At 42.9% G+C, this 532,312-nt stretch overlaps 8 protein-coding genes and 5 long non-coding RNA genes across 33 annotated transcripts; 9 read left to right on the forward strand and 4 right to left on the reverse strand.

Annotated features, from left to right (window-relative positions):
- Positions 1–12,369: 12,369 nt before the first annotated feature.
- PLCB4 (phospholipase C beta 4) lies at positions 12,370–197,894 on the forward strand. 13 transcript variants are annotated; one of them, XM_085053980.1, is made up of 41 exons: positions 12,370–12,492; positions 32,316–32,375; positions 36,350–36,440; positions 58,332–58,478; positions 114,478–114,578; positions 116,676–116,756; positions 117,061–117,120; positions 118,332–118,475; positions 127,501–127,580; positions 128,135–128,188; positions 132,769–132,850; positions 133,554–133,654; positions 134,289–134,346; positions 139,076–139,184; positions 142,121–142,331; positions 142,929–143,022; positions 143,473–143,552; positions 143,987–144,071; positions 146,703–146,793; positions 147,916–148,011; positions 149,098–149,198; positions 150,909–150,944; positions 153,500–153,641; positions 154,295–154,379; positions 154,606–154,730; positions 156,471–156,522; positions 158,801–158,903; positions 160,556–160,720; positions 163,438–163,642; positions 167,408–167,496; positions 167,900–168,050; positions 170,770–170,819; positions 170,941–171,006; positions 175,980–176,095; positions 179,795–179,870; positions 185,208–185,383; positions 189,309–189,410; positions 190,543–190,600; positions 191,039–191,125; positions 193,178–193,214; positions 195,950–197,894. In XM_085053980.1, exons 5-41 carry the CDS (start codon positions 114,495–114,497, stop codon positions 196,036–196,038), a joined length of 3,621 nt encoding a protein of 1,206 aa, XP_084910106.1. In that variant the 5' UTR covers positions 12,370–12,492; positions 32,316–32,375; positions 36,350–36,440; positions 58,332–58,478; positions 114,478–114,494; the 3' UTR covers positions 196,039–197,894. The 13 variants fall into 13 exon arrangements, with proteins under 13 accessions (XP_084910106.1, XP_084910110.1, XP_084910103.1 ...); XM_085053984.1 differs by lacking the exon at positions 58,332–58,478; XM_085053977.1 differs by lacking the exon at positions 36,350–36,440.
- A 3,185-nt stretch (positions 197,895–201,079) lies between these two features.
- Positions 201,080–210,849, forward strand: LAMP5 (lysosome associated membrane protein 5). 2 transcript variants are annotated; one of them, XM_085053992.1, is made up of 7 exons: positions 201,080–201,223; positions 201,568–201,666; positions 201,929–202,101; positions 202,305–202,436; positions 202,506–202,611; positions 203,997–204,185; positions 210,123–210,849. In XM_085053992.1, the coding sequence occupies exons 2-7, from the start codon at positions 201,627–201,629 to the stop codon at positions 210,299–210,301; spliced, it is 819 nt and encodes a 272-aa protein (XP_084910118.1). In that variant the 5' UTR covers positions 201,080–201,223; positions 201,568–201,626; the 3' UTR covers positions 210,302–210,849. The 2 variants fall into 2 exon arrangements, with proteins under 2 accessions (XP_084910118.1, XP_084910117.1); XM_085053991.1 differs by lacking the exon at positions 201,080–201,223 and having other exon boundaries at positions 201,344–201,666.
- A 4,919-nt stretch (positions 210,850–215,768) lies between these two features.
- On the reverse strand, positions 215,769–378,569 carry PAK5 (p21 (RAC1) activated kinase 5). 5 transcript variants are annotated; one of them, XM_085054000.1, is made up of 10 exons: positions 378,555–378,569; positions 377,022–377,096; positions 252,235–252,449; positions 231,858–232,655; positions 225,874–226,365; positions 223,659–223,792; positions 221,853–221,979; positions 219,165–219,290; positions 217,086–217,220; positions 215,769–216,514 (listed from the first exon to the last, which is right to left on the reverse strand). In XM_085054000.1, the coding sequence occupies exons 2-10, from the start codon at positions 377,068–377,070 to the stop codon at positions 216,359–216,361; spliced, it is 2,232 nt and encodes a 743-aa protein (XP_084910126.1). In that variant the 5' UTR covers positions 377,071–377,096; positions 378,555–378,569; the 3' UTR covers positions 215,769–216,358. The 5 variants fall into 5 exon arrangements, with proteins under 5 accessions (XP_084910126.1, XP_084910125.1, XP_084910124.1 ...); XM_085053999.1 differs by lacking the exon at positions 378,555–378,569 and adding an exon at positions 378,193–378,255; XM_085053998.1 differs by lacking the exon at positions 378,555–378,569 and adding an exon at positions 377,905–377,959.
- Positions 253,304–258,014, forward strand: LOC146438844 (uncharacterized). 2 transcript variants are annotated; one of them, XR_014850517.1, is made up of 3 exons: positions 253,304–253,481; positions 255,701–255,800; positions 257,518–258,014. It is a non-coding gene; the product is annotated as an uncharacterized LOC146438844 (long non-coding RNA). The 2 variants fall into 2 exon arrangements; XR_014850516.1 differs by lacking the exon at positions 257,518–258,014 and adding an exon at positions 256,367–256,429.
- LOC146438845 (uncharacterized) lies at positions 327,794–340,450 on the forward strand. The gene is made up of 4 exons (XM_085053994.1): positions 327,794–328,254; positions 337,640–337,783; positions 339,062–339,165; positions 340,104–340,450. Exons 1-3 carry the CDS (start codon positions 327,861–327,863, stop codon positions 339,160–339,162), a joined length of 639 nt encoding a protein of 212 aa, XP_084910120.1. The 5' UTR covers positions 327,794–327,860; the 3' UTR covers positions 339,163–339,165; positions 340,104–340,450.
- On the forward strand, positions 357,821–372,178 carry LOC146438846 (D-beta-hydroxybutyrate dehydrogenase, mitochondrial-like). 2 transcript variants are annotated; one of them, XM_085053995.1, is made up of 4 exons: positions 357,821–358,228; positions 365,406–365,558; positions 368,277–368,407; positions 371,017–372,178. In XM_085053995.1, exons 1-4 carry the CDS (start codon positions 357,892–357,894, stop codon positions 371,362–371,364), a joined length of 969 nt encoding a protein of 322 aa, XP_084910121.1. In that variant the 5' UTR covers positions 357,821–357,891; the 3' UTR covers positions 371,365–372,178. The 2 variants fall into 2 exon arrangements, with proteins under 2 accessions (XP_084910121.1, XP_084910122.1); XM_085053996.1 differs by lacking the exon at positions 365,406–365,558 and having other exon boundaries at positions 357,824–358,228.
- ANKEF1 (ankyrin repeat and EF-hand domain containing 1) lies at positions 378,137–394,620 on the forward strand. The gene is made up of 10 exons (XM_085053997.1): positions 378,137–378,348; positions 382,997–383,383; positions 383,829–384,028; positions 385,057–385,206; positions 385,683–385,806; positions 386,704–387,502; positions 390,012–390,238; positions 391,339–391,511; positions 392,697–392,834; positions 393,899–394,620. Exons 1-10 carry the CDS (start codon positions 378,279–378,281, stop codon positions 394,022–394,024), a joined length of 2,394 nt encoding a protein of 797 aa, XP_084910123.1. The 5' UTR covers positions 378,137–378,278; the 3' UTR covers positions 394,025–394,620.
- A 1,349-nt stretch (positions 394,621–395,969) lies between these two features.
- LOC146438848 (tubulin monoglycylase TTLL3-like) lies at positions 395,970–400,414 on the forward strand. The gene is made up of 11 exons (XM_085054003.1): positions 395,970–396,296; positions 396,379–396,482; positions 396,606–396,950; positions 397,095–397,223; positions 397,299–397,413; positions 397,510–397,617; positions 397,853–398,021; positions 398,098–398,246; positions 398,317–398,563; positions 398,644–399,076; positions 399,149–400,414. The coding sequence occupies exons 1-11, from the start codon at positions 396,257–396,259 to the stop codon at positions 400,190–400,192; spliced, it is 2,883 nt and encodes a 960-aa protein (XP_084910129.1). The 5' UTR covers positions 395,970–396,256; the 3' UTR covers positions 400,193–400,414.
- Positions 400,415–408,431: 8,017 nt separating this feature from the next.
- LOC146438849 (uncharacterized) lies at positions 408,432–427,714 on the reverse strand. The gene is made up of 3 exons (XR_014850518.1): positions 427,601–427,714; positions 411,145–411,239; positions 408,432–408,661 (listed from the first exon to the last, which is right to left on the reverse strand). It is a non-coding gene; the product is annotated as an uncharacterized LOC146438849 (long non-coding RNA).
- LOC146438850 (uncharacterized) lies at positions 427,713–429,042 on the forward strand. The gene is made up of 2 exons (XR_014850519.1): positions 427,713–427,845; positions 428,049–429,042. It is a non-coding gene; the product is annotated as an uncharacterized LOC146438850 (long non-coding RNA).
- Positions 429,017–431,939, reverse strand: LOC146438851 (uncharacterized). Its single transcript, XR_014850520.1, has 3 exons — positions 431,897–431,939; positions 431,218–431,267; positions 429,017–430,992 (listed from the first exon to the last, which is right to left on the reverse strand). It is a non-coding gene; the product is annotated as an uncharacterized LOC146438851 (long non-coding RNA).
- A 3,732-nt stretch (positions 431,940–435,671) lies between these two features.
- Positions 435,672–438,387, reverse strand: LOC146438852 (uncharacterized). Its single transcript, XR_014851205.1, has 3 exons — positions 438,296–438,387; positions 438,048–438,078; positions 435,672–435,902 (listed from the first exon to the last, which is right to left on the reverse strand). It is a non-coding gene; the product is annotated as an uncharacterized LOC146438852 (long non-coding RNA).
- A 4,869-nt stretch (positions 438,388–443,256) lies between these two features.
- Positions 443,257–504,866, forward strand: SNAP25 (synaptosome associated protein 25). 2 transcript variants are annotated; one of them, XM_085054006.1, is made up of 8 exons: positions 443,257–443,506; positions 475,665–475,800; positions 476,446–476,487; positions 484,852–484,900; positions 492,853–492,970; positions 496,990–497,115; positions 499,168–499,312; positions 503,544–504,866. In XM_085054006.1, exons 2-8 carry the CDS (start codon positions 475,729–475,731, stop codon positions 503,610–503,612), a joined length of 621 nt encoding a protein of 206 aa, XP_084910132.1. In that variant the 5' UTR covers positions 443,257–443,506; positions 475,665–475,728; the 3' UTR covers positions 503,613–504,866. The 2 variants fall into 2 exon arrangements, with proteins under 2 accessions (XP_084910132.1, XP_084910131.1); XM_085054005.1 differs by lacking the exon at positions 492,853–492,970 and adding an exon at positions 493,108–493,225 and having other exon boundaries at positions 443,312–443,506.
- The last annotated feature ends 27,446 nt before the right edge of the window (positions 504,867–532,312 follow it).

Below are 532,312 nucleotides of genomic sequence, written 5' to 3' on the forward strand. Positions count from 1 at the left end.
ACAGAGTTGGGCAATGATGGATTCTTCAGTTTATGGCTCCCCAATTATGATAAAAGGAGAGGGGAAGTCTCAGAAACAAGGAAAAATTTGGGGTTTTGGTTTTTTTTAAGCATGCAAATTCTGGAAAAAAGGATCTTTTAAGGCTTAAAATAGTCTGTGAAACACTGACTTGCATACTAACGTCTGCAGCAAATAGAGTTTTCAAAACTGGAAAAGTTCACATTGTTTACATATGAGTGTCTCCCTTCCTCTCTGCCTCGCCAATGTTTGCTAATCTATTACCCACCTTATAGAAAGCTTCCTGTTCCTTCTTGGAATCTAAGCAGAAAATCAATTAACTATAGTATTAATGAGGCTTGATTACAGATTTTCCCCTGCCTGTTGTAGTCTTCACCTCCCTTTTCTGCCATTATTTAACTAGGGATTCTGGACATACAAAAAATCTAATCAATTCCTTTCTTTCATCAAACATTGCTGATTGTACTTCCTGCTTTTATGACTTCTCTGATAAACATAATTTTCAATCCGAGTGTTTGGAACAGGCCAGCTTAACTAGGAATTGCTGGGACAGAATTTCATATCAGCATTGTCAATGCTCATTAATAGTGTTTATTCAGGATTACTTATGAGGGAGTTAAATTCGAGATTCAGGGGGTTCCTTCTTCCTTGCTGGCATACAAAACATCTTCTGGGATATTCCTTCGTGGGATATGCGAAGAAGGATGAGATTTCTTTCCTTAGTATCTTATGAATCCAGCACAACTCCAAGTCATGTTCTGGGGTCAGATATCAAAGTCATTCCTTTAATCCATAATGTGGTGGTACCACTCTACATTTCAATGCCAGCTGGGAGCCTCGTAGCACCTGCTTGGGAGGGAGATGTCCAAGGCGGCAGTGCCTGCTCGGGATAAGTGCCTGGTACCTTGATACAACCCTGCAGTTGCTCCATCTGCTTCAGGCTCATTGATCAGCTGCAGCTGAATTATGTTCCTGGCTCTGGAGGTGCAAATCTCACTGCTTGACCTCAGGCCTGGCATCTGGACAGGAAATTGTCTTCCATGTATAAGACAGTATTGGGATGACTTGGGCTATCTATCCTAATATACAGGTCCCAGCCTGACTAATATGAATTATCCACACTTTATGCCTCTGGCAGCGTTTCTTCTGCTGAAGGCACAAAACAGTGCCAGCAGATCTATACAGGTTGATCAATAAAGGCTTTTCGTACATGAGAAGGCTCTGGACAAAGAGAGTATTTCTGCTCTAGACAAAGCCATCCTCTTCCAAACATTGTGCATGAACCCAGGTCTTTGACTGGAGAATTGCTAAAGCCTGGACTAACAGGGGATGTTAACACAGATTTGGAAGAGCTGAATGAAGCATGAAGTGTCGCTGTTGAGCCGCTAGCAGAGTAAGAAGACCCAGGTTCAAAGTGACATCAAGAAGAAAGTTTTATTATTTAATTCCATCTTATAGAGACCTTTCAAAGGTCACCCAGATTGGTCAGTTTGAAGCCTCCCCCTAGGCCTGATTGGCCAGGCCTGAACTGTTCACATCCTGAGAAACTGTTTTTAATAACATCCAAACTTTATCTTTATTTATAAAACACAGGAAGAAGAGAGAGAATAATTCTCACGGGAAAGGTCTGTGCTAGCCACAATGAAGAGGAGCAGGAGAGGAGCAGGGATGGGGAAGAAAGGAGGCAGAGGAATATGTACCAGTACACAAGGATTTCAGGTTGGTTCTTTAGGGAGGCCAGCCAAAGGAGGGAAGCCAAGCCAGTCTGTTCCTGCTACTGCTCCTGAATTGTGAGCTGAAAATCCATGGGGAGGGCTCAATGCCAGAAAAGGGGGAAGGACTGAACAAAACCCCAGTGTGAGCACCATTGTTCTGGCTTTTTGGGACAGGGGAGTCTTTCAAGGCTGTAATTCTGTCAGTATTCAAGAACTGAAGCAGAGAGCAAGGAAACGGGGAAACAGGGGAACTACCTGAGACCAGGGATGCTGGAGGAGGAGGAGGAGGAGGAGGAGGAGGCTGAAGTGTGATGCAGCAAGACTGCAGAACAGGGAACTGAGCTAGGGAGCTAACCCAGGGCAGGAATTACAGGACATCCATGCATTTCCAGAGAGCAAACAAACACCATTGCCATCACCCATCAATACATGCACTTTTTTTCTTCCCCCATGGTATAAAGACCTTTTGTAACTCCTTAATTTAAACCAGTGAAATTGGAGCAACATAAAATTAATTTCTCTGGGTCCTGTTCTGTAAGCATCAATTATAATGTCTAATCTACATGAAGTGCTGCTAAGTTTAGTAACCAGCTCTTTATTATGCAGCACCCAAAAGCATTCAAATATATTCACATTAAGATGTAAGATCATACAAATGTTAATTGTAGAAACATCCAAATGTTAGCAGTTGTTTTTTTGCCTCCTAAGGCTATAAACAGCTATTTTGATTAGATTGACATGTTCCTCTAAAACACACACTTTCCAAGAGAAATTTCTCAACTGGAACTTTGCTTGACAGTGGGCACAAAGCAATGTACTGCCAGAAAGTAGAGAAAGCTTAGAGGACTAGCCTTTATTTATGACAATGACACTGGAAATCAAGATTTGATGCTTGCTGTGAAAGGATTTCACTCACTGGAAGAAGAAGGAGGGAGGCACTGCTGTGAACATGTAAATCATTTATGCTCTCAATTAAAAATTTACTCAACACCTCCAGTTTTTGCCTGAGATATGGCTGGGAAAAAGCCCCCTGAAAACTGCTGCCTCTATTCCAAGGTCATGTATCTTGTAATTTAAAGGAATATTCAGTTTTGCTCTATATTTGACACTTTATTAGCCTCTCAATTGGTTTTGGAATAAAATTTTCTTTTGACTTCCTTTTCATTTTTCTCTGCAATCTTTTCTTTCCCCTATAGCAGATTATTGTGTACCTCTCCCTCTGGCGTTACAATTTTTGCCAGCTCTTATCTTTTACCATGTCTTCTCTTTCTTTCTTGTCATTATTTCTTCTTCTGTGTCCATTCATTCCTCTGCTTGTGCTGATTTCTTTCCCACAAAAGTAATCTTTGCTGTCATAGCCCACTTGTTAGTCTCCTCCTTTCTTCACTTTAATTCATGTTCAATTCTCCTGACTCTTTTCTTGTTCAGGTGCTTCTAAAGAACCACTAAGACAAATCACAACAACAACAACAACAGAAAAATAAATCACTGTCCAGAAAATGAAAGGAATAATATGGTACATAAACACACGTCAGAAAGGATAAATAATTTTTTTAAAAAAGTGTGTACATGGAAGGAATAACTTAATCACTTACTTAAAGCAGTTTTGATTTTGTATTAAGGCAATGCTGGCAGATATTGTAATACAAAATGTCATAATGTACTGTTGCACCTGGGCCAGGTTCATGGCATTTTTCAAAGGATGTTTTTAGAAGGCACTTTGTAACACTTTCTCTTTTTCTTTAGATAATTTGACTTTCAACAGGTCACGGCTGGTGAAGCTGCTTCTGTCTCTTCTTTTGTACCCCAAGCTTATGACCCTACCCCTCTACTACAACTTGGAGGCAAGAAGAAAATTACATTACAAGAAACTATTGTGCAAAGAGCATTAGGAAGAAGTAACGGGTTGTAACAGTATGGGCCATACCTTGGCATAACCACAAACCTCATTCATCATTCAGGAATCATTTACTTTTCATAGTAGTGAATTGTCCCTACTTGCGTTGTGCCTTCATCTATTAGTTAAAACTCATGTTGTAACCTAAAAACTTTAAAATTAAATAAATAACTAAATTACCCTGACAGTACTGGAAGAGCTGAATTGCAAACAAACAAATGAGCAAATATGACTCCAAAGCTTTCCAGATGGCTGGTTCCCACTGATGTACATTTTTTCTCTGGAGGTTCAAAACATGTTTAAATTATGAAGTTTGGTGTGATTACAAGAACTTGGCAAGCACTCATTAAGGTTTTAGTCTGAGAAGTGATACTACAGAGCTGGAGAACAGAAGATGAGCAATTGTGGAGCTGCATGGCTGTTCTTGTGTGTGCACAGCCTTGTTAGTGTGGCTTGCAGGGCACAGCTCCCTGGTTCCCAAGGTTTGACTTTTTTATGTGCTGCCTTCCTGCTGTTTCCTTGGGCCAAATCCATCCTCAGCAGAGTTGGTGAAACTGTTGAAATTGCATCAATAATCTATTTGACTTCATTTGCTCAGAGCTGCTTGCTTGGCATCCCCTGTTCTCTGTCCCCAGCTTCTGCTGAGCCCAGGTGACTTGGTACCTGTCTCTGCTCCTCACAGCCTGCAAATCCTGCAAATCCCTTTGTGCTGCTGGGGCAGACCCACTGCTCCTCAGGGAGAGCTCCTGCCTTTTCTGGGAGAGCAGAACTTGGGGAAAGGCTTGTGGGAGGCAGCAGTAGCAACAGATGATGGGAATGAAAGTGAGGGGGAGTGGAGGATGACAGAAAAGGAAACACAGAAACAGTGTATTTACTATCTGTCTTGAATATGTTCTGAGGCTGGCAGTGATGAGTTTTAAGTTCAATGACTGTATCCCACCTTCCAGCTTTGCGTCAAGCTGACAGGCAGGATCAGGTCTTGTGCTCCAAGTGCAGGGGAAACACACCCTACTGGGGCAATGGTGGGGATGAAAATTGGTGAAGATTGTGCCTCTCTCAGCAATTTGTACTTGAGAGAAGTGGGAACCTCCCTTTGCATGTCAGATCCTCCTGGCTGCAATCACTAGAGCCCCCTTCCAGCTCCTTCAAGCCCATCCACTGTCAGCTCTATAGCGCCAGAGGATAAAACCCTGTCATACAGCCTGAGGAGAAATCCAACACCTCTATTCCATGTCTGATTGAGGCTCCTAGTAAGGATGCCACATTGATTTTCTGATGCAGCTTGCTGTCCAGGTGATGTCTGAACGAAATTCTTTACCAGTCTGATAACAGAGACTACTCCCCACTTTATGGCGAGGGCAGGTTGGTCACTGATACCTCAAGATCCAGGGTTAGGGGCAGTATTAGCATAGAGAAGGGAGGAAGCAAAAAAACTCCTAAAACAAACAAACACAGAAAACCCCAAAGGTGGCTTTGTAGAAAAAAGTTACCCTTGGAGTTAGCAAGAACATGACACCATTGTTGTGTATTGTGTGTTGCTGCGGACAGTCATCCCCTGCTCAGCACCAGACAATAGACAATCTGAATAGACTCTGAATAGACTCTAAATTATTCAGCTGTAGTTTAATTATTCACGAAGAGGATGTGGCAACGATTCATGTCAAAAGGAGGGAGGAGGAGGGTAACTGCAGTTCCCCTGTGCAAGCCCGGTGGACCTTGTGTGATCCTCACCTCACTGGTCTCTAGGGGCTGACACTGCCTTTGGCAGGGCACTGCTGTTGCATTCCTGCTGCCTGAGTAAGTCTGTGCCCTGCAGCAATCAGGTACATAAGCATTCCAGTGACCAACCTGCTCTGTACCTATCAAAGTGTGGTTTGCTGTCTGCTCCTTGGATTTATCGCCAAAAGACAGTTCCTTTGGGGCTCAACCAGCTGCTATCCCATGCATTTGTGGACTCCTGCCACGTGTCACTGTCAGGATATGAATTAAAAACAAATGCTGGAAGTACGGTGAAGAGATAAATAACAGCATAGCAGGAGGAGATGTGCTTAAGCCCATGCAGTGGACTTGGTGTGACTCTTTTCTAATAACTGACTGTCCGTCAAGTCGTGTAATAACCTGCAGATGGCTCAGCAGTGGGTGGCATTAATATCCTTGGGCCCCTCTGGCACACAGGTGCCCTGGCCTGTCCTTCCACCCTCTCCTTTCACCAGCAGACAGCCTTGCCCCTTGCTGCTGTCAGGTGAAGTGCGCAACAGGAACTCCGTGTCCCACAAACCACGGCTGGCTGGCTCCCAGGGGGACTGTCCCCCTCCCCTGGGTGGGGAGCAAACACAGGCAAGTCAACCTGACCTTTTGCAATGGTACCAGAGCAGAAACATGACAAGTAGCAGAACTGAAATATCAAGATTATTCAGATAGTATGCTGATGTGATTTTTTTCATTTATTCACGGTTCTATCCAGAATCACGGTCTGACTACACACACTGCCACTTTCAAGTGCCATCTCTTATGTAAAAGCAGTATGGAAAGCATCTGGGTACTCCACATGCATTTAAATTTGCATTGTACAAATACAGACATCTAAATGCTTTCTGCATCTTAGTAAGGTCAATGACATCAGCCAACACCTCAGAGAAGTTTTGACAAAGAGAAAAGAACCTGAGCCCTGGAAAAGGAAGAACAGGAACATGTCCATATGAGGAGTATACTGAGTAATGTTATTGGTTAAGTTACTTTTCCTAGATCTAAAGGAAAATGCAGAGAAGCAGATATAGAAAATGAGTACAGACATCTGGAAGGGACCTTCCACTATAAGCAGTGTGCCATACAATCCATGATAAAAACACAAACCCCACAAACTGAAGAGTCCCTAGATTCCACTACTTACATTGAAGGGATAATGCAAAAACTTGCTGCTGATGTTGGAGAGCAACTTTGGATTTCCCACTGAAATTCACTGATTGTGAATTTACCTCCATCACTATAAACAAATCACACCTGGTTAGACACTTGGAAAATGGGTGTTAAAAAGCATCTGATGGGACTGAAAACAAGGGACTGACAACTAGTGAACTAAAAGTCACACAGGAAGGTTCATGGGTTGGACTGCTTTTGTCTTCTGCGACTTCTTTAAAGTCTTTAGACAGAAAAAGCCTGAACTGAAAAATTCTTGCATTTTGCATTAATATTTAAAGCAGAGTACTTCTGAGTGAGCACAGATTTGTTACAGTTTATTAATAAGTTTTCCTTCATGATTTTCAAAGAGCATTTTGTACATAACCTGCACGTCTTTCTATACATCATTTACAACACCAAGTGCTGTTGTTTCAGCCTGATTGTCTTGATACTCTCACAATTTCCTTGCAGGCAATGCCAACCCCCTTCAGCTCTCCTGAACACTCAGACAGAAGTCACCCCTGCAGACACTCAGCTGAGGAGGGGGAGCAGAAGCAGGTTTGAGAGCTCAGCAGGCAGCCTGAGGCTCACTGGCCGTGTAAATACATGGAGGGTGAGAGTGGAGGTGAAATGCAATCTCTCATACACTGGGTCAGTGGGGCTTTGTTCTTCTAAGGACAGGAATGAGGAAAGAGCTCTCAAAAGTGAGAAAAGAACTCCAGGGTTACCTCCGTGGGTTGCTGACTCTAGCAAGTAGTAAAGTCTGACAGCAACAAATCTTGTTCAGGTCATGGTAGATGGGGACAGGGAATCTGATGAAGGACAGAACCCCTTGTCTTGCACACACAAACACTGACTGCCTCCTTGTCTGAAAGGCTGAAGAGTAGTGTGCTATTTTTGATACTGATGCCATTTCTTTGGAAGGTGGAGATACTGCTACCTTAAAAATACAAGTATTGTTCCATGCTAAATTTAATTTCTTGTCATTAAACCAGGCAAAGAAACTCAACCCTTTTTTTTTCTCTAACATCCAAATGGAAAAACACAATCTTATTAGCAGCATTACCCTGAAAGCTCTGTTTTCCTCCCTGCTTCATTATGCAGCTTCTGTAAGAACCCTTCTCAAGCCCTATGCTTCTGTAGTGCTGCTTTCAGAAGACCTGGAGCACAAGCCTGACGATAAATATATCCCAGCACAAAAAGAGACTAATTAGCATGCTGAATAGATCCACTATGGCACTCTTGATTAGTAATATTCACTCCTTTTAATAAGAAAGACCTCAAAAATAATAATTGCAATGTCTGTCATTAATATTATATTGTGGGCAGAGGAAAAACATTCCCTTTGTCCCCACTCATTCCTATTATATCAATCTTTGTATGTGTAGCTCACTGAAAGCCTAGGAGGAAGCTAAGAGTCTCTTTGAAAAATGATCACAGATAATTTTATTTCATAATGAATCAAAGATCTGATACAGGAGGAAATTTCGCTTCTTCAGACATCCAGTGTTCAGAAAGGCAACCTCAGCTTTTTTCAAACCAAAGCATTTGATGGGATATGGGTACACAAAACCAAGGGATCACAGCTCATACAAATGATTGGGACCATGAAGGTCTGGAACAGGATGGTATTTACAGGTGTGGAAAATTAACGATCTTTGGCAAAAAACCTGCAAAAAAGGACAGCTTCAAGAAGAAAATCTCTTTCACTTTGCTGTGCCCTACCTAACCAAAATATTTGTGTAGCTGAACATTTTGCAAGGGAGAGCTGGTAGAGACATCTACAGTAAAAACTGCCAAGACTTTCAGTATTTTGCCAAAATTTTAACTACCAGACTAAAATATTCCAAGCTTGCTGTCTGCCTCAAGCTGAAACAAAATGGCCCAGCAATGTTCACAAAAACAGTTGTGAAAAAAAATCAAATGCATTTTTAATCAAAGTTATCCACCCTCAGCTCTTTTTTTGGAAGTAGACCTGAAATTAAATTTCTGTCTATTTCAGTCTGCAATTTGCCCCTTGAGTCTTGAATCTGGCATTTGATTGCCTTTTTGCATTGCAGATGCTCAGACCTGGCTGCAATGTGAGACCTGGAAAATCACTGCTCTAAGTGGACGCTTTGCTATTGACTCTGCTGAGCCCAGTGTTTTATCCATCAATACCAACCACAGCACCATTAGTGGCAGATGATAACACATCCAGCAGAGCCTTTTGGCAGCAAGGGCAGCAGCCAAGCTCTCCCTGGGGAGAGTGTGGATGTAAATCCATGTAGCTACATGCACTGGAGCTGCTGTGGACAGCACTGAGCCCAGCTTAATAAGCCACACTTGTAATGGCAATTAATTATGCACATGAAACTCATCTTAGTGTTCAAAGTCAACATACTTAACTAGAACCATCCATGCTGAAAAATAAAAAAATCAATGGCCTGCCCAAGAGGTGGCATAAATCAGTGAGAAGCACACACAAGTTAGATCAACACAGGATCTGTCAGAGATTGTATGTGAACTAATGGCATAGACTCACAGCTTCAATAGTCTCACTGAATTTTGCATGGTCAAACTTCAAATGTCTACCATGTTTCTGTGCCTATTGCCTGCTTTCAATCACTGCACATGTTGATGTCCAAGGAAAATGTTGCCTTAAACAACCTGAAAATAAAACACTGAGAATAAACTCCTTTGGGTGGATATTCTAGGATATCCTAATGAGACTGTGATTACCCTTGTATCAGAGAAGAAATAACATTGGAAGCTCAAATTTCTTTACCAAAACTTCAATGTCTTTGGAAAAATATTTTTCAAGCTGAATATGCTGCAGCTTGAGTAGGTTCCTGTGAAGGCAGCTCTAGCATTTTGCTGACTACTGCTGACTACTACCAGGTGAGGTGTCACTCTACCTCTGTGAGAGGAAACTATTCTAAATGCACCAGGTTTCACCTTATCGCTGCAGAGGTTAGGATTCCTCTGATGTGTTTCCTGGGACATACTGCTTTCACCTGATATGAAATAGTGCCTGTTGGCAGTGTTTATCTTTTCCTAAATCGTTTTGCTAAGTCATGAGGGTGAAATCTTTAGCATTTGCATACATTTATATTTACTACTCCTAAAGCTCTAACTACCAAATGTTGTCCTGTCGCAAGAAAATGAAACAGGTCAGCTGTATGTTGCCCACAGCAAGGCAGCAAGTCAACCTAAAAACTAGCTGGAAAATCAGAGGTTCCTGGATTCACTCCTAATTTATCCCTAACAAGCCAAGTCACACTGGCTGCTGAAGTCAGGAGGGAATCAGTGGAGAAACAAAGATCAAAGTGTTGTCATCTGTTGTTGCTGTGTTTAGAAGTCCAAGTGTGTAAACAGAGTTGTACCACAATGAAATCCAGAAAGTGGGAATTAATCTTGATATGTGGGCCTGACTCAGACCTTTACAACCATGGGGAGAGTTTCAGACCCTCTGTATGGCCTTACTTTCTATGACTTTAAGCACCTTCCAGTGCAAAGTGCACTTGCTGTTAAAACTGACACTGTCAGTACCGCTGTTTCCTTGCAGCCCGAGGGTCTTGACACGGATTCCTTTGGTGATTGCCCTTCTTTCAGTGAACAAGCCAGGTCAGGAGTGACAGCGGAAGGGGAAGGACTGTTTGTAGAAGAACAAAGAGCAGCTTTTTCTAAAGAAACTATACTTCCACTGGTTCTGCAATGCCACTACTTGTCTGCATTTCATGCAGTTACCCAAACACTTCAAATCTATACATTTTGCTAAAACTGTTTTAAGAACAACAATAATGAAGATAATAGGCCTAATTTTGCCCTGGAATAAAATCTCCTTACACAGGCAGGCAGCCATGACCTGTAGTCATGTAGAAGCCATTTCTGGGGAAAAGGAGATAAGAAATCACGGGAGAAGCCAGATGGAGTTATGGACCAGAATAACAATGTCAGTGCTTAGAGACTCTGCAAGCTCTAGAGGTCTGAACAGAAACCACACAGGGATTCCTAAGGAGAATCCAATACTGTTTGCTAGCAAGTAACTGATTATGCCGTACTGGAACTAAAATACTTTTTTGTTACTACTTATATAATAACTTACTTAATTTACATACAGCCCAACGGCAAAAAGAAAAGCCAAATTAAAGGGAAAAAAGCAAGGAAAAGGACACGGAGCACTTCATTTGTGTGCCCATAAATGCATCCATTTCACATTCATTTAGAAACAAACACTCTGGAACCACAAACAAAAACCTCTTCACTAACCCCCATCCATCTGACATTCAAGCTGATACCCTCCATCTTTAATGGCTATAATTGCTGCTCCCATATCCTGTTAACTAGATCCCTTTAGCCCTGCCAGCAATACTGGCCTTCATCCAGCTCACGTGCTTCTCATGCAGGTTCCTTTGTTATTTCCTTCCTGCACCTCCTTTGGCGTGATACGCCCACCCCGAGCTTTCGCTGCAGCCTTGCTGCCCTTCATGGATTTCCAAAGCCCTGTCTCTGCCACCGTGCCCATGAGGAATTTCGAGCAGAGGAGACATAAGCAAACACAAATATCTGCTTAACACAGCACTTGCCTAGGCTACACAAACCCCTCAGAACGCAGCTCTGCTCTGCTACAGGCTGTCCCTGGAATCACGCGTCATCCTTGCTGCTGTTCTCAGTCCCTCCTTTGCTCACTTCTTTGATAGGAGCACGATAGCAGCTCTTGGAGGCAGAATGTTTTTAAAATCACATCCTAGGCAGTGGTGTCGGGATGGGGCCTCGCATTCCAAGCCTGGATTTGTGCAGTTTATAGTATAGGATAATATAGCCCAAGATCTTTGCCACTACATTACTAGTTCAACTACTCGACTAGCAAAACAGTTTTGTATTTTCTTCCACTGTTTCCTCAACTCACCCTGGATAACTTCGTATCCGTAGCTTGCTGCCTCTCCCAACACCAGCTCTCGGTGTCGGTGTCCCTTCGGAACAGTCCCAGGTGTCCAAACTCCACAGTTCACCTACAAAGTCCATGAGCGCAGGCTGCAGGTGAACAGGGATGGGGAACCTGCTTCGGCTGTAAAGCTCAGCACTTGGTTCGGTTTTGTGGGCGTTTCACGGCTTTTCTTGACGCGGGGAAAAACATTTCTCGTGAAATCATGAGGAGAGAGGGACAGCTGAGACCGGGCACGTGGAGACAGCAAACAGGAGAGCACAGGGAGCCTACAGGGTACTACAGGGGCAGTTCATGGCAGTAGTGTGTAGAATCATGAGCTGTGAAAGGGCTGGCCAGGGATCTCGGGAGAGGGAATCCCGCGCTCCAGACCGCCCATACTGCCTGTGCGCTGAGCTCCTCCACGGCTCACGCCAAAGAAACCTCAAGGAGCCCAACTGCAATTTTGAGACGAGAACTGTGAGACTTTGGGAAGCCTCCAGCGGCCTCCGCAACATCCCTTTCTCCCGTCGGCTGCGTGGCAAGCAGCAGGCCTGGCGGGAGCCGGGGAGCGCAAGGGGAAGGGGGATTTCCTCCTCGCCCTTTTCCAATACGTGTAGTAAACAGAGGCGCGCCGGCGCGGACATCCTCCGGGGGCACGTGTGCGGTACCTGCGGGTGCCGGGCAGCGCCGCGGTGCCTCCGCGCCCAGGGCCGTGCGGGCGGAGCTCCGCGCCCGCGGCCCCGCCGCCCACTTGCCATGCGCTGCCCGCAGCCCTGCGCGGCGGCGGGGGGAGCCGGCGGCGGCCCGGCCCGGCCCGGCCCGCCCAGCACAGGCGGCGGCCGCCGTGGGGTTTCCCCCGTCCCTGCCGCGTCTCTCGGCGCTGCGGGGGTTGAGGCGGGCGCGGCGGCGGGGGAGGAGGGAGGGGAAGGGAAGGGAGGGGGGAAGGAGGAGTCGCCGCGGCTGTGGGGCGGGCGGGTCGCGCACACACACAGGCACACACACAGACACTGGCACAGCGTGAGGAGGAGGAGGAGGAAGCAGCTTCGGCGCCTGAGGTAAGGGTGGCGGGAGCGGCCACCGCTGAGGCGGGGGGGGACGGGGGGCGGCCGCGGTTCTGTCCGTGGCTTCGCGCCCTTGGCGGGGAGCGGCGCTGCCCGGCCCCCCCCGCGCGGGCCGTAACCTTGGGCTCCCCCGGCCTCTGTGGGCGCGCGCGAGCATGAGGGGCTGTGGCACCGTGCGGGGCTGTGGCACCGTGCGGGGCTGTGGCACCCGTGAGGGGCTGTGGCACCGTGAGGGGCTGTGGCACCGTGAGGGGCTGTGGCACCGTGCGGGGCTGTGGCACCCGTGCGGGGCTGTGGCACCGTGCGGGGCTGTGGCACCGTGCGGGGCTGTGGCACCGTGAGGGGCTGTGGCACCCGTGCGGGGCTGTGGCACCGTGTGGGGTTGTCACGCCCGTGTGGAGCTGTCACAGATGCAGGTCTGTCACAAACGCGTGGGGCTGCCAGATGAAGGTCTGTCACCGTGTGGGCCACTCACATCCCTGTGGGTCTTGTCATACGTGTGCGTCTGTCTCATATGTGTCTGTCATACGTGTGGGTCTGTCACGCGTGGGTGTGTGTCGCCGTAGGTGTGTCTGTGTGTGACATACGTGCACGGCTGTGCACAGACATGCCTGCGTGCCGCATTCACGTCTGGCTGTGCACACACGCGTGTCCGTGTGCTGTGTGTGTGGATCCATGTGTGGATCCCAGTGTGTGCGCGCCTGGAGATTGGAGTCTTCCCCTCATCCTCGCTGCTGTAGTTTCTGAGTGCATCCGGATTTTGTCAGTGCTGGGCGGTGTGACAAATGTTTCTGTGTAGTTAAGTATAACTTTCTTGTGGTGTTTTTTTTTCTTCCTTTTTTTCTTTTTTTTTCCTTTTTTTTTCTTTTTTTTTCTTTTTTTTTTTTCCTGGGAGGAAGGCGGGCTCACCTTTCAAGATTGTTTGTTTTCTTTCATATATATCCAAAGGTCTCTGGGGATACAAGTGCTCCTGTTGCTTCTGTCTGAGTGGTTATAATTTACAAGATGTTTTTAAATCACTTAGTGGTCATTTTCAAAGCAAGGTGCAAAAGCAATGTTTCCATTTCCGTTCCATAGCCATTCCAAGGCTGTGTGCTGTATTCCATGCTCGACTTTGAATTATTTGCAGTCAGACACCTGTTACTTAATCCTGCTTATCCTTTCCAGTTGCAGTCATCCAGTCTTGTCTTCTTTTTTTTTAATATCTCAAAATAAATTACAAATACTCTTTTATGGTGGCATCTAGTAGAAACCTAGGGATCTAATGCGCTTGTGAGGTATTTAATGTGTGTTTGTTAGGTAATACCTGCTTAGGGAGATGATTTTGGAAAGTTACAGAATAATCTTTATCTCGGGGGAGTTTATATAATGTTAGTGTCTGTGGGGATGGATCTGTAGGAAAGGTGGGTGATAGGAGCTACACGAAGTCAAAGTTTTACACAGTATAAATCTTCAGGAAACCGTGCATCATCGTCTCTTAATACGTAAATAACGTTTGTGTTTTTCAAACTTCACTTGCTGTTGCACCATGGAATTTTCAGTTCAATAATTGGTGTTAACGAGGGTCCTTGGCAAAATGTCGCACTTCAGATCCTCCGAGAGGATGGAGCAGATTCTTTCGTAACACATTTGGGTTGAGGGTTGTATTCTGTAGTTTACTTGAGCAGTTTTAGCCAGCTGATACTACTCACTTCAGGTTAATTTCTTCAACTTCTGGAAGTGTATGTCCACAGTACTTGCAGGCTTTCACTGGATCAAGGGTACCAAATATTGCCATGTACCACAAAATAATTATTGTTATATAGAGCTGAGCAATTCTGTATTGTATAGAGACAGTTTCTAAATAAGAGTTGGGAACAGATTTATTCCTCTCTGCAACTGATAACTTCATGAAGTAATTAAAAATAAATTACAGAGCTCTAGGATGTGAATTCTCTTCCCCAACCATTAATACCAGTGTGCCTTCACATGTCAGTTTTGATTCATCTCTTGATGATATTGCTAAAAACCAGGTATTGATATGAAAGTCAAACCTCTAGTGAAAATATAACTGCGTGGCTGTCAGAATAAAATGTGAGGATCTGATCTGATTGCTGGCTGTGGATACACACTTGGTAGAGTAACAATGCCTTTTATTTTAAAGACATGCATCCACGCACAGGAGCTTTGTTCTAAAATAGTGTTTCTGTAATGAATTTATGCATAACCTACACTCTCTGCTTTTTCTTAAAATGCAGGGAAGACAAAACCTTGAAGGGGAAGAGAGAAAGACCAAGGGGCAGGAAAGAGAAGTCATTTGAATTTCCCTTACTTACAGAGGAAATATTTCTTTGTTATGTTTCACACAAAATATTGTGTTGTTTTCACCTTTTCAAAAACAGCGGCGAGTTGTTTGGGCTTGATATACACTGCTGACTTCTGTTGCAGAGTTTGGGCATTTGTTCCAGTAATATCTGGCTGTGATGATGAACTTGGGGCTATGCTGGAAGTCTGTCAAGTGTTTGTTACAGCTATGTAGGAACTGATGGCTTCATTTTCACCAGGTTTAGGTATACTGAGTTGAAAACTTGTAGTTTTGTGCTTACTGAAATGACTTGTTTTATATTTCTTTTTCATTTTTTATCTTGTAATTTTTTGTGGTCTTTTTGAATTGTTTAATAGTTTGCTTTCTGTGGTGGTTTTAACAGCTCAATTACTATTCCTTCCTGTTCATAATTTGCCAGAGACTGAAGTCTGAAACTGCTGTTTTAATATTTTCCTTAAAATTGAATTAATCCCTTTTGTAGGGGAGAGGGAAAAAGGGACAGAGAAGCACTTATGGGAATTTTAGAAATGAGAACCAAAACTTAATGCAGGCATCTTACCTAGGAGAGGCTACTTATGAAAATTGTACCTCATTGATTTCAGAGAAGGCTGGTTTCCTCTGTAGTTTCAATCATCTGTCCCATTAGATTTTGGGAAGTGTTGTAAATTGGTTTAGAAGTGAAATTTTCCAAGTCATAAAATCTCTGGTTGGTTGTTAATGGAAATCATTACAAAGGGTTGCATAAGCTTTATTTGTAGGATGGCTAATCAGTAGCCTGGGCTTAGTTCCGTTCTCTAATAAACAGATGCATTGTGCTACTTCAAAAATTGCAAAATTGATGACTTGGGTACATTTACTAATTTTGCAAGACATGTAATGCATCTGATTTGGGGAAGACTCTTTGATGTCTGCAGAACTTGCATACAGTGGAGGTGTTTATGACCCAGCCTCCAAACTCTTCAAAAGTTTTTTGACTATACTGTTTAGGACATCTTATTCTTATGAAAGATTCATGCGTAGCACCACATCAAAATTACCTACGAGCATGCATCAAAGGCCCAGATAAATTTTATTCAGCACGACTTTCTGGGAGCAGGTTTTGTGCTCTCTTGCTTATGCAGAAAAAGAATGTGATTTTTGGACTTTGTATTCCAAAGAGCTGACCTGTAGAGGTTAGAATATATGGTATATCAATAGTATAAATACCAAAAATAGTGTGCTTTGGCATTAACTAGCCTGCTCTGCTCATGTCCTGCCCTGTGATCACTAAATTATGAAAATCTGTCTTGTTGGTCCTCACCCATCTTATGGTAGTAGTGGTTTCTGGAAGTTTGGTAAATGTGGGTAAAGAAGCTTGTGAAACTGTGGATGAAGACAGGTTCCCAGCCATTCTGGAATTAATTAATTAGGCCTACTAGTAATTTTCTTGTTCCAGAAAGGCATACTAATGTATCGGAGTACCTGGACTACTCCGATACATTAGTATCGGAGGGGAACATGGGAAACAGCATCAGGACAACCCTTTCACTGCTGTCTTCAGAGCACTAATGTCAGGAATCTGCAATTTTCAGGGCAAAGATGCTCCTAAGCGGCTTATGTGAGTCACAGAAGTAGATGGTGCAGCACAACTGTGGCTTTAGAGATTCATCTCCAGCAGACTTCTGGGTGATGAGCTGCTGATATTTTCCTTGTGAGGGATCTTGGAGGAAAATCAGTATTTGCACCCCCTCCTTTTGAAGGCCAGCATCAACTTATACAAGGCAGTGAAGTGCTGTGGCTCCTTTATTCAGTTTGCCTTGCGAGTCGTTCTACATATCAGCCACTGAAAGAAGTACTTGTTAAAGTCATACCTGTGCAACAACAAAAGAATCTTGATTTTTGGAGAAGAGACAAAACCTTTTTCTTCCTCTCGTCTGAAGAGCCCCTTAGACTAGCCCTGAACTCATGCTGTCCCGTTTCCCTTGTTACTAGTCTTGGATAAATGGTATTTGTGAATAGTTATAATGTTTCATTTCACCTTTAACGTTCCAAGAAGCACCAGTCAGTCTTCCTTTGCGAGAAAGCCAGTTCCTCTGGAGCAGTGTGGCTATCGCTAAAAGCTTAGATTGCCCTACTGTAGTGTATCTGCTCATGAAGGGGAGAAATACAAGGTATCCAGCTTTTAAGACCACTTGCCTTTTGCACGGTTTAGGTTTCTGTGACAGATGAGGCTGTTACTTTGATCTCTTTGTGGTTTCCCGTTCTTGTCCATTGCCAGTCAGTGTTGTTAAGCTCAGTTGTGATCCTGTCCCACCCATGACTGATAGCTGGTCATGGGACAGATAGCACCAATCACAAAGACCATGGTTATGGCATGGGACATCCCTTGCCCTCCCCTGTTTCATGACCATCTCATAGATGAATCCATAATCTGATTCTATGCAATTGCTCCATGCTACCTGATAGAAAATATTTTAAGAAGCAATCTCTCTCTCACTTATAAGCCCTAAGTGCTTCTAATTCCTCACAGTGTGTCTCTCACCTTTCTTTTTGCAATAGCCAGGGATCAATATGGGAGTTAAGTAGGTGCTGGTCATACACCCAAAGTTAGGGCCTTGCTTTCCATATATATGGGAGGTATAATTGTACTACCATGAGACCTTATACTCTGAGAGCTAAGAGTCCCTTGTTTGATATTTCCCCAAAGTAAGAGCTTGTTCTTTCCCCAGTAACGATGACTGGCAGCTTTAGGCAAGTGAAGTGGGACAGCCTGTTTGGAATGTGCTCCATTGTAAGGTCGGTTTGCGGAGTGGTTGAAATTGGTGTTGCCGAAGTAACCATGTGCCTTTGCCCTCTTGATTTTGAAGAAACTGGTTCTGTTCAGTTGACTCTGGGGCTCTCAAATTGTAACTTCCTTTGTGAGCCAGCCCTGCAACCTAGAAGACCATGAGAAGATGTGTAACATTACAGATGCTGGATTTAAAAAGGAACTGTTCAAATTAGATACTTTACATTGTTCCTTCTCAGATGATGTACTGATAGACCATTTACTTGAAAAGTCTTAATCTAGGCTTGGTGTTCATATTCTGTTGTTTGTATTTGTAACACCATTTGAAATTCTGAAGATAAAAAAATTACAAGTGTCATCCACCTATCAAATAGTTACATTAAAGTAATTTATATCTTCAGTTGGTCTAGCAATATGCCTGCCAAGAGAGAATATATATTCAGCCTCAGAAATGTTTGGGTACACTTTAATAAGGAGGAAATGGGTATGAAAAAGGCATTAAAGAGCAGGCTCTTTATTCTTGACGTTACAGAAAAATTTCCTTTTCTAATGATTTCTACCTTCAACATGAGCACACACGCTCCTGCAGACTGGAAGCAATCAGCCAGAAGGTCAGTGACTAATAAAGGGGGCAAAAAAGAATAAGGACTTGAAAGGTTAATAAGGAGCATCTCTTGGATTCCAGTGATTTAGAGTTTCCATGATCCTGTGAACACTGATGATGTGGAAAATAACAAGTAATAAAGAAGTTCTCTGAGATGTAAGCTGTGGTCTAGAACAAGATAGGTCAGATGAAAGAACTTCTCATACCAAAGTGACATTTTTTCGTACTTGATCTTGCAGACCATTCCAAAACTCTATGGGTTTTTCTGTTCCCATTTTTCTTCTCCTTGAACATATTAATTTCCCATGCCTGAAATTGCCACGTCTTTTGCATTTGCCTTTTTATTTTCTTTCCCAAGCTTTTGGGGATGTCCATTATTGATGTTGCTGTATGTGCTGCACTTGCTGCATGTACAGATATTCTGTACTCTCCTCTCAGATGATGCTGTGTGCTGGATCCAGGGTGCTTGTCTCCATCTCTGACATTAGACTGCTGCCACTGCTAAAAGGAAACAGGGAAGAAGGGAATTGATAGCTGCAGTGAGAGCCTCTTTGTTTTGAAATACACAAATTAGGATAACTCATACAGAATTCTTCTTGCTGAAGTGTGACCTGAAATGGAATATGAATGCCTTATTGGGAAGTAGGAAATAGAGCCATGGAGTGGTTTCCTTGGCAAGGCTAATGTGATCTGTTGAACCCAACAGAACTGGTATACTTTTTTTCTATGAAGGACCATGATCATTGAAAGAAAAGCATTTTTGAACAAGGAGGGGAGAGAGGCCGCTGAATTCTCTGTAGGTTTGTTTGCTGGGATGAGAAGGAAGGACAGATTTGTTGAAGAGGTTGGATAGCACGGAGTGGTGACTGCAAGGCAGACGGAAGCTGTTGGATGATTTGATTTTACTATTTGTTTTTCAGCTATAGTTCTTGAGGATTAGTGCAGATTAATTGGGTGCTCTGGTGGATTTGGAGAGCTGTACTGCATGTCTGACATCAGCAAAGAATAGACTGAGTAATTATTGCTTTCTGGTCTTTCAGTGTGTGTTATTTGTGTACTGCTTCCCTAGCAAAATATGCTTAGGAATAATTGCCATACATTAAATGACAAGGAAAGATGGAAAGTGGTTGCAGGTATATCAGAGCAGATTGCAAATGAGGTGCTGCAGTCTGGCATGGGGGCTGTGAGTTGCAGGTAATGTGGATACTTTGGCACCCCTGCTTGGCTTGTCATTTTCACATTGGAAATCTCCTGTATCCGTGGATGCTGCAGGTGCGGTGAAGCTCCTGGAAATTCCCCTCAGCGTGTCTGCCATCCCTCACATGATGCGCTTATCTGCTTTGATTGGAGAATTCCCGTGCTGAAGCAGAAGGTGGGGGCCTCGGGGCGTGGGTAGTGCTGTGACCTGGGAGAATAACAGAGGGCTCAAATAGGGCAGCCCGGGCGGGAGTAGGCTCAGCTGTGGCTCGGTGTCCCGGGGGTGCTGCCGGTGCCATATTCCCGCAGGCACAGCAGCTGGGGCTCGGAGACCCTGGCAGCCTCCTCTGCTTGGTGTGGGGCTGGCAGGAGCAGCCCCCATTGTACATCTGCGTGTGCCGAGGGGAAGGTCCTGCAATCTCTCTGCTGCGACTGGACTGATAGAAAGATTCATTTCCTCTTTTCCCCAAGCCCTTCAAATCTGGCAGTGTGTAGCAGAGTCTGGCTGTTCTTTTTGCTGATGCTCTCGGTCTTGGCTATGAAATACAGAGTAGCTTTTTGATGACCTGTGACTGTAGCAGGTGGCTGGGAAGAGAAATAACTTCTGAGAAGTCCTTGGCCCAGGTGAGGACAAACAGGGCAAAAATATTTTTATTTGTACAGGTTGCTGCTTCCCTGCATTCAGGCATCACTGGTAAAATTTTGCTTTTCTCAAGCAGATTCTCATCTTCTTGGATGTGTCCTAAAGTATTACGTATGTTTGCCTCTGCATGCTTTTAATTTTGTTTGTCTGTTTGTTTTTCTTTACTAACTGAGAAAGTGCTGGAATTGGCATATTTGCCAAGCCTCGTAAACAGATGTTGATAAAATGGTCTTCTTTGAGATATCCTAATGAGAGCATGAGCTTAACTAGAAAAGCCATATAAAAATAGTTTTTAGCTGTGTGCCATTTCATCTGTATGTCTTTATTCAAGAAAATGTCTTAAATTAGTCTTTTCATCACGTAATGGAAGTATTTGCACTGCTTGTATGGGAGCAATACCATCTCTTCCCTGTGGAATTAATGAAGACTGACACCTTGGGAGAAGCACATGGTCCTTAACTGGCCTTGTTCCAGGGATAGTGAATAAATTGGTGTGGTGCTGGCAGGCTCAGGAACCTGTATGGGTGCTTTTGTGAATACATGTATGGACTGTGTGCTTGGGAGACAGTACCCCAGTGGCACTCCTGTGACCTCAGCTGCTAATGATAATCCCTCCGTTCTCTGCATCCAGCAGGTAGTGAAGATGTATGGAGACTCAGAGGGGTAGGAAAGGGTAACAGCAGCATCAATCCTCTGCATTTTGTTTTATATGTCTAGAGAGCTGGGTGATCATCAATGTGGAGAAATGTTGGGTGTTGTTCCTGTAGCATGTTTGTGTTTGTTGGGTATGGAAGGGATAAATCTTCAGCTCTGCTGTTCTGGTTGAGTTCATTTGGAAGAATTCTTACTAATGAAGTTGGTACTGCAGAGTTGTGGTTCCCATGTGGATAGAGGAATCACAGCTCACTTGGACCATTGTCTGGTAGTCCAAATCACGTAAAAAACACAAGAATTTCTCTGCTGCAGCTTCATTTTCAGAGTTGATTGTTTGAATTGCAGTCTCAGAAAAAAGATGATCTGTTGGGTTTTGGCTACAGTGACAGCCTACCAGTTGATTTATTCAGGAGTTTTGGGGACAATTTTTTGTGGACTTCTTTTACTTTTTTTTTTAAGACTTTTTGAAAATCTCATTTTTCGTATTTTTAAAGATTCTGTTTGCTTGTTTTGTGTGGATTCATATGTGTTAGTTTCTTACAGCTTTCCCATGATGAACTAAAAGCCTCCCATAACCTAATCACATTTCCAGATGTGGGGAAATCAAAAGTATATGCTTGCAGTAATTCTTTGCTATACAAACACATGTATTTATTTTGCAAATGATTATTTTATTTTAAAACACATGAGGTGAAAGCATTACTTTGTACGAGTAGCTGTGAGTTGGCATGAAATAGGTTACTTCTGAAAAAAAAAGTGAGCTTTATTGCTGGTTTTTTTTTTATTTTAATGAAGTCTGTGACACTTCAGTTTTCAAAACTGAATCAATCTGCCAAGAAAGACATGCTCTGATTTATATATATCTTTGATTTAGTTATGCTGAGTTTATAAACAGTGTGTGGTAATCTTCCCTGATCTCATCCTGCTTTAATTTCTAATTTACTCTTGAAAAGGCACTGCTCACTTTAATCTAGAATAACCACCTCCTCTCCCCACAGTAGAACAACTGAATAATAATATTGTGAAAACAAAGATCTAAGTGCAGCTCTCAGATATCTGACATGTTAAAAACATCTATTGAATTGATCTGAAATTATGTGGAAAAACATACAGGTAGTTTTTTCAGGTAATATTGAATCATCTAATGATTGATTCCGTGAGTGGTTTTCCATGATTCAGGTGCTGAGCAATGTGGCAATAGTTTGAGGCTTTTGAAAGCTGGAAAACAGTTTTTGATACTCACAGGTAGAAATGGAAGACGAAATTGCATTGCTGTGTTAACAGTTACATTATTTGGTATTAAGGAATTGGCTCCATCCCACTGTAGTTCAGTGTCAGAATGTTCGCTGTGTATTTTCATTCTCTTGTTTTTAAGTGGAATTGTTTTCACAGAAGACAATAATAGTACGAGATATGAGGAATTTTTTCCAGTAATGTAAAACTACATTAGCCTTTTTGGGGGTTTAGTTTTTGAATTATTTAATTTCCACAGAATCACTTAGGCTGGAAAAGACCTCTGAGACCATTGAATCCAACCTGCGATGCAACACCACCATGGCATGGAGTGCCACGTCCAGGCTTTCCTTAAACACCTCCAGGGCCGGTGACGGCATCACCTCCCTGGGCAGCCCACTCCAATGTCTAATCACCCTTTCTGTGCCTAACCCTCCCCTGGAGCAGCCTGAGACCACATCCTCCTGTGCTGCCACTGGCTGCCTGGGAGAAGAGGCCAAACCTCACCTGGCTACAACCTCCTTTCAGGTAGTTGTGTTCTCTCAGTAACAGGATACATCTAAAAGAATAGCCCTTACCTTTAGCAGCATTTAAATGCTCATGGAGCAATCGTTTTGTGACTAATTGGAAATTTTAACCAAAACTTGGATCTTGAAGGTGTTGCTTTGCCTGGCTCATTTGAAAGATCTGTGGAAGTATTTCTTCAAAGCATCAGTTGAAGTAATTATCAGAGTAAGGTGTCAGTTTTGTGTTTGTTTTTTGCTTTTTTTTTTTTTTTAAGAGCTATAAAACTATATACCTAAAAATTTTAAAATTGTGGACCCATGGTATTTTTTCAGGTGAGCTATAGCTCTTCCTTAAAAAGTGATTGCTAATTTAAATTATAACCACTTTTCTGGTAATATTGCTTGATTTCATAAACCATTATCTGGAATCTTTCAGTTACTGAGAAGCCAAGTTACAGTTTCATTTAAAACGTAAGTGCTTCTGTATATGTGAATAACACATTAATTACACAAATAAATTTTTGCCTGCCTTTCTTTTTGTAGAAGTTGATAAAAAGATAATGCTTCTCAGTTAATTTAAAATCATTTAAAGGAAGTCTTATTTAAACATGACTGAAAGTGGATTAATCCTTTTTTCCCTTCCATCTCTTCCTGCTATCATCACGTCTTGGGTTTTAGAAATTAAAGAATGTTGTGTAAAGGGCTTTGGCAGGGAATGTTTTGCTTATCTCAGTGGTCTTCAGTCCAGCTGGTAATTAGCACTTTTCTTAGTGACTGAAACGTAATTTTAACAAGAGTTGGCTCTTCCTGTTCAGCAGTGTCTATTGACAGAGCGTGGGTGGTGCAAGCAAGTAACCTGAGTCCATTTGAGCCTTGTATCTCAAAATTCAATTCAAAATCATCGTGCTTCATCTAAGGGGCCTTTTGGATGGTTGTTGAAATTTATCTGTTCCCTCTTACTGTAATACTCTTGTGACAGGGTTTGTACATCTGCAGTTTTATCAGGGATGATTCATAGGCCAAAATGGTGTTTGTCCACTTAATGGTTCATTCCTTTCCCCTTTCAAAGGGAAAACAATAGGAAAAAAGCTATTCTCTCTGACAGATAATAGCTTCCTTTTATTGTTTGGCAGTGTGGTTTGTTGTTTTTTTTTTTTTTTAACCTTGAAATTTGACCTGACAAAAGAAAGGTATCAAGAATTCAAATAGTGCCAGGACTTGACAGGGGAAATTTGCCATGTATGAGAAATAAAACTGACCTGAGTACAGCACACTGCAAGTGCACAAACCCAGCCCTTCAGAGCTGGAGACTGATTAAATCAGTCTGTAGTTTTTGCAGGTGAAATAGTTAATTTGGCTTCAGAACTTTACTTGCTCCCTGTGGGCTACGCAGCTAGTGGATAAAAATATCTGTTTGTTCCTTCAAAAGCAAAGTGTATATCCACCAAGTTGTCTCAAGCCTTCTCATTTGTAAGATCAGATGTCAAAAGACTTCACTTTTTCAGGATGGAGAGATATTGCTGGCTGGCCTTTTAGATGACCGTATTGAGACTGATATGATTTCAGAATTAATCTTTAACTCAATTTCAGCAGAGCAAGGAGTGGCTGTTAGGACACATCTGATCCTCAAGTAGGAATGGTAATATTCCTGGGTTATAACCTGTTACCCTTCGTGACACAGGAGGAGAGGTGCCCAGCCTGGAAGCTCTTTATTAGTTGCTCGGTATTGTTTTCATAATTCTGCCATCCACTCCCCTTCCCCTCTCCCCGTATCTTTAGGGAAGGGCCTAGCTGGCTGTACTGGACTTTTAAAATCAGATTTCTTTGTTCTAAACCAGGACTTGGTTTAAATACAGTAAGGTGCACACCCCCACCCACAGTGTTCTGATTAGCTATCTTTTCAATATCTACCTTAAATATCATGATAATGCCTGAAATGAAGGCTCATTGTCTTGTGAACCACGAGATGTAGAACATCAGAAGAAGTGCATACTTACAGCCTTGAAAGTATGAACTGAAGTACAGCACAATGTAAATGTCAATTCAGGAATGTTAGGTAGGTTTGGTATGATCCCTTAAGGATTCTTTGTTCATGGCCTAAATTGCAAGGTTTCTGGGGCAGGGACTATCTTTGCATTATTTATTTTATGGCATTTATTACAATGCAGTCTTTATTATTTTTTATTTAACCTGGTTGGTGTCCATTTGCTGGTACATCAGATGAGAGAATACACTGCAACAGAGCATTTTTATTTAGAATACATACATACACAAAACTAATTTATGCAGGTTAAAAAGAAATGGCATCCATGTTGTTCAGTTCAACATGCTGAAGTACCTAAAAAAAGGGTATGAAGCAGCTTTCAAGCAATTTCATCTCTTTATATTCCAATTGTTGAGACCCTTTTAGCATGGTGAGATGACTTCCCCAAAGCCTGTAGCTCATGTGTGTTACCAGCAGGGATCCTGGTAAATTACTTCCTGACCTTGCCTGGGAAATCAGAATGTAGCAAATCAGGGACATGGACATGCTCTACCAAGACAAACACACACGGGGTGCAGATTAATGTATGGAACAAGGCGTTGCTTACACTGCTCTCATTGACATGCCATGCAGTATTAGAGGCCATTATTTTTAATGCCTTTGTTATGCAACAGATCCAGTTTTGATTTGTAGCCCAGAAAGAGCAAAATTTCAGTGTTAGAAACATAGTCTGAAACAGGATATTTGCCAAGCAGTCTTTCTGCATTTAGACATTGACACCAGTCTTCCAGCAGAAATGAAAATGTGGTTCTTGGTGTTGTTTCGAGGTTTGAGGATTCCTTGTTTAAATCTTTTAAGGCAGAACATAACTCAGGAGCACCTTTTTATTTTTTTTTTCCCTTTGGCAATGGCATGGAGATTGTCTGAATCAGCAAAGCTGGCTTAAAGGGACACTCAAGTCAAGACCATCTGTATGTACAAAAAGGAATTTTCTTTTGCAAAGAATCAGTTTAGCTGCAGACATCAGGCCTACCACTGAACGTTTTAAAACCAGTTTATATGGGTTGTGTCATTTCTGTTTCCTCCCTCTTTCTTTGTGTTTTGTGAAAGTCACCAAACAGCAAACCCTGAACAAGCTCAACTGCACAGTTGGATGCGAAAAGAAATAGAAGAGGCTGGCCAGAAACTGCAATCTTACAAAGCACAGATCTAGAAAGCTGTTTCAGATATGCTAAAAATTATTTACACTTTGCAGTCTTGCAGCTCTCATTAATCTAATAGTGGTTCTGGAATCTCTTTTTTAGGCGTTGCACATATTTGTTAAAAATGCTCCTTCACCCAAAGAACTTATTGCACTGGAATAGGAGGAGCCTAGAGCTGAACACAGGTTTTGGTATAGAAGCAACAGAATAGAAGAGTGAAACTTTTCCAACTACATGTGGTTAAGATCAGCCTAAAAATTCAAGCTGCATGTTTTAATAATTTTTGATCAAGTGGGACTTCAAAGATTTTGACTTCCCTTTAAAGTGTAAATTTTGTGCATTGGACACTGAATGTAGCACAAAGTGCACAAACCAGCACTGGTTGCCATCAGATGAGATTTGCTTCAGTGCAGCCGGCAGCATCAGGCCCAGGATGTTTGCACAAGGAGGCTTTGTAAACCTCCACTGCAGAGCTGTAATGCTTTGATCTGTTTACTGGACAAATCAAAATTAAACTGATGTCTCCCAGGTTCTTTTTTTTCCTTGGGAGAAACTAGCACTCAGGAAATCTGGCTGGCCATATCAGATTTTGCCCCAAGAAATTGCATTAGTTTAAAAAAGAGGCATTGTACTCGCAGCTTAATGTTTAAACTCAATGTCAAAACGTTAGGGCAGAATAATGCACACCGATAGTGCAAATGATTTTCTTGGGTGGGTTTCAACTCCTGTGCGAGTATCTGGGAGAATATGTTTACTTTCTTGCCTTGAAATGCCATGCTGTTTCCATCACAATAATGCCACTCTCAGCTAGCTGGTTGCAGCCAGGTTCAGAGATAGAAATCAAAATTGTTTTGAAGTGTATCTGTTTATTACAGTGTAACTTTTCTTTTATACTTCATATTATCCAGTGACTAAACATATTTACTTTAAACGGCTATGTGTTCCAGGTGGGTAGAAGCAAAACAAAAGTGTGTTTGAGCCAGTTGTAATTAAATTTCAGCTCTGTACATTTTGCCAAGACAAGAGAAGCTGCTGGCATTTAAACCTTGCAATGCATTATGGAGTGACTACCAGTCAGATTCTCCTGTGGAATTAAAACAAATTGGAAAGCAGAGTGAGAAAGGGGAAGAGAGATTTGTGTGAATTAAATGACTACAGCCTGTGGTTTGCCAGCCTCTCTTGCTTTTGTTGATAATGTCAGGTTATGTAAACTTCTTCCCACCACTTTCTTCTTGAACTTGCAGCAAAGCAGTTTTGTGTGGTGTAACATCTGCTGGCATAGAAGTGATTGTAAATAAAAAAATCTTCACTGTGCAGCCCAGTAGGAAGGAAAGAGAGGATGGAAAGGAGCGTTCTCTAGAAACACAGATGGCTTTAGTCATTAATAACGTTTGACAAAATAATTTTAAAAATATGATTGCCAAAAAAACGGACTGTATGAAGAAGCTGAGTCCATCTATTTGGTACATATGGAAGAGTTTGCTATTAAACTTTCCTGAAGGAACATAAATAATAGGATCAGCCTTGTACTCTCCCAAGAGTGATTGGACCAAGCGGTTTGCCCAAAATGACAGGCCTGTTCTGTGTTATTTTGCACTGTGCAAAATAGTCTTGTATTATAGTATGGTATGTAATTATCTCAGTAAATATTCAGGGGGAAAAATAATGCTGCTTAATCCCTTTCTCTTGCTGTTGTGGAGGATTGGGATAATAAAAGCGTAGATCACAACATGCTATGTTAGAGCTGCTGGCCTACATTTCAGAGCGAGATTGGCAAGGAGCAGGCTCCCAGTTTCTGGAACACAGAGTACATCCCAGAAAGAATGATTAGGCTGCAGTAGGATTTATATGATGATGCTGAGCTTTCCCTGGAGATATCAGATTTTATCTTAATGACATGAAGTGCTGGCAGCTGCTGGCTTGCTGGCCTGAAAGGAGTATCCATCCTCTTCCCTTCTTTTCACCTGCAGCATGTTCCCCAGGGCCTGCATTAGCTGCCTGGTTTCCATGTTGGAGTCTAGGATTGCTCTTTCCTTTCTGTTTTCTTTGAATAATGGTGAGACGCCCTGAAACTTTAGTCTTGGTTGGAGTGCAGGTTTTTATGATAATTAATTTCATTGGTCAGAGCAGAGTAAAAGCATTTACCCATAATTGACCTGGATTCTTTGTAATGCTGTAAATGAAGTCTTGGATTATTAATGCTTTCATCAGCAGTGAGTAATTTCACAGATTGAAAACCTCTTAAACTGCAGCATGATGATTTTGGTTCCAGAGAATTACTATGGGTGACTAAAAATTGAGTACCTCTTTTTTCCCCCCCCCCTGAAAAAAAAATTAGAAAAAATTAATAACTTTCCTAAACCAATAGGTAAAATTCCCTGCTGGAGCTGTAGGATAGTATGTTCTTATTGCATCCAAGACACACTGAAATTCTCAGAGTCAAATTGCAGATTATGTTTCCTGGTGCTATTACATTTGCATACTGATTAGTATGTAGTAACTGTTCTATATTGCACAAATGCTGCTGTTGTTTAATACTTGGCTTAAATTATGTGGGGTTTAGAATATAAATATGACTCGTTCTTTGTAGAAAAAGGTCTAAAAGATTCTATTTTCTACAAATCCTTTTGGAGGGTGCACTTTATTAACAATTGATATGCTTTTCATAAAATAGAATCTCTGGGCTCCAAGTATGTGACATCTCTGTGAAAACAGTCTGCCTGTTTCAGGAGTACAGTGTCCTGAATCTTAATCAGCAAACACCAAGGAGTGTTTTTACCTTTCAGTTTAGTTATATATACCTTGATCCCAAGTCAAGAACTCTCTTGGCTCATGATTTCATGGCTGGAGGCAGATTAGGACTTAAGGGTGGGTTGTGTGTGGTATAGCAGGAGGCTGTATGCTCTTTTGTTAGTAAGTTCCTGACTTAATGAAGCTGAATGCAACAGTCCTTGATAGAATTCTGTGGTTTATTAAAGGGATTTCCGTCGTGGTATTCCTGTGACCATTAATTGTGTTTAACTGTGTGGTTACCTGCTTCTTTTGTCTGTTTTGGGAGTCGTATTGTCAAGTTTTCATTTACCTGGCATAAACAGCCATCTGTGCCTGTAGTCAGTGCCACCCAGATCAGAATCAGTGCAGAAAAGGTGCAGAGCTGTCTGGTAACTGGAGATGCTGCTGATCCTGCGGGTGAGTACATGAAATGTTCCAGAAAGAGATGCCAGAGGCTCAAATTATGTAATGCCTCGAGCAGGAAGCCACCGAATTATGTGTGGAGTGTGTCAGCAGCAACAGACTGATGTCCCTGGCAAGGCTCCACTCCAGGAAGGAGCTGGGCTTTCTCAGAAGCCTCACAGGAGAGGGAGAAATGTGGCAGCGTGGCCCTTGCTGGGACAGACTGGCCCATGGAGGCAGGGGCTGGTAGGAGGCAGGGTGCTGACACCACCTTGCTAAGTGTGGTTTCCTGCCCCCAAGTGTGAGAATGACAGGACATTTCTTCAGATTTTCTTTTTGTCTTTGTGTGTTTGTGGGTCTTTTGTTGTTTTGGTTTTTTCCTTTTTTTCCCCTACTCCTAGATCCTGAAAAAAAAAATGAAAAAGAAAGGACCTTTGTAGAAACTACACATCAGATTAGGATAGGCAATTCATGCCTGAAAAATGTTAACAATTGTGTGTCTATAATTAACTAATGAACTATGATTGAAGTTCCTTTTTGGCACAAAATGAGTGAAAGTTTGGTAGGTAATGATCATTGACAGACTAAAATTGTCATGTTTAAATTAGGATTCTAATGGTCTTTTCTAAATTGGGTGCTTGTACTTTGCTTTTAATTAGAATGAGGTAAAAGGTCCTTATTGGAATTCTAAAGTTATACTCTGGGTAACTGAAGGAGGTGGTTGTCTGTAACCAAGTGTCCATCAATGGGAAAGTCATAGACTTGTAGAAATGTGTTTCTGTCAGGTCATGCTCTTGGAGCATTTCAAAGTGACAGGTGGAAAAGAAACTTGAATGTTAGATCCCTGTGGATGAAAACTTGTTTTCTGCTTGAAAATAAAAAAGTCCATTGACAAGAGTCTTGATGAAGGTCATCCATCTTTTTGAAGGACTATCATGATTTAGCTGGGTCCTTTGCAAAGGTAGGTTATAAGGGGGCTAAGTCATGAAGAGAGAGGAAACCCATAGTGTATATTTAAGTTGACAGGAAAGGTCTGGTGACAAGAGAAGGAACATGTCATGCCTTACTGAATGGTAGTGAAGAAATGTGTGTTGTGGCCAGAATGAACATTGGGCACATCAGAATTTGATACCTCTACACCTACCTTGGTGTTCAGGTACAGGTGAAATCCTGTGATATCTGGCCAGGTGTCCAAGATGTGGGGAACATCAAATTAAAGATCCTCTGGGAAAAAAAAAAAAAAAAGTAGTGATCAAGGTAGTTAAGACCAGTTTGTTTACCTCTTTTTAATTTTCTTTTTCTTTGGGACATGAGAAAAATGAAAATTCTAGGGGTTTTGTATTTTAGCATTTACACCCAGCTCTGGAGTGAAGGACAAACCTGAGGTTGCAGCCACTGTCCATTCCTCCATCAGTTGTTCTGTTACTGTGAATTGCAAACTGCTCGGTGTTTCTGTAACTGAGACTTCACTCTGGCTCTAAGTGCTTCCATCAAAGAATTTACAGTCTCACTGAAAGGGCCACTGGAGGTTTTGGACACAAACAAGCTTCTGAAGAAATGCTTAACTGCTGAAAAGAGAGAGAGAGAGATTTGGTATTTGCATAACTAGAAAGAAACTAATTTTCTTCATTAAATTTATGAGATTGTACTCATGTGTTTACATGGAACATGAGAAATTTCAGGGCCCAGTGGCAATTTTGCCCAGAAAGCTGTAGATGATTAAAACCAGTTGGGAAGCAGATTCTGTTTCTGTTATGTGCATTAGGGATGGTGGGATGCTCCTGCTTCCAGCGGAGCTGGGCTGGATTCTGCGCTGATGTAACCGTGTGGAAATTTGACAACAATCTGCAACAGAACAACAATGTCTGAGGTGTATCTCTTATTGCAGACTAAAAGAGTAGCTTGTATGCTTGAAAATATTCTTGTCATGTCTTTGTTTTCCCACCACAGACATGTTTTGAGTTTATTTTAGCATGAAGTTGGCTGTAGTTGACCCAGCAGTGCAAGGATGCTTTTGTGTGAAGCTGTGAAGTTCTGGAGACCCAGTGATGTCTTGTCATGTAATTATGAGCTCCTGAGGTCAGTCTGAAAGTGCACCAGCAAAATGAGAGAGGCATTAAAGAAATAATTTTTAAAATAATTGAAATCAATGTGTAGTCTCTTACTAGAAGAGTGTGCTGTCAATATTTAATGAGAACAAAATATGTAGCCATTATCCTCTCAGTGTTGCTATTTATGATTTGGAACAACTTCTGTTTTAATAGACATTTTTGGCAACTTTGGGTGGATTCAACAGAAGAGGAAACTATTTTCTTTAACTGCCCTCACTGCTGTAATTGTGACTGCTGTGGTTCCCAGTCCCTCTGGTCTCATACTGGGGGTGCTTCATGTACCATGAGTTCTCAAAGCAAATGCTAGACCCACAACATGCTCTGGCTTCCCTTGGCTGAGACACTTGTTTTCTACAGTCTGTTTCTAATCTTGACTTTTTTTTTCTTTTTTTTTTCTTCTTCTCTTAAAACTTAAACCTCATAAAACTGAAAAGCATCAGGTCAAATTTAATTCTGTGTGTGCATATTGAGATGTTCTCAATTTTAGGCTTCAGCTTTTTTTCTATAAAGGAAGAAAGATGAAGCTTGGTGGAAGAGAGAAAAGTGCGGCTTCTGATCTAATGTGCAGAAGCTCTTGATAGAAATTCATTTGAAAAAGAAACAGTCTATTTAATATATTTTCAATAATGCTGAAGACACTTGTTATTTTTTTCTTACAAAACATGGATTTCTAATCTGAATTTGGGTTCAGCTTCACTTCTGAGCACTCTTTTGTCATGTTCATTCTGTTACTGTAAACCTGCTGCTTTGCTTGCTGAGGGGCTGTTGTGCTTATGTCCAATTTATGATCTCATACCAGCAGCTTAGAGCTGGAAATCAATTGGGTTTGTGCATTTTACAAAAGAGGGGGGAAAGTAGCAACCGCAAAGCAGCCCTGCCCACATGTGCTGCCCAGTAAGGTGAATGGGATGGATGCCCCAGTGCTGCCCCTTCCCCTCCAAAGAAAGGCAAAAGATAGAAGAAGTGTGTGCTTTTATCCTTCTAAAGCGTTGGCAAAATCAATGAGCAATTATGTTTTTGCACTAATAACAATGACATCATTTACTTTGCATCCAAAGCTGGGATGATAAAGAGACCCGATTATATATCCCAAAATAAAATTCTTCATTTTTCCTGCTCCTGACACACTGCTTGCTCCATCCTTGGTCTCCGTTGTGTTGCTTTCTAGTTTTAAATGCTTGGAAGAATGTATACCATGTGTTCATTTCACCTGCAGCTATGATGCTTTTGCTTAAATAACAGGAATTTCAAAATAAAATGAACTTCAAACAAAAATTCACTGAGTGCACAATATTAGTTTGCTATAGTGTAAATATTCTGATCCATAAGGAGAAATTATTTCTGGGGGGGAAAAAAGGTCTTGAAGTAGTTTACTGTGTTTTTATTAGGCAATTAAATATGAATATGCACAATTAAGGCTTTTATTTTTTTTTTTAGGGAAAGGAAGATATTCTCTACAATGTGAATTTCTATGGAGTAATTTCTGATATTCAAAAGGTATGCATTTCTCTGTTCTTTTAAGATTTTAATTCTGTTTTTTTCTACTAGGTTATTTACTTCAGGTTTAAAATATGGTTTGCTGTTGCAATGCTGCACCGTCCGTATTAGTAGAATGAAAAATGTGTTTTGAAAAAGCAGCAGTTGGGGTTCGTGAGAGCAGAGAAGTTATTAGGAATTTAGGTCATAATTGCAAATTCGGAGGATGCTGTACTCTCCTGAAACCAGATAGCCTAACATTAAGGAAGTGTGTTTGTGTGAGGTTGATCAGACACAGACACATGAGGATATTCAAAGTTCTCAGAGGCTTTATATTTTTGAAGTCTAACATTCCGGAAGTGTGGATGAGTAGGAATTGTTCTTTTCCACTCAGGCGAAATAAACTCCAGTGATAACCATTCCTAAAGCAGCTGCAAAGGCAATTCAAATGCTGGAGTCTCTGTGTGGTTCCAGCAGATTCTTCTCACCTCAAATTTGTGGAGAACAAGTTTTTATTTGATTTTAGTACTTGGGGATGGGTCACTTGCACGCTAGCTTACATTCTCTTCCTAGTCTGAGTGAAGTTTTCTCCATCCCATTGGCACAAAGCATTCTTATCATATTGGCTTCTGCTGGCTGAAAACTTTTTCCTCCAGAAGCACCAAGCTGGCACAAAATTCCAATTGCTTTAGCAATCCAGGCCTTGAGCAGGCTCAAAAGGTTGTGGCAAATCTTAGTTTCTGGTTTATCCTGACTGAGACCTCAGGCTTAATTTAGATGAGTTCTTTGATTCCTGTCCTGCTGCACAGGAGCAGAGCAGGGCACAGACTTCATGCACTAGTCTTTCTACTGAAATTCTTGGAAGTGATAATGATACGATGGTGTTCATCTAAAACTATACCTAAATTCATGTGAGAATTCTCCAATGCAATGAAATCATGTGAGAAACCTCAGATGAGAATTCCAATTGCTGATGGATCTGCTCCAAAGGGATCTTTTGCAGGAAAATTTCAGTGCAGAAAAAGTCATTGACACCAAAGGATCTGGTTGTGGTTTTAGTCTAGAGCTGTAGAATTTGAAGTAATGGTACAATGATTGTAGGCAGTGCTTTAGCTAACTATAACCTTAAAAGTCATTAAAACGCACTTGTTTTCCTTGTTTTTTCACTCCTGGATTGTTGGTTTATCCATATACTGTGTGCCACAAGTATTTGGGAATTTGTTGCACTGTGACCCTGTGTTCTGTCACAATTGGTTTGTTTATTTCTAACTGATAAAAATAATCCTTCTGTGGGCACCAGTACAGTTTGCTAAAATAATTAAAAAAGAAAAAAAAAAGAAGTCTACATTGGCCAGAAATAGCTTTTGTGGAAAGTAGAAACTTCTGTAAATATCTTCTTAGGGCGATGGTCTGAAAAGACAGGTACGATTAACTTTTTATCTCAGTGTAACAGAATGAATTCCTGTTAATGGCAGAACTGTTGGTTCATTTGTTAAAGCTGATAAAGAAGTAGGAAATGAATCAGTTTACTTTGAGTAGCTACTACATTTGATGCTTTCAAAATAAGAGTAAATAATAGAGGGAAAAGCCATACTGTCAAGTTAGTGAAGGAAGTTAGGGATGTTGCTTTTCATTTTCCACTGGAACCCATTTTTAACCATTTAAACATAGCATCCAGAATGATATGCTGTAGGCTTTGCACACCATCCTAAAAGCAAAAGACTTGAAAAACTTTGTGAACAAAGGAACAGCAAATTCCAGAGTTTCTGAATTTTTGCCTCAAGTGAAGAAGAGAAGTTGGCTCCATAACAAAACAAAAGTAGCCCCAGGCAGTCACAATTTGTACAGTCAGTTTTAGGGTCGGTGAACAGGATGCTGTAGTTAATAGTGGTTACACTGAGGATGCCTGGGAGAGGTTTTCTGGGTAGAAGCCTGTTAAAATATTGTATTGTCAAAGATTAAGTGGGACCATTCTGTGCTATTCTGTGTTTCATTACAGTGTCATTCCAGGCAGTATGTCTTCAGGAGATGAGGTCAGGCAGTGCGTCCTTAAAGGTTTATTCTGTTTACACAGTGATGGGTGGGAGGACAGGAGTGTGCAAGGAGGTGGTGCCTTATCATAACACATCATTTACCTGCAATCATGCTCCCCTTAGGAGAGCATTAGTCATGTTATTGAATAATCAGGAGCTGAAGGAACTTTGACCCCTCTTCTACTCTGAAAGAGATTGAGCTGAAGAGAAAACTAGCCAAAGAAAATCCTTTAAATAAACGATGGTTTCCAGCCCTGTTGAAAGGAAGGGTGGCTGAATCCCTGTTAAAGTTTGTAGTGTGAAGCTGGACATGATGTCACTGGGCATTCCTGATTGGAATAATAATTAAAACAATTAATTGAACAATTAATGAACAACAACTGTTCATCACAGTTAGGTAATTGATTTTATTCTTACACACTTTGTAGTTGGATCTTATTTCACCGCCATAAAAGTCCTGTGGTATATTTACAGAATTGCAGATTTTTTTTTTTTTGTAAAGAATGGCGTCTTAATAATTGACGTGTATTTTTGATTAAGAGAAAGAAAAGAAAGCAAAGTTGCCTTCTTGTTAGAGACCAGGGCCATTTGCTCAGATTGCTGTTGTCAAAATAAAGAGGTTTTCACACCTAGCTTTAGGCTGTGTCTCCACTGGATTTCTACCTGAAATTTCTACCAGGGCATTTTCTACCTGAGCTGGATTTTGTATCCATTTTGCCCAAGAATCCCACTACTGTTCTCTTAATCGGGTCCCTTGAATCTTAAAGCATATCTAGTTCTTTATCCATGTTATCTCTGTCTTCTGGAAATTGAGTTCTTTTAGGTCTGAAAATTTATCTGCTGTTCATAAGCAACATGCATAGCTTACTTAGGTGGGGTATACACTGAGTTTCCCTTCAGATGGCTAGTGTTTTCTTTACAATAAAGTTCTCTTATTCTTAGCACATTTCTAGGTCAGGAATGCTTAAAATATCCTTGGAGTCAACAGTATAAAAAAAAATTAGAGAGGCAAAAGAAAAAGAAATGAAGCTTACTGCATCCAGATGAAGTATTGTTTTCCAAATATTCCCTGCTGCTTGTGATCATGTTGTTGTCTTCATGCTTTCCTTTGGAAGACTCTTCTGTTTAATTACAGTAAAATCCAGCGTTGTGCAGACCTTCATGGTGAGAACAGTGAGCATGGAAGAGGCAGAAAATGCCTACAAGTGGCAAAGGTCTCAGACTGAGAAAGGTTGTTGGTTCAGAGAGGAGGCAGAGCTCTGGGAGCTAAGAAGTAACTGATAACAGAAGCATACTGATAATTTATGGCAGTTCTTACTGTGTCAGTTGTCAAGTTCTCTGTAGTTTCATGTACATTTGAACTGACATTTGTGATTAAGAAAATAGAGGCTGAGAGTGAGACTGGAGACTAATTTCTTGTCCCTGGGTGCTTGTTCACACCAAAAGCCTGTGTTGGGAGTGAATCAGGGACGGAGCTGGCTGAAAAGTAGACCAGAAAAATAACATTCTAAAAGGTCATTTCTGACCTGGAGGAGAGAAAGCTCCAGGGAGATCTTATTGCCACCTTTCAATATTTAACAGGGTCTTAAAAAGGAAGATGGGGATGAACTTTTTAGTCGGGTCTTTTGTGACAGGACAAGGGGTAATAACTGAATAAAACTGGGTATTTTTAGGCTAGATATAAGGAACAAATTTTGTACAATGAAGGTGGTGAAAAACTGGAACAGGTTTCCCAGACAGATTGCAGGTGCCCAATCCCTGGAAACATTCAAGATTAGGCTGGATTGGTCTTTGAGCAACCTGGCCTAGTTGAAAATGTCTCTGCTCGTTGCAGGAGATGTTGGACTAGATGACTTTTAAAGGCTCCTTCTGACCAAAAGTATTCTGTAGTTCTGTGGTCTTTTTTTTTTTATTTTTTTTTATTTTTTTAAAACCTGGGTCAGTTTTCATTTTTTCTGCCAGAGCAGACATTAATGGTGAAAGAATGAGTGAGTGGTGGCCTTCTGGAGAGGACTCCAAAGTTTACCAGACTGCTGCCTCAAATTGGTCTGTGGTAGGTCTGTCTCAAACCACACCCAAATTATCAAACATTCTAATGCAGAAAAAGGGAGGAAACAAATCTTGGCTTCTGTAAATTTTAGTTATTATAAGAGTTGTTTTAGGCTGAGAAAAGTTGTTTTCTTTTGTCTGTGTATTTCTTTATTTGACTGCCATGTAAAACTGTCCCCTGAAAGATTTATCTGCCACTCCCCAGGAAGGAAAGACTATTTGCTGTTTTTTTGAAAAGTTTATGTAAGGAACTAAGTGATGGTGTTGTTTTATTCAAAATTTCTATTTTATCAAAACCTGAAGTTAAACCTTCTTTTAAAATGTGTGAAGACCTGGTCTTGTATCCAAAAGTGCAGAGTATGAAAGAGCTGGTCAGAAAAGGAGAGACACAAAATGACACCTTGTACTGTTGGGCCTCAATAAAACCTGAAGTGAAGTTCTTGCAAACCATTTTGTTCTGTGCAGGTTCAGCTCACTAGGACATATTGAGGTTCTTTATGGCTTCCCCTCTCTTCCCTTCTTTTCTTCTTTCTGGTTGTTTTCTTAGTGGATTGAATTGGACCCAGGACCAAACCAGAGCACAAGAGTCTGCAGTAATTATCCGTCAGGGAGTGTGTGTCTGGAAGTGGAGAGAGTAGAGTAGAAAGGAGTGAAGAAAACTCTTCCCTTTCTCGTTTCTCAGCCTAAAAACGTTGGCATGACTCAGTGCCAAAACTGGAGGGCAGTGATGTCAGAGATGCTGAGTGACATTCCCATGTTCCCAAGGGATCCCCTTTTAGACAGGTCAGTGGGCTTTTTGCCACTGACCTCAACTGAGGCCAAGCATAGAAGAAAGAGAAACAGATAGTGAAAGAATAAGCAGAGATGATCTGAAAAGTATGGGGAGAGGTGCAAGATAAAGGAAGCAAGGTAGCAAAAATGGGAAATGTAATAGTAAAACTGTCAGATACGGGAAATACTTATGTGGGGAGGGGGGGAAGAAAGCAAGAGGTCGTGTGCACAGCTGAGTTTGGACAAAATGTTTTACTAATTTCTGATTCTCTTCTCCTGGTGAAACCATCTGCCAAGACCTGCTACTGATACAGCAAGATTACCGGCCTGTTAGATACTTTCTTTTAAACTCATGTGTGTTCTTATGTGACATGAATAGCGCATTCATCTTTAGCCCTTATTGTTTTCTGGCAAAACCAAAAGGGAAAATGACTAAATTATTGCCAAAAAATGCATTGTATTTAGAAATATTTTTTTTCTTCAAGTATCTTCAACTACTCTAAACCCTGAAATTGTAGAATATTTCAGAGAGATGTTTGCTCTAACTGCTTTTGTGATCTGATATGGAGGAGCAATTTTTGGTTGAGCGTAAAACAAAGAAATAAATCTGTAAATAGATCCTAATCAAAGGCAAAACTTTGAAGTATTTTATGGCTTTCCCTGAGCCTTCTTTTGTTCTACTGTTCATATCTTATCTGTTGTAATTTTACTGTTAAAATGAGTATTGCAGTAGGGAACAGGGAGTGTGTATGTGCGTGGAATGGCATCTGCCCTACTGCAGCTGTTTACCCAAACAAATCCCTTCTGATCACAGTAACTGTGAAAACTGGAATCTGAGAAGGTGAGATGTGCTGTTTCACATCAGAATGATTTCTTGGAGGCAATGGAAATACCTGTGGCAAATCAAATTAACATTCAAAACTTCATTTATAATTGTGGTTGTTATGATTTCCTCTTTCTCTGTGTACATACTTTGGATCTACAAAGTGTAAATTTTCCAAACTCGACAGGTTGCATAAGCCAGAGAAGTAGGAAATAACTCCCAAAAAAACTGCTGTCAGACCTCTGAAGAACGTATTGAGTTGTTTGATCTGAAACACAATGTGTAAGAGTTGCTTTGCCAAGTTTTGAAAGGTACAGTATGTGGAGTGATGAGACTGCTGTCTAGTTATTTTCTGTACCCAAATGAGAAAGACAGACAAATAGGGAGTGTTGTTTATTGCTTAACGACACACATACCACTTTTCACTTGTTCATATTTTAGCTGTTTGTTCTTGTTTCTTCTCTCAAAACTAATCAGACTTGTTAAACATTACAATGAAAAGTAGCAAGTAAATCTACTTAGATTTCATAACTGCACTTTTTGCTCTTTGATCTATACCAGACTCAAAATTTGGATTGTAAACAAGATCATGATGGGATCTTTTGCAGTCTGGGTTAGCAGTTGGGAGGACATCTCTGGAGCTACTGTAAATATTGCAAGTATTTCTTGTGTTGATGGATAAACTGCTTTTTCAAGATCTGCAGTAGCCTTTTCTTGGGCATTTGTACATTTGGAAGACTTTGACCATTTCTACTTGGTTTGCAGTGTGTGTTTTTATAAAGTCCCTCACAAAGGAAGCAGTGCTACGCTCACCTGTTAAATCAGATGGTCAGATGTGTGTATCCAGCTCCTGGTTGTGAGCATTTGGTCATACAAGCCCATCTTGTAGTCATCTGGGTCTGTCTGCCTGAAAACTAGTTGGCTTTCTTTTTTCAGTACAGGCCTGCTTTTGTGTCAAGGCGTCTTGTTTTTAAGGATGTAGTGAGCAACTAGCTAGATATTCTCAAAAATCTAAAAAATAAACTTCTGTGGTTTTAAATTATTTCTTTTGGCCTTTTTCTGCATGTCTTAATTGAACTATTTGGTCAAGTTGCCTGGACTCTATAAAACATTTTTTTTTTGTTTTTATGTTCTGTTTAAACACAGTTGGTGAACTGGGAAATTTAGCCTTTTAAAATGTTAAGCAGTTTGAGGCAGTTTCTAGGTGCATTATTTTGAAGGAAATCAAAGGCTTTCCTCTTCATCATTGCTGTATCAGCATGGAGGCTCTTCTTTTGTCATACCACTTGGAAACAGGTTTTTCATTATTAATAGTCCTCTTTTCTGCATTAATTTGCACTGAATTTGTTGTAAAAAGTGGGGATGTGTTGGTGGGAGGGCAGTTGTCTTGCCCTCTGTCCAGTCAGGGTGTTCAGCAGTTTTGGCTTGGCTGTACTTTCCCTGTCCCTTCTTTTCTTGGCAGTGCACCTGAGCTGGCAGCAGGTGACACAGGACAGCAGGTGACACGAGAGCAGGAAATGATGCCATTGAAGCACTACCTGTTGTACTTGTGGCCACAGCAGAAGGTGCTGGAGTCAATATCATAAAGCCCAGCCCCAAGCTGTTTTACAGTTTATTGCTTATCTTTGCTGTGCTGTTTTTTTGTTTTGTTTGTTTTTCCCTGTAAGAATTGTATCCAGAACACAAGGTTCTCTTGAATACATCTGGAGTATTTTTGCTGGCACTTGATGTGACTTGGTACAAACAACGTAAATTTGAGTCAAGTGGTTAAATGTTAAAATAGCTTCCCACATGTGTTGGTTTGCTGTCAGGGAAAGAAATACAGCAGAAATGCTGTATTTAACCAGTAATCAAACATTTATTGTTGAAAGAATGACCTGACAAGGATAAGAGCTAGCCTAAAATGTACAGGTTGTATTTCACGGAAGGGAAAAGCTTTATTAATATTTGAAGAATGGTTTTAATTAGTCTGACTGTTGGTAGGTGTGTTCATTTTCTCAATGTACATCTGATATAGCATTTTTCACCAACTTATAATTGGCAGTTTCCCATAGGAAATAATCATTATTGGTATTATAAAAGCACTTTGTATCTATCACATTTGGGAAATGAAAGTTTTGCAAAGGTCAGAATAAAGTGTGCCCCCAATTATGCTAATAACTCATACCACAAATGATCCACCAGAAGGTTTAATAGCTTGGTAGTCCTCTTTAGATTTTCTGAGAACAGGAAGAATTAATATTACATTTTGACTCTTCACAGAAAGGTGAAAAAAGTAATCTTCCTTCTCTCTACCTTTGGAAGTTTGTACCTGAACTCTTTCAGCTGCTGGAGGATCTTGAAATGTTGGGTGGGTTTCTACTGGGATTTTTTTTCGTTTTTATTAAGAATTCTTTTTAAAAGCATTTTGTTCCTCTTCAAACTAAAGTCAGTATCTTTTTTTTTTTAATGATCCCATGGTTGCAAAAGATAGCATGTTTTGACATCTGGAGTTGCCTGTAAGTTTTATTTGGAATTTGACAATATAGTCTAACAGACTGATTCTTTTGCTAGATTGGTGAAGTAATTTAAATTAGTAACTTGGTAGGAAATATTAAAAGTTATTAAAAAACCCTATCCAAAGTGAAAATTTTACTGCAAACAAAATTTTAATTTTGCTTTTCACCTGTCAAAAAAAAAAAAAGGAAGAAAATCTGTTGTTTCTGTTGAGAGGTCTTGCACGTCTGCACCGGAATCCAAAGATTGGAGTAAATAAACCATCCAGAAACTTTTCAAACATCACAGCAAATATTCAGGATATATTTATTTTGAAATTATTTGATACTGGGTTTTCTTACTTGTGTAACATGGCCACCAGACAGATTTCTTTAGAACCAGGAGCTCTGTGTTGCTTGAAATGGTTCTTTCTGTTTGTAATTTTGAGGTTAAAATGTTGCTGAAAGGCTAGATGGAATAATTCACTCCTGAGAGTGATTATCCTAATACATCTGCAGTTCCTGTGCATCTCCTGAGTTGTTAAAGAACCCATTAGAAGGGCAGTCTGAAAGCTAACATTTGCAAATATCTCCACATTGAATTATAAATATCTCTGGTGAACAAAATGTTTGCTGCACCATGTCAGCTCCACTTGGAGGTCTGGCTGTACCAGGTACATGCGTTTTTTAAGATACTTAAGGAAGATAGAAAAGGTGATTAAATAAACAGCTCAGATTCAGTAATCTCATGGGGTTTAAAAAGTGTAGCAACATTTTTCATTGCATTCTTTACTTTAAAGTATTGTCCCCTTTCCAGTGAAATGTTTTCTGTAAGCTTTACTTAAACAGATGCAGATGGTTTATTAGTGCTTTTAGAGGAGCAGTAAATGAGGAATATTGACAAGTCTTGCGTTGAAATAAGAGCCTGTTAGAAATTTGCCTACCCTGATTTTATGGGCTGCACTAGGAAAGCTGCTGCTTCTGCTTTACTGGAGGTGTTGTTTTGCTGCTTGCAGCCATTAGGGTTACAGCAAGACTGCCTTCATAAAATGTCTGCTACAGGAACATTCTTTTAGAGCAATTTTTCGAAAAGCAGTGCCAGCAAGGCCTTTCTTGCACAAACATTTCTGTATTAAGTGTGTTCTGGGGCAGCTGACCACACGTGTAAATAAAGAGAAGGATGGGAACAGGCTGTTGGTAGACTTTAAACTCCAGTCTTGATCTTGTCCTATTGGAAATAGTTTTCTGTTTTGGCTTGTCTTTATTCTTCCATTGTCTGTTGTGATAAATGCTTAATACTAAGGGCAAAAACGCTTTTTCTCTGCTGGTTTTTTATACTCAAGTTCTCTCCATTGCCAAATTACTCTTCTTCAGCTTTAACACCTTGGTTCAGTGAGAGATGTTAACTCCATTCAAAGGGATCCTGTTTTTACATAGAAGATTATTTTCATGCAAATGTTGTGGAGGAGATCTAAAAGCAAATTTGTCAAACTTAGCAGGTAGAACTCGTGCACATGTTATTCCATGAAGGATTCTGTTTTCCATAGCCTACCTATGGAGTGCATGGTAGAAGTTTTCCAAAGCAAATCCTGTTTTGAGTATGGGGCACACACCAGAAGGTAAAGTGAGGGTCCAAAAGTAGTTTTATTCAGCATACATAATGAAGTACATGGCAGTATTTACAACTGATTAGGTGTGCACTGCACTTCTTACTTGGGTATGGTTTCATTAAGCATTCAAAATTGTGTGGATTTTATTTCATAGCCGTGTGAGCAATTAAATCCTCTGAAATTTTTCTGACTGTCCTAATTACCTTTTTTTCCATCTGAAGCTTCGCTAATGCGGGTCTCATCACTGCTCACTCTGCCAGAGAGTCAGGTGTGTCCCCTGATGGTACTTGTGCTTTTAGACCAATGGGGACCAAGTGATCCAGTTTTTCCTTCCTTCCAGGTACAATTATGGGTCTCAATATAATAAAAATAAAATGATTGAATATCTACAGAGGTTCATATGGCATATTTTCCATTTATTTTAAGTTTGGAAGCTAAAATATCTTAATTGACAATCCCATAAGGTTTATTTTTTTATGAGCTCTCTTTTCTCTCTGTGGTTCTACATTTTCAGGGTATTGCTAATTCTGTAAATTTAGCTATCAGAGTGTTGTAATTTAAGGCCAAATCCTTCTCACAGTTGAAAGAAAAAATTGAATGATTTTATTGGAGTAGAATCAGATTTAAGGGGCAGAGCCTGAATAGTTTTTAATTATTCTAATCCCTGGACACCTTTTCAGCCAGGGCACTTCACAGGCACTAATAACATTTTATATCACTTGAGTCTCCCCGATGTAAAATATAAAGATCATGAGTTTGCTGTATAGCCTGCTAACATCAGTGGGACCATGTTTTCTAGATGCATTATCAGGCTCCAAGAAAGAAGCCATATAAATTTTTATTGTGGTGGCTTTGTGGAGCTGTGTTGGTTTTGGCTTTTTGTTTTGTTTTTTGGGGGTGTTTTGGTTTTTTTTTTTGGTGGGGGTTCTTTTGGTTGGTTGGGGTTTTTTTTTTTTGGTTGGTTGGTTTTTGTGGTTTTGGGTTGGGTTTGGGGTTTTTTTTTTTTTTTTGGACCTTTCTTTCCCATGTGTCACTTAAATTTATTAACTTAGTTGGCAACTGTTGATATGACTCAGGTCTTTTCAAGCCTTGCAGCTCCTGTGGCATGCTGTGTTTGATAACATTGGTGTTGTGGTTGAAATGCTTTATTTTGGTGCTTGAGTGTCTCATGTTCGTATCTGGTACTGTAGGAAAGCAGAGCATCAGAAGAGTGATGCTGGTCAATCACAGTGATGGTTTTCTTTTTAACAAGTAGTTAATTCTTTAACCAGGCCAGTGCTGCCATTCCCACTCCAGCTGTACTGAGCAATTCCAAAAAGTTGCGAAGTTTTATTTATCAATCAACAAACAAATATGAAAAGAAAAACTGTGGTAGAGCATGATCATGCGTTGAAGCATAATGTATCAAGGGTTGGTGTGACTCTAACATGCCAAATTAATATTTCCATTTCTTAAAAGATACGAAGAAATGTGTCTGAGAATCATATTTTGATTTTAGCACGGTTGCCACTAGTCTTGTTCTTTTCTCCATTTGGTTTGTATGAGAAGAAGTATTTATAGTCTGCTTTTGTTTAAGAGGACCCTGAATTTTCCCTGTAAGAGAAAACACCAATAATTGAGGAAGCTGTATTAGGTCCTCTTGTTAGGTGGCAAAGGAGATTTTGTTCCTTTCCATACATGTGCAGAAGGACAAAGAGAAGTTCCTTCCCAATGGCTTCTCTAATGAGTTCTAATACAAAGCTAAGCAATTTAGAAGTTTCCACACCCTGTTGAACCAAGGAAATCATGTGGTCACTTCTTTTTTACCCTGTTCTGCTGTTAGTGGGGTTGTATTTGGGGTACAAAAGTGAATAATTTGTTTATTTGCTACTGTGACAACAGATGAAATTCCTGGTGGTCTTTTAACATGAATGGGAGCATTGCTTTTCTAGTTTGGGATGCCAGGATTTCACCAGCTTTGCCTATTGGCTGCAGAAGTTAAAACTAATTAAAAACTAATTCTGGGTTACCATTGGGCTGGTGCGGCTGGGAGGAGTTCATGGATAATGTGCTTTCTATCACGAGTGGATTCTTTCTTGTTTTTACTGACCATGTGCAGTCCACTGCTGCTACATAATGGCTGTTCAGCCCTTTTGCAGTGAGGTGCTTTCCCACAGGGTATGAATTTACTTTTTGAATTGTGGGAGATGTTACAGGCCACTCCCAGGGGTCAGTGAATTAAAGTGTTCCTGTAGAATTGCTGAATAACAGGGTAGAGCAGTGTGTAGGTAAACATTTTTTGGAGTTGATGGGGTAGATGTGTTGGACCACAACAGTCAGTGCTCAAAGCTAAATTAAAGGGCAGCAAAACACAGAGTTCCTTCAAAAGTCCAAGGCACTGCCTGCATTTGAATCTGCTTTTATGTCTGAAGACAAAAAATGATGTTCCACACCCAGAAAAGTAGCAAAGAAACAGGATTTGCTATGGGGTGTAAAAGGGAAACCTGTGTATCTTATATCTCATGCCCTTTTATTTTGATTTTTGTGCTGCTATTAAACATACGAGTGGTTACCATGTACAGTGTAACCATGGCATGTACCACTTTGTACAGAGCAGGGAAACATCACTTTCAATTTTTTTAAAATGCTAATGATTAATGGTTCTTAAAAATAACTCAAACCAGAACACATCAAACCTAAAATGGAGAGCTTTGAATGTCTGAATGGGTTGTGTCAAGTACAGTTTCTGTCTTGCAGGTAGGTCCATATATATACCAGTATGACAGGTAAGGAAAGGCTGAAAATGAAACTCATGCAGCCTTACTGATGGAAGGAATAAATGCTGGTCTGCAAAGACACTGTTTATGAAGAAAGATGCTACATGATGTAAATACATATATATATATATATATAATGTATGTGTGTATACATATATACACATATGTGCTTGTTACCCATGATTTGTTTTTTCTTCAAGTCCACAGCATCTCAGATGTGCACCTGAGCCTTCGTGTGTGGATAAAGGCCCTGGTGGTTATTGTGATGCTCCTACCATTTCCTTTGCTCTTTCTCTCTCTTTGCTGACAGATGCAAACAGTGGTTAAAGTATGTCATCTCTTTCTTCTTTCCTCAGTTTCCCCTTACTTCTACAGCAGCATCGAAGAATAGGATGTGCTCTTTTCACAGAGGCTCCTTGGATAATGTGATGCTGAAGGATATTTAGTAATCAAAGAGGAAAAGCTGAAAAGTTTTAGTTGAAATAATCTTTGTCTAATATGGAAGAAAATGTGTAGTGCAGGCTTATTTAACAGAAGGAGGTGTAGTTGGTCAGTTGTTAGCATAAAGGGAGTGACTCAGTGACTGATGGTTTCCACAGTATTTCAGATGTTCCAAGGTGTGATTTCTCAGGAGTTTCATTTGGCAGCACTTGAAAGTTTCCCCATATAATGCAGGAGAAGACAAAAGCCTCTTGGAGGGTGGCCATGAGGCTTTTTGTACACATTTCATTTAGAAAGAAAAGTAAATTTGTCTGACACTATAAAAATCAACTTTGTGTCCAGTAAGATGTTCCCTATTTGGTGTATATGGAAAATTCTCAGTCAGTGGCAGGTAAGGTCAGCAGGAACACAGCTTGCTCCCTAAATAATTTATCCTTGATATGGTGTTTAGTTCTGTATGAAAAAATAAACAGGGACATTCCTTTTTTTGTTTACATGGAGATTTAGAAATAGTTATATTGCCCTTCATTCTTCTAGGTTTTATTAGAAAAGACATTGAAGACAAATAGAACAGTGACAAAGCTAATAATAGGTCTTTTATGGAATGTTACTTATTTTGCCAAACTAGAGCATTTTTACATCCTTGTGCTTTTAGGCTGACTCTTCTTAAAAGTGGAAAAAGGGCAATACAGAGATTTGAATAAGCTTTTATTTCAGCCGTGCTGAGTCACAGTTGTTTGTTGTTTTCTGTGAGCATCATATATAGTTTTTATTGTATTTTTATATTACTTTTTTTTTTTTAGTGTTGAGATAAACTGCTGCCTCTGCTTTTCTTCAGTCATGAAACGTCCCTAGAGATGTTCTGTCCAGCTTGCATATTTGCTTTCTCAGTGTTTGTGCTTGAATTTGTACGCTCACCTGCAGTTGCAGTTCTCATGTCAGATGTCAAAATGGATTTGGGTTTCCTGTAAATCAATAGGTACAATGCTGGAGCCTCAGGAGCTGGCAATGGGGCCCACTTGTGCATGTTACTTTACCCTACAGGATTTGGTATCTAGCCTCACTTGCATGATGCTCACATTGTGTGTATGACAGGTTTCACACGCAAGTATTTGCCTAAGTAAATTTTAATACAAAGTACTTCCAAGGGCAGGATGGCATCTCCTGTCTTTGGAGTCCCTCCAGTGCTCCTGGCACAACAGGAACATGGATCTGGGTATGAATAATTGAATGTCAGCTATTAGAACTGTTGTTAAAGTAGGAAGCCACTATGACTGTGTTTTCTGCTCATTGTCTCTGTTCTAGCTGTTCTTCCTAAAAGTAGTGCACGTGTCTGACAACTGAAAGCTAAATCTCTCTTGCTTCCCTTTGGTATTTTATTTCATCCCATGCAGAAGTGGCATCCCACAAATGATAATTGCCATAGATAGGAATAGTCTGCAGCAGTAAGCACCAACATACCCATCCCCAGCCTGTGCAGCTGTTTGGAAATCCTTGCAGTACGGTTCTGGATTGCCTTCCCCTCATCCCCTGATGAAGGAGGGATTCACCTTTTCAAATATAGAGCAGTAATCTTCTTCTCCCTCCTCCCACTTCTCTCAATTATCAGGTGTGCACTATATCTAATTTTAAATTAACTTGTCACCCTACATCCCATCTGTAGGGGTTTACAATTTTAAACCAATTGCCTTTGAGGTGACTTTATATACTGTTCCATTAACATATATGTATCAATTCTAGGGCACTTACAGACTACAGAGTAAAATCCCCTCTTGAGCAGCACATCTTCAGGGAAAAGAAGTAGCTTGCATTTGATTTGCTGCAGAATGAGAGCTGTGATATGTCAAAACCTAACATTGAGCAGAGCAGTTGAATGACTTGAATAATTGTTTTAATACAAGACACTTTAGGGGAGTAGTCTAGATACTAAGAAAAAGATAGATTTTTTTTTTTTTCCTTATCTTGGTAGTGTTCCATTATCCATGGATGTTTTAGTACAATGTAGGAGAGAGTGAAACTATACTTGCCTGAATTTGTGAATATTTGCATGACCACCCAAGGTATTGACTTCTCTGTGAAAGCATTTAAATGTTAATTTTATTAAAGAATTACAAAAATAAGGTAATGTGAGCTTAGATTGTATATGGGACAATCAAACCCCTCGATTTTGTCTTGTGTATCATGTTGTTACCAGTGGCGTGATTCAGTGTGACGCTGCTGGGCTCACAGTCTTCTCAGCTGCAGGAAGGGCAGTATTCCCACTTGGCTCATGGTCCAGAGACTGCAGTCACCTGGGGCAGTAAGGAGCTTTCTGTGGCTGGAAAGAGCACTATTGAGTTTTATAGCACAATCCATAGTCATTCTTTATCCTGAGGAAAACAGCGTTAGTAGTGTGACACAGAAAAGTCATATTCCTTTGGAAAAGACATTTTTCTTCCCTTTTCATGCTGCTACAGCTGTATTCCTGCCAGCAAAGATGAAGTGATTTCACTTTCCAGAGGTTGTGACATAACTGATAGTTTCTTTTATGGCAAAAGAGAGCCTCTCTTGCACTTCTGTGACAGAAGAACTAAGACATGAATAACTTGGATACCAGAAATCGGCAGGTCTCTAGCCCAGTCCCATTAGCCTGCAGGCATCTGCCCTCGGCAGGCTCTTTTAAAGGAAAGGCAGCTTGGTGCTCAGGGGTCACTTGGAAACGGCAGGCAGGAATCGGGAGCTGCAGCAAAGGCAGAGAGAAGGTGCTTGTGAGGGAAGGCAGGGAAGAGATGAAAGAGGATGGCAGAGTGAAGGCAAGGGACAATGGCAGCTGTGTCAGATACCTGTGTGTTTGGGTAGTTAGAAGACTGGGGATTATTCACCCCAAAAGAGCAACAAGGAGCTGTGGATTTAGGATTGCAGATAAACCGCAAATTGAAACATTACTTTCAGGAATTCGTTATGCAGGCCTTTTTTTCAAAGGCAAATGCAGTGTCTCGGGATCAAAGGGAGCAAAGTGCAGTGAAATGTCAGGTTATTGTCTCCAAAGAGACTGAAGTGTTCTGGGGAAGAAAGACTGAGCCTCCAAGGCAGGCAGACCATGCAATGTGCCAGAGGCAAACCTGCAGAGTGAACTCCAGGAGGCTCTTTAGCTCAGTGACAGTGGAATATTTTCCACGGTTGTGCAATAATACCTGCAGTCTGGATCTGGTTTTATTTTGTGAAGGGGTTAAAAACAACCAGGTGGTAACAAAAAGAAACATAATAGTGGTAGAGGAAATAGAACCTAACAATTTTCAAGCTCAGTCTTTTTTTCCTCTATTCTCCTATTTTATTTTTTTTTTAAATTTCAAGATATAAATCAAAATATTTTTTCAGTTAATTGCAGTGTGTGTCAGCCAGCTCTGCCTACGGAAGGGCAGAGAAGGGTGGAAGTCTGGCAAAGCTTTGGCTCATGGCTTAACTCTTCTTGCTGCTTCCTACTTGACTACTGTGTTGCAGTCACTAAGGCTTTGTCTAAAAAACCTTTCTCATGCTCTTTCTTTGCTTATGGCTTAAGGAAAGGAAAACCTCTAACCATACAAATGTGCTTCACGTTAATCCAGTGTGCACAGTTAAGGCAGTCAGTGAGAGAGGAGCCTTGCATTCTTGGTATTTACGTATTTTTAAGTCAATGCATCTACTGGACTGACATTCACCTTTGTGCTTGTGGATACAAGCAAAAATGCCAACTCTTCCATGACACAAGTGTTTGTAATACTTTAACTAATAAAAAGCCACCCAAACTGACAAAAGGTTCCAGAGCTGCTGCAATATTTTCTTTTAACCTTTATGTCACTCTATCTCAGGAAAACCTTAACAATGAAACACGTACTGTGCATTGAAAAAAAAAAAAAGGTTCTAAAAAGTAAATAAAACCCACCTTGGTTTGGTTTCCTACCCCACTGCCCTAAGTTGGATAAGTAGTATGTTGCCCTGATGGACTACAAATGCTTCATTCCAGGGGAAGAAAAAAAAAAAACCAAAATAGTTATATCTATATATCTATATATCTATATATCTATATATCTTCTCTGTGGATATCTTACCTGCAAATAGCACCCACCCATATGGATATATAGAATATATAATTGTAAATAACCCATTCAAAAATGCTTATTAAAAATGATTAAAATATATATAAAATAAAAATTACACATGGGCACTTGCATATAGTTATGTGCATGCTTGTAGAAGTATCCGTCTAGAATATAGCAAAAAACAATCTTTAGGCAGGAGGGAACAAAAAAGAAAAACTAACCAAAGTATCCAAATGTGGTGGTTTTGATTGGCCCAAAACATCAGTGAAGTGTTTTTAACATCTAGGAGAAATTTGGACCCCTCAGAAGCTGTTCTAGTAGGCCTAGGGAGGTGTCTGAGGGGTGGGGTGTGGCACAAAGATGGCTCCTGTGTGTCCTGAGTGAAAGTTCTGGAAGTTTTTACATCAAGTCCAGCAGAGCCAATCTCTGATGGCTCTGAAGGTGATGGACATACTGCCGGCCAAGTTTGGGCCAATTGGAGGTGCTAGTTACGCCTCTGTGAAAACATATTTAAGAAAAATTCAAAACAAAGCAGGCACGCACTTCTTTCACTTCTTTGTAGTTGGAGGAGGAGGAGGTGCAGGTGAAAATATGTGAGGGAGAACAGCATGGAGATTGTCAAGGTCAGTGAAGAAGGGGGGAGAAAGAGGTGCTCCAGTGCTTCCGGCACCAGAGCTGAAACTTTCTGCTAGCCATGGTGGAAGCTATGGGGGGAGCAAGAAGTTTCTCCTGCAGCCCACGGAGTCCATAAGGATGCAGAAATCCACCCACAGCTCACTCCAGAGGAGCAGGTGGATGCCTGGAAAAGACTGTGAACCAGTGGGAGTCTCATCTAAGAGTTAAAACTGCAAAAGGCCTTGCAAGGGAGAGAAAGACCTTGCTCCTGGCATGGAAGCAGCCTGGCCTCAGCTCGGGAGAGTCTGCACAGCACCTTATGGACAAAAGAACTCATGTTGCAGCAGATTTCGGGCGGGATGCTGCTCATGAGATTGGACCCACGCCAAAGAAGTTCCCAGAGGACTGTCTCTCTTGGGAAGGACCCCTGGCTAAGTAGAGAACCTCTTTTCCTGATTGGACTGACCAGAGGACCCCTCAACCTGCCCCTGTCTGTGTTGCTGGTTTGGAAAGAGGGAAGAGGGGGGTGAGTGCAGAGACTGCTTCTTAAGAGGGTGGGGGTGAGAGCAGAAAAAAACTGTCTGAAGAGAGAGAGAAACAAGTAGAGATAAAGAGTATTTGCAGTAGAAGAATTGTGGTGATGAATAAATTTGAGAATCTGCTCTGTGGACTGAAAAGAGACCCCACACCCTGCCCCCCCCACCTGGCTTGTTGACTGTAAACGAGGAAAGGGGGTGAATACTATAGGTTCTTAAGAGGGAGGGGGGAGTGAACAAAAACTGTATGAAAAGTTTATTTGTGCCTGCATTTATCCTCCAACTCTGTTAGGTAATTAAACACCTTTTGCAACTTTAAGCTTGAAGCCTGTTTGTCCTTTTTCGTGCGTCCTCCTGGCAGGGTCCTGTCTCAAACCCATGACACCAAACAGAAAATAAGTAGCTTTTCCATTTTAGAACAAAAGCAGTCTGAGGAGAATGTAGTGCAATAATCCAATGTTTATTTTTAGTAGTTTCAACACTGAGTTCTCCATGCTCAGGGACTGAGGTGAGCTCTCCCTTCTGGAGCTGCTGAATCCAGCCTGGGACCTGGAGGATGTGCCTGTCCTAGACTGAAAGCACTGGAAGCACTTTATGGGTGCTGGAGGACACTGGGCAGGTTTGCTTCCATGGAAAATTTGTTGTTAGGCACACGAAAACTGGGCTTGAGGGAAAACTTGCAGGCATTGACTTTTTTCTATAAAACACTGATTTTTCAGGAGTTGCCACGTGACATTGGAAAAAGGGCCTGGCCAGAACACTGTGCGGTTTCCATGTGCAGCCTGGCTGGCTGGATGGGCTGAGACACACATGGTCTAGTGATGGTTCTCCTCTGCTTCTGCAAAACCTAGAGAGCCAGTCATGTTTCAGACCAAACTGATGAAACCTTACATTTCTCCTTAGTAACATTTAACGTGTTGTAAGTCACCTTCCAACTGGTAGCTTTCAGCTTTGCCCTTTATATTTATCAGAAGGCGACCACAAAATAAACAGTGGTATTTTTTCTGTCTTTCCCCAGTTTACTTTGTGCATTAGACAGTGCTCTGTAAATTATAGCTCCACTTTTTCTCTTGAATAGTCAGTCAGGCGTGTTCCCATTTCACTTGTGCTGGAGATCTGTTTAAAGGTTGCTCAGTCCTAGGAGAGAGAAGTATGTTAAAAAAAAATAGAAAAATAATAAAATTAAATGAATTGCTGGGGGAGGGCTAGGGAGAGCACAGTGGAAAGAAGTCTCTTGGATTTGTTTTGTTACTTGCTTTCACATTGGTAATGTTCTTTTTTCTCGTGTTTTGTCCATGTCACAGCTTCACGGAAAGTAGTAATGATTTTATGTTGTGTCTAAATGTAGGAAAATTACTCCTTACTGGAATAGCGGTTTGGGTGGAAGTTGAAGATTCAGTTATTGGGGGGTGAAGTTAATTAAGTTGGCTCTTAAAAACACAATGTCCTGCTGTCTTAGTGTGGTGTGGGTTTTTGTGTCCTATTTCAAGAGCTTGCTGCTTTTATTTCTTCTTGTTTTCCCCCTTCCTGTCCTGGTGAAGTATGGAATTGGGAAAGCAATTGAACTGAATCAAGTTTGGGGATAACTTTTTGGTAGCAAATGGAAAACAAAAGGGTGGGATGGAGATGTGTTGCCTGAGGGGAAAAATGTGAAAAATTCAGTTTATAAAGGTGGGTTTCCCCAGGTGCCAGAATATGGTTTGGGAGGGGTGTGAAATACCCCAGTGCAAAGAGCTGGTAATTCTGTGTGTTCTACACATTCATTTGTAATGATTTGTGAGCAGTTTTTCTGTTTAATAAGCATAGTTGAAAGCTATAGAAAGAGGAGAAAACAGATATGGGGGTGATGAGCATACTCCAGCACAGGAAGATGTTTTGAGGTGTTAGCAGGTACTAAACTTCTTATTCCTGGTGCTACCACACAGCTCTATGTAAGGAAGAGTTTTGATTTTGAGTTTTTGAATTCTAGTGCAGGCTTTAAACGATAGTTTTCTGTTTTCTGTGACCTGTAACATTTTAAATATAAAATTGAAAACTGAATATAAACTATAAAACTGAAGATTAATCTTGTTTTATTAGGTTTTTTTTCTTTCTATATTAGTAGGTTAAATTTTGGGAAGTTGAGAGGGCATGGAAGTTTGCCAGTGTTAATGAGAGAGTTTTCTATTTTAGTTTGGGAACTCAGCAAAAGCAATTCATGGAAAAATTGTGTTTTATAAGTAGGAAGACTGACTGTTTTGCATTATTTAGATACTGTTTCATAGTGCCCAGCTCAAGTAAGGACTCAAATAGTAGGATTAGCAGTCGATTTATGGAGGAAAAATTGCTACTTTTAAATATATAAACATATAAACATATAAAACCAAAAATACATATCTCTGAGACATGCTTAATATTTATTGGACAACCACATAAGTTTAACACTATATTTATTTGTTTGCTTTAATGAGATTTGCTTCAGATTTCTTTGTTCTGAGATGTTTCTCTTGGATACATCAGCTCTTTTCATCCTTCCTGAGTGAAAAAAAAATTACCTTTCTGGTAGCATGCTAATAAGTGATTATCTTTTTGGTTTGTTAAATGTAGTAATGTACACTATAAACACCTCTACTATCAATTTAAGGTTTAAAAGAGAACAAATGTCAAGGTTTGTGACAGGTATATGCAGCTGTATAGTTTCACTTCTTGTAAATTCTGTGCTGCAGCACAAATGCTGTGTGAATATTTATTATGGCGTTGTTCAAACTTATCCTGTCATATTCCTACACTTTGTATATTTGTAGGCTGTAGGAAAAGAGGACAGGAAGATCTTTCTCAATACATTCCAGTATTTATGGAGTTGCTTCAACTCAAGTTGATGAATGTTTAGTTTTCAGCTCTTCAAGAGTTGTTTTCCCCAGATTAGTGTTCACAGTATTTTATTGGTTTTTATAATAAATAAATAATAATTAATCCTGCTAACATCAAGACCTAAAGTATTTCATTCCCCTGAGAGGTTTTAAAGTAGGCCTTTAAATGTATTTTGTTCAATGGATGATTTTACAGGGAGAGGATTTGATTTGTTAAATGTCATGCAGTGTTATTTGTGGCACTGTTTTTATTAATGGCACTGTGAATAACAGCTTTCCTGAATTTATTCCTGTGTTTGCTTTTGCTGAATCAGAATTTAATAAGCTCAGTGTGTGGAAAACTGTTGCCAGCCTCACTTTTGGGCTTTGTTAAGGAGCCTGTGCTTATGAAAATAGAGATAAACCTATAAGTCAATGAAGAACATTTGGGAAATGAAGAAATATGCAGCAATTTTCATTTGTTCTTTTAACTATGAGCTAAAACCAGTAGAACAGCTCTGATACAGCTTTTAGCTCATAACTTGTAAAAGGATGGGTGCAGACTCCATCTTCCCTGACCTTTACTCCACTGAGTAGGTATATTTTGCTTTTTAATGTAAAATGCAATATATGATGGATTATTTTTCTTTGCTCCTCCCTCTTCCGACAGTGAAGGGATAGTTTGGTTCTGGTTTGGTTTCATTTTTTAAACTTCAATTTTTAGAATTTAAATTCTTCCTTATATTTTAAAAACAATGCAATATGAAGATGGAGGTTCAGTGATAACCTGATAACATAGTTTATGTCATTAAGAAATATAAAAGAAAAGTTTATTTGTTGCTTACACCTAATTGCAGTCTTCAGTGGTCATTGCCATTGTAGAAGAAGAGCTGGCACAGTCTTTGCAGAGAAGCTCCCACAAGTGCCAACAAAAGGCTTTTCAAGAGGCAGGGAGTGTTAGTTCTGTGCTTCAAGTCGCTCAGCTGCTCCTTCTTAGTGATTAACTCAGCTCGGTCACTGCTGAGGAAGTTGATTGAGAACTGCAAAAGGTATCTTGTTTGATCTTTGTGTTCCTCTGTATGAAAGGGAGGCTTTAGGAGAGAGCAGCCAAAGTTTTGGAGAGCACAGTAAACAAAGCCATCTTGTTCTGTTCCTTCTCTTCAAATAGTACCTTTTCTTTAGTGAAGTCAGCCACATCCCAATATAGAATATCTATATAGAATATCTGCTGCGAATTTAGAAGATCTGCTATAATCAGTAGTTCCTGCTAACTCCCCCAAAATAGAGATGTAAAACCAGATACTCTATTTCTCATTCAGTTCTGAATTTATCATTTTTTTTTCTTTTTTTTTAAGCAAATGAGGCTCATTGTACATGATTACTAACACACCTATGAAGATCAGCCTTTCCCAGGCTCTCTTTATGCTCTTTGATATATGGGATGTATTTTTGTCTGCTCATGAGGAGGAAGCTCTGTGCATAGCCCAGGCAAATTTGCTTTTGGCTGCTCAAACTGCCCTTGGTGTCAGGACAGCAGCTGTGCAGCGGGATCAGCAGAAGGCATTTTTGAAATACTTTCCTCGAGAGTCTCAGCCCTGTGAAGAGGAAGGTTGCTTCAGCTGTTTTGTGCATGTTGAATGTCAGGAATACTTTTGGAAATGCTGTGTGACCAGGCAGGTAGTAGCATGAGAACACTTTACTGTTCTCCTATTTATTTTTAATGTTGTTGCTAGTCCATGAGTACTCACACTGGGCTGCTATCATACCCAAGTAGGCCACTTCTTATACCTAAACTCCTAAACAGCTCTTTTAGGGTCAAATCACTTTGCTTGATGTAATGCAAAATTACAACCTTCTTGGTTTAAAAAAGTATTAATATTATTGTTATAAGTATTTGCTTATTAAGGAATATATTCTCCAATATCTGTTTCTCCTTCCCCTTAAAACAAAAAAATATTTGCCCATATCTTCAGATGCCATAAACTTCAGTAAAATTTCTAGTTTTCACCAGCCATGCATTTCTTCCTTACCTTTTTCCTACTTATTGGGAAGAATATTTGGATAATAAATATTTATTCTAGCTGTGCTCTTGTATAATTACATTTTCCTGGTATTCACTGGGTGACAACAGCTGCCAATGTTCTGATCACTTACAGTCATAAAATGTTCTACATGAGTTAATTTCTGTAGTTAACTTACATGGTGATTTCAAAGTAATTCAAGACCTTATATTGTTTGCTGGTTTTATTTTCATTTGACTTTAGAAATCATCTTTTCATCTCTACTTCTGGCTGAACTGAAGAATAGCACATCAAGGGAACATAATCATAAGAGCTTAGAAAAAAGCCCTAATCCTCCACTCTTCTGAGTCTTCCATATTTCTCTCCCCACATTTCTTTGTACTATTCAGAAAAGAGCTGTGACTGATACTAAGCTTTTTGTGATTACTGACATTCTCAAGTAGTCATTGCTACACTGATTCTATTTTGTATTATATTTGCCTTCCAGTAAAATAAAGTATTTCCAATGATTTTATAATTTATTACATTGAGGAAATGAGGCGAAACTTTACTAGAACAAGTTAATTAACATGCACAAAGAAAATCTCATAACATTTCTTTCTTGAATACAGAGGTTTTTTTATTTTATAAAATAAACTTAGAATGCAGCGCATGTTCCCAGATGTTTTTAAGATTCCTTTCAGTTTAAAGAGTATATTCTAAACTAAGATTTCCACAATTTTAAACCCCAAAGGACCCCTAAAACACCAGGAGCTGTCAGAGTGAAATGGGAGAGAAAATATTTGCAGAACGTGACATAAAACCAGAAGTTGGTAGGTGGATGAATTAAGCAGAAATAAAATATTAAGTTGCCATCCAGAAGAAAGGGCACATAAATGGCAATGTTTACGTGCACAGAGAAGTGTAGATACAGTTTTAGGAGATAATGTCTAGCATTTTAGGCTTTGGCTGCCTAAAATGAGGCGTCTATTGAAGGTGTTGTTTTGGCTCGTGAAGTCACAGGAGAGAATAAGGCATCTTTGGGGGAATGATTCATCTGCCTTGTTTCAGACAAATACCCTAGGACGTTCTGCCTTGTGCTCTGGAGGTGTGACATTGTGCATTGATTAGAGAGCAAGACAGATAACTCAGCTTGGGCACGAAGCTGAGGGAGGCATTCTAGCAGTATTAAAGTCATGTCCCACTTCTCGTTTTCTCTGTGAAGCTAACTCCGCAGTTAAGGGGATTTGTAGTTCTTCATTTTTAAAGTTACCACAGGTGCTGTTGTCCATTGTTTACACAGAATCATTTTTCCCTTGTGTTGTTTTAGTTCAAGTAGTTGCTTTTACAACTGTCAAGTGCACAAAAAAAGTTACTTATATTGAGGTGATACAGTGTTTAATCTGTTACTGAATTTTGTTCAACATTATATAAATTAACACCTTGTGGTTTATATAATTAACAAACGGAAATAGTAAGTATTTATTTTAATTCTAGAATAGCTGGTAAATACTCTATTTGTTTGGGTTTTTTTTCCAGACAAGCAGATAAAACTTTTACTGAAAACCATACTAACGCAGCCTTGTTCCCCAAGGATAATGTCTGCAAAAATATCCATTTGGTCTTTATCCTCAAACATCAAAATATCATCTGAGACTATTCACTTGTCTATGGCCTACATAAATATTGTAACAATAAAGGGGAGAGAGGTCTCTGTCATGTTCCTAATGGATTAAGAATTTGATCTCAGTTTTTTGATTAGAAAGGTCGTGATTACTCAGATTGAACAGAAAGTCATTTTAAAGGTTACAGAACAAGAACCAGTCTCAGCAATGACACAATAGTCTCTTTGGCCTTTATATAGTTTGTAATTGTGCACTGTTTATTGACCTTTGCAGATTAAATTTTATTTTAAGTCTCAAAAATTAATACCTTCTATTTATTATATAAAACTGTCATAAATAGAAGACAGCACAAACGTTATCCCTCTCACACAGTTTGCTGATACTAAAGGAAGCTTTATTTTCCCTCCATCCTGCTGCTCTCCAGGCAGCTATTGTGGTGGGTCTGCTGAAGCCTTTGAGCCTCAGGGGGCTGGGAGGGAGGCTCAGTTCTGCTCCACTCTCTGAGTGCTGCTCTATGTTTGAGGAACCACAGCCCCTTCATCTCCATCCCATCTTCCTTGCCCTTCCTTGGCCTGCTCAGCCTCATCCCTTGTTTTTAAAGTGCCACATCAGAATGGGAACAGAAGAGGGAAGGCTAGCTGTTTTCACTCCTGCTCCCACCTTGCACCACTGTGAAGAGCCTGCTCCATCTCCTCTGCCACCACCACGGGCACTGGTGGAGCTGCTGTTGGGTGTCCCCTGACCCACCCTTTCTCCCAGGCCGACCAGCCCTGCTCCCACAGTCTCTGCCCACAGGGACAGCGCTGCAGTCCCTGGCAGTCTTGTGGCCTGTGCTGGGCTGGCAGCAGTTTGTCCAAGCCTTCCCTGAGTGCTCTTCCACATGTGGCCTAACAAGCCCTGAGCAGGAGGAGGTAACAATCCTGCCCTGCCCTTTAGCTGTGCCCAAGCTGCTGCTGCTGCTGCTGCTGCTCTCCCCTGCCAGAGCACACTGCTGGCTCGTGTTCTGCTCGCTGTTTGCTGCCAGGACCCTCAGGCTTTTCTGGGAACTGCTGAGCCCAACCACCTCGTTGTTTACCCATCTAATTGGCCGCTTCTCCAGGTGTAACATCCCAACTGGATAGAAAGAGTGGCCGACATGTTCATTAGATAATAAATTCTCATTTGTTTTCTCATACTAGCATTAAACTTGTGCAAGCCTTGTTTGACAGTGAAACCTCATTCTTGCTTATTCATCACTCCATTGTAAATTACTGGAGTAACTCCCAGTTACAGGTAATTTGCTGATATTTTCACAGCCTCCTGACTCCCATGAGAATATGGTACAGGTGTTTATGTTCTTTCCATGCCTATATCCACAGCCTGCTGGAGACACAGGATTTTCTCTCGCTCCTCTGAGAAGGATGAATCAAAACTTTGTGTCTCAGCAAGAACCTTTGTCTCAGTGTGTGTTGATCATCACGTTCCTGTGAGCAAAGTGAAATCAAAAAGAATCCTCATCAATTTTGGTAAATCTCACTGCAAAGATTTAGAAAATTTCTAAAAGATTTAGAAAATCTTTTTCTAAAAAGCAATTTAAAAACTAATTGATTTTTCAGTCTTTAGTATTCAAGATTTCAAGTGGAAAAGCAGTTATTTGCATATTGAGAGGGTGCAGCATTTAACTATAAATGGAAAGGAATTAATTGCTGATGATCACTGCTAGCATTTTTAGTTGTATTTTTGTATTGAAGGCAGGCTATGCTCATAACAAAAAAAGCTGAAGTCAAAGTACTTTACTTTCTCTTGTAATACAATGCTGAATAATAATACCAGCTTTTTTTTTTTTTTGTCTTTCTCATTTGGTTTTCTGAAACTTGAGAGACAATCAGAACTGGGAAAATTTATTAAATAGAGCATTCTGTACTGCGGTTTTTAGTGCAGTCCTGCATGTCCATAGTGGCATATTCTAGAATAGAATATCTAGATGAGATTGTAAAATGAAATAATTGCAGTAGCTCCGAATAAAGCCATTGTCTTGTGAAATCAGACTAAGTAAGATCTGTATGATTTTCATGTGAAAATCAAGTCCCAAAGGTTCATTAGAGGTACTGTGGGGGCCGCCCCACCTCCTTCCCATCTATCACCGGAAGACTTTTTTTGGAGGGGAAAGATGGCAATCCCAAAGGAGAAACACCTTTTTATACTACCACTTACTCCTTCTGCACATGACTTCTCTCTTATTTTATTGCTGTTAAACCCTTTCAGCTAGAGGCTAAAATATTTTGAGCCCTCTGCTTGTATCTACAGATATTTACCAACTCTATTTTTCAGGCAAGGGCTTTTTCAGAAGTATTGAAAAGGTCTTAAAATTTCGTCCAGTGCCTAATACAAGAGTATTCCTGTTAGATTTACTGGAGCATTTAGATACAGACACTTTACTTGTGTGGAAAAGTCAAATAGGTTCCTTTGTCACAGAAGCCGAGATAATTTGAATAATTTGAATAACCTTTTGTATGTTTTTGTGCCCCATGGGTTTTACATATGTGACATAGTCTGGCTGTATTAAATGGGATTGCCTGCTAAGGGCTGTAAGTTGCAAGAGCTGTGGATGATAGTTAAAATAGTGCCTTAGAGCTGAGGAAACTGAAGTCCTTTGTGAGCAGTAATTAATTAAACCTCAAACCAGTCCCAGGAGATGGCATTATCCCCTGTTTTACAGATGGTGGAACACAAAGGATAAGTGTATTGTTCAAGGGTGGGTAGCCAGGCATTGTCAGATCAGAGATTAAACCCCAGACCTCCTTTTTATAGGGCCATGTTCTAATCCACTTTGTGTTTCCAGTGCTTTGAAATTTGCTGATACTTATTCTGTAAGGCAACTTTTTCATCTCATTTGATCTTTGCTGTATGAGATGATCCTTGGGAAAAACAGGGCATTCCATCGATCTACTTTTGTTGTAAGTCTCCAAAAGGGATTAGGTTATAAATTCTGTCCCTTTAGTACTGTCCAGGATAACTCAAAATGTAAGCACATCCTTTTCTCTCAGATCACAGGATTTCATGCTGGTGCTTTGCCCATAAGAACTAGAACACAATTATAATGCCACCTTTTCTTCTTAGTGTAGTCATTAGGGATGGGGTGGGAGTGGGTGTTCTGGTGCTCATATAGAGACAGCATCAGTGGGGGAAGATGGAAGAGAAAGACATTTGGGCAGTTCAAGTGTCATTTTAAGAAATGCTGCTACTTAAAACTTCTGCTTGTGGTTGTATAAAGAGTTCCTCCTGTTGGAGGTTGAATGATGTCAAAGACTTTATCTCTGTTTTGGCATGTGGTATCACACAGCAGCTGAGGCTCTTTGGCTTGTGGGATTTTTCCAAGTGAAGAGGGAGCACATGTTCCAGAAGGAATTTCAACACTGGAGTGTGTTTCCTCTGGAGGTGATGAGGATGTCATGTTGCGTCCAGAAAGCAACCTGGAATGCTGCCCTCATTGAATTTCTTCACAAGTCTTGGTGAATGAAGTCATCTGCTTTCTGTCAAAGGATCTGACGGGAAGGAAGAAAGATTTTGAGTAACAAAGTACTATGTAGTAAACTCATTGACAAAATCCTTGTTTGGCTTTGCACTTGTTTTAAAAGCCTTCCTAAAAACCTTGTCTCTGAAGTAGTCTGCAATAGGTTAAAGTATATTAAAGTATACTTCCGGGTAAAACTCTTCTAACTTAACTGCGTTTGCTGACAGCGCTTAGGTTAGTGCATCTACAAAGCCAAAATAGCATCGCTCCTGAGAATTCCACTGAGTGAGATAAGCCAACAGGGTCATCTGTGTTTTGCTTCTATTTGGAAATAAAACATTTGACAAATTTTCTTAAGCGTTTGACTTTGGTTGCTAGGAAGTAAACTGGGAACTGGTAAAGCTGGTAATTGCTTACATTTTATGTTACTTCTGTGCACGTCAGTTTTTGTAGAGTGTCTCAGTAAGGTGGACTGGAAAGCAGCTGTGGTGATAGACTTGATAAAAGTTTTCTCATGGATGCATGCAGTGTTTGAGGTGCCAAGCAGACAAACACAGTACGCAGAGTCCTCACCCAGAAATGTGTGAAGCAACAGCTCATCACAACTTGTTTTCCCTCCAGAAGAAAAGATGGGGTGATAATATCAGTCTGATGATGACAACCCAAAAACTGATTCACTGAAGAGAATGGGGGCCAGGCGAGATTTAATGTAATCAAATGTTTTTTCCATAAAATCTCAGCTTTGAGTAGAATGCTTTAAACCAGCCTTATTAATAATGTGTGTCAAAGCAAGAAAAGATTGAGTGAGGAAGAAACTATGCAAAGAGAAAATGGGTTTAGTTGAGTTAGTGCTCTCTCCTGGGTTTCAGCCATTTATTAACATTTCAAGGCACTATGGTCAATATTGTTGTTTTGAGGAGTGAAGAGTGAAAAAGGTGAGTGGCAGAGAAAGAATGAAAGTGCATCAGAGAGTAAAAACAAAATTCTAATGGGATGACATGGACAGACAATGAGAGAAGAAGGACTTTCCAGAAAGGTGTGACAGCTTGCTGGTAGAACTGGAATGCTTCCCCTCCCATGCAAAACTAAGATGGGAAAGGTTTGGTAGGGCACTTCCCATGTGGTTGGAATTGTATAAGAAAGGCTCATACTGACCCTGCTTCGGTAGTGTTGGTCCCTGCCCCATCCTTTCTCCTTTTTGTGATACTTCTCCTATCAGGTAAGTCTTTCCCTATGCTGAGACAGGGTGTAAAGCAGTAGGTGGTTTTGTCTGGGCTCTGGTCTGGAATCACTCTGTTTGCTCAGCTGCACACTCCTGTGCTCCAGTGAATCATGTCCCTCTCTTTTGAGATGACAGCTTGCTTTACAGGGCAAGTTTCCTGTTACAGAGCAGAAATTAGTGGAGGTGAGGGAATGAAAACCTCTGCTGCTGGGATCCTAGTGGTCCTAACTGCCTGTTGCTTACCCTTGCTGATTTTGGAAACTGGATGTTCTACCCTTCCTGCTCTGCACGTACATCACCTGACTTCTGAAATAAATCACATCTCCCCTACTTTCTTCAACTTTCATTTTTGCACTGTGTTCCCATAACTACATGCTCTTTATCTTCCCCATCCTCCTGTGAGCTCCAGCCTGAGTTATACTCTTCTCTATATTCTCCTGCCTCCTTCACCTCCATACCCCACACCTTTCCCTGTGTAGCCTGGGAGCTTTTACCCTTTGCCTCAATTTTTCCTGCTCCACAGCCCTGAGCAGAGAGCCTGGTTCCTGCCTCTGGCTGGCACAGTGTCTGCAGCGGGGGGAAACCAACTGGCTTCACAAGGCTGCAGCTGCCAGCTTCCATTTCCAGGGGAGCTTGTAGCAACAGCAGCAGCTCTAGACCTTGGCTTATGTGCAGGATCTCACAGGGGGCAAGATGATCTCTGTGATTCCCTTTTACGTTTTGTGGATGGAAAAGTCAGGACCAGCTTTCACTGAAAATTATCAACATACCAGTCTAAGAAGGTTTACCTACCAGATTTTACCAAAGCTTAGTTTGATAATGATAACAATTAACCTTTTCTAAACCTGTCTTAAATGAGCACAGGAAGTATCAGATTGCAAACTGATTTAAATCCTTTTTCTTTATCTTTTTTTCTTTTATATTTCCTCTTGAGTGCATGGGTTTGCTTTCATGAAGGGGTTTAATTCTTGGAGTGTGTTTCAAGGGCTATCATATTGGCCAGACACAGGAGAGGCAGCAATTTGCTCTCCAAAACTGCTGCTGAATACTTTGAGACACACTAGAAGTCCTTGTGGTGTTACACACACAATTTGTACTCTGTTAAAGTTAACTACTTGCAGAAATTCCCCACACAAGATAACTTACCTATCTGAGAGTTGCTTTTGTTTGATTGCTTGTTAAATAAATTTGTTGCTTTAAAAAATAAATTCATACTACTTTTTTTTCCTGATACTATGCAATAATTAAACCCAAGCATTGTTCTTGTGTTCCTGCTAAAATGACTTGGCACCAGAATCATAATTCTTGTATGTCTTGGGCTCTATAAGTTGAAATGTGAGACTTGTCAAAAGCTCCTCATTCTTAATTCTTCACTTGTAAGTAATTGGTGAGATTTTGAGAAGCTTCCTGGTCCCTAGTTAAACAAGTCCCTTATTTTCAGGACCGTTCCATATTTAACAGTTTTCACTACAGACAATCAAATTATTGAATGGTGTTCCAATCATTTTAACAATTGAGTCACATAGCCGCTGGAATTTCACAATAGGTATTTAGTTCTCAAACCATTAAGAAGCAATGCCTGGAAATGAAACCAGGCTTCCCTTTTTTTGTTGTGGGGAGCACCTTCTGAGAACAGTATATGCAAAGCTTTCTGCTTTTTGGCTTAAATGTTAACTTGAATATATTTTGAAATGTGAATAGAATTCCCTCTTGCTATTTTACCTTCTAAGGCCAATGGCTTCTTTGTGCTTTTACACTTCATTGCTAAAAATTAATTTTATTAAACAAAATGAGTATGAGCAGTATATTAGGAATGGTGACAGAAGGAGGAACCTGAGCACAGGCAAGCCACTGGATTGTCGGCCTAACATGAGCCAGGGTAGGCATAACCCTTTGAGAAATACAAGTCCAATGAACAACTTGAATTGGATATGAAGGCCTGAGACAAAACCCTGTTATTGCAATGACTGAAGAGAAACCACAAAGCTTGAAATCCCCTGTGAAAACAACAACAAAACTCCCAAGCCCCCAAACTCTTCTCTTAGGTTCTGCTTTGCCAGTTCAGTTTTCCTTTGGTCTCTTCCATGGTTGTAGAGCAGGAGCAGAAGTTCTCAAGGTGTTGCTGTTCCAGCTGCTGCTGACACCCTGTTCTGCTAAAATGTGTGTGCCAAGTTTGTGAAAGATCAGATAAGTTGCTAGTTAACATGGGGCTTTCTGATTTTTCCCATTAATGAAGGGTAGTATATTTGGATCTCTTTATATGGAAATGTATCCATGTTCTATTTATAGCCATCTAGTAAAGACACATACTATGAAGAGAAAATTGGGTTCTGGGTAGCCAGAAAGATTAATTAAAAAACATGATGTAAAATTAATGCAGCCCATCTTCAGCTTCCTTGCAATCTGAATAGCTGTAAACAAGGGGCTCTGAGTGGCTGTGCCAGTGGATTCAGGGAATTAGTGTGTTCTGTACATTTTCCAAGTATTGACTGAGTTTTGAATGATGTGTCCGATACTCTCATGAGAGTTGCTCCCCAGCCTGCGTGCTAGAAGACAGGAATTCTTTTTTTCCCTCCAATTTGCAATGTCTTTTGGAGCCAACTCACACTCATATATTCTTAGTATTGTGATTTTTTTAGTTGTGCTTATCTCTAAACACAACAGTAAATTGAGACATCTCTAGCTGTTTTCAAGGGAAGTGTAATCTCCTGGAATGCAGCTCATTTTGAGGGGCTGGCAGTGGCCCTTTCTCCATAGTACCAGAGGGCTGGTAGTGTCACAGCTGCAGATTTCTTAGTCTTGGTAAGCAAAAGTACTGGGATGACATTGGTTTTATTTGGTTATTTTGGAATCAGGTCTTCGCTTTCTCAGGGTTTTCATCTCAATGGGACCTGTGTGAGAGACACTGTAACTAAGGTTTTATTATGTTCCAAAGGCACTTCAATCTTTTATGGGTAGAAGCACTGTCTATTAATCTTATTGAAGGCTTGTATTAAAAGGTTATTTTCATTCAAGGTTTGATTTTTCTTTCTCTTTTTCTGGTAGTGGTGATTATGCACACATTTACCACTTCCAAATACTATTTGCAAGGCTGCGGTGTCTTGTATCTTTTTAATCTTAAAGCTTTTACTGCTTTGTTAACTTTTTTAAACTACCTGTCATTCTGTTTGACAACTCTTTAGTCTCTACATGTCACCAAGTACTCTTTGAGTAGTAAATGATGGTTCCAAATGTAAGAGCTTCAAGTTAATGACTAGTGTGAAGCAGCAGAATGATATCTAAAATGAATGAAAATGTATCTTTTATTATCAGGGAGTGATTAAAGAAGTAGCTGAAATTACGACCGAATGTGAAAGGAAGTGGAATAATTTGTTACTGGTTGGTTCCCTGTTCAAAAATTTAACTTCTCTCAGCTTAATGAATGAGTGGTATCCTGGATCCTCTAGTTTCAGTGGCAGCACCTCACTGATAAGTGTGGGTTACTCACGATTTGTTTTGGTTTAGGTAAAGCTTAAAGCTGGTTGAGTACAAATTGACGGTGGGAAACTGGTTTTCACCCTCAGCCCCCAAGGAGAGCTGTCAGTCAGGATTCATGGTGAATGTCAGCATTTCAGGAGAGCTCCATCTCAGCTGTGCTGTCACCCACAACCTGCTCCTGGTGAGCAGAGGGTTTTGTGCTGTGTGTGCTCATCACCCCTGAAAAATGGGGCTTTTTGGCGTGTTGAAGTGGATCTGGTTCTGTTTATTGGCACACAGTCTATATTCATCAGCTATCCTGTCAGACACATTAATATGTATCTGTGTGGAAAACTGAATATATTTTAGCTGGCAATTAAAAGAATCAAGCATGTTTGGCCTTATTTCTCATGGCTTTTTATGTGATAGAGTTTTTCTTTTGCAACTTAGTCATCTTCTCACCTCACTTTTGTATTGCAGCTATCATGAATCCTTTCAAATTGAATTACTGTCTTCATTTTAAACAAATGGAAGCATATTTCAGTGTTTATGATTTGTTGAAGCAGACAATTGGCAAAAGGAAATGGAAGTTTTGAATGTAAGTTAGAGGAAGTTGGCAGGCAATATGCTCCAGTGCAGAATCTAAAGCTGCAGTAGAGTGAAATATCCATAGAAAAATGTAAATGGATTGTTTGTTACTCTTCCATTACATCAGTAAAGATTTATTCAGCTTCAGGTGAGATTTTATCCATTACAGTTTTATTGTAGTGGTTTAAGTAATCAGGCAGGGCTGAAAATGAGGTTTTAAACCTTTGATACTATAAGATATTTCAGCCTTCCAGGCACAACATTTAATTATACCAGGCAGAGTTTGCTTTGGCTTTAATGAACAGTTTTGTCTGTGTACACCAGTTCAGTTTAAAGGAGAGGAATTCACACAGCTGCCCCAAGCTGGAAGGGGAAACACCTCCTCAGCCTCTGTGGCCTGCAGCTCAATCTGTGACTGAAAATCCTTTATGTGAGGGACAGGAATAAGTGATGTGGTGGTTCTGAGATGTGACCTGGGGTGAGGGCGTGGGAGGGAACAGCTCTGCTCTTGTCTGCCGAGTGCCCTTTAGGACCAGAGCCCTTTGGTGACCTTTGGCAAATCACATAAGCTGTCTGCACCTTGTCTTCTGTGCAAAGAGAATTCGCAGCAGTGTTTTGAGACCTAATTAAGATTTTCCAAGTGCTTCCAGAACCTCAGATGAAAGGCATGCAGAGAAAGCATTATAATTAACAGGAGCTTATCAGCTGAGCTTTACAGAATTAATTCTTATAAATAGAAAACTAAATGCTTTGTAAGAAGCTTTTCTCTATGTTCCATACCTAAAAAGCATCATTTGTGGATATGAGATTTTAACATTAGTAAAAAGAAATGTCTATTTTCTTGTACTGGGATATTCTTCTGAGTGCTCTCATGCCTTATTGTGTTAGGGATCTTGAGATTTGGGACCATGTGCATTGCTCCAGGATATATCCACATAAGGAGAAAAATTGATTAGACTGTGTCTGCAGATACTTTCCCACTTCTGCTATAAACGTTGGATTGTTTTCAAAATATTTTTTATTTCTCAAAGACAAAACAAACCCCCAACTAGTTAAAAATTAATTGACTGTACTTCTGCTTCCTGTGGGTTTTCTTTTTCTGCATTTGGCATATTCAAGTACTGCTGCTGCCAGAGGGAGAGGTAGAGCTGCTGCTGACTTTTAAGGCCATTGCTTACTCAATCTCTTTGGTAAACCTGGGAGTGACTGGACCTAAATCAGAATCAGGATGGCTGCATGACTGGTATTGGAAGGAAGCTGTGGCTTGTGTTATCCCAAGCATCTGCTGCCACTACTGGGTAGTTACAGCAAAAAAACCCCAAGGAACAGGAGTGGTGGGTGCTCCATAGTGCACACTAATATCAGTGAGCTCATAGTGATACTTACCCTTACTTCAATATCAGCACAAGGCCCAGTTCCTGTTCTAGACAAACACAGAATTTTACAGACTGGGCCCAATATGTGACAACTGTGATTAGGATTATTTACTCTCTGGAATTTAAATGGTAAAAATTTTGTCTCCAGAATGGATCTGATCTGCAAGTGTTTTCAGGGAACATGCAACAGGATCATGTTTAATGATCTGGGTGGTCTGCTGGGCAGGGCTGTTTTGTGTTTGGCTGTAAAATCTGTTACCAGGCGTTCTTCCACAGTAGTCTGTTGTCTGCTAGGAAACGTATGTGAAGCAGAATCAATATTATTATTCCTTTTGGCTTGTCTCTGCTTTTAAGTATAACTGGAAAATAGTCTGTGTGATGGGGCACTGAGACCGTTTGTCACAATGCTTTTATTGTCCTGCTCAGCTGCAGTGTAACATTCGTTTAGTGCTCTCAGAGCGTGGCATTTCCGTTTGTGATGCAGCACAAGGGAATTCTGATTTCATTTCCTAGAAGATTTTGGCAAAATTAGGAGGCAAGTAACTTATCTTTGTCATATTTTGGCTGGATGTTTTCTGTTTCTTTTTCCTCTCCCTTGGATCAGCAAAATGGAAAACAACTGCAGAGACAGCACTGGATAATTTGGTTTCTAGGTTAGGTGATGGTCAGAAGCAACAGTGATGATGTAGTGTTTATGCTGATGTTGTGATGATGCAGACACAGCTATTTATTTACATTATGCTGTGATCTATCACAGTATTTATCACTTACTTATCTGTCTTCAATTTAGCATTTTGCTTGCAAATTTTAGGCACGGCGTAGCCTGTCTTAAATGTGGAGACTGTGCCTGGTTCCAGTACTACTGGCATGCTTAAAAACTGAGTCTAGAGATGCAGAAAGGGATAGGGTTAGAGCGGTAAAATGGCATGAGCTAACAGATCATTTCCCAGGTTTGCAGCCAGAGCTAGTTGTGTGCCAGGAGGGCACATATGATGGATAAGGAATGCCCTCTGTTTCCGAGGCTCAGCCTGACTGGCACTGGATCCACAGGCGGAGCTCCTTGGTATGACAGGACAAGGTGCTGCAGCCTGAGTGCTGGTTGAGTGCGTGGGTGGAAGTGCAAGACCTTGGCGAGGCAAAGAGCGATGAATTTCCCCTCATTGGCTTCTTTACTTTCCTCTCTGCTCAGGACAGGTCGTTCTGGCACAATGATTTTGTTGTGCCCAGCAGTCCGGGGGAGACAGTTGAGTCCTTAGGAGGAGGAATTGGTTTCCCCCAGGGAGAACAGCACCATCAGAGTTATGCCCTTGCTGTGGGTGTGTTGTGTCCAGCCTGTGGCATCAGGAGAGGTCTTTGAAGTGGATCAACAACTGGCCTAAACAAACAAGCAAACCTTTACTTATTTAAGAATAAATTAATGTAATTAATGGTTGCTTTGGGCAGCTCAGACTTGTTTGAATAAGAACTATCCTTTCAAATTTAGTTGCTGGTAGGTTATGACAGTTACAACTCAACTCTCACCTGAATTAAAATTGTATTGATTCTGATTTTGCCTGTTAATACTGTAACATGTTTATTTATTTTACTGGCTAATGCAATTGAACCAGTACAAGCCCAAGGGTGAAAGCAGCCATCGTAGTAAAAATTGATTTATCTACTCTACAACAGGATATGTACTTTGTATCTCAATGATGCAAAACTTATAGAACTAAGGTAAATCAGTCTTCCACTGCAGGTTAGGCCTCAGGTTGGAAAACTATACTTGCGACATAAAAGCAGCAAAGGAATATTTAACTTGTTTAAATAAATATTTTCACTTTTGTTACACTTTTATTGTTATCTGACTCTCAGACTCTCTTTGTATCCTTGAGAATATCTGAGGTATCTCAAAGGTTACAAGGCTGTTTCAAGTACTCCTGGACTAGCATTAATATGCTGAAATTGAAACACAGCAAGAAAACTCCCAGTGTAATGCAGATTTTTACCTTGACAGTGGTTAATGTTATTTTTAAGGTCTCCTTTATGCATTCAGTCACTTAGGACCTGTCAGCACATCCTTTATGAGTAGTTCCACTGTGTGATGTTGCACTCTTGGTCACTTTTATTTTTGTTATTAATTTGTCTGATTTATTTTTAACTGGAGAACATTTGTGGGAGTGACAGGCAGTGGAATTTTCTTTCACACAGTAGCATGTAAGAATGACATTAGACACTGGAAAATACTGCAATAAAATCACAAAAGTGAGCCAGCAGTGGGATAAATTGAAGCTGTAATGATGGGACTGTTACTGTTTTATTTGAAATGCATCAGATTTTAAGTCAACGATATCTTCCTGAATTAACAGGAAGATTAAGGGAGAAGGGAGAATCCCTTCCAATTAAGGGATTAAGAGAATCCCTTTCCAATTAAGGGAGAAGGGTTGAATTGTGATCTTGCAGTGACATAAAGTCAAAAAGCCTTGTGTGGATGGGTGGAGGGCTGCTGATTGCATGGAGAAATGGGTGATATGAATGGATGGCACAGAGCTGCTGGTGGGGATGGCAAGTTGATGAAAAGCAAAGTTTCATCGACTTTAGAGGCTGCCTGGATGATTTATGTTAAATTACGGTGAGTGCAGTTGGGGCACGTGTGAGACATTTTCCTTTCTAAACATAAATGAAATAAACCATGTACCAGTTGAGTTGCATTAATCAATTGTGAAGCATTTGTTTATTCAGTTCTGTTTTGTAGCACTGCAAATAAGATGGGTGCACATACACAAATAAAGGCAAAACTAACCTAATTCACAGTGATTCATATAAAGCAGCATTTTAATTTGAAAGTGCAGCTGGGGGATGTCTTACATGTTAGATAATAGCTTAAATTTTCTTTTTAATTGGTTATGCACCTAACAGATTCTGACTTTCTGGCAGAGGGATTGTTGGCTTTGTTTGCCAGAGTCTTATGTCACAGCCTATTACAGTGTAGAAAATTGGAATACTGAAGGATTTAAGAGGCTTTTTTCTGTAAATTCTTACTCTTCACTACTGAAGAAAAATTGCCGTAAAAGTGCACAGACTGTGAGAAATGCTGTCAAATGTAATGAAATATTTTTTCTTTTTTTAACTTAACCTATAGGGTTAAATGAATCATAGAGTGGCCTGGGTGGGAAGGGACCCCAAAGATCATCCAGTTCCAGCCCCCTGCCATGGGCAGGGATACCTTCCACTAGACCAGGTTGATCAGAGCTCAGTCCAACCTGGCCTTGGACACTTCCAGGGATAGGGTGTCCCCAGATACTTTGGACAACTTGTTCCAGTGACTCACAGTCCTCTTAAAATTAACAGAATGGTTTGACTACCTACAGAAAAGTTCTGAAGCATTGATGAACCTTTTAATAAATGTTAAGAAAAGAAACTTTATATTTAAAGCATATAACTGCAACAGAATCTGGTAAGGCATCCCCTCTTCAGAATTCCCTGTTCAAAATTTACTGGAAGCAAAACACAGAGATTTGTGTGATTGGGAAGTGATATCCCAAGAGTAGGGAGTTCCTCTGTGAAGAACTTCCACTGTAAAGGACCATTTGTGTCTATGGTGTAGTGAAGCCTATCCCATGGAGTCTGTAAATCCACATAGGCTCCACTGTCCAGCCAGGGATAGCTCTGGGATTAAATCTGCTGCTGAACCGAATCACATTGGCAATCTCAGCTGCCTGGGAGGTCTCGTGTTGACCAGGAAGCCCTGGATATGTGGTATGGAGTGCTCTAGTCTAGTTCTTTGGGTAATTCCCTTTTCTCCTCTTTTAAAGCCCCTTGAGAGCATCTTTCAGCTCTTATATTCATGATCAGGTGCTTTGAGCCAACAAGCACTATCTTTAAAGTGTCAAAAAATCCATTCTCTGTATAATTTCCTGTCACTCCCAATTTCCAGACTTCATCAAGTCAATGATTTTGACAACTTTACACCAGTCAGATACACTACTGGGGAAAATTTGTACATAGGAATGTTTCTGGTTTTGCATGGTGAAACAACTTACTAGACTTTCATGCCTTTTAATTTTATTATGTTTTTTTAAAAAAATGCTCTTTTGTAGAGAATTGAAAGAAAATTGAGCTTGGGTTTGTAGCAGACAAATTTTGGAAATATGGTGAACCAGGAAGCTGCTAGACAATTTTCTGGTTCTTTCAACAGTCAGACTGTATTTCACATCACAGTTTACATTACAGATAATGTTAAATAACATATGGTAACATTCTTTGGATTAAATCCTAGCTCTTCCTAGGTTAGTGACAGAAATCACATCGATTTGAAAATTGTACTCATTGCCTAATTCATGATGAAAATCCTTCCCAAAAATGGTATTCTTAGGAGAAATTTTAGCCTGCAAAAATCAGGCATGCAACTTGTCACTAGAATCTTGTGGAGTCCAGGGGAAAGCAGAGAGTGAACAAGTATTAATTATTTCCTGCTGGGCAGTTTAGCATGGCCAGTAAAAACTCAGAGCTCAGTTCTAAAAAGCTGGTTGTAATTCTGCAGCTCAGCTGTGCTTTTTAAGCTCTCATGATACATCTGTTGTAAACAGTGACAAATAGAAATCCATTGCTTTCCTTCTGTATTCCTAATTTCTGGCAAACATAAGAGATCAGAGAGAGATTTGGTTGGCTCTAAAAAAGCAAACTGATGCGACTGGGTTTGTGATGCTCTCAAACCACAGAATAACTGTACTGTAAATTATTTCATGTGTTTTCCCTGAGCTCATTCCATCCAGCTTTGTAATTAGGTCCGTGAGGGCCGAATGCAGGCCAGATGAAATCACTTGCATTCCACCTGCCTGCACTGGAGCAGACTTTGGACTATATATAATATGTGGGAGTAAGCGATAAGATCACCATGAATAGTCCCTCTGTTCAGTTATGATCATGGGGAATTCTAAGAATGTCTGAAGAGAAGCATCTTTCTTTTGGAAGGAATTTATTTGTTGCTTTAGGAGATTTAGGTTTCAAGGAGGTTATAAAGTGCCCATGCAGACTGTTGCTCTAATTTTTGTAAGTAAAATAAAACCCCAAATTGTTGCTGTTGAGCTATTTCAAGTGGAGAATTTCTTTCATCAGAGTGACTGCAAATTTACTTTGAAAAGTATAAAAGTATGCCTCACAATTTTTCCATGGCAAGCCTCACTGAAGTGAGTACAATCACAGGAGTAAATATGACCAAGATGTGCAAGATCAAGGCCTTTCTGTATTGGGGTGCAATGTCACACAACCTCCAAAGGGTTTTCCTAGCAGACCTAAGTGAAATTACTGTACAAGGCTTTGTTTTGAGAACACACTGAACTTTCAACATAATTTTAGTACAGGATGCTTTGGACTGATCCTTTTTTTTCCTTTTTCCAGTTTCAGTTAGAAAGAAGTACTTGACAATCTACCTTTTTTTTTTTTTAATCATGCTGGATATATATAAAACTTTGTAGAAAGTCATTGTATATAAGAATGATCCATGAAGTTTTATGTAGCATTTTATTGGAAACCATTACAAAATGAAACAGGTTTAGCATAAAGTTTGAGTAAGATTTAATTTATACACTGGAATTGATTTGAAGATTTAGGTGATTAATTAAAATCTTTGCCAAAACTGTCTTATTAAATGAAATGGAAATTTCAACTGTTCTATCATATAGTCCAACCACTGGGATAAGGTGTATCTTTGTCTTTCTGCAAGTTTGCATATTTCCTTTATAAATGATACTTCTTTGTTTATTTAGTATTATTATCTATTACATATCTAAATACATCAAACTGAAAATTTCATCATACTTTTTTATTGTTTATACTGGAAATGCTTAACTTAATACTTTTAAGATTGGAACTACTTTAGTCCTGTGCTAAATGTCTGTATATGTTTTCATATAGTTCTAACCACGATCATTTGATCATAGTGAGATCATGAATATTTGTGTGCGTTCATGAACTTTTCCTTGGATAAAGAGTTTGCAATGCTGAAACCATTACCATTCAAATGATGTGAAAATATTCAAAGCTCATTTATCATTTATAAGCTCCAACAGGAATGCTTTTTAAAATGGGAAGCAGCAGAAAATTGAGTGAGTTCCATGAGTCCTGTGTTGCTACAGATGTATCTTGTACCAGCAGAGTTAAAGTGAAAATAAAAATAGGACAGCATTACATGCCTGTACATGCACAAGTGTGGATTCTCCTGGCACTGATGACCCTTCAGCCATTGGGCCACTAATAAACTTCAAGTTGACATGAATAAATCACCGCCACAGTGGTTTTAAAGGACAAATACAGACACACACAACTTTCTAAAATCCTTTATTATGCTCCAAGTGGGTTGTAATGAGAGTCACTTTATTCTTTTTTTCATTTATATTGATGGTGGAAAAGGATATGGAAGAGAAAATCCATTTTGATCAGAGTTTTGTGAAGAAAAAGGAAGTAATGCAGAGATAGTTAATGTAAAATATGTCACTTATTTTATTGAGATATTATTTTGCCTTGACTTTATTATGTTGTCACAACCTTTTTATACTGCCAAACTGTCTCCATCTAAAAAAACTTCATCATTTATTCTGCAGCCATACTGGGGCCACCTTTTTCAGTTTTCATGTTTAATCCTTTAGAACACAAGGTGAAAGTTTTGGGAATCATCACTTGGTATTTTTGCTTAATGCTTTTCTCTTTGCAGTTCTTTGCAAAGAATTGTGCTACTCAGAGCACTCAGCCCTCACCAAGTATACATAAATTCCTATTTCTATTTCTGTTCAGTTTTCACTTGTTGCAGACTAGTTTAGCACTTAATTTCTGTTCCATGTATATTTTTTATCTTTTGAGTGCAAGAATTGGGTCCATTTGCAAGAAATCCCCACGTGTTTTGCTGCTTTACCACTTTCCTTTGTGTAGCACTCTGGGAAGGATCTCCCTTGAGCCCTGCTGTGCTTGGGAGGATGGAGAATGTCTGAGGCCCTCACTGGTGGCACCTTCTGAGTGTGGAGAAGGGAGTGCAAAGTTCAGTTTTAGCCCCTGGTTTTGGCTGATTGTTTTGGTGCAATGATTCAGGTGTTCCTGCTCTGCACTGGCAGGTTTTATCCCTCCTGAGTCACTGGGGAAGGAATCAGTGATGCCTCAGAAGGAAACAGTGGGTTCCATCAGGGTGAATGAGTTACTGCTGTGATCAAAGTATCTTCTTAGGTTTTTCTCTCTGTTCCTGCCACAGCCTGTTTTTACAGAAGGTTTCTGTTCATTTTCTGTGGTGACCACAGGCTTCTGTTAGAGGACTCTGCAAATCTTTGCAACTGGGGTATGGATATATGTTGATTTTTAATTTTTTTTTTAATGAAATGGCTTTGTGGTTTTGGAGATTTTCCTTTGATATTCTAACTTGAACAGAGGAATTAATATAAAAGATTGAGTTGCTGTGGGAAAGAGGAGTGATGTGTAGCTCTACCATTTCAACACACAGTCAAAATCTTATCAGATACAGAATCTCGAAATTTGGAATGCTCTCTTCCCCACATCAGTTTGGACATGGCTTTTACTGCTTCTCTTACAACCCTCTGTTGACAACAATATTCCTTGCAAAAGCAGCTTGAAATCACAGCCTTTACATCCCTTTAAAACATTAATCCCTAGTTCCAACATGTTGTAAAATGCTAACTGCTTGTTAGCATGATGCAAATAAAGCACACATAAGGCAGCACTGAAGAAAAAGAGGAATGTTCTGGTCTGCATGAAATAGAAATAGAGATGTGAGGATGCAGGTCCCTGTTGTATTGCCCTGGATATAAAGTTGTCTTAGCTTTCTTAGTTTGCTATTCCCTCAGCTGTGCTTGTGTTTCTGCTTGTCAATCCAAACCTTAACCCTCATCACTGAACTCATAAGAAAAAAGAAGGAAAGAGGTAGGGTTTGGTTGGGGTTTTTTCCTTGTAAAAATAATATAGAGACATTGTAAAATGTATTTGCCACTGGGGAATTGCAATGGTCAGCTTAAATTGTAGTCTTTGTGTAATTTCTGTGTTCCTTGTGTGATCCATGTGTATGGCTTGAAGGCCCTAATGCAGGTGTTTGCACTTGGATGGACAAACCTCCTCTTTCCCTACTTGCTTGCTGTGGGATTTTTAGGAATGTCTCTAAGAACATGTCTTCTTCCTGCTGCCAGAATTAGGAAGAAGTGATCCATGTGATTTGGTCAGAAGTGTTTCGTGGTCTAAAACCTGTCAAGATAACTCTCCAAGAGAAGAACAACAGTACTGCTCTTCCCTCTCCCTCTTTGCTGTATCCCCAGGTGAATGCTGGCCTTTTTATTTATCTTCCAAATGGTCCAGCAGCCCTTGTATTAAGGCAGAAATTACTGCTCTGCCTGGAATTCTACTGCAGTGCTTCCAGTCACAAGTTTTTTTGCTACAGCAAGAATAAAATATTTCAACTTTTAGCATACTGTACAGCTAACTACCCACACTGGGCACCAGAGAGATTCTATATTGTTCGCTTTGACAGTAGCTACATCTAAATCTTGCTCCTTTTTTTTTTTTTATTGTGTTCTCTTGTAGCAACTGAATGTTTGATCTTTTAGAAACAAACAGCAAATGTTTGCTATTCCCTCTCTTGGAGGTTCCCTTTGCTGGTGGTACTCTGGCAGTGCCATTCACGTGTCAGCTGTGTGTGGAGCCCCTTTGTTGCTGTGGCCTCTTTGCTGAGCAGGATCCAGGAGCAAGGTTCACTGAGAGCACAGGTGCAGAGGCTGTGGTGGGAGCAGGACATCACAGTGGCAGCTGTGCATTTGCTCATCGACGATTTTTTCCTTGGCTTCAGCTTTAGGGTAGAGGCAGACAAGTAGAATCAAAGCCAAGGTCTGTGTGTATCTTGTCCCTGCTACAGCAATGGCGAAAAGGGATTTATTTACTGCCTGTCAGGGGTGGGTAGCTGGGGAGGAATCCGTGCTCAGGTGCGAGTGGGGGTGGATCCTGTGCTGTCTCATCCGCTCTGTTGCTCAGCTGCTACACTGGAAGCAGTGTCTGGCAGTGGGAGTTTTCTTTCCTGTGGTCAGGAAGAGTGTTGGTGCCATTTGTGGCTTTGCTATGATGCTGATTTGAAAAAGGTAACATGTAAAAGTGTTTTAAGTAGCCAAGGGATTAACCAACTCTACCATGTTGTAATTTACATCCAACTGTACGTTACTATTAAGTGTCAAGTGATTAGGATATATCTTAATAGTCTGAGGAATCGTTCTGTGGTTTCCACTGTGACTGGAAATTAGCTGAGTCCTGGCATGCATGGTGCAATCAGCAGGTTTCAGTGATTTATAAATTACACAATGTGGCTTAAAGCTCCACTTCACAAAAATAAGAGAATGGGTTGCCTGATGTGCAGCAGGCCAGCTGTGTGATTGTACAGCCATTTCTGTGACTACAAACTGAAACTCACTCTGTACTTCAAGCCTGTTATTGTTGATAAAATTAATCATATACTTTGATGTATTATCCTGTAAGTATGCACAGAATTCCCATTTGACAATCCATTTGATAGCTTAAGGAGGCCCTGGACTCCAATTAGCACCATGTGATAGAGTTAGGCCTCAGTGCCACCTCTTGTGGGTTGTTAGTAAATGTTGGCAATCAGTTGCTTAAATATAAAACATTTCTTTTTTTTAAGTTAAGTTAAGAAGCAAGGCTGGTAAGAGCAGATGATATCTTTTATCAGGCTGACTGCTGAGACCAGCCATTAGGCTTTTGGACACAGGCTCTTTTCCAGGTCTCTGAAAAATAGCTCTGACAATGTTGCTTCATTATGCGTGTGGTCTTTCTCCCAAAAGATTTGTGTTGGAGGTTCCAGTTCTTTCCTTGTAAAAAGGTGAATGGAGATTACTTGCAAAGATGGAGGAGTGAAAATAGGAATTAAAGTTTATATAAAATGTCCCTTTGTTACTTGTTCACTGAAGAAAGAGCCTAGCAATGCCCCTGTGAGAACAAGGCCAGAAGTTGTTCCATTTTTATGCCTTAGTTTCATATAAGCATGGACTTGCTTCTTTCAGAGGATGATCACAGAAGAATGAGATATCAAAGTCTGTCCTAGAACAGCTCTTAAATCCCTCACAAATTAAGCTGTTCTTAGGCTTGACAGGCTCACTGCATGTTGCCTAATACAGGAATCCATTTTATGCGGGACCAGAGTTTGGTTTTTTTTTCCCTGTTTACAGAAAATTTTCAAGTAAAATTCATAGCTACTAGAGTTATTAGAGTTTTCCAGCTTCGTTTGGAGTCTGGATATGAGGTAGGGCTTGTGTTGGTGAAGTCCATTTAAAGATTGCATTGTGAAAATAGGAGTGATACCAGTTGTGTCTGCAGATCTTGTTATATATACATCACTAGTGTTCCTTGGCTCTTATCTCAAAGTATTGCTTGTTCTGATAACTAATTCCATTATTTTTAAGAGAACTCAGAAAATACTGTAAAATCTTTGTGTGTGCTTCTGTGAAAAAATTTCAGATGATGTTAGAATGTAATGCAGAATGCAAAGCATGGAGAGTGCGAGCACCAGCTGAATGAGATTGTTAAATCAGGCTGAGCTTGTGTTTTCCTAGTGCTTGGCTGATCTTGGCACTTGGCTGGCAGCAAGCTGGCAGGGATTTAACCTGTGCCAGCCATGGACAGTGTTGTCTTAGATAAGGGCAGGAAAAAGAGTGACAAGGTGTTGCAGCTCCTTCTGCTGGCATGCTATGGCTGTCATACTCCTACCAAACTCAACTCTGGTGAGTTGTCTATCATGACTTTACATGAAGAAAGGGTTTTATGCTTTCATTTTCATAATTGCTATTTTAATTAACCCTGTAAGGGTTATTTTTTTCCTCTTATCTCAGAGCTCCACCTGCTGTTGGTGCACTTGGTGATATTTAGTCTCCAGTTTCCTCTTAAACTCACACACACAGCAAAGAGCTGTTTTCCCCTTTTGCGCACTCTTGGAATTCAATACCTTCTTTGTCCTCCTTGGTCATCCCCAAATTTCTCTGCTACTTTTCTCTTGCCCCTGATTTACTTTAAGTGCTGTGAGCACCCCCAGGACACTTCTCTGAGTGATGATTTTATTAGTCACTCAGCTTTCTTTTGGTCACACACTGAAGACTGCTGCATGAGGGTATTGCATGGCACATGCTTAACATCTGCTGGAAAAGTCTTCATCTGTGCACACATCTAGTTGTTATGTTCCTGTTACTGCAGCAAACTTGCCTTGACAATTGCAGTCTTACTTCACCAAATTGAAACGGTTTCATGGTTTTTAGCCTCTCTCTCCTGGCTTCTTGTACATCAGCTCAACAGATCAAACATCAGCTCTCCTTTCTACCTCCAGGGCTCGTCACCATGATTCCTGTCACTCTTGCTCTGTTTCTTTTGGCAATAAGTAACATACTCTCACCCCTGATCAGTCCAAGACCAAACCCTTTGCTGTTCATTTTTCCCATTCTAAACTGAAAACCTTTATACCCTTTTTGTGGCCCTTTGCAGCAAAAGATGCCACCACATCTGACGAACTGCCTCATTATACTTTTTCAGTGCCTCATGTAAGATGTCTTTTCTGTAGGCAAGGCGCTGTTTTGAGGCTCTTGTGCAGGAAGTGTTTCCTTACTGCTTCCAGTTCTTCCAAGGAGCCCGCAGTTCAGCTGTGTGTATCTCTGGCAGCACTTCCCAGGAGCTCTTTGGGACACGGAATAACTTTGGCTCTGTTTTGGTGCAACACCAGACAGAATAGCGTGTGGCCTGACAGTGGTACTAACGTGCCCTTGCTAAACATTTCGGCTGCAGTAGGGTGATGCCTGGCCATGTGGCAGGCAGGATGTTTAGAAACCTTAAGAATGGATGTGCAGGAGGATCATTATCCTTATATTTTGTAGTTCTTATACTGTACTCCTGTGATAGCACTCCTGTGCTTCTGTTATTCATTCGGGAGTGAAATCTTACCAAGTTTATGTTGCTCATCTAAGGAAAACATGAAACACAATTAAAATCAGCTAGCATTTATTCTTGGAAGATATAAATATGGCAGCACTGTTCAGCTGCTCCTTTGTGATTATTATTAATCATTCAGGATGCTTTATGAATGTTAAAAGCTGTCCTGGCATGGTGCAGTGGGGAATGGGATGCTTCATCCAGAGCTTCTAACGCTCCCAGCCACAACTGATTCTTCTCTGTGCAGGGTTATGTAGCAAAACATTTCCCATGAAGGGTTTAGCAGTGGCGTAATCAAATCCTGTTCTGAGGTGTTTGTCTGGATACTGTACTTTTGTGGACTATAGGAGGGGTGTTTTTGCAATAGTGAGATCTAGCAGATAACACCAGGTCTCATACTGAACATCTTGTTTTATTGCTTCACAGAAGGAAGAGTTTTCCAGCACATCAGTCTAATTAGACTACTGTTTATCCACCCAGCCCAGAATTCCTTTGTAAGTTGCTCACTCATAAACTAGAGATCACAGTTGAGTTGCATTTACAAATGTGGTGCTAATGGAAACCTCTCCCTGTCTCAATGCATCAGTTAAAATTTTCAGTCCACTATTGTATGGCTCTCAAACAATGGTGTGTGTACACACACACACACACACATATATATATATATATATATATAAAATGTATCGCTTCATATATTCTCCTGTAATTAGTATGATGAAACTGATTAAGAGTATCAGAGAGCAAAGAGACTTACTTCGGCATGTAGTTTCCAGGTCTTGTGTGTTTCACAGCAGTATTGGCTTACCACGTTTTAAAATGTCAGCCTACCACCATTTTCACTGCCTTCAGTGGAAATGTCAGGCTGTGAATCTCCTCAGGAGCCAATTTTGTCCTTTAGGAACAAAGGGAAAGACACATTTTTTTGTAGGATGGTGTATTCACTGCTGGAGTATCCTGTCTATTGCAGAGACACTAACAACTTGGTGGCATTGGAAGGGAGGTCAGGGATCTGGGAGTGCCACTGCAGTCTTTGTTACCTGACCCAATAGCTTAAGATAGCCAAGACCCAAAAGAAACACCTTTATAACTGTGGAGAAAGCTTGGGGAGCAGTGGGGAGAAACTCTAGCATGTGGGGAATGGGTTGTTGCTGCTGGGAAACTGGTGTTTGATAAATTTGGGGATAGTGGCGTTATTTCCACAATTAGAGCCTGCTCAGTTTGTGAGGTAATAGTCAGGGGTTGTGATATATAAATGACCAGCTTGTGAAGAGGACCTTGGTGGAGTAGCAGTTAGAAACTGCTTCTGTACAGCATGGCTGCCTAGGCAGCTCAAGGATGTCACTCCCAAAGTGCAGCTTAACAAAGCCTTTTGGACTTGCCTAGCTCTGGTTTGGTCTGTACTAACCTCAGTAATTGTCATGACAAACCCAGGCCAGCAGAAAGATCAGCCAAGTGTTCCATCTAGTTCTTGTTCTCATTAAATGGGAGATTTCTTCATGATTGAATTTAGAACTCTGTTGCCATGGACGAGTGTCACCCAACACTGGCAACCATGAAACTGCTGCAAAGCATGCAGACTAATCACAAATATTGGAATCAGTGACCCACACTCAGAAGTACTTTTTTTCATCCAGAAAATCCAATTTTTCAAGCCCAATGGCAAGTAACTATTCCTATAGATAATTCCTTGTGGTACACCTCTGGATGTCTTGCTCCTTAATGCCTCTCTATGTATTGTATGGTCTCTAATGTGTTAAATTCCCCTGGAGAAATGAGGATGAGGTTCAGTGATAAACTGTGTGATAATCACTATGGAATGGCCACTCTGCCTAAATGTGTCACCTGCTGGACCAGTGTCACCAGGGGCTCTGGATTACCCAGGTGAATGTCATAGAGGGCAACTGAGTATGTTTCAATCTTTTTCTCTCCAATCTGTACTATGCAGAAAAGCCTGCGCATAGCCAGCAGTGAGGGAGAAGGGAGTACAATCTTGTACAGGGATTACCTGGAATTGCCTTTTTTACCCATAAAATGGGTTTAGCTCCAAGCTAAATAACTCACGTTCTCTGCTCCATATTCTCCATGGATATAGCAGAGCATTGGTGTATCTTAGCTTTCCCCTTTGCCACGGCTTGTCATTCAAGTGTCACTGGTTATCCCTAAATTGAATCTCTTTGTTACTAGTAAAAACCAGTGATTAGAATACTTGAAAAATGTTACCCTTTTCCTGAAAATAAAGCTAGTGCTTGGCAGAACTTGCTAATGCAAACTTGAGAAATTGTGGGTGGATTTTGTATTCCCAAAGGGTAAAATAGTTGACAATACCACAGCAGCTGACAAACACCAAGTCAAGTCGTTTTTGGCATTCTTATGGGGCCAAGGAGAATACATGCTGTTCAGAAACCATGAACATTGGCTATGTTGGCTATGGCAGAACAATAATATCCCAGCTGTCCTAGAGTTCAGAAAGCATTTGTAATGTTACAGAGCTGCAGTGGTGATTTAGTTCATATGGATTTGTGTGTGTATCCTAAAAGAAAATGAATCTTCAATTATTTAAGCTTCAAAATGCCAAAAATTATTAGGTTGAATTTGGACTTAGTTTTAAGGTTCTCTTTAAGAAGTATAAATAAGCATTGATTTTAAACCAAGCCAGACTTCAGCACTAGAGTTCACTGCTTGACCTATAACAAGATTCTGTGACCCATGAAGTCTCATCTTCATCAACTGCACTTGCTTTCTGTAAATAAACCTTATGATGACTTTGCTGGCTTTCAGTGTTTTATATGTAACTTGGGAGCTTGTTTGGTCCTCTCTTGGAGTCCAGTTTTTCTCAGAGCAATCCTGAAAGTAAAATCCTGCACTTGAGGTCCTTGAAATAACAGGTATTAGAGAACTTTCTCTTGTTTTAATTAAGTACATAAGACTGCACAGTAGATGAGATCTGTTTAGCAACTTGCTGGAAGTACTGGGAATGAGAGCTTAAATTCAATAAGCAATTTCTAAAAAATACGGAGTTTGTTTGAAACATTTCAGCTGTTGTTGTGAATGGTGCTTTCTGTATAACAAAATGACACAGTGACTTTACTGCAATTAATAAACTCCTTGTTTTGATACTTGCTAGTACTTCAGTGTGAGCTGCTTTGCAATGGCAAGCTGCTGGTACAGCCTGAGCTTTTGCCTCACAAGGATAATATGTCACCTTTGTCAGATGTTGCCTCTTTTGGTCCTCAATCTGTTTCATAAATGCTTGGAAGTTCAGTTGTCTTTTGTGGATTTGTTTCTTTCCTTTTTCTCCCTGCTGCTTCTGTTTGTTAGAGTTGACTGTTTTAAGACCAGAATGAGACACTTTATGGTGGAAAAGATAAATAACAGACAATAATGTTGTCTTTTACAAAAACTTGAGGACCCCCTTTGTGAAACTTAGCATCAGTTAAAAAAAAGAAATTACTTGCCTTTTCATTTTGTTCTTTAAGTATTTCATACCTTAATGTTCTCTGCTACAGACAGTGTTTGTATTCTGTTTGCTGAGCTGGTGAAGTCTGAATGTTTCATAAAAGCCTCTTTGGGAGAAAGAACCAAGCAATTTCCCCTTCATGCAAGCAGCAGGATTATTAAGGCTTCATAAGTTCTTACTCTCAGAGGCAGGAGCCAAAGAAAAGGAAGGTGGGTCAGAGTTTCAGCATTAAGGAAAAAAAAAAAACCAAACCACAAGCAGCAATGTATTGCTTTAGCTCCAATCTGATTTACTGAGTCATTCTTCTGGTTTAAGGGTTTTGTATTCTCATGTTGCACTGTGATTCCATAGTTCTGTGGCCTTCATACGAATGAAGTGAGACCTGGAAGAAAATACACAGAGGCAGGCATAGGCAGCAACCCCACTGCTGTCTCTCCCTGGACACCCATGCCTAGGTTCCTGGGGTGGAATTTTAGTCAGAGTTAGCAGATTAAATTATGTATCTGTCAGCTTGGTTTCCTGTTATTTAGAGCTTGTTCATATGAATTAAGTAAGTTTTATATTACTTCCATGACACAATGAAAACTCATCAAGAAAACCATTTAACAGCAAACTACTTACAGCTCAAAGCTTCTGAGAAGCAAACTGTGGAAGAATATTCTGAGAAAAGTGTAGTTACATGCTTGGTCTGATCAGGTGTGATCCCCTGGGTCTCACCTCACCATTGGCAGTACAGTCTTTGGCTGGGCTTTGTATGGTCACTGTGTTGTTGGATGGATACTTCCTCAAGAGTTAAAATCTATTAGAGCTAAAATACTTCCATTCTTTTTGAGGCAAAAATCCAAACAGGGCAGGTGCTATTACATTGCTAGCAAGGAAGTGTAGGGAACAGCACACACCAAACTACAAGGAAATCCCAGTGGGAGCAAAAGATGTGGCTGTGAGGTGTTTGCTTTCCTCTCCTGTTGTATTAGACAAGCTCTGGTTGTTGGCATCCTGTTGACTCTATCCCTGTAATAAATAGTGAGCACGAGGACAGGGGAGTGTATTTTATTCCTCCACGGTGAGAAAAAGGTGAGAGCCTGCTGTGCCACGTGCTTGTAAGGCTGGCATCATTCAGGTTTTACGTTTTGATGAATTTGCCTCTTTCCCTAGGACTTCAGTAACAAGGATGCCACCATGCAGCTGCCTTTTTATTTCTGCTTGTTATTTGGACAAAGGTGAAAATTGGTGTGTGTGGCTTTGAACACGTCACTTACTGCCAGAAGGTCCCAGTCCAGGGGTGTATTTGTATCCTCTTAGGAATTGATGTGGATGGACTTCTCTCCACAGGCACTGTGGGTCTCTGGAGTTTCGCTTAGCAGCTTCCTCATTAACAAAGGAACTCCTAAATTCAGTGTAGATGGTATCAATAAGTCCTCAGCCAAGTTCAGCCAGCTCTGCCTGGTACACGTCTAAATGCTGCTGAGATAAAACAAGCAATCAAGCAAAAAAACCCAGACTCAACAGTGTACCTGGGTGATATTTGCCATCAGCAGTGTTACTCAAGCTGGTGAGACTGTCAACAACCCCATGCTAAGAAATTTCTGTTCTACCATATGACAGCAGTAGCTAAAATAACCCAGCCATACAGAGAGCCCCAGGACTTTATCAGCTTTGAAAGTGGACAAATATGCAATAAAAGAAGGTTTCTGCCAGAACAGATATACACTGTGATCATGGAATTACTTGTAGGAGTTGGGAAGATCAGACCTGAGAAATTAAAGATTTCTTGTTTGTTTGGTTTGGGGGGGGTTTTTTTTTTTTCTGGAAATATCTTAAGTACTTGCAGCTGTAAGTGGAAGCAGCTCCTTTTAATATTGTTGAAAATTAATAAGTACAAATCTTCATACACTATTTTAATCCCCCCTTGCTTCCTTTTGCCTCTGCCTTTGTTTTATTTCTTGCATCTCAGAAAAATTTATGCAGCAATTTGTTAATTAGATCTGGAAATTTGTAGGAATGACTGAATTACTTTCAATAAAGCTAGTTTTAGTGCAGTGTAACACTCACAACTGTGCAAGTCTCAAATTCCCTTTTTCCAGATTATTTTCTTAGTTTTGGTCCAGGAGAAGCCGTATTACTTATATACCTGTATAACATATTATGCATTTGTAGACACCCAGGCAGCATGTTTGCCTTGTAGAAGCAATTTGTTTACAGGGCTTCTTGCCAAGAAAACAGCTTTCCTGACATATAGTGAATCTCTGAGTCAGTTTAACTCAGCACAACACTCACTTGCAGAGGATGTGTTTGCTGGAAAAACATCTCTAAGTAACTTTACTGACCCTAGGCTGGGGACAATAATCACAGAGAGTGGCTTCAGTGGTATGGAGAAGGAGAAAGAAAATCCCAATGTGACCCATCTGGTTGCACTCCACTTAAAATAGATATTTGAAATAGCAAATTTCTCCCAAAAGTAAATTTTAATAAATACCTGTTGAAAAATCTCTTTGCTTTGCCCTGCTCCCTTCTTGCTGTGTAGAGATATAGAGGATTTTTAGGAGTCTGGTCTCCTAGCTTTGATCATCTTGTAAAATTCCATACAGACACATCTTTTGGGATTTTTTTCAATTCTACATCTTACTCTAGAAGTAGGTAATTTTTGAATCTCTGTATCTCAGCCTCAGCTGGAAAAATAGTTCACTTTTTGTATGTTCTGATTGTTTGGAATGAAAGCTCTATTTCAGAGTGGCTGCAGGAATTATAACTCTTCAGCTGTGCTGTTCACTGGTAAAGATGTACAGCCAAAAAAATGAGATACAAGATCTTTTGCTGGACTACTTTTGAGTTGATCTGGGATGACAGAACCTATTTCAGGCCAACAGTTATTCTAAGGTTTCCATGGAGATTAATGATGTCAGAGGAGCAACATCTGAGTGCACTTTGCTAGAAAACAAGGCTATAATGTTGTAGCGGAGAAGTCAAGTCTGCATTTTTGTAAACTCAGTATAGTGAAGCACATTTTCTCAATGGATTGAAGTTTGCTTTTGGTTTGTGCTGAATGTGAGCTGAAGTCATGCTTTTGCAGCATGGTGTAAGTGATGATTTCAGTACTGCTCATAAACCATCTGAGCTCCTATTGCTGTTTTCCTCGCCTGCATTTTTTATGCATTCTCATATTACTTTATTAAACCCTGGCATTTTCTGTCTGCACTGAATTGATGCCCAGGTTTCCCTGCGAGTGTGTTTGCAATGGATGAGCATCAAAACTAGCATAAGTTACAGCTCTGCTGAGTTTCCTGAAATGTAGGAGGTGCTGCAAAGGACAGTAGGGGGAAGACACTGGAGAAGTGGTGAAGCAGGAAAATACAAAAGGTTACCAGAGGCATAATTTAAAGCTAAAATTTGACCCTCAGCAAGGTGAAAACTGTTACCACTACTTGCAGTTTTATAGAGATTAAAACACCACTCCACTGCAGAGAGATTGATGACCAAAGAACTGAATGTGTTAATAATGAGGGCACTGTATTTTTGCACAGGGCTTTTGCAGTGGGAGGGATGAGGGGACCTAAAGGTGCCTTGATACCACTGAAATTCTGTAGCTTTCCAGCAATTCCTGAATGGGAAGCAGGCTCTGCAAGCAGTGCTGGTTATTACCTAGGGTTTATTTCAGTTCCATAATTGTGGTTTTGCTATTCATTTTTTAAGGGATTCTTATAAAGGTGCTTGCCAAACTAGAAGTCAAAAAGCAGCACTTAAATTTGGCAGAATATAGGGCAATAAAGACTTTTTCAAAATAAGAAAAATAGAGGGAAAAAGTTTTAATATTTTTATATGTGAGCTGAATTCAGTGTTATTACTAAAGCACTTGTTGCCTTTATGGAAGCAACTGCATGAAGAAAGGTGCTCACACATACTTGCACCTCTATTGAAGAACAGTCAGAATAACAGTAATGATGGCAAACAATGTCCAGTCTCTGCTTTCCCTGTTTTTGTCAAGGGATTATTAAGAAGAAAACAGTCTTTTCTGGGGCATCTACTGTGCTTCACTCAGCAAACTTGGCTCTTGTTTCTTAGCTGTAATTGTAACAGAAACAACTTTTGTGTAGAGAGGAGTGCCAGACTATGGAAACTCACTTTTATGACTTGCACAAGTTATCAACATGTACCCACATTTTAGAGAACTTGTCTTTTTTTAGAAAGCAAAGCGGCAAAGCACCTCTGAGCTTGGATCCTTTCATATCTGAGTTCAGCAGAAAAGGACTTATTTTTTCCCTGAGGCGAGTTTCTGAATTCCTGAAATGCAAAGCTTCCACAGCGAGAGAATGGCCTACTCTTGTACAAACTTACTGACAGCTCCTCCTGAAAATCAGGACAAGTTAATACATTCCACGTGTTCCCTGCCCCAGTTTTGCAAATTGATTATTTTGAAAAGCTAAGTAAGCCTATCTTTATTTTGCAGGAAATGTTTGGTGCCATTAGGCTGCAACGCTGTTGAAAAGAACAAAGCTGGAACAGCTTTTGATAATGTCCTCAGAGAAATGGCCAATTGCTGTACAAGTGATACAAACAGGACTGTTTGTTCTCACTGGGTGCTGGGCAATTGAAAGTTCACACACTTCATCATGAGCCTGAAAAGGGGTGAAATTCTTTTGAAGCCTGCAATATTGGGCCGTTTTGAAAATCTGCCCCTGTGTGACTGTTCTACAGTAATGCAGTTCCAAGTGCTTGACTCTTACACGGAGAGTGCAGCTCTTGTGTATTACTTGAGTTCAAAAAAGGAGAATATTTGTTATGGGATTAGGTTCTCTGAAGCAATACAGTCTTTTTGCAGGTCTGGGCATAGCAGGTTAGCAAATTTCATACACAGATGACAGGAGTTATCTCAGTGTGGGAAGTGAAGCCTGGGTGTAACAACTGCAGGCTGTGATCTTGTTCTTGCTATTTCCTGTGAGAGATTAAGGTTTAATGAAATGTTTTGTAATCCAAAACAGCGTTGAAGCACCTTTGTGTTTGTTAAATGGACAGAGAAAATTCAGAGTAGAGGGAAGTTACTGAGAAATATTATTGTTCCATATGTTTTTAAGCACATTCCTTCAGGAGAATAATCTTTCACATCTACTGAGTCACACAGATGGTTGCATAATTGATTGATGTGTTATATGCACGTATCCTCTCATCCATCCAAATGTCTCCCTTCAAACAATGCCTTTTGACTCGGTTCTGTTACTGTCTAACCATGTTTGGCAATGTTTTGGCATGCTAAATTTACTTAACCAAATACAAACTTTACTTAACCAAATACAAAGTAATGGCCTGACAAACCCAGAGGTTAGAATCACTATGCTTGCAGCAGTGCATAACATCTTTTTCAGTATTGCTTGGGGGTTTTATACTTTGCTACAAAAAAGAACAGTCTGCTTCTACCACCTTATCTTCTAATGACCCGTCACCCCTTCCCTTTCCCATTGTGCCAGTGGTTTTGGCAGTGAAAGGGAGCCTTTTGTAGGTACAAGCCTCCACTGGTGTACTGGTCACTAGTGGGAGGCCCCACCCACTGTTGGGACCAGCTGATGTTGGACAGAAAAAGAAGAAAAGAGATGGAACCCTATGCCCAGATCATACTTAGCAAATCCTTCAGTGCTTCTTCTTGTTTTTAAACAACTGATTTCCCGTTCCCCCAAAACTGGCACTGGAATGGTAGATGCATAAAGTACAAAGTGAAAAGGAGCAATTGAGCACTTGCCATCAATCTGTAGCCGTGTCAGACCTTGGTTGGCAGGAGTAATTGGTGTAGGAGTGAAGGCTGGGACTTCTAGCCATGGATGTCTCACAGCATGAGGCTCCTCACTGCAGTTCTTCACTGCAGAGACATAAATGTTGTGCCCTTCAAGCCTAGCACTTGTGCATGGAAGGGGATGTTTGGAAGTGCACAGTCTGCAAATAGCTGCATGGCTGACTCGTTGTTCACCCTCAGCATGAATGTCTGCATGCAGAGTCCTGCAGGTGCAGCCAATGCACAAGCATGTTTCCCACGCTCTGCAGCCGTCCCATCATTTTAGAGCAGGGCCCTGTAAGTTCATATCTGATACTTTGAAGTTTTGGGGTTTTTTTAAATCAGCTCTGTTTGCCACCATAATACTGTTCATTTGCTGTGGGAGTTTTGGCTTTTAGGATGAAGTAAGTCACTTGGTCCAAGATTTTTATATTGCTTATGTCACAGAGAAAAGCAAAGACTAAAAGGTCTCCATTTCCTTACATACTCTTAAAAAAGGAATGTTTTTAATTAAGTGTTGTTTCATTTGCATTTTGATGGAGCAACATGAAACTTCCTGTGTGTTCTTCAGTTTATAAAAATGAGTGTTTTGCTTCTGCATGGGAAAAACCCTGGAAGTTAGTAGAAAAGTTACTGTTATATTTCCTTCCATATTAAGGGCCTTGAAGGTGTTCCATATGATGCAGACTGAAAGGTCTCCAACTCTTACACAAGAGGGATATGTTTGGGAGGTGGAAGGTGCACTGAGAGCACCAGGGGCTTATACACACAAAGCTTGGGAACAGGAGAGGAGAGCTGCCTTACGTAGTGATGCTTAATAATAATGATTGGAAATTAGTTTCTATCAAGTGAGACTTGTGGTTCATGACAGAAAAGTCCCAGAAGTTAAGCCAGAACATTCTTCTGTGCATCTGTTTTTGATGCTCTGGAGAATTGCTTCCTTCTTCCCTGGGACTGTGGGGGGTGGCTGCAAATGTTGTCAGAAAGATCAGAAGATTAAAGGGAAAAAACCTCTCTGGCTTCAACTTTGCTGTTTCTGTTTCTGTCCTAAAAATACTGCTCTGTGTCCAAAGCTCGTCTGTTTTCAGCTCTTTTCATTTAGTTACTGGGTAATTAATAGCTGTAAACTTGTCTCACCTGAAGTGCTGTAGTAGTTTTATCAGTGAGCCTCATGCATGAAATCTGGAACCTTAGAAACTGGTAGAAATATATAGCTTTTTTCCTTCTGCAGTTCATGTTTTTTTTATTTATTTACAACCCATGGGTAGGCTTCTTCTTTTTTAACTCTATGGGAAAACTGAAGAAAACAACAGGGCCACATGAGGGAATTCCATATTTGCTTTTGGCATTTAATTTCCATAAAGAAGAGGATCCTGTTGACGCATAACATTTCTTTCTATTTTTTTTTTTCCCAACTTGCAAATATTATGAAAGCATTAAAAGTTAGTTCCTTGTTGTCAAGGTTCCAAAATACATGTTTGCATAGTAGATTAGATGTAATATTTGTGGAGCTTTGGAGGCAGCTTTTGGGCTGGTGTTTCATTAGCAGGATATGAAGCTGTATCATCAGAAAGGGTATTAATTCTCAAGTGTATGTTTCATATACAAAATTGATGGGATTATAGACAGATAATGTACCACAGTGTTTGAGGAGCCATGAATAGATCATTAATAATATAAAAGCAGAGAAATGTGCACTTTTAACTTGTTCTCTGTGCTAAATATGGTTCATTGTACCTAAGATCTTACCATGTTTTTACCATTGCAAACCTTGGAATGAGAGTTTGGGAATGTAAAATATCATATACAGGAAAGGCAATTATATTTCAAAATAAAATGCTGACCTCCACTACCTGAAAATCTGTAGAGATAACATTTACCACTTGCAGGATCCACATCATGCTGCTCCATGGCACTTACAGCTTTGCCTACCCTGGTGCTTCTGGTCACAGTCCCAACGACAGTAGGATAAACCCAGGAATAATGTCTATTTTCCTACAGGGATATTGAAGTGAGGGCTGGATTCATTGCTTGTCTTGATCCAGCTTTTGCAGTCCACTTAAATGGGACAGTGATTAGACTCTTTGTGAGGAAATTACATATTTAACTGTCAAATTGCAGAGATGGAGCTATTTTCAGAGATCCAACTGCCCATCTTTGTGCAGCTAAAAGTGGCTTGTGTTGCCTCAGAGAGAGGGATGACAGGACGTGCTGGCCAAGGAGCCAGTCTGGCCAGGCGGTCTTGCCCCTTGAAACTGTACTGCTGGAATTCTTTTAAATACTCTTCAGCACAGAGTTCATGTAAATTAGCTAATTACCAGCCTCTGCTCAGGCTTCCATGAGTACTGAGTAGTGGAACAGAATGATTTAATTTCCCTAACATATTCTCTTGGCACTTCTGCATGCGGAATATGTTGCTCTAAAGCATCCCTTGATACCAGATCCTTGGCAGTGCTCCAGAAGGAGTTCAAGTTAAAAACCATTCAGCGTAATTCCAGGGTTGGCAAACCTAGATTTGTCACCTTCCCTGCTTCCTATAATTTTGCCGTCTGTAATGCGGGTTTTCCTCTTCTCTCGCAGAAGATGATCTTGCATAAGTGTTGAAACTGTGAATCAGGGATTACAGCTGGCACTGCTTATGCATATGGTATTCTCTTGGGAGAGTAATTAAGCTGAGGTGAAGTGATCACATGAATCTTAATATTTGCAAATTCATTACTCTTAAAAAAGGGCTGTAGAGTTCTCAGTTACATTGGCAAATGAATGTGATTACCTCCCACTGTAATTTTCAGCTTTGCCTTGTGCTTACTCTGAAATGTTTGCTGCTGTCAGAGGCAGGAGTAGTGTATTTTAATTTCCCATTGAAATTCTTGTGAAACAGTTTGTATGTAGGGTACAGGAACATTTTGACTGGCTGAGTGTAAATTATTTAAATCCCAAAAAGTTTTGGGATGTGGCCAGATTTAAGCTAACAGGAGGAAGCATTTGGTTGAGGTTCTGTTTCTCCTCAGTAGCTGGGTCCAAATCCTGGAAACACTCTCAGTATGAGTTCACTCATTAATTTTACTGCAACTATCAAATAAATCTAAATATAGACATAAGTACTGGCAAGTATTAGCCAGCTTGTTCTATTAATTGAAACATGCTGATGTCATTGAAGATTCCTTTAATGGTAGCTGCATTCTTTAGCTGTCTAGATACCATTAAAAAACAAAACATGTTTTAATCCTCAGACAGGAGGAGTAGCGTCTACATGTTATTTATATAAGCCTTGGCAATCAAGAGGAAGTTGTAGATCTACTAATTATGTGTTGTTGATTGCCTCTCTCTCATCTTACTACAGTGTCTCAATGGCCAGAGATATCACAATTTCAAACTGAGAAAACTGATTTCATTTTCATGATGCTTCATAGTTAGACAATAGTGTTTTCTCCCTATAAAATGGTAACCATGGAACAAAAGTGTGTATTGGAAGTGCTGAAGATCAGTGTGTTCTATGTGTTTCTTTGCTCAGTAGAGATTCCTTTTATTGTGTCTTTCCAAAGTCATGGATTAAGGCTCCATTTTGGTTTATTTCAACAGCAACAGTCTCATAAATACCAGAAGACACCTTCCGCCCGAGACACAGAGTGGGTGCTAAGTGAATCTAGCTGTAGTCAGGGTAGTTAACCCTTTGTAAGTGTTGGTAGAACACAGTATTGATGTTATGCTTGGACCTTGCTACTCCCATCTGTTTTTAGATGGGACAGCGTGGAAATCTGTCTCAGAAAGCTCATGTTGTTCTGATTCTTCCTTCAGTCCTAGCATCTTTTGAATCCAGGATTAAAAGAAGCTGGATTGAAAATTTGAGGTAGTAAATCTTATGCAAGTACTATAATTTGTTTCAGTGACCTAAACATGGTAATAAGGACTGTGTGGAAAAGTGCTTTGGTCCGTCATTTGTTTTCTATTTTGAGCAGCTAAAAGCGGCAGTCTGGCACTAAGATAAAATCCAGTTTATTTTGCAGCCCTTAAAGAGTCGTCTTTCTATTTACTGGGCATCCTTATTAGTGTAATAATTCATTTCAAATTAGACTAAATTTAAAGAGGAAAAGTGGTTCAGAATTGTGTACACTGGAAACTATGTAGCAAAAATATTTACCGCTTTTCTTTCAAAGTTACAATGGCTTGTTCTTTAAGCAAAATATTCCCAGCCAAGTTGAATAAGTTGGGGTGCTGGCCTTTCAGGATCACTTCTATCCACTGGACCAGCATGGGCTGATATTTTATGTCACATTATGCATGCTTTGTCATTTGTCAGAGTCTGCACATCTGAATTCCTGATTACAGGTCTTACTGGAAATCAGTAGTATTAATTACTGCTTGTATTTCAGGAAAAAAAAAATTAAACTATTGAATTTGCTAGAAATCTTAAATTAATGCCTACTGCTGAGTTTTCAAAGAGCCTAAAGGGAATGCAGCTTCTCTAGGTCTCTTCAAGAAACTCATACAGGGTGTAACAGAAGTCCAGCACTAAAGCTAAGTCATATCTGTTCTGTTTTTGCTTTGGATTGGGGTTTTTGTAGTAATCCTCTCCATGGCTTCTGAAGAATGGTCATTACTGGTGTTTGTGTGCTTCCTAATTGTTTACAGTGACAAAACGCTGTGAAGGATTTGATGGGCACAGAAACTCAGATGAACTTGAGAGGTTTCTGCAGAGAGAAGAGGAAAAATTCGTGTCCTGTGGTGTCTGGGGTAAGAAATACAGAAATCTTTGAAGTGAGGATTATTTAGAGTAGGAAAATCTTTTCCAGGGCAAAGGACAGTGATGGCCTTGAATAGGTTGGTTTGCAGAGCTGGTTGCCTTTGGAACAATAAAGGTGAAAATTCGTCACATCTATCAGAGTGGAATGGATTTGGCCCTTCCAGGGCCTGAATAATGGAGTAGATGACTTTTATGAGACTCCTCCAGTTCAAGGACTTAATGTTGGGTTTGGTGTTTCTGGTGGCTGTTTCATATTTGGAGGGGGGGTTTTGTGGATTTTTGGGTTTGGTTGGGGTTTTTATCTGTAAAGATGCACAGACCTTTTAAAAACATCTCTCATTAAGCTAATTGCAGGGATTCAGTTTAATAAAATGTTGGAGTTATTGTACATTAACATTCAAAACTGCCTGAAATCAGATATTTACTGACTTACTGTGATTTACTCTTTCTATATTAAGGCTATGTCTCTTTGCACAAGACTTGTAATCTTTGAATCCTTTAGAAATTAAATTTTCCACAAACATTTAAATGTGTTTAGCTAGAAGTGAAGTATCTCAAAATAGTCTCTGTGCATTGAAAAATCCATGTTTTTATATATATATATAAACTTTCTGTACATGTATGTATGTATGTACAACTATATATTTAAAATCTTAACGTGTGTCTTAACAACAGGTTTTATTTTCAGTGAGGTTGGCAGCACATCAGAAGTTTAAATCTTCCTGGTTACTTTGAATCTTTTTGCCACTAAATACTGAATTTAAAACAGCTTGCTGTTTTATTTTATAGAGAGAAATAATTTCAAGTAAAACTACCCAAAAGGCAAGATCTTATCTAGTAGCAAAAGCTGTGCTTGTTAATGTTTCCAAGCATGTAGAGCACATTTGAAAAAATCAGATTAAAATGAAGCCAGTATTTATTTTTAAGTGGAGTTCACCACTGGTCACATCTTTAGCAGCTGCCAGTCACTTTGATGTGCCACTAGATTTGATGACATCTTCATATTGATTTTAATCCATCCTTTTAAGTCTGCCCAATCTTTTTGTATTGTTTCCCTCTACGTTGAGGGATCACTGCAAATAGGAGTCTTGGTGTCTTTAATATGACTGAAGCCATATTTTCCAAGAAATTACTCAGAGTAAGAGTATCTAATAAAGGTGATTTAATAGAGGGAATTACAAAACTAAACAAAGTTTAAGTCTTATTATAAATTGCAGATTCCTCTGCAGCACTTAGTTTGTGAATATTTGGAATGTACCTCAGGAAAATGGCTTTGGATCCAAGCATATTCAAAGCATGGAAAAAGAACAAAAACCCTGCAAATTAACTGAAAATCCTACACATACTACATGATGAGGTGATGAATTTTACTTTGGCTTGATTATTAGTAATGACTATTAGAAATATTGCCAGCTAGAATTGAGGAGCACCAACATGTAATAGAAGCAGGGTGCTTATTTCATCATTAGCTTGTGTGGCAATGGAAATCTGTTAGAGACTTCTGTGGGTATAAATCTCAACAGAGATTGGGATAAATCCCGTGATGACAAGAAGCAATAATGTGTTGTGTTATACCTGGAATGAGCTTCCAGGCTGACCTGGAATAATTTGATAGCTACTGTGACAGTAGCTACATGTGACTCTGTGGCTATCAGAAAGGTGACCTTATAAACAAGTAAAAAATCACAGGAAAATTATGAGTGAACATTTGTGATGTTCAGAGGAGTGGACTGGGAGATGCAGTTAGAGTTTTGTCCCCAGGGAGAAAATGCCTTCAGCAGAATTAGACTTTGGGGGACTGAGCTGTGCTTTGACTTCACACATTACTCAGACCAGGTTTGCAAGTGTATTTAAACATTTAAACATTGAAATGATTCTCTGGAGTTCACAGAAAGGTGTGAGTTAGCTGAGTCTCACAGCTGTTTCTGGCCACTTCACTAAGTGTTTTATCATTATATGCCCCTGCTCCTGTGGAGTGTCCATGGCTTTCAAACCTGGGCTTGGAGCAGCTGTGTCCGTCCAACTGAGCAAACTTCTCCCATCCCACCCAGTTGGGATGTTAAAGCAGAAATGCAGTCATTGTGCAATGATGTCAGATTAGATGTTCTGGTGAAAATTGACCTTTTATATGTAAAATTAATACCGCTGCACATCTGGAGAGTAAGAAATGCAATTATTCTCTTAGGTCATCTCTGTTTTCTGTCATTCATAGCCTTTTCCTTGTCTGTTAGAGGGGTCTGTTTTTCTGGGGAGCTTTCCAACCATCTGATAAACAATGCTGTGTACAGCCAAGTGTATTACTGTACTAGAATTTGATTTGCTAATCCCAAAGAGATGTAAAGAGGAATTTTGCCCTTCTACCTCTTCCTAGTGATTTGGTTTTTTTAAAGGAAGGGTTGAATGTATGTTGAATATGGCAGAAATTAAGGTGAAAATATCAAACAGTGCTCTTTTAATTCAAGATTGTTGGTTCCTCCACATGTATATGTAAATTTTAACTTCACAACCCTGTTTAGCTGTATGTCAGCATATATTAAAGAAAAATAAGATTAGCAGTGTGTGAAGAAGGTAAAATGGTGCTATTTATTATAAGATTTCAGTGGAGAAAATGTTTTTGAAGTCCTTAATGCTGTCTAGTATTTTCTCTTCGATTTAGTTTTGGGATTTGATTTTTTTTTTTTTTTTGCTTTACCCCTTTCTGCCATTGTCTGCCCATCAGAAACCTATTCTGTGTTTTTTCAAGAAATAACACAATACTTAAGTGTAGATTTTGTCACTATGCATTGCTATGAAGCAGAAGAATGTTATGTTTCTTACACAGGAATGGGAAATGAAACAAGTTGGCTTTCATTTTCCTCCCTGCTTTCTGTTCTGATGTCCACAATGCACATAAACCTTTCTTAAGTACTCTCCATTTTGGTCAATTCCACCTGTGTTCCTCACTGCTCCTCTGTTTTTCTGCCTATTTAGGTGGTTAATATCAGCATTAGCAATATCTGTACCTGTTGCATCCTCTTGACTGTTAGTTATGCGCAAGAAAACAGCCCCCATGGCTGTAGTTAGCAGAAATTGAATCTCTAGGTTCTGTATGTTTTGCGATAGTGTTCTGTTGCATTCATCCTACACAAAACAGGCAATGCAATTTAGAAAGACTTGCTAGTAGAACATAAATTCCAATTCCTTAAGTAGGTGAGACTGCCCTGGAAGGAAAATCAAGTAAGACCAGATCAGCTGGTTCTCCATCGTGGTATATGTCCACTGCAAACTGAGTTTGCAGTTTCTGTGACCTTTTAAAACTATGTTTTTTAATCATACTTTTGTTCAGCATCAGAATGCTATTTTAAAAATATTTGTATTAAAGCAGTGCAAAGACCTCTAGAAATGGTGTATAATTAAGAGTCGAGCAAAATATTCAATGTCAAACAAATGGTATTGGCTAATGTTAACCTAAAGATTCCCCAGCTTAGTGGTTCTGGATACAGCATCTCTCTGTCCTTCTGAGTAGATCTCTATGTTTTAATATTTTTATTTTTTAACCTGTAAGCTGTCTTCTGTGAGATTCATTCTGCAGCCATCTCAAATGTTTGGCTAGCACCTCTTTTTCCATCCTTCTCCAGCAGAAGATGAATAAGAGACAATTCTGCTGGTGCTTCAGGTGGTTTGTATCACTTGAGACACATAAGGTGCCTCTGAGTACATTACACTGATGAGAACTGTCTGTTCCTGCCACAGCTTCAAACCCTTCCTGCAGCCAGGGCTCCCCAAAACTCTTCACACTGAATGCCCAAGGAGTATCCAAAAGGAGCAACTAAATACTGTATGTTTGCATTCATTTATTTGTCTCCAGTCCTAATGATGTTAGAGAGACAACTGAGTTACGTTTCTAAGTTTTATTTGTATGTCTCAAGCTGCACCAGGGGAGGTTCAGGTTGGACATGAGGAGAAATTTCTTCACAGAAAGAATGAGTAGACACTGGAATAGGCTGTCCAGGGAGGTGATGGAATCACTGTCCCTGGGGGTGTTTAATTAAAAACTTGATGTGGCACTCAGTGTCATGGTCTGGTTGACACTGTGGTGTCCAGTCAAAGGTTGGACTTGATAATCCCAGAGATGTTTTCCAAGAGAATGGATTCCGTGATTCTGTGTGGAAGATGGATGCAGAGATTCTTGTTTAATCATATTCTCTCAAGTGCTTTGAGAGAAATAAGAAATGTTGTGAAAATTGTGATGAACCTGTGCTTCTCACACAGCGTGGCACTGGTTGATCCTCTGCCCGCAGAATGCCTGGAACTTGCATCCTTTGCATCTTCCAGATGTCCCACCATCCCACTTCTCTTTCCCATTGTTTACAACAGACACACTGGGCTCTTCCCTGAAGGGGACAGAGCAGTTTTATGTCATCTCTGGATGTTGACTGTCACCATTTATTACGGTTTGTTTATGTCCTGTACAGAAAAAGAACAAAATAGCTTTGATGTGCAATTCAAGGTGCTCTTAAGATGGGTCACTTGACTCCAGCCAGTGTATTTATTACATTGAAGCATTGCTTGCAAATTCTTGTGGGGTTCTCTTGGGTCCTGGCTAAGCAGTGGTATGTAACCTGAGCGCATGTCAAAGTCAGTGGGGGAAAATGCCTATTTTCCCTGATTCAATTTGCTTCAGTTTCCTGAGTTTCAGCTTCAACTTAATCCTTAGACAATGGATTTATTGAAGAAAACTTTCAATTTGAAAGGCTGGAGTACAAGGCTGGGGTTTGGATTTCACCCATGCTTTGGCTGTAGTAATCTTACCTGGCAGTGCACCTGCCTGGAGATGCTGATAGTTGATAGAAAGAAATCTATCAGAGAGCTGTGTTTTCAGTGTCTTGCTATGTTATGCAGGAGCAGCTACTCATTTTCACAACACATAATCAGTATTACAGCAGCACTGCTCGTACAGAGTGATTTATGGAGGTTCCAGTATCTGCAGGCTGTTATTCTGAACAAATACAAATGTTATGGGAGAGCCTTGGAATATATTACTGCAGTCTAAAATCATCTCTGATTGCTTCAGAGACTTCTTTGTGATATTTTAAGGCTTTCAGCCAACCTGTTTTGGGTGAAGCACTGTGAAGCAGCATTCACACGAGTGTTGCAGCAGAAGGTATGGCTGCCCTACATACCATAATGGGTGGAAAGTCCCAGGATCCCTGGCAAGCACTGTAAATGAGCTGGAAGCAGCCTAGCTGTAGTAACAGGGGGCTGTGTGCGGATGAGGAGATGACTAAATCAGCTAGCACAGGAAGGTGGTTGTGACAGCCCAGAAAGCAGGTAAAACACAGCCAGTTCAGAGCTGACTTGCACATCTGCACAGCAGAAACGTGCCCACTGAGGGCTTGAACAAAACATTCCTGAGCTGCAGCCCATGGATCTCGTATGCCTGGTCTTTGACCAGTGTTGGCACTCGGGAACTGCCTCGTTCCAGTTGGAAACATCATTTAACTCATGCCAGAGTATTTTTGTGTGTGAACAGAATGGTGAATTGAGGCATCACATTCTCCAAGAATTCTCTATACACTTGATGCAGGAAAAAAGGGATGTCTGTTAATACCAGTGTATGAAAAACAAACCAAACAAACAATTTGTATGCATTTTTTTGTTTTCTTGTTTAAAACATTGACGGAAATTTTAAAGATGATTATTTTAAAGAATATTTTTGTAAACAATATTGAGTACACAGGTCTTAGAGCATGTCATCTTTAAAGCAGGTTGGCAAGGGCATGCCTTGATCCCAGCTGCAGATGTGATTGCAGTGTGGGTGGCTTTGCTCTGCAGTCTAGTATTGCTGACAGAATTACCTGATGGAACTCAAGTTCAGTTTGTGGCATATGCAGTCCGAGGGGTTCAGGGAGCATGGCTGGAGCTCTTATTTATAATTTTGCCTTTTTGTTAGCTTTGGATCTGGTAGTTTTTATCTCGGTGTATCAACCTGGTTTCTTTCCTGGTTTCATACTTCTGCTCCAAAACACAGCCACAACTGAGAAAGGCAGGTTTGGATAGAGATAATGTTATCTTGTGCCTGTCAGGCCCAGGTCTGAAAGCAAAAGGAAGTTTGATTTCTTTAATTGTAATGGAGTACCGCCTGTTACACCGCTTGAAAAGAGCAGCCTTTGTTTCCTAGATCTGATAGTTCTGCCACAGTGATAGGTTTGCCTGAGTAACTTATTCCTCCTTATCTTGTGTGGGAATTTGGATTTGCAATGAAAAGCATGGTTTCCCTGCTTATCACATACAGCACCTGCAGGATCTTGTATTCAACCTGATTTTCAAGTATTGCCATCCTGAACTTTACGATCAGGTTGTTCTTTAACCACAACTTCAAAAATGAAGAATAATTTTTTTCCATCTTTGTTCTGCTTAATAGTTCTATCCGTTTGTGTTCAATTTATTAATAAATCATGGGATTTATTAATAAAAAAATAAATACGCTCTTGAAAATGTTTCAATTTACCAGCTATGGTAGCTGTTGGCTGTGGGTTTGCTATTTAACATTGCATTGGGCAAGTTCCTGACTGGCTTTGTAACCAGGTCTTAAAGCCAAGTTTTCACTATGTTGTAAAATTTAAGAAGTGGCAAACTTGCTTTAGGATGGGGAGATTTACCAACAGTCCTGGCAGAATGGGCTGCATAGTATCAAAGCTGAGAGAAATTCTACTCAAAGTCAGACAGTTTTCAAAATCCAGTGGTCTTTCTCAGTAGTGTGTGTGAGATGCAGTTTGCTGCCACCAGATATTGGTGCTCTTGCTCCTCTCCGCCAGTGCTGCAGTGTGTCCTTTGTGCTGCTCACAATGTGACTCCTGTGTGACCTGGTCACTGCACAGAGCCAGCAGAAAATCACAAGAGCTTTCCACCAGCTGTGACCTGGTTGAGGTGGATCACTCAGGCTAGCAGGAAAGGCATCATCACAAAGGAGGCAGAAGCAAAGGGTTAGGACTGCTCTTTTCGGTGCAAGAGAGTTGGATTGGCTCCTTTTCTCTCCCTTTGCAGTGATGGCTGCAAAGGAGCTCAGTTCACTGGCTCTCTGAGCAAGCAGCTGGGTGCTGCACTTTCCCGCGGTGTCTGCAGTGAGGTGGCTCTGGTTACCCCTGAGAAGGGCTTGTCTCCTGCACACACCGCTAGCTCTTGGGGACACTGGTGCCCACTGCCCTGCCTGCTTTTTGCAAAGCTCATCTATGGCTTTAATGTGATTAATCAAGAACACTCAGGCGTGGGCGCAGTTAGTTCACCCTTTCTCACACACAAATCTTTACACGTGTAAGTTTGCAAATGGCAATGAGCAGTGCTGTTGATTAACCATTACCAAGCCTTTGCTGTTGAGATTTTGGAGAAAACTGTAGAAATACAATTTAGGAAGGGAAAGCTGTAACTATGAAATCTGTTCTGTTTTCATGCCAGCCATTTCTGTTTCAGGGGAAGCAGTAGCCTCTCCATTCCCTGTGCTGCTTTTAGCCCCCATCCAAAAAAGCCTTGCCAACAACCTGGTATCCCAGTAAGCACAGCCTGGTTGCCTGCCTTCAGGAGGCTGCTGCCAGCTGCTCAGCTTAAAAAACTTGCAGACCACTCTTGGTGTTCCTGGGCATGGCAAGGGGCTTTCCAGAGAAACACCAGCTGGGCCTAGTCCCTTTTCCCTCCATGTGCCATTTCACTCAGATGCCCAAAGAACACAAGCTTATGTGGAGCAAAGCAGGGCTTTAATTCAGCTGTGCCATGACTGCGCAAAACACCCTCTGACATGGATGAGGACTGTACACAAACCAAGATTGCAGGAGAGTGTGCTGACAAAAGGAAAGATTTCTTGGTCTAAACCCTATATTAATATTTAAGAAAGCGAGTAAACAACAAACCCACAGCGTGCAACCTCCCTGGTGCAAGCTTTCAACTTGTACACATAGTTATTTCACAGAAGATTAATTTTAGACATTGACATCTTGCTTGGTCTGCTCTCCATTGTACAGTGTAGCTGTATTGTATCCAAGTGCTCCAAAACCAATAAAATTACTTTCCCTGGTGATGCTGAAAAACCACATTCTTGCTTTTAACAGAGGGGAATATTCTGACTTGCTCAGGAAAAAGGGTATCTTAAGGAGAATGGAAACCAGAAATGCGCAGTGGTGGGTCCGTACCTGTATTGTACAAATCCTTTTGCCCACAGTTTTCTGATGCGGAAAAACTGCCATTTTCCTCCCTTGACACAACCTTCCCATAGATATTCCCGAGCCCTGAGTTATTTTCCCGAAGAGTGCACTCAGTTGTTTCTTTTTCCAACTCCTTTGATTGGCAGCGCACATTGTTGTCCAATCACAAAGAACAAGAGTTAATTAGAGTCTTCGAGGGGGATTAAGAGTATTTTAAACAAAAAATTATCCTCAGGATGTTAGCACTGGTCTGGGAACACATAGGGTACAAGAAGATGGGAAGTGTGACTTTGATACATGATTTGACAATCCAGTTGTGACCGGGCCAGAGTGATGTTCCTGTCACATCATGTTTTCCATTAATTCTTTTGGCAAGTTTTATTTCCTATGGGAGTCAGCCACAATGAGGGATGTGCAGGGATAGTGTTTCTTCTGAGGCTTTTTCCATGGTATGGAGCTGATTTTCTAGCATGCAAGTCATGCATGCTGATAAGAATCAGCTGCACCTGTTCCTTGACCACAGCCCCCTCCACAGATGCAGATTTACAGCCCCTAAAAAGAAAGGGCTGGAGGGTGTGGACGAGTTGAGCTGGGTAATTTCACTGCCAGAGGTATTTTTAGTATAAACTGTGTACTCGCATCTAAGTTTAGAGTGATTGTAATTATGTTCGAAATTTTGTTATACAAAAATAAACAGCTGCTGGAGACTGAGGGCAGCTCGGGACCACAAAGCATTGAGTATACTGATCCACACGTGGCACTGCTTTTTCTTATGGGCCCATTGGGGTTTCTTGCCTAAACCTCTACCTTTGCTGCCTGCTTTAGCAGAGTGTTTTGCTCTTCATCAATTTCAGCAGAACATTTTTGGGGTTTTTTTGGATTTTTTGTTAACTGGGCTGTGAGAAGTGCTCTGTCATCTTCTCCTCAGCAATGCCTGTACTTTGTTCAGAAACCCCAGATTTTTCCTTGCAAAGAAACACCATGTTTACATAAATACTATATTGTACCTATATGCTTCACATTTCCCTGGGCTGGTCTCTCAAATCTCTCAGATTTTTGAAGATGCCTGAAGTGGATTTATTGGTGGATGTATGCAGCAAGTGTGGGTTGCAGAAGGACAGCATTTACATCATTGAGCTTACAAGAGGTTTGCTAGCCAAGGGCAAAGAACACTCTTCCTTAAGCTTTCAGTCAAAAACCAGTCTAGACATTTTTATCACATTAAACAGTCTGAAGCATTTAATAGGTATGTGTCAGGAAAAAAAAAGCAGTCTGAACTAGCTGACCAGTTTTCTTATGGGAAAAGCCTGTTGGGCTCAAGTATTTATTCTTTGCAATGGTAATTATTATGTTGGAAATGCTTAGCAGTGATGAAGTCAAAGCTGGTTTTAGACATGCAAAAATGTTACCTTCACTTTCTACAGGGTCTGCTGTGCTTTGAGTGTGACACTGCTCTTTATTTTGATGGGCCCTGCCTTTCCTGAGTGTGTGTGCCACTTGTCACTGAGCTGTAGGAGGCCAGAGTGGATGGTGGCAGCTGTAGTTAAGGACCACTTGAGAACACTTCAGTTCATCCAGCCAGTGCAAATGGCAAAACATTTTCTTTCTGTCTATGTGAGGGTCCCTTTGTCAATTTTTATTATGTAACTGGTTGTATCTCTTGATTCCCACTGCATTTGATGTCTCCCAAACAGCCTGCTCTTTCTTTAACCTCCACCCTCTTGTCTAGAATCAATTCTTTCACCTTTCCAGGCTTTTTCTCCATCCATCCCTTGGTCTGTCTGCAGCACGGAGCAATACTGAACTCCTCACATCCAGGAGCCCTGCCATCCCTCCTCCAGAGCTGTCCCAATAAATGACCTCTCTCTGCTCTCTCCTGGAATGTTGGCAGTGTTCTTACCACTTCTCTCTTTTTCACCCCCACACAAAGACACCAGCGGTTTTTGTTTTGTTTTTTGTTTTGTTTTGTTTTGTTTTGTTTCGTTGGTCTTTCTTAGTGTATGTTCCATCCAGTTCCTTCCCTTCCAGCCATATTGCAGTAACCCAGCTTCATGCTTGGAATAATCTCTAAAAATAGCCTTGCCTGTGCTATCCCAAATAATTTCCATTTCAGCTTTCCTAAACTATCTGCTGTTCTTTTCTAGCATGGTGAAAATGTGGCCATCTTCCCTTTTCATTTTAGCTGTTGGCCTGCTCAGGCACTTTGTCATGCTGTCTCAGCCCACATCAGTGCCAGACACCCCATCCGTGCTTCCTGTGTTTTTTCCTGTTGTTAGTTCCTTCCTCCTCTTTTCAATTTGTGTGGTCTTCCCCACACATCCGTTTCACTTTTCTGCCCTGATGGTTGTCTGGAGTCATGAATGTCCTCCAACATGATATGCAGGCTGTCACTTTTCCAGGGAGAGAGGAGGAAATGCCGCTGGTCTCCCTGCCTTGTGTTCCACAAGTACCTGTGAGGGCAAAGGCATCCTCTGCTTGTGCTATGAGTTTCCCTTTCCTCCTCAGCAGAAGTGGGGGTCACAGCAGCAGGGGACAAGAAAGAACAGTGATGAGGGGGAGCTCAGAGAGGTATCAGCTCCTCCTCTCAATTCCTGGTGCTTGACACTGAAATGATATCTTAAAGTTAAAAATTCACAGAAGGTGAGTCCCCTGACTCTGGTGTCGCCAGTTGGTCCAGAAAAAATCTGAATAAATGGAAGTTCTCAGCATGCTGTAAATCCTGCTGTTTATTAGGAGCTGTCAGAGAAGTGTTCCAAATGGGCTGTGTAGGCCAGCAGGCCATACCAGCACTCCTGACTGGCAGACTGGCTCTCCTTTTCGTCTCCATACTGGACAAATAGGTTACATACCAACGCTTTTATTTTTATCCCTTCAGGAATACTGTGTCAAATCATCCACTTGGAGCAATCAAAAATTGAGATGCCTTTCCTTCAGAAATTTCATATATATATTATGAATAGTTGAACAAGCCAAAAAGCATCCAGTAGGAGGATTTGGAGAGCTTGCTGGCTTGGAACACTCTCCCACCCCTGTCTTTAATAGCTGACATGCCTGGTTTTACCCCATTTCTCAAACAAGCCGCGCATTAATATCCAGAGCGACATTTTAGGGGTGCTGTTCTCAAGTAATATAAACAGCTGAATGCCTCAATAATGACTATATTAGCACTCTGAACTGTTTTATCAGATAAACTTCTGGGTAGTGTCAGGCAGCCTCCCTTTACCCCAAAGAGACAATAGCTGCCAGTTGGATAGCGACTGCTGTGACAGGAAACAGAGCACAATGTCAAGAGAGCTGTTTTAATATTTGATTAGTAGAAATGAATATGCAGATTGCACGAGTTCTCTGAGGCAGGGATTAGTGAAAGAGACTGTGATGCCATGTTTTATGCATTCCCATCTTCTGCTTGTGGTTAACTGTGAACTTACCAGATAAAGGAGTTGGGATATTTTTTCTTCATGCTTGGTCCTGTTATCTGTACAATCTTTCTTATTGTTTTCACAGCTTCTGGGCAGTGGCACAACAACCCTTTAAAAAGAAATGTGGCTGAAACAAATTGACAAGAAATGTTTACTCTGCCACCTACCTTCCATAATGAAGGAATAATAACTAAAAGTTTAGAACCAGTTGCTTTTCCTCTTGCTTCTTTACGAAATTAAAGCTATAAATGAGTGACAACCTGGTGTATCTCCAACATGGCTGTCCGTATTTGTCCTGCTAGAAAGAGGGCTTGTGGGTTTCCAAATTACAGGCAGCAGTTTATTTTTAGCCTTGCCTAGTTGTGATACACTGTGTTTAGAACCCGGGCTATCTTATCATCAGCAAAATGTCCAGTTTGTTAATGAGTTAACATTGGATGTTATTGGTGATGAAAGGTGTACTTAGCATCACTAAGTGTGTAATTAAGACAAGTCTTGCTAACCTCATTCTTTAGATGGAGGAAGAGGGAAATAGGAAATAGCAAAATGTCCATCCAGGACTCCAGAGCTGTCTGTCACCACCAACTCTAACCTGGATCCCTTGATTCCTCCCTACCCCAACGGGGATGTGTTTTTCCTGAGCAATGGATGATGGCTGTTGGTTTTGCATATAACAGGCAGAGTGACTGGGGGTGAGAAAAATAGACAAGTTGAATCCCTACAATAGTGTTTAGGCCAGCCAGTTATTATTACTATATTCCCCCATCCATTAAATGTCATTCTAATTCACAGCTAGGCTTTTTGCACAGGAGTGTTGAAGTGCACTCTGTGAGTACCACGTAGGTTCTTTTCCTGATACTGACTGGGAGATTTTTTTTTTGCTGTGAACTTGAAAGCTAGGCAGAAAAATAAAATTAAACCAGCCAAGTAAAATCTCCATGGGGAGCTGCAGTCTGCTCCAGCCACACTTCAGCAAGGGCAGCTCACAGCTCTGCTGCTAAGCTTGAGCCTGGGTCTGTCACAGAACTGAGCAGGAAAAAAAGGCTGCACCTAGAAATATCTCCTACCCAGGGTTTGGATTTGCTGCTGGCCTGGGCAGAAGGGTGATGAATAATTTCCATTCCAAGCAGCTGAGAATGCTCAGCCTGCATTCCCCTACCTTTGAGACTTGATTCAGTGGTGATGATAAAGGGAGATGAAAACAAACAGGCTGTTGCGTTGAGGGAGGGAGGGAGGGAGGGATCAAGTGCAGATGCCAGGTCTATTTTTCTTGATTTTTATTCCATATTATCTTCTCCAGTTTAAAGAAGGGAATGCAAACCCCTCCATATCTAGTGTGGAATGGTGCTGCTGAGATGGAATCTGAGCAGCATTACATCTTCTGAGATAGATACCAAAATCTTCTTTCCAATGTCATGGGTTAAACTGCACAATGACAATTTTAAAAGTATAACCCCCCCCCCGTGCATTTCCATGGTGACTGTAGTTCATAGGCTTTGTCCAGGGTACCAAGAAAATTGTAATTAGTTTAAACTTTCAGCGAATACCTACTTCTAACACACTGCCAACTGTCAAATAATGAATGCAGCTTTTTGATATTAATGCATTTTAGATTGCTGGAACAATTGCCAAGGATCACCTTAGCTTTGTCTGAAAGTTTAGGCCAGCAATGTGGGTCACCCTCGTTTTCTCAGAAATCAGCTAGAAAATCAGCAAATTATAATGCCATTTTCCTAATTTTAGATTTTAAAGTAACATCTATGTTCCTCACAGCTTATTAGTTTTTAATATATCTGTATATTTTGAAAAAGATCCTATTAAATCATGTCCAACTTTAATAAAGTTTGGTTTTAACTAAAGTACCTGACCATAGGAGGGATTATTTCAAAAAGGCAGGGATTTAGAAGTTATTACAAAAATATGATCTTAAAATTTCATTGTGTTTTATTAATCCAAAGTCTGAGTCTGTGTCACTGTTTGGAAACAGACAACTGTGTCCTCAGGATGTGGCCACAGAACAGCTGATAGTTGTAATTTGTTTTATTTTTGTTTGAGGTGTTCTTTCCAAAACTTTTCCTTGCACTTAATAATGAAAGGCTGCTGATATTAATGTAGTTTGGAAGTTTGTTTTCATTATATTTGTAGTTAATAATTCAGTCTTAGAATCTTGCAGTTATTTTATGTCCTTGGATCCCCAAACTCTTGGATTTGTTACACAAGTGGTACTCACTTAAGGTTGTTGTTTATCTGTACTTCCACCTGAACTCTTCTTAGGATTTTAATTTCAAACATTTATTTATGTCTTCCTATCACATTAAAATACAGGAGCCACTTCTGCTAAGATCTTTTAGAGTACAAAGCTCCAGAAAGAAGCTAAAAAGAGGAAACTGGAGTTCTAAATGTCAAAACTGCCCATGATTTTAATTCAAATAATTGGCACAAATACTTTGTGCAGGTGTACTGCAAAGTGAGTAACACTACTCACTGACTTACCTGTCAGCAGCAGATAAAACAACAATAGAAATTAAGTCTGGTATTAATTCTCCAAAGACCATATTGAAAACTTGGTTTTTTAATAAATCTGCCAAATCCCATTCTTTCTGGGCTCAATGCTGTAATGATACAAGGTATCAGAGTGTACAGAACTCTAAAGAGAGAGTCTGGCCTTCAGTAAATCAGAAAATACTTGAGTTGTTTTACAAGTGCTATGTGGTTTTTTGTTTGTTTGTTTGTTTGTTTGTTTTTTGTTTGTTTTATTATTCCATAAGGGAGCCTTTGCTTTAACACTGCCTTCTATTGAAAGCCACAGAGAGCAGTAATTAAACTTAATAAAAGTCACTGCTGGTTAAATCAAGATCCATTGTATACATCTATCACATAGCAATTCAGAAAGGATCTTGGCAACTATTGCACAAACCATTGTTTTCATCAAAGTCCAATTTGTTCTCTACTCCTACCTGGGGACGAGATGGCTTCCAGGAAATGGGACACTTGGCATTATACTAAATAAATCTTGAACACCTCTAAGACTTCTGCTTGACTAAAGATAAAAATGTAGCATCTTTCATATTTTTAGGCAACTTAATGTTTTATATGGTTCATTTTTATTATTGAGACAAAATATTGATTATTGTTTATTATGAGACAAAACAGGGAAGGTTCTAGGGGAAAGTTCCTCATCACATCATCACATTATGTAATGAAGTTCCCTTGACAGATCAAAAGCAAAATATTACTGTTAGATGCATACTGAATAATATGTATAAGTGAAAATAAATTGTCATTTACTGTTTTTTAGTGAGTCAGGTTGCTTAATTCTCTGTACAATTCACAGAATTATGAGTACTTTCCTTCCTTAAATAATCCCTTGGGAAGATCTGTGCCTTTCAGCTTTGCTGTTACAAAATCAAGAATGTAAACACCAAATTTTCTGTCACCAGAAGGGAAGAAAAATGGTAAAAACAACTTTACTTTTTCAGTGAAGTTTGTAGTTTTGGATGTATGGTTTATTATTTTTTAACACTGAAGTTTTTTGTAGCTTCCAGTTATGACAGCTCTGCATTTTGGCTCACTCTTCAAGTCATACTTTTTTTCTAGGAATACGTACAGATTCTCTGATTGCTTTAGGAGTTTCTTTGAGATTGAGTACAATTTTACCGTCTTATTTTGAGCACTTTGGTGTTGAAATTGCCAAGTTACTTTTGTTTTTCCAGGCATTTTAAGTGGCACCTATCTCAAGGCTCATTTTGGTTGGCAAGTGATGCTAATAAAGTTGGTTTACAATGGTGGCACAGAAGGAGTGATCCCAGGCCTATCAAAATTGTGTGATGACTTTGATGATCAATTCAGATCCATTCAAAAGGGAAATTCTGCTCCAGTGGCTCTGTGTTGCTGCTGAGCATAGAAATAATTTGCCTTCTTTGGACTATAAATGTCTGTCATTTAGAAATTTGTGAGGAATTAGGCCTGAGTGAATAATCTGAGAAGCTTTCCATAATGGCTTGATTTAAAGATATTTCTAAACTACAGAACATAGTCTTGTTGCAAATATACCAGAGTAAGATTATTGAGAAAACCAGCACGTCTCTTTACACACCATTCACTCCTCATGCAGGCAAATGCTCTCCCCCTTAAAATGATGGGTGGGAAGCACTTATGTCAAAAAATGAGAGTTTTCAAATGAATGGGAAGACTGGGAAAAACTCTAGATATGAACTAACCAGGAAGCCCCTAGGACAAAAAGAAAAAAATTGTGAGGAAGCTGGGATGTGCTACTTGAATCCTGTGTTTTATCCTGGGAATTCTACTTGTTAGAAATAGTGGCTGTCATCAGAGGAGGTGACTGAGGCACAGCTGGGACCTGAGCAGGTACTCCTTTCTGAGCTCTGCTGTGGGCAGCCTCACCGAACTGGGGAAAAAGCTCTAGAGCTGGTTCAGAACAGGCCACTTCTTGTTTTGGTCAAACCCTTTAGCTGCCCCTGCATGCCAGTGCTTTCCAGCAATTAAAACGAAATGGCAAATGAGACAAAATGGAAATTGAGACCAGTGCTAGACGATACATGCTCAGGTGCCTGAGCTCTGTTGTACGTCTGTTGTTGTTCCTGGGCCTTGCTTCGGGGAGAATTGTTTTAAGTTGCTTGCATTAGCTGTGGGAATACTGCATTTAAAAATAGCCTGCTGAAAAATTACTCTTTTAGAAATGGAAAAAAACCAACAAACCAGCAAAATTTGACTATGGATGAGCCTGAAGAGCTGTGAAACCTTGGAAGTGTTTTATAGTATAGTGTGGATACCACAGAAATTCAGCAGTGTGGCTCTCCCTGATATTTTTCACGTGGGATTCACACTATAGTGGCTTTTATTTTCTTAAAATTTACTCTGAATTTTAAGTTCTACTGTTGAAACCAAGGTGTCATGTTTAAAAAACAGTCTCCACATTTTGCTTATGTTAATCTCAGTACCTTTTTGACCAAATGAATTTGACATTGAAGAATAAATACATGAAGATCTGACTTTTCTTGAGGTTTCTAGAAACAATTACAGTATATGTATATGAAAGTAATTCAAAGCCTTGCTAAAAAATGAAAGAGATATTTTTATAAGAATTTCAGTGCTGCACTGTCTGTTTAGCCTTGGGCAGCTGGATTCTCACTCTAGTCCACAGCTCTTGCTGGACTGGGATGGGCTCCATAAAGAAACCCCCAAAAGTTAGAGAAGTATGCTAATCTAGATCTGGTTGTCTTTGTTACAAATAATCTTGTTTACTAAAGAGGAGTGGTGGTGAAGGTTATATGTATTTCAGGGTGGGGGGAAAGAGTGGGAAATAGATTTGTTTTTTGGGATTTTTTATTTGCTTCCTTGTATCTGTAAAAAAAAGATGTATTCCTGAGCAAGATTACTAAACTCAGCATAGTGTTGAGTGGGTGCTGCACTTGAAACCCACACAGGCAGTAACTGGGGCAGGTTTAGGGGGTGTAATTCAGAGAGGTAGGTTTGAAGTAGCAAACACAGAGAGTGGAGCCTCCTCACCTCTCACTCAGCAAACAGGGATTCATCCCAGAGCCAAAAATAATGATTACTAAAAAAAAAAAATTTGCAAGTCCGGTCACGATATTCAGGGCTAAGCAAACTGCGGAAATGGTGAGTTTCTATGTTTGAAACTGGGGGGGGTCAGCTCTAAGGAACACTGCTGTCCTTTCCAGCAGCGTCTCAACATTGACAGGATGTTTATGAGATCCAAGGAGTATCCTATCCATCATGCTAGCCAGCCCTGGGGATTAGTTTAGAATATCACCTCTTTCCCCAAACATTTGTCTCCTTCATATTAACAGAATCCTTTCCTCCTCATGTTGAGCCACACCTTGTCCTTCTTTTGGTCAAAGAATTAAAAAAACAGGATTTGTAGTCCACACGCTCTAGATTTAGCTTAGTATGGCCAAGCGTACAAAAGAGGAAGACTTTTGTGTTAATTAATGCTATTCTGGACATGGTTAATTTTCTGTCCTCACTCTTTGGGTACTCCAGGTGAATTCCATGTGATCCAAACCATGCCTTCAAGACATAAATCAGTGTTGAAAGAAAGGGAGATACCTCAAAAGGCATTTAACTACTGCACTTCACCTGCCTCTCCCTTGTCATTAAGTCCTGAGATGTGTTTATATGAGTGTTCTTTCTCTTTTGTGAATGGTATGTATTCAGAGGAGTTGTTACACTTTTGGAACTCTTAAGTCAGTATGAAGATTAAATTTCAGTTTTTAAAGGCTGTATAAAAGTTTTGAAATTAAATGTTTGCTCTCTTTAAATTTAGTTCCTTAACCTTCTATCTCTCCCAGCTGAATCTTCACACATTTCATTGTTACTACATTTCTCTAAAGAGAGTAATTCTTGATTCTCATGATAGTGAGGATATATGCTTGCATATATTTGCTAGCATATGAATGCTAGAATGTCACGTTTGTTTGGGTTCACTAGCTGCGATAGGTTTTGGTTTTCACTGTCTTTGAACTGCTAAAAAATTGATGAACATTACCAGAGGTGCAAAGAGTGACAGGGGAATATTTTGCGGTTTGTTTCGGTGATCTTAAAAGCTAACAGGGTTAAGAAAAACTGGCTTTTTGAGAGGAGTGAAAGAAATGTGAGAGACTGAAAAGAGCTTTTCTAAAGGCAGAGAGAATTTTCTTCACCTTCTGCACAGCTGCCAAAGCACACGGCTTAAAAATGTTGTTTGTTACAATTTCTCTGACTCTTTGCTGCATGTACTCAAGCTGTCTTTCCCTCACACTTCATCTGTCTCAGTTCATCTGTAAACTGAAGTGACCTGCGAGGGCAGAGCTAGAGAAGAGACTGGGAAGGTGGTAAATAACAAGGAGCTCGAGTCCCCGAGACAGAAGTTGATTGCTTGATGAATTATGAGCAATCGGGGATGTTTTCTTGCCGCTAAATGCGAGGTTATGCAAATAAGATGAAAGGCTGTAATCCTGGTTCCTGTGACAGAGGGTGGTGCTGGGTTTCTGTGTCCTGCTCCAGACCCCTGACTTCAGAGAGGCAGCTGGAAAAGTGGAGAGGGCTCAGGCTGACTCCAAGGTTTGAAAAGTGCGCATTGCAGCCATAACTGAAGAGCTCCATCTATTTGATTTCTCAGCAATGAAGTAACAAGTTCATCAGACTGTGTGAGTAGCCAGATAAGGAGGAGACCCCTGTGAAGGAGGGATTTTACAGAGCTGCATGTCTGTGACTGAATGATGAGCTCAGCCAAGCTAACCAAGTGCATGTATGTAGTGTTAAGAATAATGAGTCTTTCTGGGAGTTGAATGTCTGCTCAAGCACTCTTTACATCCAAGTTTCAGAGTGCCACGTGCTGGAGGGAGCATTAGATGTGTCTTACACATCCTGGGATGTGTCTTACGGGAGTTTAGAGCAGTTGCAGAGCTTGAGGGTTTTTAAATCTGGGTTTGTGTGGGTTCAGTGCCAGTGTAAAAGGGTAAAAGCTATGTATATGGGCTTGGCACTGTGGAGGAGTATTCACAGTCTTATAAGTGCCACCACAGTTCTGATGTTTTAGCACAGAATGTGTCAGCTTTTCCCACAAGGAGGTGAGCATTTATTGCTGCATGAATTGCTTGCTGTTTATGAAGGAACTTTTCTTCTTGAGAACATTCTGATAATAAAAGACATTTAAATAGACAGGAGAACAACAATCATGCCATCAAAATAGAGAGGTTATCACTTCAGGTGTGCATGTTTTAAGTTTTCTTTGCTCCAAGAACAACCACCAGGTTTCCAATTTGTTGTGATTGTTCCGAGCTGCTGTGTGAAGCCCATGAGTTGTAAAGAACATGACCCCATCATGCTACTGCAGTAGGGTGGCTGTCCTGTCATCCAGCTTCCTTCATGAAGTGAGGGAAAAGCAGCTCTGTGCTGATCTCAACTGGAAGAGACATGAGAATTATAGGTGTATTTTCAAAAAAATAATAAAAGTCAAAATAATTGGCACAGTCTTTGAAAGGATCTCAAAACATCTTGGAATCCTCATGAATTAGGTATTATTCCTTGCTGACAGAGTGTCAAGGGCCAAATGCACAGGACTGGCAAAAAGAAAAGTGGGCTTTTGATAAGATATTGAATGTAGATGATTTATTTTATTTAAAGCATCGCTTCATTGGGAGAAAAAGGCTACAGATGAATAGTTTAAATATAATTTACCCTATTTTTAATTATAGAGTACAGATCTATTATTTTGAATTTTCCTCCTATTTTCAATGAAAGTGAACACTTAGTGGTGACATGTATATATAACTTTCAAAATGTATTTTTTGTTGTTATAGATAATGAATTCATTTGTCTAATTCCTAAGGCTTTGGAAATGTGATACATATTTTTGATACTTCTGTAAAAATTACCAAAAAAAGGCAGGAGATGGGTTAACACAAAAATGTACTTTGCATGTTTTAAGTAGTAGGGTTATTTTTTCAGTAGAAAATTATCAAAATAACTGTTCTTAAAGCCAGCATTGGACAGAGTCTTCTAACAGTTCTTCTGTTCTCATTCTTTTTCTTGTTAGAAGTTGTTCTATGTGATTGAAAACAAGACAGAGAAGGGGGATACAACAAAGTTCTTAAACTTTTTTAAGCACTTGCATTTACTCTGGGTTTAAAATTCAGTCAAAGAAGACATTTCTGTGTGCATGGATTGCACAGGCTATCACGCTCTCCCTGGAGTTTTATGAAGGCTCTTTATTCTCCCTTGGACAGGTTTCCCTGGGCCTTGTGCACACTGTGCTGCAGTGGAGCAGGAGCAGTGCTGGTCCCACTTAACCCCTGCAGTGCCCCTGGGGACAGCCGGGAGTGGCTGAACATCACCAGTGGGCAGGGAGTGCTGTGCCAAGAGAGCAGGCGGGGCAGCACGGCTGAGCTCAGGCTGTGACCCTGTCCTGCTGTCACCTCCATATCCCATCTCTCACAATCAATTCCTCACATCCGGCACTGGGCTTAGCTTGTCTTGCTGCTGCCAAGGGTATTCCCCTCCTTCTGCTCCAGCGTAGAGAGGGATAATCAGGATACTCTGTGTCCTAGACAGCATTAGGAGGCAGGAGCAATCACTGCAGATTAAATGAACTTCAGTGTTTCAGAGTATTAAGTTGCGGCTTTGTCTGGTCTAAGGCAGCGTAACCTGGAAGGAACCAAGGCATCGGAAAGGATACTGGATAATTTACTGATCTTTATTGTAATGTGCATACAATATGACTTCTGTATTGTAGTCTAAATTAACAGTTTTGCACACATTTGTTCTCTTGCCAGAAGTGCACAGTACAACGAGCTAGCTTTATTTAATACCCTATACCGCTAAACAGTTTTTGTCTCTTTGAATTTTTACATATATAATATTCATATCTTCAGTTATGGATAAAATACAACTGAAAATACCCAGGACTTTACTTAATAGCAATTAAATTTGAAACAAAAAACGTATTTTGCCTACCTAGCATGCAGTTTAGGATGTTAAGGAAAAATACAATCTGTCTCTGTACCATTTGATGTTTTCCAGTAAAAAAAGAAGCACTTGTCTACATTACAGGTTGTGGTATTCTGTCACCTAGAGCTGGGTTAATCCCAGCCTCATTGTATTCCAGAAGTTACAGTGTGAGGGTTTTTCAAATAAATAATTAAGTTCATACATACACACTTCATAAGTAATTTTCATTTTAAAGATATAAACCAAAAATACTCCTTGGAGGAAAACTCTTGATTTGGAATGCACTGTGACTTCTTAGTACTTCTGTGTGAAAGGAAAAGCTAAAAGTCTTTTTTTTCCTGCTCAGCCTTTGAAATACTCCTTTTGAAGGACAGTAATTGAACTGTGCTTTTCCATTCCATTTCAGGTTTTTCTTCCATAATCATGGCAAAACCTTATGAATTTAACTGGCAGAAGCCAGTTCCCTCTTTTCTGCAAGATGGAGCTGTGTTTGATAGATACGAAGAGGTAAGAGGCCAGTTGCCTTTCATTTGCTATTCTCTTAAATATGCATATGTTCCAGAATATTTCATGTTTTGCTTTCATTGTACACAAAGAAACTTTAATTTTATCTGGTAATACCTCTGGGAATGTCTGTGGGGAGGCAATACCAACACACTTTATTGCTATATAGGGTTCTTTTGCTTGTGAAAGAAATAGCTTTAAAATATGTTTAATCCTTCTGATTTGAATAAGCCCTGAGGGAGAGAAAGGGAGAATTGGATCAAAGTATCTGTGACATACATAACACTCTCATCTTTGCAGATTCATAAAGCACATTATTGAACAAAGTGAATCCTTCAGTTTTTTTGTACTATCTGTCAACTGGAGGGAGGAAGAATATTGCCTTTTTTTTAATATATATAAACTGAGGACCTGCCTATTACAAGGGAAAGTAAGAGCACACAGAACACCTATATTCTTATTCAAATGCATCATTTGAGATCTGGAGTGGTTTTATCTACTTTAGAAAATCAATCTGCACTCTATCTGAAATATGATTGCTATGATCCTGCATTCAGCTGTGCTGTAATCCACATTTATTAAAGGAATGCAAAACAGGGCATTTTACACAGGCAGCTGAAATGGAGTGCTGAGAAGTTTACCTTATACTCAGGACTGATATGGAGGTAAGAATAATTTTATCAGGGTCTATTTTTAATCTTGTTGGAACAGGAAATCTCTGTAAGTTGAAGGTAAGTGCCTTCAGGGATATTAGTATTTTCTTATCTTTTTGAAATGTAAGTAAAAGGTACTTTTTATCACAAGGCCTGCCAAGATAGGGATAGCTGGTTTACCCTCTATTTCCAGATCTGTGGCCAGATAAATAAAGCAGATACTGGTGGACATGGAATTCCTTAGAAAGGCGGTTCAGAAAAGCTTTATTTTTCTTCAGCAAATGCTGCTCCAGAAACAGCCTGTGAGGGGGCATGGCCTGTGTTTGTTCTCTTGCACTGCGCTGAGAAACAGAGAATGGGCAGATACAGGAGAGAGCTTGAAGTGCTCAGATAATACTCGGTGTGATTTCAGACACTCTCGGTGGACAATCTCAGAGAGGCATCGTTTGTTCTGCTCTCAGCAGGCGCCTCCGTGAGACTCCCCAGTTCTGGGCACACGTGGGGTGACGAGGTGGCACCGAGGTCTGGCTCCTTGCAGCTGAATTTGCTGCCCCAAAAACCCCACAAAACGGGGTCCTGCTTGCCCTCTGTGGAGCAAAAGGTTGCTTGTCCATCCTGTGATCCTCTGCTGTTTCAAGAGTGGCTGCAGTTGATTCCAGATTTTCTGTGGCTCTGTTGGGAGTTTGCTTTGTTTCCTCACAGAGGACTCTTCTCACAAATGCTCCTCAGTTCTCAATTAAGGAAGTCAGGAAGTTCTGGATCCCTTTTTTTCTTTGAGAACTGATTGATTCTGCACACTGTTTTCCTGCATTTTAGCTTAATTTATGATGCTCTAATTGAGGCTGGAGGTGTGTGGAGGAAACTTCTTTTTAAATTCAGCTAATCTGATTTTTTGCCTTGCGTAGTCTCTTTGGAATGCCATTCTCTTGTGATTTCTTCTACGAATCGATATCGTTCAAGCTCTTCTTGTCAGATATTCTGGCTGCAGAGCACTCACAGCATGTGCACTGCCATGGTCCAACAGAAAAGTGCTTCCCAAATTCTGAATGTTAAAAGGAAATGTGGCCATTTGATGCTGATGGTAGCAAATTATATATTTTTCACCTTACTGTGTTTAACTTTCAATAATTTTTTTTGAAGTTCTGTTTCATTGAGATTTTTATTAGGTAAGAATTACTGCTTTTATTAAATAAAACATCTTCATAGTTGCAACAAGGTAGGAAAATACTAATTAAGTGCATTCCAGTGTCTCAAGCATCACCAATAAGACAAATCATTAAAAATTATTTCCTTTTTATAAGCCTACCTCCCTTGTTTCTGTTTGTTTGGGAATAGAGAATTCTGCAGGAAGATAGTTGGGAAGAAATGTAACAATTCTTTATTTTTGAATGATAAATTATGTTTGTCAAACTGACTAAAATAATGGTCTGTATTTTCTTTTCTATAGGAATCTTTTGTCTTTGAAAGCAACTGTCTCTTCCAAGTGGATGAATTTGGTTTTTTTCTGAGCTGGAAAAGTGAAGGAAAGGTATATTACAATTATGTCAGGAATGTATATGATATATTATTGCCCTTGATTTATATTCTGGTTAGTTTTTAAAAATCTAAAATACTGTGATAGTTAATTTACAAAACAAGCCTTCATCCTATTATTTTAGAATTGACAGAAGTGAAGCATTTAAGAGGGAATTAACTGATATTAAAGGGAAATATACTGTTTTGTGTTTATTAACAGTGCTTGCAAATAAGATTCACTGCTTAATTTTTATGAAATTCCCAATGGAGCCATATCTCAACTGACCTTTGAACTTGTACCCTTTTTGTCATTTTAGGAGGGACAGGTATTAGAATGCTCCCTGATCAACAGTGTTCGTTTTGGAGCTGTACCAAAGGTATTTTATAGGAACTTTACACTCCTTATTTAAACAAAGATTATTTAAACTGAAGGTGAAATTCAGGAGGACATTAATTTCTTTAGATAATACCAGTAACATGGCTTTTATTTTGCCATCATAGCCTAAAATTTTAAATTTTGATTTATTGTGATTGCAGTGAGAAGGTTCAGTCATCTGTTTTTTCTGATGTAGTACAGGATTCAGGAAACTGAACTGCAGTCATTAAGAGTACAGACATTAAGGAGTTTTTAATTATCTTGTAACAGTGTAATGTGATACTTGTTTCAGGGATGTGGGAAAAAAATGTTTCATTTTCCAAATGTTGTTCCTGTCTGTTTGAATTTATTTTATCTTTTTGCTCCATTGACATAAAATGGAAAAAGTTTTGTTTGCATCCCTCTTTATGCAGTTAGGTGGTCAGAGAGGGCAGCAGGTCACAATCTGCCATTTTGAAGAGTATCAACAGAAGTTCCAGCTAGGAGTTCTGGAGAACCCCAAAACTTTGGAAATATGCTCAGTGGTATTCTTCAGGAGAAATATGTAGGATTTTCTGCAGTGATTTATGGCACCCCCTCTCCTCCAGGCCTTCAGATTAGAAGGGTCTTTGTTAACTCTGGGCTTTCAATTTCACCTGCTAAGTGGTTTTGTGTTGACCGTAGGTAACTATCTCTGAGAAATTGTCTTGAGAATCCGCAGACTGAGATCTCTGCCCCATAGAGAAGGTGTGGGTGGTGCAGACACCCCCATTCTCCATGTGCTGACAGCCACACCAATGTGCTTCAGATTCACCTCTGTCTTTGAAAAAATATGCCCATTAAATCTCCAGCAGCACAGACAACAGCTTGTGTGAGACGTCGCTAAGAAACAGCCAAGAAGTCACAGAGATCATGACTCTCAGGAGCTATGAACTTAACTAGATTGGAATAATTAACTTAGAGATTAGTACTATTCCTGTGTTTCCAGTCCCTGCAGGGATTAATTTTTCTTTTTTGTGATGAAAATATGAGTTCTCACAATGTTCCTAACTTTTAGAATATGTTGTTTTTTCAGGTTTGCACACAGTAATTCTACATGAAAGTACTCATTTAAGATGACTGGTAAAGGTTTAAAGGTGTAAATGTACATGGAAGTGAAAGTGCATTTTTACCGTAGTGCATTGCTTAACGGAAGTGTTGCAAATGTAACAAGTTATCTATTCTGTTTCACAGGATCCCAAAATACTAACTGCACTCGAGGCTGTTGGAAAATCAGAAAATGAGTTGGAAGGACGGATAGTGTGCGTTTGCAGTGGCACGGATCTGGTGAACATCAGCTTCACTTTCATGGTAGCGGAAAACACAGAAATAGCCAAGGTATTTCACAATTAAACAATGTGTGGGAGTTAAAAGAAGAGCTCATCAGCAGTGCTCAATTGTTTTCCCTAAGTCTGCCTTGCTTGGCTGACTGAAATAACCTGGCTTAGTGTCTGCTGCCTCACCCTTCCAGAGGACAGCAAACATCCATGTGGAGCATTCTATAACGTCTGTGTGCCATGGTGAGAGGAAACAGTGATTTTATCAGCCTGTGCATGCAGTGATTTATCAAAACTAGACACAGAGACCTCACATAGGGCAGAGCATTCCTTGAGCTCTTCCGTGTCTCTGTGTGGTTCAGCAGACAAGGTGGTAATGGTGCAGTGGGTCTGTAACAGGGATGCTGAAGGGAAGTGCAATTACTTCCATTTTCCCGGTGGGTGGAGTTCAGCCCTTCAAAATTCTGTTCAGCGATAACCTAATTGTACTGTGTGGTTCATGTTATTTTAGAAGACAAAAGCAGGAAAGAAAATTCTCTACAGTTACAGGGATGCCAGTGTATCCAGGTTCTTTTCTGTTTCCCGTTGACATGGAACAGTCTGAAGAACACAATGGTGCTTTTTTACACGTCATCTTTCCTGAGAGCTTGAGATTGTAGTTCACATGTGAATTCTGTGCTCCACCTGCCCTGGTACTCAGCTGTAAACTGCTCTGAGAAACCTGAGCAGAGTGCTAATAGTACGCTGCTAGCTGAGGTCCAGACATTCATGGGGTTTGAAAAATACACACTCTTTGCTTTTCTTTTCTGATTCTATGTATTTAGAGTGTTTAGGATTAAATCTGTTTTGCCTGTGAGATAAATATTAAACAGTGATCGGTATCACACACCTACTGAATCCTCTCCTTTAAAACTGTTTGCTGAATGCAACACTCAATCACTAAATCCCTTGGCAGACCTGGTTTATTTTTCATCGCTTTGGATCCTTACCTTCGGAAATGCTGGCAATGCTGAGTAAACTCCTTTATAGGAGAAATACTTTTATAACTTAGATGGGTACACTAAATTGATTTTACTGTGTGTATTTTCAGCAGGCTTTAAGGGAAATAATGTGTCAGAGTTATGTTTTGAAAGCATTTGGAAAAAGAAGCAAAGCAAAGGAGATGTTGGCAGCATACATTTTATACTTAATCCAGCAATGTCTCTGATTTATTGTGAGAAGAGCTGCAGTTAAGTTTCTCAGCCACCTTAGATCTCAATAACCTGTATTAGACTAATTGGTTTGTGAGAATGTTGGCCCATTACACAGACTGTCACAAGAGATGAGCTAATTATGCTGTCGAAAAGATCTACTGCTCATTAACAGCCAAGCCTTACAGAAATGGTGTGTCATGCTGCAGTGGGCAGGCGCTGAGAGGCCCGTGGATGTGAAAGTCCTGCATTTGGGAGCCTTTCCACCAAAATATATATCCAGAGCTGTCAGCAATGATGATCCACCTCATCTGATATGATATGTTTGAGGCGTGAGGGAGAGCATAAAGCAGATCAGGCCAAAAAATCAATGTAGAGCTTTCTAAGTGCCTTCGCTGGGGAATTTGGCCTGTACTGTGTTGACCTTTGGTATATGGTAAATACATCAACTTGCTACTGTACTTCTTGCTAAAATAGAATTTTCTAGGAGTTATCTGCACACAGAGCTGCTCCTGCTTGATTCTCCTTGTTTTGTTCAGGTGGAAATATCTTTCACTGGATACAGTAAATCTCCTCTAGAAGGAACAGGCCTTTGCATGGCATGAAGTAGCTGTGCAGCTGCTAAATGCAGTTTAAAGTAGGCCTTGGTTTAATCAAATATGTTCAGATATAAGCCCCTATTTTAAAATGACAGAGGCAAGAGTTTGTAGAAGAGGCAATGGCTGCAGCTTAAGCAGCCCAGATATGTGTGAGGGTTGCAAGACAGGTGAAAGAAACCTGTGATTTCTGCTGTTCCCCTCTGTTGTTGTGAGGAGCAGAGCATTTCTCTATCCCTTCCTCGGATAAACCAAGGTCAGGACCGGTCTGCACCTGAATGGGATACTTTAAAATGAGGAAATTGAGTGGCAGATGCAAACACAAAAGCTCAGAACCTTTCTGACCAGAAAGGTTCTTCTTTGGTAGGTGATAATTTACAATTGGAAAAGAAAGAGTGTTACTTACTGAAGGCTGGGTTACAATGGGACTGAGCAACCATGACAAAGAAAATTGGTGGAAATTCCTGCCATCTTCAGCCTATCCATGCAAGGAGTGGTAGCAGTGGGGGAAGCATGTTCTGCTGGGTACCTGGCCCAGGGTGGCAGAGTGGGGCAGTCCTGGGGTGCCCCAGCTGTAGCAGGTGTGGGCAGTGCTGAGCTCTCCCCTCCAGGCCCACCCTAGGCTGGCCAATGTCCTCTGTCCTCACCTCTGCCCTGGGGCAGCCCTGTGTGCTCAGCAGGTCTGGCCAAGACATTGCTGAGCTCCAAGTACAGCTTTTCCAACAACAAGAGTGTGTTTATTATCTCTCCACTTGTCTCCAAGCTCCAACTGTGGTATTTACATTCTATCTACTAAAATTTTATTGGTGTTTTCAGCTGAGAAATTGGTTTTCATTTCCACTCTTAAGAGAGCCACAAAAATAGGATGTACTCTTGTCTCTGATTGCAAGCAGCTGTCGTGGTCCACTCCTAAAGCAGCTCCACTGTGGTAGTAGAGAGTGACAGTAAAAGGTAGAATTTAAAACCTGATGTTTGAAATCCTGATCAAATCAGGTTATATAAATTATCCTGAGCTAAAATTAAGAGACACACACACACATACTAGAGATGAGAGACTATGTATGTGGGGTTTTTTTACTTCACAGATGGACTTTCTGTGCCCTAGTATTTGGATAATCTGTTTTCCTCAATCTAGGATATTTGAAAAGGCCAGTGAGTATTTTGGGGTGATTTTCCTTGGGGCAGAAGAGATGTAGTGAGGCCTTAGCCCTTGGCACATGGGCTGCCTATCCAAAGCTGGCATTAGTCCAATAAAGCTGTTGTACTTCAGTGACCCAAAATCTGGACTTCTTGTCTTCTTTGCTCATCCACTCTGGCAATGCATTAAGGAGTTTAACTTAAAAGATGAACCAAAGTTAGCTTGTTTAACATTACTTAATAGTAGTGCATTTCAGGGGTAAATTTGCCCTGGTGGTTGTTCTTTCCCAGTTCCAGCTGTTTTGTTGCAAAGGACCATCTCTTCAATTGATAGATTTTGCCCTTCTGCTTGAAAGTACTGTCGTGCCGGCAGAGGAGTTCATGTGAGCACTCCTAATTCTATGCAAGGAAGAGCCATGGTGTTAAGCTCATGCTTAGAGGCAAAGCTCCTAACAGTGTTTAAGATAACCTGGCTTTGGGAAGTGCTGGTGCATTCCTCTGGCAGTAGGTCTGAGATGGGAACAGCCACAGGAGAGACAGGCTGGGAAGGGGAGAGGAGCAGCCTTTTACACTGGTTTTACACTTCTAGCTGAATTTGATAGAAAATAGATGTTTTCTACAGGTCTGTTACTAAGACAGTGATTCACACATTGATGGCTTAACCTGTGAGGCACCAGAATGAACAAAATGTGCTAAAATGCTTAATTACTCATATGCTGACAAACAACATAAAGGTAAATGCAGGTTTTATCATACAGCTAGCAATATTCATGGTATGAAAGACAACTGCAGTTGAAAACATTTCATTTTGACATTCTTAAACTTCCCAGCTTCTCAGTTGGAATAAGAAATTAATTTTTTTTTTTCAGTTTGTTTTAAATGGTTTCGGTAAGATGAAGCACTTCGGCTGATGATTTTTGTTGGTGCTTTTTACTCTGTGGCTCTTTTTGACTTAGAGAAAATTTCAGTTTCATAGAATCATAGAATGGTTTGGGTTGGAAGGGACCTCTAAGACCATCCAGTTCTGACATCCCCTGCCATGGGCAGGGGCACCATCCACCGGACCAGGTTACCCATCCAGCCTGGCTTGATTGACCCTGATGTTTTTTCCCCTGAAAGCTAATAAATAGTTGCCCAAATTGTATTATTAAGAGGGCAAATAGAAAGTAGCAGAAGATTCCCATGGGAACATTCCACAAACATAATACAGAAAAGTTCTGTTTCCAAGTAACTTCGGGGTTTTTTGATGTTTCGAAGCAAAACTCTCCAAGAAACCTGCAAAACACTGTTGAACTGATCTCTGGGAGCCTCCTGCTGTTCCTGTGTCCCACTGTGGAAATATATGGCTTATGTCTTATGGCCCATGTGATAAACATTTCTATATCATGACTGCCTTAAATATATAACTACAGCTTACCTGTGCCAAGTAAATAATGCCATGTTCTCTAGAGAAATCTTCATATCCCAGCCTGCAATTAACTATTGGTTCTTTGCATATGCTTTTGTGCCTTTTCATGTACATTCTTGGCTATGCCACTCTGGAATTATCAGTCAATGTACAGCTTTAGCCCTGGTTCTCCATAGCCATGAGGTGGATTTCCCTGTGTAAATCTCGACTGTGTTTCTCCTAGTTTGCATACAAAACCGGGCAAAGTGATTCTTGCAGCTCCTTTCAGAGCAGGCCCCTCCAACGCTGGAAAAACCATTCGAGGGTAGGAAGCTTCACTGAAGTGTGGTAGCAGTCTGGACACATCGGGCAGCTCCCAGTAGGGAGTGTGTTACCTCAGCTTTCCTGATGGAATGCTTGAAAGTCAGAAGGATCCCTTTCATCTTTGTGCCAGTGTCTTCACAGTGACAGCCTGCAAAAATCAGCGCTGCAGCTGGTCAGGTAGAGAAGAGGTTTGTCACTGTCACTCCTCAGGTCTCCTTGCTTTGGCTTCCTGGAGTGAGAGGAAGGGTGATTTTCGTGGAGCAGAGATGAGTTTTGAGATGTCTGCATTGAGAGAAGAGGGACATCTGCTGGCTGAGGGCAAGTGCCAGGGATTCCTGCCAGCCCTCAGCTGTCTTGGGAAGAGGTGGGATAGCCCACTATTCTCTGTGGGATTCTGAGCCTTCGAGCTATGGAGCCCTTGACAGCCAGTGCCAGTCACTGAACACCAAAATCAGAGGGCAATGCCTCCTTGCCTCCTGGGCTTTCCCACTGCCTGGAACAAGTGGAGTGCAGCTCCCCAGACACTGCACAGGAGAAGGGAATGTAAAATCTCAGGAGGTCTGGGTAATACTGACCCCATCGGTCAATAAGCCATGCATGACCTTGTCATGAATTTCATGAGCTGTAGGCTACGGTGATTTTTAACTTTTCATAATTCTTGTCCTTTTTAACCCTGCCTAAATGAAAGGTTGATGGCTAAAATAGAGCTGAAAGGCCAAACTTATTTGTGCACCCTGCCATTGCTGCCCATGTTTCATCTGTGAACCTCAGCTAACACAGGTCACTAAGTGCCTCAGAAGCATTTGAGTCCTCCAGCAGAAGCTAAGAGAGTGCTTCTTTGATTGATTTTTCTTGCCCCTTCTCCTTCTAGAAATGTTTGACAGTGTTTGATCTTGTCTGAAAAAAACAACACAGTGCTTATTCCAGCCTGCAGTGTAGATTTTGGCCTCTTGTGTCAGCCTAAGGGTCTGAGCTTAAGGTGCACTGGTGTTTATTTTTGTTTCTTTTCATGACTGTTGATTTTCTAGGATTAGATAGCAGGGCCCAAATCCCTCTACGAATCTGGAATAATATTTGTATATAGGGAGCCATTCAGGAGTTACCTTGATATATGAAAGGTACTGAACCATATTGAAAATTGGAAAATATTCAGCAGTGGCATCAGGAAGAATCCAATATACCCTGATTTCTATCAAAAACATTTTTCTCTGAGACCAAAATGTTTCCTATCCACCTCATTTTAGAATTCATCTTGCTACAGGATTTTCCTTCTTTGCAGATGTAGTGATTTGAAAATGCTGGACATGAAATAAGAGAGCTGAGGGTCTTTATCCCTGTTACTTACAGAGATTTACAGATATATCAGCTTCATCTGTGGAATAAGGAGTGATTTTACAGGATATAAGCAAGGCTGCTGCTATATTCTTCTGTGTGTTAGCTGAGAAAAACCTGAGCCCGTCTTTCATCCCTCCTGCAAGGTCATCAGACATTAAATCTGGGAATGGTTTGTTGTCAGGAAAGCAATATATTGCCAGCTTGACATTGAATTTTGTGAATATCTGTGCGTTGCATCACAGTGCCTGAAAAGCAGGTATGAAGGCAGCAGTTAATTGGAGACTATGCTGGCTCAGAGGGACAAAAAGTCTGTGTTGAATGTGTTGTTGAATTTGGTTTTTTGTTGCATTCCTGGTTAATGTGGGGCCAGCTGATAACCATGGCCAGCATCTGATGAAACACTGCAGAACCTGCTTGAGCCCCAGACTGGAGGGCAGCCAACTGCTGCACTGGGGTGTGGAACAGATGGGCAGACATGTCTCTGAAGCTGCCACGTCTTGCCCAGGGCACATCACGGCAATGTAAAGATGATTCAGAGCTGGACAGAAGCTCTTGGGTCCTTCCTTTGCTTGCTGCCAACAGAGATGTGATGCTATTGTGGCTTGTCTGTGTTTGGCTGGAGGTTTGTGCTCTTTTACTCCAAGGGAGTGCAAATCCTGATTTGGCATCTCTGTCAGGGAAGGGCATTAACACTGAAAAAAGGTTAGGGAGGCTTCTAAAGTGGGAACCATCAAGACAACTCCTGCAAAAAAATCACTTGGGAAGTGCTTCGTGTATTGATTTCTCTCTCTTCTTTTTTTTCTTTTTTTCTTTTTTTTTTAATAGCAGTGTTCCTTTTTGGCAGCTTTTCTAGATGTGAAGAAGTAACGCCAGAGCTGAATGCTGGCTAACCTTACTTTTAAATGTTAGCACTTGTTATATCTGGTGTATGTGTAATCCATTGCCTTGAAATCAGAATGGATCTGTAGGTGTTTAGTTCCAGTTGGTGATATTGTCAGTACTGCATCTGTGGTCGTTTGGGGCAGAAAAAAAACATGGGACAAAGAGTGCAGCTTATTCACAACATGCCTTTGGTATAAAATTTAATTTTGCAGGGTTTTTTGTTTGCTGTGACTCTGCCATTGAATGGTTGGGTCCGTGTTGGAAGGTTGAGGAGTTTTGAAGGGGCTACAGACCAATGCAGACAATGTGAGGACAAGTGTTTGCATAGCTGTGACAGTATTAATGCACCAGAAATGTTACATTTTATTGATATAAACAGCAACAACCAAAATCAACCAAACAAAAATCCAAACAAACAACCCCCCAAAGACCAAAATAAAGCCAAAAAACCCAAACCCAAACAAACCACAAACCCCCAATTGTAGGTAGTTGATGATACTTGAATTTCAACAGTTCTAGGAAATTGAAGTATACGTAAGATTTGTTCAGGCATTTACCCTGGAATTATCACAAGCACCATTCCTTTATCATCTGAGGTGATTTGTAGGAAAAGATAACTGTTTCCTAAATCTGTCAGTGGCTTCTAGTTATATCAGTTCTAATAAATAATATTATCTTGCCCCTTGAACCTTGTTTCTTTATCTTCCTAGGCAGTTCCTTCATCCTATGACTACAAAGTTGTCTTACTCATGCAGTTGGAAAAAGAGAGATGGGAGGGCAGACTCTTACTGGGGGGTTGTTTTCAAGCCCAAAAATACACCTAAGAAAACCCTAAATACTACCTTTACTGATAGGTTAGAGTTCTATTTTTCAATTGACTGTCAGATAGACACTTGATCTATTTGAATGTATATTTTACGCAGTATTTATTTAAAAGATGACTTAAAAAAGAACACTTAAATATTATGCTTATCTTAATAAGTGGCGACTTTTCCTGAAGGAAAACAGATTTAGTATTTCATGAGTAGAACGGTCTCCTTAAGTGTGTTGTTTGTCTGTTGAATTGACACCTTAGACTTTGTTTTAGCCCATAGGGATTTGCTGCCTGCAGTTTACAATATGCCATTTCCCAAAGATGTTAGTGTTCCTCCAATATAAATCATGATTTTTTTCATCTGTATTGCAGATGTACAGCACTCATTCATGTAAAGAAAAATACACTCATCTGCATCAATTTATAAGTGTCAGATTCTGGATCCTGCCCAAGTCAGCTCAAGCTGCATGCACAGCATTTGGCTAGAAGCAAAAAGCTCCTTTATTCATAAGGTTAATGTTTAGCAGTGGATCAAATCTCATCTCGGTTCCACCAGTGTAAATTATCTGTTGAGTAATCCTCGTGTTACAATGGCATAATTGAAATCGAACTTGGCTTGTAGCACTGTCATTTTTTCCTCTTCCCATGGCTTTCTCCTGCCAGGATTCTTGCTGAAATCAATGAGTGTTCATGTTAGGGCCTAAGCCTTAAGCTGCTTCTCTGCAGTTCTGCAAAGTCTGGGTGCAGGCTCCAGCAGAAAAATAGATCCCTAAAAGAGGAATTACATTAATAATTGCTGTAATGCTGCTGTTGGCCAGAAGTCATCCCAGTGATTATTTGGAATATTGTGCATTTGAAGGATGCAAACAAGAAAATAAGCAGGACTTGAATATTTAACAGGGTGTTAGGTGAGGTTGGTGTTACTGAGTGATTGTTGTGTCTCCATATTAACTGTGGTTTACTCCAGCTTATTAATATTTTATTTCATTCCTTTTCTAAACTGGACCAGCTAAATATGTCATCACACATTGGATAATGGGGCTCAGAAATAGATAATATTGCCCCCCGCCAATAGGGAGACAAATGTTCATACAGGGCTGTAAATAGAGGGCTGAATGAATCAGTCAATGGACCACTTGCCTTGGCTGGCAATAAACTGATTTATTAACACTGCTGACACTACCTGTAGCATTTGGAAGAATGGAAAGCACAGTCCCTTGATTTAGTGGAGGATGAAATAGAAATGGGTAAAAGGGATAAAATGTGGCTGGATTTTTCCATGGTATGGGCTGTGAAGTTTTTTTCCCTAAGCACAGGTTATTAACATTATCTACAGCTGCAAGGAGGAGCCTTCCCCAAGACAAACTCTCCTACTTCTTCGCTCTTCATTTTTCCTAATTTGGTGTTTTTGTGTTTTTCAGCAATGGGTAGAAGGGCTTGGATCCATCATACATAACTTTAGAGCTAACAATGTCAGTCCAATGACATGTCTCAAGAAACAGTAAGTTACTTTCTTTCCTCCCCTTTCTCCTTTATTTTTTTGTCCTTGTAATTTCCTCATTGGAATTGAAAGAGAAAACCCAATTGTTTTTCATAGTTTGACATTTACAAAACAGTGTCATAAAGAAAATGGTGTTAAATGAGTTACGAGTTTGTCTTTTATTGAGACCAAAGATGTCTCCAGGCTATATCTGGCACCTGTCCAGGAGAAATTACTGGAGAATTTATAACTGTTCATTTGATTTATTGTAGTGTATGTTTTAATTATTGGCTGGTTTGTTCTTTCCTTGATGTATATGCAAGTGAAACGCCATGAGACTTTCTTATCTTCACACTAGTGTTAATTGCTGTACTGATTTTCTTAGACTGCTTTTTGTCTTTACAGTTAAAGAACTGCTCTGCCTCAAGCACTAAAAGGTTACAGAAAAATGTTTTTATTACAGAACAACTATTTGCTTGTATTCAATTTGCAGACATGGTAATAAGTTAAACATAAGTATCTAGATCCCCATTTTAAGAAATAGTATTTTAAAAATATTGCATTCCTAATTTCAGCTGGATGAAGCTGGCCTTTCTGACAAACACAAATGGGAAAATTCCAGTTCGGAGGTAAGCACAGCTGGGGAGCTCCAGTTTTTTTCAGTTACTAGTTCTATAATTTAAATAGAATTCTGTGGCTTAATAATGGAATATAATATCAATTTTATTACTAATACGTATGTAAGTGTAAGTACAGAGCTAGATATACTTATCTGATCTCCTTGGTAAGCTAGGCAGGACTTCTCATCAGCCTATTGATATTTGTTTTGTTTTTGCAGTCCATTGTAATGAAGATAGGAGTTCTTGTAACAGTTTTCAAAGTCACTTAGGGCTGAGGGCATCAGATTTCTCAGCGTAACACTCCTCAAACCCTGGGATGGGTTTTTCAGTTGTAAAATTTGATAAAATACTTTTAAAAAAGAACCATAAAAGCTTGCAGGCCGGTTAAGTCGAGGACGAAAAGGTACTTTTAAACTTCAGTTCCTTGTAAAAGAGACATATATGAGTCTGCCAAAAATACTTCTGCTTTTATAAGAACCTCCAGGATAATATTTGGTTTTGACCACATGGTAAATGAATTGTTGGGTTACTTGTCAGTAAGAGCAAAGCTAGAACAAGATCTTTCTTTCTGTGCAGCTATTAACTATTACAAGTTGCTGATTTTCAGACCTCTCTGGCTAGGCAATAACACTCCCTCCTGCTGCTCTAGAAATTAATTCTTGCTCATGCATTGAGCTGCCTTTCTCTTCATGAAGTACACGAAAACCAGATTTTTGGGGCATACTGATTTTTCATAATTACAAAGTTGTGGAAGGGAGCAAGAAGGAGGACTTTGTAAGACAAGCCTCACACAACTTTTTTTTTTAAGGGAGGAAAAGAGGATTTTGCGTCTGTAGAACCTGCAAAAAGACAAAGGGCCTTCCGTGCTGCTTTCCAGGTTTCTTTAGTTTCATGACTCAGATGACACCTTGGCAGTGTTACGGCTGCTTCAGTGTATTCATCTTCCAGTTCTCACACGGCTAAGTCCCTGCTCATTTCTCAAACTCAGCTGCCGTGAAGCACCTCCTGTGCAGAAGTCCCATGAGGAATATCAGCTGGAGGGTAACGATGAGGGAACAATACCATAGGGACAAATCAATTTTCAGGACTTTACAGCTTTATGCCTGTGTTTAAACACAGAACCCCATTTTGCAGTAGGAATTTATAGTGTGCTAGCTTGTCTGAAACTGTTTCTGCCTTTAAATATTTTATATTGCATTTAGTGAGGCATAAATTCTCTCTGTTGTGCTCCAGCACACTGATTTGTGTATGCAGACAAGCCTGTCTGCTGCTTAAAAAGTCCAGCTCACTAGGTCCAGTGTATTAAATCTTTAAATTTGAATTTGCACTATTTACAGGTTAACATAAATCAGTCTTCAACAGGTTAATTTATTGCAAAATTAGGCTGCTTATAAATTCGTAGGGGGTCTACTATTCCATGAAGCTGAATCTCCTTTACATCTGGATGCTTCAGGGAATGTGCTATGTTGGTGTGGGTAAAATGTGGCAAATTTCTGGAAAAAAACGTGGGAAGCACTGTGTCACCCACTGAAGGGACTAGGAGAGGTGTCAGTGAGAAGACGAATGGGAATGTGGGAAAGAAAAAAAATCTATCTGCTCTGCATGCCTGCATTGGAAAAGAGTGGGAATCAGATTTCACCTGGAAAATCAGAGCACCTTGCATTTCTTCCCAAGTTTGAAACAAATTTTCCAACGAACACATTCCCCACAGGGAATGATGAGCCTTGAGAAGGTGAAACTCCTTGGGCTGTTGGTGGTAAATACCATTAATATGCACAGCTGGGGGTTGCAAAGTCACAAAGATTTTTCTCAAGCTACTTTTGGATGTTAGAGTATTCTGGGGCATATATCTGTTGCAATCGATATACTGTGTTTGGGAGAGAAGAAATTCTGGCAGTTAGCAGCGTGAAAACCTTAGGAGAGTAGCAGTTTTGCCTTTTGGGCTTTAATAAATTTTAGCAGTCTGAATCTTGAATTACATTTACAGATCTTGAAAAGATTTGGCATTTGTATGATATTTTGTATTTTCCAATTTTAACACTGCTGTAATAGGTCAGCGTTTGTTAAGAAAAAAAATCTACTTGGTTTCTGCAGCTTTCTGCTGGCAGAAAATGGAATTTCTGTATGAGTGAGTTGCACCTGCTCATCAAGAGCCTGTTTAGAATTAGCTTTGCTCAATCTATGCCTCCCCCTTTGTGTAACTACATTTAAAAGGATTTAAGCAACTTCAGGTTTTAACTGTGAAAACATATAGTAAAAAAAGAAAAAAGATAAACTGTGACAAATGAAGCTTAAATCTGTTTTGCAGTAGTTTAAATAAGTTAATTTTAAAGTAGACTTTTTTGTAAGTGTGTTTCATATCAATTACTCCAGAGTGTCTAGAAGAAATCTGTTTCAGTACTTCAGTGTTGCTTGGAAGTCAAAGTTAGATAATTTCTTGTACAGTGTAGGCAGGGGTACTTCCAGGTCAAGCCAAGCTGATAAATTCGTTGGAACTGTGGTGGAAGATGGATTTCCACAGTTGGTGTTGGCTTGATTTTTGAGGTAATGGTTACAAAGTGGTGAAGGTCTGAAGTAACAGAGTCCTTTAATCCATCAATCAGCACTGTGGAGTCATATCCCACTCTTCCAGAGCTGGGAAGTATTTTAAATATTTATGAAGAACTACACTGGCGTGTTACCGTAAGCCCCAAGCCACTGTAGGTGGAACATGAGAAGTAAACCACCTGTGGGTGTCAAGGTGAATGTAAATCTGCTAGGATGAAGTCTCTTCTGATAGAAAAGAGGGAAAGGCAGTTTTATTTGCAATAGCCTTAGCACAATGAAGGTGTCACACTGTATTTTTACAATCTTTTTTGATTCATGAAATCTCCACACTGCTGCTCTCATTACAAATTACTGCTATGTTTGCTGTCAGCTTTTGTGAAATAAAAGAATTCATTTGGCATCAAAAATAAGTTCCCTGCAGCCATGGAATCTTGGCACATATCTGATTAATTACTTACACCAATATTACATGTTTTACAGGACATTTATTATTGAAGCCCGATTCATTACAACAGACATAGAAATTTATAGGGCTGGAAATAGGTTGTAAATTGTAGAGCTAGCATTACTCTGTGGTTTAGAATTATCAGAAAAATAGATGCCTGAGAATTTTTTTTAAGAAACAAGTGCCTGAAGTTAAACTCAGTCTATATTTTAGTGAAAATATCTTGTTACTTATCGGCTTTAGAAAATCAAACAGCTAACTTAGATGTCTAAATAGGGACATTGATCTCTAATTGCTGTAAGGACCCAGGAAGAAAAGAAAAATGGCTAAGATTTGTTAAAATATTTTTTTATCATTTAGATATTTCAGTTCCTGGTCTTAATTTTATTAGTATGAAATAGGCAGTTTAGAGTGTTTTGGAGAGTAAAACAACCATGAATTGCTGTGGCAACAAATAGCAGCAACAATTTGTTTCACATCTCTTGTCGTGTGAAATTATTTATTATGCATAGATTAACTGAGAGTCTCGGCAAATGTTTGTCTCATTTGATGATAAAGAGCTACACATTCTTATCAGCAGCCATAGAGTGTTTCCCAATGTACAGCTTTTGTTAGAAATGTAGATTGGATACAGACTTCTCTCCAGGCTGAAACAACAAAATCAAGGGGGTGCAGGAGATACCATTTTAGCTCAAACTCTAAGCAGAAGGCAGGAGAGCTGTCAAGTTTGGATCCCCCTTTCCACAGTCAGAGCTTATTCAAACTCATCTCAGATGGAAACAGAAACAGAGCACTTCCATATGAATCATACCAAATAGCTACATTTTTGTGGGATTTATCTCATTCCAAGTGAAACCAGTTTGTCAGTCGTATGCATGGTGAAATCATGCTTTGGGAAGTAGCAGGATGCTCATCAGTTTGGTGGAAATATTCCATTGGAACTGAGACCTGCCTAAAGGATTTGTGTGCAGTATTGACTAGGACAGGATATCCTCAGTGGCTGTGAGGTGAGGGAGCATCCAGAGGGAGGAGTGAGCACTACAGCAGGGAATGGGATTTGGCAGGTGGCTGGGAGTCTCTTGATGGCAGCAACTGCTTGAAAAGGAGAGGGGAAGGAAGGCCACTGGCAATGGCTCAATCCTGCCTTATGGGTGACCTGGGAGACACAGGCTAGTGCCTGGAATGGAAGGGAAATCACCGCAGCGGGGAATGGCTGGAGACACGAGTCTCCTTGCTTGGAGAATCCACTGTTTTCTAAACAGAAATTTATCTCAGTGCACAGCTTAAAAGAGCAAACACAGGAATGCTTTGCATGGCTCTGTATCCCAGCGTATTGGGAAAAAAGCCCCTTTTGTTCTGTTTGCAGTTCATTATTTTGATATGTTTTCTAATGGCTGGCTTGCAGGCAGAGCAGTGCTGCTCTGTGGAGCTTAGAGCACTTCTTCAAGTGCACTATTACTTGGAAGCTGCTTACATTCATCAATTGAAGCCAGAGGAAATTGTTGGCAGTAAAAGCAAGACAGAGAGAACTGATTGTTTAAAAAGTGACTAACATTTCTCTGTTGTTTTTTTTTCTCTCCACTGTTTTTTGTTTTAGCATAACCAGAACCTTTGCATCAGGTAAAACAGAAAAAGTGATCTTTCAGGCACTTAAGGAATTAGGTCTTCCCAGCGGAAAGGTATTTAGTGGTTTTGAATAACTCTTTTTGTATACTAATAAATTGATGACTCATTCACATTTCTAGTTGTAATCGAAGTCATTTGCATCACAAAAAGCATGTCTATTGTGTGTTACTTACTAATCACTGGAGGTTGTTTACTAGAGCCAAAATGTAATTAAATCTGTATGACACAGAGGTCCATAAACCTCTTAGAGGAGGCTTCCTTTCTTTTCTGTCACAAACTACCTTTTGTTCATTTATGCAAAATATATAAGCACAAAAAATGCATGTAATACATTTTTGGCTGAATTTCTTGGGCTCTTCCTGCTCTTTGCTCCCCTCCTTTGGAGAGCTGCTCTCCAGCTCTGTCCCACACACAGTGGGAGCCCCTGCCAGCAGCCCCAGAGAGGTGATGGCTTGAACTTTTGGGGGTTTGGGGGTTTTTTTCAAGCTTCAGAAGAATACCAGATTCTTTTCCAGCTCTGTGTTTATGTAGAATTAATGTTGCTATGAGGTTAGAACACAAGCACATCAAACAGATCTGTGATAAAGATGAATTTAGAACTAGTTTGAGAGAATGCAAAAGAAGCCAGGTAAATTTATACTTGGTAAAGAGCTAAATCAATTCTCAGTTGCTTTTTTCTGATATAAGATACTCTCTTGGGAAAAGAGCACATAAGCTCTCTTGTCTGGATAAATGTACCTTTGCATTTCATTGCAGAATGATGAAATTGAGCCTGCAGCTTTTACTTACGAGAAATTTTATGAGCTCACCCAAAAGATATGTCCCCGAACTGACATAGAGGACCTCTTTAAGAAGATGTAAGTTCAAATTTAATAAAACCTTGCTTTAAATGACATTTTCCTGTATTTTTAGTCCATAACTGATAGTGACAGAACACTGTAAAACTGATCTACCCTTGAATCCTAGTAGCATCAGGAATACTTTAGAACAAACTCCAGTCTATGTTTTACCCTTCCCTATCAGACTGTAATGTAAAAGTTCACTCTGTATTTTAGAGCAACTTTTACGTGAGTTAAAGGAAGCATCTGGAACTTTTTCTTTTTTTTTTTTTTTTTGCATTGGCTTTACTAACTACTGTAATTTTTAACTGGCTCCTATAGGTGATTAACACAGTATGTGAACTAATTAAATTAAGTAAAAAATTTGAAGTCTGAATAGTTTCTTCGCTTAATTTATTCGCAGCTGGAGGACTTACATGTTGTTTTATGGAGTAATGTTTGTTAAGTGATAGGAAGATATGTTGTGGGAGGTGTACTGTGCCAAGCATAGACAGTTAGTATGTTTTCTGTGACTGTTCATTTTGAGATTAGAGAGCTACTTTCAAGTAGAAAAGTAGGTGGTTTTAAAAGTATCAACAATGTCAACATGTAAATCATACCTACTGTAGCATCGTGTATAAAAACTTACATTCTCTAATAAATTTCTTTTCAGCAATGGAGACAAAACTGATTATTTAACGGTAGACCAATTAGTGAGCTTTCTAAATGAAGTAAGCTTTTTCATACATTAACTACCATACAAGTCTGTCTGCAGTGGCTTGCTTCTTCCAATCTTTCCATTGCATGCACCATGCCATTATTTGCTATGCTTTTGATCTGCTGATCTTTCCATTATGGTAACATCCAGGTGCAAAAATCAGCTGCAGCCATGTGTGGTGTTGCGCTTTCTACATGTTGGCTTTGCAGTTGCATCTATTGATTACTTGCTGCTGTGTTATGGTGTGTGTTCTGTGTGTTTTATGCTTTTTATATTTTTACATTTGATGCAGTTTCCACTAAAATACACCCAATGTTTTATTACAGGCAATAATTTTACCTGTAGGCCCCAGCTAAATATATCTGCTCGCCCTTCTAGAATAATAGAAAAACTGAAGTAGGCTTTTATAAACAGGGATTTGATTCTTCTCAGCAGTATTATTTCAATCTGTTACAAATCTAAGAGCTAAGAGGATATTTTAAGAGTTTGTATATAATTTTTAAAATACCATGTGTGGAGAATGAGAGGAAATATTTTTATTGCTGTATTTCCAGAATACAGTTGTTGGCAGAGGAATTTACTATATCTTAAAAGCATCATGAGTGTGTGAAGTAGTTCAGTAAACACTGTGGGGTTGGCTCTTTTCTATCCCTAAAGCACAGTAAGTTATAGAAGACTGACTCTCTTGGAATTCCAGTGATAAATGCACCATGTGGATTTGACAAGAACACACACAAGGAAAACAGACACATCCTACTTGGTTTTGTACCAGTAGATTGTTGTCGTCTGGAACATGGGAAGCTGATGACCCTACTATGTGACATTTTGGGGTGCATTACCAAAAAATCCCTCCATCTAAAATTGATTTACTAGTTATAACTCAATTTGGTATATGTTTATGCATATATTTATATACTGGATACTTCAATATGAAGATTCAAGCTCTAAGTTCCCCAGATATCAAATTTAGAATATAATTTTATTTTTAAGTAGGGAATGTGTGCCTTACTCTTCACTAAACCTGAATTACTTGTAGAAAGGGTATTCAAAAGCAAAAGACAGAGAGAAGATTAACAGCTTGGTTACATACCTGGGGTTACATACCTGGGGCTTTAGTTCATATCTATTGGCAAATTGGAGCACAGGCTTTATCTAACTGCTGTGAGACATCCTTGTATCCTTTTGCAGCTATTTACACAATTCAGTGTCTAAATGTTTGCAGGACTGGTGCCATAGCTAAGGCTTGTCATTTTTGCTTCTGCATTGGAGAGAGAAAGGATAGTGCTGTGATTTAAATTATAAATGATCCCTTTAAAGCACCTCAGCCCTCAATTCACCTGCAGTGATGAATGCACTTTATTGCTTGAAGCACACAGCTCTTTACCCACCTAAATCATGTTAGCTTCTTTTTTTTTGTTTTATTAGTGTCAGTCTTCATTTTCAGGTAAATGACTCTTTTATCATTATTTAAAAAATGATCTCTAATTGTTTTAATTTAAAGTGTAGTTCCTTGAAGCCCAGACTGCTGAAGAGCTGCCAGCATTTTTAAGAACCCCCTATCTCCAGTAATTGATTTAAAAAAAATAAGAGTTGTGCTCTCAATTTTGTGTTGCTTTAGCAGTTCTTTTTACAGAATTAGAAGCCTTATTTTATAGGTACTATTGGTGAAAGTTGCATCTTGGCTACATTCTTATTGACAAAATACATTTTGCTATTGGAAATCTTGTGGTTGGACCTTTAGTTGGTGATCAGACCTCGGAAAAATTACTCAAGTGTTTTTTATAGAGTAGGACATTGATTCTGATGACCAAAACCAATTGCTTTGGTCTGTGCTGGAGGTCTTTTGGTCTCCAAATAGAGTTTAAAGTTTTGGTCATAATTTGAAAGGCACAAAATTACCCAGAATCTTCCTCCTGAAGGGATTGTTTCTGTCCCCTCAGCAGCTGGCCAACACTGCAATTAGCAGTGGTGTCTAATGCTGGAAAATATAAAAGGATTATTATCATTACATAGGAGAGGGGAGTTACTTGGCTGAGCAACTCTTCATGAGACTCTTTAACTTAAATTATTTTGAAGTAACCTCCAAGGCATGCTGCAGAAGCTTTAAGTGTTATGGGCTTTTAACAGAGCATGAGGATACGTTACTGGGTATGAGAGGAGAGTGAGCAGCTTTCCTGGAGTTATTCCAAACTCCTGTCTCTATTTGACTTCTAAATGCTGCTGGCTGACAGCTGATTTAATTGTGTTCAGTATTAAAGCTTCTGGGAAGTTTTTAGAAACTTAATTATTGTCATGCAATTAGTATTTTGTCTAGGTCTCCTATTTTTAAAGTCAAATTTTGAAAAAAAATGAAAAAAAGAAAATATAGTAGAAAAGGAACTGAAATCATTACCATTGTGATTTGCTCCTGCAGTTCATTTACAGCAATAAAATAACAAGGCAAGTTACAATTAAAATGGAATTTTCAGTAGTCTGACCAGGACTCATCCATTCTTTTGGGAGAGTGGTATGGGGAGATCCTTTCCTATTCCCAATTCCTCGCTCTTCCCCCCTGCTTCTCATTCACTCTTTCCATCCCCCAGTTGTTCATCTCCCCAAAGGAATACCCTTCTCACCACTCACAGGGCAAGTTCAAGAGGCAGAACTGGTTTTAGCACATTTTCAGCTGTTCTGTGTCTTAGTCAGTACACACTCCAAGGTGCTGGAGGCAGGCTGGGGAGGCTGAATGAGCTTTCTCTCTTTGCAAAACCCTCTGGGCATTCTTTCTCCCCATGTGTTTAGTCAATGGTTGGGAATGCCTGGTGTGAGTGTCCTGTCAGGTGTGGTAACTAGAACAATCAAATACTACTTTATTGGACATGTGCAATTAGCCCTGAAAACAATCTTTCTAGATGAAACTTCCCACTTTAAATTTTGGTCTGCTTTTGTGTTACAACTTCCCTGTGCCACCAAGCTCCATGGTGCAGAACGTTTCCCCAAGAGACACTAGAGATCATTCTCACTTTTTTTAAAGTAAATCTTTATCAATTGCTAATGTTATTTTATTTTGTAAACAAAGTGAACATAATTATATGCTTTTGTCCCAATGGAAAATTGGTAACGAGCAATGATCATTGCTGCTGGAAGATTATTTTGCTCTTAGCTCCTTCTGATAACTCAGGGACTCTTTCTCAAGAGAAGACTTTTTGCTTTATCCCATTTATTTTCTTCTGTTTCCTTATTGACTAACTGTAGACGAAGGCGAGTGGGGAAGAGCCCTTTTCTTGAGCAAAGAACCTTCCCTGACATTTCTTACAATTTTTTTGGGGTGGCGCATTGTCACTAATGGCATAAAGCCTTGTCCTTTGTCACCGTGGAACTGTTGCATGCCAGTGTTGTGGTGGTGTTGGTGTGTGCTGCTGAGCAAGCCATGTCCTGCATCCATCTGCTCTCATGTTGTGTTTCATCTGAGTTTCACTCCGTTATCCCCACAGCTCATCTGGCCCCAACAAAACTGCTGTGTTTAGATGCTGCAGACTGCCAGTAGCATTCCTTGAAAGATCCCTCCTTAACTGCATGATTCCAGTGGCATTGGTTGTAATTTCTTGGAGTTAATTAAGCACACGCACCAATGAATTGGTTGTAAGAAAAGAGGTTCAGCTTTGGACTGGATATTGCTTTTCTCATGGAAAAAAAAATAGTCAAAAAAGTTTCCACATAAGGAATTACAGCAAATGCTGATAGGGCTGTGTAAGCCATGTCAACACCATCCTGTCCACTCCAAATTATTGATTGCCAATATGGGGGTGGCCTGTTACATCTCTGAATTCTGCTTAAACTAGAGCTTGGAAACTGTGCAACTTCTGGGGTAAAAGAGTGTTTTCACAGTCATATTTATTTCTTTGTTTTGTTGCATCTGCTTACATGCCACTACTCCGTCAATTCTGGTTTTAATTTTCTTTTAATGGAGAATCAGGCACACAGTGTGCAGCTCTAATCCAGCATGGAGAAAAAACAAAGTTACATAGCACATTATAAAGTGAAAACATAAAAACTCTGAACTTTGTCTACTTGAAATCACTGCTAAATTGTATCTAAACATTAGGTATATTATGAAATCCTAATATTGTAAAATATTGTGAATTGAAGAGATGATGCTGTGAAATTCTTGTGCATATTCCTTCTAAGAATCTATGCTGGTTTTTGAATAGTAAAAAACACGATGTTTCCATGAATCAACAGTACTTGCATATTTCTAAACTCAGATTTCAAATTCTGTAATTATAGTATAGCTTTATTTTGCTTTTACTTTTTTTGCTTTACCTGTAGATATTGTGTAAGACTTGCATTTTTGCAGAGGTGATTACAGTGCCACCAGTCAAGTCTGTCAGTTTAGAAAAAAGGATTAGAGAGAGAATTTACAAAGAGACATTGACCTATTTATTTTCAACATCTCATTTGCACAGATGCCACATGCAGTCATTATTTTCATGAATAAGCAAGAGTAATATCAGTTATATGATTGCATTGGATTTTTTTTGAATACTTTTGTGATCAAACTGCTCAGGTTTCTTAGGAAAGATAAGGTTCATTTTCTACCTGATGCTGAAGTGGCTGTTGAATAGTCTGTAAGTTTTAGGGCTGCTTTTTTTTTTTTTTTTAAATGTCCACTTCTTTCTTTCTCATCTGCAGTAATGAAATACTCTTGGATGATAGCCATGCACTATATTGTTTTGCTGAATTCCGTTGTTTTCTAACCTTAGCATCAACGAGATCCTCGGCTCAATGAAATTTTATTTCCCTTTTATGACACAAAAAGAGCAATGCAGATAATTGAGACATACGAGCCAGATGAAGACTTGAAGAGGAAAGGTAAATGGGGAAGGGAATTTAGTATTCTCTGGGTTTAGGCATTTGGGGAATTTGTTCTGAAGCACCCAGACTTTTAAAAGGGAGTTTACAGTCCTTGTGGTCTGTGGACAAGCACTTGTGTTGCTCCCAGGGTACTGAACCAGAAAAGTGCTCTGCTGAAAAACATACCTCCCCCTCAAAATCAGGTATTTTTTCAGAAGGATTATTTCCCTGATCCAGGTTACAGTGTGTTTGCAAATCCTGATAGAAAAGGGAGAGGCTGGGATTGAGTAAATGCCAGCAGAGACTCCTTCCAGCAAGGCAACGTGCAAATGGCTGTGATCAAGGTCTCAAAGAGACTGCAAAGCTCTGCAAAATACAGATATTGTGAAAATGAAAAAGAAATGGCCATATGAATCCACCTTCTAATAATATAACCTCTCTAGGGCTTGAGGGCAGCAGCCTGGCTTAGAATGGGGTGGTTTGTGTGGGTGAGTTGAAAAACGTTCTCTCCGGGCAAGGCTGCAGGAGGTACCTGCAAGCCATTCTTGGGCTGCTCATGTCCTGCGCTGCTGGGAGTGTTGGAGGTCTCAGTGGCTGAACAGTTCCCACTTCTTACCCATTTTGCTGCAGCAGCTGTGTTGGGATCAACTGCAGAAATGGAAAACATTGCTTTCCCCATCTGTGCTCCCTGCCCTCTTTGTTGCTGCTGGGTTGCTGCTGTTGTAGCAAGCAGAGAGGAGAATGCAATTTTGCAAAGCCCATCCTAACAGGAATCCTCTTTCACCAGACATTTAGGCTTATGGATTTACACATCCAGCAGTGCTGCCACTGCATGTGAAGGATGTGCAAAGCAGGCAACAGAAGGAGGCAGTGCCTAAAGCTGCCCCAGTAAAGCCTGTGGCTTTCCCTCCATCTTTACATGAAATAAATTCTCTGAGTATTAATTACTTGATTTTTGTAAATTCTGTCACATTTTATTCATAACTTTTAAAGATACTCATCTTTGATTCTTCGTGCTAGCGTATATTAAATATTTTCCAACATGAGGAAGGTGCCACTAACGTGGCTGCCACCTGTTTAGGATGGAAGGTGTAAAAACATATTCTGTGAAGGTGGAAATAAATCCAAAATGGAAAAAAAAAATTGAAACATTGGCTAATTATATAGCTTCTTGTTTTGATTTTTATTTCTACCAGGTTTTCAATAAATGTGGAAAACCTTCTGCAGGGATGGGGTTATGGAGAATAACAAAACAGCAGAAGTCCCCTCTCAGTGTTCCTCCAGGGATCTCAGCAGTCACTGTTCTCTTCAGCTTCTTTTCCCTTCCTAAATAAAATTTTGCTGTTGAGCAAAATACTTGAGGACAACTTTTCTTTTTGTTGTTGTTGTTGTTTTTTGCTAAATCGTGTAGTTTAAGAAACAAGGCTGATTTACAAAAGGCAGTAGCGATAAGCAGCTGACTCTTCCACAGTCACATTTCAGTGACAGGAGTAAGTAAAGCTGAACAAGTTAATGCTGGGCAGTTCAGTAACCAGAGCCTGCTTGGGAACACTACAAACCCAAATTCTTCCACCTGGTGAGTGCGAGTCAAAAATAAAAGTCTGATCTGTTGAACACATGGAGCTCTGTGGAGTTGCTGAGGTCTCAGCTGTGGTCTGTCAAGAACATCCATCCAGCTATGACATTTTCCCATGACATTTTTCCAAGACAATGCACTAGAAGTATGTATCATCTGAGATAAAACTGCTGTATTATCTGTGCTGCTGCTTTAAAGCACTTAGTGATAATAAAATAAAACCATTCTTCAAGTTGAAAATTCCCTTTTGCCCTCTTTCTTTCATACTCAGAATCAGCTGAGAGGATTTGAGTAAAACGTTCTGGAACAGTTCACCTCTGGCTGACACCAAGCACAGAAAATTTCAGCTCCAGTAGAGGATTTTTTTCAGAAAGTTGGGAGTAGAATGGAAACTGTGGTCACTCCATATCTCTGTATAAGAGAAAAATAAAGAAAATAAAAATAGAACTTTTGCTTAAAGAAAATAAAAATAGAATATTTCCTTAACAATAGCTGATTGTTCATAAATTGCTTCAGAGAAAGAAATGTCCAAATTAGTGCCAGGTAACCATTGCCTGCAGCAGCTCTTTGTGAGTAATCCCTTCTTCCCTATCACAGATTATTTTCATTTTTCAGACTCTTGGCCCCTTTAAAACCGAAATTGCCATACTGATTATTCTTAATTTGGTTTCACTAAAAATTACCCCTTGATTTGTATTTTTCATACTTCATTGAAGCATAAACCAGCAGAGAGATAAGAGAGGTGTTACGAATTCTGTCTTCTGAATTCCCATGTTCATTGTAGATTTCCAGTTTCATTTACAAAGATGTTAACCTGTATTTCAAACAGTAAACTGGAAGGTATTTTAGATTTTCCTGATGTTTTGTAAATGAATCTGTGCAAGCATTTTCAGGTACAAATCCCCATGTTTTTGTCAGTGGGGAACAGTCTCCGTACAAGCTGGTTAACAGCAATGGAGCACAGGACTAAATATGCAAGGGAGAGCAAAGGGCCATAAAGACTGGTCCATGCAAGCTCCCAATCCCTCACTTAGAAAGTCCCAGAGATCACATTTTTGGGGGCTATTCTGAGGAGATGTCACTACTTGCTTGCCTTCTTCACATCCTTTTGCTGCCTTTGGTCTGCTGATGGTGAGTGCTGGACATCAGGTCTTGGAGTGGTGGGCACCTGGCATTTTCTTCGGTTATCTGGCACTAATGGCACATTTTGCACCAGTTGCTGGTCAGGCTGGAGCAGAGGAAGGGGGAGAGCTGTTTGCTTGCAGGAACCCATGCAAATAACAGGTTTTGTGCTAGGATTCCTGCTCTGTGAGATGGTTTGACTCCTGTCGACTATAAATTCTAGTAGTAATTTACTATGCCTTCTTCTTCCTTCCAGGTGTCATCTCCAGTGATGGGTTTTGCAGATACTTGATGTCAGATGAAAATGCCCCAGTTTTCTTAGACCGTTTGGAATTATATCAAGAAATGGACCATCCTTTGGCTCACTATTTCATCAGTTCCTCTCACAATACGTATTTAACAGGCAGGCAGTTTGGTGGCAAGTCTTCAGTGGAGATGTACAGACAAGTGCTTTTGGCTGGATGCAGGTTGGAAGCAAGAGATAAATATTTGTGAATCTAATACTTTAAACCTACATAATGTACCTTGGTGGTGATATATTGTACAACTGACTGTATAATTATGTTACTCTGGTAAATGAAAACACCTGTATTTTTTTTAAGAATCTTACTTTTCTCACAAAAATAATTCCAGGCAGTGGGGTGTAGAAATTGATATAAGGAGAGAGTTGGTGAGAAAGTTAACAGAAGTTTGATCTCAAAATGTCAAAATAACAGCTGAAGAATTTCAGAGGACTTTCTGCTTTATAATTATGAAGTTGGTATGTAAATGAGAATCAGTTTATAATTTCCTGTTTAATTTCCTGACGTACTAGAATGAGAATAAGAAGGATGTTATAGTGCTATAGACATTGTTGTCCAGATGAAAATATATTGACCCACACATGCCATTTTTAAGGTGGTATATCCAAAGTCTGAAATAACACATGTACAGCTTAGAAACAGTTATGCAATGCCCCGAACTGATTTGCAACTTACTGCTCTGACCATCCCCGCTCAGAACATGTCCCAGGTAGGTCTCCTGCAGTGAAACACTAAGGAAGTTAATTTTTCTTGGATCTCTAGGTGTGTTGAGCTGGACTGTTGGGATGGCAAAGGTGAAGACCAAGAACCAATAATAACCCATGGAAAAGCGATGTGCACAGACATTCTGTTCAAGGTAAATGCCTGACCTCTACACTTGGCAGCAACCAAAGAGGAAGCCCTGGACAAGAATCCAAGCAGGATCCACTTTTTCACATCGTGGGGCTCTTTGCACCACAGAATAAATATCTTCTCTGTTGTCTGAGAAGTTCCTTAGCTGTGGGAAAAGCCTGAAGATTCAGGAGTTGCTCTGGAGTAGGAATTTTCCCTTGTAATGGGTGATAGCAGCCAATCCACTGATGGTTGTGGGTGAAGGTGCCATCCTTCTGCAGGGGCAGGGAGGCTCCTGTTGGGACTCCAGGTTCTTGTGGAGCATCAGGGGCACAGGTTCATTCTTCTTCTGACTTCACTTGGCACATTTGAGACACAGCCCAGTTTCTCAGTTTGGGGTGGATAGCAAAAAATCCCTTTTGTTACGTTTTAATTCGATCTGTTCTAACTTGAATCCTATTACTGCATTTTATAGGATGTAATTCAAGCCATTAAGGAAACAGCGTTTGTTACGTCAGAGTACCCTGTCATTCTTTCATTTGAAAATCACTGCAGGTAGGTAGTGCCCATTTCAAATTTTTAAGTTGTGCATTGTCTGAGAGAGATGATACAGTTTAAAATACTACGCTATACTTCAAAACTGGGGGGTATGCAGGCATACTGAGTGTCACTTAATGTACTGTTAATATACTAATCAATCTTTATCTAGCTTAATAATGGCAATATTTTTATCTGTGGTAATGCTGTGACATGTGTTTGGATGTTCCATTAGCTGTGTGAGATTCAGTTATTTTACCTTTTTGGTCTTTTTAAATTCATCTATGTCAGATCATAGACTTTTATTGACAGTATAATTACGGTAAAGTAATACTTCTCTGTTGAAACAAAGTGGGCAGTATATAATTTGTGATGTCTACATTACTTAGTATTATTCTTCTGTGTTGATTTCTTTTTTGTATATAAAAATCAACTGACATAATCTTTTCCAGCAAATATCAACAGTACAAGATGTCAAAATACTGTGAAGATCTTTTTGGAGATCTCCTGTTGAAGCAGCCTCTAGAAACACATCCAGTATGTAATATCTGCCAGTCTCTTCTTCTTTTTTTTTAAATTAGTTTATTTAAAAGAGATGATAAACTGAGATCATATCACCTTTAGTGCTGTTCCTGTGCTTCCAGAAATGACTAGTGGATTTGGGTGGCTGTGCTTTTTGGTACAACCTTGTCTTTATCTGATTTATTTAATCTCTTCTGTGCAGGGCTCTGGCAAGCAGCCTGGGCAAATAACCCCCCTTGATATGTGACGTAATCTCAGCACCTACATAAAATACGCCACATACATTGTCTTTGCAAGTCATATTTCACTCTGAAATTGCCAGTCACTGTTAAAAAACAATTAATCATAAGTTGCATGGTCTCAGCTGAAGAAGCCTCTTCTTTCAGCTGCACGTTGCATGTTTCATGCTCCGGATCAGGTCCTGCAGTGTAGGTGGCACCACTACTGCCTTAAGAATCAAATTAAGCTCCAAGAGTTTCCTGCAGTCTCATTTGGACTATCAAGTGCACTGTAATCTGCATGCAATCCACTCTCCTCCATGGCAGGAGATAACAACAGACACTTTCGCAAGCACAGTTTTTGAGACTTTAACATCGTGTTACACAGTGCTTGCAGCTCCTCCTCCAGGCCTTCGGGCTCCTTACAATGAGCTCACTGTGTGCCAGCAGTCACCCAAAACCTGCAGATGCTCTGTCATGCTGTAGGGCACCACAGCAAGGAGGATGCTGCCTTATCGTTCAGCTTTGTGTGACCCTGGCAAAGGGGGCTCCCGGCATTAGCATCCCTAGAGCTTTGCTTTTCCTGGCTTTCCTTGCATATTGCAGGGGCAGCAGCACACAGGGCTTGTTGAATATCAGGTGGTTGCCCAGAAAAGTGCATCCCATAGAACTAAATCTGCAATGTTTCCCTGTAATGTGTGTAGCACTCTGCCACATCCCTCACGAGAAGCTTCCAGCAGCTCTCTGGGAAGCCTAAAATAGAGGTGGCCAAAGGCTGCCATGCTTCTACCTTAGGGCCCAGTATTAGGCCTCAGCTGCCTGTGCACTGTTGCACTGCTGAGCCTTCAGCATTTTGTGTCCTTTCCTTCTCGTGGGTGAATTCAGTCCCCAGCTGCTCACAGAGCAAACACTGAGAGATGGCAGGAGGAGCTTGGAACATGTCCTTTCCCAGTGCTTGGATCCTGACAAGCTGGGCCAGTGGCTGAGGGGGGCAGACTTAGGAGAAACATGGCACTCAGATGAAGCGGATTTGGTTTGAAGTAAAAACAAGTATTTGTCCAAATGGGCATCCAAGTATGGCCTTGTTTGGGGATGCAGCCTGGCACCCTGGAAGGCTGGCATAAAGGAGCTCTGCGGTACTGACATCTAGTGGCGTTAGAGCCGCAGTGCTCTCGGGAACAAACGTGTGTTCTCTCCAGCCAAGGTGCTGAAACTCCCTGCCCGAGCCGGCCTTCTGGCTGTGGAGAATTCTTACCCTCCCACGAGGAGGTTTGCACCCATTCTCCTGCGATTGGGTTCATATGGTTTTAGTTTTTTCGCTAGGTTGTTATTTGTCAGCTCTGCTGCTTTTATTTGGTTTCAAGTTGTCATGCTTTGTTCTTTTGGTTTTTTCTGTGTAGCTCAGATTTGGATTTAGACATAAGAATTCTTCTAAGAATTGTCACTATTTACGAAAATACCTTCTACTCCTGTATCATTTTGGGTTCACTGAAAACCCCAGTCCATTGTGGTGCTAAAAATGCCACAGTTGTGGGTTGAATCTGTGTATGGGCCATTCACATGAGAGTTGGACTTGATGATCCTTGTGGGTCCCTTCCAACTCAGAAAATTCTGTGACTATACCAGCAACTGCCTAAATAATATTCTTAGCCTTAGGTCTGAGGTGGAGAGAGTGCTAATTACCGTACCCAAATCTGTTTCTTAGCCTCATTGATGTGATGGGGCTTAAAATGGGATTGTGTTTGTTTTCCCTTTTCTCAATAATATTTTTTCTTGTTCTCCAAACTGGAACAAACCTTTTATTAGAACTTCCTTGTGTATGTGAAACTTGCCCTTTGCCTTTCACAAATACTGAATTTGTGACCCTGCTGGCAAAACCAGTCCTCATTACCTAGCTGAGGACTGGGTAGTTTTCCATTCCCCGATGCCAGTCTGTTCCCACTCTCTGAGTTGTGTGGAATGCCTCACTTGGGTTATTGCAGCTTGAGGGGACCATAGAAGGTGACTTATTTAGAGATCAAATGATAACAGGCTAAGCTGTTGCTTGGGCTGTGTGAACTGGAGGGAGGGAGGGAGGGAAAGTGGGAATTCCTCTGGTGAAGAGGTGCAGGTCACATCCATGCCCCCTGCTAGGCAGGAGAGGGGGGAAAACATTTAGATCAGTGCAGCTCAGGGTGGCACAGGCTGGAGACCTGGGGGCTGGCTTCATCCAGCAGCTTTACTGGGCACAGCTTTCCCCTGGGATAGAGAGGAAGCAGAGGAGACTGTATCACTGCAGTCACACAACCTTCTGGGGTTGTGCCTGAAGTGGCACTGCTTGTTCACTGTCCCTTAGTATTGGTGTCCTAAAATCCAAATTCCAAACAGGGATACAGAGTGGCCAAATAGCTGTTTTCTTTGAATTGTTTTTCTTTGAATTGTTTTCCAGCTTGAACAAGGTAAAGCCTTACCATCTCCTAATGACCTTAAAAGAAAGATTCTCATAAAGAATAAAAGACTGAAACCTGAAGTAGAAAAGAGTAAGTTACATTCGTCAAATATTAAATAAACAAAAGTCCAGATTGCTACAAATAGAGTTTATTACTAAAGTTTTCAAATTGTTTCTATTTTAATGTTGGAAGAATATGAATTATATGTAAATAACATCTTGTTTGCCCTTGTGTTTCATGTGAGTGCCAGAGTCTAGGCCTTGATATCAGCATGCTGCACAGGCACAGACAGACCCAGAAATGTAATCCTGGGACTTTTATCAGACTGCTGGTTGAGCTAAAATATAAGGCAGATAGAATCTCTTGTAAATTCTGCCTATACTGGTCTGTTTGCATTGCTGTGTTTTTCCAGGATAAGCATGAAATGAAATGGAATTTCAAATTGCTCTTCTTGCTGTTGTTGCCAGTTCTGATATTTATCTCCTTTCAGTAACAAATATGTTGCTATATTAGTTTCCAGTATGGCAGTAAAGATAAAACCTGGTCCTTCTCCATCCAAAGATAAGCACCCAGACCTTGCACTGGTTTGAGTCATACATGGTTGTGCTCCTGTCTAACTGAAATGCACATGGAAACACAATTGAAAATTCAAGCACTTTGCCTCCATTTACATGGATCAAGCACCAAAGATCAGATGTCTGTTTATTCAGTGAAGAAGTAATATGCTTGCTCCAAAGACCTTCAAAGTCTATGGAAATTTAGAGGGAATTTCTTCACAGAAAGGCTGATTAGCCATTGGAATGGGCTGCTCAGGGAGAGGGAGGAGTCACTGTCCCAGGAGATGTTTAAATAAAGACTGGGCAGACACTCATTACTCGGCTCTGGTTGACAAGGTGGTGTTCAAAGATTGGACTTGATCTCAGAGGCCTTTTCCAACCTAATTGAGTCTGTGCTTCTGTGAAATATTTTTCTTAACTTCAGTGAGTTTTGGACATAGACCTTACAGACCATTTTTCAGATCTAACAACAATCTGTGTTTATTGATGGTCTTTACTCTGTAAAATTCTATTACTAGCTGAAAAGTCAGAGAACTCATTAAATAGAAGTAGATCTGAGGATCAGAGAACCATTTGTGATGGTTCTCTTGTATTTCCTTGTGCTATAAACTGTTAAATGTTCTGACTAATTTAATTTTATTTTTCATATTCACAGAACAGCTTGATGCTCTGAAAAAGATGATGGAGGCTGGGGAAACTGCTGCTCCTGTAAATATCCTGGAGGATGATAATGAAGAGGAAATAGAAAGCGGTGAGGATTTCCTCAAGAAGGGCTCTCAGACATTGCCTGCTGCTAGATCAGTGGGCTGGGTGCTCCTTACCCACATGCCCATGGTCTGTGGCAGCAGCAGCAGGTCTGGGCTCAGTGCAGGACCATTTGTACAGACCCCAGCCCTTACCACCTCATCCCAGATAATTTTGGCTTCCATTTGCTGTTCGGAAGTTATATTAGAGCACCAACCAAGTCAGATTTTCACTCTGTCTGTGAGACAGGGAATGGGAAGTTGTGATCTTTGCTTTGAAAACAGGTATTTTCACTGTGTTTAACACCTGTGTCAACATCAAATGGGATTATTGCATTATACTGCATAGGGATAAAATGAGGGATAGGATTTTTCTTGCCAAACTTTAGATATCTTCAGTGTAAATGTCTATCTCTAAGCCAGTGATGTGGCCAGCAGAGAAAAATACACATATTTAGGGTGTGATCAGCCCTGTCTGTTTTAAATGTCCACCTTCAGAAGATGTAAATCATGCACTGTCTGCAATTGTCTGAACCAAAGGACTGGCCTATGACCTATCTCAAAGTGAATGTCCAAGCTTTAGCCTGCCACTTGGTCCTCTCTTTTTCTTTCTTTCTTTTACTTGACTTTATAGCTTCTTTGACTACTGCAGGTTCTAACGGAAAATCACCTTAAAAGCAAATGGAAACAATTCCCTATAGTGTAGGCACACAAGGAGACTGACAATGCATGCATTGAGATGCTTAGACACTGGCATCTTCTTAGATCTTTATTTAAACAACTCTATCATCAGTTCTTGTTATTTCTCCAAGGCTTCTTTTTGCACTTTTGCTAGGCAAATTACTGATTACTTCAAAAATAAAGCAAATAAAATTTCTCTTACTAACCATGTCAAAGCTGTGAGTATCTCAGGCCTTAGCTATAGTATACTACACTTGGGCACAGTTAACTAACTCTCAGAAAGCTAAAACCCTGGATTTTATTCCTGTTTTTAAAAAATGCCAAATCCGTGAATCTGTCGTTTGTTTTGTGCCTTGCAAAAAAGGCAGCTGTTGCTGTGGTTTTTGCACTGATCCTTTTTGTTCTCTCTGCAGCTGACCAGGAAGAAGAAGCTCATCCTGAGTACAAATTTGGAAGTGACCTTACTGTAGATGATTACAGTCAAAAAGAAGCTGTTGCCATCAGTGTCAAAAAGGTGGGATTACTTCTTTCATATATATTTTTGTTAAAATTTTCCATGGAGGTGGTTGCAGAAGGCAACCTGCTTTGTGGAAACATCAGAGCACTTGTCAGAAGATTCAATCCTGAGATCTTCACCAGATGCCCCTTACCTTTAGGTACATAAGAGCACAAAGCTTTGCAGACAAAAATACTCTTGCCTTGTTCAGACAGAATAGACTCGTTGAAGAGACAGAATCAGTATGTAGGAAACAGTATACTAAGTGGGAGATTTAATAAAAAATGCTAATTAAAGGCAGCAAGCAGTTTCCTGATATTTTACTTTGCATCTCAGGTGCAGAATCCTAATAAGAGGTGGAACATCAGATTCCTTGCTCAGCAGTGTTTTTCCAGGGCTTCATTCTGTGTCTTCATTGTAGGGTTTTCCTGCATCACTTTTCATGGTTAATGCTTAGGGTAGGTTCTCCCTTCCACCTACAGCGACGAAGGCAAAATAGGACAATAATTCCCAGTGGGGTGGTGTGGCAAGGGGGCTCTATCAGGCAGCCAGCTGGCAGACAGGGAAAGAGTTCTCTTTATCCCACTCAAACCTGATAATTACAGTTTATCAGCCGGTGTTCAGTAACTTGAATATCACTTGATGGTAATTAGATACAGAATATTGGAATTCAGAGCTAAACCTGCTCTGGCGCTGAAGGCATTAGTGCTGCTTGCTACAGAAAAAAGCCCACATGTGATAAGCATCTGATAAGCCAGGTACCTTATCAGATCATGCTCAGCTGTCACTCAAGTATTTTGGCCACTTCTTCCCTCCTGCTTAGTTTCCTTTGGATCTCACTTCAGGTAGAAGTATAGGAGTGGAAAATAGCAGTATGTCTGCAGCAGTACCATAGACATCAGACCTGCCTTCTGTGTATCTCTTGAAGTCAACATCTTTGCTTCTTCAGGACTTTTATGGATCCTCCCACTGAAGTCTCATTTAACTTACTTGCTTTAGGGCAATTTCATTTACTAACCTTAACTACCTGCGTGTTTTGGTGGTTTTATTTTGGTTGGGTTTTATTTTTGTTGCTGCTGTTTTGAGGATTGGATTTTTGTTTCCAGATTAGTCACTCATCCTCAGCACATGCCCTTGGGTAACTTCTCTGCTTCTTTGCTGATCAGTGACTTGCACTTTATTCTGTACATTCAATGCCAAGACAACATTTATCTGAGACTCTCAGTAGTGGTAACTTTTAGTTGAAGGCAAATACCAGACTGTCCCATTGCAAATAACACCTTGAGACAGGCCTTGTCCACTGTGGAAGTTTCAAGCACAGTTCACAGTAGCCTAAACCCTTGAGTTTTCAGAGCCTGCCAGTTTGCACATCCACATCAGCTGACCTTTATTGTGGTAGCTTTATCTGGGTGTGTTATTCTTTCATTCTTCCCTGCAACTTCCTGTCCCGAACATCTAGTGATAGGTCTGGTTTAGGCTTCACTGTCTGGCATCCTTCATCCTGTTGCCATGGCTGGGCAGCTGTCGTGTTTTATATCTTGTGTACCCAAATTTAGAATAAACTACAAATTTTTGAAAATGTGTGGGACAGAGGAGCCATGCAGGAAGGTGGAAAAGGGTTTACTTTTTGCTAAATGCATTAATTTTTTGAGGATTTTTTTCTCCTTACTGTGAGTGCTTGCTATTGCTTTTTCTTTGGGTAATGTATATATATTTTTTTTCCCTTAGGCTGTTGAAGATTCTGAGCAAGAAAACAATAAAAAGGTGACACAGGATATTATGTAGTTTATTTGGTTGCTTTATATATGACATGCGTATTACCTACCATGCATTCTTAGTGGTTTAACAATTTTATGCTCAGTTTCACTGCACCTATTTTTGAAAGTGACTCTACCTCCTTTTGTCCTCTAGAGTTTCTTCTGCTATACTTTTATACTGGGGTTAGGGCTGTCAGAAAACTTGGGGACAGACAGGAGTGCATGACATTTGCCTGCTTAGAAGTATCTGATCTGAGTCTCCAATGTCATGCACTGGGAAACCAGTTCCTTGAATGGTGTTGAGATGTATCATCCCTGCTTTATTTTTTCCTCTGCCCTTACCCTGACTACACTTTGTTTTCCTCTCTCTTTTTCTTCCTTTTGCTTTCCCTTGGGACTTCTGCATTTATCTTCTCACAGGAATCCCTTCTGTAAGACTCTTCCCACCTCTTTCCTCTCTCCTTCTCCTCTTCTCTCATTCAAGCTGCTCTTGTTCCTGATCACACTTTGTTTCAATCTGTGTTGTCTTCTAAGTGGGTTCTGCTTCTTTTCTTGAGGGGAGGGGAGGTGTAAATAACATAGAGATCAACTTCTCCCTTTGTCTTCTCTATCCCCTAAAAGGGTCATGTGCTGTTGTAACCATTCCTTTGTTTCTGTAGACTTTTAAGAAACATTCCATCCTTACCCCTTTTCCAGTTCATGGTTTTAAATTTGTGAATAGTGCAGAGTATAGCCCTCCTTGAAAAATGAAGGTCTGCTAGTGAGTAAGATAAAATCATTGTCTTGGGACACTGTCTTTGAGCCAATGTGTCACTAATGCAGTCACCTGCAGGGTGCCATTGATGGGGCACTGAAGCATCATAACCCCTTGGACTCCCTTTGCACTGTGGTTCCTTTAGGTGTAGATATGGATGGATCAAGATATTTAAATATGGTTTGCTGTGCTGAGCAGTCAACAGGAGGCACATTAGAGAACTGTGGGTTTTAGAAGATGGGTGGTTAGTTCTTCCTGAGTTAATGGCCTTTCAAAAATTAAGACACTGGAAAGAACTAGTTTCATTGAGTAAATGTTGTCTGAATTTGACCTAAACTCCTTTAACAGCTATTGACCTAGTAACAAAAAATTATTCCTGTTTGCTACTAAAACAGGGATGTGCTGTTTGGCTTATTTTGGGATCAGATCTGTGAACTCTCAATATGCACGTTCCTGAGAAGCAGTTGAGTTGAGCCCTGATGATCAGCATTAAAATATGGTGTCAGTTTGATTTCATGGGCTGCTGGAATTTTAATTCAGTCTAAAATGCACATACAACAATGTGTACCTGGACTCATTCTGCTAACTCAGTTATTCTATGCAGTCAGAAAATTGTGCTCCCTGTGACTATAATCATCTTATACCAAGGTATAAATAGTTCCACTTCACATGGTTTTCATTCTTTGAAATGTGTCTGCGCTGTCTGGCAGGCAGAGGTGCCATAATTCTGAGTTTACATTTCCTCTACTCTCCCATCTCAGTGAGTAAATGAGTTGCAGTCATGTGGGTTCTGGGAACTGCATTATCCTCCAAGGCCAGAAAGGGCTTGGTAGTGCTTCCTCTTACTCACTATTTCCTGAGACAGTAACGACAAACGTGAGCTGCAGTCTGAAAATAAAAAGCTGCACTGCAAGAATTTTCCCTTCCTAGTTCACTGTAGCCTACAGTAAGATTTTTTGTTAACTGGTTCACTGGTAGAACAACCAAAAATGCATGTGTGGGAAAAACATGATGAATTTGCAGAGATTGCTTAGCTTGGCAGAGATCTTCTTTGGGTTTTTTTTTCACTTCAGTGGAAAGAACATATTTCAAAGTGCTTTAGGGAAAGGAGAATGTTGGACTGGTAGATCAAATTAAAACGTGCTTCCTGATGTGGGTTTCTAGCAGATGAGATACTTGTAAACTTTAAGTTCTGTTATAAATAAAATGCATATTTATATTGGTGATGGATTCAGGTTTTTATCAGTTGAAGTGGATAAGAATATGAACTTGGTACTGTGTCTGTTGTTGCTCTTGTGACATCTGTTTGTCCAGTGAAGGTTGTGGTTCCTGCATTTTGGTTTGCTCCTGTTAGTAAAGATTAATAGAACCTAATGGAAGCTATTTGTGTTTTGATGTTGAGGAAGTTCTACTGAGTGCCAGGTATGCACAGTTTCTATCAGAAAATATATATTAAATCACAATTTTTGGAATTTATTTGGAAAAGATCATTATCTCCCAGCATTATTCAGTCTGTTGGATTATTTAGCTTTTATCTCAGTGTTGTCCTACTAACTTCATGTAATGTTAACCCACTGCTTAGGAGCTTTTCTTTCATCAGTCATCTTGCATGCATCCTGTAACACTGAGAGTCAATCAGCAAGAAAACAAATCTTAACTTTTGACACTAAACTTCTACTTTTCTTGTATTAATTTGCACTGTATTTAACCTTCTGCAGATTTGGGTATAATTTTGTCCCACCTTTGAAAAATCCAGCAACAGTGTTTGCGCACAGAAATAGTGATTGTTCTTTTTAATGTGTTTTCAGGGTTTAGTAACTGTGGAAGATGAACAAGCGTGGATGGCATCTTACAAATATGTAGGTGCCACAACCAATATACATCCATATTTATCAACAATGGTCAACTATGCTCAACCTGTAAAATTTCAAGGTTTCGATGTAGCAGAAGGTAACATAAAAGGTTGAATGAAATAAAAGTATTTGCTTAACCTAGGTACTTTTTTAATCTCTACATTTCCTGAGTTTAGAAATAAAGGCATAAGACTTTTATAGTTTAATGACCATCATCAGTATGTTTCTAGACCTGCTTCCTTGAATAAGTGAAGTTAGCATGTCATTCCGTCAGTCATCCACATGGAGTCACTAAATTACTGGGAGAATATGAAGCTGTTGAGGTTAATTCTATTCTATGGGCCTTTCCAACTAAAATGCTTTTTTCCAGTTCCTCTTTCTCTGCAGTAAGGTGAGCATGATTGTCACAGTGGTAAGCAGTGAGCTGATACTGCACACCACACCATTTATCATGTTGGTTTGCCTTATCTACCACACAATGCAGGCTCTGAATAACAATTTTGTCCTAAACAAAAAATGAAAGTTGTTGATTTCCCAAGAAGTGAAACAGAAAAGCAAGTTAGAAATACTATGGAATTTTCATCATTGTAATTCTATGAAATTTCCTATCACTGTAATTTGATTCGATGAATAATTTATAATGGGGAAAGAGATAAAAAATTGCTGTATCCTGCTATAACTAGTGCATGATTTTGAGTTTTGATTCATCATTCCAGAAATGTTTTAAAACGTCTTGTCTTTTCTTTCTAGAACGTAATATTCACCATAACATGTCCTCTTTCAATGAATCGGTTGGCCTGGGGTATTTGAAGACTCATGCCATTGAGTTTGTGAAGTATCCTTTCACCTCCTCATCCCACTTTTCTACCAACCCTTAAATAAACCAAAGCACCTTTCTAGATTTGGTGTTGCATTTCCACAAAGGAAAAGTACCTCATGGAAGGAGAAATAGTAAGATGAATGTCAGAAGTGTGTTTTGATGTTGAAATACTGAAGATACCAGGACATGACTCTACATTTCTAGGATGTTTTTATTTCATTTTCCTTGATGAATTCTATAGTTATAACAAACGACAAATGAGTCGGATATACCCAAAGGGAGGCCGTGTGGATTCCAGTAATTACATGCCTCAAATTTTCTGGAACGCTGGCTGCCAGATGGTCTCGCTGAACTATCAGACCCCAGGTAGGCAGCAACGACCAGTGAACCTCAATCCTAAAGAATGGCTTGGGCAGGAACTCTCTGACAGATGCCATGGATTTGCTTCTGGCATTTTTTGAGGAAACAGACATATGGCTAAATAATACAGCGGGGTGGAATTACAGAAGCGTAAGAAAAGGAGCAATAAAAAAAGCCATACACAGAAGGAAAATTCAGTCCCCTTTTATGGAAAAATAATGGAGTGCTCCATCTTCTCACAGAAATGGTTTTTATTAATAAAAAGTGTTAATTACAGGGAAATCAATGCTTTCACGAAGCACAGTCTGGCACAGTTGGGTGCATGTCTGCAAAGCAAAGATGGAGTGCACAGATTAAGATGGTAAAAAGTAACGACTGTGTGACAAATGTATTTCTAGACCAGTTATTGTGAAGTGTTAGGAGTCACGTGCTCAGCAGCACAGGATTGGGTCTGAGATCCCAGCTGAGAGAATGATGCCAGGGAATGGAAATGCCTCTCCACAGGGTTATCTGAGAGGAGATGCATTGTTCCTGTTCAGTGAAGGTGTGGGTATAACAGGGCAGGCTTTTTGTTGTTTTGATAATGTTTTCTGATTTGTCTAGGAATGTCTTCAGTCATGCACATAACAGACCAGTTTTTCTGGCTGTGGCAGTGCTTTTGTGCTTGCTTCCCCTCTCCCTGAATGGTGTCTTTGGTACTGTGGACACTCCTCATGGTCATGCCCTGAGATCTGTCCTGCAAAGCCGTGTCCCTGTTTCACCAGCTGAGGAAGCAGAAGGAATACAGTGGGATACACTCCTTGTAGAGCACTCCACTGGACATGAGATGGAGGCTGGGGCAGAAATACAAACCTCACTCTGCTCCCAACCTTTGCCCACTACATGTCATTCCCAACCCCTTTATATTGCAGATCAAGAGTAGTAAGTGGATAAGTGGAAGAAAAATATCTGTTTTATTGCTAAACAAGGAAATTATGTTCTCATGTAAGTGAAAACCTGCAGGAAAACATTTTATTTTTTTACAAAGTTCTGGAGAGGGTTGGATGAGAGGGAGGTTACTACGTGGTTATGATACATCTTTCCACACAAGTGCTGTAACAATGCACTCATTCAGACTCACATGCTTTAAATGTTGAAACTAAGCAATGCTGCTGTGATATTTGTGGTTTCTTTGGGTGTATTTTATTCAACTAAATCCATAGAAATCCAGTGGAAAATTCATCTCACCTTCTTTAAAACATCAGGATACAGATAACTACATCAGAGGTAGGTGTCTGTGGTCACTGTGAAGAAATACATTCTTCAAGGATGTCTCCTCTAGTATATTTTTTATTCAGAGGTTATTTGCACTGTTAAAGCTCCTGTATCCCTCTGTTATTCAAAGTGATCTGCAGAAATAGACACCTGTACTGTAGATACTGAAAGTTAGATGATGGAAATCACATCCCAGGCACTTAACATGACCACAGGCTGTTGCTTCTCTGCCTGCCAGGTGTGCTTTAATTCAGGGAAGGACTGTTTCCTAAGCACAGCATGGACCTCAGTGTGGTTGGTAAAGCTGTTAGTCCTGTGAAGATACATTAAGTTTTCCTATTGCTTCCTTTTATTTTTCAGATGTGTGTTTCATATGCATTAAATTTAATCTTTATTTAAACTGATTATTCAGGACAAACAGTCTTATTTTCTGATCTAGTTCATGATCTCCATTATTCAGCAGGAAAGTCAGTAAATTTTCTCTCTTGGCAGATTTAGCAATGCAGTTGAATCAAGGAAAGTTTGAGTACAATGGATCGTGCGGGTGAGTGATATGATTTAAACTGTTGTCTCTGTGTATCAGAGTCCTTGACTAAGGTTTTAATAAAATTTTGTCACTATTAATTATGTGTTACAAAAGGAAAATGGGATGCTAGGGGAAGAGTAGAAACTAGCAGAGTTCAAGGAGAATTATCCCCCATAAGGAGGTATTCTAATGAATATGCTTTTAATTATGTCCAGTTTTTAAAGATGAGATAGAAGAGAATAGAATTGTGTTCATATTGTGAAGATCATTAATACTGTACACAGTTATTTGAATACATATCCAGCTTCTGTTCTCAGCCTTTCTTTGAAGATATGTCTCAGAATGGAGGGTCATTGCACTGTTCACAAAACTGCCAAATTAACTTGGACAAGTGGAGTCTGAATACATAGGGAACATTTTTTTAATCTGTGTACGCTAATTGGAGCACAGATTTCTCAGAGAATACTGAAGTATTTCATCTAAGTTCTTGCTCATGATTTTTGCATGACAAAGGATGTTCAAGTGATGCTTGATAGATTTTTCTCAAATGTTGAGTTTATACGTTAATAGGATAGACTGATCATTGACAGCAGGAGAAAAGGAGAAGTTTAATGACAATCCAGAAATACATTAAAATCTGCTGATTCATCCTGGGAAGGAGCTGGTTTTGTACTATTGCAGATCCTATTCAGAAAGAAAATCTGTGTAGATGGAACTTGGTAAAATTCCTTATTTGCAGAATGGGCACAGTGCTTGGCCATTCCATGCCTTTATTGCAGTCATGAGGTCTCCAGAAGAGGCTCTTGGTCTTGACAGTCTCTGTAATTTCTATCATCATAACAAGAATAGAAGAAAACCAAAGTTTTGTCATGGCAGAGGTTGGCTCCTTTCTTATTGGGCCCACCAGCCTGGTGAAAGAGCGCCTGTTTACTTTTGCCAAATTCTCTGAAGGACAAGCAAAATTGTCACCTAAATTCCTGGGCTCTTCTGTCAGTTTTTTGATATTAAAGTAATGTAGTGGTATTGCATGGTAATATTTTGATATGCATTACCAATGTGGTGGTGTTTGAATCTCAGAAAGGAAAAGAAACACTTAACATTTCCTTCTGTCTTTACTCCTCTTTTCTGAGAATTACAGCTTTCATGCTGGTGAAACAAGATCAAGCCGCTCTGGCTTCAGCATTTTTTATTTCAGCAGGCTGAAAACAGAGGCTATTGGTGTTTCAAATAGTTCCTTTCTGCCCTAACCTACTTTAAATTAACAAAATATTAAGAAATCACATTTCTAATGGAAAAAAAACATTTTTAGTGGAAGAGAAATAAGTAGTATTACTTCCAAACAGAAACCATGTTATGAAGAAATGGAAGAAAACATTAACTTCTTTCCATTGGATTTTTTTCCAGCATTTTTTAATTATTTCTGAGTTCTGTCTAGGCATTTATAATATTGGTTACCAGTGATTCACTAGAGAGACTAAGGGTGGATTAAAATTAATCTTCTAGCAGCTTTGTCTGTCAGGGCTGCAGAATTAGCAAGATTTTTCTAGTTACACATTTCCTTCCAGAGGAAGAGAACGTCTGTAATGTGCAGCCTTTCTGTGATCAACTGCTATTTCATTTTGATGGCAGAATCCTTGGTTTTGGTACATCAGAGCACATATTGGCTTCACTGATATGTTGTTCCAGTGTGTAGTCCTCGGGGAGGTATTCTAAGTGTTATTATGGTGGTACCTTTCATGGTACTATAATTAACAATCTGTCAGCACTGACATTATCAGTTGTTTCCCCCAAGGTTTCATAATCACAATGAAAAAATTAGCTTCAAGCTGAAATTTATTGTATGAGTCTTGACTCTAAGGAACTGCTTCATTTGGAAAAATAAATTGAAAAATCCCTCTGCGTTTTTCTAAAGTGTTAAAGTATTAAAACAAATGAGAGCATCTACATTTAATTGAATGGTAACACCCTATATTTTTCAACTATATTTTTCAACTATATAATTCAGTTGTTTTGAAATGTCCTTCATTACATTACCTTCATTTTTTTCTTAAAATCCGGGATTGATTTAATTTTTCAGTAGCTGGTAATTCAAAATGAAGATTAATATTTATCTGTGTCCCAGACAACCATAATACTATCTTTTACTTCCTCACACTTGCAGCTGGAATGAGTCTGTATTTTACAGTGCCGTAGGAGAGTTCATTGTTTAAGGGTAGAACATCCATTTCACTTGCATTTAATACGGTTTTAATTTCCACACAAGAATAATTTTCTCCTGTTTTTCCCTTGAAATAAGGTATCTACTGAAACCAGATTTCATGCGACGACCAGACAGAACGTTTGACCCGTTCTCTGAAACTCCTGTGGATGGTGTTATTGCTGCAACGTGTTCTGTGCAGGTAAAGCAGCAACAGACAGCTGTCATCACATCCAAAATCACATTTAAAAGTCAGCAGAAATAGGATATATACAGTAAATGTGTTTGGATTGCGTAGATTTCATCAAATAGTTTCTGTTTGGTTTTGGTTTTTTTAAATTGCAGGCCAAGATGCCTTTGTTTACTTGAGCTGAGTAGAACGTGATGGAATTAGAAATCACGTGTTATTGCACATCGTCATAATCCAGCACCCTTCATGGTCTTTCTGAAACTCATGAGCCCACACAAATGGATAAATGAGTGAAGTTCATTCCCATGTACAGTATGAAATTGCACAATATCACTTGTCACCACAGAGCATGGGGGAATCTGGGCACACATGGATGGGATATTTTCAAAATGAATGGAGAAAAATGGTTCATGTGAGGGAGACCCTTGCTTTGGAGTTATCTATGGGTAACAAAGTCCATAAAACTCCTGTTGTAGCTCTAAAGCATTGTTAGGTATCAAATTTTGGAAGGCGGGTGACAATTCTAAAACCTATTTTGCGAGCAAAAGACTTCAGCTTTCATTTAGCATTTTCCATATGCTGCATTTAAATTTCACACCCTCTCAGACCAAGCATTCCTCATGCATTCTAGATGTTGAACTGAGTTCCACTTGCACTTCTAGAAGAATAAACATGTTTTATTAATGTTGTTTTTCTTAAATGGTAATGAAAGCACAGTCCCTTCAAGAAGGAAATGGGATCAGAGAGTTCCTAGGTCATGTGTTTTACCAGTTACTTTTCTGTTGTGACTAAAACTAGCATGAAATTCCGTATAAATTTTGTAATTAAGGAGTTGAGTGGACCAAAAGCCAGCAATAATACTCCTCAGCCACATAACTTTTCAGATTTACTATCCAGAGTGTTTCCTGGAAGGATGTTAGGTCATGAAAACAAAAGGGTTTGGAATGAGCTTAGGTCTGTGAAATCGTGTTTCAGTTTTTTTCTTCCCTCCTAGATTGTAGTAATGAAAACATTAGCTGTATTTTAAAGTAATAGATCATCTTGATGGAATAAAAATATTCCCTGGAGTAATCACCTGCTGTGGCTAGATTAATCTTGACTCGGAGTGAAATTGCAACAAATTTTCATTTATATAACAATATAGAGGGGTTGTGTGGGTTTGGGGTTTTTTTTTTCACTTTTTAAGCATCCTGCACTTTCCAGACACAAATGGAATCAGACTGACACGTGATTAGTTACAAACCTTTTCCTAAGTGAAAGCAGAGGAATGGTTTCCTTTCACCTCTTGTAGTCAAGATATATAATAGAAAAAGGTGCTTCAGAACAGAATGTTTAAAGTTGTGGAATAGCAGTGCCAGCTTTGGTTGTTTCATTCAGTGTTTTCACACAGTGAATGCATCTGTGAGACCCTGGCTGGTTAGGATGACTGACTTACAGCTGGTAATACCACAGCACAGCCATTTCAAATGAAGTCTATATTCCTGTATCTGATCACAAAAGCTCTTCTAAAGAGGTGCAATTTGAGATAAACCATTTCCACATGAGGAGCTAAACACACCTGTTCGCTGTATAGCATTTTTTAGAGCGATGTCAGTAAAAAATGACCACTCTTTCCAATATTTTTATTTGGTATTGCTTTTCCTCCCTGTGTTGCTGTGTTCCAGGTGATATCTGGTCAGTTCTTGTCGGACAAGAAGATCGGGACGTACGTGGAGGTGGACATGTACGGGCTGCCCACGGACACGATCCGCAAGGAATTCCGCACGCGCATGGTGATGAACAACGGCCTGAACCCTGTTTACAACGAGGAATCCTTCGTGTTCCGCAAGGTAGGACATGGCATGTTTGGGAAGCACAGTTTGTGCTTTGCCAGTGCTTGTGCCCATGAGCTTCCCTGCTCTCCTGAGCCAGCCCTCCCTGCTTCAGCCTGACTGCTCATGTGGATGAGTGCTGCTCCCATGGAAAAGGGTTTGTAGGGCCCCTGTTTACTGCAGTAAACAATGGAAAGCTGAAATCAGCTTTCGAGAGGTTGCTTGGTTTTGCTTTGTTTTATTTTTTTCAGTTTTGCTTTGGTTTTATTTTTCTAACAGATAACCTCTGTAGCTATCACATGATTTTTTTTGTTGTTTTTGTTTCCATTTGGCTTTTTCCTCCCCTTTGCTTCCTCCTCCCACTTGGAGGTAGCCACCTCCTGTGTGACCATGCCTGTGTTCAAGGTATGCAGTCTGCTCAGAATGAGCCCCGCTGGTGGACACCATCATTCCCTGGAGATTTCTTCTTCCCTGCCCTGGCAGTGGCTGCTATCTTGCACTGTTCCTTCAGCCCAGAGGGCAGGTGAGATACTGCATCCAAAGATAAGGTCAATGTCATTACATGGAAAAGTTGGAAGGGTGCTGTGTTCCTCAGACATGTTGCCAGCTCCCTCCTTCAGTAGTCCATGTGCATCATGTACCTTTTTCTTTATTTTTTTTCAATACCAAAAGAAAAACAACCCTTTTTTTCTTGGCATGGGGGATTTAAAGAGAGAGACCATTTGTCCGTGTTCAGTTTTTATCTCTCAGTCTTTATATATATGATACACATTTTTTTTTTTTCTGTTGCCTGGAGTTTCATCCAGACTACATGTGTTACAGTGCTGTCTTGGATAACATCTGTTTTGCTTACACCTGTTTTGTTGTCATGCAAAATTGTTGCTCTTTTATTTCAAAGTTCAGACTTTTATTCCAAAGTTTAGACTTTGCTGAGGGGTGATAACACTTCATACTTGGGTATATTACACACTTAATCTGCTTTCCCAACAGCATAGCCAGTTTTAAATAGAAATTTAGTTGATGTAAGAGTTTTTTCCAAACTCATATTCTGGAAGGAATGTGACTTCAAGTGCATTTCTCTGTGTATAAGGCAGCACAGGGAAGATGCTTAGGTACAGGCAATTCTGCTGCCCATGGCTTGCTGGCCATATGACCAGCATCTGCTGCTGTCTGATTTCTTACAGCAAAAGAGCCATAAATCCCAGGGTGCACAGCTCCAGCATGAATGGAGTGTTGGGACATGGGTACAGAGGCTTATGACACTATTTCCCATTACGACTCTGCATTTAGCAATCACATGGTTGCATGTTCTCTTGAACTCTTAGGTCAGCCAAGAGATTATTTTTCTTCATCTTAGGCCCTTATCATATCTTAGCATTGTAGTCAACATACATTGAAGACCAAGCAGGTGAGTGGCTTAAACACAGCAGAAAGGATTCCTCTAGCTGGAGGTACTGATGGCGCAGTGCTAAAATGTCATGAGTAGATGGAAGTGCCTACTAAGATGCCACAGCACAAATTAATGGAGAGGGAACAATAAACTTAATCCCCACTTCTGCTCCCTGGCAAATCTATATCAAAGATCATCATGTAATGAAAGATGTGCTGATCTGTGACCTGTAGGGGAGAGATCTTACCTGCCCTGCTTGGGTTGCAGTGTTCTCCTCAAGCTGATGCATAACCCTACACAGTTGTTCTCAGGTACTGTGTTTGATTGTTCTTCTGTCGTGTTTTCTTGTTTTTCTTTTAATTAAAATAAAGCTTCAGTCATCCTAACCTGGGTCGTGTGTTGTCCCTTTGTTGTGTAAGGGGAGGAGGGGGTGAGTGCTGGTGCTGACCTGTGCTGGGAATGCTAAACTGTAGTCAAGTAGAGCAGGATATCCATGAATTGCTCTCATGGCTTCAGAGACCAAAAGCAGACTTTATTTTGTGCCCCCCAAAACTGAAAATGCAAGTGGCAGAGGAAAAGTTGAAGGGAGATGGTAGACACAGATTACTGAGGTCTTCCCTTTTGTCCCAAAGGCATTGCTGAGTAGCAGCAGGTAGGGAAGGAGTGGGAAATCTTTCCCATCAAGCAGTCAAGGTGGACTGGCAGGGGAGCTGCATCTGTGTTAGTCTGTCTCCTCCTCACTGCTCCATGCACAGAGGCAGCACCTTTGTTCCAGGGAGGGCAGGGGATCTCTGTCACTGTTCTGCTCAGCCCAGGTGGGGACTGACAGGTGCTGGAGGCTGCAGCATCCCTGCTCGCCCTGCCTGCCTTGAACCCCTCATGTCCTGAGTGCAGCTCAGCATTTCAGCAGCTCCAACATCCCCATCAGCCTGTGCTTGCACTCTCTTTACCCTTTTGGATGCATCCCAAATCCCATCTTTCTGTCATAATTCCTCCTGATCCAGCACTACCTGCGCTTTGATTGCTGCTCTATCTGTCATTTCCCATGTGGTATTTACCTGCCTTCTTATCACTGTCACCAGTCTCCAGTAATGAAAAATAAACATACATAATACTTAACTGCTGTAACTGTGAGCTGCAGGATTTGCATAATCTGAAATCTACCCCTTATTTAGGGTGAAAAGCAGGTTTTCTAGGGAAGATTGATTTTGAAGAGTGGGGTTTGCAGGGAATGACCTGATCTTACAGTGGTGATAGTTTCTGGCATACAAAGTTCATGCATAGGAGGTGGGGAGGGAGCTACTCTATCAGAGTCATTGAATGTCTTCATTTTGTGGCTTTCCAGGTTATCCTCCCAGATCTTGCTGTCCTGAGAATAGCAGTGTATGATGACAATAATAAGCTGATTGGTCAGAGGATCCTGCCTCTGGATGGGCTGCAAGCAGGTTACAGACACATTTCCCTTCGGAATGAGGGCAACAAACCACTCTCTCTTCCAACGGTTTTCTGCAACATTGTGCTTAAAACATACGTGCCTGATGGTTTTGGAGGTGAGAGAAGCCTTTATCTCTGTGTGCTGTGGCTCTTGAGTGGTGGTGTGCCAGTCCTGAAGTACTTCAGGGTCACTGTGTCAACCAGAAGCACAAATGCAGTGCAGGGGGGTTGGAAAGATTTATATTTTAACTCCTTGGAATCTCTGGATATTGAGTTAAGAAATCTGCTTTTTGACCAGGTGCCTACCTCGGTGTTAATGGTGATAGCATATATCTACTACATGACAAAGTAATACGGAAAATAAGCTACTACTACTTAGCTCAATTTGATTTTCTCTCTTGACAATTTAAAAAGAGCCTTCCTTTTTATTTTTTTAAGTTGCATGTTGTTAGACATAAACATTTGTAAGGTTAGCTATATTGTTTGGCCTGTAAGTATAAATAAATATATGCAGAATCTAAACTAAAAATTTCAAACAAAACCAATTCTATATTCTTGGGAATATTGGCATAATTTTAGAAATGGACAGTGAAATAATTCAGCATCCAGAACCTCTGCATTTTTCTTTCCCCATTTTGCGTGGTTTTAGTGTGGTTTAATTGATTTTGGTTTCACAGGGAAGTTATTTTTAATGTGAGCCATTTCCATGATCAAGCTGGCAGGGCTGTGGCCATTTATACTGAACGGTGGCAAATTGCCATGTGTGTAGGAACAAAGAGTTGAGAATAATCATTACACCACCAAAATCAGTGTAGTGGGTGAGTTCCCCCTGAGGGTGTGCCTCTGGGAAAGGGTTTCCTCACTCCAGATGAAATCTGCTTGTACACTGGACAGCATATAAACCATTTAAAACTGTAAAATAGGAGTTGCACTAGATGTGAGTGTACTGGCCCTGCAGCAATTACCTTAGGGGTTGTTGGTGAACGATTATTGATCAGACCAATGTATTTCTCCTCACAAAACCAATTTCAAACCTGCTGTCTGTGCAAAGAATGGCTGCACTTCTCTGAGTGTGATTTCCATGGTACAAACTGGAGGAAGGGAAGGTTTGCCAAATCTATCTGCAAGTCAGTGCTTGCTGGTGTTTATCCAGACTTAAAAAAAATTAACAGGCTGAGACTTCAGTAACAATATTTTGTGGGAAAAAGTGTTACAGAAGCATTGGTGTTGTTTGCATGTGAAATCCTGGTTTCTGGCAAGTCAGCTGGAGTTTTGCCACAGGCCTTGGAGCACCACCGTGCCATTATGCAGCACTTTTCATTGACAATATTTAACTGCAGGGACTTTGTCTCGAGAGAAATGTAAGCTTCTGCTTAAACTTGAGGTTCTCAAGGGTAATTGAACCATCAATCTAAGAAACACATTTAAGTGTGTCCTTTAATACTTAGCTGAACTGAAGCTTTGACAGGAAATGACTCAGTTAAAATATTTGCTCAACTAAGGACGTGCTTCTGATTTGGGATTGATGTTTTATGATACCAGACTTTTTCTAAGAATAGAATTTAAACTTAGCCCTGACTTTGATGTGGCTTGAGCTGCTGAGTGTGCCAGACCCATAAGGAGAAAATACGTGTTTATTTTATTTTTTTAAACTGCATTCTACAAATACTGAAATAGAAAATTTGTTTTTCAAGGAGAATTTGAACAGCAGTTTAGAATTTCCAAATTGTGTGCTACACTGTCAGCATTCCTGAAGCTGGTTTATTTGACAGAGGTAGGAAAACATTGCTACCCCTAAGTAACAATATTGTTACAGTAAAATGCTACTAGGATGAGAGGACTTGTGGTTGTAGTTTATTGCCAGCAGTGGCAAAACCAGACTCCATATTAATAGAAACTAAATGAGTTCAATTATAGTTCTGCTCTCCCTTCCCAGATAGGTTGGATGTGCCTCATGTATTTTCCTCATTGATACAGAACAGCAGCATGATGAACAACTGGGAAATAACTTCTGACACTCAGGTGGAATCATTAGTATTCTGCTGGCATGTGGTTTTTAATTACTTATCATCTGCAGTGAACTTCTCATTGTTTTATAAGCTATCATTAGGATCTCCATGGTTTTTTAGCAAACCTGTAGGAAGGTAGAGCTCAAGTCAGTAGCTGCCTACTTTCTATTTTCTTTCTTTTTTGTTTTTTTTAACCTGTGTGAGTAAGATTTAAAAATGTGCCCTAAATAATAACTAGAATGGGTGATGCATTGTAGGCTTTAGAAGATGTGTGGTTTTCTTTTTTTATTTTATAGCTTAGTAATTTCTTGTGGTTTATTTGCATCAGCTCCTCTGTTCCCAATAAAACACAATAATGGCACAAATTGATGCAAATGGAGCAGCATTCTCCAAAGAGAAGCTTCTATAATAGAAATCTGTAGTGAGTAAGCCTGGCTGCTTAGGTTAGTGCCTGGTATCCTCTGTAATGTACTCTTCCAGTGATTCTCAGATAATTGTAATTCTCCCACAAAATGCTGTTCCCCTCCCCCAGCTCACCTCCCTGGGGAGAAGGGGAAGCATAAGCAGAGGACAAACGACAATGTGAGAGGCAGGGATGAGTCACATTTCCCTCAGAAGTGCTGAGCCTTTGGTGATGTGCTGGTGTGGTTCCTTGCACAATGCACAGAGGTCCTGCTCTCCCAAACACGTTAGTCATTTTTACCTAGAAGCTCGTGATAATCAGGTTCCATTTGCAAGTGACGCATCGTGCTGGCAGGGTAGCCCTGGGTTTTCATTGAGAAGTTCGTGCCAAGGACAAAAAGACATCCTTAATGAGTTAGGGAGAGGAGAAACAGTCGGTGCTGAGCCACAACCCATTGCCATGGCTAAAAATAAATTCTACATGGCTTTTGTGTATGTGAAATAAATTTCAGAAGACATCAATGGGTCACAGCAGTTATTGGAAATGACCTATTTGTGTAGATAAACAGAGCTTTCAAGGGCAATGCCAAGTGTTTAATACAACTTTTGTGGGAATGGGAAACCTGTCTGTGCTGTGGCTTCAGAAGTGCATTTCACAGAATGACTAAGGTGTGGAGGGAGATGATACAGCCCAGCCCCTACTTTGCACAAGAAGTTTCTTGCCAAACCTTTGATGGCTTGGATATTTCACTTTTTTTTTTTGACTGTTGGAGTTAAGCATGGAAAAGGATTATTAGATATGCATGTAAAAATTCACAGCACTCTGTCAGCCTGTAAACCTGTGCTTGCACATTTGTCACTGCATATAGAAAACAGATTCAGTGATCTACCTGGTACCCAGGGCTATGATACCGTGGTACTGTGTTATGTGCAAGATTCAGATTTGCTCATTCCTAGAAGGGCCATTTCTCAGCCTGTCGTGTTCCAGACATGGAATATCAAAAAGGCCGGTGAGATTAGATTTACCTGATTGCTTTAATCCACCTGAAACTGCTCTTCAACTAGGAAATAGAATGGCATTTTCTGCAATTCCCTGCAGTCCCAACTCAGTCAGCACCCCGTCAAATAACCGAGGCACGAAGTCAGTGGCTCAGGAGATGCCATCCTGATTTCAAATTCCCAGTCACTAACTGGAAGGAAGTTAGAGCAGCTTCAGTCTGATGGAGTCACTGAATTTTCCCTAAATAAGGTACCTGGATTATTATCACACCCTTGGTGCATTATAAAGTGATCCATGTCCCAGGTGCTATGGAAATGGACACTTCCAGTCCTGCCAAATTCACTACAGAAAGCTGGACTCTTGTTGCAAGCCATGTCTTATAATAAAGTAGGGGGTAGAATAAAGCCTCTGTGAAATACTAATTTCCAGATTCAAAGCTCACAAAAAGTTGATTTTTTTTTTTCTTACAGATATTGTGGATGCTTTATCAGACCCAAAGAAATTTTTGTCTATCACAGAAAAAAGAGCAGACCAAATGAGAGCTATGGGTATTGAAACTGTAAGTAGAATCAATGACAAACACAGGCCACTTGTATCCATGCTGTGTTCTCTATTTAAAGTAAACTGCTCCTTCTACAAACAATGCACTTTATCATTTCTCATTTTCAAATATAAGCATCTTTGTCTGGCTTATGTCATTTACTGAGATACTCCCTGACTTTTCATGGATCGCATTAATACATCCTTTAGAAGGAGAAATTTTAATAAATGGTGACTGAGCTGTATTTTAGTTGAGTAGCTATTTAAATTGGTTACAAATGCTTTTCTATAGTGCTGTTTGAAAATATGTTGCAATTTCATTGCATTTAAAGTAAGCAAGTTTGGAAATTTTCTATGCCCCTACTTTTTACACAACAGGTAAAAGAACAATTAGTTTATGATGATGTGAATGTTTCTTTCAGAGTGATATAGCTGATGTACCAAATGACACTTCCAAGAATGACAGAAAAGGCAAAGCCAATAATCCCAAAGCCAATGTAACACCTCAGAGCAGCTCTGAGCTTCGACCAAGCACCACAGCAGGCTTTGGGTCTGGGACTGACACTAAGAAAGGTAGGCAAAAATCACTCCCTCTGTTCTGAAGTGATTCAGAAAGGTGCAGACAAACACTCATTAGTCAAGTTTAGTTTTGCAGTTCTATTCCTTCTTAGAATTTTGCCACTGGGAATTGTCTGTCTAATTTGCAAATAAATTTTGTGTATTACTAAAATAACTGCATAAAGATAATACAGCTTAATTTTACTAAGTGGCCTCTTTTTGTGGCTGTATACCTAGAGTATACAGCTCTATTTTTAATAGATATGTGTATAATTTACACATAACCTGCATGACTCTGGGAATAGTTTACCAGTAAAGATTCCTGGAGGAATGCCAATAGGAGTGACTACTGTCTGGCATAGTCCACAGAAACTCTTCTGCTTTTTTTCCTCCTCTCACAAATCCCTTGGCAGAGTTGCAGATTTAAGTAATTAAAGGTATTTAGAATTCACTGGATTCTGTAGAGATTTCCCAACAATTAGAAATGTTTTCACAGTGTGGTTTTACTCTGAATAGTGATTATGGAAATGGCATGTTTATTGTAAAAAAAAAATAAAATTAAATGTGCTCATTTATAAGTGAATAAGTCATTTTCCTAGCTATTCACAGTTCACTCTACAAAAGTCATTTTATACAGTCAAATGGGATTATTTGCTTCTCCCATATCATCACAGGTAATGAAGATTAAGTGAGAAAATAAATTTGTATGAAACGCAAGAAATATTTCTGTTAATGGGCCACAAGAATTAGAATGTGGTTCACTCACTCATCCAGCTTGGCCCAAAGCTATTGACAGGAATGAAAGGAGCACTGAGGGCTCTTGTTCTTAAATTTAGGCCCACATGGCTGAGTACACACTTGTGAAGGGATTTCCTGAGAAAAAAGGTGCCATTTCTGTGGAATGGCTTTTGGCAATGAATCAAAGGTTCAGGTTGTTTCTGGCATCTGAACTCTTTCATAAATTCTTCCCTGGTGTAAACCCCAGATCACTTCATGCAGTGAGGTGTTTTCATATTTCATGTCTCATCACCAAGATGCACAAGTGTTCGTTTTATTGGGCATTAATTAAGCATGAAATTTGCTGGGGTTGACAAGTGGGTCCTGGTTGCCATGGGGTCAGACTTGGACAGCTAAGTAAATCTTCCCTGCAGTAGTTCTGTGTAGTAAATGTTTTAAAATAAGATCCTGAGCAAGTCTGTTTAAACACAGCAGGTTGATGCAGCCCTGGTCTTCAACTGAGGTTTCAGTGCTTAACACTTTCCTGTCTGCAATTTTTATCTGTATTCCTGCGTGTTAAAATAGAGCTGATCATTTTTATTTCCCATGTAATGATCCTTATTTTCTATTTCTTATCTCTATGATTTACTAAGAGCTGAATAATTCTACTGCTGTTGAAATATACAACTCATCTTTTTATTAGAAAGTATTTATCCAGCAAAATGGGGAAGGCTTTCAAATGCACGAGAATGTTGGGTTTGTTTTTTTTTGTTGTTCTCTGGCTTTCAAGAAGAGTTAAATGAATTGTGTTTTTGAAAACTTCAGTGTTTATCTGTGCCTACATCTGTTCCTGTCTCATTTACTAGACTAATGTTGGTACCATGTACTTGAGAAAAATCTTATGCTTCTAAGAAAAGAAAAAATTCATATTCCCTAAGGAGATTGCCTACCTCGCCTCCCCGCTTTTCTTTTCCTTTTACAGCATCTGAGCATTTTCCAGTTAAATTCACCTTAAAAGCTAAAAAGTCCTTTTCAAGGCAAAGGAAATTTTATAGTCCACATACACTATTAAGAGCAGTTAACTAAATTTATTTGCAGTGTGTTTATAAACAGGAAAACATTTTTTTCCTGGAAAAAATTTTGTAAAACATTACAATTCTCATGTCATTGTATTGACATTTTTATTAACGCATATAGGATGTGCTTAGAAGTTTTTAAAAAACCCACAGTATGTCACAAAGCACTTATTAAAGCATAAACATGAACTGAGATTGGGTTTTGTTTGCATTGCCATTAAAGTGATCAAAACATATTTTCATTCATCTACATAGTACTGTTAGTATTGTGTGATTGTAATTTCGTTAGAATTTTCACTCCTTTGGTTTTCTCTTTCTCCTTCATTTTTTTAACTCTCGTTTAATCTTGAAGTGCACTTCTGCTCCTTTCCCCATAGCCTGGTATTAAGCAAAATGCAAAATTTACTTTTGTTATCATACAGGCTGCAGGTAAAATTTCTCTCCTGTGTTTTAACTTGAGAAGTACACCTAGCCTCAGTTATTCCTTTTGTAGTCATGTTAAACCCTCCCCAAAAAACCTCCCCATTGAAAGAAATGGTGTCAGAGCAATTTCCAGCTAGACCTTAAAATTCTGAAGTTGTTTTAATATTCAGATATGGTTTGCTGTGTTTGCTGAAAAGGAGCTTTTCTCAATTCTTAGATTGCTGTGTTTTGACACTTCAGTCCAGAACAGTAAGACATTAAAATACACTCATTGATTCATTTCTTTTTTCACAAGGCAATTGATTGAAGAGTGTATGGGAAAAGGAAATTAACTGTATCTTAGCTATATCTCAACAAATAATTTTCTCATTAACCTGCAATTTTTTTTTTTTGTGTGGTGAAAAATATTAATTAATTGTTAAGTTAAATGTAGGTTGCTGTGGTAAAACTCAAATTTTAAATATGAGATACACTAGTATGTATGAAGTTTTAGATAAACTGTATCAATGCCTTCCTAGGTATAGACCTTATTCCTCAAGTGAAGATAGAAGATTTAAAGCAAATGAAGGTAAGTACTGACATGAGCTTTTCAAGATGTACTCCTAATTTTTTGTTTTAAGCAGCCAGGATTTAACCTGGCTAAAGTCAATATGGCCACAGAAAATTTTATCCAACTTCTCTTTTTTCAGGCTTACATAAAGCATTTAAAGAAACAGCAGAAAGAGCTGAATGCCTTAAAGAAGAAACATGCCAAGGTATGATCATTGAGTTCTCTGAGCCCAACTGAAAACACCTGCTCACTAGCACAGGCAGTTCCTAATTAAGTTATAGGGAAAGACTAAGGAATGGTAGCTGGACCCCCAAGAAAGGCATATATGTTTTAAATGTGCTGAAATATGCCCCAGTGAGCACATTATCCCTTCAGCAATCCTTTGTATGTTTCTCTGAGACTCAGTGCATGTTTGTTTGACCCAATGAGCATCCAAGGCTCACCTTTCTCACGTAATGATTTTATCTTGCTCCCTCTTGCATGACTTATTGACAGGTAGCATGGAAAAAAAAGGCAGTAGTGATGGGAGTTCGTGCTGCACTGAAGACAGGCACTGGAGAAACTGCAAAGTCACCAGAGAGAGCAGGAATGTGTAGCTGAGAAATGAAATGCCCTGGTCCTCTTCATTTAAATCTGTGTTCACCACTTTACAGTCAGCTTTTCCTTGGCAGTGATACCACAATTACATCTAACACTACCACAAATATACTTCATGTTAAAAAATCACAGCCAATTTTCTCCTGCCCCCTTTCATTAGAAAACCATTTCTCTTGTTGCAGAAAGACTTACTATAAGTGATGAAAATATCTTAAGTTCTGACTTTTGGCAAACACCTAAATCCAATCTGGGCTTTTGGGGCAGTTGTCCCCTTGCTCTCTTTGCTTACGAATTTCACTGCAAATCTGATGTTGTGTGGTTGCCTGGGCATTTTTATTATCAGTCTTTATGTTTATTTTCATGCCTGTTGTTTGGGCATGGGACTCTCTGTACAATGAATATGGAGAAATTACTTTCAATAATTGGCACTTTTGTGGAGCTCTTAGTATTGAAAGGCATATAAGAAAATTAAATAGTTACATTTCAGCCTCCTTACTGATTCTGTGCAGAGGGGAAATGAGTGATTTCTGCATTTTTGTGTTGTGTTTAAAGCCCATGCTCAAAAAAAAGTGTCTGTCACCAACACTTCTGGACATCAACAGTTTGTAGACTTTCCTAGGGTCGATCTTTTGGGGGCCTTCTTATTTTTAAACTCTACTTTGTCATTTTACTGGCCAACAGCCAGCAGTTGGCTCTAGAAAAGCTCCTGTGGATGTATAGAAAACAGACATACTCACTGTCTCTGTCCCTCAAACACGTGACCCACAGGAGTGTAAGGATATATGAGCCAAGATTGTGATTGCTAATATTTAAAAAAAAAAAAAAAAAAGAAGATCCATCTGTTCAGGCTTGCACTTTCTTCCTCTAATCTGAGGCAAAAATTGCCAGGCACTGTGCACTCAGAAGGGCTTTCAGCATTAGCTCAAGCACAGCTATTTTATGTCTGAGGCAGCCTTAAGTACAGAGTGCAAGGCTGTCCTAACAACCAAGTGCCTGCCCAGGGGAGCCTGCAGTAAGGACAGCTCCTGGAATTCAGAGAGTCTGAGCAGGAAAGTGCAGCCATGTTAGCTCAGAGCTGATCTCAGGGCACTGCTCAGTGTGCTCATCACTGTTCTTAGTGGCTTTTATCAGCTGGAGTGGAGCAGAACTCTGCAGTTGGTTATCCGTGATCAGCCTCAGGAAGCCTTGTTTGAAGCAGACTGAACTTAAAAGTTCCAGAAATAGCTTGGCTCTTGTTTAACCATAGACACTCCAGAGATCTGGAGGAGTGAGTAAGTAGAAGGCAATTGTTCATGATGCTTAAGGAAAGAAAAGTCTAATCCTTTTCCATCCAAAATTGGCTTTGGAAAATGCATTATGGAAGACAGATATTAAGTTTTAAGGCTTCCCAGCACACAACACTATTGGTGTTATTTTTTGATGTTATCTTTTATTTACTTTGGTTCAGCATTTCAGCCATTTTGGCTCCATCACCTCTGATAACATTCTCCAAAAATCCCTCTGCTGGGATTGCTGAAGAGCAGATGATTGCTCTTGGGAGCAAAGAACATGATCCAAACCTCAGTCCATTTGGAAGCTATCAGCCTCTGGTGCTACAGTATTTTTGGTGCTTGACTTTCGAAAAACAGTGGCAAATTCATGTAATTGTCACCATTTAAAAAAACCCCTCATTAAGAATAACTTCTCTTGAATTTTATCTCTGGTAACATGTGCTTTTGGTAATTTTAAAATAATGTGTCCGGTCACTTCTTCATAGTGCAGAAATGCTTTTCTTTAAATGATGCATCCATAAAAATACCTGCATTTGGCTGCTTTTGAGGTAAAATATTTCCTGCTTACATTCTCTGGAGTAACTTTAATCTCCCAGCATGAATTAATATTAATATATTCAACCACAGAACAGTTGATGTGTCTCAATGATGTCCATTGATTTATATCTCTTTTTTGTGAATTTATATATTGAATACTGTTTAGGTAAATGATCTGAGGTGGCATCACAGGCCAGTGGGTTATAAAGGCAAAGAAAAAAACATGAAAGAGTTTCAGTCACCAACTTCACCTGTTAGCAGCCTGCTCTGATAGGCACCTACTTCATTTTAATGTTTTGCAGGGCTGTCCTATAGTTCTGTGCTTTTTGGACTAGACAGAAGAGGAAGGGTAGTGAGGGATTACCTTGATATGTTCTCTGCCAGTCAGCAGCACAAGAGGATTGTTGTGTGCAGTTTTAGTGGTTCCAGGCACAGCAGGGATAGTCACAAGTACCCCTTGAGGAATTTAATAAGGTTCTAGACAGTAACTAGAATTGCATAATTAATATTAATCCCAAAATTAATTTCCTACACATTCATATTGACATTGAAAATATGTACAGTTTGAATTAAAGCCCAGTAAAAAAGAACATTAAAAGAAAATCTCCATTTCACAATGCAAAAGCAAGAGTACAAAAGACTATGAGACTGTAGGGTATTGGAAATGTTAGTTCCTTCTTTTTATGTCCTCCTTCTTGTATTCTGTAATGAGAGTCTTTCAGACCTCTGTTTTCAGTTGTACACAGTATTTGTGTGGCATTAGGGTGATAGCAGGCAGAAATAACTGTTTGTAGAATGGGAATTTATTTCCTCTTCCCCTTAATAGACTGAGCTGGGATTTCTGCACACCCCCCCAAATGGAACAGTATATGACTCTTTATTCTTTTCCCATGGATACTCTTGCTGTGATTTGAGTATTTTTACACCAATTAGGTGGCCTCTTGGAACAGTGGGAGAACTGTGGCTTCAGTTTGTAATGACATAAAATGTTGAAATATATTCATGTAAAAGGTGTGCAGATTCAGTGGACTTGAGGAAATCATGAGAACCTGCCTGAGGAGACTTTTACCTGCAAACATATTCTGCATCAACCTAGAATGTTACCAACTGAAACTTTGCATTTTAAAACAAAAGATGCTACAAAAAACCACTCGTATTTCTTGGAATCTTGACAGAAGTTTGTGGTGTGATGGATTTTCTTCTGAGCATAGACAGAAAACCAGCTCAAATGGGGAGGAAGACCAGGGAAGGGAATGAGGGGGATATGGTCCACAATGTTTCAGATGCAAGAGATGTGTATGAGTAGTACGTAGATCAGTATGTAGAACAGTAGAGGGGATCTGCAGAATGTTTCAGTGGGCTTGTGATAAAGTGTGAGGGCTTAAATGGTGGTTGTCCTTAGGGAAAAGCAGCAATTCTAGCTCTGCATGACGTGCCCTCCTAGATTATGGAGTGGGCAGATGTCTCATGCTTTGCAAAGTTTGTGCTTAGTCTTTCATGGCAAGGGTTGGATAGTTCTGCTCACTTAGAGAGGAGTGGGTAGTTTGAGGTGCTCTCAGTTATTTCACCTGTGGCTGGTTGGTGCTTGTCGCTGTTGAGCAGCTAGCAGAGTAATGAAGGCACCAGTTCTCAGTGGCAAGAAGGAATGACCTTTATTGTTTTGATTTCATCACATATATAGAGTTCTCAAAAGTCACCCAGATTGGTCAGTCAGAAGCCTTCCCCCAGGCCTGATTGGCCAGGCCTGCACTGTCCAAGTTCTGGGACACTGTTCCAACAACATCCAAACTTTATCTTTATTTATAAAACACAAGAAAATTTCTCATGGGAAAAACCTGTGCTAGCCACAGGTGCTGTCAAGCTTGAGACATTCTTTTCACTGTCTGTATTTTTCCCTGCTGGGTTAGTCAGTGTAAATACCCCCTGGTGAGGCTGGCATGTTTTAATATTGACAGAGTCAGTTTGTTTCCCTTTAAATCCTCTGTGGAACAGAAATTCAGTTCCCCACTCTAAATGCAGCACTTGGAAGCTGTATGTGTTCCCTAGGGAAGTGCTTGGCAGATGTTGGAGCGCTGGGATACAGCTCAGTGCTAGATTTTTTAAAGCATTGCAGCATTTCTATTAATGATTTTGTAAACGTGAGTGTAAAAGCATTTAAGTAGCATTTTTAGAGGAAGAAACAGTGATAAGGCAAAGGTGTGTAGAAAATAATAATAAAGAGCAGTAGAATAGCAAGTGTAGAATAGATGCAAAAAGAGCTATAAAAAATAGAGATAAAGTCGTGGATGAAGCCATATTAATTAAGGAAGTTCTTTTTGCCATGATTAGATAAAATGTGGGGCAATTGGGTATTAATAAAATAACATAAATGAAAGAACCATTTTTCCTATTGTAGTGTAAAATCAATATTTAGTGCTCTCCTTGCTGGTCAAATATTTGCATCATTATGAGTTGCTGTTCTGATAAAGGAGAATATAAAGTTAAGCTCAAGAATGAACTGTACATGTAAACACTAAGTGAATTTTGTTGTTTCTGGCACAGCCTTGTAATGGAAAGGAACTGTCTGTATGCACACTCAAGTGTGTAATGTGTGTTAGTGAGTCATCTTTCTATCACAGGAAAAGTTTTTTCCTCCCCTTCCGTAGATAACTGTGCTCCTCTGCCAGGTGACCAGTGTCAAAGCTGTCTGATCATACACTGGTACTTCTTACCCTGTAAGGAAATTGAACATAACAATCCAGCAGCCTAATGGTAAGGTCCTGCTGTTTTCCAGGAGCACAGCGCCATGCAGAAGTTGCACTGCACGCAGATTGACAAAATAGTGGCCCAATATGATAAAGAAAAGGTATCATATGAGAAAATGTTGGAGAAGGCAATCAAGAAGAAGGGGTAAGATATTATTTTAAATTACTTTTCTTTAGACTTAAAATAGATTTTTTATGTTACATTTTTGTGGTCCGGAATAAAGTGTTCATCAAAAGGTTGTTGCAGCTTGAACCAGCATCCTGCATCAACCTGAAAAAGAGCTCTAGCAAAGGGCCATAAATGCTGCACTCACTCTGCCTTTCTCTACTCTTCTGCTATCAGAGTTTTAAAAGTAAAAGAAATGGAGTTGTGTCAAATTTTTCTTTCTGTGATCTGGTCTGGTCTCACTGCACTCCCCAGGCAATATCACTGTCATGTTCAGTGGGAGCAGACTAAGGTCCTCAACAGTTCTAATGACCAGAAAGCAGCAATGACTTGATTTTGGGCAAAAAGTTGGCTTTTAAATCCTGAATGTTTTAAAATAATGGACTTTTGCTGTGCTGTTAAGTTGAAGTTTCTTCTTGACAAAAAACCTATAGATCCTCAGGTGGGATAGATCAGTCTTACTTACTGGAAGATGCTGATGACTTTAATAAAATGCCTAATTCTAATTTGGAATTAAGTAGCAGGACCTGCTGTTTTCTTGCTCGTCTGGCAACAGTTTCTCCCCTCCACCTTTCACCCTGCCACTGCAATGTCATGGAGACAGCCGGAATTACTTCGGTTCCATATCCAGCTATGCTAATAGTTGCTCTTAATTTCATATTGTTGTCATCTGGCAACAGCAGCTGGCAGCAACTCACTCAGTGAATGCTGAACATAGATGCCTCTTTGGCACTGGATTCTTCCAAGAATACTTTTTATATTAATTATTTAGAATGGTGGTTTTTGTCTGTGCCTGTTGTAAACTGGCAAAGAAACAGAAATAGAAGTGTCAGAAGCAAAGAAGGTAAAGAGAATTCTCCTCACTAAATTATTGAAAGCTCACAGTTCATGCTGTGCTTTTTTTGTCCAAGACAGGAGAACTGTAAGCACACAAATACTTCTAAGCTAACTAAGACGTTTCTTCCAGAAAATCACTACTTTTCCAAACAGAAAGGAGACAACTACAGGACGGATTATTTTAATGTGACTTTGATTCAATTTCATTGACTACAACACAGCAGAAGGTTACTGATACAGCTGGATTTTTAATTAGTCAGGTTATTTACTACAGTGGCAGTGAAGTGAACTCTGGGCATTGCACCATAATTATTGTGAGGGCAGAAAGGTTTCCCTGTGCTCCAGTGTTTGTTGGCCTGAGAAGGAGCCAGTGCCTCTGCCTGTCCAGACAAAACAAGCAAGGAAGGTGTGTCAGGAAGTTAAGGGTGGAAATGGCTGTCCCTGTGCAATAAATCTTGGGAAGCTCTGGATAACAATGCTGTCCAGAGTACCGCCAAATGGTACAAGTATCAGAACAGCTGATAATTTGATTCCCAGTTTGAGGTCACTTCATTGGCTACTTGCAGCACTTTTAAAAAATTTTATAGCACTTCTTCCATGGATACCAAAGCCTTTATGATAGCTCCATATTATGAGTTAAAAAAAAAAAAAATGGAACTGACCACTCCAGAAGCAGTGCAAAGCCAAATAGTGTTCCTTACCGTGATTCCATACTTTCCGTTGACTCCAGAGCTCTCAGGCACCTGATGGCTCTTTCAGTCATACACGAATAACTGTTGCCATCTAATTAACAGCCAAATCAAAATCAGTATCAACACAGACTTTCTGTGAAAACAGTTTTTAATGCCATATCAAAATATTTGAAGGGTTTCCTTCAAGGTGAGCTCTGAAAGCCCATTCTGTGAGGTACTTATGCTCACCCCAGCTGTGCAGTGTATTAAAGGACATGCTTAAAAGGAAACACATTGATTGACACTTTTAAATTTTATTGAACTTAAATGATCTGATGAATCCAGAGTCCTGGGTTCAGTGACTACAGGACATGCTCCATTTCCCTGGCTATCATTCTGGAGCTTTTGCAAGCAATAAAAGTTGTAAGAGAACTTGTAAAATGTGTTTTTAAGGCGTTCATATGGAAATTGTCAGATTATTTCCTGACAAAAAGGCCTTTGATAGGTGTAAAGACAACTTTCTCTTCTGATCTAGTTGAGCAGTTTTTTTGTGTGGTCCATTTCTGCCACATGGTGTGACAAATGTCAACTGCACATTGTTCAGCAAAGTAGGATTTTTTAATCACATGCTAATTCGCTGACAGATGGACAGGATTTCACTCCCTGTGCTATTTCTGTCATACACTTCAAATGCTTACAAATCTCAGAGAGGCATATGGGGATAGGTATGGTTGTGTTCCCACTCTGAATTGGAGTGAGGGCATGGGAAGATCCTTCTGACTTATTGGACTATCCAGAAATTCAAGTGTAAGTGTGTGTGTGTGTGTGTGTGTGTGAGCATGGGTAGGTGACACTGGCTTGGGCTCTCCCTGAATATTTGTTCCCCATGGAGCTGTGACTCCATGGTTTAACCACAGACTCTGCCTCTGCGGCTGGGGGATAATTCCCATTCTGTCCAGTGGCCAGACTGGCTGGAAGTTGCCTTGGGGTATGATGAAAGGTGCATTTCCAGGTGGTTTGGATGTCTGGGATTCTGAGGAGTCCAGTGATGGAGCTAATTAGGCTATTTTGGGATAAAGTATGTCTGATTCACCTAAGAATCAATGTCTTTCATACTGAAAAACAAGTCAAGGATTCCATTACAGCCACACCTGATCACAGTGTAATCAAACACACTTCCCTTTCAGGCAGAGGTAGCAGTGGTCAAAACCTCTGTCTATGGCTTTAGATTGCTTCCAAGGTGTCAAATCAGTGATAGAAATATCTACAAAATTTCCCTTGCTCTGGCTAGAAAATGACTGGTGGCCCTTGGGAAAACACATGCCACACTATTTTCAGTAAGGGCTTTCCTGGTACTGTTTGATGATAAAACTGTCGGCTAACTTCCATGAGTTTAGCAGTACTTTGATATGAAAATAGGATTTAAACTTGTTAAGAGTTTCATAAATCTCCTTTTCTGGAGCAAACGTGGATTAACGTGGATTACTGCAGTCAAGCAATGGCCATCCTTATTAGGGCTAGTTGCAGATGATAAATGAACGTGTCCCTGTCCAGACAGTGCAGTTGCATTGCCTTACATCAGTGGATAATCCAACACAGAAATATTACAGTGGTGTTCAAATAGACTTCTCGAGACACTGTTTTATTCCAGGCTTCTCTTTTGCAACCCATTCACTTATTCTCACTGAGGGACATTTTCTATGGGTGCTCAGTTGTAGTACACCCAAATTACCCTGTGAGGTAATTATTTTAATTACTTCATTCTCTCCACCTCAAACTAAATATCAGTAACAAAACTACTTTTAAAACTGAGTGTAAAATCATGGCAAGGCACTGAATAGGCCTGTAAGATTTCAGGCGGAAACTGGTTTCTCTTGGCAAGGTATTTTAAGCCTGAAAAAGGAACCAAGTATCATAAATGGAGATGCTTTGACATCCTCAGCAACAGAATAACTGCTGGGCCAATCTAGAATTAATCATGTGGTGTTTGAATGGAATGATCATTAATCCAACAATATTTTGTAAGTTGTGAATGAGTTGCCAGAAGAAATAATTTCATTCCAACACGGTGCAACACTTCAGCTTTGATTAACATTTTAATTAGTAAGAGCTGACTGAATGGGGAGACATTTAACTTGTGGCACACATTTGCAATTTTCCTTTTTTTTAGAGGAAGTAATTGTGTTGAATTGAAGAAAGAAACGGAAATTAAAATTCAGACACTAACATCAGATCACAAATCTAAGGTAAGCAAACAGCCAATTTTAACACATGCAACTTCTGAAAGAGGGATTTTGAGACCCAAGTGGTAGTTAATTTTCTTGGACGCATATGAATAGTTTTTGGCAATAATAACATGTTGAGAAGAATGGGTGTAATTGAGGGTCTAAAAGTGTTTCTTAAAAAATTTTTTTAAAGCAACGTCAATTTCCTGCTGTTTTGAAATTTTTTAAGAAAGCGCCATATTCGTGCCTCATGAAGTGAAACTGGTCATTTGTGTTAGTTCTAGTTAAACAAAGAGAATATGTGTTATATGAAATTTGGACGCTAAATACATTCCCAAAATATATACATAAAGAAGTTTCTATTTAATTTTCCATCATTGGCACTGTAGCCTTGGTAATCTGTTTCTTAGGGAATGGGTAGTCCAAGTTGCTCTCTAACCAAATGCCTTATTTCTAGTGGAGTTTTTGGCCCAAGGTTTTTTTGCTTACTTGGTTTGTTTTGCCCAAGGTCCTGTGGAGTTAAAGTGCCCTGGGACTCAACCTCAGTTAATTTGAAAAAGCTGATCTCAAGCTCATGGCTCACATGGAGCTGCTTAGAGCTCTTTCCTCTGTACTTTCATCCCCCTACTGTGTTCAGTGACTTCCTATTTCCTTTGGAAGTTTTCTCCTGGGCTTGTTGACATGCACTCATGTTTTGGAAAGATATCCAGAACAGAGGGTGGCAGGGGCACCAGAAGGCTCATCCATGTACAAAATCATGTGGAGGGAGAAGAGTACTGCAGACTGACCCCCGGGAAAGCTGAAACCTCTGAAAAGAATCAGACAAGAATAGAAAATACACACAAACACATCTTTGAGGCTAGAATAAGTTCATTTTTGTCTTGCCTTCTTTTAACTTTGGTCTTTGGTTTTACTATTTCATGTGGAGAAGATCTTGGTTTTCTAAACAAGGTTTGCTTTCTTGTTGCTGCCCTCTCAGCTGTAGATGTAGCAAACCCCCTAGGTTTGCTACATCTAAAGTACTCTTATATCTCCCTATCGTCTTCCCTTTTGAAAAGGCCAGAACCCTTTCCTTAAATAAAAGCAAATCTGCTCACGTAAAAAATAAAAAATTCATTCCTCTCTTAGTGGAACAAACTCTCTGAGGAGCACTGGCTCCCAGTCATCCACACATAAGCTCCAACACAAATTTGAAGTTACATTATACAGAAATTTCTTTGCTGTGATCTCTCTCTCACCTGTGTCAGACTGCCACACCAGTCTGGAGTGAAGTGTCATTTGTACACAAGGAACATCCAAATGTTCATTAATCTTCCAAATCCAATAAATGTGACTCATGTTCTCCCTTTCCACAAATATATTCAGCTTCTGAGCTCTGTTCCTTTCAAAATCCTGCTTTCAAACTTTAATTTAATCCATACCTGGAAAAAAAGATGCATTTTTTTGTCCACTCCCATGTCAGGTTTTAGGATGACATTTTGAAAGGAGACTTAATTGTAAGATTTGAAATGTAAGACTTGAAGTTCCAAGCTTCTGATTATTGGATAATTCCCAAAGAACTCCTCTGTCAGTCATCTCCCTCTGTGGTTTCCTCTAATGATTTTCAAAGTCCTGCTCTCTGTGGCTCCATCCAAATTGTCCATATTATTTACCAACCTCTTTTGTTTCCACTGCTGTGTGTGGGCCCTTGAATTATTCCTGGAGATCATTCAAAGGTTTGCAAACAACAGGTTGGAAAACAGTGCTCAAGACCATTGGGAAATTAACTTTTATCTTAGAAGGTAGGTGCAATTAAATTAGATGAAACTGTGAGATGCTGAATGCATTACACTGATATAGTGGGAGTTTGATTAATTAACAGTTGTTCAGCATTTCTCAGCATTTGGCCCACTAATTTTGATATCAGATTGGAACATAATTCATCTTTAATTACAGCTCATGTCCTCCAGTACAGCTCTGTGCCTCAACGTGCCTGTACACACCTTTAGCGCCAAGAGACTTTTTCCTCTCCAAAACTCCTCCTGTCATGAGGAAACATCCAGCCTGAGTTTGACATAAAGTATTGAAATTAAATCTGAATGTCTCAGCATGTACTTCACACACAATTAACCTAGCAAATGCAAATTACTCCCCTGCCTAGGAAAGTAGGTCCCAATATCAAGCGGGCAGAGGATGAAAAGAAAAAAAAAGGAAAGATTACTTCAAAGATCGTTCCTGCTTGAACTTAGTAACTAAACAAACTTCTTCCATATATGCTGTGCAAAAGAAGGTTCCTTATCAGTATTTTAATTAGTCTCTTAGGCCCAGTGTAGGGACAGATGAAAGGACAGGCTTGCAAACACAGTCTACAGAACAGGAAAGAAAGAAGTTAGCTAATGGTTATTTTTCCTATCCTTTCAGACAAGCAACACTGCCTTAATAGCAAAAAGTAGGACAAGAGCACAGCCCAGTGAAAATTAAATAGTCATTTCAACTATGCTGCTAATAAATTGGAGAAAAGCAGGGATGTTCTCGGAATTTACTACAGCTGAACTTTGAAGTGTATCACAGATCTGCAGCAAAATTGGATTTCAGATGATTTAAGGGCCATGAGTTCTAAGTTCTTCTGAATCTGAGTCAAATTGGGTTTTTAAATTCTCGTAACTGGTGTTTGGCACATCCCTTACATCCTTCTTGTCAGGTTATATCTTGCTGTACCTGAAATGAGACTTCTGCCTTGGTGGATATGTAGACTGCATGCTGCTTCTGGAATTAGCAGCACATCACAGCACATCTGTCCATGAACACAGGCAGGGTGTTTTTCTGATTATTACTTCCTTCTTAGATTAAATACTTTATCTAAGTATTACCCCACTGTCACCTTGCAGGGTTTTTCTTTGTGAGTTGGACTCAGTAATTCTTCATGATATGGTATGATATGATTTTCTGGTATCAGTGTACCTGAGATTCAGAATTCCTGTCTTCAGGTTCTTCTGTGGTTTATAACATTCACCCTTTAAAAACCAATAACCCATTATTCATTTGCAATGACCCCTTAAGTCTTTGTTTCTCTGTGTTGGTTTGTGCTTTGTAAATGCTCTTTGCAGCTAAGTCACAAAATACTTGCTTTCACCATGGATTCCACTATTTATATGTGTTTGTTTCACTGTTTTATTGTCATGCTTCTTTTTTATGCAAAGTTTGTTTTGTATTTTCTCTACAGCGTAAGGAGGCTTTAAACAAAAGCAAACTCTCTTTTGTTTACTGGAATGCCTTGGCCTGCTCCCTGAGCCACATAACAGCACTTGTGGTTTTGAAATATTAATAATTTCTAACATTGTGACTGTGGGAGTTTTCTGAGTGTACAGTCCCTTTTCTGCTTTGCTCCAAATTACACCCAGGACTTTGAATCAATCTACCTGTACTATTTTTAATTCAAATCGTGGATGGAGCTGACTCCATCTGGAATCTCTACATTGAAAATAAATAAGGAATGTGTTTTCCTGAACACTTCAGCCATGACTTTTAGCTCTCCTAAGTCCATCCTGGGTCTCCCTTGAGGTTGATAAAGCCAGCTGAGGTCACTGTTGAAAGGAGATTCATGCAACCTAACTCAAGTGTCTTGGTGCTTGAGGCCCTGGAGATGTAAGAGGGCATTTCCAGAGGGTATTGGAGTGATAAATCCTGCTTTGGAACTGGCCACATTTCCACATCAGCAGCACAAAACTTGGCCCAAACTGAAGTGCCTTAGGTGGATGCCAGAGATGATATCTGCCCCTCAATCTTTCAAAAACTCGATCTGAAGAATTAAATATCTCTTCTTTCCATACATCCAAGCATTTATTTTAACTCGTTTTAAAACTGAATCCTCATGGGGTTTTTTTCTGAAAGCTGTACTTATGAACACCTTATGAAGAATACTACTCCCACTAACTGCACCACATCCTTCATATCATTTCATAGATGACAGGCTCTGGGCTTAGTAGTATACTTCCCCAAAAATCAGCATGGCTCATTTTGCTGGAAGCACACTGACTCTAAACCCCCAATGAATTGGACCTGTGTTAGTCATACCAACTTCTGCCTCAAAAGACTTTTGTTGTTTTCTGTATAAAATTCCAGACTGCTCTCTATCAGCTGCTTATACCTGTTTGGATATGAGACCACTATTTAGCTATAGTTAAGTGCAAATCTGGCTTTCAGGTAGTGGTAATCAACCTGATCTGTTCCAAAATTACTCCTTTTTTCTTTTCATTAGATTCCCTCTTTATTAGTCTCATTTATTCATGGGCTTTATGTAAGAGACCCTTCAGAGGAGCATCTCCAAGGCAGGATGGAGACTGGGGCTGATAAAATCTCCTTTTTTTTTCACCCTCACCATTGCATGCAAGGGAGTCTGTTCTTCATTATGCAGAGATGTGGGCCCACAGCTAAAATACTGGCATCATTCCCTCACTTTCTAAGCAAAATGGTGGCAATTTTTCATATAAAGGATCAAGTTTGCTTTCGTAGAAGATGACCCAGATGCTTTTGGTTGCATTTGAAATAATTACCTGAAAATAGATTTATTAGGAGGCGCATTTTGTATACCATTTATGGAAAAGTAGGATAGCATGTCAAAATGCCCAGAGATAATTATTAAAGGTTAATAAAACGTATCTTTCTATTACCTTATTTTCAAAATCAATGAGTGCGATATATTATTATAATAACAACTCTGGTGATTTAGGCTTCTTAATACTGTCTCTTGGAAGCATTCCAAAACTTTAATCTCATTATTCTTGTGAGTCTTAGGAGATAAGCAAGAGAAGAATACTTGTCAGACACCTTGCTGATTTAATGAATATAAAACAATGATGCGTAGCCCAGCTTCAGATTCAGGTTGTACTAAATACAGGATTTCTCCGGAAGCGCTCTGTGTTTGTGAAACTGTCTCCACAAAATCAAAAGCTATCTTTAAGCTCTCAGAGAAATCCTCCTCACTAGGTTTTTCCATTGTTAAGTTCAGTACTTTTAATATATATCTTTTTCTTGGCAACAAAAGCATGAAACTGTTTTATTATGAACTCAGTGTTAGAGAAGGTTTTAAAACAATGGTGGTACAGTGAAGAGCCTATTTATTCAGTCAGTGTTTTCAGGGCACTATAGATAATAGTGTCTGAATAGTAGGGGTTGCTTTACATGCGTTTTTATAACACCCAGGAGTGACCTCAGGGGCTTTGTTATCTGTGAAACAACTTCATTTGTGCAACTTCATTTTTCCCAGTTCAGCTGCATTCTTTATAACCTGTGTCTTGACTGTCTTTACATCCCCTTCAGCAGCAGGAAGAGCTGATCCATCTGGGAGCCTCTAACCGAGCTGGTGTTCCCTCTCTGCAGGTCAAAGAGATCGTGGCTCAGCACACCAAGGAGTGGTCCGAGATGATCAACACGCACAGCGCCGAGGAGCAAGAAATCCGCGACTTGCACTTGAACCAGCAGTGTGAGCTGCTGAAGAAACTGCTCATCAATGCTCATGAACAACAAACACAGCAGCTGAAATTTTCCCATGACAGGTGAGCAGGGCAGTGCTGCCTGATCATGAGGGCTTGGTTTAGATCTGCTCTGTATAATGCTCTAGTTTTTTGCATTGACAGATGCTGTACTGCCGCCAAAGGCACTGGGCTGAATGCTGGGTAGGAGTAAAAGTGACCATATGAGGTTTAGGTAGATGCGGCTTCTTAGCTGTTTTAGATCATCTGAACTTCACTAAAGGCAGCAGGGGTGAGGAAGCATTGGTAGTTTGCATTGACTTTACCCAGGAACTTCAATTCAGAGGATGGAAATGGAGAGGTATGGAATATGGAAATACCCTTTGGAGTTGCTGTCAGCTGTGGACTCATGTTTGCAGCACTGGTGGCTATAAGAAAGATCCATAAAAAGTGAGATCAGAAGGGTTTGCAGGATAATCTACATTAGACTGATGTTTTATCTTCATACAATATCCTGCTGTAATCACAGAGAAGATGCTACGTGACACTCCTGCTTTTGTAATTAACCATCCTGCCTATTTGAAATCAAATGAAATTAAATACACATCATAGTCACAGTGCTAAAAATGGTGGTAAGTAGAGGAATAATTTTTTTATCCTATGTTCTATTATCCAAAGCAGCCTAATAGGATATGAATATAAAATATCTGTGTACACATACATATATATATGTGTGTGTGTGTATATATACACACACACATACGCATTCACATGGACATTCACATGTATTTGTCTTCAGTAACTTTCACATAAAAATCAAAGGGGAAAAGAAATAAGTAAATCATATTTGAAGAAGGAATTGAAATGATTTTTTTAATTCCTGAGTGAAAAAAACAGCTTATCTTTGCATCAGAGAAAACACATGCTGGGACCTGCAAGCTTTCCATCCAACAGAGAATTGTCCCAGCGAAAGGCTTATACTGAGCTCATCCTTGTGTTAATCTCTGTGTTAGCCCATCTCTTCAAGCTATCATGAAAACCATACCCAGTCAAATATGAAGCCCAAAACCTGTTAAATTATAATACAAATTCATCATTCAAAAGTTATTAGCCAGAGGAGGGTGCAGTCCTTGGTGCTGTATCTCTAAATCATACTTCACTGCATCAGCCCAGAAAATCACATCACTTTTTTTTTTTTTGGTGAGTCTTTTCTTCTATCCTACTTGAAATTCATCAGGATGCTTAGAAGATTTACTAATACATGGCCTTTGAAAGTAAGTTTTGTGTTTTCTTTTCCGTACATACTTCCATGTTCTCTTAACTTTGCTACAAGCTGTCAATCCAGACAGCTATTATATATACACTAAGGCAAAACTTAAAATTTTCTGGAAGTTTTTTTCTCATAGTTTTAGACTTTGGGTTTAGAATTTCTGTATCTGTACATTGTTTAAACAGCCCTCTGTTGCTGTTGAACCGCTAGCTGAGAGAAGAAGTCCAGTCCTCAGTGTGGCAAAATATCTGTTTTTATTAATTAATTTCAACTTATATAGACTTTCAAAGGTCACCCAGATTGGTCAGTTCAAAACCTCCCCCCCAGGCTGATTGGCCAGGCCTGAACTGTCCATATCTCGAGAAACCGTTTCAACAACATCCAAACTTTATCTTTGTTTATAAAACACAGCAAGGAGAGAGAAAAATTTCTCATGGCTCGCCACAGCCGTCTATCATTTCTTGTATATGATTCTTACATTCTTAGCACTGGATCTTGCTTTCTTATTAGAAATCATTTGTGTTGAGTCCATGTTTTGCTCTTTGTTTAACACTGCTAAGAACCAGATCTGAAAATTTGCATCCTGATAAATACTGAGAACTTTCTTTGCTCAGCTGTCTCTGGAGTAACAACCTGCAATATTCTTTCTGCTTTATTCATTGCAATTCAGTGTGTTTCTGCTTATTTGGGAATTCTTGTGGAAGTCCTAAATGTGCAGACAGGGGACTTTGCTGTTTAAAACAAATTTAAGACTGTGTCTGAATCAATTAATATTTCAGAAGAATTTGGACTGTGAAATATTGAAATGTGAATAATAATGCCCCAAAGAGGCTTCACACTTCATAATTTGTAAACTTTTCAATGTGATATATCGTGTATACAAAGACATATGGATTTATGTGTTGAGGCCAGGAGACAATTGAGGTGTCCCCAGGAAGAAAGGGATCTGTGGGAGAGCAGCGTGGGAGGTGGAGCAGCTCTCAGCAGGCTGTTCTCAGAACTTTCCTCTCCCTGAGCTGGGTAATGAGCTGGATATCACCACAGAGGGCACAGGGCTGCAGCAGAGATCAATAATCTAAAATGCTGCAGTTGCCTGCTGTAGGGAAGGTGCTTTCCCTCCATGTGCAGCGCCAAAAGCAGTTACGGACTGTGCTTTGAGCTCATTTAAAAACAAAGCAGAAGGCAGCAGATACTACTAAAAAGCTGAAGCTTATTGAACTCCAGGGGTACTGAGCCCCCTGCCTCCCCAGACTGAGTTGCCTTTACTGATCTGGATGTGGTGATCCAGCAGTATTTCAGAAACTGGGGACATGAGGCTGTGATTCACAGGCATTAATCACTCCAGATAAAATAACCTGAGAGAAAGAAAAATTATGTGGGTGGGGTTTTTTTAATAGAATAAGAGATTTCTATTTATTGAAACAATACTGGTGTCAGGAAATAACCTGTTAATGCACTTTGATGTCATCTAAATATATATATAAATTCCAAGGATAGACTTACATGCTTACAGTTAAATATCCCTTTAAAAGACATGTTTGCATAAATTTCAGAGGTGCAGCCACTATGCCACAGTAGGGAATCAGCAGCTAAATCTTGCAGTGCCACATTTTTCAGAATCTGTTTTCTTTTCTTATTTTCTTTACCATCCTGGCTCATCCACTTCTTCCAGTTACCTCTGGAATCCAGAGGAATCACCACTGCTTGTGGGAGGGACAGTATTTTTGCTGGAAACAACATGATGTGTTGGCCCTTTCAGCCACTTCCATGGCCAATGCCTCATTTCTAAATCATCAGTGATGCACAATAGTCCTCTAAGCCTCTTCTTTCACTATAAAATTGTGTCTGATGCAAACAGGCTAAATCAATTTGAACACCTACACTTTTTTCATACACTTCAGCACAGTAATCAAGATAAATTATTTCAGCACTCATCTTAAGACAGTGTGCTTGAAAATCACTTCAATTTTAGTATAGAAAATAGAAGATTTTATTTGGAGATAGGATTGTTGGGATGAAATGTGCTCTCAGCACAACATCTTTTGGAACCCAAACTAATTTTTGCTGTGATACCACTGTTTTAAATCTGTATCCAGGAAATGCTTCACCTGACGAACTCCTGGAGGGGGGGGGAAAAGCCAAAAAGCACCAAAATTCTTTGATAAAAATTTTAAAAAGCTCTTTTGTTTCACAGGAAAAGGCTGAAAAGTTCACTGAGCCAGAAAGAGAAACCAAACACAAGCCTGAGCATGGATTAAACCATTCTTTTCAGGCCCAAAGTAGAAGTTTTAAAAGGAAGTCTGTCAGCTCATACCACAACTAGCAAATATTAATTACTGTTGGTATTGCTGTTACCTTCTGAGTGCAGGATTTATAAGCGTTTCAGGCAGTTCTAAAACACAAATTGCATTTTCTAAATGGCTGATATTAGCTCATACTAGGACAGCTTGTATACTAGGGAGAAAAGAGTATTTTATACCCTTTTACAACACTGGGAGTGTTTGAGAGTGTAAAAAATGCTTTAAACTGATCTTTCAGATTATATTCTCTGGAACAAATGGAGATCTCTAGATGCCTGCTCAAATCGTGTAAATTCTGCCCAAGGGGAGGGAATTTTCATGTGGTTTGTTCTTTCCTCTTCCTTAACACTTGAAGGAAAATGTAACCACAGTGTGGAGGAACCCGACCTCCACAACAGCTGCATCTTAGGCACTAATGATTTTGTTTGGTTTTGCCTAGGGAAAGCAAGGAGATGCGTGCCAACCAGGCTAAAATATCCATGGAGAACAGCAAAGCCATAAGCCAAGACAAATCTATCAAAAACAAAGCTGAAAGAGAGAGGTGAGTATGCCTCCCTGACAAGGGGAGAAAGCTGTCAAAGGCTGACAGGGGAAGTCATGGGTTAATTTTATTAAAACCGTGTTTTTATGTATGGAAACAAAGTCTAAAGATTGTGCTGGATATATTTTTAGATAACCATTTTAGAAAAAAATGGTGATTTTCTCGTATTTATCCTTTTAATAACTCTGATGCCCTGATCATCTATGACAGACTAGAGTAGGTCTAATCACACTATTGCATTTTAATTATTGTACTTGAAGAGCATTATACTTTTTTGCTTTTTCAATGAGGGCCTGACTGAGAAGGGAGTAAAAGCAGAAACTACATGATAATGTCTCATAAGCCTCCGGGGTTTCCCCTTCATTTTGGCATTGCCATCTGGCTCGTTCTTTCCTTTTTTACATTCACTCCTTGGCACTGGGCTATTTTGGTGCCAAAGCTTGAACCTGTTCCCGCTGAAAGTCCCCTGAGTGCTGCACACTCCCAGCTCATCATCAGGATGTCAGAGCCCTTGGTAACCATTTGCTTTGTTGTGTCAGACCTCACTAATGACTCCAAGAGAAATCTGCTCCCACATCTGAAAGCAGCTCTGGTTTGCAGGCTGATTCAACTGTTTGAGCTGGTTTTGTTCTCTTTCATAGCAGAAATCTTAGGAAGAGACACTTTGGGCATTTTATGTGACTGTTCATTGTATATTTATGGTTTTGCTTAAATAACAGCTCTAAGACCCTTGTAGCATTGCTTTGCATATGATCATTAGATGATTTTTTTCTATTACCACTCTTGAGATACACAGCACTTTTTATATACCAAAATATAGAGAGCACAGCACAGAAAGGGATGCACAAATTAATTAAACATTTTTTTAAAGTTTTGACCACCACTCTTGAGTAAAGGAAAAGCAAACTTCATTCACAACAGTCAAGTCTTCAATCATACTGCCAATTTACTTGAAAATCTTTAAATCTGAAGGTGTGTAGCCAGAGGAATGTGCAATTTGCCATTAGTCCCACCTGGTACAGATAATCAGAAAACAAAATACACCTTAAGAGTCTGTGATTCTCTCTATTGTAGCTTTTGGGTTTCTTTTTTTCCAATGAGTCTTCATGGAGAACGTTTGCCTTTTTTTTAGGCGAGTCAGAGAACTGAACAGCAGCAACACAAAAAAGTTCCTGGAAGAGAGAAAAAGGGTAACTATAACTTTGCTCAAGTCACTGGGCACTGTTTCTGGATATTCTTTTTCATTTCCCTGTGTTGAGAATCCAGCTCTAGTAGATTTTTGTCTTTGCTTTATTCCACATATTTGTAGCATACAAGATCTGACATCTATATGAGACAAAGCTATTTTGAATTAATAGAATTACTGTTCATTCCTGTGTGTTTGCCAAGTCTGTGTGTTATGTACAATTTGTATAATATGTATCTGTTAATTATATCTATTAATTAAAGCTATAAATAATATTAAGCTTTTTTAAAGATCGGGTGATATACTAGGCCTCCTGTGATGTTTTGTGTTATCTAAGCGGGGCAAGACACCATATATATGTACATTTTTCAAGTAAGATTTTATTTTACTTGTTAATAATGCCTTATATTCTCCCCCCCTCTATTATTTCTCTTAATTACAGCTGGCAATGAAGCAGTCAAAGGAAATGGATCAGTTGAAAAAAGTTCAACTTGAGCACTTAGAAGTCTTGGAGAAGCAGAATGAGCAGGTATCTTGTTTTAAAGGCTTAGGAGAAAAGAAAGCTGAGACAAAACAATAACCACAGTCAGGCTGAGTAGAATCCTTCTGAATGTAAGTCTTTACCAAAATGGGGAATTTTCATGGTCACTCACCTACTTTGGGAGTCAAAATGAAGAGGTGAGGTTGACTTAAATGATGATGCAGCACCAGATTCAGCTGAGGCTGTGGGAGCTGAACTGCTCAGGCAGAGTGCCCTTTCAGCTGTTCAGCCACACTGATACTCGTTAGCCAGATATGACAGTCATTAAGGGCCCAGTATATCCATTTTAATTACTCCCCAAAAGTAACTCCAGCAAATCGGTTTCCTTCATTTTGAAACTTACAATTCTAGTACTGATTGAAAAATTAGAGGAGAAACGTGCCCAGAGCATCTCTGAACTCTGAGAGACAGTGAGTTTGGACTGAATTCTAGAGATGTACAGTAGCATGGGGAGTTTTATCTGTACTAGTACACCCTTTCCTAATTAAGAGACCTTATTATTTTCTGCTAGTTTATAAGCCCCCTTTTTTTTTTAATTGAAAAACTACTTGGCAAGCAAAGGAAAATTCTCATCGTATTTCTGGTGGAAGCAACACTGTTCTGAGCAGTTCCCTTGCTGAAAGGTTGAGCCAGAAGAGCTGGAATAATTGAATGGATTTGCAGTACTGCACTTAAATATGTAAACTGCAAGGGGAATATACCCAGCAGTTCAGTGAGGTGGGAGAGAAGGGCAGCACTAATACCCACTACTTTCCATTTAATACCCATTACTGTCAAGGGTTATGTACTCACTTCTTTGTCTGTTAAATGTTCAGAACTTGAACTCTCTGAAAGAAACCGTAATACAAATTAAAGCCATCTTGCAGAGGGGTAGGGAAGGGAAGAGTACAGGCAAATCCAGTATTTCCACTCTCAGGAGAGAATCCTACAGCCCCAAAAGCTACAGCCTGGGTAACCTGCAGGGGGTGACAGCACTGTAGGATCTCAGGTGGCTGCTGCCACCACAGCTCTGCGGATCACTCCACGTCCTCCTGGACAGCAACCACAAGTCCCACTCTGATCCCTCACAGGGCTGCTGTAGGTGCTATGTCCAACATCCAGCATGAATGGATCTGTCAGTCAGTCTGCTCCTCAGCAGTTTCTAAAGGCAGGGTGACAGGATGTGGGGGAGGCAGGACCTGGGGGAGGAAATTGGGCTATGGCAGATGTGTAGCATGACTGTGATAGCTGACAAAAAAATGATGGGCTTGATCCAGGGCTGGGTGTTACCAGTTCTTTCTTTCCATGGGCTTCATAGAGCTTTGGATCCATTTTATAAAAACATGAGAGGAGAGAATGATTCTGGTTATGCCTTTAACCATAATGTGGTAACCACGTCACGTATAAGGGAGCTGGGAGAAGTGTGAGTCACTAAAGGGTCACCTCTTTGTGCAATTAGATACATCCTCACCTGTTCCAGCTCTGCAGCTGGGGGATGGGAACAGCCTACCTGAGCTTGCTCATTTGCTATCTCAGTCAGCTTAAATCATCAGCTATGAAATGGAATAAGCTCCTCCATGTGCTGGTTATCACTTCTGGGTGGGCATGTGTTGGCCTCTGCCACAGGGGTTGTCCTTAACAGCTTTTTAACTCACTCTAATTTGATCCATCAGAGCATGCACTTCCATACGTGCTGTTTGGACCATTTCCTTGTAGTCCCAAAAGTGCACCAGTGCAACCCCCAGCTGCCTCTGGTTTCATGGTTATGTACATTGATGTATGAAATTTTGATCAGGTGGTATTTGTTTAATGAGAATTTCAAAACACTTTTTTCTTTCCTGATCAAGCAAGGCAAGAAAATTTTCATACAAATATACAATGGAGAAAAGTAGAATTATGGGTGGAAACAGCCTTCAGTACAAACTGTTATGAATTTAAATTTGTTTTGTTTTATGTATGTTTTTCTGGCATTAATTTTTCAATCTCACTTCAGTTTTCATTCATTTAATTTGCTTCTTGTTGTATTACTCGATTTTGACATTTTTATTTTTGTACAAACAGCTTTTGAAATCCTGTCATGCAGTGTCTCAAACACAAGGTAGGATGGACATATAATAAGCAAACTATTATTTCAGTGTGCTTTCCTTCTAAATTAAATCATTATCATTGGAGTACTCCTTGTAAATACAACCATTGGGAAGTGCCATTGACATAGTGAGCACAGTGTTAATCTTGTTTGCACACAGATATTTGAGCCTGACACAATATTAACAGTATTTTGTGCTTTAGCATCTGGAATTCAGATGGATATGAACAGTGATGTGCAGAGGAAATATTTAGAGATTAACATTAGCTGCTGCTACTGGAAGATCTGCTTAGAGTTCTAAACTGTGTCTGTGAGAGTGTCTGTTGATCTAAGAAAAGCATTTTAGTGTTAACACATATGATTAGCTGCTAATGCTGATAGTCAGACAAAGGGTATCCACACATCTTGATAGGGTAATAAAATAAGTGATTCCATGTTAAGAACAGCGAAATATAGACTAGATGGCTGGAAATAGCTTCCTAGTGTCTGTGGAACAGCACTTTAAAATTCACTTCAAATTCCAACACGTTTACAAGCTCTGGCAATTACACTTTATGATGTAGCTGTGCTGCTGTGGCTTCCTAAGTAATCATTAGTCCAAGAAATTTCTATTAACCCCTGTCTTACCAAGGAAAAAGGCTGCACTGGACTGGAACATCCCCTTGTACAGTACAGCCGGATCTGAATGACTCCCTTGAACTGATAGCATCTTGCACCACTGACAGCACCCACTGTCACAACATTGATTTATGGACACGTAATAATGAAAAAAACACTCATTAGGCTAGGGGAAAAAAAAATTCTCCTTTTACTGTATGTGTTTCCTAGCCTGTCTGAGATGTCAGTAGAGAGCATCCTGAAAGCAGAGTGCATTGGCTGCCCCTGACTCCATGGATCCACTGCAGGTTGCGAGGGCTTGTCCTGTTGAGCTGGTGTGTTCACATCAGAATGCACTATCTGACCCAGCCTCAGAATGGCCCAAACGAGCATCCTGCTCCTCTGCCAGATGCTGATGTGGACTTTGAAGCCAGGTTCTCTAAAATAATTCCATACACAATGCAGTGAAACACAGAATATTTGTAGGACGCTCTGTGCCTGTAGTCAAGTCACAAGCCTGAAACGTGAAATGTGTGAGTCACTAAGAAACAACCACAGAGTTTTGTTTTATTTGGATGTTTCATTTCACATACAGGCAAAATCCAGCCAACATTTCAGAAGAGGTTGTCCATATTGATTTATTTATTATGTTTCCATGTTTTCATGTTAAAATTATTTCTTCATTACTTTCAAGCTTTTAAGTCATTTAAATGGAGAACGTCAATTAATTTTTAATCATATTTATGACAGTTGTTTTGTTATTATCATGATTACTTTTTTCCCCCAAGAAGATGATGAGGATGATTAAGCAAGTGCAGGGCTAGATTTTTCAAGAAGGCAGGTATGTCACATCTGCATAAATCCACTATAAGCTAGCACAAGGAACAGAGGTGCACCCTCATTACTTTGGACCTACATCTGCCCATTTTTGCGTACACAAATATGTGTTTGCATATCCAGAATATGTGACTCCTTAAGTAGCAGCTTGTATTGCAAAGTTCCATGTCTAAGCAACTTTTACAACTTCTGGAGGAACACAGTTTATAGAATTCAAGTCCCTAGCCATTACGCCCTGCATGACAGATATGCAGCAGCTACACCAAAGAAAATAGTAGTTTGGATTGTCTCTTCCTAAAACTTGTCCTAATGCTCCTGAGTTTGATTGTATAGATGGGAGGGATTGCCCTCTGGGTCAATTTATTCAGGGTCATTGGGGTTTTGGATTTAAATAACTTCCCAGGTTGAGAACCCTCGGGGAAAATGGAGATGCTGATTCTCAGTTCCTTTAAACTGCAGAGTTTCAAACCAAAACATAGTATGAGGAGGAGAGAGTGTGGCTGCGCCTGAAAGAGAGAGAAAGGGAATTTAAAAAGTGCCCTCTGAGAGGGGATTCCCAGGCCAGTCAGCATTCACACATAGAGCTTGAACAGAGCCCAAGGCAGGCAGAATTTATAGTGAGGTCTGGCAAATATTCATTGCTGGCTTTTGCATAATGTGTTTGGATAAAGTTTCAAGGTGTGTAATCCCATGGAGCATATAGCAGGATTCTAATCCTGAGGTGAAACACACCCCCTCTGTAATCATAAGGATCTCCAAGCCTGAAAATATTATTAAAAAATAAAAGATAATATTTTTTAAAAATACTATTTAAAAAATCCTGCCTACTGCATGGAAGATGTTACACTGATGGATTTTTGTCATTCCTTATCTTTATGAAAGAAACAAGTCCAGATCGTAGATGATTCTCTAAACATTTCAGGCATTAACACATTGCAGTACTCTCACAACAGCAGTAAGAATACATTCCCAAAGACATTTCCTGTCAGGAGAAAGAGTCAAATTTGCATCTGCCTAGCTTTCTTCCCCAAAACTGGGGCTTCTGCATTTTACCACACACTTCTTTAGAAAGTCAACCCATGACTCCCAGAACAGAATAGAAAATACTTCCCCAGGATTTGTAGATATAAGGCTTACATCTGATTTTGAAAACAGAATTATATGAGGTGGGGGTACAAGGGGTATAAAAATAATATTACCTACCTCTTCAGTGTGTTTTGCCTGTGTTTGACTCAGACACTTTCATCTAAAACATGCTTCATTGGGAACAAAAGGTCTAATGCAACGCTTCATGCAGTTATTTTGGATTGCAGGCAAAGGAGATGCAGCAGATGGTGAAGCTGGAAGCAGAGATGGATCGCAGGCCAGCAACAGTGGTTTAAAGCCTCAACAAGCAAATTGAAGTTGGAGAGCACAGCATCCTTAAAATGAGAGCAAAATTCAAAATAACATTGCTGAGGTTGAAGAGTGGGCTTTTGATTTGGTTTGGGTTTGGCAGGGGTTTGGTTTGGATTTTTTTGTTCTTAATATATCAAGCGTAGCTACGGAGCACCAAGTCTTAAGGTTTGCATTGTTTCTTTTTTAACACTGGGCACTGAATTTCCTTTGTTGGATTTCTTGTAAGAATTTCCTTTGTTCAGAAAAACCCCGAACCGAAGATGAAGAGAGTTTTTTAAACCCCGTCCTGTTTTCCTTTCTGTATCTCACCAGGCACGTTGCCTGCATCAGAATCACAAGGGCAGAGCCTCGAAACACAGGAGATACTTTTAACATCATCTCAGATGGCAACAAAGCCGTAGTTCAAGTGGTGTAATTTCCCCTTTGTGTTCTCATGTGTGATGTGATGTGCTGTGCAGAAGCCCCATGCTGCCAGACCCTGCCGCGCCACGCCTCGTCAGATGCTCCGCACCCCATGTCCCTGAGCCCACTGAACTGGACCTCATGCCAAGTAATAATTAGGATAGTAAGGAGTTGAGTTTGGAGTAATTTTAAATTATACTTCGAGGGGTTTTTTTTCAGGCAGCAGACAGCAGGCAGTTGAAAGTTAACTGCGTATATTCAAAAGTACAGTGTGTACAAAGTCATCAGCCAAATTCATCAGCTGCAGCAGTAACTTGACAGGGTATTTCTGCAGCCTCATGATGTCATTCACAAGTGCCATATCAATTCTATCATGTTTGAGAGGAGCCAATATCCTGTAGAAGTTACTGCAGTGGATAACCTTGAGGGAAATACGATGTATTTGTGCCAAAACTGATCAGTGCTCTAAGGAATTCTGTATTAGGCACTTTAAGAAAAGTTTACATCCTACATTGCTTGTATAGAAATTGCATTTTGATCCTGTTGCTGCAGATCCCAGGTATTACAGTTCATTGTAACTTAAAATATTGTTTAAATGGCTCTTGGCAAAAAGTTTGTAACTGTGAAAATGTAAAAAGTATTTATACACTTGGGAAACACAACATTGTAGAAAATCACATACATGTTGCCACGTGATAAAATTAGTAAGCAGAAATGCTAGGAGTATGTTTGCATGTGATACAAATGCTACTAAGGCTGTAATGCCTACTATATGACCACAGTCATGCTACTAGCTGGTAAATACTGAGTAAATGTATGGCACAGACTATTGTTTGATTAATTACAAAGACTTTTAGCATTACCAGGTCTCTATATATATGTGTGTATATTAATTATGTGGGCATTCTTGATACTTGTAGTAAAAGAAAAAGTACATAACTAATTTAATTTTACACAGAAGTATTTATGCAGATTTTCAGAATTTCATATCAGGAATAACCTTTTTATGTCCATTAGATATAAAGACAATTTGCTAATGTGTTAATTTGCATGTTTCCAGAGCTTGCTGTAGTTATACTGCAAAACAATGCATGTAAGCATTCAGCTTGGAATTTGTCCATGCTGCCAATTCAAAGATGACTGCATGGAAAACTGGTAGTTTAGAACAAATCAGATTCCTGATTTCAATGTACTAAGCACCAATTACTTTGTTGTATATGCTTGTACAAACAAATTCTACATATTCCTATAAACAAAATAAATGAAGAGAGATAATTATGTTATTGTCAGTCCTGAGATGAAACTTTCAACTTCTCTAATAAAAACCTTAAAAATTCAAATCCTTTAGTTTTGACTGCAGTGAATTGCAGGGTGGTGGTATAATTAATTGCAAATTTTTAGCAAGTTGTACTTCCTGTAAAAATGTGCATAGTGTAAATATATTTCTATCACAGCTTATTTAGTCAAAGGAGTCTTTTTTTTTTATTTTTAATTTTATATAAGTGATAGAAGCATTGTGCAGCACTAGAGAACTTTTCCCAGTGGAGTGTAGCAGCACAGCCTGGAGATGCAGCAACCTGAGAGCAGTGTAGCAGCAATTGAGACAGAGGTCGGTGAGTCTTTAGGTGTTTAAAGCAGGGTTTAGATGAACTTGGGATGCCTATTCAGAATTCCCATTCTGGGACAGGATTTTTAGTATGATTTTTCTTTTAATTAAAAATGTCCTCTAAAACACAGCTGGCGGAGACAATGCTGTGTGCTGGAATTTTATACTGTTGCCTTCTGCAGTGCTTTCTAGCCAGTAAAGAGAAGCAAATGACAGAGCAGGTATGGAGGGAAGTGGATGGTGAAGCATTTTAGGCTCACTTAGAGCCTGGCTGGAAAACCCTGCCATACCTGTTAAAGAAATCACTGAGAATGGAGGGCTTGTGTTCAGCCCTTCCTGTCTGAGGAAGATCAAACCTTCCTATTTAATTCCTTGTTGAGCATCCCATCCATCAGGGGAAAACACAGCTTTTGGAAGGCTACAAAATACTGTCCAGAGCCTCTGTCTGAGTCTGTGCTCCCTGCTCAGCCAGGAGTGAGACATTCATCAATTCAGAGAGAAAAAATGAAACCACTGAGTAGGAAACCTCAGCTCCCGGGCTCAGCTCCCCACACTGAGACATATTTCATCCACTGACAATTTAGCATAAAATGCAGGCAGTAATTTGAAATTAAGTGATGAATTTTGTCAGCTAAGTATTTTGAAATACTGTTTAAGTAGTATTTGATTCAAAAATTATTTGAAGTTTGGCCTCTAACGTAATGAGGTGAGAATTTCCATTGAGATGAAATAGGCTAATCAATTTGAACATTGATACTGAATTAAAGCAGTTTAAAATGTCATTCTCTGCTGGGGTGATGGATTCCACTTCAGTGAAATTTCATCGGGGGAAATGGCAGATTCTCCCTCTGAATCTCTTCAGATAAATTCAGCTCAGCTGTGATGGGGAGGGTCCTGACACCCTGGCCTCCCAGGCAGCCTGCTATTCTTTCACTTTCAGTAATTTGGGGGTTGGCCGTTAACTTGACTGTTTCCAGGTGGAGCTGCACCACCTGAGTTCAGTTAAACTGCATCATCAGAGACCCAAAATCCCCCTCAGGGGCTGATTTCCTCACGGACTCCAGGCGCTGCCTGTGAAACCAGCTGCAAGCGGCAGGCATATCCCGGAGCCAATTGGCCAGAAAACCCTCTTCCTGCTGGATATGCCAGCAGTGGTCCCTGTGCTGTGGGCTCCCTTCGAGGAGGATGGTAAGAGTTGTTATGTCTGGTAGTTGTGGGGTAGCAAGGGGGATTCAGCCTTCAGAGATAGCCAGGCAGCCCCCAGAACTGGGGGTAAGGGGTAGTTGCAAGGCTGGTTCCAGGTGACCATAAACTCCCCCTGGTCACAGCATTTCAGGGTGGTTGATGCTGCACTGGCTCCCTCAGGTGAGACCTTTCTGCTCTGTCTGTGTTTTGGGGGTTGTTTAGTGCTAGGAAATCTTAGGCCTTTCCCATTTTTTGCCATGGAGAGCAGGATGAACATGGCTCTGCGGGCTGGAAATGGCAATTGTCACTGCAGCTGAAGGCTTTGTTACTGTGCTGTGCAGCTGGGGAGGCACAGTTCTGTGCCGTGGGTCAGCCTTGTCCCCTCTTCTCCAGCTGCTCCCTGGACCCTCCTGCACAGGCTGGATGTAGGGACAGCTGCTCAGGATTGTGTATTTTGAGGCTTAGAAGCCACCTCACAACCTCAAAAAACCTGGAAATTAAATAGTGGATGAGAGGTGGAAATAAAGGGTAGTTAAATACTGAGCTCATCAGTGAAGGACCTGAGGAAGCCAGGCACTAAAATCACCACATGAATACAGCCTGGTAACAGTTAAAGATTACATGATGTAGAATATCGTGGTTTTTCCTTTGTATAGCCCCCTGAAATTATTATCTATAGATTAATCCTGTATAACAACTGACACAGGTCTGACTGTGTTTGGGGGTGTGCAGGAATGCTTCTTTTTCATGAAACAGGAGAAAGGAAATTGTCAGAATCTATTTAATATGTACGGAAAGCAGAAAAGGATTTTCAACATTATAGTTACAAAAATCAATGTGTTCCTTCAGTATCTTCTTTTATTTTTTAAAAAAGCCATTTCCCAGCAAGAAAGCCCCTTTCTGCAGGTGTGTGCCCTGGCAGAGAAAGGGCAGCTGCCCACAATCAAAACTCACCTTGCAATATCATGCTTTGCAAAACCCTGGACCGTTTCCTCCAGATGCCTTTTCCTGAACTAGAAATGTAAATTGGTAGTGAATCCGCGTACCGCCATCACTCCAAATCGCTGCTGTCCCTTTGGCTTTTTACCAAAAAAACATCCTCAGTATACCTTCTCCTCATCCCCGCTGCTCCTGGGACCGGTGTCGCTGTAAATCGTAAGTTTTTTGATGTATTCCTGGTCCCGGGGCGAGCTCCAAAAACAAAGGTCCCGATGAGAGGCGGGAAGAAATATTTCAACGTCGCATCAGCCGGAGCAAGGGAGCAGCGCCGGGAGTCGGCCGCACTGGCACCTCGCAGCCCGGCACGGAGCGGCAGGGCAGCCGGGCGCTGCGGGCTGGGAACGCCGCTCAGCCCACAGCCCGGGGGGCAAAGCCGCCCTGCCCGGGCCGGCAGCGAGGGAGGGAAAGCGCCGGGCTGCCGGGGAGCTGAGGGGCCCGGGGCGGGCGGGGCAGGGCTCGGTGCGCTCTGCTCTCAGCCCGCCTCGCAGCCCCTTCTCCACTCGGCGCCGCGGAGCCCCGCAGCCCTGCCCCGGCCAGGGACATAGCCCGGAGTGCCCCGGCTCGGCTCGCACCGTCCCGCCTCCGACACGCACCCCAGGTGTGACCCGTCCCCCCAAAAACGCCCCGCGCTGGCACGGCCGGTGCTTCTGTTCAAACGCTCCCTCTCGGGGCTATTGGGTTTTGTGTCACGGCGTGTGTTGGGGTTTGTTACCACATTTTAGAGCTCAGGTGCGTCGATGGCCCCTCGCAGAAAGATGCGGCTTTGCTTCTGACCTTGCCACACAAAAATAGCTGCACGTTTCTTCCTAAATTAACTCGCGGAGCAGCTGTTCGCCTTCACCGAAATTAGTGACGCTCCGTGAGCAGCCGGAGCTGGAATAGATTTCCCCTCCTCCCCCCCGCCGGCCTCTCCGGCAGGGACGGGCGGCACGACCCCGGGGCGAGGGGGTCCCGGTCCCAAGTACCGGCCCTGCCGGCGGAGCGGGGAGCGCTCGGGGTGAGCCTCGCTCCGCTGCAGCCGCACGTCGGGCGGCCCGAGGTGCCCGCGGGGATCCCCGGCAGCCCCTCGGCGGGTGCGGCGCCGGAGGGGGGGAATCCCTCCTTGCCTCCTCCCAGCCCGGCTGCGCGTACGCCCCATCCCTCGGCGTGGGCGCTCCATCAGCTCCGTCGGCATCTCCCCTCCTCCTCCTCCTCCCCGCACACCCACACACTTTCTCCGTCCCTCCTCCCCGCCACTCCGCAGCAGAGTGCTTTTGCAGCCTGTGCGGCTCCTGAGAAAGGAGGTGTGCTGCTTTTTCCCCCCTCCTTTTTATTTTTAATTTTTTTTTCTTTTCTCCGGAGCGGACCTTTCGGAGGAGCAGCTGCAGCAGCCGCGGCCACGCCGGGACCGAGCAGGGAGGATGGCCGGGGGGCGCCTCCCGGGGCTGCTTTTCATCTTGCGTGAGTACCTGGGCGGCGAGTCGCGACACGGAGCCCTGTCGCGACGAGGCAGCCGCTGGCGCTGAGACAGACCCGGCGCTATCACGACACCGGTCCTGCATCACCGCCACCGTCTGCCACATCTCCTCTGCCTGCTCTGTCGCGACAGGGACGCCCCGTCGCGACAGAGGAGCTGACTCCGGCGGGCTCGGGGGTGGCGGGGGGCGTTAAGGGAGCGGCAGAGGCTCGGGGCTGCCGGAGCTCAGCCCCGCTCTGCCCGCAGACGCCGCGGCTCGCCTGGCCGCCGAGCAAGAAGTTGAAAACCTCTCCGGGCTCTCCCCTAACCCCGAGAAGGACATCTTCGTGGTGCGGGAAAACCGGACGACGTGTCTCATGGCCGAATTCGCCGCTAAGTTCATCGTCCCCTACGACGTGTGGGCCAGCAATTACGTGGATGTGAGTGGGGTTCGGGGGGTTCAGGGGCTCCGGCAGGACCGGGGATGGCAAGGGACACTCGAACTCGCTCGCACACACACACAACCCGGTACTTTCCGGGGGTCCTTTGTCCTCTCCGAGGATTTCCAGCCGGGGCACTGGGGGCCTGCGGGCGGCCAGGGGACCCCGGGGTGTCCCCGCTGAGCCCCGCTCCTCGCTTGCAGCTGATCACGGAGCAAGCCGATATCCCGCTGTCGCGGGGCGCCGAGATGAAGGGCAAGTGTGGCACGAACGAGTCGGAGCTGGAGCTCTCCTGGCTGGACCAAGCGTACACCCTCAAACTCTCCTTCGTGAAGGTACGGATCCGGGAGCTGGGGCGGGGGCACGGCGGCTCCGCGGGGTCCTGACCGGCCCTCTCTCGGCAGGAGGGGCACAACACGTCCCGGGGGCCCGAGGCATCCTGGAGGCTCAGCCGGATCCAGTTCACCTACGACACCTCCGAGCGCACCTACTTCAAGGATGCCGTCAGCCGTAAGCGCCCGGGCTCGGGGTTTAAGGCACATCCGGCGTCGGGCGGGCGCAGCGCCGGGCTGGGAGGCGAGCACCCCGCGGGCCACTCGCTAAATGCAGCTTAGGGGGAAAACAAGCCCCGAACCCTCCCGACAAAGCCGGGACTAGCTGTCGGGTTTAAACCGCGTATTATTTTTTTTTCTCCGCTGTTTTCTTTTGTTGTTTCTAATCCCCGCGATTGCAGTGGGAGGGAGAGCCCAGCTCTGCCCATTCGCTGCGCTGCCAGGGCTCTCCTGGGGGACCCATGGCCCCAGGGGGTGGGGCGGGAGACACCTGGGCTGGAAAAGCGTGTCTCCTTTCCTGTGGGAGATTGTTTTTAAGGTTAACTCTGACGATGGATGAATAGGTGGGAAAGCAGCAGTTTCCCAAGATAACTGAGATTGACACGAGTATCATACCCCTACACGCCTCCACACCCAGCAGCCTCCTCTTGTCTCTCTGGGTTTCCATTCTTTTGGCCTTCATTTTGTTTTGATTTCATTTCTGCTCAGAAATGTTCTGTCTTGAAATGTAAAATGAAATACTGTCATTTGCCAGTCGTTCTCCTTCTGGATTTTCCAACTCCAGTGAATAGGCCATTTAGAGTTTGTGCCCTAAGGCACACTGGTTTTGGGGCTGCTTTTCCCACTGGTGTTTGAGTCTCAAAACACGGTGGTGGCCATGCCTCATCAGCCCCTGCCAATGTGAAATACTGATTGCCTTTCTGTGCTGCTGGAGGGGAACAAAGGGCTGCAGAAGAGCGGGAGGTGGAAGATATCCCTCGTTCCACCTTGCTCAGCTGCACTCAGCCTCGTTTGTAAAACAAGCTTGAGGTGATGGGAAAATATTTTCTCATAATTCATACTTGGGTGAAATGGTCGCGTATTTTCAGGAAAGGCTTTATGGCCTCTCTTGCTTTGCGGTGTGCTTCCCAATGGCACTGCTCCTTCCCACCTGGATGCAGAGCCCAAGTGCGGCTGCAGAAATGGTTGTTTCCCAAGCGTAGGGAGTATCAGGCTGAAACCTGAGTCTGTGTGAATGGGGGAACCATTTCTCCGCCCTATGGACTCCAGGTGCAGCGGCAGAGCCAGCTCTGCCCATTGTGCCGCAGGGCCGTGTGCTGCAGCCCTGTGTTCCCGCTCGCAGGAGGCAATCCCGGTGTGGGAGCTGCCCTGGCTCACTGGGGGTGTCACACCAAAAGCAGGCTCCCACACCGGGAGGACAGGGTGCTCTGGGAGCAGCAGGGCAGCCACTGCCGCATTGCGCCCCGGCCGCGTCGCCGTGCGTTCAGTTCATTGCCTCGGTTCATTGCCTCGGTTTGTGAAGGCCCTGGGCCTGGGCCTGACCTGTGTGTGTCCCCTGGCCAGCCGGGAAGCACACGGCCAGCTCGCACCGCCTCTCGGCCCTGGTGACCCCCGCCGGGCGCTCCTACGAGTGCCAGGCACAGCAGACCATCTCCCTCGTCTCCAGCGACCACCAGAAGTCTGTGCAGCTGCTGCTGTCCGAAGTGCGGCTCCAGCCCTTCGACATCCCCGCGGATTTTGTCTTCAGTGAAGGTAAGGAGCAGGCACAGACACGTCCTGCATCCCTGAGGTGCTTGTGCTGCCATGGCCTTTGGGGATGTTGCAGTGTACTGAGGGAATTTGGGTCTCACCTTTTCCAGAGTGGGCTTCCCCTCACTCCAGCCTGTTACCAGTGCTCCCTGCAGTCCCTCAAACCCATTCCTTGTCTTTGTGATCTCCAAAAAGGCTTTACAATTTCAGCCCAGCTGCCGAAACACAGGCTATAGTTGAATGTACCTCAGCCACTGTAGAGCCAGATTGCCAGCAAGCCCCAATGCGGCATGCCTGGGGAGCCCTGCAAGGCTGAGGTGTCTTCTCTGCAGCACAGGAGATGCTCCAGCACTGCCCCAGGGGCTTCTTAGGGCTGCAGCACACGGAGAAAGCTTGGGGCTGCAATGGCAGGAGACACAGGGGCTGCACATTCCTGGCTTCCATTTGATTACTGCTCATCCTGAGAGTGAAGGCTCCTTGTGTGCCAAACACTTGGGATGCCATTGCTCTTCTAGGGGGTTCTTTAGCATCCATGGTGGATAAAAGAAAGCCTGGGTTGATGGGTGCTGTTTGTGTCAAAGGGTTGTACTGGAGTCAGCAGCAACGCTGCCGTGGGACAGGATTCCTGCAGATTTGTCTTCCTTTATCCTGAGGAGCCCCTGGTGCTCCTCCTTCCTGGCTCCCCCTTGGCTTTCCCGTCAGGTTGAAGGAGGCAGTGTAAACAGGCTCAACTGGATTAGATGAGACCAGCCCCATTCTAGAGTGCTGCCTTAGCACTAAAATCAGTTAAGCCCATTATTGTAACCAGGTGCAAATAGAATGCCTAAAAGCCAAAGCTTTTAACAATGAGCTAGAAAATGGTGGAGTTATTTTCAAGCCTAGCATTAAAAACGTGAGGCTTTATTATTTTGCATGTGGGAAGTACTCTGGAACACAATAAAAGCCCAGCACTGACTGCAGAGCTGAGCTGTTGCACTCACGACTCACATCCTCTCCCTGATGTAGTAAATTCGTGCTGTTGCATGTGCTGGATCTGGCAGAGCTCTGCGTGCCTGAATTACTCATGGCAAGGCCAGTATAATACTGAGTAGGTTTTGTCTGTGGGCAGGTTTGTTTTTTTTTATGATGAAGTAGTACCACTTTTGCATAGAAAATTACAGGGAGAGAAAAGCAGAATTTAATAGTTTGCTATAAATTCTTTTTGTTGATGTATCTTTACCTTCTCTTTTCTCCTGTGGATCCAGTATTCCTCTGCTCAGGGTTGGGCTGGGCAGACCTTGGAGGCTGAGAACAGCATGTTTGAAATATGCAAGTCTGTGTCTTGGTGGTACCAAACTTGTGAAGTCCAAGAGTTCCCAGTTAAAACCACCCAACTGGGGGCTCATTGCCGAAGGAATCTGCCTGTCATTTCCATGACATGCTCTTTCTTGTCAGGCAGTAAATTTGTTTCTGTTTTGTTTTCTCTTTTCTTGCTGTAGTTTAGTGGGATTTTGGTTTTCTGCAGGATACAAGGAAGCTGTGGTTGGTTTAGCAATCTTTAAACACATGGAGGGAATTCCTTCTCCAGAGAAAAGTATGGCTTCTCTCTTTGTCAGGCTTAGTGGGTTATTTTTTGTAATTGTTGCTCTCATTATTCAATTGCACTCCTTTTTGTTGAATTCCACTGGAAGTTAACCAGCAGAGAGCACCTGGAGAGGGTGGTCAGCAATGCCTGGGAGGTGATTTATCAGTGGAGCTGCATCCAGGGCTCTGCCACTCTCCCAGCAGCCGAGCTTGTCCTCGGCACACACATGGCAAAACAGGATCCTTTGTGGGGTCTGAGAATCACTGCCAATCTTGAATTACAGTAATTAGCCTTCTCCTTTTTGGTTCATTAATTTCCCATTAGGTAAAATTCTATTAATTATGAACAAGCTACAGAATGTTTGAAAATATTTTAGAGTAGAGGAAGAGAGCTGCTGGAGCAGAAGAATCACTGGAATGCGGGAAGGTCGAGGCCCTTTTCCCACAAAGAAATGGGGGAAAGGTTTTTTCATTAGTCCTGACACTGTCCTCTCAGGGATGGGTTAAAAAGCTTGCAGGGAGTGATTGGACTGCTTTTGGGCTTTTTCGAATGTTTAAACTCATGTGCTGGAGTATTTTTACTTTTTTTTTTTTACACACTGCTTCCAACCTTCACAAATCCACATATATATATTTATTTACATTTTTATTTTTCAATACAGAAGCAGCAGAAAATTTTTTCATTTAGAGATTGCTTTTTTTTTTTAATAGGGAAAGTGTGTGTACATTTCTCAGCTTAGAAAATGAGAACTGGATGAAGAGGGTGTGAGAACGTTTAAACTGATGAAAGATCCCCAGAGAAACTGTCAGCTCTTTTGATTTTATATTTAAAAAATTCAAATATAAAGCCAAATGATGAAAAATACTAATACAAAGGGATACAATGGCTGAGAATTAGGGGCCCTGGGGTGGCTCAGAGGGAGCTGAGAACTCCCAGGTGAGAGCCATATTTTCTTGAGGGTTTTTTGCACCAAGGTGTGCAGCCACTTTAAAAAAAACACCTGGTCATTAAAAAAAAAAAATTAAAGCTATTTACTTAAACACATCTCAAAATCTCAAAAATCTTGTCGTGCTGGCCAGAGCTGGGCTGTTTTGCCATGCCTTTGGACAATCCCTGCGCTGCTGGTCGGGAGGGCGCCGTGCCTCTTGCCGCGATTTTTGCCGCGTTTGCTCTGCAGAAAGATTCTGGAAGAGGAAAATGGGCTCTTAGGTGGTTTCACAGCCTGGCACTGGAATTGGACGAGCACTCACCATAGAAACCGTGGCAGTGCGTGAGCCTGGAGGAAGCACAGCACAAAGGAGCAGTGAGGAATGTGCCTAAACACCTCCTTTATATCCCCCGCAGTCAGTGTGCCGTGGGGCAGGGACTGGGGGTGACACCTCCCTGGCAGAGGGTGACCTGCTGTGCTCAGGATGCAGCAAAAGTCCTGGCAATCCCCTCAACTTTCCCCTTTTTGCTGCCCTGGACTGAGGGTAAACCCCAGCGATTTTTGAAATGTTGAGATTCCAGTGACCTGGAGCAAAACACTGGGGGAAATTGGACAGGAAGGGCTGTTTTCCTGCAGGATCATTGATTCTGAAATACGCAGCAGTTCCCAGTGCAGTGGTACTTCATTTGTCAGGCGTCAATCCGCCCATGCTTGATGGGGTTGAGTGTCCAAATTTGTCTGCCATGGCCTTTATGCAAACCCTTCTCCCCTCCTGATTCCTGCTTGCCTTTTCCTGTGCTGATGGAGCAGGAATGATACCTGCTGCCTGCCTCCCTGCCGTGTTGTGCACCTCAGTGCCTATGCTTTGAACTCCTGGGGTGAAAAATGCTGTATAAATGTTAAAGTAGGTTGTTATAAATGTGAAAATATTTTTATTTGTCATAAAATGATGTGGCTTAACGTTATATTAATGGTAAAATGGAGAATTCGTCCTCCTAGCAGTCAGCACCCAGAGAGCCTCACTTCTCCTGCAGATGTGTTTGTGCTTAGCACTTCCCAGTGCTTCCGTGGTGAGTCCTGCCCAGCCCCATTCCCCATTCCCCTTCCCCCTACAGTCTCCAAAGAGCCCAGGCTTTGGTGATCAGCTCCAGAAGGGGGAAATGGATGTGTCTGGTGAGGAGAAGGTGTGGGTAAGGCAGAGGCAGCTGTTTTGCCCGGGGAGGTGCAGTGGGTCCAGCTGGGTTTGCTGCTGGAGACTGACATATTTGCTTGGCTTTTTTTTTTTTTTTTTTCCCTGTTGGCTTTATTTTCATTTTAATCCTCTTTAAAAAAGCATCATGATAAAGAACTCTCTTCCTTGGCTGCTTGCAAGAGATGACAGTTGACACCTTTTTGAGTCATTACAGACACTTAACCACAGCCTTAGGTTTCTGTGGACTCCAGAGCTCTGGCCACGTCCTCGGGCATGTTTTGTGCTCTGCAGCTGGTTTGTTTTGGCAAAAGCTGGTGGAATTCAAATGTTACAAGTGGGTGCTTTAGAGCTGGGTCTGTTCTCTGCCCTGGTGAGTTTGAGCTCGGGGGAATCCTCTCAGCTGCATTTCCAGGAACCTTCTTTCCATCCTCTTTGGGGTTTAAGCTAAGCCACCTCCAAAGCAAGAATCAGTGTCCAGGCACTGTGATCTGCTCAGCCTGTTGCAGCCATGTGGGGGATGCACAGGAGCTCCTGGAGTGTGGATCCTTCCCGTGGGATGGCTGTTGCTTTGTACCCGAGGGCAGTGGGTCAGAGCAGCCCTGGCCTCACAGCACTGCCCCATGCCAGGCTTTTCCTGCAGCTGCTCAGCTCAGCCTCTGCTGTGTCTCCCTGAGCTGCTCAGGCCTTCGCATCCTAAACTGGGAACAGTTTTCATAGAGTGCTAGAAACCCAATTTTGGGAGCTAAATAATAATCAGGGGTTTTTTTCCCCCATTCTCCTTACTACAAACAAACAAAACCCCTGCATTGCAGCAATTGCTGAATCGCCTGTACCACAGTCCTGGTGATTAATCACTCCTCTGGTGAAACAGTGAGCAACGGGAACTGAAAAGGACGTTTTTTTATGTTAGAGTGCATTTCACTCCTGCTTTTTTTTTGTTTCACCTCATTTACACCTTGAAATGTTTCCTGATGGGATTGCTGTGAGTCTGGTGCTGGGAGGAGGCTCCACTGCAGGACATGCTGATGCTCCTGGAGGTCCATGCTGTCACCTCCTGCCTGGGCCTGGGGGGTCTCTGGGTTTTTCCTGCTCTTTGCCACGTGCTGTTAGATTTGTGGAGCATTTGCTCTTCGTGGTTATTGTAGATCTCTGCAATCAGCTGCCCAGGGAGCCCATCTGGACAGTCTTACCAAGGGGAGGAATTCGTGGAGCCCTTTGTATTCGCTCTTCTAACACACAACCTTTCTATTTCCCTCTTTCTTTTTTTTTTCTTAAAGTTGTCATTGTTTCCAGCACATTTCTAGTACAATGAAGAACACGATCCAGAGAGCTGTCCTTCCTGTATCACGTAACCTTTTTCTTCTCCCAGATTTGGCATTTTTCTTCTTTTTAGCCTGGCAACCCCCATCTCAGCAGCATGGGCTCTGCCTGTCCATCAGCACGGAGAAGCAACAATCCTGTGGGGGGAAAAAGTACATCAGGATCCTGTCATTCAGGCAGTACACTGGAAGTGTAAGGGAGCTGAGCAAGGATTATCAGTGGGTCGTTTCCTGACCTCAGTGGCCTTTCCAAGCTCAATAGAAAAGTCTTTTCCCATTGTATCACAATTCTCTAGTGGTTTATTAGACTTCTGGCAGAGACTCATCAGCCAGAGAGAAAAATACTGTTGGGGCTTGTATTGCTCCTGCTCCTCCTTTGCCAGATTTGCTGCACAGTGTGGTGTTCTGGGGTGCTGTGTGACCTCAGACACACTTGTGTGCTCCGCCAGGGCTGGTGAGGTGCCCGTGGGGAGCTCATGGAGAGAGGAGAGCTGTGCTGCTGGATCTCTGCCAGCTTGGAGACAGACGGGAATCTCTGGGTGATGTGCAGGGTGAGTCTGGTGCAGAATGAAACTTGCTGATTTTGAGGCCTCTACAGACTCTGAATAAACAAAGCAGCTCTTCAGGCACAGTCGGGAAAGTTGGACTTTGGCTGCTGCGTTCCCAGCAAGGCCATCGATGTGCGGCAGAGAGGGCTGAGCTTATGGGCATGAAAGTGTTTTTCCAGTGCGTGGGCTGCTTTGATAGATGTTGCCTCTCCCTGCATCCCTGCTTTGTCACTGATTCCACTTTGCTCTGAAGCATTGATTTTTCTCCCCAGGGCACTGTTGGTGGCTGCTGCCGCTGTGTCCTGCAGGAGTGTGACTGGGGAGCCACGGCTGCAGCAGCTCGGCAGCGCCTCAGGCACGTCCCTCTTCCCCTTCCTGTTTCCCTGCAGAACACAAGTGCCCAGTGGACCAGAGGGAGCAGCTGGAGGAAACCCTGCCCCTCATCCTGGGGCTGATCCTGGGGCTGGTGATCGTGATCACCCTCGGCATTTACCACATCCACCACAAGCTGACGCCCAGCCAGGCGCAGATCCCTCGGGACAGATCTCAGTACAAACACATGGGATAGGGAGCAGGACCGAGCGACCCAGCATTGATCAGGTAGAAAAAGCAAAAGCACTTTTTTCTGCGGGCAAGGAAAGGTTCTGGGGGGTGAGAGATGGTATTCACAGCACCTAATCCTGAGTGTTTCATGGAGACACTCAGGCTAAGGCTCAGCTTTAACACTGACTGTAAGGAGACTCAGTGTCTGAGATGTCTGTAGGTGGTTTGAATACCTTCTTAAGCAGCTGGGCTGATCATCTGGAAACAGAAATGCTTCGTGTCCGAGTTGCACACTGGGAGCAAAATTAACTTTCCTGTTTTATTTATTTTTTTTTTCCTTTTTCCTGTCTTAAGAGGCTCTTGCCTCCCCCTGCATCACCCTTGGAGCATTCAGCCCTCTCCATTCCTGTCCATGCAGGAAGCAGGGCTGGGAGACAGAGCCATTGCACAGGGTTCATTCACGCCCTCTAATGAAGGGACTCAAACCACATCCCTAAGTTTGCACTCATGTTAAGGAAAAAAACATGGAGGCAAATGCAGGTGTGCTTTGTTAAAAAAAAAAAAATAAATAAAGGTCAGTGATTCCAGCGGAACAGATCACAGCTGTGGAGCTGAGCCTACTCTTGAGACTGAGTGAAGAAAGTTGGTTTTTGCTTCTTGAGCCACATCTGAAATAAACTTAAAAAAAAAAAGTTAAAAAAAAAGTATTGATGCACAAATTATAAAGTGCCATGCTACTGCAAGTCAACTGAGAAATGCTTCTGGCTGGGCATCTTGCACGTATTGTGATTGTGGTTGAGATGTTACATTGCTACCTGCAACTGACATTTTCACAACAAAACAGAAAAAAAGAGAAAAAGAAAACAGTAATGTTAAAGTTACTATGCAGATTATTCAGGTATAATTTAATGTAACAGAAATAAATATAAGGGAACCCTTGAAACCTATCCTTAAATGTAGACGATTTTTAAAATTAATTAAAACATGTACATATATATTACTTGATTTGCCTTCTTATTTTGAAATGATGTAATGCTTTGTAGTCATTCCATGATACCAAATGGAATCAGAGCACAAATCCATCATCTGAGTGGATGTTACAGGTAGGATTCATTCCAGCAGAGATTTTGCTGCAAGTAGCTTGGTGAAGATGTGGTGGTAGCTCAGTATTCTATGATTTGTTGGTTGTCTCTAATATTCTTGTAATCCTCTGGGTTTTTTTCCTACGTGTTGTGTGGGCAGTGATGTGTTTTGTTCTGCTACCATCCAGTTCCCACTGAATCCTCTGACTTCCCTTGGCCCAGGTGTTACCTCAGCAGCAGTTCGTCCAGGCCTTGTGTTCATTTAGGGCATGGAAAATACTTCCTTGGTCTTAAACTGATTTGAACTGCCAGACAGGCAGTCAGATTACTTTCTTTCAGTTTAAAACTGAATACTAATCAAGGAGAAATAGTAATTTCAATGTTGGGGAATGGCAAGAAAAGAAACTTGACTGCTTTTTAATACTGTAGGCTCCTCCAAAATTTATGGGTTTTTTTTTACGAAGGTGGAAGCAGCATAAACCTTCCTTTAGTCCTGCCTTATTCCTGGTCTCATTTCTATGCTATGCTCAGCTTCCTGTTCTCTCATTTGGATGCAAAAAGCAAAATTATGGCACTAATGATGATTGTGGCTTTGCCCTTTTCCTTTAAAACTCCATTGAAGGTGTCCTGGGTGAGCATCAAGCTGACCAAGTGCCACAGCCTACAATGAGCTGGTAATTAAAAAAGAAAATAAATGGTTCTTTTAGAGGCAGTTAGAGAAAGCCAGAGGTAGCAGGAGGGTGAATGAAAGGATTAAAGGTTTATCCTTAATAGAGAGGAGCTTTGTCCTGCCTCACCCTGCCTCTGCCCTGGAGCCAGGAAGGCTCTCCCGGCCAGCTCCCATCAGCCTGGCACATCTGCCACTGTGACATCCCAGAGAATAATACAATCAAACAGGAAGCCAACAGCTGAGCTGCAGATGCCAGAGGAGTCCCTCCACTGTCATTTGTCTCCTGGACAGGACATTCTGGCAAGGTGGCTGCAGGAATGATGGGATGGCACAAATTGCACCAAACTGGAGCCATCCCGGTCACTAAAAGGACATTCCCACCTGGCTTCCTCCCTTGGAAAACAGCGCTCAGGAGATTCACGTGGAGCTGTCTGAAGGCAGCAGAACCCGGGGCTTGGCTGAGCTGCTGAGGGTCAGTGCTGAAGAGGCAGTGGCTGGGCTGGAGCTGCTTTGGGAGCTGGCTGTGCTTTGGGCACAGAAGGTGCTGCTGGGTTTGAGTCCCTTGGCTTCTGTGGCCCCACGTGAGCAACACCTGCCTGGTGTAACAGGGAGAGAGATGCTCCCAAACCTCTGCGTGGATTGAAGATGGAAAAAAGGCTGATTGAAACTGATTTTAATTTGCCCTGTACTGACCCTGTCAGGCACTCCAGGGAGCTCTCCTTGCTTGATCCCAGCACTGGAGCACTGGGCTGGTGGCATTGCCCACTGGAGGGGGATAAATGTCCCAAGAGCTGATGCAGATCTGTGCCCACACCCCTGAAGGACTTTTGCAGCTCTTCATGCCAGATGAGGGCTTCCCTTAGGAAGCACTTGGCATCACCTTTGCGGGGGGGGGAGTGTGTCTGTAAACTATTAGGAAGAGTTCTACGGATACAATAATTAATTTCTTGGGTATCTGAATTGATAGAAAATATTTCTTTTGTTGTCGGACTGAAATGTTTTTCATTTTTGCGGAAAGAAAGGAAATAGAAACAAAAATTTAATCTCAGTGATAGTTTGTGTCCCAGACTGATGTGTCTTGGTGAAAGGTACTTACGATCTTGGGTGAAAACCCTTTAAATATTTTAATTCTTTCCATCCTTTTGCTCACATTTACTGAAAGTGATCTGAATTTTCCATAGTTTCAAGCTTTTCAAGCCTATTTATGAAAAATTATTTATGAGAGAGATTATGTCCAGCTTCCGTCTTGCCTGTCAAACTGCAGTAGCGTCTTGAGGATGGCAGCACTTTATTGTGATTTAATTTTATATTTATCTTTCATTTTTATGGGCAAGCTGCAAATTGAAAGCTTTGCTTTATAGATGTTTATGAACACACCAGCAGAAGGCAGATAAACACACCTTATCACCCTTCTGAGCTCTGTAAGGACCTGTAATAATTAAGCACTTACTAAAGCAGCTGCTAATGACTTAACAGAGTACTTGTGATTAAACTTTAATTATAAATTACTGATGTGCTGCTGAGGAGGGGGCTTACATAGCTAGTAAATGTGTTGGCCTCTGCTACTGTGATTAGTATTTGGGAATAGTTTCAGAACTGTGAGCTCAGAAAAAGCCAGCATTCCTTAGTGACAGGTGGGAGTACTTTCATCGGAATATCCCACCATACCTGGAGCACAGCCTCAGCCTCTGAGGGAATGGATGCTCTTAACATGCCTTTTTTGTTTGCTTGTTTTTAGGTGATTGCATTACATTTTCTCAATGTATTTTGAAATATTTACTGATGTCAGTAACCAAAAGTCATATAAAACCTCATTTGTAGGACCTGAAGATATCAAATAACATTGCAGATGCATCAGCTGACTGGTGCTGCTGGGGGAGCTGGGAGGAATTGCTGTCAGTAGATGTGAGAGCTGAAAAACTGTGAGCCAAAAGTTAAGGGTGTGTAGGGCAAAAAAAGAAAGGGATTATTTAGGGGGCAGAGAAATGAAGGTGGAAATGCACTGACACTTAGAAATCACTTGGGGCAGCTCTCTAAATCACTATATATATATTTATATATATGTAGGTGTTATGTGTAGCATATATATACACATATACAAGAAAACTCTTTTTTTCCTTGTTACCTGATTGGCCCAGTACTGTGGGACTGAGTCAAATCTATAAACCAGAAAAAAGGCATGAGGAAAAAATACTACATTGAAACTCAGTGTTTATTAATTAATTTATTTAACTTGCATGTGCATTTGTCTCACCAGTAGCTGGTGTTCACAAAAAACCCCTTTGAAATCGACAAAACTCTCAGTAAACTTGATGAACACTGTTTAAAGTATCTAATGATAAGAAAGTTGCAGAAAATTCTTCACTTGCACAGCCTAAAATGTGCTGAATATTGAAGAAAACCCCCCACCAACCCCTTTTTTATTCAAAGATGGTTAAAAAAGGTGATTTTGTGGCTAGTACTAAGTTGTGCCATATGCCGTTGCCTGGACTGGTGCAGCCTGGTTTCCTGAGTTGTCAAGACTACAAAAGAGAGCCCTGGGAGGCTCTGGGTGTTGCTCCTGGCTGGGTTGGCTCCAGGAGCTGGGGGGCAGCGAGAGCCAAATGCATTGTCTTCAGTGGCTCCGTAAAAATGTGCAAACAGGGTTACAAGAGAAAGCAGCGGGGGAGATGTGAGAACATCTATTCCATGTTCCAGGTCATCATTATCTCCTTTTTGCTTGCTTGCTTTCTTTTTTAATTGCTTCTCTCCTTTCAAATATTCTTTTAAGTTTTTATGGGCAGGGCTAAAGGAGCTTCTCTACTATTGGCAACTTTTTTCTCCCAGAGGAAGATCTTTAAGCAACAGCTCCTGCCAGGTTTAGATGTTTGGTTATAATTTACTACAATAAATAACAATTAATTTATTAACTATGAAATTCCGTAATAAGAAAGAAACTGTGTTTTCACAAAGTTGGCTTTGTGGTTCTTAAAAGATACTGTAAAATGAGGTCAGTAAGAAAAAAACCAAACTTGAAAAACATGGCTTTTGTATTACACATAAGTAAAAACAACTCATTGTTAATAAATAAAATTAATTTCTCATTGAAATAATTATGAAGCACTTCTAAAAATTTTAAAGGCAATTCTATTTAGGCCTACAGTTAACATGCAAAGTCATCCAACAAATAACACAAAATTGTACCGCAGTAGTCAACTGTTGCATCAACATTCAGAAAGGTCTAGACAGCAGCACGACTTCTCCTCTATGGCAACCGCCTGGCAGCGCAGCGCATCCTCTCCCATCCCTTCCCATCCCATCTCCCATCCCCTCCCCTCCCATCCCATCCCATCCCATCCCATCCCTGGCTCTGCCGGAGCTCTGGGGATCCCTCCAGGGCAGAAGGAGGAGCTCCTGCCCTCCTTCTCCACCGTCAGAGCTTGACAGAAATAATGGAGGCTTCTGTGGTGGCAGAAGTGGCCTTGTGGTGGAAAAGAGGGGTCAGCCCAGCCTGGGAGGCCCCTTGGGCAAAGGATGGGCTGGGGGTGTTGGCTGCCACCGGGGGGGAAAAGGGGAGACCCCAACCAGGGCTGGCCCTCAGCAGAGCTGGCACTGCCACTGTCACCAAGTGCCCCAAGGCAGGCGCTCCCACCTGCATCAGTTATCCCTGGCTCTTCTGGCTGCCGTGAGGGTGGGATGAGCCCCCTCATCACCCCATGGGAAATCTGCAAAACCTTACAACTTCCTAAAGGTGGTTGTGGTTTCTTTTTTTTCTTTTTTCCTGTTTTCAAAAGGGATAAAAAAGTAGGAAACTTCATCTTCTCAAATTCTCGCTAAGTTACACTTATTACTTCAACTAACACAACAGTTACATGACAAAGTACTGCAAGTTATCAAAACGTACTGTACACAAAATTACAAACTTGTTGCAAAATACATTGCGCTGCTCTGACCGAGATAAAAAGTGCTTTATTTTGTCAGAAAAGTGGTCTTCTGAAATAGAAGTGCCATAGCCTGTAGTAAAGTTCTGGTGTTTCGCTCTGGCTATGCTCTCCTCTGCTAAATTACCTTTCCAACGCTGGCATTTGGTGCCTTCTGCCCGGATGGCCCAGAAGGCAAGAGTGCTGGGGAGCCTGGCAGAGCATGGCTGGGATTGCTGCCTGTCCCTGGGAGGGACACAGGGAGCACAGAGAGCACTGCCTGCCTTTGGGCTTCTTCACACACCATGTTATTTCTGCAGGGCTGCTTTCCTCTGCAAGCTTTCACTCCTCCCTGCCTGCGGATCCCACACAACTGCTGGCATTCCCACACGGCCGGGAGCCAGACTGCACTGACCTCTTCCCAAAAAGCTTCAGCGGTGCCTGTGCTGCCTCATGAGGGGCACGATGCAGGAGGGGGGCCCAGCCAGCTTGAGGAAGGGGTGTCTCAGCAGCTCCTGGGCTGTGGCTCTCTGCGAGGGCTCCCGCACCAGCATGGAGTCCAGGAAGCCGCGCAGGACCGAGGAGACCTGAAACACCACACTGGCGTTAGGGGTGGACACAAACATGCAGCTCCAGCTAGGCTGCTTTCCTGGGAAGACAAGGGACACACTGATCTTCCCTATGGCAACAGCCGTGCTGAGCTGAAGGTCTTCCATGTGCCATTGATGGTTGAAGTGTTTGGGTATGGCTGGGGTGCAGAGCTGCACTAAGGTCGGCTGAGGGCTCAGGTGTGATGGAAACACCCCAGCTAGGAGGTGCCCAAAGGCTTTGGCTCAGGACATGGATGTACCAACCCACCCACAGCAGGGCCAGTGTGCCAGCCTGCTCTGGTCCTCAGGCAGTGTGGGAAGCACAGGCAGCACAAGGCTCTGCCCAGCTCCCTGTGCCATCACTGGCTGCAAAAGCAAAGCCAGATCTGGGCACAAACAAGGCTGTGACTGATGGCTTTGGCCTCACTTCCTCCCCCCAGCAGTGCTGTGTAAGACCCACTGCTCAAGGTGGGACCTCAGAAGCTATAATTTGGGGTAGCAGGTGTGTGCCTGCAGTGCTCCTGAGCATGTGGCTGTGCAAACCCCTGACCCCCAGGGGCAGCCTGACCTTGTGCATGTCCTTCACGCGGGGCGGGAGGTTGTCCCGGATGCGGCGCATGGCCTGCAGCGGCGGCTCGTTGAAGTAGGGGGGTTCACCATCTATCATCTCGATCACCATGATGCCCAGGGACCAGATGTCCACCTGGAACACACAGAGGAGAAGGGTCATCAACACTGCTGGCAGTGCACTGGGGGCCAACAGGCTCAGCACTCTGAGGCAAACCTCAGAGCTGGCTCATGCTGCTGCCTGCTGCCAGTCTAAGCCAACAGTCTGAAGAGCCAGCACCATCCACCATTTTATTAACCAGCCAACCATGATTTTATCTTCTGAGCTGTGAGTGCCTTGACAGAACAGATTAGCAGGGACATACAAACCTGGCTCTGTAGCTGGTTGAGGTGCTGCCCACTGGAAGTGCTGTGCCTTGGGGAGGCTCTGTCCTCCTGCCCTGCATTCCAGCTGCACTGATTTGCACCCACTGAACACCAACCCCAGGCTGCTGTGAAATCTGCAGCTGCTGTGAAATCACTTACTCTATTCCCCTGAAGCTTAAAGACTGCAGGAATTCCATTCAAGACCCTATGGCAAATGCAAGTACTCACTACACCCAGGCCTGTTTGCAGCCAGCACAGGTAACACATTATATAAGCTCTTTGGAAAGTGATTCAGCTCCACCTCAAAAAAAAAAAATTGTTTTCTTTTTCCTTAGTCCTGGGCTGCTGCAGAGCTGCTCCAGAATCCCAATCCTTTAATGACTGCAATTCCTGTCATTTGCCAGCCCAAATACAGCCAGGGCCAGTTCATTCTGCTTCTGCCCTTTTGCCAACACTATCCTTTAACTTAAATCCTTTTTTTTTTCTTTCCCTTCTGGTGGAGAAACCTAATGTAGCCCTAAGTTCAGCCACTTTATAATCCTTCTGGAGCTATTAATGGGCTAGTAATAGTTGATGCTATTATCTCTGGAGTGTCTTCTACAACAGCACAGACCCTGGGTGCAGGCAGTGCCTGCAGGGTGCTCTTGCTGGGCCAGAGCAGTGTGAGGATGGAGCAGCTCCAGGCCCAGCTCATCTCCCCTTCCCTGTGTATGTACATACCTGTATTTCTATATGGGTATGTGTATATATGTGCCTGTGTGTAAACATGTCCGTGTCTCTGGCTCTGCTTGCCTGGCAGGGTCGAGCTCTACAGCTGCTCCTCTCAGGCAGAAGCTCTCCCCACGCAGAGGAGCAGAGCTGTGAGTCACTGGCACAGCTGAGCACAGCACAGCGATTGCTCTTCCCAGGCTGGCAGGGCAGGAGTGCTGTGACTCACAGCTGCCTCATGGATGGGGTATGGCACTGCAGAGCTGCCCTGTCTCCCCCACCTTGCTGGGCTCCTCTGAAGGCTTCCTGTAAAAATGTGTGCGTTGCCTTTCTCAGAACATTTGTCAGTGCTTGAAATTGCTCCCGCAGAGGTGCTTTTCCTACCCTGTCTCTCAACTAATGGCAGCAATGACTGCAAGGAATAAGCCAATGTGGAGACCAATCCTACCACAGTGGGTGGCAATCCAACCCACCCAGCTGGCCCCAGCGTTTGGGACCCTACAGGACCTGTGCTTCTGCTGGCACTCTTCCAGAGGAAGGGAATGGCAGGCACAGAGTGGCTCTGTGCAAATCCTGCTGTGACCTGGCCGTGCAGGAGTGGCACACGAGGTGGCTGCTGCTTTGGCACATGCAGGTGTGCACACCTGTGGCTGCAGCTCCAGCCTGTAGGCTTGAGATTAAAGAGCACCAAAGGGCCTTTGGCAATGTGAAAATGAGAGCACTTACTACAGCACCCCAAGCCAAAATATATAAAGGCATTACACTGCTAAGTGTGCTAAATGGAGTTGTTGTTTAATGACTTCATCTCAGGGAAATACTTTGGAAAAAGGCACGATGTAGCACTCTGGGGCAAATGGAATTGCTATTTAGCATGGCTGTGTAAATGCTGCTGAACTGCACAGCTCTGACAGAGCTCTGTGGGGTTGGGATATCCCCTCTGGCAGTGCCTGCTGCACTCACCTGGGTGCAGCAGGGAGTTGGATATTCCCTCTGGCATTGCACTCACCTCGGTGCCATAGGGCAGGCGGGATATCACCTCCGGCGCCATCCAATATGGTGTCCCAACCAGGGACTTCCTCCTGGGGACCTCCTTGGACACTTGGGCACAGAACCCAAAGTCAGACAATTTTATCTGAAAAGAAGAAGTAAAAACCCCTCTTGAATAACAAGGCAAACTCCTCTGAGACACATCTGCAACTGCAGCTGGAGGGACAGGGAGGGAGCTGCAGGGTTGCCTGGGACAGGACAGCAGCCCAGCTCTGCAGGATCATCTGGAGATGGGAGCACAGCCTGGGCAACACACAGCTCATTAAAATGAAGGCAAGGGGAGATGCAGTAGAGTGGCAGTGGTGCTCATTCCTGGTATCATCTGTCACAGCCCATTGCCTCTCCACCAGCAAAGGATGTGGAGGTGATAAATGGCTTGTAACACTTAAAAACAGAAAGAAAGCAAAATATTCAGAAGAGAATATAACACAGTCTTGTAGCAAATCTATTACTGCACACACAGAACTCCCATGTTTGTAGTTATGCACATGATATCCAGTAATACACATATTCCAAGTGACACACACCCCTCCTGTGGTTTGTACCAGGTATACATCTCTGTTTGCCAGGAAACTGCTGACACAAGTGGCTTTCACCCCATTCCCTTTGACCACCCACAGAAAATAAAACCCTTTCCAATGGTTTGTCAAGCCCAGGACCTCCCATTGTGGACTATCACTGAAGAAACTGTCACCTTCATGTAGCAGAAAAGCTAACCTGGAGGAGACAAGGAAGGCTACAAGACTCCTTGCAGAAGAGTTAACCTGTTCCCTTTGCTTGGGAACTCGGCAATTAGTACTGTCCTTGAGTAGCTGTGGCAGTGACCTGAAATAGAAATAATGGGATACACAAGCACTCCGGAGAGCAGCTCTTGCTGCATCATGTGCCTGGCTCACACTTTTATGACAGTTTTTTTTAACAACAAAAATTATGGAAAATTATCACCTCCCCCTCCCTGGCACTGTACAATGCCAAGGTGAAAACTTCTCCAACCTCCAACCACAACAAGCTGGTCTGAGGGTTGGTAGCATCACCCCTTTGCAGAAACATCTTGTTCCTCAAGGCTAAAATCGCTTTTTTTAACCCTCCAGGTACTTATTTGGAGGCCTGGAAGCTATCAAAGGGATTTTCCTGGACATTTTCCTAACCTCCATCTCTGCCCAGTTAACGGTGACCCATGCCCAAGGTCCACAGGCTGTGTATCCCATCCTGTATCTCAAAGCCCAGGGATACAAAGTGAGCCCAAACAGCCCCAGGACAACTGGAGTGGGAAGCTGCATAAATCCCTGCATTGTGTAGACTTTTGTCAGCACTCAGTTGTTTTCTTTTGGATTCAGCATAGACATTACTTTTTAAAAAAGTTACGGGTATTATTTTTAAGAAAATTCATGAAATGATTGTTGGTATTCCTAAAACAAACCAAATAATAGCCAAGCTCTCCACGCTAAATGTATTTTTCAGTTTACAGGATGACGAATGGAAGAAATAATGCATATTTTGGAAGCAGAGCCCAATCTTCTTTTGTAGGAGCACAAGAGGTTTTGCATTGCTCATTCGAGTACATAAAAGACGATGATTTTCTAAAAAAAGATAATTGCACAACACAGCCATGAAGAAATCTGCAATGCAGATAATAAGGACTGGAGTAATGAGTATAATGAGGCACTGTATGCAGATCCCGAGCACAGATCAGATGTTATTTCAGCAACACGATGAAGAACTCCTACACATGTGAGATTTTCTTTCCTTGACAGGATTAACAGGAGCAGCCTGTGACTGCTACAGGAAGAAAATCCCTCTCCCTTGGTGAAGTGGGCATCAAATCAGACAGACGAGCCTTTGGCTACAGTCAGGGCAGGCCTGGGAAGCCAAGAGCTTTGCCTTTGGAAGGGGAAGGTCTAGATCTGGTTCCAAACCAAAGCTCTTGGGATCAGTCCAACCCTCCTGGTCTTGCCCTTAGACAGTTGTGTAACACCAGTGGAGCAACCCTTACTTTGTGTGCAAACTACATTTTGTTTACTGAGCAAGGCATGTGTAGCATTTTGTCCCCTTCTCCCTATGCTCATTAACAACACGAAGACACACCAAGTCACTGGCAGCAGCATCCCATCCAGGTAAATGGGAATGTGGGACAGGTATTATCAAACATCTCAGAAGTGTGAAAGCTGCTCTCACCATCTGGGGAGGGTTTCAGCATTAACGCTTGTTTCCTATGTGCACAGACTTGGCCTCCTTACTAGCTTGAGGAAGCAGAGCATGTGGACAGAAACTGCTAACTGAATTATAACTAAGTGTGGTAAAAAGAAAGTGGTTTTTGAAAGGCATCAGAGTAGGAGTGGTGCAGCCCAAAAGAAGGTCTCCCATCACCTGGTCATCACCCTTGTTGCGCAGTTTCCTCTGCCACTGCCTTTTGATGGCTCCAGTCCCTCCCCAAGGACTCTGCCTGCAGCACAGATGCCAATCCCTGGCCAGACCAGGCCTGTGTTTTTGGGATTCAGCTCTCTCACAGGTTACTCACACTCTCTAACAAGTTACTCACGGGTCACCCCCCATTCTCCCCCATGCCTGGAGGATTGTTTCCAGGCAGTGGCACTCTGTGCACAGGCAGTGTCCTGGCAGCCCTGGAGCTGGGAAGGCAGCTGCTCACCCTGCCGTCGCTGGTGAGCAGGATGGAGTCACTCTTGATGTCGCGGTGGATGACGCCCTGGTTGTGCAGGTAGGACAGAGCTCTGAGCACAGACAGACACACCGTGGCGATCTGCTCCTCGTTCATCCTGCAACAGCAAGGGGGAGAACCAGCTCAGTGCTGAGGAGGATGGGGAAAGGGGATGTGGAGAGGCACAAGTTCCCAGTCACGCCAGCAGACAGGCAGACAGGAGATCCTTTAGGAAATGGCTCTGTGGGGCCAATCTCTGGTCCTGTTTCTGTCCAAAATGGGGAGATTTTGGACAGGCATGGGGAGCAGCTCTGCAGCGAGGTCTGGATTAGTCTCCCTGCAACACTAAAAAAGCCAAGTGTGCCATGTGCTGCAGCCTGTTTCCCTCTGGGAAATCACGGAAATGCCTTATTTACAGTAAGCTCACTGCTTGCCAAGCAGGGCGAATCACTACTGGGATGGAAACAGGCGTGGAATAAAGATGAGAAAAAACACCCTTAATTGTGTAGGCAAAACATCAGGCCCCGGGTGTAGCTCTTTGAGAGCACTTTTGTGCCTTCTATAAAAATATTCTGGGTGTTTCAGCAGAAAAATGAACAAGAGTCCTCATTTCTGTGCACAGCTGGAAAATCCCATTCTGGGGTCATTCCACTGGCATGGGATGGGTTGTGTACCCTGGTACCACTGTCCCATTGCTGATGTCCCCAGCATCTCCTTTACATGGGCAGAAAAACACACACAGAGATTTCTGCTTTAACTTCGTGTGCCATTTGTAGTATTTCAGCAAAATCTTTGAGGGAAGGTCATGCAATGTGAAAAAAACCCCACCCAGAAGATTGAGAAAATACTATTTTGAGTTAAAAAATACATGACAGCTCTTAAGAAGTGGTGTTCTGGGAACATCTGTTTGCTGTTAAACTTCTGTCAGAAATATCTAAGATAGAGCTTTTAATGGTTTGGCAAATACTTGCAATATTGTGATTTATTTCAGCACATAAGCTAAGGTAACACTAAAAAATAAAACACCTGTGTTCCAACTCTTGGTAGGATCTAAGAGTATGATTAAATTAGGAGAGAAGACAAATTTTCTGATTTATAATTCCTTGCTTTTGTTCTTGCTCCCCTAAACACTCGCCCACTTTGCTGTGGAAATTCGAATTTTCTTTCATTCAATAGGAAGATATTAAATAAAGAATCCCTCTCCCCTATCTCATTTTATCCAGCTTATCAGAAGCGGATGAGCAAAGAACAGATGTAAAGAGGGCTGTAAAATATAAAGTCTCCCCTCAGAAGAGGCAGAGCAGTCTCCTACTTTAAAGGTGTGATATTAACTGAAATATGGCTACGTGCTCCACCATAAGCACAAATTTTCTGATATAAAAACACTTTTCCCCTTATGTTTTAGGCTTGGTTTGCAGGTAAGCCTTCTGAGGGGAAATTACCCTGAGAACTGATGTGGTTATGATAGCAAACCCAACAATACAGATCACCAAACAGGGAAATTTTTTTGCCATTTTAGGAAGTAATGGATAGAAGTTGTATTGCTGCCGAAGTAGCTGCTGAAGTGTTAGCAAATCCCACCTACAAGCAAACCCTCCCAGGTGTTTCTTTCCCTTTGGTTTAGCAAATGCTGATATCCACAGGAGTGCTTATGGTAAGCAAACATGCTATGTATAGGTTTAACTATGTGTACACCTAAAATACATGGATATGTACTTTCCATGCAGGTGTACTGTATGCATTTTCCTGTTTTTATCTCTGTATCTGCATGCACGCAGCCCCAGCCCCCCAGCCCACCTGGTGTGAGTGACGATGTCAGTCAGGGCGCCGCCCTCCAGGAACTCCATCACGACCCACAGCTCATCCCCCACCAGGTAACTGTTGTACATGTCGACCACGTTCTCGTGGTGGTAATCTCTCATGATCACAACCTGCACAGGCACAAAGGGATGAGCTGTGAATGCTACAAGCCTTATATGACACTTGTTCCGACCTTCTTTTTCACTCTGCTCTTCTGTACTCTTAGCAAAGGTGCTGCGATGAATCACATCCTTCCTAATCCTTATGCCAGTGCATAAACAAAATCAATATATTTACATCAAAATATCAGTCATCGTAAATGCATCAGGACAAAGAAAGAATGTCTAGCTGATAGAGTATAAACAGTAGATAATTGTTTTATTTCAGCCTGCAGGAAAAGAACTGTTGGTTTAATTATTTTTTTATAGCCAATTGCTTTCACTACAACTTCCAGACTTTTTTTCTGACCTGATCAATCACACAAAGGTGTTTTTATCATGTACTAAATGGTACTGTGCACAGAATTTCAACAGAATACTGGTATAAGGCCCCAGAAAACTCACTCAAAGAGACTTTTAAAAGGCTTACTGTTCTTTGTGTACTCTGAATTAGACACATGGGAGAAATACCAACAAGATATTCTCAAGAGGTCAAAACAACAAAAAACTTCACTGGCAACATTAGAAAATCAGAGAACTTTGGCAAAAGGCTTTGTGCAACTATCAGTCAATGTAAAATACTTCTCAAAGCCCATGAACTTGGCCCATTCAACTTGGCAAATTCTTAAGCTTTTAATTAGATTTTAAGTTACTCAAAAATTCTGAGAAGAGGGAATTAGAATAAGAAGAAAGACAGAAAAGATACAGAAAAGGACATATACAGCCACCAACCCCTGGGTTCCAGCAGAGCTCACAGAAATTCCCAGAAAGTAGAGTCAAGACGTGCTTGCCTCGTGTTTGGACTAAACACCCCTTGGCCTTCCTGGCCTGAGGGGTGTCAGAATAGCAACCAGGAGAGCTAACAACAGCCAGGGAAAGCTTCACTGCAGACAGAGGGATTTCACTGCTGCTGACAGGAGATTTTCAGATGAAATGAGTGACTGGAGCGTGTCAGGGAAGCAGCTTGGTCCTGCACAGCATGTAGGACCTGATTCAAGATGTTACTGTTCAAGAGATGCTCAGTTAGAGCCACCAGTCTCCAGCAGAGGCCAAGCCAAGCCCAAACAACCAGGACAGTCATGCACTGTGTAAAGAAGAACTGGGGGAAGTTTGTTAACAGCTAATATATTAATTTAAAAAGTGAAGTTTTTAAAGGTTTTAAAGAAACCAATCTGTCATGTGCTGAGGGAAGATCCACTCATAGTTAAAACGCAGGAAACAAAAGACAGAATTAAAAGGTTCATTCTCACAGGAGGTTTCCTTAGGATTCTGCAGTGTTTTTGGTATTGATCAGGATATTTACAAGCGACCTCAAAAAAAAAAGGGAGCAGAGAACACACATCCCCAGCTGCTTTAAGGGAGTAAGAAGTAAAAAAAAAAAAAAGGAGAAACTCTTCAAGTTGCAGAAGGTACTCTCAGCCCCAAACAACTGGGTGAAAAAATGGAAAGCAAATGGGAAGCAGTGTTCTGAAATTTAAACTAATGTACATGGGGAAAACAGTGTCCCATAAGCAGCTGTGGGCTTTGAACTGGCTGCAACCACTCAGGAAAGGAGATGTGGGAATTAACACAGATGGTTTCACAAAAAAAGGACTGTCAGCTCTTAGCTTAGTAACCATCAAGAAAGCAAAGGGACTGCTGATGGCAAGGAGGAAGGAGTGAGGAAACAAAAAGCATGTGTATGCCAGAATACAGTGCACATGCTTTTTGAACAGTGGTTAGTCTGGATCCTCCCTCTCAGAAGAATAAACTGTGTCAGGAGACAGTCAGGAAAAGGCAGCCGGGCTATGTCTAAGCACCAGACACACAGCACAGACCAGATGATACATTTCTTAGCTGTTTCCTGTGACAGCATTACAGGTTTAAAGCCAGGAGGAGAGGTAGCTCACTTGAAACTGGTCTGGCGATACATTATTGATACAGCATCGATGTGTATAGGACTCACCATCTTTCTCAGAAGGAAATTAATTTGGCTTTGGATGGAGGCATTTGGCCCACGTCTCCTGTTGAACCTGCCACCTGCAAAACATGAGGCTCCACCCAAACCACCGTACCTCGTTGAAGAGCAGCTCCCTTCTCTGCTGTTTCCTGAGGTCCATCTTCTTCACAGCCACCTGCTTCCCCGTGTGCTTCTCGGTGGCGATGCACACGATGCCCGTGGAGCCCTCGCCGATCTTGATGAAGTTGTCCAGGTACTCCCGGGGGTCTCCAGGGCTCACCACGAGCTGCAGGGCAGCTCGGAACTGTTCGTGGGATACCCTGGAGGGCTGCTGGTCCGAGGAGGAGCCCCAGCTGGGAGGGGGATAAGCACTTGACGTGATGCTTGGGGAGCTGGGGTAGGAGGCGGTGGAAATGTAGGGAGAGCCGGGCTGGAGAGGCGGCTGGTGATAGTGGGGTGCTTTGTGGTACACCAGAGGGTACTGGTAGCTGCTGCTTGAGTAGCTGACTTTGCTCTGACTCTGAGGTAGCTTGACTGGGCCCCTGGGGTAGGTGTCTGACCCAGAGAGCGGTGGGCTGACGACCAGCTGTGCTCGGTCATAATCCACCTGCAACACAAATGCACAGAGGGAGGGTGAGTGAACAATGAACAGTGAACAGCTCCTCCCTCCCTGCTCCTCCACTCCACTTGTTTCCAGCACCACCAGAGGTGCCCAGCAGAGCTGGCACAATGTGCCCCCACATTGTACCCATCCTGCTCCATGTGGCACTGCTGCTCCTGTCTGGACAGGGATTTTCAGACCTCTGGGCTGCTGTGCCCTCAGCAGCACTGACACGAGGCCGGGGAAGTCCAGGAGATCTTTTGTGCATCCCAGGTCCATTGTTCTGTCTAGGTACCTGTTTGTGCATACAACAGTCTTTGTTGAATCATAGAATGGCCTGGGTTGGAAGGGACTGTGCTCCTGAAAATGCCGTGCATCTGCCATGCCTTGCAGGCTCCCTGGGCCATTTCCTCCAAAAATCCATCCCTGTCACATCCTGCCAAAATTTGCCCTTTGGCGAATTCCAATTTGTGTCTTATCAGTACCTGGATTTTGATTCACAGCTCTTAGTCTTTTCTTATGTTTTCCTGTGGCAATTGAGGGATAACCCAACCTCTTCCTGTGGAGGTGGAACCCTAAAATCCCTGTCATCTACTCTCTTGCTGTGCTACCAGCTGTTGTTTGAGTGACTGCTTACGTGAGTTTGATGAGGAGCCTAATTCAATTCACCATTTCTTAAATCATTTTCCACAGTGACACACCACTTAACTGCAGTGTCACAAAACAGCTAATTTTCATCTGAAATCAGAGAAAATCACGAAGGAAATTATCTCGATGGGAGGCCTTGTTCATTTGTAGGCTCCTTTCTATTTTTTATATTTTCCAAGCTTCCCTAAGCTTCTTACATTGAAGGCTAAAAAATACTTTACATTGACAAATACAATAGTTTGCTTCTATCCAAACTAAAACACCCCAAAAGATGTGGGAAAAAAACCTCATTCAAGAATTCAATTTATTTTCTCTGGAAAAGAGAGTCTTCATATTTACAATATGTGACTCCTGACAATGTGTGGAGCATCTCAGGGCAGGGGGGTGGTTTGACACAGGCTCATCATGTAGCACAATTACAAATAATTATGGCAATGAGTTCATTTAATCAATCAATTTCAGTGGCAGTGCACAGGGATGGACAGAGCAGCAAACTCTACACAGCTCATGGTTGCTACTATTACTGCTGGCTGCCGGCCAGGAGTCCCTGATCCATGTTAGTTAAATGCACATTAATCTGAATTTGGCAGAGTAATCAAGGACCCAAGTGAACTGTGAAATTGAATTCTGCGGTGGAACATCATTTGACCATTTTATGCTAAGACTGCAAGAAAAAAAAAAGAAAAAAAAAAAGAAAAAAAAAAAAATCTGCCGCAGCATCAATTTATCACCGTGGGCTCTGCACAGCGAGGAGGAATTCGGAGCTGGAGTCGCCTCGGTGTGGGCAGAGGAGCCTCCAGTGCAATTTTATGTCGGCGCTTTCCCACCTCCCGCCTGAGCTGGGCGTGCTGTCTTTTCATTCCACCAGAGGTTTAGCAGGGAACAGGGAATGCCTCTCCAGAGGGGCTGCTCAGAGGTTTCCCTCAGAAACGTGAAGCTGGAGGCTGCTTCCATGTGAGGCTCACACGCTGACAGCCACCAGCCATCGGCAGCAGCCGGCAAGCACAGAATGGGGTTGTACAGCTGCCTCCCAGGATGCTGGGAGTGCTTCAGCAAAAATCCACAAGATTACAGCCATCATTTCCCTTACTCCATCAGCCAAAGGCAGCCATAAAACAGGAGTCAGAAACATCATGAACTTCATGAAGGACATTACATCTGTTACGCTAATTAATGTGGAAAAGTGCTCAGATGGTTTGGTGCAGGGAGGGGAACTCAATCTAACCCTGCCCTGTATATCTGTGTATGTAGGGACAAATAAATTATTGCTTTGGCTGTAACTACACCATTTTCTTTATAGCCACTGAGTTGGGGGGAAACCTAGTCTAGAAATTCAAGCTGGATAAATCCATGCCAATGAATTATTTGAGGTTTCACCCATGTCTGATATTTCTGAGTATGCCCTAAGCTTAACACACTGGCAAAAGAGTATGCTGCAGTGAAATTTTAGAATGAAAATCCAGGGGTTCAATGTGCTTGCTAAGAAGTTTTGGAAGCTTTCTGAGGTTAGCATTTCAGTACAATGTAGACCCCCTCACTTCCTAAATCCCAAGAAATGTTACAAAAAGTCAGGAGCTATAACGAGTAAATCAGCTGAAGCTCTCCTCCAAGGCTGTGTCCTGATGCAGTGCTCCACATCATGGCAAAATCGAATGCACTTTATTCCACTAATAATTCTATTTCTGTTGCTGAATGCCTACTGAAAGCAAATTCTTTCACCTTTCCTTTCACCTACTGAAAGGAAATTCTTTAAATACAACAAAGGAAAGAAGAAACCAGTGCAGTGCTCATTCAAGATCAGGCCAAAGGAGGAGCTGAAGCTCTGACACGACATCCATCACGGCACAGCGGCATCTCCCGCATCCACATCGGCACTCGGGTCTTGTCGCCATTACAGCGGAGATGTAACGCTCTGTCTGAACTCATTTCAGCTCTCACTGCTGACAGTGATGCCTGTTATGCACTGCAAGCAGAGGGAACATCTGCCTGTTCCTGAGGGGTCCCTTCCCTTTCAGCCAAATGAGTTCCCTTTCCCCACGCAGCCTGCAGTGGGACTGCGGCAGAGATGCAGCTCAGCCCTGCGGCCAGAGCCCACATCCTCGAGTCCCGCAGGGATGGACTCACCCTGCCGTGACATGCAACGCATTTCCATCTCATCAGGCTTCACTTTGCCCAAGTGGTCTGTAAGTCACACCGAGATCGCGAAGGCAAAGGTTACTCTCTCGTGCTTTGCTGGTGGAAATCCCCAAGACTCCCTGCTCCAGACAGAGGTGGCAGGCAGCACTCAAGTACAGCTGCTGGCATGTGAATGGGAAGACTGGGAGAAAAGGAGAGGGTTTCTGACAGTAAAGGCTTGGTCCTGCCTTTGCTAGGCTGGAAAAGTCCTTGTGGTGCAGAGGGACACAGAGGATGATGGTGAGAGACACCTCTGCTATTTAATAGTGGTACGAGGTAGCAAAGGGGAGAGCAGACATCATGAGCCCTTGAAGGAGAGACAGGAGAGGGTCACAGAGAGCTCCTACTGGAAAATGGCAGGTAAAGGAGCTGTGAAATAATAGGGCCTGGTGCCAGAAGTTAAGAGGGCTGCCTGCGATGAAAGGGAGGGTAAAAACAAAACATGCAGCACAGACTGGCCAAAAATAAGCCACTCTGGCATGACAAATTCGATACTGTGAAACAATATTAAGGTGGGACATCACCTCTGGGAGGTGAGGGGAATACTGCAGACTCTGCAACTCCATGCAGGTATACTAGAGTTAGTCTGCAGGACAGGAGAGCAGGCAGGTAACGTGGCGGCGGCTGGAGGGAACCAAATCTGAGCCTCTGACTTCCTACACCTTCATGGTCCCACTGCACAGCAATGGCCAAGCCCAATGCACAGCAAGTCTTCTGATGTAACAACCCTGAAATCACTGATAATGAAACAGGGGAGAGGTTTATTTGACATCTCTCACCTAAAAATAATACTGAAGGAAGTTTGCTCTTCACATATGCAAGCCAAAATGAACATCCTTGTTAAACGCACTTCGATGCCACATATTCATGCCTGCAGACCTTTTCACCCCTTTCAATTATACTTTAAAGCCAATCTCATTTGTTAAATATCAGACTTGAGATCTGCTTCTCATTTAGTAAGCCCACTTGATGAACCATTTTCTTACTAATGCTTCTTTGAAAGGAATGTTCTTCAACAGTCAACCAAGAAACTCTTATTCACTGTGGATGGGCTTGGGAATTAACTGCTGCATTTAACAGTGAATCATCAAGTTTCAATACACCAAGGTTGTAGGAGTGGTTTTGATACTCACAGGAGAGGAACAACTCACAATGAATCTTGCATGGAGGCATCTTTTTTTTTTGTTTTAATAAAAATTGTTACTGCATTTTAATGGGATATTTCTCAAAGTGCTGGAGTCCTGTAAAAAACACCTCTGTCTTCTGCCCTATTGGAAGGTGTAAAATTGGCAGAAGTAGGTGCTAGAGGGTTTCTGAATTACTGGATTTGTCCTTCTCCTTTCTAAACTCTGACAAAACAGCTGCTTTCAGTGAAGGAAATGGCAGCTAACCCATCCCAGACTTTCCTCACAACTTCCAGAATCCACACTGAATGCTCAGTTAGCTACCACACACACTCCTCCCACCACACTTTGAGCTTTGGAAAGGCACCTAAAGGAATCTGGTAACTTTTCTACTTCTCCCATGATATACCCTCGCATTGCTCACCCTTTACCGTGGGGCACCATGGTAATAGCAAAGCAGCCAAAACCAAAGGAAGCAAGACACAGGCATATGCCAACACAGGGATATCATGGATCTGCAGAGGCCTGGGACTGCAGCAGGACACAGCCACGTTCTCAGAGCACAGAGCCAGTAAGCAAATGCACCATTCAGATCATCATCAGGGAGCAGAATGGATCTCACCACTGACAGTCACCTACCTCAGCACATGGAAAGTCACAGCAACCCCCGACTTGGAAAAATTACCATCTCGGTGCCTGTTGCTAGGGGAACTCGGTGATGTTCAGTGCAAGCTACATTGAAAAAGCATCTCTTGCAGAATATTAGATGCTTAAGTGGGTCATCATGGTTTTGGGGCTAGAGGTGTGAGAGAAGCACCTTTCTCTGAACTGAACAAGTGCTTTCAGCAAACTGTTGCAAGCAGGGTAGGACAGCTTGTGTAGTTAGTATTCCTTATGCAGCAGAGCAGGCGATGGATTTGTGCAGAGGAGCTGCCTTTAGGTAACATGGCTGAAATGCTTTCTTGCACATCAACCCTTTTTTTAAACTACATCTACAATGTCTAGGGTGAGATCAGCTGCTTTGATTTAATTTCAATGCTGAAAAACAAGCAGAAAGGGGTAAGCCCCTACTCTCATCAGCAGTGAATATAAAGATGGCATAAATACAGTATAAATACTGAAACACAGAGGTTCCAGCCTTGCACGGTAACAATTCAAACACAGAAGTATCTGATATACAAACCAGACCAGCGTCTCACCTCCTGCTGAGATCTGCTCAGGCATATGAACTCCCAAGGCTACAAAAGCCTGTCAAACAACCTGGGCTTCTTGGGAATTTCAAATAAAATCCTCAGAGGACGGGCATCTCCAAACCCGCCTTTTAATAAGAATTTTAAACCCACTGGTCCCTGACATCTATTTTCATATACCCAAATAAAGCAGGTGGGTTTCCACACCTGCCAAGGAGCAGCCACACGACTCTGGGGGACGTTACAGGCACCATGTTTGGCACCATGTGCCCAAGCATGTCTCCTTGCCCTTCATTTTCCCTTTTCGCCCTCCTGTTCTGGAGAGGCTGATCCGTGCCCTGGCGGCACTGTCCCAGGTTACCTTGGGAATGCCGGCAGCGGTTTCGGACAGGCGGGGGTAGGTGTAGGAGCTGTAGGAATGTCCTTGCTGGTGTGCTTTGAAGGCGCTCGCTCCGTAGGGCATGGCTGGCTCCTGCAGGCCGGAGCCTGACCTGGACCTCTGCCTCATGGCCGGCTGAGGGCTCGCGGGGTCCACGTAGGATGACTTTGGCCTCTTATCGTAGTCATCCTTGGCCAGGCCGTGTCCCCAGTCGCTGTCACCGTACTCCAGCCTCTCCTTGGGGCACTCGCTCTGCACCGACGCTCGGGATGGCGCGTAAGGAAAGGAATCTCTGTAGTCCAGGGAGGATCCGCTGGGGATCCGCTGGTACTCCAGCTTTAGGCCGCCGTATTCCAGCGGTTTGGGCTTGCTCTCCAGGTGTGCGTGGTAATCTGGGAGGAACCTGGAGAAGTCTGACTGCAGGGGTGTCACTTCCGAGTAATAGATGTCCCGGGACGTCACCTTCATCATGTGTCCGTTCTGCTTGGCAGCGTAGCTCCCCTTGTAGTACCTTTCCAGCTCTTCCCCGTAAAGAGTCTTGTCTCGATACTTCTCCACGACATAGTCTGTTGTCGTGTCTGACTCACTGGAGTACTGGGAATACGTGATGTAGCCATTTTCCTCCTGGTGCCTCGGCACGTGGTTTGCATTTCCTTGGTGGTGGGTGGGAGGACTTTCCTTCCTTAGGGAATTGGATCGTGTCACTGAGATATTGTCAAACTCTTCCAGCAGGCCGTTGATTGAAGTATCCTTTCGAGGCTTGTTTCCTCGAACAATAGTCTGGGAATAAAAAAATTGCATTGATTAAATACTGTTTTTTGTTTAGTATTTCACCAAAAAGGAAAAAAGTCTGTGATTCACCCAGGCATACCTGTAGCAATGCATTATGTTCTTCAGTCACATACCTCATTGCTAAAATAAATCTCAATAAATGCTTACAGTAGGACTTGAAGAAATGAAGAAATGTTTAAGTTCAGTGTAGATCATAAGCTGGGATTTGGCATGCAACCCCAAGACACTCTCAAAAAGCCGAGTTTCAGAGGTAGGTGTTCAGCATTCAACAACAGAGACATTTAAACCCAGCCCTTATTTTTTATTTGCTATTATTCAATTGTCTATATCAAGCCAAACTGGTGAATCTGATTTACAGGGCGCGGAGAAGCTAAATGAAAATCAGTCAGCGGTCACTTCCACGTGTTATTTTAACAAACTGCTGCAATGGAAAGTAGCATGTAGTTTAGTAGGCACTGGATTTTCTTGGTTTTTTCTTTTTTTACAAAACAGTATGTTCCTGAGTAGCAGAATCCCACTGAGGATTGCCTCTTAGTTAACTTAGTGTAAGAGACACTTGGGAAAGAGCATCCAGCAAACCACTGTGCACAACCATGGCTCTGAGACACCCACACCAGGGATGCCAAGTGGTAGCCTTGTTTGTGTCCCACTATTGCAAAGTGGATAGACCCCCCTTCTCATGCCTACCCCCTTCTGTCCAAAATACAGCTGCTTCTGGCAGCATAGGAGGCGAGCAGTGCTTGGTTACAGCTCTCCTTCAAGAAAGATTTTATTTTTTCAGCCAGTACCACCTGAAGTCTGTAACAAGTGGCTGCATCAATTTTTCACCTGGGGACTGCCATTGAGCACCACTTCACGTTTATAAACACCTGACAAGGATAAGATTTTCAGATTGGTGGCCAGGGCCATAAATCAGCCAGGCTCTACTGAAAACACATTTGCTTTGCTGATTTACTTTGGCTAAATATCTCTGGCTGCATCTTATTTAACTCACTGAGCTTTTCAACAGAGTCACTGTGGTCACCCCAAGGAGACTTCCCTCTGTGGGCTGCAGCCTATATTGCACACTGGCCATGGTGTATGGGAAACCAACCAGCCATATCAGATGCTGAACGTGGAATACTGGACACCAACCACAGCATGTCAGATCTGGCCTAGTCACTGGCTCTGTACTCGCTGCTTTGCTCCAAGCATGGTGAGGCTGCCCAAGCCCTGCTTGAAAGCACTCAGGGGTTCAAACTTTGTCAAAATAAGCATTTAATGACTAATAATAAGATCTCAAAATTACAGGAATGTTTTCTGTCACTCAGCAAAAGGCAGCTGAGAAAAGGCAGGCGAATAACAACGCAGCCCTGACCTCATGCTGCTCCCTGCTCTGATTTATGTCTGTAATTACTTGCCTGGTTTGCTATTTTGAAGCCAGTGGTACCGAAACAATAGGACAGCAAAAATAAGGGACAGCAAATAGATCATTCCTTTCGCCTCCAAAGCCATTCAGCAGGATGAGAGGAATTGGTTTCATTCTGCTACAGCCTCTTTGGCAGGATGATTGTGTGATCATTCATATTTAATTATCACATAATAAATCAGCAGCGTTCGACAATGAAATGCTTATAATTGAAAACAAGATTGAAATACCCAACTGCCGCCCTGCTCCGCTCGCCTGTCAGGGAGGAAAATGCCAATTTAACACCCTCCAGGGGACTGGGCTGCACAAAGGAGAGGTTTCCTGGAGCAGCCGCGCTGGGTCTGCACAGAAGGGCCCTGGAGCCACAGGGAGCCCCTGGAGCAGAGGGGCTTCTTTTGTTGCAGGGAAGAGAAGATGTCCCTCTGCCCCTCCAGGCACATGCTGTCTGCAAGCAGGATTTTCAGACACCTTCAGAAGGAAGATTTAGAAGAATGCAGCTGACTGTTTATGCGTTAGGGAATTCATTGGTGACAAATCCCTGCAGTTCAGGGATTTTCTGCAGACAGGTGCGTGCGTGGGAGTAACCTTTTTGATTATGAAGATTTAAAAATAGCACTAATAGTAAAATGATCTTATAGGAAATTCTGATTTTCAAAAAAAAAAGCATTTGCCACCAAAGCCCCAGTCTGATGAAGCTGTCTTGGGACCTCAGTGCTGTCTCTGGGTCGTCAGTGCTATCTCATCCTGACTGATGAAGTTAAAGGGATTAAGAACTAAACCCCTTTTCTTTTATCCCACCATTTTAAGGACGATCACTGGTGAACACTGACTTGCAAGTGTGATGGCTGCAATTCCTATTGGCTTCAGACTCTTCTCCATGAGAAAATGAAAATGACCAGCACAAAGGGAGGGTAAAACTTACCTATTCTGAAGGCACATTTTCTACTGAATACTCAGTGCTTTGCTACTATGAATAACAATTATTACCAATTATGATAATTATTTATGGCTAATAACAACAACCATATTTCTATTTCTTTTGTCTTGTTTTTATATTTTTCATTTCCTTTATATGAAAGGACATAGATTTGGGAAGATGCCCCCAGGCTAAACTAGACAGCCTACACCAGCTTTATCTTTTCCAAGGAAACATCTAGCACCATTCTTATCAAAAGAACTGTAGTGTCCATGGAGAAGAAAATTTAGGAAGTGTTTCACCCAGACCCTGTGAAATACTCTGCATTGCCAGGTGTTTCGCTATCTGAATAGAACTTAAAATTTTTATACACAAATCTGAAGTACATTGTGTAATTCCCTGGTGGGAAGAACCATTTACTAGGCTGAAAAAACAAATTAATATCCCAAAGATGGTATCGGTCTAAAGGAGTAATAAAAATGATTGCTCTGTAAGGATGAGCAGAGCACCAAAAGTAAAAAATAAAATCAAGTAAGATGTTATGAAGAGTAAAACATACGTTGTACCACGTTAACTAGTCCTGAAGTGATTTACTAGAGAGGAAGTGTGTGCTGGGAGCTCACCAGCACCCACAGCTTTCCTGGGAAGCACAGGATTTGCAGAAAGAAAATTGAAAAGAGATTGAAAGAGATTTCGAGAGATTGAAAGCCGCCATAACCGTGGCCCAAACTCCCAAACCTGAAAGCCTAACGTTAGTGCAAGGGCCTACAGGAATTACCCAGGTTCTCAGGAACGACTTCACTGGAAAAGCCAGATGATGTAGGGTCTTGGTTTGGGACTGCAGACTCCAGTCTTACTGGGCACTGTAGCAGTGAGCAGAGGGAAAACCTCATGGAATGGAAATACAATGGCAGGAATTCACAAACTATGGGAAATCTGAGCACTAACTTAAAAAGCAAAACAAAAACCTTGAAAAAAGTAATAGAAAAGGGCTGTCATGGAAAGTGATATAATGGTAGTGCCATTGGAACCAGACTAAGTTTTCTAATTTTGAAGGCTTTATAAACTGAAAAAAATGTACTTTTATAGGAGGAGGAAGGAATTCTGTCTCTCCATATAGTCTAGATATATTTACATAGATTGTTTTCTAAATTTTCTTTAACTACTTCCTGGTCTCCAAATTTTTAAACTTAAAAGAATTTTCAAAGCTGCTGCAGGCAAAGCGGATCAAAGCAATGTATTATTTGCAAGGGTTGATGGGCTAATATTTCCGAGGCCTTTGTTCTGTCTCTTGAGATCACATAATGGAAACCTGTCCAACAGCTGGTCACCCACGGAAAACCAGGATCAAGCTCTTCCACAGGCACAGCTCCCACAGGCTCCCCAGGAAAGGTGGGCTCAGTGCTGGTCGATACTCCATGTTTATTAAAGGACGTTTTCCAGCGCGTTGTGCAATTCCGGAGGATCAATGCTGCTGCGGATGAAGGAGCGCCAGGGCATTTTACGCTGCCGTTCCCCTCGCACATTAAATCAATGGGGCACAGTCTCTGTGAATTAAGGCTGGAGCTGCAGCTCTCATTTCATTTCCACCGCTCTCTGGACAGGTTGGGTGCCTGCTCTGGAGCCTGGTGACAGGAGACATCCTTCATGGCGCTTCTGCAGCGGCCTGTCCTGCGGTGATAAGCTATAATGGATCTGTCTAGGAGAAAGGCTGTCTTGCCTTGTTTCCAGAAGGGGATGAAAAACAGCTTCTGTGCTCAAATACTGTATTAACCTTGACAATAATGAAGTGGGTAATTAACTGTTTTGCCCTAATGTGACCTTGCATTTATTGTCTTTAAAACTACTATACTTTACACACTCGTTAGGAATATATCATCCTTTGTCCTCCCAGAGCTATTTTCAGGAGTCAATGAGGATTTTAAATCTCTGCGATGTGCAGAGTGAAAAAAACCCTATTTTAAGGAAAGGTTGCCCTTATAAACAGCCTATCTAAACTCTGATTTTGCCTCTAGCTAGCTTCTCCCCTCATTTGCATTATACATAAACTAAAAGCACAGCTAAAAATAAATTTTTTTTCTTAAGAAAATGTGCATGAAGCACAGATGGTCAGAATATTCCAAGTGATGGATGTGTTGGTAATTTATTTTCTTATGTTGCAAGACATTCAAAGTATTTGAAACTGTGTTCATGACACCACATTTTACTCCTCAGTGTAAGCAAATATGAACGGCACTTGGGAGAGAAAAACTGATCCTTGTCATCATGTCAGAAGGAAAACTCCGGCTTTCCCTGTAAGTAACAGAGTTTTATAGCTGCAGCCAAAGTTGTCAGGAGTCTGCATTTGATCTACTCTTATCAGAAGAAAAAGTACTTGGAGGAGGAAGAACTTGTTTACTCTGCAGGTGACCAGACAATGGAACACACTGGCCGGAGAGGTTGTGGAGTCTTCCTCACTGAGAACAGTCTGGTCGAAACCCTGGGTAAGCAGTTCCATGAGGCACTTAAAGCTTTTCCCCATGGAATATTCACTTGAGGACAAGTTCAAACCTCTGAGTTGCTTTTCCAAATGACAGTGTCAGAGTTATCCTCCCAATTCTTTCACATTCCAGTGAATTCTTAATTACAACCGAAGGGGGAAGCTTTGTGGGAAAGGACTGAAAAACATTTCTATACCTCCACTCCCTTTCTCCCCCAAGTGGGAAGTTTAGGGCACTTGTGCCATACAGATTAGCCTGGAAATAAGCCTTTTCCACAGCAACTCATCAGATACATAGTGAGAAATGATGCTGGATGGGATAAGAGGTAATTTATCACTCTGCACCCTCCAGTAGTGTCCTGAGGGATCTGCTCCAGTTTTGATCTACAGCCTGTCTACAAAACAGCTATTACTCAGAGTTAGTCAAAAGGAATACACAACAGACAGGAAAGTATGTCAGAACATCCCTTCCTGAAGCCTGTAATTTAGAGCTGGGTTTACACCTGGAAGCCTCAGAGCTTATATAATTTCTGTTACAAACTCCTTCCCAATGCTGTAAATTCTCATTCTTCCCATAAAAACAGTATTAGAAAAAAGTAATTGTTTTGGTATCCCACAGTTCCTTCCTTGGGGAAGGCATTCTGCAGATTGGTGTTGGATGACTCAGCTGGGCCAGGATCTTGGCTCTCTGCTCCATGGACCACTCTACACCCCAGAGTCACCTGCTCAAACCAGGTGTCACCTGCCCCCTGCTGGGAAGTGTCAAAGCATGTGAGCCATGATCCTGTCCCATGAATTGCTAATCCCTTCTCAGGAGATCCATAAAACCCTGTCTGGGACAGCTCTTAGACAGGACCTTTCTCCTGCACAGGAGAAATGAAAGAAAAACGAAGTGAAACTCAGCCAAGTTAGCCTTTAGGATGGTAGAAGTCCTCCAACGTGAGCCCAAGAGTGCTGCAGGATGTGCCATGGCTGGGCTGTGCATGTCACCAGAGCTGACTCCAAACCACTGGATCAAAACAAAGGTACAGCTTGAGAGCAGTCAAATAAGCTTAACAACACTAGTGCCAGCTGTTTAAAATTCTTCAAAAGCAAAATAATGGAAAATTATAAAAAAGGCTCACCAAAGCGGTACTGTGTAATTTCTCACAGCACTTTCAAAAGTTGGTTTCCATAACAACAAGAGCAACGTTTCATTATAATCACATTCACCGGTAATTCTTTTGACATCTTAAAATATAGCAACTTTAACAAAACATTTAGTTTTAAAATACCACTGAAATATCTAAATTCTAGGAACTTTTTCTTATTTTTTTAAAATACACAAAAATGCTTGTTATATGAAATTTGGAATGCTATTAGAGAATATTATAAGTCAAGAATAATTATTCTGGGCCTACTTAAACTACATCTGATTGGTGCAATTTTATTTGTAATATACATAGATCTCTCAGACACACAATAAATGAGTGAAATGTGACTTAACAGTGTTAGTTTGAAAGAGAAAGTTAGTGTATGTATTAGTGAGGGTTAAACAGCACTTCAGGAAGAAGAGTGGAGAAATCGCAAACCAGTCAAATTCTATTTCATAGGACTTAAGACCCTTCAAAAATTTCTTTTACCCAAAGACGGAAAGGAAAACCAAAATGTCCCATACTATTAAATTCCTCAAAAACATTAGCAACAGGAATTTTAACTCCTGTCTTAGTAGTGCTGCATTTTCATAAGGCTGGTGGCAATGGTTTCAGCACAACAGTACATAGAGCAGACCTGCTAAGCCAAAAAGCTGTACCAAACCACACCAAAGACTGCCATGTTTTGGCCACATTCTGGATAAAATCTATTCATCAATCTAAAATCTTCCCATTTTGTCAAATCAACATTTTCTGGCAGGAAAAGAGAAAGATCAGCGACCTAGATGCTTGATGAACCAGCAGGACCAGGACCAGGACCAGGTACCTTGTTCTCTCTCTTTCATAGCCATGTCATCTGCCAGTGCCTCTGTGTTAGAGGAAGTGGGTTTTCTCCCCACCAAAGAAGTTGTAAAGCAAATTCAGTAATATTTACTGAGGTACAGCTTTTAATCTTGTAATGCCAAGAAAGGAGCAGAGTGGAAGCTCATGACATGTCACAGGTCCAGGACCAAACTTTGCCACAGGCAGGGCTGTGTGTGCATGACTCAGACACAATTTTGTCAAAATAAAAATAACAGGACTAAGGGCAGTAAGTATAAAGCACTGAAGCTCCGGTGTCTCACTGGTACCTCTGAGATCTGGGCTTAGGAAGGGGTTTGTGTCTGGATTACTGACGCACTTAGGGAAAGACACAGGAACGATGCCTTCTGCATTTCAGTTCTTCATCCTCAACTGCGATGCAGGCAACAGGAGATGAAGGATGCCAAACCTGATGCCTCTTTCAGTTCTGGCATCATCACTTTCACAGGAAAATGCATTGTGAAAATGCATTGCAAAAATGCATCTTAAACCAGGTATGAACTGACTCTGCTGCCCATCTGGACTTGGTGCAAGCACTCCCCAGGGAAACTGCAGGGATAGCAAGAGGAGCCTACAGGGGCCTTGGAATATCCCAAGTGGGTGCAGAGTTCTCTGCAGCCAAACACAATCGTCATCAACCTTAATGTTTATCAGCCAGTTGTCCTTACACCTAGTATCTGCAGTCTAGACTGTTATTTTTCCGTGTTTTTATGTGGGGGTGATGGGAGGAAAATAAAACCCCACTTTTCTCAACAAAGGCATGAGAAATTGAATGAATTAAACCAACACTTCACCACCAGCTCCCCAAATACTTCAACTTCCACAGCCCACTGCTACACACCACAGGAGCTGTGGGTGTCCCACATAGTGCTGACACTGAGACACCCACTGCCACTTCTTTCAGTGCACAGAGTTGGTATTTTATATCTACACATGATTGGTGCTGGGAACTGGCGGGGCACAACACTGTATGAATCTTCCCAGGGCTGACAGGCATTTGAAAAAAGCCTTTCTACAACCAAGCTGCATGCCACTATCACAGATTTTAAGAGCCACAAAGGTGTTGAGGTGGGATTTTCACGGGGAGAGGAGCCCTGCTGTGGGGTGGGTGGTGTGAAATCCAGTGCCCCACCCTCCTGGTCCCACTCACCCATACATTTACCATTAAGACCACTGTGCACAGGGCATTGCACACAGGGAATGCAGTCTGCTTTTGACCAACAGCACCAATTAAAGAAGCTTCAGACAGGGACAGCCTGTAATTCACGAAGTCACACTGCAGCATAAACCGCCTTTGGAGCTCAGATGATATTTCCCTGGATGAGGTTCCCCTCGTGCCCTAAGCATGCCCATTAACAAATGCAAGGTTGATGGAGCATTAACCCAATTAATGATCCCGGTGCTTTTTTTCCTCAGTGAAAGATTTCTGACTGCAGTTTGATTGAGCTTTCTGAAATATTTAAGTCAATTCCAGTGTGATAAAATTTTACGCTCGGTCAGTAATTGCCTTCATCTGACAGCTCTGACAGTGGGGCACTTGCTTAGGAGGGCAGAGGCTCTTGGGTCACTCTGCTGTGGTCGCGGTCATCTCCTGCTTTTAATTAAAATGAGGATTTTGACAGTCTGCTAATTTAGAAGAAACAATTTGAACTGTGTTACTTTTGGCTGCGATCCACCACAGCAAAGGAAGCTTTATATCCAGTAGATGCTTGAAGACAAAGTCAACATTTCTGTTTCAGAATGTGCAGGGCTGGCTCGAGGAGCTCCCAGTGCTCTGCAAGCCATGGTGGTGGGCTGTGAATTACTTTCCCACTCCTTAAATCATCAGGCTGAGGCAGAGAGCAGAGGAAGATGTTGGTGAGTGCTAAGTGCCTCAGTGCCCAGTGCCACAGATCGATGGGGCTTGCTGCCCACAGGCCCTGCTCAGGGTTGGGACACTCCCTGCAACCTCAGCCCTGCAAATTTGGGATTAACACCCTGAGGAAGGGCAGGATGATGTGTGCAGAGCACTGCCCATGCTGGCAGGAAAGGCACTGTCAAGGTACAGCAGGAGAAATCATCCCACAGCCAGGGAAGTGCTAAAAAATGCCTCAGTCCCACAGCCTTAAAACAGTGAGAAAGTTTCAAGGTTCTTCCCAATACACTAAAATTGTGCATTCCTGGCCACACATATGTAAGAGGCATTTTTTAATCTGACTGATGTCTCTGACTATTATGGACTTCATCCTCTCCTGAAAGCTCACTCCTTGATTTCAGGGAATGCAGAAATTTGTACTGGCAAAATAAAAACACAAAATAACTTCATCTGCATTGTAAATTGCAGCATTCTTTCTTCTAAGGAAATATATTATTTTTCCTTTTCAAGGACAGCTATCAAATGGGAAATGCAGCCACAAGAAAACTCTAAGGAAGTGGGCCTGACTCTCACTGAGTGGCTTGCAAACATGGAATTTGGACATGAGGCAAGAAGTGCTCCTGTGAGGAAATCTAATGGTTAGGTCAAATTTACAAGGCAGGTGAGACAAAAGACACAAGGAGCTTCCTCAGCTGACGTTTTAATTATTCCCTCTTGTAAAAGAGAAGTGCAAATCAAACACCTTCTCAATGGGAACAAAGCCAGGCAGGAGATTTCTGAGGCTGCCGTGCAGCGGAGGTGAAGCCCAGGCCAGCATGACAATCTCTCGTGTAGAAGAAACTGCTCAAACATTTCTAGGCTAATCTCGATTTGATTCAATTTGCTGGGCTGCGTCGCCACCAAGTGCACTCTGTGCTCGGCGGCAGATTGGTCCTGACACGCTTAATAAATTAATCTGCCTGACACAGTGCTGCTCCCTCCCTTCCTCCAACCCTGCCACACAGCAGCACGGGAAGTAAAGGGAGAAGAAGGGCAGTAGGGAAGCTGCTGATAAGGGAGAAATGGGGCTGCTTCCCCCAGCCTGGGGTGTGGGATGGGAGTCAGACCTCATCTCCTGCTCCAGAGCATTTTCCCTGGGTGGTTCATTAAAACCATTGTGTTTAAACCAAATTTCTATGCCATATCCCAATGTTCCCGGAAAGTGCTACTTCAGATGGAAGCATAAGCCTTAGCAATAAGGATCTTTACTTGCACTGCGCTCAGTAAGAATCATTAAATGCAAACCAGGACACAGATACTAATTACTGTTATGCTCAGACTACAAAACTATAAAATTCAGTAACATTCACCATCTTTTGCTATCCTTTTAACTGTGTCATCCTGATAGCCAACTACTAATGCCTGTTGGATCTCAGCAATTAAAAAGCAGAAATGCTCATCCTAAATACTTCTCTTTTGTTCACTTTTCTCCCTCCAAAGGTCTGTATCTGAAATGCCCTTTTATTTTTTTCCTGGCCCACATAGTTCATCCCACAGACTACAGAAAAGGCATTTAAAAGTCTCTGCAGGTATGCCAGTGTTGTTCCCTGGTATTACATAGCACTTGTCTGGTGTAATTGGATCCTTCATGAAGGGGAAGACAAGAAAGAAAGGAGAGCAAAGCACTTTCAAATTCCTAGAGAGCCACCAAAGCCCAGATCTAATCATGTCAGAGCAGGAGATAGAAAAAACCACATTTATACCTGCAGCTTTGGCTCCACAGGTAAGTGAGCTGCTTGGCAACATTTTTTCCCCTCTGATCCTATGTCTCTTACTGAACTAAATTCTGCTGGGATTAAATAAATGTGTCTGTTTGGTTATAATTATAGAATCACAGAATGGTTTGGATTGGAAGGGACCTTAAAGATTTCTATGATATGGAACACAGTTTAATGGGACTGTAACCTGTCTGGTTTCTGTTCTGGACTAAAATGGCTCCAACCATGTTCATTAGCAGACCTAGACACAAATAAATCACAGAGATGTGCAGAATGTGCAGTGACTGAATGACTACTGTCCTTGCATGGAGGAATGAAATGAAGGAGCAAGCACTGTCCTGACGAGCAGCGCGAGGGAACTCACGACAGTCTCAATGTGAGATATAAGCAAGCTCCATTTTATTTCACCAAACAAGACACTTATATACTGTTACAGTTGTTACTAATTATAGTTACACACGTATCTGCAGTCTGTTCTCACATATTCAGGGTTTTTCTTGGTGACTCCCTTACTCTTTTCTCATAACACTTCTGACTCCTTATCATTTCTCATAACATTTTTTCACAGCTTAGAAACACACAGCTGTGTTCCCAGGTTTTAGCTTCTCATGACACTTTACTAGGATTTTTACTGAGGCCTGCCTATGCTGAAGCTTTGCTCAGGCCTGCTCAACTAACACAAATTTTGCTGGAAAACTGTGTTTTCCAACACTGTCCTAGTGCTGATGTGGACTGCAGATGCTGCAGCACCAATTTGATGTGGAAATTCCCTCCACAGACCTGTTCCTACGTGGGCTAAAGGATGTGACTTGAGCAAAAGCCATCAGGATGCCCTAGCAGATTTCTCCTTACCTCATCTGTCAGGACCCCCTTTTGACATGCATGGATACGAACTTCCAGAGATTCCCTGCTGCCACCTAGTGTTTCCCACGGCCGAGCGCTGACGAAACGAGCAGAGAATTTTCTAACTCAGCTTTCTATCTAAGGGACTTCAGCAGCACCACTGGAGGCTCGGCCAGTCCACGGAAACAAGGAATCTCTCCGCATATTTTACTCCATGTTGGCTTCCTCAGCTGAGCCAAGCGAGAGCTCACTGGATGGTGTGACTGAAACTTGGTAAAATATATCCAGCCTTTCCAAACATTTACTGGGAAAAGCATTTACTGCTCACACCTCACCGTTTATTTCCCATGCTTTGCCTTGGGGGACCATGGCCATGGAACAGGTACCAGGAGGACCCCGAAGCATCACCTCCACCTGCCTGGTCCTTCACAGGCCCAAGCCCTGCTCCTGGCTCCAGAGAGAGGATGGTCAGTGCCGGGAAGGCTTTCGAGCAAAAAGCTGGGCTGAACAAACCAGAAGGAGCTACAAACAACAACAGCCACTTGAGCAGTGATGGAGGTCTCCACCTCCAGGCAGCAAGCTGGGAGTGGGGCTCATTTTTCAGGACAGGCAAGCCAGACAGAGGAGTTACTGGAACAGTGTCCTATGGATTTGTCTTTAGGGACCAACTTCTATTGTAAAAAAAGAACCTGATTATGAGCGTCCTTGCTCAGGATCTAATTCCTGGCTTGTTTCAGGTTATAAAGTGCTACTTGGAGAATATTCCCAGTCTGGTATTCCCACAGGAGAACAGATTCAATTTCTGAAATGCTGACACAAGAGACTGGCCCTTCTATATAGACCTATAGGTTAATGTTGATTTTGAGCTCTAAAGGAAGCTGGTCTGCTTCAGCAGCTGCAGACTGTAAACTTCAAGTTTACTTTCAATGTTTATTTAGTGTATTGCAAAGTTCTGCTCACCCATGTAAGCTCTCAACTAAAGCTTACCCTTGCAAGATTCCTCTCACATGAATATCACTTAAAATCTCAGTGCTGATGGATTTAAGAACATTCTTTTACTAATCCTATTGGAGACAACTTTAACCCACAGAAGTCTGTAATATTGATCTCCATTATTGTCTATGATTGCTGGAGGCCCAGGTGATGTAAGTCCTTTGTCATGTGAGTGGCCCAATTAAATTCAATGCCAACTGCTGTATGGACAAAGCTTACTAAGATGACAAAGGGTTTCTGAAGAACTTCCTTAGATGGCCTCACTACCGACAGCAAACTCCAACACTCCCTCAGGGAAGCACTCAGTGAGCCCTGAGGGACTGTGCAGGTGTAGGTGTGAGCCTGCCTCCCAGGGCCTGCAGGAGGATAGCACTGGCAGCCCAATTTCTTCTGGGGATGTCAGGGACCTTTTAAATGAGGGACATGATCAGCAGGCAAGCAGCTGTCACCCCTCCGAGGCAGAGGGGCAGCCTGATGCACTTTGGTGCAGTGCTGAACTTGTCTTCACAGTCCAAACTGGAAAAAAGTGGAGTCTCCTGCCCACTGTCAGCTACAGTGACCACCTCTGAAAACCACATTCCTGCAGGTATTGCTCCTGCATCATCTGAGCACATTTAAAGGATGGTGATAAGATGGAATGTGACAAACTTTTCTTGCCACTTACAGTACTCTGTGAGCTCGGAGAAGGTGTTTTGCTGGTAACCTCGGTGGTTTTTTAAGGATGGCCAGGCCCTGCTTGTAAACCCTGGTGTTGGTATCCACGGTCCTGGTGCAGATAGACTACAAGTGCACCTGGCTGAAGCTGGGGGATTGTCATGAAGGACCAGTATCTCAGTCAGAAATGATATGTGAGTAACTGATTTTCTGGCTCATTAGTTGAACTGGAAAACTGAGGAATATCTTGTGTTTTGAGTCAGTCTGAAATGATAATGATGCTGTTTTTGATTCTCCAAATGAGGCTCTAGAAAAACAATGTCTGAATCAGACTGGATGAAATGTTTAAACAGCATGGAACACAACTGTATGAAAATGAAAAGAGCAGCTGATCAGGAACTCTGCTGTTCAGAAAGCCAGAAACTGAAAACCATAAAGAAGAAGCCAGAAACTGAAAACTATAAAGAAGAACTGAGAATGTATCAGTTAAAGCACCATGGGGAGAGGTGCTTCCTTTAGAACGGAATGGCACAGAATGGAATGGAAGGGAATGGAATAGACTATTTCAGTTGGAATGGAGCTAAAACAATCATTCAGTCCAACTGCCTGACCAATTCAGGGCTGCACAATTTAAAGCATGTTATTGAGAGCATTGTCCAAATGACTTTTAAACACTGATTATTGTTGAAATCAATTTCACAGGCAGGAAAAGTATTCTTCTAAAGGATTTACATAAAACCTACAATTTTCTGAAATCAGATAATCAGAAATTTACCCAAAAGTTTCCTCTGTACAATGCAGAATATATGAGAACATATTAACCTAGTGATATAATTATAAAAAAAAACTTCTGAGCTGTGTACTTCTTGCACTGATTCATTCTGTGGTGCATTTCTCTTTGTACAGTAATTAATTTCCTCCAAGATTACCCAAAATTGGCATCTTGGCTCCTCTCACAGCAAGTTAGACACATCCATGGACACTAGATGGCATATTTGTATTATATCTGTACAGGGGGTAACAGAGCTATCCAAAGTAGCACTGTCACTTACAGGTACAGTAAAACAAATAGCACTCAAGGATGAAGTATTATCCCTTTGAAAGAAAAGCTTCCACTTAAATGTGGAGCAGTATTTTCTTCAAAGAGGATCTAGCTGCAAATGCATTCATATTCAGTGATCAAAATAAATTTGAAGTGGGGCTGTCTTACAGGACAATTGCTCATCTGACAATAATCACTTGCAGATGAAGATAATCACAGAACTTTGGCTGGAAGGGACTTCTGCCTCCAGTGCACCCTCCCGTCCAGAGCAGGGTTAATATCAAAGTCCAGTCAGGCCAAAGGGCATTGTCCATCAAATTTTGCCCTCTCCTTTCTGAAGGCTGAGATCCCACATTCCCCCCTGGACTGTGTCCTGCTGCTCAACCATGCTTGGTGGCAAAACATTTTCCTTCCACCCAGAATGTGCTATGGTGCAAGGTGCTGGCTCCTGCCCTTTTTGGAGACACTCCCTCCATCCCCTCCCAGCCGAGCAAGCACCAGACCAAAAGTGCCATTAAGAACCAAGTGTGACTTTTCATGCTGTTGTTACAAGAAAGGCCCACGAGATGTCAGCAGCCTTCCAGGCCCTGTCCTGGCAGGAGTTGTCAAGGAGAAGTAAAATTTGGGAGGGTGAGGAAGAGAGGTCAAGACAATACTGCACTGTCCATCTGCCCCCACCCAGTGTGCAAAGCTTTTGAACAGCTCTTTATTTCTAAATCCCCCTTTTCCATGTCAGGCATTTCCCCAGTGCAATTCCATGTGTGATTAGAGGGCTGAGGGTTTTCTAATGAATCCTGGATGTTTCTGACTGCTCAAGCCCAGACAAGGACCGTCATTCATTTCATCTTTAAGATCTGTCACCACTCAGCATCACAGTATCCTCCATCTAAGCAAGGAAGCATGTAGATGTAGGGAAAAAAAGACACCTTAAATGAAGCTTGAATATCATGGTTGGGAAAATTTTAAGAGGCCAAACAGGATGGGGAAGAGAGAAACTTGCTTTTTTCCTTCTGTCTTCATAGAGTAAACAAAAGCTTTAATTTTAATGTCAGAGCTATTGAAGGGGCCACAACCAGTAACTCTTTTTCTGATTGTTTTTTTCTCTTTGTAGGAGAGAGGCTGAAATGTATCAGCAGAAACTCTGAAAAGTTTTTAAAATTACAGCTGACTGACCAGGATCATGGTCAAGGCTTGAGGGCAAAAGTGAGAAAAGCTAAAATTTTAAGACAAAACACATAGGTTAGACCACTGAAATATGAGGATGAAAGACTAGGAGAAAAGCTGGCTGGCCTGTGGTCTGTCCCCTACAGAAATTCTCAGCTCTGCAACACTGCTGTGCTGCAGAACACCAGGAAAATGAACAGGTTAATGGCACAGGAAATGTACATCTCAATTTAATGTGCACCTCAGCTCAGAGGTGGGGCATCCAAGGGCATTTTGGTGAAGGGATGGAAAAGACAATGTTTTCTCTGCTTTTAGGGTAGCCCAGCCCACGGGGCACAAAAGAGGTTCCTGCCATTTTCCTGACAACACAGCATCGATGTCAAGCTGAGGATCTTGCTTCTGCCTTTGCTGAACACGGACCCCTCTGCACCACCCCTCTGTGCTGATGCTCATCTCAGAGCATGGCAGGCACCACGGGGCACTGAGAACCCTCATCCCCTTACGCCTGTGTCTCAAGGGAAAGAAATGGGGGAGAAGATTCAGGAAATGTGAAATTCCACCACACGACCATGGCTGGATTTACTGCAGTGTGCTCAGGGAAGGTCACATGAAGGTCCCAGCAGCTAAGATTCAGTCTTCTTCAAGTGTCCACATATTTGGCCGCCCAAACACTGACAGCTGCCTCCCTCCTTTCTCAAGGACAAACTCAAGCCCTGTGTCACCCTCATGTTGAGAACCTTGATCTTGCTGAAGGTGTGGATGGATGAACCTACCCAAAGCGCAAACAAAAACACAGCAATGGAGCCTTGTAACAGCACAGACAACTAAAGAATAACCCCAGCATGGTGCTTTTTCATGAACACATGGCATTTTTCCCTCCAGTAACTTGACAGAAGTGAAGATGCTCAGCTGTTCCCTGCATTGGGAAACATGGGAAGGGATTTTAACAAGTCTTCAGTGCCGCCCTGCTCCTACTGACAGCAGCAGGCTTTCAAGAATGTTAATGGAGCATCTTTACAAAGCCAATGATGAGCTCTTTTGGCAAAAATCCCCAGAATAAAGGTTCTGGTGTCTGTTTTCCTGGTATTTTGAATGGAGTGGAGATGCAGTTGCTTAGTTATTGATTCTGAAGCTTTCCAAAAATTAAAGGCTGGTAACAAACTGGAGCTTCTGCATAGCATAAACTATGCAAAGATGAGCCAAGCATATTGTGTGCTGAGAACAAACATCAAACCATGAGCTCCAGGCACACACAGAATAACTACAAAGTACTGAAGCAAGAGAACCAAGAGACCTGGCATCAGGATGTCAGACTGTATGAAGCCTATTTTAAGTACAGGCAGACACAGGCTGTTCACATTTTTCATGCAGGATTTTTCAGTGAAAAATCAGCCTTTTTTCACCCCCTCCTTGTCTCTACTCCTCAAACCTATCAAGATGACCGCTTTTCTATTTTTCATTAAGTTTTCTGCTGTGCTATACTTGTGCTTGCACCTGAAATACACAATCCTCTGCTGGTATCTGGGTCAGCCACACTGAGAAGGGGAATCCCGTTATTGTGTCTCGTTGTTTTTGAAATGAATTAATTTGTACAGTCAACTCAGGTTTGGATTCAAAGGCTGATATTTCCATGACAAGATGCTGCCACCCGTGTGCCAAAGCACTGCAGGCCTTTCATCCCAGCCAGCACAGGGGCAGGGGGATGGCATCCCCCGGAATATTTGAGAGCCCAGGGCGCTGCCTCATCATCAGCACTGCTGCTGCAGCCCTTGAATAGAGATAGAGCAGGGGGAGTATTTATCATTCATTGGTTTTCCCAAGGGATACACTGTATACCGTTGCATCTGCTTTGCAGACTGAGAAACAAGCAAACACCACTAACTGAGAAAGCTGCAAAACCTACAGAACTCAAAAGCCTTTCCCTTCCCTGCCTCAGCTCTGGGTGAAGCCTAAAGCAAGCAAACATCAGCTCTGTCTCAAAACAAGAAACAGTGCTCTCAAAGTCTGTCTCTCTGATCTGTGCTAATCTTCAGTCACAAGGGAGCACCTATTAGGAGGAACCCTTCTGCCTCACACCACATGGGCACTCAACGCTGAAGGAGTCAAACAGAGAAGGAATTAAGGTGCACGTAAGAGCAGCGTTACAGAGCTGCTGTATGACCTGAAACCACAGCATGAACTAACACTGGCCAAATGCCTCAGCCTGACTTCATCCTGTGATTCAGGGAACAATTGTGAATCTTCTTCTGCTACACATCAATGCACTGATTGAACTATCAGTTGCTGTGTGGAAAAGAGAAAAGTTGTAAACAATACTGAGCTCTCAGAACCTTTGGTTCTTATCTTCATGAACTGCAAGTGCAGTTTAGATCTTCGGTTCTCAGTGAGGTTATGAAATCCTCAATGCCAAATACCCTAAACACTAAACTCGTGCAAGTGCACACATAAAAAACTCGTCTAAACTAAATGATTATGCTCAACTAGTTTAGCAACATTAAATATTCTTAAAGTGACTGCAACTCAGCTCCTCTCTGTAAGTTAAGCTGTATCAAAACAAGGCAGGTTAATTTTTAACAAGTATACAGTGAAGTGGAATGTTGCAATGGAGTTAAAAGTAAATCCTCAGTAGACAGTCAACACCTCTTAATTGCTATTAAAAATAACCTAGCACTATTATGGAGGCCCATTTCAACAAGTTGCAACTGAGCCTCAGGGAAAGAAACAAGATGGTAAAGGCAAAATTTCTTGAATTCTTCAGTTATAACCCCGTTTCCTTACCCACCTATACCTCTGGGCATGCAATCAACTGTAATTTGGGTGATCTCCTTCCAAATTCACATTTCCCATCTACGCAGAAAACCCTTCCTGGGGTGACTCTGCAGATGCTTTGTGCTCAGCCCTAGGAGGGTACCAGGCTGCAGGCATCCTGTCCCTGGGACACACATTCTGGGAAGATGTTGTGGGATGCATGGTGGTATCAAGGACCACCACAGCCCCAGGCCATGGAGGAATGAGCTTGGATTGGGAGCCACATTTTGGCTCCTGGCCCCAACCCTTTCCTGGCACAGGATGGTTTGGTTCAGAAGCACATCCCTGGAATATGCAAGTATATAGACCTTGGATACACAGACAGAAAAGCAAGAATTTACAATTTCTTGGAAAGAACTGGTAAGTGACTTTCTCCACTTCAAAATGTGGCAATCTCCCATTTGGGGCTTGATCCTTCACCGTGTATTATTTCAGTGAGACATGAACCAAGCCCTGTCCATTTGCAGGCCAAGACCCAGAGTCATATCTTTATAATGCTGAGATAAGTAATGCAATTTAAAGTTTTTTAAGCTCACAGATTTATAGCTCCAGAACTGCAGGAAAGAGAAGGTATTTCTTCAAGATAATAAACTCCTTATACTCCCCCTCCACTCCCCATTTTAAAACATCTTCATGTATTCATGTCAAAACATCCAGAGATATTTTTGGTGTTAAGAAGGCCTGTGGGACAAAGCTGGTCTCGTCTCTTAGCAGAAAAAAGATTACCTACCTTTTTCCTCATTATTCTGGGCCTCTATTATCAGTAAGATATTTTATTACAGCAAAAGAAAATGAAGACCTTGGTTTTATCCCCATTGTCCTGTAGCATCACCCAGCAGACCTGATGAGTGCCCTTCCGGAGCAGGCAGTAAATGTAAATTTAGCAAAGAGCACTAATCAAATATAACTACCGGGTCCATGCTCTCAGGATTATCTGATTTTCCCTTGCTGCAGAAAAATCCACATGAAAATGAAATCCTACATTTATTCTGCAGCTGCATGGCAGGGAGAGGTGTGTGGCTGCAAAATCAGGGTCAACTGGTCTACCAGAATCCTAAGCCTGGATCCTGATGGCTCCCTGTCAAATGCTGCTCTACCCTCTAAGCCAGGCTTTCCTCCCAGGTGTCCAGCCTGAGCCTCACAAGCCACAGCCTGGGGCTGTTTCCCCTCATTTTCCTACCCATTAAGGAGTTCAGCTTCATCACTGCGGGCAATGGTGGGTGGGAATGAGATCCCTCCTTGCCCAGCTGAACAAGCAATTTAATTTCTTTCCTTTGGTGTACTTTTCCCTCTCTCCCTTGCTCCAAACTGCCTTTGCTTAAAGCACTGTTCTTAAATTAATTATCAAGGAGCTTTACACTGCAGAGGAGCAGCATTTTGGGCCTCTACTGGGACTTGTGGCTTTTCTCTTCTGCAGCCCCTATCAGACCCATGACTCACACTCTTCTGAGACACTCACACAAGTTTTATACACAGAATTCCTTTTTTCCTCGCGGCTCTGCTGTTAAATGTTTGGATTTGCAGCTCCCTCCCAGCCATGCCTGCCTCCCGGGACAGCTGATATGTAATACCCCCACACTGCTGGCATTGCTTCTTGAAGGTGACATGCAATTACAGGCAGGTTGAATGACTCAGAGGGGACTCCAGGGGGTACCTTCATAGGAGCCAGCTGGATGGGAGTGATGCATGAGGGATCCACCATGGGCTTGGGCCGGTTGGCCGTGTCTGCCAGCAAGCTGTGCCACTGCTGCGGCAGCCCCGTGAACTTCTGCTCGCGGTGGTCGAAGCCAGTGTGGACCCGGTGCTCGAAGTTCGAGGGGCCGGAGATCTCCAGCCGTTTCTTCTTTTTCCCAAACATGGTGGAAAGATCTGGAGAAGTCACAGGGAAACAGGAGAGAAAAGAAAAAAACCACATCTTTACACTCTGTTGTAACCCTCAGCCCTTCTCTCTATTTCACAGGGAATTTTAGTGTCATTAGCCAAATACCTCCATGAACTTCCCTCCACACACCGAGATCTATGTGAGACAAGCACTTATCTGACCTCCTTTCTGGGAGAAGATTTTAAGAAATTAACTCAGTCTCTTACTATTTATGTTCATAATACCTTGAGAAACAAGGCAATGCCTCTATTCCCAGGAAAGAAAGCCCCAGGTCCTACTTTCTACTCCTCTCTCCGAGTTGCACCCCACGGAAGCTCCAAGCCAGGAGCAATGCCAGCAGCAGTGGATGGCTTTGCTTGGAGGACAGCACTTGCTGTGTGAGCCATGCCTAGAGACAAGAAGAGAGCAAATGCACACACAGTTTTGCATCCTAAATCTATACCCCAGATCCTGGACCAAAGATAACCCATCCCAGATGAGAGCCTGGCTCTGCTGTGGTCAGATCTAGGTCTCACACAGCAGCAGTCAAAGTATTCCTGTGCCATTTCAGTGATGCAAACAGAGAGCTCAGATCTAATTCTAACCCAATCCAAGGACCTTCATCTGCATTTGGGAAAAAATTTTCTTAAAAAAAAAGGCATGAGGTATCAGCTATTACAAGTATCACATAACATGGCCTGACTTCAGGAGAGGAATTATTTGCTGTGAGAGCCACATGCCCAGAGCACCTGGGTTCATGCCCAGGTGGGCACAAGTCCCTGGCTTCTGGCCAGCAGACTTGGGTGGGACTCATTACAGTGATGGCCCTACTCTAATTTTAAGGCCCAGGAAGAAAGATCAGCTTTTTTTGTTTCTGTATAGGTGGTGTGGAGAAGAGAGAGGAGTTCCTCCAGTGCTATACAAGCAAGGAGCTGGAGGCTGTTGGAGGAAATGTGACCTTCCCAGCTTCTCCATCACTGCATCGACCTGGGCTGGCCTGGCTGCTTGGTAAACCTAATTGTTACAGCTCTTGCTCTACAGTAAGTGAGTGGTTTTAGTCCATTTAGGTGAGAGTGGGTCGATTTGCCTTCCTCCTGTGTGCACTGTCCCCCTGAGAAGGCAGCAGGAAGGTTTCAGGGCACACAGGGCTAATTAATTAGCTGGGGCAAGAGATGTTTCACCGACAAGGTGGAAGGAGACATGAGCTGCAAACTGAGAGGTATAAAGGTATTTGCTCATTCTACTGGCATAGGAAATATCCAAAACATGGTGGTCCTACCTTAAAACAAATTGCAGCCTAACAGTTCTATTGAAGCAACCTCAGAACTGACTTCCTGGAGGATTACAGAAATCTGCTGTGCAAGGCAAGGACAAATCCCTGGTCCCAGGGGAACAGAGGTCCTGTTGCTTTTCAGTGAAATACTGCCCTGTCCTGGAAACTCCTCTGCCTGGTTCCTGCTATCTCAAAACAGTCCTCCACCTTGCTCTCTGGGCCAATTCAAGCACGGCTGGCTAAGCACTTGAGCAAGCAACTGTGTGAAATAGCAGCAGGGTGAGGAGGCTGGCCGCTCTATAAAACCTCTTCTATCACAGGAGAGACTCAGCTGTAAAGATGTTGCCCTGACTTTGATTCAGGAGGTGGAGAAAAGTTCAGAGAAGACAATACACTTGTGTTACTGCAACAAAAAAAGAGGAGGTGATAAATCAGTTATTTATTCCACCTTTGTTCCCTTTAACTAGTTTATCTAAAGATCAATTCCATTATTTGAAAATTGATTGCTAGCTGCTTTGTATGTCCCTGCTGTGTATTTGCAGGTGATTGTGTCCCTTGTGCTCATTTCCTCTAGACAGGTCAGACTTGCTCCTGTTGGCCTTTCTTCACAGGTCTCATCTTCCAGACACTTCTCTCTGGCTTTCTACCCTACTCTCAACTTCTTCCAAATCTCCTGCTCTTTTGACAGTCTCTCTCCAGCTCTGTTAGCTTGGTATCTTCCTCACCTTCCTCTCCCAAAGACTCTTACAATTACCTTGATATTTGGCTCTTTCTCCATATCCAGCATCATAATCGTTTTACTTTTTGGTTTGTGTTGGGTACCTTTTGGCACTCCCAGAGAACTTTCCAGCCTAACCCAAAGCCATCATGGTTGGTTTCTGCTCAGAGATGAGTCCTTTGCCAGGCTCAAAGAGAAGCAGCCGGCAGGTCAGGCAGCAGCTCCCAGCCAGGGCTCATCCGCAGGGCTCCACATATCGCAGCCGGCTGCAGATCAATGGCACTGCATCGATTTCATTCGCCCTCTGGGATGGCAATCCATGAGACTATTGGAGCAACATTTTAAACCATCAGCTCTAGACATGTATTTTTCCTCTGATCAATGCCAAGGTTTCCCGCAGGACTCGCATCCTGACGCAGCTGCTGGATGCTCAAAGTCCTCCCGAGCTCCAAACAACATCGGATAACTAAAAGCACATCAGCTGGCACAGTGCACATTGCTTTTTAAAATGAACAGCACATTCACTCAGCAAGACACCAGCCAGAAAGGTCTCTCCATTTTACTGCACAGCCAACCTCCCCTTAGCACAGTCTCTTCCAAAGAACTGTAACACACACAGCAATCACAAGGAAACTTTATTTCCCCTATCTCTCCCAAAGAATGGAAATGATGCTACTTGTTTTCCTCAGCTGTCTGAGGATGGGGGTTTGGGGCAGCCATTTCAGTTTAACTTTTTCTGCTGGACTAGTAAATGTCCTCATTCAGTCCACACTGATGTGTTTGGGCCTCATACCTCAAAAAAGGAGAGATGATTTAATTTTTACCATAGCTCTATTGACACAAAAAATAAAGGACTTATTTAATCAGATGTGGGAGCAGAAAACATCCCAGGTAAGTGAATACAGGTTCTCCAAGACATAGAAAGCCTTTTTAGGAAAAACAGGTACTTAAGTGCTTTGAAGAGAAATGATGGAGCTTTCCAGGATGCTGTGTGTAGCATAAAACTTATGAAACTTCTATTAAGAGCATAAAATAGATGAAATTAAAGTGCATTCAGGCACCTGCCCATTCACACAAACCAGCAATCCTCTCACAGTTATTAAGAGCCCCTAATTTTCTAATGGGATTACTTAGGAAAACATCCCACAGACAAGAGGGCAGCCTCCTGCCTTTAGCAGAGGCACAGGGAGGAGGAGGCTGCAGGGCAGCTCTGCTCTGTGCCATCCCCACGCCAAAGCACTCACCCTTAACTTAATTCCTCCCGACAGCTTCCAATGTGGCACCGACTGTGCCAGGTCTCTCAGCAAATGCCATCCCTCTGTGCAGCTCCTCCTGTGCTCACCCCCACAGAAGGAGAGGAAATGAGAGGTATTGCACTTGTAATTGGTTGCTATTTCGGTGGGATGAGCACAACCAGGACGTCTGTCCTCTCCTTGCACGTGCTTTGCCAAGGGGTAGTCAGGCTGATTCCAACACCTCGTACATGGCACAGGTGACACATGGGGCTGGGGGAGCATGTGCTAACAACAGCTACTAGCGATGGCAGCGGGCTTGAGCTGGCTTTGGGGGGAAGAGAAAACACAACTCATCATTGCATGGCTTCAGTGGGGCGTTTCTACAGAAAAATTGTACTTGCTCTTATGCTGAAATTTTGCAGCACATTAATTTTGTGCTTGTAAATGGGAGGTCTGAAGGAGGCAGTCCTTTGGTGACAGCAAACAAAGAATTAAGTAAGCAGGACAACATGACACCTAAAGCAAGTCTGCTTTTAAGCAGGAGAGCCAGGAGTTGAGTCTGTTCAGCTCCAGCCTGCCATGCCAAGGGCTCCTCAACCCACAGTCCAATATATGGACATGACATTTACTGGAGGAAAACTGTATACTGGTGGGGAAAATCAGACTATTGCACCACCTCTCCTCCTGTGTAACCCACAGGGTGCTGGTTCCAGATGTGCCACGGGGGAACGGGGAAGGAGCAAGGAAAGAGGAAGAAATGTGTGAGCTGTGCTCTGTAGATCCAGTTACCCAAACCCCCTTCTATAATTGCAGTATTTGTCTTACTCTCCTTCTTTGTCTCTGCCCAAGGAAGGAGCAGTGCCAGCTCTGCTGGTGCCTGCTGAGGAGGCATAACAGCACCAGCCAGCTGCTGCAGGCACAAGGTAACGCTGAGAAGGTGCTATCAGGAGTAATCACTGCTTTTGCTCTTAATGCTGTTTACTGTAGAGCCTAACAAATCGAATTACATGCTAATCAGCACACCCTGCCTGCTACATCTATGCCAGACTTGGCTCCTTTTCCTTGCACTCCTTTCTATGCACAGAAATAATTCACTGAGCATCACTGTGCCATGGCCTCCTAGGCAGCTCCAAATTCCTACCATGACCTTCAACAACGGATCACATCCCTACAGAGGAAATTCCCTCTCTGAGATGTTGCCCATTCAAGGTGTATGATGTAGACCAGCAAAGTAAATTCATTCTGCTGGCTGCTGCACTACCATCCTGCTGCCTCCCAGTCACAAATGGAGGCGTTTTCCCAGCTAGGAGTACCCTACAGCCCCACGCTGGAGCAGGAGGGTGGCAGTACTGTTTTGGGTGCCAGGGGAGCCCATTCAGAGTCTCTCATGATGGTCTGTGCTCGGGGCAGGATTTCCAGCAACAGCCCTCGAAAAAGAGCTAATAAAGTCCTGCCAGCTCACCCCCCTGAGCTCACACAGAGCTCACAGGTTTGCTCAATCTCAAAAGCTTGGCCTCATCCTGGGGTTTTTATCAGTTGTCCCTCTCCTGTATGTGAGATCAGGGGACACTCAGAGACTGGTGAACTGAAAAGCTGAGAAGTCCAGATTTATGTTATTTCCCTCAAAGAACAAATTTTTGCATTTATAGCAAGTAAAATCCAAAGTAGTCGGAATAAAAGGAAAAAAAGGATTACTGCAATCCCAAGGTTAATAATATTCTGCATCTTTTATCACATCCTAAGAGTAATCCAGTCAACCTACCAAATAAGAGAGAACTCTGTTTAACTGTGCCCCATTTTCTGTTTCCAATAAAAAAGTCAGAGCCACTTTCTGCTTTTCCTCCAAATAGCTGGTCTTTTAAAGATGAAGAAAGTTGGAAAGACCTTTCCTGTCTTGTAATCTTGAAAACTACCAAGGAGTCCCGAGTGCATTCCCTAGGCAGTGACAACAGCCCTTGCCATCCCAGATGTCCCCAGACAACCCTGAGCAAAGGATTGTGAAATTCCGCCACACGTGAAAACATACAATAATGTACAAAGTTACTACCTCAAATAATGAAGTGAGATGGGCATTTTTACTTTAAAATGGAACTTTTAATAACTCTGTTCGATTGCTATATAAGCCCTATCTTTTTCCTGTGGTATTTCAGCAGCCAGATAAAGTGTCCCAATAACCCCAGGAAATCCTGTGTGCTCACCATGACCCCAAGCCACCCTGGGATCCTGCAAGGATTTCCTACACACACCTCGCTAGTGTTCCAGCACAGGTTGGGCTGAAAATATTCCTTCAGGAGGGGCTCTGTGTTCCCTGTCTGCCTCAGCCCAGCAATGTGTTTGCTTTTAAACCACCAGCAATTAGTTCATTTTCAATTAGGAAGTGCACACTGCATTAAGCCTGTGAGCCTGTATTTTCTGCAGGGATTCCCTGTGGTTCCTCAGCTGAGCAAGCAGCAGCAGCAGAGCCCTTTTCCCTTGGGGATGGGCATGTTATTAGCGTCTAAAAATTGCCTTCATGCATGCTGAGTATCATCTGTGAGCCCAAAGCAGGGGGCAGCAGCAAGGGCTGTAAAAAGGTTTTGTGAAAAGGCACATTTTTTCCCCAGGTTGGCCACACAGCCAAAAAACCCGGTTACTGGCAGCAGCATTAATAAAACACTTAATTTTTAAGAAACCTAACAGAGACACAGATTGCAAAATGGGAGATGGGTGCAGGTTGCTTTCTTTTGATAATTTTTACTTACTAATAATAGTTTACTGTAGCACAAGGACCTCAATTATTCCCCTCCAGAGCAACCCAAATGCAGTAATACATCATTAGCTTTGGCGGCTTCTGTTCCCGCGCTCTGATTAATTGTAACCTTTCCCGATATTTGATCGTAAATGAAAGAGTATGAATTGAGAAGCACAAATTAAATTAACGTGTCAAGGCAGCCTGCAGAGCCAGTGCTCCAGACAAATGGGAGCTGGGCTGAAACTCAATCTCGAGGAGAAAGCAAATGTCTGGGATGGACTGACGGCAGCGTAAATTGCTGAGAAATCCTCTGTGAGTGAGAGGTAAAAGTGATGTTGGCTCTCCTTCTGCTCACACAGGTGCAAGCTCGGGCTGCTGAGGCAAGTGGAAGGAGACCAACAATACCTGTGGATCTATATACCCAATATATATTTAGTATATTTACTGTATTTAATAAAACTATTAAAACGAGGAAAATAATTTGGGGTTTTTTTCTTTAACAAGAAACAGCAACAGTTTTGTATTTCCCTTCTGTTTAAGGATGGTTCTGAGCTTCTTTGTGGGGACCCTTTGCTTCTGGCTGCAATCAGAGCATGAGTTCCTTTTGCAAAAAAAAAGAAGCATGCCTTGACTGCAGACTTACATTTTTAAGAAGAATTTATCTCTATTTTTAACTGAAAATACAGAGAGCACTACCTACCCTGTTTTTCAGGAGATAGAACAAGAAGCTGTATCTGAAAAAGCAGAGTGAACTGAATGAGAAGACAATAAAGTTCATGGAAAGACTCTTAAAAACCACATTGGTTTCAGGTCAGGCCTGACACACTACTGAGACAAAAGGAGAAATCCTGTTTTACTTTCCAGATAAAGATATTCCTGAATACTTCCCTAACTCCCAGGCTCTCATTCTGGGTAGACAGGATGGACACAAATGGCAGACAGACAGGAACCAGGGGCCAGCTGCCAGCAGAGCACCTCAAAGCAGAGGTAGGTGAGTGCTGTAGTCATGTCCTGTATTTATTTATCCATTTGCTGGTGTTATGTAGAGGGAGATCTCATTACTTCTTTATCTGTGAGGCTTTTGTTTTGTCATGTGAATGGACAATGCCCCATGCAGGTGAATGCCAGGGCTCACCTGTCTAATGAGAGACCCCATTTCCCAAGATCCTTGCTCATCCCTCTGTTCCTAATTACAATTTGAACATTTCAATTTTGTAACAATAAAATAACACCTTGGAGAATGCTCTGACATCCTCTAATGATGACTTTAAACACTGGTCCTCTGGCAGCAACAAAAAGTATCTACAAATCCTGAATAAACCAAGACAGCTCACATTTTGAGTCTTTTACCATTCTGCTAAGATCTTCTGCACATAAATAATGTACTGATAGAAATTAATCACCTGTGACCACATAGTTTTTCCAGACTGCCCTTTTCAGTTCAATGAAAATATAGAAATACCATTTTCACTGCATGCCCATGTGAGTTTTAGAATGAAAAGCTTGATGATCAATAGGATTCAACTTACTATCATGGATTTTCAAGGTGACTGATATTTTTTTGAGATGGGACAGACTTGTAAAGTCATTTAACCACTATTAAAATACATGCCTTAATCATGGAAAGATATATACTGATGGACTAGACCAACAAAAATGCCTCTTTCCCAAAGTCCCTCATTTACCTGGCAGCATTCTGCTCATTTCAACCTTGGGTCAAATGAGTCAATTTCTCAGAGTTTCTCTGTCACTGCGCAATATAATAAAAATACATTTAAACAATTACAAAGAATCCAGGACTTGTCATTGTCCACGATTCTTTTCAATCCCACAATACCTTGTTTATGGTTGAAAATGCCTTCATTTGTCCCAGCACAGCAGTGTGTCTCTTGATAGCTGGCCCATGAGACATATCTAATAGAAACGCACAACGGAACAAAAGACAGAAAAAAATAATAACAAAAGCCAATGTATGTTTCCAGAGAAATAGTAAAAGCTGGTACAGAGTGGCCAAACTAGGATTGATGTACTCCAGGGAACAATGCTCATTCTTCTTTTTGAAAGCTACTGTTGTAGGAGGACTCATTTCCACACACTGACTGACATGTGCTTTCCTAATTTAAAAGTCTTGTGATTCCCAGTGGATTTTAATGCTCAGTAATTTTCAGCTGAGTAGCTTAAACGCAGATATTGTAGTCAGTCACTCTCTATTATCTTATACACATGCACACATAAATAGCAACGTGGAGCTGGAGGTTCGTGCAGGCAATTAGTCTGCAACAGCTCTGGGCACATTAAAGAGGAAACCCCCCCTCAGCCCCCCGAGCCCCTGGAGGTAACTCAAATAATTTCTATCCCTAGAAAGTGAAAAGATTCCAGATTTGCAGAAGCAAATAGTCCCCTGGGTGCTCAGCTTGAGATAATTAATGGTATTAACTTTGTAGGAAATGCTGGACATCCACAGGGAGAGGGGATTAAATAAGGCACCCATTAAATCAGACACCCTGAGTCTCAAGTCACTTCTGAAACTTCCAACAGTTGTAAATTATTTTTTTCTGAGTTGATATTAATACTATTTTAAAAGACAGGTCTATATTGTAAAGGATGCAGCTACTCTATTTCTACATTTTCAATTAGAAAAAAATACTCAGTAAAAGGAAATACTATGAAGAATGAAAGTGATGATATACCAGTAGAGAAGACAAAGTGAGCAGAAAAATCAGACAAATGTTCAGGAAATATCAAAAGCAGAATTGCGAAACAGTATGGTGTAATTCTGAGTATTAGTAAATACGGACAGCCCTAGAGTTTGGGGTAACTGTAGGGTAAGAACTGCAAGGATATGAAATTCTACATTTATTACAAGATTGAGCAAAGTGCTTGAAAAGCACTTGGAAAATTGTTCTCAATTGTGCACAGGTTACACCTTCTTTGCATTCTGGGCCACATCCTCAGTGGGGTCTGCTGGCAAAGCCTCAGCAAAAGAGATGGACTGGCACCGACTTGGAGCACAGCAAGGGGGACACTAAAATACCTTGGGCCTGCATGTAAAGCTTTAGTTTGAAGTCTCTGAAACTGAGTTTTCTCCCCACACTCGATAATAGCAGCAAAGCTGGCATTACAAACATAAAGAATCACAGAATCAGGGTTAGAAGAGACCTTCAAGGCTATCTAGTCCAACCAACACATCCAGAGATGGTGACTCCACCACCTCCCTGGGCAACTTATTCCAATGTCTGACCACTCTTGCAGTGAAAACAGTTTTTCAAGTATCTAATCTGAACCTCCCTGGGTGTAATTTAAGCCCATTTCCTCTTGTTCTTTCAGTTGAGATAAGGCAGAAGAGACCAACCCCACCTCACTACAAACTCCTTTTGGGTAGCTGTAGGAGCAATGAAGTCCTCCCAGCCATGCCAGTTCTCTCAGACCCTCCTCATAGGACATGTTTTCCAGAGCCTTCCCCATCAATGTCCTTTCTGAAGTGAGGAGCTCCACATTGAACACAGCACTCGAGGTGCAGCATCAGCAGTGTGACCTCAGCAGTGACCAAAGCATGGCAGGCTGCAGTATGGCTTCCTCACAGTTCCCAGGAAAGACCTACCACAGGACTGCAGGGGTTCTCACAAGTGCCTGTATTTACCAGGGTTGTATTTTGAAAATTTCTAAAAGACAGATTTAACTTGGGGAAAAGAAAAAAAAAAAAAAAATTTCCAGGTCTTGAAACCAAGTGATCTTGAGCTGGTTGCAGCCAGAGCTGGATGCATCCATGAACACATCACAACTGCATCCAGTAGGGGCTTCAGGAGGAGGTGGAGGCCCCAGCACAGATTTTCCAGCCCCCAGAGAGTATCACAGTGACAAGCACAAATGGGACCAGAGGGGGACACACCCCTGTGACAGCACCACATGTCACTGAAACAATGTAATGACAGGGGGGTTCTGGAGGCTCCTCACTGGTAAGTTTGCATTCAACATTGTGGCTAGCACAGGTCTTTCCCATGAGAAATTTCTCCTGTGTTTTATAAACAAAGATAAAGTTTGGATGTTATTAGAACAGTGTCTCGAGATTTGGACAGTTCAGGCCTGGCCAATCAGGCCTAGGGGGAGGTTTCTGACTGACCAATCTGGGTGACCTCTGAAAAGTCTATATAGGTTGGAATCAAAATAATAAAGCTCTCTTTTCTTGCCACACTGAGAACCCGGGTCTCTTCTCTGCTAGCGGCTCAACAGCGACATAACATACCTATTTTTCCTCCAATAATATTCACTGCATTTTTTTTATTTACTTCTAAAACAGTACAGACTGTGCTGGCTCTGAGGAACTGCTCTATTACCATAACATTCGTAAAAAAGGTTGCTTTCCAATGAATGATCAACAATAGACACTTCGTTATTCATTATTACTAACGGCTTGTCACTGGTAAGACTATTCTTTAGGATGAAGCACAGGATCTGATCTGTAAGTGTTTGCCAAAAACTGGCACAAAATCAGTTTATTTGGTATGACAAAATACCTTTGAAGTGCAAACAAATGTATCTGTAGATAAATGTATCTACAGCAAGTTCCTGGAAAATGAAAATCATGCCTGTTGTTATCGCTGCAGGTTCCCTACCTTTCCATCTGGTTTTACTCTGCATTGCTGTAACACGTAAGTGAAGGGAAAATATTTCCACAGACTACAATAAATCACAAATGTGTCGATTCTCTTTAAATTTTTATTCCTTACATGTTTCTTGTCTTTTTTTTTTACTCTGCATTGTACTGGAAAACTGGTCTGAAAGTCAATTCTTATCCTATTACCTATTGAGCTGCTGTATTGCCATACTCTGTTTCCACATTGAAAATGAGAACTGATCCCTTGAAGGGTTTCTAGAGCTCACTATTTATTACCTCCTTCAGAAAGTTTACCATAAGCTCTTTATAGAGAACATGGAACGTTTATAAAGCAATGTCTGCTCAGTCCTCCTCCCTCTGGATCATGCCCAACAATCAATAATTGCAACTGAGGAATTCCTCAACACTGATTTTTTTCAGAGCTAAGCGACCTTGCCATGCAGACTTTGTGTTTTGCCACCTCCAGACAGTAGTCTGGAAATGCTGGGTCTCACCTGCTGCCTAACTGGGAGGTAATGGAGACTCTTTATGCCTTATCTCTGAAACGGATGTTAAAGTTTTCAGACCAGCCACAGAAAAGCAAACAGAAACCACAGGAAACTGAATGAAAGAACCCACATGTTTTTATCTGAGTGCAAATCCAGAAAGATGAATGCTGCTGTGAGGTTTTTATTGTCTTCCACGTTTTAAATAGCAAAACCAGAAATGTTTTATGGCTGCAGGAAGGTTTTGAACAAATGGAGAGGTTACTGCATCTCAGATGGCCACCACTGCCACCTTCCAAGAGATGCTGCTGCTACAGAGGTGGCTCCCACCCCTTCCTTCAGAGGAAGGATGCACACGTGAATCAAAGCATTTCACATCCATACACTGTTTCTGGGAAGGCCCTCTCCAGGATGAGGGGTTTCATCTAAAATGGTCCAAAAAGATACTTTCAGCCTCCCAGAAAAAACCAACAAGGAAAAGAGTTTGCCAGGTAAGTGAGATGCTAAGATGACTCTCAGAAATCCTGCTCTGGAAACACCATGAGACGCTGCCATGTGACTGTGTGTATGAGCTGATTCAGCTCCCAAACTTTTAGACAATTATGTTAAAAAGCCACTTCTCTCCCACAAGAACTACTTCTGCTGGAACAACATGGCATCATCCCTCACCAGTCTGCACTGACTGATTTTACAGCAGCTCTCAAGGCTGTTTCATAGGGAAAACACTATCATAAGGAGTCTGGGAGAGAAGGCAAGATCTTCCCCAAGTATTTTCTGATAAATCCTATTTACTGCTGAGGGTGAGATGCTGAGGCTAGGCAGAGGTGAAGAACTTGGCCATCATCTCTTCAGTAATCAACATCTCGTGGATCCCCATGGCTCCATCCTGCTTGGTGAAATGGTGCCAGTGGCTCCAGACTCTAACCCCTCTGTTGATATTCAAATATATGTATTTATATTTAAATGTAGCTTATTTTCATCTGAGATTGCAGGTCCTTCTTAAAGTCTCAGCATCAAAAATACACCATCATTTAGAGAGAAATTATTAACAGAAAGGGACATGTTTGCATGCTGACTCTGACTGCATTCACTGCTGTTTCCAGAGGCAAGGAGAGTCACTAATTCATTCATTCCCCACTTCGTTACGGAATGACTCCAACAAAGCTGCTGATACAACTGGGAAATCAAAAGATGAGCCAGGAAAGTGACTGCAAAAAAATGCATTAAGGGAACATGTGTGGTTATGTCAAGTGGTGGGGCCAGAGTCAGCACTTCAGGAAAAAAGGGACTGCAGAGTCGCCAGCTGAGAGGCAAATTAAATGTGCAGAAGGAGCTCAGTTCCTAATGGAAATATTTTCTTACCAGAAAAAAACGGTGGTTTCTGTTCTAATGAAATATGCTGTCCTACAAAATCTCTCATTTAATTTTCACCGTTTCCTTTTTGTACTTAAATACGGAATCACATCAAACTCAAATGCTATTTAAGATATAGTTAACCCCCCAAATGTCAACTTAGGCTTTTCCTCAATTCTTGGACATAAAACTCAATTAACACCCTGGTACTTTCTGTTTCAGCCAATCTGAAAATTGTTGGTGCTCTAGGTGGGCATCTGAGATGACGCACTGTTGGCTTCATGGGGCAACAGAAAGGTTTCAGAAAGATGACTTTGGGAGAACCATGAGACTCAAATTGTTGGAGACATCACAACTGAATGACAGAACATCTTTTTACACCCTGCCCCTGGAATAGTCTCTGCACTCCACACATCTGTACCCCTGTGCAGCCACCCCAGTGGGTTTAACAGTGCCCAGCCTTGAGCTCAGCCATACTGACAACCCTGGCTTTCTACATTATTTCTACCTTCTTCAGGGTAAAGGCAGGAAGATGTCCTGAACTGCTTTTAAAATGATTATGCAAAGCACAGTGGGCTGTATAATACCTTCTCCAATAAAACTCCTTTTTAGTACTCTGACAGCAATCAGCTGTGTTATTATAACTATTCTTTCTCCTTGTCACATACACGCTGAATGTTTTAAATGGAAATAACATCACCTTGTCCCCCCCTGTTTCTTACTTGTGGCGTGTCCTTGCAAGTAACCCATGCTCAGCATGCCACAAGCTGAAGGCTCAGCTCGCCCACCTAAGAGATGTGGATATGAATAAATCAGTGCAAAGTCCATGTGAGCTCCTTCTCTCTCACGAGCAGGGCCTCAGGCTGGAAAACCTGGATCTGCACTAAAGCTGCCATGCAGTCTTTAACTACCCGTGGTACCATTTTAAAACATTAGTTCATTCATTATAGGGATTCATTTATTTAAAATATCAAATATGCAGTTGGGTATCTACAGAGAAATGAAAAAACCCCATGCATATTTACTAGAGTGGTGTGGCACTTCTTTTACAGGGTTTGACTTATTGGAAAGGAGTTTTAAAACTCACAGGACATTCCAGAATTCCAAGAGCTTCAGACTCCATCCTATCAGGCTGGAGTTATTCAGTCTCTATCAGGCTGGCTAGGGTAAATCTCATTCCTGAGCACCTGGTGAGAGAGCAGTGCTGGGTACCTGTTTTACTGTGCATTTTGTACCTCCCTGAAAGTCATCTTCAAAGCTCATCTATCTTTTCCCCATTGTAGAGCTGTGTCATCTCAGTCTTGGGCTTTCTGGGGTGTCATTTGGGTCCTGATGCAACTGTTTTGGGGCAGAACTCTAACTCAAGAAATAGCCATTTTCTTCTCTGTTTCCCTCTACTGAAAATGGAAAATGGGAAGAATTGGAAAAATAACCCTCCATGGTGACAGCACATGCAAGAGCAGCGGAGGGGGGGGACAGATGATTTTATTTAAGAAAGCCTATTTCATGCTCTCTTTCTTTGCAGCAGAGGCTAGAGGAGATGTTGCTTCCCTCCCTCTCCTTTGCTGCCACCATCTCCCATGTTCCAATGGAAACCAAAGTGCTCCTTCATCAATGTTTTCTAAGCCAAGATTTTGTAAAGCTGGAAAAAGACTGAGCTTCACATTATCTGGTCTGAATCCAGCAAGGCTTATGCTCATCAGAAAAGGAAAAGGAATCAAAGTTTCCGACTTGGAAAACCTCAGAGCCAATATTTGTAAATAAAGTCTAATTTAATTACCCATATATGAATTTTTCAGCTGTCCAACTCTGAAAGAGCACAATCCCACTGGGATGAAGCAATCACACTATTTAACATGCAAAATCATTGCTTGCCTACCAGCTTATTAATAGGTAGTTTTCTAATTCAGAGGAAAAGGCAAAGGAGAAGGGTGATAATCTGAACACAAGCATCTGAAATGCTCCACTGAACTGCTCCAGCAAACATAAGAAAAGAATTTTTTCTCTTCTCCCCTCCTCCAATGACAGCTTTGCAGTGCTGCTGGCATCCATCACATGTGCAGAGGCAAATGCTTCCACACTTGGTAATAATCAGAGCAAGCAAATTATGGATTAGGAGGAGGAACTAGAGGGTTTTTTTCTCTTGGCTAAAGGCATACTTCAATCTGAAAACTCAAAGGGAACTCACTAGTAGTTTCCTCCTCCACTTCCACTTTCCAAACAGAGCCAGGACTCCCTGCAGACCTTCCACATCACCCAGTTTTCCCGAGCTCTCAGTTCCGCCATGCTCCTGCCAATCCTTTCCACACCATTCTTTCACTACCTACTTATGCAAAATAATCTTCCAAACCCTCTCCAAACTTCATCTCAAGCCCATCTTCATTGCCCACTCTGTCCCCACCTTCACTGTCACCTCAGGTTACCAAGTACAAATTTACCCCCTCTCACTTTTGGACTCACAATATTTGCTGCAAAATAATACAAGACCTGAGAAAAGTCCTCAGCAGAAAACTCCTCATGGGAGCAGATAAAAAGGATTTTCCTTAATGTAATCATGAACTGAAATCAATAAATGCACAACAAGGCAGTACAGATGCAAACCTGCACACTGCAAGGACTGGGCAGGAAATTTATATAAACTGTGGTTACATGGACAGAGTAAAGAGCAAATACAAATGTAAAAGACACAACACGAATGGAATATTAATAAATGATTAACAGGCAGGTTTTAGGACAAGCGTTACACATTCTGTATCTCTACAAAATCAGCTTTCAAAAGTCTAAGACATTAAGGCTTAATCAGAGTACATTGTTTTACAGATGAGATATCACCAGTCAGTTAAATTGCAGGAATGAAAGAGGGGGTTTAATTCAAGCTTCTCTAGGGAAGAGATTTGTTTGAAAGAGGTCAATTAGGCCTTCCACTCCAGTTAATCCCTTCTGTTTATTTTAAAAAATCTGGAATAAGGAAAAAAATTACAATAGGCCAGCAAAGCAAAATTTTCCTATAGATGCACCAAAACGAAACCCTGCAGGTCAGCTTGCTTTCAGCTGGGAGAAACACAGGCAGAAATTGCAATCAGTCTGCATTTCATATGGATGCATCACGTGGAGATGATTCAGACTGAACTACTCTCCGAATTAGCTTTATGAAACACTCTCCTCCAAGGAAGGCAGCAGTGCATGAACTGGCTTTGGAAAAATCTAAAATATTAACTTACAAGTCCTGTTTGGAAAGAGGACTTGTAGGGAAAGACTTCCTCTGTAGGGAAGAACTGAGGGCACAAGAGAGTGGACCCTCAAAGAAACTATTTCCATTATTTTGCATTTTCCTTCAGAAGTCACCAGCCCTTCTTCCCCACAGCCCTGGAGCTGTTAATGGCACTATTTACATATATTTCCCTTAAGCTTTTGAGCCACCACTGGTCATTTAGGTCAACACATTTGTTTCTTCTGCTCTTCTGAATATTGATGGGTTTCAATCTTTTTTCCCTCTTTCTTTGGTCTGACTGTAACTCCTTTCTGAGCTTCCCACAGCAAAGCAGCAAATGCCAGGCAAACCCCACACTGTGCTGCCCATCTGCTTCCCGCTGCCGCCTTCCTCCTCGCCCTGTGGTCCATCCGCTCCGCGGTGAGCCTGATCTTTGTGGAAAGGCCTTCTGGATGTTAAGGACTAGCTACCCGACTCAATCAGAAAACAGGAAAAGCAGCATTATCCCCTCCTAGAGCCTGCACTCAGTTTTTTTCAGTGCTTACCAGCACCAAGCTCTTTTTCACTGGGCAGGTGAGAAGCCACCACTGCGCTGTGACATCCCCCAGCCAGCAAAAGCATCAGAATCCATTTCCTTGCTGAGACACCAATTAGCTCCCAGCACTGAAGAAAAAGTGTAATAAGGCTGCAAGAATAGACAATCCCTACAGGGAAAGCAGCACAGGTAAACAGGGTGACAGGGGAAAGAGGGGTGTGCAGTGGGAAGTGCAGGAGCTATGAGGGCAGGATGCAGGAACATAGAAATCCCGTTGGGTTTCTCCACGAAGACAAGAGCAGCACAGACAAATCAATGTGAGTGGCTCCTAGGGGAGGGGAGGCTGAGCCAGAGGGGCAGATGCAATAGAAAACTGAGCAAGGGAGGAGAGCAGGTGAGAAGGACTTGAATAAATTGAGAAGCTTTGACTTGATTCAGTATCAACGAAGAAAGGCAAACGAGCAGCTCTTAAGGGGCAGGGAGGAGGATTTGATGAGCCATGAGGTGAAGTGATGGTAGCACAATTAGTGTGGCAGCTGCTGTGGGTCCCCTCTGCTGGCTCTGCCCGCTGTATTTCTCCCAGCACCCTCATCACTCAGAAATGAGTTAATTAGACACAGCCCCGTCAGCTCCCTTTACAAATCCATAAAATTCCTTTGGGCTCAGCTCTTCACCCCTCTCTCTTCTGCCATAGAAGCAAGACTTTATGAGATCAGTAACACCCCATCTCCATCCATGGCCTCAGGAACATCTCATTTATGCAGGAGCAATTAAGGGGGTTCACTTTCTGGTAAAGAACTTCCACCCCATTAGAGTACATGTGCTTTGTCCCATGCTCTGCCTTGCTTTAAAAGGAAAAATCTGCTTTCACAGCTGCCTCCATGGAAACAGCAACTCTGTGGTGCTGGCAGTGCTCCAGGCCCGATGGGCTTGGTTCTCACGTGGAAATCTGCATTTCTTGATTGCAGAGTGCCAGGAGCCCAGAGCCCAGCCAGGTCTCCTCTGGAATTTTGGACAGCACCAGTGAAGTTCCTGTGGGTCAGATCTCACACTTGGCAACATCAGTGCAAGCCTACTGCTGGGGGACACTTGAGAGGGAGGAGTAGCAGGCAACGCCTTTAACTCACACTCATCGTTACCTCTTGCAGTGATGTGGATCCTGGACTACTGAAGTAGCTCACGGAGATAGAGGTAAGTGCTCAGCTTCCCTCCTGTAATAACCTTTGAGACCAGACACCCAGTAAATGCAAATTAAGACAAAATTCCTCCAGTTCCCATTTTGAAAAACTTGCCTGCCCTTGTGCTCTGCTGGATTTGCCCCCCACCCCACTGTATCCCCCAGCAAACCACAGCACGGCCTGCTGCACTCCTGGGGTCCAGAGGAGGATAAATGACTCCTTTGGCCCCTTGAATCCCCTAATCTGCAGCTTTCAGACTATCAAAGAGGATGCACAGCAGCTGCACAACCAGAGCACAGGTAGAGAAGAGAGGATTTGCCCTCTGGCTTGGGAAAATTGGTCCCTGTGTAATAAAACACATAGCTCTTCTATAATCATTTGTTCAGCTCCATAAATCCCAGGGCATAAATCAGACTGTCAGGAAAAGCAGCTGTGGAGGACTCTGTGCAGAAGGAAAAGAACCCAAACCTCTGTGAACACCTCCAGCACCACGGGGTGTTGCTGGGGAGCCGTGCTGGGCCAGTCCCAGTGCTTGCAGCCTCCACATCCCTTTGCTGCCTCTCACTTCAAAGGAGCTGCTCAGTCGTAGCACTATAAATAGCAGCAGAATGGGGCTCAGTGGCAGCTTGTGGTGAGTATTAGGGAAATGCAAAATTCAACAATCCCTAATTGCCCTTCAGTCAACAGTACCTGTTTGAATTACTGTTGTTATGACAAAGATGTTGAAATTGCTAACATAAACACAACCAAGGGTAGCAGATGCTGTAGCTTTCCCCCAGCAAACGTTACTTGCTGCTAAATATTTTCCCTTTCAATACAAAACCAACATCCACAGTGGCCAATACCCAGCGATCAGGGGATTTGCAGGAGGGTGCCCTGGAAGCAAGGACAGGGCTGGTGAAGGAGAAGAAACTCATGACAAAGGTCCCTGGGAGCTCATGAAGGAAAGGCTGAGAAGGGAATTCATCCATTTTGCAAGGAATGATTAAAAACAGTTATAGAAAAGATGTGAAGGGAGACCAAAGAAACATCCAGCCATGTGTCAGATGAAAACTGAAATACATCTTTTTAACAAAAAGGACATGGCATATTTGTCAAAAATACTGTTCTGGAGAACATGAAAAACAGCTGGGGTGGAAGAAGCAGGCACAGATATTTGCAAGGTCTTGTTCAAAGCAGAGCATCTTCAGGAGACTCCTCACCATCATCTCTAAACACTCCTGCATTGGTGTCTCCCAGTGCCTCCTCAAACACCGAGATGTGCACACAGACCTGGGCCAGCCGCCTCAGCACAACTCAGGTTTCTCTTTCCTTCTCTGCCAAGAAAGCTCTCCATCCTGCCCAGGTTTGCCACTTCAGAATCCCAGACGTGGGAATGGTGATAAATGCTTCCCAGCTGCCAAAGCCAGTGGAAAGAAGAGGCATCTCCAGCAGGACCACACCCAATGGACCCTAAGGGTTAGTTCAAGACCCATCCCATCCGACACTGTGCTGGGTACCAGGAGCCCCCTGCATCCTGCAGGATGAGGCCTCATGGATCACTCCTGGGCATCTTGCCTTGGAGAGTTATGCAGATGACTCAGTCCCATCAGCAACAATAAATTCAATGAGCAATGGTATTTCCACACACAGGGAAAAACTCTGAACACATGGTAAAAACACCACTTGTGCAGACTGGGAAAAGATCTTGAGTCCACACAATGCTTTCCACATCACTGCAACTCAAGGAACTGCAAAATCTGGCCCAGAATACCTTTTACTTGGTTGTGTGCTGGTATTGCTGAGGATTTTTTAAAAATACATTTCTAATTCAGATGTCTTAGCACCACCAATCCCAGCTCCACTTAAGGAATTATGCTGATTTAACTCATCTGAGGGTCTTTGCCTGAATTTCGTTTAATGGATGCCAAAGAGCCAAACTCATCTCAGCTCTTACAAAGCCCAGAGGTGGAGGCACAGATCGGGTCTGATGCTGAGGGGGGTTTAAGACCTGATCCTACACACACATAGGCATGACTTTATTCCAGCTCTTTGGTCTTACAAGGGTTAATGAGGCTATTCCTGTGTTCAAAGCAAAGCAAGTTACCGAAGTTTACAGGACCAAGGTCTGATTTTCTTCCTTGAGGCAAGAAGTTGCTTTTTTGTCATTGGTTTTCTTGGAAAAGTAATCATCTTTATGGAGCTACCCTTTGCTGCAGGTTCTAACTATTTTGAACCTTTTCAAAATGCCACTCCTGGAGCCACTTTACAAAGCACCAATAAAATTAATATTAAAAATTACTTTGTGCATAATTCATGGCCTCTAGAAACCATTTCTTATTCAACTGGCAAACCAGTCAGTCATGCATTTTACATTGCTTTCTCATTTTCCTAGCTGTGATGCACTGCTTTAGGAGCAGCAGATCTGTGCTGCACGTGTCAGTCAGCCAGCACACAGGAGACACCCCAATGCCAACACCAATCCAGCGGGATCACCGGGGACAGGATGCAGCCGTTTGCTATCGCATGTTGGGGGGAAATCAGGGACTTACAACAGATTTACAGTCAGGCTGAATCAGCCCAGGGGACAACCTCTGTAATATCTGTCCAGGTACAAAATGTTCTACTTAATCTTCCTATTTGTTTCCTTTAGATACATTAGCCTGACAATTTATGGCAGCAGGGTTTGAAAAGCAGTGAATTTTATGCAAGTATTAGAGAAAACTCCTGGGAAACACTTAGCAGAATAAACTCAAGAAGTGGTACCAGAAACATAACTGAGAAAGCTTGTGCTATACACAGCTATGGTATGAGCATTCACTTGAAGTAATTAAATTAAAGAGCTGAAATATCTCATAAGAACTGTCTACAATATGCCACAGAGGAAGCTACATAAATCAAATAAAAAAACCCAGATGAAAATCTAAGTCTCATAACTGTTCAATCCTTTCAAAATAAATCCAGGTCAATATTATATTTTATACCTAATTAAACACATCTGAGTTGATATTTATTAACAGGCATCTCTGAAGCCCCCGGTTAAAATAAGATGGACTGTAATTCTAAAATATTGGTTCAGACAGGCCATACTACCTAATTTGTGATTTATACCACACTTGTGGACAAGGTCTCACACACAGAGGATTTGAACAAGATATAAAAAAACTCCTGAAATCAGAAGCTTGAAGGCTGTTCTTAAAAGCAGGGGGGAAAAAAAAAGAAGAAAAGGAGAAAATAAACTCTACTGAGGGGTTTTGATTATGGCAATGCACTGCCTAGTGTCGCCACTAGGAAACCTGGTGTTCAAACCTGAACACCAGGCCTTACCAATAATCCCCTGAAGAAACCAATGAGCTCTACCCCTCTTATTCAGCTTTAGAAAGTTTAGCCAATTCTCCTAATGTAGGTTACAGCAGAAAGGGAATATTGTAATTCTTTCTCAAGAGATTTGAAGAATGGAAACACAGAGTGGTTTAATTAATGTTAAATAATCAAGTTCAACTTCATATAATTAAATTTAATCACCTATCAGAGTTAATAGGCCAAAAATAACAAACGGCATGAGAAGAATGAGAAATCCATTGCAAAAGGTCCCGGAGTCAATAACAAGCTTATTAAAGAACTGAAGTTTGACATATGTGCCAGTAGGAAAATGGAGTGTTGAAGACCCACACTTTTCTGAGCAAAAGGCTACCAGGAGAACAGCAGTAAAAGCAAGACAGTGGAAATTCATGCTTCAAAGACTTCCCAAGCAGAAAAACATCTAACTTTGGAAATTTCTATTTTTTAGTTTATTTCATGGCGATTGAAGAGTAAAGGCTGAAAGCAAGATTCCTGCAGCAAGGAACAGAACACTTTGGAAGCCAAGGATAGAATACGATGTGCACATAACAAAAGGCAAAAATGACGATAGTAACTTTTTCTGGAGTCATGCAACACATCCCTGATGACTACTGCAATGAGAGGTCATCGTAAAGAGGTTGGTAGAACATATCAGAAAAGCACATGTAGGGAACCTCAACTCTTAGCTCAAAGATCCCAAAAGATACAAGAGGCCAAAAATAACAGATAAGAAGAATGGGGGCACTTAACAGTTTCGCTTGCTGCCTTTTAATGTTGGTATTACATGCCATTCCTTTCAGGATATTTTAATTCTTCTTGAGAAAAGCAGTGATTTAAGTTGCCAGAAAGTATTGTTTACAGTAGGTTCAGAGCAATGTCCTAGAAATTAGAAACAAAATGTAGTTCCACTTATTAAAGGTTAATTTGCCTTCTTTTCTGTAGTACTTTTACAATTATATGCTGACATCAGACAACCTTTGTCATGTCAAACACTGACTTGAAACAGAAGCAGAGCTTATTCCCACGGAAACATGGATACAAACTTAAAACTTAAATCAAAAATTTAAACCAAAGAAAAAGCTATTTGAGATTAGCAAATAACCATTTCCAATTCCACCTTCTGGTCTCAAACAGAATCATTTTTGGAGCAGAAATGGATTCAGCATCCTCAGCAGTCCTCAGCACATCCTCCTCCTCTGAATAACCGTGCATTCCCCAAACGGAGACGGAGTGGCAGCGGCTGCAGCGGGATGCTCCTCTCGTACCTGGATGCAGCGCCAGCAGCACCACTCCCAATGCCCCCTTGCCAGGGCGGATTTAATCCCCACCAACCCAGCTGGTGCCCACGGGGCTCCGGCGGCAGAGCTGCTTCCCAGCCTCCCTGCGGACGCTGACTGACAGATGCACAGCGGGGGAAACTGAGCCTCCTCCTGCGATTATCTCCTGCGCCCCGGGAAGGATTTAGCTCATTGAGGCTGCTGCTGAGAGCTCGCTTTACACGAGCTCCGTGCTCATGAGATACGAGCCGGGCGTGTGTGTTTGTTTTGAAACTCGGCTCAGGTGAGACCATGGAGAATCATCCACGTGTCCTCAGGAAAAAGGTGCAAAGCCTGAAGGAGCTCACAGGTTTGGGATGGTGACAAGATCTAGTTTAGCAGTCGAACTTACTGATCTGCCCCCCAGGACGAGACTCCACAGGGGGTTTCTTTTATCACTGTATTCTCAGTCTTGAAATTAAAAATACTGAATCTTGCTCTGCCATCAGAAGCAAAGAGTACACCATCCCACGTGCCCACAAATACAGATACATGTATCTACATAGGCATGTAACTGCACATACATGTATGTACATACACTTGTGCATGACTAGATGCAGCTTTAATCAGTCTGAGCCTGATCCTGTGGCCTTGGCTTCATCCAACATTTTCTCTGGTGTCAGAAGCACAGGAAAGCCATTGAGAAACCCCAAAATCAGAGATTCCCTGTCACTTGGCTTCAAGACATAGAGCTTCAAGAAAAAGCCACACTATCGTGACTCTCACCCTCACCTGTATACTTGCAATGGTATAAAAAAAAATCAAAATTGAAGTTTTGCTCTGTTCCTCCTTAATATTGCCAAATTTTGTAACCCTGCAGAAAGCCCCTTTGCTGTGGTGATGTCCCCACCGCTACCGACAACTATTTACAGCCAGTGGCTGAGCTCCACAGAAACAGGAATGGGGGAGCCCTGCGAGCCCCAACACTTCCAAGGCACCTCTGCAGCAGGAGCTGGTCCTGCTGTGGCTCTGCAAAACCAGCAACTCCCAGGGCTGCTGTGTGGCTGGGTGTCTGCAAGCCCCTTCTGCAGAATCCGCATCTGATCAGCCGTGAGCTGACAGAGAAGTGCTTTTTTTCAGTGTCACCACTTTATCTAGCTCCCAAAAAACCCTCGCAGCCTTACTACCATCAACACCTTCAGCTGATAAATTTGGCTGATCTGGGCCCACGGGTTCAAAAGTTCTCCAAGGGAGGGATGAGGATATAAACAGAGCATGAGCACTTAAGCCTCCTTAGGAAGTCAGGCTAAAAAGAGATCTGACTTTCTAAAGAGCCATGATACGGTCTGGTAAGATGGTTACAAGACATGGGTGCAGGGCAAGTAAGGGGATCACTACCTCTGTCTGAGCAGCAATGAATGAACCCTTTGCACTACATGACCTGCAGACAGCTTGCAGGGGAGCACAAATATAACATTTTAAGATGTGGGGAAAGGTGTCACGCTGGGCTGAGAGGATCTCAACAATTCCAAATCACGCAGATTTAGACAGACTGGATCAATGGGCTGAGGACAACAGCGTAAGGTTCAACAAGGCCAAGTGCCAAGTCCTGCACTTGGGCCACAACAACCCCGTGTGGCACTATGGGCTGGGGAAGAGTGGCTTGGGAGCTGCTCAGCACAAAGGGCCTTGGGGGTGCCGCTTGACAGGCAGCTGGATATGAGCCCAGATGGATAAGAAGGTCAAGGAAATCTTGGCCTCTGTCAGGAACAGTGTGGCCAGCAGGACTGGGAAGTGACTGTCCCCCTGTACTTGGCACTGGTGAGGTCACACCTTGAATCCTGTGCTCAGTTTTTGGGCCCCAGAATTAAAAAGGGATATTGAGGTGCTGGAGCAATTCCAGAGAAAGGCAGCCCTGGAGAAGTGTCTAGAGGAGACGTCCTGTGATGAGGGGTTGAGGTAACTGGGATTGCTCAGTCTGGGGCAGAGGGGCTCACTGCTCTCTACAGCTACATGAATAGAGGTTGCAGTGAGGTGGGGTCAGTCTCTTCTCTCCCCTCCTGCCATGTCTCCTGTGAAAGGATGAGAAGAAATGGCTCGAAATTGCACCAGGGGAGATTCAGATTAGACATTAGAAAAAACATTTTCACTGGAACAGTGTTCAGGTATTGGAATACTTTGCCCAGGGTTGTAGTAGAATTACCACCTCTGGAAGTGTTCAAGAAGCATCTGGACACGTCTGGTGGTTTAGGGATGATTATGGTGGTGCTGGGTGGATGTTTCGACTAGATGGGTGATGTCAAAGGTCTCTTCCAAACCTGATGATTCTGATATTCTGTTAAGCCAGAAAATGGTGGAAAAAGTATTAAAAAAATTTAAAAGATGACTCTGTAGCCTAGAAGCCCCTATGTGGATTGAGAGAAGGCTGAAACACCCCCAACATGTTGGAGATGTCAAAATTCCAGATTTCTGCACTGAAGAGGAATGTGTTTTTTAACCCTGCCAGCATTACATATTCTTTCAGCACTGGAGACCTATTGATTTAGTAGCACCAGAGAGATTTTAAAACATAAAATAATAGAGTCAAGCTCTGCAAAACCAATGTCCTGATGCACATCGTTTACCCCACATGCACATGGCAGCAATGCCCTTTCCATCAGGCTTGGGATCAGATGCACAGGGAGGGCTCACTGTCACCAACAGGGCTGGCTGTTCTCAGCTTCAGCAGGGGCCTGGCAGATGGCTCTCCACTCTGCTCTTCCACTCAGCACGGAGAGAAGGAGATAAGAACCATGGAATAAGTGAAGGTGAACAGAGGATCCTGCTGGGGACCAAAGCTTTGACCTGGGAGATGTATCCTAGAGGCAGTGCCTGATGAACCTTGCATGGGTCTTTCTCAAAGACCTCAATGATTTCCTGGACAATTGAAACAGGCAATAAACCCCAAACTCCCATTGGGAAGAAGACAACCACTGCAATATGCACCGGCATTACCCAGTCCTCACCTGTACTCTATATAAACCACAATAACCATGCATGGCAGCCCTGGGATGCAGCAGTGTTGGCATCTCATCTCCCTCCTCCTTCTGCTCTTATTTTGTTTATAGAAACAAGTTTGCACTCCCTGATCTATTCTTGTACTGTGCTGTGACTCCTTCCCACCCAGTTGTTCACATAATTACAGCCACCCCAAGATTATGTTAATGGTTTAAGTGCCATGTTTAAACACAGAGAAAGCAAACTGGAAGCTGGGCACAGAGTGTTGTCTGTTTTCCCCAAATTAGAGAACAATTCCCTCCAATTATGATGTTCCCATCCCTGTTGTAATTAACACAGAGCAGGCAAAAGCAGCTGATACAAATGGTGTTAAAAAGGTCTAATTTGTCTAAATAAGAGAGTCTATTAGTAAACAAATTACATGTTGCCCCTAGGAAACAAGACAGTGCAGGCAAAGTTGATATAAAAGTATTTTCTGAAAACTTCAGATGTTACCAGCCTCAGTTCAGCCCCGGTGTCACCACCCAAATATAGACTGAGGATGAGTCTATACATCCACAAATAATGTTGCACTCCAGCTCAGTCTGAGGTCTTGGTTTCTGCAAGTTTCAAGCAAACCAAAGATGTTCAGCTGGGAAAAAGTCTGATAGGTGCCAGGGAAAGTGACTGCTGCTAAGGAGTGCTATGTCCACAGGCTGCCAAGCAAGAGACAGCTAAGCAGCTTGTTCAAAATTTTCCAATTTTTGGGAAAGCTGGATTCAAAGCAAGTCCCTTTTTCTTGTAGGTGCGTAACTTAAAACGGGGATAATGCTTCCAGTGCTTCCCATCAAGGAAAGCATAAGATCATCCCAATGGAATTGATTTTTTATCAACCAAATCAGTGAAGCCATAATTATTGCAGCCCTCCTGGGCTGAATAGCTACCAGCCATTTATAGGGCAGCAGGGACATAAAAACAGCATTTACACACACATATAATCAGTTTATTTCCCTATTAAATATTAATTTCCACAGGATTTACAGAGTCCCTGTGCAGCAGCCACTACGCAGCTCCCACAGGGACGCTGTGGGCTTCACCCAGCACTTCTGCTTCTGCCTTCCTTAGCTTCAAAAAAACCTTTTTATTATTATCCTACTTTTCTTCTTCTGCCTGCACATTGAACCCACTGGCACCACTACATTGCATTTCTTTATCCTATATATCAAAAAGCTTTAACACTTTTCTGGCTGTTTCTTATTTAGTGGTGCTCTCAGCCCCATGTTCTTTGGCTGTTGCCTTTCCAAGACCCCTCAGGATCAGTGACAGATGCCTAAAGGCCAGCTGCCACTCACTGTAATGACCACATCTGTGCTTTCATGGAGAATCCAGGGCATAACATCACATCCATACCAGTGGGGAAACCTCTTTTATTTCTAGGATGCCACCAGATATCTTACCAGATGATATCTCAGAAATCATGTTTTCCCCCCAAACTGCTCCGATCCTTTTTTGTTTTTCATAGGAATGAATACAGGCTTGCAGCTTTGGCCTAAATTAACTAAGTGGGATTTATCCACAAGCTCAAGAACAAATACTGATTTGCAGAATGTTGCTAAGCCAAACAGAGGGACATTATTCTCATTATAATAACAAGCTTCTCCAAAGCATAGCAGTCAAAGCAACCCTCGCCCCAGCATTTTGCAGCAGCTGGCTTTGCAGGGATAAATACAGCCTCGTGGGCAGTTCCATCTGCTGGCCCACCAGAAATGGCAACACTGGGAAAAAAAAACCATCATGCAAACTCCCCAAATCTATGTTTTACTCCAGAGATGACACATTCAGCTTCCCAGCTGGCTTCTAAGTTACTCAGCCTCCCAGGTTTATGTGAAACAGTACTTTAAAATAATTTTTACCATTAGCTGGAGGGGGAGAGGGGACAAGACAGCAAAAGAAAGAGCATCTGCTCTGAGACTATTGAAAAGCTCAAAGTTTACTGCAAAGGCCTGTAAAGAAACCTAACCAGGTTATACAGCAGAATATCCTGACAGCCTGGGAACAGTGTTTTACACCAGAAGTCTCCTCCTCTGAATCCAGGCACTGGATGTGCAGCAGCTCAACACAAACACCCGAGCCCCTGGTTAGGAGGTGGTTTCAGATGGACTCAAGCAACATTTGCAGGTTGGTTTTGCACCACAGACTGGCAAACAGAGAACACCAATCTCAGACTTTCACAGAACCCATGGGACTAAAACACCCCACAGTCTTTACATACAACATCCTCTGATACACCAATCCACAATACGCCTTTTTCTCCCCCTTTGCACAGACAAAAATAAGATTTTGAAGGAGAGAGGTGTTTTTTCTGGGATGCAGTGAAATTAAAACCAACCACAAAACCCCTACGTATGTGTCTGGGCTCCATGGAACTATCACTCTTCCAACAGTTTTGGGGCAAGGTGCAACCTGTGCAAACAAAACTTTCTGCAAACAGGCTAAAAGCAGCGGTTAAAGGTGGATGTTGCTGAGCTCTGCCCTCTGCGGTTGCAAAGCATGAAAGCTTGGCTGCAAAGCATGAAAATGTGCACATTTAACTGCCCAAATGTTAAGATAAGCAAATACTTATTTGCCACAACTCTGAAGTTACTGCCAAAACCTCTGAAGATGGTTCTGCTGAAAGCATGAAATCCCTCAACAGATCCTGGAACAACTCAGGTCATTGAGTTTTCTAGAGCTGCTGCCCTTTTCCTATGAAAGCATAAATTCTCCCTTAATTGAATTTGACAATTGAAAAGTAAAGAGACTTAAAATAACAAATGGTTCCCCAGTTCTCCCTGCAGCAAGGTTAGAGACACTTAATTGAACTTTAGCTTAGCTGCCAAACCAGAAAACCAACACATAAGGAAGCACTGGGAATACCTGTGTTTATTAAGTTAGTAACTCATCTTTCTCCAGGAACAGCTCTGCACTGTCAAACTTCTTTCCTCTTTTACTTGCAAAAAAAAGCAATGAAAACACAAGGCTTTTTGGCACCACAAGGACTGTGGAGATACCTACAGAACTGGCCACAGCAGCCAGCAACAAAATGCCTCTGCAAAAATACCCAGGAGACCAGAGCACAACCTCCCTGTGTCACACAGGATATTCCACTTGAGCCACGTCCACATAAATTGGAAAAGCAACACGTGCAAGCCAGGAGGCAGCTTCACCCCCATATGTCACAGCTGATGGGATGGATCCTGGAACAGCTTTGGGGTCAACCTTGGCAAGATGACGTTAAAAACTGAAAAGGATGCAGTTAAAATTACTGATGGGAGAACAATGTCTTTTAATGAGAAATGTGGAGCTCAATCTGTTCAGCTTGTCTGAGAGGTAACTTGATGATAGCATGAAACTCCCTTCACAAAGGAAAACACCAGAAAAAGGCTTTGTTATCTCTGCAGTAACAAATAAAAGAAATCACTGGCTGGAAGCTGAAGACAGGGAAAAGCCAACAAGGAAAGTATTTTTGTAGTATGAATCATTAAACTCTCAAACAAGCTATGAAATAGAGCAGAAAACACTTAAATTCTTGGACGTGCCATGTGAAGCTTGGATGTCTTCCTGCAGAGGGAAGTGCAGGCAGACACAGTGTGCCCTGTGCTGAGATGAGCAGGTGGAAATAGAGCAGCTCATGGAACACCAGGGTGAGGACAAGGATGACTCAACAGTCCCTTCTGGCTTGACTTTCTGAATCACTGTGGAGCGACTAACCCAGCAGCTCATGTGGATAGGGAGCAGCAAATATGTACTGCATGGAAATGGAATCTATCTTCCTTTTGAAACCCAGTTTTCCAAGACATTTGGAAATAAGGGTAGCATCACGATGTTCTGATTTTATTTGAGGCTTTCAATGCAGCTGAAATTATAATAGATAGTAAAGAAGAGTGTGCAGACCCAGGAACCCTCACAAATCTCTCCTCGCTCACACTGCTGGCTTGGTCAGGCTTTTGTCAAGACAATGTTAAGGGCAGTGGATCGCAGCAATTTCCCTTCTTTGATTTCCCTGTTGCTGAGGGATATTAAAACACATGAGGGAAGAAATTTGTGCTGAATTTTTTCTGCTCCAAAAATGAGACGATGTTTTCCCAGACAGCATCAAAAAGAGCATCTCTTAAGCTACTTATTAAAGTTTAAACATGTTTATTTCAAGTGATAGCAGCACTCTTTGATAAGTAATGATCCAGGTAAAATAAAAATAGCTAACAAAGGAAAACAAGATTGTATGGCTGCTCTCCTGTCAAGCCGTTCTCAGAAGTCCAGCAATTAAAGGGGAACGTATCCTTGCTGGGAAAGCTCAGCCAAGCACAAGAAATGACAGTTTTGAGTTAAGAAACCACACACCCAAAAACAAAAAAAAAAACACCCAAACACACACCCCAACACCAACCACACCAACACAAACCAAAAAAACAAAACAAAAACACCCCCACAAACACACAACCCACCCAACACAACAGAAACCCTTGGAGCTCTGTCGTCCCCATGACCTTGGCACACATGTTGCTTGGTAATTTGGGCAGCAGGTTTGCCACCAACGCCTGGCTGTGAAGGAACACCGATCCTCTGAGCCTTTCTTGGGAACAGCAGGGCCACACTTTATGCTCAGCTCCAGCACCGCAGATCCAGGATCTGTGTTTAGAGGCTCCCTTTAGGAGCTCATTTTGCAAAACACTTGGTCATTATCACCAACTAACCAGTGATTAAGTAATCATATACTTTCATCTCAGATACAAGACAGCTTCCTTTGCCTGGTCTCTGAATTAAAGGCAGATATTTTCTTACATTGGGCAGCAGCTTTACGGGACCAAGAAATCGCATCAGTCACACTGAACTCTCACAATGCACTGAGATCCATTCCGATCTTCCCTCAGCTAGTCTCAGCTCTAAAATGTTGGTGGCTATCAGGTAACAGTAATACAGTTTACCCAGTGCAGGTCATCCAAATTTTATGACAGATACAAAGCGCTTTGCAGAGGTGGCTTAAAGCTATGGATGCTTGTACTGAACTGCAATGTTTGCAGTGATTCAAAATGATTTAATGACACATCTGCTTCGGGTTTATGTTTTCTGAGCAGCAGGATGTTGGAGAAGTGAGTGTATCACATTCCACTTGGAGCCCCACTTCACAGTTTCTATGCCAAGGACAGACTCTACCCTACAAAGGCATGGGAGGGAGGGAGGGAGGGAGGGAGGGAGGGATGCTCTCCAGCCCATCAGCTGGTCCAGCACAACGGGTTTTGCGGGAACTCTGGGAATTCCAACAGCATGGACTGCTGATGAAAACCAGTGAGGAGGCAAATATATTAATATATTACAGTCAGGATTTCCAGAGAGGCCTACAGGAACCAGATTAACCTGAACTGAATTTCAACAGAAGCTGTAAGTCCCCTTGAAGAAAGATCCTGCTGGTTCTGCCAGCACTCCACTGGTTCCCTTCGAGCTCTGAAAAAGGGACCTTACCCCTCTCCCAGAAAAGACCAGGATTCCAGCAGTAGGACAAATGGTTTAGGAATAGGACTATATGAAGATTTTATCTCTAGCTGCTAACTCCAGTACCAAGTGATGCAGGAAGGTTTTGTGGAGCACTTTGTCTTCTCCCTGGCTATAAAGGGAATCCACATCTTAATACAGCCCCTCTGACACATTTAAACTCGGTGCCCAAAGTAGGCAGTGTTAGTCCTGTCTAACTATTGCAGACGCTTGTGCTTTGCCTAAGGCTGATTTAAGCCCACTAAAGCCCTCAAACAAGGCTTGAAATACCATTGCTGCAGCACACAGGATTAATGCTGGCCCTTCTGCAGAGGGGTGAATGTCATTTACAGAACTGTGTTAATTCCTGATTTGAATTTAGATGATGTTTTTAAATAAGAAACAAGCTCAGAACATCCTCTGGGAATCTGTGACTTGGATAAACCTTAATAAGTCACTAAATACAAGTTACTATAGGAAAAGTGCTCAGACTGCAGTGCTGGCTGTATAAAATTAATAATAATAGTAACAATAATAAAGGAAGATAGGAAGCTCACTTCTAAGAGAATAATGGCTTCAGACTGAGTATTACGGGCACGGCTGATGTATTCAGAATGGTACGATGGCATTAATGAGCTCTACATCAGCACACTCCATCCACAAAATACACTCCCTTTCTTCAGGAGAAGAGGAACAGGAGAGGAGGAGGCTCTACCTGGAGTTAGGAGAGGGAAGTCGCTGGGGCAGACTGGATCAGGACAATAAGGGTAACGAGACAGCAAAATCCTGCTGCTGTTACAGCCAAACTCTCTCAGTGCTGATACTTGGTGTTTTGTGCCCCCAGCAATTACTCCTGCAGTCCATGGGTGGTAACAGAGCTCAGGAAACACCAGACACTCCAGAATTTTGGCATTCCTAACTTACCAGCATCTTCAGACTGAGCCATTCTGCAGCCCCAAGTGAGTGGTAACCCCACCAACCCCATCAGTGATGAGCAGTAAACAGGAGCATCCTGACCCAGCTCCTGGCTGCCCCAACAGCACCATCACACCATGGGACTCTTTCACAGGTCCTGGGTTGTTCCAGCTTGTTTTTTTTAAATGTAGGCAGTACTACATATTTCTACTGGAGGAAAAAAAAGAAACCAGCTGATTTCATACCATCTTACATTGATTTATTTATTCCAAAGTAACATGAAACCTTCACATTCATATTTTCCTTGCATTGAGATTATGAATCTCCAACAAATCTCCCTAAACCAGTGATGTGTTAAGATAAAAGACAGTTCTACATTTATCTAGAAGGTGGTGGTGGGAAAATCTCCAAAGAGTGGAAAGGAAGTTTAGAATCTCAAACTGGATTAGCACCCAGCCCACATCTTTACATTGCTCAAAGCACAAGGAAGGCTTTCCAGAGACAGAGAAAGCAGCAGCTGCACCAAAGAATTAAATTTAAAATACATTTACTTTCAAAGTGGGCAAAAAATGTCTCTTAACTCCTGATCTTTCATATTGAGAACTTGAGTAAAATGGCTGTTCTTTTCTTTTAAAAAGTCATGCAATTCAATGTGATCCTTTCCAGCAGGTTGCATCTGTTTCAAATGTTTGCTTTGAAGATGTGAAACCACTCCCTCCTCCCTCTTAATTTTATCTAGAATCATGAACACTTCATTTGCTTAAACATATCCTGAATAGATGAGCCTCAGAAAACCACAGCGTTAATCTGGGATAGTCTTCTGCATCATTTGGGATACATCACATTTGGAAAATGCCATGGAGAGACTCGGTAGCTGCAGTACACCCAGACAACACCACTATAAGGAGGGAGAGGAGCATGCAGGCAGAATTTGGGGCTGATGAGTGATTTGGGCTGTTTTCTGTGTTTCTTACTCATCCACCACAGTAAAATCCTCTGAAATACACAAAACGGACACAAGTGAAGAGGTTCAGAGCAAAAGGGACACAAGCAGACTCCTGGAGCAGATCAAGCCTTGCTGAGGAAGGGCAGCATCCCCTAAGGAAACCGGGGCCAAGCTTCTGTCTTGGAAAATGCAAATTAATACAGGGAAGTGTTAAGAGCAGGCAAGAAGAAAAATCAGAAAGCACATCTCAGGGCAATGTTACTTCTGGGGGTGGAAGCTGTAAAATTCTGCAATTTCAAAAATAAGAATTTAGCAAGATTTATAAAAAGAGACAGTCCTTAGCAAATCCCACTGAAGAGGGGTACATGAAAATAGTACAGTAGACAAAGGTTGAATAGATACATATTTTTGGACAAACGGTAGACAACCCAAAACCCCAGCCATGATCAGAAATGTTGAAAAGAAGCTTACTGCTACAACTGGCTACAGATAAATAGGTACCACACAACTTTTTAGGGAGAAGATTAACAGCACTGTGAGCATACAGAAACACAGAGCAGGGACAGAGCTGGCTGTCAAAGACAACTCAAAGCTAGAGAGGTAAGTGAGCTAATGGCACCAGCACAATCCCAGTGAGTTGCAACGTCATTCCCAATTTCAGGCAGCATGGCAGAGACATGTCAGCTCAGCCAGCTGAGCAGCAGCCGCGATCTGATCCACCAGCTCCTCTGCTCTTGCTTCACAGGCAGCAGGGACAGAAAACCCCCATGACTCCCAGTGACTGGGCAATCATCCTGATGGCCTGTGGCTCTAGTGCCTGAACTTTCTGACATTGGGAGTGACTGCTGCTCAGACAAAATTGCTCTTAAAATGTCAATTTAAGTTCAGCGCTGGGAAACACAAAGCCACGCCCAGGGCAGGAGAGCAATGCTCACTTTGCAAAGACAGCAACGATCCTTCAATCATCTGGGAGATCAGCAAAGAAGACCTGAAAGCCTTATGAACAGCTCCCCATAAACATCAACGTTAGGTTTAAACGAAAATACAAAATTAAGAAAGGTTATGAGATGAAAAGGGGGAACAAAACCAGCAAATAACTGGGTGATTCAGATGCGCTGAAGCGCCAACTCTGCCGAGGGTCAGGCTCCGGCTGCGCCTCCCTGGGGCTTTGCAGCAGCTTGTTCAGCTGCACCAGCAATTTTTCTATTGACCAGGTGGCTTATCCTTGTACATAACTGTAATGCTTGTACAGAGAGCAATAACAGGCAGGTATTCTGTGGAGGATGAAATATGGATGATCCCAGTGCCATCGGTGGTGCACGGAACGACAGAGGAGGGCACTCCCAAGCAGGGGCACAGATGACACAGAGAGGGGTGCAGGTGTGGGAAGACAGGAGAAGGAGAACAGGATGGTCCTGGACTCCCCCATAAATACCTCACCAACAGCTGCAGACATTGACAAAACCAGTTCAGGACTAACAGAATTAGGAGCAAGTATCTGATGTGTTTAAGATGCTCCATGAACAGCAAAGACAGCTACAAATGTGCACATACTGACTCTAGCCAAGAACATGTAAAAGCACACTGGAAAACATAAATATATTTATTATCCCAAGTGGATCCTAGAGCAGAGTGGAAGAAACCACCAACTTCCACCTCCTGCTTCTCCTAACAGGAAAAATAAAAACCACCATCAGCATCATACTCCTCGTGAAGGCAACACAGAACACTGATGACTCACTGAGTTTTTCTGTAGATGTTTTTAACATTAAGAGCAATCAGGAATTAGAAATGCTTTATTGCAGAAGAGGCATTTTTGAATTTATATAAGGGTCAGTAAGGCTAAAGGTGGCTTTGAGCAGACAGTGAGGTGGATTGAGAACTGGCTGACCAGGAGATCCCATAGGATTGTAATCAGTAGCACAGGGACCAGGTTGGAGGTGTGTCCCTGGTGGTGTCCCTCAGGGTTCACTACTGGGCTCAGTATTCTTTAATTTCTTCATCAATGACTTGGATAAGGAGTAGATGACTTACCCCTGCTCCACAGTGGTTTTTCCCAGGGAGCAGCGGAAGGGTGAGAAGGGCACAGATAATAGGATTTTAGGTGTTTAGCAACAATTAACTTATTATTAAGAGTTCTTCTGCAGCAGGATTTTTTATTTTCCTTCTCTTTTTCTATAGTAAGTAGAGTTAGACTAAGAACAACCACTTCAAGTGCAACACTGCACTAGTTAGTGATTTACAAAACATTTAGATTCCTCCACAACCTCAGATGGCCTGAAGGGTGATGGTCAGAGCTGCAGAAGAGCAACAAGTCTGGAGATTTCCTTATTTTTCTAAGCTGGACACAAACCTCATTCCCAGCACTCCACTACCACTGGCCACAAGCAAAAAACACTGCACTGAGTGCAAGAAGAGATACAGAAACAAAAGAGCAAATAATTTCTTAACCCCCAAACCATGACTGTGATTACACATGGAGCCATCAGGGATGAGAGGCAGACTACCAGTGTACCAAGAATGAAGTTCTGTTTCAGGAGGGTATTTGCAATAGCATTCAAGGACTGAAGCTGGTTATTTTATGTAAGAAAGACTGCTTGAATAATCAGTTTTTCTGATGTCGCCATGTCTTTTCATTTGTTAGTGTGGAGCATAATTGCTTCTTGTAAAGCTGAATGACTTTAAATTAGATGGAAAGATGGTCATTCCAAAGATAATTTTGAACATTCCCTTTCAAAGTTGTAGGTTTAAAAACATGAGTTGAAATGCAACAGAATAATTAATCTGGCAGCAGTCACTTAATTTGTCCCCTTTTTTTTGTTTCTTCCTTGCTACAAGCTTTTAAGTTACCCCGGTATGTTCATCCATGGAAAATGAATAGCAAGGAAATAAATACATTTATCTAATCAACCCCTTACTGGAGCTGAAAGCCTTCAGTACAGTCTAAACCAGTGATTAAATCCAGATTACATTAAAATAAATTTGCCATGTCACTCCTAATACTTCCACTTGGCAATGACCCAAATATTGTTGTTTGTTTTGATCCTCTCTCCAAACACAGAGCAATGTCAGACTCGCCCTGGCTGGAGGGCCCTCTGTGCTCAGGGGCTGCAGCAAGAGCACGACAGGTTGCTCAGGGCTGTGTCCGACTGCGGCTTCAGAACCTCCAAGAGGAGGGACAGGATCTGTTCTTCACCCACCTACAAACTTTCTACATCCAAGAGCTATTCATAACACTTCTCAAAGTCATGGTTTGATGACTGCAGCAATCAACACTTTTTCTCACCAGCCGGTTCAGCTGAGCTTTGTCATCGAGCATGTCTCCTCTCTCCATTTTACCCCTCTTTCCAAAAGTCCTTGCTTTTCCTACTCTCCTTCCTGTCAAAGGGGGTTCCCATCTTCCTGAAAGCACCTACCACCCTGACTGCAGGAATTTCGCAGCTGGTATTTACACACCAGAGCACTCAGCAGTGCTTTTTATCTGGAAATGCAAAGCCACTCCCATTTTAGCAGCGGCCCTGCAGAGCCCGAGGGATGAGCCCTGCCAGCCGGGAACAGGGAGAAAGCTGCCACAAAAAGGATCGAGGAAGCAAAGACTCCTGCGTGCCACCTTTGATCGGCAAACAACTTGAGCCACTTGAAAACTGAAGGAGGGTTCGGGGTAATTTCTTCTTCCCCCAGTGTGTCCTGCTCTGCTTGCAGCCTGGATGGTGAGAGCGCTGCTGACGAAGGTGACGCATCGGGGAGAAGAGATTTTAGTAACTGGGGCGGAGGAGAAGAAGCAGCAAGTGGTGAGAGGGGGTGGAAAAGAAGCCTATATAAAGCAGCAAAATTCAAAAGCATTAGAATAGAGGAATGTAAGGAGGAGAGAGCAAAGTTCGGGGGATTTTGGAACTGGCAAGTACATTATAGAAGTGAACTGAGACCCAGCCACGTATCAAATCAACACTCATCCCATGGATCAAACTCAAAACCAAGATGTGTCCATCCCACCACCCTTCTCAAACATATGAGGAAATTTTCAGGCCCCCCATCCCACAGTCCAGCGGTCTCCTGAGGTCTGAAATTCAAGCAAAGCTTTTGCACAACTGGGGTCAATACAGAATTACAAGATAATGCACTGGATGTACCCAGCAAAGCACCAAGCTCTCCTACAGCTTCTGCTTTTCAAAATGCACCAAAAGCACTAAAACATCACCACATCTTCCAGCATGACTTTCAGAAATCTAAAACTGAGAAGGACTTAACTGTGGGAGCTGATGGATCCAGAAGCCCATCCTGGCAGAGCACTCTGTGGATCTGGGGACTCCTGCCTTGCTCAGCCAAGGCACTCACAGTTTGCACCAGCAGGTACTGAGACATAATAAATGCAGAAAGAACTGCTGCTCAATCATGTGTATGAAACAGCACACATAATTACAGCTGCCTGTATATGCAAAGGCTCAAAATTAAAAGTCAGCAACTTCTAGTGCTACTTCTTGATTTTGGCAGGTTTCACTTTCCCACTTGGCATGCTTACAATGTCTTTGGTAAAAACTAAGATAACAGTCTTGATCATCGAGCACTTGTTTTTTGTAAACACTCATGTGCATACATCAGATACTTAATCCAGTACCTGCTGTAAATTTAATCTCTCCAGGACTGTGCAGAGCATTTACCCTCAGTCCCTGCACTTGGAGCTGCATCCCACCCACCCCAGAGCTTGCTACATGCTGGCTCATCGTTCGTGCTAGCGGCTTGTTTTCTCAGCCATTCACACACAGTTTGCTTCCAAGGCTGGGTTTTACCAGCACAGATCCCCAAAATGTCTTCCCAAACACACACACTACTGCTAGGAAAGCCATCATGACAGATAATAGCACTCATGCCAAGTACAAATCATCTTTAAGTTTGTTTTCTGCAATTTTCAAACATAACTAACCACAGGTTCCCAATGTCTGCCTTTGAGAGGGAAAGGCGTGGGGGGAATCTCTCCTGGATTCATTAAAGCACAAATGGACACACCTCTGTTTAAATCAATTTGACTGTTCACACTAAGCTAGACAGGCTCCTCCTTTGATGGGTTACCCTCTCACTTGTCCCACAGTCAAATCTTTTGGCTGACCCGAAGTCATATCTACATGAGCTTTCTGTTTTCACTGTCAGCATTCCACAGTAAATTCTCCCAGAAGCTATGCCACCCATCCCAAACTTCAACCCAACACACTTATCCTCAGTCCAGGCACAACTGACATTGCACATAATTTCCTGAGAATCCCCTTCTCTGGAGCAGTACAGCACTAACAGGAATCAATACTCTACAATTCTTTAGGAAAAGTACAAGCTACTTTGAACTGTTAATTAACCCAGAAGACTCACAGCCCAAATCCCCTCCTCCCAGGCTCCCTCTCCAAGGGATCTGCTCCCCGTCATACACCAAAGACCTACGGCTCACTTGCAAATTCAGAGCCACCAACTTCTGCAGGAATACGACCTCAACCAAAGTGTCCCCTGAATGAGATGGAGAGCAGTTTTAAAACAAATGCCAGTAAAAGCTAAATTCCCATTCCTACCTAAAAAACCCATTTCACTTAGAATAACTGGGGAAAGAGGCATGGCCTTTACATGGCCTCACTACAGACAGCAGGAAAGATTTACTAGCAAAGGACAGTAGTCAAGTCTTCTCCTTCTAAAATTTTATTGCTCTTACATAATATGCTATCATGCATTTACTAGCACGCTGTGAAGTGCTGTCATAAATATTTAAACTGTGATGACAAAGTAAGAGAGCTGTCGGTGGCTCCTGTGTTTCTGGTTTTCGCTGCTCGCTCCCTTGGGCCCACGGTGAGGGAAGAACTGATGTGCAGAAAATAAAAGTGCTACATGTGAACCAAACTAGACACACGTACCTGGTGTCCAGTAAAGCAAAAGGGACTTTAACTTGTTACTAAAAGGTCTTTCTACACCAGGGCTTCTTCTGTCACGATGGCCAAGCTTGTCACCAGCGCGGCTCCCCTCCCCACACGTTTGCCTGACTGCATTAGTTATTACATTTGATAGCTTTATAGCATTATTTGAAGCTTGCTATTTACCCAGTTATACAAGGCCCAGCAGCTTAGAGCCTGCTCTCTGCCTGGGCTGCAAATCTCTGCAACTACCTCCAAAATAGCCCAGATTTTATGACCCATTAGGCTTAATGATAAATCCTTGGATTTGTGTTCTGGGCTAGTGAGCGATGAAAGATCAAGGGCTAAGCTTTGATTTATCTGCGGGCCAAGGGAGATGATTATTTCTATAATTTTATTTTTCTCATCATTGCCATAATGACTGCAATGCTTTGCTATGACATCATGGCAATTTTTACTGTTATCTATGTCAAAATCAATACTGTACTTGGTCCTTTCACAGTGCTGGCACTGGTGTTTCCTCTCCCAGCACGATGGGAACATTGCTGGAGCAGTTTTCCATCCTCTGCCCAGCCTGAGCAGCAAAGCCTGCTACAGATGCTAACTCCAGAACCTCCTGGTGCATGAAAGGCAATGGCTTTCAACCTGTAAATACTGCTGGAGGTGGGGCAATGGTCTGGGAAAGAAGACTGTTCAGCTTTGAACCAGTTTTGTACATTTGCAGTGCTTTACATGCAATGCCAGCAGTGCCTGGAGTTGAGATAAATTTTGCGTCATGGTCCTTTAAATCCAGAACCATGAAAGAGCAGCCAATACTTTGGAGAGATGCTGCTCTCAGCAGGTCCAGTATCTGCATTGATTATACATCTCCTGTTTCTAAGTTTCTCAGAAAACCCCATGCCTCTGGAACCTGGGGAATGCAAGAAAACCTCCAATTTTCTCTCCAGATCTACTTTAAAAGAAATAAAGAGAAAAATCAAATGCCCTGTGTTATAGGCAAAAGTCTTGAGAAGTGGCCTATAAGGACCACAAACGTTCATGCAGCTCAGGGTTTCACACTTGCCTGGCTTTAACATGCTCATCACAAGGGCAGGCACTACACTTTTTAGAGCTGGCCCAAGGCTGGGTACTGGTTTCAGCAAGGACAGGTGGGTGCACCACGGAATGACAGGAAGACAGACTGGAAAAACATTAAGGAGTATCATGATACTACAAAGCTAATCACACCTCAAACTTGTTTTCTTCAAAGATTATTACTTCCATTTGACTATGCTGTACAGGTACTCTAGGACTACTTGAGTAATACTGAGAAAGGACAGAAAAAGTAAACATTAAAGGGCAAATTTTGAGCAGCTCAAATTTACAGAGAGAAGCAGATGCCTCATGTAATAAAGGGAACTTGTCAGGGGAATGGAGCATTATCCAAAAGTTGTCTTGATCGACAGCTTGACAGTTTTTCACCCATTTAAAAAAAAGTCTTTAAAAAGCATTAGTTAGCAATTATCGCCAATTTTCCTATTAAGGAAATTTTCCATGGAAAAATAACTGCAGTTTGATTTCTAGCTAAATCAGAACAGTTGACTGTTTTCCTTCCTCACACAGAATTGGAAATTGAAGGGAAATAGCAAAATGCTGTCAGATCAGTACCAGAGTAAAGTAAACTGGAAAGGAATAAAAATGACAAAAGTTATGGAACAAAACCACACAAAACCCCTTTAATCCTCAGCTGAAGATCTCTCCCAAGAAGAAGCAACAGGTTGTTGTGCAAAAAAATGCAATCACAAAATACCATGGACCAAGTCCTATCAGATGCTGAGGAAAGTCAAAATGCTTCTTCAAACAGAAGTTTGTAATAAATGTGAGCCGGAGAGGTGCCAGGTTTTTCCCATTACACACACAATCCATTGTACTGATGAGGTCCAAATTCAGACTGGATTGCCCAAGAAGAAGAAGCTCTGACTTTAACCTGAGTTCATGAGAAGAGAAGGCATCAGGGTGACCTAATTGGGATCTTCAAGTACCTGAAGGGAGCCTACAAAATAGATGGAAAGAGACTATTTACAAGGGCATACAGTGAGAGGACAAGGGGGAATGAAGGGCTTGAAACTGAAAGGGAGTAGGTTTAGATAAACTGTTAGGAAGAAATTCTTTATTGAGGGTGGTGAGGCACCAGAAAAGTTGTGGATGCCCCATCCTTGGAGGTGTTAAAGACCAGGCTGGATGGGGCTCTGTGCACCCTGGGAGAGTGAAAGGTGTCCCTGGCCACAGCAGGGCAGTTGGAATGAGTTTTAAGGTCCCTTCCAACCCAGGTCATTCTATGATTCTATTCTATGATTCATTACAGCAAACGTTCCTGTTGGAAGGAAGCAGCCCTGCTGATGGGCAACACATTCCACGCTCCTCTCCCCAAAATGAAGGAAAAACATCCACTTATTGTTAGTCTGTTAAGAGCCTGTAAGTCACTCTTCAGTTAGCAATGCTCTGAACCAGTGTTTAAATTATTTACCTCATGCCTTGTACATCTTAAGTACTTTAAAAAGCTCTACGTAGTCTCCCTGTGAATCCTGACAGTGCTGAGAGTTGGTCCTCAAAGAGACTCGGTAGAGAAAGCACTGATGTGGGATGCATGTTGCATTTTCAGTAGTTTCTGTACTGTACCTCTAATATAACAGCTCTGCCTCAGTAAAGAACTTTACTTGCTTTCCAGGACCACGACTCAACTCTCGCCTCCATCCAAGTGAAGGCTTCTCTTCTGTCTCACCCCTAGGAATAAATCCTCCGTGGCATTCAGGCGCATGGTTTTGCACGTGTTTCCCCAGGCAGTCTTTAGGGTATGTATTACACCATCTGCTTTAAACCGAGTCCTGTCATCAATACTCTGTTTTGGCAGCAGAGCTACTGGCAATAACCACTTTCCTTCATTGCCAACCCCTCCCTGACTTCCAGTAGGACAGGGCTCTTTCCATCCAGCCACACGATTGTAATAACACATCCATACACAGGATTTTTCTAATTTGTTTGCGTTTCTACTTCTCATCCTTCATTTACTGTCCTAAAAATGTCAGAACAGAGAGCAGAACTTAAAAGGCAATCACCACCTGCAATCATTGTAGCAACACTGAACTATTTTGGCAGCCAGGCCTTTCTCAACACATGCTGATGGGGCATATATCCCTCATGCTGGGAAGATGCAACACAGTCCCTGGCTTTCGGCTGCTTCATTTCAAGCTCCTGAATAAAAATGGGAGCACCCTTTTTACTCCCTATGTTCCCTAGAGCAGCCAATGGCTTAGATTACAGCCGCTGCCGTGGCACTGGTGCACTTTCCAGTATCACACTAAGCTTTAAGTTTCCAACATAAAATCCCTGGCAATGCTGCTTCCCCAAAGGCTGTGGCACACCCCATGGCACTGATGGTGCCTCCCAACCAGCAATCCCACTAACAGCACCATGCTCCACAAACATCTTGAACATTCTGGTCTCAGCTGCAGCTCAGCCATAGAATTCTCTGCCGTTTGATTACTGTTTCGCTGTGACACAAAGCTTAAATAGGAAGAAGTTTTGTTCTTTGGAAAGGAGGAGTTCAGTGCGTGCAACAGAGAAAAATTCATGTACCATTATTCTTTCTTGCATGCTTCAAAATCTGGGATAGAGGCACAGCTCAGGGCACATTTACTTTGTTCTCATCTCGCTCTCAGGGAAACCTTCCTACTTCTTCAGCCTAGAAAATTACCCTGTGCTGTAAAACACAAAACCAAATACCCTCCAAATCCGAGTGAGAAATGCTACAAATCTGTTGCCTTTGGGGTCTTTACACACAAGTGAGAGACAAGTTTAATACATGCAAACCTAGGTTTCTGTGGCCTTGGCAGGATTTGGTTGAAAAAGTAAACGATTTAAACATTCTGACAGTTTACTTGCATTTCACGAAGGGCTTGGTAACAACCCTTTGAACTATATCTCATTTCCATGTCCTTCAGTTGTATCTTAAGAGCCCTTCTGCGAGTAATGTGAAGACGATGCATCAAAAATATTTTAAATTTATTTATTTACATGGCCCAAACAAACAATATGGCATTAGGATTTTTTTCACAATCCTGTCAAGTACTAAAAACCTCCTGAGACGGATCAAGCCTCTCCAGCCTAGAACTGGAGAGTTCTGCACCTTCAGAAAAACTTAAAACTATACACCTAAGGTGCTTTTCAGAAGCAATTATCATAATCCCTGCTGTTACCCAGAGGGAGGCAGTGGCACGCAGAGGTTAAATAACTTCTTGGAGGTGGCTCAGTGAGCAGCACAGCCGGGATTAGAGCCACCGCGCCTCCTGACTCCCAGCTCCAGGCTCAGCCCAGCACCTTAAATAGCTGCAGTGCAAGTCATTAGCTCAGTCCTCCGAGCATGCATTTAGCTTGGGGAATGGGAAAGCTGGAGTTTAACTTACTGATACAAAACTTTCTATGGAGAATCCACAAAAAGAAGCCTTAAATTTTTACAGTTCTGACCTGACCAACCTGTACGAGGGCAGAGGGAGAAGCCTCTGGGCAGATTTTATTGCCACCAGTTTGGGACGAGTGAATTATTCACACGCAGCAGAGCGTGTCATAATAAAAGGTTTATAGGGGCTATCACCGGGATCATTCTTGTGGCATTTATTCATTCCAGTTTTTGTTTGCTGGCATTTCTTTTGTCCTCCCCTTTGTCATCAGGATTCTCTCCACCCTTCCCTTTGTGGAGTACCTTAACTTCTAAAAAAACAACATTTTTGCTAGGAGAGCAGTTTAGTTTAGTGACACGGCACATTTTTATTTACATTGTTATTTCGCATTGTTGTGTACTTCTACAGGGTTAGCTGACACGTGGTTTTCTCCCCATCAGAGGTGACTGTGTACATCTACTTCTACTATTCCCTTGCCCACAGCTGCAGTATCTTTTCTACTTCTTTAGCTGCCTCTAGCAGGGAACAATAAATCTAAAACGTACTCAAAAAAAGGACAGTCACAAAAGGGAAAAAATCTCCAGTGCTATTTTTGGCATCTAAGTTCTTTGGCTGAATCTATTTTTGGAAGAGCATCTTTGTTCAGCAAAATCAGAACTCGCAGCCCTGTGACACTGGGGCAGCGCGTCCCGCTGCAGGCAGAGCCGTTTGCTGGCAGCAACCTCTAACGGCACAGTGAAGCCAGGAGAGCCCAGAAGGAAAATGATGGGAGACAGGACTTCACTTCCACTCTCCATCACTTTGCTCCTCTGAGCAAGTCACGTCGCCCCTCTCCGGCGCGCTCTGGCCATGCTCACGCCGGCACACAGCATATGCACAGACAGGATGGGTGCACCCTGTGCCATGAGCTCCACAGGGTGAAAACACAGCTTGGTGTCTGTCCTCATAGTCTCCAGCCCTTCCAGGACCCCAGTTTTGGTGGTTCCTTGAAGTGTAAATATTAGTTGGTATCTACAGCTCATGTTTAAGTAAAAGCTTTGCTTAGGAGATAAGGAAGGTCGCAAATGGGAAACAGCAGCCCTGAAGAGCTAAACGTGAGTCACGTATTTCTACTTTGCTGGTTTGATTTCAAAGCTTGATTCAAGCTCTGTGTCTGAAACAGTAATTACCTTTGTACTTCCACCAGATGCACCTTCCAAAAGTGGCAGCATTCTCACATGGCCCATGGGAAAACAAAAAAAAAAGTTGGAGAAGATGCAAAATAACTGACTTGGTATGTTGTGGCTGGCTGTGCCTGACGCAATGGGAGCACACACTTCTCACATCACTGCGTTCACAGGCACCACTCGAAAAAGCCTAAGCTTTGAACCCTGAAAGGTGGAAGACTTGGTTTAAAGCTGCCATTTTGTGCCAGGGCTTTCAACAGGCATAGCTGAACCACAAGAGACCCAAACACTGTGGCTAGTCTTTGACCAGAAGCCTTGGCCACAATCTGGTACTCTAAATTGTTTCTCTCCAGGAAAAAAAGAAAAAAAAGCAAAATTAACATTTAATTGATGAAAAAATACTTTGTTTTCTTTGTCATAAGTCCTGCCCTCCAAATGCAACATTGAGCACTCCTAGGCTGGCTGACATGCAGGCTGAAACTCCAGCACTAACACCCAAGCCCCCAGTGAATCTCTCTGGCCCAATGGATTACAAGCTAAATTAGAGTTATCTGAACATTAAATACCACCAAAGTGCTCTGAGATCTGCTCTAAATGGGGGTGGGGGGGAGCTGCCTTTTAAACCGGCTCATAACTAACTGGGGTTTTGTGCACAGTTGTTAATGGTTTTGAATCATTCCGCTTTTCAGCTTTTTCCCTGATAATAAAGCCAATGCAGCTGTGCTGTGCATCAGGCAGTGCTCTGGCACACCTCATCACCAATCACAGCTGAATTTAATGGGGGGGAGATTGTCTTAAATATATCAAGCTTTGTAGCTAAAAAGAAGGGAGATACCCTATGAAGCTCCTACTAAGCAAGACACAAACCCCTGTCAGACACTGGAGAAGCTACATGGGAAGATGCCATTGAAACCAAGGCTCTGTTGGTCATACCATCCATTTTTTAAGCAAAATGTTGATTAAAACACCTTTCAGTCTTCAAGCTGCTATTCAGAGTAGCAAGGCTGTATGTTTAAGAGATTAGATTTACTGGTAAAAATAAAGAGTATAACTGGAAGATGGTAGAAAGTGAAGGCCCTACAGGTGTGAAGGATAACCACCTGAAGTCTCCATCATAATTTACCTGGTTTCACCTGGCTGCAATCACATACCATTCTATCCTGACAACAGAGATTTTGCTCAGCTTTCACCAAAACCTGGGGAAAACTGGCCAAACCCTGCAGCAGATCCAACAAACCAACTATACTGACTTCAGCAAGGAGAAAAGCAGAGACAGCCCCAAAAATGCCTCCAGGATGGCCAAACAGCACCATGAGTCAGCAACACTAATGCCAGAAGTAAGCTATCCTGAGGAGGTATTTAAAAGGAGAGGCTTTGTTTGAGATTTCTGATTTCTGAATCTCTTCAGCTGTTGTACCCACACACACCTGTTGGCAGTTTCAGCACATGCCACACAGCAGACTTGTGCTTGTAGTTTTTGCAAAGTAAACCGGTAAAACTAGAGGCAGTTTATGTATTTGAACAAGCAGATGCCAAACACCTCAGATTCCTAATTGGAGCAGCTTCAAAGCAGTAACTGGATTTAGGTGTCAAATGTGAGGGTGATCAGAGAGGAGAAGCAGACGCACAGGCACTCTTCTTTCTGCTCCATCTTTCCAGTTCTTTTTTCCATACATCCCTGAAACAGCTGACACCTGTACCCCTGACAGATCCATGCCAGCATCACCTCTTGGGCTCCTGCCACATGAGCTGAAGTTCTCTTTGAACTCAGCTTTAAACCCAAATTGCATGCCACAACTGATGGCAATAAGAACAGTTTGTCTCCCCTATTTCAGTAGCAAATCTGGGGTCAGAGGGGACACAGATGAGGCAAAGCAAAACGTAGACTTGTGATTAACTACCATGAAAAGTTTCTTCTCAGCTGACTGACAGCAGGAGTTGCCAGTGGGGAGCAAATTTCTTCACAGCATTGTACTTCCCAAATATTAGTTTTCAAAGTAAGAGATGCCCAAATCAGTTACATTTGCAAATAATCGGGATGTAAAACCTTAAAGCAAAGCAGGAACTTTGCTTGTTACACACTTCCATTTTAGAATCAGCCATAGGGATGCTGAGAACTCACTAAAAGTCAAAGACTGACTTACTGTGACTATTCATGATTGATGAAGATGTCCAGGAAAGAAAAACAACAAACCCAAACCAAAAAGCCACTGGGAAGCAAAGAGAGGAGCCAAAGTAATAAGGGAATCAAAGGAGCAATGGGATTTACTAGGTCTGGCTCCACGGGGGGTTGCCAGGGGAATTTGCTGATGACTTGTAACAGGGCTCTCTCTCCACAACAGGCCTGCCACGGTCTCTCCCGGTGCGGAATGACTCCCGAGCCACTCAGTTAAGCACGGTTCAGCAGTCGCTCCAGCTGAGGACACGCACACACGCCATGACTGGTGAGCCCTTGCTTCTTCAGAGTGAGGCTGAAACACTCCATAGGTGTGTCACAACACCCAGAGCTCCTGCACCACGGGGAGGTGGGAGTACGGCAGACTGATCTCAAATCATCTGATGAAAATTAATCTCAGCTAGAAATCACGATTTTACCACAGTCAAAACTGTTCGTAAAGATGTTTGAAGTAGGAGAAAGAAGAAAGTTTAACTTCAGCACTCTCAACGTAAGTGTGAGTCTTTCCATTGATTAAAACAATGTTTTACTCGCTTTAGCTCCAGTTAATACATTTGATAGCGTAAATATACAATTCCACACTGAACAAAGACCCCTCATCAACCTGAAACAACCTGCAGCCAAAAAAATGTGACTAAACCACAGAAACAGGCAATAAGGCAAACCACAATGAATAACTCCCAAAGCTGGCACAGCAGCAGCTCCGAAACCAGTGGCCTGCCCCACGCAGCCAGGTCGCTCATTCCCACCTGAAAACAAGGAGAGCACTGCTCACCACGGGGGATCAACACATTTGTACCCCCATCCAGCAGAAACAGCAACATATTAGCAGGAAAAAATGGGCACTGCAAAGGGCCATTTTGTGAACATCAAACTGAAACAGAAGAGCTGCTACAGCTTCTCAGTCTCTCTCCTGGGGATGTGGAGAGCCAGGGAGCCCCAGGAGTGGCACTACATCCACTCCCCACCTCAGAAACATCCTCCTCAGTGGGCAGCCGGAGCCATCCCCCAGCACCTGCAGATGCACCTCCACATTACAGGTCTGTCCCCGGCACGGGCAGCGATGCTCACAGCCACCAGCACCGGCTGGGCTGTCACAGCGGGCAGGGGAGCACGGCTCCCTGCTGCAGCCCTCAGCAGCGTTATTGGAAGTTTCACGGTACAATAAAGGCAATAAATTTGGAGCAATGATTCCTTAAGTGCTGTCTGGGCAGCAGGGGCCACCGAGATCTATCTCAAAACAGGTACCAACTCTTTTCCTTCATTTTGCAAACGCTAAAGCACATAAAGAGTTCTAAAATGAAAGGGAAAGGCTACTAGCAGAGTAGTCTCACTGCTGGCTCCTCTCGAGTTGGTGGGAATTTTATCCTCACTGGTAATGATAATCCATTAGATCTAACACTGAATATTTTTGGGGAAAAAAGAATCCCATTGTTTCATTATGTTAACAGAGAGCTGGTGTGTAACAAAGAGGAAGAAAGACAGCCTGCGTGCTGCTGGCGGGTTGGTAAAAAATTCTCAAGGTCTGATCGATACCATGAAAAAACCACCTCTCCTGGCCTGAGGCTGGAGTGTTATTCAAGCACGGCAGCCACTATGCAGCTCATTTTCTTTAGCTACGATTATCCGAGGCTCATGAACACAGAAAGAAGAGCGGAGTCGATTGCAGGCATTTCTAACCCTTTACATGAAGGGAAAAAAGAAAAACCAAAAAAAAAAAAAAAGAGGGAGCAGAGGTATAGAGGAGCATGGAGGAACATTTCCAGGAGCGGCTGTACGGCTCTCTGGGCACCTGCTTCCTGGGGGAAACCCAAAAAGCACATCATATTCACAGAAAGTTGGAAGCAACTTCTTGGGGAGAAAAATGTCAAAAAGCAAAATAGCTTAAAAAGAGCAAAACCATTGTTGTGGGAAACCCCGGCAAGCTATGTAAAGCCAAATCACCTACGGCGACCCTCAGGAGAGGAGCCCGGGAGCCCCCGGCTGCCCTGCGCCAGCCTCCCCCGGCAGCGCCCGCGGCTCTGCCCGCTCCGCACAGGTGCGCTCGGGGATGCCCGGGCCGTGCCTTTGTCTGCGGGCACCGGCCGCTGCCAGCACGGACACGCAGCCGGCCGGGCTGCGGGCAGCGCCGCGGCCCCGCAAGGTCGAGCGTCCGCCCGGGCAGGGCAGCCGCCGCCCGCACCCCCCGGGCGGCTCCCCGCGCCCCCGGCCCGCCGCCCCTACCTCGGCCGCCGCCGTCACGCCGCCCCCAGCGCCATGTTCCGGCTACATCCGGGCCGCGGCTCCGCTCGCTCCGCTCCGCTCGGCTCCGCACGGCGCGGCCGCAGGTGCCGCCGGCCGCCCCCCGAGCCGAGCCGAGCAGCGCCGAGCCGAGCGGCGCCGAGCCGAGCCGAGCCGAGCCGAGCCGGGGCGGGAGCGGCACCGCCCCCGCGCAGGGCCCGCAGCCCCGCCCCGCCCGCGCCTGCCGCCCGGAGCGGCGGAGCCGAGCCGTGCCGGGGCTGTGCCGGCAGCGGCAGCTGCGCACCTGCCCTGACATCTGCCCCGCGGCTTTGTCTGTCCGCCCGCCGCCCTTCGCTCCGCCGCCGCACCGCGCGCCCACCCGTGTCTGCGCCAGCCGAGGCACCTGCGCACCCACGCACCGCGCCTGCAGCAACCCAGGCACCCGCGCACCGCTCCACCGTGCGCGCCCCGACTTGTGCCCCCACCCGTGCGCTCGTACACCCATAGATCACCCCGCTATTCCCGCATCAGCTTATGTGCCTGGGCACCCACACACCCGTGTCCGCGCCAGCCGAGGCACCCGCGCACCCACCCACCCACTCATGCACCGACCAATGCACCCATGCCTGCACCCACCCGTGCACTCATACACCCATAGATCAAGCCACCCACACCCAATTCATGCACCACTCCACCAATACATTCACCTGCCCGTGCACCAATTCACATTCTTACCCTCATCCAGCCATCTACACCCCAACACTGCAATCCTCCACCCACATGCCCCTACATCCACCCACCCACTTCCTTTTGCACTTGGACCTCAGTTATTACATATATACTTTTTTTGTTTGTTTTTAAATAAAAACAAGTGTGCCAACATGTTTTGTTACCTGGAAGCTCTCCCCAGGCAATAGCCAGATGCTAAGGAAGAAATCTGGTTAAGGCAAGTTGATGGAAGGAAGCAATCACAGGACAACAACAGACAAACCCCATCTATCCCATCTAATTTTGGTGTATTACTGCCAGCAATTTGTGGCTGCCTCTGAAAGCTGCTCGAAGCCTACATTTTTATATAATGTTCCATAAGAAAGATTAAGATTGCCTTTAATAAAGGTACATATCCATCCTTCCACGTGCTAAATCAGTAGGGAGATGATGATGTGCACTCATGTATGACCATAAACCATCCCTGTCAGGAAACACGGAGCAGACAGCAAAAGTGCTTTTCAGAGGCACCTGCAGCAGAAGCTCCCCTGGAAGAAAAGACCCAAAGCTGACTTGATTGATACAGCCCTGCATGGGAGAGGAGTGATTTCGTACTTAATGATGTTGAATTGCACATCATTTCTAGTTTCTTTGATGCCTGTTTGCATTAACATGCACTCTGTATGGCAGGAGCAGAGAGGATTCGACAGGAACAGCTTGAAGATAAAGGTGCATTGGAGCTGTGTGGTGTAGATGTGCTGGGCCAGGCAGAGGGAGATGCAGAGGCTGAGGCTCTCGTGGCACTCAGCTGTCCACCCAAGGTCTAAATAGGTTTCTGCACATATGAAAAACCCTACATTAACAACAACAACAACACCAACAACAAATCCATCAGAAATGTGCTCTTCCCTTACTCGTAATGTATGCTTCTACCTTCTTTATGTTCCCCTCAATCACTGCTCTTCCTAACGCTGTGAGATGAAAGAGCTCCCTTTGTTCTTGACAGCACACAGTGTAAGTGTTTGCTGGGATGGCAAAGCTCCTGCTCCAGCCTCAGCACCTGCCCATGGCACCAGTGGGGCAGCACCAGCAACAAGGGACACTCTCCTTTCTGGGAGGGAGATTGGGCATAGACAAACACAGGCCAAAATACAGCATCAAGTTATTCAAAAGCCCTGGACCATAATTTTGACCTCCCAAACATGAAATTCAGAGACAGACTGGTTGGGGTCACCCTGAGTGGTTGCCACTGTTGAAGTCACTCTGTTGCTCCTGGTTTTCATTGTTTTGCAGTGGGTTTTGCAGCCAGAAGCATCATTTGAAATCAGTGGCTACTGAAAAACGTTTAGGCTCCTGGTAAAAACCCCAAACAAACCAACCCCTCCCCCAAAAATCCCCAAGCCAGGTTAAAACTTTCATCTAAAGGAGAAAACCCCAACAGCTTGGGTTTAAACTTCACCACACAGCTGATGCCTTGCCCTGGTGCATCAGCCCAGAAATAATATTGGACAAGGCAGTGAAGGTTTCCCTGCTCTGAGTCAGCATGAGTGATGTGTGTCTGTAATCCAAGGTGTTGCATGTCACATCTTGGCATGGTACATATGGCTTCTGGCAGGGGAACAAAAAGAAATCAAGCCTTTGCTGTTTTGTCTTTAGTCTCAAGTGTGATTTGGAGGAAATTGTCTCAGTGAATTGGCAAAACGGGCTTATGGCTGCCAAACTGCAGCACCAGGAGAGAAGCACTGCACCAGGAGTGACTAGGGAGGGAGGCAGCAATAACCCCTCCATATCCCACGAGGTGCTGGGAGAAGGGGTGGCGCAGAGGTTCAGAAACATGAACCTGCTGAGAGTCACATTGAAGGGAGGTTGATGCATCTATCAGCACAGGAAAATCCCATCCTGGGTATTCCCAGAGCGCCCTGGACTCTTTGTCTTCATGGCTGAAGCCAACAAGAAGCCAGGTCTCAGGCTTGGACATTAGTTTCTGCACTAAAGGCAGCTAAATCACTTAAAGGATGAATTTGACTATCCAATCCCTTCAATCTGAAAAACAGATGAATATATGCACAGGTTACCTCAAAGCTTTTCAAAAAAAGTTCATTTTGCTTTGTCTCATTCTTACACACAATGGTATGAATCAGAAATGTGGCTCCTCAAGTCATTGCAGCTGCCCTGAGCTAGAGTTGATGCAAATGAAAGGCAGGTAAAAATGCAAAATATCCTTTTTGCAGAAAAATCAGAGGATGGGATTATTTTTTTAGCTTATAATGGTAATATGCTTAAAATTTGATAATTTTAATTTAAATCCTGAATCAGTGGCACTAAACATTATGGCCTAAATGTCATTGTAATACTACAATAAACAGCAATTAACCCCTACAAATTTTCCATCAAGTCAAGCCACTGCAGTAGCTGAAGTATCTGCTGAACCAACTGGATCAGGAGATTCTTGAGACTATCAGCCTGTTTCTCACAGACCTGTTTCTTCTCAGGATGCACAGAAAGATGTTGTTCCCTTCAGTTCACTCCAATTTGAGAAATCCATCATTTGGGGATTGAAATCAAAGAGAGAACAGGAGACTGCACTTTCCCCCATATGACTCTTTATAAGGATTTGGTGATTGGAAACACCCCAGCCTGCTGTCAAGATATAATATTTACTCTGTCCAAAATATTCATTTCAAATGCAGAATAAGTTTTGATAAATGTGTTCTTCCCCTTGCCCAATCCGTCCATCATATTTAAGATTAGCATGTGATTTAAATTAGAGCACAGTAACTACTGTATGTTTCTTTTCTCTGCAGTGCACCTTAACACAAACATTAAAATCAGTCATGGAGTAGAGGCGTCAGTCATCGGTTTGGCACATAAATGAAAATTGTTAAGTAACTTTAGACTTAATATGCAGATTTCTAAATAAATATGGTAATAGCATATCCTGATCATAAGTGAAAAAAGAGTACCAGGCTCCGGTGAGGAAGTATCAGTTGTTCCTTAAGAAAATAATTAAAAAATACAAATGAAGAACAAGATTAATTTAAATAATCAATTTTGTGTTTCCTGCTAGCTGATTTAAATCATGATGAAAATTGTTGATTAAAGCCCCTCATTTAAATCAGTGCCCCTTAATGAGAGTGAAAGCCTATGAACATAAGCCCATAATAGTAATAAAAGACTCTTTAGAGAAGAAATAGCTTTCACCAGAAAACTTCCAGGGCTGGAAAAACATCATCCATCCCTTGCAAAAAGAAATTAATCTCATCCAGCCAAGTAATTCTTTGCCCCTAAGCTCTTAACCCTGTAAAAAGAGCAGGGATAGGGCAATAAGTCATAGGATATTCACAGCCATATTATATAACTGGGACTGAACTGGTGATCCTTTTCGCTAACTGTTGGAGAGGAAGAGGAAGTATTGCTGGAATAATTAAAAAGACAGGTTTGAATTCCCTAAATAATGCAGCTGTCCAGCTATTTATCTTGGTGGCAGCAGCCTTTTAAGGTCTTGAATTGTTGCACAGGGAGAATGGCTGAAGGATGCTGGGTGGAGCAGGCCTGTGCCAACCCAAGCATCACATGCTCCTGTGCAGTCCCTGGCCTCTTTCCAAAATGTTCTTTGAAGCCCTCTCCTCTGTTAACCAGAACAATTACTCTCATAATCACACCTCAAATCTCCTCCAAACACAAGATGTCTTTGCTTTCCTTGTCAGTCAAAATCTGAGTACAAAAGCATTCATTGGGAATTTATAGCAGATGTAGACCGCTGCATTTCATTGAGGACTGTACGTGTATCACCAGCCCGTACAGGTATTTTACATGCCCACCATCCACTGAAATAGGCTCATCCCTGTGGTCCTATAATCCATAATTCTGTTTAGTCCTCTTCAAGGAATTTGGGATTCCTCCCTGCAGAGTGTGTTGCTACAGCCCCATGGCCTCTCTCTTTCTATTTGCAAGGGTGACAGTAACCTCTGTTTCTGTGCTGCTTAGTCCTTCCTCCTGCACTCCCTGCTCCTGGGCTCGAGTGGTGTCTCCCAGACAGAGATTTCTGCCCTTTTGGGAAATGTACCATGGGATGAAAGCCTGAAGGCACGGCCTTCACAGTACCAAGATTGGTCACCAGAAAAGGCAAAGAGAACAGATAAATTCCATAAAGTGGGTTTTAAAGTTATTGTATATTTTTGAGGCATGATTTCTGGTATTGCGACTGCCAACATTCTTATTGTCGAATGATCAAAATATACACAAAGATCTATAACTAGGGATATTTACACAGACTTATCCTCACACACCTGTGATTCTTCCCCTTCAGCTGATATTTCTGAGGGCAGCAATGGACTCCAACCCTGCAAAGCAGAGCACAAGATGCTCTGCGGGTTGCACCTTCCCAGGACACTAGTTGCAGGACATGACTGCTCCCACTCCAGGAATAACTCTGGGACATGCAGAGGCTTCAGTCTTGTGCTGTGCCCTGAGCATGGTCCTGTCCTGCCTGAAATTATGGCAGTGAGGGACTTTATCAGGCTCAAATTGCTGTTCCCACCTGCCAGAGTCTGCAGGTCCTGGTATCAGGACATAGGAGCTCTGCTGTGTCTTATCAGTGGGTGCTGAGCAGATACTGGCTCAGGGACTTCTTGGCCTCTGTGACAAAGGTACAGGGATCCATGAACACATTTGTTTGCAACTTTTTCTCCCCCCAGCATTTTGCGAAAGGAGTATTACACTTTTGTGTCAGGCTGCCCTGCAAATCTGCTTCCAAAAGTCTGCCTTCTTTCTTCAAAGATCATTTCCAGTGCTAAGCAAGATCTCTCAGAGCCTTTGACTTTGCAGCTGGCAAAGTTTACAACATGTTTACAATACCCTGCATAATTTGGCTATGAGATAATGTATAGTATAGTCCTTCAGTGGTGCACAGTGGGAAAAGAACAAGTGGAAAAAAAAGGTAATGCAAAGCCAAGAAAAACAGATGGTAGCAAGCTCTCCAAGGGGCAAGAATGAATAAATAACTGCAGATTTTTTTTCTGAGGAAAAATATATTGTCAAATCAATAACACAGATTGTAGGAAATGCAAACTAGATCAAATGTGCATTTTTTCAGTATTAAACAATGGCACTTCATCAGGACTGATGGTCTGCACTGCACGTGTTTGCCTACATGAAACAGAGAGAAGTAAAAAGAGCATTGCTCCAAAAAGTTCTTGTTTGACCTCAAGGTTACGTTTCATACTTCCTGGGAAGTTCTGCTTTTGGTAACAAGCCAAAAGTTCAGGTGGAAATCAGAGTGCCCCAGTACTTACTGTGCCCTTTAGCAGCATTATATCTTTGATAATGTTAGTCAGTCCTGCAATTCTAAGAGAGCAGAACCTCTTGACAATTTTGGGAACTTTCCTGTGCTTGCTGTTAGGGCCACAGGAAACTATATTTATTTAATACATCTGTGCACACTTCCAGAATGACAAACTGATACTCTTTTTTCTTTTTAACCACATCAGGTCAAGCCAAAGGGGGAAAAAGAAACACTTAAAATGGCCAAGTGTACAAATACCCTAATTCTCCTCCAGCAAAAGATTTTTTTGCCTCTCTTAAGTCACCCAGAGGAAGCTAAGCAACATATGGGATGCATAAAAGTTGCTCTCTGCAAATCTGTCAATCCATTTTAGCCATGCTGTGCATCAATCCCAGCTCTGCTCTGAGCACGGCGTCCCTGCGCAGGCACTGCCAACTGGCCTGTGCTGAGCTCTTCACCAGGAGACAAACCAGCTCCTGCTGCAGCATCCACGGGCTCAGAGACCAAAAGCTGGAAAGCATCACATCTCTCGCGCTCTCGCTCTGCAGCCACGGTGGAAAAATAACCGTAGCAGCATCACCAGTGCTTGCTGGGCTACAGTGATGTGGTGGGTTGGGGTCCAGGCTGGAAGGAGTCCTGACAGTGGGCAATAACCTCTTGGCACAGCAGCTGTGGAAGAGGCCTGTGTGCTCAAACTTCCGGGTTGGGTCCTCTGGGCTCTGTTGGGCTTGGTGGGTTTGGGGACTTAGCACAGATCAAATCCTGCAATCATGGAGATCTCCTGGTGAAGCTCCCTGAGGAGTTACATCTGCTCCAGCCCTTCAGGCAGAGGCAGCCATAGCCCCAAACCAGAGAATAATCAACCACCAGAGCTGAGGTCCCAGAGAACCATCACACAACAGCACTTTGAAAATATTGGTCTTTCCTCACACACATGAGATAGGGAGGCTCCATTTTTGTTTTTGTTCCAGAAGATCTGGACTCACACGGTTGGTTGATTGTAAAAATTGACTGCCTTTCCCCAGCATGTGATCAAAGTGATAGGGTATTTCTTGGAAGCCAAAAGCCAGCAGAAGTGATTGGAAAGGTTACTTCTTCATCTTACTGCTTTTTGGGAGGTGGTGACTGCTCTGTTTTCAGTCCCACAACACTGATGATATTTTCAGTCAAGCTCCATTTTCCATTCTGCCCATGCAAATTTGAAAAGCAAAGCCACTGCTACTGCCTTAGTTTTTATCTCTTTCTGCTGAGCTCCTTAAAACCATGTACTCCTAAGTTCTGGCACCAATCACTTTTGCCATGCATAGGGAGCCCTCTCTCTAAAAATCAGAGTCTTTCTTGGGAAGCAATAAGCCCACAGAGGAATCTTCCAGCTGCTAAAAGCCCTTGCTCCCCACCCTGCCGGTGCCAAGTACTCCTACCTCTAACAGCAATTCCAAAAGAAAAGCAGGCCCCAGGGATGTCCAGGGAAAACCCCAGAATTTACAGCAGTGCCGTTGGGTCCATGTGCCCGTGGGAGCTGCTGTGAAGTCAGTCAGGGGTGGCTCCTTTTGAAACAGGACAGGTTCCAAAGGGACACGAGCTCTCACAAGAGGCAATCGCTGGGAATGCCTCCAGCTCCAGCCCCAAGCTGCAAACTAAAGTACTTGCTTTTGTTAGAACATATGGCAAAACCCTGCATCCTACACGTGTTTTAATGCCAAGAGTGACTCTTAGTTTGGCATCCTACATGACAAAGAAGCCAGCAGGAGTTTTGTCCAACAGAGAGGAGGGGTGAAAGCAGGAGGTCTATCCCACTGCCATTTCATCTTGTCTTCATTTCATGGTCTGCATCACTTCCCTGGGTCAGCCCAGTTCTGGCCATCTTGGCTGTTGTCAGTCCCTTCACCTGCGAAAACGTGTTTCTGTACCGGACCCTTATATTGCAGGCTACAAAAGACTGCATTGGCAGCACTTTGCAACCCAAAGCATTTTTCTGTTGCAAACAACCCGTTGCAACAAATTCTAGATAGGCTGATATTGTCATATAATTCCAATCACCTGGTAGAATACTTTTCTATGGCTTCTTTACGAGTATCAGTACCCAGCCTATATTCTCTCTCTCAGATTTAAGTCTCCAAAATTACACAGATCAAAGCAACCTGCATTTATAAACTGATGTGCTCCTGCATTCTAGAGATTTGCCAAATGCTAAATATAAGGTTTCTCACTATAGTCAAAACCAAATTCAAATTCCAGCTGCCTCTCTGCTAATATGCAGCAAAGGTTTAACAGTACAAAGCCGTGTTTGTAGAATCAGACACCAAAGATGATTAAATTAAACTGAAAGGGGAATCAGTACAAGCCTGAAATTAGTTTGCTGAAGATACCAGAGTTCATTTCCTCCCCCTGACAGACGGAGCCACCTCGTGACCTTTAGTGATCAGAGCAAACAGGATCATGGTTTTCCCAAGTCGTCCCCTCCTCCACCCCCAGCAGTGCCCTCACTGAAAAATCAGTTTCAGCCTCTGCTGACCAGGGCAGGGGGAATGCAGGATGCTCAAGCCAGTGCAGCAGGTTCAGACACTGCCCTTTCCCCCATGGCCTATGATCCATCTCCTCCCTCTCAGTGGATGCTCTCCAGCAGTCCAGGCACACGTTGAGATCTGAAGAATAAATCTTGGGTTTATCTTGGTGGACTCTGTTCAAAGCAAAGGACTCTCCATTCTTTGATTGGAACAAGGTGGAAAAGTCAGGAAGGTGCCTGAAATCGGCAGGGTGAGTTGATGAGATGTTGAGTGCAGGCAGGAGCAGGAAGGCATCCCAGGGATGGGCAGGCAGTTACTTCATTGGCTTTGCTAATCTGGCTCTTTTAAATCAGCATTAAAATTGCCAGTGAAAAATAAAATTCCTCACTTTGGCTATAGCAAGAGAACTGAAGGGATTTTAAGCATATGGCAGCATTAAAAAGTTGCTCCTCTTTCCCACCCTTTCCCCTTAGCTGTTATCCTTGGACATTATCGCCATGAGCACCCTGGATGCTACAATTATGCTGATGGCTACATGAGAGTGATGGAAAACAACCTGGTGAAAACAAAGAATTCTCTTGACTACTACATACACACACAGAGGTTTGCCAAGGCATCTTGTTCTCTGCCTGCAGCCCCTTCTGCTGGTACCGTTCTGGGTCTCCTCTGAGCACAGATGGGAGAACAGCACCATGTTGTTTGCTGTCCTTGCCTTGCTAATGTCACTGACCTGATTTTCAAACCAGACTCAGACCACTGCTCCCATTTGGTGAATGGCACAAACTGGTGCTGGTCCTCAGAGACTTGCACATAGTCAATTTTCAACAACAGGAATCATTTTCACTCTTTAAGAGGTGATGGTTAGCACAGCTCCTTGGCAACATGTAAATTGAAAGGATAAATTGTAGGAATGGATATTCCAGAGCAGTGGCACAGTCTCTAGCAGAAAAACACACTATCCAAATTCAATTAGATATGGCCCAGGAGGGAAAGAGAAAAAGCAGACAACCCCACAGTTGTGTAGGTCTGTGAACATGGAACATGTGGCACCTCTGCCCAGCAGCATCCAAGTATGGGAGTGAGTGTCCTGCTGAGGGAGCTTCCTCTGCCAGACAGTGCCTGAGTGTTCCTCTGCTGTACTCCAGGGGTAGATGTGCCCACACTGTTCTGGCAGAGCAGAGTCTCCCGAGACTGGGCATTGATGGCATGAGCACAAAAATCCCTCTCTGCATCAGTGTGACTAAGCAGGTGCAATGGCAGGCGAGGAGAGAACATGGACCCTCAGTTCAGCAAGGAATGGCAAAGGGAGGTGATCATATTAGACTTGGAAGTGGCTGATGAGCTGCACTTGCAATGCTGGGGTAGAGCAGCACCAGCCCTGTCAGAGGGCAGGGAGGTGATCCAGTGTTGCCCAAAGGGAGCTTGTAAAGAATGGAGCCAGGAAGGCAACATGCAGCAGGACCTGAAGCTCCAGTTCCCCCACCCGAGCTGGGTCGCCCATCTCTGCTGACTGCTCCACCCAGCTCAGCTGAGCCTGGACACTGCCACGGAGCACAAACCATGCTGTGGGCACCATCATGTGTATCACCATCCTTCCTCTTGACGACAGAGGATGCAAAAAAGGATGCTATGTTTGCTGCCAGAAAATCCTGTCTGAATAAATAACGCAATTTTAAATTTGAAATGGTGAAGCTCTTGGGGAGCTGATACTCACTGTGTTTGAGGCAACTGCCTCCTGCCAGAAAAAGCACACACCACTGAGTTCCTGTGCTGCTGCAGCAGTACCTAAGGCCAGTTGGAAAAACCAATATGGTCCATTTCTCCTGGAAGATCTCCCAGGGGAAATATGCCTCAGCCAAGCTAAATACTTCACTTGTGCTATATCTGTATGGAAATAGCATGTTTTAAGGTTTTGTTTCGAATGAGAAAGAAGTCAGACCTTGCTGAAAAGACTGTGTTTGGCATTCTCAGCTAAAAGTAGTGCATAGTCCTGCTCCCTGACAGCTGAGCCACAGTAAGTAACAAATGAGGGCCACACTGCCACAAACTCTGTTTTCCAGGCTTCCTACACAAACAAGGCACTACCAAGGGTGTTTTTCACATGGCTGGAGGTCAACACACCTCCGGGCTGCATGGGGATAGCCCTGCTAGTCTCTGTTGACTGACGAGCATCTCCTCCTTTTCTTCTGGCTAAAGGATGACTCAGTTTGTGATGGCAGAAGCCTTCCAAGAGCAATATTGAAGGTGCTTATAAAAACAAACAAACAAATAAACACACCACACCCCCTGCCATCATTTTTCACCTGCCCCAGACCTGTTTTACACACTTCTCACTTGCAGGAAATCATCCATGACTTGAGGAAATGCTCTTTTTAACATCTTCCTCTCTGTGGATTTTGTGGTTTTGAATGCACATATCCAAGGCACAGGCCTGGGAAAAGGAGCTGCAAACAAGGGTGAAGACCAACCCTGGTGCTGGCAGTGCCACGCTGCCCTCTCCTGCCAGGCTCCCCAACAGATGCTAATCCACTGTCTGTGATTACTCTCTCCAGGATCTTTAAATCCAGGCTTTGGGGATTAAGGAGTCCCCCCCTTCCCAAATGAGGGAATCCTCCCTTAATCCATTCTTGCTGCCACAACAACACCAGAGAAAAACCCCAGCATTTTCTGGGGAGTGTGGTGCTGACTCTTTGTATTTTGAGGCCTTTATGGAATATCACGCCCAACTGCCTGTGCTTGAGAGTCCTTCAGCATCACATCAGACTCCGGTTACAGATCACACCTTATAACCAAAACTCCTTTCACTCTCCCCCCTTTGGCATTGTTATGGTGTTATCTGGGGTCTCTCACCACGGTACAAGCACTATAAGCCCTTCTCAGCCTCACTGCCCTGGGTGCTCTGGAGATGCCCCCTCCACAAAGGATGGAGCCTTTTGGGTTTGTTATCACTGCTCAGCACCCAGTGGTTAAAGCAAATAGAAGCAAAGAACTGAGGAAAAATGCCAAACCACAGTTAATCTTTAACCAGCTCAAGGAAGATATGGTTTCACTTGCTTACTTGTCCTTATTCAGTGTTCACCTCTCGGCAGCTTTCACCAGTTTTAACCCACGTTTCAAGGCTCCCAAAGCCTGCACAAAGCAAGCATGTTTGTTTCATTGTAGTCTTCCCCCCAGTGCCCCCCCAGTGCCCAGCTGCTTTTCCACCCATGCTTGCAAGGACCCCCTTCTCTCTGGGGATGCTTTTGCCAGGTGACCTGTGGGCACTGACACCAGTCAATCCCACTGAGCCCAACCCACAGCAAGAAGCACATCCCAGCTCCCACTTTGGCTCACCCACAGGGCTGTGCTCACTCATCCCAACTTTTCACACTATTTTTACTTGACAGGGCTGGCTGAAAGCCCCCTTCCCACCCTGTACTGTTCCTGTGCCAACCCTGGCTTATGGGACAGCTGATGGGGGAAAGGATAATTGACATTGTAATGCTGTGTCACCCTCAACCTGAAAATTCACTCCCCCAGCTCCCAGAGTCACGTGGCTCCAAAAAACTCCGATTTTATATGTAAAAACGGTAAAAAAAAATTCAAGACCTATATAGGCTGTTTACAACCTACATAAGACTAATTTACACAGTGGGGAAAATACAACTCTTCATAGATGTAAAACCAAACAACCTGTCTGCCAACATGAGCTATTAAAAGCATGCTGAAATATAACCTGTTTCCATCGTTCTGGGGTTTGGCTTGCGAGGGCTGGACCACGACACGGCCCTTTTGCCGTCTCAGGAGCTCCCTCCAGCGTGGCGAGCGGCAGCTCCGGCTCGCCCCGCACTGCTGGACGCTCCTGGACGCTCCTGGACGCTCCTGGACACTCCTGCACACACCCACACTGGCTTTGGCCGCTGCACTTCTCGGCCCGCTGGTGCTACAGGTCCAGAGCGCACAGGAGGGCTCGGGGCACACCCTGGGCCCCCCGACCACCTTTGATTTAAGTCCCCGTTAGCAGCGGTGAGCCCAGCCCCGGGGCACAGCACCCTCTGTCCCGTTGATTTATACCCTCCTCATCTGCTGCAGCGAGGATGACTTTTCTTTTTAATCCGTTTTCGCTGTGGTGTGCTCCAGCTTAGCGCGAGCTTTGTTGGGGGAAGGGAGCTGGATTTGATTTGTGCCAGGGCCGGGAACAAAGAGGCAGAAAGCGGGAAGGAAGGGTCCGCGGCACCAGGCAGCTCCCCCCCGCCCTGTTATTTTCCCGAGGCTTTGCCCGGCACTGTTTACGCGTGGCACTAATAAGCTTTGGGAGGCAGCAGCTTTGCTTTAAGCTTTGAATTGCCGGCCAGGAAAAGAAATGTTCATCCCGACAGGCTCATTGTCATGGCAACGGGAGATTCCCCCTCCTCTAATAAGGGTGCCGCTGCCGGAGAGGCGATGCGCGCCTGGCTTGTCCCGAGCGATTCAGCCCTGCCGAGGGCAGGTATGCTGGGAGCCGCACCGGGAGGTGCGTGGCAGCAACAGGAGAGGCACATTCCCCAAGGAGCAACTCTAGGGCGGGACGTCTCCAGCACGCCGCAGACCCGAAGGGAAAATAGCGATGGGTGAAGTTTAGGTGTCTCTGACATCAGTACATAGCAAAAGCGGGGACGGTGGAAGTAGGACCTTTGGATAATCCGAAGTAACACCTGCTCAGTTTAATGAGTTACTTGGATAGATAATATTTTTCTCTAAATTACATCTTCATGCAGCCCCTGCTGCCCAGGCACAGTGAGGCTGAACCACTTGCACCCTCTGGCACAGAGTGAACCCTGTGCTGGAAGATCTTAGCAGCACCATAAAATTAACACATTTTCTCTTCCCGTCAACAGTGGAGAACTGAGGCAGGGCTGATTTGGCTGACTTGCACAGAAAGCTCTGAAGCCCTGATGGGTTGCAGGCTGCAAAAGCACAGTTTTACAAAGGTAAACTTCCAGAGAGCTCAAATATTTTCGACTAAGAGGGTATTTGCTATGACATCTCTTACACACACACACACCCTCCCCGCTGTGATGACAATAAGCAAGCAAACATGACTGTCACCTTCTCCAGCAAGAGCTTCTCCCCTGTGCCACACACCAAAGCATTCATCAGAGCCACCTGGACCCCAGAAGTCATGAGGTGGGAGTGGGAAAAGCATTACAAAGGAGTTTGAGCTCTGTGGTTCCACTGCCCCCAGGCAGTGCTCAAGAGAATCCCCAAGTGACTCTTGGAAGGATGCTGGTGGCATTGCTTATTGGTATTCCCTGGAGGACTGGTCTCTCCAGAGCACAGGCTGACAAGGGTACAGTTTTGCTAGTGGCATGTAGGTGTCTTTGAGAAGCTTTTGCAGAAGAAAACCTTTACATAGAGAAGGCACAGTCTGCAATCCCTGCTCTTGGGAGCTTCCAGCTCAAAACCTGGGTCCTTTTAATGAGGAAGCCAGACAAGGACCTAGAAGCAAGTTGGGACCAAACGCTACAGCAATCTTCTGCCTGGAAAGCACACAAATACCCCTGACAATGCCAAGCATTGAATGGAATCAGTGAGAATTTAAAGTCTACCATGGTCATCTCTAAATGAGCTCTATGGATAACACAAAGCAAGAGGAATCTACTTCCCCAATTTGGCAACGACACTCAGTTTTTCCTGGCCACCAGCTTTCAGCTGGAGCAGGAACCCACATTCCCAGCACTGCCTAAGCCTGGCAGTCGGTAGGTAAGAGCCCAGGTGACAAATTCTGAGCGAATTAGAGAAAGGCCAATATTTGCCACAGATGCTGCATTGATTATGGATGGCAGAACTGCACCTGACCCCATACAGACCCAAGAGGTCCTTTCCTTTTGGAAAACCACTCAGAATGAACATGCACTTTTCCTTAGTGGACTGGCTGCTGTCATCTGCTCTTCATTGTGGAGATCCTTGCAATGCCACCTCTGTGCCGATAGAGGGGAAAGCGAGAGCCACGTGTTCTGCTCTTGGCTTTTTCTTCTGTCACAACATGTATCATCAAATGAGCACTGAAATGCTGCCCATTTCACACAGAATTATTGCCTCTAGTAAGATTTCATTAATTGCAAATGAGAACAGGACTTGGCCCACACAGTGGAAGTAATAGATGGTCCCTACAATTAAACATTAAGTGTACATCCAATGATTTACCTGCAGTCTTTCAAAATAATTAGGCTGGCACAATACATCTTTGTCTCTGTGAATTTAATATCCCAGAAAACATTTAAAGTCTTTCTGACTTCACCTGCTTTGTGAAATGCTGTATTTCTCCTGTGACTCAGTGCTAAAGCAAGGGCAATTTAGTAAAATTCAATGAGGCATGCATTGCATGCTAAAGTATAATTTCTTTTTCTGTTTCCCAGGTGAACACTTTTCAGTTTTAGACCAGTTCTTTTTCCATATGTTTCCTTAGATTTACCTTCCTAAAGAATTTTAATTTTTATTCATCCTTTGAAAGGTCCTTAAGATGCCGTAAACAGGAAAGGAAGCTTTCAGGAAGACCAGAGAGAAAGTTTTGAGGAACATTTGAAGCATCCCAGAAAGTCAACATCAATTTCCTTTGTCTCCATTCCCAGGCTACTAACTACAGTACCGCTGTGAATGATTAACCTTTACTAAATGTATCTGGTTTCTGCCTTTAGAAAACCAGCCTTTAAGAATCCTGCCTCAAGGAGTGAAAAATAAAGGGGCATCTGATAATCCTTTAGCTCTGGATTTTGCTGAAGTGCAAGGGACTTGCAGCAGATACAGCATCTTCTTTGCTGGTTTAGCTTTGAGTGAACAAAGAAAATTGAGTGAAAGAAAATCTGGAGCTGGAAAAATAAGACACTTATTTCCAGTAACTGAAATGAAAGACAAGGCAGAGAGCTGCTGGTTATAAAAGCAGAACAACATGGAGACCATAAACCATAATCCAACACACTTAATAGTATTTCATTCAACTGAAGTCCACTTCTTTGCATGTTTAATTGCACTCTAGTTTCTACCCAAGAGCTATTGACCAAAGTTGCCAGGAAAACAAAGCAAAAACAAGTAAATGCTAAAGTAAGAGCATTAGACGCTGAAAAGACAAATACCATATAAACTCAGCTCCAGCTGCTTACCTGTATGTGAATTATCTTTCTATTTGGTGGAGAGGCTATATTTAATTACACACGGACACATTTGAAAAGTTAGCAAATGAAAACCAGCTTTTTCATTAAATGAATGGCAAACTCAGCCAAAGAATCTACTCACCGACAACTGAGTAACACCTCCCCTGCCCCCCTGCAGTCTACTTGCTTACAAATGCAGTGCTGAAAGTGAGCCTCTTGCATCCAGGTCGTTTTGGAAAGCTCACTGGGGCTGCTGGAGAGCTGTGTTCAAAAATGAACAAATTCTTACATAGAGGAATACACCCAGCCCTTTGCCCAGGTTATATCCTGTGCACAGGGCTGGAAATTGCAGTGTAGTGATTTTGTCTGGTTTCTAGGCCTGGACATTATACAGAAATTTTGGATCATGCCTAAACAATCTTTAGGGAACATGAGAAGTGCTAAAAGAGCCAAGCTGGTCACTTCTGTAACTCTGCTCACATGTACAGAATACTAAGACTGGCCTTAACAAGTGCCACTCATGTAATGGCTCCTCTGTGAGCGACTGCCATTATCTGCAGTCATTGGTGCTCAGCACCAGCTGAGATAAACAGGAAAGACACAAGTTAACAGCTCAGTACTGAGCAATACAAGGACTTTGCATTGTGTGGCCAGGAGAGAGCAACCAAGAATTTTCTGGGGACAGCCTCTGAACTCAGTTTGCCTTTCAGTTTGGTGATTGAGACCATGAAGGAGAGAGATACATTGGCTCATAGAGAAGCTCAAATTGCTGCCACCTCTGTGGGCATGGACACAGCCTGGCTGGGGCCATACTGCTTGCTAAAGGACAGCCTTGCTGGGACAGAAGGAAGGTGGAAGAAGGACTTGGGTATTTCTGGCTCTCTCAGTGCCATGATACCCATCGCTGCCCTGACACATCTGCTGCAGCTTGTGCTACCAAAACACCGTGAGTCCTCCTGAAATTGCTGCAACTTAAGCATCCCATTGCAGGCTGCAGGGGCTGCAGCACTTTGGGACTCCCTGCACAAGAGGTTGTTTGCTCCCAGCCCAGCTGTATCAATCCTCTCTCACAGTCCCAATAGTGCCAAGTCAGCTGGATTACCTCAAAAACCCTTTGCTGGAGTGTGAAGTAGCTGGTGCTTTCTCTGAAGTTCTTGATGTAGGCCAGGTTTAATACCTTTTCATATCAACAAAAGTCTACCTGCTGAGTTCTATATACTTTGCATTAAACACTGTGTACAGAGATTTTCCACTTAGGGCAATGAAGGGCTTGGTTATTCTGTCCTCATGAACACTGATGGGATCTGGGCATCCAGATTGTTTGGGTAGCTTTAGAAATGCCAGTCATAAAGCACCATATAGTCATGTACAGCATATGTGTCCTTTTCTTTGCTGGGATTCAGCAGGAACCGTTTGTGGCTATAAAAAACAGTTATTGGTGAAAACAGCCTGTACCCCAAAGCAGTGATGAGACAGTGGAATTTATTCCGGCACATAGACCTGTTGATTAAAACCATCATTCATATCACTGAGAAATGAACAGCCACAGAGACAAACTACCCTGGAGCTTGCTCTTTCATTCTATAGTAATCATTTCACACAACATAATTATCTTGAAAAGTTGCTGATGACAAGGCTAAAATACAAAAATATTCACGAGTATCTCCATGAACAGTTTATTGATGTGCTTGCTAAATTTGCAGAACATACAGAGGTTGGGAGAGGTCTTTGCTTGTCTACATTAACATTTGCATTTGCTGTTCATAAGAAAATATGGGCTTGATGATGTTAATTGCAGCTCTTTCATCTTTCTGCTTCAAGCTGCATTATAACTGACCTAGCTTAAATCCACAGAGCTAAAGGGATCCAGAACTAGACTGATAGATCCTGCCTCCTATCTTCTGTGATGTTCCACAACATGCCCTCCAATCTGAGCTTCAAGGCAGCTGAGACACCACTGTCCAAGCTCTCCTGTTTAAAAGCAGTGCTGGGGTAGCTCTGGTAATCTGGGCAGAAAAAGGATGAAGAGACCTATAATTCTCCTGTGAATGGCACAGTGTCACATGGAAAGCAAAGCTTGTGTGAGGTTCCAGGGGCACTGAAGATGCCCACAGAGGTTGTACCACAGCTGTTGGCAGCAGTTAAGGACTGAATCACAAAGCGCAGAGGCAGCTTCTGTGGTTGTAGTTATCAGCATAAGGTTGTGGCACAACATCATGAACTGCCTGAACAGGCAGGGGAGGTTTGCTGTGAAGGAAAGTCACGTAACAGAGAGAAGTCGAGCTACTAATTGTGGGTGCAGTGTAATTAATGAAAGCCATTCTGGGAAATGCCCAGCTCAGACCCCTTGGGCACAAGGCACCAAAGTCCATACCTGATGCACTGCAACACAGAGCGAAGCTGAGCCTTGCACCCAGATGGAAGGAGTCTTCTAACTGTCTCTGCTGCACCTTCCCAGACAGCACTGTGAACTCCACACGCTTCAGGAGGAGGAACAGAGAATATAAAAGGCTGAGGAGAGCTGCACCTTTACAAAAATGTGAAGGACAGGTAGATACGGCTCCAGCAGTGCTTTTTCTGGGAACAGACCCACTGAGCAGTGAAGGACGGTGGCATCAGTGTGATTAAAGCCTCTCAGTGTGCTCTGCTTTACACTTCACCCTTCTCTCAGATGGAGACCAGCGACACAGGAAGGGAGATAAAGAGGCCTTATTTCTGACAACAGCCCCTGAAAGCCTGGCTTTGCAGAGCTCAGGAGCGGGATTTGTGCTTCTTGCAAGAAGGAGGCAGTGGAGCAGTATGTTTTTAGACAGAAAATATAAAAACAAGATGAAAATACAGAAGCATTTGTTATCTGAGGCTATGAGCTGTATCTTGCAAATTCAGCGAGGCAGCTTGGCTGAATCCCTCTGGAGGCACCAAAGCCTGACTGGGAGCAGGGCCAGAAAAATCAGCACTTGGGAAGACACTGCCGAAAGATTACAATTCATCCATACAGGAGCAATTAGGATTTTCCAAGGGAAATTATTAAGTCCAGGCAAGTATATATGGAAAAGACACACAATGCCTTCTGGAGGAGAAAGAGGTTGACCAGCTGGAGTGATGCCTGTGCAGGGCCACTAGGTTGGCTGTGGGCACTGACTGGCTACACCAGGGCTGTAGAGCCCAGAGAAGGGGGATTCTCCATTCTTGGGACACTGAGAAAGAGGATTTAAATCACAGCCGAACCCTTAGAAACATGATCTTCACCAGAGCCTAATCTATTGCTGTCAGACAGGTCTCCAACATTTTGGTGCTTGTCCAGAATGCTTCAGGAGAGACCAGAAATGAAGGTAATTCAGGTAAAACATTGGATCATCACAGGTGAAAGGGACATCTAACTCCCATGCATGTGCTGACATCATCAAAAAGACATTTTGTATGGAAGAATCTTCTGCAACAGCTTATCTAAAGCAGAGTGTTTATTTTACCTGATCAGTTTCCTGTAGGGTGTTTCCTTTGCTTTTTTGCACAGACAAACCTCTAACAGAGACCACTAAATATTTCTGATCTATGCTGGTACATATAACTAGAAAATGTGTTGACACGTAAAATCAATTTAATTGCAGTCAGGTTGCATTTTTAAATCTCAGCCCCTGACCTTCAAGAAAAGTCTGACTATGGTGAGCACAGAAAGCACATCCATCACTGTGCCTGGAAAAAAAAAAGGAAGCAAAAACCAGAGTGTGCTCATTTTGAAAATTAGCCGTTCATATTTTTCCTCTGCATTTACTAAGCTTCTGATTAAAGAAGATTTTCAGGGTTTTCCAAATACAGTTTCTTCTCTGGCTTAAGTCAATTTGGTATCTGTACACTCAAGAAAAGCCCATGTGTTTAAGTCTGAAAATCTGCATTAATATTAATGTTGAACAGGAAAGGAATTTGGGAGTCGGACTATTTGGCAGTTTTAAGAAATGTATTTGAAAGTGAGCTTAACCCAAGACATAACCCGTTTTTGTCATCACCCAGCAGTTTCAAAGGACAAAAAGAAGTGATGCCACTGGCCTTTTCCATCATGGGAAGGATGCAGCAGACGTTGGGACCCGACTGATTATTCCAGGGCTCCTCCACCTAATTGTGACTCCAACACAGAGTTCCCTGGTGGCCTCCATCAAGTCATTTCTCATGTCTGACCTAATTTTCTCAGCTGCAGAAGCAGGATAATACTGACTCATATAGGATTTATGATGGGGAAAGGATTTATTTTATCTTATAAAACGCAACTGAGAGATGCCAGGAGTTAAAGGCCCAGCATGGCAGCAGCAGAGAAATGTGGGATCTCTTGCATTAGGAATTTGGTGTTTAATCAGCTGGGCTGACCTGGGGAGAGAAAGCAGCATTTGCATTTCTAAATGGTGAATAGTTGTTGAATGAATTAGTCTGTACTTTATCTATATGTTTAATTTTATTTTTCCATTCATCCAACTAAGAGACCATTGAAAAATCTGTGATTTTGTTAAATAAACAAATCAGATTATGAATTTTATACTTTTTCTCTTTTTTAATATGACCATTTTGTTCCACTCTGTAAACTGGCAATTGCTGACAGGGTTACACGAAACTTTGAGAATGTTTATGGGAGGGACTTATTCCACTGCTCAGGTTCCCCAAACAAGACAGATATGTCAGGTACATAAGATCACCCTACAAATGTGGAAGAACTCCTGCCTGTAGCATTTCTGCCCCTCTCAAGACCTGTGCTGAGTCTCCTGGTTTTCTACAGAGAACCATTAATGCTTTCCTGTCAAGTGAAACTTGATAAATCTCCACTGGGGGTCTCTGTTCTTCAGGGTTTCCAGGTTTGAATGCCAGCTCAATGCCCTGAGACTGACTCAAGGTTCTTCAACAGGAAGACCTGAGAGCCTCCATGAAGCACAGGAGGGCTGTAGGTAAAAACTGTGCTGACTTCCCAAAGGGAGGTCCAGACCAACCATCCAGGTCAGGTGATTTACAGAGAGCAGTGGAAAGAGTATTTTCCAGCACTATTGAATTTTCCCAATTAGTCCCCCACTGGATTACTGCCCACTCACATGCATGGAATACTTGATAGCCACAAACACGATCCGTAAGGAATCGCAGAACATTTGAGTTTGGAAAGGACCTCATAACTGGAAGTCCATAACTGGACTGGAAAGGACCCAGTCCAACTCACCCAGTCAAGCATAGTCAGCCAGAGCATGTTGTCAAGGTCTGTATCCACTTGGGTTTTGAATATCTCTACACATGGAGAGCTTCCAAGACCTCCAGCATTGCTACTGTAGTGAGTTCATCACAAAACTCCTGAGAACTGGACCAGCTCTGAGAAGGAGATTGAACTTAGATGTCCAGTAAAAGTCTCTTCCAAGCCAAATTATTTTACAATACCATGACAACCAGGATCATAATTCTGGCAAAATGCATTGCTGTGTTTTAGAAGAGCTTTCACAGCTGCAAGGAAACACTTGAAACACTGACTCCTTGGCCCATGGATTGGCCTAGAGCTGGAGTTCAGAGAAGGGGAAAAATGCAGATCTACAAGCCATTAGGGGGCTGCAGAGGAGGCTCCAGAGGAAGCCAGGGGTGGATGCCAGAATATTAAAGGCAGATTGAGTCTCTGGCTGCAGCGTGCATTAGCCTATGGCTTTGTCCTGAGGAACACTTCAACTAGAGCTGGCCTCGGTGGCTGGGTGGTCATGTCAGGGGACAGCTCAGGGCTGAGGCAGGAAGAAAGGCCAGAGGTACAACTGGGTTTTCAGAAGGCCAGGAACCAGCAGAACCTGTTTCTGCAAGCAACTGTGCTTCAGGCATAGTTGACCTTTTCAAGGATTTGAGATCCAATACAGAGAAAGATTCAAGGAATGTGCATATATACCATTAGAACATTACTACTACAAGTCCCCAGTGGCTATGAAACCCACTGCCAAAGTCTGAGAGAAGACAAAAGACTTCTATTTTTGGCAATGTATTAGTCAAGCTAATTAACACAGGACTTTGTTATAACTTAAGGGTCTCAAACTGACTGATGCTATTTGTGAAGGTTTCAGAAATTTCTATAGACCACAACTTTTTTTTTTAACCTTAAGAAATTATAGGGAAGACATAAAAGAATATTTTAACTGAAAAGGTCAATGCTTGCAAGTCAACAAATTAATAATTTAAAGTTGTCTGTGGGATATAAGTTTGACCCCATGATACTCTTGCCCTATAATTATGTGCTCACACACTGGTTTTCAGGCACAGAGGGCTGTGTACCATTAGACTTCTCATGGTGCAGCTGTGTGACATGGCTACACTGCCCATACATTATGCACCTCTCATTATTAGCTGCCTTTTTCATTTTCTCCACTTTGCTCCTGCTCTGCTCAATTAGCAGGCTGTGACTGAACAATGTTTAACAGTGAGCAAGAAGCCTCAAGTGAAAGGAAATTTGCCTTTAGAAAAGGAAAATGGGAAGAGTACCAGAGCATCTAATGAGATATATACATAAATAGGTCAGTATTTTATTAAATCACAAGGGAATATCCTTTGTAAAGGATTAAAAAAGAAAGAAAAAATAAGAAAGAAAATTGGCAGTTTTCTTCTTTAGATTTGTGAGAAAAATAAAGTGGTGTCAAACATCACAGGACATTTGGATGCATTCATTAGTAAGAAATTGGGAGCTCTTCTAGGAGTCAGGTAGGACTTAGCTGCCAGATAATTAGTGAAAGAATTCTTTTATAGCCACCGACTATTGAATCTGTTAGCAAACTAAAAATTAAAAGAGCAAAAAGCATTAGCCAGTCATTGTTTTCATCTCAGTTCAGGAAGCCTGTAAGAGATACAAGATTCCATACTCAATGTACAAATTCTCCAGACTTACTGAACTGGGATAAAACCAGCATCTCAAGTTTTCTAGCAATAAAAATTTTCAAGAAAGGAAATGAAAAAAACCAGCAACTTTTATTCTTCCCCACTCCTTTCAATTTTTTCTCTTTTCAGGTCTAATTTTACCTCTTTTCGTGTTGCTACTGAAAAAGAGAGAAAGGAAAACAAACACAAAGAGAATAAAGAAAAAACTATACTTTATTCCTGCACTTGGGAACAAAACAATGCTCAGTGGCTTTAAACAACAATTTTCATTCAGTGAGCAACTGAATTTCCTGGTTATCTTTCATGCAGGTGTAATGCCTTGGAGTGAAAATTTCAATCAAGAAGAAGGGGGAAAAGAGAAGCAGCTGTTTTTTGAGAGCTCCCACAAGCTGCTGAAGAGCCTGCAAAGAGCTGCTGACCACTAAAGAGCCTCTGATAGCTCTCACCACACTTGCTTTTGAGCTCTTAAATCTCTTCAACTCTCCTGAGTGCACTCCAAATCACAACAAATAAATCTGTGCCTCCCCCTCCTCAGCAGAATAAACCCAAAGTGTGAGGAAGCCAGTGTAAAGCTAACATCAAATCTGACAATATTGAAATGATTTCATTTATAAACATTATTAAAATTATTTAATTTGTAAAATTAAAATGCCCATGGTAATGCAGGCAGAAAAAGGAAGGCCAAATGACAACTGCACCGACCTCAAACCTGGATGCTCAGCAAGTGCCTCAAAGCCCTGTGGTGCCCCTGTAAAGCTTCCAAATTTCAAGGATGTGGTTTCTAGGAAAAACATCACTTTTTATTGCTTCTTTATTAGCACCAGAAACACAAAAAATAAACAGAGCTTTAGGATCTGCTTGAAAGAGGTTTAAGGTAAGGTTCTAATTATACAGAGTGTAAACAGCACTCACAAGATTTTAAAAGACATACAGCTCCCAGAAACAGGCATTTTGAACCACGTGGTCAAATCAAGCCACTATTGACAGACATCAAGCCTGTAAAAAAGGTGTTTTCCCCTTTTCTGGTGGTCAATGATTTTGGCAAGCCCCAAATACAGGCTAATCTAGCTATTCTAATAGATCCCAATTCAATATGGTTAAAGAAACACCAAGCCCAGAAGCAAAGGCAGATGCCTGTTCTCCCATGACAACAATTTCCAGCCATCCTGCAAGGAGAGTGAGCCCAACAGTGAAGCACAACAGAAGCACTGCCATCCCAATTCACTGCTCCCCTGCATGGGTCTCCCTTTCCCTCTCGAGCAGGAGCTCTTCAATTCAGCTGACACAAAGACAAGACATTTGTTTTCTTTCTGCCTCTTCCAATGCACCAATCTGTGGAGAAAGCTGTATTCAGGCAGACTCAAGCCTACCATGAGACCTCCAGCATACACCCTCCAGTGAAAATCCCAAATCACGCTGCTGAAAACAGCCAGACACCTTCTGTGAGAGGCCCAGGAGACCCAAGGAAATGATTCAATAACCCAGCTCACATGCCACACGTATTCATTCAATTTCTTGCTTAACACGAGAAACAGCAAACCCTGTGCAGAACAGCAGCATTAATCAGTAATTACTTGAACAGGCTTGAAAAGAGCAATATACTGAATTAAAATGATGCAGCAGCCCAAGTGTTAATGCTGGTTAGGAAAAGATTCAGTGGAAAACCCTTGGAGGAGTTAGCTTGGCAATTGCAGTGCAAACCCCAAACTGGGTGACAGCCAGCAGTGGAGCCAGAGGACATATCACTGCTGCCCCATGGCTCACCTACTGGCAAAACAGCTTGATGCTTGTGAATATGGTAATATAAAACCCAGGGCAAGCCTGAGCTCTTGACTGTTCCCAGATATTACAGTAGTGGAGACAGAAATTTAAAAAAAAAAAAAATCACTTCTTTTGAAATGTTTTCGTGACCTGCACTAGCACGTCTCATTTTAATATTTATTTGTTGACTAAGAGGAACCACTGAAGACAGGAATCACTCCTTGGGGAAAGAAATTACAAATAAAATCACTTTCTCAGTGGTTCTGGGTAGCTGGTGGTTCACCTCTTAAAACCGAGGATTTCTGGGGAAGATAAGAATGGTCAGCCTAGAAGAAGGGTGGAAATACTGACATCGCCTGTCTCAAGAGCTTCTGCTGTCACTGTAGGGGGGGAAGCAGACAGCCAGCAGCCGCTGTTGGTTCCAGCGGGGTCACCCAGGGCTGCGGGCTCCCCAGAATGAAGGGGGGTGTCACCCAGGGCTGCGGGCTCCCCAGAATGAAGGGGGGTGTCACCCAGGGCTGCGGGCTCCCCAGAATGAAGGGGGTGTCACCCAGGGCTGCGGGCTCCCCAGAATGAAGGGGGGGTGTCACCCAGGGCTGCGGGCTCCCCAGAATGAAGGGGGGGTGTCACCCAGGGCTGCGGGCTCCCCAGAATGAAGGGGGGGGCTTTGCCAACCCCCGCTGCTGCATCCCCGCACGCAGCCGACAGGTGGCGCCACTGCATTCATGATAAATGGCATTTACTAGAAAAAGATAAATTTTGTAAAAAATTCCTTTCTTTTTAAGCCAAAAGCCCAAGTGCTCCAACAGTTGTTTTTTTTTCCTAGAAAACTGACCCCATAGCTGAGGTGAAATGTCGACTTTCCGTGGACCCCAGGAAGAAACACACTTCCCCACCTCCATCACCATGGAGGTGCAGTGAGGAAATCCTCCACCCAGCCTCACCGACAAGCGAAAGCCGAAACAGCCGGGGCCAGCGAGAGCAGATTGGAGCAAGTGCCTCTACTCGCGTTCTCCTGCCTTTTGGGCTGACCTTTAGTCTCCAGTGTTTAGAGGACCGTGGAGACTTTTCATGCTCTGTCGGCATCCCTAACAAGCAGGGAGTGCAAACTCATTGTTTACAGAGGCAGTGCTATGAGTTCTTTCTTTCTGGCAGCAGAAAGGACCATGGGCGTTTTCTGGACAGGACTGCAAGGTTACAGGAGGCTCAGGCTGCCAATTCAAAGCCTGGCAGGTATGGCCTCACCAGCCTGCAGACAGGAGCTTGCCCTGCTTGCACCTCCAGCCTGGCCAGGGCCACCCACTCCTGCTGATCCATAGATGGTGAGGGCCAGTGCCACCCTCAGGCATGGCACCCACAGCTACTCAGTTTGCCACTCACTCTCCCTGCCAAGCCCAGCAGCAGGGCCAGGGCTGTGCTGTCCTTACCAGTGGGGACAGACTTGTGTGCTTTCCCAGACCAGTCAGCACCAACCACAGGCATTTGCACTCGTGGCTCCTGTGCCAGGAATAGCAATGACACCTCTTTCTGCTAAATTGGCAAGAAGGGCTTAAAGATTTTTAAAAGCACTTGGTGAATAAGATAAGCCCCCCCAATACACACAGCCCTGCTGTCTCTTACTGCTGCTGAGCCACTGAAAAGCAGATTGGATGTTACATCCCCTTGTCTACTCCAAAGAAAGCTCTGCATGTTTGTACACATGCTGGGTGGGGTGCAGAGGGTGGTTTTGGGATGAAGCTGACAGCAACGCCATCCCAAAAGCGCCCAGAGCTGGATGGCTGTGATAGCACAGTGCTATTGATCCACGAGATGGGATCTGCACATCCGCACGGAGGATGAACGAGAAGGACCAGTAAAACATGTGTGGGTTGTGCTGACAGCCAGTCCCACGCTCCAGAACCTTTCCAGCTGGAACAGGGAATAGACACAACTCCCACCTGCAACACAGCACATACCTTCTTAGGGGAGAGCCTTTACATGGACTAAGACAAAAAATAAATAATAATAATAACAATAATAATATAGTATTTAAAGAACAGTTTCTGATGCCAAGGGTTTAGTGGTGATCAGCAGCACTTCCACCATGACCAAGAAGGGAAAGAAAGGCCTTGCTGCCAACCTCAGTGAGAAAGCACAAGGAGCACTGGCAGCATCGTTCCTGACCCACTTCTGCAGGTCAGCTGAGTCTTGATGCTGCAGCATTTACCTTTGCTGGTAAATGTCTAGTCCCAAGTCCACCAGGCTGTTCCCAATTCTGCAGAGGCTACAGCTGAAGCATGGAGCCCTGCTCTGCGCCCTGAAGTCAGGGATAATTATGTCCTGTGCCATGGCACTGCTCTGCCTGCCTGAGAAATAGCAGAACCCTCCCTTAAACCTCTGCTCTCAATCAATAAAAGCTCCAGCAGTTGTTTTTTGTCTCTGACATGCGTGAACCCCCCTGGACTGGCACAATCCCTACAGCCCAGCAGCACAGTGCTCCCAGTGGCTTGTTTTACAGCACAAGAACTGCTTACACAGGGCAGGGCTCCCACTTTTGTGCCCACTTGGGTTCCTGCCCAGACTCACTGAACCCACCTGAAATTACAGCAGTATGAGAGTGGCAAATTTAAGAGTCTCAGAGTGCCAAGGAGATATGGGGATTATTTCTACTTCATGGTTTCCCAGTGCCACGCACACACTACTTGAAGAAATCCCTTAAAACCATCTGCTTCCAAATAACCTATATACATCACTGGCCCTAAAGACGACAAATGATGAAATGCCCTTACAAAACAAATCCTTACATTTCAGCCCAGCAGAGCATCCAAGTGCACAGCAAAGCCAAGACAAACACAGCGCTGCTTTTGCCTGAAAAAGTACGTGGCTTGAAAATCCCCATTGTTGCTCTATCCCAGAAAATGATTCATCCTCCCCACGGGGTTTTGCCTTGCCTCCGCATATTTCGCAAGGCTCCTGGCTTTATAACAGCCTGGTGCACATGGTGACTCCTGGCAGATTTCTCAGCTCGCTTGAGAGCAAGGAGGCAGCAGCTAATCCTTCTAACGATGATTTTCCTCTTGCAGCATTTCTTCCTGCTGGTCATAGACTTACTGCTCGCCATGACCCTTTCCTGCCTCTTTTATGCCTTCGCGTGCATTTCCATCGCATTTCTGACCTGCTGCATTGCCATCATCTCCTTCGGCACCATGGAGAGGAATGTTGATGTGAAAGGGAGGGCGATTGTAATTCTTGTGTCCAACAGTTCCATTGGGAGGATGTTTGCAAGGAACCTGGATAAGGCAGGTTTTGGGGTGTCTGCTGCGCAGTGGCCTGCTCAAGAGAAGAGGACAGCAACAGAAGAGTGTTCTTCAAAGAAGGAGGTAGTCCAGCTCCACATGACTGAAGACGAATATCAGAAGACAGTGAAAACCTTCATAGAAAGCCACTTATCCCTGAAAGGTAACTTTTAGGGCAAACTTGCAGATTGTGGCTACTGTAGAAATTAAAATGCACCAGATTGTGAGATCACTGTAGTTCAGCAAATGAGGAAGGCAAGAAATGCTTAACAAAATGGTAATAACAGTCTAACTTCACTGTGTTTTGTTGTGCAAAACAAAAATTCTGCTTTTTCCAGGGGAAAGAGCCTGCTTTTGTGGCTGTAAAAGGCCCCAGTAGACCTCAGTTTCTGGAGGAAGGAAAGGTAGGCCAAGGAAGGAGGGGGAGAATGTCCCACCAAGGCACAGAGGGCTGGACTTGGGAAGAAAACCCAGAGATGAACAAGGGGGAGCAAAGCCCAGACAGTGACCTGATGTGAAGGAGTGTGTCTGATTTTTAACCTCCTTTGGATTAAAAAAAAAAGCCATCTGAGTTCCCTTTTCTTGGCCGCTGTGGGATTCATAAGAGTCAGGTCAGAGCTCTGAGTGGCAGGCTGGGACAGTGTCTCCCACCCACACTGCCATCAGTTCTGTGGGAATACCAAACCAAAAGCAGCCTGCAGAGCTCATCAGGGACAGCACAGGGCAAGTGTCCTACTGAGGGGGTGTCTGGGAGCACTACCAGGGAATCTCCCTGACCCTTTCTAGGTGAAAGGTGCCAATGGGAAGACCAGGTTATGCCCTGCTGAGTAACCTCTCCTGTGCAGGAGTCTGTGTCCTCACAGCCATAATTTTACACCTCTTGGGAGTGACAGAAAAGTGAGACAGGACAAGTAAGATCCTTTGCACTGCTGCCCAGCACTGAAAGTTTTCTTTGTGCTCCCAGGCCCTGCAGAGGAAGGACATTTTGGAAGTCAGAGCACGCACCACGAAGCCTCCCGTAATGCAGACACCCTTCGGAGAGGCGGTAGGGAACCCTAGCCAACACCTGCTGCTGGCTGCAGCTATTCAGGACACAGTGGCACAGGTTCTCTCACATTGCTCTTCCCCTCAGAAGCACCCAGTGGACCAGCAGTGCCTGTGCAACTCTGTCTGGCCCAGGATACATCCCCCAGTTCACTGCCTGCCTGCAGGCTCCACAAATGGGTCCCTGCAGTGGGTTTCAGACTGAGTGTTTAGCTGCCTGCATGAGCATTTAGGCTCACTTACCCTAGGAAAATTACTCTGGTAAAACCTTCCTGTGTGGACAAGGCCTAAAAGCTCCCCAAGCTGAGTATCAGCATAATCTGTCTCTGGAAATGAACAACAGAGGCTTTCTTAACCAGTAATCATCTGTGGGAGCTGGTGATTTCTGTGGGCCTGTGCTGTTCTAATTAAATGAGAATCTGCCACCTGTCATTTTTGCTCTTGACTGGTTTGGTTCCCATGCTAGCTAAAGGCTTTTGCAGGTGTCACGTTTTTTTACAGGGTTATCTGTCATAAGAGCTATGAGGTTTTACATTTAGGATCTCCTGCATAATATTCACATCACAGATGTGGATGTTGAAATGTATTTCCCAAGTGCTGACCCAATTGCATGGCAGATCAAAGCAGTATGTTGGGAGGGGGAAAAAAGAAAAATAAAAGAAAAATATAAAGAGAAAGAAAAAAAGGAAAACAAAGAAAACTATGAGGTTAACAGTTTCGAGTGAGTGCTGGTATTTATTCTGCAAAATTTACTCTAATATTTTTGGCATGGATTAGGTGAACATGAACACTGACCACCAATTGACTGATAATGAAAGAATTTAAACTAAATCAAAAACCTCCACTGGTGGGTCCCCATGTGCAGTTTGGTCAGCAGGATCTGGACAAGGGCAGGAGAAGAGTTTGTGCTGTAGGGCAGAACCATTACACAACTTTCTCCATTTAAAAACTTCTCTTATGCACTTTGTGTATGCAATTTTTAGTTTCTAAAGAAAGGAATTTCTGCTAGTTTTTATGGGGTTTGTTTTGTTGTTTTTTGTTGTTGCTGTTTTTTTTAAATTACTTGTCCCCACAGGACATTTTTATCATCATATCTTTCCTATTGCAAATAAAAAGATAATTGTTCTATATAATCAAATCTTTTGAAATTCATCCTAAATGCATTTCAAAGTAACACAGTGAAGACAAAGCCCCCCAGACACTGTTCTTTCTAGACTTAAAATACTTATGACAGCTAAAATAATCTGATTTTCATTCTAGTACAGGCTCAGCAACCCAAATTTTCAGGAAGGCTAACACCTTTATCTTGCAGTGACTGTACAAATTAATAAGGCGCTATCAGGCCTAAAGAGGTTATAACAAAGAAACAGAGAAATGCAAGTCAGCCCTCTTCCAAATTCTTCCTTTGCTGTGTGATAGCCCAACTTGGTTCATAAAAAGCCTTTGGTTCATTTGGCTTTTAGCCTTTGGTTCATTTGCTTTTAGCCTTTGGCACCTTTAGATCAGATGTTTAAACTTTCTCTGTAACCAAGAGGTCAAAGAGACAGAGGGAAAAAGATTGGAGAAGGAGTTTTATTGCTCACCTCCAGCAGCTGAGCTTGTACTATCAGATATTGCAAGAGCTCTTGGCATGGTGTCCGAGTCCTCTGTGATTGGGCTGCTTGAGAAACTGCTGTGCCGTGTTGCTCTTTGGGCAGGTTGCCTGCAAATGCTGGCAATTGCTTCACGATTTTCAGGACTGATTGCAGGGAGGGTGGGGTAGGGCAAGGAGGAAAAAATGTACAGATGAGCAAGACCCAACAGACGGCAGTCTGACCTGACTCAGAAAGGGTTCAGACAAGCCGAGTGCTCATCTGGTTAACTGCTGTAGCCTGTGGGGTTGCAGCACCTCGGGGCTCACCTGGTCTCACACATCAGCACAACAGTCACACGGCTGAGCAAAACCAGTGCTGACTTGCCAGAGGGTCACAGAGTTGTTTGGGTTGGGAAGGACCTTAAAGGCCACCAGGTCCAACCACAATGCCATGGGGCACCTTCCACTGGACCTGGTTGCTCGCAGACCCAGCCTGGCCCTGAACACTTCCAGGGATGGGGAATCTTCTCTAATGCCTCGGGTTCCCACAGGGGAGATGATCCTAGATGTGAGAAATGCCTCACACAGCAGAGTTTCCCTCTGTTCATTCAGATCTCTGCTATGCTGAAGTTGCTTGCAAGAGTCCTGTTGGTTTTCATTGGGTCAGGATTTCATTTCTTGTCGCTGTTGAGCAGCTAGCAGAGTAAAGAAGCACCAGTTCTCAGTGGCAAGAAGGCAAGACCTTTATTGTTTTGATTTCATCATATATATATAGAGTTTTCAAAAGTCACCCAGGTTGGTCGGTCAGAAGCCTCCCCCTAGGCCTGATTGGCCAGGCCTGCACCATCCAGATCTTGGGACACTGTTTTTAATAACATCCAAACTTTATCTTTATTTATAAAACACAAGAAGAATTCTCATGGGAAAAGCCTGTGCTAGCCACAATTTCTTGTACCTGAATCTCAGATAAGACATGACAACTGCTGGATTCTTTGGTACTTACCAACTTCCCTCTGTCCCTATCTCTCAAATAGGAAGGACAATAAGTTCTACACAAGCAGTGAAATAATTGATGCAAATTATTAATGTTAATGCCTAAATAATGTTAGGACCCATGTCTGAAAGACTCTCTCACCACCACGCATCACCATGGTGTTTCAGACCAGTAGGAAATGCATGTTTCCAAGCCTTGTTCTGCAGGCTCCAAAGGCAGCTAGGCCAGAGGGAAATACTGGACTGTCATCCTTGGCCATCTGTCCTCATCTCCCTGTTGCTGTTGGCAAAGTGGCTCTCATAAGCTCTCCCTAAGTTAGCACGGGCAAGATCAGCTTATCATGTGTTCAATTTAAATAGGTGTGTTAAGTCATGTTAATCCAGTTGATTTCTTTCTTCTGTGCACTGTGGGACATTCATGCAATGTCTTTGAGCAGAGCTGTGAGGGCAGTCACACCAGCCTGGGCAGGTAGAGCTAATCCTGGGCAAGGAGGGGTGTCCACAGCTGCAGTGCCTTGCTCAAGGCTGTGCACTGAGATGCTGCCACAGCTGTACAGAGCACTGAGGTATCAAGGCTTCCAGCAGTCTTGTGGCTCTTTGGACAGCCTCCACCTCTTCCAAAGGTCAGGCTGCTTTTGCAGTTCTCCTCTGTTACTTCCCCTTGCCTTCAGCAGCCCCAGACTTCAGTTTGCCATACAGTTTAGATGAAGAAGGCACTCTTGTGACAGAGATCCAGAAAGCAAGATCCTACAGTGAGCCTGAACAAGAGACAAAGACACTGGAACCTCTGCCTTGTGTGGCGGATACACTGTAGAAACCTTTTTGCTTCCTAAGGATGCCAAAGTAGTTGATCAGATTATTTTATTAGAAGGTAATCCCTACTCACTTTCCATGCTATGCTTATCTTAAAATGAAGGCAAGGCCATGGAGTAATTCCTAAACTCACAGCAGAAGGACAGTTCATCTTTCTTTTGGAACAACATAGCTTAGTGCAAGGCACGAGCAGCCATTCCCACCAGCTGCAGAGATGGATTGAACAGACGCAATAATCATTGACTGCAATAAACTACAGGGGAGTAGGAATGAATAAAGCAAACAAAATCATATCCTCATACAATTTTAAAGAGTGCTGCATTATTTATCTTCACCCAGCTACAACAATTGCAGGCCACCTTGGATAAATCAGCCCATTTTCCAAGCTGTAAATGACCATGCTTGGACGTATGAACAAAATGAATAATTTTTGCAGCTCTGCTTTTGTGCCTTTAATAGGGGTTATCCAGAAGTCTTTGAAAAACTGGCTTGCAGCTATATTGCCTTCCTTTCTCTTGGGGATTTATCAAAATGAGAGAAGCACTTTGATAGAGCAGCATCAGGGCTATGAAACAACCCAGAGAAAGGAAATAGATCTTGTTCTGAAACTATAGACTGGGAGGAGTTATTTATTTTAAGATGAAGGGAGTTCCCCAGTCAAAGCTTCTTTTTAAAAATAAGAATCTCTGCAGCATCTAGAGTCAATGTGTCTTTTCCTTTTTCCAAAAGAAGCCCTGCATCCGGTACCTCTGGACATTTTGTGGGAGGCCAGTTTTCACTTTCTTGAAGTATTTTTGTAATTATTTTGTTTTGACAGACAGTTTCTCTGCCTAGAGCTGAGCAACCAGGACTCACACATAGAACCTCATGGTTACAGAGTTACACGACCCAGAAAAGCTGCAGCAACACTTCTTCTCCATCCCCATCCCTCACTCATTGCCAGTGGACAGAGCCCATTCAGGTTCAAAACCTCCACCCCCAAGCTTTGGTTTTCTGCTTGTTGGTGGCTGGAGGATCACTGCTTGCAAGATGTTTAAGCAATACTTAAAACTGCATATCCATCTGCCCTATGTTAAAAAGTAGCATTGGGATGCATTCAGAACACGTTGCTGTGCTCACCGTTAATACCAGCCACGAGTACAATATTATGGAAAGAGAAGGAGGTGAAAGAGCCATGTGCTGCCATGGCTTTTGTCATATTTATTCCAAATCTTCTGTTTGCAGACAGGAACAGAAATAGATAATTTCTCACAAAGAAACTAAACAAAGCCCAGGCAGTTGGCTACTTATGTTGTACTGGCTCATAAATTCTGCCAGAAGCCATTTTTATCATCCTAAAACAGTAGCCTCTTCACACTGCTTCTGCTTAGTTCATGTGAACTTTAGTTCTATACCATAAGTTCATCTTACAATGACCCCTAGACAGGATTTTGATTTCCAAGTTTCATCAATCATTAAACTCAAGACTGAAGAGTATTTTTAGAGAATGCCAGGAAGATATCTATATTAATGATATGTCATTCTTGAAACAACACATCTTCATGCAACTGCAGTGGCAGGATTAGAGATGCAAAGTAAAATAAAACCAAAAGTATATGGGAAGTTATTTATTTATCACTTATGCATGATGCTAAACTAATCTCTCTTTCTGGAAGTCCTTGGAAATAATCATAGGTGTAACATAACCTTTACACTAATTTTAAAACATCTCAAACAAGAGTTTTGCTTTGCACCAGTTTAGAAATGTTGTATTTAATGAACCAGAGCTGAGCAGCTTCTGACCAGAAAATATTTTTGAAAAATACCAAGATAAAGCCTAAGGAGTTCTCCCAGTCTGTCTCTCTTCAAAATAATGTGGTTTTTTTCAGAAAGGGTATGCACCTGTATGTTTTTACTCTACCCCTCACCTCAATTCTTCAGGAAAGTTTTCTAGTGGGAAGTTTTCACAGGGAAAGGGAACTAAGTGAGGGAAAAGATTTCTGCATCTGTGACTTCCCATATTACAGTGTTTGGAGACAGAAACCTGCTGAATGGTTCTAACACATATGCTTAGAGAGTTAATTTAAATTATGTGGTAAAACTGAATGTACATAAAAATTGAACACTTCTGTATATGATAATTAAAAACTTTCCTGGTACAAATAAATTATCTTTGTGACTACAGAACCTCTGAGTATATAATTTATTTATTTTAAATCTACTCTCTTCCTATTTCCCATTTAACTGAACCTGTTTTCCCAACACTTATGATGCAGCTCCAAGGTAACACAGAAGAATTGAGTGGCATTTTCAGTAGGAAAAGGGAAGCAAGAACAATCTCTTGTACAGAGTTCTTCTTGCAGCAGGACAGAGGACTTGGCCCAGCTCAGCCCCTGGAGCTTGGCTTTGGCACCACACTGTTCCTTTGCTTTCCTGGAGAGGTTCTGAGGGGAAATGTCTGGCAGGTACAGCCCATGGCACTAAAGCTCTTAAAAATCCCAACACAAGATGATTTTCAACCCTTGGTAGGCTGACTTAGTAATACTGACTTAAAAAAAATGGCGTAAATTTGGAGCAGCAATCATCTGCCACCAGAGGGTTAAAAATCAACCTGTTTTTCATATCTACTGAATTATAAATGCATGTGGTGGAAACATTTTAGACCTAATCCTTTATTATCATTAGTCAAATAATTTGTTCTGACTATGTTGTCAAAAAAAAGAGAGCACCTTCCTTTTGTTCATAGGTTTCTAAAACTTACATTTATTCTTAAGTATTCACTGCCCTGGTTTGGTCAAATACCTTGAAATCTATGAGCTGTCTGATAAGAAATTACCCTGCCAGGCAGCCTTCATTTCCAACTGCCTACTGGATGTAAGTTTTTAAACCAACAGACTGAGGCACAACAAATAGCTATTTTCAAAAATAAATATCATTCAAATTTCCTCCCATACAAACATTTATCCCCAGAGAACCATTCCCAGTGGTTAATCCAGACATTTACACTTGTATGTGTCTAACTGGCACAACAGCTGACTGCTTCTCCCATAGGCTTTTTCTTATTGGTCTCAGCACTGGTGTTTAAGTTCCATTCTGCCTTGTCCTCGACGTGGAAACACAACATGCACACCACAGAAGTCCATTTAAACCTTGGAGTAGAGCCAAAATATAACAGCCTAGAAAGTTTTTGATTTTTCTAATCCTGTTCTGGATTTGAGCTGCTCTTTTACTGTTAGAGTCCGAGTGCTTGTCCTCCATTACAGCCTTGTTTTCCCCACTCCCATTTTAAGTGGCCATCATTAAATTAACTGAGATGTCATCAATCTAAAGCTAAAACTCCTTTCAGGTTACTTGCTTTCCTCTCCTTCCCTTTGGCCACCTTTGTAGTTTCCTATTAAATATACCAAAAATGCATTTTCTCTCTTTTCTTGCTACCCAAGACTTGCACAAAATCAGGAAAGGTTTTAGTCCTCAGCAGAGATTTGTATTTCCATCCTGTTTTAAATTTATGAAGAGCACATTTTCCAATGAATAAACACACTGATGGAAAATTCCTGAGCAGCTCCCATAACCATACATACAACATTGATTAATTTACCAGGTATCAAACCCCAAAGGGAGGGACCGTGTCTTTCTTACCATCCATTCAAGAACAGCAGACTCCAGTGTTATTTATATAAGGTCCAGAAAATAAAAATACAGGCAGAAATAGGAGAATAAATTACAATCTTAAAAAAAAAAAGAAAAAAAAGAAAAAAAAGTCTGTAATAATAAAACAGAAGCAAAGTCCCTAAATGTTATGATGCTGGAAACAGAGTTGACAGGAGGAATGCTCCCATCATCCATTTGCTCTCTGCATCTCTCTCTTTAGACCTCTCCAGCAGATTTTTTATTCATGCCACCAGCTCCAGGGCACAGATCATGTCTGTCTGCATCAGTCATGTGGATACTGATGCAAAACAGATCGATGCATTGACTCTGCAACTCAGATGTGGGAGCAGGTAAAAGGAGACTTTGACTCTTAGCTCTGTTTTCTGAGAAGCAGAGAGGCAAAGTGCTGAGAAGGACAATTCTTGGCCAGAAAAAAGTCACCTGGAGCTTTTCTTGGGCTCTTAGTAGGACACTAGGGAGGTATTTTCCTCAACATTTTATTCTGGCTCTCTCTAACCAAGACCAGGCAGGGCACTTCTTTCCTCAAGCAGGAAGTCACTGTCTCCTCCAACAGCCCCCACCCTTTCCCCTCTCCCTCAGATGCATTGTCTGGAGACAATCTGGAGCAGCCACCAGGTTTTCTGGAAATATGGCTCCTAAGTAGATACTGCATTTTTATGGGTCAGAGCCCTTTAGCACCCTATTTTGAACTTACACAAGCAAACACAAATCTCCAATCAAAAGTTATTCACTACATCACAGAAAGGCCCCAGTTCTGATTCATTTGTTCTATAGAGCAGAAAACTTTTGTACCTGAATATGCCCCCATGTGATATTTGGATGTAATGGCTTGGCATTACGAAGGTAATAAGTGCCTTAAAGAGAACAGGTCCCACTGAATGATGTTTTCTAATAAATGTCATTTGATTTTCCCTCAAGCATATTTCTTGGAAAATACTTCACTTGCTTTGCTTCTAAGAAAAGCAATGTGCTAACGTTTGTCTCATCATAAAATTGATTTGACCTTCTGTAAATAATCTGACTTTCCAGAGGGTTGTTGAACTTTTTGAAGTGCATTAGGTTGTTCATAATGTTTATGAACATATATTTCTCCTGTTTATTCTGGACAGCCTCTTCATATAACTGATGGAAACACTTCCAAAGCTTTTGCAAAAATAACTTCAAGGAACTGATTGAAAAATTAAAGATTTGAAATTCCAGTGGAATATGTAATAATATATTTCAGTGGACACAGGGAGGAATAACTATCTTTGAGCCAGCTCTGTTTCTAATGCCCTAAGTCTTGCACTCTATAGCCCCCTCCTCGCCAGCATGGATCAATGCTATTGAGCTCATTCCCTTCAGGTTTTTAATTGAAATGAGTTGCAAGTGGTAATATTTCATCTGTACCCATTATGCTTTGGAGAAACATTACCATGTAATTCAAGAATGAGCTGGATGAGTTAACTTAGCTTATACCCTGTTAATTTGGCAGGCATATATGGGAAGATGAGGAAGCCATCGATCCTGATATGGGAAGAAGAAGCACCAGACACACATAGGTTGCCTGAGAGAAAAACCTCCTGTGAGGGGAAGAAGACTTTCAAGGCTCCACGCAGGCACTGCTTATTGCAGACAGGTACAACTGAGTATATTGCATTTCTCTGACAATGTCTAAATGAGGGGGGAAAATGTCTTTATAGTGTTGCAGCCTAAATAGGTGTTTTTCTTAGCATTGTTTCCAAAATTTAAAAAAACAAAGCCCTTGTTTATGGCCACTCCTCCCCAGGGTTGGTCATGGACATCTTAAAATGTGGGTTTAAAGGTTTTAGTTAATATTCTGGAAAACTGTTGTTCTCTCTCACTGGACTTTTAAACAAGACTGCCTGGGTAGGACAGAGCCAACATATGCAGAATCAGCTCTGCAAAGCTCCCACTGTCCCAAGGACAGTTCCTTCCTGGCATGGAAAAAAAATCCTCACAGCTCCCATCAGCAAAATGCAATTCAGTAACTGGCAGCACTGGGCCTTTATCAGATGGCAGAAATCCTCCTGGTTTGCTCTTCCCATGGAAAATATTGCTGCCTTAGCACTCAGTGGAAGAGGTTTGTTGTCAGGGCTCGTTGTTTGCAGGAAGGAATACTTCCTGATTGGAAATAACCCTCTAATTAAAGCATGGCTTTATTTCTTTACGTGTCACATTCATTTCTAGTTTCTTATTCAGTTATAAATTACCAACAATAATATTTAGTTTTAGCTCCTTGTGAAATCTCCTCTGTGAGATGTGACCATCCTTGGGTTTGTAGGAGCCTCCACAACAGAGGCAGACTCCAGCCTCAGGGAAGGGATGACTCTGGCTGTGATGTCCCAGTAAAAGTACAAAAAGAGTAATGACAAAAACAATTGTAAGAGCAAGCAGCTAAGCACTCCTTCATGAAATAGCAGTAGGCATCTCCTCCTTTCCCAAGTGGTAAGTATTATATGTGGAATACATCCCAGAAAGATGGGGTTAACAATCAAGAATTCTCTCCCAACTGCCTGATTCTCCCCCTCTAGCTTTACTCACCACAAACCCCTGCTCTGGGTCCTCAACAGCCAGCATTGGGAGGTGCAGCACTGATGGTCACCCTGCTAAACCTCCTGCTGCTGGCTTCCATGACTCAGGTCCCATTGGAGGGGCACATTTGCACAGTGTGGAGAGAGTTCAGCCTGTGAGCAGCCCCTGTTCCACAGCCCTGGTGCAAAGGGCAGTGGGACAGGAGCAGTGCCTCCAGGTTTGTTCACTTTGGGAATCCGCAACCCACAAACGCTGTGCTGAAGATGCTCCTTGCTTTTTTTTTTTTTTTTTTTTGGACACATTAATGTTGTCTTTTGCTATTGAGTTCATGGTTGAAACAGTGTCACTTTTCTATCTGCAGTTCTCTATGTCACAGTCCTCTTGCACCCACTGACCTGTGTCCTGACTCTCCTGAAGAGAAGCTCACAGCTGCTTGTGCCTCTGCTGAAGTCCAAAAACTGACAGGTGAGGCAGCACCCTCGCAGCTCAGCTACCTGTCAGGGTTAACCAGCACCTCCTGCAACAGCAGCTCTTACCTCTGCTGGGACAGGGAAGGGAGACTAAGGTGGTAGAGAGAGGGCTGGGGAGGGCTGGGAGAGCAGTCTGGGAGCAGCTTCCTGCAGCACTCTGACACCTCAAGGAGGCTGTCTTTCTGCATCAGTGTGTCCCCAAGGAGTCCAGCCTGGGGCACAGCAGTACATTCCAATCAGTAGCAAAGACCAGCCAGCTCAGTCTCCAACACCGAGGCAGAGCAGGAGCTGCTCTCCAGCATCCCACTGGATTTTAAGAAGCACCATACTTGCTCTTAAAGGGCAAACCACAGCATATCCTGTCTCTTGTTCATTGCTGGATCATCTTTCCCCAGTTCCTGTATTCTCACTGCTGCAGGCTCTGAAGGCTCTTGAATTCCATTTACTCCAGCACATGGCTATGAGAGTAACTGAAACAGTGTTCCCAACATCCCTGCTTGAGAGGAAGCACCCAGAGCATTCTTTGATTCTCTGGTCCAGGCTTTAGGACAGGAGAGAAAACAGAAGAAGTAAAAAAAAGAACAAAAATAAAAAGCCAGACAGCACATGAGATGACCTGCCAGTGTCCCCACTGGTCAGTCTAATCTTTTCTTGCTAAAGAGGGGAGGGTCCCTGGCTCTCCATCTAACACTGCTCCAGGTGTCTGGTTCTCAGTAGCATCTTTAACCTTTCTGAGTGTTGGATCAGGGCCATAAGGAAGGCTCTGGATGCTGCATGGAACACAGAGGTGGATACAGTCCCTGTCCTGTGCCACCAGTGGCTGCTGCAGCAGCTGGGGTGAGGCAGGACATGCAGCCAAACACCAATAGGAATGAACTCAGTTGAAATGAGTTAACAGCACTGAAGAGCTAAAACCCTCCTGCTGTCTTTCAGCCAGGAAAGAAACCCATGGAGCACTACACATTAACACTGTCACACCACAGTGAAGAAAAGGAGCATAGCTGGGATCAGAAGTGACAAATTCCTGGCAGCGGGGGATTATGAGCAGTGACTTCAATTGCAAGACAATGAAAAACTGTGGATGAAGACAGAAAACACCTTCAGAACCATGACACAGGTCTCCAACTCCCTTGCAAGTCTAATCTGTAAGGAAGAGAACACAGACACTGAAATTTTGGGTTGTACTTTACAATGCAGTACTGTACACACTGGGATATGCACAGAGGAAAAAATATCTGAGGTGAAAGGAAATAAAGGAAGAACTCTGTGGGGAAGCAAAATGCTAGGGCTTGGTTTCCATTATCTAAAGCCACAACTCAGAACTGCCTGACTGATGATAAGAGATGTCACCCACCCAGGGAGCTGGATCCAGGGAGGAAAGAAAAAAGCTTTCTAAACAGCTTCTGTGAGACATTAAACCAGCTTAATATAAAACCAGACTGAAAACAAACATTTTAATTCCATAACATCAAAGCACTGACAGAGAACATGCTAAAGCAGAAAATTCCTGAATTAAAAGCTTGAGGTTTTAGTCTTTACACATTTGGCAAATAACCAGTTACATGAATAATGCCAAACCCATATATTCTGCAGAATGTCCCAGGAAATGTTTCCTTCAGTCAGAACCGTGTTTTGAGCTAGTGTTGTCAACTCCCTCAGTGCAAAATCCCCTTCTGTGCACATAACCCTGTGCAATTTCAGCTGATAACCATTATTTTCTCCTCCAAAACATGGCAGGGGACACGTGGGGGCTGCTGCATGGCTATTGCTTCTCTCCCAAAGCGACCTTCAAGCAAAGGATGCTGCCTGCTTGGGTACACTGTAGTACTCGTGGACTGAAATTAGAGCCATTATGTGAGCAGAGCTCCTAAAGACCTCAGTGGAAGCTTTGCTGGCCTGAGGACTTGGGAATGGCCTACATTTGTTTATAAAGCCTTCCAGTCCATTGGGATACAGGGAACTACTCTGTGCAAGCATTAAATTATGACTGTGAGGCAATACCACCATGAGATAAATTATAATATAACTGCACTTAAAAGTATGTTTAACACAAATTAGTTATATCAAACCAACACCAAAGTTATAGACTGCTGAAGCTGACTAAGGGATCTGAGTGCCCACATGCTTTTAATTTGAGTGGGAATGAGGTATTTGAATTCCTTAAATAGTCTTGAATGTTTCATCACTAACATATAACACAAAAAAATTAAAGCAACTGGCTTTTCAAGCCTACAAACCTGACCAAGAGCTTCTGCCAACATCTTTTTGGACACATCCCCCCAAACATACTGCCATTACAATTACAGATTCAGAAATTCCTGAAAGTATTCCAAGTTTTGATTAAAGTTTTCAGAAAAAAACCCCAGCAATTCCAACATGTTTTTCAATAGATCACTGTGATCCATTTAATAAAAATGTAATTGGGCTGTAAAAGTCTGCTGAAAGAAAAATAGCTTTAGCACCAAATCCTGTGTCCTGCAACTAGAAGCAAAAACAACTGATCACCCAAAATCTGTTCCTTCACCTCAATCTCAACTGCAATGCTTCCATTTTTTAACCTTTCTAAGAAAGCACATAACTGGACTTCAAATAGAACAGGTTTTCCTGGGCAACACTGTAAAATTATATCCCAACAGAACCAAAATGTTAGTGGTGAAGGAGAAGCAGGGAAGCTGGTTACATGAACACATCCTTTTACCATTTAAAATTATGTTAATAACAAATCTTATTCTTTCTGGATGTCTGCATGCCTGTCAAAAGATTCTAAGAGAGCATCCCCTTCAGTTAAATACTCTCCAGCATTGTCACTCTCTTAGATGCAGTCTCTCTCTATTTTTGGGAGCACTGTCCTCCTGCCTTTCCTCTCCTCAGCAGGGGTCAATCATAGAAACAGCTCCACTGAAGCCAGAGTAGGTACTGCCCACCTCCACATTGGATACTGGGAGGTGTTTCAGACAGCCTGAGGCAAGAAATTTCCCTTCATGTGTTTATTCTATTCAGGGAAAAACATTCAGGGGAGGACAAAGAGGAAGGAGAAGGCAGGGAAGCAAAATAATGATTAGTGTAATGGGATTTGCTATTCTTGTTAATAGTTTAATCAATATAAACATATACAGAACCCTCTTACGTGCTTGCCATGCTCAAGTCTCTCTATATTTAGCTCAACACTCTTAAGCCCTGGTTAGTATCACCTGCATCTCTACTACCCACTTCAGTAACAAAAACCAAAAAAGTCAAGACTGGGCTTTCCTGTGTCTAAAACTCAGCTATGCACAAGTGACCGTGCCATGGTGAGTCCTGGCTGTGCTGGATGCTTCAGACACACAAAATGGAGGTGACAGGGCTCAGGACAGGTGGGACTTGCTTACGGAGGCCCATGTGATTCTCACCTGCACTGAGACAGCCCAACACTGTGCAGATCACACACAGCTGGATCCTGTGCATGTCACACAGGATAATAACTTAGCAGCAGCCCCTGACTTGAGAGTTCAATGAGATACTGAAGAGATGCAAAAGATAGGAAATCACACAGACACAGGACGAGGCAGAACTGGTTCCAGGGTGGGACAGCACCAGTCCCATGGAGGTCACTGCAGTGAGGTTGGTGGTGCCACACTGCCTTTGCTGACTTTTTCCCTAGAGCAATTTTATTTGCTATTTCATATCATGTCACTTATGAGATATTACTGGTGTCATACCACAGGACACAGCATGTGTTCTAAGGAGCCACAGGCCTTCCTTACAATCCTTTACCTTGATTTTAGGCAGAGAGAGAGAAAGTCTGCTTTAACTTTCATCTCTCTAAACAGATAGTGCTAAAATAATATATAAACATCCTATTGGTGTATCAGTGTAAAGCTCATTTAAAAGGCTTACACCTGACTTTTAAATAAGCTGAGAAATCTCCAAATTAACAAGTGCAAGGCGGGGGGGAAAATAATCTCCACTAAAGGCAGATTTCCCTGTGGAACAGCTTTCCCCACTGCCAAGCTCGAAGGGAGGGGACACTTCCCCCACCCAAAAGCCTGTCCCCACAACCTCATGAGAGGGAAGTTGTGCCATTTATAGCTGCTCATCTGTGAGCAGACACATCACTGTAACTGGGACTGCCACAGGCAGCATCTGTCCGAGGAGCCTGGATTCCATGTCCCAGAGCAGGGGAACTTGGAAACATGAAGTCACAAGATTAGTTTGCTATAATGTGTCTAATTTATCTTGGCATTCCCTAAGGACAAAAATAAATAGCAAAAGATAACTATGGGCAATTTGCTTTTGTATCAGCTCTGAGAAGCATGAAAAACTACAACCACAAGAAACGTCTTATGGGTAGGTGAGTTATTCTGACCTTTTAATTTTTTAAAATTTTTTTTTAATAAGAAACAACTCAAAAGTTTCCATTGTGCCACTTGGACAGACTTTGCACTGCACTGTGTCACAGGTCAAGTCATGCCCAAGGCAAAGCCTGAAATGCCAATCCCCATTGGAGCTCCAAGATTGTCACTGCACAAACACATTCAAACATGCAAATACTGATAACTCAGCAATACAGGAAGAGTTCCATGCTTCCAAGTAGAAGTTGAACAACAATCTTATATTGCCTAGGGCCAGCAGAACAAACCTCAAACACTGATCCAAACCTTAAATACCCACTACTATGGCTGAATCCTTGTTTCAGAAGAGGTCTGCCTGTTTTCCAATGGATGTGAGAACCTGTCCCCCTGTATAGACAGGGCAGCAAACTGATAAGAGCATTACAGAGTGTGACCTGGGGAAAAGAGAAAGCCAAGGGGTCTGGAGTCCTAATCCAGTGTTTCAGGAGCCATTTATATGCCAGACAGGCTTTGGATAATTCTGCTGACAGATCATCTCACAACATTTGAACTTGAACATTTCTGTCAAAGTTTACATGCAAATCTGAACATTTTCAAGAATCTGGTTTAGGAAACTGAGGTCAAGCCTGTCAGATGTTGGTTGTTCCCCCAGTTAGTCAGTTCTCCTAATGAGAATTCAGTGAAACTGCTTTCTTGGGAGTTTGTCCACTTGAAAGCAAGTTCAAAAGCTGAGCAAAGAGTGCTGTTACCTTGGTTATTCCATGTTTGTAGTGCTCCTCTGTTGGAATGAAAGAATGCAGTCCCTTAGTTGCAACACCAGTAAATACTCTATATTAGATAAAAAACGGAATGAAGAAAGAAGTAGCAGACTTGCAATGTCCTGATAGATTTTAAGACCTGTTTTCTTGAAATAAAACCAAGTTACTAGAATTTCCAATTCATGCAGATAATAGGAATGGAGCTTTCAAAGAGAACATAATCCCCATGATTACAATATCACAGGGGCCACAAAGATGATGAGAGTGTAGGAGCATCCCTCCTATTGAGACAGGCTATGAGAGCTGGATTTGCTCAGTCAGGAGAAGAAAAGGCTTAGAGCTCCTTCCAGTATCTAGAAGACCTACAAGGGAGGTGGAGAGGGATTTTGGCCAGGGGCATGGAATGACAGGACAAGGGGGAATGGCTTCAGCTGTCAGAGGGCAGCTGTAGGTTAGATATTAGCAAGAAATACTTTACTGTCACAGTGGTGAGGCCCTGGCACAAGTTGTCCAGAGAAGCTGTGGATGCCCCATCCCTGGAAGTGGCCAAGGCCAGGTTGCATGGGGCTTGGAGCAACCTGGGATAGTGGAAGGTGTCCCTGTCCATGGAAGCAGGGGCTGGAATGAGATGAGCTTTAAGCTGCCTCCTAACCCAAACCATTCTCTGATTCTGTGTGGAGTGAAACACCATGTACCAATTTTCTACTTGCACATTTAATGGAACTGTTTTGTGCAGACAGCTGTAAGGAAGAAATCATCTTTGAGTAAAACAAGAAGTGGGGAAGCTTGAGGATCCAGAAATTACCTACAGGTGCAAAAAAAAAAAAAAGAAAGGAGATGCAAGGTACTAATCAGGCTCTGTGAGTATATGTAGATGAAAGGAAAAGGAGCCAGTGCTAGTAGCATTTATAGTATTTGGTGGACCATTAAATGCTGAAAATATCTGTACAGTCACCTTGTCTGCTGTCTTCTTCTGCTGCCTGGGGAGCTGTAAGAAACCTGTTCCACATTACTCTCAATCAGTCCCCAAAACAGTCATTCAGGGGCTGAGGCAAAGTGGAGCCAAATCAACAACTTGTTCTCAACACAGTAAGTATCAGGTGAGTTTCAAGTTAGATACTGTGATTTACTAGTTGCTGCATGCACCTTCCCACCCTGTTCTTCTCTGTGCTTACACATTTAATACTTGCAAGTCACAAAATGGAAAATCTCTGGATAACTAGAGCTGTATTGCTGAAAAGGCAAGATTCCCTTTCCATCAATATAGGATTACTGGCTCTGACTTAGTTAAATCAACCTGGATTTATGCTGGTAGATTAGTGTTAATTAGCCCTAGTAGAACCAGAGGTCTAGAATAGATTTCCAGAGGTCATTTAGTCTGTTGGTCTGTGTATGGGAGGACTTGCATAGGCCATTCCTGTCCAGCTTATTTTGACAGAGTCTCTCCAGGGAATCTGCTCCAGTCCTTCATACTCCCTCAGTGGCTAAAAATAAATAGCCCTAATTTTCCCTTGAAGCAATTTAGCTCAAAGCTTCTTGTCTTAACTGCCATGGTCAGGAAGACCAAATTATTGCCTTTTTCCTTTGCAGCAGCTCACTGTTTTGGGGAGAAATACAGTCTTCCCCACAGTCTCCCTTTCCTGAGGACGAAACCCCCTTAATCTTCCTTAGCAAATTGAGCCTTTGGGTCCTTAGATCAGTCTTCCTGCCTTCCTTTTCACCTTCAACCACAGTCCAGCTCAGCCTTGATGTATGCTAGCCAAAAGCAAACACTCCTGCTTGCTGGATTTTTGCACTTGCCACAGGGGAAACAGTCCTGCTCATACACTTAATGTGGCTTTTCTGTAACAGCATGGTGTTGTTTATTCATGATCAGCTTGTGAGCCATCAAAATCTTTCATCCTTATTGATAAATCAACTACACGTGTAGCTGTTGGTCCCCAACCTCTTATAACTATAGAATAACCTATATCAAGAGTTTATTGCAATACATAAATCTGTATCAGCAGAGGGACAATGCACTGTCCCAGCTGAATGGCAAGCTGCTTTTGCTGGGGTTTTGACCACCTCTCCACTTGCAAACATCATATTGAATTCTAATCCTCCCCAGTGTGCTCACAGCCTTTCCAAAGCGTTGCCAGCTGCAAGTGTAAACCACATGCTCTCTCTTGTATCAGCCATTCCACATGTGGAAACAAAAGACAGACACAGAACAGAGCCCTCAGAACCCCGCTCAGAAACATCCTTCCATCAATCTTCCAACCAGTTTTGCATCCAGGTATTTTCATCCATGCCGTCATTATAAGAACACATGTGAAGCAGCTTCAAAACTCAAACCTTTGACTCAAAACTTGGGTCTCAAAACAAACTTACACTGCTTGTTACTCATCCCCTCAACTTCTTCTAGGTGCTCTCCAATATTTTGGTTATTTGTTGCAGTGTTTTTCCAGGAACCAAAGCTAAGTTGACAGGTCTATAATTCTAGACCTGCTTGTTAGTGTCACTTTTGGACCTACAGCTCAAACCTGCACTCCTGGGCTTTGCTCCAACAGACCACTTTAGCACATATTTAATTAAGAGGGAGAGAAGTCTGTGGCTGTAGAGGGGTTGAGTCACATGCTTCTTGCTACACATGTGCTTGGATGTTTTTCTAGTTCCTAAGAACAGACACATTTAAAAAACTCAAACAAACAATAAAACCCGACACATCAAACCTAAGCAAAACAGAGATGTATTTTCATACAATGCTTATGACTTTAAGAATGGAAATACCAACAGATACTAAACATTAATCTCTTAGGAGTGAAAAGTCTGAATTATTCTCCAATACCGTGATCATCTCCACTATGATGATTTCTTTTACTTCTGTGCTGCTTCATTCTCTTGTTTTGTTAGATTTTTCTCAAATCTCCCTTAATACCTCTTACATTATGCCTCCAGCACATTCTTCAACCTTATTAGTCCTTTCTTCCAGGGAGATAATGAATAGATTAGATGTCACTTATTCTGCCATGAACTGCTATTGACGCCTCTTGTAGCAACTCTCTGTGCATTCCAAGGGTATTCTTATGCTTCTGAAAAACAAAATACTGACAACTCTGGAGAGCAAGAGTAATCCCACTCCCAGGTCAGCTCTGCCAGATCAGCTCACACTAACACAGCTATTACAGCTCCTGACTTCAGAGCTACCTGTAGCAATATCCCAGAGGGAAGCAGCACATGGCAAATGGCCAAAGGATTGGCACACAGTGGTGGGGCTCACCCAGCATCCTCTGCTGCTCTCTACTGTCCCCTCCAAGTCCAGGAAGCCTTTCCTAATCTCCACCTAAGGCAGTTTGCTTAAATACAGCCCTGGATCTGCTGCTGCTGCTTAGCAAATGAATCACTTAGAGAGAGCTCTGGAGTGGGCTGGACTGCCCCCACTGAGGTTATCCCTGAGCTCTGTCAGTCCAATGGACAACTATCATTTGAACAGAGGCCCCTGGATCATCAGATGCTGATCCCCAGCCCCTAACTCCCAGCAGCTTTGCTCTGCTGGGTTTCCCCTGTTTCTGTTGCTGCTTGTTCCTTGCTTCGGAGCACAGGATGGATGTGGTCAGTCAGGTTTTCTTCCACACCTCCTCTATCTAATTTCTTCATTCTCTCCACATGAATCATTTCCCCAGATCAGCAAAGAGACCTCAAAGCACACTGCTTATTCCGGACTAAATTTATCTTATGCATACAGAATTGGGGAGGAATTCCAGCTACCAGAGCTCTTTTGCAAGCTAATTATTCTTCAAAGAAGTTTTAGGCAGTCCCAGGGAGCATCTAACTATTGATTTTCTACTCTGTATAATTTCCCTGCAAAATGTAATCATTCTCCTCCTGTCTCACACTGTCACTTGTCTCTCAGAACAACCTGGGAACAATAAAAGAGTGGAATAGAGGGCACCAAGAAGGGCACCATCAAAAAAATATATCTCTGTACTAGCAGAGTCTGTAAAAGCAAACCCAAGAAATGTCTGTAGACCTTGTTTAATATTCATCAGCCAGCGTAGTGTATAACTGAAACCCAAATGTAACTGTTATGAAAATTCAGACTAGAAGGAAATCAAATGGAGACAGCATTCTCAGGATGCTGCCATTTCAGAGTTTCTCATTTCTGGATTTCTAGCATAAATGTACCACAGAGAGAAATGTTATTGGATATATTGGTCCCTTACAAATGGCTACATTTTTATATAAATTCACTTTAAAAAAAAAAAAGAGAAAATTAATTGGCAATCAGAGACTCCAAGGAACTGGCCTAGTACCTGGTATAAATCTATTCCTAACACATGATTTTATGTATCAACAAAGTAAAAATGGAATTGAGACCAGAAAATATTAAAAACCTTGTTGTGCAATATTAAGCTGGGTTTTTCCTCCATCTCCTTGCACAAGAAAGCACTTGAGGTATTATTAACTTCATGAACATTAAGAATGCCTTTTGGCTCCAAAAGGGTCGCACCTTTGAATACACCTGTATTTGGAATACACCTGTATTTGGAATACACCTGTATTTGGAATATTGAGTATATAAGCAGATACTGATGTCCATGCTACTGCTGAATTCCTCTGTGCCCTGAAGTCCAGCATACTTAAGGACACCATCAAATCATCCTCTGACACTGGCCAGTGAACTACCTAGTGAGGGACAGGCAGTCTCCAGAGGGGCCAGAATCACCTTTATCATCATCAGACAACACAGCCAGGAAGATAAGGGCTTGCTAGGAGGGAACAGGGAGAACAGGGTAGAGCAGTACTGCTTTGCCCACGTCAGTGCTGACAAAACTCTGTGATGTAACTTTAAGCCACTCCCTGAGTGTTTTAATCAGGACAGGGCTGCACAGGGCCAGTTCCACAAGCTGCCTTTGGGTCTCTGTTGACCTTTGTCAAGTATCTGCTCTTCCCTTGCAGCATAGCAACAACAGGATAAAGAACTAATTTTGATTTCTTCCATGCCTAGGATTAAAACCTTGCAGGACCTGGGACAAATGTTGGCTCTGATGCTGTGTCACCTAAACTTGAGCCTGGTTTGATCAGGTTTTGCCACCTCCTTTCCTCTAGATGTCAAATAGCAGTTCAGGAGGGGAAATGAAATGCTTTGGAATGTAGAACACACAATTACCACTTGTGCTAGGGTTTTTTTCTCATTTTTTTCAGAGATTTCCAAGTCTTTCCTGTTTCCCTTAGGAAAATGAATTCTTATCAGAAGCTATTTAATGCCTGAAAAGAAAAAGCTATTATCAACTTAAAAAAAAAATAGCTGAGCAAATTTAGGTAAACTGTGTCCTGCTGCTGCCAGGCTGAGAAGTTGGTGCTCAGGAAACAGCTCCTTTCATATGCCAACACTTAGCTATGCATCCTGGCATTCATTATTTAACAGCCTCCATGTGACATACGGCTTTCAGAAACAGGATATTCTTTAGCAACCCAGATAAGAACACAGCTTCCAAACGTTCCCAGTGCTTTGGGAATGGTTTAGATTCTCACTGGTCTGAAACACAACTGTGGCCATCCCTGTGCACTGCCAGAGCAACAGCAGTGGGCTCTGCTCGAAAGGAAGATGGTTTGAGGTGCAAACATCATCACAGAACTGGGCTGCTCTGTGGCACATTGTCTGAATTTGAGTCAAATTCCTGTTCCCTGAGTGTCTGGCACCCCTTGAAATCTGACAAAATTAAAAAGGAAATGCATTACCCCTAGAGGAACGGAATGGCCAAAATCCATGTGCAGAGTTTATTGTTGAAACCTTAAATCCAAAGTTCCAAATCCAAAGGCTTAAAGTTATGATTTGAGGCCCCTGTGAGAAGCATTAAAAATGACCCAGTTTAGAGTGACTCTGAGCAGTTACAGCCCTGTCAGGAGTCCTTGAACATTCCCTGTGCTGCTCCAAAGCATCTCCCTTACATTTGGGGGTCCATTCAAAAATTGGACATTTGCACAATGACGAGAAGTACCCTGGCAAAATGTCTTTGGGATTTAAAATACATCTATTTTCACTTTTCCAGCATTAACAAGAGCACAGTCTTCTTCACCTTTGGGCATCTGCATGTCAAGAAATGAGGGCAAGATGCACAGATGCTGCAAACCGAAGGAGAAGACAAGCTGGGAAGAAGCCAAGCTTCACCCAGGAGCAGAGTGACATTTCAGTACATTATGCTTGGGAAGGTGCCAGTCCAAATGATCTGCACACTGCCTGGGCTGGAAAAGTAATCCCCCATAGTTCTGTAATGGTTCAGTTGCAATTTCTTACCAGTGATGCAACTGTTAGGGGAGGCAAAGGCCCCGACGAGGGAAAACTGCTTGGCTCAGGGGTATGGATAAACACTAGCTTCTGAAAAAGGGGTGCTGTATGTCATCATGAAAGGACTATGAGGAGGTAGGGAAAAGGGCTTAGAAACTGCTCTCAACAATAACATTTCTATTCTGTTATCCTCAAAGAGCTGCCAGCCATGTACTCCCCCTCTGAACCCAGAAACTGGCTGTCCTTGCTGGCCCAGTGAAGGGCCAAGGAGGTAACCCCATGCAGTTGTTCAGAGATGTCAGGCTGGACAGGGCTTCTGGCAGCTGGAGATTGAACTGCATCAGAGAAGCCAAGCCTTCTTTTCTGTGGGCTTTCCAGGAGGAAAAGAGGCCTATTGATTAATTCCTTTTGCATAATGTGAGGTTTGTGACCAGATGCAGGTGGGTGAGTAGTAGCTGCAATCTCTTGAGTCATCCTCTGTGGGTCTCAAATTCCATCAGTGGGCTTAGCAGCAAATGTCAGCATCTCTGTTTCTTCTGTTAAAAGCCTCTCTGCTGCCTACAATACAGCTCCTCTTGCACCCCTCCAACTCTACAGTGGAGTTGACTTTTGACTTCTATTTAAGAAAAAATATTTTTAAAGAATTCTAGATTTGATGTCTATTTTGAAAAATGCAAACTTTCACATATTTCCATCCTTTGGGCTTTTTTTTTTTTTTTTGAGAGGACAACAGGTTCTGCAGGTATTAATATTGTCCTGCACACAGGACAAGTCAGACTTGTAAATAAGGACACCAAGCTTCTTTATCATGCTTATCTCTGATTTGATCTACTCTCTCAGAACACTTCTCCTGCACTTCCTTACCCATCCTTGTGCCCTCACTACCAGCTGGCACAGTGTTAAGGAGAGGCAAATGACACTCAGTCCAAAATTGCAGAGTAATTTCCATAGAGCTCTTTCCAATAGAAATTGGTGTCTTGGTTCCTCCAGCTTGGGCAAATTATGTGCCACATTCTGGGCTGTCCTTGAACAGCAAAACACAAGGGCAATAGGAATGTAAACCACCCAATATCTGATTTATACCCTTAGCTAGAAAGAGATGGCAGTAAAATTATCCACACCTTACCCTGTACCAGCATTTTGCAGGGTGACAGACTTGAGTGCTTTTCAAGCAGACTCCTGGCTGTGCTGGCCATCACCTCAATCTGCCCTTCACATGGATGTCACTTCACTCTAGAAATATGCAGAGATCTGGGGTCATTTAGCAGCTGGTGTCACCAAGGGCTCTGTCCAGGATGGATAAACACATGCCCTTCTGAGGCCTGTAAGCTGATGGCACCACAGAGCAGGGCAGAGATGCTGCTTTCTGCTAAGTTAGAGAAAGAGCAGCACCCTCCTGTGCTCATGTATATTTATTGCACTGCACAGTCAGAGCTCTTTTGCTGCTTATCAGCACGAAGTATTTTTTGGCCATCTGCCTCCTAGGTCTTTTTCATTGCATCCCCCTCCTGTGTTTTCAGGGATGCAACTTTCTTACTATTCCTCTAAATCATCCCAGCAGGCCTAGTTTCTCCATGGTATTTCCTGCTTGTCAGTGCGTCTCACCTGCTTTCCACCCATCAGATCCAGCGGTGCAGCTGAGGGTAGCACATCTGCTCGGCGCCATCCGAACCCTTAAAGCAGGTGCAGAGGTGCTGCCCGGGGCTGCAGAGCAGAGGCCACTTCTGGCTGCAGAGGGAAGGAGGAAGGTGTTCAGGACAATCCTCTTTTCCCGCAGGTTTCTCCCGCACAGGCTGCCACCTCGTGGGCATCGTCTGGCACAGGCGTTTTTCTGGAAATAGCAACTCCCAAGTGCAAAGAATGCCTTACTGTCACTATTCTACTCTGATGATCCTAGCAAACTGCAATCCTTCGAGTCCCTGGCTTTGGAAAACTGTACAAGTGTAGACATGATAGAGTTGTTCAGATTCTAACATGGTTGGTGGGATAGATTTTCCATAAGAGTTCTAACAAGCAAGCCTGTAGGTGCCACTGTGGAACATTAGTCAGAAACAGCAAGATTGGCACACTTCTCACTCAAAAGCTAAACCCCTGGTAGCTCTTTTCACTGTAGGAGCTCCTCAGATGAGTCAGATTTTACATTTCTAGCTCTTGCATGGTGAGAAACTGCAGTCAAATCAATGCAAATGTGTCCTCTGCTTTTTTAGGCACTTAATTTACAGCATTCATCAAAATTACTGAGTAAATTCTGGGCAGATTAGGAATGGAATATTTAAGGTCTGTATAAACTTCTTTTAAAAATTGCTAATTCTTATGCTGAATCAGTTTATCATCATTGAACACATTTTGTATCTACCCGGACACCACTGGAATTTCCCAACTGTCTGACAGTGTATGGGCTTTTCACCATGTGGGAAGAGCCACTGTTTAAACACATGCTGTTTCTCAAAAAAGTTAACTTTTAACCAGAGATAAGTCCTGATTTCATAATGTCTGGCCCCTTTTCCAGTAATCCTCAGGTTCAAAACAGTTTCTCTGATGAATCTGCATCTGCACTGTGTGCCTAAGGTGAAAATATGCACTGGAGGAGACCACTTTGAATTCAGCACTTTCCAATTCTGGTCACCAGGAAGAAAAGGAGACTTGATCTCCCCTTATCCTTATCCTCTACCTCCACTTGAAGCTCTCAGTTTGCAATGCTGACGTAATCCTTCCATGACAGAAATGGGTATTAGTCTGTGTGGAGAAGCAGTCAAAGCATTTTTAGTCCCTTTGGATCATTTTGCAGTAGCATTGGGAAGTCAGAATCATCCCACATTCGTCTTTCAAGTCAGAAATGAGAAAAAACCTGTGTTTAATTTTTCAGTTTGTTTCTGGAATGTATTAATTGGAAGGTATAGGGTGTCCTTTCACTTTCCATGCACGAGGATACTCCAGATGAACCATCTGTCCCTGAGCCAGTTGAAAAAGGATCAATCACTTCAGGTTAGAGAAAACGGTGGATTTTCCTGCTTCTAGGTGAATTTCCATTCCATCTCTCTGTCTTTGTTTGCTACTACTCCAATACTGCCAAAAACAACTTAATCCTAGGGACTTACTAAAATAACTTCTGGCAAATGGAAGACTTAATCTCTGGAATAGCCTGGACACTGTATGCAATGACAAGTATCTGAAAATGTTTCATGGGTAGAGCTATTTCTGCTTTGCCTTTTAAATAGAAGACAGCTCCCTTTTTTTGACACACTGAGCAATACATGTGGCATCCTAAATCTGTTTTGTCAACGGAGTCCAGGGTTTTTAAAAATATGCAATGAGATTTTAATATAGCTCACCACATTATACAGAGCCAGACATCCTGCTTAGTCTTCAAAGGCTCGATATTCCCTGTGCACAGCCCACATGCAACTGCTCCTGTCTAATGACATGGAACCACAGCCTCCCATTGGCTCCTTTCCCTTGACACCGCGGCGGAGCCTTCTCCGGCTGAATCCCAAAGTGGGACACACAGCTTGTGAGCTCTGAAAACTGCAAGCATTTCTCTTCAGAATGTTTTTGGCTGTTTAATGCACCAAAACCCCACTATTTTGTCTTCCTGGAAAGCTACTTTTCCCCGTCCTGAAACATTTGCCTGCAGATGTAAATTCAGTGTCAGCTTTTTGGATAGTTGCAGCAAGCAGTGTCATTTGTATGTTAGCTTTAGAAGGAGGAACTTATTTTGCTGAACTTCTAGATGGGCTGGTCAAGATGAATTTTATGGTTTTTTTCTGTTGGATAAGCATACTTTTCACCAGCATCAATAAGTCCCAGCAGTCTGCTATGCTATTTACTGTACAACAGCAAGAGGAATGCTACATGGTTGGGGGGCTGAGCTGATAAGATACAATGGATGGCAAAGAGAAGAGTCACATTTGTGGTGAATTGTGTGATACAACCAGCTCCTACAGGTCAGAAGTCCTGATCCTGCACCCTGGAAATCATGAACCTGGCTTCAGAAGCATTAGAATGTTAAAAGAGGGGTCTGTATTTATTGTTTGCTTGGTTACTTGGAGCTTTTAGTAGGCACTCTGTCACATTCTTAGCATTTTTTTAAGCTTTGGCTAAGAGGCACTCTGCACTAAAAGTGAAAACTTTCATGAAACTTGGTTTCATGTAAAACCAAGGATGGCTCTACAGTTACCCCAAAAGACATCAGAGTTTCACCTTTGCTTCAGAACACAAAAATAAAAATTACTTTCACACGATGCTGGAGAGTTGAGGCTGTAAGAAAGACATCAAAGATCATTAGTCCTCCTGTCCACAACTGAGAGTGGGCACCACTGAGCATGGCAGATGACAAATTTTGAGACAGCTCCAACGTGCAATAAGGCTGCCAGGAGGGGTAGAGGGCTGAGGGCTTAGGGAACAGGAACAAGAGAAAGGGTAAAATAAGCAGAGGTGAGTAGACAGGAGAATAAGGAAAAGTATAAGAAGGTAGAGAAAAGCAACACTGCCTCCTCCCTTCCCTTGCAGCTTGATTTCTCCTGGAGCTATGCTGGACAAAGCTCTGTCCATATTATTTAAATGCCCCACAGCAAGCTTGGCTACTCACAGCCACTAATCCTCTGCTCAGGAACAGGTAAAAAAGGAGTTCTGTCTGCCCTGAAATCAAACTGGAAGTCCTGGGCTGTACTAGAGGAACACAGCCCATCCCAGCTCACCTTTATCCTGGTCCTTCACACCCATTGCCTGAAAAGAAACTTGACAGACCTTTAGAAAAGCAGTTTGTGTTTTGAGTGTAGGGACAACATGGCAACACAATAACAAAAAAAGATATTCTGCCTTCCCAGGGCAACTTCACACTGTGAAACTTACTTGATGACATAGAATAAAGCTTTAAACTTTGAAGCAAAAGCTTGCTGTTCCCAGAAATGCTCTCAGGAAGAGTGGAAGCTGCCTCTGGGAGCAGAGTTGTCCAGATTCCCATTATTATCAGTCTCTATGCATCTTCCATTTCCTCATCTACTTCCTCAGGATCCAATCCTTTGCTTAGACTTGCACAGGTAAACTACAGCTAACTGGAATTGCATAGGAGAACAGATTAAGATAGAGATAAAAACTTAATGAGTTTTAAATTAAAAAAAAATTAAAGGTGAGAAGAATTTTAGGAACTAGACAAAGCAGAGCCATAAATTCAAAACGCACAGTATCATGCAAGCATGTGTATGTGTGTGTACACATATGTGTATATATTTGAGTTAGGAACAGAAGACTATAAACCAGAGGAAAATAATTCCCAAAAAAAGATAAATTTTACTGCAAATATGCTGCTCTGTAGATCTAAGTGGCCTCGTTTCCTGGACTAGGTAGTCATGAAATTGTTTCTAAGTGTGAAGGACACAGTTGTAATCCATAACTTTCAGACTAAATGACTCTTGCTCTGACAACATACTGCTCCTCTTCTCAGATGGGAATGTGTCACATTTGTGTACCACCTTTTTAATATCTTTTGAAGTTTGTTTTGGAACAGAGACAGCATAAAATTCAGAGGTTAGTTGGGTCGCCTCTAAGTCTTCAAGAGAATGGTTTTGTCACTGCCTGTGATCCTCGTGTTATTAATGGGACACAAAAGCTGAGAGAGGAGAGACTGGCAGACATAAATGAGAGGTGGGAGGAGGTATGGAGGAGGAGAATCTGGAATGCCTCCCTGTCTTCTTATGCTAGAGGGAACCTGACAGGGATGCTGGCTGGAGGATAGGCTGTTATCAGGTCTCATGATTTTGAGGGTTGGAAAATTATTTTGTTAATGCAAAGACAAAGCTTTGTGACTCATGCAATTGCAGAAGACTATGGGATCTTTTGAAGGCTATAAAGGGGCAGCATCTCCCAGTGTGATGGAGCATGATCAGATAAATCCTACTGAGGACAAATATCTGGGTATCTTCTTTGGGGTTTAACCATTCCATGCCCACTTTGTTTCACAGCAGCAAAGCATAACCTCCTTTCCCATGCCACTTGAGGCTCTGAGTCCTAGTACGCAATGCTGATGGAGAGCTGAGCAGTGCAGAAGAGAGGGAGGGTACTGAATAATTTAAATCTCAAATAAACCTAGGTAGATATGCAGCCAATGAGAGTAAAAACCCAGGAATGCCTTGACCCCTGGAAAAGCAAATTAAACTATAATTACTCCCTTTCTCCTTAAGATGTCATTAAAAATGCTCTATGTCAGTGCAAAGGTATCCCCAAGCAAACACAAAACACAGCAGGGACCACATCATTTCTGGAGACTCCTGGACAGCAGGACAGCACCACTTCAGAAAACTCTGCCACAACCAGATACAGGTTGTTCACTAAATAGGAATAGGGCTGACTAGAGAGCCACAGGGATGTAGTTTAGGCAAATATTTGAGACCTTCCCTGTGTGTGTTAAGGCCTGCTGCTTCCTCTGCTGCTGTGTATATATCAACAAATGACTCTGCCTCTTTTCTATTTTTCACAAGCCAACTTTAAATCACAACTAATAAAGGCATCTGGTTCTTTCAATCATATAATTTTACACAGAGGAGACAGATATGACATAGTATCCCTTTCAATAGCTACTTGGGGAGTTGCTCAGATAAAAGAAAGGGCAGAGAAAACACTGCCTAATCACATATCTCCTGTAATCATAGCTCTTGGGGATCTTTTTTTTCAGCAATGTATAACTGTCACTTTAGCCTACAAGAAACAGACATTTTCCTCCACCATGGGGTAATGTAGGCACCCTTGAGATAACAACAGCCGTAGACCTGAGCCATAAAAAACCCACATCAATTTAATACTGCAACGTAATATATAACATAAGATACAGCAACAATAACATAACAATGCAGCTGTTTCAGAAATCCCCATCTGACCGACCCAGAAACAAGTGTTTCAAGTGTGTCCTGCGGCCAGTCTGTAGTGCCGGAACGGTATAAAACTCAGCTGAGCAGGGAAATTGAGCTGTCCATACAACCGGATCTCGCCACAACCCAGCTCCCTTTGCCCGGCGCAGCTCCGGCTGACCACGGTACGATGCTTACAGCTTGCGCTTTCCTTTTCAGAACTAAAAGTGGGGAGATACCCCGGTGGGGAGAAACTCCTGCCAAGCCCTGGGCTTCACCAGAGGGGCGGTCCTCCTGCCCGTCGCCGCTCGGAGGAGCCGGGGACCAGCTGGACCGCGGTCCCAGGGCTTCCCGTACGCCCGCGGGGCGGGGCGGTGCCTGCGGGCGGCCGCTGCTCAGGGGAGGGGATGCCGAGCTGGGAGGGGATGTCTGCCGGGCGGGGAAGGCGCTGCCCGCGGGCTCCCATCCTCCCTCCCTCCCTTCTCTCCCACACGGCGCGGCTGCCGCGGGGCGGGCGGGATGTGGGCATTAGCCCCTCTCCTGCTGCTGGTCCCGCTCCTGCTGCTGCCGCTGGCGCGGCTGTGGCGGCGCGGGGCGGCGCGGCTGGAGCCGGCCGGGCGAGCAGTGCTCATCACGGGCTGCGACAGCGGCTTCGGGCACCTGCTGGCGCTCCGCCTGCACCGCCTGGGCTTCACCGTGTTCGCCGGCTGCCTGTGTCCCGGCGGGGACGGGGCGCGGCGGCTGCAGCGGGAGGCGGGCGGTGCCGGCCGCCTGCGCGTCCTGCGGCTCGATGTGACCCGCGCTGGCGACGTGCGCGCCGCCAAGGAGCTGGTGCTCAGCCACCTGCCCGAGCGAGGTGAGCGGCGGGCCGGGCGGGGCGGGCTCGGCTACCGGCAGCGGGAGGGACGGGCGGCTCGGTTCGCCCGGCACTGCTGGCAGGGAGCCGCCTGAGAGGGTCAGCTGGGTTGTCGCGGCGTGAGGATGGGGAGCACCGTCACTGATGGAGCTAACTGCGGTTACCACTATTGGTAATGACAATGGTGTTTAATTAAAAATCTCTTGGTGGGTGCACAGACCGGGGCCGCCCAAAGGTGCCGTCGCTGTAAAGCGGGTGCGCTGCTCAGGGCGCCACGGGGGAGATTCACCTTTCCCCTAGCAGAGGAACTCCCCGAGCGGGGCGTCCCTGGAGCCCCTCTGCAGGTACCCAATGGGAGGAAACGGCAGAGAAAGCGCAGAACAGCTGTGCAGCCATTGAAGGGATAGGAGTGTGATGCATTTCTGGGCATGACTTGTGAGAGAGGAAGTGGGTATGAGAAATGCAGTGAGGGCAGCTGCCGTGCCATACCAAAGCAGCTGCTTCTTGGAACCACTTGCGGTTGTCAGCCTAGTCCCTAGAAGGGTTACTGAAAGGGAAACCTGTCAATTATACACCCTACAGGGAGTGTGCACCCAGGGGAATGGACAGACTTAGCTTCATCATAATTGCAGACAACCTAAATCCTTGGTTATCCCTTCAGCACATGACACAACGCAGGTGATGGGGCCACAGTTACCTCCTTTCCCGCTGGGATTGCAGGCCGAGAATTACTCAGGGTAATTCTGGGATACACTTGATGCACAGCACATTTCCTCAGGTTTAGAAGTGAGATTCCCTCAGAATCACAGACGAACACTTCCTGCTCACACAGGGAATAAAAGCGGAGAATGAGGCACACAAAGTGATAATGAAATGCGAGGCCCCTGCCTGCCTGGCTCATTAGCACATTGGGAAGTGGATGAATTAAGAAGTACGAAAAAGCCTAGGCACTGCTCATTAAGTATGTGTATTTATGGTTGATCTTGACCTTATCTGATTAAGAGGTGGAGCCTTCCCCTCTCAGCCTTTTGCTCAACCTGCAGACAAACACAAATGATTCCTAAAAGCCCTTACAGGCTCCACGGGGACCAGGTCACCTGAAACCCTGGGTTTAACATAATTTATCCTGTATTTCCAACAGCTTATGCTGTCCTGTAATGGTTGTACTCGAGCTGTCATGTAGACCCTGGAGTCCAGAGTCAGCAGGAACTTGTGGGTTATCCTTGCTGCTTGTGGCTGTGCCTTCAGATCAATTCAAGACCCATACAGACCCCAGGGCTTGCTGGAGGGGCAGGGAAGACACTCAGCACGGCAGGTGTGAAGTGCAGCAGGCACACGACTCTGCTCAGTGCTGTTCTGGGCTGTCACTCAGGCCCTCACACCAGGGGCACTGCGCTGGGCATTAATGGACTAACACTACAACTCTAACACTGCAACTCTTCAAATAAATATTTTCATCTCAAATGTGACAAAACTGTGACAATATCCTACTTATGTAGACTGTAAGCAAAAGACTTCAGTAGGAGTATTCATTCTTGGCACTTCTGAAAATAGATATGTTGTTGTCTTTTGTATTTTACCTTTATAAAAACAGTTTGAATATCATGATTAAAGAGGAGGTTAGCTCTCACGTTAGCCAATTTATTTGTTATAGATAGGAATTGGGATTTTTTTACATTTGGGTCAGAGATTGTTTAATTAAAACAATTTAATTAAAATTCCTTTTCATTGGGAAAGGGAATTCTGAACCATTTGTAATTGCAGTTCTGTTCTGGAAGTACCTAGGAGATAAGAAACATATGTGACTACACAGAATATGTTCCCTGCTACCCGAAGGGTGGGCAGTGGAGCATGTGCCTCAATGTGCCACCAGTTAAAGAGCTCTCAGTAATGAAACCTTAGCACATTTTCCCCGGTGGATTGTGGACAGCAACATCCAGAGCCTACAGCAGCGGACAGACCAAAGCAGAAATCAAATACAGCTCAGACATTTTTAATGAGGAGAGCAAAGAGTGGGTGGTGAGCTCAGTAGACTGTTTTAAATAAACATTGAACAGATGAAAAATCTGCTTTTGGTTTTTTGCACAAACAATTCAAACCGATGTAGAAATCCAGTGGAGTGTGCTGAAAGGTTACAGTAGATTGTGCATTACCTTGCTTAAAAGCTGTGAAAACACAGACCTTTTAAAGAGTTGCTGGCAGCGCTTCTGTATGTCACTGTTAGCTTGTAAGTACTGTGGGACAGTTCTCTGTCTCTCCCCCTCCCTCCCTCAGAACAGGAGAATTCTGTTCAGCAATTCCCTGTAGAAACTGAGAAGAGGAACCTATCTCTGGGAATCACTAAGTATTGCTTAGGGATTGTTCCCTCCTCTTTTGCCATTTTTACTATAATCAGTTTCAGTCAGAAACCAAAGATTTTAAGTACATCACATCAATGTGCTGGAATTCTAAATTCAGATCACTAAAATATTCCTCTATCATTCCAAAGACAGTCACTTCAGTAATCTCCTGGTAAGTGTGCAAAGACCACTGACTCCAAAGAAACCTCATAACCTGGACCAAAATGAAGAGGAAGCAGTTAAATTATTGCTTTTCACATGGCGTGTTTAAATAGTTCAGAGTTAATCCTGGTAAGGATTAAATAGTCTTTATGATTACAATACCATCCTTCCCATGGACTGTGCATCTCAGACTTGTAGGGCTTTTTGGCAGATATGCTGTCTTCTAAGTTATCTGAATCTGCCTTTTTCCTGTGCCCAGCATAAGTAGACTTACAAAAGACTAAAAGAGACTTTCTGCTTTAAGTAGACTATTCTGTATCAAATGTACAAAAATGTGTAAAATATCAGAATAAAATCAGAATAATAGGAATAAAATACAGTTCTCCCTACACCTAGTTATGCTGTAATCATGAGTAACCCAAGCTCCACATTATCTTCTCTCTCTCTGTTTTGCAAGAGTAGAAATCCAAAGCCAGTATGAAGCAGACCAGGACTTCAGAGCATGGTGATTTGCAATTCTGTTAGGCTCTACAGCAAACCTCAGAATTTTTCTGATTTTCTTCTGTTTCAAACCAGATTTCTCTTCCTTTCCTTGCCTGTGGTGAGTGGGTGACATGTAGCTTGCTGGAATGGAGGGATATTAGTTTTAGTCCCACTTCCTACTCAAAGGTTATTAAGTGCTCTCTTACACTTAATTATGATTTTCTATTCATAGAATTCACCCATGGTACAATATTTTAGTCCAGGCTCTCTATAGAAATAGATTATCTTTACAGTGAAGACAATCTCAGCATAATATTCCAAGCAAAGGATGGTGACTCATGAATGGATGTAAATATAACTCAGGAGTCTGATCTGTCTTGCTACCACCCTGCATTGCCACAGACAGATTGGGTTGTTCTCTCTGTTCATTTTTCCAAAGGAATATGGCAAATCACACTTTCCCTCCTTTGGCTAGTTTCCTTTGGTATTGGTTTGGAATCTGTCAGGGAAGAGCCTATTCTTTTCACATGGGCTCAGGTTTAGAGGAGAAACTCCAAAGATTAGTGAACCTAAGAATACCTGTCAGAATTTTGAGGGTGTGGCAGAATTTGGATATTATCTGAGTGTTGGCACCAACACAGAGACAACCTGATTTTCAAAATGTTTTGCAAGCACACAGCTGAATTAACTTGAATAGGAAGAAGACTTACAAGAATTTCTGGAAAAATATCAGGTATCTTTTGGGCCTAAATAAGGACTTTGGATATCTGCCTTTTGGTCATCATGTCATGAAGTAGAAATTATTCTAACAGTGAGAGCTACTGTTCTCCTGGAAGCCCCAGTAATCTTAGGTTTGATTTCCAGGAGTGATTCTTTAGATCTATGGCTGTATCTTTTAATCTTTGTCATCAGGATCCATTCTCCTAACACAGAGATTAGTGGAAATCTCTGTGACATCCAGTGCTGCTTTCCAATTTATTTATTCCCTGCCTGCTGTAGCATAGTCTAACACCTCTCTTCATAAACTGTGTTTGGACTAAGTTCTGTTTTGACAGTCTGTCACACCAAACATCAACTGCTTTTTCCAAATGTGTCTCTGCATGGACACTGAGGAAATGCGACATTGCTCTCCTTCAGCTGTTTGATTCTTCTGCCTTGTCCATCAGGATTTCCATCTGTACTTCTTAGGCTACCTGAGCTGCATTTGTCTAAGCAAATTTACAGTATGTTTTGTATGCACATTTCTAGCACTATGTTTTACTGCAAACATTTCAGGACAGGAAGACCAAAGCAGATTCAAGTACCCTGAATACAAAGCTGGGCAAGGTGTTGCTCAGGAGGCAGGAATTATGCTGAGAAAATGGCATAAAGGAATAAGGAACTGTTTATTATTTGGGTAGAATTTTGTGAATTGATTCAACTAAACAAAGTGGCAGGAGACCTTCTGGAAAATATCAGAACATTTCCCATCGGGGAATGCCAAAATGTTCTAAGAAACAGTATGTTTTGCTTGAGGGCAAACAAAGTGTTTCAAGCTGACCGGGAGCAAAATGTCTTTTTATGTTTTACTTAATCTTCTCTTTTAAAAGTCTGTTTCAGTTTAAATCAGGCCAATATTTCTTGGGTTTTGATTTGGCCACTGCAGAGAAGGAAGGAGCCTTTATTTTGTGAGCTCTGTTCGTACACGCAGGCTGGCCTCACCACCTGAAGGCTTTGCAGCACATGAAGCAAATGGTTGGAGAGATAACTTGAGTCTTGCAAGCTAAATTCTGTGTTTCACAGTTTAGAGAAAAAGGAAGAAAATCGGTTGTCTAAAGATTAATGGCTGTATTTCTGAAGCCCTGATGAAATCAGGGGTATGCGGAGCAAGTGTTCTTGCTGTGCTGCACAGGGTGCAGGGCAGAAGCAAAATGACTTTTTTAATTAGAAAAGGTAAAGCTGAAAAAATCAGGAAACTGAGATGCCAGACTTTAGTTCGGGTTGTGTTAGCTAGGTTATGTAAAAATAACCCAGAGTACAGAAACTCCAGCCTTGAGCAGAAACAGATGGGGTGTGCAGCCACTCAGTCTATCTGCAGATCAGATCACATGCAAGTACAAAAATATTGATAATGAGCTTCTACAGAGGACTCTCTAATCCACTGATCTGGATGCATTTTACTGAGAGGTAAGTCCCATGGGGCTGGGTTCCATTTTAAGAAGGAGAAAAAAAGCCAGAGAATGATGGAAAGACATGGAACAATAGGGCAGCGGCAGGGGGAAGAAGGAAGTCTAGGATTCCCAATTCCATTGCCAATTTTTATGTCCATTTCCTCTCCTCTGTCTGCTAGCATCTGGGGCCACGGGCAAGAAGTGAGTCCAGAGGAAACTGCTGCATTACTAGGGCAGCAGTTCATCTGTAACTAAAGTTGTAAGAGAGTTCCAGTGTCAAGGATTGCTGTGTGACAGGCTGCAGAATAGTGATTGATTCTCTTTGAGGGATAGAATTATCCAAGTTCTGGATGGTAAATTCCTGATTTTGAGTGTTTTGCTCTGCATATGAGAGGTTCACTAAAAGAAATCAGTTTCTTTCTCTGTTTAAAGACCAATTTCAATAGGTAATACAAGTGTATATATATATGTTAGAAAAGCTTACAGAGGTCTGCTTTACAAACTAATTCCAAAAATTTTCTGTATCATCTGTAGCTACTGTTGTGAATGAAATCTAATATTGGCAGTTCTTAGCAGGGCCCTGGAAGGACCAAGATACCATGAAATTATTGTGGTAGCTTTTTCAGAGAAAATCAGAGAGAAAAGGGTTCAGACCAAAGATTTCTGCAGTGCCTTCACTAGGGAGGTCAAATGTCCCCTGAGAATAACTCTGCTGCCACAGGTACAGGAGGCTCCAGCTGGGTCAGCATCACCCCTGCACCAAACTCTTGTGTCCAGAGGGAGGAAGAGAGGCACTGAAATCTGCTCTGCCTCCCCAGAAATCCAGGCTTGGAGGTTCTGTAGAAAGCATGACAAGGCAATCATTTGCCTCAGACACCTACAAGGATTCTTTAAAAGAAATGTGTATGCAAAATTGTCAAGGCTGGCAGACCTAAGCTGCAATTTCAGCTGTTTCAGTGCCAGTCAGGCTACCCTGGTACTCCTTAGTTATGCTGCTGGTCACCCTAGAAATGCTGTCAGTCAGGGTTGGAGGACAGGAACAGCAGTATTTTCAAAAGCACTGTGTCACTCCCTGCTTTGCTGTACATGCACAGTTCTGTGCCGTGCAGGCAAGAACAAGTCAGCATGGCTTAATCAGCATTTAGGCAGCGTGTCAGCTCCAACCTGTGAGCAGAGCACTCCTCACTCCAACAGCAGGCATTGCCCACAGCTGAGGTTGTTAGCACTGCACAGGGCTCACATCAGACCTGCTGTGCCTTTGGCCTAAACAGCTTCAGCTTCCTGTCACAGAGCTCTGTTACAACAAGCTTTGCTGCCAATACATTCCTGCTTGGAAACACTGAAATCTTACTGTGTGGTGGGCTCCTTAGCATATCTGTCATTATGTGGGGTATAGAATTGTTCTAAAGTACAGAATTTTAAAAATACTGTCGCCACTGACCCTGCTTGAATACTTTACCCGATGTTGCATCCATGTACCTGATTTTGGCTGATTTCAGAAGGAATCAGAGCTCAAATCTTGGAAAAGGATGTAAGACTTAGGCTCTTAAATTAGTCAGACACTTTGAAAATAGTACTCCTTAGCCTTTAGACTGCTTAATATAATTTTCACAAAGCTGCTCATAGCACGTAGTGGGATTAAAGTAATTAAAATATCATGGTATGCCACATTGGCAGCAAGATGTCTCCCAGTTCATGTTGTTCATAAATAACTTAAGACAACTATAAAGTGAACCATCATTAAATAGCACTGAGACTTATAGGAAAGGTGTCCCTGCCCATGGCAGGGGGAGAGTGGAACTGGATTACCTTTAAGGACTTTTTCAACCCAAACTATTCTGTGATTCCATTTAGTCCAGATTATGGCCACAATTACATTCCTTCATTAAACAAAACATGCCAGAAACTTTTAAGTGGAAAAGACAAAAATGTAACCCAACTATGCAGTTTCTTCCAAGGGCCCAAATCACTGGTGTTGGTTTGTTATCTAACAGAGGTTGTTTTGCCATTAAAGATGCTTGCTGAGTAATTTCTCTTCCATAGGTTTCTGGGGGCTTGTCAACAATGCAGGAATATCAACATTTGGCGAGACAGGGTGGCTGCCTATGGAGACATATGAGAAATTTGCAGATGTGAATCTCCTTGGGAGCATCAGGACAACCCTGGCATTTCTTCCCCTTCTAAGGAAATACAAGGGTAATGCTAATCCACTGTTATTTAGAGTTGTAGAATAATTAGCTTACTATAATCAGGGTAATGTAGCATCTATAAAAGAGGCTTTAATTGTCTCACATTGAACTGAAATGACAGCCTCCTTCTGTGTGGCCTGAAAGAGCAACTTGATCCTGAAAAGATGGTGAAATCATATGGAGAAAAAATATCCTTAATGATTCTGGTTTTGCAGTACATAGAGAAGTGTATTTCTAAATAAGGATTTCTCTCAGTGTTTGATTCAAAGAAGAGAGGAAAATTGTTTACAGGAGATCACTGAGACCAGGCAATACTTTTTAAGCACTGACAATCAGAAAACACAAAAATACAATAAACTGCTTAATTTTATTATTTAGGATTTACAATTTTACTGTTTGGCAATTAGGAGAGGAAGAATGACCCTACAGAGGTGAACATCCAGCTTCCAGTTCCAGGTCTAGCAAGATCCTCTCTATGACCTTGGACAGGAAACTTCAAGTATGTAGCGGTGCATGGGTATCCAGAGGGATAAATGCATTTGCATGGATCTCCCTATGCCTGGGCTTTATCCTTCCTTCTGAGAAGGAATGGTTTAATAGCCCTCTGCAGCATGGCAGCATGTCTTGGGTGCTTTGCAGTTTGTTCCCTACTGGTCTCCATCTGTATTTGGGGAAGAAGATCCCCTTTCCCTTGTCTGTTCCAGCTGTAGGCTGTTTAGGGTGAAGATTTGTGCTCTGTGTGAGCATCAAGAACAGGAAGGGGTAGGTTTCATCTGCTACACAAACTGTTGGTAAGATAACAGCATCCCTTTTTTTTTTTTTTTTTTTCTATTCTGCTTCTTTCTGCTTGGCTGCCTTTGGCTGATGATATTCTGATGCAAGAAGAAAGAAACCTCTTAAATACTGTGAGCTGAATGTGTTTTTTGTAAAAGAATGTGCTATTGTATGTACCCAGTGAGTGTGTTATGTGGCCATTACACAGGGAGACATCTCTTTTTCCTGTGATGTCCTACTTACTGCTGAAACTCTGTGATGCTGAACCACCAAAGGCATTTCTCTGGCTCCATGCATTGCACAGGGTTACTCTGAAGCAAAGGGAACCAATTGTGCATATAATATTAAGCACATGCATAAACCTTTAGAAGGTTTGGATCTGGATGGCTGCACACACACCTTAGCTCAGAGGAACATTTTGCATCTCACTCAGGACTGTCAATGTTTCCTTGATTAACTCCTGCACTCCATTTTCAAATACCATCTATGTAGGAGAGGAAGCCAAGGCACTTCTAGGAAGAAACCTAGATTTCCTGTCTCCTCCCTTTCAGAAGCAACCAGGACAGCTAAAGCTTATGTGTTTGGGGGCAGCAAGTGACCTCCCCAAATGAAAACCTTGAATTACAGCCATTAGAGCATTTTCCTGGGAAAGATGGGTTTCAGTTCCCTTAGGCACAGAGAGAGGTTAAATGAGGTGTCCCACATCCTGGGTGTATGCCCCAAACCATTCAGCTACTGGACAAAGGAGGCAGAGGTCATCCTACCCATGGCTTACTGCCATAGGTGTGCACCTATTCCAAGAAAAACTTCAAAATTATTAATACAATTATTAATGCTTGTAAAGGGAGGTAATGCGCTTCACCCTAGAATTCAAGCATCCTACCCTGAGAGGAGCAACATTTCCCTGTATCTTTGCCAGCTGGCCAGGCCAGCTGATACAGCATCTTGATCAGCAAGCTGGTAGTTATTTTCCTCTTACTGTATATAAGATTTATTTGGGATGCTGTGTAGGAAGTCAGGGAACCTAATTCAGAATGACAGATTTTACTGCATTCCCATGATACCTTTTGATATCCCCCAACCCTATTCCATTTGGTGAGATCTGGGGCCCAGATGTTATCTGCATCTATGGCAGCAACAGGAGTGCAACTGTGTTCTCTGTGTTGTGAGTGACAAGGCCATCTTCTCACTCACCTCTGGTATTTATATATCCACATTCACACATTCCTTACCCTACGGCAGGACTACATGACAGAAGTTTAAAAGGAAACAATGGAAATTAACCACAGCCCAGTGCCTCAAATGAGGAATGTCTACTATTTAAGGCATGCCTGCCTTAAACTCAGCAGGAGTTAGAAAGGAGGAGAAAACAGCACAGATCAGGGAAATCATTGTAAGGTAGTGTAAGCCTGCACACATTTTGTAGTCACATTTCCCTGGTGAAGCGCATCACTGCACAGTCTGACTTGGACTTTATATGCACAGTTATAAAGCCAGGTCTCTGTGCAGAGACATCATTAGCACAGAAAAAAAATGGTATTAGTAACCATATATCCACCTCAGGGAAAATTACCTCCCCTCTCCTCTGCAGTCCTTCTCCTCTTACTAGCACAGTCTGTTACTACTGTTTTTCAGTCTTTAGGGCACTGCTTTATTTCCATCTTTTTCATCCTGTCTCACTCAGAAGGAATGAGCAGCATGCTGGGAATGTGTAATGCTTTAGTCCAGCATCTGTCATTAGGTGGAAGATTTTTGTGTGAAGTTCTCTGCTTAACAGAGCTGAGTGCTCGTCTGGGACTGCACACTGACACTACTCAGTTTTGGCACAATCTGCAGCAAAACAGCCTCCTGCTAAATACCATGCTTTTAGCAGGTCAGAAGACTGAGGTGAATAGATTCCATGTTAAAGATTGAGAGTAAAGTTATGTTATTTGCACTGTTTTCTTTCCAGGACGTATTGTTTTCATGTCCAGCATCATTGCCTATTTTACTCTGGGAAACGGCATTTATTCTATGACCAAGGCAGCTATTGAAAAATTTTGTGATGCTTTAAGACTGGAAATGAAGAAGTTTGGTGTCCAGGTAAGTGATGTCAGAGGAACCTGAAAACCAGGTAAGTGATATAATGAGTTAAGTGAACCAAAGTGACAAAGTTTAAAGATCAGAACTGCATCTGTGGGTGCAGCTTCTCTTTGGAAAGAGGTTGCTTCTCTGTGGCGCATCAGTCAGCTGGAAATCACTGAGAAGAGCAGACCTGGGTAAAGTTTGCAGTTCTGAGAAGCTGTTGGGTAACAGGTCTGTGTGTCAGCACAGACACTGCAACTTCTAGCCTTTCTCCACATCCTCTGCGGTGGAGAAACTTCCTGACACAGGTCTGCCTTAGAAGTGCCATGTTGCACACACAGCTCCCAACAGCAGCAAGGAACCCAAATGTTCCCTGGGGTGCAAAGAGCCCAGACCCCGAGTGCTGTGCAGCCAGAAGGAGGCTTGTCATCTTCCTGAGAAGATGACACTTTCTCCCCTCTTACAACACCAGTGCTTACCAGCTCCTTGCTTTTTGAGAGAACAGCTGCAATGCAAGAGGCAGCATTGTGCAGAGTAATTATGTTTTCATTCTCTTAACCTAAGAGGCTCTAAGAGTGCTCTTAGTGCCCTGTCTAAGCAACTTTAATAGTCAAACCTGAAGCTTAGTTCACTAAGTAGCTTCACTGGGCTTTTTCCTTGGAGTCACTCTACTGCTGAAACACTCAAAACACTAAGTCTTCCCTGGAAGGTTTACATTGGTGCACTGTTTATATACACAGATTTACAGCATTGCTCATAAGCTTTGTGTTGGAAAAAATTACAGCTATGCATCTATTAACTACCCCTGTAGGATAAACATGAAGGGCTATAAAATGCAAGTGACTTTACATATCCTAATACCACACTGCATGGTCAGGATTTCAGCTGATTAGCTGAGGATAATCTCAAATGCATGGAAGGGCTTAGTTTAACAGGTTAGCTACTCTGGTCATTTTGGGATTTTTCCCATTCCACCTCTGCAATAGTGCCAGCACATAATTGAGTGAGCCAGGCTGACAAACATTTCTGGAGTATCTTTGAGAGATATTTTTGTTTCTCACTGTATGCAAGATGATGGCTAGCATTTGCCTAAGAACTTACCCTGTGGAGAGCCTACTAAATACACAGTCCTTTTTTCCTGTGCTCTCTTCCACTGCTTTGCCATCCTCTCTGTGCTTTCAGGAGAAAGCTGCAACGAGGTGGCAAGGAACAGATGGAGCTATTGCTCTGTCCCACTGAACTCTGGCCAGGCAAGCTGACAGCCTACAGGAAACAAAGTGTGTGTCTCCCAGTAGAAAGGCTACAGAAAATGCAGAAAGAGGGAAAAAACCAAACCATCTCTCCTTCTCTCCTAGCCAGCTGCGAAAAGGGAAGCTTTCAAAACCCCTTTGTTCACAATAAAAGTGGGAAGTTTACTATTGGCATTAGTTTGGCTGATACCAAAACACCTTTCTAAACAGGACCACAAGGAAGGGTTCCCAAGGATGCTGTGTGACAAACTCACCTGAGTCAGCATAGGCTGTCCCAGCTGGGCACACCATCCCTCTGCTGGAGTTTGTCTGCATCCCTTCCTTCTCCCCAAGCACAGGACCTGCACCCCACTCCTCCTGAGAGCAGCATATCCATCACCATGGTGGCCAACAGGCAGGCACTGACACAGGTGGGAGCCTCTGGTGGGTGAGCTGGGTGGCAGAGTGGAGACATCAGGGTTTTATATCACCACAGACTTCCCAGACAATGCCTGTCAGATCCCCAAGTCTCTGAAACAGCTCAGCATGGGTTTTCCTCACCTTGTGTTGCAGTCTTTAGAAATCAGGTCAGTTAAATGCCACAGAGCTTTTAATGTTGCATATCTACAAATAGATTGAACAAGGCTGCTGCTGAGGAACAGGATGTGTACTGCGAGTGCTCAGCCTGCTCCAAAATTCCCTGGAAGACTCACAAGGGAGCACAACAGCAGCAACACAGAGAAAACATGTGGAGCAGCAAAGAACTTGTGTATTTTCAATTTAAATCTATCTGTACAAATCTACAGAAATTTGCTAATGGCTTCAGTGAGAGGCAGACCAGGACCTTTGGCCCCTTTTGTTCTTTGCTGACAAGACCTAGTTTACTTTTAATTACACCTACTTGGGGAAACAGCACTTCTTTCCCCAGGACCTGCTAATTTTCTTTGATACCTCCTTTTGTCCCAAACTGGGTCAAAAAATTTTCAATGGCAGGATTCTCCACTGAGTGAAAAATCCACAGTATTCCACTTTGGAGACATCAAAGTCATACTGAAATGCTTTGTCTCAGTATTGTCAAAACATTTATACCATTAAGCATTCTATAAAAATCAAAGATGCTCTATTGCATTCTGTGAGGATGTGCTGAGTAGTCAAAACAAGAGCATTAACATCAGAAGGAAATGAGGAAGTCAGAATAAAGCACCTCTACAATCTTACATATTTCACGGGAATATATTTGATTTCAGTCAAGTTTCCAGGGTTAAAATTTCAACAAAGCAGCATTTTCTGGAAGAAACCTGTCTGCAGAGAGCTTTTGATCTGTGTTACTGACTATAGTATTTAATTGAATTCACAATGACTGATTGCATCTTGCTAAGTTTTACATCTTGCTTTCAGGTCTGTATTATCCAGCCAGGAAATTATGCACGCTCTACAAAAATTCAGCCACCAGTCAGTGCTGAAGAGATCTGGAGTGAACTCAGTGAAGAGGAAAAGGCTGTTTACAACAAGGAGTACATTCAAGAGCGGGCAAATTTTTTCAACAGCATCCTCAGTGAGGGCAGCACTAATGGCAATGAAGTTGTAGATGCTATGGTTGATGCTTTAACATCTCCTGCACCCAAGGCACGGTACATGGTGGCGAAACTGAAGGAAAAGGCACTGGTGTTTGTGTGTGCTTTATTCCCCACTTTTGTAATGGATTCTGTTCTGTCTTATGCTCTGAGCAAAGTAAAACTTGCATAGCCTATATTGGGACTATTCACTGACTCAGGTGACGCAGTTTATAAAAAGTGAAAGTCAGAGCTGAATTTAATGACCCCATGTGTCAGTATAGTGACACCAACTAACCAATACAAACTTTGGAATGCCTCTCTAGTCAAACCTGTCACTGACTCCTAGGGAAAAATATACAGGACCTTGTGTAAAATTAAAATAATTTGTTTAAGTAAATTTATGTCTCCCATGTGGAAAAGCCCCGTCCACTTAAGCTGCTTTAGTTATTGCCTGGAAAATTTAATACATCTTTTTCTGAAGCAATAGCAGGTTGTTGTGTTACAGACGTGATGCAGACAAAACGGAGCATGTCCTACAGGGCAGCTGTACACCTGAAGTCATTGCAGCACAGATGAAAAGACCTTATTTGTAGAAACCTGAGTAGCCATTTATTTAGGGGTGATAGGAAGAGGTTAATGCAAAAGTTAGAAATGTGCAATGGACCTTGAAATACTTTGAATGGAGTAAAGTAGCTGAAGCAAGTTAGGAAGTCTTCAAGCTCTAAGCAACCTGGTTTAGTGGGAGGTGTCCCTGCCCATGACAGGGGTGGGGTGGAATTTCATGACCTTTAAGGTCCCTTCCAACCCAAACCATTCTGTGATTCTATAAATAATAAAGTTGTTAATATGGAAATATTGTCTTGGCTAATTACAGTTAAGCACTTTTTCAGGTGTTATGGATAAATCTGTAACAAAGCCGATATATCGCAGACTTCAGAAAACAATTTACATATTCCATTTATAAATGAGTATTTAATCCTAAATAAACTCTATCTTTTATCTAATGTCTGGATTAATCATTGTATTGTCTTAAAGTGTAGTGAGAGAGCTAAATACCAAGGTGACAGATATCAGTATACTTGGAACTCAGAAAAAACATATTCAGGTTTTTCTACTATTGTAAGGAATAAGGTCTGAAGAAAACAATATCTACTAACAGGGAACATTAGTTATATTTATTTATGAGAGCAATTGATCACAGTAGCTCCATTAACACTCTCCTACTAATTGTTGTGGAAAAGATTGCTGGTTTACACATAGACAGTCTTAAATCTGACTTGGTTGTGGCATGACACAAAATCTAAGAATTCTGGGGCCAAAAGATCCCAGAAAAGCTGGGATCAACTGTGGTGGTGCTGATAGATACAGGGCAGCAGCACTGAGCATTAGCCTCTCCCATGCCAGGTTTCCCACATCAAATCAAAGACTCTGCTGTAAGTTGACATAGTTAACGTTTTCATCTGAAGCAGACATTGCATCCTGTACCTGGGAAGTCTTACCTAACATATTTAATTAATTACTGAGAAAATTTATGCTCTCTCCTGGTGGGTAATTTGGGCAGTGTGAGTCAGGAACATAGGTGAGATGAGCCAACAGAGTGACAATTCCAGGTTCTCTCCTGGTACACTCAGCAGGGGGAACAGCCACTGCACCTGTTGGAGACTGTGGAACATGTTATTTCTCTTTCCACATGCTGAACCATCCCTGGAGCTGGCATTGGCAAGAAGACAAACCTGGGCTCCCAACTGTTCCACAGACTGTCAATAGCAGGATAATCAGATGATTATTATCCCTCTCCTCATTTAACCACAACTGAGCAGGGCCAAGCAAGGGAACAGGAATGAGGCTTATTCCAACTGAACCAATCAATTTCTTGTATAGGAATTCCCCCTGCTTGACCTCAGGGATTTCATCAGCCCTGCATCGCTTTGGAAGCGTTGCTTTCAAGCTCTTAGCTGTTCTTTGTGCAGATTACCCCTTCATAGTAAGCAGCACTGAACTCCACAAGCAGCTTTCAAACCCAGAAGTTTCTCCATCAGGCCCAGGGTACATGTGCTGATCTCTGCCCCAAAACCAATGTCACTTTCTATTATACTGTGTCCCTTCTATTTGCACTTCCAAAAGCTACTGCACTAAGTTGCTCAGAGCCAGCACCACCAGATCTGCCTCACTGACACAAAATAACTTCCAACTGGGAATTCCTCCTTTTTTGCTGGGTACGGGATAAAGCATGTGATCAATATCTCAGTAGCCTCATGTAACATCAGATGAGCAAGATTCCAGGACATTTATTCATTCACCTTGAAAACTAAGAACTTGCAGTGCATTGGATTTTAAGCAGGATAGAGTGACAGGGTGAGAACCAATGGGACAAATGAGGGCAGTTTGTATTTTCATTGCTGTCCAACCATCAGCCTGGAAACTAACTGAAAAACAGCAACAAAATTATTATATTTATTCTTTCCCCTCAGCTTTTTAATAATATGATCTGCAGATAAAGGACTAATGAAGAGAGAGTCAGAGCTTCAGTTATTAACAGAACATCCCACTGAAGTCATCTGGAACCCTCCCACTGTTATATGTGTTCCAAGGCACAGCATTAGACAAGTAAGCATGAAAATAAGTAGCAGGAATGATTTCAGATTCCCTGGTCTTAATAAGAAAGAGACCCTCATAGGAAATGGTGATGGAAGGAGTGCAGCATTCCCTCTTCCACAAGTGCAATAGGGTACACAAGTTGTGGGATTAGTAAGAGAAGGTTTTAGTGAACAAACCTTGCAAACCAAATCAGTGACAAACTCTGAGGATTCCCAGAGCTGTCAGCTCTTCAGTTGAACTCCTGTCCTGCTCTGTGGCACTGGAAAGCTCACCTGATTCTAGGGATACCAGCCCTCATTCAGTCCCATATGGTACCTGGGAAGCACAAGCTGGGAGTGCACAGTTGCTGGACTGCCTCACCATCCCTTGTTACTTTGCCACATCCCTAGTTGAGGAGTCCTCCTCAGTAACCTCAGGACTCTTGGGGGGTTGAGGAGGAAGTTGAGTCCCTCTTCCTCAGTAACCCTGATGAAATCACCTTTACTTCAAGTCAGGTTGAAGTGCAGGGGCATACAAGAAGCCTGTATTTACAACATCCAAAATAGAAACAATGTTTGAGGAAAAACTGAGGTGACAAAGACAAAAAATCCCCCCCCTCCAAACTACCAAACAAAAAACCCACAATCAAATCTCTATTGATATTACTCTTAAACATGAAATGCCCCTCTCCCAAAACTCATCTAACCTGCTGCAGACCCTTTCTGGGACTGTTTTTCAATATAGCATTCATCTCAGCTGCCTTTGACGGAGAACTTCTTGCCCCAGCACTTTAGTTCTTATCACTACTTGTCTTCATAAGCCCTGCTGACCATTTGGGAATTATTTCTTTTCCCTTGAAAACAACCACCCCAAAAGAGTCACAGCTTTCCTCCCAAGTCTCTTCTCCAATGACACAGCATCAGCAACCTAACAGTTATTTCATGGATTTTCTCTTCTATACGATGGCCTGTTCCTAAGAGTGCATATTAGAAAGAATGAGCATTGGTTTTGACATTAAACAATTACAGAAAGAGTATAAAGAAGAACAAATGAGTTAAGTTAGATCAGTTAGTAAGTTGTGCATTGATCTGAGTGAAGTTAACAGCTTCATACAGTGGCGTCAAAACCAGAAACAGAGCAGATCACAGGAAATACAGGAGGAGTAGCTGCGTGGTACCTGCCAGCACACTTCTGAGGTGGCTGTGCTGCTGCATGAAACAAAGATTGTCTCAAGAAGGACATTATTTCTCTCACTTGAGAGGTCACAGTTGGAGCAATGCCCCCAGAACAGCTCCCCAGATGACCTTCAGAATTAGCCCAATGTGTAAATTTGTATCATTCTCCCAAGCTGCAAATCTAAACAAGGAGACTTTGGGTGGAACGTACCACACAGCAGATTTTTTGCAGTAGCATCAGAATCCAGAGAGATGAATAACAGTGATAATTACTTCCACAGTAAAAGGCTTAAGCAAAAACCAGGAAATCCTCAAGCACACCCTGCAGCTGAAGTCAGGCTGTCACCAGCCCAGCTCCCACTGATGTCAGCAGGACTGCAGTGCCATCCAGCCTGAGAGTCCTTGTGGTGCACAGCCTCCCTCCAGAGGTCAGCCGTGGGACGACTGAAGCATCCTTGTGCTTTGACGTCCACAGATAAAACCCAGCACAATACAGAGACAAGTGGGACAGAGGACGGCAGCTTTACTGTATACTTGGAAGCACCTGTTCAGCAGTGAAACGTTTTCATGTGTAATTAGATGATTTTGGAGCTGCAAAGTGAGCACATCAGTAATGGGAGCTTTACCTATCATGGTGAAGCACATATGTTGCAGGAGCAATTGAGGTTAATGTTTAAGAATATGTAAAACAAGGGGAAAACATATATGCTCCTTGGTAAAAAATGTTCTTTGGAATAATCTCGATTTGGAAATGATTTACTAGTGGTGATCTCATTATCAGACACAGTGAGTAAAACTCATCTGCTCCACAAATTGTATTCATTCAGGCAACCAGCCATAAAGCCAGTGAAGCACCTCTTGGATTATCCCAGAAGCTGCTTCCTGCCTGTGAGAAATGTCCTGTGTGGGAAGGGAAGGGACATACTTACAGCATCCCGGACAGAGCAGCCTCAAGGCCACCTGAACTCGTACCACATCAGAGTTCTGGGCAGCACTGCCCTCAGGTGAGGACTCAAGCAGTGACACACGTGGGGCTGGACCAGAGCACGTGGATCCTGTGCCCAGATTAGTGCTGAGACGTGTCTCCCAGGTTTGGCTCTGGGAGCTGTCATTTCCAGGGTATGCTGAAAGCTCCAAGCAGTTTACACCTTTCCTCCCTTAGTGCAGTCAGTTACATTTTTAACTGCACCACCCCACTTGCATTCCTGCAGTAGCTAGGCACTCCTCCAAAATGGAGCATCAGCCAAAAAGGGCACAGCAGCTTGAGGCTTCAGACCTTGGAATAATTTTCTCTGGTGAGCTTTATTTATCTCTGTAGGCAGGGAATGCTCTGAGTTTCTCTAAGAGGATTTTAATCCTATTTATTTTGGAGATGTTGCAGTACCCTAATACCAGAGCAGCCCTCTACTCTTGAAGCCACATTGCTTTGAAACAGCCAATATGATGTTGAGCCACTGAAAAAGGACGTTTTGCTTCTTGCACCATGAATCCTCATTATCACTCTCAAAAAGCCCCTAGAAACTGATCACCATGAGAAAGTAAATCAAGCATAAAAATCTAAATATCTACACATGCAGTTACATGCACATTTACACTTGTGCCCAGACTGGTTCCAGCATTTGCACAATTTCCAGAGACAAGGCATGCAGATGTTTCAGACAGGATCTTCAGATATTTTTGTACTGGACTAAATTTCAAAATACATGTGCTAGCTTTTCTTATGGGATTTAATATGTGCTGCTCAACAAAATGAAAAAGGAGAATTTACCCCAGGCCTTTGGCCAAGACATGTGTCTCCTTAGTTGTGGCAACAGCAAAACCAAAAATCTTATACAGAACAGGCAGGGAAACATCTCCTGTGCATCATCCTCTGCATCATCTATTTAGTGCAACCAAGGAGAAAGAGAAGGGCCTGGATGCTGTTTTTCAAAGAGGAAAGCAATCCACCAAGGCCGAATGGTGCATCACTACCAATCCAGCCAATTCGCACCCCAGAGTGCTAACATGAAATAGCTGCTGTATAAATGACACTCCTTGCAGGGTAAATAATTAAATACTTTACGCTAAAACAATGTTTTCTCTTGTTGTGACTCACCACACAGTCCCATGGCTTTCATCAGCCACCTTTCCATGCTGTTGGACATGTATCCAGCTGCGTGTCACCACTTCCCTGGCAGAAGAGATTTCACATTAAAAACCAAGTTGGGTTTTTTTTGTTGTTTTTTGGGGGGGGGGGTTTAGGTTTTCTTTTTTAATTTTAATTTTTATTTTTATTTTTTTAATCTCCTAATGCAAATAATTCAACAGCCAGGCTTGGCCAGGAACAAGACAGACAGTGTTGCTGCAGTTATCCCATACATGACTACTGAGCCTGGCAGGAGCACTGAGGGTTGGGTTGTGGCATTTAGGAATTGAGCACTAAAGAAAATAGACAGACAGGAGACACAGAGAGCTTGGGCAGTCCCAGGGTTAGTGCTGTTCCCTTCTAGAACGACTTAGCCTTCACTTGACAAGTTCTGAGCGTTTTTCCCCAATCACTGGCATTTATCTCCTGTTAATAAACAGGTTTCTCCTTCCAGCCTGGACTGTGAATGATTACATTTCCATCCAAGCTCATTTATCTTATTGTGCCACACAGACCCTGTGGGGATGGCTGTGCGGTTGGCTAATACACAGACCTTGCCACTCCATTTTTGTGGCGACTCCAGTAAAATCTGGAGGCGAAACAACCACACAGCGTTGCTTCCCATGAGGGAGGAAAAGGAGATTTGGCAAGTAAGTCAGCAACAAGAAAACAGAGCCCACGACACCCAAGTCTTCCCCCGTGTGCCTGCCTACCCCCAGCGGCTCGGAGGGCGGCGGGGTGCTGCTCTGCACCGAGCTGAGGGGAGCCGCTGGCGCCGAGGGCACCGAGAGGCCGCCGTGGCGCTGCGGGGACCCGCCGGCTGAGGGGAGCCGGTAGCGCTGAGGGAACCCACCGGCTGAGGGGAGCCGGCAGAGCTGAGGGAACCCACCGGCTGAGGGGAGCCGGTAGCGCAGAGAGAACCCACCGGCTGAGGGGAGCCGGCAGAGCTGAGGGAACCCACCGGCTGAGGGGAGCCGGCAGAGCTGAGGGAACCCACCGGCTGAGGGGAGCCGGCAGAGCTGAGGGAACCCACCGGCTGAGGGGAGCCGGCACAGCTGAGGGAACCCACCGGCTGAGGGGAGCCGGTAGCGCAGAGAGAACCCACCGGCTGAGGGGAGCCGGTAGCGCAGAGAGAACCCACCGGCTGAGGGGAGCCGGTGGCGCTGAGGGAGCGCGGTGCCGCCTCACGGCTCCCGCCCGCCCGACGCCGTTGCCAAGGAGACAGCCATGGCGGCGGCTGAGGCGGGCGGGGATCCGGCTGCGGCCCCCGGGCCCTCGGGGTCCCCCTGCTCCTCAGGTGAGTGCCCGGGGCTGCCGAGGGTCGCAGCCGCTGCCGGGCGCGGTGGCGAGAGGCCGGCAGGGCTCGGGGCGCTGCCTCCCCGGCGCTGCGGCGTGGCTGGGGCAGAGCCGGCGGGCCGCGAGGGCTGAGCGCAGCCTCGCAGGACATGGACGCGCTGCACATCGCCCCCCTCACGGCCCACACCTCTCTCGGCGGGCATTTACCTTAGTCTGGGTGTCTGCACGGCCAGACCAGCGTGTCCTCGGCAGGGAACACTGTTTGGGTCACACCAGCTCTCCAGCATCTTCCCCTTCCAGCAGTTTCTCTCCCGTCTCCTCTACAGACCGCCCGCTCCTCTGAGTCGCAGCCCAGAGAAAATCAATTTATCCCTTACCTGGCTTCCCCAGGGCCCCGGGCAGGAGCCGCTGCTCTCCCTGTTCCTTGCTCCTGGGCACGGCAGCACCTCACCCCCCGCTGCACAGCACTCCAGGGGCTTTGCTGGAGCCCAGCTCGGATCCAGGCTGAGCAGCCACCTCCCCTGAGCCCCTGTGCCCCCAGGTGCTGCTCACAAACCCGACTGCCAGGTGCTGGCTAGCCCCGAGGGCTGTCTGCTTCTGGCTATTTCAGCTCGATTACATCCCAGTTTGGATGGACACTGAGGTGACTGGAAGTTGCAAGGCAAGCTGAAGACAAAAGGATGCACATATTTCGATCCAATCCAGCCATAACCTCCTGCCTTTACAGCGCTCAGGACTGGGCCCTTTTTGCCAAAGGGCTGGATCTGGGCTGAGATCTCGACACGGGATTGAAACCTGCTCAGCTCAAACCTAAGTGCCTGTCACACTGTGCTCAGATGTGCCTCAGACCAGGGCAAAGCATTAATGGAGAGTTAACACCAAAAACCCACAACATTATAGGCTATTCATGATACTGGAATTCAGTTTTAGGAAGATTTTGCTACATCACTCCTATTAAACATTAGTCACAGCCAAAAATCCAGTGCAATTATTCATATAAAGCTGAAATATAGCATGGCACTGTTACCATATTGGTTCCTTTTATACTGACATACAGAGCTCATGCTTATCGCTGTGCCCAGCATGCAAAGGGATTAAATTTAAAAAGTGCTCAGCTATTTTTTCTCACTCAAGATAAAACACATGAAAATTTTGTTTACTGGTTTGTGAATAGTGATAATTAAAGGGATATTTTCAACTTGAAATGTTGGGACTGAAAAACATTACAAACTTTTAGGAAGGAGTGACAAGAGCTTCCAGCAGCAGTCAGGCACCAGGCTGTGACTGGGAGACAGGGAACGAGATCACTGGCAACTGGAACTTCCCTCTCTATCAATCTACCTCCATCACAGCTTGGAAAGCTTTGTGGGAAAACAGGAATCTGACTAAAATGATTTTCTTAATACCAGGTGTACTTAGAAAAGGATTAATCTGGATTTGAAATGAGTTCATGCTCTCCATCAAAACAATGACACAAGCTGGCAGAATGAAGATAGTGAGTCTGTTGATGTTTGTCAACAGATAAAATTGTTGCTAAGCAAATGTTACAAGCTTGGGATTTGTTATTATGGCTTCATGAAGCCCTCCCCAGAGTATTACTGTTTAAAAGGCACACTAACAATCCCTCATTTTCCATTAAACCATCTGTTACAGGTGAAGTGATAAAAATCTATGAAATACGTAGGGCTGGTGGTATTTACTTAATAAAAACTGGCAAGACGCTGCAGTTATATTTTCATTTTGGAAGCCTTTTAAACTTGCTTATAACTTCACCTGACTCTGGGTAGAGTTTTCTATCCCACCTGTCTTACTTTGATTCTGCTACTTTAGGAACTTCTAATGAAACGGGTCACTTTCAAGAAATCCTGTGAAGAAATATTAACTGTAACAGTTCAAATGTTACAGTTGTTTTCATGTGAATTGTTGGTTCTTAATGCTTTGAAGCAAAGACCAAACTGGGTAAGGTCTCACTGGTCTTACTGGCTCAATTGTGATAACAACAGACTTCACTATTGTGAAAAAAACAATTTCACTTACGTTTATGGAAATGATTTTATTACTGTGTGTGAAGTATTAAAAGAATACTGTGGCAAGCATCTCAAAAGCACCAGAAAAAAGTACAATCAGGACTAAAATTGTACTCAACTGCGCATTACACTGTGAGCAAAAAAGAAAGTGAGCAGTAAGTGTAAGGTGTGCCATCAATCTCATGTCCTGTGTGGGGCAGAGGTTATGGGGAGCAAGTAATCTCAAGTAATCTCTAGGATAATCCACAAAATAAATCCAATTCCATATACATTGAATATTATATCAATTTGTGCCTTCCTCGAATGTTAGTTACTAACAGGTTTTTACCAGCTGCAATTCTGCTCATGTTCTGTGGCATTATTAACCCTGTTTCCAAGGAGAATGTAACTTGTTCAGTGTTTGCAGCTTCACAGGGAAAAAGAAGGGAAGAAAAGGCAAGTTTTGGTTCTAAATAAATTCCTGAAAAAATGCTGTGCAAAATCCAGGTGCAAATAATGAATAACAGTGGGAAGAAAGTTTTTGGAAGTAAACCCAAGTTCATTACTGCTGCAGGATGGTGGGAAATGGAAGAAGAGCATGAGAGACAAGCATTTAAGCTTGTCGGCTCCATCTAAGTATCTTTAAAAACATTTCTTTGCTGTATGTCAGTGGTGTAAGTACTGTAAGAGCCTCCTCTGCGGTACCTTCCTGCTGCTCCTCCTCACAGCCCCTGTAGAGTTTACATCACAACTTTTCCCTGTACTCAGAAGCCAGAAAAAACTTTCTGTATTGAGGATTTGCTCAGAAATTGCTTCCTAAGGTTTCAGGCTCTAAAAGCCAGGCTCTGTGGGGGCTCTAGTGTTCTCTTCTAGCAGGGCATTACTCTGCAGTAGCCTTATTTCTCAGCTCTAAGCTTTAGGACTATAGGATTGCTGTAGGGGTAACTTCTGTCAGCAGGATAAAAATCTCTGCATTTACTCCCTCTCACTGGACAACACACCACAAGAAGCACAACATGGTAGGGGATGAGAATGAGCAAATCACAGGTGACAGATTTAAGTTATTGCTACTTAAAGATTTAATTGATTGATGTAAAAATATACTTTGTATATGATCAGAATGAGGGTTGTGTAAGACCTAAACAGAAAAGAATTTAGTATTTAAGCAATGTCATGTTTAAATGGAGAACCTCTGAGAGCAGCTGACCTATTTGGACCAGATTTCATTGCAAAGAGAAATCTTTGCATTTTGGTACCCACTCAAACACTTCTGCAAGGGAGCAGCTTCTAATAATAACACCTTCAGCCAGCACGGCTGGATGCACAGGGAGGGAGCTGAGGGCGGTGTCTTGCAGGGAAAACCAGGAGGGAGAGTTCTCAGAAATCTGTCAACAGTTGACACATCTCTGTTGTTCCAAAACTAGGCTGGCCACACAACTTCACAAGAAATGAAAGGCAATAGCAACAGAAACTACAACTGGCGTGTTAATCCTGTGGTACAAAAATTACCACTCTCTATCCATTCCCGACATGATTCACCTTCAGTAATTTTTTTTTTCAACTTTTCGTGCAGTTTTCTCTGAGACTTCCTTTCGAGAATAGAAGGTCTTGCCTCAAAAAGTCTGTTGGAATTGTGCATCCTTCTGCATCTCTTTCTTCAATCTCACCTTCTCATGGACATCCACAAAGCACCCAGCATAGCCATGTAGATGCTGAGTGGTCCCATTTACAGACTACATTGCAAATAAATAAAAAACCCAAACAAACCAAACCCCAAATATTCTCTAACAGGTGTTCCTCCACCTTTTCTTGTTGTGTGTCCAGTAGGAGTTTTGGAGGATGGGCTGACCCAAGGCTTGCTGAAACTGAAGCTTCCCATCCACTTAGGCAAGCTTCAGAAATGGTGTTTACAATGTCTGCCCCTTCTTGACCCTCCAGCCACAAGTGCTGAGACTACATAAAAGAGGCTAAAAAACCTAAAAGAAAAAACCAAAAAACATCCAGAATTGAGGCAGGTGCAAAGTCCTGCACTGCACTTTTCTCAAGAAGCATGTGATGCATAAACTGGAGGAACCTTTTCCCAGACCCAGTGCCACACTATCTGCATTTTTCCCCCAGTGTTTTTGTTGCAGAGGAATTCAACTTACTCTTTTACGTACATAGCCTGGCAGGAAGTTCATGCATCAGCTACAAACAAAAAAAAAAATAAAAAGTGCTCAGGCACTTTTTAAAATTTTAGTATCAATTTTAGTATCAATTTTATGTTTCAGCAGAGGACACCAAGTCTTATGACTTTTTTTCTCTTTGAAAGTTGAACAGCCTCCCCTTAGGCTTCCAAGTAATTGTAGATTATAACAGTTCCTTGAATGGAGAGCAGTTACCCTACAGCTTCTTAAATTAATTTTCTCCTTGAATGAGACCTCTTCAGAACAGTTGGATGACTAGAAAGAAAAATTTTGCAAGGTTCTACTTAGGTTTATGTAGTCTCTATATGTGCTGTACAATAATAAAGGATAGATTAATTCAAAGCCTAGTGTTCTATCAGGATAAAGTGGATATTTTCATGCTGTGAACATAGTCTGGTTTTATATGTAGTTATAATCTCATCTCTGAGATTACATGTTTTCTTCTCTCCTCATGCAGAAAGTGCTTCCTTGAAAGATGATGTTCTTCCCTATCCTGGGATGTTGCCAGTAGATAAAAGACTTCTAACCTTACAGATCTACAAACTTCTTCAGTGTGTACATGAGAAAGACAAGAAGCAAATAGAAAATCTGATCCAGAAAGGTTTTCCAGATCTCATTAATTACACAGAGCCTAAGGAAGGATATAGTGCCTTTCACTTGGCCTCCATGAAAAATGACATTGAGATGTGCCGCTTCTTGCTGGAACACGGAGCTCATCCAAATGTCCATGACAAAATGGGACGCACGCCAGCCATGAAGGCAGCTGAGCTAGGCCATGAGGTGATTTTGGAGTTATTAGTAAAAGCTAATGCAGACATGACTGCTGTGGATAATGAAGGGAAAGGTGAGTGAGAAGGAACCAGACCAGAAATACCATAAAACGACCCTTTAACTGTGTGACACACTACGTATGATGTGTTCCATCTGAGGAGAGGAACTGTGGTTGAGAGTTATCCTTACAGCCCAACAGAAGCTGTTGGCCATAACAGCTTTGATGAAAATGAACATAATTCCCCGTGAAGAGTCTTGGTCTTTAAATCATAGGTCTCCCCAGTACAGAGCTGAGAGGTAATTTATGACTGAGAATCACATTCTTCCCATGACACGTGACATACTAAACTCTGGTTTACTCCTCAAGTAAAGACTCCAAAGTAGAAATCTTTTTTGCATGGATAATAACCTAAGTGAAGGGGTCTCTGTTGCAGACTGTTCAGCTTTGAAGCTCACAGCCTCATAACCCTTCTAGTAATTTCCTATTGCACTCTAATCCCCACTGGTTTCCTTTGCAGGTATTTTGTTTTACTGCCTTGCAACTACAGGACGACACTCCCACTGCCTGCAACTTGCCCTGGAATATGGTGCAGATGTCAACAACTGCACTACCTCTGGGAGGTCTGTGCTTCTAGAAGCCTGTGAGCGAGCTCAAGAGGTTAAAGAAATATGCCTGATTTTCTTGGAGAGAGGAGCAAATCCCAATGCAAGAGACCCGGTATGAGCATTTCTGTAACTAAGAACAGGTACAGGAGTATGGAATAAATATCACATGACCTTACATGACCTTAAATCCTCACATTAAAATAATTAAGCAGTGAAAATTGCTTATCTCTGTGGCCATACCTATTCCCCTCTTCTCTACCACTATTTTTTGGAAGAGAGAGATTGAAGTCTTCCTTTAGATTTTTTTAGATTTAGAGTGCACATATTTCCCAAAACCAAAATGTAACTAAGCCAGCTCTTAGGAGCTGCAGTTCACTGTACTTCAGTGGAGCAATGCTGATTTATATTTGTCTTGATGTGTCCTTAGATTTTCAGAGATGAAATAATATTCAGTAAAAGGTGAGTCCATCATAAAAAACCTGATGAGTAATCAAGGCAGGAATGAGGCATAAGAAACATTTTTCTCCCTTGTATGTCTTAATCGCTTATTTGTTTGCTTCATTAATTTAACAAAGAACTGAAAGACTCAAGCTCTGTGCTGTTGATAAATCAAGAAGCTCAAGCTTTCCCTTAAAGTTATCCAAAGCAAACGTCCATAATTATCTAGGAAAATGCAGCATTCATGTATGAGAATGTCAACTTTTTCCTCACACAATAGTAGTGAAATTCCCTGGTTGCTTTACCTTCCCCATTGCACTCCTCCAGCCATAGCTCCTTATGCTCCTTATTTCATAAGCTGAGGTGGTATTTTGTATTAAATGTAAATATGCATGAGAACATACCCACAGATTAAAAGATTCCTTAACTAAGGAATTGATTTTCATGAGCACTATTCAAGTGACTCAGGTTTTTCAGTGTGCTTGAGTTGCTGGGATCTGACTACTCCTATCCTAGCGGCACTATGACTAGATTCTGAAAGTTTACCTGCGAGTATCTTTGAAAATATTAGACTTGTCTCCTTTTCCCAGTAATCGCTGGAAGGAGACTTCTAGTTTTATGGCAGCCTGAAACAGTCAGATCCTACTATTCCAGCCTTGGCACACGGAACAAATTCGGAGTTGTTCTCTTGCTCCCCTGCAGGCCACGTGGCGCACAGCCGTGATGGAAGCTACAAGGCAAGGTGTTCCCGAGGTGGTGCGTGCTCTGCTTCAGAAGGGAGCCGATGTGAACCTGTTTGACTTTGAAAGACACAGTGCTGCACATTTTGCAGCCAAAGGAGGCTTTTTGGAGGTATTAACATTTCTGGTGGTAATGCATTGCTGCAAAGCCAAACCTGGGTGGTTTTTTTGCTGTTAAGGGGTTTTGTTTTGGATTTTTGGAGTGTATTTTTGTTGGGGTTTTTTTTTGAGTCCATTACGTCAGCTGATCAAAGCCTAATGATCAGTAATCAAAAGCAGATTCTTTTTAAGTATCAAAGGAAATCCAACAGTGATAGATAGGCCATACAGGGGCTTACAGTGAGCTGGCAAGAATGAAGATTGTCCTTGGTGTCTAAAATTTCCCAAGGTTTCTGTTTCACCAGTTAAATAAGCATAATACTATAGAAAATATTGATGTTATATGTGCCTTGCCCAGCTGGACCTGGGAGAGCACTTCATTATTAAAATGGGAATGTAAGATATTGCATTTATTTGTAAATCAATCTCACCTTTTCACATGTGAAGAAACAGACAAGATTTTTGGTGGCACTCTGTTTGTTTTTCTAGATTCTGATGATTATTTCAGGTTATAAAGCAGACTTGACGCTGGTTGCTATGAGTGGTAACACACCACTTCATTACGCTGCAGACGGAGGATTTGCAGATTGCTGCAGGTATATAGCACAAAGAGGTACATTAAAACTAAGTTACTTTGCAACTATCATCTGTATTCTATTTCTGTGCTAAAGGAAAGATCTATGAAGGATTTGACTCTGTGTACCATGGGTACTCTGTGTACCATGGGACTCTGTGTACTCTGGGTACCATGTGGCAAAATTCTCATTCAGAAGGCACTAACAGAGTCTCTGATCTCATGTGGATGAGAAAACATTTCTCAAAGAAAGCAGAAACATGAGGAGTTTGTATAACTTAGTGTTGGATAATATTAAATGGTTCTGGGTTTTGTTGGTTTTAGATGTATTGTATTAAAATAGAAAATAATTTTTTGGTTTGTTGATGATTTAAAAAAAAAAATCTCTGTAGTCATGAGGAAAACTTCATGCCCATGGGTATTGAAACATGGCCTGAAGCAGCTGTGATCCTTTCCTGACTTAATCAGATGTTCATGGCACTTCAAGCTTTGATTCAAGAGAGCCATGCAAAATCCCACATTCTCTTCTCATGATCAAGCATTTAACTAGTGATCCATTGACAAATTGTAATGTTGGGGTATAGAACTAAGTGACATTTTAATCTTAGTTTGCTTCTTCTTAACCTTGCTCACCACTTTAAGTAAAAATGTAAAGTTTTCACTGAGATTCTGTCTTTCTATACATATTCATGAGTGGATGAATAAATAGAGCATGAGTTCCCCAGTGCTTCTCCCCTTGGGAAACAAATATGGACATGTGGCTGACCTTGCAGCCTGGGATCAATGATGTGGTTCTACCTACCATCGCTATTTATAGTTGAAACAGTATAAAACTGTAGGCCTGTGGCAATGAGTTGCCTGTGTATTACAAGTTTCTTATATTACATTATCAGGAATTCCACCGCTCTATCAGCCAAATTGTGTCCATATTTCTAGGTTGTGATCCTACATGGCCAAACTTGTCACATCTGACCCCAAGGGAGGTTGCCAAGGAGCATGGGTTTAAAGCAGCAGCAGCAGCATTGCGTAAAGCTGAAAAAGCCTTTAAAAAAGTAAATGATACCCTTGTCTGGTATGTGAAACTGTACGACTGGTCCGTGGAGCACGAGGATGCCCTCCGCGAGGAGTTTGAGGTTGACGAAGAAGATGGGATGGTATCCAGGACTGATTTTATGGCCATTATTCAGAAGCACTGGCCCACTGTGGATGAGGGAAAAATAGAAACTCTTGCTAAAAAGCTCGAAGGAGCTCGCTCTGACAAGATCAACCCTGATGATTTTTTTAAAGGCTCAAAATACTTACAGAAAGCCTTTCTGCTATCATCCTATGGGCCCAAAGCAGTCAAGAAGAAGAAGAAACCGGCGAGGAAAAAAGGAAAAAAAGGCCTCCCTGTGCCAGTGTGTGTAATTCCAAAGAGTCAATGTCCACTATGGGAAGATGGTTTCCCTACCTACTTGGTTGAGGCTGTTCCAAACATTCCTGAAGAGCAGCGTTTCAAACGGGACCTCCAATCTGCCCATCCCGTGCTCGATGACCGTGCCTGGTATGTAGATGAGCCAAGGAAAACCTACATGGATATCAACTACCTTGTCAGAGCAGCAGACTACGTGTCTCTGCAGAAAGCGTTCGACGAGGGTGTGCCAGTAGACATACAAGATAAATACTACAAAACACCTTTGATGGTTGCATGTGCAAGTGGCAACATAGTTCTTGTGGAGTTTCTTCTGGAAAAGAGGTAAGATAATTTTAATTATTGCTATTTTGTGAAGGCTTTCACAAGTATAAATTTCCAGTAAATACTTGTATGCAAAAGCTATGGTTTGTTTTTTACTTACAGAACATTTAATATTAAAGTTAGTTCCCTAAGATCCCGAGTCACAGGAGGTTAGTTTATTATTTCTCACATTTAGCGGCAGGGAAATGGAAACAACCAAGAGTTTAGTTTCCCAGACCTGAAATTTTTGGTGTCAGGACTGCTGACATTTGGTCAGCTGCAGCATTCATACCCATGCTTCAACCAGTGCATCCTCACAACCAAACTCTCAAAACTGGTGAATGATTTTGGGGAAATCTGACTCAAGGGACTTGCCTGAAGTCATCAAGGTGATCCTGCATTTCCCTGTTCCACATGCCTGGTTTAAACCTTCACTTTCCTCTGCAGCTGAGGCAGGCTGAAGCAGCAGGCTTTACATCAGAAGCTCCTGCTACTAATTAGTCTCTTCCTCATTTTAGAAGTGCTTCAGCAATTTTGTAGCCTGCAGACACACTTGTGAAAAATCTCAATGACAGCTTAAAAATGAAAGCAATTCCAGAAAGATTCAGGCATACTTGTGTAATAGCATAATCTCTTATTGTCAGACTGCTGTAGTCCTACAATCTTTTACATAAATGCTGAAATGAACATTTTTCAAAGATATTTATGTTAACTTTGTTCTCTCTACCCACAGATAGAATACATGTTAACATTAATATCTCAGGGAAAGTGGCTGTAGTCATTGCTCTGGCTCCTGCAAAGACTAACAGCACACCCTGGTAATGACACTGACATTCCTGGAACATATGGAAAAATGTGTAATTTATATATTCACGTTTTCCAAAGATAGAGATATAAGGGATGCCAAATTAATCCACCAAATTATTCTCCACTGCTTTTACCAAGCTTCCATAGACAGCACTAGAGTCACATCATATTTAACAATTAGACCTAGAAACACAGTAAATTTGCTTAAAAAAATAGTACCAGTTTTGAGATTTTTTCAATTTACAAAAATGAAAATGGAAAAAAAAGTTCTCAGTAGCATTAAGGTTTGCATCTCTCAGCAGCATGGGCTTGCAATTTGGCATGGGCATTCAAATACCTTTTACAATATAACCTTTTCAGCACAGAACCACAAATCCATATTGAATAGAAAACAAAACATTTGTCCAGAGGAATGTTTAACGTTTATTAGGTTTAAAATTAAATTGGTGGTATCTACTTTCTATCTTCCTCCAGAAGGAATCAGAAGTAAATGAAATTTGGTCTGATGGAAAATTCTATGCTTGGTGGACAGAAAACGCTGCGGAATTTTTAAATCACTGCTGCATTGTCCCTGTTTCCATTGATTGGTTTGTTTCCGATAGAATGAAGTAAGGAAAAAGGATTCAGGGGCAGATAGAGTCTGAGCACAGGCAAGGAGGTTGGGCTGAGAGAGAAAGTGAAATAACTGAAGGAGCTTATTTTAATGAGAATTAAAACACAAATGAAAACTTCATATAAATAAACCATAATGGCTTAGCGCCTGAAAGATAAGAGAGATAAAAGTAGTAGGTCAGGGGAATTTGCTGTGCTAAGATCTCAGCACAGGTAGAATTCTAAAAAATATTCAAATTTTAAGGAAGGAAGAACAGATGGATCTGTTCTTTTATCTAGACTTAACCACCCGACTTAAAGAGCAAACACCTATCCCTGGAAGCAGCTTCCTTCCTAATTCTTCTTTCTCCCTCCTTGACTTTTGGGAAAAGAGCAGCTTTTTGTCCAGAGAGTAAGTGGGACAGTGACTCTAACTCACTTCAGGACCTCTAAGGCTGTTAATGCTTTTCCTCTCAGCTTCATCCAGAGGCAGCATATTGCAAATATCTCCCCTGAACTAGACCTTGCCTTCTCCAGAACATCCCCATTTTAATTTGGGAGCAGAAACAGATCCTACACCTGCAACACAGTAGCTGAATAATTTTTTCAATACTGAGACTTCTGAGACAGACCTTCTGGAACTCATTTGTCAAAGGGAGAAGCCAATGCAGAGAAATTAAGCAGGCAGAGGACAGCAACTCTGCAAGGAAAGGTGAACATCTTTCCTCTTGTGCAGGCACCTCTGTAGCACCTGTTCTTGGCCCAGAAGTACATTTTTTAATTCCTTAATCTGCTTTCTGCCATTCGTAGTGAAGCTGGAGCACAAACACTAGCAGCATTTTACAGGACTAAGGTGTTAGAATGACTGGGCTTTTTCCTGTACCCATGAAAAGCTCCATGTAAAGGACACTGATAGCTTAGGGGGGAACATGAGCAGCGCCCAGGCACACTCTTACAGTTACTATTCCATGACAAGTTCAGAGACTCAAATGGTTTCAGAGTAGCAGTAGCAATATGAAAATAGCTATTTACATTGAATATGCCATTGCAGCAGGCAGTTCCAGTTGATTGTTCTTGGAGCTATAGATATTCAACAGCTTCAGCTGCCACAACTGTTCTTACATCTGTGCAGGGCTGATGTAAATGCAAGCGACAATTTCCTGTGGACTCCTCTGCATCACGCCTGCTATAACGGACACCTGGATATTGCCAAGATGCTTGTGAAGGCTGGAGCAGCAGTGAATGCCCCTGCAATAGGTGGTGCCACCCCACTGATGAGAGCTGTCGAGGCCTGCAGACTGGACATGGTCTATTTTTTAATCACAGCAGGTGCTGACATCCAGGCTACAAACAGCAATGGTAAATAGCAATGTCTCCAAAGCAGGCTGTTTCTTTATTAAAAGCACCTCCATTTAGAATTGCTATCAGGATTGGGATGAAGGTTACAGGTTCAGTCTGTTTTCTGCAGTGTGGAATCATTATTGTAAATAGTCAGCTTTCCTAGGTTTTATGCATCTAGAAAATGAAGTAACATAATTAATTACACGATTAAGGAGACTGTTGCTCCTCACAAGATACGTACAGAGTTATAAGTGGCTTTAATAAAAACATTCTATCTAGTTGTTATTGTTATTATTTGAGGGAAAACTAGATTTCAGTTGTGGCCTAGAGTATAGTCTGCCACCCATTTAAGTGATTTATTTTCAGGCAGCCCTGGCTAAAAAACTTCCTTGCTGCTCTACATGTAAACATAACTCCTGAGAAAAAAATACTTAACAGAAAACCAAATCTGAACTGATACTGAAGTGTTACCTCCTCACAGAAGATCCCTCATTATTCAGTGTTATTTCCCCTGTCTCCAGAGTATTTTAGATAGTTAACATGCATCACCTTTTAAGCTCTTGCTCTAACATAGGAAGTAACATTGCTACACAATGAGACTTTCCTTGCCAAAATACCTAGTAGTGAAAACCTGCTTGTAGAAGAATTGTTTCCTTACTTCTAAGATCATGTGGAGTTCTGATTTATGCAACAGTTCAGTCTCACAGATACTTTACAGCCACAGGGTCTCATAAGAACCAATATTACAGTACAAGGTTAAGAATGCAGACCAAGTAGCCATCTCCTAGTGAGAAATGCTCTCAGAGATCAAAACAACAACCTGCAGGACCAGTAGATGAAGCTCTTAATGTCAGGACATAAAGAACAAAGCAGCCACTTCAAGAACTCCTGCAATATTGGGTTTCAAGGCTCGTTTCTGCCAGATCTTATTTCTGCAAGCAGTGCTGATGACTGCTGGTCCTCAGACCAATGTCAGGCACGCTGCTGGCATATCGGGTGGTCACTGAAATAGTGGGCAAATTAAATTAAGTTGATTGTACTGTCATTATCCAGTTGCAATAAACCTGCACCAAAGTTAATTTTCATGGTTTACACAGGTATTTATTTTTTAAATACAGGAAAGAATGCTCTTGATCTTGCTCAAGTATTTGAAGATGCTACAATAATTGATCTGCTTGAAAATAAACTGAGAATTTTGGAAGAAGAACAAGAAAGAGAAAAAGAAGAAGCAAAGGCAACAAAAGGTGGGAAGCCAAAACCAGCAGAGCCACAGAAACCTGTGAAAAAAGAGGTAACATGAGAGATGGTAACAAAGGACTGACTTGCTAATAGTTAGCAGGGAGCTTCTTTCTTTCCTTTCTTTGCCACACATTTCTCTTTAATGCAATAACTGGGGCAGCTTTGTTAAAGTGAGTATTTTCAGATACCAGTACTTGTTCTTGTCAGTACTAAAACTTGTTTATTGGTTGAAATTTGTCTTGCTAATTATATAAACTTCATGTCTTCCCCAGACACACATCAGAATGATGTCCTGTATCACTGACAGAACACAGAAAAATATTTCCTTTTCTTTTCCCCTCCTCCTGAAATATATGCTTATCCATAAGCATATGTTTGTTGTGGGAAACACTGAACAACCTGTAACCGTAATTTCTTAAAGGGAGCACCTCTTTCTTCACAAGAACAATACCTTTCAAATTGCTAAAAAGGTCTTTTTATTCTCTTAGTTGAACTCATTGAGAGAATACCAGGCTTGCTGACTTTCTATTTCCCATCTTGTCCCATATCCTTCCTCTTCCACTGTTTACCTGAGTCCTGTTTCTCAAATCTCACACTGATGATTTTTTATTTTTGTTTTATTTCTGAATGCTTTTCCTGCACCTTCTGTGAGCCTTGAGCACCCCACCATTGCCCTATTCCCAAGCTCACATCAGCCTCTGGGACCACATCTCAGTTCTTTTATTTTGGATGAGACCTTCCTGATTCACCAGCAGTACTTGTTAGTCAGATCCACGATGCTATTTAAGGAGAAATGCAATTGTGTCTTCATGCCTGGAAATGTCCTTCAACTGTCCTGCCCTGGACAGTGCAATAAATGTTGGCTTCCCCCTTTCAAAAACGTTTTCAATGTCAGGGACAGCACAGGACTTTCAGAGGCAGGAGGATGACAGCCGTAGGTTCTTGTTTATTCCTCATCTGGCAGAGGATGGGATCACCAGTGGTAACTGTCTTGGGAGTCATAAAGAGCAGTTAATGTTTTAGTGCCCAAGGAGGAGAGCTACCCTTTTCCTTTCAAAAGGTTGGCCCTCACAATTTTTGATTTTAAAAAAATCAGCTTTAAGAAAAACAGATTCTGAAGGGATTAAGTAAAATACTCCCCCAGTAAACATTGTAGAAGAGTATCAGAAGATGCAGGATGCATGCCTTGCTTCTGAATACAATGTATTGGGATAATTGGTACCTTCTTCCCCTTCAGACTCCAGATACATCTCAGCCAGCTGAGGAAAAGCCTGTTCCTGAAAAGATGAAGCGTTCCCGTAAGGACAGTGCTGCTTATTGGAAGTCTTTATTAGGCGAGAAAGACAAAAATGACATCTCCTTCAGACCCAGAAAAGTATGTACAGCAGCAAAACATGAGTGCAGTTTCATAGTAACTTAAAGGTAGACCTTGCTGAGACCAGAACCCAGAGCAATCTGATGCAATTTCCACCATTCAACTTGCTTAGAGGTGATGTGACACAGCCTGGAGTGGTTGCTGCAAAACACCAGTAAACTAAAGAGTTGATGGATGGGTGTTATATAAACACATATTTCTATAAAACAAATTATTGTGGAAATAAAGCTCTTAGCAGGTTTTAAGACAGGATTAAAGTGAAGCCACAGAAAAAGATAAATGCAACTATGTTCATGATAGGTATTTTAATACTCCTGCTTTTAAAAGATAGGAGTCTATTTTTAAATTTTTTCCTATCTTTTAAAAGATAGGAGCATAGCATGAGCACCAATTTCTAAATTGCCCTCTTGATTAGTTATGACATGATGACTTATGTCACCAAAGTTACTGGGCTAGATGGATCACAGCACACAAAATACTTGCTTCCTGGAGTTGGAATAGTGGAAATTCAGCTTTTCTGTCAGGGACATATTTCTAATACTCACTTAGAAATAACTGAGAAACAGAACAAGATGATCACAGGTAATTTTTTTAATTTTTTTTTTTTATCTTAAAAAGGAAAGGAACACCGCTGCTGGCTGAGCAGTTGTGTTTGGAGCTTATTTATCATTTCCCTAACCCTGATTTGTGCTAGTTTCTGCAATGGTCTCCGAGGACTGAGGCTACATAGCTGATGACTCTACAGCTAATTACTATTTTCTACTCTGAGGATCGTAGGCCCGAGTTAGTAATTTCAAATAATTACCTTAAGATCTTCTCTCCCACATTATCTGTAATCTGAGTCCAAGGCATGTTATAGATAGGAAGTGACAACAAGAGAATGCTCTACTTATACCCACAAATTGTTGACATATCTTCTACTGGGAGGCCACACTACTTTTTTTCTATGTCTCATAGTGGAAAGGAGTGCTAGAACATGGCTCTGTTTGGCTAACAGGATCCTCTAAATGCTTCTGTTACAAAAGTTACATCCAAATTAATTACAAATACCTTTTTTTTGGTAGGTATGGAGCCCTGATGCCGCAGCAATGGAGCTTGCGAAAAAGGAAGAATTACTCCGTGAACACGATACTCTTTGTGGTCACATGGAAGACTTTACACCCCTCTTCAACAGAACATTTAACAAATAAGCACAGCATCTGGAAGAAGCTACCTCTGCACTGAAGAGACAAAGATGTAAAAGGCTACTCCTTTGCAAGGAAGGAATCATGCAGTGCTCAGTAAACATATCTCAGTTCTGTTAAAAGAAAATTGTATCAAGTTTTTCCTCTATGGATTATGTTGTTTACACACCATTTTTTGTTGAGGGCTTAGTTTGGAAAAAGGTTTATCCTCATGTGATTCTAAGTCTTGGAGGTGGCTCAGTATACTTCATGGAATGGCCACTGTTGTGACACACTCATCCTTTGTGAGGGTCTGGCTTTATGAGGTTTTCTTTACCCCAATGCAAAGCTTCTTCCTGGAACATACATCACCCTTCTACTTTAAATATATAGATATGAAGATGGCATTCCGTAATTACCTAAGACAGCAATGTTCTGGGTTGTCTGTGGAGGCAACAGAGAGTTCAGAATTTACAACCAGGATGATCACTGCCTAGTCTACTGCTTTCATATTCTGCCTAGTGTACTCTTTTCATGTTCTCCCATTTGCTTGCAAGAGTGCACACGAGACCTGAAACTGCTTCCACTCCAACGGGTACATATTGTTTACCTTCAGATTTTTTGAAAGGATAATAATCTCTCTATAATAATCTACAATCCATTTGCCATGTCTCCCACAGACCCTTGTTATCTCTCAGATGAAGGAGGGAGTCTTGTAGGGGGTGGTGATGGACACCTGCACTGCAGAGTTCCAAGGCACTGAGATCATCGAGTCCAACCTTTGGCTGGACACCACTGTGTTAACCAGGCCATGGCACTGAGTGCCACATCCAGTCTTCCCTTCAACATCTCCAGGAATGGTGACTCCACCACCTCCCTGGGCAGCCCACTCCAATGTTAACAACCCTTTCCATGAAGAAATGCCTCCTAATGTCCAGCCTAAGTATGTATCTCCTCATCCTCCAGATAATTTTTCTTAAGTTCTTCCAATTTGCCAGAGAAGGTTATTAACCAACATTGTTCTGGGGCATTTTAAACTGATGTCATTGTTCATTGTTCCCAATTTTTTGCTTCTAGCGTCTTTTTAAGAGATTTTTCTTGCTCCATCACCTCCTGAAGAGCCAATTGAAGCAACTGATTAATTTCCCTTTCCCTCTGAATCACTTCTGGTTCAGCAGCTCCCTGTGAGCATTCCTGAGGGCTGCAAAGCTTTCTCCAAAAATGACCCTCTGAGAATTGTCCTGACTTTTCTCCTGGAGAAAAATATTCCAGCAGGTCTGGACTACACGGATCGCTCCACCACAGCCAAGGAATCCTGTCTGTGATGCCAGTTTAACATTATGACCTGCCTCTGAGGCTGGGTAACTGAAGTTGTTGTCAATAGATCCCCTGGGGTGAATCAGAGTGAAATGACACTGAATGATCAGTCTCTGATTTTTCTCTGTCAGCATCAAACTTCTGCTGGCTGCAGATGATTGTAAATAACAAAAACAGCAGTGCTTCAGTTAAGTCATAGAAGGAGTGTGGGCAAGGAGCCCATGACTAATTGTAAATGAAACTGTATCTCTGAAAGAAGGAGAAGCAAAGGGACAATTTGCTAAACAATAGCTATCAAAATAAAATCAAGCAGCAGTCAGAAATTATACTGTAAGGTAAAACTGTTTCTGGCAGAGTTCTATCATGGAGATTACCTAGGACAGTTCATAGCTTTCACATATTCAACAAGGCTTTTCCTGGTTCTTAGTATAAGGTTGAGCAGCACACCATTCCATGTGGGATGCTCCACTACCTGTGTCAGGAAGCGATCATCAAAGCTTTCCAGGAACCTCCTGGACTGTCTGTACTTTGCCATGTTGCTTCTCCAGCAGCTGTCAGGGTACTTAAAGCCCCTCACAAGAGGGAAGAACCAAGGCCTGTGATATTGAGGCTGCTTTGTGTATCCTGCATTGTGGCATCACAGGGGTGCTGGAATTAGGAGGCCGTGTCCTGTGCTGGACACACACCTCGGTCCCTAATGAGATGGGGGAATAGGAAAACCTGCTTGGCCTGGGGGAGGCAGAGCCACCCACAGCTTCCCTCACCATCAGACTCCGCTGGGACAGTGTGACACAGAGAGCAGCACTGTGGGCACGCAGCCCCTCAGCCAGGGGCAACACTCGAGCAAGTGACATCCCAGCCGCCCCTGGCGCAGCGGGGCATCCCGAGGCTGTGCAGCGCAGCCGGGATGCTGGCACGGGACTTGGCGGGTCAGGGAATGCCATGGCAGGGGCCCCAGGCGTGGTGAGGCAGAGTCGGACAGGTCAGCAGGCTCTCCCCTTCCCTGCCCACCCCGTGGCGCTGGGGACATGGGGACAGCAGGCTCAGACGGGCTATCCTCACAGGGCGGGGGGCAGCTCTCAACATCGGCTGCCACAATGGCCGGCAGCACACAGCTGACCCTCAGCAGCTCAGGAAGGCCAGGCTGCGTGTGGAGAAGGCCATTCAGGTGAGCGGTCTGAGTTCACACCGCCCCGGAACGCCACGCGCTTGCATTTTTGTACTTTTGGCTCAGCAGGGATGAGCCGCGGGGACGGACTGGGGCAGGCTGAGCTCTCTGGCGTCTCTGCAGGAGAAGAAGATCTTCACAGTGCAGGGCCCTTATCCCATCATCCGCCGCCTGCTACGGGCTCGGGGCTGGGTGGAGAGGAAGCTCCCCCGCAAGGACACACAGCAGAAGCAGCAGACGGGCTGCCAAAAGAAACAGCATCTGGAGAAGGGGGCAAGTGGTGGTGGTGATGAGCTGGGGGAAGCAGTGCTGAACCCGCGGGGTGGGGCACAGCCTTCCCTGGGAGCCACAGCCGTGCACCACCCATGGCCACACAACCAGGAGAACACGGGGCAAGGGGAAGATGAAGACAAAGAGGATGACAAAGAGCAGTGCAATGAGGACTCCAATGACATCCATACCCTCATGGTTAGCTAAGAGGGCTAGGGCTGAGCTCTGCCACAGCTGCCCATGCCCTTCCCCTGGGAGCCTCAGGTGCAGGGCATAGCCTGGGGCAAGGGACTGGGGCAGGATGGGGCTCCCTGTCCCACCCCCGCCTGCTCCCTCCCGCAGTCCTTCCTGGTGCAGGACGAGGTGCCAAACTTCCTCTGGACCACCCGCCTGAGCACCATTGACCCGGAGCTGCTGCAGAAGATTGAGATGGTGAACCGCTACCCCCGGGTGCAAGCCCTTAGCACCAAGGTGGAGCACGGCCTCAGGCAGGGGGGCACAAGGGCTGGGGGTGTCCAGCAGGGACTGACAAACTTCTCTAAGCAGGAGGGGCTGTGCCAAAGCCTGCAAAAGTTGTCCTGGTTTGAGCAAGTCGATCTCAACACCTTTTTTCCCCGGTGCTACCGGCTGGGAATCATGGAGGAGCAGGAAGCCTTCATCGGTGAGCCTGAGGCTGTTGCCCTCCTGTCACCCCTTGTGCTCCAGTCTTCCCATGTCCAGTGCGGGACTGGCTACGGATGACGCCTCCCTCTTGCAGAGGATTTCCGCCTGACGGCAGCTCGCAGCCTGCTCAAACTGGCTCTGGAGAAGCTCGGGGACAGGCCGGTTGGGACAGAGCAGCCCCCAAAATCCGACAAGGTGGCAGGTGAGTGCATGGAGCTGGGTCGGGCGGAGGAGGGGGGACGAAACAGGCAGTTCAGGGTTAGGGGTGTGTCTGAGGGCTGGGCTTGGGAGCTGAGCCTCTGCTCATGGCTGTGCACTGGAATCCCTTACTCCCTCCTCTGGTGTGGCTCCAAAGGGACCCATGCCACAGGGAAGCTTGATCCTTTGGCCCCAAGGCTGGCGTAGGAGTCATGTCTCTCACCCCATGCCATCCACAGCACGGCCAGGCTCCATCCTGTACCCCCAGCTGGTGGAAGAGGCCCTGGAGGTCTGCGAGCAGCACCTGGGCGTCCTGGGGCACCAGGACATCGACAGGAGCACCCCATCGCCCTGCAGGACATGCATCGCCTGGGACCGCTTCCTGCAGGAATACTACCGCGTGGCACAGTGGGTGCTGAGCGGGACGGGGGCAGGGGGGAGCAGGGGCAGGGTCGGTGCTGAGACCCCCGTGTGCCCCCCACAGTGAGGGAGCAGGGCTGGTGCTGAGCGGGGAGCAGCGGAAGCAGTGCCAGGACCTGCTGCAGCGCCTGGGGGAGCAGCTGCCGCAGCTCGGCATAGAGGGCAACCTCAACATCTGGATCCTCAAGCCCAGCGCCAAATCCCGCGGCAGGGGTAAGGCCGGGGGCAGCACGGGGCACACATCCCCACGGAGAAGGGATCCCACCATCGCTGTGTCGCCCAGGGATCGTCTGCGCGACGCGGCTGGAGGAGGTGCTGCAGCTGGCGCGGAGCTGCACGGGCACTCCGGCGGGGGTGTGCGAGTGGGTGGTGCAGAAGTACGTGGAGCGGCCGCTCACCATCTTCGACACCAAATTCGACATCCGGCAATGGTTCGTGGTGACCGACTGGAAGCCGCTGACCGTCTGGTTCTACCGAGACTGCTACCTGCGCTTCTGCTCCCGGCCCTTCTCCCTGCGCCACCTGGAGCCGTGAGTGCCTCCCCGTCCCCCGCCACCCCGGCTCGCAGCGCCCGGCGCGCCCTGACCCAGCCCCGCTCTGCCTGCCCCAGCGCCAGGCACCTCTGCAACGTGTCCATCCAGAAGCGCTACAAGACATCGCCGCCGGACCCCCGCGTGCCCTGTGACAGGATCTGGTCCAACAAGCACTTCCAGGAATACCTGGCCCAGCTGGGGCAGGCGGACGCTTGGCACCGGGTGATGGTGCCCGGCATGAAGGCGGCGATCCTGAACGCCCTGCGCTGCACCCGGGACAAGGTGGGCTCCCGCAAGGGCTGCTTTGAGCTCTTCGGGGCAGACTTTCTCATCGGGGAGGACTGCCAGCCCTGGCTGCTGGAGGTCAACTCCTGTCCCACCATGAGCCCCTCGTCGGCGGTGACCCGCCAGCTCTGCGCCAACGTCCAGCGGGACACGCTGCGCCTCGTGCTCGACCGCAAGGACAAACCCACCTGTTCCATCGGTGCCTTTGAGCTCCTCTACAAGGAGGTGAGCTGGGGGCTGGGGACAGCCACACCCCAGGCACCCCGAGCCCCCACTCCCCCTTGTGTCTCCCTGCAGGCAGCCGTGACCACATGTCTACCCGTGGGGCTGAATCTGATGGTAGAAGGCTGTTCCCTGAGGAAGCCCCAGCTGGCAAAGCCTCGATCCCAGGACAAGCCCCCCATCGCTGTACCCACTGCTCCCCAGGTCCCCACACCCCCAGGGGACAGAGCCACAAATGTCCCCTGGTCCAGAGCGGCATGGGAAAAGCTGCCTCCTCCGGGGCCACGGAGCAGCAGCTGCCTGCCCAGGTCTGCCCCTCCAGCACTGCCAGAGCCCACGGACTGCTCTGCTGGGAGCCAGGAGCTGCCATGGCTTCTTCACCTGGTTGGGCAGGCCGAGGAAGCTCAGCCCCGGGATGCTCAGCTCCAGGATTCTCAGCCCCTGATCCGTAGCTGTTCCATGGATAGAGTGCCTGAACAACCGACCCTGGTCTCTGCTGGAGACCAGGAGCTGCCGTGGCTCCTTCACCTGGTGGTCGGCCAGCCCGAGGAAGCTCAATCACAGGAAACTAAACCCCAGGAAACTCAACCCCCGGCAGCTCTGCCCCCGATCACTAGCTGTCCTCTGGATACGAGGCCAGTGCCACCGCCCCGGGGAGCCGCCAGGAGTCCCCGGGGACCCTTGAGCTCTTCTGCCAGGAGCCAGGAGCTGCCGTGGCTCCTTCATATTGTTGGGCAAAGATGCCGAGGCTGCTCAGCATCCGAGGATGCTCAGCCTCAGGAAGCTCACAGCCAGGAAGCTCAGCCCAAGGCAACTCTCTCCCCGATCGCATGCCGTCCCACGGATAGGTTGCCACCACTCCAGGGAGCGCGCAGGAGTCCCGGGCAACCCCAGAGTTGTTCTGCCGGGAGCCAGGGATTGCCACAGCTCAGTCAGCCGGGTGGGCAGCGCCAGGCTGCTCAGTCCCACTCTGTTCTGCCCCCGATCGATGTCCATCCCCCGGTGAGGGGGACAATGCCACCACCGCGGGGAGTCCCCGGCAGCCCCTGGCGACCCCTGGGCCGTGCAGCAGCTCCTGCAGGACTTGCTGCCAGGCCAGTGCGCCTGCCTGCGCTGTAACAGAGCACCGGGACCCCCTGGCCCTGCCTGGGCCACCAGAATTCAGCTCCCAAGAAGATGCAGAAGACCTGGGACACAGAGACACCCCCGCCAGGTGACAGCACCCTGCCTGTCCCGGGTGGGGTAACACAGCAGCAACTCGGCTGCCTCTCACACGAACAAGGCACCCACCTCAACCCACACGCCTGCTTCAATAGACTTTGTGAGAAGGAGCCTGCCTTGGACCTTCTGTGTGTGGGAGATGTGGGCTCAGTTGCTTGCAGGGAGCCTGGGATGGGGCTGCAGGCAGGAACTAGGGCGGCAGGGGCAGCTCCTCTGCTGGGATACAGACAGAGCAGGCAGGAAAATCTGCCTCCACTCCTGCCTGCCTGCTGTCACCCCTGGCAGACACAGCTGTGGCAGTGGTGACACTGCTGCACCCCCTGGCACCGGGAACCAGGCCAGGCACAGGGCACTGGCAGGGCTGGGGGAATCCCATCCTTTGTGCGCCAAGAAAAGAAGTAGGTGCTGAGCCTGGCAGCAGGTAGGGATTGAGGGGGTGACAGAGGGGAGTGGGGTGTCCACGGGGGTCCCCTGTGGGCACTTGGGCTCCTGGGGCTGCTCGGATGTGCAGGAGAGAAATGAGGAGGAGTGCAGAGGGGCCCCTGGGGCAGCACCAGCTCCTGCAGGTTCCACAAAAAGAAAGGGGGAAGAGCTGACTTTAATGGTGTTTTGATATCTACCACTCAGTGGGAAAATCCAGTCTTCAGAAAACATTTTTACATGACTTATCAACTCATTCAAATGAATGAGTGGCCCAGTGGCCCAGAGGCAGAAGTCAGAGCAAATGGAGGGGCTTGGCTGTAGTCAGGAAGAATCTGTCAAGACTCTCCTCAGGGGTGGCCATGAGGATGCATTTAGAGACTCCCCCTTGTACATCAGAAGTGCAGTTGGAGAGTCTCTTGCAGGAAGCAATGACAGCAGCATAGGAAGATTTTAGGGATGTGAGAGTAAGTGCCACAAGGAGAGTCAAGGGATGAAGCTCCAGAACTTAAAATGACATCAGCAGGAAGAAGGGTACTGAACAAAGAGCTGGAAGCAAGCTGTGAGGGAGGGAAAGAGACTGTGCTAATGGCCTGGTTATGGAAAAGCTGAGGGATCATTTGGCAGATGGTTTTAAAGGGTACCAAGGTAGCCAGAGAGACCTTGGTAACAGAGAGGAAAGCTCTGCTCTCCCAAGTGAGAGATCCTTCTGGGAATCTGAATCAGTTGTGTGTCAGAAAATGTACTGAGAACAAGAAAATTTGCAGGTAGGAGTTCAAACAGATTATTACTGTGACTCAGTCTCTTGAGGTGGGTAGCACAAGCAAAAATAAATTAAAGGGGGAAACCTGTGCAGAAGAGTTAAGGAGACAGAAAGCAACGAAAAAAGGGAAGATGAACTCTACACATGTATACAACCTAAGGCCAGAGGAGTTGTACGCTAGTGCTACGTCACAATCAGGCTGTAATCTAACCTTAGTCACACTTTGTGATTTGCCTTTGAAGTTCAAACACTTGTGAAGCCTTCAAGGATTGTTTCAAACTAACACAAGTACCTCAGGCTGGCTGCTCTTGCTACCTTAGAGTGCTTCATGTCCTGCTAGATTCATGCACACCTAATCCCCTGTTTCATCCATGTCCCCACCCAGGCAGCCCTCACATACCTACCCAAAATGCAACCATGCACAGTGAGTCCCTTGGTGCAGTTCCTAGATCCCTAAGCCTCTTGGGAGTTTTCCCAGCTTGCCTCTACTATGGCTGTTTGAGGAGGAAGAAGTGATCACAGTTACCTCATGCTAAGCAAGCAGGACATCAAATCATTGCTTTGATACCACAACAGCTTCAGTAAATGGCACAAAGTAACACATATATGACAAAAATTCCTCTCACCTCTGCCCTCAGATTAATTTTACAGGCATCCTACATCCAGTGCATGTATTTTTCCCAATTTATCATATATTTCACTAAATATGTATTTGTGACTGAAATACAAAACCATGCTTTTTTCTCCACATTTTAAACACATTTACCATTCAATTGGGTTTTTCTGGAAGGCAACTTGAAACACAGATGTTGTTCTAATCCCAGTAATCTGTGTCCATACGTTAATGTAAAACAGACAAAAATTCCACAAAGAATTCTTGGGCCCCTGTAAGTACAGTGGGGCTAATAAATACATTTACAGCTTAGGACCTTTGAATGGCTCCTGAATAGCCCAGCTGATCAATTGTTTGAGACTGAATCCCAGGAAATTCAATTTAGCATTATTACTGCCACAGATCTCTTGCCATAGCTCCAAGGAACACCTCATTTATTACAACAAATCAGGGAAGAGTTTCAGCAAGTATAATTGTATTGACTTTAATGGGCTGGAGGAAGGAGGATTTCCTCATCCCTAAGTAAATGCTTCACTTCTTACCCCAAGATGAACTTGACTGGGGCACAGCTAAATCATGATATTATAAGCCCTGAAGACCTCCTGGAAGAAGGCAGGGGGAAAAAAAAGTAAAATAAAGTAGTAGTAAAATAAAGTACTTGCTGAGTGATTTCTTAGAGAGGGATGGGGTGAGTAAATCCTCTCCTACTACCAGCAGTGCCTGTATAATGCAACAACTCTTCTCCTGTGGCACAGGGATTGCAGGGAAGTCAAACACTGTGGAGCTGCTACAACTGCTACAGCCTGTGACATGCTGCTTACAGGAGAAACAGAGCCCAGGGACCCTCAGAGGCAGGAGAGCTGCAGAAACACAGAACACAGTCTACAAAAACAGGAATCTGTTCTTTTTGTGCAACACAGCTTCTACCTGGTGAGTAAAGATGCCAGAAGAAGCCTGGCACATAACAGGGAATTGCTGTTGAGCTGTGCAACCATTACACAGGACCAACAGAAACATTCACATGAGCCAGAAGTAGCTTCAAATTGCCTATTAATTCTGGATGCTTGTCAGCAGTTGTTATCTGATGGGCCAGAGTGAGCTGGCATTTTCTACAGAGGAAAAAAATAAATCGAATAATCAAATATAACCATTACTTAAAAGAATTGTTTCACCATGACTGAACATCCAATGCTCTCTTCTTGCCACCATGTGACTCTGAAAGCTTTAAAGTTTTCCTGGGAGAACAGATTTTAATTTATTGGTAAACAAGGAATATCCACCTTCTGACAGTCAATCCTCTGTGTACTGACAGGCACCATCAGCATTTGAAATGCTGATTTGCATCTTTTTGTAAATGAGTTTGCTGAGGCCAGGCTTGTGCAGTGTGCTTTCAGTGTGGGAGGAAGCTGTACCTGAATATAAAACTATTCAGCGAAAATGAATTTCAGAGATGCATATTGGTCTGCTTACAGAAACCAATTTTATTGTGACCCTTCAGCAGTCGCAACAAGATCTGAAAAATGTGGAAATATGGTCCTTTTAAATAAAATTTTCAGGGGGTGTGTAATCAAAACTTTCAAACTGATCATTTTCTGTCAGGCTCAAGATAGGGTTATAAATAAAAACACCCAACAAACCCTAAAAGGAAAAACAGAAAAAGAAATTTCATCCTTAATATCTCTATTCTAACAGGCTTTTGAGACTTACCATCAGTAGTTTTCACTAAAATTAAGAACAGGAAACCCGTGGGCTTTGGGCAGTTCCATATCCTTGACTCTATCTGCATGCTTACGTAGTCAGGGAAGACAAACAATTGCTCTTGACAGGCCTGACCCATCCCCATCAAACACCTCAGTTACCAGGCTGAATGTTAACTACTGCCTGTTTACAGAAAATGCTTGCAACAGTGTCAGGGGCTTGGCAGAGGCTGGATCACTCCAAACGGTGACAGAGCCCTTGGCAGAAAAGTGGGTTTGGTGTAAATCCCCATCTCAAAAAGATGAGCTATTTTGCTTTGGTCCTGGTGCTAACTGGGGAGTTTTGGGGTGCCATCACACATCTGCTGGGAGAGGGGTAAAGCAAGAGCCTTGCTAGACTCTAGATTTAAAATCCTGCCTGAACCTTCAAAAGAGTTTTCTGAGATGTCATAAACACCATTCAATCCCACATACCTCCCAGTTCATTTATGTCACACTCTGTACCTTGGGGCATGGCTTGGTACCATGTAAATCATGCCTGAGAGACTCTCCACAGCCCTGTCTTCTTTAGTTTATTTTCAGCCACTGACATTTTCAGTCTGAAACTTGGCTGCAGCAAGAAACAGTGGCACAGAGGGTCCTGAATCCAGCTCTGGTATGGAGCTCCTGATCCAAGGTCTGCTTGGGAGTCTTGTGTTAATGAGGCACCAGAAAAAACAAACTGTGCAGGTCAAGCTTTAGTGCCACTTCTCACCACCTGCCTTTCCTTCATGCATTGAAGGGCTGCCTATTCCCTCCCTGCACCTGCCTTCCTCCTGATCAGGAGCACTGCAAAGGCCTCCTAAAAGCCTGGAAGAAGGAGAAGGAAGGATGGCACCCTGGTAAACACCATCGTGGCGCAGTGATGCAAAAAGACCCTTCTCCTTTCTTTAGTAGTAAAAGAATGCCTTATAATTTGAAAAGGCTTACACTACAGCAGCTGAGACATCAATACTGTTTCACTGGGTTCTCTGCCCAGCGCCCTGACAACATTCAGAAATTTGCCTGGAAGCAATAATCTAAGCCAAAAAAAATTATAGCACAAGTGAAAGGCACAAGTGAAAGTCACATCCAAACAGGCAAGACACAGTGCCAAAGTAGTCAGCAGCTTGCTGGATATTTTAGGCTATTTAATCCTTCAAACATATACCAAATATCTACCTGCAAGTCCTCAGCAGGAAGCTTTGCTTCAGTGAGGGATTCACTCCAAAGAACAGCAAATGTCAGAACTTTCCTTCCACTGGAGCTTCTAATAACAACAGGTTATAATTATTTAGGTCAATACTCATAATTGCAATGCAATGTAGATACCTGGATCCCTAATAATTCTGTTTTGGGGAGCCTGGAACAGCAAGTACCTCCCCATCCAGAAAGCTGAATGACTTGGTGAGGAAATGCCCTGTGTTTGAGGCGTGCTCCTGGTGGCTGGGGGCACGGGGAGGGAAAGGGGCAGCTTGCCCACATGCCATGAATAAAAGTCACTGTCGCAGGAAGGATTCCTCCACAAGGCTTCTGCTTTGGCTGCGCAAGAGGGACTCAGCATTTTGCACGCTCTATTTTCTTCCCAGCCCAGAGCAGGACTTGGGGCACAGATGTCAATCTGAGCTGCTTTTCGCCTTCCTCGCAAATATTTATCTGCGACATTTTCCTTCTGCCGGGCAGCTGACAGGAGAGAGGTCCTGGTGCAGAGCACAGGCCAGAAGGACAGAACTCTGCATTCCTCCAGGTGCATCTCCTGGCTGGTGAGGAGCCGGAGGGACAAGAACCCACTTCTGTCCCCTGCCACCACCCGCAGGCTGCTCACGTGGATCTAGAGGAGGAAAAATCTTCTCCCCTTTCCGGCCACTGCTGCAGGATTTTCGTAGCAATGTTTTCTTCTGATCTCTGCTGCCCTCTGGTGATGCACAGCCGAGGCAGAGAGGAGAGCCCTTGTGAGGAGCCAAAGCCTCAGTTCCTGCCGCAAAATCTCAATCTCACCCTCATTCAAACCCCAGCATAGGCACAGATGGTTTGATTCTTCTTTGTCCCCAGCACAAACTCTAAAGTCAGTCGGTGAAGGATTTCTTGTCTAATATCACCATGGGGAATTCATTGAAGAATTATTTCATCCTTAATACCTCACAAGCAGTATGTACTGGTTTTATTAATTTACTGATTTCAATATTAATTAAAAAAGAAAGGTCATAGGAGGTTAAGGGCACTTGAATTTCTCTCTGCATCAGGAGTCATTCTGAGAAACAGCTCTGCCCATCCACTGCTGGTTACAATCCCACATTTAGATCAGGCATCTGTTTCCCATTAGCAATTTAGGGAAGGGGCTGCCTCTCATAGGGTCTTGCCCAGACCCTGTGCAGGGCTCTGGAGGAAGAACCCAGGGGAGAATATTCTCTAATCCCTGCCTGATGTGCTTTCCAAATAAGTTTAGACAAAAGCTGCCTTTCTTACAGAGATAAATGCTGTGACAAGCCAGCAGGGATGGACTCAGACTGCTGCGTATTCCAACAGGCATCATTTCCTTCTGAGCTCTGCTGCTCCCATCACCTGCTGCAAAACAGATCTATAAACCATGCAGACTGCTCTGCTTCTCCAGCATGTGCTGAGACCAGTTGAGAGGAGAGAAAAACACTCATTAGGAAGGCTCCTGGCTGAAGAGGCAGATCTGCTTCGAGCCTGATCCTCCGATGCCTCTCAGCATCCTCCTGGACAATTTCCATGGCTCAGCGCTGCTCCGCAGGACCCAGAGGGAAATGCTTCCCTAAAGCACCCACCAGAGAGCTGAAAATTGCCAGCAAGCTGTTCCCATGCCACTTCACTTGGTCACGGTAGGGAGGCAATGCAGCCCTGCAGATAACACATCGACCCAAAAATGCAGAACCTTGTTTCTCTCCTGCATCTCTAGGAACGATTGCTCCGTTCCTCGATGCTTGAATTTCCACCTCTGCAAAGTGAGGGCATCACTTCCACTGTAAAGCAGCGTGAGAGCTGTCGGTAACAAGATTTATGATTATTGAGGAGTTCTTTAGTACAGCTTGTAGATCCTGATCCATTGATTTTGCTTCACCGACTCCATGGCTCCTGCCGCTATTACCGGTTAAGTCACACCGGCCCTGCGGTACCTTCTGGCTGTGGTGTCTCTGGAGGAGGATCCTGGCACTGAGAGCTGCACAGAGAGAGGAGTGTCAGCCATTATCACCAGGGGATTTACAGTCTAAATTAGATCTTGAATATAATCTTGTTTCTTTCTTTATGTATTATCCCCTTGGACTGGGTGCTTGGAACAAGCCAAAACCACAACCACCAATATCATATTTAACTCATGTGATAATTAGGAAGGTGAAACAGCTTCCTCTGATAAGCCCTGTGAAAAGTAAGAGGTGAATGTAGCCCCTAAAGTAGGTTATTCCTCATGAGTCCTGTTGCTTCTCCGACTTGTGGCCAGTTCAGCACCCCTTGTGAGCTCTGCTGCCCTGTGCTGTTCTGCTCTGCCATCCCAGGGAAGTGATGGGTTGTGCACTGGAGGGTTTCTCTGAGCTGATGCCTATTTTGATCCTTAGTGATTCATTTCAAACAACTGTGCTGCAGGGCAAAGAGAGGTACCTTGTCCAGGTTATGGTGTTCAGGGTTAGGTGAAGAGGTGGGCTAATAGCAGGTAAATACACCTTCTGCCTCCAAGACTGTCCTATGATTTGGATAGCAACAAGCAGTTTTCCCCTTCAGTAAAATCTATACCATTTGACTCAGTGAGACTAACAATTAACAATTAAAAAAAAAAAAACAACAAACAAGCCAACGTGCCAGAAGCAGACTGCCTGACTACTTTGTGTGTGGATGTGTCTGGACAAGGACAAGGGCCTGCATCACTGAAGGGGAAGGCCTCAGAAAGCCCACATCAGCATCAAATCATTCAGCAGCACTTCTGCTTTGTTTATGCAGTTGTCATTTGGCCACAGTCACAAAACCAAGTCTCCCTTCAAGAAGCTGAGCTGCCAGTTTGTGGTCCAGAATGAAACAGCACAAGCTGAGGGTCAGCAGTGCCTGTACTTCTCTTCCCTGGTCCCCCATATCTGAATGAAGCTGGGCAGGCTAGGAAGCACTGTTGCAGGATTCTCCATTTCCTAATCCTGGCAGAGATAGCAAGCCACCCTAAACGCATCATTCTGCCTCACAGTTGCTTTTTAAACTCAAATCCAAACCCAAACAGGAGGGCAGTGCTCCACTTCCAGACCCAAAAGCTGGGTTTCTATTCAAACACTTCTGTTTTACTCCAAATCCCATTCACAAAGTGACACTGCACAGGCGGTGTCTGCAGACAGGAGACATGGAAATGCCCTCGCCGGAAGGGGAGTTTGTGGACATTGGAGCCTCACTACAGCACCACTGAGCCCTTTGCTGTTCAGAATGCAAATAATCATTGCTGAACTGCACTGACAGATTTGGATTTTCATGTACTTGGAGAGAATGGCCAGTTCTTAATAAGGTAATTAAAGGTCCTCTTTAATAAAGCAGCATAAGACATTTTATGTCTCCTGACTAGTGCCCAATGTAACCGAAGTTCAGATAAACACACTGACAAAGAAACATCAATTTTATCTAATGTTTATTGACCAGATTTTAAAAGCAGTAGGCTGCTGCAGAAATCCTCCAGAGAGCTCACTGCTGCTGTGCTGCTGGGGGTTTGCTCTACATCTTGGCTTGCTCCGCTCTGCCGGCGTTCGGAGAGCTCCTTCACAGCCTCCCATCTCTCCACCGAGAGATCAGAGCTTCTCCAGCTTCCCACCTTCCACTGCCATCCCTGGCTGCGACTGTGGCTAAGAGCTCAGCGGGAGCCAGCCTGCCTGGAAACACAGAAAGGCTCAGCTTATCACTGCTGAAACACAGTGCTCTGCGCTCCTCGTTAGGCTGCTGCGCTAATTAATATATCAGAGGGGGCTGTCGGGAGCACACGCTGATTGACCGTGAGCCCGGCGGAGAGGGGCTGGGGGAAGAGTGGTGCTGGAGCTGGTTTCTTTATTTAACTCCAGATCTTTTTGCCTCCCTACAGCAGCAGCTTCCTGCCTGCGCTTCTCTAACGCTCTCTGTCACAGCCCCAGGCATCACAACAACTTTGATTTCTTAAAGACAGACACAAACTATATTTGTACTGAATTATTTTTACCCATAGATATCACAGATGTGAAGACAGTGCAAGAAGTGAGAGTGTCTTAACAAAACCAACCTGCCACACTCAGCTCCAGCGTTTCAAGATGCTTGTGAATAATCTGGAGATTTCAGGTCAACCAAAAGGCTCTTAAATTATATCCATGAGGATCTCTTTTTGAATTTCTAGTGTAGATGGATGGCAAAAGCACAGTGGCCTTTCTCCTGCTGTCATTTTTTGTGGTAAACAGCCTCTCAGTTTCTGCTACCTGCTGTCATCCTTCTTTTGGCTTTGCTTTATCCCTCATGCCCTCCTGCCTCATCACAACAACTGAAATCAATTTGGCCTGTCTTGCTTCACCTCTTTTCTGCATCTCTCCCTCTCCCAGGCTGCACCTCATCCTGGCTTCCCCTTCCCTTCTGAGGACAGGCACCGTGCTCATTTTCTCCTCCACTCTAAGTGATGTTTCCACTACATCACTTCCAGCTCCGTATGCTTCTTTCTCCCCATGATTATCTTCTTTTTTGGCCCTCCTTTCACTGAAACAGGCAGTATTCCCACACTGGAGGAAGCGCTCAGTGCAGTCCTTGGGCACGGTTTTGAATTCCCATTGCTCACAGAGTCTCCTTCAGTTACCCAAAAGGGAGCTCAGCAGATAAGTTTTCAGCTGCCAGATAGCAAAAGTCCCCAGGAGGATTCTCTATTTCTGTCGAGAGCTCCTCCCTTGCTACCACCACATACCCAGATCATATATCCTAATATTTTTCCATGGGAAAAGACAAGTCAGCCTTGTGACTTTCAAAAAGCCATCACTAATTATCTTGCAGCTGCAACCAGGAATGCCTCGAGGAAACTTGTACTTCTGAATGCAACCTGGGCACATGCAAACGTTTCGTGTTGGCAGGATTACAATCTGCATTTGTGCTGCCAAAATGCAAATGCCACTGGGGGCCAGCTGAGAGTACACCAGTAGCTCCAACCCTTTAAACAATCCAGATGGGATTGTGTTGCCCTCTTGATACGTTGGGTTCTCACCTGCAGATCAGACCAGCAGGATGTACCTGGAGCTTGTACCAACACCAAGCTACACATATTTAGCAGGGGCTGCTGGGGCACAGAAGGAAGCAGCTTTGACAATTGCCACCACACTGTATTGCTGAAAAGTCAAACACTGTGTATTGCATTTCCTCCAGGGAGTTTAGGAGCTCTGATCCTTACAGCTCCAAAAAGCATTGGGAGGCAGGGAAGGGAAAGGCTGGAGAGCAACAAAACCACACATCACTGCTTGTGCTGGTGCTACATCCATTTTGACTTGCAGCTCCTCTCTCCTGGCTCTGGGTTTGACCATGCTCTGCAGACAGGAGGGAGCACATTGCTCCAAGGTCAAACCCCATGAGAGGACACAGAGCTCTGGAAGCTCAAGTGACCCCTGTGGCCAGCATGGTGCAAGTGAGAGGCTGGAGCAGACATATCCCAGAATATGACAAACCACACACAAGGACTGGGAAAGCCATGAGAGCACAGGACCTTCAGCTAGAAATTGCAACATTCCCTTCCAATGGAAGGATATACACCATGAGCATTAATCAGAGCCCTGGATCTCTGTTCTTCTGCACTAACACCTCTCCAGCATGTGCTAGAAAGTGAACGTTGCCACCGAGGAAGGTGCATCTTTGCAATCACCCCCATATGCCCGAGCTTCACCTCCCTTTAGGGAAGGTGTGATCAAAGGATGACAAGGATAACAGACATCTCAAAACTGCCTGGGTTAGATCAGGCTGTTTGCCCAACTACATACCATGAAAAGGTACCAAGAAAATCCCTTCTCAAGATTGGCTGCAAACTGCCATAGACATAATCTACATTTACATATACGTAAGCTTAATATATATGTAAACTATATTTACGTACAAACATATGTTAAAGCCTTTGGTAGGGTTGAATGATCCCTACAGGCTGAGCTGTTTAAATTTCTCAGGATAAGACTTAGGCTGCACTAGGGATGTTAAGCCTGAGGTATTTATATGAAAAAACCTCACATTTTTCAATAGTTGAAATCCTTAAGGCCTTAATCAGGTTAGAGGGATTTAGAAGTTAGATCAATATCTCATCACACGGAATATAGAATTGTTTTTTTCTTACTGCCTACAAGAGTGATTTTAAAAGGAAAGAAAATCCTACCCTTTTAGCAGACTTCTCCAAGTCCACACAAGACACACTCTGGCAGCCAGGTGCCACCCTTCTGGTTTCCAAGAGCTCGATGGCATTCCAAGGCACTAATGCAGAAAACAGATGTATTTTTATGGTAATCGTTTTAACACCTTTGTCATTGTTTTGTAACTACCTTGGATCCCAATATGCTTCACAAAGCTGAGGAGAGAGGTGAGGGCTGACGAGTCTAAATTTAAGGAGCAGGAAACCTGACTCACTGCTGGCAGTGCTGCTGGCTCCCTGCAGGAGTGGGTAAATCACCCAGGGTGTCTGTGCAGCACCTCAGCCTCACCCAGGAGCTCTTCTCCCTTCAGCCATGTGCTTCAGGAGAAATTTGCAGGGGGCAGGTCAGCGTGAGAGAGCTGTGGTGTCCATGAATGGCTCTGTCACCTGCTGCAGTGTGTCCACACAAGGAGCTATGGGTGGCCAGGCTGACAGAAGATCAGCATGACAATGTTGTGTGGGCAGGCCAAGCTAAACTTTGTGCTTTGCTTCAGGCAACTAAATAGTAGTGAAAGGCTTCTAAATAGCAGTGAAAAGTAACCCTTCAAAACAAGCAAATAGCCTTTTCAACCACAAGGAAAAACCTGGGGGTATTTGTAGTTTTTGCTCCAAGTACTGTAAGTTTCTAATGGTAAACTAGGAAAGGGGAGAATATAGAGATTCCTGGGTTTTGATAAAAAGTTGATTTAATTTTCAGAGATCCAGATGCTGTTTCAATAGCAACACTGACGAAAATGTGTCGTTATTGAAAATGGAAACATTTTGATGACCATTTTTAAAAGACCAAGAGAAATCTAGAGATGCCTTTTCTCTGGCCCTGCCCTCAGCTGGGACAATCCCTGGCTGCCTGTGGCCATGGGAGTTGTGGAGCATCACCCTGCAAGCAGCCACAAGAGCTTCTGGATCAACATATACCTCAGTGGCTCGGTTTTCATTTGACACATTCTCAGCTTATGAGACCCACATATTGTGGTGACCCTTTGCTATGCTACAAGCATTAATCAGAGGGGTCTTTCTGGATGGAGGAAACTGGTGGTGAGTCAAGGATAACATCTGAAAGGTGATGCTGCTGTGAAGATTTCTGCACTGTGACTTCTGCCACATCCAGAGGCAGCAGAGCTCCTTGGAGACCAACTCCTCCAAAGCCATGTGCTTGTGCAGGTGATACCTCACCCACCTTGGAGGGAACAAATCCACCACAGCTCCCCTTCCCCCATCTGACAACCCTGAGCCAATAAAGGCTAAGCCAAGGCAAGGAATTAAATACCATGCTGGAAGACCAAAGCCCTCACTCCCCTGAAACAGAAGGTAAATATCTCTAGTATTTACAGTACCAAAGTTATATTGGAGAACACTCCCACAGAGACACTGATTCAAAGGAAAGTGTTGCCAGGGTTTTGGCTAGCACGTGGATTTAAGTCCCATCTGCAAAGCCATGTCCTGAGGACAGGAGGGCATGGGACAGCCAGGGTCACACAGCCCCCCGGCTGAGAAGCAGCAGAGCATTACTAAGATCTGGGGAGGAAAATAAAAAAGGACAAAAATAAAAATATTCAAACTCTATTTTATATTTATAAAATACTCGACCACCATTTTGTCCTTAGTACAACAGGATCAGATTATAATTTAGGAGTACAAACCCACCACTCTCCTGCTGCCAAATCCCTGATACTGGAATAGTCCCAAGACACAGGGCCTTGCCACCCCAGAAAAGGTATTTCCTTGGGAACATCAGCTTTGCTCCAGAAACAGGGTGATGGCTGGCTTGGATTCACACTTCCCTTGCTGTCAGGAAGCCAGCTCTGTCCCACAGCTTGGCTGAACATCAGACCTGGAAGCAGGAATAATCTGAGGCTGAACTGATGCTGCTGGTAACAGAGAGGAAAGCAACAATTTCCCCCCCACCAGCTGCATCCTCAGTCCTGTTTTGCTGTTGCTCCAGGCCCTGTGATGGTTTAAACCCCTGTGGGCTACCATGGAGCTGCAGGCACTCAGCATCAGATCAGTATTTCCCAGGTTGCTCCTGACTCAGTCTCAGGATGTAGCACGAGGCAGACAGAAGCTGCCTTGCCCAGCGCTGCAAGCTGCTTTCCCTAGGAACCTTCTCCTAAACTACGCAATTCCTGAATCTCTTCAAATAATCAAACTTCAGGAGGAAAGTGAGAAAGAAATGCCTTGTGGGATTCACTTTGTTTCTGGGGAAATCAGAGGCAGCAAGGCACCAACAAGACAAATACACTTCACATTAGCACAGAATTCTGCTTTGCACGCAGAGCCCTTCCCACAGCACAGCTCACCCCCAGTGACTCACAGGGCAACTGAGGTTGTGCAGCCTGTCCTGAGACACAGACAGCTCCCTTTCACACCAAAAATATCCTGTGCCAATGCCTCAGCAGTCTCTTTCACCCCCTTACAATGTAGATGAGTATTTTCAGTAGCCTGTTTCACTGCAGTCCCCCCAAATCCTCCATCTGCAGATCTTGACAGCTTCATCCTCCTCTAGGGTAGTGTGTTGGTTTTGCTTGGCCTGGTTTTTGGTAGCAGGGGGGCCATAAAGATGGTCTCTGTGAGAACCTGCTGGAAGCTTCCACCATGTCCAGCAGAGTCAATCCCTGATGGCTCTGAAGATGGACATACCGCTGACCCAGTTAGAGATGTTGGCTGTGCCTCTGTGATAACATATTTAAAAAGAAAATCAAAACAAAGAGGGCAGTTTTTTCTAGGCAGAGAAGGGGAGAAGGTGACACCATGTGAGGGAAAAAACATGAAGACACCAAGGTCAGTGGAGAAGGTGGGGGAGGAGGTGCTCCAGGCACTGGAGATGAATTTCCTCTGCTGGCTGTGGTGAGGACCATGGTGAGGCAGCTGTGCCCCTGCAGCCCACGGGGTCCATGGGGATGCAGAGATCACCCACAGCCCGTGGGGAGGTGCCAGTGCCAGAGCCAGTGGGTGCCTGGAGGGGGCTGTGATCCAGTGGGAGTCCCTGTGGAGAGAGAGGGTTCTGCTTCCAAGCTGGAGCAGCCTGGCCTTGGAGGATTGCATCCCATGGATGAGTGACCCATGCTGCAGCAGTTTTGGGAGGACTGTGAAATTGAACTCATGCTGGAGAAGTTCATGGAGAACTCCCATGGGAGGGAGCCCATGGCACAGCAGGGGCTGAGCAGTGGAAGGAGATCTCAGTGATGAACTGACCAAACCCCCACACCCTGCCCCCAGCACTGTCAGTGGGAAGGAGGTAGGGCTTGAGGGGAAGAACAGTATTTTAAGGGCTTCTTTTACTTCTAATTATCCTCCTCTGATTCTGTTAGCAATAAATTCACTTCATAACCATAAGTTTTGCCCTTGGAGTGTTTTCTCCCAGTCCTTATCTCCACTCATGACCTGTTCATCCTTTTTTTTCCTCTCCCCTGCCCAGCTGTGGCAGGGAGAGCAAGTGAGTGGCACTCGTGGGTGCCTGGCATTTGGCCAGTGTCCAAACCATACCAGGTAGGGACTGCCCCACTGTATCTGCACTTTCTGGATCTTGGCCTTGGAAGAGGCACATGACAGTCTGAACCCAGGGGAGCTCTCCCACCAAAAACTGGGAGCAACAGCCTCAGGCTCTGTTTGTCTCTCCAGTTCCCAGTGCTGGAGCAGAGAGCAATATCTTCTCCATCCCTTTTTGCCATGGAATGCTGGCTGCAGGAGTAGGGCTGCAAGGGTGGGTGTGAAGCAGCCTGACAAGGGGAGGTCCCCAGGGCTGTCACCAGAATGGCACTCCCAACAGCGTGGGGAGAGAAGGAAAGAAAAAGTACCTATTTTCAATCTGCTGTAAAAACAAAGCATAAAATAATAACATAGTCTTAGATTTAGAGCTTTTTAACCCATTTCGCTCCTCAGACCTACTCCAAAGCTTGTATCTGAGAGCTGGAGTCCAGCTCAACCCATCTCCAGTATCCCTCATTTTTGACAGCTTCTAATCATGTCCCAGTTGATCCCCCATTGGATGGAAAGCAATGGATCCCTCTGCCTTCCCCTTCTGCTGCTCAGCACATCTGGTCAGCAAAGGACCCCTTTGAGTCTCCCTGCTTGGTATGAAAGCATTTGATTTGTGTCTCATTTAGCTGCAGAACTGAGCATAGGTGCTTTCTCATTGCCAGCCACCCCCTCAGCCTTCCCCAGGGAATATTCCTGTCCCCTGAGCCTGCTCTGTGCAGTGAAACCTCAGACACCTGAGCATTTTATCATTGATAACATGATTTCCTGGGGATTGGAGAGGTCTACCATGTGAACAAACACAGCTCTGAAATGATGAATCAGAAAAACAGGCACTCATTAAATATGTCAGTTCTCACTGTGACAACCTTCTCTAAATCAAAGCAGCAGCTCTCACAGACTGTACCTGGCCTTCCTCTCCATTAATAGAGCCAAGGAGCCTACAAGTATTGACCAAGGCTGAATTCAGAGAAACTGAAGAATTTGTCTTGCAAGCTGCTTGTTTTTATGGCCTTCAGTTTTATGGCCTACAGTATTTTGGCCCAGAGCTGTCTGACCACCAAGACTTGCAGCAGTGTCTGAACATGAGGTCCCTTCTGCAGGCTGAACACATGCCTTGTGCAGATGGAGATGTGGAGAGGACAGAAGCTGCAGCAAAAGCAGAAATGTTGCACTGTTTGAAAATCATTTAACTTCCAATACCTCACCAGAAGCAGCCAGACTGCCACTAAAACCATTCATCTCCCTTGCTCTTCCATAAGTATAACAGTTAATAGCTGCATTTGATGTTTTTTAGTTGCTCCCAGCCTGAAACCTCACTTCCCAAATTCCAGCCCAGAGGGAACTTCCACTGCTGAGTAATGAACCCTGAAACTGGACAGCGAGATGTGACTGCAATAGAAGCAATGGCACTGCCTGGATCCAGCGGGGACAGGACCAGAGCTTATAAATACCTTCAAGGTGACAGTACAGGAGAAGGCTGGGAATTATTCATAATTTTAACAGACAGTTGGAGACAGAGCATTCACTTACAGGTAGTAAAGAAGGAAAATACCTACACTTGGGGGAAGTTCTTGGCAGGAAAGCTGTGAAGAGCTCAGCCATGAGATAAGCTCATGGGAGAGAAAGAAACTCTGCCTGGCTCAGGCACAATCCACGTTCTTGGGCCTCTTTCCCCTCACTCAGCTGATACAAAGGATGTCCATGGGCAGTGAGGTCAGATCCCTTGTGGCCATACCAGAGCTCAGACTTATAACCCAGCAAGGCTAAAGTACAAAAGAAGAGAAGGCCTTGAGCTACACAAGTGTTTTCACAAATGCCATTAACTTTGTTCAGCTTCTGACTAAAAGTATCAACACATGTGACCAGTAAAATGTTGGTTTTCCTCCTCCATGTAGAGCAGCAAAAATGCATTTGGAGCCATTTCCAGCGCATGGAGAAACTGGAGGGGCTGGAGACTGAACGGCTGCTGCTAATTTATTGAAGCAGTCAAGTAAACAGCATCCCAATCTGCTGTTGCATTTGCAGGCTGAGGGAAAAACAGGAAAATAAAGGGGCTGACAGGGGTTATCAGGCATTTCCTTGGTGAGCTCTGCACTGCCTCACTGCTGCTGTCGGACATTGTGACCCATGCAAACCTTCTTCAGCACACAAATGTGTGAGCCACGCGTGTTGTGAAATGCTGGCGCCTCCCTGCCTCTGGGAAAATATTAGAAAAGATCACATTTCCTTTTTGTGACTTAACAGGTTCCTTGTATTTCTTTGCAGCTTCTCCAGTTTGCAGCTGCAACACAACAGCCTTCGGCAGCATCACAGCAGCCTCCAGGCCCAGTTCAAATCTATGATTTCCTTCAGAATTTTCCACAGCAATGCTTCCTGCTGTCAGTTTGTGTCTGCATCCCCATCGTGATGCACTGGGCAGGAGAGAACGGCTGGGGCAATATTTCCAGCCGCCCTTGTCTTCCCAAGGAGCTCTGAGACTGCTTATTTCAGTGCCGCTTCAATGTTTCTCTCCTGTTTGAGAGCCTCAGTACATGATGCTCTACTTTGGCTAATTAATTTTTAAAGAAGCTGTGTATATTAATGCAAATTCTATTAGCGATGCCTCTTGGCAGCCTGGGTATTAAATACAATGCCAGTAGCATGACAACACTTGACAGTCTCCACAGTGGTAAATTACATATATTATTATTTTATGCCACTTTTAATGCTTTTTAAGACACATCCTTAAAATAAAGTGGAATTGTTAGTATGCTTGTACTAAAGCACAAAAATATTCCTTCTTAATTTAGCCGAGCGTATGTTCCCATTAGAGCTGGAGATGCCAGATAAAGGCTGGCACACACCATGTGTGGTGTGAAGTGGTGGAGCCGTGCTGCCTTCAGAGGGATTGCAGAGGCTGATGGCAACGAAGGCTCTGACTTGCTATTCCTTTGGAGCCATAACTCGGTATTCCAGACTGGATGATTATCATCAAGGGACAATCACAGCATTTGACAGCAAGCCCAACTACTCTGCAAACTGTTTTGGTGATGGAAATTCATAAATCTCTGCTCGTGTGCTGGCCACTAGAGAGGGACAAAGGAAGATGCTTTGCGAGTGCAAATCCCTGCTTGGAAGAGTTTATAATGCAGAGTACAGTGGCAGCACTGTCTGCGTTGGATTCAGCCCTTCCACGAGGAAGGAGAAAAATCTGCTGACAGGTTATATTCCACAGCAAATAAATTGTGCTGACTGCTCTCAGCTGAGCAGGAGTTGGACACAGGAAGGACTAATCAGGACTTTGCAGGATTGAAGCAAAGCTGGATCTTGCACAGCATGAGGTATTACAGAGAGAAGAGAAAACTAAATAGGGGCAGCACATAAGTGGTGCCTGACCCAAGTATCCAACAGGTCACTGCTCTACTAGTCTATAAAGCAAAGTCAAGCTAATCAAAGGGAATCAGCCCCACATGGGTGTTAAATGCAATGCTGCTAAACAGGACAGATGGATTTCTAGTTCTTTCCCATTGTTGTTTTTTTTTTTTTTTTAAAGCAACACACAGGAGACATGGAAGCCTAGCAGTTAATCTCTCAGAAACTGGGATGCAGCAGAAGCAAGGCTGCACAAGTAACCTGAACTCAACATTATAACAAAACCTGGAGGCAGCCAGCTGCACTCTGGTCTTGGTCACAGCTTCACTTCACTGTGCAGGAGGGGCAACATGGCAGGAGCTGATGTTCTACTCCAGGAAACACAATTTTCCATCTCCTACCTTTGAATCCATAACCTCAGCATCCTTCACATGAAAGGAACACATCCACTGATAAGGTCAGGCTGCTCTCTGCCCCCAAGGCATTTACTGCTGCTCAGCTGAGTTCACCTGGGTAGCTGCACAGAAGGGAAAAGGTGCTGGCTGACAAAACCCAGTCCAAAGGCACCAAGTGCCCTCATGGAAATGATTTGTGACTGGATAGCACTTTGCCTGTGTCAGGACACAGCAAGGCAAAATAGGTCAGTTCAGTTTTGCGGCCAAGTCCTGCTACCGATGGAATCTTCTGAAGATGTTACTGCCTGCAGACATCCTGGGCTTTGCACAGGGTATTTTTGCATCCCTCTGGGATGCACCAGTCAGTGCACCCACACTGTGCCACCTTGGGGGGAGCTGATCTGGCAGCAGGGAGCTTGCTGGGAATGGCCATTTTGTCCATCCTCACCTGCACCTTCTCCAGCCCCTTCTTCACTGAGAAAGTGAAACAAAATACTTGCTTTGATATGGAATTACATAGCAACACCAATGCCCTTCTCCCAGGATGACCCCCAGAAGAGGAGCACCAAGAGGCCTAGTCACTGTCTGGTGGATCACACCCTTGAAAACATTGCCTGAAGTATGCCAGTGACTCATCTCATACGAGCCATCAAAGAGGCACTGGGCATCTCTTGGAGTAAACCTAACACAGCACCACCAGGTGCTCCAGTGGTGCTGGGAGAAGCCTGTGGCCCCAGGCAGATGCCTGTGCACCCCTTAAAGAATGGTGTTTTCAGAAGGATCTTTTCAGACTCTATTTCCATCAGCTAAAGGCTCAAAGCAGTTTGGGGGTAGTGGCAGCAAAGGAAAGGGCGGGGAAGGTGTAAGGGAGCCATCCATCACTTAAAGCTTGTGAGTGGCTCTCCCAGTTTCTTCAAGCCTCAGGATCTCTATTCTATAAATGCAGAGATGTTGTTCAAGGCCAAAAGTCTTGTTCAACCCCAAACAGCTTTCCTCATGTCCTTCCTCTCCCATGCCTTCATTACTCCAGAAAACAGACAGAAGGGAGGGGGGAAAAAAAAGCATTGGCACAGCTCTGCCTTGGACTACCATATGCTCCTCTGAATCTCCTCTTGTCCTCTGAATGACCAATTTCTGCTCTCTTGACTCTCTCACATGCAGAGGAGAATATCCATACTTTTCTCAGCCACATCCCCAGCCCCTTGGCCCTTCCCTCAGCCTTCTGGCACAGACCACATTTCTCTTCCCCACTCACTCAGACTTGGTTGGTGCTGAGGAGAGGCTTTGGCAAAACATCCTATTCCAAAGCACATGGCACATATGAGAGATCAATGGCAATCATCCCATCCATAATGTCAGAATCTAAAGAGAGATATAATCCTATGATATTTGAAGACTTTACAAGAACAAGTTTCCTTTTTTTAATTTGACTTTGGGATTTCCTGTAACAGAAATAACGATCTTCAAATTATCCTTTCCTGTTGGAAGGAAAGTTTCACTGTACAAAACACACAGCAATGCCTCAAAGCAGTTCTTACCTCCGAGGAACAAAAGGTCACCGCAAGAAAAAGTGCAGGAAGCAGAACTTGCACATTGCAAGGATCAAATGTAGGTCAACACTGGCCTGCTTTGAAATTTTTTTCCTCTGCACTGAACAAAGAGGTTAATTCCACCCCAGGCCAGACCACTCTGGGAGGCAGACTGGCTCTCCTCCACCTCTTGGCTCCTCCCTAGGCTGCAGGTCAAGCCAGCCCTGAGAACCAGCAGTGTAACATGAGTGTTTGTAAATCTGAGGGAATTTTTATAGGATGCAGGGCAGGTTTATCCTCAGTTATGGTAGTGCCATTCTCACATATTAACTGGAACTAACTGGGACACCAGACCTCTGATTACAGTTCACACACCATACTGCAGCTATCAATTCCCCATGGGTCCCAGCACAGCCAGCTCTAACATCAGTGCACTGAACTGGCCTTTTGCAGACTTTGCCACATTCCTGCAATCAAACAGGCTTTTGGCACTGCAGCAAGAGACCTCAAGGACTCACTGAAGGCAACTTCTGCACCTCCACACAGACAGAGATATGGCTTTAGCAGCTGCAGTCAGCAAGACTTGCCAACAGCCCATCCACAAAGACCAAGAAGTAGGGGAAAAGCTTCCACCAGCGTTGAAGTCAGTCAGTGTCAACTCTGATTTGCTAAAAAACAGGTGAGCCTTGAAGCCTCAGAAATGGTGTATGGGGAGAGTAGTCGAGTTGTGATCCAATGCTCCACTCTCTGAAACCACCTCGTACAAAGAACACAGCAAACCACAGCTCCAATGATGCAGGAGCAATTTGTTCTCTAACAAAAGGCACAGGGGAAAAAAAAGGCTCCTGTGAAATACTGGAGGGGGAGGGAAAGAACATAAGGCTTCAACAAACTCAGCTTTAAATCAAAAGAGGTTAAAGGAAACTCTCTAGAAATGAAAGCAAAGGAAAAAGCAACTTTCCTGGGTGCCACATATGAATTCAGGGCAGGGAGACTCATGGTTTTCCAAGAAGGAAAGGATTTTGCCTTGGCAGGACAGATCTAAGGACAAAGCAATCCAACTTTCTGTGAAATCTCACCCTGCCATCAGTTCCATCCTGCAGGTGTCCAACATCCTCTCTGCAGCTACCCTTGGTGCCAGTCACTCCAGGGGATGAGGCTGTTCCTGCCAGACCTTAGGTGTGAAAATTTCTACACCCCCTGTTCATCACCACAGATGATGCAAGGGCCAGAAGGAAGAAGCATCTTCCTCCTCAGATCAAAATTTGAGTGGACAGAGAGGGAAAACTCACTGTCATTTGAGCCTTCCTCCAGTTGCTTTGGATTTAATGCACCAAGGAAAACAAGACGAGCTGCCTCATTCTGCCTCAAACCTCACCAAGCCTTCCCAAGTGTCTGTCAGCAGACAAGGGAATGTTTCTTGAAGTGCAGCTGAAAGATTGCTGAACAAAAATAGTTTATTTGCTTAGTGCCAGGGATGCAGCATTAGGGATGCTCTCAAGTCACTCCAAGCATAGTATGACTACAATACAAGCTACTGGAGCAGAAAGCCTGGAAGGGGGAAGGGAGGCCAAGGGAAAGAAAAATATTTTTTTCTTTGCTCCTTTTTTATTTTTTCCTAATGTGACACAGAAATCTGCTTGGGAGCCCAGAGAAACAAATTGTTCCTACATGGCCCACTTCATTAATGAAGCACTGATAAAGGCAAAATTAAAATTGCATTTGTAAAGCCCAAATAATAAATGCTGCTTTGTATTTATAGCACAAACCTCAAGCTCAAAGATCTTTCATGACTGTCTTAGTCACTTGCAAAATGGCTTTTGAGGAAGGTTCTAGATTCTCTGTGAAACCACAAATCATCATGAATTAGGGCTGCCTACGTAGTAAAATTATGCTCATCAACTGAGTCAGCACTGGAAAAAGTTTAGCAATAACACCACTTGATAGACAATAACAAGACAAATTTAAGGTACTGCAAAAAGTTTATTACAATGTAGATGGTCTATGCAATGGCTGTCACTAGAAAAATTACTACAGTATATAGCTAATAGCTAATTTTCAAAAATGTTTTGCAGCAACTTTGAACATTCAAGTGAAAAGTGGGTGTTGTGAAAGTGAAAGCATTTAAAGCCAAAATTTGCTCTTAGTTGTGCTGTTATTGCAGCTCCTAATGAGATTTTGTCTTATAGCCAAGAATGAGAGCAGTAACATGCAATTATTTGTTTTTTTGGTTTTTTTTTAAACTGAAATGTTGATTCAGAGCTTGGTGAAGGAGTCTAGTTATATAAAGAGTTGTAGAATTTTTCGTTTATTATTTTGCACCTGTATCTTTGCAGCAGCCAGGCTTTCATGAAATAAAACTGAGGTTCAATTGAGCAGTACCTCTTTCCCTAAGCGACCCACTGCATCACTGCCTCCCTCACTTGCCATTCAGCTCCTTTCTCCAGAGCTGCTCCATGCTTTGGTAGTGTTTTAATCCAAGTTTAGCCATATCCTGTGAGGCCACTGACAATCAGTTCCCCAGACTTCTCCTGGCAGGGCTAAATATGTTTGTGCTATAGGAAAAAACAACACCATATGGCAGTTGTTTGATCTCTAAACAGAAGCTGTTTTTTTGAAAACTGATGAGCTCCACCTGTCTAGAAAGTTTCCTTTCCCTCCCAGACACTGCAAAAAAATTTATGTCCCCATCATCCAGAAAAAGGAAACTTTGGAGATCTCTTCTAGACTGTCCAGATTAGGACTAATTCCTGACACATTCAGCAGCATCACTATTGTCTTCAGAGATTTGGGGTCAGAATTTCCCTACCAGGGACATTGCCAGTCTTTGATACTCTGCCAGCTGACATTTCCTGTCCATTTCCTGGGGTGTTGACCCCAGCTGCAGCCCCTACACTTGCACATCACCTCAGGTACATACATATATCCATTTACATAAGCTTGGCACACCACATCATCAGCCTGCCTTGAAGAGCCTCTGACATTATCTGGGACTAATTCCACAGGCCAGCAATTCTTGCTCAGTGTAGCTATGACATTTATATCTACTCTCAAATCACTTCAGGACATAAAAAGGCTTCAGCCTTTCATGGGACACAAAGTGTTCACTCTGACCTGCAACTGATGCCAATAAGGCACCAACCAATGCCTAATTTGGTACATTCTGTTCATTGTGCCATGATGTGGCCTGGATGCAGCCATAGGAGGAAAAACAACCCCAAGAAATCTGAGGGAAAAGGCATGACCATGGGGAGAGTAAGCATGATCTCCCCATGCAAGATGCTGGCTCTGCTTTCTTTCTTCCTGCTGTGAAACTATTTGCTAAAGGAAATAATTTCACTCCACTTCCTTTGTGAAATTACTCTTTAAGTGCTGATTCTCCATCTGGTGCACAGCTCCAGATTTCAAAAGATATTTAGGGATCCAGCTCCCAATATCAAAGAGATGTCAGACATGTTTTAAAAATCAAATTTCGGTCTTTAGTTGCCACAATACACAAATGTAACCCTTAATTTTCAAGCTGAGGGAAATGAATTGTAAGAGAAGGATGAATTAAGAAAACTACAATTGACCTTGGAGCAAGATGCAGACTTTGATGTGAAAGGAAGGTTGTGGACCACATCTGCATCTCACACACAACAAAACCAACCATGTGCTACACCAAAGACTTTACTGGCTTGCAATAGGCTCTTAAGGGTGAAAATAAAAGTTAAGCTTTCTTCACATCACACACATTTCTGTAAAGGGCTTGCCTTAAACTCACTCGCCGCTAACATGGCTCTCAGGGAGCTTGGCAGGGAGCCCTGCTGAGGTGGCTACTGCCACACCTCCTAACCAATGCCTGCTTCCCAGAGTGGAAATGGAAAAGAGCCTCAGCAAGGAATTTTCTTAGGGAGCTGCCTGTCCTAGTTCCAGAGGCCCAGCCATCACTTCATGGGGGTCAGGCACAGCACCATGAGGGCAGAGCAGGGAGGGCTCAGCAGAGTAAGGCAGGAAACACTCTGATCCTCAACACAGCTCCTTCACCTCCCCCAGCCATCACCACCTCCACGTCAGTCCCTTGGCACATTGCAAGCCACAGATGAGAAAAATGCCTTCTCAATAGATAGTTCCCTTAAGCCTGGGCTGCTGGCTGCTTGCACATTTCCTTCTTGTTGGTAACTTGAAAACTTTGCACCTTTGCAATTAATTTTCCTGGATTGTTAATTCTTAAATTGGCTTTTTTTACCCATACACTCACACCATACTGAAATACACATTTGAGTTTTTTATAGAATCCTTCTGATTCTTCCATTCAAAGAAAGTTATTTTAAAGATGCTCTAAAAAAGAAACTTCTTGAGTCATCCATCCCTAAAATGTTTTCACTATGATGAGTCTATCCACCAAGGACTCCAAGGGACACCAAACCCTTTTGAGTTATAAGCAATAAATTGAAGACCAACCTGAATTTTTTCAGTCTAGGAAAAGATGCTGTATAACTTTTTTAAAATGTAAGCCAATAGATGAAGGTTCCAAACAGCTTTCTTGGTTTTTAGATAAAAACTAAGCTGCGACATCATGGCAAAGGTAATGTGTTTAACACAAGACACGTAACAAATCTGTTTCAGTCAGTCATGTATTCTACTTTTCTGTCACCAGGGGATCTTCCAGAAAATTGTAGTCTCGCTGGAAAACCTTGCTTAGTGTTTCATTTCTCACTGCTGTTCCAACAAATAGCCAGGGAGGTGATATGTGAGGGCTACAAATTCTCCATTGAAGGCAGTGGCATCACACCAACTCAAAGCAATGGTAAGTCAAGCCCATCTTTCACACTGTTTAAAAATTAACGCTCAGCACACTGCCAAGTCTCCTTAGACACACAAGTGTCTGAAAAGTTTGCTTCAAGAAACAATTAGCTCTCCCATTCATCCTGTGAGCTGTTCATTCAGGAACCAAATGACTGCCCTCCTTTGTATTAGCCAAGATTCATGCTCTCACATCTCAGGACAGCACTCTGTAGCAGCCTGAAGAACCACTTAAAAATGATGTATTCATTATTCATTTCCAGAGTTCATTAAATAATCTTTCATATTTGTTTTCTTTGTATTTTTGCCACAATGGAGTGCAAATAAACTAACTGCTGGGTCTCAGAGGAGGAGATCAAGGATGCTGATTACCTCAACATACAGCCTGTGTTCTGCTGAAGTTTACAGAAGAGCTTTCCTGCTCCTGGAAGCCCCAAAATGCATCCAGGGTAAGCAGCAGTCACTGCCTGCAGTCCACATCACCTGGGGACATCACCAGTTTGGGAAGGGCTCTGACAGCCCTCACCAGGCCTTTGGCAAGAGTGGAGTATAAACCATAAACCAGCACCTTTCCTTGTAATTAGGCATTCAGGAAGGAAAACAGGCAGCAGGCAAAGGCTATCCTTAGGGAAGCCATTACTCCACCCAGGGGAAACCACCCCCAGAGAGTAAGAGTACAACTCCCATCACAAGCACCAAGCAGAGGATGTCTTCCTGAAAACAGCAGAGAACTGGTTGATGGAGAAATCCTGGTGAGGAATAACCACTGCAATTGGAAATAGTTTCTGGGTTAAAAGATTACCCCTATTTTGGTTGATTTTCCATCAGAAAGATACCCTGCTTGTCTCCTCTTGCCCAGCTCTTTCACAAGATGGATGAATTTTGCAAACCAGGGAAGGCAAAGAGAAATACATCCCCCCTACTGGCATTTGATGCAGGACCAGGCAGTTTCCAACCAGGCTGAAGCATGCTGGCCCCTGTGAGAGCTGCTTTTATACTGCTGTCCTCAGAAGCCTTTTTGTAGTCACTGCACCTGCTCTCTGGGGCTCTAGGGGAGGAATAAGCAGTGTCAGTGGCCTGAGGGACTCCCACAGTTATTTGCAGAAGCTCAGGCTGTTATTTAACCACTGCATCCTCAGATGATGGACTGAGGTTATGTCAAGCAGTAGAGATTCAGAGTTGCCAGAAGGGCAGTGCTGCAGGAAAAGCAGCCTTGACTTTGACAGGGTGGAAGGGGAAGGCGAGGGCTGAGGCTGCAGTGAACTGTGCTGCACTGCTGGCCTCAGAACACTCTCACTCTGTGGCCCTCTGTGTCTCACAGGATTAGCTCCTTCCCGAGAAAGTGCTGCACTTTGGAAAGAATCAGAAAATCCCTAGGGACAGGTAGCATCTCCCCATGTCTGGTGTCTAAAGCAAGCTCTTCCTCCTCCTCCTCCAGCTGAGCACATACTTTCCCCCTCAGCACTAGTAAAACAGAATTAATCAAGTGCCCACTGCTGAACAGAGCAGAGGATCAAAGAAGGGTGCAAAGGAGCACTGGAACCTGTGCCAAGCCAGGGCTGCAGCAGATGCTGCCACATGGCAGGGATGTGCTGCTCCTGGTGCTGTGTGAGTTACCCAGCCATAGCAGCACCAGCTCTGCTGGTATTTGTCTTGTTTCTCCATGGGACTGTGGTTAATACAGCTGTAAATATTCTGCTTTCTTTTAACATGGTTGCTCAGAATGAGGCAGGTGAAAGGAGACACAGAGGTCCTGGATGGATCTGTCCAGATGAGTTTTGTTATCAGGGTATAATGCTCCTCTCATCATGTCTCCCACCTCATTTCCTTCCCCCACACAACATTCTCTGTTTAGGCACTAATGAAGGCAGCAAAATGGTTATAGGACTCTGGAGATCATTTATGAGGAGTCCTGTACCTATTTTAAAGGCCTCTTTCATTCACATAAGGATTTCTCTCCTAAGGATACTCCTCAGGAGCTAATCCACTTGAGAGAAGGGGTGCAGTGCAGGTGAAAAGTAAAGTGCTGCCTCTTTGCTGAATTACTACAAAGAGATAATCAATATTTACCTGCACACTTTCTCACCACCCTACAGGACAGCTGCTCCAACACATGGGAAGAGATAAGTAAGGGTGCGAAAGAAGGCAAAATATTACTAAATCAACCCCCATCCCCTTAACAGGGCAAACACAACTATTAGAATGGCAAAAGGGAGACTGTTGAAGAAATGCAGTTGTAGAGAGGTGCTTTAACCTACCACACTCACTATTTACCTGTGACCAGGTGAGTAATAAAGGCACTGCTGAGCTTTACCCTCAAACCATCACTTGGAGCAGCACGAGGTTGCTTTTGGTAAAGCATCTTGCAGCCCACCCAGAGAATTGACTGAGAGTAGCCTTTGGCACTCTGCTACCTGTAGGAGAGTCAGACCCTCAGAATTTGGGTAACTTCCAGGGACAGCAGCTACATCCATGTACATATACCAGCACTCTAAGATCCTCTACCAAACTAGACCCAGGAATAGAAGCAGCTGTCTTGAAGATTTAAGGCTCCAGGCTGGTTGGAAAGCTCAGCCTCACTGGCCCACCATGCCTGGGGATTTGGTTGCCTCAGGCCCACATGAAGCTGCAGATATATCTGTCTTGTCCCCTGAAATAGATGGATGTCAAACTGATACTGTCATTCTGCTGGTTACCAAGACTGGTTTTGGTATGGCCTAGAGGTTAAGATCTGGTTCAGCAAGAGCAGACTGGAGTTCAGCTGAGCTGTGTGTAAACAAACACCAGACCCTGGCACCCTACACAGCACAGGGGCTTTCACATCTCTTCTGACCCAGATGAGGAGCCCATCCAAGTCCCTTTCCCCAGAGACACAATATGACCTACCTTCAATGTCATCTCTGCAGCTCCTCTTAAGCCAGCAGAGAAACTATCCCAGCATTTGCACTCCTCTTTTCAGTAGAACACCAACATTCTATACCATCTATGTAGTCACAATGTGGGGGTGTTCTGTAAAGGAAGCTGTTGTTGTGAGAAGCTGGTACCAGGAGTGGGTTCTTTCACCTGTGACAACCCATCGAGGTGTCCGAGGTCATTGGTGTTCACTCAGTGACCAATGAAATTATCTGAAGGTAACAGAGAGGGAAGACATTCCCACCACACAAACACTCATTACCAGCTCTGGCTGGCTCTGGGAGAGGCCTAGTGCTAAAGTGAGCTCTCCTCACTTTGTGGATTGAGAAGGACTAGGATAAAACACATTGTTATCTCTCTGTGCCAAAGGAACCAACTCACTCACATCACTCCCTCAAGACGGTGATTCTTTCTTTCCTAGGTACCTTTTTGCCAGTCTGCCTATATCCCACCCCTCATCAATACTCTGTACTTTGGAACATCACCTGAAGGATTAAAGAGTTTCTCTTGCTCTAAGGAGGAACAAAGCAATGGGCTGGTTCAAACCATGCTGCTTCCAAGGACCCTGCAACTAGAGTAATCCATGTGGTCTGTGCTCTCCTGCACCACAGAGAGCACAGACACCTCTTTTAGGTACATCAAGAGCACTTCAGAGACAAACAGAAGCAAATAGGAAATTGTAAAAAATAGAGGTCACAGAAATAGGTGCTGACATGATGGATTTTCCCCAGAAAGTAAACTGCAGGGTGATTCTGTCCCAACACCAGTTAGTAACTGCCAACAATAGTATCAGTTTCCTTCATACTGGGTTGAAATCTGCAATTAGGAATTCATTCAGGGTCAGATCTTAACTGGTTTCTTCCAGGAGAAGGGGAGACTCAGCAACATAGTTGTGTACACTAAGAACCAAAGAAGACTTCAGAAAAATTATGCTGGAGGAGGAGTCACTTGGGGCTCTTTATTTCTTCTTTGGGCAGGAAGTGCAAGGGAAGAGGAGGAGGAAAAATACATGCTCCACCATCAGAAGAGATCTTATAGATTTTACACCTCATATTGACTGGTTTGGCTTTTGAAATTTGGCTTAATAAAACTAGGCTTTCTGAGGCAGCCAGCTGCTCCCTGCCTTCTCCCCCACGCCTATACAAAAGCAATACAGAGTGGGCTAAGTTACAGCAGCATCTTCCCTTGCTTTGTTTTATTTTTAACTCTGTGTCTTCCTCCATTTCTCAGAACAACTCCTGCACAGCCCTGTCATTTCAGACTCATTTTTTCCCAGTGGATTTCAGATTCTTGCAATATTTCAAGTATCCGTAGGTTAAATGTCAGGACAGATTATTTTTCTTGATCTCAGTACTCCTTTCATTATTTATTTTCACTAGGCTTCTGAAAAGTATTGTTTTTCTGAAAAAAAGAAATGAGAAGGACAGCAGGGCCTCATTGTACACACAGTCCTATTTCTTCTGACCTGAGTTTTGGCTCTGCTCAGGTCATGCTGCTACAGCAGAAGTTACACTAAAGTCAATCCTTTCCCTTAACACAAGTCAACAAATCAGTCTTGGTCCACGTGCTCCAAGAATGGGAAATATAACACATTTGGACTTCTTCCATCAAATAAATCATGCCTTGGAAGTGAGGAGATGTTAATGGGGCAAGTTACAATTTTTAGCTCACTTCCACCTGGGATTTTTATCCCATTATCTACTGTTTATACAATTTCTCATTAGAGCACCCTTGTGTTTTATGAAGAAGTCAGCACGTCCCCCGAGGCAGGCTTCAAGATATTTCCAGTATATTATTCCTAGTTGGTTTTGACTCATGGAGGAGCAAAATACCCCACCTGAAAACAATAAACCTGCCACCAAGCAACCTCTGCTCTTGTAATCATCACTGCTGTGTCTCACACTTTCCCCTGAAGCACTGTAGGAAATGTTCTACACTCCCTACCAAACACCAGGCTTCAAAGCCTGGATGAAAATGACATGGAAAGACAACAGCAGCACCCACAAGTGCCAGGTTATGCAATGTTTTGCCTTTTAACCATACTGTCTCTCACAGGAGGAACAACTGTAATAACTCACCACAAACACATCCTTTGAATCTCTCCAGCCTCCTGCTGAGGCAAGATGAGACCATTATTGCACAAATTCTCCTTTTTATGGAGGGAATTGCAACCTTTGCCCAAACAGGAGAGTCCCTGTCACCATGCTGTCTGATAGAGCAGCTCAGGCAATTCCTCTTCTCACTGATTTCTCTGTCTCAAAACTTTATTAAAGTGGCAGAAGATGAAGCCTTAATCCCAGGATGCCATCAAAAAAAGTATCGAGCCCAGATGGAAAAAAGTCCCCTCATGAGTTACTGCCTTCCTCTAAGGAACAAAGAAGGGATTTTTACCTATTTTTCAATGTACCAGTGTATCATCAAGCCAAGCTATTTGCCCTAACCAGTCTCTGCCTCCACCTTTGAGAGGCAACACCCAAGTACTCCTGCAGTCCCCAAACTCCTTCCCTCCATTGAATGCACCATTGCTGGTTTTAGTTTACATCTAATGATTCCACCATGTCAAGATACAATTTTTGCTTGACTTCTAATGAAGGCTAAGCAGGCAAAACTGAGCATGTTTCTGCTTCATCTGCTCTCCCCCAGACCCCAGTATTTTTGTGTACAAAACCAGACATGAACATCCAGCTTCATACCCAGAAATGCAAGAGGATACTGTTACATTCCCACCCAAAATTTTACTTCACATTTCACCTTCTATGACACACTTCTGTTCTCCACCTTGTTTTACATTTCCTAATATCTTGGTATATGTCAAGAGCTCTCATCTCTTGCTGCACAAAATAGAAATTGAACTGAGATCCTAGCTCAAACTTCTTAAAAATTAAAGACAAAATAATTGCTGTGTCCACTGAATCATAACCAGCAGTCCTGGGAGAACAAAACTGGGAAATTTGCAGTACACAGGTAGATTCCCCAAACCAGAGCTCTGAATTTCACTTGCACACAATGATCAGGTATTTCATCTTCCAGTCAAGATGTGAAGAATGATGCAAATAAAGGCTTTAGATACCAAGAGAGAAATCTAATCACTATTTCTCTGATGACAAAAGGTAATCCACATGTAGAGAGATTTACCTGCAAAGCTTACTGCAGCAGAACTAGAATCTCATTACCTCATTCCTCCCAGTGCCTTGCCGTTTCCACAGAGAATGAAAGCACTTTGGAATCCAATCCTGACCTGTTTCACTGTCCCAGGAAGGGAGCCATCAGAAAGAGTTTGTACTTTGCTGGTCTCAGTAAGCACTGAGATTTCAGGGGTTCATTTATGTTGTTTGACTACTTGGCTCATGTGAAAACTGCCAGACCTAACAATGAAAAATATTATAAATCAGAAAAAAAAGTTATATAAGTTATATAAGCTTGTCCTGACAAACCAGGTTCTTCCAAATTTATTTGAGAGCTGTGAATGAAGCTAATGCCTTTATTAGCATGAGATTTTCCAACAAAAGATCTTGCCTACTTTGGATATTGTCTTCCCTTCCTTTCCCTCGTCTGCATTAAGCTATTGCTATTCACTTGCACATACGTACCTATGCTGAGCCAAACCCCAGTGATCCATGTCAGCAGCCTTTTGGAGCACCTAAGTTCATAACAAAATCGACAATGGCTCTTGGAACAGGTCTCCCAGTCTGCACATTGGCTCAGAGCTGCCACAGCAAAGTCCTGTCACTCCAAAGGTTTGGGTTCTCAAGCCCATGGATCAGTCTTCATTAAATCTGAAGTTTTAAGTTCAAGGGCCATTAGGAGATTCCCCAGGGTTTCTGTCCACTGATCTAAACAATGGTGTTTACTGTGTGGCCTGAGCTATTGCCCACCATGAAACTGCTTCTAATTGCTATTTTAAGCCCCATTGTGAAGTGCTGCTGCATCTTTATCCAAGGGACTGCCTGGGTTCTCGCTGGTGTTTGCATGGCCTTTTAGCAAAGCAGTGGCTGCAGTCTCACCAAGTGTGCCCATCACCTCTCCATACCACCCTGGTGGCAGCCCTGCCCCAGATGCCCAGCAGGATCTGGAATGAGGAGATGTGCATTGCTTTATCCTCCCAGTATCTCCCCAGTTAGGCAGTTGTGAGACTGTCTCAAGGAAAAAAAAAAAAAAAATCAAGACCATAATAATTTCTTCCTCAGAGAGAGGTTGAATTATGATCTGAAGCATATCAGTTTAAATTTAAATACCTCCCAGATCTCTTGGATTAATCACAGCCATTACCTTGCACAGTCTTGGAGTTGTCAGCATACAGGGAAAATTTACTGAAAGCAGAAAAGCAGAGACAAGAAATGGCTATTTTCTACTGCCTTTTGCCAGTCTTGCCTATTTTAAACCACAAACTCATTGGGGCATGAGTGTCCTCATCATTATATATATTATATAGCAAAACAGAAGATGGGATTAGTCTTGCTTTAGGCACTACTGTCATGTTCATTTATAGTTGACGGTGTTTTATTCAAATTATAGTGCATCCATTCCTCCCAAAACCCACTCTTGGAAAAGGCTATATACCAGGAAAGAAAAATATAGGACTTGTACAGAATGTTTTAAAAATCAGGAATTTATAAAACTCAGTAGCTGAACTGTAATGCTAAGATTCAGATTATGTCCTGAAAACTGCTCCTGCATTGAAAGAAGGGGAGAATTGTTTCACATGCTGTTTTTTGTTGCTCTTCAGATGCTGTCCCACAGGCACTGCAAAACTACAGTTTAGCTCTACAGAATAGGTTAAAAAAAAAACCAACCAAAAACCAAAGAGAAAACAAGAGACTTCTAGCACAAGTTCTTCCCTGCAGTCTGATTTTCAGTGCAGGCAGGTGGAGCTGAGGGCTCCAGCCAGCACGCAGCATTCTGCTGGCTGGGGATGCAGCAGTCTGCACAGTGATTGCTCAGTGTGCAGAGAGGGATGCTGGCAGATTGGCTCTGAAAGATCTTTAATACAACCAAAAGGATAGAATTCATTTAGCCAGAAAAGATAGAAAAGACCTTTTGCAATAATATCAATAAAATCTCATTCAATCTCTACCCCCCTCTAAATCCCCACTGCAAATTTAGGACTGATTTATCATCAACTGGCTGAGACAAGCAATTAAAATAGAACATTAGAAGAGACTTAGGTGAATTCTGCACCGTGTGTGGATATGTGGCAATAAATCTGTTCCCTGGCAGTGTGTGGGAGAATTCCTCCCTACTGTGGATTCATACCCAGCACCAGGCAAGGCCTCAGCTGCTTATTGCCAAATAAGCAGTGGGACTGGTGCATAGGATGGCAGCAACCCAAGCTCTATATGCGGGAGGAAAACAGTGCCAGGACTGACTCTTCACACAGGTAAGCTAGAGACAGCATCTCCTTTTCCACGAGGAAATGTCATGCCAGATATTAACACATGCAGGCTGCTCCTCCCTTCAGCCTGGGCTATATTGTCTGTTTATGGGGGAAGATAAAAACAACAAATTGTACAGAGCCTTGATCCTCCCCCCAGCAAAACCAATCAATGTCACTAAACAGATCAATTGAAAGAGAAAGGTTCCAGTACCTTTAGCACACCCAGAAGTTTCTTCAGCTTCCAATGTGAACAAGGCTGTGTTATGAATGGTCATGTATGTCACAAAACAGTAACAGCTGGAAGTTTTGGACAGCCCCTGTGCCATCACAGGAGGGCACAGCAATGCTGCCCTAGCCATGCAGGGCCACATTCTGGCTCCCATCAGAAGCACATGTGTGGGGAGCAGGAAAAAAAAAATGGAAAATTCCTGGGAGGAGCCTCCAAAGCTTAGGAGGCAGCATATGATCCAACTCCCCCGACACCAGCAGGGCATCTCCTACTCTGCCAAGCTCTGTACTGTGACAATCTCTGGTCCATTTTCTACCAGCTGTGGCTGGAGGTGTAAGTGCTGGAAGCACAGCTTTCAAGTAGCTGAAAGCTAGAAAGCAAGTATGTGCTCCAAAGGGACTATTTTTAATTTCCTTGAGTACCACGTATTTGGGGCTGGACTCCCAATGAATTCAAATAGCTGAGATTACCAACAAGCCCAGTGCTGCTAAAATCACCCAAATGAAGGAAGGTGATCTCCTACCTTGAAAGGACCTTGGCTCCAGCACAAAGCTATTTCTGCCTTGGCATGATCGATTCTGCCAACCTGCTGGGCTTTTCCTGCAGGAGAGCTCAGATCTGCTCAAGAGTTCTTCTGCAGAGAGGCTCCAGTGCTGACACAGAGAGCATCACACACTGAGGCATCAGGGCCACATGCCAGGTGACTCACAGGAGCAAGGGGACACTCAGAGACCAAATCAAATCACAGAACCATATGATATTCTGAGCTGGGAGGGACCCACAAGGATCAAAGCCCAGCTCCTTGCTCCCCACAGGACATGCCCAGGAATGCCACCACATGCCTGAGGGTGTTGTCCAAATGCTCCTTGAACTCCGGCAGCCTTGGTGCTATGACCACTTCCCTGGGGAGTCTGTTCAGTGCCCAACCACCCTCTGGGTGAAGAGGCTTGAGAGTTAAAAGCTCAATCAGCCTCTGTGGGCCTTCCCTGCAGACCCTTCCTACTCCCTGAAGGCTCACTGCCTTCCAAGGGTCCTGCCCACTGGCAACAGAAGCTGCTCCACTCCCTGCTCTTCTGCCAGCCAGAGGCTCTGCACCACACTGGGGCATGGCTGGGGAGGCAGAAGGATCATCCTGACTATTGGGGCATACATTCAGGGCAGGTGGCTTGGGGTGGAGCTGAAGATTGAGCTCTGGAGGGCAGGAGCCTGAGGCAAGAGACCCTGAACTGGCACTGACCCACCCAGAGCCCAGCCTGCAGCTTGGATCCCAAACTACCTGCCCTGGATATATTCCTCAACACTGGCATAACAGGCACAAAAGACAGGCTGCAACAAGACCATTTTCATGTGCAAACCATCAATCCAGATCATGGTGGCAAAGAAGCTTCCCTGTAGCTTGCTGTGCCTTGGGGTGCTCCAAGGCCCACAGCCCTTTCTCACTTCCCAGGAGATCAGCAACAAAGGGCCACAGTCCCTTTTCTAACCCTCTGCCACAGAGGGGACATCAGCTCCATTAAACTTGTGCCTTTGCTTCCACCAAGGCTCACGTTTCCTGCAGAGAGGCTCACAAAGAGTGCCCATCGCCTCTGCTCAGCCTCAGAGTCACACCAACAGCCCAGCTCCCAGCTGAGCAGTCCCCAGCATCCCTTGAGACCATCACAGCAAAAGGAATGCCTGAGGCAAAGGCCTATTTTAATCTCCCTGTTATCTGGATCATCCTGGTCATGAGGAACATTACATTGTTTCAGCTGTAGTAGCCACACTAAAATAACAAGGTAATAATTAAGATAGATTATTATTTCTCTAGTCATTTTTAACTCCATCCCTTCACCTTGGAAAGGTGCTGGGAGATCATGGAGAAGCCCAGGTCTCTGGGCATCTTTCAAAAGCATTTTTGACATGAGTCAGAGACAAAAGTGCCACAGGCCTGCTCTGAAGCCCACAGCAAGAAAGGAAGCACTGCTGTGGGCACTGACACGATCTGGAAAGGCAGCTGAGCTTGCTAAGGGCTGAAATGGCTTAACAGAGGTGCCAGGCTAGGTTTCATCCTCACCTGGGGGTGTTCAGTTGTGGTCTGGGCTGGCTCTGAGGGACTCCTCTCAATAAAGGGTCTTTTTTTGGCAAGTGTGAGAGCTGCAGACTGACTGGTGGGTGGTTGCTCAGACAGTCTTCAAGTAATGAGGATTTTTCCTGCATAAGAGAGAATCTCTAGGGAACTATTTTTAAGTGATCCAATCGCAATCCATATCATCCCTCAGTCCAAAGCTGTATGCAGACCTGTGTTGAAGTCCACAGGAAATTTTGGATTTTGGCTCAGGCTTCCACTTTCTCAAGTCCTTTCCTCTCAATTTCTTAACACTGCAAGAGCAAACCTTGATCAGGCAACATGAAAGCAGCTCCCTCAGCATGGCAACACACTCAGGCCTGACCCAAAACACCCCCTACCACACCAGGGCCGGGCTTCACAGCAGTGCAGCTGGGCAAGTGTTAACACACTCCAGTGTTTGGTATTTGCATGAAAAATGTAGATTCAGCAGAAAACTAACATCTCAGATTCAGCTTCATATTATGCATATGCCTCATGTGAAAACAAGGCCCACTAGTTGCTCCAGAGGCATCCATAATTGTGCATATTTAGAAACCAGCAGGTGAAAGAACACTCCTTAAAACACCTGAAAAATACCAAGGGCAAGAATTAGGCTGCAAGAAGTAGACTTTTCTTCACAGGAGCACTGGTTTCTCAAAATATTTTGAATGTTTGTGAGTTTTTTAGGAGAGGGAAGGAAAAAAAAAAACCACTCCACATTCAGAAGCCGGGGACTTCTCAACCGATTTGCTTCCCTCATTTGTAATTTTCAGCAAGTTTCTCTATTAAAAAAATATAAATTATTTGCAGAACACTAGGAGAGGAAATTGAAATAACTCTCAGGAAGTTACCAGGGCAGTTTTCACTCCTATTTTAGAGATATATGAAGACATTGACCCATAAATCATCAGAGACAGCATTCCTGTTAGACCAGGGATGCATTAGACTGCTTTTTGCCTCAAACAAGGGTGAGGAATACTGTCAGGAGTAATTTTAAACCTACTGCAATATATATGGAAGCTGAGGAACAAAAGGGTTAACACCTTAAGCTACATATTTGTCTGGTGTATCTTAAAACTCAGTCCTGTTGTATAGAATAAACCTGGCTTCCTTTGAGTCACCTGAATTATCCTAGATGCACATCCATGTGACAAAGTTGACATCGTGGCCCAGAGGAACATTTGTCATTTCCCCTGGAGTGGGTTCCCTGTCTGATGTAGTCCGTTTTCAGGCAGAGATTAAACAGACACATCAGGCTTTCCCAAGAGCCCGTAGTGACAGAAATGAGTCTCCAAAAGGATCAGCAAGCTTCTGCCTTCCCTTTGCCTACCAAAGAGAAAGCTCATCCCCAGGCAGTTGCCCTGCTGGCTTTCCAGGCTCTCCTTGGAGAGGTAAATGACAGAGGCAGCACCAAGTCCCACTGAGCAGATGTAGAGTAAACAATACGTGAAGATGGAAATATTTCCAACCTCAACAGGGGAGGAGGAAGCAACAGGAAGAGAGGAAGAGACAGATTCAAGCCCAGTTTCAACAGGGGAAGAGCAGCATGTTCTGTGAAACCATCAAGGACTGTGCCAGGCAGTGCTCATAGAGGGGCTGATGCTTTTGTAGCTCAGCCCAAAGCACCAAGTTTCAAGGTGGAAGTGACTTTTTCCAGAATGATACAGCTGTTCAATATTCAGGCTACGAGGAAAACCCAGGTCCCTGCCCTCCTTCTAGAGCTTGGTCTCTTCCTCCACTCTGCACAGAAAATAGCAAGAGAATTTGCCAAGGAGAAAAAACCATTCTTGCACAGCACAGCGAAAAGTGGAGCAAGAAGTGTTCCCCAAAAGTCAAAACTGAAAACCAACAATAATCTTGTGATGAGCAGTAACACTTATGGGCTGCTCAAGGAACAGCAAGCCCACTTGGCTGACATAGTTCACATTAATGATCTATGTTGTGTAAAACCTAATGGTGAGCAATACAGTCCTAGGATCTATAAACCCTGGATCTCAAAAAAACCCAAACAAAGCAACAAAAACCAAACCAAAGACAAAATATTATGCCTGTCTGTCAAAGCCTTCACCCGGAGCTACTGAGTCTCCTAATCCTGGAAGCTCTCTAACACCACACCTGGAATGAGACTCCAACTCTCTGCTCAGATAAGGACTCAGCTTTTAACATTAAGTTTCTCACTGAAAGTAGCAGATAATGGCCCTGACAAAATGAGGCCTTGGGGGCAAAAGAATCCCTGGGACTGTGCCTACGTTAAAAAAAATAGAATTGTATGCTTGACTGGACAGCACATCTCTCGTTTTGTCTAACTGAGGATGATCTAAAGTCCTGTTGTGTGGCAGGCAGCTCACAGATTAAGACTTAATGAGTGAGGAAGCCTTTCCTTCTTTTTCTGAATCACTCCTATGGATGCCCAAGGTTATTGCAAATTATTGCATCAACACTGAATCATTCCCTCCTTGGCATATTTAAGTACGATTCATCCCCTCCATAAATTTTTTTTCATTCCATTGAACCCAAGAAATATAAAAGGGGGAGGAAAAAGCCCAACATCCTTACTTTCAGCATCCCAAGTCACTTAGTCTAATCTTGAATATTAGCTACACAACCAGACAGCAGCACTAGTTGTTACATGAGGAGTTCAGAAGCAAAGGGAAAGGAGCAGGTGAAGCAAGCCCAGGAGACATCCAAAAGGAAAACATCTTTAAAGCTCCCCTGAATTGGTGACACTTACCTGTTTGTTCCTTCTGTGCCTCTGGGTTTCTCTGAAATAGAGAAGAGCAATTATGAAGTGACCCACTTTCCTCCTGTTTAGTGTAAGGAGAAAACAGGGGGAAGGGGAAGAAGGGGAGGAGAGGAAGAGTTGCAAAAGTATAATATCAAAGGGTAGAGAAGGAAAAAAACCCCAAATCTTTACAGCAGGTAGGAGGGTAAATTGTGATGACCCAGTTTAAAGAAAGAGCAGGAACTAGACCTACTAACAGTCAACACCTTCCCACGCACTCTAAGCAGAGGAAACAGCAAGGCAGAGGAAAAAACTCTGTGCTCACAGCTCCTCTTCAAGCTGCAAACTCCTTCCTCCAGGACAAAGTTTGTGCAAGGGAAGTTTCATGACAAAAGAGGGTGTGTCTCTCACCAGCCATTTCAGCTGCGTAAGGGAGGGGTGCAGCCACAGACACATCCTGGTTGAGATGGAGCAAATCAGGGCCACGTGCAAAAAATTAAGGTCAAAAGAGCTCAGCTATTTTGCACTAGCTGAGGCTGCCTCACAGGTGAGGGTGGGAGACACATCAAGATGCCAGAGAAATGGCCAATCTTTCTCCTTTTAAAAGACTCAAGAAGTGGCATCACCTGTGCTAAAGTCAGAGGAAGTCACCGTGGTGCGATGCAGTAGCTCTAGCTTTCATTCTGGTGTTGGTCAGCACCTTCAGGAAATCCTCATCTGCTGTGCCTTCCAGCATTTGCTATGACAACTGATGGCCCTGAACCAAGAAGCCTGTAGGGCACCCTAGGGACTGTCTGTCCTCTAGACAGAAACCAGTATCTGGGAAGGGAAGGGGCATTCTGGTTTGCTTTACATTTTTGTCTTTTGCCTCCAGATTGGTGAGGTTTCTATTTCCCTGCTTAAATCCCACTTACCTCACTCAGTATAATCAGGCACAAGTGGAATGAAGTTAGTACTCGTGCACCACTTCACACCATTCAAAAAAGATTCAATAAATACTGTAACAAATACATGTATTGTGCAGTTGGCAGTTATAACTAGAAAGGAAGGACCAGCCATACCCTCATCTCCAGGTAGGTTATTAAAAATCATAAGCCAGCTTGTTGAACTCATCACAGGTTTCAAAGCCTGCACACAAAGAGAATTGCACTTTTCAGTTCCAAAAGTCACAGCTGTATATAGACTGTGTTTCCTGTAAACAAGCAACATCTCCCAAAAGCATAACCTTTTCAAAAGTGTGCATTAAATCAGCACTTTAGTTTGCACTCACTTAAAGATTAGTGGTCAGAGGATATGGCTAAAATCATCACATCTCTCAGTTAAGCCTGTGCCCTGCTTTGTGTGACTTCTGACCTTTCTTAATTCAGCTTTAGGCAGGTTTTTGAATTGGTTCCCAAATTAAGGTCACATGCACAGGCAGAGAATTGAAATCTGATGATGGTTTATTTTATTAAATAAGGATTGTTTTCAATTAAAAATGAAGTTTAGCCCTGCCCTGCTGTCTGTCAGAGGCACATAGAGAAAACTATTTCTATATTCCCTTTCTTCTATAAAATATATATCAAATGGCCCTAGTCCTCCTTCCTGGTTGCTCTTCGAGTGACTAGTCAGGAATCAGATACCAAAACACCTTTGGGGCTCTGGTTCTGCACACCTAAAAGAGTGATCAGGAAATTGGTAAGGACTCATCTCCAAGGGCTTATGTGACAATCATATTTTCAGTCTCTCTATTTTTGAACATAAGCCTCAGAGGAATCTTGGCTTGGCCTAAAGTGGAGCACCTGATCATAGACAGGTCCTTAAAAAAGCCCACAGCTTATCTGTGTATCTAGAGATCCTGAAAATGCAGGGAAAAAATTAGGCCCAGCCATTCCCTCAAATTTAATCAGAAGCAGCCTTGGGCACATAGATGCAAGTACTGTTGATGGTCAAAATTCAGACTTACATAAAGAGCAGTGAACGACAGAAGATAATTAGGAGTTCTGCATAAAGGTTTCCATCCTCAAACCGTTCTTATTGCAGAGCCTGTAACAGACTGGGGCATGCCTTGGCATCTCAGCCTGGGAAAAGGAAGAAATCGGAGGGGCTGGGAAATGTTCAGTGCCAAAGCAGGTACATTTTTCCTCCTTTATTTGCTTTATGCTTAGTTTAGTTTATTTCCCAGCCACATGCTTCAGGCATAGATGAGCAGCACTTGGATAAACAAGGTATTTCCCTCTCTGCTGAAAAAGAAAAAAAAAAAAAAAGGAAATATCTGAGGAAGGTGGAGAGAATCAAGGCAATCTTTGTGTTACAATTGACTCTAAGAGAGCCCAGGAATGAACATCCAGGACCTGGTGGCACTGTCAGCATTTTGGTGTTTCCCTCACTTGGCTGCCTCACAGCCCAGCTTTGCAGCATGCAGGGGTGTGTGTTGGAGGCTGAAGGTGATGCTGTGAGCAGCCAGGAAGCTTCCACTGCCCACAGACCTCAAACCCTGGACAAAACAAGGGCTGCTCTTTCCCTTTCTAAACCTGCTAACCTGCTGCAGGCTCTGCCTGTTCTGCCCTTCACCAGCTCCTGGCCAGAAATGTGGGAACACTTATCACACTGATCTCTTGCAGGAAAGCATGTTCCCTGCCTCATTATTCATGGCCTGTGCCCACAGGTACTGGTTGTTAAGCCCGCTGAATATTTGCCTGAATAATTAAGAAGGAGCTGAATCATTCTTAGACCAAATTCTGGTTTTCTCTCTCCTGCGACTTCATTTATAGCCTTTGCTTCTCACAGCTCCCCTGTACACAGTGTGAAATGAGTGTTCAAATACTACCAGATAGAGTCTATAAACTCCCGATGTGCTTTTTCTTTCTCTTTTAAATTATCCTCAAAAGATGTTAAAGAATCTGCTAAAATTGCTCAGTAGCACTTATTGCGACAGAAATCCTGGTGCTGCGGTGCAAAAGCCTGCCCCCCTCTGCATCTCCCAGGATAGAGGCATCCACATTCCTGAACAACACAGGAATCTTCCCTCACTCATTTTCAGAATAACCGTAGGAAAGGTAGTTGTTCCTACTAAGCTTAATGGGCAATATTCGTGATCCATTTAATGATTCTGCCTTGTGTTGTTTAATGAAACTATGTGATTTCTGCTGCAGCAGAGCTGGAAAATGAATCTTAAACTGAATCCAGTTTTCTCACTGGAAAACTACCTCTTATCCTCCTCCCACTCCCTCCCTGCTTTCTCTTCCTTTTACCATTCCTTATATCTCTTTCCCCAAGTTATGCTGCATTTTATTTTGCCTTCACTGCATTTTCCTCCCTGGCTTTTGATACAAGGAGCCAAATACATCTCTGCTGGTATCCAATGGACTGAAATTCTTCTCTGAGGCATTATTGGGCTGAATCCAAGCCCAGCCAGCATTTTGGAGAGCTGGTGGCTTAGCCAAAACAACAGTTCATAATCTCTCTTCTCCTTCCCTTATCTACCGTTAATATGAATTATTAATAAGTACTAGTATTGCTCTCTGGAAAGTCATACTTATTTCTAAAGCACCTATCAGCCAAGCTGTCTGGCTGAGAATTCCTTTTCAACTTTCCGTGTGTGCTGGGAAGCTGCACGATGCATGCGCAGGGACAGCCTGGATTCCAGACCAGGGCTCGCTCTGGGATTCCTCTTGCCATCTGCAGTGCACACCTAGCCCTAGCGCTGGCCATGGTTAACCCCTGCGGGAGCCGGCCAGGGAAGGTTTGTTTTCCCAAACTGCGTTTATGACGCTAAATCGGTTTCCCTATCAGGCTGCTGTTCCAGTTCTCTCACCTGGAGGGGGGCTGTCTGCACAGTGCTAATCTCAGGCTGTGTTTACAGTCCGTGAACCTGACAGGTTCTCTCCTTCCCTGCGGTTTCCGTGCGCACAGCTCATTAGATACTCTAATGCAGCAGGAAGCCCCTCTCGGCTGAGAATTCCTTTTCGTATATTTAGCAAACTTTTGACGGCTTCCTTTCAAAAGAGACTGAAGGACATATTTTCGTAGGAGAGGGTGAGACTCACAAAGCACGATCTACAGTCACGTTTTTCTGTGGGGAACCACGGAGCAGGGGAGGAGGAATCACCCGCAATTCTCTCTCCTTCTCCCCCGCGCCTCCCTCCCTCCCTTCCCCGTCCCTCCCCCCGCGCGTAGAACCATAACACGAGATGAACGCGCTCCAAAATACAGCTGCATCGCCTTCCCTCTCTTCCGGTTTTCTTCGCCTTGGCGAAAGGGGGGAGGGCAAGAGAAGATGATGAGGATGGAATTATCGCTAATGTAGAGCCGATGTTTTGGCTCTGTCATCTGCAGGCTGTTTGGAAAAGCCTGCACGCAGGGTGTCAGAGTTAAACACAGCCAGTGCTCGCTTATTGCTCGCAGGAGAGGCTCAGGCAGGGAAGAGGGAGGCATCGCCACTCATCTCCTGCTCTGGATGGTTCCATAAATGAAAACACCGAGGCTTGCGGAGCGAAAGGGAAAGGATGACCGAGGTTGCGAAAGAGAGAGTTGCGCTTCTACTGCAATACCCAACCTTCATTAAGATCCCCATTAAGAGATAAATTTTACAAACACACACCGTTTTGTATGAAATGAAAGGATTTCCTCCCCATTAGAAATCACACTGGAGACAGCTCCATTTGCTCCAAATTAGGTACGCTCTGAATGAATATTTTAATTAATTAATGATAAATAAGCCAGGCACTTTCCTGGAGCAGAGTTACCGTTTCCTTCCTCGGCAGCAGTGGGATGTGCAGACTGTGGTGTGTGTGTTCATGTGCGTGCCCAGGCTTTGTTTTTAATTTCTCTCTCTCGTTTTCGAACCTGCCCCTCAAATGATCACTTACAACACATGTCCTTAGCCATGGATTTCCTCCTGTTTGGCTGCTCCGACTTAGAAGGGGGGAGGGAGGAGAGGGAGAATAAACAGATTAACCCACCCAGACCACCGGCAGGATGTTCTGAGCAATAAAAAGAGGGGAGAGAAGGAAGAATTCACACATAAAAATAGAAGCCCACGTAGATTGGCCATATATGGAGTACCGGGGACTTCAGAGGGATACCCTCTTCGGACCACCCCTTTGGCGGAGGCAATCGCTGCTCGGGAGGGCCCGTGCCCCCCTGCCCGGGCTGCTCGCCCGCAGCCGCGCTCAGCCCCCCGCCCCGACCCCGGCCGCAGGGAGGCGGCGGCGGGGCGGCTGCGGGAGCGGCGGGCCGGCGGAGGGAGCGGTGCGGCGGCGATGACTCAAACCCGCCCGGCCCGCTCTGCCCCCTCCCGCTCCCCCCGCCGGGGAGGGCTATTAAAAGCTGCTGACGTAGGAGCGGACGGCCATCTTTGATGAGGGCACGGCTCCCGCTCCATTGAAGAAGGAGAGCCGCGGAGGTCAGCAGCCTCCTGTCCTTGCCTCCCGCCCGGCTGCGGCACCGACCCGCCGACCCCGCCGCGCCGCGCTCCGCCAGCCCAGGTAAAGGTGGGACACGCCGCGGGCACCGGCCGAGCAGGGGGAGGGAGCCGTGTTGGCGAAAAGGAAATGGAAAACAGGGTATATTTAAAGTGGGACCCGTTCGGCGTTTTGTCTCCAGCCCCTGGGCCGCCGCGGGGGCAGAGAAAGGCAGGGAAAGAGGGGCTAATTTCGCCTCCAGCCTCATCGCCGGCCGGAGACGGGGCGGGCAGCCGGGCTGTGCCTCTCGGCCGTGCGGGCGGCAGGAGGCCGGCGGGAAGGGAAGGTCGGAGGAGAAGGGGAAGCAGCGCCATTCCCGGCTCGGAGCGGGAAGCAGGTTCTGCGGGCGCTCGGCGCTGCCGGGCCGTACCGGGCTGTGCCGCCCGGGGCACTGCAGCGCCCGCACCGCGCCGGGCTGCGGCGGAGCAGCAGCAGCAGCATCAGCACCGCGGCCAGCGCCGGGCCCGGGCGGCACCGGGAGGGGACGTGCGAATGGGAATGTCTGCGGCCGTGTGTGCGTTTAGCACCGCGGACAGCGCCGGGGCCCGCTCTGGGGCCGGGGGAGGCGCGGTGTCTGTGTGTCTGTGCGTGTGTCCGTGTGTCTGTGTGAGGGTACGTTCAGCAGCACGGCCGCGGGAGCCATCGCGGAGCCCCCCCGGCGGCGGAGGCGGCCGTGCTGCAGCGCCCTGCGGCTCCGCGCCCCCCGCCCCGGGCTGCCCCCCCGGCCGCGGCACCGGGAAGCGACTGACTCCCGACTGGCGAGCGGCGGTGCTCCCTCATTCCAGGACAGGACCGCGGGCAAGCGCACTTGTGGTTGTGCAGCTCAGAGTGAGAAGAGGGAGAAATAAAATTTAAAAACAAAACCAAAGCGAAACCAAACCTAACAACGACCAAAAAAGGCAGCCGACATCAGTTCCTGCGATTAATCGGCGTTTGGCCCCTGTCCCCGGAGAGGTGTTTGTGTAAGAAAGCAGGGGGTTACATAACGCGCAGCCCGCGGGGTCCCCCGGGCCGGCACTGCCCGCAGGGATCACCGGCAGCCCCGGGGCTTCCCCGCAGCCTCTCTCCGTCCCTCCCGGAGCCGCTGCCCGCCGGGCGCCTCGGGCACGGCGTTCCGCGGGCTCCAGCGCTGCTGTGCAGTGCCGTGCCGTGCCGTGCCGTGCCGTGCAGTGCCTGCTGTGCCGTGCTGTGCCGTGACACGGCGGGGCCGAGCCCCGGGCCGCCCCCCCTCCCGCTGTCCGCGCTGCGGAGCGGTGCGGAGCCGCCGCCTTATGTAACTAACGCGGGCTGCCCCGTCACGGCTCCTGGCCGCGGCTCCCCCGGCGCGGCGGTACTCCCTCCGCCCGTCCTTTCCGCTTCCCGGCACCCCAGTCCCCCCGAGACCCTCGGTGCGGCTCGAAGTTGGTAACTTCGCCGCTTTTTTTTTCCTGCGGGGCGAATAAACAAGGGGAGAAAGGGGGATTGGGCTGCGTGTCCAGACACTGCGCTGCGTAGCTGCGTCAAACCGGAGCCGCGGGATCTGCCAGATTTACGTGCTTGGCTTGAATAATCGCCGCTGGTTTCGTTACCAGCCGAAAACGGGGTGCGGGGAAAGGGGGGCTGGTCTGCCGCGCTGCCCGGGGGTGGGAGAGCAGCCCCACAACCCCGACCCGTTTCCTTCCAGCCCTGGCAGCAGCATCCGCAAGGACATGCCTGTCCCGCACCCCCGCCTTGTCCCAGGCACGGAGCGACTCCCGCACGGATCGGCACGAGGGTGGTGTGGGGCAGCCACCCCTGCGTGGGGCAAGGGAAGGGATGGAGCCGTCTGGGAGATGGGGGCTCCGACGGGTATGGCTGGGGAAGCGACTTTCTCCCAGGCCCCCGGCCCCCTGCATGTCCCTGCAAGGAAGCCAAAATAGGGAAAAGCAGCAGTGGTTTTCCATTGCTGCTGTGTAGCGCAGAAAGGGTCAGCCGGGAGGTGAGCACTGAGGAGTTTCATTCCTAGGATGGGTGCCAAAAAGATAACAGAGGTGACCAAAGCAAAGATGCAGGCAGGCCTGATTGGCAAAAGCAAAAGCCTGAGGCTCCCTCTGAAGTCAAGAGGAGTTGCAGAAACTCAGCACATTACAAAACCAAATGAAGCTAGATAGCAACCCCCAAATAAATGCAGCTTAACTTTCTTTCATAGCTAACTAGAAAGTGAGAGTGGCATTTCCAAGAGCACTCGGGACCAGGCTGTGTGTCCATTGAACTCATGGGGGCAGTGAAAGAAAGAACAGCAGAATCCAGCCAGTATGAACCCTCAAAATACATCTAATGAGATGCAGCTCCACTTCGCAGATTTATTGCACCGGAGGTGGGAGCTGCTTTTCAGGTCAAGAGAAAGAGAAAGCTTTTCATTTTTCTCCCTATGCTTTAGATATGGCAACAAATAGCAAGATTAAAGTGCTAAGGCAAATAAAGCACTGTCTCTACCTAGTGCTTACACTGCTTTAACTGAGTGAGGTAACGAAACAAAACGCTTTTCCTGTCAGTGTGAACAACTTCTGCGATTTTTGTGTCTGTGTTACAAGGCTACAGCTGCTGTATTTGTAGCAACCCTCAGGGAAAAATAGAAAGTATATGGCACAGTGTAGGGCTCACTTTGCTAATGATTTCTCAGTAACAAAGAGCAGAAACTGTTTTATCTTTACCTTGGCTTGTTGTCATATAATTACTCTTTTCCTTGCGTTTTTTCCCCCAAATCTCTGTCATAATGTTTTATAACATAAGGAGAGTACTTTCATCTGTACATATATCTACACACATGCACTCATTTCAGAGATTTCTGGCGTTCTAAGCTGGGTAAACCCACCGAAGATGCAGGCTGACTTTGCAGCATTCCTTGGGCCGAGTGCATTTTTCTGTCTGTGGAATCCCATGCCCTGCTACCAATGCAGTCACCTTTGGGCTGGGCCAGTGCCAAGCAATCTGTAACACCAGACTTGGTCAAGCACTTTAGAGCTTTAGAGTCTAAGGCAGAGCAGAATAATGCATTGCTGTAGAGCTGCTGCAGGATGCACTTCTCAGGCAGATCTTGATTACCTCTAGGAAGCTGAACTTTGGAGTGAGCGTAGGGTTCATGTATCTACTCCTGGGAGTGCTGAATATAATTTGTCAAGTCTATATGTTGTCAAAGAATAGTTCATTTCTTTTTAGCTTATTATTTTTGAGCCTCCAACAGTGTCTTTTTCCTTGGTTTCAGTAAACTCTGGCTTTCTTGCCTACTGACCTTGCAGATTTAGCTTGCTGCATCAGATTGCAACGAGCACTTTCTCCAAAACACACAAGTTATATTCCTAGTTCTTGTCTGTCACCCCTTTGTTACTCCCTCCACAAATTCTTAGACACACACAAACTCCCACCAGCAAAATCCGCCTCTTATCTGATCACGATTTTCAATATGCTGTCCCACATCCCACTAAATTTTCTAGGACTTTCCACCAAGCACAAAGACAATTCAACTGCATAGACTCAAAATTGTTCTTCCCTGCTTTGTGATGGCCCCAAGGCTGACATTGCAAGACCCAAAAGTGGATCTGTATGGCCTAGAGGATGTGTTTGAACCACTTGCCCTGTCATTTTAGAAGGAAATTGAGTTTTGCTTTTGCATCTTTCTTCTTGTTCACTTGCTATTTATCTCCTCATCACTTCGTGTTCACCTACAATCCTCTTTTAACTCCTGCTAAAGATCACCAGGATGAAAGGAACAAATTAGGGGCATTAGGACCCTGATGTGAATGGTGATAAGTGTCACCTTCCGATTTTGATTATTCCAGCAAGTCTAATCCAAAGCCAGTTGAAATCAAGGAAAATACTTCCCTGTACATCATTCTGTGGGACTTGTAAAAGAATATTTAGCATTTTAGGTTTTTCAAAGGGAAACAAGTGCTGTGTACATGTCCCCTCTGAAATACACATGCATGCTGTAATTCTAAAGAGAATGTAGTCATTGCATTATAACCTTTTCCTTTTCTCTTTCTTTTCTTCTTTTCTTTCTTTTAAATAATGGGAGACATAGTATCTAATCTTACCCATTGGAGAAAGCTGAATTCTACTACAGGCACAGGGAGGAGAGGAGGGAAACACTTAGTAATTAATCAGGGCTGTTCCTGGCCTTTGAGAACTGAATGTTAGTGCTGACGAATCTGTGCTCTGTCTGGCTATTTAATAGATTTTAAATTTTTTTTCTTTAGAGCTAACAATGCTCTATTTCACTTTTTTTGAATGGGATTTAACTTATTATTGGGCCTCATTGTCAGTTGGTGTGAACCGGCATAACTGAGTGCTGTGCTCCTCTACAGGCCGATAATCTTTCAAGCTGGGACTTCTTGTTCATGTTTTAAACCAAAAATGGGTCTATCTGCTGAAGGAGCAGCACTTCTAAAAAGGGAACTCACTTAAAATGCTCCCCTCCCAAACCCCACCCCTATTTTTTACCACCCTGGTGTCATTGTCACAGTCCCTCACTGCCGAGGTTCGCACAGCCAGTCTGCCTCAGAAATGGTGACAGTGAGCAGTGATGAGGCAGCAGAGGAGGAATCCTGCACATTATGCCTCTATTTCAGGTTGGGTTCTGCTGCACTCTGCTGGTACAAAACACCAGCAGAACTTGTTCATGGTGTAAAACCCAGGATGCTGCTGAATTTTTTCTAAAGGCACGGTTGTGTGCAGAAAAAGTCAGAAATTCCTAGCAGCAGCCATTCATTTTTCTTTCAAGCTGGGAAGTAGTGTGAAGTTTTCCTGCATTACAGTAAATGCACAGGAAAATTATGCTTCTTTCATCAAGTTTTTTAAGGCAATATTCTTAATGTCTGAGACATAGTATTGGTAGGGTGGAAGTACAAAAAAACAAATGCAAAGCCGGGTCTCACTGTACAAGTGTCTAAGACTGAAAGAGGAGAACTGTTCATATATGTTTTCACTATAATTATAGTTTTTCTTGTGCTTTTGATATGACAGAGTTATTGTGCCAGTGTTTACTGGTAGAATCCATGGGCAAAATCAGAGTTACCGTAGCCTGTGTCATTGCTAACAACTAAAATGTATATCCTAGACATTATAAGAGGAGGCCTCATGTAGGCAATTCCTGAAATTAATGCAAGATTTGTTATTTCTTACTCAAAACCTACCAATTATCAGGGAGCTGCACATACAAGGCACTGCAGAGTGTTTGACAGGCCACGTTTGTAACTTTGCATGGATCTCTTTCATCTCTCACATTTTCTCAGTAGCATTCCCTTACTAAAAATCCCAGGCAGCAAATCTCCAAAAGCTTTCAGAGTCACTAGTGTGTCAAAGAGACTAGAAGTTTAGGGATGAAAACTGGAACCCTGATAATTTCACAGCTTGGTGTTTGTCGTGATGTATTTGTTACACTTACTGTCCACCCAAAGGAGAGGAATTCTGTTTCTGAATTGCAATACAGTCATCGAAGAAGTTGTAATTTTATTTTTCCTTTTGTACAAAACAGCTATTTGGAAGATGTGCCAACCTCTTCTTTGGTTCCTATTCCCTTTCCTGGAAATTATAGCTCCCAATGGAACTGTGCAGATGCCAGTTCCTTGATCTGCCTTACAGAGGTAAATGTATTTCCTCCAGCTACTCTAAAAAATTTCACGAAACAAAAGTATACTTCTTCAGAAGAGCTCATCTGTCAAAATAGTGTTACCATTCACTGATTCTTTTTTTGAACAGGAACAGAAGTCTCCCATGCATATTTAAGCATTTTTTAAAATAAAAGGAACTAAAATTAACTTCACTATGCTTTAGATGTAAATTAAAGTTTTCTTTCTCCTCCCTGCACTAGTATTTTTTTGGTTCAGTCTGGTCCCATTCATATCCTTAGGCGCTTCACCATTCACCTCCAAGGGATTTAGCCAAGCTTGCATTTCTGCAGGGAATTGCTGTTTGATCCAGGCTGGCTCTGCTGCTGCCTGGAGCCTCTTCACCCCGTGCCACACGTGGGCACAGAGCTCTGTGAGCTCAGGGCTGCCTGTGCCCAGCTGCACTGACCCCACCAGCGACTGGCATTGGTAGGAGAGAAATTTCTGTTCCCTGCTTATTAGGCACAGACATCTCGCAGGGATAATTTGTTCCCATAGAAAATAGTAGGAAGGCTCTGTTGATTTATTGGACTAGAGATGTTTGGTAACATCTGAACTTCAGATACTGGGGGCTAGGGCTTTAAACGCCAGAGCTGCACACGGAATATCTGGATTCAGATGGAAGTACCACACGTTAAATAAATGGAGTGCCTCCATCCATAAAAGAAAAAGCTGAGATTAAAACAACTTTCAGTTTCCATTTCTCAGTTTCAGACATAGGACAACTACCCCCTATCTCTGAAAAGGTATTTTTATGAATATTAGGGCATAGCAGTTTCCACTGCCTGGGGTTGGTGACCTAAAATTGATACCCCTAAAATGCAACGTTCTCCCAACCAAGGGGGTTATCATTTACTTAGAGTTTGACAGGGTGTTACCCATGATTGTTCCCTTCAGGTTAGTAAAAGGCTTGGCTGGAAGGTGCCATATAAATCCAGATTATTACTATTACATTCATGATAGCAAGACAAGAAAGCAATCTCAGACCAGCAGGAGGATGAAACATCCATGCATTTGCTCGTGCATTATGCAAGAGCAGGACTTGGCCAGAGCTCTGTGCTCCTCCAGAGCTGCACTGAGCTGCAGGGGACAGTGGGACTGAGCCCTCTCCCTTCAGCAGCACAGATTCCAAACCATAACATGACGGCTGGATACACAACCCGGGTATGTTCTGTGAATATTTGAGTATTTCAGCTAAACATTTGCTTTTCTGGAGAGAATTCACCTAAGTGACGCTCAAGGATGTGAAAAGCCCTCAAGAAACAAACTAAGGTATGCAAACCCAATTAAACTGGAGCTCACTGCTGACTTCCAACAGCCTGTTCTCCCCAGAGATGCATTTGTTTTATTTGCTCAGCTGTATGGAGACAGGTATTGGCTGCAGAGCCCACTGAAGGATTTCCTGCAGCTTTTCTGCCATTAAAAACGTGTTCTTGGGATAAGGAATTTGCAATTCCTGAAAATATAGGTCTTCTGTTATACCAACAGCAAGAGGCAGGAAGGCCAAGATCAGCGAAGGGGTTTCACAAGGCACTGGATGAGTGCACGAAGGGGATTGTATGACATGGCTGGCGGTGGAAACAAGAGACTGAACTTGATAAGGCAGAGGGTCTCTTCAAGCCTGATTTTCCTAAGAGGTTTTCTTATTTAACAGAAGAAAAGAGAGAAGGGAAAAAAAGGCCTGGGTGGTTCTTTGCTGTCGGTTTAGTTCATTTTAGAGATGAGCATGTCAAGAGACAGCGGAAAAAACCCTCGAGGCGCCAGGAATGCACTAAGCATAATTGAAAATGCTCTAGACCGCCTTTGTAACGCAACAGTAGGGCCATCTGCAGGCTTTAGATTTTGAATATAAGCAAGGCACTTTTAAATCATTGTGTTGTCTTGTTCCCTTTTTCTTAATTAACTGTTCTAAATAGTACAGAATAGGCTGCTCCTGAAGCAACTTGCAGGCTCTGAGGATGATTTTCTAAGCCTGGTAAACAAGAACAGGTGTGCACTTCTAACAGGCTGACAAATAAGAACACAAGAGAGCTGCTGACGTCACACAAAAGGTCCCCAATTTCCAGATTAGTGCCCAGGGCACTTAAGGTTACAGTATTAAGCAGGCTGATAGAGGGTAGCATGTGACAGAAGAGCCAAGCGGCATCTCTCATCCTCTGCAGGCCTCAATAACTGTGCTGCCTTTTTGTTTCCTGGAGTTTGGGGTCTCCTCCCAGTCCTACCTCAACTTCTCCAGCCTCAGGTCTCTGCTGTCATCATGTTCCCCAGGTGCCCTGAGGGAAACCACCCTCCCAAGAGAGGGAGATGCAGATAGAGATCCCTTTCAGCCCCATTCAGGACAGGGGTTTGGTGTGCCAGCATGGACAGAAAAGGCATTACAGGCAATGGGCCACCCAGACCACAGAGGGACAAGAGGGAAAGAGCAGGAAGACAGGAACAGAGCATAGCAGGAGATGAAGAGTGAACTCTCAGCTGCAAGGATCTCAGTGCTTCCTTCTCCTTTGACTGGTGTGTTGAGGAAGAGGCCAGAAGAAGGTACCATCAGTGAAGTGAACTCCCTATAAAACAGGACGTCCCACAGGCTGCAGGGCTTCTCCATATTAACTGCTTCTCCAGCAGTACAATTATCCACTTTTGCTTTCAAAAATTGCCCACAGTGAAGAATGTGACAATATATGGTTTTTAATTGAACAGTGAAATCCAATAAATTCTTTATTGTGGGCGCAAGCATTTATCTGCAAAATTATTAAACTGCTATTTAAATTGATGAGCAGCTCTGCTGCTGCCATACTGTGATTTCCCCATGTTTACTCATATTCCTTTATGGAGTAATACTTGCTTTCCCCTTTAGAATTTATATTCTTAAGAGCTCCATTCTTTCCCAGTAAGGATCCCATATTACGTCCTTTCCTTGCCTGCAGAAAGCCTTTACTTGCATGTAGTTTATTCAGAAAATTTTTAAAAGATTCCCTAGCCTGACAGGTGAAGAGATAAGACACTTATCCAAAGGCCAGGAACACTATATGACACTGGAAATTTGATGCCCAAGCGCAGAATGTGAGGCTCCAGAGCTGTTTACAGATTGCACTTTCTTTACCTTTTTTTTGGTGTTCTCTTCTGTTTTTGTGATGGCATTTCCAAGAAATGTGTTGTACACTCAGCTGTTCTCCAGAAAAAGTGTTCTTCTGTTCATGCTTGCAGCCAGAATCTATTTCTCAAAACAATCAACTTTCTGCAGTATGGAAGGAAGTCAGAGACCTTTCAGAATTTAACCAGGCTTTCCAGTGTTGTCAAACCTGGAAGGTCAGATCCTGGGCTTAGAAGAGTTACTTGTATCTTGTATCTTGTATCTTGTATCTTGTATCTAACCAAAAAATTATCCACTCTACAAGTAATGCTGAAGAAGGGAACAAGAGGTAAAAAAGAGAATGAAGTAACTAGGGGAATGAAAAAACCCCAACAAAACACAAACCTAAATGCAAAAAAAAAAAAACCCCAAACAAATGAAAGACAAAAGCCAGCAGACTGAACAAGAGAAAGGTCAGGATGGAATTTTTGATAAATGATCTTTCTTGCTGTTCTTTCCCTACCAGCACACCATTGACAACTACCTAGACTTAAAAAGTAAATGTCAATCCTCAAGTTTTTGATTGAGGCATTCCAAAGGTGTCCTGAAGTGTTAGGCTATAAATCACTCAGTCCTGGTGCCCAGTCTGCATCCCCTTAGCAGCCACAACTTTCTGTTCCATCTTTGGATTTCACAGTGCAGAGGAGGTGCAGAGGTGCATCCTAACTCCTAATCCCAGTGTTACAGGCACTCACAGAGAGCAGGATGGCAGCATTTGTGAGCAGTGGTCCCTGTAGTTGGTGTCTCAGAGACAAATAGCTGAGCAAAAGCGTAACGACTGCTGTCCACTCCCTGCGGTGCTGGAGATATGCACTTGCTCTGTGGCACTTCTGTTGAAAATAAAAGCAAACCAAAGTTTGCAAACACCACAAGGCAGAGCCCAGACTTTTTTGCTTTTGCTAGAAAGCCTGAAAAAGGCCCCCTTTCCAAGTGTGTTAGAAATAGAAGGCTGTTTCAGAAGAGACGTGAAGTTATCAGTGCAAATTAATAGCGCCAGATGGGGGGTTAAATTGCTGCCTCACAGCTGAAGACATGCGAGTGAATGAAAGTGGTAGACTATAAAAAGGGTATCATCAGAAGTGATGAGATCCCACTGCGAGGTGGGATTTGTAAGCAGTTGCTCAGATGAATGGTTTTATGGGCTGGAGCAACGGGAAAAGGGAACAAAGTCACAGTCATTTTGGAGATCGTGCGTCACAGCGATGATTTTACTGCTTTACTTGGGACAAGGTGTCCAACAGGACAAGCTGCATTTCAGTATCGTGGAGCTTGGTCTCCTGAGGCAGCACCAGGACACAGAGAGCTCGCCAGAGCAGTCAGAGAAATGTGGCTGTGTGCAGAGTTTGCCTGGCAAGGTTTTGGGGGGGAATGTAAGGGGGAAATTCTGTGAGAAGCTGCCAGAAACTTCCCCTGGGTTCGACAGAGGCAGTGCCAGCTGGCTCCAAGATGGACCTGCCACTGGCCAAGGTCAAGCCTGTGAGTGATGGTGGCAGCACCTCTGGGATAGCAGATTTAAGAACAGCAAAAAAAAACCTGCACAAGAGCAACTGCAGCCGGAGAGAGGAGTGAGAAAATGTGGGAGGAACAGCTCTGCAGACAGCAAGACCAGGGAAGGAGTAGGAGGAGGTGCTCCAGATGCTGAAACAGAGATTCCCCCACAACCCATGGTGAGGCAGGATGTGCCCCTGCAGCCCAGGGAGGTTCACAGGGCAGCAGAGATCCACCTGCAGCCCCTGAAGGAGTCCCATGCCACAGCAGGGGGATACTCAAGCTTTCCTGTGACCTCATGGAAAGCTTGCACTGGAGCAGGCTCCTGGCAGGACCTGGCACTCAGGGAGTGAGGAGCCCATGCCTGCAGCAGGACTTGTGATCCAGTGGGGGACTCACGCTGGAGCAGCCTGTTCCTGAAGGATTTTACCACGTGGAAAGGACCCATGCTGGAGCAGCCTGTTCCTGAAGGACTACACCCCATGGAATGGACTCCTGCTGGAGTAGTTAATGAAGCACTGCAGCCCATGGGAAGGACCCAGCTGGAGAATTTATTGGAGGGCTGCCTCCCATGGGAGGGACCTCTCACTGGAGCAGGGGAGGAGGGTGAGGATTCTCCATGAGGAGGAAGGAGCAGCAGAGTCAACATGAACTGACTCCAGTCCCCACTCCCTGTATCCCGGCACCACTGGGGGAAGGAGGCAGAGAATTAGGAGTGAAGTTGAGCTCAGGAGGGAGGGAGGGGTGTGGGGAAGGTGTTCTAAGATTTGGTTTAATTTCTCATTGTCCTACCCTGATTTGATCAGTGAATTCAGCAACTTTCCCCAAGCCGGGTCTGTTTTGCCTGTGACAAAAATTGCTATGTGACCTTCCTGTCCTTATCTTGGCCCACGACCCTTTTGTTAGATTTTCTCTCCCTGTCCAGTTGAGGTTGTGGCTTTGGTGGGCACCTGGCATCTCCAGCCAGGGTCAACCCACCACAGGCTGTTGAGCTGGGTCAGCTTCCAGAGCAACAAGGAGCTTTGTCAGGAATACTCCAGGTTTAAGTGTGCTGTTACTGAAAAAATGGCAATTCTTACATTAAGAAAGCAGTTCTTTAAGATAGGTATTTCTCAGAACATTTCCGTGGAAGAGGAAGGTCTGTTTGACCATAGTTAAGTCCTTTTAACTCTCTGTACACAGTAACAGAGGAGCCTATTCACAAAGCAAACGTGTGGAGTTCAAACACTTCAATAATGCATAGCTGTGGAGCTGCTCCTCCTTTCCAAGGGAAGTGCAGGGTGCAGCTGGAGCACACAGTGCACAACAGAGGCTCAGGAAGCCTTCAACACCATTCTTCACATACCCTAAAAAGCTGGCTCTGCTGCTCTGCTTTTTACACTACACAAAGAACCAACAGCACCACCCCTCCCTGAACCTCAGAGTTAACAGTGACTTAATTCTGACTGAGAAACTCAGCAGAAAGTTACATATATACAAACATCCTGTGTTTGTATAAGGCAGGAATGTACTGTATTCTCTAAAACCCTGAATCAGTTGAGCATAATAGGAATTTTGCTATGAGTCACCATCTGTCGAAAGGAGAACGTGGTCAGCTCCTCTCTCCAGTATGACAGAGTAGAACTGACTCACCTCTACTGAATCAGTTCTTTAAGTCCAAAACAGAGGCAAGGCTGAGAAAAGTGGCTCATCAGCACCCCAGTAAATCACATGGCTGAGGTGCTCTCAAGGTGTGACGCACTTGAAGAAACCAGAGAGCAATTTGCAGCAAACTAATTATATAGTGAAATCCCCATCATTTTCTGTGTTCTGGGAATGCTCACCACAAATTTTGATTTTCCTTGGCTTCCTCTTCATCTGAAATGTTTTGATGAATCTTTTTTTTTTTCTGTGGATCTTCAGGCAGCTCACTGCACACATTTGACATTCAACTTGTACTGCATTCCTTCCATTTTGCCCCAAGGATTTCCTGCTCCCTTACTGAATGTGCAAGGGCTACAGACGTGGGAAGGTGTGGGGACAGTGAAAAGCTTGTGTTTCAAATCCAGAATTTGAAATCCATGAATATTCCTAATTAAATATTTTTTTAAATGATGTTTTGGCAATCATTTGTTTCTGAAATCTTAACAGAGGCATGTGAAATAACTTTGTTTTGAAGCTATTAAAATGCAGAATTGCAGCTGGATCTATGTTGGTCCTATTTCCCCAGCTGAGCTATCACATTCACCTCTGCAGAAACAGAACTGTCACAGCAACAGTCACAAGAGATGCAGCCTTCAGAGAATCACACTGAGCAAAAATGAATATCTAGGACAGTGATTTAGCTTGTCTGGATTAAAATGTTCCTCATAGATGCTTTAGCATTGTTAAAAGTCGTCCTGAAGGAAGATGACAGGCTCTTCAGGCCTGCCATGAGGAGCACAGAGGAACAAATAGCTATTGCAGGAAGGCTAATGCAGTATTATGCATGGAAAATTCTTAGCAAGTTCCTGAGAATGCTGGAACAAGAACATTCACCCTGAATTTCAGAATATCCCTTTCTGTGCTACCCTATGTTAGAATGTGGGGAAAAAGCACAAAACTGGCTTTGAACCAGTGAGGTGTAAAGGGGTTTTGTTGACTGGGTGACAGTCTCATTTTCACAAAATCATGGTCCCTCTGAGATGGGACGTAGCAAACAAGATGCAGGGGATCAAAAAAGAGTGTCCATCACAGGGCTGGAGTGGATTATTTTGAGTTCAGTTAGAGACATGTGAGTACTTAAAACTTTTTAGCAGAACTGCCAGGACCTGTCTCTCTTCGAAGGAAGAGAAGATGAATGCATGTGGACTTGTGAGGGTCAGCAGCAATCTGCCATTCTTTGGGCAAATGATGCACACTGCAGGAATGCCAAATACAGATGGACCAAAGGGAAATGTCCAGATGTAACTGCAGATGTCATAGGAAATTAAGCCACTCACTTGGGCTTCAGTTTCAAGAAGTTCCATTTCTAGGTCAGATGACAGCTTAGCTGGCCATTACTGCAAACATCTCTGACTTTTCTTGAAGTTTTCTGCCTAGAACCCATAAAAAAGCAAAGGACAAGGACCATTTTTATGGGAAGCACATTATAAAGCCATGTGAAGAATTAACTTTGTGGACTTTTAACAATGAACTAAGAAAGTAAGATATTAAAGGATGAGGTTCTTTTTTTTCAGTACTCAACCAAAAAAAGATACTTTGATGAAAAGAGTTGCAAATATTTGTTGTCACTGTGAAAGCCAATATTGCCAGTTTTGCATATGCAAAAATGTAAATATTTGTTCTAATGAACACAAATATTATTGTGATTAATTAGATTTTTGAGTAAACTATCAGTAAAGTTTATTCATCTGTTCTGTTTTACTGTCCTGTTGAATGATGTCCAGTAGTTGTGAAACATGGGTCACTGAGAGATTAATTATTTGTTTAATCAATCATACCAGCAAAGAATATAGAAATATTGTTTAATCAATGCCGTTGAAATTAACTTGTTTCAAAATTCAAACACCTCACTCTGTATAAATGTCTCCATTACTGCTTAAACTGGTTAGCATTTCTCACATGAAGACATTTCAGATATATGCTAAAATCTGAAAGCTCAAAATGCAAAATATTGGGGGACATTCAGTATTTTAGATTAGAAATGTTATGCATTTAATGCCTATTCCAATTTCTGAGAGAACAGTCCTTCCCTCCAGAAGTAACATACTCTATTGCCTCTGTTTTAGTAGCTGGCTGGCTAAGTGTGTGTGCAGAATGTGTGACAAGGTAGTCAGATCCCTGGGCAGTGAAAACAGAACTTTGATTTGCTGGAGGAAAGAAAAGGAATCATTTCTGTCAAAGCTTTGAAAAAGATGACAGTAATTTTTAAAAATAAATACTTACACTTTTTTTTTCATTTTCTGCAAAGCTCCCAATTACCTAAGAAGAGTTTCAATCTTCTTAGTGAGCTTTTTGATCTTTATTTGATTAGCTTATAAAATTGGTTTATTGCACGTTTCTGATGAAATGGGAAACTTTTTAGTGTTTCTTTGCTTCCTTGTGTCCATCTCTGTGTCTGGCATGAGCCTCGTTCAGCTCCTGCCAAAGAGTCCCTGCTGATGAGTGACATTTGTTCTATTGTTTAGTCCCAAACCCCCTAACACACTTACACTGATTACAGACTTCAGAGCCAAGAAATACTGACAAACAATCAGAGCTGGAGAGAGAAGGGGACAAAGTTTTTTTGTTTGTGCTTTGGAGATGGTAAAAAAGCCTTCCCAGCCTCATAACTTTGGCAACAGAAATGTAATGGAAGTGGGAAATGTTTGCGTCTCATTTTTGGATGAGATGAAGCAGATGAAGACGTATTTGGGTTTCTCATGGCCCAGCCATTTCTGGAGATGTTGCATCAGATGTCTGGGATAATATGGAAGCTGTGGCTGGCAGCCTGAATGCAGGTTCCTGTCTCTTCTGGAAATAGCATTAAACAAAATATATGGCCTTGAAATTTATAGCTTGGAATAGGAGGTGCTGTGCCATGGATCAGAAAGAATGATCTCTTTTAAAACAACAAATAGCTGGAGAAATCATATTTTAATACTGGTGTCTTACTGAATTCTGTTCTGTACTTGTACCACAGCGTACAAAGGCAATGGATCCCTTATGGTACCTTCTGGGCACCTTCTCAAGTCTCAGTCTCTACAAAATTGCTCACCAGAACAGCTGGAAAAGCTGGACACAGTTTTTCTGGGAAGATTGCCAAGGCACCTGCTGGGAGGTGACTTTGGGGATACCTGGAAGGCTCACATTCTGCGATCACCTTCTGTCTAACTTTTGATTTGGTCATGTTTAGAGGTCACCCTTAGCCTGGAGGTGAATGACCACTGAGGGGCAGAGGCCAGCTGTCCACTCTCATTCTTGTTGACTCTGCTCCTCAGTACTCATGGTCTTCATGTCCAGAGGAGCTGGTCAAGCCCAGTGGTCAAATCTCTCCTCCAAAGGCAGGGGAAGGGGATAGTGCACCTAAAAACTCATCACTTTTCCTCTTAAATGGGGATAAGCAGCACAACACTGTTTTTGGATTTTTGAATTTGGTACCTTTTTGGGCAGGGACCCGTAAAGGCTCTGCTAATGATTTCAGGAGCCAGACTGTCCTGGCAGGCCATCTTCACATCTCACCATTGCTGCCTTTGTTAACCAAGGGCAAGAGTTAATCAGCAGTGGAAGCAAGGAGCCTTCTCAGCAGCCCAAATGTGGCACATGCCTTGCCTAGTCAGGCTTCACTGCCTCGATGACATTAATTTGGTCCTGACCTAACGCTCCCAGTGCTGCAGTTCAACGTGTTTATTAGTTCTAGGAACGAGCTTTCAGATTAATTTCATTGTTGTGCTGAGACACAACGAGGTGGAGATATGTGGGTTCTATTCCATTTTCAATATCTATGCCATAAAACGTTGCATTTGTGGTGTCTGTATTATTAGTGAGCTTGTATTAGTGCTTAGCTTAAGGCCTATTGAAATACCCTGGAAATCAAATAGCCTCATTAAGCTTCAGGGTAGATTTTAAAATTCTTGTTCATTTTTTAAGTCAGAGGAGGTTGAAGCAGCAAGGCTTGCCAAAGAACTAGGATCCCTATGTCATGAAAAGTTTCACTAACCTTGCTCAGACACATTAAACAACTGGGAGAAATTTCCTAGTGGATGATTGCTCCTGACATTCATAAAATTCAGATGGGGTTCATGGGTTGGTCTATTGTTTTCCATCTCAGGGAATTTTATTCATTCCTCAGAAGAGGATAGCACAGGTTATTCTGGAGACAGGTGCCTGGAGTGGACTCATTTTGGGATGTAGAATAGAAAGTGCCATGTTTCAGTAGCAGAGAAATTCTTCTACTTGATATTGAGCGGTAGGGGAAAGTTCTGCTTTCAAAGAATGATTCTTAAATATGAATAAATATTGATTTTTCATTATGAATAAATATCTGCAGTCAGACAAGGCAGTCAATATGAGCTACTTTGAAATTAACTTTATGAGCTAAACTTTGCTACTGCTGGGTTCATAAGGAAGGTTCCATTGCTTCAGTATGAGAGAGATTAATGCCCCTGGGGAAGACTGGGCAGGAGGTTTCTTCTTCACCTTTGCCTGACAGGAAGAAGGATTTTTATAGTTCATTAAAGACAGCGACCTGTTCCAGGCTCTTAGGCCAAGTCCTCAGAAAAGACAGATTTTAAATCCTTCCCTCAATGAACTCAGCACTAGTTTAGCTCACCCAGCCCAAGGCACTTCACTGCTTTTCAGCGGTGAAGAAAAAGAGGCATTCAGAGCCCTTCCTCACAAGCTCGTGGGCTCTTTTCTTAAATATGCCAGTTTCAGCTATAGCTACAGTTATTTCCACATGCTAGGACAAAGTCTTAAATCATGGTCTGTATTTTGGGGTTCCTGAAATTCAGATGGGAGCTAAATTTTCTTCCGAGACTGCTGGCATCTGTCTACTGGGCATTGATGATGGTTCGTGTTTATCTAGGGCTTGTCTGAAGTTTCAGACAGTGATTACCCTTAATGTCTAATGAAACCCGAGGAATTAATTAGTCTTTTTTGTGACTCTGCTATCCTGAATTACTTAACCTGGATTCAAGGCAGCCTCATGGGGAGGAATGGGGAGTGCAGGGAAAAGGGATGGAAATAAATAATCTGAGAGCTTGTTGTCGTGCTTCCCTTCACCTGGGTTTGAACAAACGCGGGGCAGAGCACAAAGCTTGGCTAACCTGCACTTCTCCCTCGTCCCGAGGCTGCCAGAGCTGACCTCTCTCCTCCCCCGTGCCCCGGGGAGCTGCAGCTCTGGCTGCGCAGGCCTCAGCTCGGATCCTGCAGCACACTGCGCACGCTGCAGCAGCTGCCGGCAAATCCCCGAGGCAGAGCCTTCAGTGCACCAAACAGCAGAATGGATACTGCAGCACAGCCTCCCTGCTCCGCTCCTGCTGGAATTTAACACCCAGCAAACCTCCTCCTCAGCATCTTCACCGCAACCTTGGAAGGAGCACTTGCGGCAGTGGCTCACCGCAGAGACTGCAGTGCCCTCTGGTTTGCAGGTGCCACGGGGTGCCACCCTAGGAAAGGAGGATTTATGGCTCCAGCCACGAGCAGTGGGAGAGGGGGAAAGGCATCCCACTGTGGCTGGAGCAGAAGAACCCAGTGAGGACAGGCAGGTGCTGCAGGAAACGTGAGGGCTCACAGCATCCCTCTGAGGAGGGGAGTGCTCCTTTCTCTCTGGCAGCCACCCAGGCCCAAAGTGTAACAAACCCACAAAATGGATCTTTTTCTTTAAAAATAGATCATCTCCCCCCATGGGCTCCTTAAATAAACCTCCTATTCCTGTTTTCTTGAGCTCAAGGTCACCTAGAAGTGCAGCCGTTCCACTGTGGCACTGGTATTTCAGCACGTGAGCGAGGAGAGCAGAGAGCCCAAGGGCTGTGGCCACAGATGTGCTTCCTGACTCTGCCCATCACACACTGCATCTGGGCTAAGCCTGGGGAATTTTTGGACAACAGTTTGGCTGTCAGTCACAGGGCTCTGAGCTGACAAAGGCTGAAGTACAGTTACAAAGCTCTGTTAAGCCATTAACTGATGTGATATAAATATTCCCCCTTTCCCTCAACAATGGGTGTTTTTTTCATTTGCTTGAACAAGGGGCTTTTATTCTACCAGATGGGTCCAGGCTATATGTCCTCACTATCTGCTCCTTAGATGAATTTTCAAAGCTTGCAAGGGTAACTTCGTTTAAATCTGTGGTCTTCAATCTACCCTTGGGTGAAGTGTGAAGAGAGCAGCTGCACTCCAAGATCTTTTACACCACATGGATCTTCTGCTGCATGTGCCACTGGGCCTTCAGGAAGGAAGGAGTCATCTCCCTTTCTTTATTCAGTACTTGAAAAATATTATCAGCATGGTGAAAGCAGTTCAGTCTAAAATACATGAACTGGGCAATGTTGCTTACAGAAAACAAATCCTTTATCAGACACGGAATTGTTCTTACATTATTCTTAGGTCAAAAATGAAGATGCACCGGTTCTTCAGGAATTTAAATTACATAAAATACAAAAGCAAACTGATTGTTTTAGATTTAAATTGGATTACATTCAATTGAGGTCCGCTCAATTCTGCTGTCTTTCCTTACAGGAGTACTATTTATAAATATATAGTAAAGACTGTCAATATTCTTGATTGGAACTTATTTTACTGACAAGTGACTTCATTAGCAAGTATTGTTCTTGTCTTCAAAATGTTTCCATTTCCAAAAATCCTCATACATTTGCAGGAGGGATAGAAGTGATGGGAAAGCACTCCAAGCTAAAACCATCTGAAAAAAATAAAGGGATTTTGGCTGATATTGAAAGACCAGAGCAGTTCTATCCAAACCTGAAAAGATGACTCTCTACTGGTGGGTCTCAGAGGACAGACACATTTACTGTTCCCTGAGCAGCTGCAGCAAAACCCTTGGGTGCACCATCTGCTTGAGACAATGCTTAGCTACTTAGAAGTGTAAAAACACCTTGTGGGGTCGAGGATTTTATGATGCCTGATCCCACAAGCTAACTCCCTGCTGGGGATATCACCAATTCCCCATTCCCCAGTTCCTAACTCCCCACTGGGACATCTCCAGCAGCGACCTAGCACAGCTGCACACACCTTTAGGAAGGACATCCCTCTCATTCAGCCATTCCCTCTGTGTCACAGGCCGTGCAGGGCCAGCTGTGCCCAGTGTGCCTGGCCAGCTCGGTGCCACCCTGGGCTGTGCCCTGCGGTCCTTGTCACACTGCAGCTCTGTGAGCCATGGTGCCTCTTGCTCCCAGCCTGGGTGAGTCATGCCTGCCATGCTCTGGAGACAGCACTGCTGAGAGTCACTTGTCCTTGGGACAAGCTGTGCTCTCCTACAGAGGGCTGGAAAAGAAGCTTGTCTCAGCTGATACCCACAAATTCTCTGGATTTATGCTCAGGTGAATGAATGCAGATGTGCCTAAATAAATGAGAGTCTTATGAAGGTGGAGAGGTTGGAAGGCAAATCCTGTTTTTCTGATGCAAACCAGGCACCGTTTTAATGTTTAGAAGAATCAGATTGGCTGTCACTATTCATCCACCGCAAGGAATAATTTATTCCTTCATTTTGGCATGGCTTTTTACAAAGCCTCTGGTCTTAAAGACCCAAAGTCACCTCATGTGGGTCCCAGCAAAGGCAGAAAAAGCTTCAGGGATTTAAATAAAAAAAAGAATTTGAGCTTTCTTTGCCAAGCAGTGAGGCAAAATCCCTCCCACCCTCAGCTGTGTGCACAAACTCTGCTCCCCAGTTTGAAATCTGGAGCTGTAGGATGTTGACAGCGGGACTGTGGGAATATCCAGGCACAGTTCTGGGAAAATCCTCCATGGGCTGAATTCTGTGACTTGTTTGTGACCAGATGGTGATTGCTGTCAAATGTCAGTTATTAATTTCTTTTTGCTGAGTTTATTCTTGCTGTTTCTGTTAGTATGTGAATTGCTCTTGCTCCAGCTCACTGCTGTGGTTCATCGTCCAGCAGCTGAGTGAGAGGGTTGGTTAGAGCCAAAGAAACCTCTTGGCCATGCTGTGTGTGGACCTTCACATTTGATCCTCAATCTCTGCAGCTCCAGGTGTGCTTTTATGCCTTAGATGAATATAAGGCAGCCTGGTTTTCTGCCCTGTTTTGGGGTATTTTGAGTGCTGTTTTCTACATTTCTACAGCTCTGAATACAACCTCTTCCCACTAGCAGTACTTGTGCCTGCACAGCTTAGGGATCTGAGCACTGAATATTAAGGATTTCAGCAGAAGCCCCCATGTACCTCTATGTTGCAAACAGTTGCTTCCCTGGAGCCAGACTGCTGTGGCCAAGAAACAGTTAATTGTTGTTTATTTTATTTATGTGATCAAATTTAATCTCTTATTTTATTGTTCAGCAGAGCTCTGTAAATCTCATGTGACCCCACAGGACTTGCCCAGCTCCTGTCTTTCCCAAACCTTTCCCCTGCAGCTTGCATCACAGCCTGTTTCAATATATCCATCCCCCTTAATGAGAGCAAGAACTGCAGCAGAGAAAATGAGGAGCTCTTTCAAAATGTTTTAAATTCCATCCTTTCAGGGCCAGCATCTGAGGGTTGATGAGATTCAACTAGTAATAATGAAAGTGTAGGACCCAGGGAAGGGACAACATTCCCATATGGAACAGGAAAACTTTCTACTCCAAACACCAATTGAAAGGAAAAGGCTAGAAGCCAAACCAGACCATCCTGCATGCCCTTGCAGGCCTTAATTCCTTCACAAACATGTGCAAACTGAATAAAAAGAACTAGCTAAATAAAAATCCCCATGCAGAGGGAAAGATTTTGATCCTCTGTTAAAACAGTTTGAGCGGAAAGGATTTTGCAGCCTCTCTGTTAATCTGCTGACCACGTGGTTGAAAGTGATGCCCTTGAGGCACTATCAAGCCTGTTGTTGAATTGATTGGTCAACAAAAAAAGAAAGGAGGAAAAAAAAAAAAGAATAGAAGTTGCGCTCTTGTATTAGTACAGCTAAATCCTCGCCTGCAAGTCTGGGTAATCTTCACTGGAGGAGTGTGCTGGGTTTTTTTTCATCAGCCTATGAAGGCTGAAATGGACTTCTGAAGAAAGAGAGGTTTCTAAATCAGCCTTCTTCCAATTTGTATTACTGATTCCTGGAAAATGAGTAGCAGCCAGGAACTAGTTGTAGGTGTGAATCAGAAAGCAGCAGTGGCCTTTGAAAACAAGTGAATAAGTTTTGCATATCTGTGGGCTGCTCTTATGCATCTGTGGCTAATATAATTTGTTGCTTAGCCTAGAAATGTCAGATGCTTTCAATATTTGACTTGTACAACTCTAAGTGCATTGCAAGTATCCACCTTACACAGTCGTTCCCAATTTATTGGTTTTGATACAAGCATTTAGCAGAAGCAAACAGTGGATGTGACCCAAGGATCTTCCCATTTAATCTCCCTAGTGAAGGGAGCAGCCTGATCCTTTCCCTTCTCTGAGCAGCATTTGCAGCACTGTGGGGTTTTGGGAATGGGTCTGAAATGGTCAAGGGTCCAGCTTGACTTCAGGGAGATGAGCTGTTCAATAGCAGCAGGATTTTTTGTTATTGTGACTTTATAAAAGAGCCTTGAAATAATAAAATTTAGACCTGTAAAAGGTTTAGTGGTTTAGAATTGGGTTCCCAGCCATTTTTTGTTATATAAACTGCATTTAAAAAAAGATACTCTGCTGTGTCCTTAAATTGTGCCTTCTGCATTTTATGCACTCACACGTCTATCTGTGTGTCACCTGTGTATAAACAGAGAAGGAGGGGAGTTAGAAAACTAAGTAGGGTCCTTTCTTTTTATAACATGGCTGTAGCTATTTCTTTTTTTCTTGAAAGGAAGTAAGCCTTTCAAAGTTCATGAACTCTTCTTCAGCTTTAAATCCTGCTTCCACAGTTTAAGTTTCCAGTGGAGACTACAGCACAAAATAGAGGAGAGAGGAGCCAGGGGTAGGAAGTGGCAGAAAGCGAGCCCCGAGCCAAAAGCATGGCAAAACACAAGACATCCTTGGGGGTTACTCAGAGCACCCTCAGAAAGGTCAAACTTTCCCTTTTTGTTTTGCTCGTTCATTTTAAAAGCTCCTTTGCTCCAGAGAAAACCCACTGGCTGTAGTGGGGAGGTGCAGGAAGACTCATTTTGGACAGCAGTTCCTCGAGGTGATGGGCTTTGACTCAGGCCTGTAACCTCTTGTGCCTTTGCTATTTTACTGATGGTGTTGCATCTTGACGTGTCAGTGCCCTCACCACAGATGGCTGCACGCACAAGGGAAAAAAACCAAGCTGGCAAGTTCCCTTCCTTCTTGCTACCTGCTTCAGATGCTGGGTGATATAATGAACAGAAGTCAGGGCAGACAGAACATGGAAAATCAGTGATAAACAAGACAATGAGAAAATTTCTTAAATATAATTTTTTTCTCTCCCTCATAGCTGAAAAAAATCGTCCTTCAGCTAAAAATCCAATTCTACAAGTAACATCATCAGCCCAGTTTCATAATGCTTATATTTTGTCAGCTGCTGATTTGACTCTGACGACTTAGTTAAAGAAGATTTCTGCTAAAAATATATCATCCCACTGCTTGAAATGCTTTTACCACCAGGCAGAAATGAAAGGGAAGGATGAGTATTATAAACATAATGAATAGCTTTGTTTACCACAAATACATGTCGAGAGGGGAAACGATGTCTATTTACATTCCCGATGCCCTCACGATCGCAGTGTATTTTACTTGCCTATTAAAATGTTTATATTTAGCAAGAGCTGCATTAATTGAATTTCTTTAATTTCTGTTGAAGGTCCTTACTGGTGTTATACAGCTCGGGGCTGGGGTAGGTGTGAGACCCAGGCTGCAGAGAAATCTCGCAAATGCAAAGCACGCAGAATGAAGTGAAAAGTCAGCTGAGTCTGCTGACAGCCTGTAACAAACAAACCATCAGGGGAACACCTTATTCCTGTCTATCACTTTGAAAGCAAAACTTGAGCAACATTGATACTGATGGGGTTAACTGTGTCACTGCCAGTCTTTTACACTTAAATACAGAGTAATTGTTCTTTCACCACGAAATGCTTTTCCCTATTTTTCCCTGCTATCAAAATCACCAGCTATTCCACACTAAGCTTGTAGAAGTGCTAGTTATACTCATGGCTTGTCTCATCCAGTCCTAGAAACATCAGGACTAATGAAAATGGGATAGCAGCAAACAAAGAATTTCACATCTGTTTTAATGGTGAAGTTATTAATTGTTCTGTTCAATTAATTTTGAAAGATCACTTTCAAATTAAATAAAGTTATCACGAAATTTCCTCCTGACTTGCAGACTGCCAAAAACTGTGGCAGAAATTAGCTCTACTTTGTGACAGGCCAATGCAAATGTGCTCCCTTTTCTTACTGTAATACTCGTGGGTTTCCTTTCTATCATCAATTTAGCCTAAAAATATCTTTTTGCAGTTTGTGGGTTTCCTTTTCATTATCCGTTTAGCCTAAAAAAAAATCTTTCTCCAGTTTGCGAGTTTCCTTTCTGTCATCCATTTAGCCTAAAAAAATCTTTCACCAATTTGTGGGTTTCCTTTTCATCATGTATTTAGCTTAAAAATGTCTTTCTTCAGTTGTCAGTCTGACTTCTTGGATCATTATAAGAAATTCGAGGGTGATTTCTACTGGCTTGTATTTTCTGCCATTGATTTGATCTGTGTGTAATACAAGAGTGTGGAGCTCTTCTGACATTTTGAGCTGACTTTGAAAAGGCAGAGAAGACATAGGGAAGGTTGAAGGAGTGTGGAGTGAGGTCTTTTGAACAGCTACTCATTTAATGCCCTCAGGCAGAAGCTCAGCTCTCTTTCTCTGTTCCCACCGGGGCTGCTCCTCTTGGCTTGTGAAGGTGCAAATAGAGACCCTTCACCCACAGATCATTCTGGTTTGGAATGCTGAGGGGTGAGCATTAACTTAAACCAGGACATCTGGAAGAGGCTTGGATATGTATATGGAGTGGAGACTGGACCAGGAGCTCTGGGCACTCTTGAGAAGACTGTGCAGAGAGAGCAGTTTCTTTCTATAAACCTTGGAAAAGGAAATGCAGGAGGCCTCCTGGAGCCTGGTGGGAAACATCCTTTATGCTCCCCAGGAAAACCAGCCATGCAGTTTTCTTATTCCTTGTTGTCTCCTGAATCCCTCAGAAAATGTCTTACAAAAATTCCATTTTATGTTTCTGTTCCATCTCAGAGAAACAGAAGGGAACAAGATAGAGCCCCAAGAAAATCTGGCAGGAAAGTATTTCAGACTCCAAGTACTCCTGTTTGGTGTTTCCACACTCACACCCACCTCTCCACCCACTGCCAGCCTCTCCCAGTGCATCACTGGCTCGTAGCTCCACCTGCAATTCTGACCCCACTAATGGCAGTGGTGGCACTTCCTCCAACTTGAAATGGGGCGTGACTTTCACCACTAGCTGCTAAAATTGGACATTAATCAGATTTAGGGGCTTAGGAGCAGTGCAAAGAAACCCAGGTTGGGATCAAATTGAAGAGACGCTGACTGCTCATCATTGCTGCAGTGATGGCGAGTGAAGACCTGAATGGATTTAGGGTTTGAGTTTACTGGGAATCTTGACACAGTCAGAAATATCATCCTTCAGCTAAGCAGACGCCTTTAGTTTTTCTCCAAGATTCTGGCCTCAGAATGCAAACAGCTTTGTCACAAGTCAAGACGTTTTCTTTAATCCTCTCTACTAATACCTGGATTTCTTGTCCTGAGCCATCAAGATCCAGCTATGCAAATGGCAAGTGAGGTTGTAGGATATTTTGGAGCAGGTATCTCCTGGAAGGACGGGGAAGCACTAAACCCTTTGAGCAAAACCCATATCCTCATTTAAAATACCCTGGGAAATGCCAGCCCCCCTTTTCCAGAGAAGACTAATTCAAATGGACGTGGCATAACCAAGAGCTGGTAGGATGACAAACAGTCTGTCTACCAGAAAAGAATCAACAGAGCTCATCTTTCACATCATAAGAAATGCTGGGAAAGGTTACAAGCGCTGTTTATGCACCTCAGAGAGAGAGAAGGAGAGAGCAGGGAAGAAGACAAACAGTTTAAGCCGCAGGACAACACCAGCACAGGAGCAAGCTGCTGTTTTCTAGCTGGGAATTAATTCGGGCTAGCAGTAAAATGTTTTCTGGGTGCTGGAGAAGTGAGGGTCTGGACTCAGAACTAGTGGGAACACAATAAACTTAGTGAATCATAGGATGTAGCTTGCTACATTATAAATGAAGGTGCATGAGGCAGGGAGCTGCAATACCAGGGAATTTGACTCACAGCAGTCTGTTCTATCTAGGTCTCTGCTCAGCAAATGTGGTGCCCACTCCCCCTAAGAAGGTTTCTTTCTTCACCCTCCACCTCTCTGGCTGATTGCTCTCCCAGATTAACAGAACAAACATTTTTGCCCTAAATGTTTTTCTGTTGCTCTGGGAAAGTAAAAAACCAAACCAAACCAAACCAAAAACAAAACCAAACCAACCAACCAAACAAAAAACCCACAAAAGAAAACCCCCCAAAGCCAACAAAAAAAAAACCAAAAAAAACCCAAAACCCCAAAAAACCCCAAAATCCCCCCGTGTGGGTACATAGGTGTAAAAATGACTTCAAAGAGATTTTCTTTTAGCAGTAAAATTGATAGAAAGTCAAGTTTTTATTACCCTGAGGTGATATTGTTACAAAATGGCTGGTCTGTTTTATTTTTGTTGGTGCTGGAGGCTGGTGAAGCGATGTGTGTGTGTTGGAGGAGCCTCGTGGAGCAGCTGTGTTGTCTGACAGCTGACAGGGTGACAGTGACTTGCCTTGTATTGGGGTGGCAGAGGTGCTGTGTGAGAATATAACATCATGCTCACTAGCATTTATCCAGCAGTCCCAGTTGTCCTGGACCCCGGGCAAAGTGCCAGTCCACACCCTGAAACACCTGCAATTTAAATACGACAGGATAGGAAGGAAAAGAAGGATTTTATTGTGTTGTGGAGACAGGAGACAGATTTAGTTGTTAAACATGGCCCAGCAGTCCCTTTAGTAGGTATCCAGGAGATCTGCACAGTGCTGATGGATAGAGCCAGCAGCAGGAAACCAAACACCTGCTGCACCTCACACAGCTCTAGAGACCTGTCTTCAGGCAAGGCAAGCAAGCCCTGATAGTAAAATAAGTTGCCTAAGGCAATGCAGGAAGACAGGAGCAAACTAGGAATTACCCACTTCTCCTGAATTCAGATTTGCAAGATCTCAGGGCCTCTCTTTTCCAAAGTCACTCCCTGACAAGCCTCACCAGTAGGCATTCTTTATTGAATACCATGCAAGAATCAGAGTGAAGTTTGTTATTATCACTGTACTCTGTCAGCCTGGGCTGCAGAAGGGAGGCTGAAGGCTTGAAGCAAAATGCTGTAGGACAGCACAGGAGAGAGGTGAGGTGTCTGTGACATGGGTTAAGGCTGACATACCCTACAGAAACACAGCTCCACCTTTTTGGCTTAATCTGTAACACAAAAGTTATGAAGGTGTTTCTTTGGAAATGAGAGCTTTGCTGAAAAGCTTGTGAATAACTTAGATCCATGAAATAGGATGTGGTGGAGAATTGTGGTGAAAAGCAGACTTTCCTCAAGACTTTATTTCAAATCTATTTAGAATTTAAATCTAAATAACAACTCTGACTAATTTTTCATTGTTACATTTTAAGCCACAGTGTAAAAATATTTAATAGGATTTTTCATTACAAAATTATCTGATTTCTTCTCCAAGTGCTTTCAGAACAGTTAAATTACAATAAGAGCAAAAGCAGGGCATGTTTAGTTATAGAGAGTATTAATTGTGGTAAGCTCTGGGTCAAAGAAGATGGAGATGACAGAAGTCAGAAAAGATGGAGCTTGTGAAGGCTATTGCTGAGAGCTCACAATCTATAAAAATTATGTTTCCAACTCCCTTAAATCATGTCTCACCAGCTGATGACTGTCACACCGACTGTGGGCAGCACACACATGACTTTCCTGGCTTTCTGTTGGGATCTGCCTTCCAGCACTCCATCCTCAACACAATTTCAGGGGGAACCTGCTGGTGTCAGTAACACACACAGGTAATGGTTTCTAAGCATCCTTTTGCAGCAGGTTCACACTGGTGTTATTTCATTCCCTGCTGGTGTTAGCAGGCAGTTTCTGGTCTAGACTGAGCTTTGGGGTTAATGCCAGGGCATTTCCTATTATCCAGCCACCAAAAGCCCCTCTAGGCAAGGCTTGTGAAGGTGGGTAAATACACTGTCAATGTGCTGGACGAGTGAGCTGTAGAGAGCTCCCCACTGGGTGGTGGTAGCTGTTGAGGAGGCCCAGCAGAACAAAGGATGTGCCCCATGACAGGAGGATCCTACAGAGCTCCAGAGCTGCCTTGTGCCTGCTCCTGTTGTGGTTGAATACACCTTGGATGGCACTCAGGGGCAGCACTGGGGAGCAAGGACAACCCCCTTCATCTGTAGCTGAATTCCATCTCCCTCTTTGACAGTGTTTCTCCTTCTACCAACAGCCACACTAAAAATGAAAGGAGAATAGCAGCAACCCAACTCCCACCTTTAAACAGCTCAACATCCCTCCTGAGACACTAGATTCAATGTGTCTCTTTGGGTTTTCTGTGGCTCTGTGAACATCACAGCACGGTGGTAATGCTCTTTCAATCCTACAAGAAAGAGGCACAAAGAGTGGGATTGAGCGACTCTGACTTTTTTAGCAAAGTACACCAATGCAGTCGTCTTCTGGCTACAAATATCCACGGGAAGAATAGATGTGTCCTTTAATAACAGGGAGAGTGCTTAAAAAAGAACATTTTATTGCTGCGTTGCCTTCACCCCAGTAAATCTCAGCATTTTAATTTTCCTGTATTTATTGCGTTGAAGTGTTTATACCACTGTGAAGTAAATATTTGCTTTCAAAGGTCACTCACTATATCTCTCTTCCTCTGGGGACAGACGTAGGTCTCTCTTAGCCGTCAGTATAACTCCATACGGATTATATAATGTTCTTGCTATAGGATTCTTTATTGCATCTTAGTCCTACTGAAACAGCAGATGCAGAATTCAAAGTATAATAGGCAATGACTTTCCATTAGCCAGTCTCTTTGTATTTTCCTCTACCATTCAGTCTGTAGTGCCTCTGTATGAGCACTGGCGTAAGGTATGAGACCATCTGCAGGGAATTTGATGTAAATCACCCCAGTGCCTGGAGTTACTTGCATTGTGGAGGAGACACAGAGCACAGCCTGGAACATGCTGTACACAGTATTTTGTGGCAATGTTTGGGCTTTTTCCTCCTTTTCAGAGAGCACCGCGAATGTTTGTGTGTGAATGCAGAGCATTTCCTTTCCCTTTTCTGAAATGGAAAAACCAGGGCCCTTGTGAAATTTTGAGGTTGAATCTGTATAGGCAATTATTGAAAGTATAAACACAAGTTAAGTGAATGTAGTGGCTGTAACTTCTGTAGCAACCTTTTTTTTTATTAAAATCAAAGTTTTAGATCTAAAGAGCTTAACATATTACAGCCCTGCTTTGGTTTTCTGATCTGTCATCTCGGCAGGGACTGTAGATGAAATAAAATGTATTTCAAGTTAAAAGTAGTACATTTTGGAGAATTTATTCCAGTTACGTTAGAGGTTCCTAAGGCAATAATAGGATTTTATTACTTGCTTCAAATTAACTTGAATGAGAACAGAATGCAAAGTATCCACTACTACCAAAAATATAAATTCTGCAAGGAATTTATTACCCCAAGTCCTCAGTACTATCTCAGGCCTGTTTCTGTTCTACTAAAACAAAAGCAGGTTTCATTGGGCCCGAGCCATACCTTTTGCTTTTCAAAGTCTGTCTAGGATCAGTAAGAGCAAATCCATCATGGTTTAACTTTTCTTGACCATTCCTGGATTCATTCATTTTCAATGTCTTAAAACATCAGGAGAACTGCACATAGGTGTTCATAAGAAATACCTCAGAGGGAAAACTCTATGTTAATGTTAATTTGTACTTTAGAGCAATAATCTCCTTTAAAACATAACTCTTCTCTCTACAGCCTTTTTATTAGTAACAGCATTTGTTGTTGGAAATTTATGACACTGGAATGGCCTTTTAGCCTAAACAGGACTTTTCAAGGAAAATTTTATCTCTAATCTGTCCTTTTTCACATTAGAAATGGCAAAATCTGTAAAAAAAATTAAACACATTTTCTGCCGTAGACAAAATATATGTATTTTATAATACTGTGTGCAAATCAGTAACCTTTATTGATTCTTGGGCATGGTTTTCTATTAAATAAAGTTGAATCAGCACAGCTGCAGGGCACTTCTGTTTATGACTAAAATTTGATGTAAAATGACTTGTCTGGAAGAATGCTTTTTGCTATTTCTCAATCCATTCTAAGTGCTTTACAAATACCAAACAATCTCAATAAACCTGTCAAGTTCGATCACTTGCTGCACAACATCTCTCTGGTTACAAGCTCTGACATTTTTTTTTTAGCTTGATGCAAAATAAGACGTGTCTGTCACTAAGATGCCAGCTGATAGCTCTAACAAACCAAGAAGGGTAACTCTGAAAAAAACCCCCACAAGTGCATGGAGTGACAGGACATGGGACAATGGCTTCAAAGTGACAGGGAGTGGGTTTAGATTAAACGTTAGGAAGAAATTCTGGCTTGTGAGGGTGGTAAGTCACTGGCACAGGTTGTCCAGAGAAGCTGTGGATGCCCCATCCCTGGAAGTGTTCAAGGCCTGCCTAGATGGGGCTCTGAGCAACCTGGTCTAAAAAGGTGTCCCTGCTCATGGCAGGAGTTTGGAATGAGATGATCTTCAAGGAACCTTCCAACCCAAACCATTCTGTGATTCTGTGAAAGTTTCTCCACATTGCTTCTTTTTCTTTTTTTTTTTGTGCACCATGCATCACCATCGCTGGTTCATGATAAAAAAAATAATAATGAAAACATCAAAAATCAGGCTGTAATGTACCTGAGAACACCATTTTCTGCACAATTTTTATTATCTGCAGTGACTTACAGTCAATACATAAATTGCTATTGTCAGTAGAAGCCCTCATCTCACCTCCACTTGATTACAGGTGTGTAATCACTCAGCTCGCACTGGTTATGCTTAGAGAATGAACCAAATCCCCTGTTAGCATCCCACCCTCTCACTGATGCATGACCTCCCACTTTACAGCTAGTGAGGCATTACCACGCAGACACAGCACAGAAACACTTGCTGTGTCTATATGTATTTATCAATTAGATAGCCCCAAAGTCCAATACATATTGTCCTGATTTTTGCTAAAGCTCAGTGCTGCTGTAGTGGCAGCACAACTGTAGGGAGGGATGCAGGTAGAGGAGAATATTTTAACTAGATGCTCAAGAAGTAGATCCACAGACTTAATCCTGGTATTCTGGCTCAGAGCCTATGCCAGAAATATTTCAATGCTGGGTTTTGTCTCAGGAGCAGTGTCTTCCTGGAGCTGCGTGATGTGCACAGCAGCAGGGTGGGAAGGTTGGGGTTGCCTTGAGAGTATCCCCACACTTTCACATACCCTTCAAGAAGAGAGCAGCTCCTGGTTTATCTTTTCCTCCTAAATATCCGAATGCACCATTTTTTTGTAAAGCTCATTTCCTGCTGTTTGTGCGAATCCTTGAAGCATCCGATATCAGCCTGAATATTAGCCATGAAATTAGGCTCTGCCTTTTCATCAGCCAGGGCTGAAGATGAGTTGCCTAAGCTTGGTCCTTCTCACTGCTGTGACCATGCAGCTGGCAGGAGCAGGTGGTCTCCTTCTCCAGCAGACATTTGGGCTCCTACACATGGTGTGACCCATCACAAAATGTCAGCCTCCCTCTGACAAGAATGTGGCGATGCGCTCAGTGATGAAAGTAGAATGCCATGCCAGTAGCTGCAGGGCTGACTCCACGCAATGGATTTCTTCCTACTGCAGCTTCAGAGAGGAAAAGCAACCATGAGCGAGGGCACAGCTAATGTGAAAGCATGAAGGTCACATATTCCCTCTTAGATAAGAAAAACGGCAAATCTGTTGCTGAAGCTGCAGAGGAAATGGAAGGAGCTGTCTGCTTCCCTTACACCCTTCTAAGCAAACAGGGTGTGATCCAGTAAATATCACCTCCACCCAGCTGTACCTGTTGAGCCCATACTCCTCATGTCCTGATGGAGAGCACCATCAAAATGAGGAATAGTTTAATCTCCAATATATAGTAACTTCCATTTAAACAGAGTTGTTATTGCTGGACTTTTAGAGTCAAGCTCTGCCCTGACTTATCTTGTTCCATAAAGGCTGCACATATCACAAAGACAGGACAGAAAAGAGCCCCCGGGATCCTGCCTTCCTAGAGCAGCTTTGCTGAGAGGCGCTGCTTTTGTCCTCCCTCTGTGATTGAGCATGATGGCATCTGCTTTATGGCTGTTTATTTGCAGTCCCCCACAACTTCCCCACCTCCTCTGCACCTGCAATTAGGTTTTCCTGCAATGAACAAATCTAACATTCAGCGAGCAGTAATTTGCAATGTGCCATGCTTGAATCAAGCAAAGAAATAAGCCAGTGTTGTTGTTATTAAGACCTGACAGATGGTAGGAGGGCCCGCCTTTCTTAATCGAGTCATGCTCAGCAATCAGAGCTAGCTCGAATTTTTAACAAAAAAGAAACCCTACCCAAATGAGGATTAATGGGCTGCATCCTGACCTCTGGTTAGGACCAGCTCAGGGGTGTCATTCTGTATCGAGAGGGTTAACCAAGATCATAATCTGACCCACTTTGTGGAGAAGTTGAAAATACCAGTTAGGTCCTACTGTCACTTTCCCTGAAATGAAGGATTCTCCCAGGTAGACTTCTCCCAGTTTAGCTGTAAATATTATTTCATAGCCTGAAATATAGCATGGTGGACAAGTCATTAGCTGATAAAAATCCGCAAAGTTTCATTGTCTTTAATTTCGTTGCAAATGTTTCAGCTGAGCATCCAGCCCTCGAAGCAATGCAGCTGAAACACAGGACATGAGGGGCAGAGGCTTGACCTCGATCTCCTTCACACTAAGCTTTTTAATTCTAAAGAGGAATGAATGGGTTTCAAGACTGTTTCTGGCAGCAAATAACATCTCCTTTCTCCAGATTCCATATGAATTGCATTTAAAAGGTTAAGAAAAAAGGGATGATTCGCTCTCTACTACACAGGAATTACTATCCAGAGCGAGAGTTTGGGTGAGGACACTGATGTAATAAAGCACTTTTGTGGGGCTGACATTTAAGCATGGCTCCTAACCACACTGTTTCTCTTCCTCTTCGCTGTCTTCCAGGCTCACAAAGCAGCTGAGCGCAAATCCTTGATCTGCAGCGTCCCCAAACACCCCCACAGCTAAAATGGCGGAAGACGCGGATATGCGCAATGAGTTGGAAGAAATGCAGCGGCGTGCTGACCAGCTCGCTGATGAAGTGAGACCGAGAGCTAAACTGGGAACTTGGGGTTGGGCTTGGTGTGAAACACACAGCCAGAAATAGGAGCTGATCTGGCAAAGCATGATTTCTAGAGCTCTTTTCCATCAGCTTTACACTGACAGTGGAATTGGAAATGGAATGAGCTGGGGTAAAATTTAATGTTGTGTTTAGTCCAGATCAGGGAATTTATTGATCGTGAGTTCGGTTTAGGTATTAGCTTGTGCATCGATTTGACTGCCCTCAGAGCAAAAAGCAGCAATTTAATATTTTCTGAGGATTCCTTCGATTTGTCAAACCTATTAAATGTTAGAAGTCACCAATTAGGTCTCTGCAGAGTCTTAGCTGAAAACCACAGGCTTTATTTTTAAAGTGAAACACCTGCTGTTCCGAGCAGCACTGCAGCAGTGCTTGAGCAAGGGGAGCATGAGCCTCGGAGACTGCAGCTGCCTTGAGGTGTGCTGGGAACTGCTGCATTGGTGATCCATTGAGCTGGAGATGTAGAGATCACCAGTGCCTTGCTGATGGCCTGGTTTGGAGGGGACAGAAAGAGTGCAGGAAAAACACCCTGTCAGCATGAGTCTGCACATTGGCATTGCAAAGCGTAACTTGCCAAATCTCAGTGTCTTTTCCTATTTTTTTCAGTCTCTTGAGAGCACCCGTCGAATGCTGCAGCTTGTGGAAGAGGTAAGGACTTGCATTTTATTTGCACTTCTGTTGTGAGCAAAAGTGATGGAGAGCCTGACACTGGAAGTGGTTTTTTAAAACTCACACCACTAGGGCATGGCCATGGCTTTACGTGCCACTCTGTCCCTGCCCATCCCTCGCATGACCCCTCACTAGGGCCATGCCAGACACTGTTCCCTGGTTGCCAAGTGCAGCCAAGGCACTGGTTTGCCCATTCCTGAGGATCCACTGAGACAGGACGCTGGAGATAAACCAAGGAAACAGCCTCTGAAGGTGACCTGGAGTCAGGGACAAGTAGCTGCAGAGTTTGCTGCAGAGCTCCAGGAGCCTCGTGCCAGCACCACTCTCCTGTCCTTGGCCTAGCACTGCAAGAGGGGAAGGTGAGAAGGGCCCTCAATCCATTTTCCCAGTCATCTCTAAATACTTCCCTCTCCATAAATGCTTGCAGCTATTTATAGAACATTGGCCAGCACAGCTTTTAAATGCCATTTCTTTATGTATCTCTGAAATATTTATCAGGATTTCAAGGCTCCTGAGATGTCCTAGATTGACTGCTTTGGAATGAGAAGTTCTCTGATTTTCCATGGTGCTAAGGAAGAGGACCCCAGCTTGATCCTTACAGCTAATACCTGCCTGGGGGGGAAAAAAAATCCAATTCAACCAGGCTGTGTTTCACCCTCTTCACAAAAAAGGGGTTTAAGAGTTGGAAAATCTCAACCCAGTTTAGTTTTGAGTGTTCAGCCATCAGGTGGTGGAAAACTTTGCTGCTGCCTGACAGGACATTTTATTTTCAGACACTGTGTGAGCCCTGGTGCTGGAGCTGGTGACATTTGTAATCAGGGTCATCAGCACTGACAGTCCCAGTACTCCTGACAACCAGAGAAGTCTCCAGCAGAGACAATGGGAAGAAAATTACATCAGGTCCCATGCTCAGAAACAAGCACAATCCCAGCCTTAGGCTTTATGGCCTTGAAATCAATCATCACTGTGAAGATCAATGGAGTCCAGTGGAGACAAAATTAAATTTCCATGTACAGACAGACAGATGGGTCATTCAGCATAGTCAGCATCACTTCTCCTCCACAAACACTTCAGATCCGGGCCTCTTGCAGCCAAAACATGCTCTTCTCTCATGAGCAATCTGTCCCTTTTTGCTGCTCAATTCCCTGGACACACCAATTCTAACCACCATTTTATGTCAATTCTGTGCTGGATGCAGCTCCTGCTGAAAGCAATTCAACAACATGGGAGAGAGTCTCATGAGTACCCCCACAACACAAGGCAGGAGAGCCTGCTGCCCCAAAATGCCTGGGATCTAAATAGACCAGGCAGATGATGAGTGGGAAGAAGGAGAGGCGCAGGAAAGGGAAGTGATTTGCTCGGGGCCAAGCTATCAGTAAATATCAGCCCTGTCTCTCCTGAGCTGTATTTGTGTGGCCTATGCACTGCTTGAGTCTTCCTAACATATTGAGCCAGCATATTGTGAATGCCACTGGAATTTCAGTATGAAATCACGGCAAATGGCAAAGTGGGAGGAGAACTGGGACTGCTGAATTTACCAATGAATTTATGTAGGTCTGTACCGCTTCTTGGAAGAGCTCAGCATCTCTCTGGACCTGGTGTTTACTCAGATGCAACAATATCTTCCTGTCCAAATAGAGAAGTTGCTAAAGCTAGCACTGAATACTCAAGGGAGTTATTCTAAAGTGAGCTGAATATTGTTTTCACTAATGTGACTACAAGAGACCTTTAAAATTCTTCTGTGGCCTAAACAGCTGGTTGATTATTCCAATCCCCTTTCCTAGGTACTTTTAAAAGAATGAAGCATTAGGGAATGAGAGATTTTATACCAGAAAGACAAATGGTGAGAGTATTCAAAATTGAATTTGCACTGCTCTGATTTAATAGACCCCAAAAATCCAATTAGACTTTCTCACTTAGCAGATTCTGTCTAGCAGGTAAAGATAGGAAATATGCTTTCTCAGTGAAAGAATGCTTTTTACTCTGTTCTCTTGATACAGCAAATCTGCTATTCCTTTCTTAGGAAAAGGATGCCTCCATGTTCAAGTTTTATTACTGTGTACATTTGTATGGATTCCTGTCATGACACTGGGGAAATACAGAATAAACAGACTGACTTGGTTCCATCCTAGAGACAGAACAACAGTGTTGTCCACCCAGGGAAGCCCTGCAGCAGTGTAAGCTGGATTGCAGGTCACAGCCTGGGGACATGGCCCCAAAGGACATGGCTCCAAAGGATATGGCCCCAAAGGACATGGCCCCAAAGGAGATGGTCCCAAAGGAGATGCCCTCCTTGCTCCAGAGGACTGTTCAGAGTTTGGAGACTAAGCCCTGATGCTGTTCCCAGGAGCATGGGCAGGGAAAACCAAGTATGTTACTGCTTCTTGGTTTTATAACCCAGCTTTGCAAGAAGCTGTTTTTTCCAGTCCTGGCACAACAAGGGAAGCAAGAAGTGTTACAAAAGCAGCCATGGCTTTGCCCCAAGGCAGCTCCACACTGGAATGGCAGATTCCAAAACCTGGGTTGCTCTGTGGTGCCCATCCTACCCAGGCAATGCAGCTAATCTGAACTGACCAATGCACTTTTGAGCCACTCAGTGCTATAAATACCCATATTTTATGATGATGGTGTGCAATGTTTGGGCCAAAACATAAAATAAAAATGAACTGAGGCAGAACAAGTGAGACTAAATAGAGTTTGTAGCTGACCTTCTTATTTTTGTGTTCAAGACTTTTACCTCTGAGGCAACATTATGCAATGCAGAATATCACATGCATGGAGAAAAGCTGTGAATTTTATCTGATCTTCCAGTGCAAACACCAGGGCCTTAAAGGAAAATCAATTGCAGTAGTATAGGGGAAAAAATGGTTTTCAGCAAGGAAAAAGTAATAAGATCAGTAGTGCTAAAAGCTCAGAAGAAAGCACTTAGGGATATACAGGCAAAAGGGCTGTTTTGTGCATTTAAATCTAGACAGGGCAATTGTCTCTCATGTGAGGTTGGGGTGAAGAATCAAAGGTGAAATGTTGAGCTATAAATGCTGATGTTTACACTCCTGATGCTGCCCTTTGCAGGACACTGAACACACAGAATGCCATTTTACCAGCTGTGAGTTTACCCTGACATTTATTATCACAGCCAAATGCTCCTCAGTCTGAAAAACAGAGGAAAAAGTGTTCTAATAACATAGAGTTTGGCCCAAACTTTGCCACAGCTAATTTGAAATATCCCTTTGACATCATTAGACCTATTGTAACTATTGATCTATAGGAACAGTTCTCCTCAGAAAAATGTTTTAACCAGGGTAATTCCACAGAAATACATATCTGGCACAAGGGAATGTGATCCATAATTCTAGTCTCACTTCTTCCAGTGGTGGATTAGACCCCTGTGTGTGTGTTAACCAGGGGAAGGGCAGGTCCATGTGGGCTGAGGATCTGATTTAACAAGCAGAGCAGCAGTGTGTGATTCTTTAATCAGGTGCAGAGACATCTGAGAGTTAACAGGGTGACAGGGAACCTGGAGCAGGAGTTGAGCAAATTCATTACTACGGATGACTAAAAAATGTTTCTTTGACCACATTTGTGTCTTTAGGGTGTTGGCAGTTCTCTTTAGTGTCTGTGGGAACTGCTAGCAATGTCAGCCTGTCCTGGTACATAATTGTCTGCATTAATTTATTCAAAAAACACTCTATAATCCATATTGATTAAAGCAAAATTCTTCATTGAAGTGGAATTTTATGTGTTCTTCTCATAACTGAGAGTGTATATATGTTTTTCAGGATATCTTCTGAAATGCAGGGAATGTGATTTCTAGAATTTGGATTCTCTATCTGATACATCACCCCCTCATAGTGTTAGGGAAATCACCCCTCAGGCTAAACCAAAATTTGAGTAGCTGCCTTTGGTAGGATAGGACTCAACACACTGTGTTCCTGGAGGGACTGACAAGCCCTTTGAGAAGTCATTCCAATTCTCTTCCTACTTTTATTTCCATCTTGGGAAATTAAGTTATGTAACAACAGCAATAACAAGAAATGATACAGCAATGCAAACTCCCTGCAAAGTGCTGGGCAAATTTTAGTGCATCTTTTGTTGCTGACTTACTCTGAGTGAAACTCTCACCAAAAAAAACCCCAAACAAACAAACCACAAACCAAAAAACAAAACCATAATGAAAAAGTTTTAAAAAGCTATTACAGAAGACTAAGGATAATGTATATTAAAGCCTCCAAAATGATTCCCAGTTACGCTGTTAAACTGGCTTCACTGAAGCACTGACAGACTAAAGTATCTATGAGCTGAATTAAGCCCAGAGGTTTAAAATCACGTATTCTGGTTCTTTGATTAATAGCTTTGCCAGTGGCCAAATGGAGAACCTGGGCATCTGCTTAATATAAATGATGCAGACCCTAAACCAGTACTGCTTAATCATTTGCTTTTATTTAAACATTAGAGCTTAGGTGAAAGATTGAATGACATCAACTTTCCTAAAATTTATGGGGTCTCTTTCACCTAATGTGGTAAGTTGGAAGTAATGGCCTCCTGCTCTGAAGGGTCATCTCATGTGCAGAATTATTATATATATTATATATTTTACCATCTGCAGTATACCTGCATTATGGATAAACAGAGGAACTCCAGATCTGCCTGTTTGGTGCCTCAACATAAGAAATTAATGCAGTGCCATTTTATTCTAAGGGACAACAGAGTGAGAAGTTTGCTGTGCCATGGCAAAATCCAGCAGTCTAAATTCTCCTCTCAAGTGCAATGAGAAGACAAGGAGAGTCAGAAATTGTTCTGAAAAGAGATGGCTGTTACAGATTTAACAGCTGGATGAAAATGGCATCTGCTTCAGGAACTCTGTAGGGTCCTATGAAAGATGCATTTTTCTTCTCTCTGGCCTGACCTACCTTAAACATTTCATTTTTTTTTTTGAGAATCCTTATTTCACTGCAAACTAAACAGGATTGCCTGTACAAGGACAGGAGGATCTTAAGAGGTTCCTCCATTGCACAGGAAGGAAGAAACACTCTAATCCTGGCCAAGGTGGAACTTTAGCACACAATTTCATACCATGATAGACCTCACTAGTTCTATCCATTCATGGCTTCCCACATAGGATATCACTGATGTTGGTGAGCACTGGATGTGGGGAGGAAATCCTTCCTGAGCCCTCAGGAGCACACAAACCCAGGCACAGTCACTGGGCCCATGGTGATGGGAGTCTGTCATCAAGAATTCAGGATCAGAGGCTGTAAATCATATTTTCCTGGACTGGCACTTCACAGGAGAGCTGTCATCACCTCCTGTTACACATTGTCCCAGCTCCAGTGGCACCTGCTCCACCGAGACCAAGGGGAGCTTCTGTGATACCTCTAGTGCAGGAAATGCCAACAGGTCTGTGTTTGACCCCAAACAATCTTGTTGGGCACATTTCTTCCTCTATATTCCTTTCACTGGGGTTTTGTGCTTTCCAGAGATGCTTCAGCCTATTGTCACTGGGGGTCATCACTGAGTGTTTCTCTGCTGCTCAGACATCTGCATGATGAACACATTTTAGAATAGTTCTGTCTTACAGACAGGTTTGGGTTTGAGCTATCTAAAATATCAGTCAAAATAGAAATACTGAGCTTTTAGAAAAGTCTGGACCTATTTTAAATGCACAGATGTGATTTGTTCTTTAATTGACTTTATTTATTTAATTCTTTCTGTGGAAAAGCTGAAAATTAATGCTTAATAGAAATTTGGAACAGGAGGAGATTGTCACTTGATGTCTGAATCACATCTCATCCTTTTCAGTCACCACCTCTTTATTAGCTTCAATATGCTTTGGATTAGACCACAGATGCAGACCAGCATATTCATTACACACCCTTTAATATTGTCACATTTGTATTTATGCTGTGGCAGGCTGTTCTTAAGAGATACAGTATTGCCTGATAAAATTCAATGGCACTGGTGATCAGGTAAATAAAAGACAATTTCACCTATTTTGCTCTAAGGATTTGATATGAAATACAAACCTTAGGGTCTAATTGCTGAATTCCTCTCTCAGCACATATCTGGCTCAGGTTACTGGACATCTTAGGGGTATAAAGGTAGTTTACTTATGTGTTAAAAACATCAGAAAATAGAGAAAGAGGGTTAAAGAGAGGTAAATATTTCTCAGCCTGACTATATTTGATACACTAAAAACCAGCAACTATCACAGCACCAACTACAGGTTTCTAAGTTCAATGTTTGGAAGGGTCCCACGTCAGACTGCACCATATTTATTGAAACACAAGGTGACTCAGGGCCCAGGCAGCCTTCTTGTGTTTGCATGAGTATGTTTGTTAAAATACATACAAATCCCGGGGGGTAAAACCTCCCTGGGTACCAAGAGTATAGAAAAAGCCCAATAAAAAATGTTGCACGAGCAGTGCTTAGCAGACCTTTCCTGCAGAAAAGATAAGATAATTAAAGGTGTTTTCTTTATTCTAAATTGGCAGACCTAAGATAACCCTTGGACCCTAAGTTTCTAAAGGCTGCAAAAATAAAGGCTGGCTGGGATTCCAGTAAATGCAGTGTGAACTTGAAGGAAGGGAGAGCAGCAGTGGGTGCCTGGTAGATGGCTGACCCGAGGGCAGCAGGGTGCAGCAGACCATGGGGAGAGGCAGGAGGCCTTTTCTCTCCATCTGGCAACTCACACAGGGACTTTTCAAAGAGAGGGAGCAAACCAGCCTGCACACGTGATGTTTTTCCCAGTTTCTGTAGTGATGGAGACATTAAAGACAAGAATGGGAGTGCAGAGGGAGGCAGAGAAGAAAACAAGAGGCACATCACGTCTCTCTTGAGCCAGGCAGGATTCTCTGGAAGCACAGCAGAGAAGCACCAGCTGCAACAAGCAAACAGCCCCAAGCATGGCAGGGTTGGGCTTATGGCTGAGCCAGCGTGGGCTGTGGGAGCCTGGAAGCACCCTGTGAGCATGGATGGGACAGCTGATGGCCAAAGACACTGCACTGCTCCCACAAAAACTGATGAGCAGTGAGCAGGGCAGCTGGCAGAAAGGATAACACGAAGCCCTTGATTTGCCTCCAGGAGGGAGAGGGTGGCTTGAAAAGCAAAAGGGACAGTCAGGACTTTAGATTTCTGTTCCTGATGTAGCTGTGTGACTGTGGGCATCTCCCCTGCCCTCTGCAAAATCAACACCAACACCTTTATCTGATTCACAGGAGCATGGATAGCTTTATGTTCATGGAAACAAGTAAATGACTGTTGCACATGTCCAGGTAGCTCTGCTGTCAAGCTGTCAGGCCACAGAGGATTTACTTCATCTGTTATTGACATGCAACAGTCAGGAGATCATTCAGGCCATTAATTATTCACAGATGTTATCATTGCTCCAAGCAGAATGGAGCTGGTTTCCCCTTCATAATTAAAAAGGAGATAATTTGATGTGTGATATAGCTTAGTATCACAGCACCCAGAAACCAGAGACACCTGATCACATCCCAGAGACATGACAATGCACAATAAAAATTGGACTTGTGAAAGGTGCCCTACCACTGGTTTAGGCAGGTGGGAACTGTGCATGGCTCAGCTTTGCTCAAACCCTGGATCCAGCAAAGGCAGTGATAAGATTCCCACTAAGCTGTGGGACCAGAGGCAGATTCGGTGTGTAGGTGTTTTGAAAATCCTACCTTCAAGCTCAATTCAAAGTCCATTAATGCTAAAGGTGTCTGTTGACTGCATTAAAACTTGGCTCAAATCCATATCTATTAGATCACTGAGCCAAAAAATATGGCTTAATCCTATTAAATATTAGCCTGCATTAAACTGGATTTCCCAAGTAGGTAAGCTTTCTGACTTCTGTCAGCAGCAAGAGCTGTGAGCACAAACCACTGTGTCTCCTTCCCAACATGTTTGTGTCATGTCTGTTTTCCCTGGGAATTTCACCTGTGAGATTAACATCCCCCTACAGTATCAAAACCTCATCCTCCCTTCTCCTGCTTCATTTAACTTGGAGATGAACCTTCTCCTTTTGGAGATTACTCCTGTGTAAAGTGATTATTTTAATCTCAAGGTCCACAGCTTTGTGCTTTCTGCAGAAGTTCAGTATCCCAGTGAATCCAGAAGGATTGATGGTACAATCAAGAGTACCTAGTTCCTTACACAATGTTCAGGCACATAAGGTGTCTTTGGATTGTGCCATCAGCCCCATGCCATTCCTTTCACTGTTTTTCTTGTGTCTTCCTATGTCCCATGCCAAGGGCTGAGTGTTCCCTCACTGATCTCTCTTTCTCTCTCTCTCTCTCTTCTCCCCCTCTCTCTCCTTACCTTGCTACCACTATTGGGATGTAGAGTAAAGATGCTGGTATCAGGACTTTGGTTATGTTGGATGAGCAAGGAGGTAAGTTCAGATTGCTTCAGTAAGGAAGTATAATCCTTCTCAAAGTGCTGTACTAACTGTGTGCAACCCTGGAAACGAGGGACAGAAAATATGTGTGGGTGTGCATGAGAACCCCAAAACCTCTTTGCCTTTAACTTCATTGTCCAACAGAGAAACTTCTAACAGCTGCCTAAGAGTCTGTATTTCTTTTGAACTGCTTCCCTTTAATGTCAAAGACAGCTGCAGGCTGAAGTCTTCCAAATCACCATATGATTTCAGCAAGCTTTGGGTCAAGATCCAGCTACATCATGAGAAGACTTGCCTCTATAAGTGTAAAATCCAGCATTATTTACACAGGTGCTATGTAATTTTTCCAATTGTTTCTGTCATAGCCACGCAATACATCCACCCCAAAAGAAAGTAAAACAGGTTTAGTTTGTGTAAACTTCAGTTGCTTTTTGTACACTAGTGAGGCAGCGAGGATGACAGAATTTGAACATCAAAAGCTATGACACAATCAGCCCATTACAACTGACCATATAGGAAGTTTCAGGCTTAGACTACCTGTCTGTGGATGACAATGACAGAGCCTTATATATTCAGTACATTCCAGGAAATTACATTTTTTCCCTTCATAATATTACAAAGAAAAGGTAGCTCTCCACCTCTCAATAAAACTAATAAATCTTCGTTTGCTGTAGATCCACAGCCCCAGCAAAATGGTGTCTCCACTAAATTAACAGAGTACAAATTTCTGCTGCTCTCTATCAGAACAGCCACCCAAAGGCCCTTGTTATTATTTACTATGTGGCATGACACAAAACTATTACTAGGAAAAGTTTTCTGCAGAGGTAATGCTATATTACTCATCAAACCCAGACAATGATAATAAGCAAGGATATGGAATTGTTGGGAAATGGACTGCAGAACCCGACAGGCCCTTCTCAGCTGTAATGTCCCTGCCTCTCTGACAACATAACGAATGAAAAGTAATAACAGGACGTAAATGGAAAGTATTTTCTTCAATTTGCTTTTTTATGTATGTCTCATTGCTTTACCCCCACATCCCCCCATTAGGGAAAATAATTTGACTTGACCAAATTTTGTCATATCGATTTGTCTTGACAAGAAAAATATTACAGAGAATATTTTGTTGTCTTCATAAAATAATGGCAATAAAAGAACTTCCACTGAATATAAAAAACCAGAAATTACTTATGGTTGAAACAGATATGGCACCTGTCTAAATAATGTGTTTTTGTTTCAGAAGTGAATGATACAGTTGTAATAAATCACAAATATCATCAAGGAAAGTCTGTAAATACCCAGCTGTGTTTTGCAATGTAATTCACAGGCAGAGCAGCAAAAACTGTAGTGGTTTCTGGGAACATATATTTCTGCTCTCTAACTGCTATTTTTCCACAGATTGATAGGGAAGATTATTTTGATTTTAATCCTGAATTTTGGGGTTTTTTTGGTTTTGGTTTTGTTTTTTTAATTTTGGAATTCCACTCTTGCTAAACCCCTGTATTCAAAAGTTGTCTGACTGATTCACTCTGTAGCCATAACAGGAAGGACAATCTTGGTGAGCCAAGGAGCTGAGACTGGACACACTCACTCTTTGGAGCTCAGTATTAACCTCGTATTGACAGTGAAACCTGAAATGTTTATTGTACAGTCAAAGATGCAGTTAGTCAATACCTGCAGGAAAGAATCAGAAAGTTTTGAAGCCTCTTTAAATTGGTTATGGTCATGCCTTAAGTGGTTCAGTAAATTTAGCTTATGACTATACAGTGTGGGTTTCTCATGGAAAACAGCCAAATAATGTTACAAACCTTGAAAATATTGCAACCCTGTACTATGCTAAATGTTTAATTAAGCTTTCTCCATTTTAACCGTATGTAGGTGTAATAATTGCTAATTTTTTGATTCCATTTTAGCAGTAAAGGGCTTACACTACTGGGCAAAATAACTAAGGATGACTTTGAACCCTCTGTAATTAGTGCAATGTGTGCAGCTCACGGATGTCTCGGCAGATTATCAGATTAAGGAAATAATTTGCTAACACTGCCATGTGATCTCTTTGCAGCTGACTGCACAAGTCACTTAAGATTATTAGGTGTTAAATATACAGAAAACATGACATTGATCTTTCCAGTGGGCGGCAGGCAGAAGATCTAATCTCTGCATTTGCTCGAAGCTCTATTTCTAGGTTTCCTTACAAAATTGCTTGTTTTGAAGTTAAATAGACCTTACATGGAAAAACCTTTCTGAGCCAATTCAACCCAAATACTGCAAAGCAGAACTGACTTTCTGGTATCAGTAAGCAGAAGTCTCTGGGATCATAAAAGGCAGTAAGTCAAGGTAATTTGACAATGCCAGGTATTTGTACCACAAAGGCAGCCTGGATAGCTGCTGTTGCCCAAAGGTTTAGCACAGCTGGCTGCACAGCAGGTTACAGAGTCTGTCATGACCCTCAGAGATCTGGAGCTTCACAAGAGCTTTCTGTTTCACAGAGAATGGCACTCCCATAAAAACTAGAGTCCTCCTCCAGTGTCATTTGAAGGATGGGAACCTGAGTAGCTCCTCTGTAATATCAAGAGTTATCATTTTTTGGGTCAGATATTGTCACCCTAACCTGTTCAACACAGTTCTTCCCTTGGGGAACCCACAGGAGGGAGCTAGGAGGTTAGATTCTCCTTTTTGAGATTTTTTCCATCACTAAGAAAGCCTCTCCCAGACTCCATGTGCATCCACAATGCTTACATTTTAAAAAAATTTGGCCTTGAGTCGAACTCCCTTAATTAATGATTTAAATATAAATATGTATATTACTCTTCAAACCAAAATACTTGTATTTGACACAAAAAAATTAATGCTGCAAAAATGTTATCAAGCAATGGCAATTCCTCTGCTTCTTTCAAACATGTTAAGAAAAATGTTAATATTTGAGTGCATTCTGGTTAAAAGCAGAAATAAACAAATGAAACTAATAGTACCAAGTGAGGATATGAAGATAAACCTGAAGTGTTAACACAGAAAAAGTCCCAAACTGGCAGCTCTCCTCATCCAAAGGAAACGGCCATACACCTGGGTGTATCAGCAGAGTCAAAAGTGTGGATGTTCAAGGACATTTTTTTGTGTGATGATGTCCTCGTGCAGTTTATTACAGAAGAATTTTGTTCCTGTATTCCAAACGAAGGGATGGGAAAAGCTTTTCCAATAACAACAGTAGCAGCACAGTCATTTTTCATCCAAGACAAGATAGAGGAATAGCCACAACTTTGATAACACAAAGAAAATGTCAGTGCAATTGAAATTTTCTCCTTGCACCATGAATGCACAACCAGCAGTGCTAGGGAACAGGGGGAGCAGATTAACCTACCCAGCAGATCTTACTGCAGATCAAGTTGATAGAGGAGATAAAATTTTGAAATAGGTGGGCAACACCACAAACAGAAGCACTGGCACCAGCTGATGGTACTTGTGCAAGATGACCTCTGCTCTTTTTGCAGGAGTTGTGAGTTTGGCAGTTTTGCACATTATGGATAATTAGCAAAATAAAAGGTAACTAACAACTACTCCAGGTTCTACAGGGAAAATGGTATTAATTATGCTGAAATAGTAGCCTAGAACAAAAGACAAATGAACCCACACAAAGCAGGTTGTGCCTTTGTCTAGTTATTTTTAGCACAGCTACACATGGGCTCACAGCTACCCCTCCAGCTTTCTTCCATTGGTACCTGTGCCCAGCAGTGCCTTTCAGAGAACAGCTAGGTCAAGGCTCAGGATTTCTGAAAAGGCTGTCCCAGAAATGTACTATGCTCTAATATGATTCTCCTTTATGGAAAATGGGATCATGGAGTAACATTGGAAACAGCTAATCTGCTGATTCTCAAATTATATCCTCTTGTACCCAATTATGATTACAATGTATTCTTAAGATGCCCTTTTTCTTTTCTTTTATTTATTTTTCTTTTTTCCTAATTAAAATTGTCCTTGGTGGAAATTGCTTCACTGCACAATACTCCAAGCAAAGGAGCAAGTTCCCATCTCCACAGTTATTTGGCATTCAAGCACAGGCCCCAGATCCTGGACATCAGTCAAGGAATATTTGTTATAAATTACAGATGAGGATGAAAAGGTGAAGCAACACCACACTTGCCCTGTGCTGGTCTTGCTACCAACACCTAGTAAGATGCTTTTGCAGCTGTTTTTGCTCAAGAGACCACAGGAGCAGCTGAGAGATGTCCTTGCTGCAGCTTCCCTGCCCCAGCCACTTACCCAGATCAGTCATAGGATGGGACATTGCCAGGATGTTATGGAATATCGTGGCAAAGACCCACTGGCAAATGGCCACAATAAAACCAACAGGACTAGCTTATGGTCCCTCAGTTGCCTTACAGAAGTAATTCACAAGTATAATGATAAAGGCAAAAAACTATTCCTGTTTGTGCCCTAAGATAGACCATTAGTTTGCTGTAAGATCTGGAGGAAGATTTATTGTCACTGCCTTGGAATGAAAGTGATGTTCTCAGATATTGATAAACAAAAAGGACTAATAATTATCAGAGTTTTCCAGAGGGAAAATAAATGAAGGAAATCCCAATGAAACATATCTCTGATGCGTATTCTGCTTCCAGACAGCACCAATTCTCTTACATTTTTATCATATACCATACATAAACAGATGGATGCAGTTTATTCAAATAATATTACAACAAACTGTCAAAAGATGTTCAAACTCTGACCTTGAAGGGCTTCTCTAAACAGGAGACAAAAGACATTATCTCTTGTAGGCGTGAATTTACGTAGGTTCATGGCAGTATATGCCAACAAACTGTATTACCTAAAACCTTTAATACAGCACAGAATGTTGGAATAGGGAAGATCTATGGAAACAGACATTAAATTAACCTCTCAATAGCCATCTGATTTCCTACCAGCAGTGATTCATTCTGGGCCACATTTTAATAGCAGTTGTACCAAAACAAATCCAGAATGACCCCATTAAGTTAATTCCACTATAATATTTATGCCTCAATAATTGTGGTTAGACTCATGAATCTATTTCCTTGCCTGTGGGACCAGATCTTTGACAGGTATAAATTTGTGTTGCTCCACGAAGCCAGCATAACTACACTGATTTAAACCAGTTTACAGTCCAGCCCATGACATTAACAAATAGCAAGTGGTTTTAGGACCAGCAGTCAGCTTTCTAGACTTCTTGGCTACAAATATGACATGGGTTTTTTTACACAGATGAGGTTTCCTTTAATGGAAGATAAATTAGTTGTGGGTCTCTTTTCTATTCAGAAATAGCATAGGCATCACACACAAATCCTGAAGCAGGACAAGTCAGGATTCTAGAGAGAGCTGGAATTTAAATGAACGTCTTTGAGTTGTGCTAAATACACTCTTCAGTTAGTACTCGTTTATGCAGGCAGAACAGGAAACAGGTCAAGAAAGTTCAAAAGGCCCTTTTACATCCATGGCTTTGGAGAATGTGCATCTGGGCAAGGAGACTTGCTCACCCTGAAAGCCACCACTGGCACCAAACCTAGAACTGATCCATGCAGTTTTACCTGGCATTTTCTACTGGATGGACAAGGTTAGAGAAGCACTAGCAGGAAAACCAATGGAAGAAAGGTTATCTTCCATTGGTTCCTCTCAACCTGCCCAGTCTCAAAATGCACATGTGGGTACATCCTTCTTTTAACTGCAAAGGGGCTCTGCAAGCACAGCTCTCACAAGCAGCAGCTGGGAGTCTGACAGAAGTGCAGCAATTCCCAACACGCTGCAGGAATGAGCATAAAAGCCAGCTCACACTCCCACAGCTGCTTCCTAGAGCAGGAGTAAGCACTGCCCAGTCGTGCAGGAGCAGGAAGGACTCAGGGTTAGTGGGGAGCAGCAGCACAGGGAGGACTGAATGTCCCCTTCTACCACAGACTCACACTTCTGATGGGAAAAACAATCTGTGCTTACAGACATGAACCAGATCTTCTGCTGAAACCTAAATTACAGCCTGCTTTCTGACAACCCAACCTTGCATTTAATCATTTGCTTACACAATGTGAACCCCTTTTAGAGGACAGTGCCAGGTAACTCTGATCCTCTACATATATCCTTGGATTTGGGATCAATAATTCTTGTGGTATCAGGAGAGAGGCCCATTCTGCTGAGGGGAATGAGAACTGATGGCTGAAAAGCAGATGAGTCTCACCATACTGACATGGCACCTCTCCTCAAAGCCCAGTCTCATGCAAGAATAAAACAAAGAGCACAAGTTCAATACTTGAATTATTCCAGCTTGAATAATTTAGCCCAGGATTTTATAGGCCCTTGAGGGGTGAGGTGCCTGTTTCCCATTAAAATTTATTTAATAAAATTAATTTTAATGGGAACTGGGTATCTAAACTCCCCACAAAGCTTTGAGAATCTAAACCTCAATTGTTCTTAGAAACCCAAGTAAGAAATTAGGCCTATTCATGTTCTCAAAGAAGTCAAGAGGAGCTTTTTACTGATGTCAGTATGCATATGATTTTTCCTCTAAAATGCCTTTTTTTTTTCTTCTGGATAGGACTCAGTTAACGTCAGGGATGACATTAAATTCCTCCTATAACCAGCGCTCTTAGTTCCTTCCTCTACAGTCTAATTCTGTGTTTTTCTAATCCATATGGGGAATGGGGTTGTATTTGCGTTTTACTGGAATTGCTTTACTTTTCCTCTTTAGGTACAGTTAAAATTTTTAATGGATTGAAATGCCACTCTAAGTAATTTTCTGATCCTGGGTAGTATTTGAGTTTATCCTTTGTGAACAAATGTTGAGGCTTTTCCACCCATGTAAAATGCTGTCCCTACCACAGACTCCACACAAGACCCTTGATCCCATTGGATCCATATCTGTTTCCATCAGAGGAGAATCCATTCCTACACTTTTACATTGTGGCATTCTGTTCCTCTAGGACAATTTTACCAGCTTTAAAAGAGAAAAAAAAAATTAACACATTAAGTTATTCTGAGCCACGAAGTCACTAAGAAAAGCATCAGCTTTAGGTGGAAATATGGCAAATTCTGTTTGATGCCAGAAGAGAGACAAGGTCTATATGTGGCTGGTTTCTGGGCCTGGTGCTTCTTAAGTTGCCCTGGAGCAAAGCAGAAGTGACCCCACTGAAAACACAAGTCTTCACCCCATGGCTGTTTTCCAAAAGTCCCTAGGGGACAGACACAAGGAATGCCACAGCAGTGACCCTCTCCCAGTGAGCATTGGGTTCAATTGTTTGTGTTCACTGAGGTTACTCCTGGTTTGCAGCACCCACACCAGGATAAAAACCAGCCCTGAGGCCATACTCAGATTAGAGATCAATATCCAATGCCAGTCAAAGTGGCAGGTCTCAGTTTCCCCAGCCTCTGGAAGAGAGGGTACCTGGATACCAGCCCTTAACAGCTCACTCCATTTCTGGTACCATTAACTACCAGCTCTCTCACTCACTAATCAAAGCCATCATGCTGCCCCAAACCTCCTAATTCCAAGGCATTTGTAAGCGTAAGTAGCTGAAATGTTTTCCATGGAAGGACATCTTTTCTCCTATATTAACATACATAAATGCAAAATAATAACACTATCTTTCTCTCTCCTGGATGTCACTGTGTCTTAGTAAGTTGATGTATTGTATTATGTTTCTGGACCTTGAACTTTATAACCCTTCCTTTCTACATCATTACATCTTGTTTATATTAATATATTTCAAATAAATTCCTCCTTTGTTTTACTCTTCCCATACTAGTAAAAAGTAGTCTTCAGCATCCAATGCCGCATACATCCTTTCAGCAATGCATCAGCTCAGATTAATGCATTGTAATGTCATTATTAACCTGGTTCTACATGGTCATTTTTCATGTTCTGTTGAAGACAAAATCAAACAAACAAAAATACAATTCATTCCACACTGTCATCCCTTTGTCCTGACCAGAACAACTCGATCGTGTTGAAGAAGGCATGAACCATATCAACCAAGACATGAAGGAGGCCGAGAAAAATTTAAAAGATTTAGGGAAATGCTGTGGCCTTTTCATATGTCCTTGTAACAAGTAGGTACTGGGTACCGGCTCTGCTATGTGGTGTCCAGTTTTTTGTCACAGTGAATGTCTGAAGTTTTTGTCTTTTTTTTCTTTGTCCTTTTCCATCCGCTTCATTCTGTGGGGATAAAATACTTGTGTTTAATCAGAACAACTGGAACGCATCGAAGAGGGAATGGACCAAATCAATAAGGACATGAAAGAAGCAGAAAAGAATTTGACGGACCTAGGAAAATTCTGTGGTCTTTGTGTCTGTCCATGTAACAAGTAGGTGCTGCCTGCCTCATCTCTTTGAGCACTTAAGGCTGATCTCAAAGGCCTTGTGAAGCTCATCCTTGCTAGGCACATGGACAGGATGAGCATGTGGCATGCAGAAAGAACGATTCTGGTTCAAATGCATTCATCTCATAGCATAGACAACTGACTGGGAATTACTGTAGATGCATTAAAATCAGGCATACTGCAGTGAAAGCTTCACTGTCAACACTTTTAATGGTAAAAGTTTCAACATTTTACATAAAGTGTACTGAGTGGTTCCATTTTCCAGCGAAAAAACCCTGGGGCTACCTTATTTCTGGACACCCTAAATTTTGAAACATATTTTTGTGATCAAGTTTCATAAACAAAAGAGCTGAAAAAATGCAGAAGAGGTCATACTAAACATTACTCAAAATTATGGATGAAAATCACACCTTTTTTCGTTGTTCAACAGAAATAGTCCTTGATGAGATCTTGAAAGAGACATGACGTTTCATACTTGGAACCTAACTTGGAATGGTTTTCATCCTGCCACAGGCAACAAATTTGAGAAGACCTCAACATGCCAAATTTCTCTTGTTTGGGTAGCACGTACACTAAGCAGAAATGTTGAAATGCATCGAATTTGCTTGCATGCCATCACACTTGAACGAAATCGTCCTCCAAGTAACGCAAAGCTTGTTTTAAATGCCAAATGAAAATGTGATGTGCGGTTATGTGGGTGTAGGAAACTGGGGACAAAGTGGACCAACCCAAAGTCCTTGAGGAATGGCAAATCCAGCATGCAGTGAGTAGGCATGAAACCAGGTCGCAGTGAAAATATTCCTAAATGGTTGGCCAGAGATTGTGCAGAAACGAAGCAGAGAGCAGTGTGGCTGTGGTATTAAACTCCCTTTCTGTGTGAACTTTGTTCACAGCCAAAGCCTGATCCTACCCCAATTATCAAGACCAGAGGAAGGAGTGCTGTCATAGAGTTCAGGGGATATTTAGGCAAAAATCAGAGTAGCAGAACTGAAGCAGCCTTATCAGTCACCTTTATTTTGAAGTTAATTCCTTTGGCACACAATGCAGGTTCTTTTAAAAAATCTATTTTGCTCCTTTGTACCAAACTCTGAATACTTCATTGGGGTAAACATTTTGCCCAGAATTATTATTGCCTTGGTGTGAAATGGGAGAGAGGAAAGGAGGAGTGGGAAGAGCTCCATACACCCCTTTAGCAGCAGGACTGCCTGCAATTGGTGTGAGCTCTGGCAGGCTTTAGCTCTGCTGCCCTGAGCCAGAGGAGCTGGTGCAGAAGAGCTGCAGGTACAAATGCAGCAGAAACTGTACATCTCCCACACTGTGCAAACTGTAAAAGCTCAGCACTGACAGCCAGACATGTGACAGAGATGGGATTAGCACCTGGCACGTGGCACTGAAGCATTTGCCGCTTTGCTACGAATGCAGCATCATGCTGCTGAAACAGAAAGATTCTGCAGGTGATGTAGGGGGCATTTGTTTGTAAAGGTGTCTCTACCCTTCTCTAAGGCATTCTGACCCTATTAGTCTGCAGCCAGATTTCATAAAGCAGGATTGCTAGCCAATGTTCACGAACAGACTATGGATGAACAATGAATGCTTTTAGAGACTGTTCCCTCAGTCATTCAGCCAGGACTCAACTGGCACAGATAAGATGATGTTCTGAGGAGTTGAGTGTAGGAGAGAGAGAAATCCGTACAGTTCTGGGCATCAGAATCACCATGATCCCCTAATGCTCTTCTGGCTGGTGGGAGATTAATGGCATATATTTTAAAAAGGTGAACCATTTCACACGTAACTATACCTTGATATACAGTGAAAGTACAGTTCTGTGAGCCTTAAAAATAGTAAAGCTTGATCCTGCATTCTTAGGAGATCCAAAATGCCCATGGCATGAATCTTTCACCAGGCTGCATTCAAAAGGACAACTGCTGTTGACCATGAGCAGAACCAGACTCCACCTGTTGACTTTAATTGGAAGTCCACAAGAAAACAGACATCAGATTCTGGGTGTATAAAATCATTTACCTTAAACACAGGACTGTGTCACTGCCAAAGCTGCACAAGTCTAAAGAACAGGCAAAACCCTGTAAATGTATCTGCAGCAAGAGAATTACTTTCACTCATCTCTGGAAATGCGAAAGCTGATGTGTAGTTTCAGAGAACTAAGACAAGCCAACCATCATTTTTTAAGTCTTCACAAACTTTAATAAGAAATAAGCAACAGAACAGATGAGTAGGAAAGATCCTCTTTTAATCTACATTTTAATTCTGTATTGGAGCATACAACACATCTTCAGGCTCATTTAAACCTGAGCTGCTTCAGGGGGCATGGAAAGAACATAACACCAGAAATGGGTTTGTCATGTCCTTTCCCAAATCCCCCACAAGCACGTTCAGTTTCTCCCCCAAAATCCAAGCCACAGGGCTGTTTATAGGACTGACTGGAGCTGACCAAGCAACAGCAAAACCACAGAGATTTGCAGTTCCAGTGGTTTTGTTGGAAACTGCCTCATTTCCAGAATAAAATCAAGAACCTATACCTGTGGACCCCAAACCCTCACATTCCACTGTTAAAATGTTCAATCTTGTCTGGTGACCCCAATGACAGCAGCCCTGAATAGGCTGCACATGTCAATCTGCCACTCTAAGGATGCCATGATTTTAATTTTCTATCCACGGCAGCTCAGTCAAAAATGGCTCTCTGAAAGCTAATGTAACTGCCACAAAATACAAATATAACAAGTTGCTAGGCTATTTTTGAAGTCCTGTGGTTTAAAACTCCTGAAGGAAGTGATGATCCATTTTTGCCTGTGTCTTGCTTATTGTGAAGGCTGCTACTGCTGATGCATTAAGGGTATGATGAACTATTGGGGCAACTGTGCTTAGTGAGAATGCTTTACTTCTTATTCATGCCTGTAGCTGGTGCATGAAAAAATGTAGAAAAATTTCCCTTTCTGATGCTAGATTGCTTTATCTTTTATTTTCTCCTGCACTCATTTCACTTCTGCCTATTTTACTTTTTGTCTCTGTGGACAAAGGTTTGTACATCAACTGTCGATGTATGATTACTATTTCAAGTACCGATATATTATTTGAAAAATCTAATGAACCTTATGATAAAATCATCCCCAAATCACCTTGGGAAGGGTCAGTGGCTTTAAATGCCTATTATGCCACATATATATTGAAAAAATGTCAACAGAAGCCAAATATTTTGCATGGTAAAATGTTAAATTCTAGCCAAATCCATTTATCTCTAAGAGGGTGTGTTGCTGTGATGTGATGTACACACTATACTTGCCAGTTCTGTTTTTATGTCTGTCTGCCAGTACGTTCTCTGTGTTTGATGTCAAAACATATGTGTCACTGAAATGAAACAATGTTTTCTACTTATCTGTATTTCTTCTCTCCTTTTTTTTTTTCCTTTTCTTTTTTTTTCTTAATTTTCCTTCTTTCTGGAAACTAAGTCAACATCCAAAAACCTGTGTGCAGTGTTGTAGACTTGACAATTGCAATTCACCCTATTGGAAACCAAACCTCTGACCATCACTGTTGTTGTGGCAGTAAAGTAAAAAATAAACAAAAACCAACCCCCTCCTTTTATTCAGGGTTATGATATATCGGTATACAACCAATGACCCTCTATCTGAAAACTCATTTGCTTGACTCAGCTTGTAGCTTGGAGAGGTAAAGAGTTTTGCATTTGTCCTCGTGCACTTGATGCTTTGTTACTCATCCTCTTTTTCGCATAGGCTTAAATCAAGTGATGCTTACAAAAAGGCCTGGGGCAATAATCAGGATGGTGTTGTAGCCAGCCAGCCTGCACGTGTCGTAGATGAACGGGAGCAGATGGCCATCAGTGGTGGCTTTATCCGCAGGTGAGCCTTTCTAGCCACTGTTTTCTTTCTCTTCTCCTTGTCACTGATATATTTAGATTTCTTCCATATGGTCGTGAGTTCTGTGGTGCTCATTAACTCCTTCAGAGGTGCTGGGCAATGTGATGGAGCCAGGGCTTTCCACCAAGTGGTGCTAGTATTCAGGCTGACAGTGATTAAGACATGTCCTAAAGGCTTACTGCATCCAGTGACTTCTGGCCCTGAGGGTCACCTGAGCTCTAGTGCAAAAGATGGTTACCTTGCTGGAAATCCTGAAGGGAAGGGTCTTGGCCCTGAGAACCAGAAGATGCTTGGAAACGCAACCCTAAACCTTCCTCTTTGAGACTGTCCAGATTTGGGCAATAATAAAATAGAAATAATGTCTATTTCTTTCCCAGCAGCACTGTCCTCTGCACTCCAGCCCCTGCATGAACATTTTCCTGGGGGCCTCATTATGGGTCTCACTAGTGATGGTTGTCAAACTCCTTAGAAATGAAGTGTCAGATAAATACCACTTTATTGGCATTATGTCCCAAGGCATGAAGTGCCTGTTATCCATCCTTGCTAGAAGATGTACCAAGGCATCAGGAAGCCTTTCCTTTCTTTTCAACAACAAAAAAGCCTCAGGCTTCCTGCCAAAGCACCAAAGCAAGAGCAGAACTTGAAGAACACTTTTAACTAGAGGTACCCCTCTCCTGCTCTTCCAAACCTCACTGTAAGGGGAATGATGCCCCATTCCTCAGCTGCTGGGAAGCCACAACTATGGAGAAACATAGGGGGAATCCCTGGTCTCTCAGATCAAAGCCAGTTTGAAACACACAGATATCTTAATAGCAGCCTCACTGCAAACTTCCCACAATACACAGGGATCCAGCACAAAGTACCTGCTGATTACAGTGCTTATGGGACATGTATTTAGATGACAATGGGTCGATAACAGCATGGATAACAGCATACCAGTAGGCAAAGCTTTGATCTCTGAAGATTAAGGACACTAGATTAATAAGTAATTATCCTTCCAAAAACTATTATCCACTTATTTTTTTGGCTGCTGTGATAAAGGGAAATCAGTGTGATAGAAACAATGCTGTCTTACAATCTGGAGCGTGGGATGGAGTTGCCATTTAAGTTTGATGGGTCTGCCATTCACTTTTTTTTTTTTAATTTCTGGATGGCAGCCTCACCAAAATGAAGGCTAGGGCATGATAACAGAACAGCAGTGAAGGAAGTTATGCTACCCCATAATTGTTCTGCAAATAACCTGGAGTACCCTTTGGGCACCTACATGAACACAAATTGCAAAAGAGGCTCAAAGCAGGGATTTTCTGAGTGGGACCCATGGGCCTTGCTTTTCCCAGTGTCAGCCACCACCTGCCTCTTCAGTCACTGAAGAGTTGAACTGGGCCTTGGCTCAAGCACAAGTTTTTTCTTCCAAAAAACAAGCAACTGCAGAAGATGGTGCTAAGAGAGATAAAGGATCTTTACTAAAGCCAGTAAATCTGAGAAGCTGATTCTCTCATTAACCAGAAATATAGTTAACTAAATAGGATGTTAGGTCAGGATTTTCACAGCGGAAGCTCACCTCTGTGAGCCCCAAGTGTACAAGAATAGGACACTATTTATTAGCTATGCACAGTTCAAGGAGGGGAGCTGGTATAGCTGTAATTCCACCACCTTCCAGCACCTCCCATGAACACTAACCCCACACAGATCCGAATTGAGCACCCTTTCATTCTTTCTTTGGGAAGGATGATCACTGCAGAGAGGTGCAGTATGTGGTACAGGCAAGCTCAGACAGCAACACTTCTACTAACAGCACACGTGAGCAGTATAAATGGAGCAGTGATAACCCAGACAACTGAGCCCAACATCCAACAAATAAGCATGTAACATTTTTCAGGTTATCTACTCATTAATCCCTTTTCTTCAAAGCTGAGCACAGCAGCCTGCTCCTCAGGTGACAAGCGACAGAGAACATAGTGGAAGTTTCGGGTGAATCACCGTTTCAGGGGGAATCTCCTGTCTCTGCTTTAAAGAATTTGTTTTTGCTCCCAGGGTAACAAATGATGCCCGGGAAAATGAAATGGATGAGAACCTCGAGCAGGTCAGCGGCATCATTGGCAACTTACGTCACATGGCCTTGGACATGGGCAATGAGATCGACACACAGAACCGCCAGATTGACAGGATCATGGAGAAGGTAAGAGCTGCCATTTCCAGCAGGACCCCAAAAGGGGCTCTGTTTTCCCTTCTGCAAGCACAGGCTTGGAAAGGACAAGGGACAGAAATAGCTCCTCTCTTCTCACTCCAAATCCTTGGGCCAAAGCAGCTCACTGCTGTGAATCTGCAGTAACCTCCAGTGCAGGCTGGGTTGAACCCATGCTGTTGAGTTTGCTGCACAACTACTGCAAGGGTACCTCTTTGCACACATCAAGGCTCCTTCTGCAGTAGCTCTTAGAAAGGAGAAGTACCCTGAGCTACGCACAACTGTGGGGCTTGGGTCTGAATGCCCTGGCACTTCCTGGAAAGACCCTGCTGGTCTTCAAAGTTCCTTCCTCAGAAACTCCATGAGCAGCTCAGGATTAGATCACCTGCTTGGAGGACCAGTCCCCAGAAAAGAGGATGGGGATTTATTAAGCAAAGCTTTGCAATATGGTAACAGTGTGGCCAGTTTTGTTGTGCTGTTTGTTGTAATATTACAACATTAGGACAGAGATCTACCTGCTCTCTTGAGGGTGTGTGTGTATATATATATATATATATATATATATATATATATATATAAAATTATATATATTCATTTTTATTTATTTATTTTTATATATTTGGGCTCCATGTGGCCCCAGTGGAATACAAAAGCTTAACATTAGTTCTGCAAAATTCCCACCTAAGAAGTCATAGAGCACCATTCCAGTGCCAGACCTGCACTGCAGATTTTTGAAGGAGAGAGCAGCTCCCTCCAAGCCAGGCTGGGAGCTCACTGCCATCCTCAGATCCCAAGATCTGCAAGCCATCTGCATTGGTGCTGGCAGAGCTCCAGGCCCAGGCAGGCTGAAGTGACATAAGAGGCTAGATCTTGGTCTGGTGTAAAATCAACACAACGCTCCACTTCCGCTGAGATTTACACCGTCTGAGGATCTAACGCAAAGACTTACATGTGCTGCTTAGAGTTAATTCTGACCTCAAGTGGTAGAGCTGCTGCTCTTGAGCCTTCTTATACACGCAAGTCTCCTCACACAAGCAGGATGCCCATGCCTGGTTTTCATGTCAATTAACTACATCAGAGCCTAGTAAAAAAATTAGGGAAAATACTGCACTGAGGGATTCACTCCAAGAGCTTTCCTTACTGGGAATAGATTCCAGAGAGAACTTGGTGAAGTATATGTTCTCTGAAAGGTGGGAAGACCATCTGTGACACAGAAATGGTCACATGACACGATAAAGCACATGGCTTTGCATTGGTCAAAAGTTTTATAAAGCTGCATGTGTTTGTTTGTCTGTATTGGAAAATGCAAGGTGTTATTGGGATGCCATTCTGCACTGTTTCATATTTCTGAGAAAACTAGCATGGAGAGAAGGATTCACTGCTGCTGTCCATATGAAAAGAACTAAAAAGCAGCACATCTATCTATACTGTGAGAAGGAACTGGGAGTTTATCCAGCCTACACCATAAGTATCTTTAAGTAAGAAGCCTGTGACGTACATTATTTCCTCAAAGCAATGAAGAGGTGCACTATTGTGGTCCCACCTCCCCTGCTCATGTCCCAGTGGCAGGAGATGTGCCCTGTGGATGGAAACCAGAAGCATCCTACCTGTGCCTGCAGGATCCTATCCCAAAATACAGCAAGCCCAACATGTCACTGTTCTCCTGCCAGCTCAGGCTTGCAAACGTCTGGATTTTGAAAACATTGACCAAGCCCTTTGTGGACATAAAGCACGTGGGCCAAACCTCTAGACAGTGCATGCTGAGAGCAGTCAGCTGAGGGACCAGCCTTCCACATCTATGTGGTTTTCTTACAAGCCTTGGCATTTTGTACAGCAATGGCAAAATAACATTGGCAGCTAATGGGTTCATAAAATCACCCAGGGCCCTTTGGCTAAGGAGCAGTGACACATTTGTGAAAGATGGATTTGCATTGTGCACAGAGGAGTCATCATGAGAGCAGCACAAAAATAAGAGAGTTTTCAGTCTTAGTGAAAAATCTGCCAAATTTCTCAGAGTAAGGACACACAGTAATGAGATCCTTGAAAAAGAAACACAAGGTGTTAGTAAAACCCTCTATAAAAGACAGAAATGATGGTTAGCTGGATGTTAGTGGAACCACAATCGCACACACATCCATTCTGCAGTGAAAGATGCCAGCAGACCCTGGCCCCTAGCTGGCAGTGGGCTCAAGGCTTTGCCAGGGTTGTTTTCCTGACCAGCTGGAGTGCTGTGCTTAGGCTCAATTATGACCATTAGAAAGACCCTTGGCTGGCACACTTTGCAGAAGTTGGGGTGCATCACAAAGCTAACCCAAATGCTCCTAAAGGATTTATGTTAAACTGGATGCATGCACCCAAACCAGAGCAATCTCATAATGCAGAGATGTAATCTGATCAATCCACAGTAATCAGGACAGCAATGAATAAAAGGCTTTATTTATCCTTTCTTCAGATCAGAGAGAAAGGGACAAAACCCAAAGTGATGGTTTGATGAGCAGGTCAAATGGCACAGAGATCATCACCAGGAGAGCCTGGCCCTAAAATATACCATAAATAGGAGGCTGGAAGGAAAGTAGGAAGGGCTCTAAGCACTTTGTCTTGACCTAAGTGGACAGGTCAGCACAGAGACTCCCACTCTCTTCGATGCAACGCCATCCACCAGATACCAAGGTCTAAACATCATTAGATATTTCATCAGTGTTCAATGAATATTCATGCATTTCACTACAAAGTTAACTGCTTCCATATCCATTAACGTTTTAGGTAGCCTTTTGGCAAAAGCACACAAAATCACACTGTGGTAGACAAGGTCAAATTTACGGCTAAAATAAAGGAGTGTGCCTTGTAATGAGTAGTTTTGCTGATTTATGTTTTCTGAGGAGTTGGCACATGCTGCTGCACTAAAAATATACATCTACATACCATTTTCCAAAACAATTATGGAGAAAAGCCCAAGATATTTCAGAATGATTTATTGCACATCAGTATAAACATTTTAAAGGATTTTTAAATGCATGTGGGAAATCTGCTTCACCATTCTGTCTTTGCAAATTGGAGATTTAAAATAAATCCGTACAATTTGGATACACCCTAGAGATGTGGGAACAATCATCAAAGCTAACAAAATGCAGCCATCAAACCACAGAAGGAGTTTGCTATTGGAGCCCATGCTTTTAAAGCAGTAACACAATTCTCACCTTTCCCACTGGTCTGATTTTAAAAATTGAAACCATTTTCTATCTAGTCCTCCTGCTAGAATAAGTCGGCATGGCAACGTGGGGTTGAGTGGAGCTTTGCCAATTTTTGTCAGCTAAAACAGTGTCTTTAGTCTCCAAAACTAACTTCTGCAGAGCTACAGAAAGTCATGGTCAAAGCATCTTCCCACTCAGAGAGAACTCCCAAACCTCCCAAGTGGTGCCATTTTATTAATGGCATTTTATAATCACGATAGGTGTTACCCCAAGGAAAACGGGGCATTTAATGGCTTAGTCTATGCTGGACTAAATTCCAGTCTGATTGATTCAAATCACAGTAGAATCCCTGCCTTTTCTTAACTCCTGTTTACGCTGCTGCCCAATGAAAGAGGCTACTCTGTCTTGCAATTACATTGGTGAACTTTGGAGTACTGGCATCACTCCCACCTATTCCCTTCCTTTCACATGTAGAGCAAACATATCCAGGCTGCTCTTTTCAAAGAAATTTATCTTTGCCAGCATTCCCTACATCAGATGATCCAGCTTCTCTGGTCCAGCAAATCTCTATACTAACCAAAATTTTAGTTTTGACTGGTACCTGATGATATACATTAGACCAGAGTCCAGGTTCACCAAATCTTAGAGGGCTCTGAAGTTTCTCACCACCAAAATGCATGGGCACACCACGAGTTCTCATGCTGTCATCCATTACCATCAGTACCACCAGTGCCATTGACAGCACCAGCCACAGATCTGGCACAGCATTGACAGGAGTTCAGTGGAGCTGACCACAAAAAGAAAAGCTCTGCTCCAAGGCTTTCACAAAACCAGCAAATCTATAATTCCTTTTGGGTCCCTAATACCACTCTAAAAAGCCGCTCCCCAGTATTTTCAACCTTCATTTTTCCATGACCTAGCCAAAATTACAGAAGTACCCACAAAGCATTGTCTTTCTTCCCCATACTCTCTTTCCCTCTCATACTCTCTTTCTTCCCTGCACTCATCTGTTTCCTTCCTTTGTGTTTCCCCAGGCTGATTCCAACAAAACCAGGATTGATGAAGCCAACCAGCGTGCAACAAAGATGCTGGGCAGCGGTTAAATGCAGAGAAGTGCATTTCCTTTTAATGCTGTCCAGCAGGGCAGCACCTTCATGCTTTTATCATGGTATTTATCTACTAGGTTTGCACACATGCACATATCAGCCCCATTGTAAATGTTGTCCTGTGTAGTTTGTCAGCTTTCCAAAAATGATACTTGTAATTATTTTTTTCTAGATATCTTTCTTTCCAAAGGTTGTACATAGTGCTGATTTGATGGCTATAGCTCACTATGATGTTTTTTGGGGTTTTTCCTTTTCTTTCCTTGTTTCTGTTTTGGATTCCTTTCCTTTTTTTCCCACTCTCCTCATTTTTCCTTTTTTTAAATGATGTTTGCTGAATGACAACACTGTTGGAATGCTAAACGTGCTGTTAACCTTTAAATATACAGTATTGTTCTTGTAAAACTGTGACATTCCACAGAGCTACTGCCATGCTCCTGTCTTTGGGTATCATGATGTTTAAGCACTTAAACCTGCTGTCTTCAGTTCTTCATTGCCATTATCTGTTGTTATGATTTCATGATTAGACAATGTGGAATTATATTACTATAACAAGCATTGCACTAAAAAGTGATGTGATTTATGCATTTATGCATGAGGAATAAATAGACTTTTAGACTCCTACTTAAACAAGAACTTTCCCATGGCAGTAGCACACCAACAATGACAACAAAAGCATGCTCAGTATTCGGACTCTTTTGGGACTATGTTATACCAGCAAGTTTGCAGTTGTGCCACTTTTTTCTTGTTGATATATATATAGTTATTAATCATGATCATTTTTTTTAATTATGAAAAAAGAGGGACTTGGCACTCACCATTTAGCCATTGCCAGCAAAATAAAAGCTTGGCTGAAAATACGTCAAAGACAAAAAGAAATAAGTGTAATATATTGGGTTTGTCTGCTGCTTTTGAAGACTATCTTTTGGAGGAAACAACTACCATATGAAATGGTGCAAAGAAATGTAATTTTTATAAGGCTCTCTCTTACTAGTCGCTATCCCCATGTGGTTTGTTATCAGTACAGTTCTCTGTTGCTTACCTAGAGCTATGCACACCAAATCGCTGAGATGTTTAGTAGCTGACAATTAAAAAATAATTAAAAAACCTAAATGAATGAACTCTAGATAAACTGTGAGATAAATATCATTTACAGCATGTAATATGAAAATTCCTTATGTCTCCTGTCAGTTTGTGAAGTGATTGACATTTTGTAGCTAGTTTAAAGATTATTAAAAATTATAGATCTCAGAATCCATGCTTGCTTTATCCATTTGTTGCCCTATATGCCAGTGACAACTACTTTCCACTTACCTGGGAGAAGTCTAAAGACTTTTTACAAAGAAGTGCTTTTGTATTGTATTTAGTGGGAAACGAAAGAATTTGGTCTGCAATACTGTAGAAAAATAACTACTCAAAAAATAGCATTTTACGCTTGGTACATTCCAAGTGAATATTATTTTAAAGAACCTGGCTTGAATTGCCGAACACTGAATCAAAATATTTTTCTCTTGTTCAAGGGAAAGAAAAAATGAAAAAATGTTGTGGTACAGAAGTCTACAGTTCCTTAGTAGATAAAATCCATTCCTGTAGTGGATTTCATCATGTGCTAATACACCTCTTTTTAAGACGGCTTTGACCTATGGAATTTGGATAGTCTGCTAACAAAAATTTTCTCAAATGACTAATAACAACTTGGGTTTGCTGCCAATGAAAAGCGTTATCATATTTTCCCAGGGTTTTTTCCCCTATATGGACAAATTGGAATTACTTCTGCATGAGTGACAGTTCACTCATGTGTCTCACATGGCCGTAAGTCAAAATACACAAAGAACATAAATGCTTGCATAATTAAAATTGCATGATAATGCAGACAAGCTACATTTTCTTTAGCAGCTTTTTATTTTTGGTATCTATTAAAAATTCATTTATGCAAATATCTCCCCCCACTTCTTCAAACCAAGGAATAAACTTCAAGCAAACATTTATAATCTGCTGACCATTTCCAATCTTGTCTGTTCAGGCATTCCAGTATTTGTGACAGCACAATCATTCTGCAATGTCAAAGCCTGCTGGGGGAGGGCAATAATCATGTTGGAAAATGCGTCACAATGGGAACATAAAAATACAAGGATATTTGCAGAGGGCAAGAAACATATAAGAAAGTAATGAAAATATTAATGGAGGTATTATTTTTGTATTTGACAAGAATGCACCCTCTCTGAAGAAACTCATACTTCCAAAAGCCATTAAAACTGATCAAAAACATAATCCCTGCTGTGAAGGAACAGGTTTTGACATCTGTTTTTGTCTTGAACAAAGATCAAAACCCAATTTTTTTTGCCAAATGGGAAGCTTAAAGGACAGAAGTTTAGAAATATTTCATTGCAGCTCTCTTTGTATCTTCCTCCACTGCATTCAAGGTCTCCTATGAGCTGGCTGAAAATTACTCCAGTAAATATGTTTAATATATTGCATTGCTCCAATATTTTTGAAAATGGACTTTTCTAGGATTCATTATTCTTGAAATAATGCAAGGAAAGGCACTTTGTCCTTACAACAATCTGCTTCTGTTTGTTAAGTTTTGTGCACCCCAAATCCCTGATGGAGCAGCTGACTCAACAGGGGGAAACCCCAGATGTTTAACCAGAACCTTGCCTGGAATGTGGCGTTTCCCTCCCAGTCCCCTTTCTCCCTCTGGTGGCTCCTGGGTCCTGCTGCACTGCAGACTCCCTGAGGCTGAACAGAGGCAGTGCAGTTACCTGCTTGGGGGACAAGGCTCACTAGAAGGAACGGAACACAGCGAGCAGCTGGAATTACAACTTCCCTAGGATAAAATGGCCATATTGATCGTGGAAGCAAAAAACCAAACCAACAAAAAACAACAACAACAACAAAAACCAAAAAAACCAAACTAAACCAAATCAAAACAAACCAAAACAAAAAACCCAAAAACCAAAAAAACCCAAACCAAATCAAACAAAACAAAAAACCCAAAAAACACCAAAAAACCAAACCAACCAACCAAAAAAACCCCAAGAACAACAACAAAATCTTTTTTTTTTCTGAAGGCAAAGCCTTTTATTTCTCATAAAAAATTTCCCTTTCAGTACATTATATTTTCCAATCAGAATTTTTTTTTATCCTTGTACCAGTGGCATCTGGGATTCCAGGTTTGAGAGGGAAGAAAAAGAAAGAAAAAAGATGGTGCTCAAAGACATGTTGATAAAACATAATTTATTTCTAGACTTTGAATGCAATTTCACCAACAGTTTGTAACATTGGCAGAATCCTCATAGTGGTGTTTGTTTGAGGTGGTCATAGGGAAAAGGTTTTTTAATATTCTCAAATGGCATAACTGAATAAACCACTCAGCTGAAAAAGCTGAACTAAAAGACAACTTTTGTTGAGTTCTAAAAACCCACAATTAATAACTTCTTTTATTTCATGCATTCTCCTTTCCTAGACTAGGTGACAAATGGCAATATAAAAATAACCCCAGGGAAGGATATTTGAATGCTATTCCTCAACAGAAGTCATAACTAGTGTCATATCTTATGAAAAAAAGGAAAAAAAAATCTTCATCAAATATCTGACTTGATTTAGGCAGTGAGAAACTAAGAAAAAAATTGGAAAAGGTAAGTAAAAATCAAAGTGGCTTACCTCAAAGAAACCTTAAAAGTTTTAGGATGTTAATGATTCCCAACCTTAGCATAAACACACAGCTTTTGAACTCAAGAGTGTTATAGCTTTTTGGATTGACACAAATGGAAGAAAAGAAACTACAGGTAATACTCAGCATGTTGTGGTTTGACAGAGCCCATCTTATGAAAAGTGAATGTATTTGAAGTAAAGGTAAAGTGAAAACCAACTGATTTTTATTCTTGAAGATTTGGTGATATTACTGTATATAACAAAAAATTAGAACTAAAAATTTGATGCTTGATTTTAATTTGTTTTTAGGAAATTTAAATTTTATTATCTTACATGGACGAAATACATCCTTTATTTCTGAAGAAAATGAAATACACTGGAGTTTGCACAGCAAACTGTAAAGCACCCCCTGAGAGAGACACCTGTGCCATGAGACACACTTATTACAGATATACTTTAAATCTAGAAATACAGATGATCATTATTCTCCAAAATATTCTGTGTGCCACACTACCTGTTAACCTTCACAGGCTTTTGATCTGGACCTGAACGTGCAGAGATCATCAAAGACTTTTATTTAAGGGATCTGGAAGCAGATAAAGCAATCCACACACTATTTTTTTCCCCCTCCTTCTTCCTTCTCCTGTGTGTACATGCACATATATAACACTTTTATTTTAAAGGCATTGGAGAGGGAAGGGATGAGTGCTTGGTAATAAGGAAAATTATGTGTGTTAGAGACAGCTTAAGTATCTTCATGGCTGCTGTGTGTGACTGTGGGCGTAGGTGTGTAGGATGTGACTGCTGTCTGCTGAGCCATTTAGTTGCCTTTCCAGCAAGAGGACAGTTTGTTTGGAAGTTAGTGGAACACAGAGTATTTTTAAACCTGCAAACAGCTACAAGAAATGCAGGCAGAGGAGAGAAACCCTGCTGAGAAGTTAGGGTGTTGGGCTGGTTGGATGGGGTCGGGGGGGAGCAGGTTCCAGATGACTTACTTTGCCAGTGTTGGATGCCTCTGTAACAGTATTAACAGAGATTATGTTTGTGTTGGAAAATACCAAACACTTTTGAATATTATTTTGTAAATAAAAAAAATTCTCTCTTCCCCCTTCAGGAAAAAAAAAATTCAAACCCAACCAAACCCCACAAGATGTTGGTGAGGGAAATCAAAACAAACCAGTAGGTGGGACCATGCTGATTGCCATACATTTGGGATCTATTCCAAGATCACTGCTGCCCATGCAAATTCTGCACATAAAGGGCAACCAATTTGGTCAGGCAGTGGGCAGCAGAGGGAGTGGGGCTCATTAGCCTGCTGTGCTTCCTAACTCCTTGCTGAATGGGAAAAGTGATGGCTGGGGCTTCAGGGCTCCCTCCTTGTCTTGCCAAAACACAGTGCTGAGGGCAGTTGTTCATGGCCAGACCCAGCCTGGAGCTGCCTTTGCTCCCCACCTTCCAGAGCACTCTGTGCCCCTCTGTCCTTCTGCCCTGCCTTCCTTGGCTCTCCCCACTCCATCCTGCACCCCAGCACCCACCCAGCTGCTGCTCCCTTCCTGTTTTTCTGGTGCAGAATTCACCTGCCTTTACTGCTGTCTCTCATTCCACTTGCTTCTCATCCCTCCCCCTGCATGTTTTTCACTCCTGGCCTTTCAGTTAGGCTCTCTCCTCCATGATTTCAGCAGGAGAAGCTCCAAAGAGAAAAACAGCCTCCAGGTTTTCACTCCAGAGCTGAACACCACACCAGTGTCACGATGGAGAACACCTGCAAGGAAGTCTTAGCTCAGCCCTGACAATCCCAGAAGGCAGAACATGCGTATTGCCAAAGGAATTTTTTGGATAGTCTATCCAAAAAAATCTAAAAAGTCTCCATAGACTAAGACAAACAAAGATATTTGGATAGCTGAGGACAGACAGGCAAGCCCTGGGAAGGTATTTCACAGAAGGGCAAAGCCTCTTCAGCTACTAAATTTCATGTCTCTGTTCCACAGCACAAGTAGTTCTTCTCCACGAGAAGGCTGGAAAATCTTTTCTAACAGAGGCAAAACAATGTACTTTCTCTTCTTCCACAAATTTCATTCTTTAAAACTACCAAGACTTCAGTTTTGGTTGGTATGTTTGTTTTCCTTAGGGGTTTTGGTTTTTGTTTCGGTTGGTTGGTTTTGGCTTTTGCCGCCTCTTTTTTTTTTTTTTTAATTTTACTGAAGCTTTTCAAACCACTGCTTTTAAAAAGCAGGTAGAGGAGGTAGGTTTCCCTCACTCCCACCTAGGATAACTATTCAGTGCTGGGTTTATTTCCTCTAAAATCCAGAACACTTCAAGTAGGCATAAAAAAAACCCCAAAAAACAACTATATCAGAAATGATTTAGTAAACTTTAATACAGGCAATTCTAAGTTAATTTGCTAAATGCTAACTTAAATACAGGAACTGTAAGTTCTACTTACAAGACAGTAGGTTTTCTATCCAAATTCTCATACCAAAGTTCATTAAAAGGAACAAAACAGTTCATTTCCACATTCATGGGGGGTTGATGAGACTTCCAAAGCATGAACATGCACAAATCCCACTGCACTAAGGGGATCTCTGGGTGTCAAAACCAACAGGACGCAAACTTGAGCAAAATGTTTTTAAGAAACCTTACCTATTTTAACTTCCCTGTACAGGATTCCTGGACATCAACAATAATAAATCCAGCAGATGACAGGAACCCAAAAGCCTGAGTTGCTTTAGAGTTAGTTTATAAACTCCATGAAAACACATGCTGAAAAGTTAATTTTGAAGAAACAGCAGCTATAATTCTGACATTTAGCCTTAAGCCTTTATCTTCATTGCCTACTGCAAATTTCTGTTTCTTGGATTAAACTAGAATATGAGGAGAAATTAACCATAACATAAAACATAAAATTTAATGAACTGCTGCTTTTCTTAGGCGATCCTTACAGCTTTACCCTCAGAAGTGAACACATACTCATTGACTTTCTGGGCCTTGAGGTTAAAAAGAAAGTCTATTTGCCCTCCAACTAATATATAATTAAGTTTTAAACCCCTAAATACCCACTAGAAGCACTGATAAGTCAGACAGCTGGAGAAGGGAAAAGGGCTGAGGTCAGAGGAGGGTGCAGAGGAGAAGAAATCCAAGCTGAAAATGCACACAGTAAAACACACACTGTGAAGCAGAGTGGCTGCAAGGATACAGAGGGAACCCAAGGCACAGCCCTGTGACATCGCTCTGCTCCACAGTGACCTCTTCAAACGGCACAGAGAGCAATCAGACAGCAAGGACTGGATAGCAGAGACCACTGCTAACATAGAATCCTCAAATGCTTTGAGTTGGAAGGGACCATAAATATCATCTAGTTCCAACCCCCTGCCATGGACAGGGATGCCTCCCACTAGAAGGTCATGTACAATTAATTTAGTGAGCGAAGACTTGAGTAGGATCAGGGGCTCAGTTGGTACTAACTTGGAAACGTATGCATTGCAGACTATTGTATTATGACATAACTTTAATTACTTCTGATTATGCTCAATAGTAAAAAATAAACCAAGAAAAGCAATGTGGGGGAGGGAGAAAACTCTACCAAAGTATCTGGGTAACATATTCAAAATACTTGCTTCTAACTCCCTTTAAAATATTCCTGTTTAAAGCGAATCAGGAGAACTAAAAGGCCTTAATTGAACTTCAGTCCGTAGCAGCTTATTGCAGGGAAGGGCCTGCCTTGTTACGCATGAGGTGCCAGCCAGATGTTCTCCCTGCCCATCAAAAGCTCTGCCTGTGTCACAGCAGCACCTCCAGGCTCCTCCTGAGGTCAGCACCCTCCTGCTACAGCCACGCACAGCCTGTCGCTGCCCCACGAGCTCCAGCCTCAGCAGGCAACAGCCAAAGGTGCAGTCAGAGAAAAGGAACTGTGTGTAGGCAAATCAATATCTCTGTGTCAGAGGGAGAAACTGAAGTGGCACAGAAATATCTTCTTCCAGGCATCTCTTAACGATAAAGGTTCATCTTAGTTGAGTCTGGCTGGCAAACGTGTTGACAGGGCAGAAGTCTGAGTGAGCGCAGCTCTTTCCTCATGGCTGTCTCGAGACTCTGCAGTGATACAAGTCATCCTACGCCAAACAAACTCCACCTGCTATTTATGGTCAAACACACACACACAATGTTTCTGCAGAGTTTTAAAAGTGAGAATAGCTGCTGAGAATTGAGCTCATTATTAAAGGAATGACACACATAAAAATGTATCATTGCTGTGAACCAGCTTTGATTTTCATCCCTTATTTAATTGTCCAAAACAACCAAGCATGTTATTAGTCATTTAGAGTTCCAGTCTGATAAAATACTAAGGAATACCTGAGAAATGATGAGTGGGATTTCAGCCACTGTAAAATATTTGAGGTGTACTCTGTCTCTTGCTGGTCCCTGGAAATGCTCAGTTCTTTAGTTCTTGCATAAGAAAAACTCCCAAGGCTGTGAATACCATGCACTGTAGGAATCACTTGAACACAAATGCAAAATTATTTCCAAAAGTCCTTTGAAATACAGGAAATCTTTTTAATGTAAAGAAAGTGTAAGGTGAGGGTGATGGTCCTAGAGATTTTGTGGGTTCGGTGAAATTGTGCTAAGCAGAATATTTGTTCTCCTTAACTTCCTGAGTCTTCTCACAGGGACTCCTGGGCAAGTATTCAAACCTGCGTCAGTGCAGTGTACAGGTTACAGTAAAGTTAATCTGAAAAACAAAGAAGGTACAGGTCCATATCAGCACCTTTTCAAATAAAACTGTTCTGAATAACTGCCTCTGTCCCGGGAAAACCCTCTAGGATTATGCATCCACGTTATGTGTTGTATAACACTGTGATACAATCAGCTTTTTATGAAGTAGTGATTCCCAAAGCACACAGAGTAAACGCTTCACGCAAGTTACAGGAATTAAATATGATGGAAGTGTACAAGTGGTCGAGGGATACATAAGGACAGTGACTTGCTGCCAGTGAGTTACACAAACATAGGGAATGGTAATGACTGAGGCAAGGTAAAAAAAAAAAAAAAAAGGCAGGAGGCCAGGTGAGGAAGGGCCAGCTCTCTAAACAAGCCCTGTCCATCTCTTTACTGAGATGTGGCTGGCAAAACTTCAGACTGAGTTGACCACTGAAGTGACAACAAAAAACTCCAAATCTCTTGGGTCTGTATAATCTTTGAGTCTGACCCATCTCACACAAAATATCCTTGATATCCTTGTAGATATTTATATCCCCCCCACCATGGGTGGTACGTTCTATAAAGTCTCTTTCTACTTACTTGAATGACCAACCACATTAAATCTATTTTTACACTAAAGAAATTAAGTCCTTGGAGGTATTTTTCTTCTTGAAAGAAGTATTTCCCCTGAAGAATTTTCATTGTACTATAAAAACAGACAAAACCCAAACCCAACAGTTTATTTAGACAAGTCTGAAACAAAGTCTAGTGATTTCAAAACTTAAAAGTACCACCCTTGTTTTTTGTTCTTTTGTCTGGGCTGATTTTTGGTGTTGACAGGGGATTTAACACTGTGTTGGTGCAGTCATAAGTAATAGGAAGTGTTGTGGGATAAAAAAAAGCTTATCCTCAGGGAGAGAAGGGGGGAAACAGAGTGTGGGAATGTAGCAGTGATCTGAGTAATAAAAGCAAGCAACCAAAAAAACAAAACTCCACCAAAATCAACCAAATCCCTTCCAAAACCATGAGCCCAACAAAGCCCCAAATCCAGCATGTATCAAAAAGACCTGGACAGCAACTTCTATGTCAAAAAAAAGCAGCATTTCTGGATCAAATAATGTTGTGGGGTTTTTCTCCCTATAAACTTTATCTTGATTTCTAGGTGAACTACACTTTTTTTTTTCTTTTTAATTAAAATTTTGTGATTTGGAATAGGAATAGAATATTTTCTTTTTCACAGCATCACTCCAGTTTTTAACCATCTCCATCTCTTCCAAGAAACAGCCAACACCTGCAAACTCACATACTGCAGAATCTGATTTGCACAGCCGAGAGCAAAGAGGTTTAGCAAAGAGGTTGTTTTGCAGCTCAGAGTAAAGAAAATGTGCTGTCAAGACAAACTACAGCTGTTTAAATCATCCCTCTGTGAAGCAATGGTTTCCCGCAGGGAGAAGTCCCAAAAGTGTATTTGTGCATTTGCAAATGCCTTTGCTGCTCCTCTGCCCAGCACAGCATGGAGAAAGCCGAGAAGATGAAGTCATGCTTCCACAGCTTGTGGCTTGGGTTGTTTGTTGTTGCTGCTCTTTGAACAAATGCATCAGAAGAGGAAAGAATATTCCTCCCTGTCTCAAGCACCCCCAGTAAAATCGGTGTATTTTAAGTGGCTTTAAGTGTTTAAACATAGCACAGACTCTCTGGCTGTCAATGTGTTTCTGATGTTGACCCCCACAAGCTGCAGCATGTCATGACCATATGGATGTAAGGATAGCTAACAGCAACACTGAGAAAATACTTAGGGATATTCCATCTAATTTTGCTCCAAGGGACTTCAGTACCTGGACAGGGAACGCCTTCTGGAGATCCTTATGGCTCTGGACCAAATCCTATTCAAAAATGCCCTAAACTGACCTGGAGGTACTCCTGACAGCAGATAGTGTAGGGCAGAGATTGCTTCTGCACAACCATATCCATGGCATGGCTTTATGCCATGCTGTGCTCTCTTGACTCTGGAGACATAAGATCACTGAATGGTTTGGGTTGGAAGAGGCCTTAAAATCATCTCATTCCAACTTCCCTACCATGGGCAGGGAAACCTTCCAGGGTGCTCAGAGCCCCATCCAGACTTAAACATTTCCAGGGATAGGGCATCCACAGCCTCACTGGGTAAACTGTTCCAGTGCCTCATTACCCTCGCAGCACCATCATCACCATCAGAGCAGTCTCGAGACAAAAATCAGATCTAAAATATCTGTACTTGCCAAAACAGAAAAGTTAGAAGTAATAATTGGTTTTGTTTGGTTTTCTTTTGTTTTTTGTCAGGCAGGGCCAGGATGTAGTTTATACCAGGAAAGCAGGGACAGGTAGAAAAGAAAAATTTGGTCCGGAATAAGGGCTCAGGAGTAAATTAAGAGAGAAAACACCTTCAAATCTGTCATTTTCAAGGAAGAGGTGCTAAGATCTGTCTGTAATACTGACACAAGAGTCTCTGAAGCAGCAACTGGACATTCAACAGTTACTGTGGGAGTATAGCTGAGCCCTCAGCTAAAGGAGCAGGTGTTCAGGTGTTCATCACCACTCAGGAGAGTGCCCTTTGTCCAGATGCTGGAAGGCATCTCCTGACAGTGTAGGTATAAATAAACCTCAAAAAGGAAATAAAAATCCCCTCAACTTTCACTCCCTGCCCCTAAACTATATGCTTCCAATTTGCAGAAATTGCTGTAATCAGGGAAACAAGCAGGGTCTCTGGGTAGGCATTGAATATGGCTGTGCAGGGATGCAAGGACACGGCAGGCACCACAGGCTGCACTCCCCCAGAGATGTGCTCGTCAGGATTTGTTTCACAAGTCACTGATGCAGACCAGGGGCTCTGCCTGTCTTGGCACATCAGCTCTCAGCTGTCAGAGCTGGCTCTCATCTCCTTGTGCTGCTGGAGCCTGCCCTGACAGAGGGATGAGGAGCAGCCAGCCCTGGGGGCTGCGGACACCAGGGAGGCACGGGGACTGGTGGCTCTGCACTGCCCGGCCTGACCTCCTGAGAGCTCCGGGCAGTGCCCAGTGGAGCCAGAGCTGCTCAGGACTGAGCTGGAAAGGCTGAAGCAACACTTGTTAATGCAGCTCTTCAGGAAAGTGCTGGATTAGCCCGGATTAGCAGCGGGCTTTGCGGTGGCACAGAATGAATTATGTAAAATGGGCCTGTTAGTGTGAGGCAGATGTACGGCCACATGACTTCAGCTGCAGGCACAGCCAGGAATAAAACAGAGTGGATTCAGTTAGGGAAGGATAAAAAAGGGGGAGATTTCATTTATTTCCCAACATGCACTGTATCCTACTGCTTTTACAGTGATATTTGAAAACAACCCTATATAATGATTCCAGCATGGGAAGCAAGACTGAGTTCACCACTTACAATTAGGAGAAACCATTTTTCTCTGCCTCTCCATTCACAGTTACATGACTCAGGAAATAACATATGAGCCTCCAAGAGCAGCAATCAGCTACAGCCACTCCTGAAGAAATACTGGAGATACAGTCTAATCATTTTTCATTTAAACAAAAATGCTTTCACCTAACAGGATTAGCCTCTGCATTTTGATAACGTGCTTCCCTTCAGAGTTCAGTTTTCTATCAACTTAAATGAACCCAGCTGCCAATTAAACAACTAGCACAGAGACAGTCACAAACAAGCAAGGATAAATATGGGAAAATTAACCACTGGGAAGAAGGAAAGACAAGATATCTAATGTTTTCAAATATAAATGAGGTTAATTTAGATTGAAATGTGGTCAACATCCCCTTTAGATATTACACATGAAAATGCTAATTTTGAAGAATGTGTCCCAGAGCCCAGTGATATCAGACATTTCTTTCTACAGGCAAACTTCACACGAGCAAGTGCTAATTGATGTAAAAATACACAATGAATAATTTGTCTGCAGTGACTTGGTAAAATGGCAAAGGCAGACAGACACTCTGCACAGGCAGGTAAATTCATGTGATTTGAGCATTCAGAGAAGAGTCTTTTGTTTCTGCTTCCAGTTTCGGGAGATGGATTGGTCACAGGGACCTCCCCAGTTTCTGACCACTACCAAGATTTCCATACCTGAAGGTGAAAAAAAGTGATCTCATAAATGATTCTGCCAAAGCACAGCCACCAGTTCTTGTGAAGCTTATACTTTAGGTCTGCCACTGTCTAGGTTTAGGGTAAGACACAGAACTGAGCATACATTAATGTACTGTCAGAGGAAAGAAGACGCATACCCATCTTCATCATCATCCTCAGTGATGCTCCTGCACTATCCAGAGTCAGGAAAAGTAAGAACTTGCTGTGTGTTTGTCAGACACAAGTGGCAGGGCTTTAGGGGAATGGACAGAAGTGGTTTTAGCCTTTCTGAAGAGACTCCTCCCTGTGAAAGGGTGTGCACCTTCCTCTAGGAAATTCAGATACTGATCACACCAGAATCAAACTTGCTCTTTCAGCACTAGGAGAGTTACCCAGACTAAGACTCCACTGCCAGCCATATGTACACATCCTTTTTGGGATTATACCATTTACTACTTATGCTAGCCTTTTAGATGAGATCAGTTTTTGGGTGGAAAACAGCCACAAAATCTGAGGCTGGTCAGAAGAATATAGAATTTAAACAAATGCTTGCTTTGCTCCATTGCACTTCATGTTAATAGAGATATCAGTGGAGAATCCAAGAGATGTGCTGGAGATTTTCTCCCAGCCCAGCTGATGGTTTAGACTTGATCACACACGCCTTGCAGTGAGTTTATACCCATTACTTTGCACCATACTATGTCAGAAGTGTAACATGGCAGTAATAAACAACTAGCACGGAAAAGAACACCAGCATCAATACAGCAGCTGCTAAACAGCCTCCTGGTTAGCAGCAATAATCCAATAATCCTATACTGCCTTTGCACACCTTTGACAATTTTGACAAAAGCACTGCAGAAAAAGAAGAAAAAGATCCAAAGGCAAAGAAAATGCTCAACAGTCTGAGCAAGACAAAGACTTCATAGCTGTCTGTATAAATAAATTGTGACAATAAAGATTTTCTACTTCTTCTAAACCATAGTTTTTGGATTTGGTTTTTGCTTTTTGAATTCACTGCTTTCAGAAAAATGTATTTTCAAAGACACCAACATTCCCTGTATGAGCATGGAAGAGGAAAGAGACAGTGTTATGAATGCTGCTTAGTTCAGAATCTAGATATTTGTCTGCAAAAAATAATAGTACTTTGATTGAGAAAAGATTTATGAACAAGCAAATCAAATGGCACGGAAGTTGCCTGGAAATGTGCTCTGCAGCATTTTCTATTGCAGCACTCGGAGGCGCCTATGAGCTCTGCACATTTGGGTGATTTTCATTGAAATTCAGTGCGCTACGTTGCAGGCAGGGAAGTCTGCCAAAGATTTTATTTTTAAGATGCAGCAGCTACATGACCCATTTTTGCCTTCGACAACTAGCAACTTCTCCCTCAAAAGAAAAAGGAGGCATAAAACCCAGTGTGGATTTGAGTACCTGTGTTTTGCTTTCTCCCTTGCCACAGAGATGATGTGGAAAAGCAGCAAGGATTGACAGTGAAGCTACTGAAATCTGGCTGTTTTCTTCCTCATTCTGCTTTTAATGTTCTTGTGTCCAGGAGAAAACATGAAAGACTACTTGCCTGTTATCTGCCGAGGCCCTAACACAGAGATCTTGTCTGACAGCATCAGGGTAACAATGGCATTTGCCATCCCCTCCAGAACAGCAGGGTCCTCGGCCACCCCCATAGAAAATGCAGTTCCTGCTTTGGCTGTGTGTCAGTCAGCTGGTCCTCTCACTGCAGAGATGGCAGAGGTCTCAGGAGCCCAGTATTTATGTAACACCACAGCAGAGGAGAACAGCCTGTTCCTCAGGCTTCCTATGGCTCACACTTCCAGGAAGAATTGGACTCACTGCCCATAAAGAGGAAGAAAGGTGGCTTGTCCAATTCCTCAAGCTGGGAGGGATGTGGCAGGGCTGGAAATTATGAAATGGAAAAATAAAAATAAGGAAAACCCCCAGAGCAGCTACAGTGCTAATGGACACGGCTGTGCTGTTTCTCACTACACACATCAGTGGGGAAAGATGTCCTCCATATGCCTTATCAGGACAAAACTCATCATGACTTCCCACTTGACTCCCCCAGCACACACACAAATCCAACCCACAGCTTTAAAACCGATATTAGTCATGCCAAACCTTTAACCCCACTTCTGAATAAGGTAGACCAAAAGGCTGTTTTTATAGTTACAGTTTTTTGCCTGCTTGGAAACTGCATTTCCAAGATTCCTATTTTCAAGCTTTTCTGCACTGCAATCAGTACATATGAAATTTTTTTTAATTTTAAATTTTTTTTTAAACTGAAAACTGGGTCTCCAAGTGTTTGTACCTGCAGGAAGAAGCCAAGCACACAGAATTTTTTGCAGGAAGTATGGGTATGCCTACTTCCACTGCTTCAAAACAGAAATCTTAAATTCTGTGTATCTGCCAAGTTAAATCATTATATCTGATTATTTAACACTGCAGTAGATGAGTACTCCAGGCTTCCTAGAAAAAAAGAATGGGAACTTGCTGCATGGTTTATAAGGAATTAACAAGATATACAATAAAACTGCCATTGAAAGGTGCAACTGCTTGCAGCTCTTTATGCACACTCTAATAATCCAGAGGACACTCAACATCAGGAAACAGGCATGAATATACATGTATTTTAGCAACTAAGCTTACAGCTTATCTGAAAACCAGGAATTTGGGATGGGTGTCTTGCTGTACATTGCCTGCATTTATATTCTACATACAATATTCTCACTAAAATTCTATTAGCTGCACAAGCCCACATGTATAGGAAGACCTTGTTTATCATCTAAATATGTCAAAAATATCACCTTCTCTGAAAAGATTAACGAACTTGATTTTCCTCTGTAGAGATGATTTGTATTCAACTTGAGATTAACATTTCCTGATCATTGCTTCTCTTGACTAGAGCTCCAAGCAAAAAAAACCCAAATTTATGTACATTTTTATACATGCACATATATGAAAGCACAATTTAAAAAAAAAATAGGAAGGCCATTGCAGCAGATGACTTCTCAGAATGAATTTAGCTAATGTTGTTAAGACTGGCAGGACAAGACGAAACACAGGTACAGTAAAGCAGTCCTACTGAAAAGGAGGAACTCCTCCTAACTGCAAAGAAAGACTCCAAATTAATTCACTTGTTACTTTTTTGAGGTTGATCTGGATTTTTACTATTAGTTTCTATCATTTAAACAATCAGGCTCTTTAAAAATTTTACCTCAGAGTACAGCAGCTATGATTTTTAAATGTGGTTTGATTCCAAAATGGAATTTTCTTAAAGAATAGAGAAGTATCTCTCCCAAACTCACAAACTTTCCAATTTCCTGATACAGATCTCAGAGACTCAGTGTTCATCCTTTATCCTAACTCTCAGAGCAGTCTAATGTTCAGAGGCCTTCTGGTGGTCCATATTCCATAGTCACAGCCAAAGAGGGTCATTTACTGCCTCAGATCTTGCTGTGTGTAAAATAAAAGCTGCCTGCACATTATTGCCCTTTTTATCTGATTTTCCCAGGACCTTTCTGCTATGTTTGCCACCACAATGTTCCAGAGGCCTTCCTAGGAACAACAATGTCTGTGCACAACAGGCATCTGAGGATCCAGAGAGACAGAACATCACTTGGAGCAGTTCCCTAAAAACATCAAGGGACAAACATCAGTACAACAGAGCTCGGACTAATAATAGTAAAGCCACTACTGGGATGAAGAGAATCAGATCTTCAGAGAGCTCTAAGAATGTTTTCAGGCTTTCTGTACTTCTGAATGCCTTTCACAAAGCCAGAACAATGGAAGGAGGAAAAAAAAAAGACGCTGACTTTGGGTTCAAGATGGGAACCACCAAAGCCCCAAAATACAGGCAAAACACCACAGTAATTTCAGAGAAGAAACTGCAGGATTTAAAAATATGTCTGAATTCACAAGATCGCTGACAAAGAGTATTTTTGAAAATTTTACTTCAAAAGTTAGATTAATCTGAATAGTAAGCAGAAGCAACATAGGAAACGAGTTGTAAGAAATCAAGACTGAAGAATGCTCAACAGCCATTTCTCCACCAAATCACTGGGCCAGAAATCCTGGTATTTTATTCTGTGATTGGCCATAAGTTTTTGTATTCCTGAGGATGCAAGCAAAGGAATTTTGTGTCTTTGTGCACAGCAGTCTGAACAGAGAATTCCTCCTGTGTTTGTAAAATATTTGTATTAAAATATTTAGTATTTTAAGATGAAATAACACAACAAAAGTCAATAGCATAGACTGTGGCAGAGGTTGCTTTGGTATTTTTGGTCTCCAGCAAACAAAGCCATCCTTGTTTTGGCTGGATAAGCCTGGAACTCTCTTGATCAACTACTTGACCAAGCACATTAAGGAGTCCTGTGAAAGGTAAAATGAAACCAATTCCGTGTCCTGCAATTTCTGATATTCCTTCTAGTTCCATACAGTTCTGCTCTCCACAAGTTTCTTACTTGAATTTTAAACAGAATTATACCAACACTTTTCATTACCTTCAAATATACCTATAGAATACATATTTTTCAAAATCCTTGTAACTGTTATGTAGTAGTTCAAAGTGTCTAAACTCTCAAATTACAGATCCTCAAAAGACCTGCAGTAATCCTATTTTCTTCATATCCTTGGGTGATCAAGTAGTGTTTCACTGTATTTTAACCCAGAACACACTCTGAAAAGGCAGATATCACAAAGCAATAGTCTCAAATGGATCAAATCAAGTTCCTGCAGTGAAGCTGGTTTAGTTTATGATTACTTTAATCTTATCTATATTTCCTTTAATGTTAAACATTCATTTGCTCTGTGCTACTAGTACAGGAGCAACAAAAAGTACTTTGGTATTTTGTTTTCCTTTTCTTTTCTTCTTTGTGCAAAACTCCCATGTTTTCATTACAAGAACACTTCAATAACAAAAATACATTTTTCCCCCAAATGCTTTCTTTTAGTAAGCAGGTTATTGATTATAGCATTGAATTCTGAGAGATGATTGAATAGTTCACTTTTTTTGAATTCTGCCCTTAAAATTCACATATTCAATTAACAAAGCTGGTGGAACAAGATATCCAGTGACAATATAAAGACACTTAACTTCTTTTTCCAATGAAATTCTGCTGACACAATACACTGATACAGAAAACATCAAAGAAACCCAAGCACTGGATCAGCTACAGTTATGAGACACCCAAGCACCACTGGCAAAGGCGAAGTACACACAGAGAAAACATGCAAGAAACTGGAGAGTCAGAGTGCTAATTTTTGCCAGAGGAAACTATCTATTTCTGGCCCTGTTAGCTACAAGAGAACTGAGAAAAATCAGCAGGGACAGCCTGTCAGCCAGCAGAGAGGCTGGAGCACACGGGAGGCTCAGCAAGGACAAAACAGCCAACACTTTCCCTCTCCCAGAAGGCTCGGGACAAGCAAGAGCCTGTGCAGAGCTTCCCTGGCTCGCCCTGCTCAGAGCTCACACCAAGAAACCAAAATCTCTCAGAACCAAGAGTACTGCCTAGATGCGGATTGACAACAGCACAGTGACATGTGTAGCTCCAGGCCAGGCACAGAATCATTCCTGCAGCTGAGTCACAGCACCAGGGAGCTGTGAGTAGGTGTGAAGCTGTTAGAAAACCACAAGCCTACCACGGGATGACTGTCAGAGATGAGCGGTGATTTTTGCTTTGGACCAGTTTGTGACTTGTGCAGATATCTGAATGCTGCTGTTTCTTTTAAAAAGATAATGATTGGAGCCTTTTGGAGATTGTGTCCCTTTGGCTGTGCCAGGTGGCTGTAAAGTCACAGTCACTTTACCTGTAAAATACACAAGGTCAAAATGACTCAATGTGAGATGAGTTCTGATGGGACCTGAGGGTCCATGACCAGCTACTGCCTTTGTGATAAACAGGCAAATATAAAAGTGTTGAACCTCATTAACAAATACCTATTGCAGTGAGCCCAGACTTTATTTATTATGGAAACACGCATTTTAAAACAGAGAACAAATGATGGGTTACATAATGTTGGTTGTTGTTGAGACTGGAGAAGGTTCCAGGCAGACCTTATAAATGACATTTCATATTGGGGAACTACAAGAGAGCTGGAGAGGGACTTTTGACAAGGACATGGAATGATAGGACAAGGAGGAAAGGCTTCAAATTGACAATAGAATAGGTTTAGATTAGATGTTAGGAAGAAATTCTTTACTGTGAGGGTGATGAGGCACTGGCACAGGTTGCCCAGAAAAGGCTGTGGATGCCCCATCTCGGAAAACATTCATGACCAAGTTGGAAGGGGGCCTGAGCAGCCTGATCTAGTGGGTGGCATCCCTGCCTGCCCACAGCAGGGTGCTTGGAACTAGATGAATTTTAAGGCCCATCCAACCCAAACCATTCCATGATTCAATTTCATGATTTATACGAGCCAGAAGTAGTGAGATGCTGCATGCTGTACAGCACTGCTCTAAGGCTGAATGATCATCCTTCACATGGCAGAAGCACTGAACACTCACAGAATCACAGAATGGTTTGGTTGGGAGGGACCTCAAAGATCATCTCATTCCAACCCCCCAGCCATGGGTAGAGACATCTTCCACTAAACCAGAGCCCCACCCATGCTTGAACTCTTACAGGGATGGGACATGTGTCTTCCAAACGTCATGACACTTCTGACTGTGCAATTCAAATAAGTATTAACAGGCAAGCATTAAAGTTTCTCAATGTCTCCAAGTACACAAAACACATCCCTGGATATTGCTGCTGGAGATCACTCCGGCTAATTTCATGAAATAGCAAGTAATTCCCCAAACACCCTGTCCCCTGCCAGAGTTGGGAAATGTCAATAGGTGAACTGAGCAAATATATTAGAAAATAAAATAGTTGTGTGAAAACACTTTCAGACATAGTCCACGCCGCATTTGCTTGTATAAGCAAAGTCACTTAAAAATGTTATCTTCAAAACTGAAGACCTGAGACATGGTCATGGCCAGATATGGAGGGAAAACAGATGCTTTGGGTGAAAGATGGTTTATACACTGCATTTAAAATAAGCTAAACTTGTTAGATACTTGTTTTAGATACAAAACTTCAAGTGAAAGAAATGGTGCCTGTCATCCAAAAGCAGTAGACTCTCCTGACCTTATAAAAAAAAGATGAAACTCATACCACACTGACATTATGGATAGAGCTATCTGCATTCATACTGGACAGACCAATGAAGCAGATTTCTATCTTCTCTGCTTTTAAAACCATGGAAAACCCATGCTCTTTAGGTAGATCTTGGAAGAACATCTGGATACATTATGCATGACTTAATATAACACTTTTAGCCTTTTCAGGCAAAAAACATGAACAGACTAGACATTTCACAAAATGCTTTTCATCCATCAGGACTTGCAAGAGATGAGATTTGTTGAAACATATGGCATAACAGTACCTCCTAAACAGAGGTATTTATTAAAGTAAACAGTTATAAATATAGATCCAAATAAACAGCTTTCAGTATGAAAAGCTCTTCAGCTTTACCTCCTTTGTTTATCCAGTCTAGATCTTCCTTGGAGCATGGAGTACCACACAGCCAGCCAATGGACGAATATTAGTGCAAAATATTACAGTGTCATTATGATTTGTTTAAAACTGACTTTATACTGTTCTGGCTCTTCTTTTCCAAAAGCAGTCCTTGGCCTAAACAAACCAGCAAAGCAAAGAAGCAAACAAAAAACCAAAAAAAAAATCCAACCAAACAAAAACAACCCACTGAGAACACAACTGTTTATTCTGAAGTGGATAACTACAAACATGAAGAACAGACTGACTGCTGCCATGGACAATGACTCAAAGATATGTGTTCAACAGCTGAACCACACCCACTAAACAAAGGACTGAAATATCTACAAATTAGCTACTGAAACCCCCAGTTTATAGAAAAGAATTGTTTTAGTGCATTAAAAGGCTGTGGGTTAAACTGCTGGAGCTCAGGAAAGAAAGCACAGGGACAGGCCAGAGCACTGGGAGCTCTGAGCCCTTTGGTTTGCTATTCCCACCCACCAGCCAGAACTAAAATATTTAGAGAACCCAAGTTCAACTGCCACGTACTGTACATTTAATATTACCAATGTAAGCAATACTGAAGTGTTTCACTGGTGTATTGGGATTGAGGGAGGAACACGGCTAAGGCCTAAGCTGCTCTGGATATAGCTATGTCCAATACCAAGAGAAATGTAAAATCTACATTGCAACCCAACTTTATCAACATTCCAGATTTTACAAGCATTTTGTGCAAATTAAACCAGAGGAGTGGGACTGAGGTGCTTTCCTTGCCACAGCAGCCTGCCTGCAGTCCTATAACAGCATTGCAGCAAGACAGAGTAATTGATGACTTAGCTTTATCATCGCAACCAATTTTTTTTTTTTTACTAACATGAGATAGGGTTTGGAAGGATTGAACACCTGCCACTTTCTCTGTCCTTCACTTACTGCCCATCTGCAGCTGACAAAAGTGTTAAAGGATACATATAGCAGAGGGAAGAAAAGCAGAGCAGCAAATCTTTTCTTTGATTTGCATAGTTTCTCCAGGCATAAATTCAGCAAAAGGCACAGATTTTCTCTCTAATGGTTTCCCTAGTCTACCAATTTGCAAAAGAAGCTAAGTCTGGAAGAATGGAACCTCTCATCCACAATATCAAGGGCAACTTGAAGGTTTCAACCTTTAATGCAACGTGGACTTCAGTATTAACTTCACACACAGGTATAGGAGAACTGTGATATAAAGCTGCCAAATCCCAAATGCCCAGATCAAACGAACACTTACTCTTTAATTTATAAGAACGTGGATCTAAGGTAGAAAATTTGAGGCCCTCTGTAGACAAGACCTGAGTTTAGGATTCATGAGACAAAAGATCAAATACCACCTCTTCCCACCTAAGGTGTGACCTACAGCATCCTAAATTAGGCTTCCTCTTCTAATCCATCGGGAAAACACATCTCCCTGCTATTGCTCGGTTATAGGGATTATCTAAGTGAGCCTACCTTTATATGCAGACAGTTCTGACTGAAGAATATTTTTTGTTTCTTTTTGTTTTAGTACAACCAGGAAATAAACATGTATGTCTTCCTCTCGTAAGACTCAGCTTGGTAGTTAGGGCACTGCCATGGGCTGTGGGATGCTGTCACACAGCACAAGGATTTTATGCCCTAGTCAACAGAATATCAACCACACTCACGTGGGTCTCTCCTAACTTCCTTCATGCCTGTTAAAAAAAACAAACAGGGCTTATTTTACTGTATTACCACAACAGGAAAGCAAGGAAACAAGTCCAAAGTTATGTTGCCAGCGTGGATTAAAAGATCTGTTAAATTCAGCTTGTGGTCTCTGACTACTGGCACTCCCCCTATGAATCATTCAAGGCTGCTCCTGCCACAGAGGTCACTACTCCATCCTGGGTAGTTTGTCAGCCTATGCTGTGCTTTGCAGTTGTATTTTCTTAATTTGTGTTTTGCTTGCTTATAACAACTCACTCATCGATTCACTCAGAGCAATGGGACCATTTAGACATCAGGAACCTAAACCACCTTAAATATTTGCTATTACAGAATAACTGCAGTCTAGAGTGCATCTACTGTGATGTAAGTGCCCAGGGCAACTTCACCTGTAAATCTTTTCTAATTCTTAAATAATTTGTATTATGACTTATCACCTGATTCTGGGAGTTCTAGAAGAGATGGCATCGAGGCAGAACAGGGACACCTAGAGAACTCACGAACAGGACATGCACATCTTTCATACTTCTTTTCCTGATTTCATGCAATAAATCTCTCTGGCTCTCCAGCTCAGCCCTCTGCTCTGTCCCTGACACAGATAAAAGTGACCTCCATGATCTCGTATTCTTCTGACCTAAACAAAGCCTGAAACTCTCTCACTAAAGTGTGACCCAGGGGCTCAGAGACAGTCCATATAAACCCTTTTGGATCTCCTCCTGCCACACCAGTATTTCACCATGGCTTTTTGGCACTGCTCTTAAAACTAACACGAAAAAATCTCAGCCCTAAACATATTCCTTCACAGATCTGAAATCTCAATTCAGCACTTGTTTGCTTTGTCCCCTTCTTTTGCTCTGAGCCAGATTTTAGTTGCTCCAAATAAAGACAAACCTAAAGAAACTCACATTTAGGCATTACTGAGAAATCGCCCTAAGAGTGCCCTTTAAAACTGACAATCCAGATACAGCCTGACCCAAAAGTCCTTAAATTGCTGACTGCTAGAAGCTAAAAGAGCAATCCAGGAGGGTTCTTGCTGTTCTTCCCTCAGCACTTAAGGGCCACTGCAGAGAATGAAGGTCACAGTATCTCATCTGAGACTGTGCTTTGTGTCTCATCATCACTGGTATCTTTAAGCTAGAAAGCTTAACACAGACAATCACAATAAAAATAAGCTCACTATTCTTTGAAAAGGACAGAATTTCATCAACTCCAGCTTCTCCAAGCTAAGCTGAGTACTCAGCACTATGACAACAACCTCCTGGCACACTGTTCAAGGCCAAAAGAAACCAGTGAGTGGTTGTGCGGTCTCTGGGAAGGCAGCAGATCCCACACTCACCATCTGGCTGGAGCTCTTTGGAAGACAGGCACTTCCAATACAAAATCTCCAGGTTCTTCATTTGGGGTCGACAGGCAGAGCACAGCCTGCCATACTCTGACAATAACCAGAACCACGCAGACCTTCAAATTCATCACACCAAGAACCTTCTGTTGAGATAATTTTGTCGACTCTATTCATTACTAATATGTCCCTGAGGATTCTGCCAGGAAGAGGCTGAAGGACAGCGTTTCTGCTTCTGGATGTTTCATTATGGCACAAGTTCTCATCTAAGTGACTTGCCCCTAACAGAGACAAACACTGTGTTCAGCTGGACTTCTGCTGATACCCAGAGCCCTGGGTAGGACCAACCTTTTGGTCCTGTGACAACTACTGAGAGCATGTCTGGGTAGGAATTCAGATCAATTCTTTATTAAACATTACTGAACACAAGTGACAAGCATATGGGACAGAGTTTGCCCACCTCTACCCAATAAAATTCAAGCTTAAATATGCAATAAATGGATTTTTTGTTCAAGTATTCTTTCCTCTGCACACACATTTAAGACCAGAGTGTACTTGCCAAATTACCCAATGTTTTTACTACCTGGAAACATCAATCTAATTCTCTATTCAGGGAGCCTTACTACACAATTATGATAAAATTGAGTGTTTTCTTTCCACCCTGTAGAGAAATAATCTCTTGGCCTGTGGCTCCAAATCCACTCTCCTCTGTGTTTCATAGCTGTTTTTTAAATGGTATTTGTTACAGCAATGGAATCGATTTTGTGCCTTACAGCCACTGCTGGCTTTGCCAGTCACTGTGCCCAGTCATCCCTTAGGCTGGCAAATATTTTCTGTCTGAAGCTATAAATATATAAAAAAGTATTTTATTTTGAGTTCTTTAATATCACCTGCCTGGCACCTTGCAACAACTGCTAGGTATGAGCAAAGCATCGTGGAAAATAAATCCCTATTTCCCAAATTGCAAGTCATCCTTGTAAGGCTGCTATGCACATTCAAGAGACATTTCACATTAACCTGTTACAAAGACAACTGTCTGAAACACTTTTCACTATCCAAAGCTTCAAGCAAAAGGTCTGTCAGCAAAATGTAAACTTACCTCTGCTTTTTTTTCAGAGGTAGAACTATTCCTTTTACCCCTAAAATAGATTTTTGTATCATAAAACTTTTTTTTCTTTTCTTCTCACAGTGTAAAAACAACTTTATCTTCCTTTCTCTAAATGCACTAGATTCAGACAGATGTAGCTCTGGATGACTTTATGCCCATAAGTCAGAGTTATAAGCAGCTAAAAGTAAGCTATAATATAGAAATAACCTTTCTTTCTACTCTAGTGTCTTTAGGGCCAATAGCAAGGCAGGTTTTAGATCCCCTACCAGTGAGCAAACCCAACCAAAACCACATTCTTAAGTTTACACTGAGTACTCACAGAATCTACTGTGGCATTTATGGATGCTTATGTTTCATTTTTGTGGTCAGAAAACTAATTTTGCCACCTTGCCATGAGATTTTTGGCCTACATTTTGCAGTATGCACTACATATAAAATCATACAAGATGTGCCTGCTTCAATCAGCACTTCTTCAAGAACTTAAAACATTCATTTTGGTCTCCTATATGAATTTAGCATCAATTTAGCAATTGTTATGACCAAAGTATAAACACTGAAACAAACTGCTCCTTCAGACTATTTGCTGTAGTTTGCTTAAAATGAACCTTATTTATATTATCATCTCAAAACACTTAGATCAATTCAGCCATACAACTGCATATCTTTCTCAGTTAACAGATAACTCCACTGTCTTAAATGTACACCATGAAAAAGGCATGTATTTCTGCTTATTGCCCACAGCTCTTCATAGACTGGTTCCACCCCATGCCAACATACACAGATCCAAATGGAGACAGTCCAGAAACACAGTGTTTCTCTGGTATTTACTCCAGCAATCCACAGTTAATCTCAGAAATTCTGTGATGTATTCCATCTATTCCTTAACACACTATACTAAACATAAGCAATAATCCCATGCATGAGCTATCCTTGCATTGAACCAATTTCTTCTCTGGCCCCAACATAAAAACTGGAGTGACACCTGCTGTTTCGCAAGCAATTTTAGAAACAAGATTTTTCATTTAGCAGCCATTTTGATTAAACAGATGCAACAGATCTTTTTAACACGTAAAACCAGGACACATGCACTCACACTCCCCTCAGAATTCTGCTCTTCTGTGGAACATTCATATAAAAAACTCTGTGAAGAAATTTTATATTCACAAAGACAATCAAATATATACAGCTTTTTAAAAAATTTTAGTTTATGCTGTAATATTTCAGTGCCCAAAGGAGGATTTTGCACAGCAATTTTTGTTATTAGAAATCTCAGCTAATTTCTCTGCTGCTTTGACTTGGAGATGAATTTGTTATTTGGAAAGGTAATAATAAATATTATTATACCAATAAAAAAAGAGAATGCTGGATTATTCAATACAGGGTTCAAGTATTCCACTTTCTTAGCATTTTGTATTATATTCCTCTAATGAGTTCATTTTAAAGGTAAGAAACAGCAAGGACATCTTCAGCTTTCTCAGCTACCATGTTTCAGCTGAGAACAACTTTCGATTAGAAATATTCCCAGCTGTAGAATATTAACACATTTGAGTGACTAGACCAAATAATTTATGGAACAAAAAAGAATAATTTATGGATGAATGCACGTTTACAAGTAAAATATCAAGACAGGCAGTTCAAAACCTGATTCAGCAAACATATCTGGGCCAAACACAAAGCATGGAATGCAATGCTGACCACAACTACATGACACTTCAGTGATACAAGGACAGGCAGTTTTAGGAGATGCTTTCTGGGATCATGATTTTAAACACCCAAAAAGAACTCAAGTACAAATTAAAAATCTAATTTTCCTTTCCTCACCTCTGTTGGCGATCCCAAAGAAAAAAGACAGCACACCAGGGTTAAGGTATGCAAAACCAAGTGAAGAATTTGTCCTACCTTCGTTAGTTACAGAAGAAATATTTCCTTGCTTGCTTAAAAATGAAGCAATTGAAAGCAGAAAAAGAAAAAAGGCTGGCATAGACATGCAGCCATGTTATACAACTCCCTGCTCAGCAGGCACAGTGCTGGTGCAAAGTAAATGCAGAAAAACTCACGTTTTGGAGTCACCTTATGGACTGTAACACCCATGAGGATGGAGGGGCCGTGGGTCCATCCTCTGTCTCCATTCCATACCTGCTCATATCCTCAGAGCACTCTTAAGGACCCTCTCACGGTGGTGGGTAGGTGGTCTTCCTGTCTGAACTCCCTCATGAAGTGTTGCTGGGCCATCCCCTCCTCAAAGACACAGAAAAGTGATCTCAGCCTTCCCAGAAAGTGCCCATTTCAGGAAGGCCCCCAGTCCCTAAAAAGGCCTTCAGCCCTCGTTTCTCCAGAAGTAGTTCCTGGGATCTGACTGAGGGCATCAGGGCAGCCTGGCACAGCTGCTGGAAAACAACCATCAGCGACCACAGCTCTACAGCACCCATGGCAAAGAGAATCTTTGCCTGACCTTGTTTTCTGAGGTCATCTCTCTGGCTGCCTGGTCTCCAGGGATGCCTGTCCCTCCTGAAGCACTCATTGCCCAAGGGAAAACCTTTTCCCAGCACGTCCCCCAGGACTAGGCTTTGCTGACATCTCTAGTGCTCTTCCCTGGCTCCAGTTTCACTAAAAGCAGCAATTTTCCCACCCCCTTAAGCAGCCCTCAGCCAAGGGCTCCCTGTGAGGTACCTGGGGAGCTCTGCAGGGAGCAGGGGGTCCTGGCTGTCCCAGCAGCTGCACCATGGAGCACAGCCCAGCCTCAGCCCTGCGCCTGGGCAACTCTGCTTAAACACACCTGGAAAAGGGCACAATGCCACTTGGCAGCGAGGAGTTTAGGGGGAAAGTGTGGGAAACATGGCATGAGAAGTTTATCTCCATGCAGAAGGCTTTTAATCCCATTTTCTCCCTCTCTCGAAGTGAGGGGTGAGAAAGCAGCTATACAGGCACATGGCAGGAGGAATATTAGTTAAAAGGAGTAATAAATGAGGGTGAAATAACTTTGTTTCTGCCTCTTAAAGCCACAAAGTCTTCCAAGAACTGGAAATACCACAGTCCCTACAATTCCCTGATAAAACCCACATGCAAATGGTGACTCAGGGTCTTTCCAAGTCATCACCACAGATTAGGGAACTCCTTTTCCCCCAAACATCACTTTCTTTTTTGCCTTTTTTTTATATGATAACATATCAGTCTAGCAATATCATAAAGCCTTAAAGGAAAAGAGTCTAGACTTAATGGTTTATAAAAAGGAAGCAAATAATAAGGAAAAGCTGTTGACATTGCAGAGCTGCCACACTAACACTTAGCAGACAGCAGGTAATAGTATTAAAATAATAAGCATCTAGTATTTAATGTGTACCTGAAGAGAGCTGATGTTGTCAGGAGAGAAAATAACAAGCACACCAGTAATGAGTTTGCAGAAGGCAGAGACACAGAGCTGGGACCTTCCAGGCACATGATGAAAGGTTGAATAAAAGCTTTTCATGTGCAAGCAGATTTAAAAGCTCAAGTTTATAAAGACGTTTGCAGTAAGGTATGAAAATAAAATGTGTTTAATGGTCAGGTCAAGAATAATGGAAGTCAGCAGAGTTAAAATACAAAGTTCCCAGACCAATCCTGGAACCTATTCTGAAATTAATTTTATTGGTGTCTGGACTAATGACACGGTGGCTCTACTTATATACACTGTGAGTACATTTCTGCTTCATTTTCTTCCAGTATAAAGAATAAATCTGTATGTGCTTTTGAGCTTATGATGTGCAAGACTAATTTACACCAGGCAATGCATGCAGACAAAAAGTAAAGGTATTTCTTCACTGAGAATTTAAGATCACAGTGTTACTGGTCAAAAATTTATTTATTAGTACTGTGCAACTTGTCTCTGCTGGCAAACATATAAATAATTCATATTTACAATAATGGATAAAAACTACTAATATTCTAGAACTAACCATTGTACTATGGCTTCTCAAAACACCTGGTTGGCAGATCATAAGCATGCTGGAGGCAGTCCCTTTGCAATAAAATCAGACTGTTTCTGCATCTTCAGAACAGTGGTAAATGCAGATCCAGTGAAAGTTCTTCCTACGACATTGACTGACTCAAAGATACTGATTTTTCTGAGATTGAAGAGTGTAATACTTACATGACTCAGTCCACATGGCACTGCTAAATAAATACCACATTTTGCTAACCAGCACAGCAAAATAAGGGCCCAAGTAAAATTCAAGAGTTGAGGTTTTGGGTAAAGGGAATTATTTTGTACATGCTCTACTGTGCTTGTGATATTCCAGGCACTATTTTCCTTACAAGTTTTGACAGCAGTCAATACTCTCTTATCTTACTGGGACAGATCTAACACTGTAACAGCTGGTCAGCCTACAAATGGCCAAACACTTGAATTATAAAAAAAAATTCAAAAATTATAAACCAACAAACCAGTGTTACACTGCCAATATAGCATGGTCAGGTTTCCCAAGCCCACAAACCTGTTTCTAGCCTGTCTTCAAGGATTAGCATCATATGAACATCTACTCTGAAACGCAGAGCACAGACTCTGAAGGCACAA

This window comes from Lichenostomus cassidix, chromosome 3 (genome assembly GCF_008360975.1).
Source record: "Lichenostomus cassidix isolate B80296 chromosome 3, HeHo_3.0, whole genome shotgun sequence".
Lineage (NCBI taxonomy): Eukaryota > Metazoa > Chordata > Aves > Passeriformes > Meliphagidae > Lichenostomus > Lichenostomus cassidix.

What these genes read in the sequence shown, in the direction of transcription:
- SNAP25 (XM_085054006.1), top strand. Translation starts at nt 475,729, where the DNA reads ATGGCGGAAGACGCGGATATGCGCAATGAGTTGGAAGAAATGCAGCGG. An exon ending in TATGTTGGATGAGCAAGGAG is followed by an intron (nt 484,901 to 492,852) that starts GTAAGTTCAGAT and finishes TGTCCTGACCAG; the next exon opens with AACAACTCGATCGTGTTGAA. An exon ending in TTGACAGGATCATGGAGAAG is followed by an intron (nt 499,313 to 503,543) that starts GTAAGAGCTGCC and finishes GTGTTTCCCCAG; the next exon opens with GCTGATTCCAACAAAACCAG.
- PAK5 (XM_085054000.1), bottom strand. Translation starts at nt 377,070, where the DNA reads ATGTCCAACAGCATGGAAAGGTGGCTGATGAAAGCCATGGGACTGTGT. An exon ending in GACATCGTCACTCACACCAG is followed by an intron (nt 221,980 to 223,658) that starts GTGGGCTGGGGG and finishes TTGCTGTTGCAG; the next exon opens with GATGAACGAGGAGCAGATCG. An exon ending in TGCTCACCAGCGACGGCAGG is followed by an intron (nt 219,291 to 221,852) that starts GTGAGCAGCTGC and finishes TCTTCTTTTCAG; the next exon opens with ATAAAATTGTCTGACTTTGG.
- PLCB4 (XM_085053980.1), top strand. Translation starts at nt 114,495, where the DNA reads ATGGCAAAACCTTATGAATTTAACTGGCAGAAGCCAGTTCCCTCTTTT. An exon ending in AAGATTTAAAGCAAATGAAG is followed by an intron (nt 170,820 to 170,940) that starts GTAAGTACTGAC and finishes CTCTTTTTTCAG; the next exon opens with GCTTACATAAAGCATTTAAA. An exon ending in TGGAGAAGCAGAATGAGCAG is followed by an intron (nt 191,126 to 193,177) that starts GTATCTTGTTTT and finishes TTGTACAAACAG; the next exon opens with CTTTTGAAATCCTGTCATGC.
- LOC146438848 (XM_085054003.1), top strand. Translation starts at nt 396,257, where the DNA reads ATGGCAGGGGCCCCAGGCGTGGTGAGGCAGAGTCGGACAG. An exon ending in GGTGAGGCAGAGTCGGACAG is followed by an intron (nt 396,297 to 396,378) that starts GTCAGCAGGCTC and finishes CTATCCTCACAG; the next exon opens with GGCGGGGGGCAGCTCTCAAC. An exon ending in CGCCAAATCCCGCGGCAGGG is followed by an intron (nt 398,247 to 398,316) that starts GTAAGGCCGGGG and finishes TGTGTCGCCCAG; the next exon opens with GGATCGTCTGCGCGACGCGG.
- LOC146438845 (XM_085053994.1), top strand. Translation starts at nt 327,861, where the DNA reads ATGATTTTCCTCTTGCAGCATTTCTTCCTGCTGGTCATAGACTTACTG. An exon ending in AAGCCACTTATCCCTGAAAG is followed by an intron (nt 328,255 to 337,639) that starts GTAACTTTTAGG and finishes TTAATTTGGCAG; the next exon opens with GCATATATGGGAAGATGAGG. An exon ending in GCACTGCTTATTGCAGACAG is followed by an intron (nt 337,784 to 339,061) that starts GTACAACTGAGT and finishes TTCTATCTGCAG; the next exon opens with TTCTCTATGTCACAGTCCTC.
- ANKEF1 (XM_085053997.1), top strand. Translation starts at nt 378,279, where the DNA reads ATGGCGGCGGCTGAGGCGGGCGGGGATCCGGCTGCGGCCCCCGGGCCC. An exon ending in AGAAACCTGTGAAAAAAGAG is followed by an intron (nt 391,512 to 392,696) that starts GTAACATGAGAG and finishes CTTCCCCTTCAG; the next exon opens with ACTCCAGATACATCTCAGCC. An exon ending in TCTCCTTCAGACCCAGAAAA is followed by an intron (nt 392,835 to 393,898) that starts GTATGTACAGCA and finishes TTTTTTTGGTAG; the next exon opens with GTATGGAGCCCTGATGCCGC.
- LAMP5 (XM_085053992.1), top strand. Translation starts at nt 201,627, where the DNA reads ATGGCCGGGGGGCGCCTCCCGGGGCTGCTTTTCATCTTGC. An exon ending in TCAAACTCTCCTTCGTGAAG is followed by an intron (nt 202,437 to 202,505) that starts GTACGGATCCGG and finishes CTCTCTCGGCAG; the next exon opens with GAGGGGCACAACACGTCCCG. An exon ending in GGATTTTGTCTTCAGTGAAG is followed by an intron (nt 204,186 to 210,122) that starts GTAAGGAGCAGG and finishes GTTTCCCTGCAG; the next exon opens with AACACAAGTGCCCAGTGGAC.
- LOC146438846 (XM_085053995.1), top strand. Translation starts at nt 357,892, where the DNA reads ATGTGGGCATTAGCCCCTCTCCTGCTGCTGGTCCCGCTCCTGCTGCTG. An exon ending in CCTTCTAAGGAAATACAAGG is followed by an intron (nt 365,559 to 368,276) that starts GTAATGCTAATC and finishes TTTTCTTTCCAG; the next exon opens with GACGTATTGTTTTCATGTCC. An exon ending in TGAAGAAGTTTGGTGTCCAG is followed by an intron (nt 368,408 to 371,016) that starts GTAAGTGATGTC and finishes TCTTGCTTTCAG; the next exon opens with GTCTGTATTATCCAGCCAGG.